At 52.0% G+C, this 576,716-nt stretch overlaps 10 protein-coding genes and 3 long non-coding RNA genes across 16 annotated transcripts in view; 8 read left to right on the forward strand and 5 right to left on the reverse strand.

Moving 5' to 3' along the window:
- Positions 1-14,386, reverse strand: part of LOC116947061 (uncharacterized) — a 16,172-nt gene extending 1,786 nt beyond the window's left edge. The window contains exons 1-4 of the mRNA XM_032962449.2: positions 13,227-14,386; positions 4,547-4,643; positions 3,760-4,086; positions 1-3,603 (exon numbers count right to left, since the gene is read on the reverse strand). The exon at positions 1-3,603 is cut by the window's left edge and continues 1,786 nt beyond it. Coding sequence (XP_032818340.2) covers positions 1,580-3,603; positions 3,760-4,086; positions 4,547-4,643; positions 13,227-13,682 — 2,904 coding nt within the window. The 5' untranslated portion in view covers positions 13,683-14,386 and the 3' untranslated portion in view covers positions 1-1,579. The remainder of the gene's footprint in view (positions 3,604-3,759; positions 4,087-4,546; positions 4,644-13,226) is intronic.
- Positions 14,387-23,114: 8,728 nt separating this feature from the next.
- On the forward strand, positions 23,115-30,723 carry LOC116947078 (microtubule-associated protein 1 light chain 3 gamma). Its single transcript, XM_032962494.2, is given in 5 exon segments — positions 23,115-24,082; positions 25,893-25,910; positions 25,913-25,947; positions 27,948-28,054; positions 28,727-30,723. Coding segments are annotated over 5 exon segments (378 nt in total). The 5' UTR covers positions 23,115-24,024; the 3' UTR covers positions 28,887-30,723.
- Positions 30,724-63,803: 33,080 nt separating this feature from the next.
- On the forward strand, positions 63,804-399,424 carry LOC142929339 (uncharacterized). The gene is made up of 2 exons (XR_012945621.1): positions 63,804-64,161; positions 398,625-399,424. It is a non-coding gene; the product is annotated as an uncharacterized LOC142929339 (long non-coding RNA).
- On the reverse strand, positions 89,773-104,896 carry LOC116947063 (uncharacterized). Its single transcript, XM_032962457.2, has 2 exons — positions 103,054-104,896; positions 89,773-90,776 (listed from the first exon to the last, which is right to left on the reverse strand). The coding sequence occupies exons 1-2, from the start codon at positions 104,087-104,089 to the stop codon at positions 89,905-89,907; spliced, it is 1,908 nt and encodes a 635-aa protein (XP_032818348.2). The 5' UTR covers positions 104,090-104,896; the 3' UTR covers positions 89,773-89,904.
- On the forward strand, positions 127,490-148,887 carry LOC116947108 (uncharacterized). Its single transcript, XM_076070422.1, has 15 exons — positions 127,490-127,662; positions 135,203-135,373; positions 135,490-135,580; positions 137,667-137,746; positions 138,358-138,440; positions 139,092-139,410; positions 139,643-139,807; positions 140,267-140,329; positions 140,600-140,671; positions 141,766-141,937; positions 142,890-143,078; positions 144,478-144,531; positions 144,946-145,013; positions 145,795-146,455; positions 148,811-148,887. The coding sequence occupies exons 2-15, from the start codon at positions 135,251-135,253 to the stop codon at positions 148,885-148,887; spliced, it is 2,217 nt and encodes a 738-aa protein (XP_075926537.1). The 5' UTR covers positions 127,490-127,662; positions 135,203-135,250.
- On the forward strand, positions 155,570-163,564 carry LOC116947079 (guanine nucleotide-binding protein G(I)/G(S)/G(O) subunit gamma-2-like). The gene is made up of 3 exons (XM_032962495.2): positions 155,570-156,137; positions 160,456-160,618; positions 161,145-163,564. The coding sequence occupies exons 1-3, from the start codon at positions 156,127-156,129 to the stop codon at positions 161,271-161,273; spliced, it is 303 nt and encodes a 100-aa protein (XP_032818386.1). The 5' UTR covers positions 155,570-156,126; the 3' UTR covers positions 161,274-163,564.
- On the forward strand, positions 174,839-303,380 carry LOC116947060 (nidogen-1-like). Its single transcript, XM_032962448.2, has 23 exons — positions 174,839-175,045; positions 177,548-177,806; positions 190,680-191,027; positions 195,368-195,606; positions 214,216-215,200; positions 221,547-221,661; positions 222,320-222,475; positions 223,188-223,457; positions 223,832-224,032; positions 240,925-241,022; positions 241,614-241,755; positions 245,185-245,319; positions 245,723-245,854; positions 267,217-267,360; positions 268,382-268,510; positions 269,195-269,434; positions 269,935-270,104; positions 270,813-270,939; positions 272,228-272,399; positions 274,297-274,454; positions 275,440-275,563; positions 294,504-294,610; positions 299,570-303,380. The coding sequence occupies exons 2-23, from the start codon at positions 177,567-177,569 to the stop codon at positions 299,689-299,691; spliced, it is 4,554 nt and encodes a 1,517-aa protein (XP_032818339.2). The 5' UTR covers positions 174,839-175,045; positions 177,548-177,566; the 3' UTR covers positions 299,692-303,380.
- On the reverse strand, positions 176,463-181,551 carry LOC142929337 (uncharacterized). The gene is made up of 2 exons (XR_012945619.1): positions 181,353-181,551; positions 176,463-177,829 (listed from the first exon to the last, which is right to left on the reverse strand). It is a non-coding gene; the product is annotated as an uncharacterized LOC142929337 (long non-coding RNA).
- On the reverse strand, positions 349,992-351,391 carry LOC142929338 (uncharacterized). Its single transcript, XR_012945620.1, has 2 exons — positions 351,262-351,391; positions 349,992-350,585 (listed from the first exon to the last, which is right to left on the reverse strand). It is a non-coding gene; the product is annotated as an uncharacterized LOC142929338 (long non-coding RNA).
- LOC116947107 (prostaglandin E2 receptor EP2 subtype-like) lies at positions 350,594-399,424 on the forward strand. Its single transcript, XM_076070489.1, has 2 exons — positions 350,594-352,123; positions 394,126-399,424. Exons 1-2 carry the CDS (start codon positions 351,221-351,223, stop codon positions 394,891-394,893), a joined length of 1,671 nt encoding a protein of 556 aa, XP_075926604.1. The 5' UTR covers positions 350,594-351,220; the 3' UTR covers positions 394,894-399,424.
- A 61,294-nt stretch (positions 399,425-460,718) lies between these two features.
- On the forward strand, positions 460,719-486,444 carry GPR137C (G protein-coupled receptor 137C). The gene is made up of 7 exons (XM_032962474.2): positions 460,719-461,998; positions 465,032-465,081; positions 466,266-466,494; positions 476,779-476,919; positions 479,382-479,510; positions 480,776-480,906; positions 481,702-486,444. The coding sequence occupies exons 1-7, from the start codon at positions 461,525-461,527 to the stop codon at positions 481,841-481,843; spliced, it is 1,296 nt and encodes a 431-aa protein (XP_032818365.1). The 5' UTR covers positions 460,719-461,524; the 3' UTR covers positions 481,844-486,444.
- Positions 486,445-494,478: 8,034 nt separating this feature from the next.
- LOC116947064 (cell adhesion molecule DSCAML1-like) lies at positions 494,479-532,863 on the forward strand. 3 transcript variants are annotated; one of them, XM_032962460.2, is made up of 10 exons: positions 494,479-494,639; positions 496,235-496,351; positions 497,786-497,834; positions 499,192-499,467; positions 500,223-500,588; positions 502,156-502,470; positions 503,198-503,299; positions 509,058-509,327; positions 511,125-511,210; positions 517,602-532,863. In XM_032962460.2, exons 4-10 carry the CDS (start codon positions 499,251-499,253, stop codon positions 517,869-517,871), a joined length of 1,626 nt encoding a protein of 541 aa, XP_032818351.1. In that variant the 5' UTR covers positions 494,479-494,639; positions 496,235-496,351; positions 497,786-497,834; positions 499,192-499,250; the 3' UTR covers positions 517,872-532,863. The 3 variants fall into 3 exon arrangements, with proteins under 3 accessions (XP_032818351.1, XP_075926605.1, XP_032818349.1); XM_076070490.1 differs by lacking the exon at positions 517,602-532,863 and adding an exon at positions 513,246-517,501 and having other exon boundaries at positions 494,480-494,639; positions 497,487-497,834; XM_032962458.2 differs by having other exon boundaries at positions 494,485-494,639; positions 497,487-497,834.
- On the reverse strand, positions 531,922-560,106 carry LOC116947072 (creatine kinase B-type-like). Of its 2 annotated transcripts, none has more exons than XM_032962479.2 (8): positions 559,949-560,106; positions 544,946-545,149; positions 544,134-544,288; positions 543,442-543,574; positions 542,628-542,799; positions 539,218-539,341; positions 538,698-538,887; positions 531,922-534,134 (listed from the first exon to the last, which is right to left on the reverse strand). In XM_032962479.2, the coding sequence occupies exons 2-8, from the start codon at positions 545,136-545,138 to the stop codon at positions 533,956-533,958; spliced, it is 1,146 nt and encodes a 381-aa protein (XP_032818370.1). In that variant the 5' UTR covers positions 545,139-545,149; positions 559,949-560,106; the 3' UTR covers positions 531,922-533,955. The 2 variants fall into 2 exon arrangements, with proteins under 2 accessions (XP_032818370.1, XP_032818372.1); XM_032962481.2 differs by lacking the exon at positions 559,949-560,106 and adding an exon at positions 550,625-550,647.
- Between the last annotated feature and the right edge of the window lie 16,610 nt (positions 560,107-576,716).

Genomic DNA, 576,716 nt, shown 5'->3' on the forward strand with positions numbered 1-576,716 from the left:
GCACAATTTTAAGGCTTCTGTAAATTAAATATAAATTTCAAATTGCCGTTTTGAGAAATTTGGTTCAGAAAGCAGGCAACTTGGTGCAGGGCTTAAGGGACGGGGAGAGAGAGAGTGTGGTGGGTGGGTGGTACGGACGGGATACAGACCATCCTTATCATCATCGTCGTCATCATCATCTTTACTGATCATCGTGGTCATCAGTCGCTGATAATTGTTTATTGGTGATTCCCGACGCAGCTGCTGGCAGTGGTGAACCCGCGCGGTTCACTTAACACAACTCGACACGTTTGTCGATGACAAGACTGTGTGTGGCCTTAAAAGGAAAACACGTGTAATAAGTCGACGTTTCAGGCAATGAACCTTATTCACTCTACCTCTGTGTGTGTGTGTGTGCTGTGAATCAGGACCATTGCCCCAAAACGTCACCCATCATGAACGCTGTATTCTTAAGGCTCACGCGGTGTCATCGACTTCACGCCTGTAATGTTGATCGTCCTTAACGATCATTAACCTTCCCCATCGATCATCAAAGATGATCATTTAGCATGAGTCATTGCCATCATCGTCGTCGTCGCGACAGTGGCGTTGCTATCAAGTGTGCAGGCGGTGCAATTGCACTGCGGCCCACGGGCCTTAGGAGGGAGGGGGGGGGTGGGGGGGGGGGGTCCAGGTACCCGTCACACCTTGGTACGTTTTTTTTTCCCCCCCGCGATGTTTTCCATCCATCCATCCATCAATCCCGAAGGGTTTTTGATGACATAAAACTTTCCGGGAGGAGCTGTAACAAATAATAATAATTATACGGACACGTCGCTCAACGTCGATTGTTAAGGCTCATGAAGCACGCGAGTGAGATATTGATAATTTTGTGAAGCGCCTCCCCGCCCCCACCCCCCCCCTCCCACACGCTGTAACGCGGCGTTGAGCGGTGGCGCAGCGGTGAGCGCACTGCGCCGCGAGTCCGCCGACCCGAGTCAGATCCCCGGTCACGGATAACGTCAGTGGCGAGCGATGTCTGAACAGGCCCTGGGAATCCACCGTTCACCAACATGAACCGACCGGTACGGAAACCCTGCACCCCACCCCCACCCCCCTGACGACTGGCACGTAGCACTGGGATGCAGTCATCCACCAGTGGATAAAAAATAAGCTTCAAACGATTACTACCATTACTATATTTCTTGTAGTATATAATGGGGTCTTGTGATCCGTGCAGGCCAGCCAGCCGCTAGCGGCCGCTACCATTCACCCGCAGCGTTCACAACGAAAATCGGTTCTTGAATCGATTGCTTCGCCTGGCTCTTTACGTCTCTCACACGCGGACGGACAGTCGGACACACACACACGCACACACGCAGCCGTGGTGGGGACGCGACCGACACGTGACAAACACGCGCGCACGGCACGTGGGAGTGCAATGTTACAAACTCAGAAGAATCGTCCCCGGGCGAGCGTGCGGCAAAACGTCGGGACATCTCGTCGCACAGCCACGGCAACGCAGCCCTAAGCAGCTGTGAGCCCTTGACAGCCCCCGTCTCCAAGCTCCGATACCCGAGTAGTTTGTGCGTCCGTCGCGCTACACATCCGTGCTCGTCTTGGCCGCGTCCGCGATCCGCTGCCGGATCTTGCGCTTGACCGCCGACGGCACGGCCCGGACTTGCTGGGAGACCCGGCACGGACCGCGGGGCCCCTCCGCGGAGCCGGATCCGGGCCGCGACGGCGACGCGGAGCCCGGGCCGTCGCCGGAGCTCCTCGGCTCGGCCGAGCCGTCGGCGGGAAGTCGGCCCGCCGCGCCGTCCTCCTCCTCGTCGGCGTCGTCTTCGCTCATCTCGGCGATGGCCGAGCGCTGCAGCATTTCGCCCGGGCAACCGGCAGCCGGGTAGACGTTGGGGTAGCCGGCGGCCGGGTGACCATTGGGGTAGCCGGGACTGGCGTCCGCGTGCCCCCGCACGGCCCACGTGGGGCTCCACGCGCCGTCGCGTGCGCCCGCCCGCACGAGCCACCGCGGCGGCTCCAGCGGCGTTCCGACATCGCCGCCGGCATCGTCGTCGTCGTTGCCGCCGCCGCCCCCTCCTCCTCCTCCTCGAGCAATCTCCATCGTCGAGCACCACCGCCGATGTCCGCCGGCTCTGGTTCCGGCGGCGCCGATGCCGCGGACCTCGGACGGGTGCAGCACCAAGCGCTGGCGGTAATCGAACGCCGTCGAGGCGCCCGCAGCCTCCTCCTGTTCCGTGAGTTGGCGCCTGCCGCCCGACACGTCCAGCTCGGAGCTGGCGCGCTCCCCGCTGGCGCGCCGGCGCCGCCCCGGCAGGCGGAAGCTCTGCCGCACGAGCTCGACGCCCTCGCGCAGCCGGTGCCTCTTGGACGACGACGACCGAGCCGCGTTCCCCGGGCGCCGTCGGTCAGAGGCGCCGCCGCCGCCGCCGCCGTCGTCGTCGTCGTCGCCGTCGTCGTCTTGACGGTGGCGGTAGCCGCCCCGCAGGTCCAGCGACTTGGGCAGGGAGCCGGCCCAGCTGCCGTGGCCGAGCTTGCAGATCCGCGCCACCCGCTGCTGGTACTGGGGCCTGCCCAGCTCGCCCTGCTGCCAGCCCGGGGTGCCCACCGTCGGCTCGGCCGCCGCGCCCCACCAGCCGGCCCCGCGCTGCGGGCGCAGGTCCATGGAGACGGAGGCCAGCGCGCGGCGCCGGCGCTCGCGCTCCCTGTCGGTGGACTGCTGCTGCTGCTGCTGCTGCAGGTTTGGCGATTTCCCCGAAGAGGAGCGACGATCGCCGGCGCCGGGATGGACGTGGGGGCCGGACGCTCTCCACCGCCGCTCGTCATCGTCACCGCCGCCGCCGTCGTCGCCGCCGCCGTCGTCGTCCTCGCCGTCGTCGTGGTAGCGCGAGGTGTCAAAGTGAGCGATGGACGCGGGCCGCACCAGCGCAGGCAGCGTGCCGCCGGCGCCGCGGGGAGAGCGCGCCAGGTTCACGCCGCTGCCGCCCGCCGCCGAGCCCGCCGGGCCACCGACACCGTACGCCGTCGCCACCGGCACGGGCGACGCCGCCGCCGCGGCCGCCCCGTGCTTGTACCGCACACTCAGGTTGGTGATGGGGCGGCCGCGGGCAACCTCCGCCGACCCCGACGTCTCGGCAGCGTCGGACGCCTTCCTCTCGACGACGGCGGCGGAGGCGCCCGCCCCCGACGTCCTCCTCCGCGTCTTCTGCCCGCGCCTCTTCAGCAGCGCGGCGATGTAGGCGGTCGCCTTGTCGGCGCCGGGAGGCGCCGCGACGGTCGCGCTCCCCTCGTCGTCCGCACCGGCGTCGTCGTGGCGACGGCGGCGGCGGGTGCGGTCGCTCGTCGGAGGTTTGCCGTCGGGCGACTCGGCGGCAGCGGCGCCGGCGGCGGCGTCGTGGTCGTCGCCGGTGCCTCGCCGGTGCAGGAATGCGGAGCTCTGCATGGCGATGGCGTGCAGCGGGCTCGGGTAGCGGTACACCTCGGAGCCGTCTCGCGAGCGTAGGTCGCGGCGGAAGCGCGGGTCGGGGTCGCGACCCGGGGCGGAGGTCACGGGGTCGGCGAGCCCGACCGGGGACGTCCGCGCGTTTGAGCCGTCGCCGAGGTCGTCTGCGGAACGAGAGGAAGGAAGATGAGACACGGAACGCGGACGAGGTGGAGCCGCGCCGGTTGTCTGCGTGGTGGTGGTGGTGGTGGCGAGATAATCATGAGCCACTTCTGAGACCACTTCAAGTGACCTCCGGTCCGAAGGATCGAGGAACTCACACGACGACTGAGGCCTACACGGCCCGGCTTTGGCTTTCGGCGACCGCTGCTGCTGATGATGATGCTGCTGCTGCCCTGTCGTTCTTAGGAATGAGGGCAGCTCCACGGCCGACCGAGGCCTCTCCTGGGGCCTAGGACGGGCCGCAGGGCGGCGGAGACGAACGGGGAGCTGCCCCGTCGTCGTCGTCGTCGCCGCCGGCGCCACCGACGACGACGACGGTGTTGACGTCGATGGGGCGTGGGGAGCCGGCGCTGGGCCCGAGCTGGAGATGGAGCTGCAGGAGTTGGAGAGGGAGAGGGAACCGTCCTCACTCATGGAGTAGAAGCCTGTTGGGGGAGGGGGCAGCAGGTGGGGTGGTGAGGGGGGGGGGCGACGGTGATTACGTTAGTAAACAAATAAACATTGCCGTCATCGGTGATGGACTGGGACTAACATCGGCCCGGGCATTCGTAAACACACCGGGCCAAATTCGGGATACGGGCAATTATTTAAGTTTATTTCAATGGTCTCTGCCGCGACCAGACCTAACTGCGCAGCGCTGGTAGCTAGAAGTTCCGACGTGACGATGCGCAATCCCATTGGCCCATCAGGGTCTGGGTCCAGAAAACACAAAACGGGGCCGGCGAGGAAGAAACTTTGGGCCTGGCGAACACGCGGGAGGCACGATGGCGACCGAGAGTGCAAATAAGCAACGAAGGGCACACGCTTTGGTTAGAGACGCTCATCACGCGCTGAACGCTCAGCTCAGCTTCAGGCCGCGTCGTGTGTCCCGCGCTCGGCGCTCACCGGAGCTGGGCCTGCTGTCCACGTCCGTGCCGTCCGTGTCCACGCGCAGCTCGCTCAGCGGCCGCTCCAGAGCGCACGGCTTCCCCAGTTCACATTGCTGGGAGGTGGAACGCGCACGCACGCACACACGCACACACACACACACGCACACACACACGGGCAGCTGCTGGGTTAATTCCATACCTCACGACGGGTTTGCTGGTGGTGGGCAGATAACACGCGAAGTCAGACGGGTCAAGTTTTATGCTCTTCTGTACCACGCGCTGTTTGCCGGCAAACACAACCGGATAAAGATTCCCCCCTTACCCCCCCCCCCCGTATAGCCGTTATCAGACTCTCGTGTGCAAGTGCTGTTGGCGAGCACCTATGAAGGCCGACACGGCACACGAGGGGGTGGGCAGCCGGCCGGCCACCTTTGTGTCCCCGATACCGATGTTTAACACAGCCCCACCAGGTACCCATTTAAGGCTGAGGCGACCTAGGGGAGGCCCAGGACCACCGCTCCCCCCACCCCACGCACACACACTAAGCACTCCACACAGTGCTGGATGCTGTTCGGTGGCTTACAGGCAACTTAAGTAAACCGGCTTGGTGTGTTCGTGTGTGTGTGTGGGGGAGCGGTAGTGCCGCGGTTAGCGGTACGCTGCGCTACGAACCCGACGACCCGGGTTCGATTATCGCCCGCGGCCAACACCGGTGACGATTATCTGAACCGGTCCTGGGCCTCCCCTAGGTCGACTCGGCCTCAAATGAGTACCTGGTGCGATGTGTTAAACATCACCACGAGGGAGACAAAGGCGGCCGGGCGTGGTGCGTGCCACCCACCTCCTCGTGTGCCGTGCCGGCCTTCATAGGTGCTCGCTAACAGCACTTGCCCCTACAGTCTGTTAAGGCTATACGGGAGATCTTTGTCTTTTTTTATCCACGTGTGTGTATCCACGTGTGTGTGTGTGTATCCACGTGTGTGTGTGTATTCACGTGTGTGTATCCACGTGTGTGTGTGTATCCACGTGTGTGTGTGTGTATCCACGTGTGTGTATCCACGTGTGTGTGTATCCACGTGTGTGTGTGTGTATCCACGTGTGTGTGTATCCACGTGTGTGTGTATCCACGTGTGTGTGTATCCACGTGTGTGTGTGTGTATCCACGTGTGTGTGTGTGTATCCACGTGTGTGTGTATCCACGTGTGTGTGTATCCACGTGTGTGTGTGTGTATCCACGTGTGTGTGTATCCACGTGTGTGTGTATCCACGTGTGTGTGTATCCACGTGTGTGTGTGTGTATCCACGTGTGTGTATCCACGTGTGTGTGTATCCACGTGTGTGTGTATCCACGTGTGTGTGTGTGTATCCACGTGTGTGTGTATCCACGTGTGTGTGTATCCACGTGTGTGTGTGTATCCACGTGTGTCTGCGTGCTCTAAGCAATGTGTGTATTCGCGTTTGTATTCGTCCGCTTGATGCGTCACGCGCGCGCTCATCAATGTGTATTCGCCCGGTGAGAAAATCCCATTCCCCCCCTAGGTCGGCTCAGCCTTAAACGAGCAACGGCCCCGGAGTGGCGCCTTCGACGTCCAAAGCGCCACGAGGATCCTGGCGCGCCGCTCGCGGCCTTCAAAGGTTTGCCGGCAGCAGCCTGTGAAGACTGCACCGGGGGGGGGTGGTGGGGGGGGGGGGTGGTGGGGGGTGGGTGGGGGGGGTGGTGGTGGGGTGGTGGTGGTGGGGGGGTGGTGGGGGGTGGGAGATGTTCGTCTCCTTGACGTGAGCGTGGTCCGCCTGGCCGTTGCTAACGCAGAGAGCTCCCTCGTCGTCAGGTGGGGGGTGGGGATACAGGTGGGGGGTGGGTGAGGGGATACAGGTGGGGGTGGGTGAGGGGATACAGGTGGGGGGTGGGTGAGGGGATACAGGTGGGGGGTGGGTGAGGGGATACAGGTGGGGGGTGGGTGAGGGGATACAGGTGGGGGGTGGGTGAGGGGATACAGGTGGGGGTTGGGTGAGGGGATACAGGTGGGGGTTGGGTGAGGGGATACAGGTGGGGGTGAGTGAGGGGATACAGGTGGGGGTTGGGTGAGGGGATACAGGTGGGGGTGAGTGAGGGGATACAGGTGGGGGGTGGGTGAGGGGATACAGGTGGGGGGTGGGTGAGGGGATACAGGTGGGGGTGGGTGAGGGGATACAGGTGGGGGTGGGTGAGGGGATACAGGTGGGGGTTGGGTGAGGGGATACAGGTGGGGGTTGGGTGAGGGGATACAGGTGGGGGGTGGGTGAGGGGATACAGGTGGGGGGTGGGTGAGGGGATACAGGTGGGGGGTGGGTGAGGGGATACAGGTGGGGGGTGGGTGAGGGGATACAGGTGGGGGTTGGGTGAGGGGATACAGGTGGGGGTTGGGTGAGGGGATACAGGTGGGGGTGAGTGAGGGGATACAGGTGGGGGTTGGGTGAGGGGATACAGGTGGGGGTGAGTGAGGGGATACAGGTGGGGGTGGGTGAGGGGATAAAGGTGGGGATAGACGGACCCTGTTCTCCCGGAGTTGGGGCTGGAATCGGGGAGAGCGATAATTGAGGTAAGGCGTGGCCCCGACTGATAGAGAACAGGGCCAGAAATTAAACTATAAAATATACGAATGCGATTCACAAGTTAGGTACAAGAATGTGTATTAGTACAGGTACTGTACCTCACACAGAGCCAATGCAGCGCGTTTGTATTCAAGAGGCCGGGAACGCCGAGATAAGAAAAAAAATGCGCAAAGAAGCATGCGTGATGTCGCATGTACAAGGGAGCCTTCATCCAGCAGTGGATAGACCACGGCTCGTGATGATGTGGCAAACCAGCTCCCACTTCACCCGCACATTAGCGACACGTGGATCGATATCGCGCGGTGCCTAGCCGCCTCTCTCTTCCCCCACAACAGCTTTCCACTTTGCTAATAATCGAATATTATCGCAGGACAGCGGCATTACTGAAGCCCCGTATAGAGGCCAGGTGCAGTTACACTTTGTGCCGCACAGAGACAGCTGCCAACGGGGGTGCCCCTTTCAATCGTGTTGAGATTGATGACATGTTGAGATGTAAAGCGCTTTCAGACGCCCCGACGTATAGGAGGAGGAGGGGGGGGGGGAAGGGGTGGGCCATCTCTATCAATAACAAAATCATCATCATCATCAACATTGATCAATAAATCATCGATAAACCCTGCAAATCGGTTGGATGTCAGTCGTCGTCTGCGGCAGCAGCGGCAGCAGCAGTGCCGAACGGAGGACTCGCGAAGACTCTCACCCCGCGCGTAGCCTCACGCCCGGTTGCATTACAATAGCGTAGCAGCCGCCCTTCTCCCGTCATTAATTTAAATCCAAATTAATTAATTGGTTTTGTCGTTCAACATTTTGTTTTCTGTTACCAGGTAAGGCACCACTTAGCTACATAAACGACCTGGCCACAAATGAGAGCCCGACGCAGTCGCCTCTCCATCACGTGGACATTTAGCAGCACGCCAAATCCGCTAAAGGCGTGCTCCTAAATGTGGAGGTGGGAAAAAAACCCGGGGGACGCGGAGGAAAATCCACGCGACCACCGGGAGAGAGACACCGCAAACTCCAAATATACAGCAGCAGCAGCAGCAGGCGTCAGGGTCGGGATCGAACCCACGGCCTCCTGCATACCGGGCGAGGTTGTTAACATCTCATAGCCACCGTGATGATGAGAGAGACACGCAAACTCCAAATATACAGCAGGCGTCAGGGTCGGGATCGAACACACGGCCTCCTGCATAACAGGCGAGGTAGTTAACATCTCCTAGCCACCGTGATGATGAGAGAGACACGCAAACTCCAAATATACAGCAGGCATCAGGGTCGGGATCAAACCCACGACCCCCTGCATACTGGGCGAGGTTGTTAACATCATCGTCATCATCGCCGTCGTCGTGGCTTTTGGAAATCCCTTCGCGAATGAATGGATGCACACCCAATGAATGCCAGTGTTGTTCTAAACAAACACTGATTGTTTACGCAATCTTGGAATGTTATCCTTAATGAGCCCCATTAACGGCTGGGTGTAGGTGGAGCGCATTCATTAAAATTGGGTGTATGTAGATGCTCCCTCCCTCTCTGCCTCTCTCCTTGGATAGCTATAGAGAATTGTGAAGGTTAAAAGTTGGGTAAACATGTCCAGGCTTGTTGAAATGCCGATTTATCTGGATTATAAGACGCACTTTGCCTCACCCCCCCTCCCTGCCCTGTGTTGTTCTCTACTGCTGTTGTTGTCGTTGTTCAAAAGTTTTGTAAACATTCACAATGCACAGCCAGCGACAATTCCCGGGGTCACAACTGGAGAAAGACCCCACCAAACACACACAGAACACATACAGAACACACACACACAGAACACACACACACAGAACACACACACAGAACACACACACAGAACACACACACACAGAACACACACAGAACACACACAGAACACACACACAGAACACACACAGAACACACACACACACACAGAACACACACACAGAACACACACAGAACACACACAGAACACACACACAGAACACAGAACACACACACAGAACACACACAGAGCACACACAGACAGAACACGCACACACACATAACACACAGAACACACACACACAGAACACACAAACACAGAACACACACACACAGAACACACACAGAACACACACACAGAACACACACACACACAGAACACCCACACAGAGAACACACACACAGAACACACACACACAGAGAACACACACACACACACAGAACACACAAACAGAACACACACAGAGAACACACACACACACAGAACACACACAGAACACACACACAGAACACACACACACAGAACACACACAGAACACACACACAGAGAACACACACACGGAACACACACAACACACGTCCAATCACATTGCGGGTGTTGGTCGTGCAAAGCCACAACAAAAACAATAACGGAGCGATGGCGAGCACAGGGGAGTTGACATAACGGGGTGGGGGGAGGGCACGTGACCGGGTTCACAGATCATTATAATCCTCCTTTGTGTTGGCCATGCGACTGACCACAATTGTGAATTATGCCAAACAAACCCAAAAGAGAAAAGCGACACGAACTCTCTCATAAAGCCCTCTCCCGCCGTGACCAGCAGACCTCGGACAATCGGCGTTTGGCTCCCGAACATAAAACTACTTTTCCATCACAACCCTTGGTCACACTGCACAATGGAGACGTCACTGTTACTACTATCACAGCCCTTCAGCACCACGCAGTGCGTAACACATCTTCGTGCTCTGAAGAAGGGCCGTTATCCGAAACGTCGCCTGTTAATATTGTTTCATTGTAATTAGCAATTCAACATCACGCTGCACATTATCACATCGTCACGTGTCCCGTCATGCTCCCCATCATTACAACACACCACGAAACCTCCATCGCACTCCCCGTCAACGCAATATCCACACTCCCCGTCGTCATCAATCCCAGCACCACATCATCGTCACGCTCCGCATCGTCACGCTCCGCATCGTCACGCTATTGGCTGGCCGTCGAACAAAGACGGTCGATCGCCTCGCGCGCTTTTCACGTGGTGCTTCCGCGGCCGTCTGGAACGCTCTTCCTTGCGAAACGAGGAAGCCACTGGGAGCGATGCACTTTTTAAATCATCCAGATTGAAAACTCGTTTCTTCAGAACTTTTTTAAGTCTGTTGTCCTTCCCCCCCCCCCCGCAACCTCGGACGAGCGCGGTTGGCTTTGTACGGCGCGAAATAAGTCCAACACACACACACACGTCACATCATCACGTATCCCGTCAAACTCCCCATCGTCAGAACACACAATCACATTGCCCATCATCATCATCATCCCATCAGCGCTCAACAACAAACCTCCCCCCATCACACGCCAGCCACCAGCTGGGTGGTGCTTCGCCCCCTTCAACACCGCCACTCAATCACAGGCGGCGTGGAGGGGCTGAGTGGTGGGGGGGTGAGTGGTGGGGGGTGAGTGGTGGGGGTGAATGGTGGGGGGTGATTGGTGGGAGGTGATTGGTGGGGGTGAGTGGTGGGGGGTGAGTGGTGGGAGGTGAGTGGTGGGGGGTGAGTGTTGGGGGGTGAGTGGTGGGGGGTGAGTGGTTGTGCTGTGGCCGATTTTAGGTGGACAAAGTAAAAACGGCGACTAATTATTTCAATGAAGATGACAATTAAGATGACGAAACACTCTCACAACACTCTCTCATGTGCACTCGGACACACGCTTTCTTCACTCACGGGGTAAAGCCCATTGAGCTCTGTGTGTATGTGTGTGTGTATGTGTGTGTGTATGTATGTATGTGAGTTGAACTTCTTTCGCACCGTACCTAAGCCAACCGCGCTGATCGGAGGTGCGGGCGGGGGGGGGATGCTGCTGGCTCAGGAAGCGACCTTGGCCACAAGTGACAGCTCACCGGGGTGGCTCACGGCGTGCGCGCGTTATCATCGGCCACGGTCGGTCCACCTTTGTTTTTATCGCTCCGTCTCCTGTTTGGAGACGGCTTCTCGGGACCTGGCTTGCTTCAATCCTTCGGCTGCCACCGAGTTTGCTCGTCTCGACCAAGGGGGGGCACTATCATCCATTCCTGGCGACGTGTCCGGACTTGGCTCTCCTATTCACTCTTCTCCTCTCTCTCTCTCCTCTCTCTCTCTCTTCCATCTCACTTCTCCTCTCTCTCTCTTCTCCTCTCTCTCTCTCTCTTATCATCTCTCTCGCGTCTTCTCCAATACACGAGTTGCTCTACCCGTCTCTCGGCGTGTGTATGTTGAACTTTCGCACCGTAAGTAGCCAACGGTGCTAATCGTAGGCGCGGTGCGAACATGCACGTTGCTCATTATCTCTCTCTCTGTCCAGTTGTTGTTCCAACTTCTCTTTGTCCATATCCGTGTCTTCCATCCGTATATGAAACATTATCCGTCGACGCCGCTGGCGCTGGCCATTGCGGCACGAGCAATGCTGACAACGCAAACGTCTTAAACTCAACACGTTCGTCGCCTTCAAAAGGTGAGCACATTGAGATGGCAGGCGACGTGTCGGGTAACGGCCCTTCAGCAGTCTCCTACCATTGTGTCACGAAGCCCCAGAACTCCATCGATGATTTTAGTCTCTCTCGTTCGGCAAGGAATATTTACAGCGGTGCCCCCCACCCCCCCCCCACCCCCAAGTTTCCCTTCGCACGTTTAAGCTGGCGAAACGTCGTACTCAGATTGTAGATGTTGTGGATTTGCTTTCCAACACACCGGTGTGCTGTACTCGTAACGAATTGGCGTGTTCTGTCGACGTGCCAACCCTTACTCATTGGCTGTGTCGAGTGGTGGCGGGTTTAACGACACATTCATATATTTACGCCATCTAACCCCGCAAAAAAAAACTGTATTATGGATGATATTGGGGGTCGCGAAAGCCTGCCACGTGTGAAACTGACTTAAGCCGTGGTTCCGTTTGATTTAGTCACTGTCCGCACCTTCCAGTAGCACGGTTGGCCACGGACGGTGCGAAAGAAGTTCAACCCAAACACAATTAACATCATCATTATCATGCCTTGTGCACATTTCCTTCGTATGTTGGAAAATGAATGACACAAGCCCCAAGCAGTGCCACTGTGGCCATGCAACCAAAGCTACGGACCGCAGAGTAAACCCACAGAGACACGCAGTGGCACGGAGAGTCTCGTATACAGAAATGCGCAGAGACTCGCAGAGATACATATAAACAGAGATGCATTCAAGATAAGCCACAGCGTCGAGGATGTGGCCATGCACCCCAAGCTATGAACCGCGTGAGTAAAACCCACTGCGGACTGCGCTCCCTCAACGGAGGAGGTGGAAACAGCGACACGACACGAATTCTCTCTCTCTCTGCTGAAGCCCTCTCTCGTCGTGTCCAGCAGCAACAGAGCTCGACATTGGTTGACATCGAGCTTCCTGGACCATGTCGCGTGCTGCCTCAATCGCGCGCGAGAAGAAAATGCCGACCCGTGCGTAAGAGAAGTGAGCACACACACGCGCTCACGTCAATGCCATATGCGCGCCCCCCTTCTCTCTCTCTCACACACGCACTCGCCCGTGTAGCCCGGCCTTCCTTCCAAACACGATCTTCCTCCACGCTTACAAGGGAGAGCGGTGGCGCAGCGGTTGGCGCAACTGCGCTGTACGAATCCGCTAACCCGAGTTGGGATTCCTGGCCCCGCGGATGTCATCTGAAGTGGCGGAGTGCGCTAAGCACTACGCCACCGCTCCCACTTTATCCTCTGCACACACAAAACACAACTATGCAAGAGACAAAGATCCACCGTATAGCCTGTAACAGACTGTTGGGGGCAAGTGCTGTTAGCGAGCGCCTGTGAAGGTCGGCACGGCGCGCGAGGGGGTGGGTGGCCAGCACCACGCCGCCTTTGTCTCCACAGTGGCGATGTTTACACATCGTAGCAGGTACTCATTTGAGGCTGGGTCGACCTAGGGGAGGCCCAGGACCGGTTCAGATAATCGTCACAGGGTGTTGGCCGTGAGCGGCTACGGACCCGGGTCGCCAGGTTCGTAGCGCAGCGCAGCGCTAACCGCTACACCACCGCTCCCCACACGCAACGCCACACACACGCGCGCCCGGCTCTCTCTCCTCCCCCCCCCCGACTCGCTCACTCACTCACCAGCTGCTCCTTGATCAACTCCAGATCTCGTCCCACCGCCAGGAGCGCATCATCCGCCTTCCCGTCCGACCGTCCTGGGCCCCGGCCATAGCACCGCTCCCTCCCGCGACGCTGCGGCTGCGGCCGCTGCGTCGTCGGCCGCGTGAGCGCTTCGCGCACCCTCGCCTCCCGCTCCTCCCGCAGAAGTTGGAGTTCTCGCAGAGCCGCGACGCTCGCCTCGAGCCTCTCGCGAGCGCGAATCCTCTCCGACTCTGCCCCCCCCGTGACCACCGCCGAGGTCCAGGAGGCGGCCGGCGACGTCGTCGTCCCGTAATGGTTGGGGCCCGGATTGGGGCGAGGGTTCGGGGTGGAGGCGCCGGCGTCTCCCGATGAGGTGGAAGAGGTGGAGGAGGGTTGTGGTTGAGAGAATGCGAGGAGCTGCCAAGCCGTGGCGGTCACGCAGAGTCCCTTGGACATGATGATGATGGTGGTGGTGGTGGAGGTGATGATGTCGTGTGGCGATGATTGTCCCGGCGATGTCGAGACGAAATCGTTCTTTGCTTTCGAGTCGAGAGGTAACGCGGTCGCTATGACGACGATGTTAACGACGTTTGCTGATGACAATTTGCGTTCTCACCGTGCAAAGCGACACTCGCAACACAACAACAACAACATTAAAATCCTCTCCCTCGTGCCACTCGACTGACGCGACTGGTGATGACGATCGTGATCTTACTAGAAATCACTTCAACGCTAAGAGCAACTTCAACAGCAGCTATCTGTAAGCGCCATCGCTTATTCGGCTCCCCGCATTGTACTTCACCGGCACGCGAGAGAAGCGCATCAACAACTTGATGGCGATGAAGATGGCGATGATGCCGCTGCTGCTACCAATATCGATGCATGTCCATGTACACACAAGCACGCACCAGACAGTGATTGATAGCGTGAGCCCCCCCCTCCCCCCCACCACGCTAAGAGGAGCAGGAGCGGGGCAAGAGACGCGGTGCCGCTAGCGTCTCGAACGCGCAAAACCTCGCGCCGCGCCTCGCTCGCTCGCTCCGAGATGAGAATGAGTCGCCGATTCCCGACAGAGCTGCTGTTGTGTGTACGGAACGCGGTGTCGTGGTGGGGGCGAGTGGGGGGGCGGTAAGGGTTAGGGGTGGTTTGTTGGGAGGTGGTGAAGGGGTGGTGGGAGGGGGGCAGCCAGCCTGTCACTGGCGTCAGCCCCCGCGGTGAACATCGCTCATTGGGCAGCAGCTGCCCCTTTCGTCTCCCCCTCCTTGACCGACGCCACCCTCCCCCCTCCCTCTCCATGGCTCTGCCCGCCTCCCCCCTCTCTCTCTGGTCTCTCTCTCGCCCCGCCGTCACTGCTTTCACCTCTCCTTTGCTAATCCGGCCTTCTTCAGAGCACCCCCTCCCTCTCCACCGCCACCCCCCTCCCTCCCCCTCCCAGCTCCCCTCTACCATGGGGCGGTGTCACGGCCCAGCCGTAACGCGCTCGCCGCTTGTTGCGCAGAAACTCGCGGTTCGAATCGGACAACCCTCTCCCCCACCCCACCCCCCCTGGTTAATACGCTCGGTGTATGAACCGTGATGTTACTACGCGCTGTCAGCTTCGCTCACAGGGGACGTGAGACATGTCGATGCGGTTCAGGAGCTTGATGCCAATGTCGAGGCCTTGTGCTGCTGCTGCTGGTGGCCATAACCTACTGGACATCCGTGAAAAAGATCTTGATAGCTCATCGGATCCGTCCAGTACAACAGAACATTCTGATCCTGAGATGGCTTCGGGAGACAGTCCGTGTCGTGTCCCTCTTCCTCATCATCCGTCGAAGGAGCGGTTGCATGCCCACAGTGGCACTACATATATGGCTTGTCTTGAATGCATCTCTGTTTATTTATATGTCTCTACGAGTCTCTGTGCATCTCTGTATACGAGTCCCGACGTGTCACTGTGTGTGTGTCTCTATGGGTTTACTCTGGGGTCCGTGGCTTTGGTTGCATGTTCACTAGGGATCTCTATCCCTGTGTCTCGATTGATATACAGGGTGCTTCAAAATTGTTTTAACACTTCTATGGGGCTATCGTTTTTCATGGGAAAAGAACGGATAATAAATACACTGTATCGTGATAACAAATGTCTGTTAATATCTTCAAAAAGTGAAAGAGTCTCCACTTCCATAATGGAAGTTTTTGTGGTTAGATCGTGTAAATATAAAAATGTGTCAGGGGTTGTTATACCATACTTCACCACGCTGGTCTGCGCTGGGTTGATGAAGAGAAGGGGGGTTCAATCAAGACGTTAGGAATCGAACTTTTAAGATAACCCAGGGGGAGTGGGGAGGGGGGGTCATATCGCAATGCGCTAACCGCGGCGCCACCGCTCTTACCCCCCCCCCCACCCGACACGTGACTCGGACTCGCCGTTAAAGAGGTCCGAAAGGAGGCGAGTGATGTAGATTGAGACGGACGCGCAGACTGCGGCGAGACGTAGCGACTCATTAATTTGTTTTGTCGGCAGGTGAAAGCCACCCCATTAATGTTGTCGTCAAGAGGGATCCCATCAAAGGCCTCCCGAGACAATGGGGGTCGCGTTCCTTCATCCCCGCCGAGGCTGACTCTGTCTACCCGGCAGCGTGAGACGGGTGGTGGGGTGAAGCGTGGGTACGAAGGACGACACCCCCCCACACCCACCCACCCACCCCCCATAGCCTTTAACAGACTGTTGGGGCAAGTGCTGTTGCTGAGCACCTGCGAAGGTCGGCACGGGGAGCGGTGGCGCAGTGGTCAGCGGACCGCACCACGAACCGGGCCACCTGCGTTCGACACCCGCTCGCCACCAATATCAGTGGCGGATATCTGAATTGGCCCTGGGCTTCCTCGAGGTCGGCTCAGCCTTAAATGAGTAACCGGTGCGCTGGGGGTGGGCGGCGGGGGGGTGAGGCTGGGAGATAAAGGCCACGACTACATCAGTGGTGACTGAACGTGGACTTGGACCGCCCTTGGATCGACTCAACCTTAAATGAGCAGCTCGTGCCGGGCGCAAAACCGTTAGAACTGACCTGGCCGCACACAATCCCGCACCTCCCTCGTGCGATCTGTGCGAGCATCAGGGAGGCCACGGTGGCTAGGAGATGTTAACTACTTCGCCTGGTATACAGGAGGTCGTGGGTTCGATCCCGACCCTGACGCCTGCTGCTGTATATTTGGAGTTTGCGTGTCTCTCTCTCTCTCATCATCATCACGGTGGCTAGGAGATGTCAACTACCTCGCCTGGTATACAGGAGGTTGTGGGTTCGATCCCGACCCTGACGCCTGCTGTATATTTGGAGTTTGCGTGTCTCTCTCACTCTCATCATCATCACGGTGGCTAGGAGATGTTAACTACCTCGCCTGGTATAGAGGAGGTCGTGGGTTCGATCCCGACCCTAACGTCTGCTGTATATTTGGAGTTTGCGGTGTCTCTCTCTCTCCTCGTGGATTCGTCTCTGGGTGCTCCGGGGTCCCCCCCCCCCCCCTACTCCACATTTAGAAAACGCGTTTGGAGCATTTGGCTGCTGTCAACGTCCACGTGATGTTCGGCCACTTCGTTGGGTCATCATCTGTGGCCAGGTTGCTTCTGAGAAAAGAGCTGCATAGCTTCAGTTGGGCTTTCTTTACCCGGTCAAATAACTCCAACCCAGAGCAGCCCGTGACAGCTGCCCCAGGGTCACGCGTGGGTTCCCGCGTGACTTTTACGCCACCTGTCGGGCGCAATGGGACGGTAACAACGTCACACCGAGACGTGCACTATGAAGAAGGGCCATTGCCCGAATCGTCGCCTGTTATATATGCTTTCATCATTATAAGACCACATCCGTTGTTGTTGTTGTTGTTGTTTGGGCTTGAGCCACCGCTGCCATCAACTTCTGTATTGCAAATTTTGGGTTGAAATAGGTTAGCCGCATAGAGGCGAAATCGCAGAAAGCCAGGGAGAGCAGAATTCCTACACAAAATTCGATCTATGCGGTTTGCGTTCACTCCAAGTGCTGCTATGCGATCGGAGGTGGGACAACACGGTGTGTACTATGTGTGTACTGTGTGTGTACTGTGTGTGTACTGTGTGTGCTGTGTGTGTACTGTGTGTATTGTGTGACTACTGTGTGTCTGTGTGCTCTGTGTGTACTGTGTGTATTGTGTGTATTGTGTGAATACTGTGTGTGTCTGTGTGCACTGTGTGTATTGTGTGAATACTGTGTGTGTCTGTGTGCACTGTGTGTATTGTGTGTATTGTGTGAATACTGTGTGTGTCTGTGTGCACTGTGTGTATTGTGTGAATACTGTGTTCTGTGTGCACTGTGTATTGTGTGATTACTGTGTGTGTGCACTGTGTATATTGTGTGAATACTGTGTGTGTCTGTGTGTTCTGTGTGCACTGTGTGTATTGCGTGAATACTGTGTTCTGTGTGCACTGTGTATTGTGTGACTACTGTGTGTGCACTGTGTATATTGTGTGAATGTGTGTCTGTGTGCACTGTGTGTATTGTGTGACTACTGTGTGTGCCTGTGTGCTCTACTCGGCAGACCGCTGCCTCGCGCTGTGGATTGTGGTTTTGGGTGACCGTGCGCTCCACGCTACGCAATTTCGCTTCGTGCGCCCTTTATTTGGAACACATTTACTGCCGCATAGAGCAAGGGAATCCTGTATGAACGGGTCCCTGCATTACTCACATGCGCCTCCAGACAAAGGTCCCCCGAATAGCCTTAACAGACTATTGGGACAAGTGCTGTTAGCGAGCACCTCTGAAGGCCGGCACGGCACACGCTGGGGTGGGTGACCAGCACCACGCCTTTGTCTCCCAAGTGGCGATGTTCACGCACCGCACCAGGGTACTTATTTGAGGCTGAATTGACCTAGGGGAGTGCACAGGACCGGTTCAGATAATCATCACCGGTGTTGGCCGCGAACGAGATATCAAACTCGGGTCGCCAGGTTCGTAGCGCTGCGTAGCGCTAACCACTGCGCCACCGCTCCCCTTCTGCGCCACCAGAGGGCGCCCCAACACAGCCGGGACCACGGGTCGCTCCCCCCCACCCCCCCTCAGGTCCCCCCCCCCCCCCCCAAGGTCCTCTCCAGGGCTGCCCTGTGGGTGACACCGCAGGGGACTGGGTGAGCCGTGGAGTCATCGACGTGCAGGTCACGAGCGGTATGGCTGGCGGCATGTTCAGTGACTTTGCATGAAAAGGTTAACATTGATAGTTCTGCTGCTACGGGCTGAGTGGAGGGTGGTGGTGGTTGTTGTTGGTCGTGTGTTCGTAGTTGGGGGGGGGAGCGGTGGCGCAGTGGTTAGCGCTACGCTGCGCTACGAACCTGGCGACCCGAGTTTGATATCCCGCTCACGGCCAACACCGGTGATGATTATCTGCACCCGTCCTGGGTCTCCCCTAGGTTGACTCAGCCTCAAATGAGTACCCTGGTGCGGTGTGTAAACACTGCCACTCGGGAGACAAAGACGGCCATGCCGGCCTTCATAGGTGTTACTTGCAAAACAGCACTTGCCCTGACAGTCTGTATCGACTATTCGGGGATCTTTGTCTTATCTTCTCTTTGTTCATAATGTGGTGGTATTAGTGGAGGTATTGGTAGTTGTAGGTGGTGGTGATGGTATGGGTGGTGGTGGTATTGGTAGTAGCAGGTGGTGGTGATGGTATGGGTGGTGGTGGTATTGGTAGTAGTAGGTGGTGGTGGTAATGGTATGGGTGGTGGTGGTATTGGTAGTAGTAGGTGGTGGTGGTAATGGTATGGGTGGTGGTATTGGTAGTAGTACGTGGTGGTAATGGTATGGGTGGTGGTGGTTGTATTGGTAGTAGTTGGTGGTGGTATTGGTATGGGTGGTGGTGGTATTGGTAGTAGAAGGTGGTGGTGATGGTATGGGTGGTGGTGGTATTGGTAGTAGTAGGTGGTGGTAATGGTATGGGTGGTGGTGGTGGTGGTATTGGTAGTAGTAGGTGGTGGTGGTGGTGGTAATGGTATGGGTGGTGGTATTGGTAGTAGAAGGTGGTGGTGATGGTATGGGTGGTGGTGGTATTGGTAGTAGTAAGTGGTGGTAATGGTATGGGTGGTGGTGGTGGTATTGGTAGTAGTAAATGGTGGTAATGGTATGGGTGGTGGTGGTATTGGTAGTAGTAGTTTGTGGTGGCAGCCTATTCAGGGCCAAGTGCGTGGCTCGCAGAGGGCATTTCAGAACGATTGATGAAAAGTTGCTGCACTCCACTCTGCTCTAGGGTCTCCGCTGGTCGCCTCCACTGCTGCAGAAGGTGGAAAGGTGGGGGGGGGGGGGGCGTGCTCTGTCCGACTGCACGCCAGAGTTTGTTTACCAAACCCCCGGCCGTGCCGATGAGACCTCAAAAGGTCAAAACCACACTGGCCCTCCGTTGGCTCGCTTCAACCAAATGGCGGTGGAAAAAAAATGCAACGAACGGTCACTCGGGCCGATGACATAAAATAAGAATTAGATCGCCTACTTCGTTCGTGTATGAGAATAGGTTTTACCCTTTCTGGCCATAATAAAACAGTTGCGTTAAGATGTTAAAACACCAAACCGAAACATTTTGCAAGGCATCATGTATTGCATTAACCACATATACTTGTGGTGAACATGCAAACAAACAAAAGCATGCTCTGACAGTATATGATGGATGCATTGTCTCTGAAACTGATTGGTCCACACCAGAGACGGCCTTCTTTAGAGCCTCGTCTCACACAGTTTTAGACCAGTGGACGACGCCGAAAGGCGAACAGCACAAAGACAATGCCACTATGAGGACATTGAGAGCTCAGGGTGACCAGCGACATCATGCCAGTATCAAAATATTTTTTTTATATACTGGCAAGGGAGGTCCCATGATTCGTCCGTGTATTTAATTCAAGGCCGTAGCTATGGAGTCAACATTGGGGGGGACCAAATCTTACAGGCGGTCTGGGGGTCCCCCCCCAGAAAATAAATAAATCTAAATTTGGAAACTCATTTCCTGCCTAGTATATTTAAAAAATTCACTAACACATAGGATGGACTTTTTAGTTATTTTTTACAATAATGTCAAATTGTGTATCGTATTACATTGCTCTGTTTTTTTTTACCTTTTATTGTTTCATTGTATGTAATGGCAGAGATTAGGGATTAATAAAGTACAACCATAACTACACTCATATAAACATGTATCTTTTTATATTCTTAGCTCTTTCGGTAAAGTCACGTTGAAGGGAAACAATAAAATAATAAAATATATATAAAACAATAAAAATTCTCACGACGTTTCGACCATAACACAAACGGTCGTCATCAGGTTTATGTTATGGTCGAAACGTCGTGAGAATTTGTATTGTTTTATATATATATTTTATTATTTTATTGTTTCCCTTCAACGTGACTTTACCGAAAGAGCTAAGAATATGAATTACTGCAGTCACGAAAGCTTTAAATCAAAATGTATCTTTTTATAGCAATATATTGGGGGGGGGGCATTTTGAGCATCTTTGAATATTATAATTACGGCCTTGATTTAATTGCCTATAAATTGCCCGCGGTGGCCTGCGATCCAGCAGTGGATCGACCATGGCCGATGAAGAATGCTGCATAATTGCACGACGCCACGGGTTTTTTTTTTGTTTTAACTGTAAACATTGTCGTGTTTATCGTACGGCGGTGGCTGGCAGAGAAAAAAATGTGTCGCTTCAACACAAACTATTTTAACACAAACTATTTACTACGACTCTTTGAGAGTTCACGCGGTCGCTACACCCAAGTACTTCATAGTGGAGGATCGGAGGGGGGGGTGAAGGGAGAGTGGAGCTATCAGGATAGGAGGGACGACTACTCCCAGATAGTTCGGTCTGGCTGGAGAGAGCCATCGGAGAGATCAGCAATGTGAGTTATGGGGAGAGTGCAGGGGGAGAGACTGATGACTCCATCATTCGCACATTGAGCAGAAACACAGATAATAAAATAGACTTTGTTTTGTGTGTAAGCCAGACACCGTGTGGAGGCCACAGTCATCGTAGCTATCACAATCGTTCATTGTTGGACCCATCCCTGAATTAATATGGTTTGACCATACTTCACCACGTCGGTCGCACTGGATTGGCGAAGGGTTTGGGGTTTGTGGGGAGTGGGGCGGGGAGGCACACTCCCGGTCGCCTTTGTCTCCCCGGCGCTGCTGTTTTACACAAAGCACCAGACATACTCTTTGGTTCTATTCGGTAAAGTGACGTAGGTAAAAAATAAAATAACAAAAATCACGACGTTTCGGCAACAACACAAGTGGCCTTCATCAGGTGTGTTGTGGCCGAAACGTCGTGATTCTTGTTATTTTATTTTTTACCCACGTGACATTACCGAATAGAACCAAAGAGTATGGATCCTTGCAGTCACGAAAGCTTCAAATCTAGAAAAGCACCAGACACTCATCTAAGGCTGAGTCGATCTACACGCGGGGGCTTATCACTGCCCACTGATGGCAGGAGGTTCACTCCGCCACTCACCGCTCTGCGCTCACGACATTGTACATAGATACCCGTCCCATACCTGTCCCTGCACGTACACACATAAAAGTTTTACATATATTTTTTTTTACATATCCCATCTGCCTAGGCGGCCCGTGTTGTGGTGGATAATAGCATCAGCACTGCTTCAGCAGAGATGATCTGGGTGTAATCTATCGCGAGGCGAGTTACACTGCAGGAGAATAATGTTCGCAATGTTTATCCTTGTCCTCGTTTGACGTGCAGTTGTTTTTGTTCCGATATTTGTGGGTTTATAACATTGGTGACCCAGGTCACGATTGCAAATGAACGAAACTATTTTAACGATTTAAACTATTGTTATTTTATTTTACCAGATAAGGCTCGCTGAGCTATAGAGCCGGGTTTTTTTTTCAGAAGCGACCTGGCCACAAATGAAAGCTCAACGAAGTGGCTTATCAGGTGCAAATATATTGCAGCCAAATACTCTAAACGCACATTTCTAAGTGTGGAGGGGGAAACCGGAGGACCCGGGGAAAAATCCACGCGACTTCGGGGAGAAAGAGAGACACGCAAACTCCAAATATACAGCAGGCGTCAGGGTCGGGAATGAACCGGCGACCTCCTGCATACTAGGCGAGGTAGTTAACATCTCCCCACCGACGATACCCATCCTGCGGCTGGTTTCTTTCTCACACTGGTTCAACAAAATAGACTTCAACCTTAATAAATAAAACGTGATTGTCTATTTAGCCCATCATCCTATTGGCTTGTCCAGCGGCGTCAGCCTCGCTCAACAGATGCCGCTGGGTTGCGAGCAGTTTTTGTTGCTGCTACAAATTGTACATAATTATCTTATGATTATAATCAACGCACAATTCATTGCAGATACGGCGCATGCATTATGATTGCGTATAATTATGACTGTGATTCATATGCAATCAATTTCGTTTCCCATTTGAGGTTCAAAATAAACTTCAAATATCTCGTGACGCTGTTGGGTTTTATGTATGAACACACAAACAATTACAAGATGACTCAAGTGCATTGTATAGTAATCAATGACTGGGACGTAAGATGCACACACATAATGCACATCATCATTCCAGCATGATAATCATGATTGATCATCATCATCATGATAATCATCATTGTTGATAACATAATTGCACACACAGCCACAAACGCGTGCGTTGTAGAAGCCTACATTCCTTTAGCGGCCAATCCGGTTTGAATTAGAGTGAGTTGGTATTCATTCATGGACCAACTTGATGAACTGACGTCGGTTTAAGTGGTATGCGTGTGTCTTTGTATGTACGGGTGTGGGTGGATGCATGCATTTGAATGGGCACCTGCTATGATGTGTATGGGCACCTGCTATGATGTGTAAACTTCAGCACTGAAAGGGAGACAAAGGTGACGGGGCGTGGTGCTGGCCACCCACCCCCTCGTGTGCCCTGCCAGCCTTAATAGGTGCTCGCTAACAGCACTTGGCTCAATATTCTATCAACCGTTATTTGGGCCTGTATCTGTGGGTGTGTGTATTTGTCTTTCTATGTGCGTTCGTGTGTATGCGATTGTCTGTATGTGTATATTACTTTAAAGTATAAGTGGGCGCGTGTATGTGTAGGTTTGTTGGTATGTATGACAACATGTTGTGTGTGTGTGCCTACGTGCATATGCGAACGTGCCCGTGTACATTTGAGGCCGTGTGTATTTTTGGCAATTGTGTTTTTACGTGTGTGTGTTCGCGTGCGTGTGTGTCTGGGCGTACGTGAGCAAGAGGGCGCGTGTGGGTGTGGTTATACTCCTACCCCCACCCCCCACACACACCCCCACAACATTACTTATAGAAGCCGCTACACAACCCAGCCGATATAATCACTCGCTTTTCCACGTGTTGCGGAACGCTCCGTTACGCCGCCCACCCACAGCCACCCGTTCTCGCGTCCCTCCTTCCACCGGCCCAAGTCACAAACCACTAAGCCAGCCAGATAGCTAACCCTACCATTCTGCCAGTTAGCCTAGCCCACCGGTCAGTCGGCCAGTCCGCTAGCTAGCCCCACACTACCTTGCAGCCGGGACAATCCACCAGCAAAGCCACTCCAACAGTCGGCCAGGTAGTCCAGCAGACAATTCGCGGGTCACACCGACCGGCCAGCCAGCCAGTGACCCACCGAACCGGCTCGCCACCGCAACCCATCATCATCTTAGCGCGCCCACCCCTCCCCTCGAACCTAAACGGCAGCAAAAACGGCGTCGACCACGGAGTGTCTGAAGCGGGCGAGGCTCGCGGGGGCATGTCGCCTGTGCGCCATGGCCTCGGTGGAGGCCAGCCAGGGCCACAAGCCGTTCAAACAGCGCAAGAGTCTGGGTGAGTTCGTGATCCCGTACGGGCCCTGGGCCACCTCGCTCCCACGTGTCCGTCCGCGGGCCGTGGGGAATGGAAGTCGTGGACCGCGTTGGGACTTCCCCCCCCCCCTCGGCCCCCCCCATTCCCCCCCTCCCCATCTCGCGCGCCTTACCTGGCTCTCCCACCCCAGGTATAGGTCAACAACATTGCTACCATCACCACCATCATCATCATCGTCATCAAATCGCTTATCTCTAACCGCTCTTCATCATCATCATCAACGTAATCGTCATCGGCCACGATCGATCCGCTGCTGGATGAAGACCTTCCCCGAGCCACCGCTGCCGTGTTTCGCGATGGCAGCGGTGCCCCCCCCCCCTACCCCCAGCACGTGGCCGCGAGACGAGCGAGCGTCGTCCTCTCGCGCCATGCCGAAGCCCCCCCCCCCCGCCCCCCCTTCTCGGTCAAAGTGTTTTTCCTTCGCGTCCAAGTTGCTGGCTACTAACCCCCCCCCCCTACACGCGTTCTTCGTGTCGTCTCTCTGGATGTGGTGCCAGGCGCCGCGCGACTCGCGCGCGACTCTGCGCACTCGTCACCCCTTTTGTTCCATGGAAATGGAAACTTGTTTTTGACGGCGTCAAATAGGAATAGGTTTGCCCATTTTTGGCAATAAAAAAACAGGAGGTATTAAGATATTTTTTTGGTTCTTACGGTAAAGTCGCGTAGGTAGAATATATATAGCACGACGTTTCGATCGCAACACAAGCGGCTCGGCCTCTTGTGTTGCGATCGAAACGTCGTGATATTATTTTTTGTTTTTAATTTTCTACCTACGTGAGTTTACCGAAATAACCAAAGAGTATGGATTCCTGCAGTCACGAAAGCTTCAAATCAAGGTAGTAAGATGTTCAAACGCCCAATAGAAAGTCGATGCATAAGCTATCGAAGACGAGGCATATAAAATTATCGGATCATGTTTATTTACATGTTCACCACAAGTACTGTCGTCAATGCGGATTTTATTCCTTGCAAAAGGTTTCTATTTAGTATTTGAACATCTTGGCACCTATTTTATTGCCAGAAAATGTAAAAAAAACTTCTCATTTGTTTCAGCCTTTATTCCATTGTGCGCTTTCGATGTTCCGTGTTTGCGGCGCTGCAGGCAAACGGAATTCGCACGGCTAAAAACTAACTACTTTGTCCACGTTGCTCCGCTGCTTTCTATTTTCATTCTCCGCATTTACTCCACGCGAGCTCTTCCACCACCACCACCCCGCCCCTCTCCTCGCTTTGATCTCGGTGCGCCTTCAATAGCTGCCCCGAGGCGTACAGCGGCACACGCGCACCGTCGGACGATCGTGGCGTGGTTCCTTGGGCACGTGGCCTTAATCGGTGTTCGCTATCGCCTGTCTGCGTGTCCTTTCAATTGGGGGGGGGGGGGTGTATGCATGGCGGTGGTGTAGCGGTTAGCGCGCTGCGCTATGAACCCGGCGACCCGGGTTCGATTCCCGCTCACGGCCAACACCGGTGACGATTATCTGAACCGGTCCCGAGCCTTCCCTAGGTCGACTCGGCCTCAAATGAGAACCTGGTGCGGTGTGTAAACATCGCCACTGGGGAGACGAAGGCGGCCGGGCGTGGTGCTGGCCACCCACCCCCCTCGTGTGCCGTTCCGGCCTTCATAGGTGCCAATTGCTAACATCACTTGCCCCTACAGTCTGTGAAGGCTATACGGGGGACCCCCTTTGTCTTGTTTTCCCCAGCTATTAGCTGATAGCACTTGCCTCAACAGGTCTGCTAAGGCTACAAGGGGGTGTCTTTGTCTTTGCAGCTACCCGGAAAGAAGAGGTGGCAGGATCCGAGCCAAGTTCCCCACTAAAGTCCCGGTCAGTTCCCTCTTGTATGCTCTCGTCATCGTCATCGACCTCGGCCACAGCACGAAGAGAGGGAGAGAGATCTATTATCTAACGTGGTGGTGGTAATTGTAGTTGTTACAATGCAGGAGGGAGATCTATCTATACATTATGCAAGTTGAACTTCTTTAGCACCGCACATAGCCAGCCGTGTTTAATTGGAGGTGCGGGAAAATATTCGTGGTGGTTGATCGGTGTTGTTGTGGAGAGGGGGGGGGGGTCTATATCGTGTGGTGGTGAGTAGTGCAGAGGGAGAGAGATCTGTGTAATGTGGTGGTGGTGAGTAGTGCAGAGGGAGAGAGATCTGTGTAATGTGGTGGTGGTGAGTAGTGCAGAGGGAGAGAGATCTGTGTAATGTGGTGGTGGTGAGTAGTGCAGAGGGAGAGAGATCTGTGTAATGTGGTGGTGGTGAGTAGGTGCAGAGGGAGAGAGATCTGTGTAATGTGGTGGTGGTGAGTAGTGCAGAGGGAGAGAGATCTGTGTAATGTGGTGGTGAGTAGTGCAGAGGGAGAGAGATCTGTGTAATGTGGTGGTGGTGAGTAGTGCAGAGGGGGGGGGGGGTGGGGGAGAGATCTGTGCTGTGTAATGTGGTGGTGGTGAGTAGTGCAGAGGGGAGAGAGATCTGTGTAATGTGGTGGTGGTGAGTAGCGCAGAGGGGGGGGGGGAGAGATGTGTAATGTGGTGGTGGTGAGTAGTGCAGAGGGGGGTGGGGGGAGAGATCTGTGTAATGTGGTGGTGGTGGTGGTTGTAGTTGACACGCCGAGGAAGAACGCGTGGCTTGGAAGACCTCGCACGACGTGGGCTTTGTAAATCATCCGGGACGTGAGAACTGAGACGGCTTTGGGCCGGACGCGCTGCTCGATACGACGACGATGATGTTGATGATTGTTTCCCAATGGCTGGAGAAGCCAATGGAATGACAACCAGCACCCGAGGTTAGCAGCAGCAGCCGCGGGCTGTGGGTTTCGTGAGACGGCGAGTGGGTGGCCACAGAGCCGGCGTGTGATGTATTTGTCGGTGGCTGGGACTCAAGATTATGAGACGCACACGTACTCTTAGGTTCTTTCGGTAAAGTCACGTAGGTTATAAAGCAAAATAAATTAAATCACGACGTTTAGGAAGCGACACAAGCGTCCGTCATCAGGTGGGAAAGCCACGGCAAGAAACAATTGCTGAAGTGGGCAAAATAGCTACTTGCGTTGCTTCCGAAACGTCGTGATTTTTCCTTCTTTGGTTCTTTCGGTAAAGTCACGTAGAATGAGAATAAAATAATAAATTGATAAAATAAAATAACACAATAATATTCTCACGACGTGAGAATATTATTATAATAATCTCACGACGTGAGAATTCTCACGACGTGAGAATATTATTGTGTTATTTTATTTTATCAATTTATTATTTTATTCTCATTCTACGTGACTTTACCGAAAGAACCAAAGAAGATGAATCCTTGCAGTCACGAAAGCTTTAAATCGAAATTCGTCGTGATTTTATTTATTTTGTTTTCTACCTACGTGACTTTACCGAAAGAACCAGAATATGGGGATCCCTGCAGTCACGAAAATTTCAGATTATGAGAAGCGTATCGGGGGGGTTTGCACCTCCTTGAAATGTTTGTAATTCTACTTTTATTTATACAGTGATTTTCTTTTATTTCCCTCTAATTTTCACCGATATCGTCTTTTGTATTGTTGTGACTCGCTGACCTTCCCCGTACAGGACATCTGTGATAAGGAGCTTCATAGCTCATCGGATTCCCACCTAGGGAAATAAAGAGTACGATTCTGAGTTTTAAAAACAAAATAAAATCTGTGATAATAACAACCTACGACGTGTAATGAGATATGGCTATAGTGGTGTGGCGGGTTGATGCATTCGCATGATGCAAGGGGGATAGTGTGAGGAATGAGAGGTGGGGGGGGGGGGGGTGGTGTTGATGGTGTCGGTGACGTTGTGGTTGTGCCTCCCAGGTGATTGTGGAGCGCTACTCACGGGAGAAAACGCTTCCTCCTCTCGACAAAACCAAGTTCCTGGTGCCTCGCGAAGTCACCATGAGCCAGTTCGTCAGCATCATCAGGTGAGCCACACGGGGGGGGGGGGGGGGGGTTGGTGGTTTAGAGCGAGCACCTGGAGCGGTCGTCACTTCGCCACCGACGTGAGAACAGTGGCTAGGAATCGAACTCGGCCTGCTGGGTTAATGGAGCAGTTCCTTAACCACTGCGCCACCAATCCAGATTCCTCGATCCCACTCCCGTCCTCCATGTTCTTGGTCGGTCTTCCAATACCTGCAGCCATTTCTCAATCCACTGCTGGATGAAGGGGTGGGGGGGAGGGGGGGGGTACCAACTCTGGTAAAGCCAGTTGCGATGTGAACGTAATCGCAGTCGCATTGCTGTTACGGGCATGCGCTATTTAACATCGGCCGCGTTTATTTTAAAGATTGCTTATTGATTTTGTTTTCTCCTCGACTGCTTCCTCCGTCCGTTTCCATCCTGGGAATGAGAAGCTCCCGTGGCTTCTGGTGGGAAGCGTCCCGTAAGCTCCACGTACTCGCCCCCCCCCACACACTGATTTCATTCCCCCTGACTCGTGTTTCGTTCTCTTACCTCTTCGTTGTGGTCGCCACGTGGTCACGTGGTGGTGGGTGGGTGTGGCTTCGTCTATTGATGGGGCGGGCTCGCCGTGGTGTTCTGTCCCGTGGATTGGTCGACTGACTGATTGGACGACGACCAATCCGCGGCTCTCCCAGGAACCGCCTGCTCCTGCGCTCCACGCACGCCTTCTACCTCATGGTGAACGGTCGAGTCGTCCCCTCCATGGCCGCCAACATGGCCGACATCTACGTGGAGCACAAGGACGAGGATGGATTCCTCTACATGACCTACGCCTCCCAGGAGATGTTCGGCTGAGACGACGACCATGATGATGATGACGAGGAGAACCGGTCGATTACGGGTCCCTAATTCTTATATTCCTGTGATACTGAAACCTCATTTGTGTTTTTTTTTTAACCGATGAGGTGTGGTTGTTGTGGCGGTGGTGGGTGTCTGAGATCGCCTATCTCTGTCGTTGTGGGGTGGTTGAGGTTGTTTTGTTGTTGGGGGATGAGGTTGTTGGTGGTTTTTGGCGAGGTTGTGGACCGCGTGCGAGAGTGACATTTTGGCGGTGGTGATGGAGGGGGGGTGGGGGGAATGCCTTCTTGGTGTCAAATTGGAGACGATTGCACGAGGTGGGAGAGGGGAAATGTTGCAGAGTCCTTCCCACAAGATTCCGCAAGCGCGTGGCCTGGTTCCTGGTTCGCGCGTCGAGACATTCGCAGCAGGAGGCGGGCTGCAGCTCCTTGGGCGCCTGTGGCCGATTAAGCTCGGTGGGCCTCGGCTGGTAAAATACAAATACGATGTTTAGAAGAGTTTAGTTTCTTCAAACACGTGCCGGGGTTGGTCCCCTCGTGCGAGTGTGGGCGGATTACCCTCATCCAGCAGTGGATTGACAAAACAAGGGGGCTGTACAGTACACATCCCACCCAAACATGGTGTTTTACGTTTCCCACCAATCTCTCTCCCCCCCCACTCCACCTCGGGGGGGGGGGGGGGGGGGGGGCACAGCTCAGGGCGTTCGCCGAGGTCGTTAGCGGGGAGCGAATGAGATTGAAGGTGGTGGTGGTAACGTGGCCATGTGTGTGTGTGTGTTGCAGGTGATGAGTGGGTCAGTGTCTGTGTGCCAGTTTGTGTGTAATGGGGGGGGGGGGGGGACGCCATGTGCCCGTGTGTGTTGGGTGTCTGCTGTGAGTTACGTCTCGTGTGTATGCGGAATGTGCGCTGTTGTGTCCTTTGGGGGGGGGGGGGGGGGGGGGTGTGGGTGGTGGTGCTTGTGTGTGCGCTACGATGGCCCGGGTTCGATGTTCTGGTGCGGTGTCAACATCGCCGCTCGGGAGCCAGAGGCGGCCGTGCGTGGTGCAGGCCACACTACCCCCCCCCCCTCGTGTGCCGTCCCGGCCTTCATAGATGCTTCTCCCTTAACAACATTTCCCCCAACAGTTAAAGGCTATACGGGGAGGGTCTTTGCCTAGTGGGGGTGAATGTTAGGGGGGGGGGGGGGGATTGATTGTAAGTGCATCGTGTGTGTAATTGCATAGGGTGATGTGTAGGAGTGCATGGTGCGTGCTTCGGGGGGGGGGGAGAGGGGGGGGTGGTACGTGTGTCTCGGAGGCACCCTTTAAATGCGTGGAATAATTTAAACGGATCGCGAGACGCCTTTTTAATGTAAATTTGAATGTCTGACTAATCCTAACAAACTTGTTTTGCGTCGATGTAGTCTCCTTTTAAAACGTTCGCGTCTTTGGAGCCGCAAGTCAAATGACGTTCTAGACCATTTACTTTTTAATGATAATATATAAAATTTACAAAAAATAATAATGCGGTCTTCAGCTAAATTACGGTGGTAGTTTTTTTAAAATGCTCCGTCCTGATCGTAACTTTATACTCCTGCTGCACAAACACGACATGCGTAAAAACCGACAACTTTTTACCCAATTGTGTTTATTAATAAATCTTCGCGTCTGGGGATGGTGATGATGATGGGTGGTGGTCTCACAGGAGCCCGTGTAACCATTACCATGCAGTCTCTCGCCTAATTTATAACACATCGTTGTGCCGCGTGGACTCCGTGACCGCGCGCGTGCCCGTTTGTTTTAGCCGTTGCGAACAACGATTTAAATAAAGTTGATTTACAAAAAAAAAGAAATACGATACTTGTCCGCATTTTGTGTTTTTTGTGTGGAAGTGTTGCTGCAAATGGTCGTTGGAGCTACAGCCCTGTCAATCCACTGCTGGATGAAGGCCTATCCCCAGGGGGTCTGCAACTGAATTAACAAGTGTCCCTTTTGTTGAATTCGGTAAAAACAACTTTCATGATCCGCAATGGATGAGATACGCGAGGGCGGTGGTCCATGATAAGTAACGTCACAAGCAATCCTTAAAGAGCCGCATATTGTGCCGGCCCGTGGCTTAGCCCAATCGTCTCAACTGGGCCTAACGCTACCACGAAGACTGTCGTCTATATATAGATGGACGAACTGGACGTCGTGAATTCTAACCCAGCCTCGTTCGTGGCCCCAACCCTGATCGCACCATCGCCTGGATTTAACGTTCCTACGCTTCGAAGACATTGCTGGTGTAACATAACATGATTACACCACGATTACACCATGTTACGTACGTACGTGTAACACCGTTCGCACCGTACGTAAGCCAACCGTGCGACTCGACCGCATCAGAAGATCATAATCGGGCCTTCGTGACATGGGGGGGGGGGGGGGGGGCGGAAATTTCAAAAGCCACGAGCCGCAGGAGTACGATTGAGGCCACGAGCTACGGATCGCGTCGTAAACCCTGCGCTCCTTCAACTGCGGAGTGACGATTGTACGATGTTATAGATATCCATAGGCACACGGAGATGGAGAAACTTTTAAGGCACAAGCCCCACACTATGGACCAGCGCAGTAAACCCACTGTGGTTTGCGTTCCTTCAACGGACGAGGAGGGGCAGCGACACGACGTCTCTGCTGAAGCCCCCTCGTCGTGGCCAGCAGAAGACTTCAAAACTGGCATCGGTGCGCCTGAACAATATTGGTGCTATATTCTTGGTTCTAGATTTGAAGCTTTCGTGACTGCAAGGATCCACACTCTTTGGTTCTAATTTTTTTTACCTACGTGACTTTACCGAATAGAACCAAAGAGTATATTCTTGGTTCTTTCGGCGAATCGCGTAGAAGGGAAACGATAAAATAATAAAAATACAATTTTCACGTAGTTTCGACTGCAACACAAGCAATCATCATCAGGTGTGAAAACCACAACAAGAAAATTTGAAAATTTTCCTGTGGTTTCCACAGTTTGAAAAAAATTATTGTGGTTTTTCACACCTGATGATGATTGCTTGTGTTGCAGTCGAAACGTCGTGAGAATATCGTTTTATATTTTTATCATTTTATTGTTTCCCACCTACGTGGTGACGTTACCGAAAGAACCAAGAATATGAATCCCTGCAGTCACGAAAGCTTTAAATCAAAATATTGGTGCTATCGTCATGCGCGAGGGGTGGGGGTTGGACGCTTCCCAGTGCAGGATTAAGCTCGTGCGGGGCCTGTAGCAGATGTTATTAAGGGGCCCTAAATAAATAAAAAACACGTAAATATTAAAACACTTAACGTGCATAGTAAAACAATTGTATTTTTTTCCATTTGCTATACAGCCAGATAATACGACATCGCTAACCTTAAACACCCGGTCGTTCATAACCTTTTAAGGCGGTATAGTAATGGAGCAAGTGCAGAATCGCTGAACCGGAATTAATAGCTTTAAATCATTCACATGCAGCTACTACACTGGTACTGCACTAGTAGTAGCTCCTGCAGATGCAGCTACTTTTGCTGCTAGGATAATGATCCGGCACTGGTGCTACCGCAGCATCGTCGCTAGTTGAGCGGCTCGCTCGCCCCACGTGGTGGCGCCTCTGATGGCTGCAATGGGGGAGTCGCGAGCGCATCGGGTGCAGGTTGCCCTTGCTTCGTGCGGATTTGCTTTGTGCGGATTTGCTTTGCGTGCGAAGATTTCGCGCGTACGCGGTTAACCTGGGTTCCAAAAATTTGCTGTCTCGTGCCGTTTGAATTCGCTGAAATGCGGCTAATGCGGTCGGACGTGGGACAATAGTGTGTGTAGAGTGTGCGCACTGTGTGTTGTGTGTGTTGTTGAAACATTTTCAATTTTTTATTATAAATAACAAATTAATAGGGGGGGGGGGGGGGTGGAAGATCGTGTCGGGCGCGTGCGATTCGATACGTGGCTCGTGCGCTTGACATTAATGGACGCATCGTAGCACCGTTAGGTTAATAATTGAGATTGTTTGCGTTAGATCGCGTAAATGACTGTGTCGTTAAACCCGCCACCACCCGACACGGCCAATTAGTAAGGGGTTGTCACATAAACAGGACTTGCCAATTAGTTACTACGGGTGTGTTGGAGAGCAAAGCCACTACAACATTTACAATTCGAGTACGACGTTTCGCCGTCAATTACAACTAGCATAATCAGGCGGACAGTTGGGATTACTGATGAAGCTGGTTGTAATTACTGGCGAGATGTCGTACTCGAATTGTAAATGTTGTAGTGGCTTTACTCTACACCACACACACAGAGCCGGTTTGCTGTACTAGTAACGACTTTGCATATTTAGTTTACGTGACAAACCCCCTATTAATTAGCCGTGGCGGGTTTAACGACGCATTCATATTTACGCGCTCTAAAAAAAAAAACCCTTCTTGTTATGGATAAAATTGGTCGCGAGAGCCCCCTGCCACGACGCCTACCAGGAGGTGTTTAACCGAGCGCCGTTAGGCGTTGGTGGTCTGTCTTTGGACACGAGTTTCAATCAACAAGCACACAATCAAGGGCCCGAACGAAAAAAAAATCCACGGAATTGAATCGCTCGGCCTTTGCGCATCATGCAACAAAAATGCAAATAAACCGGCGGCAGTTCCTGGCGAACTGCACTCTGCCGTCCTCTTTCGGACGACGGTCGTTGAACGCATGAAGCGGTATTGACAAAGTGGTACTCGATTTATCGACCACCCCCCCTCCCCCCCCCCATTGGGTTTGACTAAGTACCGTAATGTTGTCGAGGAAGGGGTGGATGGGTGGGGGGGGGCGCTTTGACGGAGCACGCGGGCACGCGCACGCGGGCACGCGCGACGCCCCCTCCCCCCACCTCGCCCGCTCCCCCCACCTCGCCTCCTCCCCCCACCTCGGGTTCGCGCTGAGTCGACACAATTCGCGAGATCCGAATTAGCTCGGATGTTTAATTGTCACGTGGGCGACAAAAAACAACGAGATTGCAAACAGCCGCATGGCCGGGCCCCACCCCGCCCTCCCCCGTCGACGGGAGGGTCAAGTGGGTGAGCACTAGGTGCTCTCTAACACCACGCGTCTCACCACTCTATATTATTGCTGTGACCCTCACCCCACCATCACCACCACCCCACCACCACCATCCACCACCACCACCACAACCATCCCACCCCATCACCACCACCACCACCACCCCACCACCACCACCCCATCACCACCACCACCCCATCACCACCATATCACCACCACCCCACCACAACCATCCCAGCATAAAGATCACTCCCCCCCCCTCCTCCGCTTACCCCGCGCCCCGCACCTCTGAAAGGTGCGGGTTGTTGAGATCAGTTTGGCCAACTGCTATACATCTCCACGTGATGATGGTGGTGGTGGTGGTAAGCCAATTCATTGAGCTATCATTCGGTGATGGCCAGGTCGCTTTATAAAAAAAAAATAGCTACGTAGCATAGTGGGCCTTACCAGGTAAAATAAAATAGGTAACTGCTTAATGTTGAATCTGCCTTAACTAGTTTAACTGTGGTTTAAAGGTGATTAAGGCCGCAATATGTAGAGAGATCACACGAGGCGCTTGCTTCATGTTGTGTATTGGTGATGTTTTCGCCGGATCAACGTGTCGCTTGGCGTTCCGCGCGCACGTTCGACACCTCTCCTGCACGACCTACGCCAACACGTAAATTATTCTATCTGTTTTATTTGATGTTTACCAAGTAAGGACCCACTGAGCCACGTGGCTCTTTTTCAGAAGCGACCCGGCCACAAACGATAGCTCAACGGAGTGGCTTTCATCACGTGGGCATTTTTAGCAGCGAAGCCGAACACTCTAAACGCGTGGTGATGTTAATTCTAAATGTGGAGGGAAAAATCGGAGGACCCGGAGAAAAATCGACGTGACCACAGGGAGAATGTGCAAACTCCAAATACACAACAGGCGTCAGGGTCGGGATTGAACCCACGATCTCCTGTCTACCAGGCGAGGTAGTTACCATCTCGCTATCGTGGCGTCCCGTGATGCGCGTGTTGATAACTACTGGGTTAGGCTATAACGGAGGAGATTTGTATATATGTATGTGTGTTGGTGTGGACCAATCAGTTTCAAGGACAATGCATATTTTATCATAGTATGTTTTTTGTTTGCATTTTGACTGCAGTTATTGTGGTTAATGCAGACATGAATCCTTGTAAAAAGGTTTCAGTTTTGTTGCCAGAAAAAAAGGGGAGAACCCTATTATTAATGTATGTGTGTGTTTATGTGTACACGTGTCTGTGGGGAACGATCGTGTAGCGGCTAGCGCGCTGCGCTACGATCCCGGTAACCCGAGTTCGATTCTCGCTCACGGCCAACACCAGTGACGATTACCTGAACCGGTCCTGAGCGTCTCCTAGGTCGACCAGCCTCAGATGATTACCGAGTGCGGTGTGGAAACATCACCACGAGGGAGATAAAGGCGGTGGGGCGTGGTGCTGGCCACCCACCCCCTCGTATCCTGTGCCGGCCTTCATAGGCGCTCGCTAACAGCACTTGCCCCAACAGTCTCTTAAGACTATACGCGGCATCTTTGTCTTTGTGTGTATGTTCAACTTCCTCCGATGGGAGGAGATTGTTACAGTGACAGAAATAAGTAAAGTCACGTAGAATGAGAATAAAATAATAAATTGATAAAATAAAATAACACAACACAAGCGGCCTTCATCAGGTGAAGGGACGAGACTGTCTGGAGGACAGCGCTGGAGTGAAAAAGCCACGCTCAGACCGTGAGAATATTATTGTGTTAAATTATTTTATCAATTTATTATTTTATTCTCATTCTACGTGACTTTACCGAAAGAACCAAAGAAGATGAATCCTTGCAGTCACGAAAGCTTTAAATCGAGAAATAAGTAAATTGTAGTCATCCGGCACTGTGGAGGAAGCGAGGGTTGGTGGACTACCGTACAGACGGGCTGTGAAACTCCCTTCCCCTCGTGGGCGTCTAGGAGGTGCCCTGCCTCTGGCTCGCCCGGTCGAAGGCGGGGATAGAGCGTTGCCCCGTCGCGCAAGGCGTTGGGGGTTTATTTTTTACCCGGCTGCTCCGTTTTCCTACCACGTGCATAACAAAAAAAACGCCCATGTATTGGTCGGAAACAATCTTCAAATAAATAAACACAAATTCCCAGGTGGTAGGACTGGCCTGAAAACGAGTCGTGTGACTCAGTGTGGCTCTCCTGGACCACCAAACGTGAAACACCGAGCACAGCGACCAAATCACAAACTCAATTGCCAGGCGCAAAATGGGCATCACTCCCGTGCGAGGACGCTTGCAGTGATCAATATGAACATATCTCAGCTCTGGTTGCTGAAGAAGGCATTGGGGGTGGAGGGGGGGAGGACGCGGTGCGACACGTCGGACGCAGCGCGGAACGATTAGCGGCACAACCACCAAAAAAATCTCATCACCGGAGAACGGATTACGAAATCTCGACTGTGGGCCGCTTATAAGCGGTAAGGCGCGTCGCGTGACGTGTGACGTGTGGCCGAGGGTCAGGGATCGGTCCGTGGGTGGTGCGTTCCCCAGGGCCATCTCGTCTCGTTGGTGATGTCAGCTTCGTCATGAAAGTCTCTCGCTTCGAAGCTCCGTCAGGACACCAACTCTTGTCCTCGACCATCGTACGCCCACAGCGCCTCCCCGTGGCTCGTCTCATTATTGTTGTTAATAATATTAATACTATTTTTTTACCTACGTGACTTTTCCGAAATAACCAAAGAGTATAATATTATTTCTGTTTAATGAAATTATTAATAAAGAAGTGTTGTTGGGGGGGGGGGGGGGTAGATCTCGTAAATATAAATGCGTCGTTAAACCCGCCACCACCCGACAATTAGATTAGGTTTCATCGCGTAAACGAAACATGCAAATTAGTTACTAGTTCAGCACACCGGTGTGTTGGTCAGTAAACCCACTAACAGCATTTACAATTCAACTCTACCGCAAAAAAAATAGAATCGGAGAACGGTGGTGCAATGGTTAGCGCAGGGGTTCGGCAAACCACAATAACAAGAAGAGCAATTCTTTTTTTCGAATTCGGCACCAAAAAAACAACAACAACCGTGTGGCCAACACGAGACGGTGCTGGTTCTTAATAAAATTAATAATAAAAACTGTCACGAAGCAGCAGTCCTTTAATAGAGGCACCGCATGCGGCTCCAGGGCCATAGCAGCTGCTGAGCACCTGGCCGTTAGCGCGCTCGATGCAATCTTACGGTGGTGGCTGATGATACAATACCATGGGAACGTTTTGTTGTTGTTGTTGCCAATATCAAAGTATGACAAATAAGAACAGGTTTGACCCCATTTCTGACAATAATAAAACAGGTGTTAAGATGTTCAAGCATCAAACAAGATACATTTTCTTTGGTTCTTTCGGCAAAGTCACGTAGAATGAGAATAAAATAATAAATTGATAAAATAAAATAACACAATAATATTCTCACGACGTTTCGGCCACAACACAAGCGGCCTTCATCAGGTGAGGGGACGAGACTGTCTGGAGGACAGTGCTGGAGTGAAAAAGCCACGTTCAGATCGCGACCTTTAAGCTGTGTGAGAAGAAACAAAGCGCCTTGACAAAGGAATTAGCATAGAATTTAACATTGAAATGGCTGAGTGATTAGCTTGTGACTGGTCACAGAAATGGCTATGTTAAAGTTAAAGCATACACATCCGCAGAGGCACCCCTTGACAAAGGAATTAGCATAGAATTTAGCATTGAAATAGCTAAGTTAAAGCATACACATCCGCAGAGGCACCCCTTGACAAAATCAGCGGGGGATCAAATACTTTTTTTCCCTCACTTTATATGCGTGTGGTAGCTACTACATATGTAGTAGCTCCTACATATGTAGTAACTCCTACATATGTAGTAGCTACGGGCCCCGCACTTTCAAGGTCCCCGCGCTAAATGCTTTCAACCTATCAATTACGGTTCAGTGATTTTGCACTTGCCCGATTACTATAATACTATACCCCCTTCAGCCTTTATGAACGACTGGGTGTTTAAGGTTAACGATTTCTCGCATTATCTGGCTGCATAACAAATGAAAAAATACAATTACATTACTATGCAATTAAAAAAAATAGTGTTTTAATGTTTACGTGTTTGAAAGAAAAAAAAATAGGGCCCCTTCATAACATCTTGCTACAGGCCCCGCGCTCGCTTAATCCAGCACTGAGCAGAACACATCGGGTTCACCACAGTTCGTAGATCGGCGGGTCGCGCGTAGTTGGGTAAAGTGTGGGTACTGCCCGTTATTTCAAAGAGACGTCTGGCCTGCGTGGAAGAGGAGGCCAAAATTCCCTCGAGAGAGAGAGAGAGGGACCCCTCTAGAGACGCCTCCAGTGAAGGTTCCTTCCACCGTCAGCGGCGAGAGCAGGGAATTGCAGAGCTGCGCCTTTACCAGAGTTGAGGTGGGGGGGGGGGGGGAGGCGGGGTTGGGGGTTTCGAGGAGGGGGGGGATTCGGGGTGGGGGGGTCAGCTGTGTTGGAGGTGGTGGGGGGGGGTGCCGTGATCACAGAGATCATTTGCGTGATCGGCGCAATCCGGTTTGGTGAGAAAATACGACGAGGTTTAGAGGAGGTGTTTGTTTGCGTTGTTTTTCTTTCTTCTGCTTGTTGTTGTTCTGGCGTGGTCCTCCCATCTCCATCTCCACCTCGTCATCCTCCGCCTCTTCCTCTTCATCCGCCTCGTCGTGTCTCGGAGTCGCGCTGCTGTTTGGTGTTCAAAGGTCGAGTCGACTTCTCGAATCTGACCGGGCGTGAACTTACTCCGTCGCCGTGCATACCTGCACGCAACGATCCATTCAGCTGTGCATTCAACCCGACACAAACGTAGCGTTCAACTCGACTCCACGTGTAACCGGACAATGGATTCAATTCCACACTCGCGACTGTGCATTGTACTCAACTGAAAGTCGCGTTCAACTCTACACTCAAATTCACATCCAGATCAACTCCCGCACTGCCTCCAACTCCACAGTCTTAACTGAACTCACCTCCAAATCTCAACTCGCTCCGACTCGACTCGACGCTCAACTGGACAACCAGCTGGCAGTCGCGGTCAGCTCCACGTTCGTTTCAACTCGTCTCGAAATTCAACTTCGGATCTCATCAACCGTGACCCGGCCCACCAGAGGCGACTCTCGCTTCAGACACATCGGAGCAGAGGCAGTGGGATCCATTTATTAATTCCACCATTGACTCGTTCATTCCATAGACGTGTTCCTCAATTCATTCATTAATTCATTCATACATAATTATTTTTTGCCCCAAGCTTGCATGCGTGTGCATGAGGGCTATATTGAAATTATGATTACGAGGACTGTATACGCCACTGTCGTCACCTGCTTACCTTTACTACGTCTTGCACTTTCTTGTTGTGAGCTACTGACCCACCCCCTACTGGGCGCCTGTTGAGAAGAGCTTCATAGCTCATCGGATGCTTCCAGGATAAACATTCTAATTGTATAGATTCTGAGTAGTGGTGCAGTGTTTGGTTTGCAATGCAGAGGGCGCTCCAGACTAGGGACAGACCCTCGGCTCAGATACGTCTCATGTTTAAAATAAATACTATTAAACATGTTTTTATTTCACGAGGTAAGGCCCATTGAGCTATATAGCTCGTTTTTTTTCAGAAGCGACCTGGCCACACATGATAGCCCAACGAAACGGGATCGTCGTCGTGTGGACAATTACAGCAGCCAAATGCTTTAAACGCGTGATTTTATGGATTCTAAATGGGGAGGGGGAAAATCGGAGGACCCGAAGAAAAATCCACGCGACCGCGGAGAGAGAAACAGAGGGAGAGACGCAAACTCCAAATTTGCAGCAGCAGGCGACAAGGTCGGGATCAAACCCACGATCTTCTGTGTACCAGGCGAGGTAGTTAACATCTCCTAGTCACCGTGGCGCTCAATACTTTGTATTGCTTCCTATGCCCTACCTCTCCGATGGGCTGTGTGAGTAAAACACAAAACAAACGCCGCTGATCTCTATCGATATTCTCCACGCTCATGGCTACGTGTTACGTAACCCTCCAGCATCGCTCCACGTGGTGTGTAAACCACATTGTCCTAGCTTTCATTATTAATTTTTGTTTCATATATACACGATATATATACACACACACACATCACGGTTGTTCAGCACATGCCCAATAAGCCCCAGAACGTCAAACGGCGAGTAACAAACAGCACCATTGATGAAGTTGTAATGCTACAAGAGGTGATGCATTCCTGGGCTCGGAGTGTGGGACAGATTTTGGGGAGTGGGAGGGGGGTGGATTCGGTCACGTGAGATCCGATTTGAATGAATGAATGAGCCGTTTTCCATTGGAACGTTGTTCACGCGTGGCAGTGTGTGCGCGTGGCTGTGTCTGTGTGTGCGCGTGGCTGGGTGTGGTTTTAGTTCGGTGCTCAATACATAGGGCCCATAGATTCGGGATCCCCTGGACTTACAAAGGAAGTATACACTTACAAAGGATCTACAGACTTACAAAGGAACCATAGACTCATGCACGAGTCAGAGATTCACATATCAATCATAGAATGATTCAGAACTTCCAGACCCACTTAGGACCAGAGAGCGGTAAAGGATTCGTAGACAAAAATAAAACACAACATTAAGAAAGATACAAACACGTTTAACCCATCCTGGCAGTAATAAAAGAGGAGGTGTTAAGATGTTCAAACACCAAATCGAGACCTCTTGCAAGGAAGCAAGCAAGTATGAATGAGCCACACGTACTCCTGGCAAAGAGTGCAAACAAACATGCTTTGATAATATATTGGCATTGTCTTTGAAACCGATTGGCCTTCACCAGAGACCGGAAGCTTCTTCATGGCCTAGTCTCACCAATGTCAGACAAGAGAACGACGCCAAAAAAAGACCAGTACAAAGACAATGCACGTGCATCAGAACACTGACATTTCGGGTCGATCACTTATATTATATTCATTTAATGTATTACAGTAAGAATACTCTACAATAAGAATCCTAAAATTGCATTTGACCCATAGACTAGCACAGGACCCATAGACTAACACAGGACCCATAGACTAACACAGGACCCATAGACTAGCACAGGAACCCGTAGCCTAACACAGAACCCATAGACTAGCACATGACCCATAGACTAGCACATAACCCATAGACTAACACAGGAACCCATAGACTAACACAGGAACCCATAGACTAACACAGAACCCATAGACTAGCACAGGACCCAGAGACTACCACAGGACCCATAGACTAACACAGGACCCATAGACTAACACAGGAACCCATAGACTAGCACAGGACCCATAGACTAGCACAGGACCCATAGACTAACACAGGACCCATAGACTAACACAGGAACCCATAGGCTAGCACAGAACCCATAGACTAACACAGAACCCATAGACTAACATAGGACCCATAGACTAGCACAGGACCCATAGACTAGCACAGGACCCATAGACTAGCACAGGACCCATAGACTAGCACAGGACCCATAGACTAGCACAGAACCCATAGACTAACACAGGACCCATAGACTAACATAGGAACCCATAGACTAACACAGAACCCATAGACTAGCACAGGACCCATGGACTATTACAGGAACCCATATACTAGCACAGGACCCATAGACTAACACAGGACCCATAGACTAGCACAGGGCCCATAGACTAGCACAGGACCCATAAACTAGCACAGGAACCCATAGACTAACACAGGACCCATAGACTAACACAAGAACCCATAGACTAACATAGGACCCATAGACTAACACAGGACCCATAGACTAGCACAGAAACCCATAGACTAACACAGGACCCATAGACTAACACAGGAACCCATAGACTAGCACAGCACCCATAGACTAGCACAGGACCCATAGACTTACACAGAACCCATAGGCTAACACAGAACCCATAGACTAACACAGGAACCCATAGACTAGCACAGGACCCATAGACTAACACAGGACCCATAGACTAGCACAGGACCCATAGACTAACACAGGACCCATAGACTAGCACAGGACCCATAGACTAACACAGGACCCATAGACTAGCACAGGACCCATAGACTAACACAGGACCCATAGACTAGCACAGGGCCCATAGACTAACACAGGACCCATAGACTAGCACAGGGCCCATAGACTAACACAGAACCCATAGACTAGCACAGGGCCCATAGACTAACACAGGACCCATAGACTAACACAGGACCCATAGACTAGCACAGAACCCATAGACTAACACAGGACCCATATACTAGCACAGGACCCATAGACTAACACAGGACCCATAGACTAACACAGGACCCATAGACTAACACAGGACCCATATACTAGCACAGGACCCATAGACTAACACAGGACCCATAGACTAACACAGGACCCATAGACTAACACAGGACCCATAGACTAACACAGGACCCATATACTAGCACAGGACCCATAGACTAACACAGGACCCATAGACTAACACAGGACCCATAGACTAACATAGGACCCATAGACTAACACAGGACCCATAGACTAACACAGGACCCATAGACTAGCACAGAACCCATAGACTAACACAGGACCCATATACTAGCACAGGACCCATAGACTAACACAGGACCCATAGACTAACACAGGACCCATAGACTAACACAGGACCCATATACTAGCACAGGACCCATAGACTAACACAGGACCCATAGACTAACACAGGACCCATAGACTAACACAGGACCCATAGACTAACACAGGACCCATATACTAGCACAGGACCCATAGACTAACACAGGACCCATAGACTAACACAGGACCCATAGACTAACATAGGACCCATAGACTAACACAGGACCCATAGACTAACACAGGACCCATAGACTAGCACAGAACCCATAGACTAACACAGGACCCATATACTAGCACAGGACCCATAGACTAACACAGGACCCATAGACTAACACAGGACCCATAGACTAACACAGGACCCATATACTAGCACAGGACCCATAGACTAACACAGGACCCATAGACTAACACAGGACCCATAGACTAACACAGGACCCATAGACTAACACAGGACCCATATACTAGCACAGGACCCATAGACTAACACAGGACCCATAGACTAACACAGGACCCATAGACTAACACAGGACCCATAGACTAACACAGGACCCATAGACTAACACAGGACCCATAGACTAACACAGGACCCATAGACTAACACAGGACCCATAGACTAACACAGGAACCCATAGACTAGCACAGGACCCATAGACTAACACAGGACCCATAGACTAACACAGGACCCATAGACTAACACAGGACCCATAGACTAACACAGGACCCATAGACTAACACAGGACCCATAGACTAGCACAGAACCCATAGACTAACACAGAACCCATAGACTAACACAGGAACCCATAGACTAGCACATAACCTATAGACTAACACAGGAACCCATAGACTAGAGCAGCGCCTATAGAGTTGGTGAGGATTGGGGGGGTAGGGCCGAGCAAGCAGTCACTTTTTATATTTTTTATTCACTTTCATTTCTGGCTGTCACTCCGCCCGGACTCGTTCGGTCTCTTCTTTTGGCAAGAGAAGGCGCAGCGTCACGTGACTTCTCGCAATCGAGAGGAATGTTGCGGTAATTATTTTTTTTGACGACGAAATCGAATTAAATTACCTGCGGATTCGGAGGTGGGGGGCGGAGGGTGGTAGGGGGGGGCGACCTCACAGCCCCACGGGGCCGGAGTCGGGCCCCGCGACTTTACGCAGTACGGCACCGCGGCCACGTGACGGCCGCCCGCTCCCGACGTGAACACGTGGAGGCTGTCGTGAACACGTGGAGGCTTTCGTGAACACGTGGAGGCTTTCGTGAACACGTGGAGGCTTTCGTGAACACGTGGAGGCTTTCGCGAGCACGTCCCACTGTGATTGTTGCCGGCACACCGGTGGGCCGAAGCAATTCACCAAAATCGGCACGTTTTATTTTGACGTCACGCAGCTTACTCATTGGCTGCGTGGGGTGGTGGCGGGTTTAACGACACATTTATATTTACGCGATCTAACCCCACTCCCAACCCCCCCCCCCCCCCCCCAAAAAAAAAACTTCCCGACACTGGAAGGATCTTCGCCGCACTTAACCGGCACGAGACGTGTGGAATATTTTGTGCACGTGGTGCGTGTTCAATGTCTCCTCGTATTTGGAGAGAGGTAGTGTGGAAACACGCGTTTATATTATTTAGAATATTTTAGTTGCTATAAATGTCCACATCGTGGGCCACTTCGTTGGGCCAGGTCGCTTCTGAAAAATAAGCTAATAGCTCAGTGGGCTTTTTCCTGGCAAGATAAAAAATGGTTTAGTTGTATATATTTTAAGTGATTTGTTTACCTTTACTATACTTTGCACTACTGTCGTGTTGTTGTAACGTTCTGACCTGCCCCTGCTGTACATCTGTGAAAAATAGCTTTATAGCTCATTGGATTCCTCCAGTAGACATAGATATTCTGATTCTGAGTAGTAATTGTCGCGCACTCTGTGAACCTGGCAACCCCCGTTGGTTTCCAGCTCACGGCCAACACCAGTGACGATTATCTGAAACGGTACTGGGCCTCCCGTAGGTCGACTTCGCCTTAAATGAGTACCTGGTGCGGTGTTTAAAAACATGAGCACCGGGGGAGGCTGAGGCTGCCGGGCGTGGCCCTGGCCAACCACCCCATCTCGTGTGCGGTTCCGGTCTTTATAGGTGCATCATTCACAGCACTTGCACCAACAGTCCGTTAAGATTATACGGGGGATCTTTATTTATGTATTGTTTGCATTTGGCCCCGTGATACTCGATGATGACCATACTTCACGACACTTGTCAATGGTTTGATGGCGTGAAGAAGCGGTGGGGGGGGGGATGTAGATGTCCGTGACCCTTTCAGATATCATCGCTTTGCTACGGCCTGGTGGGGATTTTGAACTCGGGTCTTGGCCCAGTTCATTGTGCAGCGCGCTAACCACTGCGCCACCGCTCCTCGGTGGCATGCGTCGCACTTATCAAGGCGTGCGGGTTAATGACACCATGATGCAACGAATGAGTCAGCAGACCGCAGACATGGGGGCGAGGGAGGAATTCCCGACGAGACATCATCTCCGCCGCGACAAATCGGCCTCGGTGGGTGTGTGTGTCTGTCTGTGTGTGTGGGCGGTGAAAACAACCCCCTGCCTCCTCGTTGATGCCGGACGGCAACGCTGTGGTGAGCAGTGCCGTGGGGGGGGGGGAGGGCCAATTTAGATTTGCCATTCATGGCGTTTGTGACCACCACAGCGGCCAAATGGGGGCTCTGGACGGGTACGAGGGGCTGGTAACCCCTCCACCTTCAATTAATTACCAAAAACCACATCTAAAATATCTAATTAAGCTTTTGCCGGAGGTCCCAGGGGGACAGGCATTCATGACGTCTCCTGGCCAAACCCAAATTGGCGCAGCCAGGAGACTGAATCCTTACCCCTGGAGCTCCTCCAGAAACAACAAAAACCCACTGTGGGTGGCCATGTGGAATGTTCGAACGCTCATTGCGGAGGAGAGGCTGCCACTCCTCTGTCGGGAGCTGGACCGGTGCCACCTGGATCTCTGTGGTATTCAGGAGGTCATGTGGACCGGCTCTGGCTCGTGCCAGCATGAGGGGTGGACAGCCCTCTACTCGGGGCAGGAGACTGCCAAACAACAGGGAGTGGCTCTTCTTCTGAACAAAAGAATGAAGGGGGCGTGGGAGCGTGGCGGTTAGGTGTGGGAAGCGGTAAGCCCCGGGCTACTTTGGGCTCGCCTTCCCATCAGCCAGAGACGAGGAGTGGTGGTCGTGGTTACTCATGCCCCTACTGAAGACGAACATCCGTGGAGGGATGCAGGCAAGGCCGATGAGTCAGATGCCTTCAATGACCTCCTGTCACAGGTGCTAGCTAAAGTGACCCCTCGGAATAGAGTCATCTTGTTAGGCGATTTCAATGCCCGAATTGGTCATGATGCTGTACCTGGCCAGATCAGCTCAATAACAACGGTAAGAGGCTGCTAGATTTTTGTGCAGCCCATGGGCTTGTAATTATCAACACGCTGTTCCGGCATCTGCGCATCTACACAACATCATGGATGCATGTCGGGTCCAAGCAAGAACATCTGATGAACTACATAATGACGGAACAGTGGATGCGGGCCCATGTCCTTGACACCAGGACCTACCGTGGAGCTGATCTGCCCACTGACCATCAACTTGTCATCTGTAAGATGTGCCTACCATTCTTCTACTCCGGTGGTGGATGTACACCCAGGACCCCATTCAAACCCAAAAGTGGCCTGGTCTCAGCTAGCTGATGAAAGTTGAAAGCGAGAATTTCATCATCGCTTGCGGCTGGGGTTGGCATCGTCCCCCACTCCTTCAGATGTCGACGGGGAATGGGCGAGGTTTAGGACTGTGGCTCATGCAGCTGCAATTGCTGCTTTGAGTACATGGTCCAGACCTCTCCAGAGAGCCTGGCTGACAGAGGAGGTGTTCAGGCTGGCTGAGAAAAAGTGACAGGCCCACTGTCATCGTCTACAGCATCCCACGTCAGAGAATTAAGAAGCTTACTGCAGCCTTCGCTCGCGGGTTGGAGGAGTCCAGCTCACCGAGACGGGCCGTGGAGAGGCCCCCAAAGGTCGGCAACGAAGGTCAAGAGAAGGCCTCAAGCCGGACGATGGTGGTGGTGGTTTTGATGATCAGACTGTAAGATAGGTCATCCAAGGACAGGTTAACTCTTTCACAAGGTGGCGGTGGTGATGATGAGACTAAGGTACAATCTTGCATATCGTTCGTCTATTGCGCAAGAGCTGTTGGATCTAGCAGATGGAATGAAGCGATGGCTCGGTGTGGATGCCGCTACGCGTCTGGACCAGTGACCGCCGCAGGGGCTGATGTGGGGAGCGGTGGCGCAGCGGTTAGCGCTACGCTGCTCTACAAACACGGCCACCAGTGTTGGATTCCCGCTCGCGGCCAACACGAGTGACGATTATCTGAACCGGTCATGGGCCTCCCCTAGGTCGACTCAGCCTGAAATTAGTACCTGGTGCGGTGTGTAAACATCGCCACTGGGGAGACAAAGGCGGCCGGGCGTGGTGTTGGCCACCCACCCCCTCGTGTGCCGTGCCGGCCTTCATAGGTGCTCGCTAACAGCAATTGCCCCAACAGTCTGTTCAGGCTATACTCGAGATATTTGTCTTTGCATGCGCTGATGATAGTTTAATTCCGGTTTCAACTGGACCGAAACGCGTCGAGCACGAGCCCTCACCTTCCCGCACACACACAAGACAAAGATCCCCCATATAGCCTTAACAGACTGTAGGGGCAAGTGCTGCTAGCTAGCACCTATGAACGACACACAGCCACACATCCTCTCATCGCACACTGCCTGGCAACATCACCACCACCACCACCTCCCTTCCACGTGGGGCCACCTTCCTACACTCGTGAGGATGTCAGTCATGAACCTTATCGTGCCCTCCGCCACCAGCACCGTTAATTTCTACCGCCAGCGCCCATAATCACCGGGACCACGACACCACCAGCCAGCATCCAACCTTCATCACCATAGGCACCACCACCGCTCACCATCACGAGGACCATTCAGCGTTGCTGTTACAAGGCCCACCGGCCCCGTGTCGCCTTGACATACGGTTCGAGCAAATGCTGTTAGCGAGCACCTATTAAGGGGTCTGCCGGAACGGCACACGGCTATAGGATACGTGGCCGGAACCACGCCCGGCCGCCTTTGTCTTTGCTCAATCAATAGCACCGCGACCATCACTCTCTCTTACAACCTCCAAAGACAAAGATCCCCCACCCCCGTGTAGCCTTAACAGACTCTTGGGGCAAGTGCTGTTAGCGAGCACCTATGAAGGCCGGCACGGCGCACGAAGGGGTGGGTGGCCAGCACCACGCCCGGCCGCCTTTGTCTCCTAAGTGGCGACGTTTAGACATCGCACCAGGTACTCATTCGAGGCTGAGTCGACCTCCGCTAAGTGACGGTGACGTCACCACGGCGTCTGTGCCAGACCAGGTGCACCTTTGAGGCCACGTGAGGTGTCGAAGGAGGTTGATTCGTGCACGAGCTTATTTTTTCGGTGCAAACACCAAAACGGGCTCGTGTTTGAATCAACCTCCACCACCCTTACCACAAACACCCGACCCAGCCACCCTGCAGCATCACCCCCCGCCCCCCGCCTTTCAACCCCCGCCTCCACCCCCGTGAGTATTTATTCTCGATCCCGGTGCCAATAACTCTCTGAGCGATGTTTACGCGCGACGTGAGGCGCGCAATGAATGCGAGAAACGGAGCAATTTTCAGTTATCGCGGCCAGGCAGACGCGCGTGCTTGTGCGCGTGCGTGCTGTGTTGTTGCTGTGCGTGTGTGTACACACAGGAGGTACACACAAAGACAAAGATCCCCCATATAACCGAAAACAAGCTGTTGTTGTAAGTGCTGTTAGCAGCAGCAGCAGCACGCCCGGCCGCCTTTATCTCTCCACCGCACCAGGTAACCATTTAGTGCGCACAGATACAGGCGCGCGCACGTGGACACACGGACACGGGCACACTGACACGCACGGACTCACGTGACACACACGAAGACACACGGACACATGGACACGCGGACACACAGGGGCACATGGACATACGGATAGACACACTGACACAGATGCACACGGATACATGGACACACTGACAGACACACGGGTACACTGACACACGGACACGCACATGGACACACCGACATACACACGAACACGCACACGGACACACGGACACGCACACGGACACATGGACACGCACACGGACACGCAATGAGGGTCAGGCCCCGGGCTTGAAGTGCGGAGCGAGGGGAGGGGACAGGGGGGTGCAGGGGAGGGGGGAGTCGTGGTTCCCCAGCGGCGCGCATTAACATTCCGCGTGCGTGAGCTCAGCCAACGCAATCACGAGCACGAACACACGGATACACACGTGGTTACATACACACACACATGGTTACATACACACACACACATGGTTACATACACACACACACACATGGTTACATACACACACACACGTGGATACATACACACACACACACATGGTTACATACACACACACGTGGTTACATACACACACACACATGGTTACATACACACACACACACGTGGATACATACACACACACACATGGTTACATACACACACACACATGGTTACATACACACACACACACGTGGATACATACACACACACACACACGTGGATACATACACACACACACACGTGGATACATACACACACACACATGGTTACATACACACACACACACGTGGTTACATACACACACACACGTGGTTACATACACACACACACGTGGATACATACACACACACACACATGGTTACATACACACACACACACATGGTTACATACACACACACACACATGGTTACATACAGACACACACACATGGTTACATACACACACACACATGGATACATACACACACACACATGGTTACATACAGACACACACACATGGATACATTCACACACACACACATGGTTACATACAGACACACACAGATACACACGTGGATACATACAGACACACACACATGGTTACATACAGACACACACACATGGATACATACACACACACACACATGGTTACATACAGACACACACAGATACACACGTGGATACATACACACACACACGTGGATACATACAGACACACACACATGGTTACATACAGACACACACGGATACACACGTGGATGCATACAGACACACACACATGGTTACATACAGACACACACGGATACACACGTGGATACATACACACACACACACATGGTTACATACAGACACACACACATGGTTACATACACACACACATGGTTACATACAGACACACACACATGGTTACATACAGACACACACACGTGGATACATACACACACACACACATGGTTACATACAGACACACACACATGGATACATACACACACACACGTGGTTACATACAGACACACACACGTGGTTACATACAGACACACACACGTGGTTACATACAGACACACACGGATACACACGTGGATACATACACACACACACATGGTTACATACAGACACACACGGATACACACGTGGATACATACACACACACACACATGGTTACATACAGACACACACGTGGATACATACAGACACACACACATGGATACATACACACACACACATGGTTACATACAGACACACACACACGTGGATACATACACACACACACACACGTGGATACATACAGACACACACACATGGTTACATACAGACACCCACAGATACACACGTGGATACATACAGACACACACACATGGTTACATACAGACACACACACATGGTTACATACAGACACACACGGATACACACGTGGATACATACACACACACACACATGGTTACATACAGACACACACAGATACACACGTGGATACATACAGACACACACACATGGTTACATACAGACACACACAGATACACACGTGGATACATACAGACACACACACATGGTTACATACAGACACACACACATGGTTACATACAGACACACACACATGGTTACATACAGACACACACGGATACACACGTGGATACATACAGACACACACACATGGTTACATACAGACACACACGTATACACACGTGGATACATACAGACACACACACATGGTTACATACAGACACACACAGATACACACGTGGATACATACAGACACACACACATGGTTACATACAGACACACACGGATACACACGTGGATACATACAGACACACACATGGTTACATACAGACACACACGGATACACACGTGGATACATACAGACACACACATGGTTACATACAGACACACACGGATACACACGTGGATACATACAGACACACACATGGTTACATACAGACACACACAGATACACACGTGGATACATACAGACACACACACATGGTTACATACAGACACACACGGATACACACGTGGATACATACAGACACACACATGGTTACATACAGACACACACGGATACACACGTGGATACATACAGACACACACACATGGTTACATACAGACACACACGGATACACACGTGGATACATACATACACACATGGTTACATACAGACACACACGGATACACACGTGGATACATACAGACACACACACATGGTTACATACAGACACACACGGATACACACGTAGATACATACAGACACACACACATGGTTACATACAGACACACACGGATACACACGTGGATACATACAGACACACACACACGGTTACATACAGACACACACGGATACACACGTGGATACATACAGATACACACATGCATACATACAAACAACATACACGGATACACACACCGTCACACACATACACAGATACATACATACACATATGGAAACAAAGACCCCCCGAATAGCCTTAACAGACTTATGGGGTCAAGTGCTGTTCGCGAGCGCCGATGAAGACGGCGCGGCACACGTGGGGGTGGGTTGCCCAGCACCACGCCCGGCCGCCTTTGTCTCCCTAGTGGCGATGCTTAAACATTGCACCAGGTACTCATTTGAGGCTGAGTTGACCTAGGGGGAGACGCAGGACCGGTTCAGATAATCGTCACCGGTGTTGGCCGTGAGCGGGATTCGAACTCGGGTGGCCGGGTTCGTTTGCGCAGCGTAGCGCTAACCGCTGCGCCACCGCTCCCACACTCGCACGCGCGCGCGCACTTGCACAACGGGATAGCGGCGGAGACAGTTGCAGACGAAAAAATGCCGCTCGCTCAGGAATTCTGTCTGTGCGGGCGCTGCCTCAGCCACGTCACGATCACGCACGCACCCCGAGCCACGTGTGTGTGCGCGCGCGCACGCGAATTCTGCTGTGCGCATGAATGGATGGGAGTGTGTTTGTGTGCACGTGACACGCGCGCACGCCACGTCACGCGCGCGCACACACGGATGCACAAAGACAAAGATACCCCCCTACCCCCCCGTTATAGCCTTGACAGACTGTTGGAGCACGTGCTGTTCCAGTGAGATAACGGTGATCATGCAGCATGATGATGTATTATGTATGCATGTTGAACTTTATTCGCACCGTCTGTAGCCAACCGTGCTCATCGGAGGTGCGATGACAACGGTGACCACGTCGATTTGATGCTGCTCTTTTGATGTTGACAATGATCATGACGATAATCGTGATGACGACGCTGATGAATAATTCGTCCACACACGAACACGGTGTCTTCCCTGCCTTGTGTGTGTACAAATATCCCCCGTATAGCCTTAACAAACTGTTGGGGCAAGTGTTGTTAGCGAGCACCTATGAAGGCCAGCACGGCACACGAAGGGGTGGGTGGCCAACACCACGCCCGGCCGCCTTTGTCTCCTAAGTGGCGATGTTTACACATCGCACCAGGTACTCATTTGAGGGGAGGCCCAGGACCGATTCAGATAATCGTCACTGGTGTTGGCCGTGAGCGGGAATCGAACCTGGGTCGCCAGGTTCGTAGCGTAGAGCGCTAACCGCGACACTACCGCTCCCCACTGTGTGTGTGTACACCTGAATCAGTCTAACGGCGTTATTTTTTCATCAATTGCGTAACGCCGTGCGGAAGCTACCTGGCCTGTCCCTCGATATAAAGCTCCGGGCCTTCTCAGCCACAAGTATTCCCTCCCTTCTCAATGTTTGTGAGACGTAGAGCCCACTCGGGGAACATCTGAGCCGGTTCGACACATTCTGGCTGGCCTTCCTAAGATCCATCCTGCGTTTATCCAGACTGGATAATTGTGTGCGGAGCTCACAGATCCTTGATAGATCTCGACACATTCCCGTGAGTGAGCTCCTCCGGCAGGCGAAGCTGCGTTGGCGGGGTCACGTAGCCCGCATTGCCTAGCCACCGCGTGCCCTAGCAGCTTCTGTTTGGCGAGATAGTCGGGCTTAAACAGGCGCGGCACGAGCTGGAGAAGAGACGGACTGATGTGGTACAGAAGGATGTGGAGCTGACTGGTACTAGCAGTGTCAAGATCAGCCTCTGTAGAGGAGGCTCGTGAAGGACGCTGCTGGGTAGCTGGAGGCAGAGGAACGGCGCTCGAAAAATACAACACGCCGGGTGGTTAAAACGCAGAAAGTTGGCACAGTGAGGAGCACAGTTGGTGCATCTGCCAGTCATCTCAATCAGTCAACCCATGCCACCCGGGTCTGTTCCGTGGCCTCCTGTCAGCGGGCCCTTTGACACTTCACGTAGCCTCAAAGTGCACCTAGCATGGCACAAGCGCCGTGGTGACGTCAGCGCCACTTTGTGGTGAGCGGCGGATGTTTTCGTTGTGTGTGTCGGTGTGTGCACGCGCGCGTGTCTGTGTCAATGCGCACGCGTGTGTGTGTTGGCTTCGTTCTGGCTACACCACCCCGTCATGCGGCTTGCCAGCCTTAATAGGCGCTCGCTAACAACACTTGCCCCAGCAGTGTGCACGGCTATAGCAGGGTCTTCGTCTTTGCGCGCGCGAGCGCGTGTGTCCGCGTGTGCACACTCGTGTGTATCGTGTGTGTCCGTGTGTGCACACGCGTGTGTGTGTGTGTCTCCCCAAAACTATGGGGGGAATATTTGTGTTTAAGGAGTCGGTGGTGGTGGTGCGGTCATCGCTGCACTGCGAACCCGGCCAGACCCGAGTTCAATTACCGAGCACGGCTATGACATCAAAGGAGTATTTGGTGACTGGAACATACAGCATTGGGGATACAAAGACGGCCGGGCGTGTGTGTGGTGGTCTCACCAACAACCTCCCCTCCCACGCCTCTCCAGACAACAAACTTCATGCAGTGCCTATAATGGGCGCTCCCTGACAGCACTTGCGACAACAGTAACAGAGCAGCCTGCGAGTGGGGCCCTGGATTGCTTCCGGCGATTGGAGGCTTCTTCCGCCAGGAGTGGTTCGAGCAGGCAATTGCAGGGGCTGCGCCTTTACCCCCACCCCTTTTTGTTGTTGTTGTACGCACGCAACGAAGCTGAGGCTGTGAACTTACAGGGCGACCGAGACGGTGGGCGCTGGAGGAAGGAGAGGAGCAAGGGGAGGGGGCTGGGAGAGATGGGGGAGTGAGGGCAGAGGAGAGGGGAGTGGAGGAGATGCAAGGAGAGGAGAGAGTGAGGTATTAGAAGGAGGAGGAAGACGAGGAGGAGGAAGACGAAACGGAGGGGGGAGGAGGAAGGGGGGGGGGGGGGGCTTTGGTATGCTGCTGCTGGTGGAGCGGGTGCCTCTTCCTGGGGGTTGTTGCGTGGAGGGATGACGAGGGGAGGGCTTGGGGGACCGGCGGGTAAGGAGGAGGGAGCAGGGAAGAAGGAGGAGGGGGAGCTGTCGTCATAACAACGAGTTTCCTGAAGTCTCATCCTGTTACCCGTTAAGTCATCACATCTGCACGTTACAATTTAACCCTTGCGCAAGCGACCCCTGTAGGGATGGAGGTGAATGTTTAGACGCTGCGTCGCTGCTCTGATGGTAATGGATGTGCGCACGTATGCGCGCGCGTCTCTGTTTGTAGGGAGCGGCGGCGCAGTGGTTAGCGCACGAACCCGGCTACCCGAGTTCGATTCCCGCTCACGGCCAGCTCCAGTGACGATTATCTGAACCAGTCCTCGGCCTCCCCTAGGTCGACTCAGCCTCAAATACGTACCTGTGGTGTGGTGTGTAAATATCGCCACTGGGGAGACAAAAGCGGTGGAGCGTGGTGCTGTCCACCCACCCCCTCGTGTGCCGTGCCGGCCTTCATAGGTGCTCGCTAACAGCACTTGCCCCAACAGTTACTAGTACAGCACACCGGCACGTTGAAGAGTAATTTCACAACATTTACAATCCGATAACTGCATCAGAGCTACATCAATAACGAAAATAATCGGTGAGACACAAGTAATAACTTGCGTCCTTGTGTTGAATGTAAGCAGCGCGGGAAATAAAGCTGGCAATATTCGCCTCCTTCAATATCAGCAGAGAAGGGCCAATACACATCTGTGGAATCCAGTCACTGCCTATACACATCCGGTAGTTTCGACTAGAATTGGTTCAATCAAGCCCGACTCTGCTGATGAGACACTGAATGTGGAATCCAGTCACTGCCTGCACACATCCGGTAGTTTCGCCTAGAATTGGTTTAATCGAGCCCGACTCTGCTGATGCGACAATGAATTCCGAATCCTGTCCAGAGTGTACCTTGCGTTAAACCAACTCACACACAGCTGTAAAGTTATCATACACACACACACACAGGTGGAAAGTTCAAAGACAAAGATCCACCCCCGTACAGCCTGGAACAGACTGTTGGGGTAAGTGCTGTTAGCGAGCACCTACGAAGGCCGGCACGGCACGCGAGGGAGGGAGGTGGGTGGCCAGCACCGCGCCCGGCCGCACTCCCAGAACGAATGCCATGCGGATGATGGGATGAGTGATGGTTTTAATATCTAATTATATATTTACATAGAGCGTTTTCATTCAAGGCGCTTGATTTAGTTTTTTTTCAAAACGGTAACAAGAATATAATGATGTGAAAATTAAAACGATCAAACTATTTTTTTTTATTTTACCAGATAAGGAACCGCTGAACTACATAGGTATTTTTTTAGAAGCGACCTGGCCACAAATGATAGCTCAACGAAGTGGCTTATCATCGTCACGTGGAAATGTGTTGCAGCCAAATACTCTAAACGCGTGATGTTGATTCTGCACGTGGAGGGGAAAACCGGAGGAACCAGAGAAAAATTCCCGCGACCACGGGGAGGACATGCAAACTCCAAATACACAGCAGACATCGTCAGGGTCGGGATCGAACCCACGACGACCTCCTGCATGCCGGGCGAGGGAGATGACATCTCGCTACGGCGGCGCCACACGTAGATAACAGTGCAAGCAGTGCCGGATTAATCATTATCGTCGTAGCAAAAGTAGCTAGACATGCTACGGGCCCCGCACTTTCAAGGGCCCCGCACTAAACGCTTTCAAGCTATCAATTTCGGTTCAGTGATTCTGCACTTGCTCTATTACTATAGTACTATACCGCCTTCAATTGTTATGAATGACTGGGTGTGGAAGGTGAGCGATTTGTCGTATTATCTGGCTCAATAACAAATAAAAAAATACAATTACCTTGCTGTGCAAGTACATAAATGCGTGTTTTAATATTTAAGTGTTTTCTTTTTAATTTAGGGCTCATTTAAGCATATGATACAGGCCCCGCAATAGCTTAATCCGGCACTGGGTGCAAGGATTGAGGAATCACGAAAGGGCTATAGGGGAGGGCCGGGAAGGAGTGGAGGAGGAGCGAGGGGGAGGGAAGTAGAAAGATAATGGACAATAGGGGAAGAGGCGAGACCTTCAAGAGACAGATGTATGGCTGCTGGACTTCTTTCGCACCGTACGGAGCCGACCGTGCACGTGGGAGGTGCGGGATGCGTGAATGAGGACGAGGGGAGTCGAATCGCTCCGTCGAATTTTAACATTCCAGTGAGGGCGGTGTTGGGGGGGGGGGGGGTGACCTGGAGCATTGAACACAGGAAGGAGGGGAAGGATGCGCTGCGTGCGTGAGCCGTGGACACGAAGGCGCCTCTCCCACGATTGTTTTGTGTGCGTGTTGTTTTTTTGTACGTTATGATAATATTTCGCAAACAATGAGAATTTTAATAATATTATTCGTGTCGTCGTCGTGGTCGTCGTAATCATGGTGTGTGTGTGTTGTGATTTTTAAAGAGACGCTAGGGGCGGTGGTGGGTGGGGGGTGGTGGTGGGTGGTTGGGTGGTGGTGGTGGTGGGTGGGAGACGGTGAGTGGGGGTGTAGTGGTGGATGGGGGGTGGGATGTGGTGGTGGGTGGGAGGCGGTGGGTGGGGGGGTGGTGGGAGGGTGGTGGGTGGGAGGTGGTGGGTGGGTGGGGGAGGCGGTGGGTGGGAGGCGGTGGGTGAGGGGTGGTGGGTGGAGAGGTGGTGGTGGGTGGGGTGGCGGGTGGGGTAGTGGGGGGTAAACTTGCCGGCTGGTCAGACGCCACCGCTGGGATTGAGTCCACCAAGTGACCAAGGGAATGTCTCACCGAGTCCAGGGGTTGCCACCCCTCCCGGATTGGCCGGGAGTCTCCACCGGAATTGGCCAACGCCGGTTCGCTCCTCTCGGTGACCATCGAAAGCAAATGCGGCAAGATTTTAATCACGGAGGGATATTTTGTTTAGGAAAATAAATTGAATGTACATAATTACATTTTAATAGACGACACTCATTACACACACACACGCACGCGCGCACCCACTACTATGATGGGTTGATAAGTCGAAACGGGTTAAACGGTAAACTCAATGACATGACGGTCATGTTGGAAGGACAACCTCTATCATGGAGGACAACACAACATAACAACAACAAAAATCTCCCGGCACGAAGCATCAGTCAGAGTTGGCAATCATAGCCGAGTCACGCGACTCTTTTTTATATAAAGGAGGAGGTTACTGCTGTGTTTTGTGAGGACGACGATTTTTTTTGCCGTTTTAATGTCTCGATCAGAGCCAAGTCGTTTTCTTCCCCTAAATGTGGCAACAAAAACAACTAAATAAACATTTGACCACGACGTCACGGAGAATGACGTCACGGGGATCTTTAACGTCCATAGCGAGTGAAATGAATACAAAACAAAGACAAAGGTCCCCCGTGTAGCCTGTGACAAACTGTTGGGGCAAGTGCTGTTAGCGAGTAGCACCTACGAAGGCCGACACGGCGCACGAGGGGGGGGGGGTGGCCGGCACCACGCCCGACCGCCTTTGTCTCCACGCTGGTGATGTTTACACACCATACGAGGTACACAATTGAAGCCGAGCCGACCAAGGGGAGGCCCAGAACCAGTTCAGATAATCGTCACTGGTGTTGTCCGTGAGCGGGAATCGAACTTAGGTGGCCGGATTCGTAGCGCGGCGCGCTAACCGTTACACTACCGTCATGAGGCCTCCTTTGTCAGTACCAAAATAAAATAACAGGGGTTTTCCCCTTGTTTTTCTGGCGACAAAACTGAAACCTTTTCCAAGGAATAATGTTTACATTAACCACAATACTTGCAGTCAGAATGCAAACAAAAAACAACACTCTGATCATTTGTGCATTGTCCTTGAAACTTATTGGTCCACACCAGAGGCAGCTTTCCTTAGAGCCTAGTCTCATACGGTGTTCGACCAGATGACGCCAAAAGGCGCACAGTTCAAAGACAACGCACTATCAGAGTAGTTAATGAGGGCTCACGGGGTAAGCATCTGCATCATGAGGCCTCCTTTTCCAGTACCAAAGGAGGCGGACCTGACCACCACTGAGCGACCCGTTGAATGAGTGAGCGAGTGCTGGATATGCGTCCGCATTTTGGCCTTCTCTGGTCTAACACTGTCGCACTCCTGTGGCTCGTTTCTTCAATGTATCTCTCTATCTTAATCATCTCTCTCTCTATGTCGCATAGTTGTGCTATTTCCTCCGTTGAAGGAGCTCAGACCACGGTGGGTTGACTACGCATTCCATCGTTTGGGTTGCACGGCCACACTGGTGAGACGAGGCCATGAAGGAGGCCGTCGCTGGTGTAGGAAAATCAGTTGCAAGGACAATGTTGATATGATCATCAGAGCATGCTGGTTTGCATGTTTTGCCACACGCACGTGTGGTTAACACAGACTTGATGCATTGAAAAAGATGATCCATTTGGCGTTTTGACACCTTAACACCTGTTTTATTGCCAGAAATGGTAACACCTATTCTTATTGTTGTCATATATATACAATTTTGGACGCTGGAAAATAGGTCCCGAAGATATCACCGCTGGTGTGAAATATGAGACCAACATTCTCTTGACTTGACTCGAAGACTGCAGAAGGTGGCGGGGGTGGGAGGCTGGTCACCTCCCTCCCGTTTGGTAGATCCGGAATTCTCAACGGCGGTGCGGAGGAATCAATCGAAAAATCGGGAGATGTTTTACTGTGGCCCACTGCACGGGCCGCTGCGTGCTCGTGAATTATGGCCCCGTGACCCCGGCGGCGCGCGGTGTTCGCACGGAGGTGGGTGGTCTGCAGGGCGTTGAGAGCAGAGAGCGAGCCAAGGGGAACCCATTGAGCCGCGCTACGTGACCGTGGCAGCTAAACAACCCTGCAAGCACGCACTCGTGTGTGTGTGTTTGCGTGTGTGTGTGTGTTTGCGTGTGTGTGTGTTTGCGTGTGTGTGCGCGTGCGTCCGTGTGTGTGTGTGCGTCCGTGTGTGCGTGGGGAGGTGGGGGCGCAGTGGTTAGCGCGCTGCGCTATCAACCCAGAGACCCGTGCCCGATGTCCGCTCACGACCAACACCAGTGACAATTACAGTATCTGAACTTGTGCGGTGTGTAGTAAACATCGCCACTGGGGAGACAAAGGCGGCCGGGCGTGGTGCTGGCCACCCACCCCCTCGTGCGCCGTGCCGGCCTTCATAGGTGCTCGCTAACAGCACTTGCCCAAACAATCTGTTAAAGCTATACGGGGGATTTTTGTCTTTGTGTACCCGCACCGCCCCTCCCTCGTGTTCCGTACCGGCCTTCGTAGATGCTGCTCACTAACAACACTTTTGTGCCAAAAGTACGTGAAGGCTAAACGAGTGATCCATGCCTTTGTCGCCAACAGCAACTTGCCCCAAAAGTCGGTTTAAGGCTACGCGGGCTATCTTTGTCTTTGTCTCGTTTGTGATCGCTAACAGCAATCGCCATACGAGTCTGTTCAGGCTATACGGAGGGGGGGGGGGGATATTTTGCCTTGCGCGTGGCTAACGGCACGGGGAACTCCTCTTGCGGCTGTTCAGCGCGCCGCGCTACGAACCCGAGTTCGATTCCACGGATCATCAGGCACTGGTGCCGATGATCCGAACCGGTCGCGGGCCTCGCAGCCGGGCGTCGTCGTGGTCGTGGTGGTTGTGGCCGTGATGGTGGTCGTGGTGGTGGTGGTGGTCGTGGTGGTGGTGGTCGTGGTGGTGGTGGTGGTGGTCGTGGTGGTGGTCGTGGTGGTGGTGGTGGTCGTGGTGGTGGTCGTGGTGGTCGTGGTGGTGGTGGTGGTGGTCGTGGTGGTGGTGTGCACCGAGCCCTGGAGACAATCGCCTGGGCGAAGTCTCCGCGACGCCTCGGCCACTTGGCGAGCGAATGTCAGCAGCTGCTGCAGCAGTAGCAGCTGCTGCTGCTGCTTGCGCTGTTACCGCACGCGTCGTGGTCGTTGTTGGTAGCAGCGCCAGGCGGAATACAAACGCGGTCCACGCAACAGTCACGGGGACACCACCACCCCCCCCCCCCGTGTGTGTGGGGGGGGGGGTGCCCCCCCCGTGTGTGTGTGGGGGGGGGTGGCACCCCCCCTCCCGAGTCCCCTACCCCCCCGTGTGCGAGGTTGGAACGCCATGGCCCCCCCCCCGCCAACCCCCCTCCCCATCGCACGTCCCATCCCCCTAACCCCTCCCTTCTCTCCTTTGCCAAGCCCCCCCCTCTCCCCGCCCCTCTCCCCCTACTGCCATTCTGCCCCGCCCCCTGTCCCCCCGTCGTCTCACCCCTCCGCACATTGAACCCCTTCCTCCCTCCCCTCTCGCTTCCCATTCCCCGCTTCCCCTCCTCTGCCTCCTGTCCCCCCCGCCCTCGATTCCACCCCTCCCCCTCCCTCCCTTCCGCCCTCCCCTCCACTGCCCCCGCCCCTCCACCGACCCCCCCCCCCCAAGCCACGTTTTGCGCATTCAGTGTTGCGAGCACGTTCATCGTGGCAGCAATGCGGCTTTTACGAACATCGCTGAAGCTGCAAACTCCACCAAGACCGTCTCGTAATGGATTGGGCTGTGACGGGCCACGCGCCCATTCGTCGGTTAATGTCGTGTCGTCGAATTGTAACCTCTGTGACAAAGAGCTTCACAGCCCCTCGGATTCGACCTCCCGTCGAAAATGAAGATTCTGATTCGCGTGTGTGGTGCCTTGCCAAGGAGCGCCTTCCCTACACGATGCAGGCGTGGGCTCGTTCGCGTGACCCCTTCGTCAGCCGCTAGAGTCCGCTACATTCACGGCAGCGTTGAAAATATACAGCGCTGCAGATGATTGATTACCTAATCGATTCGCCAACCCCGAATCGCAACACGTTATATCTTGTAGCCTGCACAGGCTGTTGGGGCAAGGGCTGTTAGCGAGCACCTATTAAGGCCGGCACGGCACACGAGGGGGTGGGTGGCCAGCACAACGCCCGGCCGCCTTTGTCTCCCTAGTGGCGATGTTTACACACCGCACCAGGTACTCATTTTTAGGCTGAGTCGACCTAGGGGAGGTCCAGATCCGGCTCAGATAATCGTCACCGGTGTTGGCCGTGAGCGGGAATCGAACTCGGGGCGCCAGGTTCGTAGTGCAGCGCGCTAAGCGCTACACGACCGCTTCCACCCACATATATATCCACACGCGTGGAGGGCTGATGGATTATGCTGACGTCAGCACCAGGCCGTGGCATTCCGCATTCTGCCCGTGCATCTCTCGCCGCGCAGTGACGTCACGCGGCGCGCACGTGTTCAGAATGAGACAATGGCGAGCAGCAGCGGCAGCAGCATCGACGTCGTCGTCGTCATCATAATCGTCATAATCGTCACACCACGTGGGTCGCACGCATCGACCGTTATCCCATCAAACGCGTCGTATCCGGTGATGCTGCTGCGACGATCGTGGTGCACAATAACAAATGACGCGATAATAAACTCGACACTTACAGCGGTAACAAAAAATGTAAAAAAAATATTACAGTCGACGTTTCGAGCGATGACCCTTCTTCACAGCACAAAGATTCACTCTACGTATTTTGGCCTCTCTAGTTTTACAAGAGATTCTCACGTTCGCCAGTTCCCGTTCAGACACGCGCCGATAACGAGTCGGTTACTTTACATTGATCCAGAGGGGCGCGGTGTGAACGCGCGTGTCTCACAGCAAGAACGATCCTGGGTTCGATTCCCGACTAGGGCGTCAATCTGTATGAAGTTTGTATTCTTTCCCGCCTATTCTTCGTGTGCTTCCTCCGGGTTCTCCGGCTTCCTCCCATGCTTAAAATTAAACTAAAGCCTATAAAACTAGTTTTGTTATTTTACCAGGTAAGGCCGACTGAGCTGTATAGGCAACGTTTGAGAAGCGACCTGGCCATAGATGATAGCCCGATGAAGTTGCTTATCACGTGGACAATTATCGCTGCTGAAATACAGCAAACGCGTGCTTCTCAATGTGGAGGCTGACACGCAAACTCCAAATATACAGCAGGCATCGTCAGGGTCGGGATCGAACCCACGACCTCCTGCATACCAAGCGAGGTAGTTAACATCTAAAAGCCACTGTGATGATGATGAGAGAGATACGCAAACTCCAAATATACAGCAGGCATCGTCAGGGTCGGGATCGAACCCACGACCTCCTGCATACCAGGCGAGGTAGTTAACATCTCGCCACCGAGCGCTCGAAATGGCATTGGCCAAGCATCCAACATTCCTCAATCGGGATCACACTCCGAATATTTTGTAGTTGGTTATATGGTTTGCCGTAGGGCTCGTGTTTGGGTCCCCGAGGGATAGTGTATCGATATGGATGGCTTTGTCTTTTGGAGAAGGACAGAGAAGCGACCGTAGACTTGCCCAGTTGGATGAAACCGAGCGAACGTGAGCGATTCATTTTTGAAGAACGCGTGATGGCTGGGCGGGCAGCGTGCGAGGGCGAGCGAGGCTATAAATAGCGACGGCGCAAGGAACGCTTCTGCGGATTCTTTTTCTCCAAATCGTAGCTCGGCGCGTAATAACGGATCGATTTCCTCCGGCGCCCGTGGTTTCCCCCCCTCCCCCACACGAACGGAGCTGCCCAACGCGGATTCATGCTCAGCGGAGGGAGTTCTCCGAGGCTGTGGTCCGGAAAATGTTCTCGTCTCCCCCACTGCCCCCCCCCCCCACTGAAGGAGACCCCCCCCCCCCACCGCCACAAACCGCGAGACGCAGTCGTTCCCAGTTCACCAAATTAGCAGTCTTTAGTCAAATCCACTGCTGGGCGAAGTTATTATTCACCCGCGCCACGTCAGTCGAAGCGGTTGTTTGGCCATGCCTCACCAGGCTGGCTCAGTGCGGGTTAGTAAATGTCGTGGATGGAGGCGCGGGGTGGGGTGGGGAGGGGAGGGGAGTGGTGGCGAGAAGGGGGAGGGGGGGGGCAGGACCTGTTCAGATGTCACTGTCACTCATGGTAGAGCTATCGGGGAATCCAACCGGGGTCGCCGGGTTCGCATAGCGCGGCGCGCTAACCACTGCGCCACTGCTCCGCCCATGAGGACGCTGCGGTGGCTATGAGATGTTAACTCCCTCGCCTCGTACACAGGAGGACGTGGGTTCGATCCCGACCCTGACGCCTGCTGCTGCTGCTGTGTATTTGGAGGTTGCGCTGTCTCTCTCGCCGTGGTCGCGTGGATTTTTTTCTCCGGATCCTCCTCCACATTTTAGAATCGACGTCACCACGCGTTAAGAGTATTCGGCTGCCGTAAATGTCCACACCATGATGAGCCCACGTCGTTGGGCTATCATTTGTGATAGCCAGGTCTCGTCTGAAAAGAGCTATACAGCTCAGTGGGCCTCACCCAATAAAATATCTATTTTTGGAAAATAGTAATAGTGAAATAAGTAGACTGGTTGATGGGGAGGGGGAGAATGGTGAGGACACGGGGTGGTGAGGACACGGGGTGGTGAGGACGCGAGGTGGTGAGGACACGGGGTGGTGAGGACACGGGGTGGTGAGGACACGGGGTGGTGAGGACACGGGGTGGTGAGGACACGGGGTGGTGAGGACACGGAAGGGCTCTGACTGGTGCTCATTGTTCGCTCAGCGCGCTTGGAGCTCCGAGCGGGACAGGGAGGGGAGAGGTCGCTGGGGTCGCGGCTTGGAATGATTGTGTCCACTTAGGGGTCGCCACGTGCTCCCAGTTACCACGGAACGCGCGCGTGCGTGTGTGCGTGTCTGTGTGTGTGTGTCTGTGTGTGTGCGTGTCTGTGTGTGTGTGTCTGTGTGTGTGCGTGTCTGTGTGTGTGTGTCTGTGTGTGTGCGTGTCTGTGTGTGTGTGTGTGTCTGTGTGTGTGCGTGTCCGTGTGTGTGTCTGTGTGTGTGCGTGTCTGTGTGTGTGCGTGTCTGTGTGTGTGTCTGTGTGTGTGTCTGTGTGTGTGTGTGTCTGTGTGTGTCTGTGTGTGTGCGTGTCTGTGTGTGTGCGTGTCTGTGTGTGTGGAGCGGTAGTGTAGCGGTTAGCGTTACGAACCCGGCGACCCGAGTTCGATTCCCCCTCACGGCCAACACCGGTGACGACTATCTGAACCGGTCATGGGCCTCCCCTAGGTCGGCTCAGCCTCAAATGAGTACCTGGTGTGGTGCATATACATCGGCACTAGGGAGACAAAGGCGGTCAGGCGTGGTACTGGCCACCCACCCCCTCGCACGGCGTACTGGCCTTCATAGGGTGCTCGCTATAACAGCACTTGCCCCAACACTCTGCCAGGGGCTACACCGTGGATCTTTGTCTTTTGTACTCCACTCACAATCTACACCGGGTATAGCGGGGGTGGAAGCTGTGGTGTGTGTGAGAGATGTGAGAGCGAGTCATGGTTAGACGACAACGATCATGAGATGATGATGGCGGTGATGATAGTGATGTTGATATTGTTGATCGCGATGTAGGTGATGACCTCATAGGCGCGCGGTTGGAATTTCCAGAGACGAATTTCGCCGCTGAACTCTGACCCCGCGCGCGTGCGTCACCGTCAGGGCCGGCGCGGAGCGTCATTGCGATCTCGATCAAAGATCGCTTTGCGCTCACGCGAGCATTTCTCCTTGACGTCTAGAGCACTCAACATTCTGGATCATCATCATTATTATTATATTAGCAGCAGCAGCATTAGCACCGCCATCGTCTCACTCGCCATCGTGATGATCGTCATCACACCCAACATCATCACCATCATCACCGCCATCGTTGTCTTCATCATTGTCTCACTCACCATCATCATCGTCTTACTGTCCATCATCACCATCATCCCACTCACCATCCTCACCATCATCCCGCTCACCATCATCACCCCACCCACCATCGTAACCGTCACCCCACTCACAATCCTCACCATCATCCCGCTCACCATCATCACCATCACCCCATTCACCATCACCCCACCCACCATCGTAACCGTCACCCCACTCACAATCATCACCCCACCCACCATCATCACCATCACCCCACTCACCATCACCCCACCCACCATCATCACCATCACCCCACTCACCATCATCACCGTCATCTTCATCTAACTCATTGTCTATAATCCTCATAGTCTAACCGATTATTATCAATGTTGTCATCATCGTCGTCATCATCTTCATTTATCCACTGCTGCATAAAGGTATCCCCACGGGCGTGGCCACGCCGCCTGGTGCCCAGATATTACTGAGAGGTGGTGCATCGGGTGAGCGGACTTCTGGATTAATTAATCCGGAGACGTGAATTTGATTCCCGATCGCGGCTCAAACCAGAACCTGTCCTGGGCCTCTCTTGGTTCGGACTCGGCATTCGATTGAGTACCTGGTGGGGTGTACAAACATCGCCACTGGAGAGACAAAGGCGGCCGAGGCGTGGTGTTGGCCGCCCCACCACCTCGTGTGCCGTCCGGGCCTTCGTCGGTGCTACTCGCAAACAGCACTTGCCCCAACAGTCTGTTGAGGCTATACGGAGGATCTTTGTCTCTAATGTGGATGTCTTAGTGCAGTCATGTTGTGGCGAGCCTCCCTGGCACAAATCTGCCACTCCAAAAGAGGCTTGCATCTGCGTACAGTTAGCAGGAGGTCCATTGTCTTAAACATTATTTTTTTAATTGTTGCAGGGTCTAAATTTAGAGTTCGCTGCCGCGCTCCGCTAACAAAGGTCGCACGTGGGAGCTGAAACAGCGTCGCGGAGGAAACCTGCGGCAGGAAGTTGGAAATTGACGCGCCGCCGCAGAGCGCGCGTGTGCTGACGGACGTACTCGGCCACGTCGCCGTCGTAACGTGGAATTTCCAACGGTGACTTCAACGAACGCCGGTCGGCGTTGACGACCGGCAGCGGCGTGAGACGCAAGGTCGTCAAAGCGGCGGGCGATACTCTCGTTAACAGCTCGCCACGGTGGCTATGAGATGTTGACTACCTCGCCTGGTATGCAGGAGGGTCGTGGGTTCGATCTCGACCTTGACTCCTGCTGCTGTATATTTGGAGTTTGCGTGTCTCTCTCTCATCATCATCACGGTGGCTATGAGATGTTGACTACCTCGCCTGGTATGCAGGATGTAGTGGGTTCGATTCCGACCCTGACGCCTGCTGCTGTATATTTTGATTTTGCACGTTCTCCCTGTGGTCGCGTGGATTTTTCTCCGAACCCTCTGATTGTTCCCTTGCAAAAGGTGTCTATGTTGGTGTTTGAACATCTTAAAACTTGTTTAATTGCCAGAAAGGGTAAAGCCTATTCTTAAATGTTTTCATCAGATTTGCTTGCCTTGAAATCAAACGATGCTGCTGCTGCCGCTGATGAGATGATGCACTCGCAGAAGGCTGATGGGTCGTGTAAGAATGTCAGAGATATTTATTTTGGTGATGAGGATAGACACACACATATATTGTGCATACATATGATGGAGATATATCGCGTTCGCTTATCTGTTCTAAATTGGAAGCGATTCATCACGAGTCTAGCCTTTTAACCTCAAGTTCCTTTGAGAATCCGGATCGGTCTTTGGCACAATGGTGTAAACACTTCGTGTTTTGAAAGGTCTTGGGGGGGTCCTAGCACGTGACTGCTGCCCCCCTCCCTCCCACCTCCCCCCTTCCCACCATCACTCCCGCTTGTTATTTTCCGTCCCGGGCGAGACTGGGGCTCTATAAATATCCGCTCTGCGTCTCGTATTCGCCTCCCGCGTCACGCACGCGTACAAAAATAATATTCACATGTATACGACTGTGCCGGTGGTGATGCCGCTGCTGCTGCTGCATCGCCAGCGCAGTCGTTGTTGTCGCCGGGTTAATACCGCGCGTGTGTTGGTCGTTAGGATGTCCCGACGTTTCGGTTCCACGTGCCGCTAGATCGTTCAGTCGCGAGCAGACGACTGCAGCTTACTTTAGCCTCTAGCGCTCTTGATCAACTGGGAGCAATTTGGAGGCTTGTGAGATCAAATCCCGGTTGTGATGGGTTGCCACTCAGCCAATCATCATCTCTGGGGTCGCTAAAATTAGCATGCACAGTCCCCCACTTGCTTTGTGAGGAAGTCACGTGGCTGTCCTATGGAGATACCCCTTCCCCCCCCCCGCCATAGGAATGTGGAATGTCCGCCCACTGGCTCAGGGATGTAAACAGAAGATATGCACCGTATGGATGCTCACCTTGGAATCTATTTATATACATATATACATGTACTTTTTTTTTTATAAACCAAGCATGGAATGGTTGTTTGCCCAACAATATATTGGTATTTATTCATTTATTTACGGATCTCCTAATGGAGTCGCCTTGTCGCGAGCCGCGCGGTCAGAGGTCTCATTTCGCATTTGGTCAAGCGGCTCGCAGGGAAAACCAGAAGAAGAACACGGCCGACAAAAAACGTGGATTCGCGATAGGGTGGACGCGGGGGAGAGGGTGGACGTGGGGGGAAGGAGAGTGGACGTGGAGGAAGAGGGTGGACATGGGGGAAGGAGGGTGGACGTGGAGGAAGAGGGTGGAAGTCGGGGAGGGGGTAGACGTGGGGGTGGACGCGGGGGAGGAGCGTGGACGTGGGGGAACGAGGGTGGACGCGGGGGAGGAGGGTGGACGTGGGGGAAGGAAAGTGGACGTGGAGGAAGAGGGTGGACATGGGGGAAGGAGGGTGGACGTGGAGGAAGAGGGTGGAAGTCGGGGAGGGGGTAGACGTGGGGGTGGGGGTGGACGCGGGGGAGGAGCGTGGACGTGGGGGAACGAGGGTGGACGCGGGGGAGGAGGGTGGACGTGGGGGGAAGGAGAGTGGACGTGGAGGAAGAGGGTGGACATGGGGGAAGGAGGGTGGACGTGGAGGAAGAGGGTGGAAGTCGGGGAGGGGGTAGACGTGGGGGTGGGGGTGGACGCGGGGGAGGAGCGTGGACCTGGGGGAACGAGGGTGGACGCGGGGGAGGAGGGTGGACGTGGGGGAAGGAAAGTGGACGTGGAGGAAGAGGGTGGACATGGGGGAAGGAGGGTGGACGTGGAGGAAGAGGGTGGAAGTCGGGGAGGGGGTAGACGTGGGGGTGGGGGTGGATGCGGGGGAGGAGCGTGGACCTGGGGGAACGAGGGTGGACGCGGGGGAGGATGGTGGACGTGGGGGAACGAGGGTGGACGAGCACACGAGCCAATCAAATGCTCGCCCAAGCCCTAGACCTAACCGGCTCGCCATCCAGCCACTGATCCTCGCGCTGTAACCAACCAGACGATAATCGTGGCCATAAACCTTTCGTGACCAGTTACTCGGGGTGAGCCACGGCTCTCGCCCTAGCGGCAACGAACTCGTTACGAGATCGAGTCCAACCAGCCCTAAGTCGTAGCCCGTTTCATCTTGTGTTCCATATCCGATCTTTTGCACTCTCCCATCGTGTGCGTTCTGTTGTTTCTCGGCGAAACGTTCTGACACGCCCCTCCTGGACACCTGTGGGAAAGAGCTTTACAGCTCATCGGATTCTTCCAGGATACATATGTTTATTGTGATTCCGAATCGCCTTGGGTGCAGTATTGATTAGTCAATTAACAACGCGCGCGCGCGTGTGTGTGTGTGCACGTGTGTACGTGTGTGTATGCCCGTGTGTACGTGTGTGTGTGCACGTGTGTATGTGTGTGTGCACGTGTGTACGTGTGTGTGCACGTGTGTGTGTGCGCACGTGTGTACGTGTGCAACGGAGATGCCATCAGTGGTCTGAGTGAAGCCCGTTCCTGTGCCACCTCTGGGTCGACTCAGCCTTAAATAACAACCTTGTTTGTGCGACGTTGTCATCAGCGTCGACAAGGGGGCAAAACAAAAAGGGCGGAGCGGGTGGTTTCGACCAATCCCAGAGTGCCCCCGCGAGCCTTAATAGGTGCTCGCAAACAGTACTTTCCTTGACCTGGGTCTGTAAGGCGATACGGGTAGGGATCTTTGTGTGTGTGGGTGTGAAGGGGGATTCCTTCCAGACGTTTCAAGACTGGGTCAGTGTAGCTAAATGTAGTGTTTCGAGTGCATGCGCGTGAGAGTGTGAGAGTGTGAGGAGGCGATACGGGGGGAGCTCCCCTCTTTGTCGTGGGGAGCGGTGGCGTAGTGGTTTAGCGCGTTGCTCTACGAACCTCCGCTTCACGCGAGTTCGATTCCCGCTCACAGCCTTAGCATCGACGAGGAAATATCTGAAACGATCCCTTGGCCTCCTCCCTAGGTCGACTCAGTATGTACGGCGGTTCGTTTTTGTTGTTATTTAAACGCCAACATCAACACTTAGGGAGACAAAGGCGGCCGGGCGGGCGTAGTGCTGGCCACCCACCCTACCCATGTGCCGCACTGGCCTCTCTCGTCGTAACAGCACTTGCCATACAAGTCTGTTCAGGCTATACGGGCGATCTTTGTCTTGTGTGCGGATAACAGCACGCGGAGCGGCGGTGGCAGTGATCAGCGCGAGCGCGCCACGGACCCGGCAAAACCCGAGTTCGATTCCCGCTCACGGCCACCCAACACCCGGTGACGATTATCTGAAACCTCCCCTAGGTCGGCTCAGCCTCAAACGAGTACCTGTAAAGTATGCATGTATACACCGCGTACTGTATTGTACACGTGGGTGCGTGGGTGCGTGGGTGCGCGCGCGTGCGTGCGTGTTTCCACGCGTGGAACCTCCCACCGAATTCTAGACGCTGGGGTCAGAGTCATCGAGGCTAAATTTAGTGGCGAGCGGGCGGCGCGCAGCCAGCCAGCCAGCCAGCCCACGCGCGCTTCTGAAAATACTCCTCGAGCCGCGCGTTCTACATTAGCTCCGGCCCCCCCCCCCAAAACGCCCCGGCCCCCCCCCCCTCTACCTCGGGCCGTCAGCAGGAACACGAGAGGCTCGCTGGGTCGCGGCGGGGTGGAGGCAAAGAGGGGGGTATGGCGGAGGGGGGGCAAGGAAGATTTCTGAATTTTTCAAGTCACGAGGTAATTGGCTTTGTCGGGTGGTGGAGGGTCGTGGTGTTAAAGAAGAAATTATATTCAAGCCGACACGATCTAACTAACCCGGTCTAACTACCCCGATATAACTATCCCGATCTAGCTACCCCGATCTAACTATCCCGACCTAACTAACCCGATCTAACTATCCCGATCTAACTACCCGATCTAACTATCTTGACCTAACTACCCCGATCTAACTATCCCGACCTAACTAACCCGATCTAACTAGGCTGATCTAACCAACCCCATCTAACGAAACCCGATCTAACTAACCCGATGTGTAAGTCACGCCCATGTGTGGGGCACGCTGATGCATAAGCCGCTCTTACACGCCCACGTGATTTACACGTCCCCACGTGCGTATGCACGGGATTTAGAGCCAGTGGTGAAAATTCCACGTTGCTATGGTGGGGCGCGAGTGTATCTACACATAGGGCAAGCCACTGACGACTTCCTCACGGAGGTAATTACTCATTTTAGTTACAATACAGTACCCGTTTTATCGACCCTGGAAGGATGATGGGCTGAGTCGACTCCCTCCCACCCACACCGCTCCCCCAACCCCTTAAAAGGCTGGTGGGGGATAGATAGAGAGGGGGGGGACTAAGGAACTACCGTGGCGATCTCGACCAAGGCGAACTAAACCCCCTCCACCCACCAATCCTCACGCACACGGCCACCGCTGCGGGTTCGTTACCAAACATAGGCAGGGGGCTGCGTCAGAGATGGGCGGTGGTGGTGGAGTGGGGCGAGGGTGGGGGAGGGGGTCGTGGTGGTGGGGGGGGGGAGGTGGGGGGGGGCAACGGCCGGTTGTGTGTGGGGGGTGGTGGGTTGATGGAGCTGGGAGTCGGGATGGAATTTGGGGTTGTCTGTGAATCGACAACCCCAAATTTTCAACTTTTGTTTTAAATACGGAATGGTGATTGGGTGGGTGCGGTGGCGGGGGGTGGGTTAGTGCGTCTTCTAATCGGGTGAATACGGTAAGCGTAAGTTTGTGGTCGCGCGCGTGTGTGTATGTAAGTATGTTGAACTTATTTCGCATCTCGCGCGGAACACACCGTGCACGTCGGAGTAGCGGGGACGAGGGATGAATGAGTGAGAGGGGGAGCGCGGGAGGGGGCTACCAATCTAATCCGGAAGCACGGGGGTGAGGGGTGAGTCGTGGCGGTGGCTGGAGGTTGACACACACCGTGGAAAACCCCCATGTCTCATTTTACGTTGAGTCTACCTAGGGGAGACCCTAGGGCAGGCTCTAATATTGGGTGCCGCCATCTACGCGTGGGTGGGGGGGGGGGTATCCCGGTTCGCCGGTAACCGCCCCCTCCCACGGAAAGCCAAACTCGTGAATGGAATAGCCCAAAAGTCCCCGATGCGACAGGACCCTCCTGGAGACGGAGTCGCTGAGACTCCGCGATTGGCCAAGGGAAGAATGATGGCCCTGAAAGATGACGCTATCAATAATATTCACGAATGTGTGTGTATGTGTGTGTATGTGTGTCTATAAGTGTGTACTGTATGTGTATGTGTGCTGAACTTCTTTCGCGCCATACGTCTGAGTTGCGGGGGAAAGACCACAAACTAAACACAAACAGCAATTCGAAAGAAATTAGTTTTCAATCATCATCATCAGTAGCAGCAGCAGCAGCATGATAATTAGCTGTTTTTCTAGTTAATATTATTGGATTCGTGACCAGAAATATGTTAGCGAGCACCTATTAAAGCCAACACGGCATACGGAGGTTTGTGGTTTGGCCAGAACCACGCGCTAACCGCACACAAAGACAAAGATCTCCCGTATAGGCTCAACAAACTGTTGGGGCAAGTGCTGTCGACGAGCACATAATGAAGGCCCGCACGGCACACGAGGGGGTGGGTGGCCAAAGACCGCACACACGCACACACACACGCACACACACACGCACACACGCACACACGCACACACGCACACACACACGCACACACACACGCACACACACACACACACGCGCACACACGCACACACACGCACACAGGCACACACACACGCACACACACACGCACACAGGCACACACACACGCACACACGCACACACACACGCACACACGCTGCTCCTCTGGTCAACATCATAAAGCGCTATGATGCGACTCGCTCTGCGGCAGCGTGTCGGAGGGAGTGTTGTGCGTCCGTGTGTGTGAGAACTTTACAGCGTGGGGAGCGGTGGCGTAGCGGTTAGCGCGCTGCGGTACGAACCGGGCGACGCGAGTTCGATTCCCTGCTCACGGCCACCAACACCTGTGGCGATTATCTGAACCGATCATGGTCCTCCCCTAGGTCGACTCAGCCTCAAATGAGTTCGCGGTGCGTAGACATCGCCACTGGGGGAGACAAAGGCGGCCGGGTGTGGTGTTGGCCACCCACCCCTTCGTGTGCCGTGCCGGCCTTCATAGATGCTCGCAAACAGCATTTTCCCCAAGAGTCTGTCACAGGCTACACGGACGATCTTTGTCGTTGAACTTTACAGCTGGGTGTGTGAGAAAAAGACAAACACCTCCCGTCGTATTGTATGATTTCTATAACGCTCGTTCACCCGGGAAATCCTCGCTGTCTGCATACAGCAACTCTTGTTTTCAGGAGCGTCCTGTCAAGTTGATTGTACAAGGTTGACGATCTTGCTGCTGTTTCTTCTTTTGTAATCCCAATGGACATTTTGAGCATTGGGATATGTTTTTTTGTTCGGCCAATTGCTCGTGACATTGCGTGTGTGTGGGGGGGGGGGGGGTATTTGTTTTATTTTAGCTATGGGATGGGAAAACCAGGAGGAAACCCACGCAGAACATGGGTTGATCAGACACACGGTGGCTAGGAGATGTTAACTACTTCGTCTGGTATACAGGTTTGTGAAAAGTCTCCGCTCATCTGACCCCGGTGAGTGAGCTGAACGAATCTAAAATCGGCGCGTTGTTGCACGATTTGGTCAGGTGCGTCACGGTGGCTAGGAGATGTTAACTACCTCGCCCGGTATACAGGAGGTCGTGGATTCGATCTCGACCCTGACGCCTGTTGTATATTTGGAGTTTGAATGTATCTCTCACTCCACCGTGATCGCGTGGAATTTTCTCCGTGTCCTCCAGGGGTTTTCCCTCCGAATTTAGAAACACGCGTTAAGCGTACTTGACGGCTATAACTTTCCCTGCGATGAGCCACTTCGTTGAGCTATCATTTGTGGCCAGGTCGCTTCTGAAAGAAAAAAAGTAGCTGTATAGGTCTTACCTGATAAAGTAAAAAAAATAGTTGATAGTCGTATAGCTCTATATCCCCCATACACAAAGGCACCCTAGTCGGGAATCGAACCCAGAGCTGCCCCTTCCTGGCTGTGGAGGCGTGAAGCGTTGCCACTGCACCACCATGCTGCCCTACAGATTGCAGCTAAGTTGGTCAACAGCGTTCGAATCCCGGCTCACGTGAGTGGCGATCGATATCTGAACCGGTCCTGGGCTGGTGCTTCCCTAAGTCCACTCAGCCGTAAATATGGCACCGCCTATGTGTGTGTGTAGAGCGGCAATTCTTAGGGAGTCACAAGGCGGTCGGTCGTCGTCATAGATTGGCACGCTCTGTTCACGCGCAAACCTTACTAACTGGCCGCATCGGGTGGAGGTGGGTACACGACACAGTTACAGCTACGCGATATAACCCCAGAACACGTTCTCGTGAATAATATTGGTCGTGAAAAACCTCCGTGCCGGGTGCTCGCGAGCAGCACTTTCCCCAACATCCTCGAAGTCTACACGGGCGACCTTTGTGCGTGGATCACGTGGTGCCACGGTGATTGCCACACCGTTCCATCGTCCATTCCCTGTGCTCACCAACGGCACTTTGCCCCAACCGTCTGCGCCTATACGGGGGTTCTTTGCCTTTTGTTATGCGGGACGCTGTTGATAGAGGTGCGGGTGCAAAGTCCGTTTTGTTATCCAGACAGACTGCTGTCGTCATCACAACACACACGCACGCACACTCTAAACACACAGTGTAAAGACAAAGGGCCCCCGTGAAGTCATTTAACTAAGAGGGCAAGTGCTGTTAGCGAGCACCGAATGAAAGTCGGAACGGCACACGGAGAGGGGGGGTTGGGTTGCTAGCACTACGCCCGGCCGTCTTTGTCTCTCCCCAGCGGAGATGTTTACACACTGCACCATGTACTCATTTGAGGCTGAGTCGACCTATGGGAGGCCCAGAACGAGTTCAAATAACCGTCGCCGGTGTTGGCCGTGAGCAGGAATCGAACCGGGGTGGCCGGCTTCGTAGCGCAGCGTGCAAACCGCTGCACCACCGCTCCCCACTGCACAACAACATGACGCCATTCGTCACCAAGTGTCGGTGACGTCACCACGGCGCTTGTGCCAGGCTACGTGCGCTTTAAGGCCACGTGAAGTGTCGAAGGCTCGCTGACAGGAAGTCACCGGGCAGGCCCAGGTGCCAACTGTATTTTAGCCGCCCGGCGCTCCGGTCGTTGTTGTGAGCGTCGCTCCACCTCTGCCCTGCCCGGCTTTTGGATGGGCGACTGCCTCCAACTGCCCGGTGTGCGTCACTTCGCACGCACGCGCATACGGGGAACGGTAACAGCTGCCGTTCGCAACGAACGCGGACGTTGGTGTCACCTGGAGCGCTCGTGCCAGGCTAGGTGCGATCTAAGATTCCAAGGTGCAATGTGCAGCTCGAGACGCGCGCATGCCCTCTCTCACGAACGCAAACACACACACACAAACGAACGTGCACACGCACATACACGCTGACACGTACGTATAAGCAGTGATAAAGATCGCCACCTACACCGACTTGGGGCAAGGGTTGTTCGCGAGCACGTGTCCAGGCTAACGTGGCGTGGCTGGCTGGGTGGGTGCCGAGCAGCACCACGCCACGTGCCACCTTTTCTCTCTCCAATGCCGATGTCCACACACCGCACCACGTATGTACCGTGCGTGGAACTTCTTTCACACCGTACGTAGCAGCCGACCGTGCTAACCGGAGGTGCGGTGGGAGGACAACAAGCTAAAGCAGTTTTAAAGAAATTAGTTCTCAATCTAGATTATTTAAAAGTGCATAGCGCCAGTGGCTTCCTAATATCGGAAGGAAGAGCGCGTTCCAGACGGACGCAGAAGCCATCTGAAAGCGCGCGATGCGGCGAGTAACTTTGTTCGATGGCTGGCCAATGTTGAACTTCTTTCGCACCGTATGTCTCCAAACCGTGCTAATCGGAGGTGCACCGGGTACTCATTTAAGGCCGAGTCGACCTAGGGGAGGCCACCCAGGATCACATACGTAAATGCATACATCCAAAACGAAAAATACAAAGATTATCGGGTATAGCTTTCACACTATTGGGGGCGAGCGGTCTTAGCGAGCACCTAAGAAGGCCGGAACCGCGGACGCACGCGGCCTCTATTGAGTTCTCTGAAACTTTCCTCCCCTCCCTCCACCTCCCTCTATCCCCCCCCGCCGCCGCCTTCCCCCAGTCCCTATAGCGGTAAGAGCTGCTGGGGAATGTACCCCGGGGTGGACGTGACACCACGGCGCAAACGAAGCGAGCAGACTGACATTCACAAATTAACTTTTAAAAAAAAGTTATTACTACGAACTAACCACTAACAATAACCACCGGTTTTTTTTGGTTCTTTTTTTTTGGTCCGGATTGTAAGACGCTCCAGGAAAAAAAGTAAGACGCATCCGACGAACGTTTTCCACGATGTCGCCAGAGTTTTATACGAACTCTCGGTCACTCGCACTCGTAACCCGATTATAAGACGCAGCCCCCCCCCGCCCCCACTCCACGTGACTTCGCCGCGGGGGGGGGGGGCGCAAAGGCACCGTGCGTCTTATAATGGAATGCGTCTCCGAGAGCAGTTCGAGAAGAGCGACCGCCGGACGGACGATCGAACGCCACGCGCTCACCGAGGACGTGGTGGTGGTGGCATCGGCCGTTTATGTGTGCACACGAAAGGTGACGATGGTGGTGGTGGTGGTGATGGGTTTGTTGACATCACGTGTGCTTGCGCGTGTGCGCGTTGAACTTCTTTCGCACCGTGCTCGTCGGGAGGTTCGGGGAATGGATCGCGAGAGATAGCGATGGAGGAGAGAAGCCTTCATGCAGCACTGTGGATTGACAATGGCCGTTGATGATGATGATGATGGTGGTAGTGGTGTACAAAGCCACTGTGAAATCTGTCAGCGGTTGTCCTACTGATGGATTCCCCCGCTCAGCTGGTGGCTGTTGGCAGGAGGAGAAGCCCCTCGTTTTAGCCAGAAACCGTGTCCTCAGCAATAACCACAACCTACACCACCACAACCACTACAACCACCACTACCACCACCACTACAACAGCACAGTCCTTCGCGAGAAGCTCGCGGAATCGGACTCGGATCCTGGGCGTGTCTCGTTTCACGTGACCCTATTTCGAGAGCTCAATTCCACGAAATCAGGCCAAGGGAATCTAAAATATGGGTCGCATCTCCCCATCTCGTCTCCTCCTCCTCCATTCCGCTCTCTTATCACTCGCTCCGCGTATTCTTCTCGATTCCCATTCCACCGATTCTCACTTTCACTTTCTCCATCTCCTCCGATTTATCACTTCCCCATCATTTCACACTCCCTCCTCCTACTCCTCCATCATTTCTCTCTGCTCCATTCCACTCTCCCCCTTCTCTTATTATGATGTGCACATTTGAAAGTGATTTGTTTACCAATTCCTATAATTTGGACTCCCATTGTGTGTTTGTACTGTGTTGTTGTAACGTTCTGATCCCGTGCCACTTACTGGACATCTGTGAAAAAGAGCTTCATAGCTCATCGGATTTCTATAGTTTATGTAAATATTCTGATTCTGTCCTCTCCTCCTCCATTACCCTTCTCCCCGCTCCTACCCTCTTCTCTGTTTCCACGTCGCTATCTCATTGTATTCACCTCTTGATGCGCCGTCTCTTGTCCTATCCATCTCCTTAAATCCCCTCCTCACTCGCCATCTACCTCCTCGTATCACCAGCGCACACCTCCACCACCACCATCACCACCTCATCATCATCATCATCATCCCCATCTCCGTTTCTCTCTCTCTCTCTCTCCTCTTCGGCATCTCCGTTTCACTCCCTCCTGAGTCCACTAGCCCCTCACCTCCTCTTCCTCCTCAACCCCCCCACTCCCCCACCCTCCTCTACCCCCTCCACCCAATGCTCCTCGCCTCTGGGAGAAAAAAAAACGCGCAGATTTCTCGTTACCGTGACCGGGCTGGGCCGTGAGGAATGCGGCTTGGCCGGGATTGGAGTGGGGTGTGTGGGTGGTGAGGTGGTTGTTGGTCGTTGATGTCGTGGTGTAGAGAGAGGCGGGCGGGGGGAGGGAGGTGGGGGCTCAGCGTCAAGTTACCCAGGGTCACGTGTGAGGAATGTGTTATTCTCCCGTTCAGGTTTTCTTTTATTTCCCACCCCCGTTTTTTTCCTGGGCCCAGGTCGGTGGATGACGATGATGCTGATGATGCTGATGATGGTGATGCTGGGGGAGGTTTTCATTTTGTTGACGTTAAAGCTTAGTAGAGAAGTGTACGGCAGCGGTATGAGGACCACCAACCACGGAGATGGAGCGATGAGATCGGTGAATTTTCCGTGGAGGGAGATGTTTTGGGGGGGGGGGGGGGGTTGGAAGGGGTGTCTGGGGAGGGGGGAGATGGATGGGTAAGCTGCGTGGACCGCGAAAGATTGCGACATTATTGAGAGGCCTTCATCCAGCAGTGGACAGCACACGTGTCGTCGTCACGATGACGCTGATCCCCATCCTTCATCCAGCAGTGGACAGACCGTGAGGCTGACGATGATGCTGAGGTTGGGCTGAGCGGCCGCGATCTCGTGAAGATGCTGGGTTGGGGTTTGGTTCTGGATTGGCTGCCAAGGGGTCAAACCGTAAGGGTTGTTGTGATTCTTTTGCACAGGCACGACACCCCCAGTGGCCTTGACAGGCGACGTTTCAGGCAATGACTCTTCTTCTTCAATTCCCTGCTATAAAGATGGGTCATGTCCCGAAACGTCGCCATTTTACACGTCCCCACCCACCCACCTTGAGTGCGGTGCTAGTGACGAATTTGCCGTGTTGTGTCATTGGTTAGGGGAGTTTGAGTTGGGGAAGGCAGTGAGTGGGGATGGTTGTGTGGTGTGGAAGGGTGGGTGGGTGGGTGGTGGTGATGGTTGGGCTCTGATCGTGGCCTGATGATGTTGCCAGCTTGCAGTGGAGTCGCGATGTTGCAGATAGCTCTCGGCACGAGGGATTTACCGCTGCCTCCTCCGCCTCCTCCTCGTGGCCAGGTCGCGCTTCTGAAAAAATAAATAAACGGATGGCTAAGTGGGCCTTAACCTAGTCAGATTTTTAAAAAATGTTTAGTTTTACTTGCGTATATATATTTTTTTAATGATTAGTTTACCTTGCCGATAATTTGCACTCCTAACGCGTTTGTGTTGTTGTTGTAGTCGTAACGTTCTGACCTGCTCCTACTACTGGACATCTGTGACAATGAGCTTTATAGCTCATCGGATTTCCCCTGCAGTATAAATACACAGATTCTGATTGCTCGTCGTGGTCGCCTTTGGGGCCCCTTCTGGCCCCGTGTGGACCCTGTGGCAGCTGCACCGCCTGCACACCCTCGCCAGCTACGCCACTGCAGGGCTCATGTTGCCTCGTCACCTTCATTGGGCTACAAACAAAAGGTTTAAAATGACTCCGTCTGAGCCAACTCGCGTTACATGACCTTTTTTTGTATTTACAATTTCTAATATTTTTGAAAATATTGATTTTATGCTGTGGTGTGGTTTTTGTTGTGAAGTCTACTCTAGCGTAGTTGCTTTTGTACTGATTTCTATTTTCTGCCGTTTCGGTGACCCGGGCGGGGGGAGGGGGCAATTGACCCTTGCAGATGACACTCGCCCTGTTCTCTCTCTTTTCTATCTTTCACACACGCGCGCGCTGCTTAAACAAACAAAAGCAGCGTTCACTCTGCGGGGTTAGGAGGGTGAGGGTCAGGTCAGTGACGGCGCTGACCAGGTCGCTGATTTCGGGAGGGATTCGGAGGAACGACGTGGCTTGAGCTGAGCAGGTGTTGGCCTTGCGGTTGGGTGTGGAGGTGGCGGTGGTGGGGTGGTGGCGGAGCGGCAGTGTAGCGGTTAGCGCGCCGGGCGACAAATTCCGGCGGCCCGAGTTCAAATCCCGGATCACGGCCACCAACACCAGTGGCAATTATCTGAACCCGCCGTGGGCCTACCCTAGGTCGACTCAGCCTCAAACGAGTACCTGGTGTGGAAATTATCGCCACTGGGGAGACGAAGGCGGCCGGGCGTGGTTTGCTGGCCCACCCACCCCGTCGTGTGCCTTGCCGGCTTATATGGGTGCTCGCAAACAGCACTGGAACGATCTGTTAAGGCTACACCAGGGTCACTTTGTGGTTCAGTTGTGGCTGCGATTGACGCTGAGAGCTGGAGTTAGGGGTTTGGTGTGATGGCGAGGGGGTTAGGGCGGGAGGGGGGGGGCTCACGTGGCTTGGTGTTAGGAAGTGTGGTTTTGAGGGCGGGGAAGGGGGGGGTTGCCCATATTTGACCCCAACACTGGCCAACGTGGGTGAGTGGCTGGGTGGGAGGGGGGAGGGTGGCGGCGTGGCGACGACTTGGAGAGCGGTTGGATGACGGGATGTGGATGGACGGTGGCGGAGAGGAAATGAGAGGGAGAGAGGAAGGGAGAGAGAGACAGAGACGGAGCGAGAGCAAGGTAGGGAGATGAGACAACAGGGAGCAGGAGACGTGGAGAAGGAATTGAAAGACGGGAGAGAGGAAAATGAGAGGGAAGGGAGAGGGGTCGGGTTAGGGTGACATGTGCCTCTAGTGGGACACGTGACGAGGCTGTGCGGTGAGCGAGAGATTTACTGGCGCCGGATTCCGCGGGCCTCGAAGTTTCTGTGTGTCGCGGTGTGTGTGTGTAGTGGGGAGCGGTGGTGCAGCGGTTAGCGCGCTGCGCCACGAACCCGGCGACCCGAGTTCGATTCCCGCTCTCACGGCCAACACCCAGTGACGATTTTCTGAACTGGTCCTGGGCCTCGCCTAGGTCGACTCAGCCTCAAATGAGTACCTGGTGCGGTGTGTAAACATCGTCGCTGGGGAGATAAAGGCGGCCGGGCGTGGTGTTAGCCACCCACCCCCTCGTGTGCCGTGCCGGCCTTCATAGGTGCTCGCTAACAGCACTTGCCCCAACAGTCTGTTGCAGGCTACACTGGGGATCTTTGTCTTTGTACGTGTGTGTGGGGGAGCGGTGGTGCAACGGTTAGCGCGCCCTGAGAGCCACGAACACGGCCAACGCCAGAGACGGCTATCTGCGGCGATCCCGAGCGATCCCGAGCCCTCCCCTAGGTCGACTCGGCCTCAAACGAGCACCCGAATGCGCCACACTGGGGAGACAAAGGCGGCCGGGCGTGGTCGTTTAGGCCACGCACGCCCCTCGTGCGCCGGTTTGCCGGCACTTGCCCCGCGAGACTGCTGGAGGCTACACGGGGAACCTTTGCCACGTGTGTCTGCAGTGATGTGACGCCCTGGACGTCCCTGTGATGCGGCGTCCACTGTAAACCCCACGTGCTCCCCCCCCTCTACCCCCCACGTGAAACACACACACACACGTGGCTATGTGTGTGTGTTGCGGTTATATTGAAACGGTCCTGGGCCTGCCCCCTAGGTCTACTCAGCCTCGAATTGAGTACCTCGGTGCGGTGTGTAGCAAACATCCCCGCTGGGGAGACAAAGGCGGCCGGGCGGGGGGGGGCTTGTGTGTGTGTGCACCTAGCCTGGCACCGGCACCGTCATGACGTCACCCGTGGAAACCGACTCGGCTTTCCTTGTAGGCGGCTCGCGAGCGGCACTTGCCCCAGCAGCCTACCCGGGGGACCTTTGTATGTTGACACGGGTGAGCGTGGCCCCGTAACTCGATCGTGTTTTCGCTCTCGCCGTGGATACAGTGCGTCTGGACGGTGTGGCGGCGGTGTGGGGGGGGGCTGTGGGCGCCTGTCACGACTCTCCAACCCCCTCCCACTCCACTCCCCCCATTCCTCCATCCAACCCCTCCCCACCAACCCCCCTGCTCCGCCACAAGATCCATCCGCTCTCTCTTTTGCATCTCCACCCAATCCCCACCCTCCCTTCCAGCCCACATTCCCTGCCCCCCCCCTCTTCAACCCACCCCACCTCCTCTCCATCCTCCCCGAATCCTCGGCGTCCGCTGCCCTCTACCCCTAACCCCTGCCCCCCTCCCTCTCGTCACTGCCCTCCGTTATCCGGGGTTGACGTCACACCCCAAACACGCAGTCTTTCTCCACCACTACCACCACCACTCACCCCACAACATTTCTTTCTGCCTCTCAAGAGCTCTTTTCATCTCTCTACATCTCTCTTCACATCTCTCTACATCTCTCTCCACATCTCTCTCTGCATCTCTCTCTCTGCATCTCTCTTCACATGTCCATCCCTCCACGTCTCTACACACATCTCTCTCGACCCCACGCTCTCTGTATCCATGTCTATATTTATCTCTCTCCAGCTCTCTCTGTAACCATCTCTATCTCTGCATCTCTCTTCACATCTCCATCCCTCCATGTCTCTACACACATCTCTCTCTCTCTCTACCCCACGCTCTCTGTATCCATGTCTATATTTATCTCTCTCCAGCTCTCTCTGTAACCATCTCTCTCTCTGCATCTATCTTCACATCTCCATCCCTCCATGTCTCTACACACATCTCTCTCTCTACCCCACGCTCTCTGTATCCATGTCTATATTTATCTCTCTCCAGCTCTCTCTGTAACCATCTCTCTCTCTGCATCTCTCTTCACATCTCCATCCCTCCATGTCTCTACACACATCTCTCTCTCTCTCTACCCCACGCTCTCTGTATCCATGTCTATATTTATCTCTCTCCAGCTATCTCTGTAACCATCTCTCTCTGAATCTCTCTTCACATCTCCATCCCTCCACGTCTCTACATACATATCTCTCTCTCGACCCCACGCTCTCTGTATCCATGTCTATATTTATCTCTCTCCAGCTCTCTGTAACCATCTCTCTCTCTCTCTCCAAAATTAACGGCCTCTCAGTTTCTCCTTTCATACTTCTCCAATTCTCTTTCACCTACATACTGTCGAGTTTATAAACCAACCCTCTGCTTATCTCCACCTCCATATTCGTCTCTTTCGCTATCTCTCTCTCAGGGGCCGTCCATGAATGACGTCACGCACCTAGGCGGTGGGGTCAGACATTTGTGACGATGTGTGACGAGGGGGGGGGGTGTTTGAGAAATGTGACGTCACATCAAAATGCGCAACTTTAAATAAACATAGACAACACGTTCTACTTAATTAAATATACTTTTTAATCAATGTTTTTTCCTACAACATCCGAGTGCAGCGCCACATTAAATACGCACTACAATAGTTTAAAGCGATTTGAAGCATGTTTTATTTTGGGTTGGGGGGGGGGGCAGAGCTTTGTGACGTCATATTTTAGGGGAGGGTTCTGACTTTTTGTGACGCCGTGTGACGAGGGGGGGGGGTCAAAAATCATCCAAAATCGCGTGACGTCATTTATGGACGGCCCCTCACTCTCCTTCACCCCCCTCCATATTTCCCCCAGTCTTTCTTCAGCTCTCTCCCCAGATGTGGTCTATTTCTCCAGATCTCTATACCTCTCTCTCTCCATCTCGCTCCCCACGTCTGGGCCTCCCCTAGGTAGACTCGGCCTCAAACGAGTACCTTGGTGCGGTGTGTAAACATCATCAGTGGGGCGATAAAGGCGACCGGGCGTGCCGTCCACACCTTCATAGAAGCTACTCGCTCACAGCACTTGCCCAGTCTGTTAAGGCTAAACTGGGGGAACTTTGTCTTTATTTGTGTGGCCACGCGTGTGCGGCAATGGTATGGGCAGCGGTGGCGTAGTGGTTAGCGCACTCAGTGCAGGATTAAGCTGGTGCGGGGTCAGTAGCATCTTACCTATAACACATTCTCCTGCGGAGGGAGCTGGTAGGCACGTTGGGTTGCTCAGTCAATGGCCAGGATCACCAACGGCGGCACCACGTGGTGTATTCCGCACAATATGCCCGACTGTGAGGGCGGGCACAAGCCGGCGTGAGTAGGTTAAACGTTGAGTTTTATAAGGGCACCACGGGGTGACCAGCCCCTCCCCACCCCCCACCCAGCCCCACCCTCCCCACCCAGCCCCTCCCTCCCAACCCAGCCCCTCCCCTCTCCACCCAGCCCCACCCCTCCCATTTTTGGATGCACGACAGACGGACGGACGGACACAATAATCCCCTGTGGGCTGCTGGTGTAGTAACCAGGAGGTCCCTACCAGTATAAGTTATTTTTTTGCGTGTCTGTCTGCGCGGGTACCTTGAGACGTTTTCTAACTGACAAGCTGTGGGGTTTACGGATCGAAAGAATACAACGGATACCACGCCGTATGCCCCGGGACAAACAAGCGCTATTGGTATTTCACATCTGTCGACTTTAAAGTAGCTAAATTAACAATTTATTCCTTTCATACGCACAGGGTGGCACCAGAGCACGCCTCTGCGCATGCTCGAGAAAGCTGGCTCCGTGAGGGTGGTTGCCTTAGCAATGCACACACGCGCGATCCGTGGGGGGGGGGGGGGGAGGGGGAAATTCTCATCCACGTTAAAAATGCCCCCAAAAAATTCACATAACGCTGAGGTAAATTATTCAAAGTGTGATGTTCCCCCATCCCAATTAGTGCACTTAATACTATTGGGTCGGTAGATACTACTATTATAGCCCTTAGATATTATTACTGTAGAGCGGGCGGGGGGATGGTGGGGGGGGAAGCAGCTGAGCCCCAGCATGCAAAGGTGCCACCTCGGCCGGCTGGGCAATATAGGCGAGGCCGGGGGCTCTGCATGGGACTAGGCCTCACCACTACACTGTGAAGTTAGTACTATTGTAGTGTATCAAATTACTCACACTGACACGGAGTAACAGATCACCTGCTTACAATTTATTAATCCTATTCTCGCAACAGTTGTAGGCACGCCTATGACTGCCTCTCACTGTGATCACACAACGCCACTTCCCCCTACCTGCTCTCATCTACTCTGCCCCGCACCTACTCGTCTCTATCTCGCCGCTGCTCCTTGCTCTCACCTATGCTGCCTCGCACCCACTCACCGGTCTGTCCCGGGCGGGGGGTTCAGCCAACACCCGCCCGGCGCCGAAGTGAGGGGCGAGGTCCCGTTGACGGTCCGAGCGGCAGTGACGAGACGTCTCTTCTCTTGGTCCCCGAACAACACCTCCCGCTACTCACGCACACTCCTGCTTATATACCCCTCCTCATTCCGAGTCCTCACGTGCCCCCTCTTAAGCTGGTGTCTCCACAGCGCCTCTCGCACTCGCTAATTATCGCCTCCAGCTTCCGCCTCTGCAGCACCTACTCCGTGCCCCAATGCTCACACCTGTTTGTCCCCAAATGCACCCTCTCAACTACGCTCACTGCGTACATCCCTTCTCTACACTATCATAGAGTAAATATATACTTTTATAGAGTCGGTATATACGACTAGAGTGGGTAGATACTACTGTAGAGTAGGTAGATACTACTGTAGAGTTTGTAGTTACCGCTACTATAGAGCGGGCGGTGGGAGGGGGGTATAGCAGCCCATCCCCAGCTTGCCAAGGTGCCACCTCAGCCGGCTGGGAGATCTAGACAAGGCCGGGAGCTCTCCATGGGACTAGGCCTCACAACGGCACATTGTTTTCTTACTAGATACTATTACAGAGTCGATATATACTTATAGAGTCGATAGATACTACTGAAGAGTCAGTAGATACTACTGTAAAGTCGGGAGATACTACTGCAGAATCGGTAGATGCTACTGTAGAGTCAGTAGATCCTGCTATAGAGTCAGCAGATACTGCTATAGATTCAGCAGATACTACTATAGAGTCAGCAGATACTGATATAGTTAGTCGTTACGACTATAGTCAGTAGATACTACTATAGAGTCAATAGACACTATAGATTCAGAAGATACTACTCTAGAGTCTAGTTACTACTATAGTCAGTAGATACTACTATAGAGTAAATAGATACTACTATAGATTCAGTAGATACTACTGTAGAGTGAGTTGTTACTGCTATAGTCGGTAGATACTGGTATAATCAGTAGATACTGCTATAGAGTCAGCAGACACTGCTATAGAGTTTGCAGATACTACTATAGAGTCAGCAGATACTATAGAGTTAGTAGTTACTGCTATAGTCAGTGGATACTACTATAGTCAATAGATACTATAGATTCAGTAGATGCTACTATAGTCATTAGATACTACTGTAGAGTCAGTATTTACTACTATAGAGTCGGCATATACTACTGTAGAGTCAGTAGATACTACTAGTCAGTAGATACCACTTCGGTCAGTAAATACTGCTACAGTCAGTAGATACTACTATACAGTCAGTAGATACTACTGTCAGTAGATACTACTACAGTCAGTAAATACTACCACAGTCAGTAGATGCTACTATAGAGTCAGTAGATACTGCTGTAGAGTTAGTAGTTACTACTATAGTTAGTGGATACTACTATCATCAGTAGTTACTACTATATTCTTGGTTCTTTCGGTAGAGTCACGTAGATAGAAAACAAAAATCTAAATTAAAAGCACAAAACCCGCGACGTTTCGATCGCAACACAAGCGGTCTTCTTCAGGTGATGGCAATACGTTCCAGAGCTCGATTCCAATGTCGAGGTCCCACTGCCGGCTACGAGGTGAGGGGCTTCAGGAGGGGGTGTCCGTGTCGATTTACTCTTCGCTCACCGCTGCAGTTGCATTTCCCAATTGAGAAAATAAAGCAGAGGAATGCGAACGTAATGTTTTTACATGTTTTTATTATTATTATCCGTTGTTATTGTTATGATTTGTACGATCCGCCTGCCACGTACGCTAGCGGTGCAACGCACGGCGATGGAGGCGGACGAATGCGAACCACGTGGTCGCAAAGGAAGGCAAGCCACGTGGTCACAAACGAATGGGAGCTCACGTGGTCACAGACGAATGCGAGCCACGTGGTCACTCGCAAGCCGAGTCAGGAGGGGCGACGAACGGATGAGGAGTGCGGGGAGCAAGAAACTCGCTCGCACACTCGCTCGCTCATGCTCACCCACGCTCGCAAACGTGAACGTAGACACAGACACACGAACGCAGGCACACGCAGACACACACACGTGAATGGCGACCCACACTCATCGACACTCCAGATAGACACGTGGGCAGCGATAAAACAAAGGTCCCCCGTATAGCCCTTGACCAGTCTGTTGGGGCAAGAGCTCTTGGCGAGAACCTTTCCAGGCCAGCACGTCACATGAAGGGATGGTGTGGCCAGCATCACGCCTGGCCGCCTTTGTGTCACCGATGTTTACTCACTGTGCCAGGTATTTATTTAAGGCTGAGTCGACCTAGGGTGGGGGGGGCTCAAGACGAATGCATTACACAGACTCGTCACCGGTGTTGACTGTGAGCGGGAATCGAACTAAGGTGGCTGGGTTTGTGGCGCCAGTGCGGTAAACACCGCGCCACCTGTCGACGCGAACGCAGGCACGGCACGCAAACACACGCAGGTCTCGCGTGAACGTGCGCCGGTAGATGCAACGCGGACACACGGAGCGCAGACGCACAAACACGGAGAGACAGGGGTGCGCCAACGCAGACACTCGTGGGCACGCGCAGACACGCACGGACACAGCAGTACCCGGCACCGCGCCCACCGCCCACCTTCCTCCATCATTCAGGGCAATCGCAACGTGAACCTCCAACCCCTGACCCACTCTTTCACCCGATTCCCCCAACAGCCTTTCCCACCTCCCCCCTCATTTTGACTTCAAATAAAAATGAGTAATTTAAATCCGAACCACATCCCCGCGTTGCTTCCCATCTCAACCCACAGCTCGCCCCGTCCCTCTGTCCCAGACCCCCCCCCCCCCCCCCCCCCCAACAAAAATAATTAAATCAAAACACCCCCCCCCCGTGCCTCCCCCACCCCCCTGCCTCCGCCCCACCCCCCACACAAAAATATAAACAGCAACACAAATCAGAACAAGTTTTTTTTTTAAACCAGACCCAAGTTTCCTTTTGTCCGTGTGCGCTTGCGCGCGTGCGCGTGTAGTGTACGATGTGTACGGGGCGTTCACGTGAGCGCGCGTGCGAGTGTGCGCGCGGGTGCACGCGGGCGCGTGCACGCTCCACTCTCGTGTTGACGCCACTCTCGCATCTTATGTACACGCGCACGACGTCATCACCGCTTGGAGAAATGTACACGTGCCCCCCTACCCCATCCCACCCGCCCGCCCGCCAGCGCTCTCGTTCGTGGTCGCGTGGGTTCCTGCTCTCGCCGGTGTTCGCTCGCCGGCCGGGAGTCGAACCTTATCTCCGCACTTCAGCTGGAGAGTCTCTCTCCGTTTGGCAGCTGTGGGCGTCGTCAAGTTTTTTTCGGGGCCATAACAACAACAAGCGACGACAACAACAACGGGCGTTCGTGCAGTTTTTTGTTGTTGTGAGCCGGTTTCACACCCGGCGAACAAAATCTTGCGTATCTATCGCTCATCGTCACCATCACCCAGCCATGGTCAGTCCACCGCTGGATGAAGGCCTCCGCTTCTCAGGCTGACGGTGCGACCTCCCGCGATGGAACGGATCCACTGGCGTTCAGGGGCCAGTCCCGTCGCTCTGTCTCCCGCGCGGGGTGGCTGTCCCTCGGCTCAAGTTGCATGTTTTGCGGAAATTCCACGTACCTGCGGACGGGGCGGTTAGGGGGTTGCGGGTGTGGATCATCTTCAATGGCACGGCCGGCCATCGTCGTCGTCGCCCACGAATTGCCGTGGTCACATGAGCCACACCGCGGAGAGCCGGCGGCGGCAGCGATGATGATGATGGAGGAGGAGCAGGAGCAGACTCGACCCTGCCACCCTCCAACGAGCCATCGCCACCGTCGCCGTCGTTCACTCGGGGTCGTGGTGTGGCGTTTGAAAGCCAACCGAAATCACAAACGTCTTCCATCCTCCTCCTCATCATCCTCTTCATCATCATCCTACTCATCCGCCGCCTTCTGAGTCCCACTCCAACTGGAACGGAAAAATTCCGGACAAAGAACAAGACTCAAGGGACGGGTGGGGGTGGGGGGGGGCCCGAGGGGTGGGGGGCGGGGCAAAGCGGAAATGGGCGCCCCCCCCCCAAAACGTGGACGTTGCAGACCCATTTTTAAGATTCGCTTCCTGATTTACATATTGAAGGTGGCAAGCGGTCGAAAGTGATCTCTCGTTTGCGGCCCTGAGCCGTGGCAGGAAATTCCACATTCCTATGGCGTGTGAGTGGGCGGGCGGGTGGCGGGGGAGCGAGAGTCTTTCCGACAGGACAACCGCCGTTGAAGTTGCTGAAAAAAGTGGTGCTCGTTTTTATCGGCCCCCTCCACCCCACCCCAAACCCACCGGGGAAAAGGGAGGGGTGGGGAGGGGACGTGTGACCGGCGACCTCCCCGATAGCACCGGCCGCTCGCTCGCTCCCACCGCCAGAGGCCCTCCGGCGGCGGTGCCCGCCAGACTGAGCTACATGCGGAAGAAAAAGCGTTCGAGCGACGGGCGTTTCGTGAGTCCCGTAGCGCCGCTCCACAAGGGGGGGGGGGGGGTGTCGATGCTCGTGACGATTGTTGCTGGCCGCTCGACGCTTTGGGCCTGAGCTCGGTGACGGCAGCAAAAACGTTGTTTCCACCTCGGTTACTTGCTGCCTCTGGGTGTTGCTCTCGGTTAATATCATTCCAACTGGGTGCGCGACTGCCCACAACCGGCTGGCAATCGGATTGCCATCAATCTCAACCGTGCAATCTCAACCACGCGATCCCAACAGTGCAATCCTAACCACGCAATCTCAATCACGCCATCCCAATCATGCCATCTTAACCACGCAATCCCAACCACGCAATCTCAACCATGCAATCCTAATCACACAATCCCAATCGTGCAATCCCGACCACGCAATCCCAACCTTGCCATCTCAACCACGCAATCCCAACCTTGCAATCCCAACCATGCCATCTCAAGCACACAGACCAACTACACTATCCCAACCGTGCAATCCCAATCACTCAATCACGCACGCAATTGCAGCCACGCAATCTCAACCACGCAGATCCATCACTCCGGTCACAACCGACACGTGCCCCCACAACTTCCTGCCACCACGATCCATGCAAATCCTCCAACACATCCGACGATCCCATCCTACGATCCCCCGACCATCAGGTGTCCCTCTCCTTCTTGACGGTCATCTCGCCGGCCAGGATGGTGGCGATCTCCCCCTGCATGAAGGCCCAGGGCACGTTGGAGCCCACCAGCGGGCACTTCTCCCCGCTGGGGCAGTACACCTCGCCGCTGCTCGTGCCCTGCTTCTTGATGCTGTCGCGCGAGCACGGGAAGCAGAACTTGTGCGCCGCCACCGCCGGGCACTGCACGAAGTGCGTGTCCTCCAGCCGCTGGTGGCAGTTGGTGCAGCACAGGGGGCCCCCCGCGCCACCGGCACCCGCCGACGCAGAGTCCGGGCCCCCCGCCCCGCCGCTCCCGGCAGGCACGCCGTTGTTGTTCACCCCGTTGCTGCCGCCGCTGCCGTTGCTGCCCTGCGCCGATCCGTTGGCGTTGTTGGCGCCGCCGCCGCCGCCGCCACTTTGCTCGCCCGCGCCGGCCAGCCTCTTGCCGCTGCCGCTGCTGCCGGGAGAGCCGGGGCTGCCCGCCCCCCGCATGGCGCCACCCGCCGCCACCGCCGTGGTGGTGGTGGTGGAGTGCACGGCGTTGGAGCCGCCGTCTTTTGCCGGGCGACGGCTCGTCTTGCATCGAGTCGGCCGCCACCGCCGCCACCGCCGCCGCCGCCGCGGACGACGCCGCCGCCGCAGCCGACGACGACGACGACATGAGGGTCGCCAACGCGGAGGCAGCGGCCGTTGATGACGACGACGAGGAGGAAGTGGAGGAAGTGGCGGTGGAGGAAGAGGCGGCGGCGGCGGCGCCGTTGGTCCCGTTGGACGAGGCGACCGAGTCGGGTGGCGTGGTGCGGTTCCCGTCGGACGACGACGCGGTGGCCGCGACGCCGCCGCCGCCGCCGCCGCCGCCGCTGCTGCTCGACGCTTGTTGCTGCTGCAAGGCAGCGGCGGTGGACGATGAGCCGGGGAATGCGTTGGAGCTGAGCGTCAGCTTCAGGGCCTCGCACGCCGGGATCCACGGGACGGGGGGGGGCCGCGAGCCGTGAGCGAGCGGCCCCGGCGGGCCGCCGCCGCCGCCGCCGGGGCCGTCGTCCGACGCGGCCCCCTCCAATTTGGTCGGCCCGCCGACGCCCCCCGCCGACGACGCCACCCCCGCAGCCACCGAAGAGGGGATGCCGGAGGAGATCCCCGAGTGGGGGCCCGCCGGGGTCGCAGTCGGGCTCCGGAGAGGCCTTGCGCTTGCGCACCCCGCGGCCACCTTGGGGCGAGCAGCGAGTGAGAGACACGCAGCGGACGCGCGGGTTACGGGGACGCGAGTGGGAAGGGGGGCGAGCGATGTTTACACGTGGCACGAGATGCTCACTTAAGTTTTAAGTCAGAATAGAATATTGTTTGTGCTGGAGGACTCCGGTGAGCTATGAAGCTCTTATTCACGGATGTCCAGTAGCGGCGGAGTCGGGCAGGGACAGAGGAGCCGGCAATAAAAATAACGAGAGGCATTTTTTCTGTTCGGCACGGAACTCAATATTTCAAGAGCCAGTGTGGCCATGAATATGTACACAACACACATTACATACACACATTACATACACACACATCACACACACATTACATACACACACATCACACACATCACACACACATTACACACACATTACATACACACATTACATTCACACATTACATACACACATTACATACACACATTACATACACACACACACACCACACACACATCACACACACATTACATACACACATTACATTCACACATTACATACACACATTACATACACACACACACATCACACACACATCACACACACATTACATACACACATTACATTCACACATTACATACACACATTACATACACACACACACACCACACACACATCACACACACATTACATACACACATTACATTCACACATTACATACACACATTACATACACACACAACACACACATCACACACACATACATACACACATTACATACACACATTACACACACACATTACACACACACATCACACACACACATCACACACACATTACGTCACGAAGCAGTCGTCAAAGAGCCACGTGCGGCTGCAGAGCTGCAGCTTGCCGACCCCTGAACTAGGGGGATGGCCCCCGGACCAGGGTTCAGAGTTCACAGTTCAGGGTTCAGATATTCGTCGCCGGGCTCACAGTGGGGGGGGGGGGGGGGGGTTCTCAGCGCGCTAACCGCTGCGCCACCGCTCCCCACACTCACACAATGATTCCCCGTATAGCCTGCGCAGACTGTTGGGGCAAGTGCTGTTTGGCGAGCACCTATGAAGGCCGGCACGGCACGGGCCAGCAACCACGCTCAGACGTCTTTGTCTCCCCAGTGGCGATGTTTTACTACACACCGCACCAGGTACTAATTTGATGCTGAGTCGACCTAGGGGAGGGCCCAAATCGGTTCAGAAAACAGTCACTGGTGCTGTTGGCCATGAGCGGGAATCGATCCCGGATCACCAGGTTCGCAGCGCAGGGCGCTCCCCATACACACGCCACAGAGATACACAAACATAACCATTATCCGTGCAGCCTCATAGACTGCTGGGGCTAAGCGCTGTTAGAGAGCACCTAATGATGGCACCTATGAATGCCGGCACGGCGCGCGTGTGGGGTGGGGGGGTGGTGCTTGAAGAGCCACGCCCGGCCACCTTTGTCTCTCCGGACGTTTATCGAATTTACGTGTATGGAGGTAACTGCTGAACGTGGATATATTCATTGTGATATTTTTTTTTCACTTTATCTGTATTATTTTTTCTATCTACGTGACTTTACCGAAAGAACCAAAGAATATTATACGAACGTGTTTACGGGCCCGGTTCCATAACACGCCGCCCTGTTTGTGGAATTGGATGTTGGTGGGGCGGTGAGTTTGGGGGGGGTGAGGTGGGGTGAGTGGTGAGTCATGGGCGGTAGGCACTGTGCCGAGTCAGCATCAGCTGCATCAGCAGCAACAGCGTCATCAACACTCAGCCCGCCCGCTCTCTCTCCCTCTGCTCCACCTCTCATCTCCCTTCCTCTCCCATCTCCCCCCCATCTCTCTCGCTCTCTCCCCATCCCTCTTTCGCTCATCTCTCCCTCCCCACTCTCCCTCCCCTCCCTCCCCTCTCTCCCTCCCCAACTCTCCCCTCTCTCCCTCCCCACTCTCCCTCTATCCCTCCCCATCTCGTAACTCTCCCCGCCAATGACGTCACCCGCGTGTCGAACAATGGCTCGGGTGACGTCACCGCCCCGTCACCATCGACAGTGAATTCCACGTGTTGCTAGGACGCGGGGCGGAGGCGGTAACGATTCTAATCGACGTTCAACGGCGTTGCACCTACTTAGCACGTGTCCAGTACGCTTTCGCGATCAATGTTGTGATTAATAATTTATATTTGGGTCAGGGCAGCGTGGGTCAACACCAAAATGGAAATTGTGTGTCGTACAACCCTCCTTCACCTCAACCTGCTTACAAGCAAATGGGAATTTTACTCATGCGGTCTGGCATCAAAGATATCGGCCGTCGATCGATTTATTTAAAGATCGATAAATCATCGCCATGTGCACGAACTGATTCTTTATTTAGATTGGGACGCGTTTCGTGACGTCTGGGAAAAATACACCCCGCCCCTGTCCTCCCTCTACAAACCTCCCCCTACAGCCCCCCCCCTCCCCCTACAGCCCCCCCCCCCTGTACTACAGCACCCCTCCCCCCACCTCTGCAGCTCCCTCCTGCTGGGGCTGCCCCTCCGCCAGCGGTGAGAGGTTCACGCGTGGATGCGTTAACGCGTATGCCGCGACAGGGGACGGTGAACGCGCGGACGAGAGAACACGCACTCCGTCCGAAGAGTGACATTCAACCCGTGCCAGGGTAGGCGCCGTGCGGCCTTGGTTGGGCCCTCCTCGTCGTCGTCGCGACGAGGAGGGGGCGACGGGCGGCGGGTCAAGACCCAGGGGTCGGCGACCTTTCGACGAAGAGGTGGCAGACGCATCGGTTTTGACTTCGTGACCAAAAGAGTTCGCGAGTCGGCGTCCGAACGCAGAGCCACTTGGACACTGATACGGCTGCAGCAGTAGGTATACAGCAGACGACAAACACATACTGGCTTGATTAAAGAAGATTGGTGATGGAATAAACTGCGTCTATTTCGTTTTTACATCAACCCCCCCCCCCTCCTCCCCCCCCTTAGTTATTCTTCACGAATACAATTTGACTGTTGTACATGTTGTTGTCACCAAGATATTCCATAGTGGCCCCCTATTCCCAGCCATATTGAAACAATTATCTTTACGTTAAATTGTGGGTGAAGATTTAAGTAAAAAAAACGGCTGCCCGCAAGGTTTGCCGGCCTCTGGTCAGGACTAACAACGGAATAGCAGCCAAAGGAGAGAGAGAAAACACGCCCGGGATAGAGGGAGAAGAGAGAGAGAGTGACGGGACAGAAACAGGAAGCCTTCTTGGCAATTCTGTTAAAATCGCCTGATGATGCTGGTTGTTAATCACTTTTGCGATAATGTTGTACTACAATAATTATTGTAAGATGTCATTATCGGTTTACTTTCCAACACGCCGGTGCGCTGAAGTAGCAACCAATTGGCACTTAGTTTCTACGTGACAAACATTACCAGCTGGCGGCTGTGTCGCCGGGTGGTGGCGGGTTTAACGACACGTCGATATTTACGCGATCTAACCCAAAAACAATCCTTTGTTACGTATAATATTGGTCGAGAGAGCCCTACCACTACGACCACCACTACTACTACTACCACCACGTGTTAAACAGAGAGGACGTCAACCGCAGGGCGATGGAGCGGGGCGTCTCGCTTGATGGATTTTGAGAGCCGTGGCAGCGACCACAGCAAGTGGATTGATCGATAGATTGGTGGCAAATTATGATGATGATGATGGTGGTGGTGGTCTGTGTTATTACTTCAACGCCGTACGTCCTGGGAGCGGTGACGTAGCGGTTCGCGCAGTGCGCTACGAGCCCAGTGACCCGGGGTCGATTCCAACACCGGTAGCGACGATTCTCTGAACAGGTCCTGGGCCTCTCCTAGGTAGACTGAGCCTCAAATGAGTACCTGGTGCGGTGTGTAAACATCGCCACTCAGGCGTGGTGCTGACCACCCACCCCCTCGTGTGCCACCGTGCCGGCCTTCATAGGTGCTGCTACCCGCTAACGGCACTTGCCCCAAGAGTCTGCTACAGGCTACACGGGTGAACTCTGCCTCTGTGTCATTTATTCGAACGCCGTACGTGCGCACCGCGCTGCGACACAGTGTTCGTTGCTGTATCGCGAAGGTGACAACGTCAGAGGTTGTTGTAACCGAGCAGGTCAACTGTTTTAATGTATGAGCAGTGGGGGGCGCAGGGTGGGGGGGGGGCATCGATCTTTGCTCCCGTGTTATGATTCGCGATAAACTGAGAGAGAGACGTGTGTGGACTTTCTCCGGGAAACTCTTTCACGCCTTCTTACCGCACGCCAAAGCAAGACTCTACGACAAGGCCAAAGATCTAACCCCACCGCCGCCCCACTGCCACCAACATTCACTACTATAATGAGCCAAGAATGTCTGTGTGCAACGCGCGTGACTTCACTCCAGGTCGGCAAGCCCCCCTCATTAATAATCATGAACAGGTGACGTCCTCCGCATGGACCCCCCCCCTCATTAATATTAATTAGCGGCTGACGTCACTCCACATGGGGGGCCGAGGCGCCTCCTCCCCCCTCCTCGGCGTCAGCTCACAACCCTCACTACAAAGGCAGAAGCCTCACGTCACGTGATCTCCGTCACGCTGTTGAGACATAGAAGTAAAAATGACGTCATAATGATCAAGGGATTATAACCTTTAAATGAAATAAATCTGTGCCACCGCGGCCTTACAAATTGCACGCCAATTGATGCAATGAATATCACCTCGCGGTCTGCTTTTCGCTTGCAAGTTTCAGATTCACTGCAAAACACCCGTCCTTGCACGGGCAAAAGGCGAGTTAGTAGCCTTTAACAGGCTCTAGGGGCAAGTGTTGTTAGCGAGTAGCACCTATGAAGGCCGGCACGGCACACGCAGGGGTGGGTGAACAGCACCACGCCCGGCCGCCTTTGTCTCCCTAGCGCTGATGTTATATACTGCACCAGATACACACTTTAGGCTGGAACAAGGACAGAGATCTCGCGTATAGCCTTGACATACTGTTAATACTTCTCATTCACTAGTTTGTAAATGCAATAATAAAAAGAGGCACTAAATAGTGCAATGCATTAACAAGGCTCCTCTTGCTCTCAGCTGTTCTCTGGTGAGCTCACTGGACTCACTGGCAATCCAGAGGGCGCCTGTTCGATTATATCTCCCGGCGTGGCAGATGGAATAATGGAAGGGAGGGGGGGATCTCCTAAATCCCCCCCCGCCACTTCCTCCCCCCATCACCCCCACCCCTTCCCCCCCACCCCCGCTCTCTCTACAGCCAGAAAAAGTGACGAATGGACTCACCACAAGTTAGTCGATCACATATTGGTCAATTGGTAGGTGGCGTGTGGGGGGGGGGGGTAATGCGTGGGTACTCCCACCTCTTGCTTCGGATACAGCCCCAGCAGCAGCAGCGCGTTCACCGCTTGTTGCAGAGTTTCGTGGTTCAAATTCCAGCGGCCGACCTTGTTAATACTACGATGTGTACTGATTAACCTTAAAAATACTGGGCTCCGCTGTGTCGAGATGTTAACCCCTCGCCTGGTAGACAGAAGGTCGTGGGTTCGATCCCGACCCTGACGCCTGCTGTATATCTGGAGTTTGCGTGTCTCTCTCTCATCATCATCGTAGCTAGATGTTACCTACCTCGCCTGGTATGCAGGAGGTCGTGGGTTCGATCCCGACCCTGACGCCTGCTGTATATCTGGAGTTTGCGTGTCTCTCTCTCATCATCATCATCATCGTAGCTAGATGTTACCTACCTCGCCTGGTATGCAGGAGGTCGTGGGTTCGATCCCGACCCTGACGCCTGTTGTATATCTGGAGTTTGCGTGTCTCTCTCTCTCATCATCATCGTAGCTAGGAGATGTTAACTACCTCGCCTGGTATGCAGGAGGTCGTGGGTTCGATCCCGACCCTGACGCCTGCTGTATATCTGGAGTTTGCGTGTCTCTCTCTCTCATCATCATCATTGTTGTTGGTTGCGCTTGTGCACAACAACCGCCAACGCAGCAGCATCATTACCAAATGTAATTAAATAACCGTTACGAATTCGACCAACAACAAACTCTGTAAACCATGAGCAGAATTCGTACGACCACGCCACTCACCCCGTGCCTCCCCCTCGTCACCCCACGGTCCCCCCCCCCCATCTCTCTCAGGAGCCATCGTCCCAATCCCCCCCCCCCCACAGGCGCGCCAGGTATTTTGTTTTGCAAGTCGTAACACGAGCAACCGCCCCCAAGAAATTTAGTCCAAAACACAAAAAAAACAACAACCTGAGCAATGGAATGATTCTGAAGGCCGCCCCAAACACACAAAACACACACACACAAAACACACACACAAAACACACACTCGCAAAGCACACAAAACACACACTCGCAAAGCACACAAAACACACACGCACACACAAAACACGCGCACACGCGAGCCATTCACGATCCTTGTCACCACGGTGCCGCGATGACAATGCAACGATCCACCGAGGCCTAACGCTTGCTTGCTTGCAACCACGAGCTGCTTCCAACGTTCCATCTCCGCAAGGGCGCGTACCAGCCTCTCCATCTCTCTGTCTCTCTCTCTCTCTCGCTACGTCTTGCGGTCACGTTCCCCATTCCACACCGCTTGTCTGCCGATCCGTGGTTAGTCTCGACTGCCACTCGCAATTCATCATCACCACCACCACCATCGTTCCCTCTGTGCATCAGGCCGCGTATCTTAGGGGTTTAAAATTGATCAACCTCGCACCTGCGTCACGTGTTGTCCTTAGCCCCCCCCCCGCAACCTCCCATTAGCACGGTTGGCACGATTGGCTACGTACGGTGCTAAAGAAGTTCAACATGGTACGCACATACGTGAGCGGTGTTTGCTTCACACAGGAATTAACCACACGCAAAAAAATCCTCACCGAGTCTCAAGGCTCATGTGTCTGGAGCCTGGAGGGTCCTGCTACGCTGTTATGTTTGGCCCGTTCCATTGATGAGCGGTGGAGATTCGTGCGTTCGAGTGTGGCAGGAAAACCCAAGAACCCCCCCCCCCCTCGCCCACCTCCTCCGTGCCTCCCTCGTTGCACTGTACTCTTACGTGGACGCGTAGAAGTACGGTACAACAATTGGTCTCGCTGCACTGCGCCTCTGCTGCTGCTGCTGCTCAGCCACGCGAAGTGTAACGCTGCATTCGGAAGTGTTAACGTTGTGCGGTTTGCTCTCCCGACAAAGCGGTGTGCTGAACTAGTCACGCAATTGCCATGTGTTGCTGACGTGCCGAACCTCACCGATTGGCTGCGGCGTGTGCTTGGCGTGTTCAACGACACATTTATATATTTATTACGCGATCCGAGCCTCCCCCCCTCTCCTCCAAAAAAAAGCCCCCTCCGTGGCATAACACAGCGCTCTAATGCAGTGTTCAGGGTCAACTCTCGGGGCGCTTGGCACGTCGCGATGACACCAGAAAGGCCCTCCTTGTTTTTCGGGGCGCACGCCGCTTTTGCCGTTTTCGAAAGCGGCCGAGATGGCAGGGCGCGTGCGAGAAGCGCGCACAGAAGGCGGCGTCGTCGTCGTCACTGGCGCTCGTCGGGAGCGTGCGTGGGACGGGGACGTCGAAGGAGAGAGAGAGCGAGCGAGCGAGCGAGGGCCACAGGGGTCCGGTCCGTCAGCGGTGCATCGCGGCGCGAGACACTTCCGAAGGGTGGTTTCGCTGCCGAACGTTCCATCGCATCGGAATCGCGGTTGTAGAAATGTGTGCACCGCATCCGAGACTGATCGCGCACCCGTTAATGGCATCGACGATCGTGTTACAATGTGTAGCATTGACAGCCGCGAACGACACAGCGGCATCTGTTTGGCGGGCTCGGCACTGCTGATGAGGCCCGGAAGGTGGAAACCAACCCGGGGTTTGTTCCATGAAACAAACGCCGATTGATAATGTTCGTCTGGACAGCCAATAGGATGATGATGTCGATGATGGCGATGATGGAGTAAACAAACATCGTTTCATTCTTAGACGTTTGTGTTTATTTTGTTCAACCAGTTGTGATGAGTCTCAGGATGAGTCTCATTTGCAAGAGTTCCCTGGAGACGAAGTGGCCACTAGGGGGCGATGATAGCTGCTACTGCGGTGTGTGTACGTTCAACTGCGGTGTGTGTACGTTCAACTGCGGTGTGTGTACGTTCAACTGCGGTGTGTGTACGTTCAACTGCGGTGTGTGTACGTTCAACTGCGGTGTGTGTACGTTCAACTGCGGTGTGTGTACGTTCAACTGTGGTGTGTGTACGTTCAACTGCGGTGTGTGCATGTGTACGTTCAACTGCGGTGTGTGTACGTTCAACTGTGGTGTGTGTACGTTCAACTGTGGTGTGTGTACGTTCAACTGTGGTGTGTGTACGTTCAACTGTGGTGTGTGTACGTTCAACTGTGGTGTGTGTACGTTCAACTGTGGTGTGTGTACGTTCAACTGTGGTGTGTGTACGTTCAACTGTGGTGTGTGTACGTTCAACTGTGGTGTGTGTACGTTCAACTGTGGTGTGTGTACGTTCAACTGTGGTGTGTGTACGTTCAACTGCGGTGTGTGTACGTTCAACTGCGGAGTGTGTATGTGTACGTTCAACTGTGGTGTGTGTACGTTCAACTGTGGTGTGTGTTTCCAATGTTAGCTAAATGTGGCACACAATGGCCTGCCCTTAGCGAATTAAATCGCGGGATCTTTTTTAACCTCCAGCGTGAAACAGAGGGCGCTCAATACTGTCGTATATATTTATATGTTTTTAACGATTAACAGAGTACACCGGCAGGTATAAGCAGGGCGGTTCGCTGTGAATGGAAACGTGGAACCGCGACTTTTCTCCGGGCACTTCGGCTTTTTGCCCTCCCCTTCACGTGCAGTCAGCGTTAAGACGTCAGGATTCCCCCCGAGTCACACCACCAACAACAACAACCGCCATTCGCCACGAGGTTGCGGTGACGTCGCCCCAGCGCTTGTGCCAGGCTAGGTGCACTTTAAGTGCCACGTGAAGTGTCGAACGCTCGCTGGCAGGAGGTCACGGGACAGTCCCAGGTGCCATGGGTTGACCGACTGAGATGATTATGCAGAATGAGAATATGTATTCATACAGGAGGAATCCGATGAGCTATAAAGCTCTTTGCCGCAGATGCCCCCGACTGTGCCAACTTTCTGCGTTTGAGCCGCCCGGCGCTCCGCTCGTTGTTGTCACACCGCAAGCCGCAGTAACACGGTAAGTTTATTACATTCCCCCAGCCTGCACGGCTCGGATGTTTGAAGGGAATCAACTTCAAAAGCGGCGAGTGACGGGAATTCCACGTTCTTATGGCGGGGACGGCAGACGGCTGTTTGGTGAATTTTCCGACGTGTGTGTGTGTGCGTATGCGATTCGGGCCGTGCAACGCGTGTTGTTCGGCACGATGGGAGTTGCTGCAGAATTGAAGCCTACCGGGTCCTGAACAAGCTCTCAAGCACGCGTTACGAAACGTCGGACAACGTACCAAAATAAACCAATGACACTCCGACAGGCAAGCAGGACGAAAGCGAAGAGAGCCGTGGTGCTCGCTCGCCGCAACAATCGACGAAACTCAAAGCAACAAAAAATATATATAGTCGACGTTTCGGGCAACGTCCCTTCTTTCACGGCACGCAGAAGAGCCAGCGGTCCGGCGTGTTGCTCGCACTGAACCCGTGCGATCCCAGAAGGCCGTGGCACCCACGCGTTGCCTCGACAATACTTTGTTTTGTGTGCGCGTGTCAACGTGGATAGACAAATGTGTGGAGATTATAATAATAATAGGAGGAAAATGAAACCCCGATTGCTCATCTGTTGTTGTTCAAGCGATGTTCAGTCTCCACGAGCAGCAGGACCATTCAGGCCACGGAGGCGAAACGACGCCAGGTGGAGGTCCCCCCCCCTATCCCTGCACTGTACTGGAAATTCTACATTCCTCTGACGGTGGTGATTCTAGCCCCGGGGGAATCGTCAGCGGTGAACGGTAGAATGTCAAATAGTTGTATCCGTCCATCTCGCACGGAACAAAAGACAAAGATCGCCCTCCCAACCGTGTAGGCTCCACGTACTGTTGGGGCAAGTGCTGTTAGCGGGAACAGCACCTATGAAGGCCCGCACGGCACACGAGGGGTGGTGTGGTGGCCAGCACCACGCCCGGCCGCCTTTGTCTCCCCAGTGGCGATGTTTACACACCGCAGCAGGTACTCATTTGAGGCTGAGTCGACCCACGGGATGCCCAAGACCGATATCGGATAACCGTCACCGGTTTTGGCCGTGAGCGAGAATCGAACCCGGGTCGCCTGGTTCGGAGCGCAGCGCGCTAAGCGCTACACCACCGCCGCCACTACCGCACACAAAGCTCAGACAAAGATCCCCGACCCCCCCACCGTGTAGCCTGAACAGGCTGTTTGGGGCAAGTGCTGTTAGCGAGCAGCAGCAGCACCTATGAAGGCCCACAGACACCGTCACACCGAGACACGTCCCCGCTCTCACAGGATCAACACCGCTCTCCCTCCAACACTGCAAGGTCACTTACGACTCCCGCACCCACAATTCCATTCTCGCGCACGGATGGACGCAGTAATGCGGTTCGGTGGGATACATTCTAACGTCGATGGCTGATTCTGACGCTGGCCACGATGAGAGAGCTTCAGCAGAGCATATTTACCCGTCAACCCCTTATCAGTGCCCTACCTTGTTACAGACCAATTCAGACCCTATTGGGCACCCGCGTGCCCCCTATACATCTCATCGTTCGTCCGACAAGGGAGAAACACAAATAGATTGTTGTTGTTGTTGCCCCGTATTTAAACGGCTGTACGTCGTGTGAGCCTCAACACTCGATTTCCCCGGACGAGAATACGGAGTAAAACCCGTGCGGGCGAGACATCTGCAGTGGCAGAGAGAGAGTTCGTGTTGATTGAATGAGGCCCATCCCAACCACTGACGCCTGCCGCTGTATATTTGGAGTCTGTGGGTGTCTCTATCGCCGTGGTCGCGTGGATTTTTCTCCACGCCCCTCCACATTAAAAATAAAAAAAAACACTCGTTTAGAGTATTTGGCCGCTCTAAATGTCCACGTGATAAGCCAACTTCGTTGAGCTATCATTTGTGGCCAGCTCGCTTCAGAAAAAAAGAGAGCTACATAGCTCAGTGGGCCTTACCTGGTAAAATAAAAAAAAATAGTTTACATAGCACAGACTGCTGTTGTTTACTGTACGGTCCATCGTTTGTGGGAGGCACGGTAGCCATAACCGCACTGCGGGCTTGTCTTTAATGTCGATTTATTTAAGTGTATCTGTATCTCAATGTCTTCCTCACAGGTGTCTGCGCATATCTATGCATCTCTCTGTAGATGTTTATCTTCTTGTGTATGGCAATATGTGCATGAGCTAGATGCAAATGTCGAGATCTGCGAGCCACGGAGAATTAGTGATAGTTTTTCAGCTTAATCTCCTTCGCTCAAGAAGCGCAAACGACATTGGGTTTACTGTGCGGTCCCAGAGTTTGGGTTGAATGGCCACAGTCGAACCACTGTGGCTCGTGTCTTGAGTAACTCCATTTATCAAGGTGACGTGGTGCAGTTCCGTCCTGTTGACAGATGCTCTGATGAGGCTACTCTATGACACACACACAAGGAGACACGTGCTCGCTTTCACAATCTCACTCTCACCTTGCAAGGCTTTTACTAAACGACACACACACACGTGCACTCTCTTCTCTCACAAAGGCAAAGATCCCCCGTATAGCCTTTAGATGCTGTTGGAGCAAGTGCTGTTAGCGAGCACCTGTGAAGACGGAACGGTACACGAGGAGGTGGGTGGCCAGCACCACGCCCGATCGCTTTTGTCTCCCCAGTGGCGTTGTTTACACACCGCACCAGGTACTCATTTGAGGCTGAGTCGACCTAGGGGAGGCCCAGAGTCGGTTCCGATCATCGTCACTGGTGTTGGCCGTGAGCGGGAATCGAACTCGGCCCGCCGGGTCCGCAGCGTAGCGTAGCGCTAACCGCTACACCACCGCTCCCCCCCCCACACACGTGTACACACACACACACGTGTACACACACACACACGTGTACACACACACACGTGTACACACACACACGTGTACACACACACACGTGTACACACACACACACACGTGTACACACACACACGTGTACACACATACACACGTGTACACACATACACACGTGTACACACATACACACGTGTACACACATACACACGTGTACACACATACACACGTGTACACACATACACACGTGTACACAGGCGCTCGCACCCCCCCCCCCCAACTCACCTTGCTTGGCACCTCCGTCGAAGGGAAAGACTCTGCCGAGGAGCGAGTGCTCCTTCCGTAACCTGCTCTCGAACCCCCCGTTGAGCGAGATGAGCGTCTCGCGCACCGTCTTGGGCTTCCCGACCCCGCTCGCCATGACCCAGGGGTCCTCCACGCGGTGGCCACCGCGCGCGTGCAGCCCGTCTCCTGCACCCATCTCGGGGGGCAGACCCTTGTGCTCGTGCTCCACCGACACGCGCTTGTTGACGGGCACCACCCCGCCGCCGCCGCCGGCCAGCAACGGGTGCACGGCAAGCTGCGTGCCCCCGGGGCCGTTCATGAGCCCGTGGGGCAACAGGTTCGGTGGCTGCCCGGCTGCGGCAGCGGCCGCCGCGGCGGCGGCTACGGCGGCGATGGACACCGCCCTGCGGGGCGGAGTGGGACTTTGTCGGTTCAGCTCGGGTGGATCTTCGTTGTTGGACCCCTTACCGCCGCCGCCGTTGTTGTTGTTGCTGCTGCTGCTGCTGCCGTGTGAAGAGCCGTGCGAACCGTGGCCCAGTCCGTTGACTCCCACGACAGCCGCGGCCAAACCGTTCGCCTGCATGCGGCTCAGCGACACGGGCTGGTACTCGAGCATGCGCGCGTACCTCTCGTGTTGCTGCTGCTGCTGATGCTGCTGGTGCTGCTGGTGCTGATGCTGCTGCTGGTGTTGTTGGTGTTGCTGGTGCTGCTGATGCTGCTGCTGCTGCTGCAAGCTGCCTCCCCTACAATCCACGTGGCTGGACGCAAGTCCCGCGGAAGACGCCGACAGCTCTTTGACGATTTTGGGGCCCGAATGCTGAGCCATGGGTCCAGGCGACCGCCGGTGATCCTGGAAGCCGTGGGTTCGCTTCATGGCCCTCGTGGCCTCGATGACCAACTCGATGCGGTCCCCGCCCTCGTAGTTCACGCAGCCACGACACACGGGCTCCGAGAAGTCCCAGATGATGGCCCACGGCATGCGCGGAAGGTCGCACAGATAGCAAGACTGTCGACGCGACGTGGCCGCCGAAGCCATGGTCGCTGCGTTAGTCGCCGTTTATTTTCGGCTGGAGCTGTTGTTGTTGCGGTGATGGTGGTGGTGATGTTGTCGTAACCACTACGACGCACTTCCAAGTCTCGCTGCAGCAGCAACAACAACAACGCCCCCCCCCTTCCTCTACTCTGTCGCCTTCACAACTCCCGAGTCAAGTCGGTTCAACTCTCGCCTTGAGCACAGCGAACGCGCGGAGAATCGGGGGAGGGAGCAAGGGTGGGAGGAGGCGTAAGACGGAGTGTGGTGGTGGTGGTGGTGGCACACGGTGGTGGGGGGGGGGATTGGTGGGGGGAAGGAGGAGGGAGGGAGGAGGAGGGGTTCACGGGGAGGAGGGAGCTAAGGGAGTCGAGGTCTGGGTGGGTGAGAGGCAGGAAGGGAGGGGCTGGTGTGGTGGGGAGGGGGGTAAAGGAATCTGTTCTGTGCCGGGGGTTTAAGGAGGGGTGGGGGTGGGTGGGGGGATGAGAGGGGAGGGGTCGACCAGCCCGGGAAGAGGAATCCTTGCGCTGCTGCAGAGACGGCTTGGGGCTTGTTTACAATCTTGAACCCCCCCCCCCACTAAACCAAAATAACAAACTTACAGAAACGGCGAGAACAAAGCGTAAGACGCAAGTTTAATAAGAGTAAAGGTAACATACAGATAAATATAAATATAAACTACTACCCATACGACGTTGAGATCGACAATAGCAAGACACGTGACGGCGGGCAGTGGCGTCTGAGTGCGCGCTGTGACGACGGCCCTCGATGTGTGGAGCCGCGCAACCTCCTCCCCCTCCTCCTCCTCCCCGCCCTCATTCCTCTCCCTCTCTCCCTCCCTACCCATCACCACCACCACCATCATCATCAGCGCCACCTCCAGTAGTAGTAGCAGCAGCAGCCCTCCCTTTCTCTCGCTCTCCCTCGTAAGCGTCATCATTCTTTCCTCTCTCTCTCTCGCCACACCACCACCACCGCAAGCCCCGGCCCTGCCCTCTCTCGCCATCTCTCTCCCTCGCTCGCGTCATCTCCGTAACCCTCCCCAACACTCACCCACCCACCCATCTTCCTCCTGCTCCTCATCCGTAGTCACCGTCACACGGCTCTACTCCTACCCTTCTCCACCGCCTCTCTAACCCCCCACTCCACCCACATCTCAACCCCTCCCTCTGTCGCTGTCGGGAAAGCTGCCAAGTCCATCCCCGTGCCCAGACACTCAGCACCCCCCTCGTCGTTAAAACCAAACCCACCCAGCCAGCCGCCAACTCCCCGACGCGTCACGCACAGACGGGCACAGACGCGCATGCATATGCACAACGCGCAGAAGAGAGAGTCGCATGCTTATGCATGTCCACCTCCCCCCCCCTACCCCCACGGGGCGAGGAAGAAGGAGAGACGCCGTCACGCGTACGAGGTATAAATAAATATGCACACGCCGGGAGAGAGAGAGAGAGATTGGTGGCGATGGGGGGGGGGGACTCGTCGGGTACGTTCCGATAGCGTCACCGAGCACACGGCCACGCATCGCACACGGCGGCACGCGAAGAAGACGATGAATGGCCACGCACTCGAGACAAAGGGATCCCGGCCAGAGCCTTGACAAAGACTGTCGGGGCGAGTTTGCTGCGAGCAGACGCGGCCGCGCAGGAGTTGCGCGCGTGTGTGGCTATACCGCACCACGCCCGGTCGCCTTTGTCTCCCCAGTGCTGACGTTGACGCAACGACGCACCGGCCACTCCGCTACTCATTTCGGGCTGAGTCGACCTAGGGGGGGTGGGGTCCGTGTCCAGTTTTCAAATAACCGCTTCCGCTGCTATCGGTCGTGGTCGGGAATCGCCGCGTTCATGGCGCAGTGCGCCCACCACCAACTCCACTCCCCTCTTGCACACACGTTCACTACAAAGACAAAGATCCCCCGTGTAGCCTTAACAGACTGTTGGGGGCAAGTGCTGTTCGCGAGGATCAATGATTGCGGGCACTGCGCACGAGGGGGGGGGGGCACGCACGATCAGACGCACGACGAATCGCCAGCCCCCCCCTCTCCCCTTCTGCTTGACTCTCCCCTCCCTCTCCATCACCCTCCCACCTCCCATCTCTCTGGAAGACCCCCGTCACGTCACGCGGTGCCAGGCTGAGTGAGGATGCAGAGTCAGCGCCATGGCCACTGTATTTAGCACGGGTTGACTGGAGAGCAGAGAGAGAAAGGGAGAGTTCGTGTCTCTCCCTCACTCTCCCTGCCTCTTTCACTCCCACCCACCCACCCTCTCTGCCCTCATTCCCCTCCATCCGTCCGTCCCGGCCTACCCTCTCGGTTTTTTTCACTCGCTCAAGTCTCGTGTTGTTTGTTTCAGTTGTTCTCTCCCTCCCTCCTCGCTCTCTCTACTCAAAGCAAAATATGAATCGCACGTAACTTTGACGCGCAGATTGCCGTGTGTCTCCGTGTGTGTCCGTGTGTGTCTGTCTACGTGTGTGTGTGTCTCCGTGTGTGTCCGTGTGTGCGTGTCTCGGTTGCGTAACGCTGTGTGAAAACTACCTGGTCTGTCGCTCCACACGAAGCTGCGGGTCTTCACGGTCAGTCATGCCCTTCCATTCTCGACGCTTGCGAAACGTGGACCCCCCAAATAAAACATATTCGACGGTTAGTCACATTAAGGCTGGCCTGCCTACGATCCATCCTGGGTTTAACCAGGCTGGATTGTGGGAGAAGCTCACAAATCCTTGAACGATCTGGGCAAAGTCCCATCGGTGAGCTCCTCCGGTAGGCAAGGCTGCGTTGGCTGGGTCATGTAGCCCGTATGCCCAGTCACCGCATGCCTAAACAGCTTTTGTTCGGCCGGATAGAGGGGGCTAAACGGGCGCGGCACGGGCTAGAGAAGAGATGGAGTGATGTGGTACAGGAGGACGTGGAGCTGAGTGGACTTGCCGATGACTGGTACCAGCGGTGTCAAGATCGGCCTCTGTGGAGGAGGCTCGTGAAGGACGCTGCTACTGGGTAGTTGGAGGCAATCGCCCTCCAACAACAACGGAGGGCAGAGGAGCGACGCTCACAACAACGAGCTGAGCGCCGTGCGGCTAAAGCACAGCAAGTTGGCACAGTAGGGGGCACAGGTGGTGCATCGGCCAGTCATCTCAGTCAATCGACCCGTGGCACCTGGGTCTGCCCCGTGACCTCCTGCCAGCGGGCGTTCGACACTTCACCTGGCCTCAACGTGCACACAGCCTGGCACAAGCGTCGTGGTGACGTCACCGCCAATAGGTGGCGAATGGCGGTTGTTGTTGTTGTTATTGTCTTTGTGTGTGTCTGTGTCTGTTTTTCCGCGTCTGGGGAGCGGGAGTGAACCCGGCCACTCGAGTTCGATTCCCGCTCACGGCCAACACCAGTGACGATTATCCGAACCGTTCTAGGGCCTCCCCTAGGTCGACTCAGCCTTAAATGAGTGCCTGGTGCGGTGTGTAGAAAAAAAACCCATCGCCACTGGGGAGACAAAGGCGGTCGGACGTGGTGCTGACCAACCACCCCCTCGTGTGCCGTGCCGGCCTTCATAGGTGCTCGATAACAGCACTTGCTCCGACAGGCTTTAAATGCTATACGGGGGATCTTTGTATTTCGTGTCTTTGGCTGTCTCACCCTATCGCCGTCCCATTTTCTGCTCTTAGTCTTCTCTCCGTCTGTCTGTCTCTGTCGAAAACCACTATCATTGCCACCACCACCTATCACCACTACCACCACGACCACCATCATCGCCACCACCACAACCACTATCACCACTACCATCATCGCCACCACCACCTATCACTACTACCACCACGACCATCATCATCGCCACCACCATGTATCACCACTACCACCACGACCACCATTGCCAACACCACCACCACAACCACTATCACCACTACCATCATCGCCACTCTCCACTATAGTCATCTTCACCACCACTATTACCACCGCCACTAGAGTTCTCTCATCTCCATCGTTATCCTCACCACCACTGCCGTCAATAACAACAATAGCACCACCGGTGATGCCTCGTCTCTGGGTCGCTATGCAAGTCCATAGGTCTCCATGGAAATCTATGGGTGGCTTGTGAGTCTTTGCGTCTCTATGCAAGTCTATAGTTGCATTGTAAGCCTATGGGGTCTGAATACAGGTCTATGGTTGCATTTGAAGTCTATGGGTCTCTTTGTAAGTCTATGGGTCTCTTTGTAAGTCTATGGGTCTCAGTGGGTTGGGGTCGTTGGCATGGGCCCTGGTGAATGGATGAAACTGGGTCCCCCACTGTCCAATTTTACCTCTCCCCCATTGGCAGCAGCCCCCCCCCCTCCCACCTCTCGGGCCCCCCTCTCTCCGGCCTGTGGGTCCCTGTGCAGTTGCACCACCTGCGCAGTTGATCGCGAGGCTACTGTCCAACAACCACCATGACCACCACCATCACCACATCCTCTCTCGCTGTCAGAACATTCACATTCCTGAGCCGCGTCAACAAACGGCCCCTCCCCGCCGCCACTTCTGCAACCAATGACAGAGGTCCCCCGCGTAGCCTGCTCGGGAAAGTGCAGTTAGCGATCGCTGATGTTATACCGGAACCGCTCACGGGCGTGAGCACACATGTACGGAAATACTCTTATAAAAGACCTCCTCTGCCTTCTCCCTCCTCCTCCCCTCTCTCTTGGCACCCCACTAATCCACGTCTACCATTCCGCAGTGACGGGTGTTCGGAAGGGACCCCGATCAATATCGCCAGCGTCACCTTCAGCAGAATCATCATCCGCAGCGGAAAAAACAAAAACACTTGGCCATAATAGCAGCAGCAGCAGGGGAAGAACCATGCGCACCTTCTTCAGCAGCAGCAGCAGCAGCAGCGGTAGACTCAGCATAAACGAGTTGTTATCGGGTTCATAGGTCAGTGCGCTAACCGCTGCGCCACCGCTCCTCCGTGATGAGTGCAATGACGGAGCAGGTCCGTGGGGTTGGGACGACTCCTGTCAGGGGTCGTGGTCGGCGATGGTGCAGCTGAGTGTGTGGGCTACGCTGTCAATCCCGTGAACCACGCGCCTACTCTCAACACAAAGACAAAGATTCCCCGTATAGCCTTAACAGACTGTTGGGGCAAGTGCTGTTAGCGAGCACCTGTGAAGGCCGGATCGGTACACGAGGGGGTGGGTGGACAGCATGCCACGCCCGACCGCCTTTGTCTCCCAGAGGCGATGTTTAAACACCGCATCAGGTACTCATTTGGGGCTGAGTCGACCTAGGGGGAGGCCCAGGACTGGTTCAGATAATCGTCACTCGGGAATCGAACTCGGGTCGCCGGGTTCATAGCGCAGCGCGCTAACCACTACACTACCGCTCCCCACTCTTAACACACACACCCTCACCTACACTCACCGCACCACCATCCATAACCCCTTCCCCCTACTTATCACGCGGGGTCGCCTACCCCCTCCAGCCATCAACCCCCCTAACTCGCCTCCTCCCCCGCTCCCTCCATCACTGGCAGCATGCACTCAACCAACCCTGCTCTCTGTGTTATTAGTGCGTCACGACTCTTCCCCCCCCCGCCCTCCTATCGCAAGCGGTGCATTGGGAATTGGAATTCCACGCTGATGAATCGACGATTCAAGGCCCTCTTGAATACTTGCGCGTGGGGCTCATTAGCGGCACTGTGGCGTAGTCAACGAATCACGATCAACATCGATTCTTCAGCTCACGATACGCAGCATTGAAAAATCACGAGGATCATTAGCTTATTATTTTTTTAATTCGTCACTTTTAATGCAATGGGTTTGACGGGGGATTTCCTAGTCGGCCACTAGATGTCAAATCTAAATATGATGCAATCAAAACAATGAATCCATTTCTTAAATCTTAACCTGCAAACGTCTGGACTGGTCGTGATAAGGTGACGGTGGTCCACGTCTGCCAGTGAAGTCAAAGCCCACACCACGTGGACAGCTGCACCGCGAGCTGTTCGCACGTCACGTGATGACCTCAAGGTGCACCCAGCCTGGTACAGCCGCCGCGGTGACGTCGCCTGCCTCGAGGCTGGCGAATGGCGCCTCTTGGCAGACGGAAGCGACTCATTCGCCCTTCCTCCTTTGTGCCCTGCGTGGTACCACGCGGTGGGGGTAGGGTCAGCGGGAGGGGTGTGTGTGGGGTAGGGGGGAGGGATCAGGGGTGTGTGTGGGGTAGGGGGGAGGGATCAGGGGGAGGGGTGTGTGTGGGGTGGGGGGATCAAGGAACGGGGTTGGTGTGGGGGAGAGGATCAGGGGGAGGGGTATTTGTGTAAGCGGAGGGGGGAAGGGATCAGGGGGAGGGGTTGTGGGGGATCAGTGGGAGGGGTATTTGTGTAAGGGCGGAGAAGGGATCAGGGGGAGGGGTTGATGTTGCAGCGGGGTGTGGGTGGGTTGTGAAGGGATGGAGGGGGATCAGTGGGGGGGGGAGTTGACGGGGTATGCGAGGTGACGTCAAGCTTGCTGTAGTTTCTAGCAAGAGGCTCAACTGTGGAGTGGAGTTGCACAACCCCGGAACATCCACCTCCCTCATCGCCAACCAACCACCGTCAACTGCCATCGTCATCACCACCATCATCATCATCATCTGCCTCCTGCCTCCTGCCTTCCCCCCCCTCCCTCCCCGTCGAGAGATGAGAAAAATAAAAATTGAGTTACAAGCTTTTAGGATACGACAACAGACAGAGTGAGTGAAATAAAACCGTGTAAAATGTTTTAAAATATGTTTTGGATGTTTTTTTATTATCATAGAATCTAGTATTGTCATCAGTATGACACAAGTATACCAAGTTTGCAGTCGATAGCACATTGGGAAGTGGGTTAAAATTGAGTTACAAGATTTTTGTTGAGGATTCGACAACAGACAGAGTTAAATAAAAGCGTGTAAAACAATTCCCCAACCTGCCGCGTTTCTAGGCGGAGGTGAAACTGCTTCTGATGATGAGTCCTGGCGGTGGCGAGATGGGGGGGGAGAGATTTGGTGGCGGGGAGGGAGATTCCATCGCAAGCGCCGTGTCGTGTACTCGATTTACAACTGTCCCAAGGCGCGCACGCACGGTCCAGGCGAGTGACGGGAGTGGCAGCCCAAAACGAGGTATAAAAAAATACGACGCCGTGGAGATGGAGCGATGAATGTGAAATGATATAGGGGGGGGGGGGAGCGCCGTAGCGAGATGTTAACTACCTCGCCTGGTATACAGGAGGTCGTGGGTTCGATCCCGACCCTGACGCCTGTTGTATACTTGGAGTGTGTATGCTTAACACGTAGGCTTTCGCGACCAATATAATCTATTATGGATGGAGCGTGTATGTTGAACTTCTTTCGCACCGCACGTAATCAGAGGTGCATGTTCTCGCCGTGGATTTTTCTCCGGGTCCTCTGTGACACATTCAGAATCAACGTCACGCGTTTAGAGTGTTCGGCTGCTCTAAATGTCCGCACGATAAGCCACTTCGTTCACATATAATTTGTGGTCTAGGACGCTTCTGGAAAAAAAAGAGCTATACAGCTCTACCTGGTAAAATAAAACAAAACACCCCCCATAGTTTAATAGTTTAATATAGCCGCCCCTGGAATGGCTCGCGATGAAAGGCGGCGCTTGTCCAGACATGTTACACCCCCCCCCGGCCCCCCAAATCCCCCACCCCGTCATCCGCCCGTCCTGACTCACCCTCCAGCCATCACCTGCTGCTCACCTGAGCTCACCTGCTCACATTCAATGTGGTAAGACGATGGTTGTTTAGATTGATGTAAGAGCACCGCCGTTGGGAGCACGTTCCCCCCTCTCCAGCCCACGCAAAAAAACTGAGACAAAGATCCCCCGTGTAGCCATAACAGACTGTATGGGGCAAGTGCTGTTAGCGAGCACCTGTGAAGGGCGGAACGGTACACGAGGGGGTGGGTGACCAGCACCACGCCCAGCCGCCTTTGTCTCCCCCGTGGCGATGTTACTACACCGCACCAGGTACTCATTTGAGGCTGAGTCGACCTAGGGGAGGTCCAGGACCGGTTCAGATAATCGTCACTGGTGTTGGCCGTGAGCGGGAATCGAACCCGGGTGGCCGGCTTCATAGCGCAGCGCGGTAACCGCTACACAACCGCTCCCCACAACAATAAAAACAAGCGTCATTCACCACTAAGTGGCAGTGACATCACCACGACGTTTGTGCCAGGCTATGTGCACCTTGAGGCCACGTGAAGTGTCGAACGCCGCTGGCAGGAGGTCACGGGGCAGACCCAGGTAGCACGAGTCGACTGACTGAGATGACTGAGATGACTGGCTGATGCACCACCTGTGCCCCCTATTGTGCCAACTTGCTGTGCTTTAGCCACCCGGCGCTCCTCTCGTTGTGAGCGTCGCTCCTCCGCCCTCCGTTGTTGTTGGAGGGCGACTGCCTCCAACTGCACAGTAGCGTCCTTCACGAGCCTCCTCCACAGAGGCCGATCTTGACACCGCCGGTACAAGTCATCGGCAAGTCCACTCAGCTCCACGTCCTCCTGTACCACATCACTCCATCTCTTCTCTAGCCCGTGCCGCGCCCGTTTAGCCCCCTCTATCCGGCCGAACAAAAGCTGTTTAGGCATGCGGTGACTGGGCATGCGGGCTACATGACCCAGCCAACGCAGCCTTGCCTGCCGGAGGAGCTCACCGATGGGACTTTGTCCAGATCTTTCAAGGATTTGTGAGCTCCTCACACAATCCAGCCTGGTTAAGCCCAGGATGGATCGTAGGCAGACCAGCCTAAATGTTTCCAATAGGCGAAGATGCTCCATTAGGGGGGGTCCACGTTTCGCAAGCCAAGAGAAGGGAGGGAATGACCGTGGCCGAGAAGACCTGAAGCTTCGTGCGGAGCGACAGACCAGGTAGCTTCCACACAGCGTTACGCAACCGCTCCCCACACCACCCCACACACACACACGGCACAGCGTGTCGGTCACGGGGGGGGCGGGGCGGGGTTCTTTTTAGCCATACTTCACCACTCTGGTTAACCTAGCGGCAGGACCCTCTTGAAATCGAGCCTGGCAGGCTCGGGGCCGGAAAAAAAAACCACTGACGTTCGTCACTAACACCGCGTGTGTGGCCTTGAAAGGGAAATGCGGATAATAGGCGACGTTTCGGGCAATGGTCCCCCTTCGCGTGATAGGGTCATTGTCCGACACACACTATTGTCACGTGATCTGTGCCCGTGCACACCAACGCCAAACGCAGGCAGGATCGTCACCAAACCTGACGTTGGATTCCCCGCCGCGGGCTGAACGCCGGTGGCCGTGGGATGCCTGAGCCGCTGTTTGGGCATTTGCGATCGGTTCGCATGTTGAAGGCGATGGCCCAGGAATCGCGGATCCAAGTCGTGGACGTTGCCGAAGAGTGACGAGGGAGATTGACCAGCTTGCCTTGGCAATGAGAGTTGTGCAGTGGGAAAGACGCGCGTCTCGCGGCAACAGAAGGTCCCTGGGTTCGGCTCCCGACTCGGGCGCATTTCTGCGTGGAATTTGTACCTCTCTCCCACCCCTGTTCTGCAGAGTGAGTGTGTGTGAATGAGTGAGTGGAGTTGGTATGAACTGCCACTTTTCTGCAGAGTGAGTGTGTGTGAATGAGTGAGTGAGTAGAGCTTGTATGTTCAACCAGGTACTTTAGAGTGTGAGCGTGTGAATGAGTGAGTGGAGTTGGTATGCACTCCCACTGTTCTGCAAAGTGAGCGTGTGAATGAGTGAGTGGATTTGGCATGCACTGCCGCTGTTCGGCAGAGTGAGCGTGTGTGAATGAGTGAGTAGAGTTTGTATGTTCTCCCACTGTACTGCAGAGTGAGAGTGCGTGAATGAGTGAGTGGGGTCGGTACTGTCTGTGCTCCCCCTGTTCTGCAGTGTCAGTGTGAGAATGAGTGAGTGTGTGTTACATTGAAAACTAATTTCTTTACAACTGACTATTAGTTTATTGTCCTTCCCCCGCAATTAGCACGGTTGGATACGTGCGGTGCGAAAGAAGTTCAACATACGTACATGCAGAAGGGGGAGCGGTGGTAGAGTGATTAGCGGCCGCCAGAGTTCGATTCCCGCTCACGGCTACCAACACCAGTGATGATTATCTGAACCGGTAATGCCCCCCCCCTAGGTAGACTCAGCCCCAAATGACTACCTGGTGCGGTGTGTAAAAATATCGCCACTTGGGAGACAAAGGCGGTCGGGCGTGGTGTTGGCCACCCACCCCCTCGTGGGCCGTGCCGGCCTTCACACGTGCTCCTCGCTATTTACAAACACACGCGTAATAGTGGGGAAATAAAGTCAAGTGAGCAGGCGGTGCAACTGCACAGGAGTCCACGGGCAGCCCCCCTACCCCACACTCAACCACACCCCCCCCCCTCAAACTTCACAAACCCGCACTGACCAGCGCGGTGAAGTATGGACAAACAAATCCCCATGACTGACACTGCGCTGTGCCGACCCTTCATCCAGCAGTGGATTACTTTAATAAAAAAGATATATTGTGCAGTAAGCATATTAATGTGACCTTCCTCCAGCCATTTAGAGGTCGCTACGCCGTGCTTCTTGGCGTTACAGTCGTCCCGTCCGCCTTTGTCTCTCTCCCTCTCTCTGCCGAGGTATCCTCAGCGGCAGCTCTCGAGAGGCGGGCGATTCATCACAAAAAAAAGATAAAATAAGTTGGCCGCCAGCTATACCCCGAGGGGTGGTGGTAACGCTGATGATGATGATGGGGTTGCCATAGCAACGGTTGATACCCTACCCCCACCCCTCTTCACCCCCCCCCACTCCGGTCCTCCCCGCGCCCCCACCCATCTGTCTCCATGGCAATGGCACACGAGGAGGCAACACTTTGGCTGAAAATAAGTTTAGACAAGGGAATTAATGGAATAATCGGTGTGTGTGTGTGTGTTCGGGTTACGGTCAAGCGCTACGATTGAAGCTAGAAGTCGAGCTAGTTTTTTGGACATGGGTTTAGATTCATCCCCCCTCCCTCCCCCCGGCCAGAGGAATGTGGAATTTCCACCGCTGGCTCAGGGCTAAAAAATAGGAGATGAACAACCTCCTCGATGTTTACTTGAGAAATAAATAAATACTTTGCTGATTGTGAGATGCCTGTAATAAGCGAGGGCTTGTAGAGTAAGTCCTCGTTTAAAGCGGTGGATGCGTTCCGACTTTTAATGGGGGCGCGTTCCGCGTTGTGCGAAAAATGCTCCCCCAATGGAAGCGAAAACGCGTTGTGTGAGCGTTAAGCGAGGACTTACCGTACTATTATGAAGTATAAACGTGGTATTCAATGAAGACCGCAACATCAGCACAAACTAATCGCAACGTAACGCTTAATTACGAACCCAATTTACATATTTGTTTGTAGAGTTTTCTCTATCCGCTGTTGGCCCAACGACGCGGGTCCATGGACCATACTTGACCACGCCACACAGACGTACAGAGAGAGAGAGACAGAGGCACACACACAGCGGAACAGAGAGAAAGAGACACAGACGCAAAGGCAGAAACACAAAGACACAGAGAGGCACAGCGAGACAGATTAAAAGAGAGACATACAACAAGAGACATAAACAGAGACACAGAAACGTGGAGACAGACAGCGAAACAGACACAGGGTCTGCACGCAAGTGTGTACATATGTGTGTGCGTGTGTCGCTGTGTGTGTGTGTGGGAAGCGGTGGTGCAGCGGTTAGCGTGCTGCGCTACGAACCCGGCGACCCGAGTTCAATTCCCGCTCACAGTCAACACTCTGAACCGATCCTGGGCCCTCCCCTAGGTCGACTCAGCCTCAAGTGAGTACCCGGTGCGGTGTGTAGTAAACAAAGGCGGCCAGGCGTGGTGATGGCCACCCACCCCCTCGTGCGCCGTGCCGGCCTTCATAGGCGCTACGCTAGCAGCACTTGCCCCAGCAGTCCGTTAAGGCTACACGGGGGATCTTTATCTCTGTGTCACCCCACACACGTGTTGCTGCTGCTGTTGTTGGTGGTGGTGCTGCTGCTGTAAATTCACTGCTGAAAGCGACAGCGGTGGAACGACCTCTTCCGCTTGGAAGTTCTGCGGTGTGGGGCTGTGTGTGTGTGCATGAGGTGTGTGTGTGTGCGTGATAATGGTGTGTGTGATAATGGTGTGTGTGATAATGGTGTGTGTGATAATGGTGTGTGTGCATGATAATGGTGTGTGTGATAATGGTGTGTGTGATAATGGTGTGTGCGTGATAATGGTGTGTGCGTGATAATGGTGTGTGTGATAATGGTGTGTGTGATAATGGTGTGTGTGATAATGGTGTGTGTGATAATGGTGTGTGTGATAATGGTGTGTGTGTGCATGATAATGGTGTGTGTGTGTGATAATGGTGTGTGTGATAATGATGTGTGTGTGATAATGGTGTGTGTGTGTGTGATAATGGTGTGTGTATGCATGAGGTGTGTGTGTGTGTGAGATAATGGTGTGTGCATGAGGTGTGTGATAATGGTGTGTGTGTGTGCATGAGGTGTATGTGTGTGATAATGGTGTGTGTGCATGAGGTGTGTGTGTGTGATAATGGTGTATGTGTGTGTGTGATAATAGTGTGTGTGCATGAGGTGTGTGTATGAGGTGTGTGTGTGTGCATGAGGTGTGTGTGTGATAATGTTGTGTGTGTATGAGGTGTGTGTGTGTGTGTGATAATGGTGTGCGCATGAGGTGTGTGTGCATGATAATGGTGTGTGTGTGTGTGATAATGGTGTGCATGAGGTGGTGTGCATGAGGTGTGTGTGTGTGTGATAATGGTGTGTGTGTGCATGGGGTGTGTGTGTGATAATGGTGTGTGTGCATGAGGTGTGTGTGTGATAATGGTGTGTGTATGTGTGCATGAGGTGTGTGTGCATGATGTGTGTGTGTGTGCATGAGGTGTGTATGTGCATGATAATGGTGTGTGTGCATGATGTGTGTGTGCATGATAATGGTGTGTGCATGATGATGTATGTGTGTGTGATAATGGTGTGTGTGTGTGTGATAATGGTGTGTGTGTGATAATGGTGTGTGTGTGTGGATGAGGTGTGTGTGTGTGATAATGGTGTGTGTGTGATAATGGTGTGTGTGTGCATGAGGTGTGTGTGTGTGATAATGGTGTGTGTGTGCATGAGGTGTGTGTGTGTGCATGAGGTGTGTGTGTGTGATAATGGTGTGTGTGTGTGATAATGGTGTGTGTGTGCATGAGGTGTGTGTGTGCATGAGGTGTGTGTGTGTGCATGAGGTGTGTGTAAGTGCGTGAGGTGAGGCTGTGTGCGAGTGCCTCGAGCAACTTGCTCCAACAGTCCGTGAAGGCTATACAGTAACGTCGGATCTTTGCCTTGCCTCCCTCTAGGTCGACTCAGCCTTAAACGAGTACGATTTGCGGTGTGAAAATACCAGCATCGAGGCGGCTGGGCCACACTCGGCCACACTAACCCCTCGTGTGCCGTGCTCACCACTTGCCCCTACAGCCTGTCAAGGCAATACGGGGAACTTTGTCTTTGTGTTGTGGTGTTGTGGTGTAGCGATTAGCGCTACGCTGCGCTGCGAACCCGGCGAACCGAGTTCGATACCCGGCCAACACCCAGTGACGATTCTCAGAACCGGTCCTGGGACCTCCCCTAGGTCGACTCAGCCTAAAACGAGGACCTGGTGCGGTGTGTAAACATCGCCAGTGGGGGGGACAAAGGCGGCCGGGCGTGATGCTGACCACCCACACCCCCCTCGTGCGCCCTTGTCGGCCTTCATAGGTTACTGCTCGCTCACAGCACTTGCCCCTACATTCTGTGAAGGCTACGGGGGGGGGGGGGGGCGGCGGGGGGGGGGGGGTGTTGTTTGATCTTAGTCTTTGTTGTGGCAGGCTCGCTCTGATTGGCTGTCTTACTTGGCGGGACGTCAAAACGCGACTCGCGAAAACACCCAAATGACGTCACCCGCGCTCCGCTGGCACCACCACCGCCACCAGCAGCAGCAGCACGACCACTCGCTCGACACACAGCCCCCCCTGTGTGCTACAGGGGTTGTGCGTCCAGCTAAGGACCCGTGTCTAACAGGGGGGGGGGGGGCTTGCCTATAAACATCTGGGCAGTTCAACAGCATTGGAGCAGAAGAGCCTGGCGCTGCTGCTGCTGCTGCTGATAAGGCAGTGAATGTCGAAACCGGTCCAGGGTCGTGTTGTTGCTGATGGGATGCGTATATTGAAACAAACAAAACCTCCAGTCCTTATTTGCTTTGAGTGGAGGGAAAGATACGTGAAGGAAGCTTGACCGTCTTCTGTACCGATGTTCTTCTTCACCGGGGTTAGGGATTAACATCAACCGCGTCGATAAATAATGTCAACAATATTAATCCACGTTACACTACCGCGATGGCACACAGCAACAAAGAATTTCCGTGTAGCCTTAACAGACTGAAGGGGCAAGTGCTGTTAGCGAGCACCTATGAAGGCCGGCACGGCACACGAGGGGGTGGGTGGCCAACACCACGCTCGGCCGCCTTTGTCTCGCCAGCAGCGATGTTTACACACCGCAGCAGGTGATCATTTGCGGCTGAGTCGACCTAGGGGAGACCTAGGACCGGTTTAAATAATCGTCACTGATGTTGGCCGTGAGCGGGAATCGAACCCGGGTCGCCAGGTTTGTAGCGCAGCGCGCTAACCGCTACACCACCGCTCCCCACACACAGCAACACACAAACACACAGACACAAAGACAAAGATCCCTCATGTAGCCTTAACAGACTGTAGGGGTAAGTGCTGTTAGCGAGCACCTATGAAGGCCGGAACGGCACACGAGGGGGTGGGCGGCCAGCACCACGCTCGACCGCCTTTGTCTCCCTAGTGGCGATGTTTACACACCGCACACAGACACACACACAGGCAGACACACACACACGCGCGCGCACATTTAAACGCACACATGAAACCCATTGAACCAGCACCATCATCATCGTCGTCATCATCAGCAGCTCAGGATGTCGTCAGGAGTGACGAGAAACAGACCTCAAACCCAACAGGCGGCTTCCTGTTTACAAGTTTCCCGCTAGCCACTCCTCGCCCCCTCCTCCCTCCCCGACTCCTTACGTGGGGGGGGGGGGGGGGGTCTACCCCTTTTCCCGACGAATACCCCCTAAATAAAGGTCTACCTTCTACTGACCCCAAATCAGGGTCTAACCCCCTAACTCTAACCTTACCCCTACACACTAGCTCAGGGTCTCGAATCCAAACCCCTAAAGTTAACCATGACCCTAACTCTTAACTAAGCGGTTATCCATAACTCCTAAGCCCAAACTCTCAATCTAACCCTAACTTTAACTGAGTGTCTACCCCTATACCTACCCCCTAACTCAGAGTCTCATCCACTAACCTTACCCCCTACCATTTAACGCTACCCTCTACCCCTAACCCTAACTTATGGTCTCCCCCTACCCCTCACTATATTCAAAACGTAAATCTATATTACTCGAAGACTCTCATGAACACTCTAGTTCTCTTTGACACAGGTTCTCACAAACAGCCGAAACAGCATCATCATCATGAGCACCATCATCATCATGAGCATCATCATCATGAGCAGGCTTATCATCATGAGCATCATCATCATCATGAGCATCATCATGAGCGTGATCATCATGAGCATCATCATCTTCATGAGCATCGTCATCTTCATGAGCATCATCATCATGAGCACCATCGTCATCATGAGCATCATCATGAGCATCATCATCATGAGCAGGCTTATCATCATGAGCATCATCTTCATGAGCAGCATCATCATCATGAGCGTGATCATCATGAGCATCATCATCATCATGAGCATCATCATCATGAGCACCATCGTCATCATGAGCATCATCACTATGAGCACCATCGTCACCATGAGCATCATCATCATCATGAGCATCATCATCATGAGAAGACTTATCATCATGAGCATCATCATCTTCATGAGCAGCATCATCATCATGAGCGTGATCATCATGAGCATCATCATCATCATGAGCATCATCATCATGAGCACCATCGTCATCATGAGCATCATCACCATGAGCACCAATGTCACCATGAGCATCATCATCATCATGAGCATCATCATCATGAGCAGACTTATCATCATGAGCATCATCATCTTCATGAGCAGCATCATCATCATGAGCGTGATCATCATGAGCATCATCATCATCATGAGCATCATCATCATGAGCACCATCGTCATCATGAGCATAATCACCATGAGCACCATCGTCATGATGAGCATCATCATCATCATGACCATCATAATCATGAGCAGGCTTATCATCCTGAGCATCATCATCTTCATGAGCAGCATCATCATCATGAGCGTGATCATCATGAGCATCATCATCTTCATGAGCATCATGAGCACCATCGTCACCATGAGCATCATCATCATCATGAGCATCATCATCATGAGCAGACTTATCATCATGAGCATCATCATCTTCATGAGCAGCATCATCATCATGAGCGTGATCATCATGAGCATCATCATGAGCATCATCATAATGAGCACCATCGTCATCATGAGCATCATCACCATGAGCACCATCGTCATCATGAGGATCATCATCATCATGAGCATCATAATCATGAGCAGGCTTATCATCATGAGCATCATCATCTTCATGAGCAGCATCATCATCATGAGCGTGATCATCATGAGCATCATCATCATGATGAGCACCATCATCATGAGCACCATCGTCATTATGAGCATCATCATCATCATGAGCACCATCGTCACCATGAGCATCATCATCATCATGAGCATCATCATCATGAGCACCATCGTCATCATGAGCATCATCATGAGTATCATCATCATGAGCACCATCGTCATCATGAGCATCATCATCATGAGCAGGCTTATCATCATGAGCATCATCATCTTCATGAGCAGCATCATCATCATGAGCGCGATCATCATGAGCATCATCATCATCATGAGCACCATCGTCATCATGAGCATCATCACCATTATTGTATGCGTCGCCAGTGGCAGCACACGCGGGGCAATAGCGACCTCTTGTGGCTGTCCACCGTCAATTCACTCCCCTGTGTCAACTCGTAACACGCCGCCCCCACCGCTGCACAGAGTTCGCTCGCTCTCGTCGGGAGAGAGGGAGGGGGGCGACTCAGAGGCGCCAGGAAGAGGATCCGCAGACGAGGAGCGAGAAAGCAGCAGCAGCAGACACGCGATGATGAGCTCGCGCTAAATCCCCCCACCCCCTCCCTAAGCTCTGCGATTCTCTGTATGGCCAGATGTTTTCAGCCAATCAATGAGTGTTTAAATCTTGACTTAAAGCTTTCGTGACTGCAGGAATTCATATTCTTGGGTCTTTCGGTAAAGTTCACGTAGATAGGTCCAAAGAAAAGAACAAAAAATGAAGGTGCCTATCTACGTGACTTTACCGAAGGACCCAAAAATAACAATGAGTGTTTGTACACGTGTGAGGAAACCGGAGGGAATCCACGCGTGCGAGGGGACAACACTCGATTCCACGCAGACGCAATAGGTGGAGTTCACATTTTTTTTGCTCTGTCTCCCCTTCTCCTGGCGAGCCAGGCAGGGTATGGCAAACTCCTCGACGCACACGGGGACGGTGAGCGTCACGAGATCTGTGTGTGATCCATCAACCCTCGCGAACTCCACAGTGCCAAGTCCGTAGCCACCGGTGACCATCTGTATTGAGAACTAGTAGTTGAAATTCCACATTCCCATGACAGGGGCGAGTCTCTCCATGTGCCTAACACTGTCGACCTTGCACAGTGGTTTTTTGTACTCATCGATGCTGCTGCTGATCCTGATGATGGCGGCAGTGGTGGTGATTGATGATGATTGATGATAAATGATGATGATTTATAATCATGATTGATGATTTATGATGATGAATGATGATGATTGATGATGAATGACGATGATTTATGATGATTGATGATGATGATTTATGATAATGAATGATGATGATTGATGATGATTTATGATGATGAATGATGATGAATGATGATGATGAATGATGATTATTTACGATGAAAATGTAAGATTATGACTGATAATGATTTATGATGATAAATAAAGATGAATGATGATCATGATGATGATGATTATTGTTTGATGACGGTCGACGCGCTCTAACGCACCTACCACCCTCCTTATGTACACGATTGGGCTCGCTCAGTGAAACATCCACGCGTGAGTCTCTGAGCTCTCGTTGCTTCTTTGGACACATTTCAGCTCTCGTCAATAGCCATTTTGTACGAATAAAGAATTTATTTGCGAATAATAAATGAGCCTCCTCAACTCAAACCAGACAACAGAGACCACTGCGCTTGTACCGCATCATTCCATCGCTTCTCCAGCGCGTGCGGCGCACGTTTAGCCCCCCTTCTATCCGGCCAAGGCAGAAGCTGCTCGTGCAGCTTCTACACGACCCAGCCAACGCAGCATACCTCGCCCGCCTTGCAGCAAGAGCTCATCGGATGGAACGGTGTCCAGATTTTTGCAAGGATCTGCGAGCTCCACACGCAATCCCCACACACGCAGAGATCCCCCGTGTAGCCTGTAACCGACTGTAGGGGCAAGTGCTCTTAGCGAGCAGCACCTGTGAAGGCCGGTAACGGTACACGAGGGGGTGGGTGGCCAGCACCACGCCCGACCGCCTTTGTCTCCCTAGTGGCGATGTGTACGCACCGCACTAGGTACTCATTTGAGGCTGAGTCGACCTAGGGGAGGCCCAGGACCGGTTCAGATAATCGTCACCGGTGTTGGCCGTGTACGGGAATCAAACCCGGGTCGCCGCGTTCATAGCGCAGCGTGCTAACCGCTACACTACCGCTCTCCAACAAAGACAAAGATCCCCCATATAGCCTTAACAGACTGTAGGGGCAAGTGCTGTTAGCGAGCACCTATGAAGGCCGGTAACGGTACACGAGGGGGTGGGTGGCCAGCACCACGCCCGACCGCCTTTGTCTCCCTAGTGGCAATGTTTACACACCGCACCAGGTACTCATTTGAGGCTGAGTCGACCTAGGGGAGGCCCGGGACCGGTCCAGAAAATCGTCACTGGTGTTGGCCGTGAGCGGGAATTGAACCCGTGTCGCCGGGTTCATAGCGCAGCGCGCTAACCGCTACACTATCGCTCTCCAACACACACACACAGACAGACATACTTTCTGACACTCTCACACACACACACAGACATATTTTCTGACACTCTCACACACACACACACAGACATACTTTCTGACACTCTCACACACAGACAGACAGACATACTTTCTGACACTCTCACACACACACAGACAGACATACTTTCTGACACTCTCACACACACACAGACAGACATACTTTCTGACAATCATACACACACAGAAATACATACTTTATGACACTCTCACACACACAGACAGACATACTGTCTGACACTCTCACACACACACACACACAGATAGACATACTTTCTGACACTCTCACACACACAGACAGACATACTTTCTGACACTCACACATACACACAGACAGACATAATGTCTGACACTCTCACACACACAGACAGACAGACATACTTTTTGACACTCTCACACACACAGAGACATACTTTCTGACACTCTCACACACAGACAGACATAATGTCTGACACTCTCACACACACAGACAGACATACTTTCTGACAATCATACACACACAGAAAGACATACTTTATGACACTCTCACACACACACAGACAGACATATTGTCTGACACTCTCATACACACACAGACAGACAGACATACTTTCTGACACTCACACACACACACAGAAATACTTTCTGACACTCTCACGCACAGTGCATATTTTACGGATCGCAGCACACGGTGCCACCACTGCCGTGCGAAGAGAGAGGTGGGGGGGCGAGAGCCAGGGGGAGGCGATGCTTGTGAATTGTGCAGGAAGGGTGCACGAGGGAGAGAAGAGTGGCATGCAACAATAACCCTCCTCCATCCCCGCGATTCGATCAAGCAATCGATTAGTAGTATCGTCATCATCGTCATCGTCGTTGTTAAAATAATCATTGTGGTGACTTTAACGAGAAGGATTTCGCAGGCAATGTTATATGTGTTTAAATTGATATTTGATTTGGGTTGCGTTACGATTCTGGCCAAATTCCTAATTTGTGTCGTGAAAACCTCCACCACCCGACACCACCCGACACGACTAAACTATTAAACTAAACATTGTTATTGTAACATAATAGCGTACGAGCTGTATAGTTCGTTGCTAAACCCTGTGTGTTTGGTATGCTTCTCTCTCTGTGTCCCCTGTTGTATCTGTGTTAGTTCCCCCCTACTTGGGTGTCTGTATATACATCTGGGGTTGTGTCTTTCCTCTCTCTCGTAAATTTAGCTCTTCTGTACCTGATGATGGCTGCTTGTGTTGCAACCGAAACTTCGTACGCTATTATGTTATTTTATTATTTCTTATTTATACGTGACTTTACCGAAAAAAACAAAGAGTAATTCCTGCAGTCACGAAAGCTTCGAATCAAGTCTCATTGTTTTTGTATTTGACCAGGTAAGGCGCACTGAGCTGTTTAGTTCGTTTTCAAGATCGACCTGGCTATCACAACGAAGTGGGCTCATCATGGTGTGGACATGTACAGCAGCCAAATACTCTGAACGCGTGGTGACGTCGATTCTAAAATGTGGAGGGGGACAAAATCGGATGATCTGGAGAAAAATCCACGCGACCACGGCGAGAGAGACACCGCAACCTCCAAATATACAGCAGCAGGCGCCAGGGTCGGGGTCGAACCCAGGACCTCATGTATACCAGGCGAGGTAGTTAACATCTCATAGCCACCGTGATGATGATGAGAGAGAGACACCACAACTTCCAAATTTACAGCAGGCGCCAGGGTCGGGGTCAAACCTAGGACCTCCTGTATACCAGGCGAGGGAGTTAACATCTCCTAGCCACCGTGATAATGATGAGAGAGAGAGAGAGACACCACAACCTCCAAATATACAGCAGGCGCCAGGGTCGGGGTCGAACCCAGGTCCTCCTGTATACCAAGCGAGGTAGTTAACATCTCCTAGCCACCGTGGCGCACCTGACCAAATCGTCTATTTCGGTTCGATCGGCTCACTCATCGGAGGGGGACAGATGAGCGGGGAATTTTCACGAAACCAAAGTTAAATCAAAAAGCCTCCTCCTTGGATGTCAGAATTGTGAATTCCTCAACGTCGTTCTGATTTCCCGGAGCTTGATTGACCACCTGATGGCGCTTGGCGTAAGTTTCAACATCGAGACGTCGCGGATCCAACGGTTATTGTTGTGTCTTGGACTGTTTGTTTGTTGTTGTTTTGCTGCCTTGCCCAAGGTTGTATTTGCTGTTGACCGATCTGTAAGAATGTTTGCACGAGTACATTTTGCACAGTACTTCCACGCTTTATTAAACGTCGATTTATTTTGAAGTGACCTGCTTGACTTTCCTCTATCATACCCTGATTTCATTTATTGTATTCTTTGTTGATGAACCTTGCTGAGCCCTAATCCCTGACTGCACATCTGTGACAAAAAGATTCACACCTTCCTCCAGTCCACATAAAGATTGTGATATAGGGACTCCTCTACTTACGAACGAGGTAGGTTCCAGACGTATGTTCATAAGTCGATTTGTTCGTAATTCCATTGTCGATTCCAAACATGTTGTACGGCAATGTACACGAAATACGGGGCATGGCTTTAAAAGTTCTATAATCTCCTGCAGATGTAGATGCCGCTGGTTCTTCATGTTCTGCAGATGTAGATGCCACTGGTTCTTCACGTTCTGCAGATGTAGATATCACTGGTTATTCACGTTCTGCAGATGTAGATGTAACTGGTTCTTCACGTTCTGCAGATGTAGATGCCACTGGTTCTTCACGTTCTGCAGATGTAGATGTCACTGGTTCTTTACGTTGTGCAGATGTAGATGCCACTGGTTCTTCACGTTCTGCAGATGTAGATGCCACTGGTTCTTCACGTTCTGCAGATGTAGATGCCACTGGTTTTTCACGTTCTGCAGATGTAGATGCCACTGGTTATTCACGTCCTGCAGATGTAGATGCCACTGTTTCTTCACGTTCTGCAGATGTAGATGCCACTGGTTCTTCACGTTCTGCAGATGTAGATGCCACTGGTTCTTCACGTTCTGCAGATGTAGATGCCACTGGTTCTTCACGTTCTGTAGATGTAGATGCCACTGGTTCTTCACGTTCTATTGCGCGGCGGTTGAACTTATGACTCTCGGTCCGAACAGGCGACTGAACATACGGACAGGTTTGTTCGTATTTCTGAAAGTTCGTAAGTCGAATGCTCGTAAATTGAGGAGTCCCTGTATTCTGAAGAATTGTTCTTCCGCTCACCAGGTGAGCGAAGCTGGGACGATAGCAATTCGGTAATTCGGCCGCGTGGTTAAACTCGTGCACGCCACGTGACAATTTAACTTGGTTTTGGTTGGGTCAGGTGGCGGAGGGGTTCTGAGCGACACAAATTTGGTCACTTCACGAATTCAATGTTTTGGTGTTGCGTGTTGTCCTTCCCCCGCACCTCCGATGAGCACGGTTGGCTACGTACCGTGCAAAAAAGTTCAACATGCATACACAAATACGACCTCTGGTGGCTGTGTGAGCCACGTGAAGCCATACAAAATAATAAAAAACATTTTGGCGATGGTGCTGCTGCGTTAGCAGTGGGTGCACGATCACAAATAACAACAACAACACTCCACACATTCGTTAACACACACCGTAGCCTTCAAGAGAACAAACAAATAATAACAGCCAACGTTTCGGACAATGGCCCATCTATAACAGCACATAGAGAGAGGGACCATTTCCAGAAATATCGCCTGTATTATATATTTTGTAAAGCCCACAGTGTTATTGACGCATGTGTTGAGTTTTTTTTTTACATGTGAAAAAATGTTGTTATTATTATCTTATAAATCAAAACACATTTCGCAGTGCCACATCGGAGAAGTGAAAGCGGTTGAGGCACATTTCTACAATAAAGTTCCCACCTACCCTAAAGATCCCTCCCTCCCATCCACACCCAATCTTCCCCAACCCTCCCCTCCCCTCCCATGTCCCTCTCTGCCTCTCAGTCGTAAGTGTAATATTTACAAGCGGGTTGCTGCTGATGCCGCTACCATCACTACCATCACAAGCGTTTATTTCATTTTTTTTAAGAAAAGGAGACATCATCCCCGCGCTACAAAACGGTAAAGTATGAAAGTCTGAGCGACACGTGGACGTGGTGTGGACATTTTATCTGTTTGAGATACATACCCACTCCCTCCCTCTCCTACCTCCCTCCTAACCACCCCCTCCTCCCTCCCTCCCATCCCCTCCTCCCTCCCACCCCTCCTCCCTCCCACCCCCTCCTCCCTCCCTCCCACCTCCTCCATCCATCCCTCCCACCTCCTCCATCCATCCCTCCCTCCCCGTCCCCCGCTGCAGGCTGAGAAGGACTGATCCCTGGTCCTGACGACGAGGACTGCTGTGAATCGCTCTCTCGAATTGTTGGGTTGGTTCAACTTCCACAGGTGAGTCGGGGGCAACGGAGGAGAGGGGAGGGGGGCGATGGAGGAGAGGGGAGGGGGGCGACTCGCAAACCACGTGGTTAGCGCGCAGGTGATGCAGTAATAGGTGCTCGCTAACACCGTGGCGTGGGTGGGAAGAGCGAGTGACGCGGGCCTCTGTGCCCAGCGATAAACTCGCACAGGTGGTGAGTCACGCGAGAGCGAACACGGTGGTGGCGGTGGAGAGGGATCGAGTGTTGATGGCTCCGAGTGTTGATGAGTCCGAGTGTTGTTGGATACGAGTGTTGGTGGGACCGAGTGTTGAAGGATCTGTGTATTGATCGATCCGAGTGTTGATGGAACTGAGTGTTGATGTACCCGAGTGTTGGTGGGTCCTGGTGTTAATGGATCCGAGTGTTGATGGGTCTGAGTGTCGAGTCCAAGCGTTGTTGGGTCTGGTTGTTGTTGAATTTTAGTGTTAATGGGATCCGAGTGTTGATAGATCCGAGTGTTGGTGGATCCGAGTGTTGATGGATCCGAGTGTTGATGGATCCGAGTGTTGATGAGTCCCAGTGTTGATGGATCCGAGTGTTGATGAGTCCGAGTGTTGATGGATCGTAGTGTTGATAGATCCGAGTGTTGGTGGATCGGAGTGTTGATGAGTCCGGGTGTTGATGAGTCCGGGTGTTGATGCATCCGAGTGTTGATGAGTCCACGTGTTTATGGGTCCACGTGTTGGTGGCTCCTAGTGTTGAAGAGTCCGAGTGTAACAGGATCCGAGTGTTTATGGGTCCGAGTGTTGATGAGTCCACGTGTTGATGGATCCGAGTGTTGATGGATCCGAGTGTTGATGGATCCGTGTGTTGATGAGTCCGAGTGTTGATGGATCCGAGTGTTGATGTGTCCGAGTGTTGATGTGTCCGAGTGTTGATGAGTCCGAGTGTTGATGGATCCGAGCGTTGATGGGTCCGAGCGTTGATGGGTCCACGTGTTGATGGATCCGAGTGCTGGTGAGTCCGAGTGTTGATGGATCCGAGTGTTGATGAGTCCACGTGTTGATGGATCCCAGTGTTGATGGGACCGAGTGTTGATGGGTCTGAGTGTTGATGGATCCCAGTGTTGATGGGACCGAGTGTTGATGGGTCCGAGTGTTGATGGATCCGAGAGTTGATGGGTCTGAGTGTCGAGTCCAAGCGTTGTTGGGTCTGATTGTTGTTGAATTTGAGTGTTAATGGGATCCGAGTGTTGATGGATCCGAGTGTTGATGAGTCCGAGTGTTGATGGATCCGAGTGTTGATGAGTTCGGGTGTTGATGGATCCGAGTGTTGATGAGTCCACGTGTTGGTGGCTCCTAGTGTTGAAGAGTCTGAGTGTTGATGGATCCGAGTGTTGACGGATCTGAGTGTTGACGGGACCAAGCGTTGATGGATCGAGTGTTCATGAGTCCGAGTGTTGATGCGTCCGGGTGTTGATGGGTCCGAGTGTTGATGGGTCCGAGTGTTGATGGGTCCGAGTGTTGATGGGTCCGAGTGTTGATGGGTCCAAGTGTCGAGTCCAAGCGTTGTTGGGTTTGATTGTTGTTGAATTTGAGTGTTAATGGGATCCGAGTGTTGATGAGTCCGAGTGTTGAAGGATCCGAGTGTTGATGGATCCGAGAGTTGATGGATCGAGTGTTGATGGATCCGAGTGTTGATGGGTCCACGTGTTGATGGGTCTGAGTGTCGAGTCCAAGCGTTGTTGGGTTTGATTGTTGTTGAATTTGAGTGCTAATGGGATCCGAGTGTTGATGAGTCCGTGTGTTGAAGGATCTGAGTGTTGATGAGTCCGAGTGTTAATGGATCCGAGTGTTGATGGATCCGAGTGTTGATGGGACCGAGTGTTAATGGATCCGAGTGTTGATTGATCCGAGTGTTGATGAGTCCACGTGTTGATGGGTCCACTTGTTGGTGGCTCCTAGTGTTGATGAGTCCGAGTGTAACAGGATCCGAGTGTTGATGTGTCCGAGTGTTGATGAGTCCGAGTGTTGATGGATCCGAGTGTCGATGAGTCCGAGTGTTGATGGATCCGCGTGTTGATGGATCCGCGTGTTGATGGATCCGAGAGTTGATGGATCCGAGTGTTGATGAGTCCCCGTGTTGATGGATCCGAGTGTTGACGGATCCGAGTGATGATGGGACCGAGTGGTGATGAGTCCGAGTGTTGATGGATCCGAGTGTTGATGGATCCGAGTGTTGATGGATTCGAGTGTTGATGAGTCCGAGTGTTGATGAGTCCGAGTGTTGATGGATCCGAGCGTTGATGGGTCCACGTGTTGATGGATCCGAGTGTTGATGGGTCCGAGTGTTGGTGAGTCCACGTGTTGGTGGCTCCTAGTGTTGATGAGTCCGAGTGTAAAAGGATCCGAGTGTTGATGAGTCCACGTGTTGATGGATCCCAGTGTCGATGGGACCGAGTGTTGATGGTTCCGAGAGTTGATGGGTCTGAGTGTTGATGTGTCCGAGTGTTGATGAGTCCGAGTGTTGATAGATCCGAGCGTTGATGGGTCCACGTGTTGATGGATCCGAGTGTTGGTGAGTCCGAGTGTTGATGAGTCCGAGTGTTGATGGATCCGAGCGTTGATGGGTCCACGTGTTGACGGATCCGAGTGATGATGGGACCGAGTGTTGATGAGTCCGAGTGTTGATGGATCCGAGTGTTGATGGATCCGAGTGTTGATGGATTCGAGTGTTGATGAGTCCGAGTGTTGATGTGTCCGTGTGTTGATGAGTCCGAGTGTTGATGGATCCGAGTGTTGATGTGTCCGAGTGTTGATGAGTCCGAGTGTTGATGCGTCCGAGTGTTGATGGATCCGAGCGTTCATGGGTCCACGTGTTGATGGATCCGAGTGTTGATGGGTCCGAGTGTTGGTGAGTCCACGTGTTGGTGGCTCCTAGTGTTGATGAGTCCGAGTGTAAAAGGATCCGAGTGTTGATGAGTCCACGTGTTGATGGATCCCAGTGTCGATGGGACCGAGTGTTGATGGTTCCAAGAGTTGATGGGTCTGAGTGTTGATGTGTCCGAGTGTTGATGAGTCCGAGTGTTGATGAGTCCGAGTGTTGATGGATCCGAGCGTTGATGGGTCCACGTGTTGATGGATCCGAGTGTTGGTGAGTCCGAGTGTTGATGGATCCGAGTGTTGATGGGTCCGAGTGTTGATGAGTCCACGTGTTGATGGATCCGAGTGTTGATGAGTCCACGTGTTGGTGGCTCCTAGTGTTGAAGAGTCTGAGTGTTGATGGATCCGAGTGTTGACGGATCTGAGTGTTGATGGGACCAAGCGTTGATGGATCGAGTGTTCATGAGTCCGAGTGTTGATGCGTCCGGGTGTTGATGGGTCCGAGTGTTGATGGGTCCGAGTGTTGATGGGTCCGAGTGTTGATGGGTCCGTGTGTTGATGGGTCCGAGTGTCGAGTCCAAGCGTTGTTGGTTTTGATTGTTGTTGAATTTGAGTGTTAATGGGATCCGAGTTTTGATGAGTCCGAGTGTTGAAAGATCCGAGTGTTGATGGATTCGAGAGTTGATGGATCGAGTGTTGATGGATCCGAGTGTTGATGGGTCCACGTGTTGATGGGTTTGAGTGTCGAGTCCAAGCGTTGTTGGGTCTGATTGTTGTTGAATTTGAGTGCTAATGGGATCCGAGTGTTGATGAGTACGTGTGTTGAAGGATCTGAGTGTTGATGAGTCCGAGTGTTAATGGATCCGAGTGTTGATGGATCCGAGTGTTGATGGGACCGAGTGTTAATGGATCCGAGTGTTGATCTATCCGAGTGTTGATGAGTCCACGTGTTGATGGGTCCACTTGTTGGTGGCTCCTAGTGTTGATGAGTCCGAGTGTAACAGGATCCGAGTGTTGATGGATCCGAGTGTCGATGAGTCCGAGTGTTGATGGGTCCGCGTGTTGATGGATCCGAGAGTTGATGGATCCGAGTGGTGATGGATTCGAGTGTTGATGAGTCCGAGTGTTGATGTGTCCGTGTGTTGATGAGTCCGAGTGTTGATGGATCCGAGTGTTGATGTGTCCGAGTGTTGATGAGTCCGAGTGTTGATGAGTCCGAGTGTTGATGGATCCGAGCGTTGATGGGTCCACGTGTTGATGGATCCGAGTGTTGATGGGTCCGAGTGTTGGTGAGTCCACGTGTTGGTGGCTCCTAGTGTTGATGAGTCCGAGTGTAAAAGGATCCGAGTGTTGATGAGTCCACGTGTTGATGGATCCCAGTGTCGATGGGACCGAGTGTTGATGGTTCCGAGAGTTGATCGGTCTGAGTGTCGAGTCCAAGCATTGTTGGGTCTGATTGTTGTTGAATTTGAGTGTTAATGGGATCCGAGTGTTGATGAGTCCGAGTGTTGAAGGATCCGAGTGTTGATGGATCCGAGAGTTGATGGGACCGAGTGTTGATGGATCGAGTGTTGATGGATCCGAGTGTTGATGAGTCCACGTGTTGATGGGTCTGAGTGTCGAGTCCAAGCGTTGTTGGGTCTGATTGTTGTTGAATTTGAGTGTTAATGGGATCCGAGTGTTGATGAGTCCGAGTGTTGAAGGATCTGAGTGTTGATGAGTCCGAGTGTTAATGGATCCGTGTGTTAATGGATCCGTGTGTTGATGGATCCGAGTGTTGATGGATCGAGTGTTGATGGATCCGAGTGTTGATGGATCGAGTGTAAAAGGATCCGAGTGTTGATGAGTCCACGTGTTGGTGGCTCCCAGTGTTGATGAGTCCGAGTGCTAATGGATCCGAGTGTTGATGGATCCGAGTGTTGATGAGTCCACGTGTTGATGGGTCCACGTGTTGGTGGCTCCGAGTGTTGGTGGGTCCTGGTGTTAATGGATCCGAGTGTTAGTGGCTCCGAGTGTTGATGAGTCCGGGTGTTGATGAGTCTGGGTGTTGATGGATCCGAGTGTTGATGAGTCCATGTGTTTATGGGTCCACTTGTTGGTGGCTCCTAGTGTTGATGAGTCCGAGTGTAACAGGATCCGAGTGTTGATGGGTCCGAGTGTTGATGGCTCCGAGTGTTGATGGGTCCGAGTGTTGATGAGTCCACGTGTTGATGGATCCGAGTGTTGATGTGTCCGAGTGTTGATCAGTCCGAGTGTTGACGGATCCGAGTGTTGATGAGTCCACGTGTTGGTGGCTCCTAGTGTTGATGAGTCCGAGTGTAAAAGGATCCGAGTGTTGATGAGTCCACGTGTTGATGGATCCGAGTGTTGATGAGTCCGAGTGTTGATGTGTCCGAGTGTTGATGGGTCCGAGAGTTGATGGGTCTGAGTGTCGAGTCCAAGCGTTGTTGGGTCTGATTGTTGTTGAATTTGAGTGTTAATGGGATCCGATTGTTGAAGGATCCGAGTGTTGATGGATCCGAGCCTTGATGATTCCGAGTGTTGAAGGATCCGAGTGTTGATGGATCCGAGTGTTGACGGATCCGAGTGTTGATGGGACCGAGTGTTGACGGATCCGAGTGTTGATGGATCCGAGTGTTGATGGATCCGAGTGTTGATGGGACCGAGTGCTGCTGGGATCCGAGTTTTTCAATGATGACCGCTGGATGGTCACGAGGCGTGGTTGCTGCTCTGTATTCGAGCAAAAGGAAACCTTAAGCACGAGCTGTACGGGCAGTTGGCTGCCTGTCCACCTGTGGTGACAACGCGACAGCATAGACAGACAAATCACGGAAGTAAATACAACAAGAAGATGAGAGACGAGAATTCAACAAACCTAAGAATCCAAAGGTTGAACACGAAATTTAGCACTCTTCTGAAATTCGTGGTCCGCCAGGTAAGTGTCTAACTGTGTTGTTGGCCTGACTGGTTGTGCTTTTCTTAATGTTTTTTCTTAGGTTTGTTGAATTCTCGTCTCTCATCTTCTTGTTGTATTTACCTCCATTATTTGTTCTTTACACCTGATGAAGATCGCTTGTGTTGCGGTCGAAACGTCGTGATTGATATATTTTAATATAATTTTATGGTATTTCTACATATGTGACTTTACCGAAAAAAACAATGAGAAGGCATTATGCTTGACTTTGGGCACTGGGCGGGGCTACCGGAGCAGTGGGCGGAGCTACCTGAGCACTGGGCGGGGCTACCTGAGCAGTGGGTGGAGCTACCTGGGCAGTGGGCGAAGCTACCTGAGTACTAAGGCTGCCTGAGAAGTGGGTGGAGCTACCTGGGCAGTGGGCGGAGCTACCTGAGCAATGACGAGCTCCCTGAGTAGTGGGTGGGGCTACATGTGTGGTGGGCTGGGCTACCTTTCAAGTTTCAAGTTTTCAAATTTAATTTATTAGGTATAGCCCTGTGAGCCATGCGGCTCTTAAGTTGGGTGCAACCGCAACAAACACAATTTGAACAGAGAGCATCTTAAAGCGACAAACGCGTAACAGAAACATCCTGGAATAAACCAGCAAATATTCCACACACAAAAAAAACGTATTAAAACGTTGTGTAGTGGGCAGGGTTACCTGAGCAGTGGGTGGAGTTACCCGAGTCGTGTGCCGGGCAACCTGAGCAGTGGGTGGAGCTACCTTCGTGTGCGGGGCCACCTGAGTAGTGGGCGGAGTAACGCAAACAGTGGGCCCTGCTACGTGAAGAGTATTTGGAAGCCTACGGCCACCTGGGTGGGGCTTAGTAGATGTGGGCGTGACTATATAAAGGTGGGCGGGGCATCTGGGTGGGAGGAGCCTCGCCGTTGCGTCCCCGTTGAGCCTCCCAGCCAGCCAGCCATGTCAGAATCAGAATGTTCACTTTGACGGGAGGAATCCCAAGGCTTAGACTGGCGTCAGGGGGGGGGGGGGGGGGTTGAACTGCTTCAAGGGAAGTCGAAGGAAGTTCCCACTCAAACGACCATTGAATGCAGTGATCATCTTTCTGCTGAGCCCGTGGTGGAAATTCCCCGTTCCCTATTGCGGACGGTTGACGAGTGCAGTGTCTCGCTTGGACATCTACCGTTTGGCTTCCCCACAACGTGGTGCTCCTTTTATATACCCCACCTCCCAAAGCTGTGATGGGCTGAGTCAACCGCCCAACCGGGATTTGACCTCGTGACCTTTCCCATTGCTAGCCGCTCGCTCTGCCGCTACGATCTTCCGGGCTGGATGAACCCCCGTGTCAACGGAGACTCGGCGACGACCTTGACGATGACGACGACGATGATGATGATGATGACAATGGCGGTGATGGCGACGATGATGATGATGATGAGCATAAACCATCACGCGAAATCTGGTCATACTCGAAGCAGCGACTTTTGGCTGGCCATTAAACAAAGACGGTGGTGGTCACCGCGTCGCGCGCTTTCAGATGCGCTTCTGCGGCCGTCTGGAACGCTCTCCCTTCCCATATTAGGAAGCCACTGGAGTTATGCAATTTCTAATCATCTAGATTGAAAACTAATTTCTTTAGAACGGCTCTTTTTTGTTCAATTTATAGTCTTTCCACCACAGCGGTTGGCTACGTACGGTGCAAAAGATGTTCAACATAAACATCTGGCGACGATGACGACGACGGTGTGTGTGTGTGTGTTTCTCTCCCTAGCCCCTCTCCCCCTCCCACCTTATCCGACCCCCCCCCACAGACCCCGCCATGTCCCTGCCGACCCCGGCGAGTTGCGTGCCGGGGGCCAAGTCGCGGCGTCGAGGAGGGGGGCCGCACTGCGCCCTGCGGGTGGCGCTGCCCGACGGACGGGCGCTGGAGCTGGCCGCCGCGGTGAGGTCACGAGCGCGACCCCTGACCCTTCCGCCGCTCACTCTCTGACCCGCGGCCGTGACCGTTAACCGGCCGTGATTTATTTTTGTACCTCTCCGTGACCCTGAGCGGCGCAGGTGAGTGTGACCGGGCAGGAGCTGCTGGCGCAGGTGTGTACGCTGCTGCGGGTCCGAGATTCGAGGTTTTTTGGAATCAGCATCTCAATCCGTGAGCGCCCTGCACTGTTACACGTGCCCTGCACTCCCGGTGTTTACACCCACACCGTGCGCTGTTACACGTGCCCTGCACTCCCGGTGTTTACACCCACACCGTGCGCTGTTACACGTGCCCTGCACTCCCGGTGTTTACACCCACACCGTGCGCTGTTACACGTGCCCTGCACTATCGGTGTTTACACCCACACTGTGCACTGTTACACGTGCCCTGCACTATCGATGTTTACACCCACACCGTGCGCTGTTACACGTGCCCTACACTCCCGGTGTTTACACCCACACCGTGCACTGTTACACGTGCCCTGCACTCCCGGTGTTTACACCCACACCGTGCGCTGTTACACGTGCCCTGCACTCCCGGTGTTTACACCCACACCGTGCGCTGTTACACGTGCCCTGCACTCCCGGTGTTTACACCCACACCGTGCGCTGTTACACGTGCCCTGCACTCTCGGTGTTTACACCCACACCGTGCGCTGTTACACGTGCCCTGCACTCCCGGTGTTTACACCCACACCGTGCGCTGTTACACGTGCCCTGCACTCCCGGTGTTTACACCCACACCGTGCGCTGTTACACGTGCCCTGCAATCCCGGTGTTTACACCCACACCGTGCACTGTTACACGTGCCCTGCACTCCCGGTGTTTACACCCACACCGTGCATGGTTACACCCTCAATATAGCATAATTCTGCTATAGTTTAACACCCACTCCTGCGCTCACATGCACTTAATCATACACACACACTCCTTACTTTCACACACACACTCCTTACTCTCACACACACACTCACACATTCTTATTCACACGAAGACAAAGATCTCCCGTATATTCCTTAACAGACTGTAGGGGCAAGTGCTGTTAGCGAGCACCTATAAAGGCCGGCACGGGACACGAGAGGGTGGGTGGCCAGCACCACGCCCGACCGCCTTTGTCTCCCCCGGTGCGATGTTTACACACAGCACTAGGTACTCATTTGAGGCTGAGTCGACCTAGGGGAGGCCCAGGACCGGTTGAGATAATCGTCACTGGTGTTGGCGGCCGTGAGCAGGAATCGAACTCGAATCACCAGCTTCATAGCGCTGCGTACTAACCACGACACCACACACACGAACACTCACAACCACACCCTCTCAGTCACACTCCCATGCATGAAAACTCACCGACACCCATTCACTCTCACACTCGCTCATTCACACGCTCGTACGTTCACCCTTGCACGCTGGCTCTCTCACACTCGCGACACTCTTACTCACATTCACACTCCACTCAAGTGGCGGTGATGTCACCAGAGCGCTGGTGCCATGCTAGCGGCCACCTGAAGTGTGGAAGGCCCATTGGCAGGAGGTCACGGAACAGATCCAGGTGCCGTGGGTTGACTGAGATGACTGGCAGATGCACCGACTCTGCTCCCCAACGTCCTATGTTTTAGCCACCCGGAGCTCTGCTCGTTGTTGTGAGCGTCGCTCCTCTCCGTTGTTGTTGGAGGGCGACTGCCTCCAACTCCTTCATGAGGAGCCTCCTTCACAGAGGCCGATCTTGACACTGCTGGTACTGGTTATCGGAAAGTCCACTCAGCTCTACAATCCTTCTGTACCGCATTAGTCCATACCTTCTCTAGCCCATCAAACTCCAACGCACTTGCACACACTCACTCTCTCGTGCACGTGTGAGACATTAATTCTAGATTTTGAAGTGTTCGTGGCTGCAAGGATCCATACTCTTTGGTTCTTTCGGTAAAGTCACGTAGGTAGAAAATAAAAATAATGATGAAAATAATAAAATGAAAATAACTAAATTAAATCACGACGTTTCGGGCACAACACAAGCGTCCGTCCACCTGATGTCTCCCTTGGAGAGTTGCAATATAGAACTCAAGAGAGTTACCCTCACCGGCGCGTAGTTTTAGACTGGCCACACAGCCTCTCTCCATGTGCGGTTGTGGCCGACATGGGCGCTGCTCGCTAGCAGCACTTGCCCCAAAAGCAAATCCAGGCTATCCGATGCCTGTGCCTCTATACACACGTGCAATGCGCGCGTGTGCCCGCCGCTGTGTGTGTGTGTGTGTGCGCTGCAGGGAACGAGCACGTGTTCATGGAGCCCCAGGGCAAGCTCGGCAAGTACTGCCCCAAGCAGTGGCTCCGGGAGGTGGCCCAGGTTTGTGTGGGGACACCCCCGTGGCACCCGCACATCCACAGACTGCCACCACAAACCCCACCCCCCTCCCCCACCACCACGCACACGCGCACCCCCTTCTTGTGGTGTTTTTGGGGGTGTTTTGCTCGACACTTAACGCAGATGAACCTAACCCACAGACGCTGCTCAACACTGACCCTGTCCCAAACCCTAACTCTGACCCTGTCCCAACCCTGTCCAAACCCTGACCCTGTCCCAACCCTGACCCGACCCTGACCCTGTCCCAACCCTGACCCTGTCCCAACCCTGACCCAACCCTGACCCTGTCCCAACTCTGACCCTGTCCCAACCCTGACCCTGTCCCAACCCTGACCCTGTCCCAACCCTGTCCCAACCCTGACCCGACCCTGACCCTGTCCCAACCCTGACCCTGTCCCAACCCTGACCCAACCCTGACCCTGTCCCAACTCTGACCCTGTCCCAACCCTGACCCTGTCCCAACCCTGACCCTGTCCCAACCCTGACCCTGTCCCAACCCTTACCTCACCCATCTTCACTCTTCACCAATCCTCACCTTTCACCAACATTCAAACCCCTCCCCAACCCTCGCCCCTCGCCGCCGCCCGCCCCAGGCGCAGGCTGCCGGGAGGAGTGGACCCCCTCTAACTGTCTTCTTCCGAGCCCAGTGCTACGTGGACTTGGCCCGCGCCATCCGGTGCGTGTACGGTACAGACACAAATACAAAGGTTCCCTCCCCCCGTATAGCCTCATTAGACCGTGGGGGCAAGTGCTATTTGCGAGCAGCATCCATGAAGGCCATGGTAAGGCAGCCCCAATTTAGCGCGGTTGACTACGCATGGTGCGAAAGAAGTTCAACACACGTGCATGAGGGTGCGTGGACAGCCCCACGCCCGGCCGCCTTTGTCTTCCCTAGTGGCGATGTTTACACACCGTAACCAGGTGCGCATTTGAGGCTGAGCCGACCTAGGCAAGGCCCAGGACCGGTTGAGATAATCGTCACCGGTGTTGGCCGTGAGCCTGTATCGAACTCGGGTCACCGGGTTTGTAGCGCAGAACACTAACCGCTACACCAAAAGAGGCCCAGGAACGGTTCAGAGACCCCCGTGTATAGCCTTTAACAAATCGTCGGGGCAAGTTAGCGAGCACGCACACACACACACGCACGCACGTGTCGCGGACCCGGTGTGTGTGTGTGTGTGTGCGCTGGTCACCCACCCTCTCACGTGCCGTGCCATGGAGCCACCTGGCCGGTTCACCGTTATCATGACGAGCCCCTCTCACCTGTGGTGCGCGTTGTGCCTCCCGCAACCCCGCCACCGCTCCACCCCCTGCTCCCCGTCCCCAGGGACCCGGTCTCGAGGCACTGGTACTACGCGCAGGTGCGAGCCCAGGTGCGCGCGTCGCGGTGCGCGGGGAGGGAGGAGGCCTTCTTCTCGCTCGCCGCGCTCGCGCTGCAGTGCGACTTCGGGGACCTCGCGGTGGGGCCGGCCGGGGCCGCCTCGGGGAAGACGACGCGGGAGGACGCGGAGGCGCACGGGGACCCGACGGGGCGAGGTGGGGACCAGGGGGAACCGGCGCCGCCGCCGCCGTCGCCGCCGCCGCCGCCGCCTACTCGCCACGGCGACGCGGAGTACTTCGACCCCAGCGATTACTTCCCCGCGTGGGTACGCAGCGAGACAGTCGCGGCGAGGAGAAGGAGACGCAGGGGTGGGGAAAGTTTACGGCGCTTGCTCCCAACAGTCTGTTCAGGCTTTACGGAGTGGGGAGCGGGGGGGTCTTTGTCTTTGATGGTGGCGGTGATGCAGCTGGTGTCGCACGTGCTAGGAATTAATGTGGATGATGGTGACAATGACGACGACGATGACGACGATGGGTGGCGATGTGGGCGCGTGCCAGGTGCTGTCCCGCCGGGGCCGTGGCTTCGTGCTGCGCCACGCGCCGCGTGCCCATGCTGAGCTGGCGGGGCTGGCGCGGGGCCGCGCGCTGCTGCGCTTCGTGCGCGAGGCGTGCACTCGGCTCGCCGACGACGTCCCCGTCACGCGCTACCACCTGCTGCTCCACGTGACGAGCGCACCGCACGTCACCCTCGTCACCATTGTCTTCATCGTCATTGTCGTCGTCGTCGTCACTATCGTTGTCACGTGCCCATCACGCGCTACCACCTGCTGCTTCACGTGATGAGTGCACCGGCCGTCATCTCCATCATCATTTTCATCGTCATCGTCGTCGTCGACATCACCATCTTCATCGTCATCATCATCACCATCGTCATCATCATCACCATCGTCATCATCATCACCATCGTGAATGAATGCGTGAGAGAGTTGGTAAGTGAGTGATTGAATGAGTGGGAGAGTTGATGAGTGATTGAATGAGTGGGAGAGTTGGTAAGTGAGTGGGTGGTTGGATGAGTGAATGAGTTATAGTTGGAGAGTGTGTGGGTGAGAGTGAGCTGAATGATTCAGGAGAAAGGAGTGAAGTGAGCGACTGAAACAACGAATGAGTTGACGATCTCTGCAGGATAAACACGTGGACCGTGAACTCATCCTAGGAGTGTCGTTCGATGGACTTCAGATTTTTCAGGTGAGTGGTGATACACTCACCACATCGCTCGCCACATCGCTCACCCCACCGCTCACCTGAACATTTTGAACCGGTCCCGGGCTTCACATCCTTCACACAAGCACTGTGGTGACGTATGGCAAAAAATAACCCCGCTTGAGCATGACGGCTTTCGTACAGCAGTGGAGTGACGAACGCCTGTAAATGGGAACTTTAATAGGCACGGTATAAACATATCTTGCCCGCCCTCTCTCGCACTCTCCCTCCCACACTCTCCCCACTCTCTCTCAGGGCCCGGGGAAGCACCAGGGGGAGTTTCTCTACGCGGTGCCGTGGACGAACATCAGGAAGATATCGGCGCAGGTGAGAGAGGGGGGCGCAGGTGAGAGAGGGGGGCACAGGTGAGAGAGGGGGGCACAGGTGAGAGAGGGGGGACGAGGGGAGAGAGAGAGAATGGAGAGTGAGAGTGGAGAGAGAGAGCGTCAGACTAGGCCCTAAATAAAGTTATCTCTGGTGTCGGCCAATCAATTACAAGGACAATGGCAATATATTATTATCAGAGCATGTTTTGTTTGTATGTTCATCACAAGTACTGTGTGTGGTTAATGCAGACTTGATGCCTTGCAAAACGTTTCTAATTGGTGTTTGAACATCTTAACGCCTGTTTTATTCATAATATAGGTGTTTTTGGGTTGGATCGCGTACATGTGAATGCGTCATTAAACCCGCCACCACCAGACGCAGACGAGAAAATTAGTGAGGTTTCAAACAGAACGTGGCCAATTCTTTGCTAGTACAGCACACCGGTGTGTTGGAGAGCAAAACCACAACATTTACAATCTGAGTACGACGTTTCACCAGTAATTACAACCAGCTTCATCAGGCGACAGCCAGATCTGTGGAGAAATCCTCCTGTTTCGTTCCTTATATAGAGTGGGTAGACGTGATGATGTCACTTGTGAGTCCTTCACGTGCGAAGTGTGGGGGGAGGGGGGGAATTAATGACTGCAAATAAATTACAATGGGTGTCCATTTCCGCTTGGCTTATTCACATAGTAATCAACGCACATTGTGCATGCCCTGTTTTATTGCCAGAAAGGGTAAAAAAAACCCATCCTTATGTTTCATCTTGAGAAGCAGCGTCTGCTGTTCTCACAGTGGGCAAGGGGGAGGGGTGGAGGGGGGGCTCAGAGTGGGGGGGGGGGGCACGGGAGTCACGTGGAGGCTTGAGCCGATTGAGACACACAGAGATGATGATGGTGATGACCACGACTGCGACTTCTTCTTCTTCTTCTTGTTCTGTCCACTGCCCGCCGCCTTCCCCCCGCACCTGCGATTAACACGGTGGGCTACGTACGGTGCGAAAGAAGTTCAACGCGAACACACACACACACACACAGCACCTCCTGCCCCCCTCCCTCCACTACCCCCGCCCCCCACCGCCCCATCCCCCGCAGGGTTCACGGTTCGTGGTCCGCCTCGAGGGCCGGGCGTCCACTGGCGGCCGCCTGACGTTGTGCACCGGGCACCCGCGGCACGCGAGCGGCCTGCTGCACCACGTGCGCCGCTGCCACCAGCTGCACGTGCAGCTGCAGCCGCTGCTGGCGAGGATGCGGGCGCGGGAGCAGGGTGGGTGGACTGGACCGACGGACGCGCGGACTGACCACCACCCCCCACCCCCCCCCTCCCCACCACCTCCCTCCCGAATTTTTGCCAAAGATCCCCAGGGCACGACCCCGCGCTCGTAATTCGTGATGGTGATAATGATCACAAGTCACGTGCGCGCGTTTTTTGGCATCGTCGCCGACTGTTCTCAAAGCGCGAGCGCCACGCGGAGGGAGGGAGGCGATCTGGTTGACACAGACGGGGGTGCTCGCCTTATCGGTGGTCACGCTTTTCAGAATCTAAACAAATAAAACCTTCATCTGTGTGTCTCAAAGACCTCTAGGGTACTTCCCGACAAGGAAGCTTTCAGGAAACACACAACAGCGAAACATCTGAAAATCCGAGATTTTTCATTTTAAGGTCCCCCAAATCTCGATTTTAAGTGGCCCATCAACATGTTTGTGCATATATAAGATTATTCTTTGAGTCTTTCGGTAAAGTCACGTAGAGAGAAAAATAATAAAAATGAAATCACGACGTTTCGATCGCAACACGAGCAATCGTCTCCAGGTGGAAAAATACAGCAGGCGGACTGCTGAGGCAGGAAGAAATGTAGCGAGAGAGCTACCGCAGCCAAAGGTTATAGAGGTTTCAGGTGGGGACAACCCAAGGGTAAGTGGGCGGGGCTAGAGCTGGAATTTGCAAGTAAATGTAAGATCGCAGAGGGGGGTACATTGGCTTGCTCCGTCTCCCCCCCCCCTAGTGCGGGGTACAATGGCTTGCTCCGTCTCCCCCCCCCCCCCCTGGTGGGGGGGTACAATGGCTTGCTCCGTCTCCCCCCCCCTGGTGGGGGGGTACAATGGCTTGCTCCGTCTCCCCGCCCCCCCTAGTGCGGGGTACAATGGCTTGCTCCGTCACCCCCCCCCCCCCTGGTGGGGGGGTACAATGGCTTGCTCCGTCTCCCCCACGATTGCAGACGGCCTCCCCTACCGAGAATGCTTCATCAGCGACTACCCCGACTCGAGCCCCCCGGAGCCCCCCAGCGCCGACCTTGACCCCGCAAGACCACAGGGGGCCCGGCAGCAGCAGCAGCGAGGGGACTGCGGGGACCCTCTCGGAGGAGAAGCGGGGGTCGCGGCAGACGTCGGACAAGACGAGACTCAAGGTGATGACAGAGACAAAGGTTCCACCCCACCCCTATAGCCTTAACAGACTGTTGGGGCAAGTGCTGTTAGCGAGTAGGACCCTATGGAGGCCAGGACGGTACACGAGGGGGTGGGTGGCCAACACCACACCCGACCGCCTTTGTCTCCCAAGTGGCGATGTTTACACACCACACCAGGTACTCATTTGAGGCTGAGTCGATCTAGGGGAGGCCCAGGACCGGTTCTGATAATCGCTATCACTGATGTTGGTGGCCATCAGCGGGAATCGAACCTCGGTCGCCAAGTTTGTAGCGCAGCACGCTAACCGATGCACCACCGCTCACCCCAACGTTACCAGTAACGCACGCACACACGCGCACACAGCATAGGCCCTTTATCAGCCCACTGGCGGATGGATGAAGGCCTCATCTCCACGCCACGTCCGTCACTGCGGTTCCTTGGCCATACTTCACCACGCCGGTCAGTCGGTCACTGGGGCCCCAGGACCGATTGTGACGTCACTCGTCGGGATGATTGCGCCGAGTCAACACCCCCCCCCCTCCTTCCCCACCCCTCCTCCTCGTCCCCCCTCCTCCTCCCCCACCACTCCCTCCCCCCCCACACCACCCCCAAGCTGGGTTCTTGAACTCGCGACATTGCGATCGCGAGGCGCCGAGTCGCCCCCGATGCACACTCATAACGACGACTACAACAACAACAATAATAATAATAATTCACGAATCGATGCAGTAGGGGGGCGGGGGGGGGTGGCGTGCAGGCGGTGAGCGGTTCCGCGTGCGGCGCTCTGGCTTGAATCGTCGAATAGCGAACATACCGCGGTGATGCGTCTCGCACGTTCTACCCCCCACCCCTCCCCCCCCCTGCCAGGTGCGCGCTATAAAAGACGCGAGTTGCGTCCTGGCGTTCTACCCTGGCATGCCATCCCGGCCGCTCGATTGCTTGCACCTGTGCCCTGAGCGGAGAATTTTGTTTGAATCAAAGAAAGAAAGAAAGACACGTTTTTTTTTTACTCGGCCCATCGTCCTTTTGAGGGCCGATAAAGCGCCTACCACTTTGCGTGGAAGTCAGCGTTGAGCGTTCCGTTCTGTGGATGGAGAGAGATGCTCGCTCGCGCCACGTGAATGTGGAATTGAATGTCCCTCCGGAAGGCGCGGGGCGGGGGGGGCGATTAAACGAGTGCCACTCTGGAGGGACCTCCTCCGCGATGGGAACGTGGGGCTTGTAAAACCACGAGATGTGAGCACCGCCGATGCCTCGAACGACGACAACGACAAATAACCGGACGGAATTCATATAACGCCGCTGTTGATTTTTAATCATTCGGCTTGGTCGTTCATTGCCTCCGTTGTGTGTTGCTGTGTGGCGTCTGTTTGTGTTTCATCTCGCGAGCGGCTGCAGAGGAGCTGCCTCGGGGTCCGCGCGGGGTCACGCTCAGACGCGCACGTTCACAAGGTACACCCCCAAAAACACGTGCGGTGCTGTGTGTGTGTGGGGGGGGTATGGGGAGATTAAACCAGCAGTGGATGAATAATGGCTTATGTTGCTACTACTATTGATGGCGATGATGATTATAGTTGTTGCTGCTGACACTGTTGCAGTTGATGATGATAATGATAACAATGATGATTATAGATATCGCTACTGCAGCTGATGATGATTATAGCTATTGATGCTGAAGCTGATGATGACGCTTCGATCCAAAATATGTGAGAGTGGGACAGAAAGTCATCAACATAGCAGTTGATAGAAAATGACCACTGCTTCTGTTGGTGATCACGATGCTGAATCCATGCCTCGACCCGGGCCTATGCCAGACATGTGTTGTTGATTCATGGTGAAGTAGAGCTGGTCTCGTTTTGTTTGTAGTCGTGCAGGAGACGTCACACAAGCGCCCCTGTGTGGAAGGCACGACTGCTCGGAGACACAGCTTCCAGGTGCCGACTGCTCGCTCACTCACTCAGCCGCTTGCTCACTCGCTCACTCAGCTGATTGCTCACTCACTCAGCCGCTTAATCACTCACTCACTCGTTCGCTCTCTTACTCATCCACTCGCCCGCTCGCTCGCTCGCCCACCCGCTCACCCACCTACTCACCCACCCACTCAATCACCAACCCATCCGCTTGCTTGCTGGCTCACTCGCCCACTCACTCACTCACTCTCTGGGAGAGTGGACCTTTGCAACCCTAATGCCCATTGTTCATTGAACAGAAGAGATTATCTTCTTTGGTTCTTTCGGTAAAGTCACGTCGAATGAGAATAAAATAATAAATTGATAAAAATAAAATAACACAATAATATTCTCACGACGTTTCGGCCACAACACAAGCGGCCTTCATCAGGTGAAGGGACGAGACTGTCTGGTAGGACAACTCCAGCGCTGTCCTACCAGACAGTCTCGTCCCTTCACCTGATGAAGGCCGCTTGTGTTGTGGCCGAAACGTCGTGAGAATATTATTGTGTTATTTTATTTTTATCAATTTATTATTTTATTCTCATTCTACGTGACTTTACCGAAAGAACCAAAGAAGATGAATCCTTGCAGTCACGAAAGCTTTAAATCGAAAAATAAAACAGAAGAGATTAGTTAATCATCATCAGCACGATCACTACCATCATAATGATAACCTCCATCATCTTCACCACTACCATCACAACCCTCGTCATGATCATCATCATCATCCACCTGATCCCTCTCCATCCTCTCGTGGCCACAGGGTTTGTCTACGTCATCTTCGACGGTTCCTCCTCTTGTCGGCCGGACCTCACGACCCAGGAGCCGCAGCTTGGACGGACATCGCTCCCCCATCACCATCACCACCACCACCGCTACCGTCATCACCACCACCGTCGCCACCATCATCCCCACCAAAACCACCACCACTCCGACCAACACAACTATCACCACTATCACCAGTATCCTTGCCACCACCACCATCATCTCCACCACCATCACCCCCACCACCATAATCCCCACTACCATAAATCCCACAATGACCACCATCCCCACCATCCCCACCATCATCACCAGCACCATTAGCTCCATCATCTTCCTCCCCGAAACCACCGCCTCTCTCAATCCCCACTTCCCCAATGACCCCGGCGACCCCGGCGACCCCGGTGACCCCGGCGACCCCGGTGACCCCGGCGACCCCGGCGAGTGGCAATTCCTGGAGACGCCGCGGATCCGGGACAGCGGCTACCACTCGCACTGCGCCACCACCCAGCGGCGCCGCGATGGGGGCTACCGCAGCTGTGGAGGAGAGGCTACCGGTGGCAGTGGCGGCGGTGGTGGTGGCGGTGGTGGTGGTGGTGATGGTGGAGGTGGCGGTGGCGGTGGCGGTGGCGGCGGCGGCGGTGGCGGAGGCGATGGTGGAGGTGGTGGTGGTGGTGGCGGTGGTGGTGGTGGCGGTGGCGGTGGTGGTGGTGGTGGTGGCGGTGGCGGTGACGGCGGTGGCGGCGGTAGCGGTTAGCGACCTGAGCCGCGCCACGAACCCGGCGACCCGAATTCGATATTTTGCGCTCACGACCACCGATGACGATGATCTGAACCGGCCCTGGGCCTCCTCCTCCTCTAGGTCGACTCGGCCTCAAATGAGTAGCTGGTGCGGTGTGCAGCAAACATCGCCACTTGGGAGACAAAGGCGGCCCGGCGTGGCGCTGGCCGCCCCCACCCCCTCGTGTAGCTTACCGGTCTTCATAGGTTGCTGCTCGCTATCAGTACCTGCCCCAACAGTCTGTTAAGGCTATACGGGGGGATCTTTGGAGGTGGTGGTGGAAGTGGTGGTGGAGGTGGTGGTGGTGGTGGTAGTGGAGGTGGTGGAGGTGGTGGAAGTGATGGTGGAGGTGGTGGTGATGGTGGAGGTGATGGTGGTGGTGGAGGTGGTGGTGGAGGTGGTGGTGGTGGAGGTGGTGGTGGTGGAGGTGGTGGAGGTGGTGGTGGTGGTGGTGGTGGAGGTGCTGGTGGAGGTGGTGGTGGAGGTGGTGGTGAAGTCCGAGTGAATCATAGAACGATGGAGAATGAGTCGATAGGAGTTCCCAGTGCATCACTGACCCTGGGCGATAGCAGTGAATAAGAGCTAGTGTCCAGGGAATGGGAAAGTCTCGTGAACGACAGCATCTTTGGAAATCGTTACATTGAACGACTCTAGGGAATGAATCTGGAATTACAATGGATGATTTTAGTAAATATCAGTGAATGAGAAGGGAATAACAGCGTTTATTGAATGGGAGTGAGTGAGTGTAGGGAATGACGGTGAATGACTATGGAATATAATCGTTTAGCATTATGAGTGTAACGATAATGATTATATGAACAGTACACGCTTATATGAACAGTACTTGATGATGATGACGATGATATGTACAATACATGATGATGGTATGAAAAATACATGATGATAATGGTGATATGAATATTACTCGATGACGATGACCATTGGCGTTATAAATTATATCGAGGGAACTGATGCCGCATCTAATGATGATAATGGCATGATGATGGTCCTTTGTGCTGACAGTGATGATGTCACCAGAGTAATGATGGTGAAACTATAATTGACTGCAATGATGATGATGATTCCATCATCATGAGCATCATCATCATCATGATCACATATTTGAGCACAATCCAATAAGTCATCATCCCGTAAACGTCGTTTTACAATCACTGCGATGTCTTTTGAGAATTAAATAGAACAGGGCGATCCATTTACAGATGCGCCATTAAAATAATATAACTAAATACGTGATCTGCAAAGCCCTCTCGACTACACACCTGCCATCAATCTCAATGCAACTCGTTCAACATCGTAACCGCTCTCTGCCACGTGCGTACCATCGCTTTTACAGTACCCAATCGGCTGTCGAGAAGGCAGTACGATTGTGTCGTACGAAATCAGTCGCATACTGACAACAGCCGAGCAGACAATGTCTCATTCACGTGTCCGTCTGCACATAACAACAAACATATACTTTTTTAAAAACATTCCATCAGCCGCACACACGGCCTTGTGGGAGTGCGCAATTGCTGCAGAGTTGATTCAAGACGAGAAAACCACTTTGGCCCGGTTTCACCACGCAGTGTCTCATCAGCAGCCCGAGTCGGTCTTCGCTTGAATCGGTGACGGTGAACTTGCGATGTTTCTCGCAAAGGGACTCTCTCTCTACGATATGGTGCCCCCTGGGGCATCTTTAAATGGATCGCACTCTAAATTGGGAGGGGGGTGGGGGAGCGGTGGCGCAGTGGTTAGCGCAGTGCGCCCCCTGACCCCAGAACTTGAGTTCAATTTACCCGACCACGGCTCACATCAGTGGCGAGTGATATCTGATCCTGTCATGGACGCTCCAACCCTCCGCCACCCGCACTGACCAGGGTGGTGAAGTATGGTCAATCAACCCTCGCAACCGAACAAGCGGTGGAGATGCCTTCATCACGCGGTGGATTGACATCATCATCATCATCAGCCATGGTCAATCCACTGCTGGATGAACACCTCCCAAAGTCGCCGACCACCGCCCTTCACGATCCTTGTGTAGCAACATAAATGGAACGGTACCTTGTACCGTCAGGGGAGGGGCTGCAGCGCCAGCCCAAGAGGGGAGGGGCTGCTGGGGGCTGCTGGGGGCTCAGGATCCCCAAACAGCTAAGCCCCTTGGCGCCCCCAACGGGGGGGGGGGGGGGGGGGCTGCGGGGGGTCTAGGATCCTCGCTTTTATCGACCCTCGGAGGTAGGGATGATGTGCCGGGACACCGCCCTCATACCCACCTCGACCCCCATCAACAAGGGCTCTTCGGATGATTCTAACTGAACACATTCCGTGCCATGAACCTCGCAGTCACAGGAAACGACTTCAAACTGCGAACGGGAGCGCCTGAAGATAAATGGATTTGTGGACGATTTCGCATCTATTATATTCACGCCTCATTCAATATTTAAAGATAGTTTATTTATTTATAACTTAGACCCCCCCCCCGGGTGCCGCGTGCGGCGCGCGTGCGCGCGCGCGCGTCTCGCGGAATCTGAAACAACGGCGGAGGCCACGCGGACGGATTTAATTAGCGTGAGAGTCCAACATCCGTCCATCCGTCCCTTCCACAAGCGCGCGCGTGTGCATCTTCTGCGTTGTGTGTGTGCACCCCAACTAGGGAGACAAAGGCGGCCGGACGTGGTTTGCTACCCCAACCCCCCTCTCCCCCCCTCGTGTGCCGTGCCTGGTCTTCATAGGTGCTACTCGCTAACGGCACTTGCCTCGAAAGTTCATTAAGGCTACGCGGGGGATCTTTGTCTTGTCTTTGTATTCGTGTGGGGAGCGGTAGTGTAGCAGTGAGCGCGCTGCGATACGAGCCAAGCAACCCAAGTTGGATTCTCTCTAACGGCCAACACCAGTGACGATTATCTGAACCGGTCCTGGGGCTCCCCTAGGTCGACTCACACTTGAATGAGTACCTGGTGCGGTGTGTAAAAAAAAATCAGCACTGGCCATGCCAGCCTACATAGGTCCTCCCTGTGACAGCACTTGCCCCAAAAGCCAGTTGAAGGCTATACGAGAGATATTTTTGTGTGTCAGTGTATGTGGATGTGTGTGTGTGAATGGCCGAGTGAATACAGTACATTCGAGGTGAGTGATGTGGTAGGTTGGTGAATGATGTAGCGGGTAATGGATGTAAGCGAGGTGTCTTATCAGGTGAGTGGGAGAGTGAGTGAATGAGTGATTCGGTAGGCGAGTGGTTCAGTAGGTGACTGAATGATCGAGTAGGTGAGTGAGTGGCTGAGTTAGTGAATGAGGGGTCATTAGGTAGGTGAGTGGTTCAGTAGGTGACTGAATGTTTGAGTAGGTGATTGCGTGAGTGAGTGGATGAGTGAGAGTGAGGAGTTATTCGGTAGGCGAGTGGTTAAGCAGGTGAGTGAATGATCGAGTAGGTGAGCGCGTGAATTGGTTGGCGAGCTAGTTGGTAGGTGAGGGAGTGGGTAGTTGAGTGGTTGGTGACTGCGCGAGTAAGCTAAGCTACAGTAAGCTAGCAAAACAATAATAACAGTTTACTTGGTTTTATATAATAGTGCAATTGGCAGAAGGTCTCCAATAACTTTACATAAAAGCTGCTTAAGTTACGGAGAACGCATGTTGTAGAAAAAATATCTCAATCAGGTGGGTCTTAATACGAGATTTAAAAAGTGTAACGGACTCAGATCTACGATCACGGAGATTGGAATAACGGCGGAGTTTTTGTAGGAGCCAGCGCATTCAAGACGAAGAAGAATCTTAAAGGCCGATGTTGTACTGCACAGGGAGCCAGTGTAGGAATATAGACAATCCCTGGGTTTGGTGTTGCTTTAAGCTCATTGTCCACCCTAAACAGCATCCACTGCACAAACCACGGCAGTAGATGCGGACACTTTATGATGCACAAATGGTGAAACTCTCCAGCGGTGTGCGACTTTGGTGGTCATCCAGAACAGAGGCCGTGCAACGCGTAAGGACGCAATGCCCCCATCCACAAATACGAAGGAGACATCGCAGCGATGTAGAACTCCACTGCTCCTGACCCGGTTTGTCTCGGCTCGACCACCCGAATGTGAAATTGTGGTTGATGCTCTGCATCAGCAGCCGTACAAGATAAGAAAAGTGCAGGAATAGGAGTGACATTATCCATGAGAGGTTTTTTTTTTAAATTATTATTTTGGTTAGATCGCGTAAGTATAAATGTGTCGTTAAACCCGCCACCACCCGACACAACCAATTAGTAAGGTTGTCACGTTAACAAAACGTGCCAATTCGTGATTGGTTCAGTACACCGGTGTGTTGCAGAGTAAACACCACAACATTTACAATTCGAGTACTTGCCTGTGGGTTTAACGACACATTTATACTTACGCGATTTAACCCAACACAACCTCGATTAAGTTGGGCGATGTTTGCTCTGTGACTTTACCCAACTGGATACGGCAAGTCCTCGCTTAACGCGCGGTGTTCACACAACGCGCGTTTTTGCTCCATTTCCAATTCGACGTTTCGCCGGTAATTCCAACCAGCCTCATCAGACTACAGGCAGAATTGCGGAGGAATCCTCCTCTCGTTTCGATCTTAAATATTATGGTCACGCCATTTAGGTCTGGGTTAAATAAACATTAGGGTGGGGGGGGGGGGCACGGGTGGTGTCACCACCCCCCCTCTTCCTGACCTCACGCAGCGCGCTAATTACCCACCACCCCCACAACCCCCACCACCACCACCACCACCTCAATCGCGAGACCTTTTACCGCGTGGCTAAGCCATCTCAAAATTATCCCCCTCCACCACCTCCACCTCTTCACCACACCAACTCCCCATGCATGATTAATGAATGCCACGCCACCTGTTATCTCATTAGGGGTCGCGTCAACAGAATTAGATTTGAGTTGACTTAGTTTCGTGAAGCTCGCGGTATAAGCGTCGTACAAATCATCATCGTCGTCGTCATGTTGATGTACCGTTATCGTTATCTTGAGTGAGTGGATTCTATTTAGAATGCGTAGAGCGCCCTTGCCAGCTACAGTGAGGGAAAAAAAGTATTTGATCCCATGCTGATTTTGTACGTTTGCCCACTGACAAAGAAATGATCAGTCTATAATTTTAATGGTAGGTTTATTTGAACAGTGAGAGACAGTATAACAACAAGAAAATCCAGAAAAAACGCATGTCAAAAATGTTATAAAATGATTTGCATTTTAATGAGGTAAATACAGTGAGGGAAAAAAGGATTTGATCCCCTGCTGAATTTGTACGTTTGCCCATTGACAAAGAAATTATCAGTTTATAATTTTAATGGTAGGTTTATTTGAACAGTGAGAGACAGAATAACAACAAGAAATTCCAGAAAAACGCAAGTCAAAAATGTTATAAACTGATTTGCATTTTAATGAGGGAAATAAGTATTTGACCCCCTCTCAATCGGAAAGATTTCTGGCTCCCAGGTGTCTTTTATACAGATAACGAGCTGAGATTAGGAGCACACTCTTAAAGGGAGTGCTCCTAATCTCAGCTTGTTACCTGTATAAAAGACACTGTCCACAGAAGCAATCAATCAATCAGATTCCAAACTCTCCACCATGGCCAAGACCAAAGCGCTCTCCAAGGATGTCAGGGACAAGATTGTAGACCTACACAAGGCTGAAATGGGCTACAAGACTATTGCCAAGCAGCTTGGTGAGAAGGTGACAACAGTTGGTGCGATTATTCGCAAATGGAAGAAACACAAAAGAACTGTCAATCTCCCTCGGCCTGGGGCTCCATGCAAGATCTCAGCTCGTGGAGTTGCAATGATCATGAGAACGGTGAGGAATCAGCCCAGAACTACACGGGAGGATCTTGTCAATGATCTCAAGACAGCTGGAACCATAGTCACCAAGAAAACAATTGGTAACACACTACGCCGTGAAGGACTAAAATCCTGCAGTGCCCGCATGGTCCCCCTGCTCAAGAAAGCACATATACTGTATATGCCCGTCTGAAGTTTGCCAATGAACATCTGAATGATTCAGAGGACAACTGGGTGAAAGTGTTGTGGTCAGATGAGACCAAAATGGAGCTCTTTGGCATCAACTCAACTCGCCGTGTTTGGAGGAGGAATGCTGCCTATGACCCCAAGAACACCATCCCCACCGTCAAACATGGAGTTGGAAACATTATGCTTTGGGGGTGTTTTTCTGCTAAGGGGACAGGATAACTTCACCGCATCAAAGGGACGATGGACGGGGCCATGTACCGTAAAATCTTTGGTGAGAATCTCCTTCCCTCAGCCAGGGCATTGAAAATGTGTCGTGGATGGGTATTCCAGCATGACAATGACCCAAAACACACGGCCAATGCAACAAAGGAGTGGCTCAAAAAGAAGCACATTAAGCTCCTGGAGTGGCCTAGCCAGTCTCCAGACCTTAATCCCATAGAAAATCTGTGGAGGGAGCTGAAGGTTCGAGTTGCCAAACGTCAGCCTCGAAACATTAATGACTTGGAGAAGATCTGTAAAGAGGAGTGGGACAAAATCCCTCCTGAGATGTGTGCAAACCTGGTGGCCAATTACAAGAAACGTCTGACCTCTGTGATTGCCAACAAGGGTTTTGCCACCAAGTACTAAGTCATGCTTTGCAGAGGGGTCAAATACTTATTTCCCTCATTAAAATGCAAATCAATTTATAACATTTTTGACATGCGTTTTTCTGGATTTTGTTGTTGTTATTCTGTCTTTCACTGTTCAGATAAACCTACCATTAAAATTATAGACTGATCATTTCTTTGTCAGTGGGCAAACGTACAAAATCAGCAGGGGATCAAATACTTTTTTTCCCTCACTGTACCTCGTCGGCGCTGCGAAGACAGTCGCAGGTTAGGGGAAGCCTCCTCACGCAATCCACCGAATGGGCAGAATGATGCATTTCACAACGCCGCTATTATTGTTGATTTATTTCATTGACCAATGATTAATGATGATGATGGCGGAGACGATGGTGATGTGGTTGTCGTCTCTGAGATATGGTTCACGCGTACAGCAGTACACGTGAACCATATGTAAGAGACGCAATTCACAAATTATGATACAGTATACAATGGTATAATCAGCCCCCCCGCCCCTTTTAGCGCCGATATCATTGGCGCTCGTTTCTCCACGAACGCATCCTGAGCGGCTAAGCGGGGAGTGCCTGCATCCTTGTGTTGTCGATATGAATGAGTGGATGATGACGACGATCAATTAATTAATTACTACTATTATTAGGTTGCGTGATTATAATTACTACCGATAATGTTACCTCCAAGAAGAGTATTAAGACTCTTCGCGCAGGAGGATCCTGCTCCATTGCAATAATTTGGCCGACTCCCCGTTAAGGAGTGATGCTGATAATGATAATCGATAAATACAATAAATTATCTCTACCATTATGATGATCATCGTAAAAATGGTAGAAATCATGATGATGATGATGATCAACCAATGATCTCTACCATTATGATGATAATCATCATTATGGTAGAGATCATTGGTTGTATTTATCGATTACTTTAACATTGCCCATTTAAGGTCCCGAGGCGTGTAAGCGCTTGCTCTGCCTGCCTGTCCGTACCGGGTATGCAACGATATTTCTCTCGTAAGGACGATCCAATATGAACTCATCTTTGGTATGAAAACAGTGGCGAAAATCTGGTACCGGTCCTGGGCTTCCCCTGGGTCGACTCAGCCTCAAATTAGTACAGCTGGTTGCGATGCGTTGGCAGAGACAAACGAGTCACACCCGAGATGAGTCATTGCCAATATACAAACACGTTTTGCTTTGACAGCTAAGCCGTCGGCTCCCGTACTGCTAATTAAACAATTCCGAGGATGTTGGGCAAAATAATGCATTTCATAACTTGTCATTATTGATGATTTATTTGATTGATCAATGAGGATAAACAATTGATTGATGGATGATAACGATTTGGTGATGAGCATTATTATTAATGATGATGATAATTAATTGATGATGGATAAGAAGCTGGATTGATAATGATTATTTTATTGCTTGAGATTATTGACGGATGAATGACATGTTACATGGAAGGTGATCACTATTGAATGGGTGATGATGATGATTACGATTCATTAATGAGCGAGGCCATTTAGAACTGACTGCCGGACGATGATTATACGGACGCCAATGAATGATAATTATTATTTATGATGAATGACTGAAACGAGTGATAGATAATGATTTTGAATCAACACAATTATTATTTTCATCGTTCGATGATTGATACAATCCATGTAAATACCGTCGCAAACAAAATAAACCCCGATAATTAAAATTATAATGAATGGCATCGGGACAACGAATCGAATGGGTCCCAGTGGACGAATCCATGCAAGTTCCACCTGCGCGCAATCCAACTTCTTGCAGGTGCGAAACGTCCGACATCGTTCTAAAGAGCGAGGGAAGGGGTAGGGGGGAAGCGGTGCAACGCGACGAAATGCAGAAGCGCAACGGGAAAGGCGACATCACCCTCCTCCCATCTCCCACCGCAGGGAAGACTTCAAATTGACTCTCACTTGTAACGTGACTCGAGCCGCAGCGGCCGCGGTGAAGCGGAGACGGCGGGTGGACACCTGGACACCTACTCACCACAGGGTGGACACCTACTCAGCACAGGGTGGACACCTACTCAGCACAGGGTGGACACCTACTCACCACAGGGTGGACACCTACTCAGCACAGGGTGGACACCTACTCAGCACAGGGTGGACACCTACTCACCACAGGGTGGACATCTACTCACCACAGGGTGGACACCTACTCACCACAGGGTGGACACCTGGACACCACAGGGTGGACACCTACTCAGCACAGAGTGGACACCTACTCAGCACAGAGTGGACACCTACTCAGCACAGAGTGGACACCTACTCAGCACAGGGTGGACACATACTCACCACAGGGTGGACACCTACTCACCACAGGGTGGACACCTACTCAGCACAGGGTGGACACCTACCCAGCACAGGGTGGACACCTACTCAGCACAGGGTAGACACCTACTCAGCACAGGGTGGACACCTACTCAGCACAGGGTGGACACCTACTCAGCACAGGTGGACACCTACTCAGCACAGGGTGGACACCTACTCACCACAGGGTGGACACCTACTCAGTACAGGGCGGACACCTACTCAGCACAGGGTGGACACCTACTCAGCACAGGGTGGACACCTACTCACCACAGGGTGGACACCTACTCAGCACAGGGTGGACATCTACTCACCACAGGGTGGACATCTACTCACCACAGGTGGACACCTACTCACCAAAGGGTGGACACCTACTCACCACAGGGTGGACACCTACTCGGCACAGGGTGGACACCTACTCAACACCTACTCAGCACAGGGTGGACATCTACTCACCACAGGGTGGACATCTACTCACCACAGGGTGGACACCTACTCACCACAGGGTGGACATCTACTCACCACAGGGTGGACGTGGCCGCGACTTCCCTGCTGCACCGCGCACGGCCAACGGGGAACGAGTCGAGGCGCGTGCCATGTACATCAGGTGAGTGTATACCAGGTGTGTATCAGGTGAGTGTATACCAGGTGAGTGTATACCAGGTGAGTGTATACCAGGTGTGTATCAGGTGAGTGTATACCAGGTGAGTGTATACCAGGTGAGTGTATACCAGGTGTGTATCAGGTGAGTGTATATCAGGTGAGTGTATACCAGTTGAGTGTATACCAGGTGAGTGTATACCAGGTGAGCGTATACCAGGTGAGTGTATACCAGGTGAGTGTGTATCAGGTGAGTGTATACCAGGTGAGTGTATATCAGGTGAGTGTATATCAGGTGAGTGTATATCAAGTAAGTGTATAGCAGGTGAGTGTATATCAGGTGAGTGTATACCAGGTGTGTATCAGGTGAGTGTATATCAGGTGAGTGTGTATCAGGTGAGTGTATACCAGGTGAGTGTATATCAGGTGAGTGTATACCAGGTGAGTGTGTATCAGGTGAGTGTGTATCAGGTGAGTGTATACCAGGTGAGTGTGTATCAGGTGAGTGTGTATCAGGTGAGTGTACACCAGGTGAGTGTATATCAGGTGAGTGTATACCAGGTGAGTGTGTATCAGGTGAGTGTATACCAGGTGAGTGTGTATCAGGTGAGTGTATATCAGGTGAGTGTATACCAGGTGAGTGTATATCAGGTGAGTGTATACCAGGTGCGTGTGTATCAGGTGAGTGTAAATCAAGTAAGTGTATACCAGGTGAGTGTGTATCAGGTGAGTGTATATCAGATGAGTGTATACCAGGTGAGTGTGTATCAGGTGAGTGTGTATCAGGTGCGTGTGTATCAGGTGAGTGTATATCAAGTAAGTGTATACCAGGTGAGTGTATGCCAGGTGAGTGTGTATCAGGTGAGTGTGTATCAGGTGAGTGTATACCAGATGTGTATCAGGTGAGTGTATACCAGGTGAGTGTATACCAGGTGTGTATCAGGTGAGTGTATACCAGGTGAGTGTGTATCAGGTGAGTGTATACCAGGTGAGTGTATACCAGGTGTGTATCAGGTGAGTGTATACCAGGTGTGTATCAGGTGAGTGTATACCAGGTGAGTGTGTATCAGGTGAGTGTATACCAGGTGAGGGTAAATCAGGTGAGTGTATACCAGGTGAGTGTATATCAGGTGAGTGTATACCAGGTGAGTGTATACCAGGTGAGTGTATACCAGGTGTGTATCAGGTGAGTGTATACCAGGTGAGTGTATACCAGGTGTGTATCAGGTGAGTGTATACCAGGTGAGTGTATATCAGGTGTGTATCAGGTGAGTGTATATCAGGTGAGTGTATACCAGTTGAGTGTATACCAGGTGAGTGTATACCAGGTGAGCGTATACCAGGTGAGTGTATACCAGGTGAGTGTGTATCAGGTGAGTGTATACCAGGTGAGTGTATATCAGGTGAGTGTATATCAGGTGAGTGTATATCAAGTAAGTGTATAGCAGGTGAGTGTATATCAGGTGAGTGTATACCAGGTGTGTATCAGGTGAGTGTATATCAGGTGAGTGTGTATCAGGTGAGTGTATACCAGGTGAGTGTATATCAGGTGAGTGTATACCAGGTGAGTGTGTATCAGGTGAGTGTGTATCAGGTGAGTGTATACCAGGTGAGTGTGTATCAGGTGAGTGTGTATCAGGTGAGTGTACACCAGGTGAGTGTATATCAGGTGAGTGTATACCAGGTGAGTGTGTATCAGGTGAGTGTATACCAGGTGAGTGTGTATCAGGTGAGTGTATATCAGGTGAGTGTATACCAGGTGAGTGTATATCAGGTGAGTGTATACCAGGTGCGTGTGTATCAGGTGAGTGTAAATCAAGTAAGTGTATACCAGGTGAGTGTGTATCAGGTGAGTGTATATCAGATGAGTGTATACCAGGTGAGTGTGTATCAGGTGAGTGTGTATCAGGTGCGTGTGTATCAGGTGAGTGTATATCAAGTAAGTGTATACCAGGTGAGTGTATGCCAGGTGAGTGTGTATCAGGTGAGTGTGTATCAGGTGAGTGTATACCAGATGTGTATCAGGTGAGTGTATACCAGGTGAGTGTATACCAGGTGTGTATCAGGTGAGTGTATACCAGGTGAGTGTGTATCAGGTGAGTGTATACCAGGTGAGTGTATACCAGGTGTGTATCAGGTGAGTGTATACCAGGTGTGTATCAGGTGAGTGTATACCAGGTGAGTGTGTATCAGGTGAGTGTATACCAGGTGAGGGTAAATCAGGTGAGTGTATACCAGGTGAGTGTATATCAGGTGAGTGTATACCAGGTGAGTGTATACCAGGTGAGTGTATACCAGGTGTGTATCAGGTGAGTGTATACCAGGTGAGTGTATACCAGGTGTGTATCAGGTGAGTGTATACCAGGTGAGTGTATATCAGGTGAGTGTATACCAGGTGAGTGTGTATCAGGTGAGTGTATACCAGGTGAGTGTAAATCAGGTGAGTGTATACCAGGTGAGTGTATATCAGGTGAGTGTATACCAGGTGAGTGTATACCAGGTGAGTGTGTATCAAGTGAGTGTATACCAGGTGAGTGTATACCAGGTGTATGCCAGGTGAGTGTATACCAGGTGAGTGTATACCAGGTAAGTGTATACCAGGTGAGTGTGTATCAGGTGAGTGTATACCCGGTGAGTGTATACCCGGTGAGTGTATACCAGGTGAGTGTATATCAGGTGAGTGTATATCAGGTGAGTGTATATCAGGTGAGTGTATACCAGGTGAGTGTATACCAGGTGAGTGTATACCCGGTGAGTGTATACCAGGTGAGTGTATACCCGGTGAGTGTATACCAGGTGAGTGTATACCAGGTGAGCAGGGTTAAATCTTGATTTCAAACTTTCGTCACTGCGGGAATTCGTAATCTTTGCGTCGTTCGGTAACGTCACGTCGATAGTGCAATGAAACATTTTCACTGAACCTGTATCTCCGTGACTTTACCGAAAGACCCAAAGAATGTGAGCAGAGGTTGAGCGTGTGGGGTGAGCGTCCAAGTGTGGCTGGGGTGGGGAGGGGTGGAGGAGAGCGGTGGCGCAATGGTTAGCGCACTGCTACCCGAGTTCGATTCGCGCTCACGACCAACGCCAGTGACGATTGTCTGAGCCGGTCGTGGCCTTACCCCGATTGTAGACTCGAACGAGTAGCTCGGCGCGGCTTGGCGCTGCACTACCGGTTCGGGAGATTATCTGAACCGGTCCTGAGCCTCCCCCTAGGTCGACTCGGCCTCAAATGAGTACCTGGTGCGGTGTGTAAACATCGCCACTCGGGGAGACAAAGGCGGCCGGGCGTGGTGATAAACACACCAACCCCCCTCGTCTGCCGTCACGGCCTTCATAGGTGCTCGCTAACAGCACTTGCCCCAAAGAGGCTGTTGAGGCTCCACGGGGGGGGAAGGGTGGATCTGTGTCTTTGCCATTTGCGTGATTTATTCTGCACACTAGTTGATTTCGCCAAATGTTGGCATCTTTCGTTCGTTCAATCATCCGTGACGACGTCTTCTTCTTCTATGAATTGTGATGAAATATTGAAAACGGAGAATATTCACACGCTGGGGTGGATCTGTGTGGATGTGAAATAATTAATCTCTTTAAAGTGCGCGTGCCATTTACGCTTGTCACGTACTTCAAAGAGAACTTTTAATGACTCCCTCATTGGTGTTCACTTTTAAACCGCACTCTCAGCGCTCTCGTCAAATAACGGGGCTAATATATGTGTGTGTGTGTGGATGAAGTCAAACCATCCCCCACCCTCCCTGAACGGCACTTGAATAGAGCGGCCAGAGAGATATTTAGTGGATTTGTAAGAGTTGTCAGCATGCGTTTTACACCATGGGGTGGGGTGGCCTTGATTTGAATTGTAATTAAAAACGTCTTTCTTGATGGCCATTCTGCAATTTAGTTTTTTTTTTACATTGGTTTTAATGGACCCCTAATCCATCCACACATTTAAATGCCCTGCGCGTGCCAGACACGGCCGGGTTTGACTTCGTTTCGTACGCATCCACGGCTGCATGAACCCATCCTTCCATCTTGTTGTTATATATATACACATACACTTGTACGTCCAGAACCCGCTCACTGACGCTGGTGGGCGTGAGCGGGAATCGAACTCGGGGTTCGCATAGCTCAGCGCGCTGACCGCTGCGCCACCGTTCCTCACATTAGCACGGTTGGCCACGCACGGTGCGAAAGAAGTTCAACACACATAGTGGAGCGGGAGTGGGGAGGGGGGGGGAGGGGCGAGTGCACACTCCCTTCAAGACCTCAACCCACCCCTCACCTCAGCCCCCCCTCCCTCATCACCCCGCCCCCCTCTCTCGCCGCAGCTCAGTGGCTCGGGGCCGCGGGGACCCGGACGGGGGGGGAGGGCCCCCCAGGCGAGGGGGCGAGGCCTCGGCGCACAACAGCGGCGGAGCGGCGGGGGGGGTCGCGCAGGCGCGGGAGGCCCTGGAGCAGCTGAAGCTGGAGGCGAACATCCAGCGTGTGAACGTGCGTACCCCCTGGGCCCCCTCCCCCCAGGGCCATCCAGGGCCCCCGCAGTACAAGCCATATGCTGGGGGGGGGGGGGTATTTGCAAGGGCGTTGATAGTCGGGGATGGCAGGGTGACCTCCCCCCCAACCAACTCACTCACATCCTCCGCTAAGTTACATCGTATTTCATCCACGCACCCAGCCACCCATTCATTCACCCACTCGCACACTCACTCACCCAGCCACCCATTCATTATCCCACTCAGTCAACCACTCAATCAGCCACGCATTCATTGACCCACTCAGTCAACCACTCAATCAACCACCCATTCATTCACCCACTCGCACACTCACTCACCCAGCCACCCATTAATGAACCCACTCGCACACTCACTCAGGCACCCATTCGCTCACTCACCCACTCAGTCACCTACCCACTGACCGACCGACCCACTCACCCACCCACTCAGTCACCTGCTCGCTCACTCACCCACTCATTCACCTACCCACTGACCGACCGACCCACTCACCCACCCACCCACAGGTGTCCAAGGCCGCTTCGGACCTCATGGAGTACTGCACCGCGCGCGCGCAGGAGGACCCGATGCTCACACCGGTGCCGTCCTCCGAGAATCCGTTCCGCGAGAAGAAGTTCTTCTGCTCCATCGTGTGACGTTGACCTTGCGACCCTTTGACCTTGACCACTGGCACCGGGCAGCACGCGGCCCTGACGCTAAAACCCCAGCCTCGAATGCTGCAACTCTGACCCAAACGTCTGCCGTACCTCGCTTCCATCGGCTCGTTTTATTTCCCCTCCTGGCTGCTCTGCTCTCTCTCCTCCCACTCCTCACCGCCCCCCCCCTCTCCTTGTGCACAATCCACCCTTTCCGCTCCTTTTCCCGACTCGCCCCCCTTGCACTGGAACAAACTTCCGCTCCACGTGGAGCGAGCAGCACCCCTCTCTCCTTGTCGAGTTTCCGCTCCTCCCTCAAGACTCCCCAACCTCTTCTCCCTGGCCCCATCCTTCCCTCCATCCCCGGGTACTCGTCGTAATTCCCGTACCCACTAAAACTCCCTCCCCATACCCCCATCCCTATTCACCATTTCACTTTGAGCTACCCTCATTGTACCACTCATAACCCCGTGTAAAGCGCCTTGGATAAAGCCGCTATATAAATATAAGACAAGGTGACCCTGAATCCTGACCCTATTTTCAATTGTAAGACCGTGACCCTGACTCTAACGCGAACCCAGTTACCATCTGACCCGGGCGTTTTACGTAAATCCACACCTCCAACGCTAAGATCTTGACCCCAGCACCAACCCGGACACTATGACCCTGAATCCATCAGCACTTTAACCCTGACCCTGAATCTATAACCCCTAACCACTAACCCCCACAACTCCAATACCCACGCATTGTAGCCACATCCCTCTTACGGTGCAACGCAGAACCCTCACCCTGTGCCAAAACCCCAACCCCAAATCTTAACATTTTATAGCCACGCCTTCACCCACCTCGCACCCATCAACTGAATTGCTGAAAACTTCAACCTGACCCTGACACTCTGGGTCTGGTTACCTGCAAAACATTCCCCGGCACAACAGGTGGAGAATATATATCCGAATCAAAAGATGTCCAGTAGTTTCACAGATGTCCAGTAGTTTCACAGATGTCAAGTAGTTTCACAGATGTCCAGTAGTAGTATATGTATCTCGCTGTGGCTGTAACTACTCGTAGTCACGTGCCTCGTCCAGTCCTTTCCATTGGCCCGTAATCTAGAGTCAGCGAGGGATTATCAGAATCGGTATTTATACTGGAAGAATGAGATGTCCGGCAGGGGCGGGTCAGAACGCTACAACAAACAACACAACACACACGATAGGAGTGTAACGTATAGGAAAGACAAACAAATCGCTTTCACAAAAATATACAAATAAAGCTAAGTAACTTTGTTTTATCTTACTAGCTAAAGCCCACTGGGGCATTGACTTATTTTTCAGACGCGACCTGGCCACAAATGGTAGCTCAACAAAGTGGAAATTGACAGAGGCAAAATCATCTCAATGCATGTTTCTTAATGTGGAGGGAAAACCCAGAGGACCCAAACCCTAAGACTCTGAACACCAACCTATACTCTGCCCGAACCCTAGCACTGACCACCAGCCTATACTCTGCCCCGAACCCTAGCACTGACCCGAACCCATACCACTCTCTTTGATAATAACAACAGACGCACAGCCCTTTGTCAATCCACTGCTGGATGGTCTCCCCCCACGCTGCGTCGTTCGTGGAGGTTGATTGACCATACTTCACCACGCCGGTCAGTGCGGGTTCGTGAAGGTGGTGAAGGAGGTGGACATTTTCACGGCCCGTTTCAGGCATCGCCCGCCACTGATGTTAGCCGTGACTGGGAATGACACTCACCCCAGCCGGTTTGGCAGAGTTGCTAGCGCAATGCGATAACCCCCCCCGCCCCGAGTCTATACGGTAAGTCCTCGTTTAACGCAGTGGATGCGTTCCGGGAAAGTGCCACGTTAAGCGGAAAACGCGTTTCAGAGATAAGCATAATATCCCCCCGTAAATAATGTAACAATAACGTGTGTCCAGGTGCAATGTAGCACCACCACTACGACTACTATCACGCACACCACGCAGTGAGGTGGCGGGACAAATAACTGAGGGATCGCCGCCGCGTCACTGTGTCGTTCCGCGTGCTGTATCACTACACCGCTGAGCCGCGCAAGTCAAGAAAGTAGTTCGCCGTCGACCGCATCAGAAACCGCGTTATGGCGGGCGCGCGCACCGCGTTATAGCGAGGGCTTCACCGCGTTATAATAAGTGTGTTATTATTTGAGCATTATTTATATAAGACATATCTCATTTGCCTTTTACAGTATTGTTGTTATATGGGTGGTAAAGTTAAACTAAATAAATAAAGCGCACTTTTTTTTTAAAAGTGACATTCGCCTCTTGAAATGTTTTATTGTTACGAACGAATTTGCCTTCGGGTAAAGTCTACGAGGGAAAACATCTGTAGAATTCATGAATTATTACAAAGATCACCCGTATCTAATTGTTTTAACAGACTGTTGGGGTAAGTGCTGTTAGCGAGCACACGAGGGGGTGGGTGGCTAGCGCCACGCCCGACCGCCTTCGTCTCCCCCAGTGGCGATGTTTACACCGCACCAAGTACCCATTTGAGGCTGAGCCGACCTACATGAGTCCCAGGAATGGTCCAGATCATCGTTATTGGTGTCGGTGGTGGCCGCGAGCGGGAATCCAACTCGGGTCGCCGGGTTCGGGAGCGCAGCGCCGCGTACATCTCGATTGAAAACTCATTTCTTTACAACTGCTTTTTGTTTCTCTCTTCTGCGCGTTCGTTTGATGTCCTTCCCTCCCACCTCCGATCAGCCGCGGTTGGCTACGTACGGCGCGAAAGAAGTTCAACACACACGCGCGCACATACAGCGCGTGCCACCCTGAACGCTCACGTGTGATCCTCGCAGCCACCAGCGGCGGCTACATTCACAACGGAGTCGACTCACTGCCGGATTAAGCTAATGCGGGGCCTGTAGCATATGGTATGAAGGGGCACTAAAGTTGAACAAAAACTTAAATATTATAACCCACATTTTTTGGTTGCATAGTAAAGCAATTGCATTTTTTCATTTGCTATGCAGCCAGATAATACGACAAATCGCTAACCTTCAACACACAGCCGTTCATAGAAGTCGAAGGTGGTATAGTACTATAGTAATAGAGCAAGGGCAGAATCACTGAACCGGGATTGGTAGCTTGAAAGCATTTAGCGCGGGGCCCTTGAAAGTGCAGGGCCCGTAGCTACGACATATGTAGTAGCTACTACACATGTCGTAGCTACTACATATGTGTAGCTACTACATATGTGTAGCTACTACATATGTGTAGCTACTACATATGTGTAGCTACTACATATGTGTAGCTACTACATATGTGTAGCTACTACATACTACATGTGTAGCTACTACATATGGAGTAGCTATGGTATGTGCAGCCACTTTTGCTACGAGGATCATCCGGCACTGCGTCGACTTACGGTGCCACCAGAGGGCAGTCCAACGCCTGAGACAACACAAACATTATTCCCCACGAGACTCTCAGCCGCACACTCACCATCATAGTGGCGCGTGTGTGTGTGTGTTTCCTTGAGGTGGATTGCTCGCAACTTTAGTGACGTGATAAGCCACTTTCGTTGAGCTATCATTTGTGGCCACGTAGCTTCTGAGCTACATAGCTCAGTGAGCCTTACCTGGTAAGATTTTTTTTTCAAAACGTTCATCGTAAAATAGTCAATATCATTACCCTTACTATTTTACTTTCTGCTTCACCCACATTGTAACTAATTCATCAGACGCCCGATACAATCCACATTGCTAGCGTGCATAATCCCCCGTGAAGTGTGTTCACTTACTCGGGTTTAATCGCGTGGGCGTTCACGGGTAACCACGACGTTCCCCCGGGGTGGATAGTTGTCCATCTCCTCGCGGTTCATGAGCACAGCGCGCGAGCGTGAGATCCCCGGGTAAGCTAAGCAGGCAGGCTGTGCTTTCTTAGCCTGGACAAGGCTGCCCGGATTAGGCGACCACCAACGCATAAAACGCATTACAACGACGACGACGACCCACGCGGCTTGCTCGAGGCTACGGTGTGGCTACGTTACCGGGGCGTTCTCAGCAACGTCAATTGTTGTACCGCCCGTCGCCTGTGCTCCCGCGCCAGTGGCAAGCGCGCATTTGCTGTGGTTGCCGTTCGCCATCCCGTCCCTACGCCCACCGTGCGCCACAGCAGCATGACCGACCGGCGTGGTGAAGTATGGTCGAACAAAAACGAACAAACTCACCCCCCCACCCCCCCACCACCCACACTCGATCCATCCAGCAGTGGATTTGACCAAAGTTAAGTTTTCGCGTTGCACGGGGCGCGCTCGTGTTTGTCGGCGCTGCTCACGGCAAGGCGCTCGCGTTCGGCTGGCGCTATCGACTCTGCACGTGGTTGCCGGATTCTCGGTGAGACCCATTTGTGAGTCGGCGCGTCGACCAGACTTGGGCCACCGCATGCGGCTCCAGGGGCCACATGCGGTGGCTCTTTAAGGGCTGCGGTGGCGGCTCGCTTTGAAATTCGAAAACAAAAATCGGTTATTCCTCTTTGGTTCTTTCGGTAAGGTCACGTAAAATGAGAATAAAATAATAAAATAACACAATAAAATTCTCACGACGTTTCGGCCACAACGCAAGCGGCCGTCTTCAGGTGAAAGGTACAGACCTTACCGAAAGAACCAAAGAATATGGTTCTTCTTATTCTTGGTTCTTTCGGTAAAGTGACGTAGAAGGGAAACAATAAAATTATAAAAAATATAAAACAATAAAATTCTCACGACGTTTCGACTGCAGCACAAGCAATCATCATCAGGTGTGAAAACCACAGCAATTTTTTTTTGAAAAAGTTTGATTTGTTTTTTTAATGCTGTGGTTTCACACCTGATGGTGATTGTTTGTGTTGCAGTCGAAACGTCGTGAGAATTGTATTGTTTTATATGTTTTATTATTTTATTGTTTCCCTTCTACGTGACTTTACCGAAAGAACCAAGAATATGAATCCCTGCAGTCACGAAAGCTTTAAGTACCTATTCTTATACTTCTACCGGATCTAATTATTTTTTTAGTTATTTGCTCACGTTGTATTAATGAGGGCCCGATGGCAGCACTGGAGCATCTGAGCTATAATCTCAGAGACAAGGAAGAAGAATACACAGCGTGCATGGGGTCCATCCCTGACCCTTAGAGGAGTCCTAAATACTTGAGCCCAGAAGGGCAATGATCTGGCCAAGCCCCCAACCCCCGGCCTGCTGTGACGAGTCCGGTGTGCCCGATAGCGTCGATGCAATTGGTCGTGCCGTCCAGAATGTCAGGATGTTGCAATGTACAATGTGATGAAGGAAGTGGAATAAAACTTATATTTTTTTAATATATGTTAAAACAAGTTATTTGCTTTACCTATTCCTTTTAGGTGTCACTGCTATCGTCTTTTTTGTATTTTGTTTGTCGTTGTAACGTTCTGACCCGCCACTAGTGGGCATCTATTGTAAAAAAAAAAATAGCATAATCGCTCATGGGATTCCTGCAGTATAAATAAAGATTCTGATTCTGATCCACGTGATCCTCTCCCTGTTCTCTCAATGGCATTCCAAGCATGGCAGCCCTCTTCCCAATGCTTCTGTGCACACTTTTTAACTCTTGTTCCATTTCCTTTAACAGTGCCCGTACTTTTAATACAAAGCCTGGCCGGTACTTTGCACTAATTACAAGACACACATTCTATTCTTCGGAATCTTGTTCCTTTGGAATGTCGATGGGTAATGTACTCAGCAGCGTCGAGGCACGATATTTCTCGGATGGGCGACCGCCACGCATCGCTGCTGGACGGCAGCAGAGGGCAGTGTGCAGCTTACGACGTCACTCCTGTCGATTCCAAACATGCTGTACGGCGTGTTTGCAATGGCTTTAAAAGTTGCATAATTATCTCCTGCAGATGTAGATGCACACTGGTGTTTTTTGTGTTCGGTAGATGCCACTGGTTCTTCGTGTTCTGCAGGTGTAGATGCCACTGGTTCTTCACGTTCTGTAGATGTAGATGCCGCTGGTTCTTCACGTTCTGCAGATGTAGATGCCACTGGTTCTTCATGTTCTGCAGATGTAGATGACAGTGGTTCTTCATGTTCTGCAGATGTAGATGCCACTGGTTCTTCACGTTCTGTAGATGTAGATGCCACTGGTTCTTCACGTTCTGTAGATGTAGATGCCACTGGTTCTTCGTGTTCTGCAGATGTAGATGCCACTGATTCTTCATGTTCTGCAGATGTAGATGCCACTGGTTCTTCATGTTCTGCAGATGTAGATGCCACTGGTTCTTCACGTTCTGTAGATATAGATGCCACTGGTTCTTCACCTTCTGTAGATGTAGATGCCACTGGTTCTTCGTGTTCTGCAGATGTAGATGCCACTGGTTCTTCATGTTCTGCAGATGTAGATGCCACTGGTTCTTCATGTTCTGCAGATGTAGATGCCACTGGTTCTTCACGTTCTGTAGATGTAGATGCCACTGGTTCTTCACGTTCTGTAGATGCCACTGGTTCTTCACGTTCTGCAGATGTAGATGCCACCACCGCCATCTATTGCGCGGCGATTTAACTTACGACTCTCGGTCCGAACAGGCAGCTGGACGTACGGACCAGGTTGGTTCGCATCTCTGAAAGTTCGTACGTCGAATGCTCGTAATTGAGGAGTCCCAGTCCTGCCCAACTTCACCAACCCGCATTGACCAGCGTGGTGAAGCATGGCCAATGAACCCCCCACGATGTGAACGGTGTTGGTGGGGAGGGCGTGGGAAGAGTGCCTCATCCAGAAGTGTATTTGCAAAAGCGCTCTGTGGGAACAAAAGGCAAAGTTGGTCAATTTTTTCCATGGTAAACTGGGCAAGTGCGGTTAGCGAGCACCTATTATGGTGGGCACAGCACACGCACGACACCCGCCTTTGTATCCCCAGCGCTGATGTCCAAACACCGCACATTCAAGGCTGAGTCGACCTAGGTTAGGGGACGTCCAGTGACCGGTTCGGATAATCGTCACCGGTTTTGGTGGCCGTGAGCGGGAATCGAACTCGGGTTGCCACGCTGCGCTCACAACCGCTGCGCCACCGCTCCCTCCCTCCCTCCCTCCACACGTCTTCGCGCACTGTCTCTCTGCTACATACATCAATCCCTGGGGTTCCGTGCGAAATAAATACGCTTCTTGAAATGTGTATTTTTGTGTCCGTAAACGTTTATTAGGGAAAGTTAAAACGCAGAAAGAGGAAGCTGGCAACGAACCGCCCACGGCTGGAGTTCAATCGCCTGTGTGTTCCTCGTCAAGGGCAGCAGATAGACAGTGACTGCCTGCCTTGTGAAGATATCTAGGCAGTGACTTTCTACCTTGCGAAGATATCTAGACAGTGACTATCTACCTTGTGAAGATATCTAGACAGTGACTTTCTACCTTGTGAAGATATCTAGACAGTGACTGTCTACCCTGTGAAGGTATCTAGACAGTGACTGCCTGCCTTGTGAAGATATCTAGACAGTGACTGCCTACCTTGTGATGATATCTAGGCAGTGACTTTCTACCTTGTGAAGATATCTAGACAGTGACTGCCTGCCTTGTGAAGATATCTATACAGTGAGTGTCTACCCTGTGAAGATATCTAGACAGTGACTGTCTACCTTGTAAAGATATCTAGACAGTGACTGTCTGCCTTGTGAAGATATCTAGACAGTGACTACCTGCCTTGTGAAGATATCTAGACAGTGACTGTCTACCTTGCGAAGATATCTAGACAGTGACTGTCTACCCTGTGAAGATATCTAGACAGTGACTGCCTGCCTTGTGAAGATATCTAGACAGTGACTGCCTGCCTTGTAAAGATATCTAGGCAGTGACTTTCTACCTTGTGAAGATATCTAGACAGTGACTACCTGCCTTGTTAAGATATCTAGACAGTGACTGCCTGCCTTGTGAAGATATCTAGACAGTGACTGTCTACCTTGTGAAGATATCTAGACAGACTGTCTACCTTGTGAAGATATCTAGACAGTGACTGTCTACCTTGTGAAGATATCTAGACAGTGACTGCCTGCCTTGTGAAGATATATAGACAGTGACTGTCTACCTTGTGAAGATATCTAGACAGTGACTGTCTACCTTGTGAAGATATCTAGACAGTGACTGCCTGCCTTGTGAAGATATCTAGACAGTGACTGTCTACCTTGTGAAGATATCTAGACAGTGACTGTCTGCCTTGTGAAGATATCTAGACAGTGACTGTCTACCTTGTGAAGATATCTAGACAGTGACTGCCTGCCTTGTGAAGATATCCAGACAGTGACTGTCTACCATGTGAAGATATCTAGACAGTGACTGTCTACCTTGTGAAGATATCTAGACAGTGACTGCCTGCCTTGTGAAGATATCTAGACAGTGACTGTCTACCTTGTGAAGATATCTAGACAGTGACTACCTATCTTGTGAAGATATCTAGACAGTGACTGCCTGCCTTGTGAAGATATCTAGGCAGTGACTTTCTACCTTGTGAAGATATCTAGACAGTAACTGTCTACCTTGTGAAGATATCTAGACAGTGACTGTCTACCTTGTGAAGATATCTAGACAGTGACTGTCTACCTTGTGAAGATATCTAGCCAGTGACTGTCTACCTTGTGAAGATATCTAGACAGTGACTGTCTACCTTGTGAAGATATCTAGACAGTGACTGTCTACCTTGTGAAGATATCTAGACAGTGACTGCCTGCCTTGTTAAGATATCTAGACAGTGACTGTCTACCTTGTGAAGATATCTAGACAGTGACTGTCTACCTTGTGAAGATATCTAGACAGTGACTGCCTGCCTTGTGAAGATATATAGACAGTGACTGTCTACCTTGTGAAGATATCTAGACAGTGACTGTCTACCTTGTGAAGATATCTAGACAGTGACTGCCTGCCTTGTGAAGATATCTAGACAGTGACTGTCTACCTTGTGAAGATATCTAGACAGTGACTGTCTGCCTTGTGAAGATATCTAGACAGTGACTGTCTACCTTGTGAAGATATCTAGACAGTGACTGCCTGCCTTGTGAAGATATCCAGACAGTGACTGTCTACCATGTGAAGATATCTAGACAGTGACTGTCTACCTTGTGAAGATATCTAGACAGTGACTGCCTGCCTTGTGAAGATATCTAGACAGTGACTGTCTACCTTGTGAATATATCTAGACAGTGACTACCTATCTTGTGAAGATATCTAGACAGTGACTGCCTGCCTTGTGAAGATATCTAGGCAGTGACTTTCTACCTTGTGAAGATATCTAGACAGTAACTGTCTACCTTGTGAAGATATCTAGACAGTGACTGTCTACCTTGTGAAGATATCTAGACAGTGACTGTCTACCTTGTGAAGATATCTAGCCAGTGACTGTCTACCTTGTGAAGATATCTAGACAGTGACTGTCTACCTTGTGAAGATATCTAGACAGTGACTGTCTACCTTGTGAAGATATCTAGACAGTGACTGCCTGCCTTGTTAAGATATCTAGACAGTGACTGTCTACCTTGTGAAGATATCTAGACAGTGACTGTCTACCTTGTGAAGATATCTAGACAGTGACTGCCTGCCTTGTGAAGATATCTAGACAGTGACTGTCTACCTTGTGAAGATATCTAGACATTGACTGTCTACCTTGTGAAGATATCTAGACAGTGACTGTCTACCTTGTGAAGATATCTAGACAGTGACTGTCTACCTTGTGAAGATATCTAGACAGTGACTGCCTGCCTTGTGAAGATATCTAGACAGTGACTGCCTGCCTTGTGAAGATATCTAGACAGTGACTCTCTACCTTGTGAAGATATCTAGACAGTGACTGTCTGCCCTGTGAAGATATTAAGACAGTGACTGCCTGCCTTGTTAAGATATCTAGACAGTGACTGTCTGCCTTGTGAAGAGCTCTAGACAGTGACTGCCTGCCTTGTGAATATATCTAGACAGTGACTGCCTGCGCGTGAATATATCTAGGCAGTGACTTTCTACCTTGTGAAGATATCTAGACAGTGACTGGCTGCCTTGTTAAGATATCTAGACAGTGACTGTCTACCGTGTGAAGATATCTAGACAGTGACTTTCTACCTTGTGAAGATATCTAGACAGTGACTGCCTGCCTTGTGAAGATATCTAGACAGTGACTACCTTGTGAAGATATCTAGACAGTGACTGCCTGCCTTGTGAAGATATCCAGACAGTGACTGCCTGCCTTGTGAAGATATCTAGGCAGTGACTGCCTGCCTTGTGCAGATATCTAGACAGTGACTGCCTGCCTTGTGAAGATATCTAGACAGTGACTGTCTACCTTGTGAAGATATCTAGACATTGACTGTCTACCTTGTGAAGATATCTAGACAGTGACTGTCTACCTTGTGAAGATATCTAGACAGTGACTGTCTACCTTGTGAAGATATCTAGACAGTGACTGCCTGCCTTGTGAAGATATCTAGACAGTGACTGCCTGCCTTGTGAAGATATCTAGACAGTGACTGTCTACCTTGTGAAGATATCTAGACAGTGACTGTCTGCCCTGTGAAGATATTAAGACAGTGACTGCCTGCCGTGTTAAGATATCTAGACAGTGACTGTCTGCCTTGTGAAGAGCTCTAGACAGTGACTGCCTGCCTTGTGAATATATCTAGACAGTGACTGCCTGCGCGTGAATATATCTAGGCAGTGACTTTCTACCTTGTGAAGATATCTAGACAGTGACTGGCTGCCTTGTTAAGATATCTAGACAGTGACTGTCTACCTTGTGAAGATATCTAGACAGTGACTTTCTACCTTGTGAAGATATCTAGACAGTGACTGCCTGCCTTGTGAAGATATCTAGACAGTGACTGCCTTGTGAAGATATCTAGACAGTGACTGCCTGCCTTGTGAAGATATCTAGACAGTGACTGCCTTGTGAAGAAATCTAGACAGTCACTGCCTGCCTTGTGAAGATATCTAGACAGTGACTGCCTGCCTTGTGAAGATATCTAGACAGTGACTGCCTGCCTTGTGAAGATATCTAGACAGTGACTGCCTGCCTTGTGAAGATATCCAGACAGTGACTGCCTGCCTTGTGAAGATATCTAGATAGTGACTGTCTACCTTCTGAAGATATTTAGACAGTGACTGCCTGCCTTGTGAAGATATCTAGACAGTGACTGCCTGCCTTGTGAAGATATCTAGACAGTGACTGCCTGCCTTGTTAAGATATCTAGACAGTGACTGTCTACCTTGTGAAGATATCTAGACAGTGACTGCCTGCCTTGTGAAGATATCCAGACAGTGACTGCCTGCCTTGTGAAGATATCTAGATAGTGACTGTCTACCTTGTGAAGATATTTAGACAGTGACTGCCTGCCTTGTGAAGATATCTAGACAGTGACTGCCTGCCTTGTGAAGATATCTAGACAGTGACTGTCTACCTTGTGAAGATATCTAGACAGTGACTGCCTGCCTTGTGAAGATATCTAGACAGTGACTGTCTACCTTGTGAAGATATCTAGACAGTGACCGTCTACCTTTTGAAGATATCTAGACAGTGACTGCTTGCCTTGTGAAGATATCCTCGCACTCACGGCTACCATCACTTACTCGGGACCCTCACCACGCACTCACCACCCATTCTAAACTATAAACTAAACTTTTTTGTTTGTTTCACCAGATAAGGTACCACCACTAAGCTACAAAGCTCTGTTTTCAGAAACGACCTGGGCACAAATGATAGCTCAACGAAGTGGGCTTATCATAGTGTGGAAATTTATCGCAGCCAGATACGATAAATTTTGATTTAAAGCTTTCGTGACTGCAGGGATTCATATTCTTGGTTCTTTCGGTAAAGTCACCACGTAGAAGGGAAACAATAAAATAATAAAAATATAAAACAATTAAAATATAAAACAATAAAACAATACAATGTTATTGTTTTATATTTTTGTTATTTTCTTGTTTCCCTTCTACGTGACTTTACCGAAAGAACCAAGAATACTCTTAACGTGTGATGTCGATACTAAAAATAGAGGGGGAGGTGGGGGGAGAACGGAGGACCCGGAGAAAAATCCACGTGACCAAAGGAGAGACACGCAAACTCCAAATATACGGGCGTCATGGTCGGGATCGAACCCACGACCTTCTGTATACCAGGCGAGGCAGTTAACATCTCATAGCCACCGCGGCGCCACATTCACCACCACCACCACCAACACCACCACCCTCAGCAGCATCTTCATCGACGGTTATTAACTACGACCAGCTACTCGTAACGATAAGTAGCACCACCACCACCATCATCATCGTCGTCGTCGTCGTCATTACACCGACCATGCATTCACAACGGCCACTCACGATTACCACTTCCACCCTCTCACTCACCACCACGATAGGGAGACAAAGGCGGCCGGGCGTGGTGTTGGCCACCCACCCGCTCGGGTGCCGTTCCGGCCTTCATAGGTGCTCCTCGCTAACAGCACTCGTCCCTACAGTCTGTTAAGGCTATACGGGGGATCTTTGTCTTTGTATTTTGGGAAGCGGTTCAGACGATTATCTGAACCGGTCCTGAGCCTCCCCTAAGTCGACTAGCCTCACCCCCGAAAGTCTGCCAAGGCTATACGGGGTGCGGGGACCTTGAGTATTTTTGTTTGTGTGTGGGGGGATTTGGGGTGCAGTGGTCAACGCACCGCGCTACGAATCCGGCCACCCGACTTAACATTCTCCGCTCACGACCAAGTTCAAGTGGCGAATATCTGAACCGACCACGCGGAGGTGGCGTGGTTGCGGATCGCCCAGATTGAAATGGATCGGCTCGAATCGAATCTGGTAATGCTCACGTCCAGGGGCTGCCACGTTTTTCACGGTCGACCAAACCCGGACAGATGTCTCAGTCGGCGCTCGGTCTATTGCCACTGCGCAGTATCCTGTGATTGAAGCGAGTCCGTGGGTGATGTCTATGTATTCGTGGGGAGCGGTAGGTCGAGTCAGCCCTTAAATGGGTAGACCTGGTGCGGTGTGTAACTGGGGAGACGAGCACTCACCAACCACTGACCATCTTCCACGACCAGCCACTCACTGCCATAGACACACACTCATTCATCACGACCACTCACCATTACTACCATGCAACTCACTTCCATCACTCAGCACCACCACCCGACATCAATGACCACCAACACTCTCTACCACTCAGTACCACTAACCACAACCGCTGCCGTCACTGACCATCTAATCAGCACCACCTTCACCAACTCTACCAACCACTATACCCACCACCACCGTCACTTCCACCACCCCTACCGACCCACCACGCTACGGACACGCAGCACCCACACCCACTCCTCGACCCCACCAGGCATAATTTCAACATACCACACCACACCCACCACTCTACCACCCTACCCTACCACCATCCAGCACTTACAACCACGACACGCCACCCGCAACCCACCCACCGCCTTTCCACCCAACCACCACCAACCACTCACCACACACACACCCACCTCTCCCCCGTGTCTCTCTCCATTCGCCCCCACACCACCACCGCCCCCCCCCCCATTTCCACCTCCCCCCACCCCTTCGCTTTCCTCCTCTCCATCCCTCCCACCCCACGACGCTCCCATTCTTCTCCCTGCCGTTTCCTCTCTCAAACCTCACCGCACGACCTCCCCTCGCGCCGTCTCCTCTCTCTCTCTCCTTCGTCCTCTGCCTCGGCCGGGAAGGCAACGGGGGGCAGAAGGCGAGGCGAGCTAACCTCCCTCCTCCACTCATTCCGTTCCTCGCAGTCTGCCGGTAAGTGGAGGTGGCGATCAGGCGTGTGTTTGTGTCTGCGTGTGCGTGTGTGCCTGCGTGTCTCTTGTGCGCTGGTGTGTCTGATCTTTTGTGTTGCTTTTAGGAATGCCGTGTTCGTGTGTGCGTGTGTGTGCGTGCGTGCGCGCGTCTGGTGCGTGTGTCCGCTTTTGTGCGCCTCTTACACATTCCGTGTTCGACTAAGTGTGTGTATAGGATTGAGTGTGTGTGGGTCGGAATATGTGTGTGTGTCAGTGCATGTGTTTGTGTGTGTGCATTTGGCCAGCTTTTACAATTCGCGTGTTCTTGCGTGTATGTCTGAGTTTTTACGTGTGTGCTCGCGAAAAGCACTTGCCCGCATCAGTCTGTTGAGGCTATACGGGGTATCTGTGCCTTTTGTGTGCGTGTGTGTTGCCGTGTGTCAACTCAGCCTTAAATCAGTGCCTGGTGCGGTGTTGTAAACATCGACACACTGGGGAGACAAAGGCGGCCGGGCGTGTGCCGTGCAGGCCTTCACATTGGTGCTCGCTCACAGCACTTGCCCCAACAGTCTGTGAAAGAGCTATACTGGAGGCGGGGGAACCTTTGTCTTGTGTGTGTGTGTGTCGGGAGCGGTGGTGCAGCGGTTAGCGCACTGCGCCGCTAATCCTGCGACCCCAGTAAAGATTCTCCGCTCACGACCAACACCGTGTGGCGAATATGTGAACCCAGTGACGATTATCTGAACCGGTCCTGGGCCTCTCCTAGGTCGACTCAACCTTTAGTGGGTTGACCTGGTGCGGTGTGTGAATATCAGCACTAGGGGAGACAAAGGCGGCCGGGCGTGGCGCTAACCCCCCCCCGCACCGCCTCCCCAACACCTCTCGTGTTGCAGTGCCAGGCCTACTTCATAGGTGCTCGCTCACCGCACTTGCCCCCTCCACCCCACCGCACCCCCAACAGTCTGTTAAAGGCTATACGGGGGATCTTTGTCTTTGTAACTCGAAGAGACATTGCACCTCGCTCCGACACACACACGCGCGCGCGCGCTATAAACCTCAGCGTTATTGCCTGTGAGCAAATGATATGTACAACATGTGTGTGTGTGTGTGTACACGGCAGCGTGAATAAAGTAGGTACGCGCAACATTTTATTATGATGATTATTTGTGAAAAGTGAGCGAGGGGTGTGCCGTGTTGTGTGCCGCAACGAGCATCATAGACACGAGGCGGGTTGCCACCAGTCCGGATTTAGCCCGGAGAGTCCCGGTTTTAGCTGCTGTGCTTCGAGATGCGGTGCCGGTGTAGGACTTTCTTGTGATAGACCCCTGGGCGCTGACTGAGAAATCTGTCCCGGTTTTGGTCGACAGTGCTGTGGAAAAAGTGGCAACCGTAGCACTCACCCACCCACCCACCCGCGATCTCACTCACCCACTCGTTCGTTCATTTGCAGCTTTATTTACCAAGTAACTCACAAAGTTCCCCCGTATAGCCTTAACGCCCGCCCGCCTTTGTGGCGATGTATACACTTCGCTCCTCACAATACATACACATCACCGACGGACTCACTTTAATCACATGCTGCACAGTGATAATAGACCGAGCGCCGACTGAGACGTCTGTCCGGGTTTGGTCGACCGTGAAAGAAGGTGGCAGCCCTGGACGTGAGCATTGCCAGATTAGATTCGAGTCGATCCATTTTCGCACCACCCCGCCTCCACCAGTGATCACATTGTAGCTCCATCACCACGCTGCTTTACCGCGGTAATTCTACCACCATAACAATGACTATCACCATTACCTACCGCGTTCACCACCGCCACCGGCACCGCCACCGTCACAAATAACAAAGATCCCCCGTATAGCTTTAACAGACTGTAGGGGTAAATGCTGTTAGCGAGCACCTATGAAGGCCGGAACGGTACAAGAGGGGGTGGGTGGCCAGCACCACGCCCGACCGCCTTTGTCTTCCCAGTGGCGATGTTTGCACACCGCACCAGTTACTCATTTGAGGCTGAGTCGACCTAGGGGATGCCCATTACCGGTTCAGATAATCGTCACCGGTGTTGGCCGTGAGCGGGAATTGAACCCGGGTCGCCGGGTTCATAGCGCAGCGCGCTAACCGCTACACCACTGCTCCCCACAAGTAACTCCACCACCAACATCACCACCACCACCATCATCATCCCTTCCAGCACCTCCTTCACATTCTCTTTACCCACCATGTTTGTTTGTTGTAGTACAGAGTTAACCTGATAACTTGAATCTAAATTTTCTTATGGTTGTTATTGCTTGACTTGCATCCCACTGGGATTTTTGCACACAGAGTTGAATGAAATACGGTGCTTTTACTTTGGCTGTTTTTTTTTCCCCAGGATTTTTATGTTGCGTGTTAGTCACTTTAAGATGTTTCTTGTTCATGTTTTTTGTTGCGGCCGCGGTTGCACCCGAGTCAAGAGCCGCATGGCTCACAGGGTTATACCTAATAAATAAAACCGACACCTCCCTCATTTCGCCTGACCACCAGACCCACCAGAGCCGGTGCCATGGGGTCCCCGCTGCCGCCGCCGCCGCCGCTGCTGCTGCTGCTGCGCTGGCTGCCCCTGGCTGCCCTCCTGGCGGTGTCTCAGCTGCCCCCGGTGCGGTGCCTCTCGCGGGGAGAGCTGCTGTCCCACGGCTCGGCCACGGGTGACGAGGTGCTGCCCGGGGGAGATGACATCACCTCGTGGCCCGTCAACCTCGCCGTGCCCATCCCCTTCTTTGAGACGACCGTCGAAGCATTCCGGGTGAGAGAACTCATCAGGCGGAGCTGGGGGGGGGGGCAGGAAATTTTAAATATATTTGTGCCACCCCCGGCCGGCCACCCCGACACCTGCAACCCCCTAGCAGCGTGGCAAAGACATCATCAGCTCAGGGGGTTCGGCAGTGGGTCAGGTGGTGGGCGTGGGGGGGGGTCACCCAATATTTGATTTGTCTCTCACACGACAGATCGCACGTGGAGACTATTTGTATACCGCGGCTCCTCTTGCCACGCCCGGCCGCCTTTGTCTCCCAAGTGGCTCTGTTTACACACCGCACCAAGTACTCATTTGAGCCGAAACGACCTAGGGGGGAGGCTCAGGACCGGTTCAGATAATCGTCTGAACCGGTAAGTATTTTCATTTAAAAATAAATTTAAACCGCGTTGTAAATAAGTTGTTGTTAATCTTTTGACTGTTGTTGAAAGGCTATCTCGTTGTGGTTGTCAAGGCCCCCCACCCCCAACTTGTAGCTTTAGCCACCGGGGGGCGGGGGTGGAGGGAAGGCACCCCCCCCTGGCCCCCCAAGCTCGTTGCGCGCCTGTCTCACCTCCCCCCCACTACCCCCGCCCCTCCCCCCATCCCCCCTCCCCCATCCCGTCCCCTCCAACGCGGGGGGGGGGGGGGGGCTCGTGAGGGGCGAGCCTCCCCCCCGGAAATTTTCTATCAGAGAAAAATGAAACCCTCATCGGTATCGCCACGATGCTACAACTACTACTACTACGACAGAACGACTACACGGTAGCGCTCTGCTGATGAGACCCGGGAGGTGGGAACCGGTCCAGAGGTTCGCTCTCCGAAACCAAACACTGTTGGATAAAAAAAAATAAAAAAAAATATTCCCCGTGGAGCCAAGAGGCAGAGCCAATGGGTCGACACGTCTCGTGAATTACACGCGGCAGTGTGGAGACAGCAGAGGCTCTGCATGGCCCTTCACTTATTCCAGTGCTGGGCGACGACAGTCACACAAACTAAACTAAATGTTATTTTACCATTTAAGGCATCGCTGAGCCATGTAGATCTTTTTTTTCAGAAGCGACCTGGCCCATTAATGATGGCTCAACGAAAGTGGATTACAACGTGGAAATGTACAGTGACAGACAAATACTCTGAACGCGTGACGTTGTTTCTAAATGTGGAGGGGGGAAAAGCGGAGGACCCGGAGAAAAATCCACGCGACCACGGGAAGAGAGAGAGCGAGAGAGAAAGAGAGACACGCAGACTTCAAATCAACAGCAGCAGGCGTCAGGGTCGGGATCGAACCCACAGCCTCCTGTATACCAGGCGAGAAAGTTAACATCTTACCATCGCGGCGCACGTTGTTGGCAAGAGTGTAAGCGGGTGAGCCATAGAAGTACATTACAACAGTTATCTTGCCCGCACTGCCATTGTCTCGAGTGTAGCGCTATTGATTTTATTGAGCGCTGTGTTTGCGCGATGGCTGCGTGCACACTGCTGTTGGATACACAGCGAGTGAGAGATGTAGCTATGTCCAATAGCACAAAGATCCCCCGTATAGCCTTTTATAGACTGTTTGGGCAAAGTGTTGTCAGCGAGCACCTTCGAAGGCCGGTATCGCCAACGAAGGGGTGGGTGGCCAACACGACGCCCGGCCGCCTTTGTCTCCCCAGTGGCGCTGTTTACACACCGCACGGAGTAGCGCACCTAGGGGAGGCCCAGGACCGGTTCAAAATAATAGTCACGGGTATTGGCGGCTGTGAGCAGGAATCCGACTCGGGTCGCCAGGATCGGAGCACATGCATCATTCACCCCCACTCAGAAAGACATGGACACACGGAGACACGCGTACACACACCCACGTGTACACACTGACCATTCACCCACACTCAGAAAGACAGGGACACACGGAGACACGCGTACACACACCCACGTGTACACACCGACCATTCACGCACGCTCAGAAACACAGGGACACACATAGACACGCGTACACACACCCACGTGTACACACTGATCCTTCACCCACACTTAGAAAGAGAGGGACACAGAGACACGCGTACACACACCCACGTGTACACACCGACCCTTCACCCACACTCAGAAAGACAGGGACACACAGAGACACGCGTACACACACCCACGTGTACACACTGATCCTTTACCCACACTTAGAAAGAGAGGGACACAGAGACACGTGTACACACACCCATGTGTACACACTGACCCTTCACCCACACTCAGAAAGACAGGGACACACAGAGACACGCGTACACACACCCACGTGTACACACCGACCATTCACCCACACTCAGAAACACAGGGACACAGAGACACGCGTACACACACCCACGTGTACACACTGACCCTTCACCCACACTCAGAAAGAGAGGGACACAGAGACACGCGTACACACACCCACGTGTAGACACTGACCATTCACTCATACTCAGAAAGACAGGGACACGCAGAGACACGCGTGCATACACCCACGTGTACACACTGACCATTCACTCATACTCAGAAAGACAGGGACACGCAGAGACACGCGTACACACACCCACGTGTACACACCGACCATTCACTCACACTCAGAAACACAGGGACACACATAGACACGCGTACACACACCCACGTGTACACACCGACCATTCACTCACACTCAGAAAGACATGGACACACATAGACACGCGTACACACACCCACGTGTACACACTGACCCTTCACCCACACTCAGAAACACAGGGACACACAGAGACACGCGTACACACCCACGTGTACACACCGACCATTCACTCATACTCAGAAACACAGGGACACACAGAGACACGCGTACACACACCCACGTGTACACACTGACCCTTCACCCACACTCAGAAAGACAGGGATACACGGAGACACGCGTACACACACCCACGTGTACACACCGACCATTCACTCACACTCAGAAAGACATGGACACACATAGACACGCGTACACACACCCACGTGTACACACTGACCCTTCACCCACACTCAGAAACACAGGGACACACAGAGACACGCGTACACACACCCACGTGTACACACTGACCCTTCACCCACACTCAGAAAGACATGGACACACATAGACACGCGTACACACACCCACGTGTACACACCGACCCTTCACCCACACTCAGAAAGAGAGGGACACACAGAGACACGCGTACACACACCCACGTGTACACACCGACCCTTCACCCACACTCAGAAAGACATGGACACACATAGACACGCGTACACACACCCACGTGTACACACCGACCATTCACCCACACTCAGAAAGACAGGGACACACGTAGACACACGTACACACACCCACGTGTACACACCGACCATTCACTCACACTCAGAAAGACATGGACACACAGAGACACGCGTACACACACCCACGTGTACACACCGACCATTCACTCACACTCAGAAAGACATGGACACACGGAGACACACGTACACACACAGACGCAGATCCACATAGACGCGCGTACAAAAACAAAGAGACACACACCAGCCCACCCACGCGCGCACGTGCATCAGTTGAACAGCGCTGCATACCGTCTCATTGGCGTGCCAACTGTTGCATTGTAGCCCTCTTTGATCCTCTGGGATATCTCTCTGGCCAAGCTGAGCGCTTCAGGCTGGGGTAATTTTGTCGCGCGAGCCGTTTCCTCCAAATTTAGCTGCGACATTGGTTTTGCCTATATCCCTCACGTCTCTCTCCCGTCTCTCGCGTCTCTCTCTCTCTCGTGCCCTCTCTCTCTCTCTCTGGAGGTGAGCAGAATGCAAGCGGATGCTTTTGAGGCGGGGTGATGTGGGGGAGGGACATTTCAGCGCGCGCGCGAGATGCAGCCACAGCGGGCTGACGATCATCATTGCCACCGGAGGTCACCGGTTCAATTCCATTTCCTGGCGCGCCAGTTGTAAAAACTGAAAAAAAGATGTTTCTTAAAATCCACACCTACCCCCCCCCACTCATCGCCAGCCGACGTTTCTGTGAACCCAGCAGTTTGGTCCACGGCAGGGGTCAGGAAACCCCTGGGGCTCGGGAAGCCACGTGCGGCTCTTTAAAGGACTGCCGCTTCGTGACAGATTTGTATTAAGGACCACCGCCGTCTCGTATTCACCCGCGTGTGCAGTATGCGGCTCTTGAACAATTGTGGGTGCGTTTGTTTTTTGAAGATAGATGTGTATACCGAATTCGACCAAAATGGCTCTCGTTGTTATTTTATTGGTTGCCGACCGCCTGGAATAGCACGGAAAAGCACCAGAACTTGTCTAGTATAACCCTAGCACTAGACTAGACTAACCCTAGCACTCGTCTAGTCTAACCCTAGCACTAGACTAGTCTAACCCTAGAACTAGACTAGACTAACCCTAGCACTAGACTAGTCTAACCCTAGCACTAGACTAGACTAACCCTAGCACTAGACTAGTTTAACCCTAGCACTAGTAAAGACTAACCCTAGCCTAGGACTAGACTAGTCTAACCCTAGCACTAGACTAGTCTAACCCTAGCACTAGACTAGTCTAACCCTAGCACTAGTAAAGACTAACCCTGGCACTAGACTAGTCTAACCCTAGCACTAGTAAAGACTAACCCTAGCACTAGACTAGTCTAACCCTAGCACTAGTAAAGACTAACCCTAGCACTAGACTAGTCTAACCCTAGCACTAGACTAGACTAACCCTAGCACTAGACTAGACTAACCCTAGCACTAGACTAGTCAATCCCTAGCACTAGTAAAGACTAACCCTAGCCTAGCACGAGACTAGTCTAACCCTAACACTAGAATAGACTAACCCTAGCACTAGTAAAGACTAACCCTAGCACTAGACTAGTCTAACCCTAGCCTAGCACTAGACTAGTCTAACCCTAGCCTAGCACTAGACTAGTCTAACCCTAGCACTAGACTAGTCTAACCCTAGCCTAGCACTAGACTAGTCTAACCCTAGCACTAGACTAGTCTAACCCTAGCACTAGACTAGTCTAACCCTAGCCTAGCACTAGACTAGTCTAACCCTAGCACTAGTAAAGACTAACCGTAGCCTAGCACTAGACTAGTCTAACCCTAGCACTCATCTAGTCTAACCCTAGCACTAGACTATTCTAACCCTAGCACTAGACTAGTCTAACCCTAGCACTAGACTAGTCTAACCCTAGCACTAGACTAGTCTAACCCTAGCACTAGACTAGTCTAACCCTAGCACTAGACTAGTCTAACCCTAGCCTAGCACTAGTCTAATGCTAGCCTAGCACTAGACTAGTCTAACCCTATCACTAGACTAGTCTAACCATAGCCTATCACTAGACTAGTCTAACCCTAGCACTAGACTAGTCTAACACTAGCACTAGACTAGTCTAACCCTAGCACTAGACTAGTCTAATCCTAGCCTAGCACTAGACTAGTCTAACCCTAGCACTAGACTAGTCTAACCCTAGCACTAGACTAGTCTAACCCTAGCACTAGACTAGTCTAACACTAGCACTAGACTAGTCTAACCCTAGCCTAGCACTAGACTAGTCTAACACTAGCACTAGACTAGTCTAACCTTAGCACTAGACTAGTCTAACCCTAGTACTAGACTAGTCTAACCCTAGCACTAGACTAGTCTAACCCTAGCACTATACTAGTCTAACCCTAACCTAGCACTAGACTAGTCTAACCCTAGCCAATCACTAGACTAGTCTAACCTTAGCACTAGATTAGTCTAACCCTAGCCTAGCACTAGACTAGTCTAACCCTAGCCAATCACTAGACTAGTCTAACCCTAGCACTAGACTAGTCTAACCCTAGCACTCGTCTAGTCTAACTCCAGCCTAGTCTAACCTCAGCCTAGCCTAACCCTAGCCTTAACCTAACACCTGCCCTAGCCATAACCATAGTCTAACCCTAGACCCAGGGGGTCGGCAACCGAATGAATTAACAAGAAGAGACAAGAACAGTTTTCGAATTCGGTCAAAAAAAAACCACCCGCTCAATATTGCAAGGGTCCCACTGCGTGGCGAACACGAGACGGTGGGGGCTCCTTCATGAAAAACGTCACGAAGCAGTTCCTTGAAGAGGCGCGGATCGCTGGCCGCTTTAACTCGCCCGAGTCGAGTTGGCAGCAGCGGAATTCGCTGCGCAGTGAGTGGGGTGGGGGCCTGGGTAGGGGGTAGGGGGGGTCCAGCGGAGCGCTCCTCCCCAGAGTCTCCATCCCCGCCGCGTGATCCCCACGACCTCGTTATCCCGCGATGGATCCCACCCCCTTCCACACAACCCCGCCCCGCTCGCGTCGCCCTCAATCATCGCGGGGTCGCGAGTGCGGGTTGCCCGAGTTAATCGTGCGGGCGATTGTGATTGGTCTCCCCGCGGAGAAGGCGGCGCTAGAGCGGGGGGCTAAGCGAGCTCTCTGCCCTCCCGCCAAAGACAAAGATCCCCCGTGTAGCCTGTAACAGACTGTTAGGGCAAGTGCTGTTAGAGGGTAGCACCGACGGAGGCCGGCACGGAGCACGAGGGGGTTGCGTCGCCGGCACCACGGCCGGCCGCCTTTGTTTCCCCCAGTGGCGATGTTTACACATCGGAGTAATTTGAGGCCGAGTCGACCTAGGGGGAGGACCAAGACCGGGTTCAGACAATCGCCGCTGGTGTTGAACCGTGAGCGGGAATCGAACTCGGGTCGCTGGGGGTTGTAGCGCAGCGCGACGAACCCCTCCACACCACCGCTCGCCCACACGCATCTCCGATGAGCGCGGTTGGCTACGTACCGTACGGTGCGAAAGAAGTTCGACACACAGTGCAAAGAGACGAAGACAAAGATCCCCCGTATAACCTTGAACAGACTGTAGGGGCAAGTGCTGTTAGCGAGCGCCTATGAAGGCCGGAACGGTACACGAGGTCGGTGGGTGGCCAGAACCACGCCCGACCGCCTTTGTCTCCCTAGTGGCGATGTTTACACACCGCACCAGGTACTAATTTGAGGCTGAGTCGACTTAGCGGAGGCCCAGGACCGGTTGAGATCATTGTCACCGGTGTTGGCCGTGAGCGGGAATCAAATCCGGCCCGCCGGGTTCGTAGCGCAGCGTAGCGCTAAGCGCTCGCTACCCCTGCCACACACACCCAAGTCCCTCGCACAGGCTGACCCACACGCTGCCCCCCCTCCCCACCCCTCCAAAAAAACACAACCACCCAACCCCCCCCCCCCCCCCCACGGGCCCCATCACGCTCGTTTTAACTCGACGCAATTAGCGAACAGATCAATGTGTTGATTATTGCGCACGCGACCGATCGAGCGTGCGTTCGATGCCGCCCGCCCGACCCGCGCACCAATCCCGCACGCGACGCCGGTTTGATTGTCCCCCACCCCACCCCCGTTTGGCGCAGCGGTTGACGGCAACAACAATAACAACAACACGTGCCACCCAGTGTGGTGTGCGGGTTGGGACACCTTGCCCCCCCCCCACCTCCCCCCCCTCCGTTAATTATTAAGGACGCGCCCGTCTCGTATTCACCAAATGCATTTTGCCGCTCTTGAAATATCGAGTTTTCTCTTTTTTTGTTTGTTAATTGACCGAATTTCGAGACGACAACATAGCTCAATCTATGTTGTCGTAGATTGAGCTATGTTGACCAGTGGCGCCTCCGATTTAGCACGGTTGGCTACGTACGGCGCGAAAGAAATTCAACATACACACATACCAATTGCGCTCGTTGGTTAGTCTGTGTTAAAGAAGAGGCCCCCCCTCCGTTCGTCTAGAGCAGTGGCTCTCCTTAACCTGGGGTGCGCGCATCCCCTGGGGGTGCGAGATGCCCCTTCCGGGTGTGCGAGACGTGGTCAGATTTGTTTTTCCAAGGTAATACATCGAAAACACAAATTAATCGCGGGCACGTAGGCAATTACTTTGTTTCATCAAACCCGCTGTAATTTTTAACATTATAGAAATAAAAAAACAAATTACTATTGAGAACCAAAGCTTGCAGCACAGGTTAAGAACCACTGGTTTTGAGGGAGTGCTTTGGCCAACAATATCTGGCAACCCAGAAGCATTTTCTACTTTCAATCCTCACTGGTGATGAGAACCAGAATGTCAAACTCACCCCCCCCATCGTTTTGCTTGCGTCAACACGCGATGCTGGATCACACTGGGGGGGGGGGGGGGGCTGCATGCCAACAGGCGATGGTCTAAAATATATCCCGAGTATATTTACGCGTGCAGCATGATGACACTGAATGGAGCGTTCTGCCCATATATGCCCAGTCGACTGGCTGGTTCGGGTTTAGAGGCTTAACACTCGTGGCTTTGGTTGGGTTAGGGCTTAGTGTTGGTTACGTGGCTGGTTGGGTTCGAGATTAGCGTTTGCATGACTGGATCACTCAACCACTCACCCCTCCACCTCCCTCGCAATCCGCTAACCCAACACCTCATTACAAAGTTTCGCATTTTTAATTTATGACCACTTGTCATTACACTACCACCACCAAAGACAAAGACCCCCCCCCCCCCGCGTATAGCCTTAACAGACTGCAGGGGCAAGCGTTGTTAGGGAGCACCTATTACGGCACACGAGGGGATGGGTGGCCAGCACCACGCCCGACCACCTTTGTTCTCCCCCAGTGGCGATGTTTACACATCGGACTAATTTGAGGCCGAGTCGACCTAGGGAAGGCCCAGGACCGGGTTCAGACAATCCCCGCTGGTGTTGACTCGAACTCGGCTCGCGCTAACCACTACACTACCGCTCCCCACACGACCACCACCAGCAGCAGCAGACTTTGAGGGTGCAGGCGATGCAACTGCCCACGAGATGGCCAAAATGTGGAGGGGCAGTGGTAGGGTGGGTGGGGGGGGGACATTGGGGGGGGGGCATTAGGCAGTGACACCCCTCCCCGCCCCCCTTACTTTTTCCTCGTCCCAAATTAAATTCCTTGCACCGGGAGACCCCCCCCCGACCACCCCCCCCCTCCTCCTCCTCCTCCAAAACGCCGCAATCGGAAACGCGACCGCCAACTCCTCCCCGACGTCGCGCCCGGCGTGCCGCCCGCCTGCCCACCAATTTCACGAGGGGCCATTCAGGCGACGCCTTCCAAAGAGGGCATCCCGGCCTCTGAGACGGGCGGCGGTGGTTCATTGGCGGCATCGAAGGGCGTGCGACGATCGCGGACGCTCGGATTAAACCCCGCGTCCATTACTCAGTCCTCCTCCGCCAGACGCCACAACACCAAAGGCAAAGATCACCTGTGTAGCCTTTAGACGGACTCGCGCGGCGGGGGGGGGGGCAAGTGCTGTTGGCGAGCGGCGCCGAGGCGAAGGGGGGCACGGCACGCGTCGACACGGTGACGTTTCGGGTAATGACGCTTCTTCATAACACTTTTTTACGTGTTATGAAGGAAGGGCCATTGCCCGAAACTTCGCCTATTTTTTACATGCTTTCCATTTCAATACAAAGACAAATAGCCCCCCCGGATAGCCTTTTAACAGACTGCTGGGGCAAGTGCTGTTAGCGGCACGGCACACAAGGGGGTGGCGTGGCCAAGCACCACGCCCGGCCGCCTTTGTCTCCCCTAAAGGGGATGTTTTACACCCCGCATCAGGTACTATCTTGAGGCTGAGCCGACCTCCCAATGAGTGGCTGGTGCGGTGTATAAGACATCGCTGCTGGGGAGACAAAGGCGGCCGGGCGTGGTGCTGGCCACCCATCCTCTCGTGTGCCGTTCCGGCCTCCATAGGTGCTCGCAAACAGCACTTGCCCCAACAGTCTGTTTAAAGGCTATCCGGGAGAATCTTTGTTATAAAAAAGGAAAATATTAAATAGGCGACGTTTTGGGGAATGGCACTTCCTTCATAACGCATTAAAACAAGTGTTACGAAGAAGCGTCATTGCCTGAAACGTCGCCCTTTTAAAATACAGTAATAATTCAGTAATAACATTACAGTATATTATATATACAGCTTATCTATATTCTAGATTTGAAGCTTTCGTGTCCACGAGGCAATTCAGATTTACAAACACAGACACAATTTCAACCAAGAGGATGATTTCAAATTAAGCAATCACTGAAAAGATGTTCTAAATCATACCAAACATTAAACTAATTTTCAATGGTACAGTATCTTTTTTTCAAGTAGTGGAATCTCAAACTTTCACAGCTGCTTATTTTCCCTTCACACCAACATTATGTAAACTCCCCTCCCCACCCTTCGCCGGGCTGAACATGTGCCCTCTACGTGCATCATGCTAATCCCCCAATTACATGCTACATTTTATGCTAACTCTTTTGTCAAGGCGCTTTGTTTCCTCCCACACAGCTTGAAGGACGCGGTCTGGGCTTGGCTGTGTTCACTCCAGCGCTGTCCTCTGGACAGTGCGGTCCCTTCACCTGATGAAGGCCACTTGTGTTGTGGCCGAAACGTCGTGATTTTTTGTTATTTTATTTTTTACCTACATGACTTTACCGAATAAAACCAAAGAGTATAGTTTATATATATCTTGATTTGAAGCTTTCGTGACTGCAGGAATCCATACTATTTGGGTCTACGTAGGTAGAAAAATTAAATAAAACAATTCAAGACGTTTCGATTGCAACACAAGCGACCTTCATCAGGTGGGAAGAACCACAGCAAGGAAAAAATTGCTGAAGTGGGCGAGAGAGCTGCTACGGCAGCTCTCTCGCCCACTTCAGAAAATTGTTTGAAGGTTGCTTGTGTTGCAATCGAAACGTCGTGATTTGTTTTATTTTATTTTTAACTACGTGACTTTACCGAGATAATCAAAGAGTATAGTTTATATATAGTGTATTGTTTTGTTTTCCCTTCAGGGCCACGGTGTAATTGACGAACTTGCAGAATAGCGGTAATTTGTGGAGGGTATGCAACGTCGCGGTGCGTTATAGCAGCAACAAAATCCCAATAATAGTTTACAAACAGATTATCCTGTTGCATTATTTAACCGTAGTGAAGTTCTGATTTGTTTGCGACGCATTAAATCCGAGCCCAATTTGTACGCAAATCGTTATTGATGGCAACTTTCGTGGATAAAATGTCTCACACCTGCCCACATCGCTTAACCCACATAGCGTGCACACACACACACAATACAAATATCCCCCGTATAGCCTTTAGCAGACTGTTGGGGCAAGTGTTGTTCGCGAGCACCGATGAAGGCCGGAACGGCACACGAGGGGGTGGGTGGCCAGCACCAAGACCGACCGCCTTTGTCTCCCCAGTGGCGATGTTTACCACATCGGACTAAAATTGTCTACCCAGTGGCGACGTTCACACATCGGACTAATTTGTCAGAGGGGCATGGAGTGGCCAGCACCACGCCCGCCCGGCCGTATTTGTCTCCCCAATGCTAACCTAAGGACAGGGCCTGGCTCAGTCGTCACAGAAGTTGGGCCGCGAGCGGGAATCGAACTCAGGTCCGCCGGGTTCGCAGTGCAGGTGCGCTGGTCACTTGCGCGACCGCTCCCTCGCACGACGTCAACCGCCACTCGTCGCTACGTGCCGGTTGACGTCGCCACGGCGCTCGTGCCAGGCTAGGTGCTCTTCGAAACCGCACACACACACACATACGCACGCGCGCTCGCGCGCTCACCCATAATCGGATGGAACTAATAACGGAATGGAAATCCGCGGAGGTGTTAAACACAAAGAGTTATTAATATTATTATTTTGTAGGAAGGCATAATGTGAAAATGTGATTCTTAGTTTGCAATGGATGGCAACGATCGCTCGTGAGAAGAAACCAAACCGAGGCGCTCGCTGCACCTCGATGGGCGCTGGGTCAGCGCTCGCGTGACATTCACGACCCCGAGGTCACGAATCTCGATTGAGGCTGGAGAAACCCGATGAGCCGCGAAGCTCTTTTTGACGATCTCGCGCGACGTCCCACGAGTGTTCACAGAACCTGCCGTCCACCCAACCGCCGTGGCCAGAGCCGTCGACCGACGATCAGAGTCCACCTGGAACATCGCGCACCTCCGTACGCTTAGCAGTTGTTGAGGCTCGATGATCGTGCATTGCAAGGTGCTATGGGCTGTCCCCCGGGGCTAGGCTGTGGGCAGCGAAGGGGCAGGGCAGAAGCACTTCACTCCCTACTTTACTTCTATGCCCCCACCTCTGTGCTCCCCTCCACGCACTGACCAGCGTGGTCGAAGCATGAGTGAACGAATGGACCAAGGGAATGAATGAGCGCCCGATCAGTTGGATGGACCAAAGAAATGGAAAAAAATAGACTGCCGAATGAATGACCGAATGATCGAATGACTCTATCTGCAACTGAGTGAATGATTGGCTGACCAAACGAATGTCGGAATAACAGATCAGCTAAACGGCCAAACAAACGACGTAATTGTCGAGCGAATAGCCCTGTCCCCCACCCCCCCTCACCCCCCCTCACCCCAAAGACAAAGGTCACTCATATAGCCATAACAGAAAGTTGAGGCAAGTGCTGTTAGCGATCACCTATGAAGGCCAGCACGGCACACGAGGGAGGTGGGTGGCCAACACCACGCCCGGCCGCCTTTGTCTCCCTAGTGGCGATGTTTACTACACACCGCACCAAGTAGTCGTGCGAGGCTGAGTCTACCTAGGGGAGGCCCAGAACTAGTTCAGATAATGATCACTGGTGTTGGTGGCTTTGAGCGGGATTCGAGCTCGGGTCGACGGGTTCAGAGGGCATCTCGATTGAAAGCGATATTTTTTAGAACTGCTATTTGTGTTTAGTTGTTGGCCCTTTCAGCTGCAGCTACGATTGGCGCCGTTGGCTACGTACGGTGCGAAAGAAGTTCGACCGAATATTCATCATACGTCCCACCCCCCTCCCCTCCCGCTACCCCCCTTTACCCCTCCCTTACCCTCCCTGCCCCCCACCACCCCCCTTCCCCCCCCCGGACCGGCAGGTGAGCGTGAACGGCTTCGTGACCCCGCACGACGTGCCGGAGGAGGGCTCCTACGTGGACGGACCGCTGCCCACGAAGTTCGGGGTCATCGCCCCCTTCCTCGCCGACCTCGAGACCGAAGAGCTGAACGGGGGGCCGCCAGGCCACGCCGGGGGGAACGTCTTCTTCCGCGCGCTGGACGGGAGGAGCCGAGGAGATGACGACGATGCCGCCGGTGCCGACCGCGCCGTCCTCGATGCCGCGGCCGCCCACGTCCGCCGGGCGTTTCCGGCGGCCGGAAATTTCGCTCCGATCGCCGGATTCCTGGCCACGTGGGACCGGGTAGCGGTGCACGCCAACCCCGGGCAGGTGGGTGCCGGCGGTTCCGCGGGAGAGGGGCAGCACAAATCGCCACGTCACAAACAACCTCCACGTCACAAACAACCTCCACGTCACAAACAACCTCCACGTCACAAACAACCTCCACGTCACAAACAACCTCCACGTCACAAACAACCTCCACGTCACAAACAACCTCCACGTCACAAACAACCTCCACCCCCCCCCCCCCCCCCCCGGGCTGCGTATCCCGTGTCTCGGCTCAGCCCGTCCAAACTCGGCCGATCTATCGGTGCCGACAGTGCACATTCTTCTCTCTCTCTCCCTCCCCACCGCTCTCTCTTCTCTCTCTCACTCTGTCGTCTCTCTGACGAACGCTCGGTTCCATCAGAGATGCTTCGAGCCCCCCTCCCACCGCCCCCGCCCCCCCCCTCCAGCGTTCTCCTTCCCCGCTTGACGCGCCCTTTCCGCGGTGTTGATTAGGGCGCGTCGATACCGGCACCGGTCAGAGCCGGGCGACGTCGACGCTGCGGCTACCCCTGCCGCAGTTAGAGCCGCAGCAGCAGCCGCAGCAGCAGCAGCAGCAGCAGCCGCAGCAGCAGCAGCAGCCGCAGCAGCAGCCGCAGCAGCAGCAGCAGCAGCCGCAGCAGCAGCAGCAGCAGCACTCTCGCTCTCTCTCTTTCCCCGGCACCCACGGCCAAATGAAATGTCACTTTGTCTTTGCCGACGGGAAACGGCGTTAATAAGCCCCCCTCCCCTCCCCGCGCCCTTGCCTCTTCTCCCTGCTCCCCCCAGCACCGCCCGGCTGCCCCCTCCACCCTCCAGCCCCCCACCCCTACCCCCCACGCCTACCCCCACCCCGTGACCCAGCGTCTGTCGGTCACGGGCCGCTTGGCGGCCAATACCAACGCCAACATATGGATTCGAATCCGGGTCCGTTAAGTTGATGGCCTCTCGCCCAGCGTGCGCACAGCCACCGGCGTAGTGAGTGGACGGGTCTCAGTCTGGTCAGGAAGTGGCCGGATGGGGTCAAGGGGTCAGCGGGTCACTGAGCCGGCACAGTCGAGGGTCGCGGGTTCGTGAAATCCGGGTTGTGTGGTTTTGGTCCGGTCACGAAATGACTCGCATAGAAACCCGTCGGCTTACATTGACTGCGCTGTAGTAAGGTGGAGTCAGTTGGTCACGAAAATTTGTCGAATCACTGCAGAAGGGGATGGCGGCCTCTGTCTTTGTCTCCTTAGTTGAGGGTGAGTTGAGAAGGGGGGGGGGGGAATCGTTACACGTCTGGTACAAAAACACATCCCCGCCATGGGAATGTGGAATTTCCACCACTGACTTGACGACCACGCAGAGACGTTTTTTTTCGCCCCCTACTCTTTAAAAGGCAATCAACGCGTGTGTAACGACAACGGGCGCTGCCAATCGATGCCTTCCCATTGGCTAATTCTCACGGCCGACAGCACGTGCGCTCCATGGATTCCTCGTGCCTCCTGGCGCCCGTCACCAATCCATAGCCATGACAGCGTCGTCTGTCGGGCAGCCCGTGGAGGGGAGGGGAATGGGGGTGGACGGAGGGCAACGCCAACCCTGGACCGGCTGGCACCATCATAAGCGCGGTTCGTTACCCCTGCGAAATCCTTAAAATCCGCGACGCGCGCGTCCGATTGTTCCGTTAAACTCCCTTTCCCGTTCCGACGACGTACGTGTGCACGTCGTCGTCGGTTCTTCTTCCGGTTCCGCTCCCGGTGGAATTCGTATGGAGAGGCGGAGAGGCGGAGAGGGGGAGAGGGGAGCGTGCGGATTGGAGAAGGCACGCCCGGTTGAACGACGGAATTGAAACGGGGCTCGGGCAGGGCTTATCGTTCGGTGGAAGGGGATGACGGCCGGCCGATGGTCGAGACTCACAACGGAGTGAAGGCCAAGGGACGGGACGCGTCCGAGGGGACGTCCGCCGATGAGAGATGGGGCATGTGCAGGTCGCTGGATGGATTGTCGCACCGCAGGATCGTGAGAGGTGGCGGCGGCAGCTTGGGAAGGCTCTCATCCAGCAGTGGATTGACCATGGCTGATGACGATGCTGTCGCTAATCAGGATGGTGACGACGCTGCTGCAGATGCTGCTGCTGCTGAGGATTTCGGTGCTGGGTGGGACGCTGACCAAGAATTTAACTCATGCGTTTCTGATTCTGCAGTTGAGCGTCTCTGTCCAAAGGGAGGATGCGGCTGGGGTGGTAGAGGGGAGAGGGAGGGACGGAGGTGGGGGGGGGGAGAGAAATGTGGGGGGCGGGGGGGGGGTTGCTGAGGAATGGATGTGGAGTGATTTCGTTAGATTCGGAGACAAATATAAGGATCGTGTTGGAGTGACTCCGTCGGACACGGGAGGGGGGGGGGGGGGGGGGATTGGGTGAAAGAGAGAGAGAAGCGCAGTGGACGAGATTAGGAAGCCAGCCAAGGGCTAGGTGATGGCTTCAGGGCGATGATAATGACGATGATGGAAATATTTGTTTAATTCAGCCAAATGCTGTTGCGCGCAACTTCCCACGGTCAAAACACCCGATACATTTACGATGAATAAATAAATGCTCTTTGAGTGCACGGTCAGCGCGCGCTGCACTTAGCCACAGCGCCACTTTAAAGCCTCCTCCTCCTCCAGCACGTGCAGGGCCACCAGTCCGCACGGCTCGCCCTTGACGCACTCCCCAAGTGCGTGGTGTGGTCTCCTAGCCAGGCTCCATCGATGTTCCGAAGCAGCAAACACGCGCGCGCGCGTGCAGCGCACGCACACTCCCCGCTCACGCCCGAAGCGGTTTAACTGCACCCATCGGCGCCGTGGGAGGTCGGAACGATGGCAGTGATGGTGGAGATGATGACGCCGCTAGCTGTCATAATAACGCTGATGATGGCGACGACGACGACTATGACGACTATGATGACGGTGACATGAACGGTGATCGCAATGGCAATGATCACGATAACGACGATAAAATATACGGTGACCACAGTGATGACGACGACGATGTGACGACGATCTTACGACAATGATGACGACGATATGACGTCGATATGACGACGATGACGATGACATGACGACGATGTGACGACGATATGATGACGACGACGATCTGACGACAATCATGACGACGATATGACGTCGATATGACGACGATGACGATGACATGACGACAATGATGACGACGATATGAGGACGATGACGACGTCGATGTGACGACGATGAAATTAATTCCAATGACGACGACGATTAAGAAGGACGCCGATCGTGACGTTGATCACAATTCGCTCCCACGCCGACCCCAGGCCAGAGACCTGCTCGCCACTTCATAGCTCATCGGATTCCTCCTCCTCGAGCATAAATAAAGATTCTGATTCTGCAGGCTTTGTAGCCCCGCTGTGGAACATATTCGCGCTGTGTAGCCCACACATCCACCACCGATCCTCCCCCCCCATCACCCCTACCACCACCACCACCACCACGTGCTGAGAGACATCAAATAAAGATTCTGATTCTGCAGGCTTTGTAGCCCCGCTGTGGAACCTATTCGCGCTGTGTAGCCCACACATCCACCACCGATCCTCCCCCCCCATCACCCCTACCACCACCACCAACACCACGTGCTGAGAGACATCCTAGGAGAAGGAACAGGAACCGCTCACGCGCTGTAGGATTCCCGCCCAGCGTTGCCCCGTGGCGATGGCGACTATCCCGAGGGTGGGGGGGGGAGTGCAACGGGAGGCAATCGCCCCCCCCCTCCCCACGTTCCATCGCCCCCCACCGAGCCTCTCTTGAGACCCCCCCCCCGCACCAAAAAGTTATGTTTTATTGATATTTACCAGCGAATATAAAACGTTGAATGTTTCATTTTATTAACTTAGGGACTGAGTTCAAAAGACTGACATTTGAAGAATGTCCCCCGCCCCCCCGCTACACCCCCTCTACACCCCCCCCCCCACCCTTGGGAAGACCCACCTGTGACCCTGAGACACCTTGATCAACAACCAGTTCCATCCCCCATGCCCCACGCCTACCCTCCACGAGGTCAGCCAGTCAACCGAGATTACTTACGCTCAGTTGACTGCCTGGGTTAGAGTTGGAGTTACAGCGTTAGTGGCTGGTTAGGTTCGTGTTAGGATGATAGCGCTGGTAGGCTGCTTTAATTAGGGCTTCAGAGCCAGTGGATGGTTGGCTCAGGGTTCGGGCTAACGCTGGAGGGTGGTTGGATTATGGCTGAAGTGCGAGTGGCTGGTTGGGTACGTGCTAGCACCGAAGCCTTGGTTGCAAAAGTTTAGGGCGAGTCGATTGCTTGACTGGCTCAACCTAAACCCCCCCGCTCCGACCCCCCGCCCCTCCCCCAGGTGAACACCTTCCAAGCGGCGATCGTGTCTGACAAGGAGGACACGTACGCCGTGTTCCTCTACCCCGAGGGGGGGCTCAGTGTGTCGGGCACCGCGCCAAAGGAAGCCCGCGGGGACCGCTCCGAGGTGCCGGCCCGCGTGGGCTTCAGCAGGGGACCCAAGGTCGTCTTCATCTTCAGCACCGAGGGCCCCTCCTACCACGTGACCCACGGCGGAGTGCCCGCCACCTCCATGCCCCGGTGAGGCCACCCCCCCCGCCCGCCCGCCCACCCCCCCCCCCCACCCCCCGGACACGCGGGGTAGTAAGAGCACGTAAATGTTAAAAATATTTTGAAAAATGAATGAGTCGGTGTTTACCCACGCTGGCGATGAAAAACAGGTTGGGTCAAGATGTTCAAAGCAGCAAAGTGATACCTCTTGCAAGGAGTGGAGTCTGCATTGACCGCACGCGGTACTCGTGGTGAACACGAACACAAATCAACATGGCCTGACAATTCAAGATGTAACATGATTTTTGTCCCTGGATAGTAAGTGTTATTTTTTAATCGCTTATGCCTAAAAAGTATAGAAAATGGATATTATTCCCCACAAACTTTGCTTTTGTGACCAGAACTTTACGTGAAGGAATGAGCACAAATGCACACGTTTTCTCTATGAAAATAGGTACATTTCAAAATATCACTGTCACGGTCACAGAAGCAAAGTTGTTGGGGAATAATAGCCATTTTCTGTACTTTTGAGGCATAAGCAATTAGGAAATAACACTTACTACCCAGGGACAAATTTTGTTTTTGTTACACGGTGTTATAATATAAGGGCATTGTCGTCGAAACTGATTGTCCTCCACCGGAGTTAGCAGCAGCCTTCTTCCTTACCTTGTCTCACCAGCATCAGGCTAAGAGAACAACCCCAAAAGGCGAACACTAACAGAGCCAATGCACGCATGGAAGCATCTCTAGCTCGGGGACAGCAGCAAAATAACGGGATATCTTTTGATACTCGCAGAAAGAGGGTCTCATGAACAGTGCCGGATCATCGTCGGAGCAAAAGTAGCTACATGTGTAGTAGCTACATGTGTAGCAGCTACATGTGTAGTAGCTACATGTGTTGTAGCTACGACATATGTAGTAGCTACGGGCCCCGCACTTTCAAGGTCCACGCGCTGAAGGCTTTCAAGCTATCAATTCCGGTTCAGTGATTCTGCACTTGCTCTATTACTATAGTACTATACCGCCTTCGACTCTTACGAACGACTGGGTGTTTAAGGTTAGCGATTCGTCGTATTACCTGGCTGTATATGAAATGAAAAAAAATACAATTACTTTACCATGCAAGTTAAACATTCGTGTTTTAATATTTATGTTTTTTTTTTAAATAAAATTTAGGGCCGCTTTATAACAACATGTGCTGCAGGCCCCGCGCTAGCTTCCTCCGGCACTGCTCGTGACACGTAACTATAGTTTAACGCGTAGGCTTTCTACACAACTCCGGCCCGCCGCCTGATGATGTCGGTGGTTGCAATCACCGGAGAAACGTCACGTCTGCTCGACATGTGAATGTTGTCGTGGGGTTTTTAGTCGCCGACCCGTAGCCGGCGAGTGGCGTACTTGTCACGAAATGGCCACGTTTGTTGCTGCGACGAAGCCCTCACTGATTGGCTGTGTCGGGTGGTGGCGGTGGTGGCGGGTTTAACGACACATTCATATTTATGCGATCTCACCCAAAACACCTCTATTATGGTACACAGTGTATACAAGTAAACATGGATGTATACTTATATATTTATTTATTTGTAGAAATATATATTGGCAGAACATAAATATAGAAATACGCGCCCGTGGTTGTTTTAAAATATATATTTATACGTGTACACAAATGTATAAATATATTTCTGTTGGCCCATATTTATATATTTACTCGGTCGGTCTCGCTGTCAATCTCACAGTTTATTTATGCAAATAAAAATATAAATGTATGCCGTACGGATGCCCGGGGATGCTGCAGTATGAAGATAGTAAAAATAATGTGCCTTGTGATAACAAATAACACAATCGTGAAATGCAGTAAAATAGTTTTTAAAGCACACGCACAGTCGTAACAACATTACGGGCGGGTGGTATATGTGGCGGGGTCTAAAAGTGGCTGCATGTCTCTGTCTGTCTGCCTCTTAGTCAGTCCGTGTTGTCCGTCTGCCTCTTAGTCAGTCTCGCTGTCAGTCTGTCTGTCTCTTAGTAACGCTGTCAGTCCGTGTGTCTGTCTGTCTGCCTCTGAGTGAGTCTCACAACCAATCCGTGTTTCTGTCCGTCAGTCGGTCTCACTGTTTGTCAGTCTCACTGTCAGTCGGTCTCACCGTCAGTCGGCCTCACCGTCTGTCAGTCTCACTGTCTGTCGGTCTCACTGTCAGTCGGCCTCACCGTCTGTCAGTCTCACTGTCTGTCAGTCTCACTGTCAGTCTCACTGTCTGTCAGTCTCACTGTCTGTCAGTCTCACCGTCTGTCAGTCTCACTGTCAGTCTCACTGTCTGTCAGTCTCACTGTCTGTCGGTCTCACTGTCAGTCGGCCTCACCGTCTGTCAGTCTCACCGTCTGTCAGTCTCACCGTCAGTCGGTCTCACCGTCTGTCGGTCTCACTGTTAGTCCGTGAGTCAGTCTGACTAGAGCAGGCAGTCAGTCAGTCCGGCGGTCAGCCACCGTTGGTCCGTCAGTCTGCTTCGGTATCTGTTGTGAGTCTATCGCAATGTCAGTCAGCCTCACCCAGTCAGTTTCACTGTCCCTCAGTCCGCCTGTTTCCTCTCCGCGTGACACGGAATGGATTGCGCGCGCGCGTGTGCGCACGTGGTGGAGAGATGATGGGTGGCGATGGGTGGCGATGTTTGTTGTCAGCGGGGTGGGTGGCAGCGATGTTGCAAATCCGCGGCGATTCCTCCTCCACTCGCGTGGCCTCGCGCGCTTCATCGTCATCACCGTCACAGGCCTCTGCGGCCATGGTCAATCGGCTGCTGGATGGAGGCCATCGCCAAATTTGGGCCACTGCGTCGACGCGATCCTGGCTTGCCGGCAGAGCAAGCGGCTCGCAATCGGAAAGGTCGCGAGTTCACATCCTCGATGCTAAAAAGAAAAAGTTCAGCAGGAAATCACTTTGAGCTCATATTTACTTGTCAAACCGCGCACGAACTGATTTCGTAGATCCGTCTCCTGAGTGTACGTGCCCCCGGGGACGTGTTTCTGTCCTGTTCCTCGCCCGCCACTCGCCTCGTCAATCGTCTCCGTCTCTCATTGCCCCGGTGGCGGCGTGGCAGGGCCACGCGCTGTCAAATTTAAAGGTGGCCAAGCCAAAGACGTTTTGCTTGAGAGGAGACGGCTTCCGCGGATTTCGATCGCATACTCACCCCCCCCGCCGCCCCCGCGTTCTGCGAGGATGCGAGCTGGCATTACCAGCACGTGACGACGTTTCTGAACGCGATGGGCGTGATGTGTAGACAGCTCGAGGGGTGGGTAGGTGGATAGATAGAGGAGTGGGTAGGTAGGTGAATAGATGGAGTGGGTAGGTGGATATATGGAGGAGTGGGTGGGTGGATAGATAGAGGAGCGGGTAGCTAGTTTGGTGATAATCACAATCGTATTTTTTCATATTTAGTTTCATTAATCACAATTACCGTTTAATAATGTTATGTTGTCATTCTAATAACACACAGCCCTTTGTAAATTCACTTCTAGAGGGTGGCCTGTTATTTGACCAAGTGTATCTGCGGGTTTGGCGAAGGCGGTGAGCGTAGAGGTGGGAGCATAAGAGTGCAGTACAACGATTCATTCTGCGGACAACAAACAATAGCCTCGCAGCAGCCCTATACCACCTGTTATGCATGGTGGATGCCACCAATCGCAGCGCTGCTCAGCTTTCTGAGATCTAACGAGGTTGATGCAGTGTGTAGGTGCGGTCGGGGGGGGGGTATGTGGGAGTGGGCGTATAGCGGGTCCTGGGCCTCCCCTAGGTAGACTCAGCCTCAAATTAGTACTTGGTGCAATGTGTGAACGTCGGCAGTCGGGGGAGCGTGGTGCTGGCCACCCAGCACCCTCCTCGTGTACCAGGCGCTGCTGCTTGTCCCAACACGGGGGGGGGGGGGTCCTTGCGTGGGTGAGCTGGGTGAGGGGGGTGAGGGGGGTGAGGAGGGTGAGGTGGGTGAGGGGGGTGAGGTGGGTGAGGGGGGTGAGGTGGGTGAGGGGGGTGATGGGGTGAGGGGGGTGAGGTGGGTGAGGGGGGTGAGGGGGGTGAGGGGGTGAGGGGTGGGTGAGGGGGTGAGGGGGGTGAGGTGGGTGAGGGGGGTGAGGTGGGTTAGGTGGGTGAGGGGGGTGAGGTGGGTGAGGGGGGTGATGGGGTGAGGGGTGGGTGAGGGTTTGGTGAGGGGTGTGAGGGGTGTGAGGGTGGGTGAGGGTGGGTGAGGGGTGGTGAGGGGTGGGTGAGGGGGGTGAGGTGGGTGAGGGGGTGAGGTGGGTGAGGGGGGTGAGGTGGGTGAGGGGGGTGAGGTGGGTGAGGGGGGTGAGGGGGGTGAGGGGGGTGAGGGGGTGAGGGGTGGGTGAGGGGGTGAGGGGGGTGAGGTGGGTGAGGGGGGTGAGGTGGGTTAGGTGGGTGAGGGGGGTGAGGTGGGTGAGGGGGGTGATGGGGTGAGGGGTGTGAGGGTGTGAGGGGTGTGAGGGGTGTGAGGGTGGGTGAGGGTGGGTGAGGGGTGGGTGAGGGGTGGGTGAGGGGGGTGAGGTGGGTGAGGGGTGTGAGGGGTGTGAGGGTGGGTGAGGGGTGGGTGAGGGGTGGGTGAGGGGTGGGTGAGGTGTGGGAGCAGAGGGGTCCCTGTGGATTCCCGATGCCCCACGCGTTGACCCTGGATTGTGTTGACACGGAGATGGACGCGGAGATTAGAGCGCGAGACGAGGCCACTGCGGGGTGAGTGGGGGGGGGGTGAGCGTGGTGGGTGGGGGGTGAGGAGGTGGGTCGAAGTGGGTGAGGTGAAGCGGGGGGGGGGGGGAGAAGAGCGGTTCTTGCGGAAACTGTGGCGGTTGAGAGGAGAGGGGGGCTCGTGGAAAGCAGCGGGGGGGGGGGGGTGGCTCGGGGGGGGGGGTGGAGTTTGGGGGGGGAGTTGTGGGGGGTGAAGTTGGGTGGAGAAGATGGGTGAGTTTGGGGTAGAGGGTGAGTGGAGTTGGGGTGATCGTTCAACAACAGTGGCACTATAACATCGCTGCATCTGCGAGTTCACGCGACAACAGCTCACTCGCGTGTGCGTGCGTACATCGAAGACAAAGCTCCCCAGTATAGCCTTAACAGACCGTTGGGGCAAGTGCTGTGATCGAGTGTCACCGATGTACAAAGACAAAGGTCCCCCGTATAGCCTTAACAGACTGCTGGGGCAAGTGCTGTCAGCGAGAAGAGCACCTGTGAAGGCAGGCACGGCACCACGCAGACACGCACGCTGTGCTTGACACACAGAACGGAGCCAGACCCCCCCACTCGAGCGCCGATGTTTATTTGATGGAGGAAGGCGGCTCTAATTGTTGGCTTACAGGAATGCCTGTGAAGTGTAGCCATTGAATAAACACGGCCCCAGAGCTGTGTGTGCCGTGTGTGTGTGCCGTGTGTGTGTGTGCCGTGTGTGTGCGTGTGCCGTGTGAGTGTACCGTGTGTGTGTGTGACGTATGTGTGTACCGTGTGTATGTGCCGTGTGTGTGCGGTGTGTGTGTGCCGTGTGTGTATGTTTCACAGCGGATGGGTGGGTTCGTAATATTAAATTATCATCAGCAGCAGCAACATTAGTCATCATAAGGCAGGAGCTCTGTCATCAGAGGCAATAGCAGCAGCAGAAGTAGCATCATCATCATCAGCAGCATAATAATCGGCAAGCGAAGCTGTCGCCAGCAGAAATATATCAGCAGCATTTGCATGACCATGGTCATCGTTATTATCATCGTAAGCATCGTCATCAGCAGCAGCAGTAGAAGTAGTGCTGAAACATCATCAGCAGCATCAGCAGTAGAGTGCTCAAAGGCCATCAGCAGCAAGAGCGACAGCAGTGACGTCATCACCATTGTCATCACAATATCAGTCGTCCATCCACGGCAGTCCCCAACCACCCCACGATCGGAGCGTCACTGCTTTGGCACCCAGAGCCGATCATTTCGTCGCTCCATCTCCGCGGAGGTTTCGTCCTCTGGGGCGTCGAGGAAGCGCAGCAAGTGAGCCTGACCGCCATCTGTTTTATCCATCTGTAGGGGGATCGAGTGTTGCCCCCTCGCGCAAAGGCGTGGGTTGTCTCCGCGTGCTCCGCTTTCCTCCTCCCGCTGTGTGTATGAAACGCTCGGCATCATTAATTGGGCTGAAAACATTTAAAGTAGTAAAAAAAAGACAACCCAATGTAAGCAGCAGGAAATAATGTCCTCCTAAAATATTCTCCGAGACGACTCCGTGTGCCCTGTCCTGGATACATAAGTAAAATGTTATTAGCGACAGAGAGAGAGAACTCCCGTAGAGAGTGTGAAGGTTAGTAATACAAAATAAAGCATTGAATGGAGAAGATCGCAGTCACGCGGAGCGAAAGGTCAGACATTGGGGAGCAAGCAACGCGAGGGATCACAATCCGAAAATCACGTCGAGTGAATCGGAGGGAGGTGGATGGGGGGGCGTGGCAGTTGGGGGTGGGGGGCAATGGCATTTGGGGGGGCAGTGGCAGTTGGGGGGGCAGTGGCAGTTGAGGGGGGGCAATGGCAGTTGGGGGTGTGGGGGGCAGTGGCAATTGAGGGGGGGGGGCAGTGGCAGTTGGGGTTTGGGAAGGACCCAACATTCCAATATTTTAAATATGGCTCGACAATATCGTAATATAATGAGACCCTTGAATGCAATTGTCTCCGACAAATGGCGATGCAAACCCAATCCTAGAGATCTCAAGTGGGGAATCATCGCTGGCGATAGAATATCGGGGAGATGGTGGCAGGCCAGCCACGTGGAGGGAGGGAGGTGGAGGTATCGGGTGGTGGGGGGGGGGCAATGGCATTTTGGGGGGCGGCAGTGGCAGTTGGGGGTGTGGGGTAGTGGCAGTTGGGGGGGCAGTGGCAGTTGAGGGGGGAGTGCAGTGGCAGTTGAGGGGGGAGGGCAGTGGCAGTTGGGGTTTGGGGGAGGACCCAACATTGCAATATTTTAAATATGGCTCGACATCATATAATGGGACCCCTTGAATGCAATTTTGTCTCCGACAAAATAGCGATGCAATCCCCATCCTCGCGATCTCACGTGGGGGAATCAATCGCTGGCGATGGAATTTCAGGGAGACGGTCGCAGGGCAGGCACGTGGAGGGAGGGTGGAGTGGGTGGAGAGGGGGAAGTATCGGGGGGAGGGGGCGGGGGAGACGGTGATAATTGAACCGTGAGTCGAGCTGCGCTGGTGTCGGTTTTGACCGAGCGTTGTTAACACGCTCGATAGCTCAGCTGAGCCGCAGAGTCAATGAGCGTGGCTCTCTGTCCTTTGCGATACATTCTGCCGTGATGCCCTAGAGCCCCTCCACTAACACCCCCCCCCCTCTTCCACACACAAAGATAAAGACCTCCCCCTTTTTAGCCTTTTATTTAACAGGCTATTGGGCAAATGCTGTTATTAGCGAGTAGCAGCTGTGAAAAGCCGGCACGAGTGGGTGGTGTGGTTTACACACCGCACCAGGTAGTCATTTAAGGAGAGAGGCCCAGTGACCCGGTTCAGATGGTCGTCACTGATGTTGGCCGCGAGTAGGAATCGAACTTGGGGGGGCCGGTTTTTGAAGTGCGGTGCGCTACCTACTGCACCGCCAATCACGCACCACCACTCACGCTAGCTGGGGGGCCTCCAGAGATTAAGTGAAAAGTTAAGTCATTTGTGAATTCTGAATTTTATTTGTTGTTAGCCTTGTAAAAAAATAATTTCAATTTTTTTCTAGATTTGAAGCTTTCGTGACTGAAAGAATTCATACTCTTTGGTTTTATTCTGCACTTGGTGCAGCGATTTTTTGCTGTGACTGTTTCCACCTGAAGACGGAAGCTTGTGTTGCCTCCGAAACGTCGTGTTTTGATTGTTTATTTTATTTTTTTTTTATTTGTTTTTTACCTACGTGACTTTACCGAATAAAACCAAAGTGTGAATTTTATTTTTCTTTAACTTTGTTTTCCCTTTGAAAATATTACTGGGGGCCTCACAACACCTGTAGCCCAGGGGCCTACAAAATCTCAATCCGGCTCTGCTCACACACACACACTTACTCAACCGAAATCTACCCCAACCACCAAGCCCCCCTCCATAACCCCTGCCCCTTAGCACAACCCCCACCGCTCCACCACAAAATGCGTTATTCTTTATTTTGTGTGGACCAGAGGTCACTTGAATAAGGGATCTCGGAGGTAGCTCTGTGATATCCGCTTCTGTGAGCCGTCTTTTACTGATTGTGGACCAAAGGTCACTTGAAAAAGGGATTTCAAAGGTAGCTGTGTCGTATCCGCTTCCACGGCTGTCCTTTACTACTTATGGACCAGAGGACACTTGAATAAGGGATCTCGGAGGTAACTCTTCACGCGACACTGAAAGCACAATCACAATAAATTTGGGGGGCGGGGGGGGGGGTTGGGGGGAAAGTGCCAAAACTTATTATTGTAAAGTCGCGACGACCGGGGCAATGTTCGCATCTGTAACCACGGGAAATCGGTGGTGTTGGAACGCAACTGAGAGTCCAGACCACAAAAAAACCGCAGTCGCGTTTAACCCTTCGACACCGAGATCCCGAACGCTGTAAATTTCCGCGGCTCAGGATTACATAGTTGGCTTCGAGCGCTGTTGTCGTTGCTTCAATTCACGGTCCCAGTTTGCATTCCTGGCAGCTGGTGTTCGTCGTACAGTGCAATATGGAGCACCCCCTGGCATCGTCTCGCTGCCCGTGACCTCGTGCGCAGGAAGTCGACCGTGCGCCACTGCAGGAAGTGATGTCACAATTCTCCTCCTGATTTAACTTGAAAGCACAGTGACGTGCAAACACCACCCAATGCATAATTCGTGAGCTATGAAGAAGGGCCGTCGCCTGAAACGTCGCTACAAATATAAACAAAGACCCCCCCCCCCACATAACCTTGTATGTACATAGAACTTATGTCAGACCGTACGCAGCCAACTGGAGAAGCCTTAACAGACTTTAGGAGCAAGTGCTGTTAGCGAACAACTGTGAAGGCCGGAACGGCGCACGAGAGGGTGGGTGGCTAGCACCACGCCCGGCCGCCTTTGTTTTCCCAGTGGCGATGCCTACACACCGCACCAGGTGCTTATTTGAGGCTGAGTCGACCTCAGGGAGGCCCAGTACCGGCTCACATAATCATCAATGGTGTTGGCCGCGAGCGGGAATCGAACTCGATGTCACCGCTGGGTTCGTAGCGCAGCGCAATAACCACCGTGCCACCGCCCTCCCAAGGCCACACGTACACGCGTACACAAAAGACAAAGATCCTCCATATAGCCTTTACAGACTGTTGGGGAAAGTGCTGTTTGCGAGCACTTATGAAGGCCGACATGGCACACGAGGGGGTGGGTGGCCAACACCACGCACGGCCGCCTTTGTCTCCCTCGTGGCGATGCTCACACATCACACCAGGTACTCATTTAAGGCTGAGTCGATCTAGGGGAGGCCCAGGACCGGTTTAGATAATCGTCACCTGGTGTTGGCTGTTGAGCGGGAAACAAACCCGGGTCGCCAGGTTCACGGTGCAGCGCTAACCGCTATACCACCGCACCCCACACACGTACACACACACGTACACACTTGCACGCGGAGTTATTGACGAATGTGGCATCACTGACCACCAGCAGCAGCAGCATCACACCACCAAATAATGTGTTCCCTATTCTTGGTTCTTTCGGTAAAGTTACGTTGAAGGGAAGCAATATATTTTATTATTTAATTGTTTCCCTTCAACGTGACTTTACCGAAAGAACCATGAATATGAATCACTGCAGTCACGAAAGCTTTAAATCAAAATGCGTTCCCTATGAAAATGGTGGTGCGTGATGAAATTATTTGTTCTTGTTATTCCTATCGGTGCAGCCGTTTTGTGACCACGCAGACATCCACCACCACCACCACCTCGCCGCACCTGAGTACCGCGGTTTGATCGCAGTCGCCTTGCTGATACCCGGATTTTAACCCAGCTCCTCGTACCAATGCCGGCTCAGTGACTCTTTAAACTACAGCCTCGCGCATACACGAGGGGTTATTAATGCAGTCTGCGTTTACTTGGTCTGTTCAATTTCCTTTGATGCGATTTTTATAACGCTCTCCATCCTTAAAGAGATCACACCTTTAACGGCACTGGTCTGTCGCCCACCACCGGTTTAATCTACTGCTTCCCACCGCTATCCCGCACGTTATTAATGACTATTAATTAAGAGTCTTCATCTACAAGATGTTAAGGATGCGTGGAGCTTAAGGCGCAGCCCCCGCAAGTGGCCGCTAGCCCCCGACTGCCCGGGCGGCAGAAACCTCCACTTGGAGGAAGCCAATCCTCAGAGGGCATTCTAGGCCTACTCTTCCACGTCGGATCTACGTGACGGGAGAGTTGGGAGCTGCCCACACTTTACCCCACCACCTCACGCCACACCGCTGACCGACTCAGCTGCGGTTGGACCCATTCACACTGCTGGGTGCATGGGATACCGATGGATGGGTTCAAGGATCCTGGCTCCCATCGTTCCAACTGCACGGGCCGGGAGATGGAATCGAACCGGCGTGCTCGGTTATTGGTAGTGCGGTGGTGTGCTGACCATTCATTACTCCGCTGTGGTAGCAGCGTCAGTAAGGATAGCGGGCTTTGAATTTCGGTGAGCGAGTTAATTGCAGAGTACGAGGATGGAGTGGTGGCGCATTGGTGAGCGCACTGAATTATAAACCAGAGTTCGATTCCCAAATCGTACCGCGAGCGTGAGGATCGATATTATAATTACGGAAATTAATTCATCAAGGATGACTAATCACACGGCGGAGTGGGGGTGTAACATTGCGACCATTGATCGATGGAAATAGATTCTTAATTTCACGATACAGGCGTCAGGACCAACGCGTGTGTAAGGACCAATGCATGTATTTACTCTCGTGCGATGTCCGGCACTGACCGGCGTGGTGAAGTATGGTCAAACACTCCCGCAACCCACAGTGCAGGGGGGGGGTGGGGGTTGTGGGTGGTGAGTGGGAGTGGTTGTGTGTGGGAGTGGTTGTGGATGGTGAGTGGGAGTGGTTGTGGATGGTGAGTGGGAGTGGTTGTGTATGGTGAGTGGGAGTGGTTGTGGATGGTGAGTGGGAGGGGTTGTGTGGGAGTGGTTGTGGATGGTGAGTGGGAGTGGTTGTGGATGGTGAGTGGGAGTGGTTGTGTATGGTGAGTGGGAGTGGTTGTGGATGGTGAGTGGGAGGGGTTGTGTGGGAGTGCTTGTGGATGGTGAGTGGGAGTGGTTGTGGATGGTGAGTGGGAGTGGTTGTGGATGGTGAGTGAGGAGTGGTTGTGGATGGTGAGTGGGAGTGGTTGTGGATGGTGAGTGTGAGTGGTTGTGGATGGTGAGTGGGAGTGGTTGTGGATGGTGAGTGGTGAGTGGTTGTGTGTGGTGAGTTGGAGTGGTTGTGGATGGTGAGTGGGAGTGGTTGTGGATGGTGAGTGGGAGTGGTTGTGGATGGTGAGTGGGAGTGGTTGTGGATGGGAGTGGTTGTGGATGGTGAGTGGTGAGTGGTGAGTGGTTGTGTGTGGTTAGTTGGAGTGGTTGTGGATGGTGAGTGGGAGTGGTTGTGGATGGGAGTGGTTGTGGATGGTGAGTGGTTGTGTGTGGGAGTGGTTGTGGATGGTGAGTGGGAGTGGTTTTGGATGGTGAGTGGGAGTGGTTTTGGATGGTGAGTGGGAGTGGTTGTGGATGGTGAGTGGGAGTGGTTGTGGATGGTGAGTGGGAGTGGTTGTGTGTGGGAGTGGTTGTGGATGGTGAGTGGTTGTGGATGGTGAGTGGGAGTAGTTGTGGATGGTGAGTGGGAGTGGTTGTGGATGGTGAGTGGGAGTGGTTGTGGATGGTGAGGGAGGAGTGGTTGTGGATGGTGAGTGGGAGTTGTTGTGTGTGGGAGTGGTTGTGGATGGTGAGTGGGAGTGGTTGTGGATGGTGAGTGGGAGTGGTTGTGGATGGTGAGTGGGAGTGGTTGTGGATGGTGAGTGGTGAGTGGTTGCGTGTGGTGAGTTGGAGTGGTTGTGGATGGTGAGTGAGGAGTGGTTGTGTGTAGTGAGTTGGAGTGGTTGTGAATGGTGAGTGGGAGTGGTTGTGGATGGTGAGTGAGGAGTGGTTGTGTGTGGGGAGTGGTTGTGAATGGTGAGTGGGAGTGGTTGTGGATGGTGAGTAGGAGTGGTTGTGGATGGTGAGTGGGAGTGGTTGTGGATGGTGAGTGGGAGTGGTTGTGGATGGTGAGTGGGAGTGGTTGTGTGTGGGAGTGGTTGTGGATGGTGAGTGGGAGTGGTTGTGGGTGGTGAGTGGGAGTGGTTGTGGATGGTGAGTGGGAGTGGTTGTATGTGGTGAGTGGTTGTGAATGGTGAGTGGGAGTGGTTGTGGATGGTGAGTGGGAGTGGTTGTGGATGGTGAGTGGGAGTGGTTGTGAATGGTGAGTGGGAGTGGTTGTGGATGGTGAGTGGGAGTGGTTGTGGATGGTGCGTGGGAGTGGTTGTGGATGGTGAGTGGGAGTGGTTGTGGATGATGAGTGGGAGTGGTTGTGTGTGGGAGTGGTTGTGGATGGTGAGTGGGAGTGGTTATGGATGGTGAGTGGGAGTGGTTGTGTGTGGTGAGTGGGTTGTGGTTGTGTGTGGTGAGTGAGGAGTGGTTGTGGATGGTGAGTGAGGAGTGGTTGTGTGTGGTGAGGGGTTGTGGTTGTGTGTGGTGAGTGGGTTGTGGTTGTGTGTGGTGAGTGAGGAGTGGTTGTGGATGGTGAGTGGGTTGTGGTTGTGGATGGTGAGTGAGGAGTGGTTGTGGATGGTGAGTGGGAATGGTTGTGTGGGAGTGGTTGTGGATGGTGAGTGGGAGTGGTTGTGTGTGGTGAGTGGGTTGTGGTTGTGTGTGGTGAGTGAGGAGTGGTTGTGGATGGTGAGTGAGGAGTGGTTGTGTGTGGTGAGTGGGTTGTGGTTGTGTGTGATAAGTTGGGAGTGGTTGTGTGTGGTGAGTGGGTTGTGGATGGTGAGTGAGGAGTGGTTGTGTGGTGAGTGAACAGCAAGGAGAGTAGTGGTGAGGATGCGGAATCTCATCGGATGAGACTGGGATGAGTGGATGTGGGGGGTTGCATGGACGAGCGGTCGGTTGGGTGGGCGGGGTGGTGAGTGGAGGGGAGTGGTGGTGAGTTGGGGGGAGGGGGTAGACTCAAAGATTGTCAGTGGTGGGAAAGTTTTGGGTTTCAGAAATGTTTGCGCGCATATTTTTCATTGTATCTGTTACATACTGTGAGCATTCACATCGCGCACACATGCACACACTCCCACACACAAAGACAAAGATCCCCCGCAGGGCCTTCAACAGACTGCTCGGACAAGTGCTGTTAGCCAGTAGCAGAAACCTATGAAGGGCGGCACGGCGCACAAAGGGGGTGGGTGGCCAGCACCACGCCCGGACGCCTTTGTCTCCCCAGTGACCATGTTTACTACACACCGCACCAGGGTTCTCTTTTGAGCCTGAGTCGATCTAGGGGAGGACCAGGACCGGTTCAGATAATCCGTCACCGGTGTTGGCCGTGAGCGGGAATGGAACCCGAGTCGCCGGGTTCGTAGCGCAGCGCGCTAACCGCTACACACACCCCAATTACAGCGAAACACGCACGTACACACGCACACACACACACGCACACACACACACACACGCACACAAACACACACCCACGCACGCACACACACACTCGCACACAAACACACTCACACACACACACCCGCACACACGCGCGCACATACGCACACAAATGCGCACACACGCACACATACGCACGAACGCACACGCACACAAACACACACACACACGCACACACGCGCACACACGCGCGAGCACATACGCACACACAAATGCACACGCACACACACGCACGCACACACGCGCGCACACACACACGCACGCACACTCGCGCGCACACACACACGCACGCACACGCACGCACACACGCACACACACACGCACACACACATGCACACACACGCACACACACGCGCGCGCACACACGCACACGCACACACACGCACGCGCACACACGCACACAAACACACTCACACACACATACGCGCGCAGACACATACGCGCACACGCACGCGCACACACACACGCACACACACACACGACCGCTGTTGTTGTTGTGTCTACCTTCTGTCCACCTCTCAGTCTCCACGGCCCCCCACTCCCCCCGTTACACATCAGCAACTGGGTCATCCCTCTGCCTCCTCTCCCAATCGCCCCTCCACCCCCCCCCCCTCACCGTTTCGTTCACGCACCGATCCGCTCTCGGCGTGAAGGCAACTCGTTCACGCGCGCGCTCACCTCCCGTGCGTGCGTACTTTGTGTGGTATGCAATTCCACCCCCCTCCACCCCTCCAACTAGGAATGGAACTCCCAGCCTTCTGTAACCCCCTCCACCCCCCTCCTCCATGCTGTATCAGGGGGTAGATTGATTATACTTTGACCGTGCTGGTTATTGCGCAGATGTCTCAAGGCGGGGAGTAAATCAGTTCGGATAATCTCTCAAAATCAGGATCTTAATTTATTTTGATTCTGATTCTGAGGAATCCGATGAGCTATGAAGCTCTTCGCCCCCCCCCCCCTTCCCAAGATATGTCCAGGTGAGCAAGTTACAGTGGCAAAACAAAAATACAGAAAAAAAACATCTATTCGAGTGCAACATTTGAGAAAACGGTAAGCAGGCCACGAAAATATGATTGCATAAATGTTAACTACATTAATGATAAAAGTCCCATTAATCAAGCTTGGGCAAGGCAGCACAAGCAACGTTAGCCCTGGCCGGGAATTGAACTTGGGTCCTGCACTTTGATGATGGCTTGCAAGAGGCGTCCGTTCGGTGTTCGAACATCTTAAACACCGTAATACAGGTTTTTTTTTGTTGTTGGGTTCGATCGCGTCAATATATAAACGACACTTTTATATATTTACGCGATGTCACCCAAAAACACCTGTATTATGGATGATATTGGTCGCGACAGCCTACAACGTGTTCATCTTAATCACCTCCTGCAGTCTTATTATTTTCCGCGACGGGTGAAGCTTGCTCCCTTCCCCTCGACGCTCGGGCCTTACCATCATAAATCGCGAGTCGCTACCACCCCCGCGTTTGCCAAAGCTACGAGTTCGGCCGCCCTTGACAACCACCATGAAATTCGTTTTCACCATCATTGGGGGCTCCCCGCTTGACCGATTGCCTCAATCGGTGGGCTGATTGCTACGCCGCTGACCACACGTCACCATTGTGGTAAGGGGCCGTCCATAAATGACGTCACGCACCTGCGGGGGGGGGGGGGGGTCAGACATTTGTGACGATGTGTGACGAGGGGGGGGGGGTGGTTGAGAAATGTGACGTCACGTAAAAATGCGCAACTTTAAATAAATATAGAATTGTTATGACAACACTAATTGTTATAACAACACTCCTACAACATCAAAGTGCAGCGCCACATTAAAATCGCACTACAATGACAATAGTTGAAAGCGATTTGTAACAGGTTTTTTTTTTGGGGGGGGGGGCAGAGCTTTGTGACGTCATATTTGAGGGGTGGTCTGATTTTTTGTGACGCCGTGTGACGAGGGTGGGGGGGGGGTCAAAAATCGTCCAAAATCTCGTGACGTCATTTATGGACGGCCCCTAAAACACGCGCACGTGCTTTGATAATGCGATACATTGTCCTCGGTACTGACTGGCCTACGCCAGAGCTACAGCCACCTCCATGGCCCCTGTCTCACCGCCGGTGTTAGGCCAGGGAACAACGCCAAAAAGGCGAACAGTACAAGGGCAATGCAAACAAACACGGCTTTTGAAACTCGTGTTCGCATCGTCCTTGAAACTGATTGGCCTGCACCACCACTGCAGCCTCCTTAATGGCCTTGTCTCGCCGCAGGTGCTAGACCCGAGAATAATGGAAACCGGCAAAACAGCACGAAGGGCAATGCAACTATCACAGCATTGCTAGCTCGGGTTGAGCAGTCATAGCCACGGTAACCCATTCTTCCGGTGTCCCATAGCTATTGGGGTGCCGTGGTAGCGAGATGTTAACTCCCTCGCCTCGTATACAGCTGGTTGTGGGTCCGATCACGACCCCGACAGCTGTATATTTGGAGTTTGCATGTCTCTGTCCGTGGTCGAGTGGATTTTATTCTACGGCCTCTTGGTTTCCCCCTTCAAATTTAGAATCAACATCACGTCTTTGGAGTATTTGGCTGCTATAAATTTCCACATTATAAGCCACTTCGTTGAGGTATCATTTGTGATAGCCAGGTCGCGTCTGAAAAAGAGCTATTTTGCTCAGTGAGGCCTTACCTGGTAAAAGAAAAAAAAAGTTCAGATACATTTTATACTTTTAGATATATAACTGTATAAAGGGTGAATGCGGTGGTCGAGACTCGCGACGGAGTTGCAGTTAAAGCAGAAAAACGAAACAAAACGCAATGAGAAAAACGCGAATTCTCGATAATAATAACTCATTCAATCGATGGAGGGTCAGCATGGACCACGAGCAATCCACTGCTGGATGGAGGGTGCCTTCGCCAACGCTCCCGGCATCTCCTCCGTATCCTGCAAAGTGATAATCCGCCTGGCACCTGCACGCGAGCTGATCACAACGATGGAAGGACATCCTCCCGTGCGCCTTCCCTCTCTTGTCTGTCGCTCTCCGTCACCACCAAAGAAAGAGATGCCCCGTATAGCCTTGACAGACTGTTGGGACAAGTGCTGTTAGCGAGCAGCACTCTATGGAGGCAGTCGCCGCCACCACCACCACCATCATCATCGCCGGTCAATTCCACCGAGAGATTTATTTCGGTCGCAGCACCACGTGCTTCCGCACATTTCTTACGGAACTTTTGACGGATAAAAAATCGTCCTTGGGGCTCTTGGCCCCCCCACCACCCCCCCCCCCCCCCCCGGAGAGGGGGATGAAGGTCCGGGGAAGTTCCCCTTCCTCGGCGCTTCCGTTCGCGAGTGAATCCCAGGGGCTACGTTCTGGTGGAACGCCACAGTTCTCCGGTTCTATCTCCCACCGAGCACCACCCCCCCCCCGCTCTGCCGCCTGCATCGCTTATGGCCACAAAGCGCCGCGAGAATGTGTTTTTTTTTCGCGGCGCGGATTTATATTTAGATTTATCTCTGCACTGTAGCGAAAACTAGTTTTGTTCCTGGGTAGTAGGTGTTATTTTTTAATTCGTTATGCCTCAAAAGTTCAGGAAATGGCTATTATTCCCCCAAAAACTTTGCCTCTGTGACCAGCACAGTGATATTTTGAAATGTACCTATTTTCAATGATCACAAAAGCAAAGTTTGTGGGGAATAATTGCCATTTTCTATACTTTTTAGGCATAAGCAATTAAAAAGTAACACTTACTACCCAGGGACAAACATCACGTTACACAGTGCTACCGTTGTCGTAGTTGTTATTGTTCTCCGTTTTTGCCAATGTCGTTTTTTTGTTATGCCATTTGCCCGCCAGCGACATTGAGAAGGGGGCTGTGGAGGCCGGAGCAAGATTCGCGCTAAGTCGTTAATAATTCGCGTCAATTTATTTTTGATTGATTTTGCCGGGAGGAGGAGGGGGGGGTAAAGTGGGGGGTCAAGAGGTTACGCCCGTGGGGGGGGGGTGGGTCACGGTGAGCACGCCGATATTGTTGGCACTGTGTGTGTACAGTAGCCTACTGTATGTAATGACTCAGCCCATAGGTCGCCTGAAATGAGTGCCTAGCGCGGCGTGTAAATATCAAAACTGGGAAGACAAAGGCGGCGGGGCGTGGTGCTGGCCACGCAACACCCTTCGAGTGCCGTGCCGGCCTTCGTGAGTGCTCGCTAACAGCACTTGCTCCTACGTACGGTGCGAGAGAAGTTCAACATACATACACATTTGCTTCTACATATCTACTTCGGCTATTCAAGGGGATCTTTGTGTTTGTGTGTATTGTGGTCATCGGATGACCTGGCCGAGAGCTGGGGTTGAATCACGAACCTGGGATTCGAACCCAGGGTCTGACCACCCTGGGCCACCCGGCCACCTCCAATTCATGATTTATAAAATGTTTTACTTTAGTAAATGTTTGTTTTAAATGCATAAAATGCCTGTGCATCCTTACACAATATATGGTGCATCAGACCAGGACAACTACTCAAAAGTTTTTGAACTTATTTACATTTTAAGGACTGTGACCAGAGAAAGAGAGATAACCTCTCTGCTATGAAGAAGGGCCATGACTGAGAGAGGGGAATGAAACGCGCGCATGTTGAACTTCTTTCGCGCCATACGTAGCCAACCGTGCTAATCGGAGGTGAGGGCGGGCGGGCGGGCGGGGGACAACAAAACTAAGCACGACGACGCTCAGCTCTAAGGCAGGGTGAGTTGACAATCTCGATGGTTAAAAAAGTGCACAGCTTCCAGCGGATTCCTCACATCGGAAGGCGAGAGGGGAGTTATGATCCTCACCCGGTGTCTGCGCCGGGTGGTGATCATAACGAGGTTTCCCGCTAACGTCACCCCCGGCGTGGTGCCGTGTCCAGTTCCCGTCAACGCCGCGGCTCGCGACTCTCACCTGAATGTTCCTCCCCCCCCGCGGATCGCAGGCGCAGCAACTCGGGCCGGCGCGGCGTGTGGGCCTTCCACATCGGCAGCTCGCGCTCGGCCTTCTCCGGCGTGGAGGCGGCCGAGGTGGACGCGGAACCGCCGACCCCGGGGGCCTTCGACCTGAGCTACGATGACGACGACGACGACGACGACGAGGAGGAGGAGGAGGAGGAGTACAACACCGAGGAGCCTGAGTACGGCGACGGGGCCGAGGAGCGGCCCCGACGGCCCGGCCCGGACTACGACGGGCGGCCCGGAGGTGCCGACCACCACCGGGAGGGCGAGCCCGGACCGGATTTCGGCCACCCTCAGCAGCCGGAACCGGAGCAATTCACCCCTCAGCAGCCGCTACCGGATAACTATCACCCCCATCATCCTGATTACCGGCACCCACAGCAGCCAGAACCGGAGCAATTCACACCGCAGGAGCCGCTACCGGATAACTATCACCCCCATCATCCAGATTACCGGCACCCACAGCAGCCAGAACCGGAGCAATTCACACCGCAGGAGCCGGAGCCGGATAACTATCACCCCCATCATCCAGATTACCGGCACCCACAGCAGCCAGAACCGGAGCAATTCACACCGCAGGAGCCGGAGCCGGATAACTATCACCCCCATCATCCGGATTACCGGCACCCACAGCAGCCAGAACCGGAGCAATTCACACCGCAGGAGCCGGAGCCGGATAACTATCACCCCCATCATCCGGATTACCGGCACCCACAGCAGCCGGAACCAGACCACGCACACCCACGCCAACCCGAACCGGGCCAATTTACCCCACAGCAGCCGGAACCGGGCAGCTACCACCCGCGGCAACCGGATTATCAGCACCCGCATCATCCGGAATCGGCTCACCGCACCCCCCAGCCGCCAGACCAGGAGCGCTACCATTATCCACAGCAGCCGGAACCGGATTACCGGCAACCGCAGCCCCGGCCGCAAGAGGATCTGCACGTCCACCATCAGCGTCCACAGGTGAGAGACGCTCTCGAGATGCTGGTGCCAAGTATCCCCCCGTCGATGTCCCGCGCGTGTGGTTCCGTATGACGCAGCAGGTCACAAAGGCAAAGTTCCACCACCACCACCACCACCCCGTATAGGCTGAACAAGCTGTTGGGGCAAGTGCCGTTAAGCGAGTGGCGCCGATGAAGGCCGGCACGGCACGCGACGGGGGGGCGGCTGAGTGGCCAGCTCCACGCTACGTATAGCTACCCATAGAGACTCATAGAGACCCATAGAGACTCATAGAGACCTATAGAGACTCATGGTGACCCATGGATATATATATGGAGAACCATGGAGATACATAGAGACCCATGGAGATACAGAGAGACTCATGGTGATATGTGGAGACCCACGGAGATACATAGATACCCATGGAGATACATAGAGACACATGGGGATACATAGAGACCCATGGAGATACAGAGAGACTCATGGTGATATGTGGAGACCCACGGAGATACATAGAGACCCATGGAGATACATAGAGACACATGGGGATACATAGAGACCCATGGAGATACATAGACGTCCATGGATATGCACAGAGACTCATGGTGATATGTGGAGACCCACGGAGATACATAGAGACCCATGGAGATACATAAAGTCACATGGATATATATGGAGACCCATGGAGATACATAGAGACCCATGGATATACATAGATACCCATTGATATACACAGAGACCCATTGAGATACATAGAGACCCATGGAGATATATAGAAACACATGGATAGACATAGAGACCCATGGATATATATGGAGACCCATGGAGATACATAGAGACCCATGGAGATACAGAGAGACCCATGGATATACATTGAGACACATGGCTATACGTGGAGAACCATGGAGATACATAGAGACCCATGGATATACATAGATACCCATTGATATACACAGAGACCCATTGAGATACATAGAGACCCATGGAGATACATAAAGTCACATGGATATATATGGAGACCCATGGAGATACATAGAGACCCATGGAGATACAGAGATACCCATGGATATACATTGAGACCCATGGAGATACATAGAAACCCATGTAGATACATAGAGACCCATGGATATACATTGAGACCCATGGACATACATAGAGACCCATGGGTATTCATAGAGACACATGGATCTACATAGAGACCAATGGAGATATATAAAGACACATGGATAGACATAGAGACACATGGATAGTCATAGAGACGCATGGATAGACATAGAGACCCATGTAGATACATAGAGACACATGGATATACATAGAGTCACATGACTATACGTGGAGAACCATGGAGATACATAGAGACACATGGATATACATATAGACCCCTGGAGATACACAGAGAGCGATGGATATACATAGAGACCCACGGATATACATAGAGACATCATGGTGCCTAAATTAAGCTGTCACCCTGGTCGTCACCATGCGCGCGCGCGGTGATGCAACGGCGTTATTTTGTCAGCGGCGTGCAGACTGTCACCCACTCACTCACTACGTCGGGGCTGCGACATCCCCAGCGGGTGGGTGGGGGGGTGGTTGGGGAAGATGGGGGATTGGGTGAGGTGGGGGAGGTGGGGGAGGTGGTGAGGTGGGGGATTGGGGGAAATGGGGGGAGGTGGTGAGGTGGGGGAGGCGAGTGGGAGGTTGGTGGGAGATGGGGGGGGGGGATAAACGTGCAGAGGGAGGGGTGCTTGTGGCCACAGACCAGTGTGGGTCTTTTTTTTTTGGAGCCGGCGATTGAATTCGGCGCGGCACGAACCTCGCTGCGGGGACCGCCGGTCGCAGATTCCGCGGCGCGCGGCATCGCTGTGCGGCGAGAGCGGTGGCGACGGCAAAGGGGCAGCCCTGCAACTGCCGGCTTCACGGCGGCTGTTGGCTGAAGGTCGCAGCCCCGGCTAGAAAGATCCACACACCACTCCGCCCTCCCAGTTTCGCCCACCCCGTGAGATGATTATTTAGATTGCTTTGCCGCTGTAAATGTCCACATGATACGACACATCTGTTCAGCTATCGTTTGTGGCCAGGTCGCTTGGCAAAAATAACTTGGTAACATAAAAAAAACATAGTTTAGTTTTATTTCTATATATTTTTTTCAAGATATTTGTTTGCCAATTCCTACGCTTTGCACTCCTGGTGTGTTTTTGTGTTGCTCGTTGTTGTAACGTTCCGACCCCATGCCCAGACTGGACATCTGTGAAAAAGCGCTTCATAGCTCATCGGATTTCTCCAGTATAAACAACATTTCTTATGAATCTTGGTCTGATCTTCCACGCTGGACCGACGTCTTAGAAGATGCGGCGATGCCTGACTACTAACCCTCATTTGCATAACGTTCTCTGTCCTTAATGAGATCACACCCACCACCGGTTTAATCTACTGCTTCCCACCGCTATCCCGCACGTTATTAATGACTATTAATTAAGAGTCTTCATCTACAAGATGTTAAGGATGCGTGGAGCTAAAGGCGCAGCCCCCGCAAGTGGCCGCTAGCCCCTGACTGCCCGGGCGGCAGAAACCTCCACTTGGAGGAAGCCAATCCTCAGAGGGCATTCTAGGCCTACTCTTCCACGTCGGCTCTACGTGACGGGAGAGTTGGGAGCTGCCCACACTTTACCCCACCACCTCACGCCACACCGCTGACCGACTCAGCTGCGGTTGGACCCATTCACACTGCTGGGTGCATGGGTTACAGGTGGATGGGTTCAAGGGTCCTGCCTCTCATATTCTTTGGGTCTTTCGGTAAAGTCACGTAGATAGGTTCGATCGCAACACAAGCAGTCGTCATTTTCTTTGAACCTATCGACGTGACTTTACCGAAAGACCCAAAGAATATGAATCCCTGCAGTCACGAAAGCTTTAAGCCGAGATTTAACCCTGGCTCTTTTCGTTCAAACTTCCGCGCCTGGAGATGGAATCGAACCGGGAGCCCCTCCTTCCTCACAGGGCATCTTAGGCCTACTCTTCCACCTTGGAGACGTTCGTGTTGGAAGGGTGCCGGAGTACCCACGCTTTACCCCACCGCGCGTGGTTTTGCCCATCGACTGATAAGGGGTTCAGGAAAGTCTCCGCTCCGGCGAGATGGAATCGTACCAGCGAAGCCCGGATCGCAAGCTCAGTGCGCTCACCCATTATTCTTATTCTTACATCAACGGTGGCAGCTGCTGATGAACATTGAGCTGCGAGATCTACAGTGATAGAGACGCGGAGGTTACGGTGTGTCCATGTGTGTGTGTATGTGTGTGTGGAGGGTAGCGGTAGTGTAGCGGTTAGCGCTACGCTGCGCTACGAACCTGGCGACCCGGGTTCGATTCCAGCTCACGGTCAACACCAGTGACGATTATCTGAACCGGTCCTGGAACTCCCCCAGGTTGACTGAGCCTCAAATGAGTGCCTGGTGCGATGTGGTAAACATCGCTACTGGGGAGACAAAGGCGGCCGGGCGTGGTGTTGGCCACCCACCCACTCGTGTGCCGTGCCGGCCTTCATAGGTGCTACTCGCTAACAGCACTTGCCCCTAAGGCTATGCGGGGGGTCTTTGTGTTTTTGTGTGGAGGAGTCTTAATTCACTGATTGCTGGGCAGATTTATTTTATTTTCGCTCACGATGGGGGGGGGGGGGTACGGGGGGGGGGGCGCAGAGCGACCGATGATCGTCGCGTGGCAGTCCCTCCGGGCGTTTTTTTTTACATTCCCTGCGCTGGATTTTTTCTTTCAGTTTTTAATTTATTAGGTATAACCCTGTGAGCCATGCGGCTCTTGACTCGGGTTCAACCGCAACAAAGCAAAAACATGAACAAGAAACATCTTAAAGTGACTACACGCAACAGAAAAATCCTGGAAAAAACAGCAAAAGTCTTCCAGAAAAAAACACCGCATTTCAACGCTGTGTGCAAAGATCCCAGTGGGATGCAAGTCAAAAAATAACAACCATAAGACAATTTAGATTAAAGTTATCAGGCCAACTCTATACTACAACAAACAAACATGGCCAGACCAAACAGTCCTCAAAATCACCAAAATAAAGCCACAAAAACAATGTAACAGTGATCATAGGAACTGTGATTCAAATCCAACAACAAACGATATACATAACATGTACGACCAAACCCCGCAGCCATAGCTTCAGAGTCAATGCGGGAGGCTTCGTGTGCGCGGTCACCGGTGGTGGCCGGGCTGAGACCACCAACTCGCTGCACTCGAGAACCCGGTTTAATCACGGCTGAGTCTATTATATGGGTCTCTATGTGAGTATGTGGGTCTCTGTGTGAGTCTATGGGTCTCCATGTGAGTCTGTGGGGTTCAATGTGAGTCTGTGGGTCTCTGTGTGAGTATATGGGTCTCTATGTGAGTCGGCTGAGATTATAAATTAACTGCGCTTGAGAGCCCGGTTTAATCACTGCTGAGTCTATTGCATGGGTCTCTATGTGTCTGTGGGTCTCTATGTTAGTCAATGGGTCTCTGTGTGAGTTTATGGGTCTCCATGTGAGTCTGTGGGGCTCATTGTGATTCTATGGGTCTCTATGTGAGTCATTGGGTCTCTATATGGGTCTCTGTGTGGGTCACCAGTGACCCACATAGAGACCCATAGACCAATATAGGCTTTGTTGTTTTTCATTGCCTTGCCCAGAACCTCTGTTCCACTGCTGTCTCCGCTGGCGCCGTCCGTCACCTTCCCGGCGAGTTACGGCGCTGGTGAACCCTCGCCGATGACAACAGAAACTCTTAGCGCCTCCGGAACTTGTTTTGTCAAAAGGCTACTTTTTGTTTTCATATGAACGTTACCTGCGCTTTGTCCACCCCTTCCATGTGCCGCTGGGCCAGGGTCAGTTTGAGGCCACGAGACGCCCAAGGCCGATCTCGAGGAAATAGGTTAATAATTTTTAGAATGAAGTAATCAAACGTATTCATGTTGGTCTTTACCGTCGTAAAACGTTTCACATTGCGTTCGACTCGAAGAGTGAATTCTTCAAATATATATCACTCATTCGACTAATAATTAAGATTTATAGGACACAGCAGACCCAACTAAGGGCTTCGGAGGGCCGTACAGAAAAGATTAATAAAAATCTATCGTGTATTTAACCTCTCATTCCTTCCAACATTTAATTATTTTCCTCCCCGCTTTACCTGTGGCGAAGTCATGAGTGATGGCACCGTAATTCAGGGACAAAGCGAGCGCATCGCCCGTGCTGCCATTGCTCAGCTGTTCAACCTCAACGTGGAATGTAGAGCCTAAAGGAAGGCCTACAACTTATATACCACGCATCGATATAGGGTCATTGGCATACAGAGTACAATAATAATAATAATGAAGGATTTGTTATGGATAGCTGTACCGTATCTCCTAATCTCGTGGTAGTGCCTTACGCCAACAAGTCATTACTCATAGCTCGCCTAGTAGCAGCAGTAGCGTTCTGACTCCGCGCCTTCGAGTTAAAGATCATTGGGATACAGGGCACAATAATAAAGGATTTGTTATGGATCGGTATACGTTGCACTCTAGTGGTAGTGCCTCACGCCAATAATCCATGGCTCCCAGTGAGCCTAGCAGCAGCAGTAACAGCGTTCCGATTCCCCGCCTCCGGGTTCTGGATCCAACATTGTGGACTATTCGCGGAATATGCCCGCTCGTTATGAATTGCGGTTATTATTAACAGACGTATTATAATATCGCGGGAGATTTTAAGCCCTCTCACGCTGCAGAATGCACGTGCTCGCGATGGCTATTTGCGGCACAACACACATGTACGTATATTTATTCCGCCTGAGATAAATCTCAATAAAACGTTTTAACTCGACAGCGCACTGTGGAAATCAAACTTTCTTGCTTTTTGCAAAACGTTTTTTTATACTTTTAATGTGTTTTTTATTCATACGATCTTTAACGTTTCACTTTCCGCTCTGGGTGAGATTAAAGAGTGGGAATTCTCTTGGCACGTGCCGTCTCTAAACACTTTTACTTCTCTTACTGTTGACGTGTTTCGTACCCGTGGATGCGACACGCGGGGTGAGTGGTGGCGCAGTGGTTAGCGCTCGCTGCACTCCGCCACGCTATAGGTCCGGCCACCTGGGTTCGATTCCTGGCAACTGGCCGGCTAACATCAGTGGCGAGTCACAGTCTGAACCGGTTCCTCAGTTTACTGATGCTGCTGCTGATGATGATGTTGCTGATGCTGCTAATGAAGATGTTACTGATGCTGCTGATGATGCTGATGATGATACTGATGCTGATGATGTTACTGATACTGCTGCTGATGCTGATGATGATGTTACTGATGCTGGTGATGATGCTACTGATGCTGCTGCTGCAGGAGCCGGAGCTTGGGAGTCGCTTCCAGGAGGTGCCCCCTCCTCCCCCGCGCCACGAGGACGCGGGCCGCGCGGTGCTGCACGTGGACGAGCCCGAGCCTGGCCTCGGCACCAACGGTCAGGCGCGCCCCGCCGGACCTGCCCTCTTCACAGTGCCCTCTTCACAGTGCCCTCTTCACAGTGCCCTCTTCACAGTGCCCTCTTCACATTGCCCTCTACCAGTGCCCTCTTCACATTGCCCTCTTCACAGTGCCCTCTTCACAGTGCCCTCTTCACAGTGCTTCACAGTGCCCTCTTCACAGTGCCCTCTTCACAGTGCTTCACAGTGCCCTCTTCACATTGTCCTCTTCACATTGTCCTCTTACCAGTGTCCTCTTACCAGTGTCCTCTTCACAGTGCCCTCTTTACATTCCCCTCTTCACAGTGCCCTCTTCACAGTGCCCTCTTCACAGTGCCCTTTTCACAGTGCCCTCTTCACAGCGCCCTCTTCACAGTGCCCTTCTCACAATGCCCTCCTCGCATTGCCCTCTTCACAATGCCCTCCTCGCAATGCCCTTCTCATAATGCTATTCTCACATTCCCCTTCTCACAATGCCCTCTTTACAATGCCCTCCTTGCATTCCCTTCTAATGCCATTCTCACAGTGCCCTTTTTGCATTGCCCTACTAATGCCCTTCTCACAATACCCTTCTACTGCCCTTCCCACAATGCCCTTCTCGCAGTATTAAGAATGCCTTGCTGCTCCCCTCGCCCTTGGCCCCCCACCCCTCTCCAGTGTTTGTGTACGGGCCGGAGCGGGGGGCCGAGCGGTGCGACGTGGGCGGGGGGCCCCGCTGCTCCCCGCACGCCGCGTGCCGCGACCACGCGACGGGGCCGTGCTGCCACTGTGGCACGGGGTACTACGGGGACGGCAAGCTGTGCCTGCCCGAAGGTGGGGGCCACGCACGCGGGGTCACGTGGGGCCACGCACGCGGGGTCACGTGCGCGGGGTGACGCGGGATCACGCACGTTGGGTCACCTGGGGCCACGCACGCGGGGTCACGTGGGGCCACGTGCGCGGGGTCACGTGGGGCCACGCGCGCGGGGTCACGCGGGGGGTCACGCTCGTGGGGTCACGAGGGGTCACGCGCGCGGGGCCACGCGGAGTCATGCTGGCGGGGGCGCGGTGGGTGGGAGGGTCACGCGGGGCCACGTGGCGTCATACGAGGAGCCACGGTGTCACGATAATAAACCAAGCTGCTTTATTTCGCCAGGTAGTGCCCACTGAGCTATGAGCTCTTGTTGTAGTTGTTGTAGTTGGTTCGGAGACGACCTGGCCACACGTGACGATGGCTCATCATCGCAGTGACTGATATCATCATCATCATCATCATCACCGCATCATCATCGTGGAGGAGGGGGGCAAAACCGGCGGAGGAACCGGGAGAACAATCCACGCTGGGACCACCACGGGGAGAGAGAGAGAACACGCGGGCTCCAAATATATACAACAGCAGGCATCGTCGCCAGGTTTCGGGATCGAACCTTGCCGGTAGAACCTTGCGTAAGTGCTCGCTAAACAGCACTTGCCTCAACAGTCCACTAAGGCTACACGGGGCGGGGGGGGGGGGTGGGGACCTTTCCGCTGTGTCGCGCGCGATCAGGCGCACCGCAGCGCGTAAACGGCAAGGTGAGCGGACGGCTGGTGGTGGTGGGCGACTCCTCCGCGGCCTCCTCGTCCGAGACAGTGGAGCTGAGCGGCTCGGACCTGCACTCGTACGTGGTGGTGAACGACGGGCGAGCGTACGCCGCCGTCAGCCAGGTCCCTGTCGAGCTGGGCTGGTCCATGCTGCCGCTCTACAGCCTCGGCACGGCCGTGGGGTGGATGCTGGCTCTCGAGCAGCCGGGCTTCCAGAACGGCTTCAGCATCACAGGTGATGAGCGCGCTGGGGGGGTGGGGGGTTGGGGTGAGGGGGCTAAACGTAAATAAATAAACAAATAGATAAATATAAAAAAAAACATTTTATAAATCTGTTTTTTTTTTTGTGTTGGAATATTCACGTGTTTTTTTTGTTTCAAATTCACAATGTATTTTTATGGATGATTTTTGTTTGTACTTTTTAACTTTTGTTGCTGACCGGCATGGTGAAGTACGGTCAGATACAACATTTTATTGTGATTAATCCGATGGCAAATGGCTATACGGGGAGGCTCCCCGCCTTTTGTACGCGCGCATGCGTGCCTGCGTACGTACGTGTGCGCGTGTGCTGACGTGCGTTCGCGCGCGCTATCGTGCGTGCGCGCACAGGCGGGCGCTTCGTACGAACCTCGGAGGTGACCTTCCTGCCGGGACGCGAGAGAGTGGTCGTGACGCAGCGCCTCGACGGCATGGACGAGCACGGCCACCTCGTGATCGACACGCGCCTCTCGGGCAGCCTGCCCCGCCTGCCGCCCGACTCCAAGGTGTCGGTGGAGCCCTACGAGGAGCTCTACCAGTACACGCGCAACGGTACGCACGCGCACACACGCACGCACACACGCACGCGCACACGCACGCGCGCACGCACGCACACACGCACGTGCACACACGCACGCACACGCACAGACAACAATCACCCCTGTGGCCTCTGTCTCGCCTCTATCGTCTCCTCCCATGCCCCCTCCTCTCGTCCTCCTCGTTCCCAATCATCTCTCGCTCTGTCTCCCTCTGTCTCTGTCCCTCCTTCTCCCTGCGCCAAATCTCCATTGTCGACCCTTCTCTCTCCTTGCACGCCTGCACTGGAATCAACTCCCCCTGGAGATTGAGCAGCACTGCCCGTAGACTCAACACTGCACCATAGACTCAACACTGCCCATAGACTCAACACTGCCCATAGACTCAACACTGTCCGTAGACTCAACACTGCACCATAGACTCAACACTGCCCATAGACTCAACATTGCCCAAAGACTAAACACTGCACCATAGACTCAACACTGCCCATAGACTCAACACTGCCCGTAGACTCAACACTGCACCATAGACTCAACACTGCCCATAGACTCAACACTGTCCGTAGACTCAACATTGCCCATAGACTCAACACTGCACCATAGACTCAACACTGCACTATAGACTCAACACTGCACCATAGACTCAACACTGCACCATAGACTCAACACTGCACCATAGACTCAACACTGCACCATAGACTCAACACTGCCACATAGACTCAACACTGCACCATAGACTCAACACTGCCCATAGACTCAACACTGTCCGTAGACTCAACACTGCACCATAGACTCAACACTGCACCATAGACTCAACACTGCACTATAGACTCAACACTGCACCATAGACTCAACACTGCACCATAGACTCAACACTGCACCATAGACTCAACACTGCACTTTCGTCTCAACACTGCACCATAGACTCAACACTGCACCATAGACTCAACTCTGCTTCTGCACATGAAGCGGTCCCCCTCCTTCACCTCCTTCCGTTCCTATCTTAAAGCCTCACCTCTTCTCCACTGCCCATTCTCTTCGTCTGCTATCCCCTGGCTCCTCCACTCCTTCCCTCCCCTATAGCCCTTTCGTGATGTCCAAGTGCCCCCCCCCCCAACTCCGCTGTCACTCGTTCCTCAATACCTTGTAAGCCCCCCCCCCTCCCTTGCAAACTCCATCATTCCGTTCCGTGCCACCGTTGTGTAAGCGGGTGTCAAGCGCCTAGACGCGGCTCACAGTAAACACCTTGATTCTGACGTGAATATCAATCCGATTAGATAAACAGCCCTTCGGGGCAAGGGGCTGTTGGCGAGCACCGGTGCAGGCCGGGCCCTGTGCTTGCATGGGGTTGGCGTGGCCAGGCCCGCGTTCCCGATGTTGGCACATCGCACCGGGTACTCATTTGAGGCTGAGTTGACCTAGGGGGAGGCACCCGGAATCGAACTTGTCGCGGCGTGTTTGTAGCGCAGTGCGCTCACCGCTGCGCCACCGCTCCCCACCTTTGCTTGACATACACACACACACCAATTGATACGATGATGCACAGAGCCAGATGAGAGACTCTGATCCACATACAAAGACCCAGATCCCCCACACAGCCTTTCAGCAGATTGTTTTGTTGGGGCAAGCATTGTCAGCGAGCACCGATTAACATTGTTACGAGACACGCGCACACGCACGCACACACACGCACGCACACGCACGCACACACACGCACGCGCACACACGCACGCACATACACGTACGCACATACACACACGCACAACAAGGACACAAAGATCACGCGTGCAGCTTTGGGCATGAATGGAGAGAGTGGTTGGCACGGTCCCTGGTGCAAGGAATTAGCCCCCCGCCCCTCCTCCTCCTCCTCCTCACCACCTCTGTCAAATTGACCCCCCCACTGCCCCCTTTCTTCATTCGTAACCTAGCGCCTGAGACAACCTCCCAGTGCAGTCGCACCGCCTGCACACTCTCGCTGGAGAGCCGCGGACGGAGAGACGAGCGGACGAGAGTCTGGAGGTGTAACCGGGGGGGGGGGAGGGTGGGGGGGATGGGATGGGGGTGATGGAGGGGTGGGGGTGAGGGGGACCTAGAGGGTGGGGGGTGGGGGGCCTGGTGGGGGGGATGGCGGGATGGGGGGTGGGGGAGATGAGGTGGGGGGGATGGGTTGGGGTCGGGGTTTTGGGGGGGCGGGGTGAGCTAGGGGGTTGGGGGGCTGGAGGGATGGGGTCGGGGGGTGGGGGGTAGGGGGATGGGGGGTGGGGGGGTCGGGGGATGGGGGGTAGGGGGATGGGGGGGGTCGGGGGTAGGGGGATGGGGGGGTAGGGGGATGGGGGTGGGGGGGGTAGGGGGATGGGGGGGTAGGGGGATGGGGGGTGGGGGGGGTAGGGGGATGGGGGGGTAGGGGGATGGGGGGCTAGGGGTGGGGGGGCTTGTGGAAGAGGCAGCGCCGTTTGCGTGCCGTGTCTGGACCGGTTTGGGGCTTCTTCAATCTCCCGGTTAAATGAAACGGAACGGCAAAGACGACAGAATTACGGACGGAGAGATGAATATTTTTGTTTATCTTCACATCGTTCTCTCTCTGTCTGTCTCGTTCTCTATGTGTGTGTCTCTCTCCGTCTCTTTCTCTCTCTCTCTCTGTCTCTCCGTGTCTCTCTCCCGCACGCGTGCCCCCTTGTAGGACAGTCGCCTCTCATCTTGCGCGACCGTGGCCGTAACAATTATCGACGGAACTGGTTGACTGAGCGACTGATTAATAATACTCGAGGCCCCGGGGCATTTTGATGATGAATTAAAATGGCTCGATATTTTTTTTATTCATTGTGCTTCTCTTAATTTGCACGACTCCACCTTCAAATCCCGTGCCCTGAGAAAATGCCGACCCCTAATGGATTCTTATCTTCTCCCACCCCATCCGAGACGCGCGATCAATCCGCAGCATCCGTGTCTCGCGCCACGTTGAGTGGTGATGGTGGTGGTGGTTGTAGCGGTTTTTCTCCGGCTTACTCCGCCGTCTCACGGTAGCGTGGCGTTTGGTGGCAAACATCGCAAAGGCGGGGAGCCCTTCTGAGGAGGGGTCTTGAGACTCACCGACGGGGCTTTTGTTGGGTAAATCAGAGGGTGATTCGGTGGTTATTCTTGTAATGGACGGATGTTGACGTGCAGGACACACACGCATACATATAGAGACATACAGAACAAATAACAAAGACAAAGACGCCCCCCCCCCGTATAGCCTTAACAGACTGTTGGGGCAAGTGCTGTTAGCGAGTAGGACCTATGAAGTGCCGGCACGGCACACGATGGGGTGAGTGGCCAACACCACGCCCGGCCGCCTTTGTCTCCCCAGTGGCGATGTTTACACATCGCACCAGGCACTCATTCGAGGCTGAGTCGACCTAGGGGAGGCCCAGGACCGGTTCAGATACTGGGTGTTGGCCGTGAGCGGGAATCGAACTCGGGTCGCCAGGTTCGTAGCGCAGCGTAGCGCTAACCACTACACTACCGCTCCCGGGGACATAGGCACACACGCACACACATACACACACACGCACACACACGCACGCACACACGTACACACACGCACACACACGCACACACACGCATGCACACACACACGCACACTCACGCGCAGGGTTAGGCATGCAAGGACACACACACGCGAGCACGTAGGCACGCACACGCGCACGTAATGAACGTTCAACCTTAACCACATCACAATGATAACCGGCGCTTTGAGGATGTGAGCGCTTTGATTAACGATCTCTGCAAGCAGTTACTTTAGCCTGCACCTCGTCCCCCCCACCGGCTCGCTCGCCCGCTCACTCACCCACAACCACGGGTAGTGGTGGGGGGCAATTATGCTTTTGTGTGTGTGTACGTGTGTGTGTGTACGTGTGTGTACGTGTGTGTGTGTACGTGTGTGTGTGTACGTGTGTGTGTGTACGTGTGTGCGTCTGTGTGTGAGAGCGGTGCTGTAGCGGTGAGCGCACTGCGCTCCGAACTTGGCGACTCGAGTTCGATTTCCGCTCAAGGCCAACACCGGTGACGATTATCTGAACCGGTCTTGGGCCTCCCCTAGGTCGATTCAGCCTCAAATTAATACCTGCTGCGGTGTGTAAACATCGCCACTGGGGAGACAAAGGCGGAGTGCTGGCTACCCATCACCTCGTATGCCGTTCTGGCCTTCATAGGTGCTCGCTAACAGCACTTGCCACCAACAGTATGGCAAAGATTATCCGGGGGATCTTCGTCTTTGGGGAATGTGCGTGTGCACCATGGGGAATGTGCGTGTGCACCTTGGGGAATGTGCGTGTGCACTTTGGGGAATGTGCGTGTGCACTTTGGGGAATGTGCGTGTGCACTTTGGGGAATGTGCGTGTGCACCATGGGGAATGTGCGTGTGCACCATGGGGAATGTGCGTGTGCACTTTGGGGAATGTGCGTGTGCACCATGGGGAATGTGCGTGTGCACCTTGGGGAATGTGCGTGTGCACCATGGGGAATGTGCGTGTGCACCACGGGGAATGTGCGTGTGCACTTTGGAGAATGTGCGTGTGCACTTTGGGGAATGTGCGTGTGCACCTTGGGGAATGTGCGTGTGCACCTTGGGGAATGTGCGTGTGCACTTTGGGGAATGTGCGTGTGCACCACGGGGAATGTGCGTGTGCACTTTGGAGAATGTGCGTGTGCACTTTGGGGAATGTGCGTGTGCACCTTGGGGAATGTGCGTGTGCACCTTGGGGAATGTGCGTGTGCACCATGGGGAATGTGCGTGTGCACCATGGGGAATGTGCGTGTGCACTTTGGGGAATGTGCGTGTGCACCATGGGGAATGTGCGTGTGCACCTTGGGGAATGTGCGCGTGCACCATGGGGAATGTGCGTGTGCACCATGGGGAATGTGCGTGTGCACTTTGGGGAATGTGCGTGTGCACTTTGGGGAATGTGCGTGTGCACCTTGGGGAATGTGCGCGTGCACCATGGGGAATGTGCGTGTGCACCATGGGGAATGTGCGTGTGCACCATGGGGAATGTGCGTGTGCACTTTGGGGAATGTGCGTGTGCACTTTGGGGAATGTGCGTGTGCACCATGGGGAATGTGCGTGTGCACTTTGGGGAATGTGCGTGTGCACTTTGGGGAATGTGCGTGTGCACTTTGGGGAATGTGCGTGTGCACCATGGGGAATGTGCGTGTGCACCATGGGGAATGTGCGTGTGCACCATGGGGAATGTGCGTGTGCACTTTGGGGAATGTGCGTGTGCACTTTGGGGAATGTGCGTGTGCACTTTGGGGAATGTGCGTGTGCACCATGGGGAATGTGCGTGTGCACCATGGGGAATGTGCGTGTGCACTTTGGGGAATGTGCGTGTGCACTTTGGGGAATGTGCGTGTGCACTTTGGGGAATGTGCGTGTGCACCATGGGGAATGTGCGTGTGCACCATGGGGAATGTGCGTGTGCACTTTGGGGAATGTGCGTGTGCACCTTGGGGAATGTGCGTGTGCACTTTGGGGAATGTGCGTGTGCACCTTGGGGAATGTGCGTGTGCACTTTGCAGTTGCTGCATTTAAGCCGAAACATCTGGAACCGTTACCTCCTCCTTCCTGAGAACATCCGCCAGTTGCCTTCGAGATGCACCTAGCCTGGCACAAGCGCCGTGGTTATGTCACCGCCACTTATTTTGAAAACGGTGATTGTTGTTGGATGTGCGCTATATGTATTGCGTGTGTTATGGGGAGCGGTGGTGTAGCGGTTAGCGCGCTGCGCTGCGCTACGCTGAGCTACGAACCCGGCGACCCAAGGTCGTTTACCCGCTCGCGGCCAACACCGGTGACGATTATATCTGAACCGGCCCTGGGCCTCCCCTCCCCTAGGTCGACTCAGCCTCAAACGATCACCTGGTGCAGTGTCTAAATATCGCCACTCGCGAGACAAAGGCGGCCGGGCGTTGCGCTGCTCCCCCCCCCCCCCCGCGTGCCGTTACAACCTTCATCAGGTGCTGCTCGCGAACAGCGCCACTTGCCCCAACAGTCTGTCAAGGCTATACTGGGATTTCTGGTCTTTGTCTTTGGTGGGTGGGGGGGGCAGGGCGGAGGAGAAGGTCTGGGCTGGTGGAACGTCCCGAGTATTGTAACCGTGGATGGCGCCGGGCGGACGAGAGAACAATAAACATACTTCCCCGCAAAGTGTCAGGGGGTTTGGGAGTCACAGGCGGCGTCGCCGCACGCGCACACTCGCTTCGCTCCCGCGATTTCGGTGCAGAGGTTCCCTGGCGGTTGCGATCCGACGGGGCGCCCTGGTTATCGCCGCCGCTGTGAGTGAACCTGGAAAACAGCAAAATATACATATCTATTTATATATAAAAACAATACTCGCGTCAGTAGATCCCGTGACGCCCTTCAAAGAAGGTTATTGGAGGTCCGGGGGAAGGACAACAAACTATGGGTCTCTCTGCGAGTCAATGGGTCTCTGTGTGAGTCTATGGGTCTCTGTGTGAGTCTATGGGTATCTCTGCGAGTCAATGGGTCTCTGTGTGAGTTTATGGGTAACTGTGTGAGTATATGGGTCTCTGTGTGAGTATATGGGTCTCTGTGTGAGTCTATGGGTCTCTGTGTGAGTCTATGGGTCTCTGTGTGAGTCTATGGGTCTCTGTGTGAGTCTATGGGTATCTGTGTAAGTATATGGGTCTCTGTGTGAGTCTATGGGTATCTGTGTGAGTCTATGGGTCTCTGTGTGAGTCTATGGGTATCTGTGTGAGTATATGGGCCTCTGTGTGAGTCTATGTATGTTGAACTTCTTTCGCACCGTACGTAACCCAACCGTAATCGGAGGTGCAGGGGAAGGACAACAATCTAAAGACAAAAATCAGTTCTAGAGAAATTAGTTTTCAATGTAGATTGATTGCTGACCGCTTGACGTTTTGGGGCCTGTGGGCCGACTGCGCTGTGCAAACCGTGTAATACAATAACAACAACAACAACAAAAACTGGTAAAGCTACAGAGACATACTTCCCCGCGCTGGTCAGCGACGGTCGGTCAAGAGAGCAGTGGCCAATAGAGAAAGGGGTAGCGTTGGGCCAAACCCCAACGCTGTAGCCTACTATGGTCCCCGCGTTGACGGACACACGTCACGTAAGAGAGATGTAAAAATTCACCCTCCAAAATGAAATACAAATTCACACCAACCATCCCGGCCGGGTCTAAGCAATTTGAACTCTGGGCCCAGTGACATTTGAAATCGGAAACTCGAGGCGCTTGGAGGTTGACGCAACTCGGCTCCCTGAACCCGTCCGCTGACCCCAATCAATCCCAGGCATTGAGTGCGCAGGCGGTGAAACTGCGTGCACCAGGGGCAGGAGGGGCCCGGACGAAGAGAGCGGGTGGGGGGGGGGTTAGTGGTAGGGGGGGTAATTGGACAGTTGAGGCTGCTGATGAAAAGCAGATGCAGGGTCTGCAAGTGTCGTGGAAAGAGCAGCCCGGCCCCTCCCACGCATCCATCCTCCCTCATCCATCCTCCCTCATCCACCCTGCCTCGTCCATCCTCCCTCGTCCAACCTGCCTCGTCCACCCTGCCTCGTCCAACCTGCCTCGTCCACCCTGCCTCGTCCACCCTCCCTCGTCCACCCTCCCTCGTCCACCCTCCCTCGTCCACCCTGCCTCGTCCACCCTGCCTCGTTCACCCTGCCTCGTCCACCCTCCCTCGTCCACCCTCCCTCATCCAGCCTCCTTCATCCACCCTGTCTCGTCCACCCTCCCACCTCCACCCTCCCACGAGCCACAGCAGCAATGGCAGAATCGGCCCCCCACCCACCGCCCCCACCCCCCGCCCCCGCCCCCCGCCCCCCGCCCCCCGCCCTGGGTTTATTTTCTTTCCCGCCGGGTTTATTTTTCGCGGGCTGCGTCGGTCGCTCACTCAGCCTGACAAGTTGCAGGGGGAGCACGGGGGGGCGGGGGAGCAGGGTGGGGGCAGGAGGGTGGGAGTAGAGGGGGTGGGGGCAGTAAACAAGTAAATAAATCGCCCGCTACAAACCGCGCCGGGCTGCTGGTGTACTAAAGACAAAGATCACCCGTGTAGCCTGCAGCAGACTGTGGGCGATGTCTCATTTAAGGCTGAGTCGACCTACGTGGGCTGGTGCGTGCTCACACGCGTGTCGACACGTGCTTTGCCAGTGCGGAAGAGACGTGTCGGCTTCTAAAACCATCACCTACCAGCGCCTCTATTAATTTAGTGCCACGCATTTTTTTGTAAATTCGCCATTCATGGGCAGAGCAGCCGTCTGCTGCAGCGAAGAAGGTGAACGCGCCAGACGCTGCGACGTCAGGGTTTGATGCGATCTCCCTGGGTAACAAAAAGAATAAAAATTAATATAATAATCCGACATCCCCCCCCCACCCACCTCGCCACTCCTCGTCGCCCAGACCTCTGTCCACCCAGCAAGTCATTCAGTCGATCGACCGGCAGGCAGGCAAGGCAAGGCAAGTCGATCGGCCAAGACCAGTGACGGATTATCCCAACCGGGTCCTGGGCCTCCCCTAGGTAGACTCGGCCTCAAATGAGCACCTGATGGCACGTGTTTTTTGTTGTTGTTGAAACATCGGCAAAAAAAACGTCGGGAGACAAAGGCGGCCGAGCTTGATGCTGTCCGCCGCCCACCGCCTTGTGCGCCAGAGTGCCGCTCGCTCACAGCCCTTGCGTCGGCGGTCTCTGCGAAGGCTACGAGCGATCGTGTAGCGTTTAAAAACATCGCCACTGGGGAGACAAAGACGGACGGGCGGGCGTGCTGCTGGCCACCCAGCTGCTCGTGTGTGCCGTGCCGGCCTTCACAGGTGCCGCTACTCGCTAACAGCGCTTGCCCCAACAGTCTGTTAAGGCTACACGGGGGGATCTTTTGTCCTTGTGGCGAGTGTGGAAGAGTAGGCCAAACACGCCTCGTGCGGTGGGCGAAGGCAATTTCAGGGGCTGCTCCTTTCCCCCCCCCCCCGCGGCCGCCGCCCATCTTCACCTCCAGCACTTATCTCGCCATGTACGGAGTCGAGCGAGCGGAGCGAGTCTTGTTGATCCGTTCCGTATTTGCAGTTTTCCTTTCGGTGGGGGCCAGGGTGGCGGTGGCGGTGGGGAGGAAGGGTGGTTGAGGGTGGGGGGGGGTGGCGATGCTGGCTGAGTGTTGTTGCTCACGCCAGGTACTTCATCATCATCATCATCAGGCTGGGCGTGATGGATGTGCCATTGGTGTGGGGCTTCATCGCTCGGCCGTTGTGGTCCTCTCTTTCTCCTCTCTCTCCCTGCCTGCGAATTCCGCCCGGCCCGGTCCGGCCCGAGCTGGCCCAGCCTGGACGCGCGTTCGATGCGGGGGGGGGGGGCGATTGGTGCGTTGAATTTGAAATCGACACCTTAATTAACTCCCGCATTCTCAGACGAACGCGGAGAGCGAAAGGAGGGCGCTCTCCCCCCACAGCTTCAGGAATGATAAAAAAAAAGCGTGCCTCCTGAAGAAGCTTCCCGGCAACGTGGAGCGGAACGTCGGACGTCGTGCCGAACAGCGCACGTGGCACAAACCCCTCCCCCCCCCCCCCCCCCGGAAGACGCATCGGTCGACGGGAGCTGCGTGGACAGCAGCGCAACTGCGGCCAACTTCAGCAGTGGCAGAGCTTCATAGCTCATCGGATTCCTCCGGTGTCAAAATAAATATTCTGATTGTGGAGTGACATCATTTGTGTTTGTGCGTTACCCACGACCAATGCCCGTTCACTTGGGAAGTGACATCGTCTGGGTTCGTGCGGTACCCACAATCCTAGATTTGAAGCTTTTCGTGACTGCAAAGATTCATACTCTTTGTTTTTTTCGGTAAAGTCACGTAGGTAAAATAAAATAAATGAAAACAACTAATTCATAATAAAGGTTTTTGGGGTTAGATCGCGTTATTTATAAATGTGTCGTAACCCTACACCACCCGACACGGCCAATCAGCAAAAGTTTCACGTTGACAAAAGACAATTAGTTCACTACTTTAGCCCACCAGTGTGTTGAAGAGTGAATCCACATCTACAGTTTGAATACGACGTTTCGCTGGTAATTACATCCAGCATCATCGGGCAATTCGCCAGAATGGTAAAGCCCTCGCTTGCTCCCGGTCTTAAATAGAGCAGCAGGGTGACGTCATCATTTAACTCATTCATGTGCAGTAATTATATAATCGATTGGTAATCAGTCAATGGTTATGATTAGTAATGAGTTATAGATTAGTAATTAGTTGTAATGTGTGTTATTGTGATTATATGCTATGTTAGTAATCTGTTAATTAGTATGTGTTTCCCCTATAAGGAATTGTAATATGTATTATTTAATAATACGCTTCCAAGCCACACTAAGCCTATAGCTATCAGAGCGATTAAAGTTATTTCTATTTCTCCCAATTTCAATGGATTCTCTAATTAGTCTTTGCCAGTAATAATTCGTTTTACACAACACTTCAACGTTATCAAAATCAATTGAGTGCCCTTGTTGGCAAGCATGTTCTGCCACTGCCGACAGTTGTGCTTGAGATAATTTAACATTTCTTCGGTGTTCTTTTAGTCTTATGCTGATGCTACGTTCCGTCTGTCCAATATAGCATCTACCACGTAAACAATTAATCCGATATGCACCATCTGTTGATAATTTAGGTAATTCGTCTTTAGTGCAAGATACTAGTTTTTGAATTTTGTGTACTGTGCCAAATCTAACTGTAATGTTTTGCTTTTGCAAAACACGGGCTAATTTGTCAGTTACTCCTGAGATATATGGAATTTTAATTGTTTTAACAATCTGATCGCTTTCAGCAGTGTTGCTTTGCGATCGTGATTTGGCATTCAGTGCTCTGTTAATTTGAGTATTATTGCAGCCATTCTGTCGTAATGCTTATTTAACGTGTTTGATTTCTCTCACTAGACTTTCACCATCTGACACTGTTTTAGCCCGATGTATGAGCGTCGTGATAAGAGAGGATTTATGAGCTGGATGATGATGCGAATCTGCATTCAGATAGGCATCAGTGTGCGTTTGCTTTCTGTAAATGATGTGTGTTATTTTACCGTTTAGGCCGTGTCCAAGCAAAATATCTAGGAACGGGAGTATGTTATTCACCTCCATTTCCATGGTGAACTGGATGGCCGGGTTTTGTGCATTGAGATTATTTAGAAAATCATTAAGTGTATCTTTACCATGTGGCCAGACAACCAAAGTGTCATCCACATATCTAAACCAAAAAGATGGTTTTAATGTGCTCGAGGCAAGTGCTCTTATTTCAAAGTTTTCCATTTACAGATTTGCTATAGCAGGAGATAAAGGAGAGCCCATTGCTGCTCCTTCCTTTTGTTTAAAGAAATCCCCTCTCCATAAGAAGTAAGTGTTATTTAAACAATGGTCAGCAAGTTTCGGAATATCTTTTGGTAAACCTGTATTCTTTACTAGTGTATCAAGTAATTTAAGCGATTCGTTCACTGTAACCTTAGTGAATAGAGAAATCACATCAAAACTTACCAGAATATCATTAGGATTAAGTTTAATATCTTTAATTACATTCACAAGATGTTCTGAATTTCTTATGCATGAAGATGTCCTACTGATGTTGGGCTGTATTTGTTCAGTTATTTATTTTGCTAATTTGTAAGTGGCAGAGTCAATTGTACTGACTGGGTCGTAATGGGATGCCGCTTTTATTAATCTTTGGTAACCCATACAGTCTAGGTGGTTTTGAGGCCCTTGGCTTAATTTGGTGTTGCTCATTCTTAGGGATTAATGAATTTGCAATTATTGCAGTAGCCTTACATTCCAATGTATTAGTTGGATCTCGTTTAATTTTAATGTAGGTATTTTCCTCTAGTAAATTTCTAATTTTATTATCATAATCGGCTCGTGACATAACTACAGTAGTGCGGCCTTTATCAGCTGCCAAGATTTGGATATCTTAATTTACACGGAGCTCTCTTAAGGCTTTTGCTTCGTTAGAGCTAATATTTACTTTTGGAACTTTGCTATTCTCAATTATTTTGGCAACCTCGTGTCTAGTCATCTCTGCCTCATTATGTGGAAGGAGTCTTACTGCTGATTCTACCTCAGCAATTATCTCATCCACTGGAATTGTGTGTGGGGTAACGGCAAAGTTAAGGCCTTTAGAAAGGACAGAGATCATGTCACTAGTTAAAACAGTGTTAGTCAAATTTCGATTTAAAGCTTTCGTGACTGCAAGGATTCACCTTCTTTGGTTCTTTCGATAAAGTCACGTAGAATGAGAATAAAATAATAATAATTTTATTTTATCAATTTATTATTTTATTCTCATTCTGCGTGACTTTACCGAAAGAACCAAAGAAGTGTTAATCAAGTTCATTACGGTTTTGTTTTTAAATTGTTCGTTTTTAGTAGGGATTTGTTTATTATAAAGTCTAGAAAATGTATTCATTTGGTTAGTTTTTGTTAGATTAAACACATTATCAGCCGATTGTTGTGTTATGGTATCTATTATATTCCAATAATGCATGGATACACTATTGCTTATATCTAAGTGTAACTGCTTTAGCGATTCCGAAATGTAAGATAATTCACTCCTGTTGTGCTGTATTCTCTCTATTAATAATAATTCGCTAGCTTTGTGTAGTATTTGGTTAGCTTTAGAATACTTTGTGATGTGTTATTTTAACAGCGTTTGGTATTACCTTTGAATCTCTGCACCTTTTGAGGAACGCCAGGGAAGATATCAATTTTATCCGCTTAATGCGGAGGTTCTCCAACTTTCTGGTTTTAAGAAAAGTATCCTCCCCATAGAGGTTAGTCAGTTTAACACGTAGGCTCTCGCGACCAATATTATTCATATTTTAGGTCTTCGGGTTAGATCGCGTTATTTATAACGTTGAAGTATTGTGTAAAACTAATTATTACTGGCATTGACTAATTAGAGAATCCATTGAAATTGAGAGAAATAGAAATAACTTTAATCGCTCTGATAGCTATAGGCTTAGTGCGGTTTGGAAGCGAATTATTAAATAATACATATTACAATTCCGTATAGGGGAAACACATACTAATTAACAGATTATTAATGTAGCATATAATCACAATAACACACATTACAACTAATTACTAATCTACAACTCATTGCTAATCATAACCATTGACTGATCACAAATCGATTATATAATTACTGCACCTGAATGAGTTAAATGATGACGTCACCCTGCTGCTCTATTTAAGACTGGGAGCAAGTGAGGGCTTTACCATTCTGGCGAATTGCCCGATGATGCTGGATGTAATTACCAGCGAAACGTCGTATTCAAACTGTAAATGTTGTGGATTCACTCTTCAACACACCGTTGGGCTAAAGTAGTGAACTAATTGTCTTTTGTCAATGTGACACTTTTTTGCTGATTGGCCGTGTCGGGTGGTGGAGGATTACGAAACATTTATAAATAACACGATCTAACCCAAAAACCTTTATTATTAATAATATTGGTCGCGAAAGCCTACGTGTTAAACTGAAAACAACTAAATTAAATCACGACGTTTTGGAGGCAACACAAGCTTCCGTCTTCAGGTGTAACAGCCACATAAAAAAACTGTATCAAGTGAGGAGCTCTGAGACACCTGAGATTATATAGAGGTTAAAGGGAGGGGGGGAGGGGGGAGGAGCCAGAACCACAGATCACAAACTGAATGTTAACAAAATCGTTATTAATCAGAGTAACATCCCGATTTCGGACAATCTGAAAACGGTATTGGCTAAAGGGCTAAATTTTGCTGTCAACCCTAAACATATACCAGTAGAGGATATCATCTCTTAGGTCGATGTAGCCCTCAAAGGCATAGGACCCATCCAAGCGGACGTTGCGAGAGTTGAAATAGCCACTTTTCTCAAGAATGCTAAGAAACCCATTAGAAACATTAGCAAAAACGAACGCTCTGAACTCGCGAATTTAAAAAAGAGCGATGATATAGCCATCCTCTCGGCCGACAAGGGCAATGCCACTGTCATTATGGATAAAAACTCGTACAACAACAAAATCCAGGACCTACTCAATTATGGGAGTTACTCAAAAATTAAAAGTGATCCTACTAACAGCCTAACGATAAAAACCAACAAGATCATCACTAGTTCGACTTCCCTAATCGAACCAACCAAACGTCCCTCCCTAAAACCCTCAGCTGCAAGACCTCCCAGACTCTATGGTCTTCCCAAGATCCATAAAGAAGGTACCCCACTACGATCCATCGTGTCCACGATTAACTCCCCTACCTACAAGCTAGCCCGTTTTTTATCGGATACTCTGCTTCCCTTCACTGGCAAGACCACCTTAGCAGTACATAACTCAACCCAATTGGTTTCTATGGCCAAGGACATTGTACTATCTCCTGATGATATCCTCGTCAGCTTTGACGTGGTCTCTCTGTTCACCAAGGTCCCAGTACCTGATACCATAACAATAATTGAAGATTTGGTCCAACATGGACTGAACCCTGATGTACCTGCACTGGTTAGGCACTGCCTCACCAATACTTACTTTACCTGTAATGGTACCTTCTACAAAACAAAATGAGGGTACCCCTATGGGTCCCCCCTTGTCACCAGTGATAGCCAATGTTTTCATGGAGAAATTTGAATCAGACGCCATCCAGACATCCACCCTTCGTCCTTCCCTGTGGAAGAAATATGTGGATGACACTTTCGTCATTTGGCCACATGGCCTCCCAGCTTTGAACCATTTTCTAGACCACATCAATTCCAGACACCCATCCAGACACCCATCCACCATGGAAGTGGAGAAAGATGGCAAGCTGCCATTCTTGGATATTCTGTTTGAGAGGAGGACTGATGGCTCTTTTGGACATTCTGTTTACAGGAAGTCCACCCACACAGATTCCTACTTGAAGCGTGATTCCCACCACCAACCGGCTCAAAAGAATTATCTCATCAAAACATTATACCACAGAGCTCATTGCATTTCTGACCAATACCACCTGGCCAGTGAATTAAAACATGTACACCTGGCCCTCAAGATGAACGGTTACTCTGACCATACTATCTGCCAAGCTGTTTCTCCCACCATACAGAAACAACCACCTGATACTCCAATCAAAATCATCACACTGCCATACATGGCAGGCGTTACCAAAAATATTTCCAAAATTCTAAACAAACACAAGATCCAGGTCCGGTTCAATACTGTACACAAAATCCGTAATCTGATCCAATCCGTAAAAAATGTCATTCCTGACTTACAGTACCCCGGTGTTTACAAATTGAGTTATACCTGCGGTGATTGCTATATCGGGGAGACGAAACGACATGTTTCTGACCGAATTCGCGAGCACAAATCAGATTTGAAACACGGCAGAACGAATTCTTCGGCCGTGGCTGATCATTGTTTCAACACAGCGGGTTCTCATGACATTGTCTTCTCCGATGCCAAAGTGCTCTGCAAACCTTCCGGTTATTACCAAAGATTTGTCCATGAAGCCATCCATATATACAAACATAGACACAACTTCAACCGAGAATATGGTTTTAAATTGAGCAACCATTGGAAAGATGTCATAAACCAAGTCAAACTTTAGCTGCCTTATAATGGTACAACCTTTCCATTTAGCTCGCGCAGTGAACCTCCGCATCTCCCGAACCCCCTGCAGCATAACAAAAGGCGGCTTAACTTAGCCCTCCCCCCCCACTCACGTCCCTGCCTGGCTCCTCCCCCCCCCCCCCTTAACCTGTATATAATCTCGGGTGTCTCAGAGCTCCTCACTTGATACAGCTATTTTGCTGTGACTGTTCCACCTGAAGACGGAAGCTTGTGTTGCCTCCGAAACGCCGTGATTTAATTTAGTTGTTTTCATTTATTTTATTTTACCTACGTGACTTTACCGAAAAAACCAAAGAGTACCCACAATCCTGTTTTGTATTTTCAAATCGAGGCTTTTGTTTCTGTACGAGTAACCGGCAGCGGCTTTGTACACTTTCTGTCGGCTTGAGCGGCATCTTTCATGCGAGGCGAATAACTGGGTTCGCTGATGATGATGCTGATGAGAATTGCGCGCGTGTGTGTATATATATTGTTTGTTTTCGGTTGGGTTTTTTTTCCCCCCCAACGTGCTATGGACGTCACGAAACGAAGCGAATCATCTATTTGGAAACCCCCGTGCGTCCGAGAAGGGCCGCGCGAGAGACGACATCACGACGACGCCGCTACGACGTTGCGACGACATCGCCGCGACGTTGCCACGACGTCGCCACGACGTTGCGACGACATAGCAACGACGTCACGGCGTTGCGACGACGTTGCTTCGACGTTGTCGCGATGTTGCGATGACATCGCGACGACGCTGCTACGACGTCACGACGTTGCGACGACGTTGCTGCGACGTCACGACGTTGCGACGACATCGCCGCGACGTTGCCACGACGTCGCCACGACGTTGCGACGACATAGCAACGACGTCACGGCGTTGCGACGACGTTGCTTCGACGTTGTCGCGATGTTGCGATGACATCGCGACGACGCTGCTACGACGTCACGACGTTGCGACGACGTTGCTGCGACGTCACGACGTTGCGACGACGTTGCTGCGACGTCACGACGTTGCAACGACGCTGCTACGACGTCACGACGTTGCGACGACGTTGCTGCGACGTCACGACGTTGCGACGACGCTGCTACGACGTCACGACGTTGCCACGACGTTGCTGCGACGTCACGACGTTGCCACGACGCTGCTGCGACGTCACGACGTTGCGACGACGCTGCTGCGACGTCACGACGTTGCGACGACGCTGCTACGACGTAGCGACGACGTTGGCGACGACGTTGCAACGACATTGCCACGACGTTGCCACGACGTTGCCACGGCCTTGTGACGAGGTTTCTCATGTTGCCGCTGCAGTGGTGACGTCGACGTCGTTGCGGGAGTACGTCGTGGACTACGGCAGCGGCCGCACCGAGACGTTCAGGCAGACGTGGAAGCAGAACATCACCTACCAGGTGCTGTTCTCTCCTCTCCCTCTCCTCTACATCATCATCATCATCGTCGTCGTCATCGTCATTGTTGGCATTGTCCTTATCGGCGGCGTCGTCGTCATTCTAATCATCATTGTGGTCATCGTCATCGCGATCACCATCATCATACTCGTCAGCGTCATCAACATTGTCATCTTGGTCGTTATCGTCATCGTAATCGTCATAGGTCATCATCCTCATCATTACCATCATCATCCTCATCATCATCGTCGTCTTTTCCTTCATGATGGCTGTGTCTTCATGATTGATATCACCATTGTCATCCTTATTACCGTAATAATCACCGTAATCCTCAGCAGCGTCATCATCATTGTCATCTTCGTCATCCTCATCATTACAATCATCCTCATCACCACCGTCGTCGTGGCGATAGCGGCCTTCGCATCGGTGTCCTCCGCGTTGAGGCTCACCACGCCAACATCCCCACCACTCCCAGCGCCCCCGTTACCCCCCCCCAACTCCCGTGTCACCCCCTCCCTTGGGTATCCCCACAACGAGCATCGCTTCTTCGCTACACCCCACCAACTCCTCCCCCCCCTCCCCCCCCACCCACAGAGTTGCCCGCACGATGACGGGGAGGGCGGTGTCCAGGTGCCACACACGCAGAGGCTGAGCGTCGGGCGAATCTTCACTCTGTACGACGCCAGCGGCCTCATCCTGCGCTACGCCACCACCAACAAGATCGGCTCCATCACCGGTGAGAGGGAGAGCGAGCGGGCGGGCGAGGGAGGACATCGAGAGAGGAGATGAGAGAGGAGGAGAGGAGAGAGATGACACACAAACAGCCACCTCCGCCACGTGAACGCAGGGGGCCCCCCGTTCACTTTGACTTACGAGCGGAAGTGAAACCTTTTTTGCGAGCGGCCGGCCAGTTTTAGATCGGACGGTGGGTTTGCTTTGCTTGTTCGTTCGTTTGAGGTATTGCGACGGGCAAGTGAATGAATTGGGTTTGTTTGCATCAAGGTGGGGTGAGGGACGGGGTGGGGTTGTCGCTCCACCATACTTCACCACGCTGGTTCAGTGTGAGTTTGCGAAGGAGGGGGGCCGAGCCAGGGAGGGCCAGGGATTGGTTCAGATATTGCTCATCGCTGACGTTGGCCCTGGTCAATGATAGAAGGTGAGCAGCACGGTGCGCAAACATTATTCGTCTTCATCGTCATAAGCATCAGCTGCCATGGTCTATCCCACAAGCCATCGCCACCATCTGACGCTCGCACTCGGCTTGGACCGACGGGCGCCGCTCTCGCACGGCAGAGCTCACTGAAGAGTGATCTCGGAGGTAGCTCTACGACATCCGCTTCGGCCGTCCTGTAAGACGACGCAGGTGGGGATGCAACGCTCTGCGAGAGACGCGTGATGACAACTCGACGTCGATGGCAACTTATTAGGGGGCGGGGGGCGGGGGCAAAGCAGTGTGGGGGGGATTTACCAACTATGTATCGTGAACATCTATAAGGTACAGCGACACGCAGACAGAATCACAGTCGCAGAATCTTTACTTAGACTGGAGGAGGAATCCGATGAGCTACGAAGCTCTTTTTGACAGATGTCCATTAGGGGGGATGTCAGCAGGTTAGATGGGGGTGGGGGGGTGGCGGGGGAGTGGAGGACGGACTAGGCAATAAATCAAAACAATCGTCCAGCTCAGCGAGGGCATTTGCCCCGGGGTCAGAGGTCACCGTCGTCACAATGAGGCCCTGTCAACACGATTCTGCCGGTTGCATTGCGAGGCAAAAATAATAATAATAGGAATAATCTCTCCTCCCTCCCCCCTTTGCCCTCCTCCACCCCGCCCCCTCCCCCGTAACTAAACAATAAATAAATAACTCGAATACGAATCCCAGCTCCACTTTTTAAAATGCCAGCGGAATTTTTAGTTGTTGTTTTTACATCGATGTCTGCCCAATCCCTCTGCGGCTGAAACCCCGGGGGGGGAGGTGGAAAGAGAGCGAGATATATTTATATATTTAATATTTATTCCTTCAAGTTCTGTTTTCATTGTCAGCGTGTCTGTGTGTGTGCGTGTGTGTGTGCGCGTGTGTGTGCGTGCATGTGTGTGTGCGGGGAGCGGTAGTGTAGTGGTTAGCACGCTGCGCTATGAACCCGGCGACCCGAGTTCGATTCCCGCTCATGGTCAACACCAGTGACGATTATCTGAACCGGTCCTGGGCCTCCCCTAGGTCGACCCAGCCTCAAATGAGTACCTGGTGCGGTGTGTAAACATCGCCACTGGGAAGACAAAGGCGGTTGGGCGTGCTGCTGGCCACCCACCCCCTCGTGTGTCGTTCCGGCCTTCACAGGTGCTCGCTAACAGCACTTGCCCCCTACAGTCTGTTAAGGCTACACGGGGGATCTTTGTCTTTGTGTGCGGGGAATGGCGGTGGTGGCTGCTCAGCCGCAGCTTCGCCGCTCCGTTCCTCGCTCAGGGCCAACGCCAGTGGCGGAATATCTGAACCGGGCCTGAGCCTCCCCTAGGTCGGCTCGGCCTCAATTGAGTACGGGGCGCGGCGTGCAAACGTCAGCAAGTGGGGAGACAAAGGCGGCCGGGCGTGGCGTTGGCCAAGCCACGCCCCTCGTGCGGCGTGCCGGCCTTCATAGGTGCTCCCCGCGAACAGCACTCGCCCCAACAGTCTGTTAGAGGCTGTACGTGGGGGGGGGGGGTGAGCTCCATGTTTGTTGAAGCCCATCGATTGGGGGTAACAATGCACAAGCACCTGGCTTGTGTTATTATTCTCAATCTGCGTGTTCGATTGCCTGTCCCACTTGTGTCCGGCGTGAGTGCGCGTGTTTCTGCGTGTCTCTGTGGTTGTTACTGCGCGCACGCGTGCGGACACGCGTGTGTCTCTGGGTGAGCGGTCGCACAGCGGTTAGCACGCCGTGCGTCGAACCGGGCGACCCCCCCCACCCCCTCCGTTCCTGAGCCCCGCCTAGGTCGACTCGGCCTCGAATGAGCACCTGGTGCCACGTGTTTTCTTTTTTAAACATCGGCAAAAAAGAACCCATCGGGAGACAAAGGCGGCCTGAGCCGTCCGCCCACCTCCTCGTGAGCCACCGTGCCGCCCGCTCACCGCCCTTGCCCCTGTCGAGGGGCCGTGGCAGCGTTCAGTGCGGTGCGCCGCCGGTCAAAACGTTCCGTCTCGCCGCACACGTTGATCGCGGTCGACGGACTTTTTGGTCAACTCAGCTTGAAATGATTTCCTGGCTCAGTGACAGAGAATTAAGAATGAGCCAGCAGTGATCTCCTCCCTCTCCTCCATAATTCCCCTCCCTCCGTCTCTCCCCCCCTCGCATCCCTCCCCTACACCCCCCTCCATCTCTCCCCACCATCCATCCTCCCCTCCCTCCCTCTCCTCCATACTTCCCCTCCCTCCCTCCCTCTTTCCACCCATTCCTCCCATGCCTTTCTCCTCCCTCACCTCTCCCCCTCCCTCCCTCTCCTCCCTCCCACCCTCTCACGTCCCACCCATGAGTTGACTCTCATGCAAAGGCGCTCAATGTAAACACCTTGCCCGAGAGTTGATGGTTGCTGGCTGTAAAGAGCACTGCGCGAGTGGCGAATATTTGAAGCCGGTGCTGGGCTTCCCCGAGGTGGACTCTGCCTTTAACGAGTACCCGATGCAGTTTATGAACATCAGCACTGGGGCGGCTATAAGAGGTACACTAAACAATTTTTTATTTTATTTTACTAGGTAAGGCTCCACTGAGCTATGCGCAGCTCTTTGCCAGAAGCGACCTGGCCACAAATGATAGCTCAACGTGGAAATGTATCGGAGCAGCCGAATTCTCTAAACGCGTGCTCATTAATAAATGTGGAGACAAATCCAAGCGGCCACGGCGAGAGAAAGACATGCGGACTCCAAATTTACAAGCGAACCCACGACCTCCTGTATACCGGGCGAGGTAGTCAACATCTCTCTCCACCGTGGCAAAGGTGACCGAGCGTGTTTTTATTTTCGATTCCCGGCCGCACCATCCCCTACGTGTGCCGCGTTGCGAGCAGCCCCTCCCGTCGCAGGCGCTGCTTACTGGCCAGCACCACTTTACCCCCCCCCCCACCGCGGTCTCTATGGCTGCGTTCGTGACGTTGGGACGGGCTGGGTCTGGTGTGGAACCTTTGCCCGTGTAGACGAGGCGGACCAAAGCGCCTGCTACGACGGCACTCACGACTGCGACAACAACGCGCAGTGCCGGCCGGGTCGGGGCGCCGACTTCACCTGCGAATGCGCCGCGGGCTTCACGGGAGACGGCCGCGTTTGCTACGGTGAGGCCCACCCCCTCCACCCCCCCTCCCCCCACCACCCCCCCTCCCTCCATCCCCTCCACCCCCCTCCACCCCCCTCCCCCCCTCCACCCACCCCCCCTGACTCCCCCCCTAGCCCCACCCCCAGCATCGCCCCTGCCCCGCCGCTAGCCCCAGCCCCGTTAACTACCTCGCCAGGTATGCAGGAGGTCGTGGGTTCGATCCCGACCCTGACGCCCGCCGCCGCCGCTGCTGCTGCTGTGTATTTTGGAGTTTCCGTGTCTCTCTCCCCGTGGCCGCGTGAATATTTCACCCCCTCGTGCGCCGTGCCGGCCTTCGTAGGCGCTGCTCGCTAACAGCACTTGCCCCAAGCAGTCTGTTAAGGCCACGCGGGGGGGGTCTTTGTCTCTGTCTCGTGTGCTAGACCAGGACGAGTGCGCGGAGTACCCGGGCGGCCGCTGCGGTCCCCACGCTCGCTGCGTCAACCTCCCCGGCACCTTCCGCTGCGAGTGTGACGAGGGTCACGTGTTCTCGGACGACGGCCGCTCCTGCGTCCGTGAGTCACCGCACCCACCCCACCTCCTCTCCCCCCTTGCCCCGCGACGAGGTGGATCGCCCCGCCCCCCCCCACCCCCCCCCCCCGGACGCTGACTACGCCACTTAGCCCGCGACGAGGTGGACGGCTGGGGAGAGGGGGGGGGCAGCTAAACCGCAGACGCACCAGCGGCCACGACGAGAGGGTGGCACAACCCTAAGCTCACCCCGTCGCCCGCGACGAGGAGGAGAGTGGGGGCAACTTAACCCTCGCGAGCACCTCTGAAGTCCGGCACGGCACACGAGGTGGTGGGTGGGCAGCACCGCACGCACCCGGCCGCCTTTGTCTCCCAAGTGGCGATGTTTACACACCGCATCAGCTACTCATTCTGAGGCTGAGCCGACCTAGGGGAGGCCCAGCACCGATTCAGACAAAACCGTCACTGGTGCCGGTGGCCGTGAGCTGGAATCGAATTCGGGTCGCCGGGTTCGCAAGCGCCCCCGGAGGGCGTCCTGGGCAGAGATGGAGCCGTCCCCTTCATCCAGCAGTGGATAGCTCATGGCTGCTGCTGCTGCTGCTGGTGCCGCCGATAAGTGAGGATTGACGGTGTCAGAGCCTCGGCCGAGAGGTTTACGTTGGGACGACGCGGCCTTGAGACATGAGAGATCCGCCCGTAAGTAAAGCTGACGGTCAATGGCCTTAGACATGATTTGTTCCGGAAATTCAACACAGACGCTGTTTTTGTTTATCTATCATCAGCCAGGCCTGTGACCAGCCCTCCCCCTCGCCGCCTCCAGTGACAAATGCATGCGTTCTAGGGATCACGACCCATCTGTTGAAGAACGATGGTCTTTCTCCCCCTGCTCATCCGTCTTTGTTCCTATCGCTGTGTGCGCATCTACTCGTCTGAGAGCACGCGTGCTTAGCGATCCTACCGTGGGGTCAAACGCGTGCCGGCTTAGGGTCGAACGGGGCACGTGGTACAGCTGGAAGCCGCCCGCCCGCCCTCCACACACACACGTACACATTCCAAACTGCAGGACACTATGCTACACAGCACTACACACACACACTCCACACTGCAGAACACCACACTGCACCGCACACACTCCACGCTGCAGGACACTATGCTACATTGCACTGCAGCACAACAACAACCGCCATTCGCCACTAAGTGGCGGTGACGTCACCACGACTCTTATGCCAGGACATGTGCACCTTGAGGCCACGTGGAGTGTCGAACGCCCGCTGGCAGGAGGTCACGGGGCAGACCCAGGTGCCACGGGTCGACTGACTGAGATGACTGGCTGATGCACCACCTGTGCCCCCTACTGTGCCAACCCTCCTGTGCTTTAGCCACCCAGCGCTTCGCTTGTTGTTGTGAGCGTCGCTCCTCCGCCCTCTATTGTTGTTGGAGGGCGACTACCTCCAACTGCCCAGTAGCGTCCTTCACGAGCCTCCTCCACAGAGGCCGATCTTGACACCGCTGGTACCAGTCATCGGCAAGTCCACTCAGCTCCACGTCCTCCTGTACCACATCACTCCATCTCTTCTCTAGCCCGTGCCGCGCCCGTTTAGCCCCCTCAATCTGGCCGAACAAAAGCTGTTTTGGCATGCGGTGGCTGGGCATGCGGGCTACATGACCCAGCCATCGCAGCCTTGCCCGCCGGAGGAGCTCACCGATGGGACCTTGCCCAGATATTTCAAGGGTTTGTGAGCTCACACAATCCAGTCTGGTTAAACCCAGGATGGATCGTAGGCAGGCCAGCCTAAATGTTTCTAACCGGCGAAGATGTTCCATTAGGGGGGTCCACGTTTCGCAAGCATAGAGAAGGGAGGGAATGACCATGGCCGAGAAGACCTGAAGCTTATTGCGGAGCGACAGACCAGGTAGCTTCCACACACGGTTACGCAACCGATGAAAATATATTGCCGCTCGACTGATTCGGAGTGAGACCTCTGCTGTTAAACTGGAGCCGGTCATAAGCACACTTCCCAGGTATGGGAAACTCTCCACTCTCTTCACAACTGCCCCATCACCGATTGGGAGTTGTGGGGGTGGAGTGTCCGATGGTACAAAATACCCAGGCAGGTGCTTAGTTTTGGTGGGGCTGATGGTAAGGCCCCATCTCTTAGTGGCACGCTCCAGTCTCAGCAGCAGCGTCTCTAACTCCCCCTCTGAATGAGCAGCTATTACCAAATCATCAGCATACATAACGTGGTTGAGCAATAGGGAGCCATCCCTTGACTGCACCCGGGCATCGATCAGCCTCCCATTATATCTGTACCATATGGAGATTCCCCCGGTACAGCTATTGAAGGCTTCACGAACTACGTGGTCAAAATAGATGTTAAATAATGTGGGAGCCAGAGGACATCCCTCTCGCACCCCAAGGTGTACACAGAAAAGCTCGGACTCCCGGCCACATAGTTTTACCCGGGCCCGCTCACCATCATGAAGGTCCTTAATGATCGTGAGCAGAGGGTCAGGTACTCTAAAAGCACGAACAACAACCCAGAGCCCAGGCCTATTGATGGTATCATAGGCCTTGACCAGGTCAATAAAGTAGAGATGTAGGTCTTGCTCGAATTCCCTACACCTCTGCTGTAGCAGACGGACAGAAAATATGGCATCTGTGCAGGACCGCCCTTTCCTGAAACCGCATTGGGGCTCCACAAGCCTCTCCTCAGCGTGCCTGGCAAGGCGATATTGAATAATCCTTGCCAGGACCTTTCCCGGCACACTGAGGAGTGAGATGCCCCTCTAGTTGTTACAGTCTGTGCGGTCCCCCTTCTAAAAGAGGGGGATCACCAGCAGCACATCACACTGCACCACACACACTCCAATCTGCAGGACACTGCACCGCACACATAAACACACTCCAAACTGCAGCACACCGCACTGCACCGCACACACACACTCCACACTGCAGCACACCGGACACACACACACACACACTCCACACTGCAGCACACCGCACACACAAACACACTCCACACTGCAGCACACCGCACACACACTCCACACTGCAGCACACCGCACACACACACTCCACACTGCAGCACACCGCACACACACACACTCCACACTGCAGCACACCGCACGCACACACACACACTCCACACTGCAGAACACCGCACACACACACTCCACACTGCAGCACACCGCACACACACACACACTCCACACTGCAGCACACCGGACACACACACACACTCCACACTGCAGCACACCGCACACACACACTCCACACTGCAGCACACCGGACACACACACACACTCCACACTGCAGCACACCGCACACACACACACACTCCACACTGCAGCACACCGCACACACACACACACTCCACACTGCAGCACACCGCACACACACACACTCCATACTGCAGCACACTGCACACACACACTCCACACTGCAGCACACCGCACACACACACTCCACACTGCAGCACACCGGACACACACACTCCACACTGCAGCACACCGCACACACACTCCACACTGCAGCACACCGCACACACACACACACCGCACACACACCGCACACACACACTCACTCCACACTGCAGCACACCGCACACACACACACACTCCACACTGCAGCACACCACACACACACTCACTCCACACTGCAGCACACCGCACGCACACACACACACTCCACACTGCAGCACACCGCACACACACACACTCCACACTGCAGCACACCGTACACACACACTCCACACTGCAGCACACCACACACACACACTCCACACTGCAGCACACCGCACACACACTCCACACTGCAGCACACCGCACACACACTCCACACTGCAGCACACCGCACACACACACACTCCACACTGTAGCACACCGCACACACACACACTCCACACTGCAGCACACCGCACACACACTCCACACTGCAGCACACCGCACACACACACACACTCCACACTGCAGAACACCGCACACACACACACACACTCCACACTGCAGCACACCGCACACACACACTCCACACTGCAGCACACCACACACACACACTCCACACTGCAGCACACCACACACACACTCCACACTGCAGCACACCACACACACACACACTCCACACTGTAGCATACCGCACACACACACTCCACACTGCAGCACACCGCACACACACTCCACACTGCAGCACACCGCACACACACTCCACACTGCAGCACACCGCACACATACACACACTCCACACTGCAGCACACCGCACACACACACACTCCACACTGCAGCACACCACACACACACACTCCACACTGTAGCACACCGCACACACACACACTCCACACTGCAGCACACCGCACACACACTCCACACTGCAGCACACCGCACACACACACACACTCCACACTGCAGCACACCGCACACACACACTCCACACTGCAGCACACCACACACACACACTCCACACTGCAGCACACCACACACACTCCACACTGCAGCACACCGCACACACACACTCCACACTGCAGCACACCGCACACACACACTCCACACTGCAGCACACCGCACACACTCCACACTGCAGCACACTGCACACACACACACTCCACACTGCAGCACACCGCACACACACACTCCACACTGCAGCACACCGCACACACAACCACACTCCAAACTGCAGCACACCACACTGCACACACACACACTCCACATTGCAGCACACCGCACACACACACACTCCACACTGCGCGTCACACTGCAGCACACCGCACACACACACTCCACACTGCAGCACACCGCACACACTCCACACTGCAGCACACTGCACACACACACACTCCACACTGCAGCACACCGCACACACACACTCCACACTGCAGCACACCGCACACACAACCACACTCCAAACTGCAGCACACCACACTGCACACACACTCCACACTGCAGCACACCACACACACACACACTCCACACTGCAGCACACCGCACACACACACACTCCATACTGCAGCACACCACACACACACACACTCCACACTGCAGCACACCGCACACACACACACTCCATACTGCAGCACACCACACACACACACACACACTCCACACTGCAGCACACCGCACGCACACACACTCCACACTGCAGCACACCGCACACACACACACTCCGCTCTGCAGCACACCGCACACACACACACACACACTCCACACTGCAGCACACCGCACACACACACTCCACACTGCAGCACACCGCACACACAACCACACTCCAAACTGCAGCACACCACACTGCACACACACACACTCTACACTGCAGCACACCGCACACACACACACTCCACACTGCGCGTCACACTGCAGCACACCGCACACACACACTCCACACTGCAGCACACCGCACACACACACACTCCACACTGCAGCACACCACACACACTCCACACTGCAGCACACCGCACGCACACACACACTCCACACTGCAGCACACCGCACACGCACACACACTCCACACTGCAGCACACCACACACACACACACTCCACACTGCAGCACACCGCACACACACACACTCCATACTGCAGCACACCACACACACACACACACTCCACACTGCAGCACACCGCACGCACACACACTCCACACTGCAGCACACCGCACACACACACACTCCGCACTGCAGCACACCGCACACACACACACACTCCACACTGCAGCACACCGCACACACACACACTCCACACTGCAGCACACCGCACACACACACACTCCACACTGCAGCACACCACACACACACACACTCCACACTGCAGCACACCGCACACACACACACTCCATACTGCAGCACACCACACACACACACACACACTCCACACTGCAGCACACCGCACGCACACACACTCCACACTGCAGCACACCGCACACACACACACTCCACACTGCAGCACACCGCACACACACACACTCAACACTGCAGCACACCGCACACACACACACACTCCACACTGCAGCACACCGCACACACACACACACTCCACACTGCAGCACACCGCACACACATACACTCCACACTGCAGCACACCGCACACACACACACACCGCACACACACCGCACACACACACTCCACACCGCACACACACACACACTCCACACTGCAGCACACCGCCCACACACACACACACTCCACACCGCACACACACACCGCACACACACACACTCCACACTGCAGCACCCGCACACACACTCTGCACACACCGCACACACACACATACACACACCGCACACACACACATACACACACCGCACACACACACACACACTGCACACACACACACACCGCACACACACACATACACACACCGCACACACACACACCGCACACACACACACTCCACACACACACACACCGCACACACACCGCACACACACACTCCACACCGCACACACACACACACTCCACACACACACACCGCACACACACACACTCCACACACACACACCGCACACACACCGCACACACATACACACACCGCACACACACACACACTCCACACACACACACCACACACACACACACACTCCACACACACCGCACACACACACACACTCCACACACACACACCGCACACACACACACACACTCCACACACACACACCGCACACACACACACACACTCCACACACACACACCGCACACACACACACACTCCACACACACACACCGCACACACACACACACTCCACACACACACACCGCACACACACACTCCACACACACACACCGCACACACACACACACTCCACACGTACGGCCCGAGCGCCTCTAAACCACCGCTCCGCACTTCCCAACGACCGCTTGCCGCGCCTCCACCAGCGCCGAGCCGCTCACAGATCGGGTGCCTGCGCTGCTCCCGCCCTGTCTACTGCTTTTTATTTCCCCAAGCCAGAGCCATTTAGCCGGAGAGATTTAAATTAATGGGCATCCGCTAAAAACAACAACAGCAGCAGCAGCACCAACAACAACAACTGTCTAATGTCTCTCTGTGCGCGCCCTCGCTCTATCCCTCCCTCGCTTCCTCACTCTCTCCCTCATTCTCCCGCTCACTCATTCTCCCGCTCCCTCATTCTCCCGCTCCATCGCTCCCTCATTCTCCCGCTCACTCATTCTCCCGCTCCATCGCTACCTCATTCTCCCGCTCATTCTCCCGTTCCATCGCTCCCTCATTCTCCCACTCCATCGCTCCCTCATTCTCCCGCTCACTCATTCTCCCGCTCCATCGCTCCCTCATTCTCCCGCTCCCTCATTCTCCCGCTCATTCTCCCGTTCCATCGCTCCCTCATTATCTCGCTCCCTCATTATCTCGCTCCCTCATTATCTCGCTCCCTCATTATCTCGCTCCCTCATTCTCTCGCTCCCTCATTCTCTCGCTCAATCGCTCACTCGCTCCATCGCTCTCTCGCCGAGGTCTCCCAGCGCCGGCGATCGCCCTGCAGGCTGCAACGTCTTTGAGGAACCTTAACATTTTTTGAGACGGTGAAGAATGTTTGAGGAGCGCTCTCATCCCACCCTGGGACCTTCATTATCATGCTTTATTGTACTTCTTCCTCTGCGCTTGAGCGACTGAGGAAATTACAACTCCCCTTTAATTGCCCACACTTTCGTCTCGCGTGAACAGCTTGTGCCGGAAATAGGGAGGGTTCCAATCGTGGGATTCACGGTGTGGGATGGGGTGGGATTGTGTGGGGTGGTGTGGGATGGTGTGGGATGGTGTGGGATGGTGTGGGATGGGGTGGGATTGTGTGGGATGGTGTGAGATGGTGTGAGATGGTGTGCGGTTGTGTGAGATGGTGTGGAGTGTGGGATGGTGTGGGGTTGTGTGGGATGGGGTGGGATTGTGTGGGGTTGTGTGGGTGGTGTGAGATGGTGTGGGGTTGTGTGGGTGGTGTGGGGTTGTGTGGGATGGTGTGGGGTTGTGTGGGATGGGGTGGGGTTGTGTGGGATGGGGTGGGATTGTGTGGGGTTGTGTGGGATGGTGTGAGATGGTGTGGGGTTGTGTGGGTGGTGTGGGGTTGTGTGGGATGGTGTGGGGTTGTGTGGGATGGGGTGGGATTGTGTGGGGTTGTGTGGGATGGTGTGAGATGGTGTGGGGTTGTGTGGGTGGTGTGGGGTGTGGGATGGGGTTGTGTGGGATGGTGTGAGATGGTGTGGGGTTGTGTGGGGTGGTGTGGGATGGGGTGGGGTGTGGGATGGGGTGGGGTTGTGTGAGATGGTGTGGTGTGGGGTGGTGTGGGACGGCGTGAGATGGTGCGGGATGGTGTGGGGTGGGATGGAATGGTGTGGGACGGCGTGGGACAAGCAAGGGGAGTGGAGGAGTGGATGTGTAACGCACGAGACAAAGAGGAACGGTAACTGAACGGGCGGTGAGGCGATGCGGGGTGGGTGGGGTGGGAGCGACGCCCGTCCCTGTTTTCTCAGCTGGGTTTGCGCAGCTGCCTGGCGGTCAGTCGCTGTGTGTTGTCTCTCGTGCGAGGTGTCGCCACCGTGGTTCAAATTAAACTCCTCCTTCTCCTCTTCCTCTTCCTTCTCCTCCTTCTCCTTCTCCTCCTCCTCCTCCTTCTCCTTCTCCTCCTCCCCCTCCTTCTCCCCCTCCTCCTCCTTCTCCTCCTCCTTCTCCTCCTCCTTCTCCTCCTCCTTCTTCTCCTTCTCCTCCTTCTCCTCGTTCTTCTCCTCCTCCTTCGCCTCCTACTCCTTCTCCTCCTTCTCCTCCCCACCACCGCCGCCGCCTCGTCGCTTCGTAGGCCACCACGGATCGACTCGCCTCGTCAACCTCCAGCGCCCATTCCTCCTCACCTGACAACCTCCTCCTCTTACCCTTTCCCCCTCCTCCAATGCTCCATTCTCCTCCTCGTCCCTGTCATCTCTCTCCCTCCTTCCCCCTGACCCCTGCCCCCTCCCTCTTCCACCCTCCACCCGCCCCCCTCCAAAGTACTGCCCAGTTAAAACTTCACCCAACAACTCACCCAGCGGCCTTGAGCTCCGCGTGTTTAATGGAATCTCAGTCCACACAATGGAAAGGGAGAGAGAGAAAAATAATCGTGGTCCTTGGGCCGACCTACTGTGTATTTATTTATGTTTTTACTTCCCATCGTAATGTTCACTTGCAAACATTCGCTTCTCTCTCCCATTCGGTGTGGGGGGGGGTTTCTTTTTTAGACCTTGAGACTTTTTTGACCATGCACCCCCCCCCCCTCTCGCCCCCTCCCCCCCAGCCACACCCAGGAGGCTTTGCCCAATGTTAATCTTAACCCCGAGGAGGTGACCTGGCCTAAAGTTTGGTCACTGGACATTATGTCACGCGACGGGGGAAGAAATATCTCAGTAATTCACGTTCGTCAATTCAGTATCCGACCACCCCCCCCCCCCACTAGTTGATGCGGGACGCCCTTAAAGCTAAACGAAAACTATGTTTTGACCAGGAGCAAGGCCCCACTGAGTTGTGTAGCTCTGTTACAGAAGCGACGCTGACCATCGCCAAGGGTAGCTCAACGAAGCAGTGGTTTAGCATCGCGTGGACATTGATTTTTTGCAGCCAAATACTCTACAAGGGGTGACGTTGATTGTACATGTGGAGGGTGGGGGGGGGGGAACCCGGAGAGACCCGGAGAAAAATCCACACAACCACGGGGAGAGAGAGACTCGCAAACCCCAAATATACAGCAGGCGTCGGGAAAGAAACCCACGACCTCCTGCATACCAGGCGAGGGGGTTAACATCTCCTAGCCACCGTGATGATGATGGTGGTGAGAGACACGCAAACTCCAAAAATACAGCAGCAGGCGTCAGGGTCGGGATCGAACCCACGACCTCCTGCATACCAGGCGAGGTAGTTAACATCTCCTAGCCCCCCCCCCCCCCAATAAAAGCGTCGCTTATTTTTATCGACCCGTGATGGATGATGTGCCAAGCGCACTCCTGTCCCCCCCCCAGCACCCACGAATTCGTTGAGGAGTTGAACTCGTAGCCTTTGCGATTGACGGCCGCTGGCTCGCTCCACTGCTGAGGCTCCCTTTGGCGGCACCAGGAAGGTGCCGCTGGTAAGCCGGGACCCATGCATCGCCTCCCGTTGCCTGCCCGCTTGCTCGGATGAATAGAAAACATATTACTTTGACGTGCCTCCTTTAGGCGATGGTAACAGCAACAACAACAAACATCTTAATTGTTTTGCCAGGAGATGGAAATCAACGTGTGCAAAAAGGCACTCGACTTATTCCTCACATGCACTACTTTGGCTTGAAAAAAGAAGTGTAATATGCGTCGTCTCATGCAATGGTCCTTTTCCATGAAAAAAATCGCACGTCTTTTTTTTGTTAAGTAATAATACTTGTAATATCTTTGTCAATCCACTTGTGGACGAAGGCCTCTCCATGCAATATCACCTATGGGTGTTGTTTGACCATACTTCACCACGCTGATTTAATGCGGTTAGGTGAGAGGGGGTAGGGTGACAACAAGGACCGGGGTCAGAGGTCACCTGGACAACCGACGTTTGAATCTACTGGAGGAATCCGATGACCTTCAGAGCTTTTTTTTTCACGGATGTCCGGTAATGTTTGACCGTGGCCAGGAATCGAACTCGGGATCGTCGGTAGCGCCAGCCGCTCCGCCCGACGGAGGCTTCTAAAAACAGCGGTGGGGCAACGGCAAAAGTCGACGGTCTGTCGAGACGGACGGGAACGCAATTCCTTTCGAGCAAAGGGAGAAATTTCAAATTCACCTCGGAATGCACGGGACTCCCGAGTGAAGCGTCAATGCAGATCCGTTGCTGTCAAACGCAGCGAGCGAGGAGGGAAATGCAGAAGCCGTTGAGTTTAATTGCATTCGGAATTGGGGGTGGGAGGGGCGGTGAGTGTTTATAATCATAAAAATTGTAAAATCATAGTCTGTTGGAAATGGCCTCAAGGTGCAATGTGGGATGCAAAGATATTCCAAGAGATTGGACTGTGACAATATTTTTTGGGAAGTGTGATGGATGAAAACTGTTATTAACTCCCCAGAAGAGAAAAATGTAATCTGAAAGCGAGTGTCGGAATTTCACGCGTATCTCTATGGCTGTGAAAAGAAGATATAACGATTGTCATTATTATTATTCATGCAGTGTGGGGAAATGAGACCGTGTCAGATGAAGAGGAGGAAGTTCCACGTGTCACACTTGAACAGCGCTCTCTAAAGCATTACGAATATCGCCAATGCATTGTTGGCACGTGTTGTAAAATCATGACAACGTTGAACTTTCACGGCCCAAAACCTTGATTTATAATTTTTGTTTCTGTTGGGTTAGGCCGTCGTGTAAACTGATAAAAAAATACGTGTGTCGTGAAACCCTCCTCCACCCAACACTACCGCCAATTAATAATAATATTCTCGAGTCGAGATCTCGACTGTTGTGAACAGCCTGATGATGCTGGTTGTAGTCTCCAGCAGAAACGTCCGCACAACCCCCAATGCAAACGTCGTGAAAGTTATCTCCACAACAACAGCAGCAACAGCCGGTAGTAGTCGGTGGCTAGGAGATGTTAATTACCTCGCCCGGTATACAGGAGGTCGTGGGTTCGATCCCAACCCTCATTCCTGCTGTATTTTGGAGTTTGTGCGTCTCTCTTCCCGTGGTCGCGTGGATTCCTGTCCGGGTTCTGCAGTTTTTCCCTCCACGTTTAAAATGAACGTCACGCGTTTAGAGTATTTGACTGCCGTACATATCCACATGATAAGCCACTTCATTAGCTGTCGTCGGGGGCTACTGAAGAGATTATACTTCCCCCGCGGTTGATTCCCGTGACACCTTTATTAATTATTCATTGGCGGTGACAATGAATTGTCCGGCGGTGGTGGAGGAGGAGGGGGAAGGTTGCGATTCGTAGCCAACAATGTTTTGCCGTAGAGCCACCGCCACTACCTACCTGTTGGCTAACCCAAGAACAACTCACGGATCGCCTGCGTATCAAGCAAAACAGCGAACAGTGCGGTTCGCCAGAGCGCGTCGCTGAACGCGTGGGACGGAAAGGAGAAAGATAGACGTTGCGGCCCTCCCCTGCCCCCCTCCTTGATGTAAACAAACCCAATTAACTCACTTGCCCGTTACAAAACCCCAACAAACAAAAAAGGACAAACAAAGCGAGCGACCGATCTAAAACCGGCCGCTCGCTCGCTGAAAGTTCGACTTCCGCTCGACCGTCAAAGGGAGCGGCGGCCGTGGCGCGAGATGTGGGGGCCTCCGGTGTTTGCGTGACGGCACCACTCGGAGGAAATTGCAGCGGCGCTATTTTTGGTTTCCCGCGAGAGTGTGCGTGTGTGCGTGCGTGCGTGTGTACGTGCGTGTGTGCGTGCGTGCGTGCGTGTGCGCGTGTGCGTGTGTGTGCGTGTGTGTGCGCGCGTGTGCGCGTGTGCTTGCGTGCGTGTGTGCGCGCGTGTGTGTACGTGCGTGTTGGTGGAGCGATTGTGTAGCGGTTAGCGCGCTGCGCTATGAACCTGGCGACTCGGGTTCGATTTCCGCTCACGGCCAACACCAGTGACGATTATCTGAACCGGTCCCGGGCCTCCCCTAGGTCGACTCAACCTCAAATGAGTACCTGTTGCGGTGTGTAAACATTACCACTAGGGAGACAAAGGCGGTCGGGCGTGGTGCTGGCCACCCACCCCCTCGTGTACCGATCCGGCCTTCATAGGTGCTCGCTAACAGCACTTGCCCCTACAGTCTGTTAAGGCTATATGGGGGATCTTTGTGCGTGTGTGTACGTGCGAGTGTATGCGGGCGAGTGTATGCGCGTGTGTGTGCGTGCGTGCGTGTGCGTGTAGCGGAGTGGTGGTTCGGCGGCCGGCGCGCTGCGCTACGAACCCGTGGAACCCGAGTTCGATTCCCCGGCTCACGTCCTCCACCAAACACCGTTGGCGATTATCCGAACCGGTCCTGAGCCTGTACCAAGGTCGACTCGGCTTCTAAATGAGTACCTGGTGCGTTGTGTAAACATCGCCACTGGGGAGACAAAGGCGGCCGGGCGTGGTGTTGGCCACCCACCCCCTCGTGTATACCGTGCCGACCTTCATAGGTGCTCGCTAGCAGCATTTGCCCCACCAATCTGCCAAGGCTACACGGGGGATCTTTGTCTCTGTGTGCGTGGGTGTGCGCGCGTGGGGGCGTTTGAGTGAGTGACCGGTTAAATGTTCTCAAGGTTCCTCTCGTGCGACCCTTTAAGAAAATAAGTTGCAGTGAGTTGTTGGTCTCGGTCCGGTCGTCAATGATGGCTCCACCTTTGTAATTAAATGTCCCACCTCATTATTAAAGGCCCAATCTCATTATAAAAGGTCCCACTTCTTCTTTAAAGGCCACCACGTGTCTTTTTTTTCGTAGCTTTCGAGCGGCGCTTGAGCCTGGCTCTACGTCTCAGAGTCACGGCCATTTACGAATTGCATCATCATCGTCACCGTCGTTGTGCGCGGTCGATAAAATCAGTACTGACTAGTTTTTTTCGGGGGGGGGGATCAGAAGCGGCTGCCCGGATATAAATCGTGTATGATCGCCCTCCCCGCTTTCTTTGCGGAGAGCACTCGGCACTCATCCCAGCCCCCCCCCACACCACTACCCCCACCAGCGGTCTCCATAATAGCCGCGCTGACAAATGCTCTTGAGAGCAATCCATCGGCAATTTGTCACGTTTCTCCTGCAAGCAGAGGTTACATTTTTCTCCCCACTTAGATTTTTCCGTCTGTCTGTCCTAAACGTCCATCATTTAAAATATATATATCCTTGTTTAGTGTGCCTTTGCCGTGACTATCGCCTCTCTTATGCCCCCCACCCACTCTTTCCCATGTCCGTTAAAGAGCCGCGTTGCCTCTCGCTCTCTCGCTCGCTCAATCGACCGCTTGGGCGTACCCCAGCGGGGGCTTTTGTTTTTTTTTGAAGTCTTCATTTTTCATTTTTTTAAAAATATATATAATAACGTTTACAGAAAAATGCTTTCTGTCAACAGTGGCAGCGAGCCGCTTGTTCGTTTTTTTTTCTTACGGCTCGCGAGGATTACGGCTGTCTCTCGCTCGCTCGCTCACTCGCACGGAGCGAGCGGGTTGCTGGGGATGAGTCCGTCCCGTTCCATCTGTCTCGCCTCTTTCTCCCTCCGTCTCATCTCTCCTCTTAGTGGGTTTTGTTGTTGTTGTTGTTGTTGTTGTTGTTCTGTTGAGGTCATTGTTGCGAACGTTGTGGTTCGTTCATTGCACGGCCTCCTGTAGACCTCGCCTGGTGTGCAGGAGGTCGTGGGTTCGATCCCAATCCTGACGATGTCTGCTGTATATTTGGAGTTTGCGTGTCTCCCTCTCTCATCGTCATCACGGTGGCTAGGAGATGTTAACTACATTGCCTGGTGTCCAGGATGTCGTGGGTTCGATCCCGACCCTGACGCCTGCCGCTGTATATTTGGAGTTTGCGTGTCTCTCTCTCACCATCACGGTGGCTATGAGATGTTAACTACATTACCTGGTGTCCAGGAGGTTGTGGATTCAATCCCGACCCTGACACCTGCTGCTGTATATTTGGAGTTTGCGTGTCTCTCTCTCTCTCCTCGTGGTCACGTGGATTTTTATCCGAGTCCTCCGGGTTTCCCCCTCCACATTTAGCAACGTGGCTGTTATAAATGTCCACGTGATGATGAGCCACTTTCGTTGAGAAAATAAATAGTTTAATTTAAATTGTTTTCCTTTTACAAAAGTAAAGGTTCAGCCCTGCGCTTGCTTTCTCGTGCCGCACTACCCGCTTGCTTGCGGAGAGCACTCGGCACAAAGCCCCTGTTCGAATGTATTTTGCCTCCTCTTCCCATGCTAGACACATTTTCGTGGATAGATGTCTCGAGTGCCCACTCTTCACCCCACCGAACGCGACCTGCCCATCGACTTGACTGCACTGCAGGGGGAGTTATTCTTGAACTGCCACGCCGGGAGATAAAACCGAACCCTCTCTCTCATCTCCTTCTATCTCTCTGTGTCCCATCTGTCTACCCCCCTCCTCTCTACTCTCATCTCTCTCTTTCTCTACTCTCCCTCCTTCCACCCCTCCCCAATCGCTCTCTTTTTTATTTTTTTACGATCAGAGGAAACAAGAAGATGCTCGGTGTAGTGGGCACTTTGCTTCGTTCATCATTTCGTTTTTGTTTTTCAATGCTTTGCTTTATGTGCCCCCCCCCCTGTTTAAATGAAAGATTTCACGAAAGATTTCACGAAAGATTTCACGAAAGATTTCACGAAAGATTTCACGCTCTGCTCTCCTCCTTCGTACCCCTTCCCTCTCTCTCTCTACCCCCTCTCTCTCTACCCCTCCCTCTCTCTCTCTCACCCTGCCTTCTCAGAATAAATACGCCGACGGAACACCTCTGCCCCACGTTCGTCTTTCCGCGTAAAATGTGTTTTTGTAAAGTATAGAAGTATCTATTTTTTGATCCATCCCATCAGTCGCGCGGCCTTCTGGGAGCGCATCTTTTCAGCTGCACCAGTTGAATACACGCCCACATTATCTCTCGCTCTCTCTCTCTCTGCCCTCTAATCTCTCTTTCTCTCGACGGCGCCACACATCCGGTGTCTTCAAACAATCCTCGGGGCATCGATCGTTTGCGCTGCCGAAGCTTTGCACGTCTCACCACCTTGACGAGTGGCACATTAGTCCGGTGGGGGGGGGAGGGAGGGAGGTTGCTGGGCGAGGATTAAACCCACGTGTGTTTAATTTCAAGTGGGAATGTTGCGCATCTCGCGTCCGTGTCTCTCCGGAACGTTCCTGCGTGGTGGCGGCCGCACCGCAAGTCGTGGACTGTGCCGCCGCACGCGTGGATGTTGTTGTTGTTGTTTTTATCTCTCTCTCTCTCTCCAGGTTCCTCCGCTTTGTGTACGACAACGAGTTCATGAGCTAAGGGGCCGATGTCGAGGGCTGAGGCTGCGGCGGCTGCTGTTGCTGCGGCTGCTGCTGTGGTTGCTGCTGCTGCTGTTGCTATGGCTGCGGTTGCTGCTGCTGCTGTTCTTGCTGCTGTTGCTATGGCTGCGGTTGCTGCTGCTGTTGCTATGACTGCGGTTGCTGCTGTTGCTATGGCTGCGGTTGCTGCTGCTGTTGCTGCTGCTGCTGTTGCTATGGCTACGGTTGCTGCTGCTGTTGCTATGGCTGCGGTTGCTGCTGCTGTTGCTGCTGCTGCTGCTGTTGCTATGGCTACGGTTGCTGCTGCTGCTGTTGCTATGGCTGCGGTTGCTGCTGCTGTTGCTGCGGCTGCTGCTGTTGCTATGGCTGCGGTTGCTGCTGCTGTTGCTGCTGCTGCTGCTGTTGCTATGGCTACGGTTGCTGCTGCTGCTGTTGCTATGGCTGCGGTTGCTGCTGCTGTTGCTGTGGCTGCTGCTGTTGCTATGGCTGCGCTTGCTGCTGCTGTTGCTGCTGCTGTTGCTATGGCTGCGGTTGCTGCGGCTGCTGCTGTTGCTATGGCTGCGGTTGCTGCTGCTGTTGCTGCGGCTGCTGTTGTTGCTATGGCTGCGCTTGCTGCTGCTGTTGCTGCTGCTGTTGCTATGGCTGCTGCTGTTGCTGCAGCTGTTGCTGCAGCTGTTCCTGCAGCTGTTGCTGCAGCTGTTGCTGCAGCTGTTTCTGCAGCTGTTTCTGCAGCTGTTGCTGCAGCTGTTGCTGCAGCTGTTGCTGCAGCTGTTGCTGCAGCTGTTGCTGCAGCTGTTGCTGCAGCTGTTGCTGCAGCAACGGAATTCCCATACAAGTCGTATGAGGTTGCTGTAGCAAGTTGGCGGACTGCAACTGAACATCCCCAACGGTGTTCGCGTGGGGACCTCTCGCCTTGACAACAACGGCATAATGGGTCGACGTTTCGGGCAAACGGCCCCTCACCTCGAGAGCACGCGGCCGTGTTGGCCGCATCTCGTGCCGCCCTGACACGTGCACCAGCTCGATTCGCCGATTTTATTTTCCGCGCTCACAAAGAGACGCGGCTGAGTTTGCTCCTCTCGGCGATCGTGAAAACGTGCGGCGTGGTGTGGGAATGAGAACGGCACGCACGCAGAGGGGATATTAAACCCGCAGCGTGATTTGTGTGCGTGCGTGTGTGTTGGTGTGTGTGTGTGTTGGTGTGTGTGCGTGTGTTGGTGTGTGTGCGTGTTGGTGTGTGTGCGTGTGTGTGTGTTGGTGTGTGTGCGTGTGTGCGCGTGTGTGTGTTGGTGTGTGTGCGTGTGTGTGCGCGTGTGTTGGTGTGTGTGTGTGTTGGTGTGTGTGCGTGTGTGTGTGCGTGTGTTGGTGTGTGTGCGTGTGTGTGTGTTGGTGTGTGTGCGTGTGTGCGTGCGTGCGTGTGTTGGTGTGTGTGCGTGTTGGTGTGTGTGCGTGTGTGCGTGCGTGCGTGTGTTGGTGTGTGTGCGTGTTGGCGTGTGTGCGTGCGTGTGTGTGCGCGTGCGTGCGCACGTGCGTGCGTGCGCGTGTGTGTGCTGGCTAACAGCACTTGCCCCTACAGTCCGTGAAGGTTTATGGGGGATCTTTATCTTTGTGTGCGGTCGGGTGGCCGCCGGTGGGTCGGTAGGGTGGCGGTGTCTGCAGTGCGTTGCCCGCACCGCCACTCGATGTGTCATCGCGGATCCGTGTTCACCTGGCAACCCGGTTGGGGGTGGGGGAGGTAATGCGCACGTGGGCAGAGATTTGTGAGCTTCTCTCTCGCCGCTGATTGGCTGTGGTTGTTGTGATTTGCTGTGTTGTTGATGTGGTCGTTGTAGTTGTCGCTCGTTGGTAAATGTTCATCGGCGGCTGGGAGGAGATGGGGGAGAGGGGATGGAGGGTGGGGAAGCAGAATGAGTCAGGGCCCGCTGATGGAAATACAAACTCAATTCACTCAACAAAAGGTCCCCCGTGTAGTCTTAACAGCCTCTTGGGGCAAGTGCAGCTAGCGAGCACCTATGAAGGCCAGCACGGCACACGAGGGGGTGGGTGGCCAGCAACACACCCGGCCGCCTTTGTCTCCCCTGTGGCGATGTTAACACACCGCACCGGGTACTCATTTAAGGCTGAGTCGACCTAGGGGAGGAGGCCGAGGATCGGTTCAGATAATCGTCACGGGCGTTGGCCGTGAGCGGTAATCGAATTCGGATCGCCGGGTTCGTAGCGCGGCGCGCGCTAACCGCTTACACTATAAAGGCGCACACACAACACCTGCACACACACAGACATCTACACACACACACAGACACACACCCACAGACACCTACACACACACAGACACCTGCACACACACATGCGCAGACATCTGCACACACACGTGGCACCGCCAACCTCCTGTGTACCAACTCTGTTTACCGAACGAGGTGAACATTTGACAAAGTGCCCTCGGATCTTCTCCCACCCGCCCCACCCGGCTCCTTCTTTCAAAGCTTCCCCTCGGTGGAGTTATTTTACACCCCCCTCCCCTCCACCACAGCCGTCTTTGTCTTCCCCCCACTCGCCCACCCTCCACACCCCACAGCCTCTTTAAGTCTCCCCCCACCCCTCTGCCCCCCCACAACCCTCTTTAAGCCTCCCCACCCACCCACCCACACAAACCCTCTTTAAGTCTACCCACCCACCCACACAACCCTCTTTAAGTCTCCCCACCCACCCACACAACCCTCTTTAAGTCTCCCCACCCACCCACACAACCCGCTTTAAGTCTACCCACCCACACAACCCTCTTTAAGTCTCCCCACCCACCCACCCACCCACACAACCCTCTTTAAGTCTCCCCACCCACCCACCCACACAACCCTCTTTAAGTCTCCCCACCCACCCACCCACACAACCCTCTTTAAGTCTCCCCACCCACCCACCCACACAACCCTCTTTAAGTCTCCCCACCCACCCACCCAATCCCCCGACACGCCCGAGCCACTCGCAACAGCAACAACAAAACTTGAAAAAAAAAATAAACAAAGCGAAGGCACAATCATGCGATCGAGCAGGTGCGGGAGGGGGGCGGGCAGCAACCCTTTGCTAATGTAAATTATTGTTGTTGGTAACCGCTGCCAGCTAAGTTTAAAAAAAAAACTGGGTTCAAATCCAGGGCACTGGACCCACGATTCAAACAGCTGGGAAGCATGTGTCACGGAGAGGTGTCCTTGCCGATTCCTCGAGTGACACAGAGCTCCATAGAGTTGCATTGAGATCCGCAGAGTTGCATGGAAATATCCACAGAGTTGCATAGAGATCCATAGATTTACACAGAGATCCATTCAGTTGCATAGAGAGCCATAGAGTTACATAGAGATCCATAGAGTTACAATAGAGATTCACAGAGTTATGTAGATATTCATAGAGTTTGCATCGTTAGCCATAGAGTTGCATAGAGTTCCAAACAGTTGCAAAGATATTTATCGAGTTACATAGAGATCTATAAAGTTACACGGAGATCCACAGAGTTACATCGAGATTCGTAGCTTGTTGCAGAGATTCATAGAGTTTACATAAAGATTGAGACTCAGAATGCGACACGGCAAGAGAAAGCCCTGTCTGGGTGGTGCTCTTGGCTGGGTGAACGTGGCTTTGTAAGAGTGGCATGGAGGAGGTCGTGGGTTCGATCCCGACCATGACGCCTGCTGTATATTTGGAGTTTGTGTGTCTCTCCCCATCATCATCATCATCATCGACGGTGATTAGGTGATGTTAAGCACCTCGCCTGGTATGCAGGAGGTCGTGGGTTCGATCCCGACCATGACGCCTGCTGTATATTTGGAGTTTGCGGTGTCTCTCCCCATCATCATCATCATCGACGGTGATTAGGAGATATTAACTACCTCGCCTGGTATGCAGGAGGTCGTGGGTTCGATCCCGACCATGACGCCTGCTGTATATTTGGAGTTTGCGGTGTCTCTCCCCATCATCATCATCATCATCGACGGTGATCAGGAGATATTAACTACCTCGCCTGGTATGCAGGAGGTCGTGGGTTCGATCTCGACCATGACGCCTGCTGTATATTTGGAGTTTGCGGTGTCTCTCTCTATCTCCCCGCGTTCGCGTGGATTTTTCTCCGGGTCCTCCGGGTTTTCCCTCCGCAATCAACGTCACGGCGTTTGGAGTGTCTGGCTGCTCTAAATGTCCACGTGACGTTAAGCCACTTCCTTGAGCTATCGTTTGTGATCGCCAGGTCGTTTCTAATAAACGAGCTATACAGCTCAGCGGGCCTTACCTGGTAAAATAAAAAATAAATATTTAATAGTTCTGTAAAGTTGTTTAGTGGAGTGATGTCTATGATTGGGTGTTGTCCTTGCCTGACTCTTTGTTCAGCCGCTCTCTGCGGGCAATCTCAGCGTAGGGGGGGGGGGTCACACGTAAATAATTATTTATTTAATTTAAGCCCCGGGTGTGCGAGCGCGTGGCTGCCTGCGTCAATTTCCACCGAGTCGAATTCGCTTTCGTTTTCTACAAAGGCAGCGTGAACGCGATTTTCTGGATTGAGTTAGGAATTCAATTTGAGAGGGGGGGGGGAGGGGGTATGTTGCGGGGTGGGCTGTTTGTGACTGTGTGTGTTGTGTGTGGGAAGCGGTAGTGCTGAGCTGTTAGCGCTACGCTGCGCTACGAACCCGGCGATCCGAGTTAGATTCCGGCCGCGCGTGGTGCTGGCCACCCACCCCCTCGTGCGCCGTGCCGACCTTCATAGGTGCTCGCTAGCAGCACTTGCCCCGACAGTCTGCTGAGGCTATACGGAGGGGGCGTCTTCGTCTTTTGTGCCTTTTGTAAGTCTGTGCGCGGACGCGCATCGCGCGTTTATTCATCGTTCAATGAAGTCGAGCGCACGCGGTTTTTTTTCTGCTCGCTCATTTTGCCATTTTCCCGCCGCTCACTCATTGAAATCCCTCGCTCGCTCAGTCACCCGCGGCACAATTTTTTATATATTTACAGTTAATCTCTTTTTAAGTGATTACAGCGCACCGCGTTATTTCAAAACCAGAGAGAGCCCATTTGAGACCGAGAATAAATACATATATATTTGAATTTTTTGTTTCGAGAATAGCTGAGTCGATGCCACCAAAGCGGTGCGGCGTCGGACGGTGCACTGGACTTGCCAATCCTCACCACGCCGGTTCGATTCCACCTCCCGGCGTGGTGGTTGAAGCAACGGTGCTTTTCCCCCGCTTCCCCCCCCCCACCTTCCCACAAGGCTCTACATATTTTATCGACCCCTCCCTGGAAGGACGATGGACTGGGTCAACAACTCCGTTAGCTCGACCGCTTGAGCCACCTTGTAAACACGTTGGCCGTGTAATTTTAAAACAAAATCACCGCCAACAAAAACAAATGCCTTTGTGTTTATTCCCAACCCCCCGCGTGTCTCTGACCCCCCCCCCCGCCATCCCGTCGCTCGTGACCCCCGTGACCCCCCCGTGAGCCAGCGAGCCACCGGGCTGTGAACCCGTGCGACGATGGGAGCCACAACTGCGACTACGCGGACCGCTCGCGCTGCGTCGCCACGGGGCCCGCAGCCTTCCGCTGCGAATGCCTCGCTGGATACACGGGCAACGGCCGGGTGTGCACCGGTACGCGCGCGTGCGCACGTGAACACACATGTGAACACGCGCACATGTGAACACGCCCATGAGCACGCGCGTGAGCACACGCGCGCAAGAAACACGCACACACGTTCATACGCATATGCATGCACCGCACACGCGCTCGTACGTACACGCACGACAACAACGACAAACAGCCGCTATTCGTCACCACGGCGCTTGTGCCAGGCCAGGTCGCACTTTGAGGCCACGTGAAGTGTCGAAGGCTCGCTGGCAGGAGGTCACGGGACAGACTCAGGTGCCATGGGTTGGCTGACTGAGATGACTGGCTGATGCACCACACACGTACAAAGACGCTCGCACGTGTACTCTATTGCTGACCTGTTCACCTGCTTGGGTGCTAACCTTTCATCTTCTCACCTGCCCACTCACCCACTTACTCCCCCACTCACTTGACCCTCTCATTTGCTCATTTCACCCACGCACTCACCCACTCACTCACCCACGCACTCACCCACTCACTCACTCACTCACCCACTCACTCACTCACCCACTCACTCACCCACGCACTCACCCACTCACTCACTCACTCACCCACTCACTCACTCACTCACCCACTCACTCGCTCACTCACTCACCCACTTACTCACCCACTCACCCACTCACTCACTCACCCACTCACTCACTCATCCACTCACCTGCTCACTCATCCACCCACGCACCCACTCACTCACCCACTCACTCACTCACTCACTCACCCACTCATCCACCCACTCACTCACTCACTCACCCACTCACTCACCCACTCACCCACTCACTCACCCGCTCACTCACTCACCCATTCACCCACTCACTCACCCACTCACCCACTCACTCACCCACTCACTCACTCACGCACGCACGCTCCCTCAATCCCTAACGTACCCACTCACTCATTTTACTTGCCCAATCACCCACTCATTCACCCCCCAACCCAATCACCCCCTAACCCGCTCGCCCCCCAACAACCCGCTCCCCCCCGCCGCCACCGTCCGCGCGTGTCCCCCAGACGTGGACGAGTGCTCCGCGAGCCGCTGCCACTCCCACGGCGTCTGCCACAACTCCCCCGGCTCCTTCTCGTGCCGCTGCAACCCGGGCTACGAGGGCGACGGTTTCCAGTGCAGCCCCGTGCAGAACGGTGAGCCACCACCGCCGCCGCCTCCCCCGTCGGTCGTAGTTCCGCGGGGTCCGCTCTCCGCTCCAATACGGCGCGCGGGGAGGGGGACGTGGATTCACAACCGGGATGCAATTGGAAGATTTTTTTTTTTTATCGTGTATAAATATTTTTTTTTTTCCAAAGCAGCGATGCTGCCGCCGGCGTAGCAATGGGGCAGCACGCCCGGACGTGCAATCCAAGAGGTCGCCCGGCTCCGTTGAATCTCCCCGGCGCCTCTGCCCACCCGGCGTTGTGAATGGGTCCAACCGTCGTGGCCCATCGGGCAGGGTCACGTGTCGTCGGAGGTGGTAGAGTGTGGGGAGCTCCCAGCTCCGCGCAGGACGTCTGGCCAGCCCGGAAGAGTAGGCCAATAACACCCTCGAGATAGAGATGTCCTCCCAAAAAAAAATGTCTCTTAGCGGAGGCCGTTCCGTCAGTAACCACTGGATTGAGTGAGCCGTTGCGGGGCTGCGCCTTTATCCCATGTGATTCGCACTTCTTCTAAGACATATCCGGGCGGCGTGGAGGAGTCTGCCTAACAACAGCGTCTAGAGTTGAACTCTCTTCAGAGTTCCCTCTGCCGGTAACCACCGGGAGTGGGGGGGGAGAGAAGAGAGAAACAAAATTGGGAGTGAGCGAGCGAGCATTTTATGTTTTTGCCGACAGGCGGAGGCGGTGGGAAGTCGACGTGCGAGCGGTGGCGGGACAGCCTCGTGGGCTCCTCGGGGGGCGCCGCTCTGCTCCCCCGCGGGCCCCGCCCCGTGGGGCACTACGTGCCGCAGTGCGGCGCCGATGGAACCTTCCTCCCCGTGCAGTGCCACCACGGCACGGGCTACTGCTGGTGCGTGGACGCCGAGGGCCAGGAGCAGGCGGGCACGCGCACGCCGCCCGGCACCGAGCCCCCCTGTGAGTGGACGGGGACGCCGGCGGGGGGGGGGGGTGGTTGGAGGCGGAATGGGTGGATGAGTGGTAGGGTGGGTGGGTGAGTGAGTGGTAGGGTGGGTGGGTGAGTGGTAGGGTGGGTGAGTGGGTGGGTGAGTGGTAGGGTGGGTGGGTGAGTGGGTGGGTGGGTGAGTGGTAGGGTGGGTGGGTGGGTGAGTGGTAGGGTGGGTGGGTGAGTGGGTGGGTGGGTGAGTGGGTGGGTGAGTGGTAGGGTGGGTGGGTGAGTGGGTGGGTGGGTGAGTGGTAGGGTGGGTGAGTGGAGATGTTGGGGGGGAGTGGGTGGCTGAGTGACTGAGTGAGTGGAGGCGGTGAGTACGTGCTTGAGTATGTGTGGGCGGGCGAGCGGAACGATCCGAACCGGTGATGCATCCTTCCTGAACCGCTGGCTCCCTCCTGCCTCCCCTGCTTCCCGCTCCGCCGGCCCCCGACCCCGACCCCGACCCCGACCCCGACCCCGACCCCAGGTCTCCCGACGGCCGCCCCCCCCGTGGTGCGCCCGACGCACCGCCCGGACGTCGTGCCGCCCCCTCCCGGCACGTCGCTGGTCTTCGCGCAGGGGCAGCTGCTGAGCAGCGTGCCGCTCGACGGCACGGCGCTGCGCAAGGAGCAGGCGCGCGCCGTGCTCGTGCTGCACGTACGTGTGGAGCGCCACGCACGCATAGACAACAAGGGTGCCCCGCGTAGCCTTCAGGGGGGCAAGTGCGGTTACGGAGTAGCAGCAGCAGCAGCAGCAGCGCCTACGAAGGCCCCGCGCGGCACACGGGGGCGTGGGGTGGGCAGTCCGCACGCCCGACCGCCTTTGCCTCCCGAGTGGCGACGTTTACACACCGCGCCAGGTACTCGTTTAAGGCTGAGTGGACCTAGGGGAGGCCCAGGACCGGTTCATATAATCGTCACCGGTGGCTGTGAACAGGAATCGAACTTGGGGGCGTGGCCTGGTTCGTAGCGCAGCGCGCGAACCTCCGTGCAAACAAAGGCAAAGATCCCCCGTGTAGCCTTAGCAGACTGTCGGGGCAAGTGCTGTTAGCGAGCACCTATGAAGGCCGACACGGCGCACGAGGTGGTGGGTGGCCAACACCAGGCCCGGCCGCCACATGCACACACACGCACACACACGCACACACACACACGCACACACACGCGCAAGCCCACAGCTGCTGTGGACGTCAACGCTACCAATGTTAAGGGCATCGACTCGAGCGAATGCACGAGCAAGAGAGCGAGCGAGCACGGCAATGGCAGAGCGAGCGAGCGAGCGGACACGGTGAATGAGTGCACAGTCACGAGACACGGCCGCCTCTTAACCTGCTGCCGCCGCTGCCGCCCCCATCGTCGCGTCCAGGGCACGATCGTGGTAGGCGTCGCGCACGACTGCGTGGAGAACAAGGTCTACTGGACGGACATCGCCACCCGCACCATCAGCCGCGCCAGCCTGCACGGCGGGGAGCCCGAGGTCATCGTCCGCACCGGTGAGCACTGGCGGCGGCGGCGCCAGCACCAGTGACGGCGCCAGTGACGGCACCAGTGACGGCAGCGTGCCGTCACTGGTGCCAGTGACGGTGCCGGCACCGGTGACGGCGCCAGTGACGGTGCCGGCACCGGTGACGGCGCCGGTGACGGCGCCGGCGCCAGTGACGGCACCAGTGACGGTGCCGGCGCCAGTGACGGCACCAGTGACGGCACTGGTGCCGGCACCAGTGCTGGCACCAGTGATGGCACCAGTGACGGCGCCAGCACCAGTGACGGCATCGGTCGCGTTTCCCCACAACGAGCTCCGCCGCTAACCGGCACGGCGGGCGCGCGGAGCATGGAGAGAGGGGGGGCTCTTCCGTCTCTTGAGTGGACTTGCGGGGGGGGGGTGCGAGGAGGGGGGGGGCGCACTTGCACCAGCGCTGGCACGTGCTGGCTGTTTGCAGGGCTGCGCCTTCACCTCCACCTTTCCTCCTGCCGTGACAGACGTGGCTCAGACGTGTTCGTTCGTGCGCCGCGGCCGGCCGATGGGATTTCAAAGTCTCATTTGGCCCTGGGAGGCCGTTCTCCACCCTCTCCCCACCCTTCAACCCCTTTCTCGTGTAAACAGCAATCGCAACCCTCGCTAGGGCTGGGGGATCTGGGAGACTCGCTTAACCGGCTGCCTTGCCCAGCCGGAGGTGCTCGCTTTTGAAAAGCGCGTTCATACCCGGCTTGCCTAAAAGCTCGGAAATTCCTCTCGGCCCCCGTGAAATGAACGTTGATTGAGGCCTCCGGTCTACCAAGACGCTGGCGACTGTTTCATCACGCGCACCGCATGCCGTGGTCGAACCGAGACACACCGCAGGGCACGGCAACGCACCCACCTCACTCGCTCACGCGCTCGCTCTCTCGCTCACCCCACTCACTGCGCTGCTGGTCACAACCACTCACTCACCGCACGCACTCACTCGATCACTTAACTACTCAACTGCTCGCCCACACACTCACTCAATCGCTCACTTACTCATTCACACGCCCACTCATTAATCAAGTCGCTCACCTACTCGCTTACGCAGGATCACGCGGCTATCGGCAAATTCTCCCCGCTGCGCCAGATCGCTCGGCTTTCACGATATCCCCTGTGCCAGATCGCGCGCCTCTGGTTATCTTGGTTGGCTACGTACGGTGCGAAAAAAGTCCAACATACATACGCACGCGGCTATCACTATACCCCCTATCCACTATCCGCGGTATATCCCCCTCTCCCCCTCTCCCTCCCCCCCCTCCCCCGTGTGCCGCGAGTAGATCTGCGGAGCCCCGAGGGTCTGGCCATCGACCACCTGGGCCGCAACGTCTTCTGGACGGACTCGGGCTCCGACCGCATCGAGGTGGCGCGCCTCGACGGCTCCCACCGCCGCGTGCTCTTCGACACGGGGCTCGTGAACCCCCGGGCCATCGTCGCCGACCCCAGCGGAGGGTAGGCGTCCCCCCGCCGCGCGACTCCCTGCGTTTTGCCAGCGTCCCCCGGAGTGGCCCGGTGACTCCCGGCATCTCCCGGCGGGTCCCGGCGTTTCGCGGAGTCTCCCGGTCGCGTCCCGGCTTCTCGCCGCGTTCTTCCGACGTCACGGTGCACTGTTTGAAAGGAAAATGAAAAGCGTGTTTTGCTGTCCTTCGCCCGAGCGACCCTCCGCCACCACGCACGGCGTGTGGGAGACTCTCATCCAGCAGCGGATCGAGCGAAGCTCACTCGAGAACGACAACTCGATTCTCGAGAGCTGCTTTTCGCGTTGAGTTTGCCGTCCTTCCCGCGCACCTCCGGTTAGCCACGGTTGTGCTAATGTACTGTGCGAAAGAAGTTCCACGTACACACACACACACGTACATACCGGATACAAGTGTGGAGGGCGGGGAGGGGGGGTATAGGGGTGGTGTCCATCTTACTTTCCGGGCGTCTCGTATAATGCGGAGAATACCCGTAATTGTCCCATCCTGACCTCCCTGGATCGAAGCGTCGTTTTATCCGATGGCCGCTCACTTTGGTGGTCGCGAGGATCGTCCCTCATCGCCTCCCGGCGGGTCAGTAGGCCACGTGACCGTTCAACCCGGCGCGTCGGGTGGTGGAGGGTTTTTTCACGACACAGGTCTGGTGAGATCGTTGATGCTCTCATAGAGAGGTAAGCAATCATGAGTCGAGCGAGGTCACAGCGGCGACGACAGGACCCACGAAGGGCGGTCGGCTTGCACCGGACGTGAACCGACAAACGCGGCCACTCCGCGAACACCGAGCGGTTTAAAAATAAAACACGGGCAATAAAAATCTGGAGAATCTAAATTGCAACGTCCGTCCCCAGCAGAGCCTCATCCGGTGCGCGCTCCCACGGCGCATTCGTCAAAGTGCCCCGCGGACCCCACCCCTAATGCCGCGATAAGATCGCCCCAATTCCCCCCCCCCCTCTCTCTCTCCCCACCACGCCCCCCACACAACCCCACCCCCCCCCCCTTACCGGGCGGGGGAATTCTGCTTCTCTCTCGCGGCCTTTAATTACGCTTCCTCCGGGTCTCCCCGCCGGGTGAGGGAGTGGCGGCGTAGCCGTTGTCCCTATAAACACACAAAACAATTATCGTGAACTACGCCTATGGCGCGTCTGTGCGTGTGTGTGTCTGTGTGTGTCTGACGGTAGGGTGAGCGGTGGTGTAGTGGTTAGCGCGCCGCAACTACAAACCTGGCGACCCGAGTTTGATTCCCGCTCACGGTCGACGCCCGTGACGATTATCTGAACCGGTCCTGGGCCTCGCCTTGGTCGACTCAGCCTCAAATAAGTACCTGGTGCGGTGTGTGAACATCGCCACTGGGGAGACAAAGGCGGTCGGGCGTGGTGCTGAGCCACCCACCCCCTCGTGAGCTGTACTGGCTTTCATAGGTGCTCGCTAACAGCACTTGCCCCAACAGCCTGCGAAAGGCTATCCGGGGTATCTTTGTCTTTGTGTGACGATGACGCTGCTGCCGCTGCTGCTGAGGTTGCAGTGACCAGCCTAGGGTGGCTTCACATGTCCGGGGATTTTACCTCTGGAACTCTCCAGCAATTGGCATGCGTACGTGCGCGTTTGTGTGCGTGTTGAACTCCTTCCTGCACCGTACGTAGCCGAGCGCGCTAACCGCCAGGCTGCACGTGCGGTGGACAAGAGGCCCGGCGTCGTCCTCCGCCTCCCTGCGGTCACCCACGAATGTCCTCGAGACTCCCGCGTGGGGCCGGCCTCGTTTTGTCGACGTTGTTTTGCCGTTCTCTCCTCTGCTGCCCCCCTCCCCCGGCCCCACCCGTACCCCCCACCCCCCCCTCGGCCCCCGTGCCCTCGTGCTGGCCATCGTGAACCAGGCTGCTGTACTGGACCGACTGGAATCGCGAGTCCCCCAGGATCGAGACGGCCAACATGGATGGCACGGGTCGCCGGGTGCTCGTCGGAGACGACCTGGGACTGCCCAACGGACTCACCTTTGACCCCTACTCGCACCAGCTGTGCTGGGCCGATGCCGGTGCGCTGGGGACTGTGTGGCCGTGGCGATGATGAAGATGGTGATGGTGGTGGTGGTGAAAGTGGTGGTGGTGAAAGTGGTGAAAGTGGTGATGGTGAAAGTGGTGGTGGTGGTGGTGGTGGTGGTGAAAGTGGTGGTGGTGGTGAAAGTGGTGGTGGTGAAAGTGGTGGTGGTGGTGGTGGTGAAAGTGGTGGTGGTGAAAGTGATGGTGGTGGTGGTGGTGAAAGTGGTGGTGGTGGTGGTGAAAGTGGTGGTGGTGGTGGAGATAGCGGGCAGCAGTGGTGCAGCGATTAGCGCGCTGCGCTACGGTCCGAGTTCGATTGCCCCTCACAGCCAACACCGGTGACGGTTATCTGAATCAGTCGTGGGCCTCCCCTAGGTCGACTCAGCCTCAAATGAGTACCTGGTGTGGTGTGTAAAAACATTACCACTGGGGAGACAAAGGCGTCCGGGCGTGGTGCTGGCCACCCACCCCCTCGCGTGCCGTTCTGGCCTTCATTGGTGCTCGTGAACAGCATTTTCCCTAACAGTCCGTCAAAGGCTATACGGGGGATCTTTGCCTTTTGGTGAAGATGGCGGCAGTGGTGATGATGGTACCGGTGGTGCAGTGCGGGGTTGTGTTGGAGGCAGTGGTGGCCGTGATGGTGGTGTTGTTGATTGGTGGCGATGGTGGTGGTGGTGGTAGTGGTGTTCTCCTGTCTCCCATTCTGTCTATGTGTCCCCCCCATCACTGCCACCGGGTCATGCGTGATCCCTGCGTGTCCTCCTCATACCGCGTCCTGTGTCTCGGCGTGTCGCCCACTGCGTGTCTCCGTGCGTATCCCCCCAAATCCCCTCCCCCCACGTCTCCCCGCGTCTCCCCCCATGCCCCCCTCTACCATGTCTCATGCCCCGTGTATCCCCCCCCCCCCCCACCGTGTGACCCCCCCCCACCGTGTGTGTCCCCCCCCCCCCCCCCCCACCGTGTGTCCCTCCACCGACCCAGGCACCCGTCGTCTTGAGTGCATGCACCGGGGCCAGGGCCCACGGCGCCGCTTCCTCGAGGGGCTCCAGTACCCGTTCGGCATCGCCGCCTATGCCGACCACCTCTACTACACCGACTGGCGCCGGTAACGCGGCGCCCGCATGGACACCCCCCCCCCCACGCTAGCGCCGCCCTCCCCAGCCCCCCCCCCCCCGCCCCGCTCCCCCCAAGCCACCGCTGACTCGCCGTTGACGCGACGAAGGCAAAGGTCCCCCGTGTAGCATTTCGGACCGTGGGGGCAAGTGCCGTTAGTGAGCGGCACCTGTGAAGGCCGGCACGGAGCACGATGGGGATGGGTGGCTGACAGCACCACGCCCGCCCGACGTTGTCTCCTCCTCCTCCTCCGCGGCGGCGGCGGCGGTGGCGGCGATGTTTATACGCACGCCGCACCGCACGCTCATCTGAGGCTGAGTCGACCTTGGGAGGGCCCAGGGCCGGTTCAGACAATCGTCACCGATGTCAACTGGCGGGCGGGAATCGAACTCGGGTAGCACCGGGGGTAACCCATGAACATCGGAACAACGTTCGCTCAACGCTGGCTCAGCGTTCCACAATTTAATGGAAAGGCAACCTCACATCCAGCAGAGACGCTTTCTCTTAAACGTGCTTCGGGCAGGACCCTCCTGAAGGGGAGTCTCGAGACTCGCCGATGCACGGCAGCCGCAGCAGCAGCAATCACGCCGACGGCGACTTTAATTTTGACCAGGTGGCAACTGGAGAGACAGGCATAAGTCGCGGCTGCAAGAGTGACACTCAAGCTTCCAAGCTGCCCCTCTCTCTCTCTCTCTCTCCCTCCCTATCTGTCTCTCCGTCTCACCGACACAAACCCAGCTCACGTTCCGCGCTCGCGTCCCGTGCTATCCACGCATTCCCGCTGTCGCGAGCAACTCGGGGCAAACGAATCACAGCGAGCGGCAGCAAACAGCAGCAGCAGCGGCGGCGGCAGCGGCAGCAGGAGAACAGAGCCCCTTGTGTCAGGGGCTGGGTTGGGCATTTTTGGTTTCGCTTCCACCGTGTGGAAGATGTATGACCCCCGTGTGTCTGATCGGGACATCCTGTGTCCAATTCCAAGCCTGGATTATGTGAGTTGGATGTCATCGCGGGCGGGCGGGCGGGTGAGCGGGTGAGCGGGTGAGCGGGTGAGCGGGTGAGTGGGTGGGCGGGTGAGCGGGTGAGTGGGTGAGTGGGTGGGCGGGTGAGCGGATGAGTGGGTGAGCGGGTGAGTGGGTGGGCGGGGTGAGCGGGTGAGTGGGTGAGTGGGTCGGTGGGTGAGTGGGTGGGTGGGTGAGCGGGTGAGTGGGTGGGCGGGTGAGCGGGTGAGTGGGTGAGCGAGTGAGCGGGTGAGTGGGTGAGTGGGTAGGCGGGTGGGATGGGGGGGCGGTGAGCGGGTGAGCGGGTGAGCGAGTGAGCGGGTGAGTGGGTGAGCGGGTGAGTGGGTGGGCGGGTGAGAGGGTGAATGGGTGAGCGAGTGAGCGGGTGAGCGGGTGAGCGGGTGGTTGGATTTGACCCGTGGAGGGAGGAGGAGGCTGGTGATGTCAGTTGGCGGGGGGTTGGAGCTTTTTGTTGTCTGTCGCGTTATTGAGGTAAACGAGGACCCGAGCCATTTGCTCGGGCGGTTCGAGCCTGGCGGACGCCCCGGTCAATACTGCGGCTGTGGTCGCGTAGCGGTTCTCGCCTCTCCTTTTCTTTCTCTCTCGTTATTCATCGGTAAATCGGTTTGCCCGGCTGCAGAATGCCACCGGGGGGGGGGGGGGGGGGGCAGGCCACGCTGAGTCGTCATCGTCGCTGTAGAACCTCACCAGCGGGGCCGTGCCCAGCCACAGCCTGCTGGGAGAAGAGCGAGCGGTACACCGCAGACCAGTTCCCACGTTGTGAAGGAGAGTGGTTGAGTAGTGGCAGTGGTAAATCCCGGTGGGGGGTGGGGGGGGGCAAGGGTGGGGGGGTAGGGGGGGTGATTGCCCCCCACCCCCTCCCCACGGTTCCAATCGAGCTGTCAACGCGTCTTGTGCGGCGCTGGTGCTCGCTCACGGCAGCCCTGATCCCTGCTGCTGGTGGAGTGGGGGGCTCGGAGCTTAGTGCGAGACTGCGGGGCGTAGGAGAGGGGGGTGGAGGGGCTGGGCGGGGGGAGCGCGATGATTTTAATCCGCGTTGACACAAGAACTCAACACTTTGCTCAATAACACTGCGACCTTAAACCGTAAAAAAAAAAATACTTCATATATATACAAAAAAAAACTAGGCTAAGCCCAAAACTCCTCGCTGTTTCTCATTTGAACAGGTAGTGCCCACTCAGCTATGATCCCTTGCTGTTGTTGCTGTTCAGAGGCGACCGCACCACAAGCGATGAAGGCTCATCATCGTAGTGGCTGATAGCATCATCACCAACATCATCATAGTGGAGGACGAGGAGAAGGGGGGGGGGGGGCAAACCCGGAGGATGAATCGGGAGAATGATCCACGCTGGGTCACCACGGGGAGAGAGAGAGAACACAAATATACTACAGAACACAAATATACTACAGCAGCAGCAGCAGCAGCTGGGATCGAACCCCACGCTCCTGCTACGAGATAAACGCCTCCTCGCCACCGCTGGTGATGTTGCGGGAAATGGTCCTTCTTCATCAATGGGGGCCATTGCCCGAAACGTCGCTTATTATATGTATTTCATGTAGAAATCGATTTCCTTTCAAAAGGCCGCAGTGTAACTGACGAACGAGTCTTGGAGTTCGTCGACGTCGATGTTGTTAACGACTACCGACGCAGCAGCAGCAGCAGCAGCACTCAACAACGATGATGATGATGATGGCGATGAGTTTGATTTGTGTCTGGGCGCCACCGCTCGTTCAGTGGCGTGGAAGAATTCCACGCGGGAGGAGAGAGAGAAGGGGGGGGGGCGAGTGGGGGAGGAGAGGGGGGGAGGAGAGGGGGAAGGGGAGTGGGGGAGGAGAGGGAGGGAGAGGGGGGAGGGGAGTGGGGGAGGAGAGGGAGGGAGAGGGGGAGGAGAGGGAGGGAGAGGGGAGTGGGGGAGGAGGGAGAGGGAGGAGGAGAGGGGGGGTTAGAGGGGAGGAGGAGAGGGGGGAGGAGAGCGGGGGAGGAGAGGGGGGGGGAAGAAGAAGGGGGGGGGGGAAGAAGAGGGGGGGGGGGCGGCTGGATTCTGGGGAAATTCTAGAGATGCCAGGCAAAGCGGGACGTCCCCGGCCATCCCGTGATGGTTGTGTTGCTCCGATTCAACTGATTGGTCCATGCGCCACGCAGTGCCACGCACAATGAACAATGCATACAGACACACACGCAGACAGACACACACGCAGACACACACACGCAGACACGCAGGCAGACACACACACACACGCAGACACACACACACGCAGACACACACACACGCAGACACGCAGGCAGACACACACGCAGACACACACGCAGACACACACACACGCAGACAGGCAGACACACACGCAGACACGCAGACACACACACACACACGCACACACACACGCAGGCACACACACACGCAGACACACACGCAGGCACACACACACGCACTGCGCCCCGCATAACACGCAGCGTGGAGGGTAAATACCCAGCCCACACTACGTGCATGCGTACTGCACAAAGACCCCCCCCCCCCAACTTGTATAGCTGTAACAGACTGTAGGGGCAAGTGCTGTTAGCGAGCAGCACCTATGAAGGCCGCCACGGTATTCGAGGCGGTAGTTCGGCTAGGACCACGCCCAGTTGCCTTTGTCTCCCCGGTGACGATGTTTACACGACGCACCAGTGTTGCATTTGAGGCTGAGTTGACCTAGGGGAGGCCCAGGAATGTTTCCAATAATCGTCACTGGTGTTGCTGGTGGTGAGCGGGAATCAAACTCGGGAGGTTGGGTTCATGGCGCAGCGCTTTAGCCACTTCACGGCCGGTCCCACTCCACACACCACCCACACACACTACCCACTCCACACACCACCCACACACACTACCCACTACACACTCCACACACCACCCACACACACTACCCACTCCACACACCACCCACACACACTACCCACTACACACTCCACACACCACCCACACACCACACACTACCCACTCCACACACCACCCACACACACTACCCACTCCACACACCACCCACACACACTACCCACTACCCACTCCACACACCACCCACACACACTACCCACTACCCACTCCACACACCACCCACACACCACACACTACCCACTCCACACACTACACACACACACCACCCACACTCACTACCCACTCCACACACCACCCACACACACTTCGAACTACCCACTCCACACACTCCACACACCACCCACACACCACACACTACCCACTCCACACACCAACCACCCACACTCACTACCCACTCCACACACCACCCACACACACTACACACTCCACACACCACCCACACACCACACACTACCCACTCCACACACTACCCACACACACTACCCACTACCCACTCCACACACCACCCACACACCACACACTACACACTCCACACACTACCCACACAACACACACTACCCACTCCACACACCACCCACACACACTACCCACTACCCACTCCACACACCACCCACACACCACACACTACCCACTCCACACACCACCCACACACACTACCCACTACCCACTCCACACACCACCCACACCCCACACACTACCCACTCCACACACCACCCACACACACTACCCACTACCCACTCCACACACCACCCACACACACTACACACTCCACACACCACCCACACACCACACACTACCCACTCCACACACCACCCACACACACTACCCACTCCACACACCACCCACACACCACACACTACCCACTCCACACACTACCCACACACCACACACTACCCACTCCACACACCACCCACACACACTACCCACTACCCACTCCACACACCACCCACACACAACCCACTCCACACACTACACACACACACACACCCACACACACTACCCACTCCACACACCACCCACACACACTACCCACTCCACACACCACCCACACACTACCCACTACCCACTCCACACACCACCCACACAACACACTACCCACTCCACACACTACACACACACACCACCCACACACACTACCCACTCCACACACCACCCACACACCACACACTACACACTCCACACACTACCCACACACCACACACTACCCACTCCACACACCACCCACACACACTACCCACTACCCACTCCACACACCACCCACACACTACCCACTCCACACACTACACACACACACCACCCACACACACTACCCACTCCACACACCACACACTACCCACTCCACACACTACACACACACACCACCCACACACACTACCCACTTCACACACCACCCAACAAACACTACCCACTCCACACACCACCCACACTCCACACACTACACACACACACACACCACCCACACTCACTACCCACTCCACACACCACCCACACACACTACCCACTACCCACTCCACACACTACACACACACACCACCCACACACACTACCCACTCCACACACCACCCACACTCTACACATTACACACACACACCACCCACACACACTACACACTCCACACACCAGCCACACACACTACCCACTACCCACTCCACACTACACCCACACAGCACCCACACACACCACACACTGCCCACTCCACACACCACCCACACACACCACCCACACACACTACCCACTCCACACACCACCCACACACACCACACATTACCCACTACCCACTCCACACACCAGCCACACACTACCCACTACATACACTACACACACACACCACCCACACACTACCCACTCCACACACCACCCACACACTACCCACTCCACACACCACCCACACACACTACACACACACCACCCACTCTACCCACACACTGCCCACACCACACATACACTCACCACCCACTCCACCCTTCACACACACCACCCACACTTCAAACACACCACTCACACTTCACACACACAACCCACACTTCACACACACCACCCACTGCACACACCCACACTCCACACCCACACACTCCACACACACACACCACACACACCCACACACATACAACACACACACTCCACACCCACACACTCCACACACACACACACCACACACACCCACACACATACAACACACACACTCCACACCCACACACTCCACACACACACACCACACACATACAACACACATACAACACACACACTCCACACCCACACACTCCACACACACCGCACACACCCACACACACCCACACATATACAACACACACACTCCACACACACACACTCCACACACTCCACACACACACCACACACACCCACACCCACACACCACACACACTCCACACACTCCATAACGTTGCGTCCTCTGCTGGCGCCTTCGCCGATGGGGGGGTGGAGCAGGCGGGGGTGGATCACGCGGGGCGGGGGTGGAGCAGGCGGGGGGGGGAGCAGGCGGGGGGGGGTGGAGCAGGCGGGGGGTGAGCAGGCGGGGGGTGAGCAGGCGGGGGGGTGGAGCAGGCGGGGGGGTGGAGCAGGCGGGGGGGTGGAGCAGGCGGGGGGGTAGAGCACGCGGGGCGGGGGTGGATCACGCGGGGCGGGGGTGGGTGGAGCAGGCGGGGGGGTGGAGCAGGCGGGGGGGGTGGAGCAGGCGGGGGGGGTGGAGCAGGCGGGGGGGGGGGGCATCGGCAGCCGTCATTGGCTGGCGCGTGGCGACTGATGGGAGATCTCCAGCGAAGCTGCGCGTGGACTCCGCCGGCTAATTGAGTCGCGGATTCAGGCGACCGTCAAATTTGATCGTTCGCCCCGCGTTTGTTTGCCAGCGCGTTCCGCCACGGGGGGAGGTGGGGGGGGGCCCTACCAAACAAACAAATAATAATAATAAACACTCCAACAATAACGACGACAACACAAAGCCACGAGGCAGGATAAAAATCACGCTTCGGAAGTCTTGTTTTTCTTTTTGACTAAAACCCAAACTTATTTTTATTTATATGACCTGGTGAAACCCACTAAGATATTGGTTATTGTTTTCAGAAGCAACCCCCCTCCGCCCCCCTGCACCACACCCACGCTTCGGAAGGATTTAATTAATTAGACAGCGGCGGCGGCGGCGATGACGTCACTTTCCGAATAGTGACGTTGCCCTTTCCCCTCTGACGTCGCCGTCGCCACGTGGCACTTAATGCCTTTGCCGAAAAGGCTTCGACGGTATCCCGTTATCGCTGGAGTTTCATCGCCAAAAATGTTTTTTACGAGGGGGGCGCGGGGGTGGGGGGGGGGGGGGGTCGTGGGTGGGAGGTGTGCAAGCGTTCTGATTTATTTGGTCGGTTTCATTAGGGGGAGAGTCCCCCCCCTGCAGTGATAAGTGTTCATCATTTTTCGGAAATTCCGTACGAGAGTTATTGTGACCGCCCCGCATCCACGTTTGGGGGGACTGTCCGCGTAAATCAAAAAAGAATGAGCACAGGTTGGCGAACCCCAGCCTGGGCGTGCCCACGACGTCGCCCGGACGTGGTCGACGCCGCGTGGCGCCCCCTGCTGGCCAGTTCGCTGCCATCGCTGCTCACCAACCCGCGCTCACGTTGCGCTTTTGCGCGCAACTGTGGGGCAAGTTTGTCCCACCCAGTGGTTACAGACGGGTGGTACAGACACGTGGTACACAGACACGTGGTACACAGACACGTGGTACACAGATACGTGGTACACAGATACGTGGTACACAGACAGGTGGTACACAGACAGGTGGTACAGACACGTGGTACACAGACAGGTGGTACAGACACGTGGTACACAGACAGGTGGTACACAGACACGTGGTACAGACACGTAGTACACAGACACGTGGTACACAGACAGGTGGTACACAGACACGTGGTACAGACAGGTGGTACACAGACACGTGGTACACAGACAGGTGGTACACAGACAGGTGGTACAGACACGTGGTACACAGACAGGTGGTACACAGACACGTGGTACAGACAGGTGGTACAGACAGGTGGTACACAGACAAGTGGTACACAGACAGGTGGTACAGACAGGTGGTGCAGACACGTGGTACACAGACAGGTGGTACAGACACGTGGTACACAGACAGGTGGTACAGACACGTGGTACAGACAGGTGGTACAGACACGTGGTACACAGACAGGTGGTACAGACAGGTGGTACAGACACGTTGTACACAGACACGTGGTACATAGACAGGTGGTACAGACAGGTGGTACACAGACAGGTGGTACAGACACGTGGTACACAGACAGGTGGTACAGACACGTGGTACAGACAGGTAGTACACAGACAGGTGGTACAGACACGTGATACACAGACACGTGGTACAGACAGGTGGTACAGACACGTGGTACAGGAAGGTGGTACACAGACAGGTGGTACACAGACAGGTGGCACAGACAGGTGGCACAGACAGGTGGCACAGGCAGGTGGTACACAGGCAGGTGGTACAGACACGTGGTACAGACAGGTGGTACAGACACGTGGCACAGACAGGTGGCACAGACAGGTGGTACAGACAGGTGGTACAGACAAGTGTTACAGACACGTTGTACAGACATGTGGTACACAGACACGTGGTACACAGACAGGTGGTACAGACAGGTGGCACAGGCAGGTGGTACAGACACATGGCACAGACACGTGGTACAGACAGGTGGTACAGACAGGTGGTACAGACAAGTGGTACAGACACGTGGTACAGACATGTGGTACACAGACACGTGGTACACAGACAGGTGGTACAGACAGGTGGTACACAGACAGGTGGTACAGACACGTGGTACACAGACACGTGGTACACAGACAGGTGGCACAGACAGGTGGCACAGGCAGGTGGTACAGACATGTGGTACAGACTGGTGGTACAGACACGTGGTACAGACAGGTGGTACAGACAGGTGGCACCGACAGGTGATACACAGACACGTGGTACAGACAGGTGGTACAGACACGTGGTACAGACACATGGCACAGACAGGTGGTACAGACACGTAGTACAGACACTTGGCACAGATAGGTGGTACACAGACACGTGGTACAGAGAGGTGGTACAGACAGGTGGTACAGACACGTGGCACAGACAGGTGGTACAGACACGTGGTACAGACACTTGGCACAGACAGGTGGTACAGACACGTGGCACAGACAGGTGGTACAGACACGTGGCACAGACACGTGGTACAGACACGCGGCACAGACACGTGGCACAGACACGTGGTACAGACAGGTGGCACAAACAAGTGGCACAGACAGGTGGCACAGACAGGTGGTACAGGCAGGTGGTACACAGACACGTGGCACAGACACGTGGCACAGACAGGTGGTAGAGACACGTGGCACAGACAGGTGGTATAGACACGTGGAACAGACAGATGGTACAGACACGTGGTACAGACACGTGGTACAGACAGGTGGCACAGACACGTGGTACAGACAGCTGGTACAGACAGGTGGCACAGACAGGTGGCACAGACACGTGGTACAGACAGGTGGCACAGACACGTGGTACAGACAGGTAGCACAGACACGTGGTACAGACAGCTGGTACAGACAGGTGGCACAGACAGGTGGCACAGACACGTGGTATAGACACGTGGTACAGAAGCGCGCGAACTGGACGGGTATTGGAACAACGATTCGCACCGGTGATGCCACAGCGCTCCCTTTGGTCGCTGCGGTGGCGAGATGTCAACTCCCTCGCCTGGTACGCAGGAGGTCGTGGGTTCGATCCCGACCCTGACGCCTGCTGTATATTTGGAGTTTGCGGTGTCTCTCTCCCCGTGGTCGATCCTGGAAATACAAACACGGCCAGTGGGAGGTGAGGTGGGTAGAGTACTTATATTTGGCTGTTGCTTTAAATTTACACACGTTGATAAGCCACTTTCGTTGAGCTGTCATTTGTGGCCAGGTCACTTCTGAAAAGAGCTGTATAGCTGGGCCTTACTTGGTAATAAACACAAGATCCAGGTCCGTTTCAACACATTACATAAAATCCGTTATCTGGTTCCGTCTGTAAAAGATGTGATTCCAGACATACAGTACCCTGGTGTCTACAAACTAAGTTGCCTCTGTGGTAGTAGTTATATTGGAGAAACCAAACGCCATGTCTCGGACCGCATTCGTGAACACAAAGCAGACCTTTAACACGTTAGGACCAACACATCGGCCGTGGCAGATCATTGTTATAATTCAGTAGGCTCACATGACATTGGCTTCTCCAAGACAGAGGTTCTTTGTAAGCCATCTGGCTACCATGAGAGTTTCGTTCATGAGGCTATCCACATATACAAGCACAGAGACAATTTAAACCGAGAAGATGAATTCTGGCTTAGCAATCATTGGAAGGATTTGATAAACCATTTCAGGTCTTAATTGATTGTTCACGCTTATGGTGGCTTTCAGACAGCATACATTAATTTTTTGTCTCCCCCAGCCTCTTTTCAGAACATAGATGGACTCGTCCTTCTAAACAAACTGCCAAATCGCTGCTCGTGGTGCAAACGTTTTTTATAAATAAATATAAACACCGTTTAAAATAAATAAATGCAAACCGCCACTTCTTTCAAATGTTTCTTGCCGTTGCTTGTCACACCTGATGACGACCGTTTGTGTTATGGTCGAAACGTCGTGAGAATTTGTATTGTTTTATATATTTTATTATTTTATTGTTTCCCTTTAACGTGACTTTACCGAAAGAGCTAAGAATATGAATTACTGCAGTCACGAAAGCTTTAAATCAAAATTCAGCTTTCATGTTGTGGACGTGGGGAGGGAGGGGGGTACTGCCGACCTAACTCAGTCTCGGCGTGCCTGCCCCGCGGGCTGCGGAGGTTGGATCTCAAAAGTGTGGAGTGATGAATATTTCCCCAGGCGGAGTCGGTGCAGAGGTAGGGGGCGAGGTGGGGGGGAGGGGCAGTTATGAAATGGTGAGGCAGGGAGCCATGGAGGGAAGGAGAGGTGAGCGGGGGGTGGAGTTGTTGAGCCAAGAGATTCCGCAAAAAGCTGTTCCATTAATTGCACCTCCAAAAGAAAAATATCCCAACCGGATTTAATTTGGTTTCTCTCACTTCCGTATGTTCCACTTTTCGCGGAGGTTCAAATCAAATCAAATGTTAAACAAATCGTTTCATATGCATGGGTGGGGTGGAGAGCTGGCACGGAAATCGTGGGGGGGGGGGGGGGGGGGGAGAGGGGCCTGCGCCACGAACCCAGGGCGCCACGGTGGCTAGGAGCTGTTAACTACCTCGCCTGGTATACAGGAGGTCGTGGGCTCGATCCCGACTGTTGCCTGCGTTGTATTTGAAGATATCTCTCCCCGCCGTCGCGTAGATTTTGTCCGGGTCCTCCAGTTTGTTTTCCTCCGTATTTAGAATCAACGTGTCTAGACCATGTGGCTGATACACGGCATGGGAAGTCCTTCACCCAGCAGTTTCAGAAACAGATTATTATAATTATTGCTTTCACAGATGTCCAGTAGGGGCGCGGGGGCAGAACGTGAAAACAACAAACAGGACAAACACACGATTGGATTGAAAAGTGTATATGAGAGGTTAACAGTAGATTGGCAAAGGGCTGTAAAACGTACATTTATTATAATATGTACAGTGAGGGAAAAAGGTTTTTGATCCCCTGCTGATTTTTCACGTTTTCCCACTGACAAAGAAATGATCAGTCTATATTTTAATGATAGGTTTATTTGAACAGTGAGAGACAGAATAACAACAACAAAATCCAGAAAAACGCATGTCAAAAATGTTATAAATTGATTTGCATTTTAATTAGGGAAATAAGTATTTGACCCCCTCTCAATCAGAAAGATGTCTGGCTTCCAGGTGTCTTTTATACAGGTAACGAGCTCAGATTAGGAGCACACTCTTAATGGGAGTGCTCCTAATCTCAGCTTGTTACCTGTATAAAAGACACCTGTCCACAGAAGCAATCAATCAATCAGATTCCAAACTCTCCACCATGACCAAGACCATAGAGCTCTCCAAGGATGTCAGGGACAAGATTGTAGACCTACACAAGGCTGGAATGGGCTACACGGCCATTGCCAAGCAGCTTGGTGAGAAGGTGACAACAGTTGGTGCGATTATTCGCAAATGGAAGAAACACAAAAGAACTGTCAATCTCCCTCGGCCTGGGGCTCCATGCAAGATCTCACCTCGTGGAGTTGCAATGATCATGAGAACGGTGAGGAATCAGCCCAGAACTACACGTGAGGATCTTGTCAATGATCTCAAGGCAGCTGGGACCAAGAAAACAATTGGTAACACACTACGCCGTGAAGGACTGAAATCCTGCAGCGCCCACAAGGTCCCCCTGCTCAAGAAAGCACATATACATGCCCGTCTGAAGTTTGCCAATGAACATCTGAATGATTCAGAGGACAACTGGGTGAAACTGTTGTGGTCAGATGAGACCAAAATGGAGCTCTTTGGCATCAACTCAACTCGCCGTGTTTGGAGGAGGAGGAATGCTGCCTATGACCCCAAGAACACCATCCCCACCGTCAAACATGGAGGTGGAAACATTATGTTTTGGGGGTGTTTTTCTGCTAAGGGGACAGGACAACTTCACCGCATCAAAGGGACGATGGACGGGGCCATGTACCGTCAAATCTTGGGTGAGAACCTCCTTCCCTCAGCCAGGGCATTGAAAATGGGTCGTGGATGGGTATTTCAGCATGACAATGACCCAAAACACACGGCCAAGGCAAAAAAGGAGTGGCTCAAGAAGAAGCACATTAAGGTCCTGGAGTGGCCTAGCCAGCCTCCAGACCTTAATCCCATAGAAAATCTGTGGAGGGAGCTGAAGGTTCGAGTTGCCAAACGTCAGCCTCGAAACCTTAATGACTTGGAGAAGATCTGCAAAGAGGAGTGGGACAAAATCCCTCCTGAGATGTGTGCAAACCTGGTGGCCAACTGCAAGAAACGTCTGACCTCTGTGATTGCCAACAAGGGTTTTGCCACCAAGTACTAAGTCATGTTTTGCAGAGGGGTCAAATACTTATTTCCTTCATTAAAATGCAAATGAATTCATAACATTTTTGACATGCGTTTTTCTGGATTTTTGTGTTATTATTCTGTCTCTCACTGTTCAAATAAACCTACCATTAAAATTATAGACTGATCATTTCTTTGTCAGTGGGCAAACGTACAGAATCAGCAGGGGATCAAATGCTTTTTTCCCTCGCTGTATATATTATAGAGGTGGCTTTTATAACAAAAATTGTGTGAGCCAATTAAGACCAGCCGTCTCGTTTGTCAAGGGGAAATTAGGGATTTTGAATAAATGAAAAACGGAAGTTAAAAAACACGATTCCCAAGTGTGTGTTCAGCGGCTGAGATGGGCTGCCAGGGTTCATAGTGGTCAGGTAGCCACTGCGCAGGAGCTAACCAGAGCTCAGCGAGTGGGCTTGACCTGGCGAAAATAAGAGAGATCCGACCAATTGTGTATGTACGTATGTTTGTTGAACTTTTTTCGCACCGTACGTAGCCGGCCGTGCTCATCGGAGGACAACACACTATGGGTCTCTCAAACTGAACACAAACAACAAGCGGTTCTAAAGAAATTCGTTTTCAATCTAGGTGATTTAAAAGTGCACTGCTCCTGGTGGCTTCGCAATATCGGAAGGAAGAGCGTTCCAGACGGCCGCAGGAGTGCATCTGAAAGCGCCGCGCGATGCGGTGACCGCCGCTGTCTTTGTTTGACGGCCAGCCAAAGGCCGACGCCGCCGCCGCCGCCGTTGCGAGGACGACGGGAGTTCGCTTGATGGTTTATGCTCTGGAAACGAGACGTCGCGAGGTTATCGTGGTTCATTTGTGGCAGGCTCTCTGTGTTGCAATGAGCGCGACCTCGTCACGCATTCGTTCAACGAACCGTTTGGGCCAGTGCAGCTCTTCGAGCACCCGAGACGGACACGGTCAGATGTGGTGGCAGTTAGGGGCGCGCGTCCGTGGAGAGATAGCGGAAGGGTCGACGGCCATTGAATCGAGAGCGACAGAGAGGACAGGGCGCGTGTCGGCCCTGCCAATGGAGCGACGCGGAAAGACGCGCAGCTCATTTTTAAACGGCGAAGCAATAAGCGTGAGAACAAGAGGTCAATCAAAAAAAATGTTGCTGTGATTGTCACACCCGATGATGATTGCTTGTGTTTGCAATCGAAACGTCGTGATTTATTTAATTCAATTTTTATTTTATCATTTTTTATTTTTATTTATTTCGATCCTTGTAGTCACGAAAACTTCAAATCTGGAATGAGGCATATTAAAGACAACAACAACAGCGGCAACGCGAGTGTATGAAAGAGAGCGTGGCCGTTTTGCTCGAGAGCGATAATAATGATAATACTTGCATTATTTATATATCCATTAAACCCTGGCTGAATCCCAGGACTCAGAGACGGAGTCTCTTTATTTTTTTAGACTGGAGGAAGGAATCCGATGAGCTATTAAGCTCTTTTTATTTCACAGATGTCCAGTAGAGGGCCCGCGGGGGTCGGCGAGTTATAAGCAGCAAACAATACAGCGACAAAACATCGATAGGAGTGCAAAGTAGGGGAAAGGTAAGGAAATACTTTTTAATAAATAAATAAAACACTAATAAATACAAATAAGTACAAATTGCATAAGTACATACATTCCAGCCGATTTTCCGACACTAATTGCAAGCTTGGGTCAAGGCAGCAATACAACAACAATAGCAACAACATGAACAACAGTCCCAGAGCACAGCAAGCCCGTCAATAAAATTGCACGTTAAAATTGATCTCCACTTTGTCAGGAGGGGTTCCCCGTCACATTGGGATGTTTGGCAGAGTCCACGAGTAATGGACTGCGACAAATTTTTGAATTCAGATTGAAAACTAATTTCTTTCGAACTGATTTTTTGTGTTTAGTTTGTTGCACCCCCCCCCCCCCGCACCTCCGATGAGCATGGTTTGCTAAATACGGTGTGAAAAAAGTTCAATATAGATAGACTCACACAGACCCATCGACTCACACAGAGACCAATAGACTCACACAGAGACCTATAGACTCACACAGAGACCCATAGACTCACACAGAGACCCACAGACTCACACAGACACCCACAGACTCACACAGAGTCCCATAGACTCACACAGAGACCCATAGACTCACACAGAGACCCATAGACTCACACAGAGTCCCATAGACTCACACAGAGACCCATAGACTCACACAGAGACCCATAGACTCATACAGAGACCCATAGACTCACACAGAGACCCATAGACTCACACAGAGACCCATAGACTCACACAGAGCCACATAGACTCACACAGAGACCCACAGACTCACACAGAGACCCACAGACTCACACAGAGACCCATAGACTCACACAGAGTCCCATAGACTCACACAGAGACCCATAGACTCACACAGAGACCTATAGACTCACACAGAGACCCACAGACTCACACAGAGACCCATAGACTCACACAGAGACCCATAGACTCACACAGAGACCCATAGACTCACACAGAGACCCATAGACTCACACAGACCCATTGACTCACACAGAGACCTATAGACTCACACAGAGACCCACAGACTCACACAGAGACCCACAGACTCACACAGAGACCCACAGACTCACACAGAGACCCATAGACTCACACAGAGACCCACAGACTCACACAGAGACCCATAGACTCACACAGAGACCCACAGACTCACACAGAGACCCATAGCTTGTTGTCCTTCCCCCGCACTTCCAATTAGCACGGTTGGCTACGTACGGTGTGAAAGTTGCTCAACATATATATGCTTACAGTAATTCGTGTTTTGGCTTCGTGCGCGTGGGCGGAAAGTAAGGATCCCGGGGAAAACCCCGCCAAGCGTTACGACGGGGAGGGCAGTGACTGAAAGCTCCGTTATACTGAGGAGGTGACAAAACACACGTGCTCTACTTGTCACCGATCAGGCCAGCCACACGCAAAGCGGCGTCGAACCTTCCAGTTGATTCGCGGCGCCGGAGAGACGTGGCGATTAATTCATTGAACCACCGCGTCGGGACGGAGGGATTTTGTGGGGGGGTGTGTGATGTGAATAATTTACAATATCCAGCACCCACCTCGAAAATAAACTACAAACTAAACGATTTTTATTTTTATTTTATTTTACCAGGTAAGGCCCACTGAGATTTACGGTTCTTTTTCAGAAGCGGCCTGGCCACAAATGATAGCTCGACCAAGTGGCTTTGTCACGTGGAAATTGATAGCAGCAGCCAAACATTCCACAAACGCATGTAGGATTCGAAGGGAGAACCCCGCGGAGCCGGAGAAAAATCCACGCGACCACGGGGAGAGAATGAAGCGCGGCGAATTGTATCGCTTCTTCAGCCGCACGCAACGACTCAAGCTATGACAGTTTTTATTTTATTTTACCACGTAAGACCCACTGAGCTTTCCATGGCTCTATTTCAGAAGCGACCTGGCTACCACAAATGATCGCTCAACGAAAGTGGCTTTATGATCGCGTGAAAAATGTGCAGCAGCAGCAGCAGCACCAGTAGCCAAATATAAATACTCTCCACACCTCAACCCTCCACTGCCCTTGTTTGTATTTCCAGGAGTGCCCGCCGGTTAGGGACATAGAGGGAGCCTGACGGTTCGGTTTTCGGAGCCACCCACACCGCCCCAGTGCTGGAGGATAGTGAAGCCTCTGTGACGAGACGGGGGATGGGGGGGGGGGGGCTTGGGGAGGAGGAGGGAAGGGTGAGGGTGGGGGCTGGGTGGGAGAGGGGGGCTGCGGATGGAGGGGGTGAGGCACTTAAAAAACGCAGCCCTCACTGAGCTACGGTGTTCGGAATCAGCAGCTGGATTTAACATTGGAGTAGGAGGAATCCGATGAGCTATGAAGCTCTTTTTCACAGATGTCCAGTAGGGGGCGAGTCAGAAAGTTACAACAACAACAACAGCGATTTCGTTGCCAGATCGAGCGACTTCATTATATTGGGCTTCTCCAGCGATTTTTTAAATTTATATTTAGTTTGCTGTCCTTCCCCCCCCAGGCCCACCTCCCCCGCACCTCCGATTAGCACGGTTGGCTACGTAAGGTGCGAAAGAAGTTAAACACGTACATGCATGCAAACGGGTTGCTGTTGTGATTTATTACCGATTCACTCCGTGGGACACTTGGAAAGATCACCTGGCGGTGTGATGGACAGCCTAACTGCAGTCGACTCTCGATTGTCCACGCTATTGACGGGGAGGACGGCCGCGGATGATTAAAAAAGTCGCGGATACTAAAAAATAAATCGCGGATAATCCAAAAATATAAACATTTTCCGCGGATCTCTTTTGCAAGTAAAAAAACACGCTGACATAGGTATAAATGATCTTTAAGTTATGAAAATTGATTTCGTTAATGAACAAAACTAAAATTTGTAATGAACAATAGGGCGATCGATGTGCTTGCTCGGTAATAATTGCACTTTCCTGCTCCCGCGCAGACGACCCGGCCCACTAAGTGGACGTAGCAGAGCCACGCCAATCATCATCATCAATCAAGCTCCGCCCACTGTGTGTAAAGATATAGCAACTACTGTACTGTAGAGGAGATCACGTGGATTTTGGATTAACCGGAGCAACATATTTGTTCGGTTTAAGCACTGTGACTTGTCATAAACATGAATAAAAATGCACGGCCGTTTTTAGATAATTACTTTGGGCTTGAGGGGGACACCCCACGATTTGTTAGTTAAGTGTCAAAATCTCGCGCGGTTTATCCGCAATTCGGACAAAGCACACGCGGATAATCGACAGTCTACCTCATAGCCCAGTGGTTCTTAACCTGGGGTGCATGCACTCCCTGGGGGTGCGAGATGCCCTTTCTGGGGGGGGTGGGGGCGGTGCGAGAAATGGCCCGATTTTTTGTTCGAAGGTAATTAATCGAAAACACAAATCGCGCGCGGGCACGCAAGTTTCAACAACTTAATTTGTTTCATCAAACCCTACGCATTTTATTAACGTGATACGTTTTTTGTCACGACTTGCAAGGCTGCAGCAACGGTGAAGAAGCACCGGTGGAGAAGGTTCAATCGGGCGACATCTGGCGACTTTGCCTCAAGCTCCGCTGGGCGAGCGAGCATCCGCGCTGTGTCTCAGACACCGGCAGCTTTGAGCTCAGGCCAACAGAGAAAAAAAAACTCCTCCTGAGAGCGGAGTGATGGGAGGGGGGGTGGGGGGTCAGCGGAGTGGGTGGCTGGGGGAGGGGGGCTCTGGATCAATATCTCCACTTGCTCGCTCTGCCAAACAGAAGCCGTTTTGTCCAAATTCAGCCCTGGGAGGCCGGTTTCACGAAACGATGTTCGCATTTTAATTGGCGTTGAGTTATTGGGTTGTTTGTTATTGTTATTATTAAAAAAAAAATCTCCTCGGAATTAAATGTTTAGTTTTGCATGGCGAAAGCGTTTTTCCAAAAAAGTTAGCAATTTCATAATTACGATAGCGTTGAGCGATGTGGGCAGGTTAATATACCTGTTTTGTAGCGAGTTGATGATCTCAGCCTGGTCACCAATGACTTATATAGACACTCGTAGACTCACAGAGAGACTCAGAGACTCACAGAGAGCGCCAGACTCACATAGACAGCCATAGACTCATGTAGAGACTCGTAGGCTCATCGTTGTGATTAAACGGGGTTCTTAAGTGTAATGAGTTGATGTTCTCAGCCCGATCACCAAATATTCACGCGTAGAAAAATAATACTAAATAATATTTGTTATTTATATACAAAATTGCTTACAAAACTAGCAACAGGAGAGTGCGGGATTGTGAGGTTGCCTCCTTGTATCCTGTCATGGCCACCACCACCGTCATTTGTTGTCCACAATCATCACAACGGTGGCAATGTTTTTTAACGATCCCACTTTTACACTGCCCCCTCCCCTCTTCTACCCCCCCCCCGCCACCCCCCTGGCCCCCCGCCCCTTCCCCTCGATTGTGACGTCACCGCAGTGACGCGGTGGTCGCGGCGTCGCTGGGGCAGCAGACGGACGAGCACACGCCCACACAGCGCTCCCACCCCTACGGCATCGCCACCGTCTACCCGCAGTGCCCCCCAGGTACGGCTACGGCGACCGGGGATCATCGTCTTTATCGTCGTAGTCATGACCGTCGTCATGATCGTTGTCATGATCGTCGTCATGATCATTATCATGACCAGCGTCATGATCGTCGTCATGTGCGTCGTCATGATCATTGTCGTGATCGTCGTCATGATCATTATCATGATCATCGTCACAATCGTCGTCATGTGCGTCGTCATGATCGTTGTCGTGATCGTCGTCATGATCGTTATCATGACCAGCGTCATGATCGCCGTCATGTGCGTCGTCATGATCGTTGTCATGATCGTCGTCATGATCATTATCATGACCATCGTCATGATCGTCGTCATGTGCATCATCATGATCGTTGTCGTGATCGTCATGATCATTATCATGATCATCGTCATGATCGTCGTCATGTGCGTCATCATGATCGTTGTCGTGATCGTCGTCATGATCATTATCACGATCATTGTCATGGTCGTCGTCATGATCATTATCACGATCATCATCATGATCATCGTCATTATCATCGTCACGATTATCATCATGATCGTCGTCACGATCATCATCATGATCGTCGTAATGATTGTCGTCATGATCGTTATCCTGACCATCGTCATCATCATCGTCGTCATTATTCTATTCGTCATTGTCATTTAGTTCATACTCATTGGCATCGTGTCATCACCCTCACGGCATCGCCACCGTCTACCCACAGCGCCCACCCCCCAGGGTACGGCTACGGTGACAGAGATCATCCTCACGATCATCGTCATCATCGTCGTCGTCATCATCATTGTCATCGTCGTCGTCATCATCATTGTCATCATTGCCATTGTTTTCATCGCCTGTACTGCATGACCACCGTCGACCCAGAGTGCCCTCCCAGGTACAGCAGGACACATATACCAGTTGAGGTCATCGTCACCACAGTCATCACCGTCATCACCATTGTATTCATCGTAATTGTCATCATCGCCATCGTCTTGATCACCCCTACAGAATCGCTGCCATATACCCACAGCACCCTCCTGTTGCGACGGAGCACCTGAATCGTTGGGAATCATTGCCATCATCATCGTCATCGTCGTTTTTTGTCATTTTTGTCATTGATTATATCACCATCATTGTCATCGCCTTCTTAATTGTCGTCATCATCATCATCACCACCACCATCATCATCATCGACATTGGTTGCATCATCTTCATTGTCATCATAATGGTTATCTTCTTCTTGGTTCTTTCGGTAAAGTCACGTAGAATGGAAATAAAATAATAAAAATAAAACATAATAAAATAAAATTCTCACGACGTTTCAGCCACATGTTTTATTTTTATTATTTTATTTCCATTCTACATGACTTTACCGAAAGAACCAAGAAGATGAATCCCTGCAGTCATGAAAGCTTTAAATCGAAATCGTTATCTTGTTAATCATCGTCATTGTCATCACCATCACGATTATCATCGCCTTTATTATCATCATTGTCTTCTTCATCCGTGCTACAGCATCACCACTGTCTTCCCACAGTGCAATATTTATGTAAAATCCACGCGACGCAGAATTTGGCAGAGAAAGACGTTTCTGTAAGAAGGCCAGAGAGAGAGAGAAAGAGAGACAGCGAATGAGAGAGCGACAAAGGGCGAGAGAGAGCGAGAGAGGGCGAGAGACGATGAGAGAGGATGAGAGAGCGAGAGAGAGCGAAAGAGAGAGAAAGAGAGGGTGAGAGAGCATTAGAGAGCGAGAGAGTAGGAGGGAGCGAGAGAGAGCGAGAGAGAGAGCGACAGAGTAAGAGAGAGTGAGAGAGAGAGTGATAGAGAAAACGCAAGAGCGAGATCCACGTTTGAGAAGATCATGACCTAACCCTGACCCTAAACCCACATCCCCCTAGTTAACCAGCGCCTCTCTTTTGCGGTTTATAATTTACTATTTGTACCGTCAACTCGTTTTGTTTAATGAGAGCATTTTATAAATATACACACAAACACAATATAATGATATAATTAAACAGAACATCTTTGTGCCGAGGAAAAGCACGTCCCACATGATCCCTCGTATGAGCGGGATTGGAGATGGGCCACGGTTTTTAAGTTGAGCGCAGGCTCCCAGATGCACAAAAATCACTGAAACGCCAAACGGCCAGCGACAAACAGCACGATTATGAAGTTGAAATAGATGACATAAAAGGTAGCTGTTTTTTTTTATTCACAAGCTTCAGTTGAGCTATCACAAATGATAGCTCAACTAAAGCGTGAGCTATCACAAATAATAGCTCAACTAAAGCAGCGTATCATCATCATCATGTTGGAAATTCATAGCAGTAGCCAAATGCTCTAAACGCGTGACGTTGATTCTAGATGTGGAGGGGAAACCGGAGGATCCGGATAAAAAAAATACAATGCGACCACGGGGAGAGAATGCGATGCAAACTCCAAATACACAGCAGCAGGCGTCAGGGTCGGGATTGAACCGACGACCTCCTGCGTACTAGGCGATGGAGTTAACATCTCGCCGCTGCGGCGACCAAAGGGAGCGATGTCGCATCACCGTTGGGAATCGATGTTCCGATACCCGTCCAGTTCGCGCGAACCTCCCAGTAAAGTTGAGAGTTGCTGTGAATCGTAAAAAAAATGAAAGTCACGTTTCTAAAAAAAAAATTTTGTTAACGAAAGGCCACTTGCGAATTATAATTACATCCCTCTCCCGCCGCGGCCATCATTTCATTACGTATTAAGCAAGCCACGCTCGGGTGAGTTGTGATTCTGCCCACGCTCACACATCTGCCGAACAGATGTTCAGCAGGCTCACCGGCCAAAACCTCTCGGTTTTAATGAGACGTTTTTTTAATTCCCACCAAAGGCACGTCCGCCATTAACATACACAACCAGAACTGGCGCTACGTAGTTTTTTTGTTATTTTAGTTATTATTTTGTATGCGCCATGGCCCGTTGAGTTAACCGACTGCGTTCAAATCGAGGGGTTCAGCCAAGTTGTGTTATCTCAAGTTAGATACAAACTGAACTACATTCTGAAAAAAATTGTTTAGTTTACCAGGTAAGGCCCGCTGAGATGCACAGTGCAGCTCTTTTTCAGAAGTGACCAGGCCACAAATTATGGCTCAACAAAGTGGCGCATCGTGTGGAGATTGACAGCAGCAAAACAATATAAATAATCTCATGGGGTAAGCGAGATTGGGGGGGGGCGAGTTGGATCTTTCTAGCTGGGGCCGCGACCTTTGGCCTGCAGCTGCCGTGAAGCCGGCAGCTGCAGGGCTGCTCCTTTGCCATCGTGCTGCAAATTTATAGCGGCCAAATACTCTTGACGGTTGTGACGTTCATTCTAAATTTGGAGGGAAAAACCGGAGGACGCGGAGAAAAATCCACGCGACCAGGGGGAGAGAGGCACGCGAACACCGAAGGTACAGTATAGGCGTCAGGGTTGGGATCGAACCCACGCCCTCCTGTACACCAGGCGAGGGAGTTAACATCTCCTAGCCACCGTGCCGCCCTCACCTGTGGCGTGGCCCACAAACCACGGGAAACACAACGGCTTCATGAACCTCCATCCCAAAATCTTTACACGAGAGCCGTCACAATTATTTTTTTTTAATGCTATGCACATTTACTTTTTAATTTGTACGTTTAAAAAATATATTCATCGAAAATATTGGTTTAAAAAAATGTTGTTTTTCGACCAAAAAAAGTCACTTTTGTATTAAATTGTAAAGTAATTTTTATTTCAGTTTTTTTTTACTTGTTTCATATTCTTTTTTCCAAAAAATTCCCACCTGCCTGATGGCGCGGGGCTTAACCCGGGGGCGAAAAGACGGTGTCATTTTATTTCTTTTCAAACCGCTGGGCCCCGACACGAAATGTAATTTGCTCGGAGCCCCCCGGTGCAGAAAGAGAGCATGGCGAGTGGACGAGAAATCGAGAAATCGAGAAATGACACCGGAGACCTGGCAGGGGATGCGCCAGGCTAGGTGCTCGCGCGCGTGCCCACGTGTGTGTGTGTGCGTGTGTGTGTGCGTGTGTGTGTGCGTGTGTGCGCGTGTGTGTGTGTGTGCGTGTGTGCGTGTGTGCGCGCGTGTGTGTGCGCGTGTGTGCGCGCGTGTGTGTGTGCGTGTGTGTGTGCGTGTGTGTGCGTGTGTGCGCGCGTGTGTGTGCGCGTGTGTGCGCGCGTGTGTGTGTGTGCGTGTGTGCGCGCGTGTGTGTGTGCGCGCGTGTGTGCGCGCGTGTGTGTGTGCGCGTGTGTGTGTGCGCGTGTGTGCGCGCGTGTGTGCGCTATGAACCCGGCGACCCGAGTTCGATTCCCGCTCAAGGCCAACACCAGTGACGATTATCTGAACCGGTCCTGGGCCTCTCCTAGGTCGACTCAGCCTCAAATGAGTATCTCGTGTGGCGTGTAAAACAAAGGCGACCAGGCATCGTGTTGACCACCCATACCGGCCTTTATAGGTGCTCGCAAACAGCACTTACCCCAAAAGGCTGTTAAGGCTATACTGAGGATATTTTTCTTTTGTGTATTTGTGGACAAATGGTGCTGATGAGACGGTAAGATTGGTCCTTGAAGGACAAACCAAATGGAAAACCACCAACCCAAATATAGACCTTTGCGATGATGGTGGTGATGGGAGTGATGGTGGTGATGATATTGATAGCGGACGAGGTGTGATGTGGTAATGCGTTGCCATTGCCGGAACTGGACAAAATTACATTGCTTAAATTATGATAATAATATTATTAATAAACACGAGGGTCTGAACCAGGTGGGGGCCTGAAGACTATTCTTCGCAATTCGTTTTAGGTGAAACAAAAATAAGTAACAAAACATTTGCATGAACAACCTAAACGACATCTTCGGTGGAAACTCTCCATTGTTACCGTGGAGTCAACCAAACCGATACCAACAACGACCGCTCTATTATTCACCGTGACCTCATCTGACCCCCCCCCCCCCCCCACACACAGGTCAGAACCACTGCTCGGGGAACAACGGCGGCTGCACGCACTTGTGCCTGGCCACGCCCGGTGGACGCACCTGCCGTTGCCCTGACAACGTCGTTGGCGTCAGCTGTCAGGAGCGCAACTAGGGGCAGCTACCGCTCATGCCCGCTGACCCCCGCCCTACACCCCGGCACCCCCGACCCCTCTCCTCTCAACTCACCCCCCACCCACCCCATCATCACTTGACCCCGACCCCTTAATTTGACCTCAAAGCCATGAACCTCTTTAGCACACGATCCCATTCCGAGAGCCTCGCCCGCCGTTTTCGTTCATTTTTTTTCGACCGGGCTTCATTTTTGGTCAGAAAAGTGTAAATCGGTGACGTGGGGGGAAACGGGCAGGAGGAGGGCGAGGAGGGCTTCAAGGGACCGTCGACACCCGTGGCGTCCCAATGCTCCCGGAGACCAAACGGGGATCACCGCGGTCAAAGAAACGAGCATCGACGCGGCGCCCACCTCCCGCTTTTCAGCCCAGTGGCAGTGGCGGAAGTGCCACCGATCTCACGGCGGCTGCTGAGTCTCTTCCCCTAGGGTGGCACAACCGCTGTCCACTTGCTCGCAAGGGGTGGCGCGTACTCTTATCGACTCTCGGGAATGACGGACCCGAGGGTGAACGAAACGGGGAATAATTCTGCAAAATGACGGCTTCTAGGCGGGTTCCACGTCAGGACCGCGGACCGCGCGCGTGTGCGTGCGTGTGTGTGCATGCGTGCGCCCGGCAATCACCCTGATTATAATCACGATTATTATAATTGCAAATATTATCGTTGTGTGTCATCAATATTATTGTAGCCAAGCGGTGGATGCTAATCCCGTTTTGGGTTGAATCTCCAAACCGCCCCACCTCCACCATCCCCCCCCCCTCTTCTTTTTCAATTCATAAACTCCAAGCGCGTTGGCAGAAGAGAGATGCAGATATGATAGAGAGGTGAGAGAAATTCACTGGTTTGAAATGATAACGAACTCGCTTTCTTAGCACGTGAGTCTGAGCTGATATTTTAACGCACCCTAATATTATAATGTTTTTTTTTTATCATGAGCCCCTTTTAGTTTCTTGGGGCAACTGAACCTTGGCTCGGTTTTGTTTTTTTCCGACTCCCAGCGTCCCTCGCCAACTGATTTACAATCCGGCCCGATGTCAGGGAGGGAGGGGTGGGGAAAGTCGCGAGTACAAAACCACGGCCCATCAGTATCCTCCGTGGCCAATAAAATAAGTACTGTACGGCCTCGCGCAGAAGTCAACGTTGGCCATCTTCGCCGAGAGACTCATCCACGCCATGGGAATGTGGAATTGCCCACCACTGTGCCACTGCCCCCCCCCCCCCGTTACGATCCCGGGGAAGGAAATTTCGACTGATTTATGTTGCTGCTGCTGCAGCGTGACGTCGCGTGTCCAACTCGCGTGGTCGGATCTGTGAACATCTTTAAAGTTAATAAAAAAAAACAAATGAACGTTACAGACGCGCACAACGTGGACAAATGCAGCGCTTGGGTGCGGGCGGTTGTTAACCGGCGAGGGCGGATGCGCGACCGTCGAATTCTTTACTTTTGTATTCTCACGAGGACGACGACGACGACGATGACTACGATGACGACGATGGGCCTGTTATTATTTATATTGTTTAATGTCACTGTAAGAGACTTGCGCTGAAGTTTAACAACAAAAAAGAACACGTGTCTAGGAGGACCACATTCATGGGGTGGGGGGGTGGTGGTGTTTCCCGACTCGACACAGCAGATAGAGGAGGCGCGCAGCCACCCTTGCAAATGGCTCACGACCTCGCCCCTTGCCGGTCGTAAATGGGGCCTCCACTCGACAGGAGTTGAAGAGACCCCCCCCCCCCCCAAAACTACCCCTCCAAACTACCCCCCCCCCCCCAGTGCCGGATTAAAACACGAAATTTTCACTTGCACAGTAAAGTAATTGTAATTTTTCATTTGCCACACAGCCAGATAATACGACAAGTCGCTAACCTTAAACACCCAGTCGTTCGTAAAAGTTGAAGGCGGTACAGTATTATAGTAATAGATCAAGTGCAGAATCGCTCAACCGGAATTGATAGCTTGAAAGCATTTAGCGCGGGGCCCTTGAAAGTGCGGGGCCCGTAGCTACTACTCATGTCGTAGCTACTTGTGCTACGAGGATAATCCGGCACTACACTCCCCCACACCAACCCTCCACCTTCCTCTCTGGAGGGAGGCTAACTTGGTGTAACTCTCCCACGCTGGTCGGACACATTGGGAATCCGTTGGGGAGTTGCCCACACTTTATCCACCACCACCACCACACGCGAAGTTGTCAATCGGCGATAGACTGTAGTGTAGCCGCCGATAAGTGTTGGGTGGACAGACACAGCGGGGTGGGGGTTGGGGGGGGGGGGTGGATTTAATAAAAATCGATCGCTCTTTAAACTGCCGCGCCGGGGAATCGAACCTCCGTCGTGTGGTGTCGCGAGTGCGCTGGGCAACCGGCGCGAGGACTTTGTTCTACGGTCAGTGGTGGCGTGTCTTTACAAAGCCATTGAGCTGAATTAATTCGGGTGCTATTTGAGAGACTATACGAAAATGATACTTCGTTCGATAGATCGTAGCGGTGTAGCGAAGGAAAAGAGTATTGCTAGGATATATAGTAATAAGCAATCTCTACCATAACTCACACGTAAAGAAAATGTGGCGAATCGTCTGTGGTCAAATGTAATGGATTCAACAACACGGGGAGGGGAACAGCTCCCATCGTTAAGGGTTGCCACCCCGTCCCGGTCTGACCCGCCACAGTCCGGGAATCAGCATACTGTGTCTGTGTTCGGGTGGCAACAGGAATTGTTTTGTACCGAGATCTGCTCACGGTGTTGTGTTCAAACTGTGTCTTACTGCAACGCTTTTTCATAATTCGCCGCTCGTGCCGACTGGGACGTAGATTTCCGGGGTTCGGTCTGCAGTGGATAAGGTGGCATCTCTACCATGCACAACACCTACCCACTCACTTACCCACTCACATCACTTCTAACCAACTCACTCACACACCAATTATTGATGAATTGTATTAATTTTGGCGTGCCGCTCGGTTGCCACCTGTCCGGCTTTGACCCGGACAGGTGGTAACAGCCAGGGCCGTCCATGGGGTTGGGGGGGGGGGGGGACCCGGGGCAAATCAGACTGCGTGGGCCCCCCGACCCCAACGTACGGGGCCCTGGGCGGTCGCCCCGATTCGCCGTGACCCTAGGGACCGTTCTGACTGCACGGATTGATTCGTAACCGAGATCAGCGTTGCCGAATTAAACCTCATCACAGTCGACCGCACAGTGTCGATAATAATAATGTAACCCGAGTACTGACTGGGAAATGAGGTCCGGGTTTGGTCTGCAGTGTACATAAGGGGTGGCAACCCTTACCCATCTTGCCTTGCATGCATGTCATGTGTCATGTGACCGCCACACACATTGCATGTACATAGCTGTCAGCTCGCGAGAGAGAGAGACTCGACAGAGCTCTGTGAACTTCCTGGTCGTGTTATTGCTGCACCAAATCAAACTCAAAACGAACCGAAAACACGTGACCGTCTCAAGTGCGTGCATTAAATCGTCGAATTGATCGGCTTGATCTTGGCACAACGATGCTATCAAGTGAAGTAGTACAAAGTATGGACCGTGTTTTCTTTATTCACACTTATACGGTATGTAATAATGAGTGACATTTATGTGGTTTTCCCCTTTGCGTTATGGTGTGTTCTATCGTATCAAAGTGCCATTTAAAAAAAAATAAAGATATTAAATATGTGCCGTGTTGGAGTTTTGTGTGCCAATGCAAGTGATCGATGGTGATGTGATGGCAGTGGTTGTGGTATGGGGGTACAGCTGAAGCGCATCTACCGATCATCTCAGTCAGCCAACACCATGGCACCTTCTCGGTCTGTCCCGAGACCTCCTGCCAGCAAGCCTTCGACACTTCACGCGGCCTCAAAGTGCACCTAGCCTGGCACAGGCGCCGTGGTGACGTTTAGTGGCGAATGGCGGCTGTGTTGGTATGGGGAGCGGTGGTGCAGCGGTTAGCGCGGCGGCGTCACGAACCTGGCCAGCCAAGTTCGATTCCCGGCTGAAGACCGCCGCCACAACCACCATCAACAACAACAACACCAGTGACGAGCTGGTGGTCTGGGCAAGGCCGAACGCACAGCCTTTTACGGGCACCTCCGATTAGCGTCCGTGAGCGACCAAATAAGTCGGGCACGGCACAGCATCGGCGTTTGACACGAAGGCCTTCGGCGACCAACGTTCATCACGATAAAGTTTTCGTGTTCGATCGCGTAACTATAAATTGGGCGTGCGAGGTGACTGTCCGTAAATCTGAGACCACCACCCTCCGCGCGCGCCCGTGCCGAGCCCGTGCCGAACCCGTGCCGAGCCCGTGCCGAGCCCGTGCCGAACCCGTGCCGAACCCGTGCCGAACCCGCCCGGCGTCGATGTCATTCACAGGGCACCGTGAAAACGGCGAAGCAGCTGCTGCCTTCATGCCACGGTGACCTAGGAGTGGCCCACGCCTATAGGATGCGCGTTTTGACTTAAGCGCGTGGAGAGCGATAGAGCACGGGGAGGAATATCGATTGAAGCTTTTTTTCGGTGCGGGGGGAGGGGGAGTGAGTGGGGGGGGGTGTTTCTCAGACACAGGGATGAGGAAGAAAGATGAGAGACGAGACGAGACAAGGGAGGTGAGAGTGGGGGCTATGCGAGGGGAGAGCGACAGAGGGGAATGAGAGATGTGGGAGATGCGAAGGGCGCGATGGAGAAAGGCGATGTCCAGGGCGGTCCAGATGTCTCGTGACCGCCAATTAATTGACCCCCTAACGTGTTTTTTTACCCTTTGCATTTGAATGTCTATTCTAAATAAACCTTACTTGTAAAACGTTAAGGTTAATAGATAAATAAATGGGGGGGGGGGGCGGGGGGGGCGGGATCCGGTGAGGGGATGAGAAAGTCTGATGGTTGAGACTCGCTACGGAGTGGTAACCGACGGAGTGAATCGGTGATTCTTCAGTCGACCGAATTCCATCGCCGTATCGACATGTCCACCTCTCCGCGTTAAAGCCGAGCCCGAAAAACTACAAACTCAACTATTTTGCTTTTTTATTTTATTTTACAACGCTAAGGCCCCCACGTTTCACCCTTTTTCCAGGAGCGACCCGAAACGTCAAAATTGGACAGCTGAACGAAGTGGCTTGTCACGTTGGACATCTACAGCAGCCGAAATAACCGCAAACGCGTGGAGATTTACAGCAGCAAAACAATCTAAATAATCTCATGGGGTGAGCGAGACTGGGGGGGCGGTGTGGGTGGTTGGATCTTTCTAGCTGGGGCCGCGACCTTCGGTCTGCAGCTGCCGTGAAACCGGCAGCTGCAGGGCTGCCCCTTTGCCATCGTGCTGCACATTTACAGCGGCCAAATACTCTAAAGGCTGTGACGTTCATTCTACATTTGGAGAGAAAAACCGGAGGAACCGGAGAAAAATCCACGCGAACACGGGGAGAGAGGCACGTGAACTCCAAACGTACAGCAAGCGTCAGGGTCGGGATCGAACCCACGACCTCCTGTATACCAGGCGAGATAGTTAACACCTCACCACCGTCATGATAATGATGAGAGAGAGAGACACCGCAAACTCCAAATTATACAGCAGGCAATCGGTGTCGGGATCGAACCCATGGCCTCCTGTATACCAGGCGAGATAGTTAACACCTCACCACCGTCATGATAATGATGAGAGAGAGAGAGAGAGACACCGCAAACTCCAAATTATACAGCAGGCAATCGGTGTCGGGATCGAACCCACGGCCTCCTGTATACCGAGCGAGGCAGTTAACACTCCACTACCGCAGCGCACAGAGCCCTCGCTTGGAAGCGACTTTGCATCCCAATTGCGCCTCGAGGCTATTCCAAGGGAAGATGATACTTCGATTCTTATCCATTCGAAATGCAATTAAACTCCACTGATACTCACTTTCCTCCCCATGCACCCTGGGTTTGTATTCATGACTCGCGCAATGTCCGCATTCATAAATCACTCCCCTGGTCGTATTCATTCCGAATTTAATTTGAAATGACACCCTGGTTTCTAGATTTTAGTTTACGTGGTTTTTTTACGATTACTGTATTATGAATGTGTGTTGTTAAAGCGATGTTTGTGTGTCTGTGTGTGTGTCTGGGGAGCGGTAGTGTAGTGGTTAGCGCTACGCTGCGCTATGAACCTGGCGACCCGGGTTCAATTCCCGCACACGGCCAACACCAGTGACGATTATCTGAAACCGGTCCCGGGCCTCCCCTAGGTCGACTCGGCCTCAAATGAGTACCTGGTGCGGTGTGTAAACATTGCCACTAGGGAGACAAAGGCGGCCGGGCGTGGTGCTGGCCACCCACTCCCTCGTGTACCGTTCCGGCCTTCATAGGTGCTCGCTAACAGCACTTGCCCCTACAGTCTGTTAAGGCTAGACGGGAATCTTTGTCTTATTCTTTTGTGTGGATGGAGCGACGGCGCAGTGGCTAACGCACCACCCGCGTTCGATTCCCGGCCATGGCTAACGTCAGTGGCGAGATGTTAACTACCTCGAAGGTCGTGGGTTCGATCCAGACCCTGACGCATGCTGTATATTCGAAGTTTGCGGTGTCTCTCTCTCTCTCTCACCGTGGTCGCGTGGATTCTTCTCCGGGTCCCCCGGTTTTCCCCTCCGCATTTAGCATCAACGTCACGCCTTTCGAGTAGTTGGTTGCTATCATTTTTGATAGCCAGGTCGCTTCTGAGAAAGAGCTATAGAGCTCAGTGGGGCCTTAACTTGGTCAAATAAAAATATGTTTCATAGTTAAACTTTTTAAGTATGGTCAAGTGACCCTCCACTACTCTGCACGGCGTGGGGAAGCCCCTCATCCAACAGTGGATTAAGCAACGATCAATATACTGTTGGATGAAAGCTCATTTCTTTAGAACGGCTTGTTGTGTTTAGTTTAGTGTCTTTCGCCCCGCACCTCCGATTAGCGCGTTTGGCCACGTACGATGCTTAAGAAGTTCAACATACATAGACTCACACGGAGACCCATAGACTCACACAGAGACCCATAGACTCACACAGAGACTCATAGACTCACACAGAGACCCATCGACACACACACAGAGACCCATAGACTCACACGGAGACCGATAGACTCACACAGAGACTCATTGACTCACACAGAGACCCACAGACTCACACGGAGACCCATAGACTCACACAGAGACCCATAGACTCACACAGAGACTCATAGACTCACACAGAGACCCATAGACACACACAGAGACCCATAGACTCACACGAAGACCCACAGACTCACACGTGTTTGGCTACGTACGGTGCGACAGGAGTTCACCATACATACGGTACAAAGCTAGGGCTGTAACATGAACACGTGCGATGCGATGCGTACTTCACACGGAAGGGAGATGGTGAGAGAGATAAGAGAGAGGTGGGGGGGGGGGCAATGGGAGGAACGTGATGCGGATGGTGAGGGGCAGGGTGAGCGGGGAGGGGATCAAAGGGATAGTTTGAGGAGTGGGAGCAGAGGGAGATTAGAGAGAGGGGAGTCGCTGGGGCCTCGCAGAGCACGTGCTTTTGTTTAAATCGCGGGTTGCTGGGCCCAAAACGCCCAACGGCCAGCAACAAGCATCGCCTCTTTTTTTTGCGAATCCGTAATCACAGGCATCGTCCGTTGTGAGTAAAAGTCCCCGACGCCACCCCCACAGACGCCTGAGGCTCATCGAGCGCTGGGCAATCAATGCCTTCAAACACCCCGCCTCCCTCTCCACCGACATCCCCTCCTCGATTAAAAACAACTGTCACGATTCGATTCGCCAATCGATTATAATTATTTTTGTTTGTTTTAAAGCCGGGCCAGTGGTGTGGGCTACGCTGCACGTGGCTGCTGCTGTTGCTACTGTTGTTGCTGCAGTTGTTGCTGTGGTTGCTGTTGTTGCTACTGTTGCTGTTGTGGTTGCTGTTGTTGCTGCTGCTGCTGTTGTTTTTGTGGTTGCTGTTGTTGCTGCTGCTGCTGTTGTGGTTGTTGTTGTTGCTACTGTTGTTGCTGCTGTTGTTGCTGTGGTTGCTGTTGTTGCTACTGTTGTTGCTGCTGTGGTTGCTGTTGTTGCTGCTGCTGCTGTTGTTTTTGTGTTTGCTGTTGTTGCTGCTGTTGTTGCTGCTGCTGTTAATGTCGGGAGTGTAAACATCGCTACTGGAGAGACAAAGACGGCCGGGCGTGGTACTGGCCACCCACCCCCTTGTGTATACCGTGCCGGTCTTTATAGGTGATCGCTAGCAGCATTTGCCCCACCAATCTGCCAAGGCTACACGGGGGATCTTTGTCTTTGCCCCCTGACTCGCCAGGAGAAGGCGCTGCACAAAATGTGAACTAATTTACATCGGATTTGTATGCGTTCCACCTGCAGGGCATAGAGCGTTTCCCCTTCGCACGCGTGGGTTTTTATTTTCTCCGGGTGCCTCCGATATTCCCCCGCGTGTGTAGACACTCGGCAAGTGGCTGGAAGCTGCGTGGTGATGCATGGAGGACCCTAGAGGGTGGGCGAGTGTTGGTAGCGTCGGATTCTCACCACGGCGTGGTTGCTGCTGGAGCCGCCAAGTCATCCTCTCTCTCTCTCTGAGTCGTCCTCTCTCTCTCTGAGTCGTCCTCTCTCTCTCTGAGTCGTCCTCTCTCTCTCTCTCTGAGTTGTCCTCTTTCTCTGAGTCGTCCTCTCTCTCTCTGAGTCGTCCTCTCTCTCTCTGAGTCGTCCTTTATCTCTCTCTTTGAGTCGTCCTCTCTCTCTGAGTCGTCCTCTCTCTCTGAGTCGTCCTCTCTCTGAGTCGTGCTCTCTCTCTCTATGAGTCGTCCTCTCTTTCTAAGTAGTCTTCTCTTTCTGAGTCATCCTCTCTTTCTGAGTCGTCCTCTCTCTCTCTGAGTCGTGCTCGCTCTCTCTATGAGTCGTCCTCTCTTTCTAAGTAGTCTTCTCTCTCTGAGTCTCCTCTCTTTCTAAGTCATCCTTTCTCTTGCTGAGTCGTCCTCTCTTTCTCTATCTAAGTCGTGCTCTCTCCTACTCTCTCGGAGTCGTCATCTCTCAACTCTCTGAGCCGTCCTGTCTCCCCTGAGTCGTCCTCTCTCTCTCTCTGAGTTGTCCTCTCTCTCATATCTCTGAGTCGCCCTCTTTCTCACTCTCTCCGAGTCGTCCTCTCTCCTCTGATGATATGGACGATCCTAACAGTAAAGACGCAACCCAGAATCTGTGTCCGCTGTCCATCCAAAGGAGGTCATCATAATTATAACGACAAGACGCACCCACAACTTTTACTTTACATTACGGAAGCGAACGTGCGTCTAGTGACAAATTGGCACGTTCTGTTTATGTGATAAACCCTTACTAGTTGGCTGTGTTGGGTGGTGGCGGGTTTTAACGACACATTTATATATTTACGCGATCTAACCCAAAAAAACTCCGTTATGGATGATATTTGTCGCGACAGCCCTCCTGCGTGTTAAATTGGCAATGTTGTTTTGGTCACTATCGGTTACAATATATATGGGGCGATTTTTATTGCTGTTGTTGTTGCCAGCATCAATATCTTCACACTTGTTTTATTGCCAGAAAAGGGTAAACCTACTCTTATTGTTTTTTCATTCACCATTATTACAAAGTTTGTACGTGCTATTGTTTAGCAATGGATGGGGGAGAGGAGGAGGGTGCACGCCGGAGAGGAATCGCGTGGCAGAGCAGGAGGACAGAACGTGCAGACTCCAACACAGCAAGGCGCCCGAGTTGGGAATCGAACCTGCGCCCGTCACCACTGTTGCCACCACTGTTGCCACCACTGTTGCCACCACTGTTGCCACCACTGTTGCCACCACTGTTGCCACCACTGTTGCCACCACTGTTGCCACCACTGTTGCCACCACTGTTGCCACCACTGTTGCCACCATTGCTGCCACCACTGCTGCCACCACTGCTGCCACCACTGCTTCTACCACTGCTGCCACCACTGCTTCCACCACTGCTTCTACCACTGCTGCCACCACTGTTGCCACCACTGTTGCCACCATTGCTGCCACCACTGCTGCCACCACTGCTGCCACCACTGCTTCTACCACTGCTGCCACCACTGTTGCCACCACTGCTGCCACCACTGCTGCCACCACTGCTGCCACCACCACTGCCACCACTGTTGCCCTTCTACTCCACGCAACGACGGTGAGCGATTGAAAAGTGACGCTCACACACCTTGTGACATTTGAACTCTAGAACAATTTGACCTTGCTCCAGAGCAATGGTTCTCAACCATGACTGCAGCCTTGCACCCCTTTGGTTCTCAAAAAATATGTATATAATATTAATACATACATAGGGTTTGATGAAACAAAGTAAGTCGTTACTTATGTGCCCGTACTCAATTTATGTTTTTCGATCATTTACCTTCTAAAAAACAATCTGGCCATGTCTCGCACTCCCAGGGAGGGCATCTCACACCCCCAGAGAGGGCATCTCGCACCCCCAGAGAGGGCATCTCACACCCCCAGAAAGGGCATCTCACACCCCCAGAGAGGGCATCTCACACCCCCAGGGAGGGCATCTCACACCCCCAGAAAGGGCATCTCACACCCCCAGAGAGGGCATCTCACACCCCCAGAGAGGGCATCTCACACCCCCAGGGAGGTCATCTCACACCCCCAGAGAGGGCATCTCACACCCCCAGAGAGGGCATCTCACACCCCCAGAGAGGGCATCTCACACCCCAGGGAGGGCATCTCACACCCCCAGGGAGGGCATCTCACACCCCCAGGGAGGACATCTCGCACCCCCAGGCGGTGCGTTCACCCGCAGGTTAAGAACCACGTGGCTCGAGGTAGAGAGACAGTGTCACGTTGACCAATTTGAGTTTCAAGTTTACTCACCAACTCGACCCAAGAGCACACCTCGCACTCGACCACCGTGGTGAAGTATGGTCAAACAATCCCGAGGACCGACACGGCGTGGCGGGGGAGGGGGGGGGGTGCGTTCATCCAGATCACCGTGGATTTTTCCTCCGGGTCCTCGGGTTTTTTTCCCCCTCCGCATCTAAAAACACGCGTTTCAGCTATTCGGCGGCTGCTATACATTTCCACACGACGATAAGCTACTTCGTTGAGCTTTCATTACGCCAGATCGCGTCTGTAAAAGAGCTACACAGCTGCTCCCCCCGAGCTATAAATGCTCTGATAGTGCATTGCCTCGTTGCCCGAAAGCGTCTGGCAGCAAACAAGAAGTCTGCCTCCATGCTGATGAGACGCCGCGTGGTCGAAACCAAGCCCGAGAACTGTTTTGCTTGCGTTGAAGCAATGCTGCTGCTGCAGAGGTGGCCTTGTGGTTGACTTGACGTGTTCAAAATATACCCCGAATTATATACATGTAAAATAATATCTATACGCATGTTTTTTTTTTTTGTGGAGAGACAGATGTAAGCTTATTTAGAAGCGTGGGATTCATTTGCTCGGGTTCCTAGTTTACCACACAGCGTGAACGTATTTATTCCCCCCCCCATCACAACAAAGCCCCCCCCACCACCTCCCGTCCTCCATCAGTGCATCTCTCCCGTGTTGTTGTTGTTGTTTTTGTTGTTGTTGTTTATCGGCGTGTTGTCCGACGTTTGTCTCAACGTGCCGCGTCGAAGACAGCTCCATCGATATCGTGTTTTGTTTGTTGTCCTTTCCCCGCACCGCCGAATAGCGCGGTTGGGCAACGTCACGGAGACCCATAGAGTCACACAGAGACCCATAGACTCACGCGAGACCCATAGACTCACACAGTGATCCATAGACTCACACAGAGACCCATAGACTCACACAGAGACCCATAGACTCACACAGAGATACATAGACTCACACAGAGACCCATAGACTCACACAGAGACCCATAGACTCACACAGAGACCCATAGACTCACAGAGAGACCCATCGTGTTGATACAGAAACGCACGGGAGAGAGAGAGAGGGGGAACAGGAGGGGTGTGAAGCTCCCTCGCGTTCTCGCTCCCAGTCACTCGCTCACTCACCGCTCGCTGGAGGGGAAAGTGAGGCTCATTATGCAAATGGCACTGGATCTGTTCAGCATAATGACTTTGGTGTTGATGATGAGGGTGTTGTTGTTGGTGGCGTTTCCTTTTTAACACATGTACAGTACTTCATATTCTTGGTTCTTTCGGTAAAGACACGTAGAAGGAAAACAAAATAATAAAAATATAAAACAATAAAATGCTCACGACGTTTCGACTGCAACACAAGCAATCATCATGAGGTGTGAAACCCACAGCAAGAAAATTTGAAAATGTGGCGGTTATTTTTAACGTTAGCACCACGGAGAGCGATTTGACAGTTTGTTCAGATGGACGAGTCCATCTATGTTCGGAAAAGAAGAAGGGGTAGACGAAAATAATTAATGCGGTCTGAAAGCCACCTTAAGCGTGATCAATCAATTAAGACCCGGAATGGCTTATCAAATCCTTCCAATGATTGCTAAGCCAGAATCCATCGTCTCGGTTGAAATTGTCTCTGTGTTTGTATATGTGGATAGCCTCATGAACGAATCTCGCATGGTAGCCAGATGGCTTGCAAATAACCTCTGTCTTGGAGAAGTCAATGTCATGTGAGCCTACTGAATTATAACAGTGATCTGCCACGGCCGAGGTGTTGGTCCTACCGTGTTTTAGGTCTGCTTTGTGTTCACGAATATATTTTTATTATTTTATTGTTTCCCTTCTACGTGACTTTACCGAAAGACCCAAGAATATGAATCCCTGCAGTCACGAAAGCTTTAAATCAAAATGTACAGTACTGTGTATATATATTTTAGAAAACATAAACTATTTTTTCCATAATATCCACAACATTAAAGTCGTGGATTTGCTCTCCAACACACCGGTGTGCTGTACTAGTAACGAATTGCCATGTTCTGTTTACGTGACAAACCTTTACTAATTCGGCTGTGTCGGGTGGTGGCGGGTTTAACGACACATCTAACCCCAACAAAATCCTATATATCGATGATAATGGTCGCGAAAGCCTTCGTGATTAACTATTTTAATTTTACCAAGTAAGGCCCAGGGAGCTGTACATCTCGATTTCAGAAGCGACCTGTTTATCACAAATGAATAGCTCAATGAAGTGGGCTCATCGTCGTGTGGAAATGTACAGCAGCCAAAGCCTCTAAACGCGTGATGTTGATGCGAGATGTTGATGCGAGATGTTGATGATAGATGTTGAGCGAAAACCCCTGGAGAGACACGCAAACTACGAATATGCAGCAGGCGTCAGGGTCGGGATCGAACCCACGACCTCCTGTATACCAGGCGAGGTAGTTAACATCTCGCCACCGCGGCTCCCAGAGGAGAGGGCGGTGGAGGTGTAATTCATAACCAGCCATTTTCTCTCCACTGCTGGCTGAAGGCCGTCAATCGTGGTGGGAGTTCATTTGTCGCTTGGCAGTACGGCTTCTCAAAACGTCGTCGTTGTTGTTGCTGCTGCTGTGTACCGTTGTCGCTGTTGCTACGCGGGCTAACGCCACCGTTGCTACGCGGGCTAACGCAACCGTTGCTACGCGGGCTAACGCCACCGTTGCCACGCGGGCTAACGCCTCTGTTGCCACGCGGGCTAACGCCACCGTTGCCACGCGGGCTAACGCCACCGTTGCTACGCGGGCTAACGCCACCGTTGCTACGCGGGCTAACGCCTCCGTTGCTACGCGGGCTAACGCCTCCGTTGCTACGCGGACTAACGCCACCGTTGCCACGCGGGCTAACGCCACCGTTGCTACGCGGGCTAACGCCACCGTTGCTACGCGGGCTAACGCCACCGTTGCTACGCGGGCTAACGCCACCGTTGCTACGCGGGCTAACGCAACCGTTGCTACGCGGGCTAACGCCTCCGTTGCTACGCGGGCTAACGCCACCGTTGCCACGGGGGCTAACGCCACCGTTGCTACGCGGGCTAACGCCACCGTTGCTACGCGGGCTAACGCCACCGTTGCTACGCGGGCTAACGCCACCGTTGCTACGCGGGCTAACGCAACCGTTGCTACGCGGGCTAACGCCTCCGTTGCTACGCGGGCTAACGCAACCGTTGCTACGCGGGCTAACGCCACCGTTGCTACGCGGGCTAACGCAACCGTTGCTACGCGGGCTAACGCCACCGTTGCTACGCGGGCTAACGCCACCGTTGCTACGCGGGCTAACGCAACCGTTGCTACGCGGGCTAACGCCTCCGTTGCTACGCGGGCTAACGCCACCGTTGCCACGCGGGCTAACGCCACCGTTGCTACGCGGGCTAACGCCACCGTTGCTACGCGGGCTAACGCCTCCGTTGCTACGCGGGCTAACGCCACCGTTGCTACGCGGGCTAACGCCACCGTTGCCACGCGGGCTAACGCCTCCGTTGCTACGCGGGCTAACGCCACCGTTGCTACGCGGGCTAACGCAACCGTTGCCACGCGGGCTAACGCCACCGTTGCCACGCGGGCTAACGCCTCCGTTGCCACGCGGGCTAACGCCACCGTTGCCACGCGGGCTAACGCCACCATTGCTACGCGGGCTAACGCCTCCGTTGCCACGCGGGCTAACGCCACCGTTGCCACGCGGGCTAACGCCTCCGTTGCCACGCGGGCTAACGCCACCGTTGCCACGCGGGCTAACGCCTCCGTTGCCACGCGGGCTAACGCCTCCGTTGCTACGCGGGCTAACGCCTCCGTTGCTGCTGTTTGTGGGTGTCTTGTTACTGCTATGGATCTCGGCTGCCGCTGCTGCTGTTGCTGCTATCACCGATGCTGTCGTTATGAATAATGCCGCTTGCTGTGTGTCACTCAGGCGCTGGCCTCGTCTTCATTCAATATTCCGCTCGTCTCTCCCACACGGCCACTGGCTGAAAATGTAATCCCGCTATTTGTTGACGACGGATGATAACAACAACAACAAGAACGCCTACATAAAAAAGCCACGCGCGCACACAATGCGTGCAGTGTTAGGAACGACAATTCTGTGCATTACAAGCAATAACGACGTTTCATAAATAATATATTGCCGCACACATGAGCAGACAAGGGGGGGTGGGGGGCTTAATGCGCATGCTGTGAATCGCAGATTGTCCCTCTGCGTTCGACGAATAGTGGAGCCCTGATTCTGAATGGGAATGTGAGAGGATACGTTGTGCACCCGACACATTAGGCGATAGCCCGCGAACAAACGCGCCACCGCTCTACAAAAGGGCATAAAGACGTTGCTTTTCACTGGAGCAGGGGAAGGAAAAAAACCGGAACATGATTACATGAACAATACGAAACACACATAAAATATATATAACGTAATGCATTCCTCGATAACCAAGCTGCCTCAAACGGGAATTGGTATTTTGTTTTACAAATGTATGCATGCTGATCTTCTTTTGCACCGTACGTAGCCCGACGTTTCGGCCAATGGCCCTTCATGGCAAGGCTTAAAAAAAAGAACACCCACGTGTTATGTGGGGTAGGTGACATGAATGGTGACTCGGCCCCACGTGGTTGCCACGTACGCCGTTTATCGTTGCACAGTTCTTCACGCGGTTCGAATCCGTGAACCTGTGGGACAAGCGGGTTCACGGATTCGTCCACATCTCGCCACGGTGGCTATGAGATGTTAACTACCTCGCCCGGTGTGCAGGAGGTCGTGGGTTCGGTCCCGACCCTGACGCCTGCTGCTGCTGCTGTATATTTGGAGTTTTGCGGTGTCTCTCGCATCCCACCGTGGCCGCGTGGATTTTTCTCCGGGTCCGCCGGTTTTCGTCCCTCCACGTTCAGAAACGACGCCACGCGTTGAGAGTATTTTGCCGCTCGAAGTATCCACGTGATAAGCCAACTTCGGTGTGCCATCCATTTGTGGTCGGCTCGCTTCTGCCAAATAGCTACACAGCTCAGTGGGCCTTACCTGGTAAAATACAAAGAGAGTTTAAGTTTTAACACTTTAAATTTTGACTTAAAACTTTCGTGTCTGCATTAATTCATATTCTTGTTTCTTTCGGTAAAGTCACGTAGATAGAAAATAAAAAATAAAACCAATTAAATTAAATTTAAAAAAATAAAGCAGAAAAGCAAAAAAAAACACAATCACATTTTTAAATAGTTAAATTAAATACAAAATAAATTGAAAATAATAAAAGCCAAATTATCCCACGGCGTTTCTATTGCAACTGGCTGCCCCCGCCCGTGCTGTTTGCGCTGCACGGACTCACCTCCTCCCGGCTCTCGTCCCCCACTCACTCACTTTAGAAGCCCTTATAAGGAGTTGCATTTGGAAGCTTGCGCCCCTCTTTTCTCTCCGCCTGATTAAGACCGCTTGTGTTGCGATCGAAAAGTCGCGGGTTTTTTTGCTTCCATTATTTTCAATTTGTTTTTATTGTTAACTAGCTTACATACCCGGCGTTGCCCGGGCCAATTTTTTTTTCAAAACTTCTCTTAAAAATCTAACAGCAAGTGCGTAGACTGTGGTGGTACCTGCTATGATTGCAGCAGTGCATACCGACTGTGGTGGTACCTGCTATCACTACAGTAGTACATGCTGACTCTATAGCAGTATTTATTGACTCTATTGCACAAAGTACTCACCTGGCGTGGTGAGGCCTAGTCCCATGCATAGATCGATTTTATTTTACTATTTTTATTTTTTATTGTGGTTTTTTGCTTTTATTATTTTCACATTTTTTTATTTTTTTATTTAATATATTTTTTTAATTTTCTATCCACATGACTTTAACACTTTAATTTTAGAATCCAGCGGCCGCCCTGATAAATACTGCGGTTTGTGTATTAACCGCAGTAATACAGCTACGCATTGTCTGCTTCACTCTCGGTTGGCGTTAAAGACCCTCTCTGAATGTGGTTCCCAAGAGTGGGCCATTATGTGCCGGCGGTAGAGTTCAACTTTTGCCAAATTGGAAAATGACACCGCCAAATTACTCAATTGGGATTTTATACAGCAGTAGCAGCAGCAGCAATCATGACTTCCCCCTACTGGCAGGCTCATGCCCCGCTTGCAGGCCATGTGCTGAGTCGCACTGTGCCACACAGGAACAGCTGCCACTGGGGGTGCCCTTTCACGCGTGTTGAGGATGTGGGAGCAGTAGTACGACGGGTCAGCGAGCTGCGCTACCAACCCTCTCACCCGAGTTGGAATTCCCGTTCACGCCCACCAACACAGGTCACTATTATCTGAACCGGTTCCTGCGCCTCCCCTAGGTCGGCTCAGCCTCAAATGACTACCTGCGGCGGCGTGTGGTAAACGTCGCCACCGGGGAGACAAAGACGGCCGCGCGTGGTGCTGCCCACCCCCCCCCCCCTCGTGCACCGTGTCGGTGCTGCTCGCTAACTGTACTTACCCCAACAGTCTGTTAAGGATATATGGACCCGGGTGGGGGGGAAAACCTTTGTCTTTGTAATATTAAAATGGAAATCCTGGCGTGGGCAACCAAATATTTGTGTGTGTGTGGGTGGAATAAACGGGGCCCCGTGTCGACAGGCGTGCCCGTGCATAAATATCACGCAATGGGAAGCGTGCGGATTGATATCCCGACTGGAAAAGGTCAGTTTTTTTTTTGCGCGTGTGTGTGTGCCCGTGCGTTCTCATCCACACAGAAAACAAAACATCACATTCCAGATGCAAGCAGCCCGCTCCCAAATATCAATTGTTGCACCGCACTTCTATGCTCCCGCGTGCATTGGCGCCCCGCAACCACCGCGACCACTCGCAGTCGCGCACCATCCCGCTGACCACCGGCGTGGTGAAGTATGGCTAAATAAGCATCCTTTACCAGCGCACCCGGTGTGTGTGTGGTGGGTGGGGAGTGAGACAGGGAAGGGGGGCAGGGGAACCCAGTCGGGCTGCGGAAACTCTCAGCCAGCGGTCGATTGACAGCTCGGGCTGGACGCGTAAATGCCTCCCGGCAGTCAAAACCCCTGCACCGGTTTCGACCTCTCGGGATGTCGTCAGCAGCGTGCGGCCACCGTCTGCCCGGTGCGTTCCTTAACATCGGTTGGGACGGTCCCATTGGAGACGCGGCGAAGCAGCGTTCGACATCTGTTCGGCGAATTACTTTAAAACGCTTTAAACGCTTTCCCATCACAGGGCAAACTGCTTCCGAAGCGCGTCTTTCACGTGAATTATTCCGTGACGCCGCCGCCGCCGCTGCTGCTGCTGCTGCTGCGTCGGCGGTGGTGTACAAAGCACAAACAAAGCACATCGGCCGTCTACGGTCGATAAAGTGGCGACCACCTTGTGGGGAAAGTCAACGATGGTTGTCATTCTGTCAGAGCCAGGGGGCTCGGCAATCTGTAGTCTTGGGAGCCGCATGCGGTGGCTCTATTAAGGCCTGCTGCTTCGTGACTTTGTATTATTTATTATTATTATTAAGGACCACCACCGTCTCGTATTCACCACGCAGTGCATTGTGCGGCTCTGGAAATATCGAGAGTTTTTTTTTTACCGAAATCGAAACAAGTGGCTCTTCTGGATATTTTGATTGCCGATCCCTGGATTAAATCTTTCAACCCCCCGCCATAAGAACGTGGAATTTCCACCACTGGTTCTAGCTGGGGGGGGGGGGGGGGTGGAAATGCAATGCGATCCCGTGTGATGATCCTCCGCTGTTTACGGCATTAATCTCTCCAGAAAAAATGCAATCAAAATAATAATGCAGCGCAGGTGACCGTGAAATATCGGGCTTCGGGATTACGAGGCTGTTGACTTTTAATCAATTAAACATTTCCCGCCTTTGACACACGGGTGGCGGACAACGCCGACGGGAGCCTGACAAAGGAAATGGAAGAACATCAACACAGGGATGAAAAATGTCCAAAGTAGCATTGGGATAATGAGAGAATGAGAGGGTGGGGGGGAGGTACATGCTTGGAATTACACCGAGAGGCGAGGCGACGAGAGGACACGTGCGTTCGAGACATTGCCCTTTGGAAAGCGTCAGGGACAGAAGGGATGATGATGATGATGACGATGGCTAGGTAGTCGAGACTAACGTACGTACGTTCGTTCAACTTCGTTCAACGCCGCACATATCAGCCCTGCCAAACGGAGGGCCACGTACGGTGCGAAAGAAGTTCAACGTACGCCCATGGCTGAGCGATGGAATTGGAGGGAATCATCATCCAGCTGTGGATAGAGTATAGCGTGTCTGATGATGGAGGTGGGGGGGGGGGCAAGCCACTGCAAGGATGGACACGGTGAGTGGAGGGCCTTCATCCAGCAGTGGAATGGCAAAACGGTATAACTAATTAGAAATAAATATCCATAATACAGATTGTTTTTTTTGGAAGTGGGGTTATATCGCGTAAATATATAAATGTGCCATTAAACCCGCCACCACCCGACACAACCATTTAGTAAAAGTTTGTCACGTAAACAGAACGTGCCAATTCATCACGAGTACAGCACACCGGTGTGTTGGAGAGCCAAGCATTTACAATCTGAGTACGACGTTTTGCCGGTAATTACAACCAGCTTCATCAGGCGACAGCCTAATTTGTGGAGAAATCCTCCTGTTTCGTTCCTTAAATAGAGTGGGGGGGGGGGCGATTAATGAATGAATGAATGCAAATAAATGGCAATGGATATCCATTGCCGTTTGAGTATTTATATACATTCTGCGATGATATTGGTCGCGAAAGCCTACGTGATGAACTCAATAATCAATATTATTGTATTATGTTCATAATTTACTGGCAGGCTCATTGTCCACTTTGGGCAGAGACAGCTGCCCACGGGGTGCCCCCCCCTCCCCTCCCCCCCCCCCCAACGCTTAAACATCAAACTACAGCTGGGAACTGTGAGACGATTGTGATGATGAGACGAAGATGCGCTCTGAGTTTGAGCGATAGGCCGTTATAAAACAACGCTCCGTGAATTGTTGACACTTTGTTAGAGTTTGCAACAACACCCCGAGCAATGTGCTGCCTCCGGGCTCTGGAGATCACCTGGAAAAGATTTCAGGCCACGCGTTGGCAACGATGGCGAACAAGTGGAGACCCTTGGACTTTTTGAAGCTTTTACATCACGAGACCTCCTTTGCCAGTACCAAAATATAATAATAGGGTTTCCCCCTTTTGTTGGCAACAAAACTGAAACCTTTTTTACGAGCAATCATTGTCTGCATTAACCACAATACTTGTGGTCAGAATGCTAACAAAAAGCACACTGATAATATATGCATTGTCCTTTAAACTGATTGGTCCACACCAGAGACAGATTATATATCAGTGTTTTTTATTTGCATTCTGATCACAAGAATTGTGGTTAATGCAGACATGAATCCTTGTAAGAAGGTTTCAGTTTTGTTGCCAGGAAAAAAAGGGGAAAACCCTATTTTTACATTTTGGTACTGGCAAAGGAGGCCGAATTATGAACTATGTTTTATTTTACCAGCTTAAGCCCACTGAGCTATATATAGTTCTCTTTCAGAAGCGACATGTCCATAAATGATAGCTTAACGAAAGTGGCTTAATCATGTTGACATTTAAAGCAGCCGACTGCAGTCCTCTCAACCGGTGACGTTGATTCTAAATGTGGAGGGAAATCCAGAGGAGCCGGAGAAAAATCCACGCGACCAACGAGGAGAGAGAGATGCAAACTCCAAATATACAGCAGCAGGTATGGTCAGGGTCGGGATCGAACCAACGTCCTCCTCTATACCAGGCGAGGTAGTTAACATGTCCTAGCCACCGTGATGATGATGAGAGAGAGAGAGAAACACGCAAACTCCAAATATACAGCAGCAGGCGTCAGGGTCGAGATCAAACCCACGACCTCCTGGAAATCAGGCGAGGTAGTTAACATGTCCTAGCCACCGTGATGATGATGAGAGAGAGAGAAAGAGACACGCAAACTCCAAATATACAGCAGCAGGTGTCAGGGTCTAGATCGAATCCACGACCTCCTGGAAACCAGGCGAGGTAGTTAACATGTCCTAGCCACCGTGATGATGATGAGAGAGAGAGAGACACGCAAACTCCAAATATACAGCAGCAGGTGTCAGGGTCTAGATCGAATCCACGACCTCCTGCATACCAGGCGAGGTCGTTAACATCTCGCAACCGCGGCGCCTCATTCTCGCACACGTGGACTCGAGATTGTAAAAGTCACCATCCCCTCCCCCACCACTCAACCCCTCCTCCCCCACCCCCGACCCCAAGCAGATGCTCATCAGGTTTCGCTACTAAACACTGAACCCTTTCTCCTCGTTCACCCCGGAGGCCAAGATAACGCGTTCCACATTTTTCTTTTGCTCTCTCTTGGAGGACACACGTGGGAACGATCTCCTTGCTTCTTGCCGCGGCCAATGATATACAACACGAGCCGCCCCACCCAGTCCGGATGCTGCTGGTGATGATGATGATCATCATCGACGTCATCATCATCGTCGTCGTCATCATCATCATCGTTGTCATCATCATCGTCGTCAACGTCGTCATCATTATCATCGTCGTCATCATCATCATCATCGTCGTCATCATCACCATCATCGTCGTCATCATCACCATCATCGTCGTTATCAAACGCCAGGGCTGCCCAGAGATCCCTGGAGGCCCAGGAGGGAGTGGGGAGGGGGTAGGAATACCGAGATGGAATGCCACGTGGAGCCCGCCCATTACTCGCCACGGTGGCTAGGAGATGTTAACGACCTCGCCTGGTTTGCAAGATGTCGTGGGTTCGATCCCGACCCTCACGCTTGGTGTATTTTTGGAGTGTTTCGTGTCTCTATCCACTCCACATTTGGAATCGACATGACGCGTTTGGAGTATTTGGCTTGTCTAAATTTCCACGTGATAAGCCACTTCCTTGAGCTATCATATGTGGCCAGGTCGCTTCTCAAAGAGAGCTATTTTGTTCCGTGGGCCTTACTTGGTAAAATACATTTAAAACATTATTTTGAATTAGTTCTCTTCCGTGGCTGCTCGTGTGTTCGGTAGTAGCCAACCCGCTTGCTGTACTGCCATCTACTGGCCTACATTGGTAGTAACAGCAGGGTTGGTTGGCGGGTGTCAGTCGTCGGACGAACGCGTTAATTCGCGCGTGATCCACCAACCTCGGCTATACGAGCTGCACGAAGCGAACAAACAAAGCACAAACACTCCGTGTGTTTAACAAGTAGCAGGCTTTCGCGACCAATATTATTCATAATAAAGGTTTTTTTGGTTATATCGCGTTAAATTTCGATTTTAAGCTGTCGTGACTGCAAGGATTCATCTTCTTTGGTTCTTTCGGTATTTTATTTATTTTATTTTATCAATTTATTATTTTATTCTCATTCTACGTAACTTTACCGAAAGAACCAAAGAAGATATATCGCGTTATTTATATATTTAAGACCGGGAGCAAAAGTAGAGCCTCATCATTCTGGCAAATTGCCCGCTGAAGCTGGATGTAATTACCAGCGAAACATCGTATTCAAATTTCAAATGATGTTGATTCACTCTTCAACACACCGGTGGGCTAAAGTAGTGAACTATTTGTCCTTTGTAAACGTGATTCTCCGTGTGTGTCAAAGAAGTGAAGCGACCCAATTCTCATTTCGCAGAACCTTGATGAAAAGTGGCCTTGAAACTCAGCGAGGCTTTGCTGGGTCAAAGGAAAGTATTTCAACTATAAACTAGTTTTCATTTCTCCAGGTAAGGCCCACTGAAGCTATGTAGCTTCTTATTCAGAAGCGACCTGGCCACAAATGATAGCTCAACGGTGTGGCTTATCGCGTGGAAATGTACAGCAGTCAAATACTCTAATCGCGTCATGTCGATTCTAAATGTGAAGGGAAAACCCAGAGGACCCGGAGAAAAATCCACGCGACCACGGAGAGAGACAGAGAGAGAGACAAGCAAACTCTAAATAAACAGCAGCCATCAGGACCGAGATCGAACGCACAACCTCCTGTATACCAGGCGAGGGAGTTAACATCTCGATACCACCACCACGAGGAGGGGAAGCGAGTCCAGGATGTGATGCGATGGTGAGAAAGGAGAGAGGGAACGGGGCAGGGAAGAGCGATGAAGAGAGAAGGAATGGGAAATAAGATGAATGGGATGGAGAGGGAACGGATGAAGGTGAGCATATTATTTGTCTGCTATACATTTCAAAATGATAAACCGCTTTGTTTTACTTTCATTTGTGGTCTGGTCGCTTCTAAATTAGAAGTTAATACATCAGTGGGCTTTACCTGGTAAGATAAACAAAAAAACAATTGTTGTTTTATTTGTACATATATTTTAAGTGATTTGTTTAATTTTCCTATACTGTGCACTCCTATCGTGTTGTTGTGTTGTGTTTGTTGTCGTAACGTTCTGACCCCGTGCCCCTGCTGGACATCTGTGAAAAAGTCGCTTCATGGCTCCTCGGATTCCTCCCATACTCTGATTCTAAGATGAGGAGAGGGAGGAGGAGGCTGCATCAGGGCCTCGACGCCACTGCTGTAGCAACAGCAGCAGCACGGAGCAGTTTCAGTTTCATTTATTAGGCATAACCCCGTGAGCCATGCGGCTCTCGGAGCAAAGGCCCTGTCCTCACAGTGGGCTGTGGCGGGGAGAGGCGAGGGGTACAGAGTGGGGGTGGTCTCACACAGGCGTCACGTGGGTTCACGGGAGGCTCCAGCTGATTTAGAGATCTATATATGATAGGGGAGGGGTTCATAGTGGGGGTGGTCTCACACAGGCGTCACGTGGGTTCACGGGAGGCTCCAGCTGATTTAGAGATCTATATATGAGAGGGGAGGGGTACAGAGTGGGGGTGAGCACACATAAGTCACGTGACCAATAAGTGATAGCGAAAAATATTTGAAATTTGCATAAGTGATCAATACAATATTGCTTGCGCTTAATCAATGCTTCTGAAATGATGTACTCCCAGAAGGCCGTGGGACCGATGCGTTATGTAAGGGATACTTTTATATGTTTGGTGGAGAGGCGAATACTGTACCTATATGGATACGTGTTGTCTTCAAAGTAGTTGTACTACCGTGCTCGTGCTTAATTTGTTTTTCGATCATTTACCTTCTAAAACAATCTGGCCATGTCTCGCACCCCCAGCGAGGGCATCTCGGACCCCCAGCGAGGGCATCTCGGACCCCCAGCGAGGGCATCTCGGACCCCCAGGGAGGGCATCTCACACCCCCAGAGAGGGCATCTCACACCCCCAGAGAGGGCATCTCACACCCCCAGGGAGGGCATCTCACACCCCCAGGGAGGGCATCTCGGAACCCCAGGGAGGGCATCTCACACCCCCAAAGAGAGCATCTCACACCCCCAGTGAGGGCATCTCACACCCCCAGGGAGGGCATCTCACACCCCCAGAGAGGGCATCTCACACCCCCAGGGAGGGCATCTCACACCCCCAGTGAGGGCATCTCACACCCCCAGGGAGGGCATCTCGCACCCCCAGAGAGGGCATCTCACACCCCCAGAGAGGGCATCTCACACCCCCAGGGAGGGCATCTCACACCCCCAGGGAGGGCATCTCACACCCCCAGAGAGGGCATCTCACACCCCAGGGAGGGCATCTCACACCCCCAGGGAGGGCATCTCACACCCCCAGAGAGGGCATCTCACACCCCCAGGGAGGGCATCTCACACCCCCAGCGAGGACACCTCGCACCCCCAGAGAGGGCATCTCACACCCCCAGAGAGGGCATCTCACACCCCCAGAGAGGGCATCTCACACCCCCAGAGAGGGCATCTCACACCCCCAGGGAGGTCATCTCACACCCCCAGAGAGGGCATCTCACACCCCCAGAGAGGGCATCTCACACCCCCAGAGAGGGCATCTCACACCCCCAGAGAGGGCATCTCACACCCCCAGAGAGGGCATCTCGCACCCCCAGGCGGTGTGCACCCCAGGTTAAGAACCACGTGGCTCGAGGTAGGGTGACAGTGTCACGTTGACCAATTCGAGCTTCAAGTTTACTCACCAACTCGACCCAAGAGCACACCTCGCACTCGACCAACGTGGTGAAGTATGGTCAAACAATCCCGATGACCGACACGGTGTGGGGTGGGGGGGGGGGGAGTGCGTTCATCCAGCAGTAGATCGCCGCTCACCCCGAGCTATAAGTGCTCTGATAGTGCATTGTCCTGGTGCTGGTCGTCTTTTGCCGTTTTCTGGTCTGACACGGGTGGGGCGAGACCATGAAGAAGGCTGCTGCCTCTGGTGTAGGCCAATCAGTTTCAAAGACAATGGCAATATAGTATCACAGAGTGTTTTATTTGCATGTTCACCACAAGCACCGTGTGTGTGTGGTTAATGCAGCAACTTTATTCCTTGCAAGTGGTTTCTATTTGGTGTTTGAACATCTTAACACGACTCCTGTTTTCGTATTGCTAGAAAGGGCGTAGACCTATTGATCATTTGTCATGCTTTGATACTGGTCAAAGAAATGTCCCATGCTCTAGCCATATAGCTCAGTGGGCATTACCTGATTGAAAAAAATGTGTTTAGAAGTGCTAACTCTTCTGTATTTTAGTGTTAAAAATCCGTCCACATCACAGCGGCCCCGTGTTCATTCAACGATGCCTTGGCGCCTCCTGGCGACCTATAAATGGGGAGGGGGGTTGCTGACCCGGCCCCAGCGGTAACGCGCCAGCCCAGAATCAGTATTAATGCCGGAGGAATTCGATGAGCTCTAAAGCTCTTTAGTCACGGATGTCCAGTAGGGGCGGGTAAGAACGTCACATCAAACAAACACTACAAAAAACACGATAGGAGTGCGGAGTACAAGAGAAGTTAAACAAATCACCTAAACACGTACAAATGCAACACTAAACCATCCGCATCCGACCAGGCATAGTCCACTGAGCTATTATATTAAATCTTGACTTAAAGCTTTCGTGACTGTAGGAATTCAGATTATTGAGTCTTTCGGTAAAGTCGCGTAGATAGGTTCAAAGAAAATCACAAAAATAACAAAAAATTGCGACGTTTCGATCGCAAGACAAGCGATCGAAACGTCGTAGTTTTTTTTGTTGTTATTTTCTTTTAAGCTATCTACGTGACTTTACCGAAATACCTATTATATTATTTTTCAGAAGCGACCTGGCCGCAGACGATCGCTCAACAATGTGGCACATCACCATCGACATCTATAGCAGGTCACTCGCGAGCGCAAGCCATCGTGTTCCACCGGAGTCACGGTACCAAACGTACCGAGTTTTGAACGTTTTGCCCGCAAATTGCTACTTTTGTTTTGGCCCGATAAGTGGCAATCATCGCCATCATACCCAACCCCCTCCAAAGCCACCCCTCACCGCGAAAACTTGATTTTATTAATTAGTGGTGGTTGCAATATCGGTGCCAGATCAGAGGGGGGGGGGGGGGGCTTTTGTTGTACCTTGCAGAGGTGGAGGTGACATCGCTTTGATTCACCGCTTAATGCCACCGGATGGCGCTCTCAGACCCGAGGATGGACCCGGCTAATGGTTCACTCAATGATGATCGTCTCTCTAGGGCAGCGATGCTTGAACCTTTACCGCACCCTTGCACCCCTTTGGTTCTCAATCGTAAAAAAAGCGTAATGTTAATAAACGCATAGGTTGCTTAAACAAAGTAAGTTGTTATTACTTACGTGCCCGTGTTTAATTTATGCTTCGATTATTTGCCTTCGAAGACAAATCTGGCCGTGTATCGCATCCGCCAGAAAGGGCATCTCGCATCTCACCAGGGGCTGCGTGCACCCCGGTCTTAGAAGAACCACTCTGCTAGAGTCTCTACATTTCGTGCCATTTCGTGGAAACTTGCCGGTGATTGTTCCATGGAGTGTCCGGTCGCCGTCATACTAATGTGGAATTTCCAGCATTTCGCCCAGGGTTGTCAAGAGAGTTAAGAGCCGGGGCAAAGCCGTTGCATGTCCTGTACATGTGTGCGAGCGTGTGTGACCGCATACATGCTCGTGTGTATATTGAGGCCTTAAATTCCCACTCAATATTATCTGGAGCGATGCCGCGGTTAGTCGGCTGTCTTCGAGTACGGATAATTATCGGCGTAAGGCACTACCACTAGAGTCTATCCATGAGTCTATTATTGGTATTATGAATGCAACCTACGAAAAAACACCATTCAACGTACTTTGTTTTGCGGACAGCAAAGTCACACCACCACCACCACCACACAACAAACCAAAGACAGAGATCCCCCGTATAGCCTTAACAGACTGTCCGGGCAAGTGCTGTTAGCGAGTAGCACCTATGAAGGCCGGCACGGCACAAGAGGGGGTGGGTGGCCAGCACCACACCCCAGTGGCGATGTTTAGTACACACCGCACCAGGTACTCAATTGAGGCTGAGTCGACCTAGGGGAGGCCCAGGACCTGTTCGGATAATCGTCACCGGTGTTGACCGTGAGCGGGAATCGAACTCGGGTCGCCGGTTTCGTAGCGCAGCGAAGCTCACCCCTACGCAACCGCTCATCTAACCACACAACACACCACCACCACCGCACACCCCACCACCTTACAGCACACAACCCCGCACGACACCACCACCGCAAGCATCACGAGGACAAATCAGGCGAGACGCGGCGTGATCAACGATAATTATATGAATATCGTTCCGGCATGTTCCGGCTGAAATCAATCACTGTCTGCGGGTGTGGTGAATGAGCGTGCACGCATGCATATATATACCCCGTGTTAGTATACACATGCCCCCACACACACACACCAGCCCTCTCTGCCCCTTACCCCCTCTCTCTCCCCCTCTCCCCCTCCCCCATATCTCCACTCCGCACCTGACATGACAGGCTCGTTGGCTCCGTAATTACTCCCCCACCCCCAACCCTCACTCTCACCCCCCGCCCCAGATCTCATTACACTCATCCAAAGGCATAGCCTCTAATGCAATTGAGTCGGAGGATGCCGAACCAGCCAGCATCATCACCATTCCCTGGGCGATGCTAATGGCCGATGGCTATAATCGTCATCCCATCCCTTGCATGCTTTGATCACGATACGCGGTTGGCGGGCAGAATTAAAGTAAAATCACATATATTATATATCTAATATATATAAAAAAAAACCCGCCTCTTCACCCAAAGAGAACGTCCACCCGCGGAGATGGAGCGGTTGAGATCAGCCTCGTGCCGCAAGAGCGAGGTGGATGGCGTGGTAGTTGCTGCCCTTGCTCGACTCCCATCTCTGCTGTGGTCTCTGACCATGGGTGCTGTTGGCTCTCTGGTTTGAGCGCCTCGCCAAGCGAGAAGTTAACTACCTCGCCTGATTGACAGGAAGTCGTGGGTACGTTCCCGACCTTGCAGATGCCTGTACGTTTGGAGTTTGCGTGTTCGTCCCCGTGGTCGCGTGGATTTTTGTCGTGCGTTTCGAGTATTTGGTTACTGTCAATGTCCACGTGGTGAGCTACTTCTTTAGGCTATCATTTGTGGCCAGGTCGCTTCTGTAAAAGAGCTACATAGCTCCGTGGGCGTTACCTGGTAAAATAAATATTTTTTATAGTTTTAAGTGTAACCTCTATACCCCCTACTTCCACTTCCATAATCTCTTACTGTGTTGTGTTATAATCCACAATAGGGTTTTTATGGGTTAGATCCCGTAATTATAAATGTGTCGTTAAACCCGCCACCACCCGCCACAGCCAATTATTTGCACAACTCTGGCTGTCGCCTGATGAGGCTGGTTGTAATTACCGGCGAAGCGTCGTAGTCGAATGGTAAATGTTGTGAGTTTACTCTCCAACACACCGGTGTGCTGAACTAGTAACGAATTGGCACGTTTTGTTTTACGTAAAAAAACCTTACTCATGGGCTGCGTCGGGTGGTGGCGGGTTTAACGACACATTTATATTTACGCGACACAAACCCAAAAACCTCTACGATGGATAATATTGATCGCGCAAGCCTACTACGACGTGTTTGAACTGACGTTATATTCGTCTGGTGGCAGTGTTGTCGCGTATTGCAGTGGTGCACGAATGACAAACGAGAAGGGGACAAAAAAAACGTGAACACATTCGCCAATAACACCGTGTGGCCCTCTGGAGTAACCAATTATCTTCTATACTCTTTGGTTCTTTCGGTAAAGTCACGAACCAGCAATGAGTATGGTGATTTATTTTATTTTTCTACCCACGTGACTTTACCGAATGAACCAAAGAGCATGGATTCCTGCAGTCACGAAAGCTTCAAATCAAGATAGAATGTATCTTCTACTCTTACGCACGGCAAGATGGTTCAGGAGCTCGATGCCAATGTCGAGGTCTGCGGCTACTTGTGCTGCTGCTGGCCACGACGAGAGGGCTTCAGCAGAGAGAGAATTCGCGTCGTCCTGCTGCTCGTCCTCCTTCTACGTTGAAGGAGCGTGACCTACGCATCTCTATGCGGTCCGTAGCCTGATGGCCACAGTCGCACCGCTGTGCCTTGTATTGAATGCATCTCTGTGTGTGTGTGTGTATCTATGGGTGTCTACGTGTCTCTATGTGTTTGCTGTGCGGTCCCATAGCTTGGGTTTCATGGCCACAGTCGCACTACGGTGTTTCTTAAATGTTCCATTTTGCGAATGAGATTGCGCGCATCGGCCTGGTGATGATGTTCTCGAGCTGTGGATAGTTTTTTGCCAAGGCTCGAAGCCTGTTTAGCTTCGGAGATCTGACGAGAGAGTGAGAAAGAGAGGTGGTGGTGGGGGGATTCCTGGCGACATTCGCGAGTGTTTTTTTTTTGTTGTCGGTGGTCAAAGAACCATAATGAGCATGGTTCTTATGACGAAGACGATGCTGCTGATGATAATACTCATAAAGAAATAAAATACACGTTACGTATTACATCACCGCGAGCACGTGGCCAGGGTTATTTTGTAATTGGAGGCGACAAACGCGGTGCCGTTTGGCAATTACCCCGTCTGAGAGGTTAGCAACATCTGCGATGGTGCCTAATTAATCCGTACTTATTATTAATCAGCTGTTGCCCGGGGGGGGGGGGGGGGGAGGGAGAAAGGTAGGTTAAGAAATCTGCCCACCTCCACCCCACATTGCTTCAACTATCCCCGCCGGGAGAAAGAATGGAACCGGCGACCTGGAGGCGTCAAGGCGCAGCGGCGCCGCTCACTCAGCACAACAACCGCGGTACGCTTAGCCGAGACGCTGAGAGCGCAATTTTTGTTTAAATTTTCATCGTCATAGTTACGGAAAAAAATACACGCGTATCTATGAAAGTGTATGCGTGCATACTCTTTGGTTCTTTCGGTAAAGTCACGTAGGTAGAAAATAATAGATCACGTGACGTTTCGATCGCCCGTTTCAGCAGTTTTCCCTGCTGTGATTGTCTCACCTGATGACGGTCGCTCGTGTTACGATCGAAACGTCGTGATTTATTTATTTTTCCACCCACGTGACTTTACCGAAAGAACAAAAGAGTATGGATTCCCGCAGTCACGAAAAGCTTCAATTCCAGATTATATAAGTGTAATATATTCATTACATCATGCATTTCTTCGGTGCTCGCACACACAGACACCTTCACGTCTCGCTAATGGCAACCCCAAGGAACAAGTCACGCTGAGCGCGCAAAGTGCCAATGTGAACAGAGAGAAAGCAGTTTCATTATTTCATAAGATGGGTTTTTTGGGGGTAAATCGCGTAAATATATAAATGTGTCGTTAAAACCCGCCACCACCCGACACGGCCAACTAGTAAGGGTTGTCACTAAAAACAGAACTTGCCAATTCGTCACGTGACAACCCTTACTAGTTGGCTGTGTCGGGTGGTGGCGGGTTTTAACGACACATTTATTTCCGCGATCTAACCCAAAAAAAATCCTTTATGGATGATATTGGTCGCGAAAGCCTACTTCGTGTTAAACGAGGGTACCCCCAGAGGGTACCCCCCGAGGGTACCCCCCCACCTCCCCGGTGCAATCACGTTACGAGCAGCGTCCGTCTGGAACTTTTTCTTCTTCCTCCTTTGTCGGGAATGCGCTCCGTGGAAGGGGACCTCGCGGAACTTCTTCGTGGATGCCGCGTCAGCGAGAGCCATTTGTGGCTGGAACCTGAGAAGAGCCATTTTTGGAGCGGCTGTTAATTCGAAAATAGCGGACGCAATTGTAATGCCTTGCTGTGTTTGAACTGCCTTGCTTAACGCCACGCGTGCATTCCTCTCCCTCGTGTCACGCTTCTGGTGGTTATTTTGGATGACTTTCTATAATTTTGGATTAGTTCCTGGGGTACTTACTCAACGTACTCACATTGTACGCAGTTGTAGCTGTCGATTTTGCACCATCCGTCCCTTCGCTCGTTTCTCAGCCCGCTTGCCCTGGCGAGGATCGCGGCGGCAGCGTCCTGGGTAGTGGCGGTCCACACCTCCCTCTCCCTGGCCACAGACTCCAGCACTACTACACTATAAACTATTATACATTAATATACACTACTATACACTATACACTACTATACTATACACTACTATACACTACTACACTATACACTACTATACATTAATATACACTATTATACACTATACACTTCTATACTATACACTACTACACTATACACTACTACACTATACACTACTATACATTAATATACACTATTATACACTATACACTTCTATACTATACACTACTACACTATACACTAATACACTATACACTACTATACACTGCTACACTATACACTACTACACTATACACTACTATACACTACTACACTACTATACACCACTACACTATACACTACTATACACTTCTATACACTACTACACTATACACTACTATACAATACTACAATATAGACTACTATACACTACTACACTATACACTACTATACACTACAATATACACTACTATACACTATACACTACTATGCATTAATATACACTACTACACTATACAATACTACACTATACACTACTATACTATACCATACTACACTATACACTACTATACACTATACACTACTACACTATACACTACTATACACTACTACACTATACACTACTATACATTAATTTACACTACTACACTATACACTACGATACTATACAACACTACACTATACACTACACTACTAGACTATAAACTATACAATACTACACTATAGACTACTATACAATATACACTACTATACACTACTACACTATACACTACTATACAATATACACTACTATACACTACTACACTATACACTACTATACAATACTACACTACTATACACTATATACTACTACACTATACACTTTTATACACTACTATACACTACTATACATTAATATACACTACTACACTATATAATACTACACTATACTATACAATACTACACTATACACTACTACACTATACACTTCTATACACTACTACACTATACACTACTATACACTACTACACTATACACTACTATACATTAATTTACACTACTACACTATACACTACGATACTATACACTACTACACTATACACTACGATACTATACAACACTACACTATACACTACACTACTAGACTATAAACTATACAATACTACACTATAGACTACTATACAATATACACTGCTATACACTACACTACTATACACTATACACTGCTATACACTCCACTGCTATGCACTGACTCGAGCTCTTCCTGTGGTAATTCCCAGGCATTCCCAGGCCAGTCGAGCGACGTTGCCGCACGGCAAGCAGCGTGGCCTGGGCCGGCCCAATGGGACGTTGCTGCTGCCCGGTCGAATTCCAGGGGGAGTCTACGGGGGGGGGGGGGGGGGGGGGTGGGGGTGGGGGCATCCTTACCGGGTGCTCGAATCACCTCAACTGGCTCCTCTGATTCTATTTTGATTGCAGGGATTCATATTCTTGGTTCTTTCGGTAAAGTCACCACGTAGAAGGGAAACAATAAAATGATAAAAATATAAAACAATACAATTCTCACGACGTTTCGACTGCAACGCAAGCAATCATCATCAGGTGTGAAAACCACTTTTTTCACATTTTCTTGCTGTGGTTTTCACACCTGATGACGATTGCTTGTGTTGCAGTCGAAACGTCGTGAGAATTTTATTGTTTTATATTTTTATTATTTTATTGTTTCCCTTCTACGTGACTTTACCGAAAGAACCAAGAATATGAGCTCCTGATTCTGTTCTTGCGTGTGCTTCCAATACGTTCAGGAGCAGCAAAAAAAAAACTGAATTTTTTGTTCGGGCAACTCTTCCGTAACCCAGACGGAAGGTACAAGTTGGAGTCCACATTTCTGCTTTATTAACCTTATGGTGGCCCCGGGGTCCCGATAAAAAACGAAAGTCGAAATCGTAATTAGTCAATTTATTTTTGTCGACTCCGCCCCACCGCGCACATCAACGCCACGACCAGCCTGGCGCGGATCGTTCCGTTGTCGTGTCCAAGCGCAGCGACGAGGACGAATGCGCAGAAAAACAAACTAAACTTTGATCAGCGCCTCGTGTGGAGTTCGTCGAGAGGAACAGATCGCCGCGTCGTTCGCCTTCAACAGACGTAAAATGACGTCGCAACGCAGTTTATGCGAGAGCCGGGGGCTTATGGGACCCCGGGGTCCAGCCAGAAGGTTCATAAGACGGAAGGTAACGGAAGGTACAGGTTGGAGTGCACATTTCTGCCTTGTAACCGTCTTCTCCTGCCCAGCAAACCCGAGCGCCACATCCTAGAATTATTCCCGAGCCGCACACACAAATATCAGCAGAGGCCTACACGACAGGACCGGAGGCAACCGCGTGGCTTCGGAACTTTGCATTCGACGAAATATTTTCTTTTTTAAATAACGGGCGAGCCAATGGGGTTACGGGCTCCTTCCTCGGCGGCGCGCACGGGGAAGGAAGGGAGTCTCTCAGCAACCAACGTTTCGTGCGGTGCCCCACCAACCCTCGACGCCCCCCACCCCCACCCCTCCTTGACCCCTGCTGGGTTAACGGGGCCACGCGTGCAGCGCGGCAACCGTCGGCTCGGCTGCGTGACGTCACAATCGGCGCGCGAGGCGTGTGTGTGTGTAGATGTGTGTGTGTGTAGATGTGTGTGTGTGTAGATGTGTGTGTAGGTAGGTGTGTGTGTGTGTATGGGGAGCGGCAGGGTAGCGGTTAGAAGGCTGCGCTACGAACCTGGCCACCCGGTTTCCATTCGCGCTCACGGCCAACACCAGTGACGATTATCTGAACCGTTCCTGGGCCTCCCCTAGGTTGACTCGGCCTCAAATGCGGTGTGTAACCATCGTCGCTAGGGTTACCCCGCTGAGTTGCAATTTTGCATAAATAAATAAATATCGCTGTAACTAATACTCGTACTCCGCTCTCAAACTACAGTGAAGCCACCATGGTGGCACGCACCTGCCTCGGCTTTCTCCGCATTCATCGGCGGATTCCGAGATTGTTTTTGTGATGGGGGGAGGGGGGTTGTTCTATTTTTGTTAATTATTTCTTTCCCGAGTGAAAAGCCGCGCTCGCATTTCTCGCGTGGCACCTGCACAACGTGGGTTCGTCATGATCATCACCATCGATGTTCAATCCACTGCTGGATGAAGGCCTCCCCACGCTGTGTAAAGCATTGTCATATGGGCAACGAAGAAGGGCTATTGCCCGAAACGTCGCCATAGATTGTTCATTGTAAGACCCCCCCCCCAAAGACAAAGATCCCCCCGTATAGCCTTAACAAATGTTTGGGGTAAGTGCTCTTAGCGAGCAGCATTGAATGCCGGCACATCACTCAAGGGAGTGGGTTGGCCAGCACCACGCCCAGCCGCCTTTGTCTCCCTAGGTACTCATTTTGATGCCGAGTCGACTTAGGGGAGAACCAGGACCGGTTCCGATAATTGTCACTGATGGTAGCCTTGAGCGAGAAATCGAACCCGTGGTTTGTAGCGCGGTGCGCTAACCACATTATTACTATTGACAAATAAATTGCATGACAAAGTGATCGGGGAAGTTAAAATGGGGGGGGGGGGCGGGGGGGGGGTTATGGAGGTCGTCGATGGATGGAGCGTGAGCAATGCAACAAAGACACCACGAGTCGCGGTGCAGAGTTGTCGCGGGACCGCGATGCCAACAATGGGATCGCCCCGTCGCTCCACGTTCCCGTCATCCGCGCGGGTCCGTGCGACTACGAAGACCCCCGATAGCACTCGGGCGCAGCACCGTCGGAGGCGGCAGTGTTTGCCACCCGCCGTGAAAGCCGGCACGGCACACGAAGGGGCGGGGAACACCGCCACGCCCAACCGCCTTTGTCTTCCCTCGGTAGCGAGATGTTTGCACATCGCGTCGGGTGCTCATTCAGGGCTCTATATACACACGCGCGCAGAGAAACATCCCTCGTTATAATGGCCTGTAACAGACTGTTGGGGCGAGTGGTTGTTCGCGAGCACCTGTGAAGGCCGGCACGGCACGCGAGCGGGCGGGTGGGTGGCCAGCACCACGCCCGGCCGTCTTTGTCTCCCCAGTGGCGATGCTCACACACCGTACCAGGTACTCAATTTGATGCCCAGTCGATCTAGGGGAGGCCCAAGAACGGCTTCAGATAATCGTCACCGTGGTGTTGGGTGGCCGTGAACGGGAATCGAACTCGGGCGGCCCGGGTTCGTAACGCATCGCGCTCCCCACGACACCACCGCTCCCACAACACGCACACACACCGCGATATGCAAAGCCGCATACAAAGCAGTACAATCGCTCCATCTCTGGCTGTGGTCTCCCACTCGGGCGCGTTTCTCTCCCTTCCTCTGCCATTCCGTCACCAGTCAGTCTCGTCTATCATTTGTGGCCAGGTCGCTTCTGAAAAAAAAGAGCTACATTAGCTCAGTGGTCCTTACCTGGTAAACAATTTCAATTAATAATTTAATATTCAGATTGAGCGATGATGAAACGGACTCGCGTGCAGGTGCAGCGTGGATCGCTCCGTCACAGGCCCTCGTGAGGAGGTTTCCGGCAGCTTGCAAGATTGAGGGCCCATCATCCAGCAGTGGATTGACCGTGGCCGACAATGATGACGATGATCGTTGCGCTAAAGCAAAAGCAGCCGCTCGTTTGTGATGAGTTTGATTCGTTTTAGGAATGCCTGATAAAATCCACACCTCCAAGCTGAGAGCATCTGTCTTGTCCTGTTTACCAATCTCTACGGACACATTCGTGGTGTGGCAGCGATGTGACCGATTGAATATATATGTGTGTGTGTGTGGCCAAGACCAGGTAATTGGAGCTGTATGGTTAATCTAATTGAGCGTCGGGGGTCTAGTATCCACTTCGCTGTGAACAAATTTACCATATAATTACCATACGATTGAGGTCTCGAAATAGCGCGTGTGTTCACACGATTGGTTCCCAACAATGCACGTCTTCACCATGGCACTCTTGTTCTGATTAAGACGCTGGTTGGCCAGAGAGAGCCTCACTCGTGCCAGGTTATTGCAGTCGCCGTCGTAGTGGGTGGTTCAGGAGGCGGCAATGATTGATACCGAGAGTCATTTGCGGTGTAATGTTTACTCTCCGTGTGAGTCTGTGGGTCTCAGCGTGAGTCTGTGGGTCTCCACGTGAGTCTGTGGGTCTCCGCGTGAGTCTGTGGGTCTTTTTGTGTGTGGGTCTCTCTGTGTGTGGGTCTCTCTGTGTGTGAGTCTGTGGGTCTCCGCGTGAGTCTGTGGGTCTCTGCGTGAGTTTGTGGGTCTCCGCGTAAGTCTGTGGGTCTCTCTGTGTGGGTCTCTTTGTGTGTGGGTCTCTCTGTGTGTGGGTCTCTCTGTGTGTGAGTATGTTGGTCTCTCTGTGTGTGAGTCTGTTGGTCTATCTGTGTGTGAGTCTGTTGGTCCATCTATGTGTGAATCTGTGGGTCTCTCTGTGTGTGAATCTGTGGGTCTCTCTGTGTGTGAATCTGTTGGTCTCTCTGTGTGTGAATCTGTGGGTCTCTCTGTGTGTGAATCTGTGGGTCTCTCTGTGTGTGAATCCGTGGGTCTCTCTGTGTGTGAATCTGTGGGTCTCTGTGAGTCTGTCGGTCTCCGCGTGAGTGTGGGTCTAATGTGTGAACCTGTGGGTCTCTGTGATCGTTAGAGAGAGAGGGGGGCCAGTCAGTCACGGGCACAGGAAGGCAATGAGCTTAGACTTGGACTGGGGCATGGAATCAACAGCACGGATGGCTGGTGGGAGTGATGAGTGGGACAGCAGAGGAGAGTAAATCACCCTCTCCTCATCCCCGCCCGCCCCCCCCCCCCGAGCGAAGGTTGTTGACTGGCACTGGGGATAAAAAGGGGACCCGACATTGTGCTGAAACTAAAACTAAAATATTTATCCAGGTAAGGCCCCACTGAGCTGTTGAGCTCTGGCCACAAATGATAGCCCAACAAAGAAGAAGTGGCCGGTGACCGTGTGGACACAATTATAGCAGCCAAATACTCTCACGATTGGATGACGCGCGTTTAGCCACAACCACCCAAACCCTGTGCCGTAGAGACCTTAATAGGTGCTCGCTAACAGCACTTGCCCCAACAGTCCGTCGTTAAAGGTGGGACGGGGTGGGCAGGGGGGGGGGTGAGATCATTGTGTACACGTGTGCGTGCAACATGCTCCGTGTCCACGTGCTCACCCACGCGCCCTTTGTGATCTGGCTTAGACCGGCTCCGGGAGGCGAATGAGGCTTCGCTGCGCGGTTTGCGACCAAAACCGGGCCGCCGCTAACGGCAGCGGAAGAAGCGGGGAGGGGGGAGTGGGGGATATATGAGTTTCCCCTGCGGAAGAGAGCCGATGTCATTCATTGTCACAGCAGCTGCCTGCGTACACAACGCGGGGCTAATTTTGCAGGGTATTGACACTCACCTCTGTCAATATCAGCATAGCGTAGAGAAGAGCGAGACCGTGCCGGGAAGGAAACACGAATCAACTCCCGCACGCATTAGTCACCCCCACCCCTCCCCATCTCTCCTCCTCCATCATCATCCTCATCCCGCTAATGTGTGTGTGTTTGTGTACACGCCGAGCAAGTGAGTCGTCTCGCTCGTGTACACTCTGGGCGGTGATTCTCGGCGCAGGGTCGAGCCGGCTTTCAGCGAAGGTTTGCGTCGGTTCAAGTTCTCGATTTATGGATGGGGGGGGGGGTTGACTTAACCTAGGAGTGTGGAACGTCCGGCCCGCGAAATCATTTGGTCTCTGGCCCTGCCAAGGCAACCGCAGGCGGGACTCGAAATTCAATAAATTTAGGGGCAAACCTGGAAAAGCAGTTGCGAATAGCAACATCATCAATACCAGCTAACATCATCACACGCCTCGCCAAAGAGAAGCAGTACCAGCCATCACATTAGGGGTGAGTTAATTAAATGTTGGACCAAATATAACGGGCTAATTTTTAAGCTGATAATTTTGCATGGCCCGCGAATGATGTTATAAATATCCAAATGGCCCTTGGCAGAAAAAAATGTTCCCCGCCCCTGACTTAACCCATCATCCCCTCCACAGGAGGCGGGCGGTGGGGGCGGTAAAGTGAGTAGTACCACTTTGTAGGGGGGTCAACAGTGGCTGTACGATGGCAGGGGTCGGCAAAACCTTTTGCGGCTCTTTAACCATTGCTGATTCGTGACGTGAAGGGACCCCCACCGCCTCGTAGTCACCACACAGCGAACTGCGGCTCTTTAAATATTGAGGGAGGTTGTTTCTACTAAATTCGAAATGAGTGGCTCATCTTGCTATTTTGATTTGCGACCCCCTTGGAGTAGAACATCGAACAACAACAACAACCACCAGCAGTAGGATGTGGGTTAGCGACTGCCACAACAACCAGCATCAACAAGACGACAATGACACCACCACTGCCACCACTATAGTCGCTGATTGCTACAACCTCCATAAATAACAAAAACAATAGCGGTCATATTAACCCCCCCCCCCCCCACAAAAAAAAGACAACAACATCTTCGCATAGCAATTGCGGCTCTGAAAATATTAAAGGCGTTTTTTTTTTTCTTTGACCGAATTCGAAATGAACATCTCTTCTTCGATACGTTGGTTTGACGGCCCCCTGCCCCCTACGGGGAGACTCACTGTGGAGAATAGAAGACGTGGATAGGGGGCGCACTGCCACTCGCCGTTCGTGTGCCCGTCACCGGACGAGCAGGACTGCAGCAACGGCGGAGATAAGCAGAGTCGAGATACTTTCTACACGGGGGATCTTTGTCTTTGTCGGGGTGTGTTTGTGCGTTTCTCGGGAGCGTGCGTACGTAGCGTGTGCGTGCGTGTGACCCGAGTTCGATTCCAGCTGACGAACAACAACACCAGTGGCGAACACGTGACCCGGTCTTGCCCCCCCCCCCCCCCCCAGGTCAACTCGGCCTCAAGTGAGCGCCTGGTGCGGTGTGTAGTAAACATCGCCACTGGGGAGACGAATGCGGTCGGGTGTGGTGCTGGCCACCCACCCCTTCGGGTACCGTTGCGGCCTTCATAAAGTGCTGCTCGCTAACAGCACTTGCCCCAATAGTCTGTGTAGGATATACGAGTTGGGGGGGGGGGGGTCTTTGTTGTTTTTTGTATGCTCCTGTGAGCAGAAAGTCACACACAGCCGTGGGTCACTCCGGCCAATGAGGATCTCCATCCTGGTCTCTTGAGTTCTCACCACCTGGTTTAAACAAATAAACTTGAACAACAAAAAATTAACTGCGACAAAGACAAACCTTCTCTCCCCCCCCCCCCCCCCGTTTCGATTGTATAACATTGTGCTTGGGGCAAGTGCTGTTAGCGAGCGGCACCTGTGAAGGCCGCGAACGATACACGAGGGGTTGGGTGACCTGCACCACGCCCCGAACGCCTTTGTCTCCCCAGTGACGATGTTCACTACACACCGCGCCAGCTACTCATTTGAGGCTGATTCTACCTAGGGGAGGCCCAGGACCGGTTCGTAGCGCAGCGCAGCGCTCCCGCTCCCCGCTTGGGGCGAGCGCGAGCCGCACCTGTGAAGGCCGTCGTGCCCGCCGCACGAGGAGTGGCTGCGTGGGTGGGTGGCCTGCACGCGCACGCACGCGCGCGCACGCGCGGGCACACGCGCGCGCTTTGCACAGATACACAAAACAATGATTCCCACCCCCCCCCCCCCCGTATAACCTTAAACGACTGTTGGGGCAAGTGCTGTTCGCGGATGCCAATTCACCGTTGCGCAGCGCACGACGTGGTGGTGTGGATCAACACCGCGACCACCACGCCCGGCCGCCTTTGTCTCCCCCGTGCTGATCTTTACACACCGCAGCAAGTTATAATTTAAGGCCGAGTCGACCTAGATGTAGCTCAAGCACAAACCGTTGCGAGATATTCGCCACCGATATTGTCCGTGAGCGGGAATCGTGCTGTGTGTGAGTTTGCATGGGGTAGCCGGCTTTGCAGCGTAGCGCAGTGCGCTAACCACCGCACCACCGCTCCCCAGACTGCGTCGGGATTTGCTTGGTGGCTAGGAGATGTTAATTACCTCTCCTGCTATGCAGGGGGACCGTGGGTTCCTTCCCGATCCTGACGCCTGCTGTATATTTGGAGTTTGCGGTCTCTCTCTCTCTCTCTCCCCGTGATCGCGTAGATTTTTCTCCGGGTCATCCGGGTTTTTCTCTCCAGATTATGAATCAACGTCACGCGTTTAGAGTATTTGACGGCTATTACTGTCCACGTGATGATGAGTCACATCGTCGAGATATTATCATTTGTGATGGCCAGGTCGCTTCTGAAAAGGAGCGACATGGCTCAGTGGGCCTTACCTGGTAAAAAATTTTTACAAAATTTTAAGTTTCGTTTACATTCACAATTATTGAAGCTGTTTGTCCTGTACAGTTCTCAATAGTACCTATAAGTGGGACCATCCACACGCACAGGGCCGGATGAAGGCACGGGGCTTTAGGGGCTGCAGCCCAGGAGCTACCGCCAGCAGGAGGGCCTCCAGAGATGAAGTGAAAAGTTTCATTTGTGAATGCTGAATTTTATTTGTTGTTAGCCTTGTAAAAATGTAATTACATTTTTCTTTAACTTTGTTTTCCTTTTAAAAATATTACTGGAGAGGGGGGGGGCCTCACAGTACCTGTAGCCCAGGGGCCTACAACATCTTAATCCGGCCCTGCATATGCACAATGATGTCAACATTGTCCATCGGGAAAACGAATGTGAAGATCGACTTAATCATCAGGCTCCCACGGGTTCCGGACGAGAGCATGCTCTAACGGGTCAAGTCGACTCCGTCTCTCGTCTAACACGTCTCTCATTTTTTTAGTTTGGAGTTCATAAGTCCTGGATGCAACGGTGATGGTGCAGAGATGCCGGTAATTCAATGGAGACATTGACAATGTGTGCTGGGGGGAGGTGGGGAGGTAGGGCGAGTGTGGGCAGGCGGTAGTGTAGTGGTTTTGGGGCGCTGTAGGAGCAACTCGGTGACCTGAGTTCGATTCGCGCTCACGGCCAACGCCAGTGACGATTGTCTGAAACCAACCATCTGGAACTCCTCGCCTAGTTCGACTTAGCCTCAAAATGAGTTCTTTGTTGCGATGTGCTGGCCACCCACCCCCTCGTGTGCCGTTACGTGACGGGCTTCATAGGTGCTGCTACTCGCGAACAGCACTTGCCCCAACAGTGTGGGCTATGCATGAAGGGGGGGGGGATCTCTGTGTCTTTGTTTGTATATGTTATGTAAATGTTGCGTATGTGATGTACATTTTGTATGTGTACGTTTTACGTATGTTTGTGCGCGCGTGTATATTATGAGGTTGAGCAGATGGTGGGTCATGATCATCAGCCATGCTCTGCCCACTGCCAAATGGAGGTCAATGCGATGATGCGTCCAACCTCTCTCATCCTCGTGTCTCTGGCTCGTCACCGTGGCATGCGCGATGACCACCACCACCACCACCACGTGACTTTTCTTTCGTGTGGTGCGCGGTGCTTTTAGCGCCACAGCGCGTGGATTTGTAGCGTTTATTTTCATTTGTGTTGCTGGTGACTTTGTGTGTTTCATATCGAAATCTCCTCCAGTGCTGTTGCTGCTGGCGGCAATAAAAGTTGTTTAAAAGTCAATAAAGTATCTCTAGCTCCCTCTCTCTCTCTCTTTCTGTCAGTGTAATTTCCAGCGTGCACGTCTCTCTCTCTCTCCATGCTTCTTTGCGCACTCTTTTCAGCGTTTTGTTCCATTTCCCTTTGTCAGTGTCCGCGCGTCTGATCCGCGTGTCATAACAAGTGCTCATTTAAACAACAACAAAAACCGAAAAGAACTCTCCTTCAGGCAAACCTGGTGCGGAACGCATGCGGCCCTATCGTCGTCATTTTCCGTGTTTCCTCAAAGTAATCTAACCTGTTTACGCTCCCCTCTCGGCATCTCATCCCGGTACGCCCATCAATAGCGTCCCTGAGTCGGCGTGTAACGATCTGCCATCTATCACCTGTGCCGTATCTCGGTTATTTTAAAGATATGTCAACGAGCGTGCCACCACCTGGGTCTGTCCCGTGACCTCCCGTCGCCAGCAGCAACAGCGAGCCTTCCGCACTTACACGTGGCGGCCTCAAAGCGCACCTAGCTTGGCACATGGTGCCGTGGTGACGTCGCGCCGTCTAAGTGGTGATTGGCGGTTGTTGTTGTTGTTTGTGAGTGTATGGTGTTGATTGTGAACCACCTCGAGCACAGTGGTCCTTAACCCGGGGTGCCAGGTGCCCTTTCTGAAAACCAACGTGGTGCAGGCTGCAGTAAAAATATTAATACACACTGACCTCGGGGGACAGATAGCTACAGATAGCATACTGTCATTTTATATGTGGATGGATAGATAAGTGAAGCAGTCTTATTGTCTGCGTATTCGTTTGTTTTCTAACTACCTACATACTCCACAACAACACGAATGATTGTATTAAACTGCGTTGTGTATTGTTACGGAGGGTCCGCGTCTAACAGAGAGGGGTCATTTGCCTATAAACATCTGGGCAGTTCAGCGTTAAGGGAGCCCGACTCTGATGCTGATGAGCTACTGAGAATCGAAACCAATACTTGCCTTTAACCATCTGGTAGTTGGTCAAGACTGGTCCAAGATTGGTCCAAGCTGATGAGCCACTGAATGTCGAAACCAATCCTTGCCTTTAACCATCTGGTAGTCGGTCAAGACTGGTCCAAGATTGGTCCCAGCTGATGAGCCACTGAATGTCGAAACCAATCCTTGCCGTTAACCATCTGGTAGTCGGTCAAGACTGGTGTAAGCAGAGCCTGACTGCTGCCGATGATGAGCCACTAAATGTCGAAACCAATCCAGGGTTTTGCTTGTATTGAACCAATGCTGCTGAAATCACGGACTCTCATGCAGAGGAGTCGTGCGGCTGATGGGATGGGGAGCAAATATCGATTTTTTTTTTCGTAGACGGTTGGAAGCCGATGCAAAATCAGAATATTCAACACGTTCGCTTTCGCAATCAATATTATAAATGTTAGAGGTTTGTGGGTTAGATCGCGCCATTAAAAACTCAGAAAAAATCTTATAAATATAATTCACGATAGTAAGCTTAACCCGAATGATATCCCGGTAAGTTTTGACGTGACTTCTCTGTTCACGAGGGTTCCGGTAAACGAGTCAATAAAATGTCTCGATACATACGCGATCTAACCCCAAAAAACCTCTTACGGATCTGGATATTTACGTGTACTGGCGGAATCCGATGAGCCATGAAGCTCTTTTCTTCACAAATGTCCAGCTGGGGCACGACGTCAGAACGTCGCAAGCAACAAGCAATAGCAACGATGGCAGTGCAAAGTGTCGGAGAGGTAAACACATCACTAACAACAAAACACTGCACTTTTTTATTTTACCAGGTAAAGCCCACTGAGCTTTTAGCTGCTTTATCAGAAGCGACCTGGTCACAAATGACAGCTGGACGAAGTGGCTTACCACGTGGAAATGTGCAGCAGACAAACACTTTAAAAAATTTTGATTTGAAGCTTTCGTGACTGCAGTAATTCATATTCTTAGCTCTTTCGGTAAAGTCACGTTGAAGGGAAACAATAAAATAATAAAATATATATAAAACAATGAAAATTCTCACGACGTTTCGACCATAACACAAACGGTCGTCATCAGGTGTGTCGGTTTGCATAAATTAATTTATTTTTAAACGTTATATTTATTTTAAAAAACGTCAGAGCCACGCGCAGCGATGTGGCAGTTTATTTAGAAGGACTAGTCCATGTATGTTCTGAAAAGAGGAGGGGGGAGACGAAAAATGAATGTATGCTGTCTGAAAGCCACTGTAAGCGTGAACAATCAATTAAGGCCTGAAATGGTTTATCAAATCTTTCCAATGATTGCTAAGCCAGAATCCATCTTCTCGGTTGAAATTGTCTCTGTGCTTGTATATGTGGATAGCCTCATGAACGAATCTCTCATGGTAGCCAGATGGCTTACAAAGAACCTCTGTCTTGGAAAAGTCAATGTCATGTGAACCTACTGAATTATAACAATGATCTGCCACGGCCGAGGTGTTGGTCCTGCCGTGTTTAAGGTCTGCTTTGTGTTCACGAATGCGGTCCGAGACATGGCGTTTGGTTTCTCCAATGTAACTACTACCACAGAGGCAACTTAGTTTGTAGACACCAGGGTACTGTATGTCCGGAATCACATCTTTTACAGACGGAACCAGATCACGGATTTTATGTAATGTGTTGAAACGGACCTGGATCTTGTGTTTATTCAAGATTTTGGAGATTTTTTTTGTGATCCCCGCAATGTAGGGTAAAGTGATGGTTTTGAAAGGCTCCTCAAGAGGGTCCTTCTTCATGGTTTGAGTGATAGCTTTGCGGATTGTATAGTCGGAGTAACCATTAGCCTTAAGAGCTCAAGCACGTACACCAAGCTCTTAAGGCTAATGGTTACTCCGACTATACAATCCGCAAAGCTATCACTCAAACCATGAAGAAGGATCCTCTTGAGGAGCCTTTCAAAACCATCACTTTACCCTACATTGCGGGGATCACAAAAAAGATCTCCAAAATCTTGAATAAACACAAGATCCAGGTCCGTTTCAACACATTACATAAAATCCGTGATCTGGTTCCGTCTGTAAAAGATGTGATTCCGGACATACAGTACCCTGGTGTCTACAAACTAAGTTGCCTCTGTGGTAGTAGTTACATTGGAGAAACCAAACGCCATGTCTCGGACCGCATTCGTGAACACAAAGCAGACCTTAAACACGGCAGGACCAACACCTCGGCCGTGGCAGATCATTGTTATAATTCAATTGGCTCACATGACATAAACTTTTCCAAGACAGAGGTTCTTTGTAAGCCATCTGGCTACCATGAGAGATTCGTTCATGAGGCTATCCACATATACAAGCACAGAGACAATTTCAACCGAGAAGATGGATTCTGGCTTAGCAATCATTGGAAAGATTTGATAAACCATTTCAGGTCTTAATTGATTGTTCACGCTTACAGTGGCTTTCAGACAGCATACATTCATTTTTCGTCTCCCCCCTCCTCTTTTCAGAACATACATGGACTAGTCCTTCTAAATAAACTGCCACATCGCTGCGCGTGGCTCTGAGGGTTTTTTTATAAATAAATAAAGCGTTAAAAAAGAATTAAATTATGCAAACCGACACACCTGACGACGACCGTTTGTGTTATGGTCGAAACGTCGTGAGAATTTTCATTGTTTTATATATATATCTTATTACTTTATTGTTTCCCTTCAACGTGACTTTACCGAAAGAGCTAAGAATATACTTTAAATAATCACAAACGCATGCTTCTAAACGCCGTAGGAGGCATACAAACTGCCCGCTTTTTTTTTTTTTAAACACAAACCGGGTTCCACTCCTGACCACGGCTCACGCATAGCTCAGACGTCTCGGGAATACATTTCTTGCAAAATGTATGCACCACGTGATATTATCCCCCCCCCCCCCCCCCCGGTATCCCGTAAGCACGTGCATTACCCCTCGCCACCAAATCAAGACGGAGCCTTGGTAATAAAGTGCTTAGCACATCACGCACGAGTGGATGGTGATTGAGTGGTGGAGATGAACACGGTTGTGCCGATGGTGATGGTGGTGAGTGATTATTATATTTTTGGCGGTGTCAGCGGCTGGCCCGCTGCGCTACGAAGCCGGCGAGCCGGGTTCGATTCCCGCTCACGGCCCAACGCCAGTGACGATTATCTAAACCGGTCCTGGGCCCCCCTAGGTCGACTCGGCCTCAAATGAGTATCTGGTGCGTTGTGTAAAAACATCGCCACTGGGGAGAAAAAGGCGGCCGGGTGTTGTGTTGGCCACCCACCCCCTCGTGTACCGTGCCGGCCTTCATAGGTGCTACTCGCTGACAGCACTTGCCCCAACAGTCGGTCAAGGCTATCCGGGGAATTTTTGTCTTTGGTGATTTGTGTGGAGCGCGGTGGCGCAGCGGCTAGCGCGCTACGCGTACTGCGAACCCAGCGAGCCGAGTTCGATTCCCGCTAACGGCCGCCAACAGCAGTGACGATTATCTGAACCAGCCTCCCCGAGCCTCAAACAAATGCCTGGTGCGGTGTGCAAAGATCAGCACCTGCGGAGACAATAGGTGCGATTCTGATCGCGCACGCGCGATGTGTGTGCGCGTGCGATGTGTGTGTGCGCGTGATGTGTGTGTGTGTGTGCGCACGACACGGTTGTGTCACTTCAGTCCGAGAGAAGGGAGGGATGAAGCAAGGGTGGATGAATGAAGATTGAAGGGATGGATGCGTGGAAGAAGAGTTGAGGGAGATTGGGGGGGAGGTGGGTAGGAGCCGGGGGAGGTAGAAGGAGGGAGAGGAGGGAGGAATACAAAGAGGGTGGGACGGGGGGTGTGGGAGGGGGGCGAGGTAAGAGGTGGAGGACGAGGAGAAGGGAGATTTGGGAGGGAGGATGGATGTATAAATGGAGGAAGGGGGATGGGGAGGAGAGGGTTGGAGGGAGGGATGGAGGGAGGAGGGGGGAGCTACGGGTGGGTGCGCCTCTGAGTGGCTGGGTGGTGGTGTTGGGGAGAGAGAGGGGAACGGGGTTTTTGCTTCACTTCTCACTGAACGCAACCCGAGGGTCTCAAGCAACCGGTGCGCTCTACTAAAGTTCCCCCTTAGCCCACAGACACACACACACACAGCCGCATGTATAGACACGGTTGTACAAACTCACACGTACAAACATACAGACGCACAGTTTGCTCACAAACACATAAACGCAGATGCACAGTCGCGTATGCACATACATAGAAACACACGGACAGACAGACGTGTATTTAAACAGGAAGATGCCCCATAGAGTCTTCTTATATCGTGAGTGAGCAACTATTAAGTCCAGAAGAAGAAGGAGGGGGGCACAAGGGGGAGGTGGGTGTCCAGCACCACGACCGGCCGCCTTTGTCTCCCCAGTGCTGATGTATGTGCACACCGCGCAAGGTCCTCGTTTAAGGCTGAGTCGACGCAGGGGGGAGGCGTCCGGACAGGTATTAGCACGCACGCACACGTACATACAGACAAACATACACACACACACATACAGATAGACATATACTGAAGCACACATACATGCAGACATGCATACACACAGATAGACATGCACACATACAGACAAACATACACACATACAGACAAACATACACACACCTACAGACATACATATACACAAATACAAAGATCCCCATATAGACTGAACAAACGGTTAGGGCAAGTAAAGTTAGCGAGCACCTATGAAGGCCGGCACAGCACACGAGGGGGTGGGTGGCCAGCATCACGCCCGACCGCCTTTGTCTCCCTAGTGGCGATGTTTACACACCGCACCAGGTACTCATTTGAGACCGAGTCGACGTAGGAGAGGCCCAAGACCGGTTCAGATAATTGTCACTGGGTCTTGGCCGTGAGCGGGAATCGAACTCGGGTAGCCAGGTTCGTAGCGCAGCGTAGCGCTAACCGCTGCACCACCGCTCCCCGGTAGGTGCACGCGTGCATCTCCAGACACTTAAGACACGAGGATGCACACAGTCGCACATAGACACAGACACACACACTTACGACACTTATATACACAGACACACGGTCAGGGACAGATACAGACAAATATTTCCGTATTGCCTAAACGCGACACACATGCGCATACATACACATAGCTACGTACACGCACGCACACACACAAATGCGCATACATACACACAGCCACGTACAGAAACGCACACACACACATGCGCATACATACACACAGCCACGTACACACATAGAGAGACACACAGAGAGACTCGCGCAGACACGCACACAGCAACAGAGAGCACACTTAGCACCCACTCATGCACACACTCACGTCCGTGCCAACGCAAGCACTCACACGACAACACGTGTTAGCACACACACACTCACTCACACTCACACACACTGACACACACACTCACACACACTGGCACACACTCACACACACTCACACACTCACACTGGCACACACACTCACACACACTGGCACGCACTTACACACACTCACACATACTCACACACACTCACACGACAACACGTGTTAGCACACACACTCACACACACTGGCACGCACTCACACGCAGACTGACACGCTCACACACTGACACACACTCTCACGCACACTCACACACACTGACACGCGCTCACACACTGACACGCACGCTCACACTCACACTGTCACGCACTGACACACTCAAAAGCAGACTCACGCACACTCACGCACACTCACGCACACTGGCACGGACTCACACGCAGACTGACACGCAGAGTGACACGCACTCACACGCTCACTGTCACGCACTGACACGCTCACTGTCACGCACTGACACGCTCACACGCAGACTGACACGCTCACACACTCTGGCACTGTTACGCACTGACACGCACTCACACAGTGACACACTCACACGCACAGACTCACACTGTCATGCACTGTCACGCTCACACACAGACACGCTCACACACACCGACACGCACACTGACACATTCACACACAGACACGCTCACACACACCGACACGCACACTGACACATTCACACGCTGACACGCTCACACACACCGACACGCACACTGACACATTCACACGCAGACACGCTCACACACACCGACACGCACACTGACACATTCACACACAGACACGCTCACACACACTGACACATTCACACACAGACACGCTCACACTCACACTGTCACGCTCACACTCACACTGTCACGCTCACACACACTGACACGCACACTGACACATTCACACACTGACACGCACACTGACACATTCACACACTGACACGCACACTGACACATTCACACACTGACACGCACACTGACACATTCACACGCTGACACGCTCACGCATTGACGGACTGACAATCACGTGAACCCACTGACACTCCGACGCGGTCACCAATTGACACACTCACCCACTGATATACTGACACGCTCACACCCTCATGCATCAACACACACACACTTAACACACGTGCTCAACAAACATTGTTGGCCACACGCCTAAGTGTGTCAGTGGCGATGTTGTGATGCGTACGTGCGTGTGTGTGTGAGTCATTAGACTTGTGGGGAGAGCGGTGGCGCAGCGGTTAGCGCGGTGGCGCATAAATTAGAGAGGCTAACGCAGCGGTTAGCGCGCTGCGCTACGAAGCCGGCGGCCCGAGTTCGATTCCCCCTCACGGCCCAACACCGGTCGTGGGCCTCCCCTAGGTCGACTCCGCCTCAAATGAGTACATGGTGCGGTGTGTAAACATCGCCGCTGGGGCGGCAGGGCGTGGTTGCTGCTCACCCAACCCCCACGTGTGCCCACACTGGCGGCCTTCAAAGGTTCTGCTCGCTCGCCACACCACTGGTGTGGTGTGGGGGTGGATCTTTGGCTTTGTGTCATTAGACTGTCGGTCCGAGACGCGATATCTGATACCACACAGAGTGGTATCTGTCAAGACAATAATCCCCGTGTGTGTTAGGTGACTCAGACACACACACACACACGCACAAAGACACAAAGATCCCCCATGTAGACTTAACGGACTGTTGGGGCAAGTGCTGTTAGCGAGCACATTTGAAGGCCGGCACTGTGGCACACGAGGGGGGGGGGGGGTGACCAGCACCACGCCCACCCGCCCGCCTTTGTCTCCCCAGTGGCGACGCTTACACATCGCTCCAGGCCACTCATTCGAGGCTGTGTCGAGGACCGGTTCGGATAATCGTCACCGGTGTTGGCCGTGAGCGGGGAATCGAACCCGGGTCGCCAAATTCGCCGGGCAGAGCGCTAACCGCTACACTACCGCTACCCCACCACACACCCGCGCGTGTACACACACACACACACGCGTGTACACACATAGCATATGTTATAAAGGGCCCTAAATAAAAAAAAAAACGTAAATATTAAAACACAAATGTTTAACTTGCACAGTAAAGTAATTGTATTTTTGCATTTGCTATACAGCCAGATAATACGGCAAACCGCTAAACTTAAACACTCAGTCGTTCATAAAAGTTGAAGGCGGTATAGTACTATAGTAATAGAGCAAGTGCAGAATCACTGAATCGGAATTGATAGCTTGAAAGCATTTAGCGAAGGGCCCTTGAAAGTGCGGGGCCCGTAGCTACTACACGTGTACTGTAGCTACTACATATGTAGTAGCTACATATGTAGTATGCTACTACATATGTAGTAGCTACTTTTGCCACGAGGATAATCCGGAACTGCCTCCCACCCATGCTCACACCGCCCGAGTGTAAGCGTGGGTGGTGTGATCCATCGCCCAGATCTTCTTGATGTAGTTAATGTCACCACTATCGTTGCTGTTGACGGAGGTTGCAGCAATCGTCAACTCGATTGGTCGTGATTCCATTGCCGTCTCGTTGCTGGTGATTGTTGTAGCAGACGTCACCCCCATCCTGCTGTTGGTGGTAGCTCTGGAACACCATCAGCCACCAATCAACATCCTCGCTGTCCTCATCCACGCTTCTCATTGTATTCCCGACAGCAGCTGGGGGGGGGGGGGGGGGGGAGCAGAAGTCACCACAGCAGCAGCAACAGCTCACCTCTCAACCAAGCTCCTAACCAACCAAGCGAACCGATCAACTAATCACCCACCTCCCAACCGATCAACCTCTCAAACAACCTCTCAACCAACTCGTCAACCAACCTCTCAACCAACTCGTCAACCAACCTCTCAACCAACTCGTCAACCAACCTCTCAACCAACTCGTCAACCAACCGCTCAACCAACCAACTCGTCAACCGATCAACCTCTCAACCAACTCGTCAACCAACCTCTCAACCAACTCGTCAACCAACCGCTCAACCAACCAACTCGTCAACCGACCAACCTCTCAACCAACTCGTCAACCAACCGCTCAACCAACCAACTCGTCAACCGACCAACCTCTCAACCAACTCGTCAACCAACCGCTCAACCAACCAACTCGTCAACCGATCAACCTCTCAACCAACTCGTCAACCAACCTCTCAACCAACTCGTCAACCAACCGCTCAACCAACCAACTCGTCAACCGACCAACCTCTCAACCAACTCGTCAACCAACCGCTCAACCAACCAACTCGTCAACCAACCGCTCGACCTCCATCGACCCTCAACCCCCCCCATCCCACGCATCGACCATGCCGGGCTTCGACAAGAACTCCACGTTCATCCCGCCCACCTACAACGCCACGTCGAGCGCCGTCGTCTTCACGGTCGGCGTCTCGGGCAACATCATCGCCCTGGCGCTGCTCCTGTCGGCGCGTCGCGCCACCAAGCGCACCGCCTTCTACGCCCTCGTCTTCGGCCTGACGCTCACCGACCTCCTGGGCTCTTCGCTCACGGGGCCCGTGCCTCTCACCGCCTACGCCCACAACAAGACGGTGGTGGCTCTCGGAGGGCACGCTCTGTGCGGCTACCTCAGCTTCATGCTGCTCTTCTTCGGCGTGGCCACGCTCGCCATCCTCTGCGCGATGGCCGTCGAGCGCTACCTCTCCATCGGCCACCCGTACCTGTACGAGCGCGTGGTGCGGCGCGCGTCCGCGTGGACTGCGATCCGCCTCTCCTACCTGCTCAGCCTGGCACTCTGCCTGCCCCCCTTGCTGGGCTTCGGGCAGGTGAAGCTCTACGAGCCGGGCACGTGGTGCTACGTGGACATGAAGGCGAGCGGAGGCTGGGACGCTGCCTACTCCGTGCTCTACGCGGCCATCCTCGCCGCGCTCTGCCTCACCATCATCGTGTGCAACGCGTCGGTGATGCACGGACTCCTGAAGATGATGAACAGGAAGAGGAAGCGGAGCCTCCACGCGGCACCTGCCTGCGGCAACGCAGCGCCTCGCTTTTTGAAGCAGCAGCAGCAGAATCAGCAGCAGCAGCAGAATGAGAATGAGGAGGACGAGAGCCATCAGGTGGGACGGCACGTGCCGGTGGCGGCGCGGGTCTCGTCGAGCCGCAGGAGGATCCTGCGGGGAGAGGAGGCGAACAACCTCGTCCTGCTGGTGCTCATCACCATCACGTCGCTCACCTGCACCATCCCGCTCACGGTAACGCGTCGGACGCTGCTGCGCTTGCGCTGTGGTGGCGAGCGACGGCGATCGTCTTGGTGGTGGTGGTGGTGTCGGTGGTGGTGTCACTGGTGGTGGTATTACTGGTGGTGATGATAATTGTTGGTGTCACTGGTGGTGTCACTGGTGGTGGTGACGTCACTGCCAGTGATGGTCACTGGCGGTGACGTCACTGGCGGTATCACTGCCAGTGATGGTCACTGGTGGTGACGTCACTGGCGGTATCACTGCCAGTGATGGTCTCTGGTGGTGACGTCACTGGCGGTATCACTGGTGGTGACGTAACGGTTGGTGATGATAACTGGTGATGTCACTGGTAGTGACGTCACTGGTGGTGGTGTCACTGGTAGTGACGTCACTGGTGGCGTTGTCACTGTTCGTGATGATAACTGGTGATGTCACACTGGTAGTGACGTCACTGGTGGCGGTGTCACTGGTGGTGATAACTGGTGGTGACGTCACTGGTGGTGATGATAACTGGTGGTGACGTCACTGGTAGTGATGGTAATTGGTGGTGTCACTAGTGGTGATGTCACTGGTGGTAATGGCACCAAGTGACGATTACTCTGAGCCCAGCCTCAACCGAGCACGCGGTGCGGCAGAGTATCGCCCACTGGGGAGACAAAGGCGGCCGGGCGTGGTCTCAGCCCCCCCACCCTGCCTCCTCTGCCCCCTGACGTCGTGAGCCCTGCCGGCCTTCGTAGGTGCCACTCGCTCTCTAACAGCACATGCCCCGGACGTCTGCTCAAGGCTGCACGGAGGATCTGTTAGTATGGGGAGCAGTGGTGCAGCGGTTAGCGCTGCCCATGCGAACCCGGCGGCCCGGGGTTCGATTCCCGCTCGCCGCCGCCAACACCCAGGTGACGATCATCTGCACCGGTCCTGGGCCTCCCCTAGCTCGACTCAGCCTCAATGGAGTGCCGGGTGCGGTGTGTAAACATCGCCACTGGGGAGATGAAGGCGGACGAGCTTGGCCTTGGTCACCTCCCCCCCCTCCCCTCGTGTGCTCATGCGGGACTTGCCCCAACAGTCTGTTAAGGCTATACGGGCGATCTTTGTCTTCATTTTTGTGGGTTCCGGCCTTCATAGGTGCTACTCGCTAACAGCACTTGCCTCGACAGTCGGTTAAGGCTATACGGTACATCTTTGCCTTTGTTGGTTGGTGATTTCGTGATGATGGTGACGATTATTATTATTTCGTTGCTTTACCCTAGGAGAGTCTCGCTCAGTTTCGTGACTATTTAAGGAGGATCCTGTCACGTCCTCGTCGTCGGAGGTGGGGGTGGAGGGGGTGGAGGGGGCAGGAGGGAGCAGGAGGAGGGGGATTGCTATCGATCTGTCGTGATTATAATGACAAGTATCGCTGTCATCATCAGCAAACACAGCATCAGCATTGTCATCAGCTAAATAAGATAAATCAATTAATCATTATCACGCGAATCGATTCATCATGATAGACGTCATCTGTTCATCAACATAATTGATTCTTCATCGGAATCGTCGGAGTCAAATCGTCCATTCATTCATCAAAATCATCATCAACATCAGCACCACCACCCTCATCAGCAGCAGCAAATCACTTGATTCATCGTCATCAATTCATCCTGACGAGGGTGTCACAGCCCGCTTTCTACCGGCTGCATCGTCACACCTCACCGGATCAGTTATCGAATAGCTGATGTCATATACACTGCGCTAAGCAGAAGGGTCGTTACCCGAAACGTTGCCTATTACATATGTGTTCACGTTTAAGGCCACACACACAGTGTTATTGATACGCAACGTGTTGATTATTATGGTATGTATATATATTTGCTTTATTTTACCAGGTAAGCACCACTCAGCTGTGAAGCTCTTTTTTCAGAAGCGACCTGGCCGTCACAGATGAAAGTTCAGCGAAGTGGCTCATGATCATCGTGTGGAAATTCGTAGCAGCCAAATGCCCTAAACGCGTGACGTTGATTCTGAATGTGGAGGGAAAACCCGGAGGACCCGGAGAAATATCTACGCGATCACGGGGAGAGAGAGACCGCAAACTCCAAATATACAGCAGGCGTCAGGATCGGGATGGAACCCAATGCCTCCAGTACACCAGGCGAGGTAGTTACCATCTCGCCACGGAGAGAGAGAGAGAGACGTGCAAACTCTAATTATACAGCATGCGTCAGGGTCGGGATGGAACCCCCACGCCCTCCTGTACACCAGGCGAGGTAGTGCTACGAAGTTGCGTCTCGTTCAGTGCATCTGCTGCTGCTGCTGCTCTACGTGGTTGTTGAGGGCCAATGCCCCTCGCCCAGAAGGCGCTATGCCGTCTCCTTGCGATACGATCGCTGATCAATTGCCGTGCGGTAAAGCGCTGTCTGTGAGGCGCGCTGCTCGTGCGTGTCACCAGGGAAATCGCACGCGTGCGCGACACTTAGAAGTGTCAGATGCGCGATGCGCGGGTCAAATGTGACAGCCAGAAGTGTGTGTGTGTGTGTGTGAGGGGGGGGAGTGGTGGTGTAGCGGATAGCGCGCTGCGCTACGAACCTGGCGCGTAAATGAAAGATGATCTGAACCGGTTCTAGGCCTCACCCGGTTCAACTCGGCCTCAAATTAGTACCTAGTGCGATGTGTAAACATTGCTACTAGGGAGACAAAGGCGGTCGGGCGTGGTGTTGGCCACCCACCCCCTCGTGTGCCGTGCCGGCCTTCATAGGTGCTCGATAATAGCACTTGCCCCTACAGTCTGTGCAGTCTAAACGAAGGATTTTTGTCTTTGTGTGTTAGTGTGTGTTAGTGTGTGCCGGCCTTTATAGGTGATACTCGCATACAGCACTTGCCCCAACAGTCTGCTCGTGCCATACGGGGGATCTGTGTCTTTATTTGCGTGTGTTACGGCCTTCGTAGGCACTTGCCCCAACAGTCTGCTCGGGCTATAGGGGGGATCTTTGTCTTGTGCGTGTGGCTCGTGCACTCTGAACCCCACTGACCTCAATTCAATTCCCTGCCACGGCTAACATCAGCGGCGAATGATGCATGACGCAATCCTGGGCGCCCCCATCGCCCTGTAACCTACTCACAACCGACGGGTGCAGTTTGGTGAAAGCAAACATCGGGAGGGCCTTCGTCCAGCAGTGGACTAACAACAATAATAACATTTTATGAGTTTAGCACGTAGGCTTTCGCGACCAATCACATCCTCGTGAATGTACCGTGACGTTGTTTCATTTATCGTAAACTATGGCCGCGTCGTTCATCTTCGTGGCTGTGTATCATGTCGCTTAAAACGAGCACTGCTTTTTGTGGGAGAAATTGACCCGTTGGAGAGCCTGTGGCTCGCCCCTCGCCATAGGAACGTGGATTTTCCACCAGCCGGGGAGGTGATGAAGTGACAGGTCCATAGCTGTCAACACGGAACGGTTTAACCCCGTATTATTGTACAGGGAAATTGAGTTTTCAGGTCCATACGGCGTACAGCCGTTTCAATACGGGGCGAAAACACATTGTCCATTTGTTTGTGTTTCTCCCTTGTGAAGGGACTTTGTAGGATGAATGTTGAGATTTATAAGGGGCACGGGGTGACCAATAAGGTCTGAATTGGTCTGTAATAAGGTAGGGCACTGATAAGGGGTTGACAAAGTGGCAGGTCTCGCAATAACCCCGAGTGAATTTAAAAAAATATTTAAAATATTTACGGCGTTCAGTAAAAACGCACGATACTCCGTTCACCATGAGGTCGTCCGGCGTGGACGTCGGGGACAGAAGGGGGTGCTGAACAATCACCAAACGTTCGGCAAACGTTGGGCTAACGTTCGGCAAACGTTGGGCTAACGTTCGGCAAAACGATATCGGCGTGTGCGGCGTCCCCTAGCGGTGCGGTGGTGGGGGCCGACACACGTGCTTGTGACTTCCCTGGCCCAGGGAATCGAGGCCAGGGCACGAGGATGGGAGGTGCACTGCGACGCTCAGCGTTTCGCCACACCGCACAACCACACCGCCCAGCCACACCGCCCAGCCACACCGCTCAGCCACACCGCTCAGCCACACCGCCCATCCACACCCCTCAGCCACACCGCTCAGCCACACCGCTCAGCCACACCGCTCAGCCACACCCCTCAGCCACACCGCTCAGACACACCGCTCAGCCACACCGCCCATCCACACCCCTCAGCCACACCGCTCAGCCACACCGCTCAGCCACACCGCTCTGCCACACCGCCCAGCCACACCGCTCAGCCACACCGCCCAGCCACACCGCGCAACCACACCGCTCAACCACACCGCCCAGCCACACCACTCAGCCACACCGCCCAGCCACACCGCTCAGCCACACCGCTCAGCCACACCGCGCAGCCACACCGAGCGAAGCGGCTCTGGTACAAGAAACGGCCACGGCCCAAAAGTCCGTCAGCAGTGGGGGCAGTTACAGGGCGTAGAGTTACTTAGAGAGCCATGGAGCTGCATAGGGATCCATATAATTACATAGAGATCCAGTTAGTTACATAGAGATCCAGTTAGTTACATAGAGATCCAGTTAGTTACATAGAGATCTATAGAGGTATATGGAGACACAGAGTTACATAGAGAGCCATATATTTGGGGGGTGGGGGGAGGATTTGTGGGGGGGGGGGGGGGTGTTGCGAGCCATCCGTGATGAGGGCTTTCAGGCGACGAGATTTCAGGGCCCCACGCGCCGGTCGCTTCTGCAAAATAGCTCTCTATAGCTCAGTGCGCCTTACCTGGTTAATTTAAAGTGTGTGTAGTTTAGTTGAGATGGTTGTGTCGATGGTGGTGGCGCTGCTTGAGGCAGTGGTGATACACGTGGGGGAGGAGGAAACTGGAACACCCGTAAAAAACCTCACGCCCTGCGCGAGGGGACAACGCTCAATCCCCGCACAGACGGATCAAACAGCTGTGAAACCAGTCCAATTGCTGAACCGCCTTCTCGAGGCAGAGGCAGAGGCTACGGCGCTTACTCGACGCCCGCGGGAAGGAAGGGAGTTTCACGACATCCGTGTGTGCGGTGATCCACCATCGCCTCGCTGGTGCCCCCGCAGCTGAACGTCTCGCGGACACCTGTGAAAAAGAGCTTCATAGCTCATCGGATTCCTCCAGTCCGAATGAAGATTCTGATTTTGACAGCGCCGGGTTACTGAACTAAAAAAAACTGTAACAAGTGTATTTTTATTTTACCAGGTAAGCCCCACTTAGCTATATTGCTCTTTGAGCTATCACAAATGAGAGCTTGACGAAGTGGCTTATCACGTGGAGATGTACAGCATATTTAAAGCCTATTTCTAAATGTGGAGGGAAAACCCAGAGGACCCGGAGGAAAATCCACGCGACCACGTGGGAGAGAGACACCGCAAACTCCAAATATACAGCAGCAGCAACAGCAGGCGTCAGGGTCGGGATCGAACCCACGACCTCCTGCATACCGGGCGAGGCGAGATGTTGACTACCTACGAGATGTGTTTGAGACCAGGACCATAGCTGGCTGTCTGCATCTCCCCAGCTCTGATGTTGACGTATCGCACCACGTGTTGATTTAAGGGCGAGTCCGCCTTGGGTGGGGATGCCCGCAACAATTTCAGATAGTGGCCACTGACGTGAGCCGTAGCCGTGGAATCGAGCCCAGGTCGCCGGCGCCTCTTGTTCCTGCACAACAAAATATAAAGGCAGAGATCTCGCCTCCCCGCGTAGCCCACAGGCTGCTGTCTGGGCAAGCGCCATTAGCGAACACCTGCGGGAGGTCGGCACGACGCGCGAGATCTTGGCGGTGGGCAACACCGCGCCCGGCCGCCTTTGTCTCCCCCGGAGCTGATTACACAAGCGCACGAGAAGGTGCTTGTTGGTTGATGTGGGGAATCGCACCCCCCCATCATCCCCCAGCAAAGTAGGCGGTAATTCCTGAGAGTGAATTAGTCACTAATGCACCTCTGAGGGTTGTCAGCCCAGAGAGGCGATGATTGCAGGAGACACGCGTGGCGGTGTTGGCCTCTGTAATTGGGGATTCCAATCGGCTGGGGGGGTTTGGGGGGGGGGGGATGCATCGAGGGGGTACTTTCGCGTAATTGAATAGATAAACACGCAAGGCAGTCGGTGTCTTCTCCGCGTGAAAGTAAAGCGACGTTTCGGTCGATCGACCTATCGGGGCTTCTGAGTCTGTGTGTCGCCGTCGTTTCCCCCACCGCTCCCGCAGCAGAACTTGTTTTAAACAACGATATTCTGGGCCGGTTTTGGCTTTCATCATCAGCAGGATTGTGGCCCGCAGTGCCGGATTAAGCGAGTGCGGGGCTTGTAGCATGATGTTATTAAAGGGCCGTGCATTTAAAAAAAAACACGTAAATATTAAAGCACGCTTTTTTATTTGCATTGTAAAGTAATTGTATTTTTTCAATTGCTATACGGCCAGATAATACGACAAATCGCTAACCTTAAACACCCAGTCGTTCATAAAAGTTGAAGGCGGGTATAGTACTATAGTAATAGAGCAAGTGCAGAATCACTGAACCGGAATTGATAGCTTGAAAGCATTTAGCGCGGGGCCCTTGAAAGTGCGGGACCCGTAGCTACTACACGTGTACTGTAGCTACTACATGAGTAGTAGCTACTACATATGGAGCTACTTTTGCTGCGAGGATAATCCAGGACACGGGTGGCCCGTGAAGACAAATGCGGCTGGTGGAGTTAAAGGTTTGCAGGTTTCCCTCCCTCTGTGCGGGTTCAGTTTGTGCGATTTCACGCTCTCTCTATATAACCTATTTATACCTAAAATGCGCGCTATATGCGGGTTGAATCCCCTCTACATGCGACTATGCATTGCTCGACTTACAGCTGTCGTACACACAGAGAGGCATACGGAGATCCAAAGACAAATATCCCCCGTATAGGATGAACATACTGTTGGGGCAAGTGCTGTTAGCCAGCACCTATTAAAGCCAGAACGGGCCACAAAGGAGGTGGGTAGCCAGCACCACCACGCCCAGCCGCGATGTTTAGTACACCGCACCAGGCACTTATTTGAGGCTGAGTCGCCCTAGGGGTAGGCCGTGTGTCGATTCAAACAATCGTCACTGGCGTTGGGCCGTGAGCGGGAATCGAACTCGGGTCGCCGTGTTCGTAGCGCAGAGGAGACTTGGGGCAGTATTCCACGATTAGCGAGCCGATGGTGTCTCTGTACCTATAATCCAAATTCGTGTCATTTTCTTCAAATTTGCCAAATGTCGACCCCGGCGCCGACACGCGACGAGCCAGGGCGTGCTCTTGCCAACAACGCCAGGGGATTCTTTAACGTCCACAGAGAGTGAGACGCAAAGTCGGCGCCTGCTAGTAGCAAGCGCGTGTGTATTATTGAACTTCTTTCGCACCGTAGCCAACCGTGCTGGTACTGTAGTAGCAGTCTTCCAGTTATTGCACAAACCGCAGTAATAATCAGGATGGGCGCCCGCTCGAGTCGAACCGCGAACCCAGTGTTTTATTTATGAATGAGGTGGATTGATGATTGATGATGAGCACGTGCTTTATGTGGGAGGAAAAGATTGATCATAGCCGATGATGTCGATGGTGATCATGACCACGTGTTGTATTTGTGAATGAAGAGGAGGAAGTAACACTAATCGCTGTACTGATGATGACCACGTGTTTGTATTTGTGAATGAAGAGGAGGAACAATGATCGTTGCCTTGGTGATGACCACGTGTTGTATTTGTGAATGAAGAGGAGGGACACTTATTGTTGTGTTGGTGATGACCACGTGTTGTATTTGTGAATGAAGAGGAGGGACACTTATTGTTGTTCTGGTGATGACCACATGTTTGTATTTGTGAATGAAGAGGAGGAACAATGAGCGTTGTCTTGGTGATGACCACGTGTTGTATTTGTGAATGAAGAGGAGGGACACTTATTGTTGTGTTGGTGATGACCACGTGTTGTATTTGTGAATGAAGAAGAGGGACACTTATTGTTGTTCTGGTGATGACCACGTGTTTGTATTTGTGAATGAAGAGGAGGAACAATGAGCGTTGTCTTGGTGATGACCACGTGTTGTATTTGTGAATGAAGAGGAGGGACAATGATCGTTGTGTTGGTGATGACCACGTGTTGTATTTGTGAATGAAGAGGAGGGACACTTATTGTTGTGTTGGTGATGACCACGTGTTGTATTTGTGAATGAAGAGGAGGGACACTTATTGTTGTGTTGGTGATGACCACGTGTTGTATTTGTGAATGAAGAGGAGGGACACTTATTGTTGTCTTGGTGATGACCACGTGTTGTAATTGTGAATGAAGAGGAGAGACACATTGTTGTGTTGGTGATGACCACGTGTTGTATTTGTGAATGAAGATGAAGGACGCTTGTTGTTGTGTTGGTGATGACCACGTGTTGTATTTGTGAATGAAGAGGAGGGACACTTATTGTTGTGTTGGTGATGACCACGTGTTGTATTTGTGAATGAAGAGGAGGGACACTTATTGTTGTCTTGGTGATGACCACGTGTTGTATTTGTGAATGAAGAGGAGGAAGTAACACTGATCGCTGTACTGGTGATGACCACGTGTTGTATTTGTGAATGAAGAGGAGGGACACTTATTGTTGTCTTGGTGATGACCACGTGTTGTAATTGTGAATGAAGAGGAGAGACACATTGTTGTGTTGGTGATGACCACGTGTTGTATTTGTGAATGAAGATGAAGGACGCTTATTGTTGTGTTGGTGATGACCACGTGTTGTATTTGTGAATGAAGAGGAGGGACACTTATTGTTGTTCTGGTGATGACCACGTGTTTGTATTTGTGAATGAAGAGGAGGAACAATGAGCGTTGTCTTGGTGATGACCACGTGTTGTATTTGTGAATGAAGAGGAGGGACAATGATCGTTGTGTTGGTGATGACCACGTGTTGTATTTGTGAATGAAGAGGAGGGACACTTATTGTTGTGTTGGTGATGACCACGTGTTGCATTTGTGAATGAAGAGGAGGGACACTTATTGTTGTCTTGGTGATGACCACGTGTTGTAATTGTGAATGAAGAGGAGAGACACATTGTTGTGTTGGTGATGACCACGTGTTGTATTTGTGAATGAAGATGAAGGACACTTATTGTTGTTGTCTTGGTGATGACCACGTGTTGTATTTGTGAATGAAGAGGAGGGACACTTATTGTTGTGTTGGTGATGACCACGTGTTGTATTTGTGAATGAAGAGGAGAGACACATTTTTGTGTTGGTGATGACCACGTGTTGTATTTGTGAATGAAGAGGAGGGACACTTATTGTTGTGTTGGTGATGACCACGTGTTGTATTTGTGAATGGAGGCAGGAGAGGTGATGGTTGTAATTTGGATTCTAACAATCATGTACCTTTGAGTACCACCCCATCCCCCTTATGTCTGTAAGTATTTTGCACTTCTTTCGCACCGTACGTAGCCAACCGTGACAATCGGAGGTGCGGGGAAAGGCCAACAAATTAAACGCAAACAAAAATAAGTTCCAAAGAGAAACGAGGTTGTCAATTTAGTTGATGATTTAAACGCGCCATAGCTCCAGTGACTTCCTAATAACGACAGGAAGCGCATCTCAAGGCGCGCGACGCGGTGGCCGCCGCCTTTGTTCGACGGTGCCCAAAAACCGCCACCCCCCTCCTCCTCCTCCTCTCCCTCACTCCCTCGGGTGCTGTCTACTTCCTTGCCTAATGGGGAGTGAGTGCGTGAGTGAGTGAGGGAGTGAGCGCGTGAGAGTGATGTCCCCTCCCTCGCTCGCGAGCTCGCTCTGTCTTCCAAGGGCACTCCGCTCTCAGCCACCCCCCCCCCCTGCTAAGGCGAGATGACTCATCAAGCAAATTGGTCGAACATCTCGGCCCATCGTCCTCTGAGTTAAGAGTCTTAATTGGTGACCTCTTGACCCCGTGACATTTGTGCCAGCCGTGTGGGCGTGCGTGCCCGAGGTAATTGATGTAATTGAGGGGAGCGGTGGTGTTGGGTCTCTCCTAGGGCGACTCGGCCTCAAATGAGTACCTGGTGCGATGTGGAAACATCGCCACTGGGGAGACAAAGGCGGCCGGACGTGGTGTTGGCCACCCACCCCCTCGTGTGCCGTGCCGGCCTTCATAGGCGCTTACTCGCTAAGAGCATTGCCCCCGTATAGCCTGTAACAGACTGTTGGGGCAAGTGCTGTGAGCGAGCACCTATGCAGGCCAGAATGGCACACAGGCTGAGTCGACCTAGGGGAGGCCCAGGACAGATTCAGATAATCGTCACTGATGTTGGCAGTGAGTGGGTTCGTAGCGCAGCGCGCTAACCGCTACACACACGCACACTCGCAAACCCGTGACGAACATTCAACCAACTTTGACACGTGGAGTAGTCCCCTTATAGCCTGGCTTGAACTAAGTCCGCATGCTGGTTCGATCGCTAAAGGAAGCATATGTGCCCTAGAGCTGCATTCAGCCAGGCGGGCTTGGTGGGGGCGGGGGTAGGGGGAGCTCGTGGGAATGCTTCGTCAGCTCGCGGGGAGAGATGCAAATGAAATCGGTCGTCGTTTAGGGGCTGCGCTCGGTTGGTGGAGGGTTCGTATTTGTCAACGGATTCGGTCGCATCGCAATCAGAAGTTGATCTCCCAATTCCAGATTTTTTTTCCAACAAAAAAACGCACGCACGCACGCACTTAATAATGGCAATTTATTTGGTCGTAAAATATCATTCACACTGAAACTTCAGTGGTTGTGTAACGACGTCGACACACGCCCCCCCCCCCCCCCCCCCCCACCGCGTGCTTTACTAAGACCCTCTATTGTGGACACCAACAACTCAATTCCCTCGGCCTAGGCTTTAGTTCTTCACGCACGAACCTCGAACCGTTCCCTCCCCCTCGTGCTCTCCCACTTTGATATCCCCCGAGCCCCTCCCCCCCCCCAGACTTTCTCGAAAGTTCGCTCACCCCCATTTCCCTCAGCCAATCCCCGTCCTCCTTCTCTCTAAAGGTTGTCAACCGTTTCGCCCCCGACAGCCAACTCTCGTTTCCCACCTTTCACTTTTGAATGACTCCTCCCCATCGGTTTAATTCTCTGACCCTCACCAATCCTCGTCGAAGCCTCCCTGCGCCAATCCGAGGCCTTGCACACGCAAAGATGACTGGTCCTTCTGCGTGTCGGGTAAGTGCTTCGCTGTTTTCGGTGTTTACGGTTGCAATGATAGAGGCAGGTTTCAATGAGGGCAGAGATGGGGCAGAATGGAGATGCCAAGAGACGAAACCGGGCGGGTGTGGTTCCAAACACTTTGGGGCAGCTGCATTAAACGATTTTGATCCAAATTTGTGCGTGCGGAATCTGTGATCTATTAATAGAGGTGGAACCTTATTTTTTGCCAGTATGAAAAATAAGAATTGATTTCACCCTTTACGGAAATAAAATAGGTGTTAAGATGTTCAAACACCAATTGGAAACCTTTTGCAAGAAATCAATTCCACGTTAACCACACTGTACTTGTGGTGAACACGCAAACAAGTTCTGATAATGTTTGAGTTGAATTTGAAACTGATTGGCTTAAACCAGAGATAGCGGCCTTATTTCTGGCCTAGTCTCGCCAGTGTCTGGCCAGAGAACACCAACAGGCGAACAGTACAAAGGCAATGCACTTATCAGAGCATATACAGGGTGTTTTAAAGAGATGGACCCGATTTGAAATCGCTGTATATCTGCAACCACGAACCGCCCATGAATGAAACTCTTACCACTTGAAAGGATGGGGCATAGAGAGGGCGGGGCATAGAGAGGGCGGGCCATAGAGTTTCAAATGATTACCGCGAGATGCCTCTCCCAGCGCACAAACAGCCCCTAGCCTCAATCACTCTCTAGATGGTGACCCCAGTGCACAAACAGCCCCTAGCCTCAGTCATTCTCTAGATGGTGACCCCAGTGAACACAAACAGCTCCTAGTCTCAGTCATTCTCTAGATGGTGACCCCAGTGAACACAAACAGCCCCTAGCCTCAGTCACTCTCTAGATGGTGACCCCAGCGCACAAACAGCCCCTAGCCTCAGTCATTCTCTAGATGGTAACCCCAGTGAACAAACAGCCCCTAGCCTCAGTCACTCTCTAGATGGTGACCCCAGTGAACACAAACAGCTCCTAGTCTCAGTCATTCTCTAGATGGTGACCCCAGTGAACAAACAGCCCCTAGCCTCAGTCACTCTCTAGATGGTGACCCCAGTGAACACAAACAGCCCCTAGCCTCAGTCATTCTCTAGATGGTGACCCCAGTGCACAAACAGCCCCTAGCCTCAGTCATTCTCTAGATGGTGACCCCAGTGAACACAAACAGCTCCTAGTCTCAGTCATTCTCTAGATGGTGACCCCAGTGAACAAACAGCCCCTAGCCTCAATCACTCTCTAGATGGTGACCCCAGTGCACAAACAGCCCCTAGCCTCAGTCATTCTCTAGATGGTGACCCCAGTGAACACAAACAGCTCCTAGTCTCAGTCATTCTCTAGATGGTGACCCCAGTGAACAAACAGCCCCTAGCCTCAGTCACTCTCTAGATGGTGACCCCAGTGAACACAAACAGCCCCTAGCCTCAGTCATTCTCTAGATGGTGACCCCAGTGAACAAACAGCTCCTAGCCTCAGTCATTCTCTAGATGGTGACCCCAGTGAACACAAACAGCCCCTAGCCTCAGTCATTCTCTAGATGGTGACCCCAGTGAACAAACAGCCCCTAGCCTCAGTCACTCTCTAGATGGTGACCCCAGTGAACACAAACAGCCCCTAGCCTCAGTCATTCTCTAGATGGTGACCCCAGTGCACAAACAGCCCCTAGCCTCAGTCACTCTCTAGATGGTGACCCCAGTGCACAAACAGCCCCTGGCCTCAGTCATTCTCTAGATGGTGACCCCAGCGCACAAACAGCCCCTAGCCTCAGTCATTCTCTAGATGGTGACCCCACCGCAACACAAGGGGCGTTTTGCGTTCTGCAGTTCAGCAAGACTGAATCCGTAATTTGCGGTGCGGCGTGCGTTTCAACGGCATTTTGGCATTGATCCGCCAATGTCAATGAGCATTCGTCGTTGGTACCAACAATTTGAGGAAACGGGCTGCTGTTGATGTAAGGGGCAGAGCACAGGGCGACCACGCACCTCAGAGGAAAACGTGAGAAGAGAGGCGTTTGGGACGAATTCAACTATCGTCTCGATGTTGTCCGTACAGCTGGTGGAAGGCACATAGAGCTTTTATAAGATGGTTGGTAAAACTTGATAAATCATTATACCGTTTATAACTTTTTGTGTAATTGTAACATGTTGCCATCGTGAAATATACTGCTTTTAAATTGGGTCCATCTTTTTAAACACCCGGTGTCGCTCGGGATGAGCAGCTATATCATCCCATGATATCGTCATACCATGATATCATCATCATCTGGTGATGTCATCGTCATCCCATGATATCATTATCATCCCATGATATCCTCATCGTCCTATGACACCTGTTTTATTGGCAGAAAAAGTAAAACTTATTCTTATTTTTCATATTAATTAGACAATCAGACGCACGTCGCTGATTTTTGTTCATGATTGTCCAATGGGAACAACGGTCCGATAAATAGAGAGCTGATCCAAGGACAACAGCCTTGTAAGTGAAATATCAGTCCGCGGTCTAACCCCAAAATATATTCACTGTTATCATTATTGTGACTCATTCAATGTCCATAAGGAATCATCATCGTCGTCGTCAGTCTGCCTCCAGAGTTACCTAACGACGTCACGTGACGTGCAGCAAAACGTGTCGCCTGCGTCTCGTGAAAATAGTTATAAACGAAAACCATAATAACGACTTTTCAAAAGTTAATAACAACAATTGCCAATACTAGACAACAATGTAAGAGCATCGATCCAAACGAAACAGAGTTACACCCAAGCAATCAAAACAAGCCACGCTTCTGACTTTTAAAGCACACGTCATGAAGTAATAGTTCCAGCTTTAATCGCATTCGCCAAATTCAATGCCGTGAAAAATATGACCTCCTTCTAATCTTTATTTTCGCAGGAACTCTGCGAAGTTATTGATCGGATAAAACTTTGTCCACCCCCCCCCCTCCTCCCACCCCCCGCTCCAATGATTGACCGCTCATTTATAAATAATAAAATCGAAGTCACGTGGCCGATTTTTAATTTTTGCCACGGTTTCTTTGACTTGCGTGCTCTAGGACGTGGCAACAATTGCGTCGATCAAAAGTTTGCCGGGCCATTAGTCGGCATGCGCTCACCGCTCATCCGTGTCATCTACTCCGTCGTGTTGCCGGCGCGGTGGACGAGGATGTTAACTCCCTCGCCCAGTATGCAGGCGGTCGTGGGTTCGATCCCGACACTGTGACACCTGTTGTATATTTGGAGTTAGCGGTGTGTGCGTGTGTGTGTGTTTCTCTCTCTCTCTCTCTCCTCGTGGTCGCGTGGATTTTTCTACCGGTCCTCCGGTTTTCCCCTTCCACACTTAGAATCGGCATGCGTTTGGAGAGTATTTGGCTGCTATACATTTCCACGTGATAAGCCGCTATCATTTGTGGCCAGGATGCTTCTGAAATTGAGCTGTGGAGCTCAGTGAGCCTTATCTGGTCAAATGAAAAATAGTTTCTATTTTAGTGAATTCATTTCATGAAACGGATCGCCGTGGTTATCAGCTTGTCGTCCGTGGGAGCCTTTTTTCCCTCTAAAATAAAATGATATTGTTATTTTATTATTATTGCCATATTAAGTGGCTACAGTGAATGGCAGTCTAATGTGGAATAAATAAGTAAAAAAAAATCCGCATACAAAAACAAAGACACCACCATATAGCCCTTAACATACTGTCCGGGCGAGTGCTGTTCGCGAGCACCCACGAACACAAAGACAAAGATCCCCCGTATAGCATTGACAGACTGTTGAGGCAAGTGCTGTTAGCGAGCACAAACGGATGACCGCCACCGCTCGCGAAGCGGGTGGGTGGCCAGCACCACGCCCGCCCTGCCGATGTTTAAACAGCGCACCAGGTACTCATTTAAGGCCGAGTCGACTCGCGCACACACACACGCACGCTCTCTCTCTCTCTCCCTCCTTTCGCTCTCTCACGCTCGCATTGTTCCGCCGAGCGAGCGAGAGAGCGCGCATCGCGTGACACCCGGGGTCCGCATTCCCCGAGCAAAGCGTGGGCAGAAGAGACAGAGAAAGCTTGGGACAAAGCTCCCCCATATAAGCCTTGGGGCAAGTGCTGTTAGGGTGCAGCACCTGTAAAGGCTGGGCACACGTGGAAGGATGGGTGAGCAGCACCGCGGCACGGCCGCCTTTGTCTCCCTCGTGGCGATGTTTCATACAGCACACCAGGCACTCGATTGGTGTTGGTGGCCGTGAGAGGAAATTGAACTGGAGTCGTCGGGTTCGTAGCGCAGCGCGCTAATCGCATCACTACCGCTTCCCAGGACAAAGACGAGGACAAAGATTCCTGGTATAGCCTTAACAGACTTTTGGGGCAAGTGCTGTTAGCGAGAAGCAGCTATGAAGGCCGGCACGGCACGCGAGGGGTTGGATGACCAGCACCACGCCCGACCGCCTTTGTCTCCCCAGTGGCGATGCTTATACACCGTACCAGGGCACTCATTTGAGGCTGAGTGGACCTGGGGGGAGGCCCAGGACCGTTTCAGATAATCGTCACCGGTGTTGGGGCGCGAGCGGGAATCGAACTCGAGTCGCCCGGTTCGTAGTGCAGCGCGCTAACCGCTACACCACCTGAGCGCATTCACCGAGTTCCAAATACACACACACACAAATACACACACACAAATATACACACACAAATATACACACACAAATATATACACACACACAAATATACACACACAAATACACACACAAAGATCCCCTGTATAGACACACGCAACACACAGAACACAACACGCACGACACGCAGAACACAACACGACACACACAACACGACACACAGAACACAACACGACACACACAACACGACACAAACAACACACAGAACACGACACACAACACAACACGACACACACAACACAACAAGACACACCGAACACAACAAGACACACAGAACACAACACACAGAACACGACACACACACACAACACGACACACACACACAACACGACACACAGAACACGGCACACACAACACGACACACACACAACAAGACACAACACGACACACACAACACGACACACACAACACAACAAGACACACCGAACACAACACGCACGACACACAGAACACAACACGCATAACAGGACACACAGAACACAACACGACACACACAGAACACAACAAGACACACACAACACGAAACACAACACAACACGCATAACAGAAGAAGCCCCGGACCGGTAAAGATAATCGTCACTGTGATCCGTGAGCGGGAATCGAACTCGGGTGACCGGGTTAATCGGGCGGCGTGCTCACCGCCGCATTAACGCCCCCCACACCCACACACACAACGCTCCAGTCAATCACGATCCCATCAACCCCAAAACCATTTATTTGACTTCGTCTTTATTGCCGCTATTCGTGTCTCCGCACGAGGTACCCGGAGGTGGTGGTGGAGGAGGAGGAGGGGGGTTGATGGATCACATCAGGGCTGGTTCACGGCGGCTCTCCCAGCCCTGAGATCAGAGAGAGAGAAATCAGAGGGAGACGCTGTGGGTCGGAGGCGGTTACATGTCTGGGGGAACCAGATGGCGTCTACGATCCCAAGGGGAGGCTGTGCACACGGACAAATGTCCCTGCGGTCAACCAAAACAGACTGTTGGGGCAAGTGCTGTTAGCGAGCACCTATGAAGACCGGCACGGCACACGAGGGGGTGGATGGCCAACACCACGCCCGGCCGCCTTTGTCTCCCTAGTGACGATGTTTACACATCGCACCAGGTACTAATTTGAGGCTGAGTCGACCTAGGGGAGGCCCAGGACCGGTTCAGATAATCCTCACTCATGTTGGCCGTGAGCGGGATATCGAACCCGGGTCGCCAGGTTTGTAGCGCTGCGTAGCGCTAACTGCTACACTACCGCTCCCCACACGCACATGCCCCCGTGCACACACACACACTCATGCACCAAAACCCACACTTTCATACGCACCTGCACCAAGACACACACGCTCATAGGCACATACAAAGACAAAGGTCCCCCCGTATAGCCTTAACAGACTGTTGGGGCAAGTGCTGTTGGCGAGCAGCACCTATGAAGGCCCGCAACGGCGCACGGGAGGATGGGTGGTCAGCACCGCGCCCGGCCGCCTTTGTATCCCCAGTGGCGATGATTAGACACGTCACCAGGTACTCATTCGAGGCTGAGCCGACCTCGGGGAGGCTCTGGACCGGTTCAGACGATCGCCACCGGTGTCGTTGGCCGTGAGCGGATGTCGAAGTCGGTGTCGTCGTGTTGGTAGCGCAGCGTGGCGCTAACCGCTGTGCCACCCACTGCTCTTTTGAGACCTTGTCGCAGAGAGATGCCTGTGTGTGTGTGTGCGGGTGGGAGCGGACTTCAATGGGGGTTCGCTTACAACACTTGCCCCAACAGTCTTCCTCTGTCTGCACGGGGGGATCATCTTTGTCTTTGAGCGTCGGTGCAGTTGGTGAGCGCGGCGCTGCGCTCCGAACTGGGCCTACCCGAGTTCGATTCCCGCTCACGGCACCAGTGGCGCTTATCCGAACCGGTCGTGGGCCTCTCCTCGGTCGACTCGGCCTCAAATAAGTACCCTGGAGCAGTGTGGAAGTAAACCGCCACCGGGGAGACAAAGGCGGCCCAGGCGTGGTGCTGGCCACCCACCCCCCTACTCGCTAACAGCACTTGCCCCAACAGTCCGTTGAGGCTATAGGGGGGATATTTGTCTTTGTGTGCGTGCACGCGCGTGCGTGTGTGTATCTGTTTGTGGGGAGCGGTAGTGTAGCGGATAGCGCTACGAACCCGGCGACCCGAGTTTGATTCCCGCTCACGACCAACACCCAATGACGATTATCTGAATGGGTCCTGGGCCGCCCCTAGGTCGACTCAACCTCAAATGAGTCCCTGGTGCGGTGTGTAAGTAAAACATCGCCACTGGGGAGACAAAGGCGGCCGTGCGTGGTGTTGGCCACCCACCCCCTCGCGTGCCGTGCCGGCCTTCATAGGTGCTCGCTAACAGCACTTGCCCCAACAGTCTGTTGAGGCTATACGGGGGGGGGGGGTATTTGTCTGTGTTAATGAAGGCAAATAAACAGGCATGGCTTTGCGAGTTCAAAGATGGAATAACCCAAACTAAATTTGTTCTCGTGCATCAGCGGCCTTACAGACGTCATCATCATCATCATGAGCAGCGGCAGCGTCACCAACAACATCATCATCAGCAGCAGCAGGCAGCAGCAGTATTGTCGTCACAATGCGATGTGGAATCGAATAGCAGCGCCTCGGTGTCACCGTGGCTTCTCGCGAAGCTGTCCAGAAACGGCGATCGTGTTTATTTTTACGTAGCGAGAGAGAGTCAGTCACTCATTAGCACTCCATGTGAGTCTAAAGGGGAAGGGGGGGGGGGTTCTCCCCTCGCCCGTGTGAGTCTACGGCATCTCCGTGTTAGTCTAAGTTACTCAATTGAGGCTGAGTTGACCTAGGGGAAGAGAAACTCCTCTCGGGATGAAGAAAATCTCCTCCCGAGAGGAAGAAAAACTCCTCTCGGAAAGAAGAAAAACTCCTCCCGAGAGGAAGAAAAACTCCTCTCGGGATGAAGAAAAACTCCTCTAGAGAGGAAGAAAAACTCCTCTCGAGAGGAAGAAAAACTCCTCTCGAGAGGAAGAAAAACTCCTCTGGAGAGGAAGAAAAACTCCTCTCGGGAAGAAGAAAAACTCCTCTCGAGAGGAAGAGAAACTCCTCTCGAGAGGAAGAGAAACTCCTCTCAAGAGGAAGAAAAACTCCTCTCGGGATGAAGAAAAACTCCTCTCGGGAAGAAGAAAAACTCCTCTCGAGAGGAAGAAAAACTCCTCTCAAGAGGAAGAAAAACGCCTCTCGGGAATAAGAAAAACTCCTCTTGGGATGAAGAAAAACTCCTCTCGGGATGAAGAAAAACTCCTCTCGAGAGGAAGAAAAACTCCTCTCGGGAAGAAGAAAAACTCCTCTCGGGATGAAGAAAAACTCCTCTCGAGAGGAAGAAAAACTCCTCTCAGGAATAAGAAAAACTCCTCTCGGGATGAAGAAAAACTCCTCTCAAGAGGAAGAAAAACTCCTCTCGGGATGAAGAAAAACTCCTCTCGGGATGAAGAAAAACTCCTCTCGGGATGAAGAAAAACTCCTCTCGAGAGGAAGAAAAACTCCTCTCGGGAAGAAGAAAAACTCCTCTCGAGAGGAAGAAAAACTCCTCTCGGGAAGAAGAAAAACTCCTCTCGGGATGAAAAAAAACTCCTCTCGGGATGAAGAAAAACTCCTCTCGAGAGGAAGAAAAACTCCTATCGGGAGGAAGAAAAACTCCTCTAGAGAGGAAGAAAAACTCCTCCCGAGAGGAAGAAAAACTCCTCTCGGGATGAAGAAAAACTCCTCTCGGGATGAAGAAAAACTCCTCTCGGGAAGAAGAAAAACTCCTCTCGAGAGGAAGAAAAACTCCTCTCGGGACGAAGAAAAACTCCTCTCGAGAGGAAGAAAAACTCCTCTAGAGAGGAAGAGAAACTCCTCTCGGGATGAAGAAAAACTCCTCTCAGGATGAAGAAAAACTCCTCTCGGGAAGAAGAAAAACTCCTCTCGAGAGGAATAAAAACTCCTCTCGGGATGAAGAAAAACTCCTCTCAGGAATAAGAAACTCCTCTAGAGAGGAAGAAAAACTCCTCTCGGGATGAAGAAAAACTCCTCTCGGGATGAAGAAAAATTCCTCTCGGGATGAAGAAAAACTCCTCTCGGGATGAAGAAAAACTCCTCTCGACTAATCTGGATGACCTCAGAAACAGAATCACGGCAGCGTTGACTTCAGTGGAAGAAGACACTTTGAGAGGTATTTGGGACGAATTCAACTATCGTCTCGATGTTGTCCGTACATAAGGTGGAGGGCACATAGAGCATTTATAAAATGGTTAGTAAAACTTGATAACTCATTAAACCGTTTGTAACTTGGTGTTATTGTAACATGTTGGTGTTATTGTAACATGTTGCCATCGTGAAATATACTGCTTTGAAATTGGGTCCATTTTTTTCAACACCCTCTACTCCTAAATTTGTATTTAAAGCTTTCGTGACTGCAGGGATTCATATTCTTGGTTCTTTACCGAAAGAACCAAGAATATATATATACCCTCTATATATCCTGTACTCCTATTCTTGGTTCTTTCGGTAAAGTCACGTAGAAGGGAAACTAAATAATAAAAATATGAAACAATAAAATTCTCACGACGTTTCGACTACAACACAAGCAATCATCATTAGGTGTGAAAACCACAGCAAGAAATTTTGAAAAAAGTGGCGGTTTTTTTAACGTTAGCACCACGGAGAGCGATTTGACAGTTTGTTCAGATGGACGAGTCCATCTATGTTCGGAAAAGAGGAGGGGGGAGACGAAAAATAATGGATGCGGTCTGAAAGCCACCTTAAGCGTGATCAATCAATTAAGACCCGAAATGGTTGATCAAATCCTTCCAATGATTGCTAAGCCAGAATTAATCTTCGCGGTTGAAATTGTCTCTGTGTTTGTATATGTGGATAGCCTCATGAACGAATCTCTCTACTCCTCTTGAGACGGTCCCATCGAGCGCGCGAGCGACGTTGCGAGTTAGCGGGCCGCTCGGCGGAGGGCGATCGGCGGCGTTCGAGAGGGCTGAGGAGTGTGGAGATGAGTGGGTGTGGTGGTGGCAGTAGTGGTGGTGGCAGGGGATATGCATGGTGTTGGCAGTCGTGGTAGTGGTGTAACTGATGTGTGTGGTGTCACTGGTGGGGACCGGTGACGCAATGGTTTGCACACTGGAGGATGATTATGATGAGGAGGAAGAGATGCGGAGGAGTTCGATTCCCGCTCACAACCACTAACAGTGGTTTGAAACAGTGCTGGGCTTCCGTTAGGTAAACTCAGCCTCAAATGAGTACCTGGTGCGGTGTGTGAATTTCGCCACCGGGGTGCTAGCCACCCACCCCCTGGTGTAACCGTCACTATAGGAGCAGGTGGTCTAATGAATATAAATCGACCTCGGCATCATCAATGGAGCAGGACCCCGTTCTGAAACGAGTCTTGAGACTCATCAAGAGCTGTCGTGGATAAATAAATAACATGACGTGTGTGGCAAATGTTCTTATTAGGAGAGAACACGTGCAGAGGCCTCGAGCCAATTTAAACAGTAGGTCACTCAGTAAATGCGTGAAATTTGTAAGTAGATTATATATGTCTACAGTTTACTAAAACTGCCATGAAACTCTTTGCGGCAACATTGTGGTCGCGAGCAACAGGGTGGAGAGCGGTGCTGTGTGTTCTGTGTCGTGTTCTGGGTGTTGTGTTATGGGTGTGTTATGGGTGCCGTGTTGTGGGTGTTGTGTTGTGAGTGTTGTGTTCTGTGTTGTGCTCTGTGTTGTGTTCTGTGTTGTGTTCTGTGTGTCGTGTTGTGGGTGTTGTGTTCTGTGTTGTGTTATGGGTGTTGTGTTCTGTGTCGTGTTATGGGTGCCGTGTTGTGAGTGTTGTGTTCTGTGTGTTGTGTTCTGTGTCGTGTTATGGGTGTTGTGTTATGGGTGTTGTGTTATGGGTGTCATGTTATGGGTGCCGTGTTGTGAGTGTTGTGTTCTGTGTTGTGTTCTGTGTGTCGTGTTATGGGTGTTGTGTTATGGGTGTCGTGTTGTGAGTGTTGTGTTCTGTGTTGTGTTCTGTGTCATGTTATGGGTGTTGTGTTATGGGTGTTGTGTTATGGGTGTTGTGTTCTGTGTTGTGTTCTGTGTGTTGTGTTCTGTGTGTCGTGTTATGGGTGTTGTGCGTGTGTAGTGTCCTGTGTGTTTGCGTGTGTCTATACGGGGGATCTTTGTGTGTGTGTGTGTATTTGGAACTCCGTGAATGTGCGAGTGCGACTATGCATCCCTATGATTCGATTGCCGCTTGCGCCCCAACACCGGTGACGATTATCTGAACCGGTCCTGGGTCTCCCCGAGGTCGACTCAGCCTCAAATGACTACCTGGTGCGGTGTGTAAACGTCACTACTCGGGAGAGACAAAGGCGGCCTCTTAAGCTCAATGGGCTTTACTCGGGGGAAAAAAATAAACACGTGGCAGATCTTTCCCGCACTCCACGCACAGCGAGTTCGCTTCGTTCCTCCTGTTCGATCCCAGAGCCGTCGCGACCCGCACTGCGCTCATCCCGTGCCTCCCACCCCCAGGTCGATTCAGCCTCAAATGAGTACCTGGTGCGGTGTCTGAACATCGCCACCGGGGAGACAAAGGCGGTGGGGCGTGGTGCTGGCCACCCACTCCCTCGCGTGCCGTGCCGGCCTTCATAGGTTGCTACTCGCTAACAGCACTCGCCCCAACAGTCTGTTCAGGCTGCGAGGGGGGGGGATCTTTATATTTTGTGAAATTGACAGTATGTTTAATAAGTGTGAGTGTGTGTGACCGTGAGTGAGTGTCTGTGTGTGTGTGTGTGACCTCATCTCTTCGGGCTACGCGTCCCTCTCCCTCAGTCTTTCCCTCTAAACAGCCACAGAACATTTCGACCCAAACCCCATCCTTGCGAGTGATGATTCAGGATTCAAATGACCAGCGATTGGCGGCCCATATCATCGCTTGTCTGGCAGATCGTTCCATGCGGCAGAAGCAGCAGCAGCAGCTTTGTATCTGCATGAGGGTGCTTACTGGGCTGATGGAGGGGGGGGGTTCACCTACATTGGTATGATTTTGACACTGCAGAGTACAAGTATTGTTTGAGTATCACGATCCAGGAGTTGTAAGAGGTGGCATTAAAATGTCGACATCTGTCGGTAACGAATGGCCAGTGAGCAACAGTCACCCCCATAACGGTCCCTGCAGCATCGGCATTCCCTACCCCCTACACGCCGATGTCAATCCCTTCGCATAGGTGGCCAGAAGTAACCCCGATGTGTGAAGAAAGGAGATTGGTGGCCGGCAATGAGGAGATATGGATGATGAAGAGGGGGAGGGATTGGAAGAGGAGACCATGGAGATAGGTTGGGGGGTGGTCGGCAGGAGTGATAGGGGGAGAGGAGAGAGCTGTGGATGGAGGAGGGAGATCTGTGGCTGGAGGAGGGAGATCTGTGGATGAAGGAGAGAGAGCTGTGGATGGAGGAGAGAGAGGTGGATAGAGGAGGGAGCTGTGGATGGAGGAGGGAGGGCTGTGGATGAAGGATGGGGGAGGGGGGGTTGGCCAACAACAAACCCAGCCGCCTTTGTCTCCCCAGCGACGTTGGCTACACATCGCACCAGGTACTTATTTGAGAGTGAGTCGACCGAGGGGAGGCCCAGAACCAGTTCAGATATCCGCCACCTCCTAACCCCAGCTGCTGTCGAGATCCTCATCCATGGTCATCTTCTTTCCTCTACAGCCTCCCCGCTGCCCCTGAATCTCCCCGGAATTCCTTGCCGACAAACTCCCGACGATCTGAAATGTCACTGCCAAACGCCTCACCTACAGCCATCAACGAGACCACGTTGCTCCAAGAACCCGATCCCTCCACTGGCTCCCAATCCAATCCCGGATTAATGTCATCGACTTAACCCTGGCTACTTCTCATCTCACTCTACTCCCTTCCACTCACTCTCCTACCTCTCCCCTCTCATCTCACTCTACTCGCCTCCACGCACTCTCAGCTCCAGCAGCCACGGATTTCTGTGCAAGGCCGCGGTCGACCATTGCCCGATGGGTGGTCGCTCGTTCTCCTCTGCTGCCCCCAGCGTCTGAAACGCCAATGTGTTACAGCGTCTAATGATGCGTCGCATTTAGGCGTTACGGTATACGACCCCATATCGCAATGTAATTGAATTGTATACAAGGCACACTGACGTCTGTATGAGTGCGTGTGTGTGTGTCTGTGCAATGGGGAACGGGATTGCAGTGGTTAGCACGCTGCGCAACGAACCCAGCGTCCGGAGTTCGATTTCCGCTCACCGCCAACATACCAGTGACGATTATTTGAACCGGTCCTGGGCCTCCCCTAGGTCGACTCAGCCTCAAATGAGTGCCTGGTGCGATGTGTAAACATCGCCACTGGGGAGACAAAGACGGCGGGGCGTGATACTAACCACACACCCCTTCGCGTGCAGTGCTGACCTTTGGAGGTGCTACTCGCTCACAACACTTGCCCCAACTTTCTGTTGAAGGCGATACGGGAGGGGTCTTTGTATGCATGCGTGAGTGTGTGTGTGAATGTATGTGTGTGAGTGTGTGTGTGAATGTATGTGTGTGAGTGTGTGTGAATGTATGTGTGTGAGTGTGTATTTGTAAGGCCTGACATTATGTTCTCCAGTGCGTGTGTGACCCTGTGTATTCAGGCATGGGTGTGTGTGATTTGAGTGTGTGTGTGTGTAACTTGAGTGTGCGTGTGACTTGAGTGTGTGTGTGTAACTTGAGTGTGTGTGATTTGAGTGTGTGTGTAACTTGAGTGTGTGTGTGACCTGAGTGTGTGTGTGACCTGAGTGAGTGCGTGTGTGACTTGAGTGTGTGTGTGTGACCTGAGTGTGTGTGTAACTTGTGTGTGTGTAACTTGAGTGTGTGTGTGTGTGTAACTTGAGTGTGTGTGATTTGAGTGTGTGTGTGACCTGAGTGTGTGTGTGATTTGAGTGTGTGTGTAACTTGAGTGTGTGTGTATCTTGAGTGTGTGTGTATCTTGAGTTTGTGTGTAACTTGAGTGTGTGTGTGATTTGAGTGTGTGTGTGACCTGAGTGTGTGTGTGTGTGTGACCTGAGTGTGTGTGTGTGTGACTTGAGTGTGTGTGTGACCTGAGTGTGTGTGTGTAACTTCAGTGTGTGTGTGACCTGAGTGTGTGTGTAACTTGAGTGTGTGTGTGTGATTTGAGTGTGTGTGTAACTTGAGTGTGTGTGTAACTTGAGTGTGCGTGTGACTTGAGTGTGTGTGTGACCTGAGTGTGTGTGTGACTTGAGTGTGTGTGTGAGTGTGTGTGTGAATTGAGTGAGTGTGTGTGTGTGACTTGAGTGTGTGTATGTGAGTGTGTGTGACTTGAGTGTGTGTGTGTGAGTGGGTGTGTGACTTGAGTGTGCCCAGTCACCGCATGCCGAAACAGCTTTTGTTCGGCCGGATCGAGGGGGCTAAACGGGCGCGGCACGGGCTAGAGAAGAGATGGGCCGATGCGTTACAGGGGGACGTGGAGCTGAGTGGACTTGCCAATAACTGGTACCAGCGGTGTCAAGATCGGCCTCTGTGGAGGAGGCTCGTGAAGGATGCTACTGGGCAGGTGGAGGCAGTCGCCCTCCAACAACAACGGAGGGCGGAGGAGCGACGCTCACAACAATGAGCGGAGCGCCGGGTGGCTATAGCACAGCAGATTGGCACAGTAGGGGGCACAGGTGGTGCACTAGCCAGTCATCTCAGTCATCTCAGTCAGTCGACCCGTGGCACCTGGGTCTTCCCCGTGACCTCCTGCCCGCGGGCGTTCGACACTTCACGTGGCCTCAAGGTGCACATGGCCTGGCACAAGCATCGTGGTGACGTCACCGCCACTTAGTGGCGAATGGCGGTTGTTGTTGTTGACTTGAGTGTGTGTGTGTAACTCGAGTGTGTATTGGCGTGTGATTGTGAAAGGGGAGCGGTGGCGAAGCGGTTGGCGTGCTGTGCTACGGATCCGGCGAAACGAGTTCGATACCCATCCACGGCCAACGACGCGAGGGACGATTATATGCACCGGTCCTGGGCCTCCCCCTAGGTCGACTCAGCCTCAAATTCGTACCTGGTGCGATGTTTAAATCATCGCCACAAGGGATACAAAGGCGGCCGGGCGTGGTGCTGTCCACGCATCCTTCCTCGTGTGCCGTGCCGGCCTTCATAGGTGCCACGCGCTAACAGCACTTTCCCCAACGGTCTGCTGCAGGCTACACGGGTGATCTTTGTCTTTGTACGTGTGTATAGGTGCCACTCGCTAACAGCACTTGCCCCAACGGTCTGTTGCAGGCTACACGGGTGATCTTTGTCGTTGAATGTGAATGAGCGAGTGAGTGTGATTGTCCATCTGTCAGTGTTTTAATGGACTGCGTGTGCGTGTGTATTTGCGTGAGTGTGTATTGTTTTAGCCTCTGTGTGGCTATGTGTGCGAGTGTATACACGTGTGTGTGTGTACGCATCCGCGCGTGTGTGCTTGTGTGTTTGTAAGCGTGACAGCGTGATTAATCCTGAAAGTCACAGTGTGTATACAAGTATTTTGGTGTGGGTGTATGTCGGTGAGTACACGTGTGTATGTGTGTGTGTAGCCGTGTGAGTCGCGGTGTGTGTGTGCATGGAGGAGCGGTGGTGTAGCGGTTAGCAATCTGCGCTTGAACACTGGCGACCCGAGTTCGATTCCCGCTCACGGCCAACACCAGTGACGATTATGTAAACCGGTCCTGGGCCTCTCTTAGGTCGACTCAGCCTCAAATTAGTAGCTGGTGCAGTGTGTAAACATCGCCACTAGAGAGACAAAGGCGGTCGGGCGTGGTCCTGGCCACCCACCCCCTCGTGTGCCGTTCCTGCCTTCATAGGTGCTCGCTAACAGCACTTGCCCCAACAATCTTTTAAGGCTATACGGGAGATCGTTGTCATTGCATGTGCCTATGAGAGTGTGTGTCTGTTTGGGTGCGTGTGTTTGGGTGCATGTGCGTATGAGAGTGTGTTTGGGTGCATGTGCGTATGAGAGTGTATGTCTGTTTGGGTGCGTGTGTGTGTGGGGGTGGGGGGTGCATGTGCGTATGAGTGAGTGTTTTTCTTGCGTCATTCATTAAGTACGCATGATAAATGGAAGCACGTGGTGAGCAAATGGCTCATTTAGCTCTCAAGGCGAGACCGCGGACGAGCAGAGGGGCCTGACCAGGGCCCGATGCTCCAATCTCAACCTGAGGACATCTCAGCAGCCGGGCCAGCTGAATGGAAACGCAATAAACATATCGCCGCGGTGGCGAGATGTTAACTCCCTCGCCTGGTGTGCATGGGGTCGTGGGTTCGATCTCTCTCGCTCTCTGCCCCCCACCTTTGGCTGCTATTCCGTTACCAGTCTCGACCATGGGCCATCGTCCCCTGGAGCCCACATCACCTCCATCGTGACGTCTCGTGGCTCCACGGATTCCCCCTTTCGGTCACTCAGTGTTTTGTTTTTTTCCGAAGCGCGGACCTCTGCGACTATATAAATATCTGCAACCTCGTAACACCGTCGCACAGGCCACGTGGAGCCGAGTAGAGAGAGAGAGTCAAGGAGGGGGAAGGGGAGGTTAGGGCGGAAGTGTGTCCACCAACCCCTCCCCCCCCCCCCAGAGAAGAGGGCATGGCTCAAGATGGGCAGCAGCGAGAGACGAGGAAGAGGAGGAGGAGTGAGTGGAGAGAAGCAATGGTCAGCCTCCTGTATAGGTGCTCGCTGACAGCAAAGGTCTATTAAGTCTATAGGGAGAGTCTTTGTCTTTGGTGGTGATTGTGGTGATAGTCGTGGTGGTGGTGGTGGTAAGTCTCAGTGACACGCTGTTACCATGGTCCAGGATGGTCCCGCTACTTTGGGATGCTCGATCCATCCCATTTCTTGCTCGGCGTGGCCGGAAACCCACGGCACAACGGGCGACAATCAGACGAGAAACGATCATCGCCATCGTCCACCACCACCAACCACCTCATCCTCCTCCTCCCCCATCGTCATCATCATTCCAATTGTCGCTCCGTGATGATTCAAAAACGTGTTTTGCAATTGTTGTTTAACACGGAACCTGAGAAATGAGCCGGATGAAGGACAACAGGGGAGGGGCAGGGAGGCGCATGAGGAACGCACTCGGCGTGGCCTCACCGAGCCCGCGACTTTCACCTCTCCGCTCCGCGCTCTCTCTCTCTTGTTCTGTTGCCTCTGTTTCCTGGCCTCCTCGACACCCCCCCCGCCCCCCACAATCCTTGCCTCCTCCTCGCCGACGCCCCCACGAACACCCCCCAAGCCCCCCACCCCCCTAGCCCCCCCCCCACACGCCCCTAGCCCTCCCCCCACTCCGTGCCCGCTCGGTTTAGGCTACGTGTCTCGTTTATTTGTGCGCTTCTTTTACTTTCCTATGGCGACCTCGGCACTGACAGCTCCGCATCCTCGGGGAGCAATGTGGGAGGAGAGGGGGGGGGGGTGAAGGATTTGCGAGAGCGGCAGGTCCGGGGTCAAACACAGGTCAAAGCCAACATGTCAAAATCACCGCCACTGCGACGCATTGCGGGTTGCCAACTTGCCATCTGGATTTGGCGTCTGTGTGCCGGTGGCAGCAGGAGTTTATTGGCACTGAGATCTCGCACCTTTGCCGCGGTGCGGTGTTGATAAGTATAAGACCCCGGTGCTTGGCTGAGAGAATGTGTCTGGGTCTGGTCTGCAGTGGAAACGGTGGCGGACCCTACCACTCGCTCGCCAACCCACTCGCTCAATTAGCCGCTCGTTCACAAAGCCGCTCGCTCATTTCACCCGGTCATCCACCCACCCACCCACTCACTCATTCACCCACCCCCTCACTCAGTCACCCACTTATTCACGCACCCAGTCACTCACCCACTCACTCCCCCACCTACCCACCCACTCACTCAATTACCCACCCGTTCACCCAGCCACTCACTCATTTCACCTCGTCATCCACCCACCCACTCACTCATTCACCCACCCCCTCACTTACTTACCCACTTATTCACGCACCCAGTCACTCACTGACTCCCTCAACCACTCACTCCCCCACCTACCCACCCACTCATTCACCCACCCACCCCCTCACTAATTCACCCATCCACCCCCTCACTCATTCACCCACTTATTCACACACTCAGTCACTCAATCACTCACTCTCCCACCTACCAACCCATACACTCAATTAGCCACTCGTTCATCTAGCCACTCACTCATGTCACCCACTTATTCACCCACCCATTCATCCACCCCTTCGCTCACTCACCCACGTATTCACTCACCCACTCACTCACCCACTCACTCACCCACTCACTCCCCCACTCACTCCCCCACCTACGCACCCACTCACTCACCCACTCACTCACCCACTCACTCACCCACTCGCCCACCTACTCACCCACCAGCCAGGGTTGCCACCTATCCTGGTTTGACCTGAAAAAGTCCAGGAATCGGCGTCTGTGTTCTGGCAACGCGAGTTGATTTATAACCGAGATCTGGCAACCGGTGTTGCGTGTGCTTAACTTCATCGGAGTAAACAAGCACAGTTGTTAATAACAGACCCCACCGTGCTGACATCTGTCCGGGGTTGTCTGCGACCAAAGTCGCTCTTGGAAAAAATTGTCCCTTAAACTCAATGGGCGCACTGATGGTAGCGATGGTTGGGGTGATGGTGGCGATGGAGGCGGCGGTGGGGTGATGGTTGTGGTGGTGGCAGCGGTGGCGATGGTGGTTATGGCGGTTGTGGTGGTGGTGGTGGTGGTGGCAGTGGTGGGTGGCGATGGTTGTGGTAGCGGTGGTGGTAGCTCTGGTCGTGTTGTTGGTTAGCACGCGGCACTACGAACCTTGCAAACCGGGTTCGATTCCCGCTCACGGCCAACACCAGTAACGATGATCTGAACCGGTGCTGGGAGTGTCCTAGATTGACTCAGCCTCAAATGAGTACCTGGTGCTGTGTGTAAACGTCACTGCCCGGGAAAGACAAAGGCGGCCTCTTAAACTCAATGGGCTTTACTCGGGAGACAAACACAATGCTGATTCCAATTCTGTAAAAAAACAACAACAACAACAACACGTGGCAGATCTTTCCCGCACGCCACGCACAGCGACTTCGCTTCCTTCCTTCTGCTCGATCGCAGAGCCGCCGCGACCCGCACCGCGCTCACCCCGCACGTCATAGATATTTGCGGTTTGAATTCCCACGTCCGTCCGCCCCTGGATAATACTGCGGGGTGTATTCAGTGTAAAATACTTCCCGGCGCATCGTCGACCACCGCGGTGAAGAGCAGAGTGCGATAGATACACGTAACGGGGAGACGACGAGAGAGAGAGAGAGAGTGGAGATACAAAGAGGGATAGAGGAGATGACAGAGGAGAGAGATAGGTGAGAGAGCGGGCAAGGAGAGATAGGCAACAAGAGAATAAGGAGCGGGTAACCTGCAGGCTCTGGAGCCGCATGTGGCTCTTTAAAGACTGCCGCTTTGTGACAGTTGTTTATTGAGGACCACCGCCGTCTCGTATTCACTCACGTGTGCATTGTACGGCTCTTGAAATACAGGGTGCTTCAAAAAAATGTGAACACTTCGGAGAATTTGCAACAACGCCACGAGAAATGTGCTGCTGCCTCCGGGCTCTGTAGACCACCTGGTGAAGATTCCAGGCCACGCGTTGACAATGATGGTTTTTTGAAGCTATTAACATACATTTGTTATCACGTCACAGTGTATGATTAATTGTCCGTTCTTTTTACATTAAAAACGATAGTCCCATATGAGTGTTAAAAAAAGAAAATTAAGCACCCTATATTGAGAGTTTCTTTAATCTATATACCGAATTCGAATATCATAATAGCTCTTCTTGCTCTGTTGATTTCCAACCCCTGCTCCTGCGTGTGAAGTGGGACAGGAGATGAGGAGAGAGAGATGAGACGCACAGAGGAGAGAGATGTAGGAGATACGGAGAGAGATTAAGATAGGAGAGGAATGGGAGAGTGATCGAGAGCGTTTAAAGATGTGGTAAGTTCTGCCAGTCATCTCAGTTAGTCAACCCATAGGTCTGTCCCGTGACCTCCTGGTGCACCTAGCCTGGCACAGCAGTCAATCCATGGCACCTGCGTCTGTCCAGTGACCTCCTGGTGCACCTAGCCTGGCACAGCAGTCAATCCATGGCACGTGCGTCTGTCCAGTGACCTCCTGCCCGCAGAGAGGCTTCGACACTGCTCGTGGGGCCTCAAAGTGCACCTGGCCTGGCACACGAGCCGTAGTGGCGAATGGCGGCTGTGTGTTGTGGTTGATAGAGAGCAAGTGATGAAAGTGGCAGAGAGAGAGAGGGAGAAGTGAGAAGTGCCAGTAAGCAAAAGCACTGGAGTCGATTTCGATGCAAAGTCACATCGAGCACAGCGTCACGTGCGCACGTCACAAACGCTACCCGCACGTGACGCTGCACGTGGCACGCGCAACACAAACACCGCGTCGCCACGCCGCGCCACGTGCGACTAATGAGCTCGTTTTAAAAAAAAAAGGTAAAAATTAAGAGCGCCGTTTGCGCTGGCGTAGAGGGCTCCGCCGGCCCCCTCCCACCGTTCAAGCAGCACGCGCGGCACCGGGGTGGAGCGCGTGCCCCAGCTGGAGCCGTGTCTCGAGCAGGCCCCTCGCGACTTTATCACCATAGGGCAGCAGTCAGTGTCGCCTCTCAGCGTCTCTTTCCTGGCCTTGCACGCTGTCGTCTTTGCTTGGGGAACGGCAAGATCGCGGCGCCTATTAGCCGGGTAAGGCACGCCACCCCCGCATGTGAAACTGCTGTTGTAAAAAGGCACCGCCAGTCTCCTGAACATGGACCCCCCACCCCACACAAGCCGGAACATTGGGTTGGGGCCAGATTTTGCCCTGGCTTCGCAGACAAACGCACACGAGTTCGGTGCCCCTGGGGAGATTTGTCCGAGGGCACCGTCCAGTGCGCAGAGAGAGAGATGGGGGGAGATACAGAGATGAGGGAGAGCGCAGGTGAGGGATAAAGAATGGTGTAGGAGAGAGAGAGAATTGAGCGAGCCAGTCAAGTGAGATAGAGAAACGAAGCCGTGGTAGCGAGAGACGTGAGGATAATTGAGAGAGTGCGGCGATATTTTGAGAGGAGAGAGAGAGAGAGCCATGGGGGAAGAGGGCAATGGAGAAAACGAACGAGAGATAGCGACGTGGGAGAAAGAGAGGGGGGGGGGTGAGGAAGTGAGCAGGAAGGAGCGAGTGAGAGAGGGCGAAGGGGAGGGGTGCAGGGCCCCCCACCGTGCCCTCCCCCTCGGTCCCCCACCCTGGATGTCCGCTGCGCTTATTTAAGCTGCGCAAATGAAATAAACCTCGCGTTACCCGCGCGAGAGAGTAGCGGGGGGGGGGAGGAGGGCGTAGGGGGGAGGGGGCCACGCGAACCGCCCCCCCTCCCGCCTCCCTCCCCCCTCATTAATCACCTCTGAGTGGCTTAATGTGTGGCCTGAGAGACGGGAGGGGGGGGAGGGGAGGGGCTGGGTCATGGAAAGGATGTGGGGCGGGTGATGCTGCTAGGAAGGTAAAACGAAGTTCAGGGTTGAGGGGAGACTATGGGGTGGGGGCGGTGGTGGTGGTGGTGGGTGGGGGGGGGTTGAATGGTGGGGAGGGGGGGGTCGAGGGGGGCATTTGAGGTTACAGCAGTAGCCCGGTTAACATCGGGGATGCGTTCCTGAAAGGCGCGGAGAGGAATTTCGGAAGCGTCGGAATCTTGATTTAGATGCAGGAGGGGGAATCCGATGAGCTATGAAGCCCTTATTTTCCCACGCATGTCCAGTAGGGGGCGCGGGGTCAGCAAGTCACAGCGACGTCAATCGAAGCGATGTACAGGGTCGTCGTTAGTGGTGGTGGTGGCGGCGGCGGAGGCTGAGAGGCGACGGATAACGAGTAAGGACAGACGATGCTGTCAGTGAGCGACGTTCATCAGGAAGCGGTGATGGTGATGACGGTAGCGGTGATGGTGATGACGGTAGCGGTGATGGTGATGACGGTAGCGGTGATGGTGATGACGGTAGCGGTGATGGTGATGACGGTAGCGGTGATGGTGATGACGGTAGCGGTGATGGTGATGACGGTAGCGGTGATGGTGATGACGGTAGCGGTGATGGTGATGACGGTAGCGGTGATGGTGATGACGGTAGCGGTGATGGTGATGACGGTAGCGGTGATGGTGATGACGGTAGCGGTGATGGTGCTGACGGTAGCGGTGATGGTGATGACGGTAGCGGTGATGGTGATGACGGTAGCGGTGATGGTGATGACGGTAGCGGTGATGGTGATGATACTAGCGGTGATGGTGCTGACGGTAGCGGTGATGGTGATGACGGTAGCGGTGATGGTGATGACGGTAGCGGTGATGGTGATGACGGTAGCGGTGATGGTGATGACGGTAGCGGTGATGGTGATGACGGTAGCGGTGATGGTGATGACGGTAGCGGTGATGGTGATGACGGTAGCGGTGATGGTGATGACGGTAGCGGTGATGGTGATGACGGTAGCGGTGATGGTGATGACGGTAGCGGTGATGGTGCTGACGGTAGCGGTGATGGTGCTGACGGTAGCGGTGATGGTGATGACGGTAGCGGTGATGGTGATGACGGTAGCGGTGATGGTGATGATGCTAGCGGTGATGGTGATGATACTAGCGGTGATGGTGCTGACGGTAGCGGTGATGGTGCTGACGGTAGCGGTGATGGTGATGACGGTAGCGGTGATGGTGATGACGGTAGCGGTGATGGTGATGATACTAGCGGTGATGGTGATGATGCTAGCGGTGATGGTGATGATGCTAGCGGTGATGGTGCTGACGGTAGCGGTGATGGTGCTGACGGTAGCGGTGATGGTGCCGACGGTAGCGGTGATGGTGATGATACTAGCGGTGATGGTGCTGACGGAAGCGGTGATGGTGATGACGGTAGCGGTGATGGTGATGATGCTAGCGGTGATGGTGCTGACGGTAGCGGTGATGGTGCTGACGGTAGCGGTGATGGTGCTGACGGTAGCGGTGATGGTGATGACGGTAGCGGTGATGGTGATGACGGTAGCGGTGATGGTGATGATACTAGCGGTGATGGTGATGATGCTAGCGGTGATGGTGATGATGCTAGCGGTGATGGTGCTGACGGTAGCGGTGATGGTGCTGACGGTAGCGGTGATGGTGCCGACGGTAGCGGTGATGGTGATGATACTAGCGGTGATGGTGCTGACGGAAGCGGTGATGGTGATGACGGTAGCGGTGATGGTGATGATGCTAGCGGTGATGGTGATGACGGTAGCGGTGATGGTGATGACGGTAGCGGTGATGGTGATGACGGTAGCGGTGATGGTGATGACGGTAGCGGTGATGGTGATGACGGTAGCGGTGATGGTGCTGACGGTAGCGGTGATGGTGCTGACGGTAGCGGTGATGGTGATGATACTAGCGGTGATGGTGATGATACTAGCGGTGATGGTGATGACGGTAGCGGTGATGGTGATGATACTAGCGGTGATGGTGATGACGGTGATGGTGATGACGGTAGCGGTGATGGTGCTGACGGTAGCGGTGATGGTGATGATACTAGCGGTGATGGTGATGACGGTGATGGTGATGACGGTAGCGGTGATGGTGATGATACTAGCGGTGATGGTGATGACGGTAGCGGTGATGGTGCTGACGGTAGCGGTGATGGTGATGATGCTAGCGGTGATGGTGATGATACTAGCGGTGATGGTGATGATACTAGCGGTGATGGTGCTGATACTAGCGGTGATGGTGCTGACGGTAGCGGTGATGGTGATGATACTAGCGGTGATGGTGATGATACTAGCGGTGATGGTGCTGACGGTAGCGGTGATGGTGATGACGGTAGCGTTGATGGTGCTGACGGAAGCGGTGATGGTGATGATACTAGCGGTGATGGTGCTGACGGTAGCGGTGATGGTGCTGATGCTAGCGGTGATGGTGATGATGCTAGCGGTGACGGTGATGATGCTCGCGGTGATGGTGATGATGGCAGTGCTGATGGTGACGACGATCGTAACCTGTGCGTATTGCGAGCCGCGTGCCTTTCCAACATCACAACCCAACACCCCAAGTGATGGCAGCACCGGCTGGAATCTCACGAGAGAGACAGAGCGAGAGAAACTGATAGAGAGAGCGAGAGCGAGAGAGAGACACACAGAGAAAGTGAGAGCGAGAAAACCCGAGAGAGAGAAAGTGAGAGAGAGTGAGAGAGCGCGCGAGAGAGAAAAAACGTGAGAGCGAGAACCGCTGTTGCGTAAACTCACAGCAGGAATCACTCGGACAGGAACTCGGGTCGTCGGAGGCAGTGGCCAGGTGTTGGATCTCAATCCCCGGAATCACGCGGGATGGGAGTGGGGGGATCCGGTCCCCCCCCCCCTCCCCCCGAGCCCTCCGCGACTAATGAACCGGTTAACGAGGAGGGAAGAGCGGTTTTCACGACCTCCTGACTCCTCTGGCATCTTAACCCCATGGGCGCTCTTCCTCCGGCTAACCTCGTGGATTCACACGGCTCTCGGTAGGGGACGGGGATGGGGTGGGGGGGGGGGGAGATGGGGTGGGGGGAGATGTGGTGGGGGGAGATGGGGTGGGGGGAGATGTGGTGGGGGGGATGGGGTGGGGGGAGATGGGGTGGGGGGGGATGGGGTGGGGTGAAGTCTCCACTCACCTCTCTCCGGAGTTGCCCGCAGCCCTCGCCGTGTGTACGCTCGGGATGGATCGGGATGCGCAGTTGTTGTTGTTGTTGTTGTGATTCGCGAGGCGTGTCAAACGTGCGTACGTGTGTTGAACTTCTTCCGCAACCGTGCCAATCGGAGGTGCACGTGGTTGGTGGGGGTGGGGGTGTGGGGAGGAACAACCAAACTAAGCACAACAAAGCCGTCTTTAAAGAAGTGAGCTCTTTCGATCGAAGACACGCGGCTTTGTTTTGTTTTATTCTAAAGCATGAGTTAAACCGGCCGCGTGGGGGTGAGCTTATCGACGAGGGCACTCTCGCTCCTCGTTCATCATCCAAGGTCTGATGTCCGGCGCACGTGCTAACTGAAGAAGGGCAATCCCCCGAAACGTCGCCCTCCCTTCTCTACGTTTGCGAAACGTGGACCCCTCTAATGGAACATATTCGCCGGTTAGAAACACTTAGGCTGGCCTGCCTACGATCAATCCTGAGTTTAACCAGGCTGGATTGTGTGAGGAGCTCACAAATCCTTTAAAGATCTGGACAAAGTCCCATTGGTGAGCTCCTCCGGCAGGCAAGGCTGCGATGGCTGGGTCATGTAGCCCGCATGCCCAGCCACCGCATGCCGAAACAGCTTTTGTTCGGCCGGATCGAGGGGGCTAAACGGCGCGGCACGGGCTAGAGAAGAGATGGAGTGATGTGGTACAGGAGGACGTGGAGCTGAGTGGACTTGCCGATGACCGGTACCAGCGGTGTCAAGATCGGCCTCTGTGGAGGAGGCTCGTGAAGGACGCTGCTACTGGGCAGTTGGAGGCAGTCGCCCTCCAACAACAACGGAGGGCGGAGGAGCGACGCTCACAACAACGAGCGGAGCGCCGGGTGGCTAAAGCACAGCAGGTTGGCACAGCAGGGGGCACAGGTGGTGCATCAGCCAGTCGTCTCAGTCAGTCGACCCGTGGCACCTGGGTCTGCCCCGTGACCTCCTGCCAGCGGGCGTTCGACACTTTACGTGGCCTCAAGGTGCACATAGCCTGGCACAAGCGTCGTAATGGCGAATGGCGGTTGTTGTTGTACTTAGGTGGCCAGCACCACGCCCGGCCGCCTTTGTCTCCCTTGAGGCGATATTTGAGAATGAGTTGACCTAGAGGTCAACTCATCTCCTCCTCATCATCATCATCATGATCCTCATCATCATGATTCTCATCATCCTCAACATCATGCTCCTCATCATCATCACCATCATCCTCTTCGTCGTCATCATCATCCCCCTCCCCTCTCGAGGCGACGAGGAGCAGAACTCTTCTTGCTCGCCGACGCTCGCGCGCGAGGGCAGCAATAAATTATTTATATAGTGCCCATCTATTTTTTTATTTATTTTGACAGCTGAGCTTCTCATCCGGAGGGCGGCCAAAACCCCGGTGGCCTCAGGCTGGGCCGCATTGTAGCGAGAGGACGAGAACGACAGCGTCAACAGGGCAACGTGTCTCTCTACGCCCACCACTCTGCTCCTCATCACTCCTCAGAGCGCTCACATGCGGGACAACTCCAGCTGACAACCATTCGTGCGCGCGTATTTCTCTCTGTCTGTGTGTGTGTCTGTCTATCTCTGTCTGTCTGTCTGTCTCTCTCTGGCTCTTTCTTTCTGTCTCTCTCACTCTCTCTTGCTCGTATTTATTCCGTCGATATCACCGATTCTGAACTTTCCATTACTTGTCTACCCTAGAAGCCGCTCTCCATGCTGATGCTGATGCTGCTGCCACGGCTGACACAGCCAATGCTGTTGCCACGGCTGACGCTGTCATTGCTGCTGTCACGGCTGACACTAACAATGCTGCTGCCACTGACACTAACAATGCTGCTGCTACTGACACTGCCAATGCTGCTGCCACTGACACAGCCAATGCTGTTGCCACGGCTGACACTGACATTGCTGCTGCCACGGCTGACTCCGCCAATGCTGCTGCCGAAGGAGCCGCATGAGCCCTTTCCGTTACCCCGCTCCTCGTCCAGCCTAGGGGACCCCAGGCGGGAGCTGTCCCCGTGCGGCACAAGTTCATCTCTCGCGTGACAGGGGAAGTGGGGAGGGGGGGTTGTTTCTTGTGACATCGGCGGAAACTCCGGAGGAGGCTGCGGGACGGCGAGCAGCCCCCCCTCTCCACCCCCCCCCCCCCCCGCGTGGCCAATCGACGTTCAGAGGCCGAGGAGTGCGAGAAAGTGGTGGTGGCGGCAGTGGTGGTGGTGATGGTTGTGGTGGTTGAAGTAGTGGCGGTAGTGGTTGTTGGTCGTGGCTGTTGTGGTGGCAGTGGTGGCGGGTCCGTGGCTGCGCAGTCACGTGTGTCGTCAATGCACCGACCCACATGACAGTGTGCTGACCGTTGTGCCACTAATCCACCCGTGGCTTTATATATTCAAAAATGTATTTGTAACGATGATTGATCAACGCCAATATTGACTCCGCACGATGCGTGACCATCGAATGATTCACATTGTGTGTCCGTGCTGCCACGTCCTTCCAGCGCCTCTCTCGTGCGGTCTCATCGCCCCCTCCGCGTCTCCTCCTCTGCTTGGTCGCCCGACCTCTGGGGGCATCTCTGCGGCCCCGGCTTGGCTGGCCTAACCTGCTCCTCCTCTGCACTGCACACCACGCATCCCACCCATCATCATTTCCTCCTATTCCCAACCTCCAAGTTGCCTACCCCATCCTCCTGCTCCTTCATCCTGCACATCACGCGTCTCAATCCCCCCGCCTCTCCCCCACTTCTCCCCTCCCCCCCATCACAGCCCCCCCCCCCCCCCCCGCTCTTCCTGATTACATCTGCAACACTCGCCTGGCCATGATGAAAAGGGTATTCAAGGTTGCGCCCACTGCAGAGAAAAATAAACCCGTGTAGCAGCAACAATAATAATAATGCGAACAATAATGGAGTTCTTTTTTCATATTTTGTGCCGGCCCAATTATTTGAGAAAGCAAAATAAATACGCATCGAAGCGTGGAACCAAGAGATCTATAAACACGGTGGTGCTGGATGCGAATCTCTGCCGAGAGCTCCCCAATTCGCCCATCGCTCCCGCGAGGTCGCATCAAGAGTTTCCGCACCATTACCTGCCTCCTCCTCCCTCCTCCATCCTGCTCCCTCCCTCCCTCCCTCCCTCCTCCTCCTTCCTCGTCACCGTCTCAATCGCTCACTCCTCCGCCCGCTTGCTCGCCCGCTCCGCTCGTTAGGCGACGACAGCAACACCGGGGTCAGCCTCGCCATGAAGTCCCTTGTGAGCTGTGGCGGTGCCGGGGTGATTCGGGGTTCAGGAGGAGGGGAGGGATTCTGGGGGGGGGGGGGGGGGGGGGTGTTGTGGGAGGTGTAATTGCTGAGTCGGGACTGATGAAAAATCTTGGGCTCGAATCTGGATTCCAGGCTGCCCATGGACGATTGGAACCGGGGTCCTTGGTGCAGTGCGAGTTGGGAATCTCGGCCCGGTCGCCGATGATTTGCGAAGAGGCTCGTGGACTCACAGAGACACCCTCGGACTCGCGTAGAGGCTCGCGGACTCACACAGAGTACCCACTGACCTGCATAGAGACTCACTGACTCACATAGAGACCCATTGACCTGCATGGAGACTCATGGACTCACACGGAGACCCACTAACCTGCATAGAGACTCACTGACTCACATAGAGACCCATTGACCTGCATAGAGACCCACAGACTCACATGGAGATCCATTGACCTGCATAGAGACTCACAGACTGATATGGATACCCACTGACATGCATAGAGACCCACAGATTCAGATAGAGACCCATTGACCTGCTTAGAGACTCACAGACTTACATAGAGACCCATTTACCTCCTGAGAGACTCACAGACTCACATGGAGCCCCTCTGACCTGCATATAACTCACAGACTCATATAGAGATCCATTTGCCTGCATAGAGACTCACTGACTCACATAGAGACCCATTGACCTGTATAGAGACTCACATAGAGACCCATTGACCTGCATTGAGACTCACATAGAGATCCACTAACCTCCTTAGAGACTCACAGACTCACATGGAGAACCAATGACCTCCTTAGAGACTCACAGACTCAAATGGAAACCCAGTGACATGCATAGAGACTCACAGACTCACATGGAAACCCACTGACATGCATAGAGACTCACAGACTCACATAGAGACCCATTGACCTGCATGGAGACCCACAGACTCAAATGGAGACCCACTGACCTGCATAGAGACTCACTGACTCACATAGAGACCCATTGACCTGCATAGAGACCCACAGACTCACATGGAGACCCACTGACCTGCATAGAGACTCACAGACTCAGATAGAGACCCACTGACATGCATAGAGACCCACAGACTCACATAGAGACCCACTGACCTGCATAGAGACTCACAGACTCACATGGAAACCCACTGACATGCATAGAGACTCACAGACTCACATAGAGACCCATTGACCTGCATGGAGACCCACAGACTCAAATGGAGACCCACTGACCTGCATAGAGACTCACTGACTCACATAGAGACCCATTGACCTGCATAGAGACCCACAGACTCACATGGAGACCCACTGACCTGCATAGAGACTCACAGACTCAGATAGAGACCCATTGACCTGCATAGAGACCCACAAACTCACATAGAGACCCACTGACTTGCATAGAGACCCATAGACTCAGATAGAGACCCATTGACCTGCATATAACTCACAGACTGCCATAGAGACCCATTTACCTGCATAGAGTCTGCTGAAAGAGACCCATAGAGGTGCACAGAGACTCACAGACGCGCACGTAACAGGCACGTGTTGTTTGGCGTTGTGTATCGTTCCCCGCACACATTTCGTCATTTCTCCTGCACGGTATCCATGCCGCAGCCTGGGTCTTAGCCCCGCCCCCCGGCTCCCACCCCCTCCCCTTCATTGAAAGGCTTTGCGCGGGCGGGGGTGGAAGGATCCCAGGGCTCTCGCATTGTGTTGGGGACTGCCAAGGAACTCTTCACCCCCCCACCCAACCCCCCGTAACACGCACACCGTCGTAATAATAATAATAAAGTAGCCGCTATTCTGGTTTGCGAAATGGAATTTCCGCACTTGGAGGCTGAGAGAAGAGGAAGTGTTGGGTATTTCTTTAGGCGTGCGTGCAGGGTTGAGAGATTTGGTTTTTTTTATTGGCTTAATTTTTGTGTGTTAAGTTTTACTTTTAAAGTTTTACTTTTGCAAAACAAACAAAAAAATCTCCTTCGCTCGGGCGCCCTTGCCAGAGCACGGCCACTGCTGTCTGTAGTGGAGGTAAAGGCGCAGCCCCTGCAGTTGCTCTCCTCGTGCCACTGCTGTCTGTAGTGGAGGTGAAGGCGCAGCCCCTGCAGTTGCTCTCCCCGTGCCACTGCTGTCTGTCGTGGAGGTAAAGGCGCAGCCCCTGCAGTTGCTCTCCCCGTGCCACTGCTGTTTGTCGTGGAGGTAAAGGCGCAGCCCCTGCAGTTGCTCTCCTCGTGCCACTACTGTCTGTAGTAGAGGTGAAGGCGCAGCCCCTGCAGTTGCTCTCCCCGTGCCACTGCTGACTGTAGTGGAGGTGAAGGCGCAGCCCCTGCAGTTGCTCTCCCCGTGCCACTGCTGACTGTAGTGGAGGTGAAGGCGCAACCCCTGCAGTTGCTCTCCTCGTGCCACTGCCGGCGGAAGGAACCTCCACCAGAGAGAGCTCGAGAGAGAGCCTCCCTCCTCCTGTAGGACGTGTTCTTGGCCTATTCTTCCTACTCCTCCTACTACTCTTCATATTCTTCCTATTCTTCTTACTCTTTTTCCTACTCCTCTTTATAGTGAGAAGAGGTTTTCCCATTTTTTCTGGCAACAAAACAGGTGTTAAGATGTTAAAACACCAGACTGAAACCTTTTACGCCAAAACGCCTTTTTGGCGTCCTCTGGCCTAACACCGTTTGGGACGAGGCTCAAAAGAAAGCTGTCTCTGGTGTGTACCAATTAGTTTCAAGGACAATGCATTCATTATCAGAGTTTGTTTTTTGTTTGCATTCTGACCACAAGCATTGTGGTTAATGCAGACATGGTTCCTTGTAAAAGGTTTCAGTTTGTTGTTTCAACACCTTAACACAACAGTTTTGTTGCCAGAAATAAAGGGAAAAAACCTATTCTCATATTTTTGTACTGGCAAAGGAGGTCCCATGATGTAGCTCCTCTTCTTACTGTTCCTACTCCTCCTACTCTTACTACTCCAACTCCTCATACTACTATTCCTACTCTTCCTCCAGCATTAGTAGAGCCAAGCAAGCCTGACTCTACCGCTGCTGCTGCCGCTGCTGCCGCTGCTGCTGATGAGACACTGGAGCGTCGAAACTGGTCCAGACTTTAAATGACGCAGGAAAGGCCGTGTTACTGATGGGATGTGTACAATTATTACTTGTGCTGTTGTCGTCCAGTTCACAACATTTCGCGTCTGTCTCTGTCTCCGTCCCGCCCCCTACCAGATCCGCGCCTTCATCAACGCGAGCGGCGCTCCGGCCAACGAGGCCCTGGACCTGCTCGGCCTGCGCATGTACACCATCACGCCCATCCTCGACCCCTGGATATACATCTTCTGTCGCAAGTCGCTGTGCCGGCGGCTCTGCGGCCGCTGGGCCGGCTCCCGCAGCTCCCGCAGCTCCGGCAGCTCCGGCGGCGGCGTCGGACGCGGGGGCCGCCTCTGCGGCGACGCGTCTCGACGCCGGCGGCGGCTCAGCGGCTTCGAGCCCGATCGAGAGAGGACGGACGCGGCGCCCTCGGTCGTCGCCGCCGATCGCTCGCCGTGCTCCACCTCGTCGCCGTCGCTGGGGCCGAGGGGCGAGAGGTACCGGCAGCAGCCACAGCAGCAGCAGCCGCAGCAGCAGCCTCTCATCAACGGAGGGGCCCCGAAAGCTCCAGAGGGGCCCGCGGCGGCGTCACCGCCGCCGCCGACGGTGACGCCGAGCGGAGGAGCCGCCGCGGTGGCCGCGACCGGTGGCGCCGCTCGCCCAAACGCCGCTCCCGCCCCCGCCCCCGCCGCCACCGCATCGCTCAACCGCCGCCACTGCCTTAGCGACAGCCGCCGTGACGACGATAGCTACGACGACGGTGACGACGGTGACGATGGTGACGATGGTATTGTTGATGTTGACGAGCACGGGATGGGCCCTGGGGATTCGGGCGACGAGCTGGCGACGGTCGTTGCCATCGTGGAGGCGGAGGAGTCGAGGCGAGTGCCGGCGTTGACCACGTGATCTGCCCGGCGGGGGGGGGGGGGGGGCTGATCGCGGCTCGTGGCGTGTCCGCGTGCGGGACGTTTTCGTGTTTTAATTTAAATTTGTGGGTTTGTGTGTGTGTGTGCGTGTCTTTTTTTTACGCAAAAAAATCGACAACTTTTTTTCAGAGTGGGTGGATGGGTGGGGTGGGGGGGGAATAAAAACACCTAAAAAGTGATATTAATAACATTAATAATAATGTAAACAATGTTAAAGGCGCGGCCCCTGCAATTGCCTGCTCGAGCCGCTGCTGACGGATCATCCTCCGCTAGAGGGAGCGCGACAGAGCCCCCCCGCCCCGCCCCGCCCCGCCCCGCCCCGCCCCGCCCCCACCTCCAGAGGAGGGTACTTGTGGGTCTACTTCACGCACGCTGGCCAGACGTCTCCCGGTAGGTGTGAGTACCCCACGCTTTTCCCCACCCGCAACGCGAACCTCGCCTCGTCGGGCCGAACCGGCGGAACAGATTGAAATACCGCTGGCTGGGACAGAGGGCCAGGCCACTTTCGAGGGCTACTTCCCTTGCTATTTTACGCCCGCCACGCCGGGGAGATCTGATTGGAACCGGCGGCTTCTCTGGATCGCAAGTCCCAAGTGTGCCGGTGGCGCGGCGGTTAGCACGCTGCGCCATTAATCCGGCGACCAGAAAGGTTCGATACCCGACCACGGCTAACATCAGTGGCGAGTGATATCTCAACCAGTCCGGGTACCCGCCCCCTCCCCCCCCCCCCCCCCCCCCACGACTCCTCCACCCTGTCTTCTGTCTCTAGTGCACACTGACCAGCGCGGTGAAGTATGCTCATCAATCCCCGTGACCAACAACAGCGTGGGAGGGAGGCCTTCATCCAGCAGTGGACTGAGAAAGGGCTCTCAGTGTATTAGTATTATTATTATTCTTTACATCCAGCGTGGATGAAGCTGTGGTCTGCCGTCATCGTCGTCGTCGCCGTGTGTACAGGGTAGACGAATTTAGTACCACATCGTGGGAAGTCAGCAGTGACTGTGTCGTGTCGATGGATGGACTGGCCGCCTCCATGAGAATGTGGAATTCCCCCGCACGGGGGCTCTAGGCCAGCAGTGGTAACGGCGGCAGAGAGCGTGGATGATCTAGGTCTCCATGGGTTAAGCCAGGGGTGGGGAATCTTTTTTTCTGCCAAGGGCCATTTGGATATTTATAACATCATTCGCGGGCCATACAAAATTATCAGCTTAAAAATTAGCCCGTTATATTTGTCGTCAAACATTTAATTAACTCACCCCTAATGTGATGGCTGGAGCTGCTTCTCTTTTGGCGAGGCGTGTGATGATGTCAGCTGGTGTTGACGACGTTGCTGCTACTCGCAACTGCTTTTCCAGGTTTGCTCCGAGATTTATTGAATTTCGAGTCCCGCCTGCGGTTGCCTTGGCAGGGCCAGACCTAAATTATTTCGCGGGCCTCACGTTTACCACCCTTGGGCTAAGCGAAGTTGGGCCTGGCTATTGTTTGGATGGGCGACCACACCTTACATGTGCTCTAGACTGCTGCGTAGCGACCCTTGTGTGTAGCAGTGGAGTTGTGCATCGCAATCCGCACTGTTATACTCCACTATGCTCCCACGTCTATGCTCCCCGCCCTTCACCGACACGTGCTAACCTGCGTGGTGAAGTATGGTCATGAATTACGGGACCCCCTCCCTCCGTGAACCCGCACGGCGTGGGGGAGGCCCTCATCCAGCAGTGGATTAACTAACGTGGCTGTGCATGTGCAGGCAGATCTGCCGGCGCGCGTGCCCTGCAAGCAAAGTTTGAGTCTGCGTTCAAACCGCTCATTTAATTTGCGTTTGCAAAATCTGTTTTGTCTAAACAACAACAAAAACAAATGCGAAGAAATTACTTCTTTTAATTCGTAACTTATTTCTGTGCGGGGGTTCAGATCTCCTGAACTAAATGTGTGTGTTGTACATCCCTCCACCACCCGACACGGACAATTACAAGGTGTTTCAAAAAAATGTTGACACATACATGGGATCATCGTTTTTAATGGAACATAAAACCGATAATAATACATTGTAACATGATAACAAATGTATGTTAATAGCTTCAAAAAAACGTCGTTGTCAACGCGTGCCTGGAATCTTCTCCAGGTGATCTGCAGAGCCTGGAGGCAGCAACACATGTCACGTGGTTATTGTTGCAAATTCTCCGAAGTGTTCACGTTTTTTTTAAGCACCCTGTCATCTAAAGTTGTCACGTGACGAGCAAACGCGCCCAAATGATTACCGCCTCAGCCGCAGAATCATATTCAGAATATTTATCAACACTGGAGGAATCCGATGAGCTATGAAGCTCTTTTTCACAGATGTCCAGGAACAACAACAACAACAAATACAATACAAACAACACGATAGCAGCGGCATGCAGCAGCAGCGGTAGTGTTGGCAGAGCGATCCGCACACATTTTAACAATTGCCGAAACAATTATTTGGCTGTGTGTCGGGTGGAGGTGGGGTGCACGACACACACAAGTTGCGACTTTAATATTAACGTCAACGCCAACAGCAGCAGCCGCAGCGTAACGATTATCAGCGTGAGCGATGATGATGATGATGGTAGTCGTAGTATTATTGTTTTTTGGTATATTGATGGTCATATTTGCAGTATTTATTGCGTCTCGAAAACTCGAAATATGGAAGCCAAGTCATCGTTTCTGATATGGAGCGGTCTCTGGGAACGAAGCAAAGCACCGACGTAGAGCAGAGCCCTCCCCCCCTCCCACGCGTGCGCAATTGAAGGGTAAACACATTTTATTGTGTGTGTGTGTCGCTGTGTGTGTCGCTGTGTGTGTGTGTCGCTGTGTGTGTGTCGCTGTGTGTGTGTCGCTGTGTGTGTGTGTCGCTGTGTGTGTGTGTGTCGCTGTGTGTGTGTGTGTGTCGCTGTGTGTGTGTGTGTGTCGCTGTGTGTGTGTGTGTCGCTGTGTGTGTGTCGCTGTGTGTGTGTCGCTGTGTGTGTGTGTGTGTCGCTGTGTGTGTGTGTGTGTCGCTGTGTGTGTGTGTGTGTCGCTGTGTGTGTGTGTGTCGCTGTGTGTGTGTGTGTGTCGCTGTGTGTGTGTGTTGCTGTGTGTGTGTGTCGCTGTGTGTGTGTGTGTCGCTGTGTGTGTGTGTCGCTGTGTGTGTGTGTCAAGAGCGATAGTGTAGCGGTTAGCGCGCTGCGCTATGAACCTGGCGACCCGGGTTCGATTCCCGCTCACGGCCAACACCAGTGACGATTATCTGAACCGGTCCCGGGCCTCCCCTAGGTCGACTCAGCCTCAAATGAGTACCTGGTGCGGTGTGTAAACATCGCCACTAGGGAGACAACGGCGGTCGGGCGTGGTGCTGGCCACCCACCCCTTCGTGTACCGTTCCGGCCTTCATAGGTGCTCGCTAACAGCACTTGCCCCTACAGTCTGTTACAGGCTATATGGGGGATCTTTGTCTTTGTGTGTCAAGAGCGGTGGCGCAGCGGTGGTGTAGCGGTTAGCGCGCTGCGCTACAAACCTGGCCACCCGGGTTCGATTCCCGCTCACGGCAAACACCGGTGACGATTATCTGAACCGGTCCTGGGCCTCCCCTAGGTCGACTCGGCCTCAAATGAGTACCTGGTGCTATGTGTAAACATCGTCACTGGGGAGACAAAGGCGTCCGGGCGTGGTGCTGGCCACCCACCCCCTCGTGTGCCGTGCCGGCCTTCATAGGTGCTCGCTAACAGCACTTGCCCCTACAGTCTGTTACAGGCTATACGGGGGATCTTTATCTTTATGGCGCAGCGGTTAGCTCGGCGACCGCCGAGTTTGATTCGAGTGACGGATATCTGAAGCGATGGACATTCCCGCTCGGTAAACTCAGCCTCGGATCAGAATCTGCGGCACGGGGTGCTGTAAACGTCGTCGCTGGGGAGACAAAGGCGGCCGGGCGATGCTGTGTGTTGGGCACACATCTCTCCCTGCCTTCGTCAGTACTCGCTCTCAGCACTTGCCCAAACCGTCTGTCTGGCTGTACGGGGAACCTTTATCTTGCGTGTCATCGGCGCTCGCTAACAGCACTTGCGCACGCCGCCTGTTCAAGGCTACACGGTGGCTCTTTGTCTAAATCTCGAGCTCTGCTTCGTGAGCCGCTGAGAACGCCGCGAAGGAATGTCAACGCACGCGCATACGGCCAAGGGCACGTCCACGGGGAGGAGATGAAGCGATGAGACGTGGAGGCGGATAGCTTGATATGTTACATTGTGGCGTTGGCTTGGGAGGGATGCCTTCGTCCCAGCAGTGGAATGATCATGGCTAAGGGTAAAGGCCATGATGATTGTGATGAGCATCACGACGTACGGACGGTCATCAATCCCAGTTTTCTGAATTGTCCCTGTAAGGGCTGTGATGCTGCTGCTGCTGCTCGGATCGGGGAATGGAACTAAAAACAGACGGAGACGTCGCATTCCATGCGCCTCGACTTGGCATGAAGAAGAACGTCGGACGCAGCATCACAACAACATCAATCACATCACAACAACAACAATCACATCACAACAACATCAATCACATCACAACAACAACAAACCCCAGAGAGCTGAGCACGGGGTTCAACTGGCGAGGTGGAGGGAGCGTGCCAACATCACCAACTTCGTCAACATCATCATCGTCAACATCATCATCAGCGCCAACATCGTCAACATCATCATCGCCAACATCGTTAACATCGTCATCATCGCCAACATGGTCAACATCGTCATCGTTATAATATTGGCTATCGGCATCCCCATTATCAGGTATTAATTTGAGGCTTGGATCAACAACAACAACAACCGCCAATCGCTACTCAGTGGCGGTGACGTCACCACGGCGCTTGTGCCAGGCTAGGTGCACTTTGAGGTCACGTGTCGCAGTGCCGAAGAGCGGTTGTCAGGAGGTCACACGTGGCAGACCCAGCAGGTGCCACGGGTCGACTGACTGAGACGACCGGCAGATGCACCACCTGTGCCAACTCGCTACGTTTTATTCCACCCGGCGCTCCGCTCGTTGTTGTGAGCGTCGCTTCTCTGTCCTGTCGCTGGAGGACGACCGCCTCCCAACTGCCCAGAGGCAGCGTCCTTCACGAGCCGCCTCCTCCTCCTCAACAAAGGCCAATCTCGACACCGCTGGTACCGGTCATCGGCAAGTCCACCCAGCTCCATATCGGTCCATCTCTTCTCCAGCCCGTGCGGCGCCCGTCCAGCACCACCCCCCCTCCCCCTAACCGCTTGGGCGTGCCGTGGCTGGGCATGCGGGGGGGGACGGCTACAATGACCCAGCCAACGCAGCCTTGGCCCTGCTGGGATCGTACACGGACGCACGCACGCGCAGGAGGGCCTCTTCATCCAAACGCGACCATGAACCCGTTTTCCCCCTCAACGACCCCGCCCCCAAAATATGTATAAATAAATAAGCCTCTGTTGCCCGCACTTAGGATGACCGGAATGCGATCCATCACGGAACGTCTGTCTAACGTTTGGCCCCTTCTCCCAAAGAGGCAAGGAATGTATTCCATAAGATGGGCCTTGGGGGGAGTGGGGGTAGGGATGAGGGGTGGGGGTTACGAGGGGGGGGGGGTGGTCAATAAATAAATAAATCGCGCTCGTGGCTCGCGTGTGATTTCTCCACGAAACGTAAAGCCGGGCTCGGCTTACGGAAGCCACTTAGAGGAGGGAGAGAGGTTTGACCAGAATATTATAGGGAGGGTTAAAAATAAAATAAAATAACAATCCGAGACGGCGAGTGAGAGAGACGCGAGAAGGAATTCAGTGGCAGTGGCAGGAACGGGGGTTCTGGAATTCTCTTTTCAACTTCATTCTTTTATTTTCCACTCCGCGACACTTAAAAGAGTGCCCATTATACGGCAGACCGTGGAGAGATGTGAAACTCAGCCGTGGCTCTGTGGTTAAAGAAAACAAAATAATAATACCTGCGCCCTGTGTGTTTATATTATATATAGGACATATATATCGATCACCCGGTGGGAACGCTAAGTGTCGTGGTTGGCGTGCTGCGCATGGGCTATGCACCCAGCGAAAACGAGTTCGATTCCCGCTCACGGCCACCAACACCGGTGACGATTATCATCATCAATCATCATCATCAATCATCATCAATCATCATCATCTCCACTGCCAACCGTCGCTGTCTAACCACCACCACCACCCAGTGGTTAGACAACTTGTCTAACAACAACTACCCAGTAGTTAGACAACTTGTCTAACCACCACCCAGTATTTAAACAACCACCACCACCACCCAGTGGTTAGACAAGTTGTCTAACCACCACCCAGTGGTTAGACAATCACCATCACCCAGTAGTTAGACAACCACCACCACCATCACCCAGTAGTTAGACAACTTGTCTAACCACCACCACCCAGTAGTTAGACAACTTGTCTCACCACCACCCAGTAGTTAGACAACCACCGGTGGTAAGACGGGCGAGCTCACTCACTCTGTGGAGGTCTTCTCTCGTGACTCACCTGTTCCACCTAAACGCCCACACTTTCCATCACCTGTTCCACCTGGACGCCCACACTTCCCATCACCTGTTCCACCTGCACGCCCACACTTTCCATCACCTGTTCCACCTGGACGCCCATACTTTCCATCACCTGTTCCACCTGCACCTCCACACTTCCCATCACCTGTTCCACCTGGACGTCCACACTTCCCATCATCGTGTGACCCAGTGGGACTCTGGACTTGGCAGTATTTCTAGTTCCTAACCTCGTGCATGGCGCACTGAGACCACCGGATAAATTGCGCCTTATAAATGTAAATAATAACAAGTATTACCATCACCATCATCATTATAGTCATCATTGCCGGAGTTCATCACGCATCGCCACTGCTCCCTAAGTCAGACGGATGCGCTCCGAACGCAGCCTCAAAGCGGCGAGTTGATTCGTCTTCATTTGTTTGGAGGGCGGGTGTCAGAAGAGGAGTGGGTGGGGACCGCCTGGTTTCAATAACAGTAACGTTGTTGTTATTTTATATAAGTTTTGATTTTGTTATGTATATATATTTTAAAAAGTCGTATCGGTTTTCCGGCAGCAAACTTTCCGCCGCTGAGAGTTAACCGCGTGCAAGCACGGTGGCGAGCAAGATTGCGAAAAAGCGAAGTCATCAGTCAAACTGAATATGATTCTCCCGGTGGTGGTGATGGTGATGATGATGGAGTTCGTGGTCGTGGTGGTGGTGGTTATGGAGATCGTGGCGATAGTGGTCGTGGTTTATTTCAAAACCTTGACCACCGTGGATTTGATGTATGCGTAAAAAAGAAACGTGCCAAAATCATAGAAAATATAGCTGTGAAATATCCCTTTGCTCTCTCTTTCAACCCCTCCCCTTCCACCTCCTCCTCCTTCCACCTCCCCACTCCACACTCACCCTTCTCCAGGCATCTCCCATCCACTCCGATGCTCACGAGAATTTATCTCAGCTGATGTGTGAATATCCGGGAGGGGGGAGGGGGGAGAGTGGGAGGCACAGAGATATTCACATTAATTAAATATCCCATCGATCTCTCGATTAATCCTCGCACCACGCTCTTCACACCTCCCCATCAATGCCTGTGCGTGAATTATGAGCTATTCCACCGTCGGGTTTTTTTACACGCAAAGACAAAGATCACCCGTATAGCCTCAGCAGACTGTTGGGGCAAGTGCTGTTTGTTCGCGACCCCATATTAAGGCCGGCACGGCATGCGAGGGAGTGGGGCAGCCAGCACCACGCCCAGCCACCTTTGTCTCCCCAGTACTAATGTTTACACACCACATCAGCTACTTAGTTGAGGCTGAGTCAACCTAGGGGTAGGCCCAGGATCGGTTCAGATATTCATCACCGATGTCAGCCGTGTACCGGAATCGAACTTGGGTCGTTGCCGCATTTTCAGCACCACAGCGTAACCACTGCACACAAAGACAAAGATATCCCGCAAAGCCTTTCAACAGACTTGAGGCAAGTGGTGTTAGCGAGCACATATAAAGGCCGGAACGGTACACGAGGGAGTGGGTGGCCAGCACCACGCACGACCGCCTTTGTCTCCCCAGTGGCAATGTCTACACACAGCACCAGGTACTCATTTGAGGCTGAGTCGACCTAGGGGAGCCCCAGGACCGGTTCAGATAATCATCAGTGGTGGTGTTGCCCGTGAGCGGGAATCCAACCCGGTACGCCGGGTTCGTAGCACGGCACGCTCACCACTACACCACCGCTCCCCAACTGCACCGCTGCTCACGCGCGCGCACACACACACGTACACACACACACGCACACACACGCACACACACACACGCACACACACACACGCACGCACGCGCGCGCGCACTAATATGCGGTGCACACGTCGGAAAGGTCCAACACCGCGGAGATGGAGCGAGCAAATCGACTCGGTTGTGCAAGGCGCTGCGATGGATTGTGGCATCATAGGGCCAAGAGGGATGACCATGGAGGGGATGAGGATCTAAGGATTTGCATTTACAGGGAGTACTTACTTACATTCCTCAGCATCTCAAAAAGCCATACATCTCATCCCGACCATCCCCTTACCCCGTGGAAGTCTAACCTCGCCCCCCCACCACCGACTTCCTGTGGCAGCTGTCCCTAACGTGAGACAAGGTATGTGTATCATCATTGGCGGCCTGCCAGAGCCTTCGCTCAGCTGTGGACAGACGCTGGCTGATGATGATGATGGCAATAGACTAAGCTTATGAGATCGTTAAAACATGTCTACGATGGGAGGGAATAATGTTCATATCGGTATCTGCATGTGTGTGTGCTTGTGTTCACGGCCAACACCAGAGACGATGATCTGAACCGGTCCTGGGCCTCCCCTAGGTCGATTCAGCCTCAAATGAGTACCTGATTCGATGTATGACCAATGCCACTGGGGAGACAAAGGCGGCCGGGCGTGGTGCTGGCCACCCCACTCCCTCGTGTGCCGTGCCGGCCTTCATAGGTGCTGCTCGCTACTAACAGCACTTGCCCCAACAGTCTGTTAAGGCTTCACGGGGGGTCTTTGTCGGTAGGTGAGTGGGTTGTTAGGAACTGCAGAGTGGTGGTTGATGACAGTGTGGATGAGATGAGACAGCGAGTCTCGTGGGCTAAGTCACTCAGACTTATTTGGGACCCATAGATTAACATCGGACCTATGTAGAATTTCGTCGGACCCATAGACTAACTAACATAGGATTAATCGATTAACACAGGACCCATAGAGTGACATCGGACCATAAATTGACAGGACTCAAAAGACTAACGTGGCTTTCATACCAGTTAATCCATTTACAGATACCCCCACTAAGATAATGGGGGGGGGGGGGGGTGGAGGGAGTTGTCGATAAAACGACATGATTCCTCAAAAACCTCTAAACGTCTCTCATCATCTTTCAGACAACTCATTCAGTCTGACGCCCGCCCTTCTCTCCGCACAATGTGTGAGCCGTCGCGTTCGCAACAACTCAAATCAGCTGTCGAGAAGAAAATAAGAGGTGGCTCCTTGGGGCAGAGGGTTAGGGGGGGGGGCGGGGGAGAGGTTAGAGAATTAAATATTATCAGCGGAGTATCTATAAATGGATCCGCTTGTACACGCGCGCCCATCGATAGCGTTGCACCTTATCGCAGCGCGTTCAAGCCATTAACGCAAAGTGCCTTCACCCGAGATAACCCTTGATTTCCCACGCCGTGGCTCCGACCATTCTCCACCCGCCCGCCGGCCCGCCCGCCCGCCCGCCCGCCCATGCTCCCAACCCGTTCACTGCTCCCCACAGAGCCGCGCGCGTCGGGCCGCGTGTGATCCACGCCGTGTCAATTAAATTGATCGCTGCAATTTTGTAACCTCCCGTCCGCCGCCCCCCCCCCCGTCTAATCGAATCAAAATCGCGGCTGCGTGTGGCTGAACGCGTGACGCCACGGCAGACGGAGGCGGCGCACTTGGCCCGATGGAAACGCGCGAAGACGAAGATCCACCACCACGTGTGGCTCTCAGGGCCTGCTGGGTTACCAATTGCCCCTGTGAAGGCCCGCACGGCACGCGACCGCCTTTGTCTCCCTAGCGATCGATGTTTACACACCGGAGCAGGTGCTCATTTGAGGCTGAGTCGGCCTGGTGGATGCCCAGGACCACATGGCCAGCTGCTGAGTTACGCGCAGGGGGGCAGCTGCCGCTGGGGGTGCCCATTGAATGTTTGAGATGAGATGGCGCCGCGGTGGCTAGGAGATGTTAACTCCCTCGCCCGGTATACAGGGGGTCGTGGGTTTCATCCAGACCCTGACGCCTGCTGTATATTTGGAGTTTGCATGGTGTCTATCTCCGTGGTCGCGTGAATTTTTTTCCGGATCCTCCGGTTTTTCCCTCTACGTTTCGAATCAACATCACGCGTTGATAGTATTCGGCTGCTATGAATTTCCACGTGATAATCCAACTTCGTTGAGCTATCATTTGTGATAACCAGGTCACTTCGTACAAAGAGCTATACAGCTCAGTGTAGTTTTAGTTTCGTTTAGAGATGCTCTGGTAGGCGCTTTCAAACATTACTATTATTACTAACAACAACAACCAATTATCGCTCATCGAGTCGTAGTGCTGCTATTTGCAGGATATAAAACATATTAAACAGCAGCTGATCAGTCGTAATAATTTGCGTCTGATTTTGTTCACCACATGGACTCTAAATAATGACTCGCACCGCCACTAATTGGTCATGGAGTCGCTGGCGGCCGCCAGAGGCAACATTCTCAGTGCTTCTTAATTGTATTTTACCGGTGACATTTAATCCTTAATGGATGCCCAAAAATAAATGGTTAATTAGTTAATTCCCGGAAAGACCCAACCCAGGACTACTCCCTCTACCTCCTCCTTCTCCCTCTTCCTCCTGCTCCTTCATCCTCCTCTTCGCACCTGCTCCCTCCTTCTCCCTCCATCATTCCTCAATCTTCCCTCCTTCCTCATCCCTCCTCTTCTCCTTCCCCTTCCTATTCCCTCCAGCTCTCTGCTCCTCCCTCTTCCCCTCTTCCTACCTGATACTTTACCCCCCCCGCCTCCCCTCCCCCCAAAAGAGCCCCAGGCATCTCCATCATCGCACAAACCAAACCACACGTGCGCTTCTGGCAAACGGCTTCAATATGCTTATGCAGACTACAGTATCTAGACGATGCACACTTTTGCTTTTCATACCTCGCATAGGCGGGCGGGGTTAAATCTTGAATTTTAAGTGCGTTGAGTGAATGGAAAATCATGCCCACTCACATTCGTTAGGTCCGGGGTTTTATTTTTACATTTTAATTACAGGGGGAAGGGAGGTGGAATATTAAAATATAAATAATGAGCCCCATATGCGTACTGGATGTTGACTGTGCTATTGAACCTGGCAGAAGAAACGTCGCGATGGGGAGGTGTGGTGGACTTTCTCCCAACCTGGTGGACTTTCTCCCAACCTTGTTCGATCCGAGTGAACGTGCGGACCGCGTGTCTCTTATAACCCCGTGCAAGGACTGCTTGTTAACCACCACGCTGCGGATCTTAACAGCACGCTTACCCCCACTCGCTCAACCAGCCACTCATCCACTCATCCACCACACTGCAGGGCGTAACGCTTCGACGCCTCGCTTACTCCCACCACGTGGAGGGACTCGGTCGATGAGGCTGACTCGTGTCAACACTGTTCAGCCACCACCGACATCGCAGCTCACAATAACTCGCCCGCCCCCCCCCCCCCCCGTGTAGCCTGAACAATACTGTCGGGGAAAGTGCTGCTAGCGGAGCACCTCTGAAGGCACACCAGGGGCATGGGTAGACAGCACCACGCCCGACCGCCTTTGTCTCCCTAGTCGCAATGTGTTTTTACACATCGCACTCCACTGAGGCTGAGTCGACTTAGGGGAGGCCCAGGACCGGTTCGGAAAACCGTCACTGCCGTCAGTGACCCGTGAGCGGGAATCGAACTCGGGTCGCCGGGGTTCGTAGCGTGGCGCGCTAACCGCTGCACCACCGCTCCCCAACGTACACCAACACACAGACACACGCGCGCGCGCGCATCTACATAATGAGCGCAGTAATCTCGGGCAAGATTCGAGTTTCTCAATTATCAGAGGCTCGCGATTGCCATGAATTCTGAGCCTTTTCCCCTGAAGGGACACTCATAGGAGGAGGAGGAGGTTATAGAAGGTTAGAGGTTGGGCTACACTGAAAACTCCAAACCGTGGGCCTTGAAACTTTGCACTGCAACCTCGTGCCAAGCTCGGTGCATGTAATTTGCGCGCGCGCGCGTCTGTGTGTGTGTGTATTGGGCCGTGTGGGGAGCGGTAGTGTAGCGGTTAGCGCACCGCGCCACGAATCTGGCTACCCCAGTTCGATACCCGCTCACGGCCGACATAAGTGACGATTATGTGAAGCGGTCCTGGATCTCCCCTAGGTCGACTCAGCCTCAAATGAGTACTTGGTGCGGTGTGTAAACATCGCCACTCGGGGGGCAAAAGCGGCTGGGCGTGGTATTGGCCACCCACCCCCTCGTGTGCCGTGCCGGCCTTCATAGGTGCTCGCTAACAGCACTTGCCCCAACAGTCTGCTTAAGGTTATACGGGGGATCTTTATCTCTGGACGTGTGTCGGGCGTGGTGCTGGCCCACCCACCCCCTCGTGTGCCGTGTCGGCCTTAATAGGCGCTGCTGCTCTCTAGCAGCACTTGCCCCAACAACCTGTGTGGACTACCGGGGGGATCTTTGTCTTTGTGTTGTCATCATCATCATCACGGTCCATGGGCAGAGAGCACTTGGGTGTTCAACCCTTGTGGTGTGGGGAACGGTAACGTAGCGGTTAGCGCGCTCTGCGACCCAAGTTCGATTCCCGCTCACGGCCACCAACACCATTGACGAGTATCTGAAGCGGTGCTGTCATCCCCTACGTCGACTCAGCCTCAAATAATTGCGATGTGTAAACATCGCCACTGGCGAGACAAAGGCGGCCGGGCGTGATGCTGGCCGCGCATCCTTCCTCGCGTGCCGTGTCAGCCTTCGTAGGTGCTACTCGCCAAAGGCACTTGCCCCAACAATCTGTTAAGGCTACACGGGGGCATTTTTTGCCTTTGTTTTTTTGTTTGTTAGCATCACTACGCTCTGAGGCCACCCGCCTGTGTTTGCATTCCCGGCTAACGTCAGTGGCGAGTGATATCGCTGAACCGGTCCATGGCGGGTGCCTCCGGCTCCATCGATTCACCGAAATCGCCGTGGCCTGAGTGGTGAAGTATGGTCAGACAACTGTCTGCGACCGAAATGGCCGTGGGGAGGACTATTCTCGGAGCAGTGCGATTGACAAAGCACCGCACATTGTTTCAACGATTAATATACGTATCGTCATTGTTAAGCGGTGTTTACAACAAAAAATACAATAAATATGATCCCACTACCACCATCATCATCACCATCACGATCCGTGGGCAAGGTAGACCTCAGGTGGTGTGCACTGCACATTTCGTCATTTAGTGGCATCTTCTTCCCTCCTGCGTCTCGTGCCAACATTCTCAAGTCGTGGCCGCATCTTTCTGGCACACCAATCTCGTCTGACGACGTCGCCAATGCCATTCTCTGTTGAGTCCTCCTCTCTTTCCGGTTCCTTCCTTATTACCAGAGCAACAACAACAACACTTTTAATTTTCCTGTTGTTGTTTATCCTACACGTGTGTCCCATATGTGAACCCCCCCCCCCAACAGCGAGCGTGTTTACATTCAGTAACAGATGATTGATTTAGGGCGCTTCAAAAGCAATGTTGACACTCACACGGGACTATCGTTTTTAATGGGAAAAGAACGGATACTAATAATAATACACTGTAACGTGATAACAAATGTAATATTAACAGCTTAAACAAGTCAAAGAGTCTCCCACTTGTTCGCCGTCGTTGTCAACACGTGGCCTGGAATCTTCTCCTGGTGATCTCCAGAGCCCGGAGGCGGCAGCACATGTCACGTGGTTATTGTAGCAACATTCTCAGAAGTGTGAACATGTTTTGTGCGTATATAAAATACACAGTATATTCTATATACAAAACCACACACACACACAGAGACACACACAAACATCCCCGTGTGTAGCCATGAAGATAGCTGGCCCGGCAATGCTGTTAGCGAGCACCTATTAATGCTGGCAGAGGATCACGTCCGGCCGCCTTTGTCTCCCCAGGGCCTATGTTTTACACATTGGAGCGGATACTCATTTGAGGCTGAGTCAACCTAGGGTGGGTAGGGGAAGGAGGATATGAGCGATACAGATATTCGCCACTGATGTTAGCCGTGGTCGCATATCGAACTCAGGTCGCTGGTTTCGTAGCAAGCGCACAGTGCTTAATGCTCCCCACGCAAAAGAACAAAAGATCCCTCGTAGAGCCTTTACCAGACTGTTGGGGCAAGGGCTGTTAGCGAGTAGCAGCACCTATGAAGGCCGGAACGGCACACGAGGGGAGTGGGTGGCCATCACCATGCTCGGCCGCCTTTGTCTCCCTAGGGGCGATGTTTACACACCGCACCAGGTTCTCATTTGAGGCTGAGTCGACATAGAGGAGGCCCAAGACCGGTTCAGATAATCATACACACATACACACATACTCGGACAGGTGGAATTTATACTCTTTGGTTCTATTCGGTAAAGTCACGTAGGTAAAAAATAAAACAACAAAAATCAGAACCAAAGAGTATGGATCCTTGCAGTCACGAAAGCTTCAAATCTAGGTGGATTTTACTCCAATTACCTTATTATAGTGTTCACAAAAAAACCCCACCAATTGTATCAGTATTTAGTTCACCTGTGTTCTTGTACGAGCAGGTAAATAAATAACCTTCAAACTATAGTGTTACATATATACTGTATAAACATCGCAGTGGTATACTGTGCATCGCGTTGAAATCGAACACACCTGTGCGTATGTAGTATACCTTTTCCATGTATTGTGTCACGTGTGTGTACATGTATTTGTCCTTTCGTTTTGTAAAGGTAACGACTTGATCGTACGAAGTTTTATCATCATTATTATTATTAGAGAGATATATATATACAAACGAAACGTTATACATTCGATATTTATTAACTTATTAGTTTGACTTAGGGGATTAAGGATAACGCCCCATCACCACCACGCAGGCGCGGCCTCGTCCAGAGAGACGTTCCGTGGAGAGAGGCGCTAAATTCTAGGGGGGGGGGTAAAAAAACAACAACAAATTACAAAAAACTACGTCATTATTCCAATTCCCCGTTGCGCGTACAGAGGGAACATTAATTAAAATGTATTTCTCAACACGTCTGAGAATGTATTGGTTGGACAGACGGAACGAACAACCCGAATAATTATGCCTCTGGTTGAAAAATAATAACAATAATATATATACCTTTAAAAAAATAACATTAAACGGAAAATAGTGGGCCAAATGTTTCTCAGTTTCCCCAAAACCTCAGCCGAGATCTTCGAGTCCTTAGGGTTTGGGGATCGGGCCCCCCCCCCCCCTGGCCCTCGTTCGCCAGTTGCTGACAGCTCGTCCCAAGCCGCGCCTGGCACCACACTATGGCTGTGTGCGCGCGTGCGAGATAATAGACACGCACTTGTGCGTGAGGCCGCGGTTGTCTTATGCGCATCATGGATGATGATACTAGCAACAACAACAGCCGCCATTCGCCGCTAAGTGGCGGTGACGCCACGGGCGGCGCTTGTGCCAGGCTAGGTGCACTCCGAGGCCGTCAGGTGACGTGTCGGAGAGGCTCGCTGCTGGCACGGGGAGGTCACGGGACAGAGCCAGGTGCCGTGCGTGAGTTGACTGACTGCGATGACTGGGCAGACGCGCCACCTGTGGCCCCCGACGTAACACGCGCGCGTCCCGAGTGTCGAAATGCTGTCGAGTGGCTGTCGACACGACGACGACAACAACAACAATCGTAACAATGAGAATCTTTTATTGTCATCATGGCGACAAGAGCACACATCTGTTTCCTTTTTGTGCGTGCACGTGTGGACGGAGAAGTAGTAATGCGATAATAATTACGCGATACACACACAATAGGCGTGTTGGTTGCTCTAGGTGTGGTTGTGAATAGGGTTAAAAGAACATGCTTCCCGCTTATTTTTTACACTCGCACGAATCTCCCTCCCTCTCTCTCTCTCCCTTCACCCAAAAGTGGTTCCTGAACATCTATGTGCGATCCACCAATCCCTCGCTACTCCTCCTCCTCCACAGTTGCTTGATCACAGGCAGCTACGCCCTGCTAAATAAAACAAAAATCAACACGATGATGATAAGCGACTTCGGCTAGGTCACTTCATAAAACAAAACAAAAGTTGCATAGCTCAGTGGGACCTTAACTGGTCAAATATAAAAGTTTAAGATTAGCTACGTGGGCGGCGTCTAGCCACTACCGCATCTTGAGTGTCATATCGTTGTCATGGTTGTTACTCGGATTGCTCTGCCTTTCCAGACTGCACGCGCGTCTCTTCTGCCTCGCTGGGAATTCTTCTCATGATTTGCAGAGATAATTATATACGCGTTAACTCAGTGCTCGGTGAGGAGTCGGGGCTGGGGGGTTGGGATAGGGAGGGGGGGTTCGTGTAATACAGCTGAAGTTTATCGATGATGAATTCGTTTCACGGTGGCTTTTGGACGTGGTACAATGATTGTGTTTTCAATTAAATAGCATTGCGTTCGTTTGGTGATTGCCTGTTTGTGTTCTCTCTGTGTGTGAGAGAGAGATCTCTGCGCGTTTGTCCTCTGTGTTTGTGGCTTTGAGTGGCGAGCGCGTTTTGATTTGCCGCTGTGGCACGCATTGAACGCGGGCAATCTCAACACTAAAGTAAAATTATTCTTGTTTTTATTTTACCAGGTAAGACCAACTGAGCTATACAGCTCTTCTTCACAATCCACCTGGCCACAAATGATAGTTCAACGCAGTGGCTCATCATGCGGAATGACTCTATAAACGCGTGATTCTAAATGTGGAGGGGAAAACTGGAGGACCCGGAGAAAAAATAACCTACGCGACCACGGGGAAAGAGAGAGACACGCAAACTCCAAATATACAGCTGGCAGTCAGGGTCGGGATCGAACCCACGACCTCCTGCATACCAGGCGAGGTAGTTAACATCTCCTAGCCACCGTGATGATGATGATGAGAGAGACACCGCAAACCCCAAATATACAGCTGGCAGTCAGGGTCGGGATCGAACCCACGACCCCCTGCATACCAGGCGAGGTAGTTAACATCTCCTAGCCACCGTGATGATGAGAGAGAGACACGCAAACTCCAAATATACAGCTGGCAGTCAGGGTCGGGATCGAACCCACGACCTCCTGCATACCAGGCGAGGTAGTTAACATCTCCTAGTCACCGTGATGATGAGAGGGAGACACCGCAAACTCCAAATAGACAGCTGGCAGTCAGGGTCGGGATCGCACCCACGACCTCCTGCACACCAGGCGAGGTAGTTAACATCTCCTAGTCACCGTGATGATGAGAGAGAGACACCGCAAATTCCAAATATACAGCTGGCAGTAAGGGTCGGGATCGAACCCACGACCTTCTGCATACCAGGCGAGATAGTTAACATCTCCTAGCCACCGTGATGATGATGATGAGAGAGACACCGCAAACTCCAAATATACAGCTGGCAGTCAGGGTCGGGATCGAACCCACGACCTTCTGCATACCAGGCGAGATAGTTAACATCTCCTAGCCACCGTGATGATGAGAGAGAGACACGCAAACTCCAAATATACAGCTGGCAGTCAGGGTCGGGATCGAACCCACGATCTCCTGCATACCAGGCGAGGTAGTTAACATCTCCTAGTCACCGTGATGATGAGAGGGAGACACCGCAAACTCCAAATAGACAGCTGGCAGTCAGGGTCGGGATCGCACCCACGACCTCCTGCACACCAGGCGAGGTAGTTAACATCTCCTAGTCACCGTGATGATGAGAGAGAGACACCGCAAATTCCAAATATACAGCTGGCAGTAAGGGTCGGGATCGAACCCACGACCTCCTGCATACCAGGCGAGGTAGCTAACATCTCCTAGCCACCGTGATGATGAGAGAGAGACACCGCAAACTCCAAATATACAGCAGGGTCGGGATCGCACCCACGACCTCCTGCATACCAGGCGAGGTAGTTAACATCTCCTAGTCACCGTGATGATGAGAGAGAGACACCGCAAACTCCAAATAGACAGCAGGCGTCAGGGTCGGGATCGCACCCACGACCTCCTGCACACCAGGCGAGGTAGTTAACATCTCCTAGTCACCGTGATGATGAGAGAGAGACACCGCAAATTCCAAATATACAGCTGGCAGTCAGGGTCGGGATCGAACCCACGACCTCCTGCATACCAGGCGAGGTAGCTAACATCTCCTAGCCACCGTGATGATGAGAGAGAGACACCGCAAACTCCAAATATACAGCAGGGTCGGGATCGCACCCACGACCTCCTGCATACCAGGCGAGGTAGTTAACATCTCCTAGTCACCGTGATGATGAGAGAGAGACACCGCAAACTCCAAATAGACAGCAGGCGTCAGGGTCGGGATCGCACCCACGACCTCCTGCACACCAGGCGAGGTAGTTAACATCTCCTAGTCACCGTGATGATGAGAGAGAGACACCGCAAATTCCAAATATACAGCTGGCAGTCAGGGTCGGGATCGAACCCACGACCTCCTGCATACCAGGCGAGGTAGCTAACATCTCCTAGCCACCGTGATGATGAGAGAGAGACACCGCAAACTCCAAATATACAGCAGGGTCGGGATCGCACCCACGACCTCCTGCATACCAGGCGAGGTAGTTAACATCTCCTAGTCACCGTGATGATGAGAGAGAGACACCGCAAACTCCAAATAGACAGCTGGCAGTCAGGGTCGGGATCGCACCCACGACCTCCTGCACACCAGGCGAGGTAGTTAACATCTCCTAGTCACCGTGATGATGAGAGAGAGACACCGCAAATTCCAAATATACAGCTGGCAGTAAGGGTCGGGATCGAACCCACGACCTCCTGCATACCAGGCGAGGTAGCTAACATCTCCTAGCCACCGTGATGATGAGAGAGAGACACCGCAAACTCCAAATATACAGCAGGGTCGGGATCGCACCCACGACCTCCTGCATACCAGGCGAGGTAGTTAACATCTCCTAGTCACCGTGATGATGAGAGAGAGACACCGCAAACTCCAAATAGACAGCTGGCAGTCAGGGTCGGGATCGCACCCACGACCTCCTGCACACCAGGCGAGGTAGTTAACATCTCCTAGTCACCGTGATGATGAGAGAGAGACACCGCAAATTCCAAATATACAGCTGGCAGTAAGGGTCGGGATCGAACCCACGACCTCCTGCATACCAGGCGAGGTAGCTAACATCTCCTAGCCACCGTGATGATGAGAGAGAGACACCGCAAACTCCAAATATACAGCAGGGTCGGGATCGCACCCACGACCTCCAGCATACCAGGCGAGGTAGTTAACATCTCCTAGTCACCGTGATGATGAGAGAGAGACACCGCAAACTCCAAATAGACAGCAGGCGTCAGGGTCGGGATCGCACCCACGACCTCCTGCACACCAGGCGAGGTAGTTAACATCTCCTAGTCACCGTGATGATGAGAGAGAGACACCGCAAATTCCAAATATACAGCTGGCAGTCAGGGTCGGGATCGAACCCACGACCTCCTGCATACCAGGCGAGGTAGCTAACATCTCCTAGCCACCGTGATGATGAGAGAGAGACACCGCAAACTCCAAATATACAGCAGGGTCGGGATCGCACCCACGACCTCCTGCATACCAGGCGAGGTAGTTAACATCTCCTAGTCACCGTGATGATGAGAGAGAGACACCGCAAACTCCAAATAGACAGCAGGCGTCAGGTTCGGGATCGCACCCACGACCTCCTACATACCAGGCGAGGTAGTTAACATCTCCTAGCCACCGTAATGATGATGATGACATAGAGAGCCATGGTTAAAGGTGTTGGCGGCTTCCGTGTCGCTCGGCGACACGGAAGCCGCGCCACGTGGTTAACGGATTGTTCCACTCACGCGTGGCGTTCATCGCGTGCGCCTCTAACCCCTGAACAGCGCCGCCGCCGCCAGCGCCAACACCAGAGAGCAAAGCTCCCCCGAATAGCCTGTAACAGACTGTTGGGGCAAGTGCTGTTAGCGATCACCTACGAGGGGGTGGGTGGCCAGCAACACGCCTGGCTGCATTTGTCTCCCCAGTGGCGATGTTTACGCACCGCAGCAGGTACTCATTTGAGGCTGAGTCGACCTAAGGGAGGTCCAGGACCAGTTCATATAATCGTAACTGGTGTTGGCCGTGAGCGGGAATCGAACCCAGTTTGCCAGGTTCTTAGCGCAGCGTACTAACCGCCAACACCACCATCGCCACCGCTACCACCACAACCATCACCACCATCACCACCACAACCACCGTCACCATCACCACCACAACCACCGTCACCACCACCACTGCCGCCACTGCCACAACCACCGCCACCATCACCGCCACCACCACAACCACCACCACAATTACCACGACCGCCACCACCACAACCACAACCACCACCAGAACTACCACCACAACCACCACCACAACTACCACCACAACCACCACCGCCACCACAACCACCACCGCCACCACAACCACCACCACCACAACTACCACCACAACCACCACCGCCACCACAACCACCGCCACCACAACCACCACCACAACTACCACCACAACCACCACCACAACTACCACCACAACCACCACCGCCACCACAACCACCGCCACCACAACCACCACCACAACTACCACCACCACCACCACTGCCACCACAACCACCGCCACCACCCCCACCACCACCCTCCTGCACGGTTCCCAGCTCCCGCTGAAGCAGCGGACAGCAGCGCAGGACCGGAGCAGCGCGGAGCGCGGAATAGTGCAACGGAGACCGAACGCACGAGTGCAGATTGTGAGACTCTTTCTGTCTCTCTCTCTCTGTCTCTCTGTCTCTCTCTCTGTCTCTCTCTGTCTCTCTCTCTGTCTCTCTCTCTCTGTCTCCCTGTCTCTCTCTGTCTCTCTCTGTGTCTCTCTCTGTCTCTCTCTGTCTCCCTGTCTCTCTCTTTCTGTGTCTCTCTGTGTCGCTCTGTCTCTCTCTGTCTCCCTGTCTCTCTCTGTCTCCCTGTCTCTCTCTCTCTGTCTCTCTGTGTTGCTCTGTCTCTCTCTGTCTCCCTGTCTCTCTTTGTCTCCCTCTCTCTCTCTCTGTGTCTCTCTCTGTCTCTCTCTGTCTCTCTCTGTCTCCCTGTCTCTCTCTCTCTCTGTCTCTCTCTGTCTCCCTGCCTCTCTCTCTCTGTCTCACTCTGTCTCTCTCTGTCTCTCTCTGTATCTCTCTGTCTCTCTGTGTCTCTCTGTCTCCCTGTCTTTCTCTGTGTCTCTCTGTCTCTCTCCATCTCTCTCTGCTTCTCTCTCTCTCTGTCTCTCTGTGCCTCTCTCTGTCTCTCTCTGTGTCTCTCTGCCTCTATCTGTGTGTGTCTCTCTCTGTATCTCTCTGCCTCTCTCTGTGTCTCTCTGTCTCTCTCTGTCTCTCTCTGTGCCTCTCTGTGTCTCTCTGTGTCTCTCTGTGTCTCTCTGTCTCTCACTGTGTCTTTCTGTCTCTCTCTGTGTCTCCTGTCCTGGCAGGACCCTCCTGAAACAAAGTCTTGAGACTTTGGTCACTAAACAAGGGTAATGATATCGATGATGATGATGATGTTGTCATATTGATGATGCTGTAATTATATTGATGATGTAATAATATTGATGACTAGCAGCCCACACGTGACTTTGGACGTGACCGTGCGTCCTTCCCCTCTCGTCCCTTCCCTCCCCCCTTACCTGCCCCCTCCTTCCTTCCTGCCAGCCAGCAAAACTTGCTTTTGTTCATCTGATGTATTACGAGAACATTAAACCCGTCCTACCCAAGCCCGTTTACTTTATTTCCCCCAAAGAGTCAAGGTGAGACGACTCCGGGTTGTTTCTCTCAGAGCGGCGTCTCTCAGTGTCATTTGAAAAGCGTGGATTTATCTCTCCCTCTCTCTCTGTCCCCCCCATCCCCCCATTGTGTGCGCACTTAGTTCAGCCCATTGTTCAATATCCCCCCCCCCACCCCCCTCCGTCACAATGCCCCCTTGTCGGGTGTTTACAATCGGCAGCAGCCCCATCACCTGCTCCGTCACGTGGATCAGCGACGCGCGACGCTGGCAAGGAACGCGTCGTCATCGACTGCCGTGCCGCTCTCGGGGAAACGCTGCGTCTCAACACGAAGAAGCTTTGAATATTAAACTAAAGTAACGAAAAGTACGGACTTACCCTTCCTCCCGACGGCGACTTCTGAACCGGAGATGTTGTCCCGTGATCATTCTTTTTCTGCAACGTTCACCGAGGCGCACCTCGTTGAGGCCCCCCCAACGGTACACGAGCGGGGGGATGGGTGGGTGGGTGGGTGGCCAGCACCACGCCCGACTCTACCTTTGTCTCCCCAGTGATGAGCGATTTTGTTTTTAGACACCGCACCAGGTACTCATTTGGGGCTGAGTTCACTTAAGGGGAGGCGCAGGACCGGTTCAAACGTACACGCATATATGTACAAAGACAAAGATCCCCCGTGTAACCTTCACAAACTGTTGGGGCAAGTGCTGTTAGCGAGCACCTATGAAGGACGGCACGGCGCACGAGGGGGGTGGGTGGCCAGCACCACGCCCGGCCGCCTTTGCCTCCCCAGTGGCGAAGTTTACACACCGCAACAGGTACTCATTTGAGGCTGAGTCGACCTAGGGGAGGCCCAGGAGCGGTTCTGATAAACGTCACCGGTGTTGGCCGTGAACGGGAATCGAACTCGGGTCGCCGAGTTCGTAGCGCAGCGTAGCGCTAACCGCTGCGCCACCGCTCCCCACAACACACGTTGTAACGTTCTGACCCGCCCCTACTGGACGTCTTTGAATAAAACTGAGCTTTATAGCTCATCGGATTTCTCCAGTAATAAATACATATTCTGATTCTGACACTTTTACAGAACGTTCACTCGGGGCACTTCGGATACAACTCGCCACTGACGTTCACCGGAGATCAAGCTTGAAAGTGACCACGTGCGCAGAGAGGCGTGCTAACCGCATCACCACCCCTCCTCCTTCCCCCTCTCCCCTCTATACACAACACGTGAAGTACACTGTGGCAATGTAATATCGCTGTGTAAATGGAGTTGACCGCAGGTTCCTGATTGTGTACCGCGGGTCATCACGCCCGGCATTCTTCCGATTGAATTTTTATTGACAACAAAAAAAACACACACCGTATGGGGCATTCGTGATATTTTGGCCCATTCCATTTTCATAAAAGAAGAAACTATATAATATTTTTTTTTTATGTTACCCCCAATTGCTACACGTGGTCAAATGGCCCCGTGTATTTTTTTTTGTAATTCCAGAAAAACTGACGTCACAATCCTGCCCCCTGCCCTCACCCCCCGCCTCTCCTCCCCCGTCGCTACCCAGCGTCATTAGAATGTTACGTTAGCATTTTCATTATTATTTTATATTGTTTTCCACATTATTGTTTAGTGCAGTGGTTCTTAACATTGACTGCAGCCTTGCACCACTTCGGTTCTCAATCGTTTAAAACAAAGTGCAATGTTAATAAGGACACAGGGGTTTGATTAAACAAAGAAAGTTGTTACTCACGTTGCCCGCGCTTAATTTGTGTTTCGATGATTTACCTTCTCAAAAAAATCTGGCCATGTCTCGCACCCCCAAGGAGGGCATCTCACACCCCCAGAGAGGGCATCTCACACCCCCAGAGAGGGCATCTCACACCCCCAGTGAGGGCATCTCACACCCCCAGGGAGGGCATCTCACACCCCCAGAGAGGGCATCTCACACCCCCAGGGAGGGCATCTCACACCCCCAGGGAGGGCATCTCACACCCCCAGAGAGGGCATCTCACACCCCCAGAGAGGGCATCTCACACCCCCAGAGAGGGCATCTCGCACCCCCAGAGAGGGCATCTCACACCCCAGAGAGGGCATCTCACACCCCCAGAGAGGGCATCTCACACCCCCAGAGAGGGCATCTCACACCCCCAGGGAGGGCATCTCACACCCCCAGAGAGAGCATCTCGCACCCCCAGGGAGGGCATCTCACAGCCCCAGAGAGGGCATCTCGCACCCCCAAGGAGGGCATCTCGCACCCCCAGGGAGGGCATCTCACACCCCCAGAGAGGGCATCTCACACCCCCAGGGAGGGCAACTCACACCCCCAGAGAGGGCATCTCACACCCCCAGAGAGGGCATCTCACACCCCCAGAGAGAGCATCTCGCACCCCCAGGGAGGGCATCTCACAGCCCCAGAGAGGGCATCTCGCACCCCCAAGGAGGGCATCTCACACCCCCAAGGAGGGCATCTCACACCCCCAGGGAGGGCATCTCACACCCCCAGAGAGGGCATCTCACATCCCCAGAGAGGGCATCTCACACCCCCAGAGAGGGCATCTCGCACCCCCAGTAGTAGCGGTAGTAGTACATCGTATCTCGCCAAACTTTATCGTGACTACTTTATTCATGGTGGTGGGGGGGGGAATTGTTTTCGTTGAACGCGGCACTTTTCAGGAGCGCACCGACTGCACTGCAGTGCACCGTACGGCCTTCGCAGGTGTTCGCTAACAGCGGCGCTCGCGCCAAGAAAATAAAGGGTCTGCGTAGTGGTTACAATGCCGGATTATCCTCGTAGCAAAAGTAGCTACATATGCTACGGGCCCCGTACTTTCAAGGGCTTTCAAGCTATCAATTCCGGCTCAGCGATTCTGCACTTGCTCTATTACTACAGTACTATACCGCCTTCAACTTTTATGAACGACCGGGTGTTGAAAATTAGCGATTTGTCATATTACCTGGCTGCATAACAAATGAAAAAATACAATTACTATACTATGCAAGTTAATTTACGTGGGGTTTTATTATTATTATTTAGTGCCCCTTTAGAACATCACAATGCTACAGTTCGCGCACTGAGCTTAATCCGGCACTGAGTGGTTAGTGTGCCCTACGCTACGACCAGAGTACGAAACTCGCTCAGGGTCCATCGGCCTGTGTGTCCGGCTCCACCGTGCCTGCACCGTGCCCAAACGATATCGGGGTATGTCGGTGTGACCTGTCTTGTCATGCCATGAACAATGCCTCGCTCTCTCTCTCTACGTAACATTGCACGTGGTGGGAATTCGAGGCACCGCTTCAATTGATTTGGGGAATCTTTTTTTTTGCGATTCATAATTGATCAGGGCCAATCAGAATGTTCATTTAGACTGGAGGAGAAGCTGTCAAGATCTACTTAACATAGATGTGATGGGGCGGGTCAGCAAGTTACAACAACAAAAGGGGGGGGGGCAATAGGAGTGCAAAATATAGAAAATGTTAAGCGAGTCACGAAATATAAAAATACTACAACACATGCTATTATATAAGTCCGATTTTTATCAAGTTTTGGCAAGGCAGCACAAACACTAAACAGTTCCAGACCATGGGGGGAGGGGAGGGGGTGGGGGGGGGTGAGTTCGACCACTTGTCACGTAATGATTTTACCAAGATTTATTATCGCTAACACCCACCACCACCACCAACAAAAACAACAACCGCCATTCGCCACTAAGTAGCGGTGACGTCACCACGGCGCTTGTGCCTGGCTAGGTGCACGTTGAGGCTATCACGTGAGCAGGAGGTCACGGGGCAGACCCAGCACGTGCCGTGGGTTTACCTGACCGAAATGACTGGCATGATGCACCACCTGTGCCCCCTTACTGTGCCACCGCTGACACGTGCCATACAACCTATGCTATCGTCACGTGTCCACGTCCCACCCCACCGCCACCCACCGGCGTGTCTGCTGCACTCGACAGCCGCACTCGCCATCCGGTCCAAAACAAATGTGAAACTCTAGATTTGAAGCTTTCGTGACTGCAAGGATCCATACTCTATGGTTCTATTCGGTAAAGTCACGTAGGTAAAACATTAAAACAACAAAAAATCACGACGTTTCGGCCACAACACAAGCGGCCTTCATCAGGTGATGAAGGCCGCTGGACAGGTTGGTCCCTTCACCTGATGAAGGCCGCTTGTGTTGTGGCCGAAACGTCGTGATTTTTGTTGTTTTAATGTTTTACCTACGTGACTTTACCGAATAGAACCAAAACAAATGTGAAACTCGTCCCAATTTTGTTTACCTGTTAATTTTGTTTTAACTCTTCTGATTAGAATTCGCTCTGGAACAAACACATAAAAACGTATTATAATAATAATAAAGGTTAAAATCGTAGCTTATATTGTTGAGCTTATAAATAAACTTGGCTCGTGCAAATAAAAGCTATGTTGGCAAAGGCCGGCTTCACGCAGCCAATAAATGAGTCAATAGATGGGAACATGCCGCGCGCCATGTTCGCTGTTGGTGTTTGGGGGGCGGTGGGGGAAGGGGGTGGGGGCGTTGGGGGGCGATGGGGGGGGCGATGGGGGGATGGGGGTGGGGGCGATGGGGGGGCGATGGGGGGATGGGGGTGGGGGCGATGGGGGGGCGATGGGGGGGGGCGATGGGGGGATGTGGGTGGGGGCGATGAGGGGGCGATGGGGGGGGGCGATGGGGGGAATTGAAAGCTGCGGGGATGAATGGAAAGAGAAAAAGAGTGTGTAAGTGGGGGTGTGAGTGTGTGTAAGTGGGGGTGTGTGTGTGTAAGTGGGGGTGTGAGTGTGTGTAAGTGGGGGTGTGAGTGTGTGTAAGTGGGGGTGTAAGTGTGTGTAAGTGGGGGTGTGTGTGTGTGTAAGTGGGGGTGTAAGTGTGTGTAAGTGGGGGTGTGAGTGTGTGTAAGTGGGGGTGTGAGTGTGTGTGAGTGTGTGTGTGAGTGTGTGAGTGGGGGTGTGAGTGTGTAAGTGGGGGTGTGAGTGTGTAAGTGGGGGTGTGAGTGTGTAAGTGGGGGTGTGAGTGTGTGAGTGAGTGTGAGTGTGTGTGTGAGTGGGGGTGTGAGTGTGTAAGTGGGGGTGTGAGTGTGTAAGTGGGGGTGTGAGTGTGTGAGTAGGGGTGTGAGTGTGTGTGTGAGTGTGTGTGTGTGAGTGTGTGAGTGGGGGTGTGAGTGTGTAAGTGGGGGTGTGAGTGTGTAAGTGGGGGTGTGAGTGTGTGAGTGAGTGTGAGTGTGTGTGTGAGTGTGTGAGTGGGGGTGTGAGTGTGTAAGTGGGGGTGTGAGTGTGTAAGTGGGGGTGTGAGTGTGTGAGTGAGTGTGAGTGTGTGTGTGAGTGGGAGTGTGAGTGTGTAAGTGGGGGTGTGAGTGTGTAAGTGGGGGTGTGAGTGTGTGAGTGGGGGTGTGAGTGTGTGTAAGTGGGGGTGTAAGTGTGTGTAAGTGGGGGTGTGAGTGTGTAAGTGGGGGTGTGAGTGTGTAAGTGGGGGTGTGAGTGTGTGAGTGGGGGTGTGAGTGTGTGTGTGAGTGTGTGTGTGTGAGTGTGTGAGTGGGGGTGTGAGTGTGTAAGTGGGGGTGTGAGTGTGTAAGTGGGGGTGTGAGTGTGTGAGTGAGTGTGAGTGTGTGTGTGAGTGGGGGTGTGAGTGGGTAAGTGGGGGTGTGAGTGTGTAAGTGGGGGTGTGAGTGTGTGAGTGGGGGTGTGAGTGTGTGAGTGAGTGTGTGTGAGTGTGTGTAAGTGGGGGTGTGAGTGTGTGAGTGAGTGTGAGTGTGTGAGTGAGTGTGAGTGTGTGTCTGAGTGGGGGTGTGAGTGTGTGAGTGAGTGTGTGTGTGAGTGGGGGTGTGAGTGTGTGAGTGAGTGTGAGTGTGTGAGTGAGTGTGAGTGTGTGTGTGAGTGGGGGTGTGAGTGTGTAAGTGGGGGTGTGAGTGTGTAAGTGGGGGTGTGAGTGTGTAAGTGGGGGTGTGAGTGTGTAAGTGGGGGTGTGAGTGTGTGAGTGAGTGTGTGTGTAAGTGGGGGTGTGAGTGTGTGAGTGAGTGAGTGTGTGTGTGTGAGTGTGTGAGTGGGGGTGTGAGTGTGTAAGTGGGGGTGTGAGTGTGTAAGTGGGGGTGTGAGTGTGTGAGTGAGTGTGTGAGTGAGTGTGAGTGTGTGAGTGAGTGTGAGTGTGTGTGTGAGTGGGGGTGTGAGTGTGTAAGTGGGGGTGTGAGTGTGTAAGTGGGGGTGTGAGTGTGTAAGTGGGGGTGTGAGTGTGTAAGTGGGGGTGTGAGTGTGTGAGTGAGTGTGTGTGTAAGTGGGGGTGTGAGTGTGTGAGTGAGTGAGTGTGTGTGTGTGAGTGTGTGAGTGGGGGTGTGAGTGTGTAAGTGGGGGTGTGAGTGTGTAAGTGGGGGTGTGAGTGTGTGAGTGAGTGTGAGTGTGTGTGTGAGTGGGGGTGTGAGTGTGTAAGTGGGGGTGTGAGTGTGTAAGTGGGGGTGTGAGTGTGTGAGTGGGGGTGTCAGTGTGTGAGTGAGTGTGTGTGAGTGTGTGTAAGTGGGGGTGTGAGTGTGTGAGTGAGTGTGAGTGTGTGAGTGAGTGTGTGTGTGTGTGTGAGTGGGGGTGTGAGTGTGTGAGTGAGTGTGTGTGTGAGTGGGGGTGTGAGTGTGTGAGTGATTGTGAGTGTGTGAGTGAGTGTGAGTGTGTGTGTGAGTGGGGGTGTGAGTGTGTAAGTGGGGGTGTGAGTGTGTAAGTGGGGGTGTGAGTGTGTAAGTGGGGGTGTGAGTGTGTAAGTGGGGGTGTGAGTGTGTGAGTGTGTGAGTGAGTGTGTGTGTAAGTGGGGGTGTGAGTGTGTGAGTGAGTGTGTGTGTGTGTAAGTGGGGGTGTGAGTGTGTCAGTGTGTGTATGAGTGAGTGTGTGTAAGTGGGGGTGTGAGTGTGTAAGTGGGGGTGTGAGTGTGTAAGTGGGGGTGTGAATGTGTAAGTGGGGGTGTGAGTGTGTAAGTGGGGGTGTGAGTGTGTGTAAGTGGGGGTGTGAGTGTGTAAGTGGGGGTGTGAGTGTGTGTAAGTGGGGGTGTGAGTGTGTAAGTGGGGGTGTGAGTGTGTAAGTGGGGGTGTGAGTGTGTGTAAGTGGGGGTGTGAGTGTGTGTAAGTGGGGGTGTGAGTATGTAAGTGGGGGTGTGAGTGTGTGTAAGTGGGGGGTGAGTGTGTGTAAGTGGGGGTGTGAGTGTGTGTAAGTGGGGGTGTGAGTGTGTGTAAGTGGGGGTGTGAGTGTGTGTAAGTGGGGGTGTGAGTGTGTGTAAGTGGGGGTGTGAGTGTGTGTAAGTGGGGGTGTGAGTGTGTAAGTGGGGGTGTGAGTGTGTGTAAGTGGGGGTATGAGTGTGTGTAAGTGGGGGTGTGAGTGTGTGTAAGTGGGGGTGTGAGTGTGTGTAAGTGGGGGTGTGAGTGTGTGTAAGTGGGGGTGTGAGTGTGTAAGTGGGGGTGTGAGTGTGTGTAAGTGGGGGTGTGAGTGTGTAAGTGGGGGTGTGAGTGTGTGTAAGTGGGGTTGTGAGTGTGTATGTGGAGGTGTGAGTGTGTGTAAGTGGGGGTGTGAGTGTGTGTAAGTGGGGGTGTGAGTGTGTGTAAGTGGGGGTGTGAGTGTGTAAGTGGGTGTGTGAGTGTGTGTAAGTGGGGGTGTGAGTGTGTGTAAGTGGGGGTGTGAGTGTGTGTGAGTGGGTAAGTGGGGGTGTGAGTGTGTGTAAGTGGGGGTGTGAGTGTGTAAGTGGGGGTGTGAGTGTGTAAGTGGGGGTGTGAGTGTGTAAGTGGGGGTGTGAGTGTGTAAGTGGGGGTGTGAGTGTGTGAGTGGTGGTGTGTGTGTGTAAGTGTGTGAGTGTGTGAGTGGGGGTGTGAGTGTCTGAGTGTGTGAGTGTCTAAGTGGGGGTGTGAGTGTGTGAGTGGGGGTGTGAGTGTGTAAGTGGGGGTGTGAGTGTGTGAGTGGGGGTTTGTGTAAGTGGGGGTGTGAGTGTGTGAGTGAGTGTGTGTGTGTAAGTGGGGGTGTGAGTGTGTGAGTGAGTGTGTGTGTAAGTGGGGGTGTGAGTGTGTGAGTGAGTGTGTGAGTGAGTGTGTGTAAGTGGGGGTGTGAGTGTGTGAGTGTGTGAGTGTGTGAGTGGGGGCGTGAGTGTGTGAGTGTGTGAGTGTGTGAGTGAGTGTGTGAGTGTGTACGTGGAGGTGTAAGTGTGTGAGTGTGTGAGTGAGTGTGTGTGTGAGTGTGTAAGTGGGGGTGTGAGTGTGTGAGTGTGGGAGTGAGTGTGTGAGTGTGTAAGTGGGGGTGTGAGTGTGTGAGTGAGTGTGTGTGTGAGTGTGGACCCCCCTAATGGAACATCTTCGCCGGTTAGAAACATTTAGGCTGACCTGCCAACGATCCATCCTGGGTTTAACCAGACTGGATTGTGTGAGGAGCTCACAAATCCTTGAAAGATCTGGGCAGGGTCCCATCGGTGAGCTCCTCCGGCAGGCAAGGCTGCGATGGCTGGGTCATGTAGCCCGCATGCCCAGCCACCGCATGCCGAAACAGCTTTTGTTTGGCCGGATTGAGGGGGCTAAGCGGGCGCGGCACGGGCTAGAGAAGAGATGGAGTGATGTGGTACAGGAGGACGTGGAGCTGAGTGGACTTGCCGATGACTGGTACCAGCGGTGTCAAGATCGGCCTCTGTGGAGGAGGCTCGTGAAGGATGCTACTGGGCAGTTGGAGGCAGTCGCCCTCCAACAACAACGGAGGGCGGAGGAGCGACGCTCACAACAGCGAGCGGAGCGCCGGGTGGCTAAAGCACAGCAGGTTGGCACAGTAGGGGGCACAGGTGGTGCATCAGCCAGTCATCTCAGTCAGTCGACCCGTGGCACCTGGGTCTGCCCCGTGACCTCCTGCCAGCGGGCGTTCGACACTTCACGTGGCCTCAGGGTGCACATAGCCTGGCACAAGCGTCGTGGTGACGTCACCGCCACTTAGTGGCGAATGGCGGTTGTTGTTGTTGTTGTGTGAGTGTGTAAGTGGGGGTGTGAGTGTGTGAGTGGGGGTGTGAGTGTGTGTGTAAGTGGGGGTGTGAGTGTGTGTGTAAGTGGGGGTGTGAGTGTGTGTGTAAGTGTGGGTGTGAGTGTGTGTGTAAGTGGGGGTGTGAGTGTGTGAGTGAGTGTGTGAGTGAGTGTGTGTGTAAGTGGGGGTGTGAGTGTGTGAGTGTGTGTGAGTGTGTGTGTGTGAGTGTGTGTGTGAGTGTGTGTGTGTAAGTGGGGGTGTGTGTGTGTAAGTGAGTGTGTGTGAGTGTGGGAGTGAGTGTGTGTGTGAGTGAGTGTGTGAGTGAGTGTGTGTGAGTGTGGGAGTGAGTGTGTGTAAGTGGGGGTGTGAGTGTGTGAGTGAGTGTGTGAGTGAGTGTGTGTGTAAGTGGGGGTGTGAGTGTGTGAGTGTGTGAGTGTGGGGGTGAGTGTGTGAGTGAGTGTGTGTGAGTGTGGGAGTGAGTGTGTGAATGAGTGTGTGTGTGTGAGTGAGTGAATGAGTGTGTGTGTGAGTGAGTGTGTGAGTGAGTGTGTGTGTGAGTGTGTGTGTGAGTGAGTGAGGGAGTGAGTGTGTGAATGAGTGTGTGTGTGAGTGAGTGTGTGAGTGTATGTGAGTGTGGGAGTGAGTGTGTGTGAGTGAGTGAGTGTGTGAATGAGTGTGTGTGTGTGTGTAAGTGAGTGTGTGAATGAGTGTGTGTGAGTGAGTGAGTGTGGGAGTGAGTGTGTGAATGAGTGTGTGTGTGAGTGAGTGTGTGAGTGAGTGCATGTGAGTGTGGGAGTGAGTGTGTGTGTGTGAGTGTGTGTGTGAGTGAGTGTGGGAGTGAGTGTGTGAATGAGTGTGTGTGTGAGTGAGTGTGTGAGTGAGTGTATGTGAGTGTGTGAGTTAGTGAGTGAGTGTGTGTGAGTGTGTGAGTGAGTGTGTGTAGGGGGAGCGGTAGTGTAGCGGTTAGCGTGCTGCGCTATGACCCTGGCGACCCGGGTTCCATTCCCGCTCACGGCCAACACCCAGTGATGATTATCTGAAACGGTCCTGGGCCTCCCCTAGGTCGACTCAGCCTCAAATGAGTACCTGGTGCGGTGGATAAAAAAAAAACATTGCCACTGTGGAGACAAAGGCGGTCGGGCGTGGTGCTGGCCACCCACCCCCTCATGTACCGTTCCGGCCTTCATAGGTGCTCGCTAACAGCACTTGCCCCGACAGTCTGTTAAGGTTATACGGGGGATCTTTTTTTTGAGTGTGTGTATGAGTGAGTGTGTGTGTGAGTGTGTGATTGAGTGTGAGTGTGTTTGTGTGTGTGAGTGAGTGTTTGAGTGAGTGTGTGAGTGTGTGAATGAGTGGGTGTGTGTGAGTGAGTGACAAAGATCTTTGTATTTTTGTGTGTGAGTGTGTGTGAGAGTGAGTGTGTGAGGGTGTGAGTGAGTGTGGGTGTCAGTGTGTGTGTGAGTGTGTGAATGAGTGTGTGAGTGAGTGTGTGAGTGGGGGGTGTGAGTGTGTGAGTGAGAGTGTGAGTGAGTGTGTGATTGAGTGTGTGAGCGAGTGTGTGAGTGAGTGTGTGCGTGTAGTGAGGAGCGGTAGTGTAGCAGTTATCACTCTGCGCTACGAACCCGGCGACCCGAGTTCAATTCCCGCTCACGGTCACAACCACTGAAGATTATCTGAACCGGTCCTGCTCCTCCCCTAGGTCGACTCAGCCTCAAATGAGTACCTGGTGTGGTGTGTAAACATCGCCACTGGGGAGACAAAGGCGGCCGGGCGTGGTGCTGGCCACACACGCCCTCGTGTGCCGTGCCGGCCTTCATAGATGCTCGCTAACAGCACTTGCCCCTAGAGTCTGTGAAGGCTATACGGGGAAATCTTTGTCTTTGGAGTGAGCGAGTCGGCAACTATATTCAGCGCCTGCAGAAGCTACCCGGACATGAAAGATACAACAACAACCACATACCTCCATCAGAGAGCCTGTGGTCATTTTGTTTTCCATCCCCTTCGTTTTCCGGCCTTGCTCCGTGATCATCTGCGTGGCCATGCCAACATCAATATCCCCACTGCCCCACCACCCACCCACCCACCTCTCTAACCCAGCGCCGTGACTTGTACGCCTAATTCTGTCAGCGAGCAGCGGAAGCGTCAACAAGCTAACATTGCCTTTGCACAGATGCATTCGTAATGCCTTGTAGGGTATTGTCGTGAAATCAATGTCCCTGTCAGACAGCCCTCCCCCCCTCCCCACCAGAGGAACGTGGAATTTCCACCACTGGCTCGCGGGGTGGAGGCGGCGGGAACTGATGCAGATGAATCCAGCCCAGTTGAGCAGACACGCTCGAGAGAGAGGGAGAGACTTTTAAACAACTTTTATTGCCGCCAGCAGCACGCAAAGTCACCAGTAAAAACAAATAGCAAACACTATAAATCCATGCTCTTTGGTTCTTTCGGTAAAGTCACGTAGGTATAAAAGAAATCACGACGTTTCGGGCGCAACACAAGCGTCCATCATCCACGCGCTGTGGCGCTAAATGCACCGCTCACAACGCGAAAGAAAAGTCACGTGGCGTGCGCGATGACCACCACCACCACCACGCGAGCGCTTCAGAAGGTGAACACGTGGGGTGCCGTCCACGCTGGTACAGAGAGGGGCTTGTCCGGCTCTCCAGCGTTCGAAGAAGACGCGCTGCACATCACCGGCACGTGTGTGTGGTACGTGGCGTGCTCCAGCCGGAGCCGCGCCTTGAGAAGGCCCCTGAACACTGGAAGCAGCACAGAGCAGCCGTCAGTGTCACCTTCCAGGATCTTTCTCCCCGTTCTGTACACAGACACGGTGAGCGAGACGTGTCTTCGGAGTTTGTCGTTGTCCGTGTCCGACAGCTGTGAGAGATTGTAATAAGGCACGGCACAAAACCGGCGAGTGGCGTATTTGTGTCGCCGTTGGCGCTGCTTGTGCGCCACCGTCAACGCAGCAACAGCGTCGCCAGATGATTGCTTGTTGAGCCATCTCTCGCAGCAAGGACCCTTGCCACGCTTTCATCTTCATAAGTCGCCTTCTCGCCCTCTGCGTCGGCAAGCTCTGCTCTCTCTCTCTGTTCCTCTTCCTCCTGGTGCTCAATCAACGCTGTGTGTCTCTCTCTCTCTCTTGTTGTGAGTGTTGTACAGGTGAGTGTTGTGGAGGTGAGAGTTGTACAGGTGAGTGTTGTACAGGTGAGTGTTGTAGAGGTGAGTGTTGTAGAGGTGAGTGTTGTAGAGGTGAGTGTTGTGGAGGTGAGTGTTGTACAGGTGAGTGTTGTGGAGGTGAGTGTTGTACAGGTGAGTGTTGTAGAGGTGAGTGAGTGTTGTAGAGGTGAGTGTTGTGGAGGTGAGTGTTGTAGGGGTGAGTGTTGTAGAGGTGAGTGTTGTGGAGGTGAGTGTTGTGGAGGTGAGTGTTGTAGAGGTGAGTGTTGTGGAGGTGAGTGGTGTTGTACAGGTGAGTGTTGTAGAGGTGAGTGTTGTGGAGGTGAGTGTTGTACAGGTGAGTGTTGTGGAGGTGAGTGTTGTACAGGTGAGTGTTGTAGGGGTGAGTGTTGTGGAGGTGAGTGTTGTGGAGGTGAGTGAGTGTTGTAGAGGTGAGTGTTGTGGAGGTGAGTGTTGTAGGGGTGAGTGTTGTGGAGGTGAGTGTTGTGGAGGTGAGTGTTGTAGAGGTGAGTGTTGTAGAGGTTAGTGTTGTACAGGTGAGTGTTGTACAGGTGAGTGTTGTGGAGGTGAGTGTTGTGGAGGTGAGTGTTGTAGAGGTGAGTGAGTGTTGTACAGGTGAGTGTTGTACAGGTGAGTGTTGTGGAGGTGAGTGTTGTGGAGGTGAGTGTTGTACAGGTGAGTGTTGTGGAGGGGAGTGCTGTACAGGTGAGTGTTGTACAGGTGAGTGTTGTAGGGGTGAGTGTTGTGGAGGTGAGTGTTGTACAGGTGAGTGTTGTACAGGTGAGTGTTGTAAAGGTGAGTGAGTGTTGTGAAGGTGAGTGTTGTACAGGTGAGTGTTGTAGAGGTGAGTGAGTGTTGTATAGGTGAGTGTTGTGGAGGTGAGTGTTGTACAGGTGAGTGTTGTACAGGTGAGTGTTGTAGGGGTGAGTGTTGTGGAGGTGAGTGAGTGTCGTAGAGGTGAGTGTTGTGGAGGTGAGTGTTGTAGAGGTGAGTGTTGTAGGGGTGAGTGTTGTAGAGGTGAGTGTTGTAGGGGTGAGTGTTGTGGAGGTGAGTGTTGTGGAGGTGAGTGTTGTGGAGGTGAGTGTTGTGGAGGTGAGTGAGTGTTGTACAGGTGAGTGTTGTGGAGGTGAGTGTTGTAGGGGTGAGTGTTGTAGAGGTGAGTGAGTGTTGTACAGGTGAGTGTTGTGGAGGTGAGTGTTGTGGAGGTGAGTGTTGTAGGGGTGAGTGTTGTAGAGGTGAGTGTTGTACAGGTGAGTGTCGTAGAGGTGAGTGTTGTAGAGGTGAGTGTTGTACAGGTGAGTGTTGTACAGGTGAGTGTTGTGGAGGTGAGTGTTGTGGAGGTGAGTGTTGTGGAGGTGAGTGAGTGTTGTACAGGTGAGTGTTGTGGAGGTGAGTGTTGTAGAGGTGAGTGTTGTACAGGTGAGTGTTGTAGAGGTGAGTGTTGTGGAGGTGAGTGAGTGTTGTGGAGGTGAGTGTTGTGGAGGTGAGTGTTGTAGAGGTGAGTGAGTGTTGTGGAGGTGAGTGTTGTGGAGGTGAGTGTTGTACAGGTGAGTGTTGTACAGGTGAGTGTTGTAGAGGTGAGTGTTGTACAGGTGAGTGTTGTAGAGGTGAGTGTTGTGGAGGTGAGTGTTGTAGGGGTGAGTGTTGTAGAGGTGAGTGAGTGTTGTGGAGGTGAGTGTTTTGGAGGTGAGTGTTGTGGAGGTGAGTGTTGTAGGGGGAGTGTTGTGGAGGTGAGTGTTGTAGGGGTGAGTGTTGTGGAGGTGAGTGTTGTAGGGGTGAGTGTTGTGGAGGTGAGTGTTGTACAGGTGAGTGTTGTAGAGGTGAGTGTTGTAGAGGTGAGTGTTGTAGAGGTGAGTGTTGTGGAGGTGAGTGTTGTACAGGTGAGTGTTGTGGAGGTGAGTGTTGTAGAGGTGAGTGTTGTGGAGGTGAGTGTTGTGGAGGTGAGTGTTGTAGAGGTGAGTGTTGTAGAGGTGAGTGTTGTACAGGTCAGTGTTGTACAGGTGAGTGTTGTAGAGGTGAGTGTTGTAGAGGTGAGTGTTGTACAGGTGAGTGTTGTAGAGGTGAGTGTTGTGGAGGTGAGTGTTGTAGAGGTGAGTGTTGTAGAGGTGAGTGTTGTTGAGGTGAGTGTTGTGGAGGTGAGTGTTGTACAGGTGAGTGTTGTAGGGGTGAGTGTTGTGGAGGTGAGTGTTGTGGAGGTGAGTGTTGTACAGGTGAGTGTTGTAGAGGTGAGTGAATGTTGTAGGGGTGAGTGTTGTGGAGGTGAGTGTTGTAGAGGTGAGTGTTGTGGAGGTGAGTGTTGTACAGGTGAGTGTTGTAGGGGTGAGTGTTGTGGAGGTGAGTGTTGTGGAGGTGAGTGTTGTACAGGTGAGTGTTGTAGAGGTGAGTGAATGTTGTAGGGGTGAGTGTTGTGGAGGTGAGTGTTGTAGAGGTGAGTGTTGTGGAGGTGAGTGTTGTACAGGTGAGTGTTGTAGGGGTGAGTGTTGTGGAGGTGAGTGTTGTGGAGGTGAGTGTTGTACAGGTGAGTGTTGTACAGGTGAGTGTTGTAGAGGTGAGTGTTGTGGAGGTGAGTGTTGTACAGGTGAGTGTTGTAGGGGTGAGTGTTGTGGAGGTGAGTGTTGTGGAGGTGAGTGTTGTACAGGTGAGTGTTGTAGAGGTGAGTGAATGTTGTAGGGGTGAGTGTTGTGGAGGTGAGTGTTGTAGAGGTGAGTGTTGTAGAGGTGAGTGTTGTGGAGGTGAGTGTTGTGGAGGTGAGTGTTGTGGAGGTGAGTGTTGTAGAGGTGAGTGTTGTACAGGTGCGTGTTGTAGAGGTGAGTGTTGTGGAGGTGAGTGTTGTGGAGGTGAGTGTTGTGGAGGTGAGTGTTGTAGAGGTGAGTGTTGTAGAGGTGAGTGTTGTAGAGGTGAGTGTTGTACAGGTGAGTGTTGTGGAGGTGAGTGTTGTGGAGGTGAGTGTTGTGGAGGTGAGTGAGTGTTGTAGAGGTGAGTGTTGTGGAGGTGAGTGTTGTGGAGGTGAGTGTTATGGGTCTCTGTGTGCATCTCTATGGGATTCTGTGTGGGTTTATGGATTTCTGTGCAGATCTATGGGACTTGGTCCGGGTCTGTGATTCTTTGGTTGTCTATGGGTCTCTGTGTTGGTCTATGGGTATATGTGTGTGTATGTGAGTCTCTGTGTGGATCTTTGAGTTTGTGTCTGTCTATGGGCTCTGTGTGGATCTAGGGGTATATGTGTGGGTCTGTGAGTCTCTGTGTGGGTCTGTATGTCTCTATGGGTCTATGGGTCTCTGTGTGGGTCTGTGAGTCTCTGTGTGGGTCTGTATGTCTGTATCGGTCTATGGGTCTCTGTGTGGGTCCGTGAGTCTCTGTGTGGGTCTGTGCCTCTATGGGTCTATGGGTCTCTGTGTGGGTATATGGGTCTCCGTGTGGATCTAAGGGTCTCTGTGTGGGTCTGTGAGTCTCTGTGTGGGTCTGTGAGTCTCTGTGTGGGTATGTGTCTCTGTATGGGTCTATGGGTCTCTGTGTGGGTCTATGGGTCTCTGTGTGGGTCCGTGAGTCTCTGTGTGGGTCTGTGCATCTGTATGGGTATATCTGTCTCTGTGTGGGTCTATGGGTCTCCGTGTGGATCTAAGGATCTCTGTGTCGGTCTATGGGTCTCTGTGTGGGTCTATGGGTCTCTGTTTGGGTCTATGGGTCTCTGTGTGGGTCTATGGGTCTCTGTGTGGGTCTATGGGTCTCTGTGTGGGTCTATGGGTCTCTGTGTGGGTCTATGGGTCTCCGTGTGTATCTAAGGGTCTCTGTGTGGGTCTATGGGTGTCTGTGTGGGTCTGTGGGTTTATGTGTGGATCTGTGGAGCTCTGTGTGGGTCTATGGGTGTCTGTGTGGGTCTGTGGGTTTATGTGTGGATCTGTGGAGCTCTGTGTGGGTCTATGGGTGTCTATGTGGGTCTGTGGGTTTATGTGTGGATCTGTGGAGCTCTGTGTGGGTCTCTGGGTGTCTGTGTGGGTCTGTGGGTTTATGTGTGGATCTGTGGAGCTCTGTGTGTATTCCTCTAGCCCTTGCTTTCTTTAATTCCCAGAACCCCAGGGCTGCCCCTCCACACGTCATCCTCGGCGAGGGGGGTGGTTACTTGACAATACAAAGATTATTCTTCTGGGTTCTTTCGGTAAAGTCACGTAGAATGGAGATAAAATAATAATAAAAATAATAACAGAATAAAACTCTCACGACGTTTCGGCCACAACACAAGTAGCCTTCCTCAGGTGAAGAAACAGGACTGTCCGGAGGACAGCGCTTGAGTGAACCTTGCCAAGCTTGACAGCGTCTTTTAAGCTGTGTGGGAGGAACAGAGCGCCTTGACAAAGGAGTTTACATATAAATTAGCATGTAACTGGAAGATTAGCCTGATGTTGGTGAGAGGGATTAGCACCGCGGAGAGCGACGAGCTTTGTTCAGACGGACGAGTCCATCTATGTACGGAACGGAGGAGGGGGGAGGGGAGTTTACATATCAACAGTAAATTATCATGTAACTGGGGGATTAGCATGATGTTAGTATGAGGGATTAACACCACGGAGAGCGACGAGCTTTGTTCATACGGACGAGTCCATCTATGTTCGGAACGAAGGAGGGGGGGGGGGGGAAGAGGAGGAAACAGCCACGGTGCGCTGCTCTGTCCTGTGTTGCGTTATAACTAAGCTATAAACTGGACTACTATACATTACAATATTATACCTTCCAGTCTAAACTACATTGTATAATATCGTATCCATAGACAAACCCCACCTTTTAATTATACAATGCGTTACTATACACTACCCTATACTTTAGACTATAAAATATTAGACTTGCAGTATTACACTATGTATTATTCTACTAACCCTACTGTATACCACACTGCTGTATATTCACTATACAATTACGGAACTATATATTGCCTTATGAATGATGTTAAACATTACACTGTTATACTATTTATTATTATACACAATGCTATAAACTAAACTATTGACCGTCGTGTGAAAGGTACTAAGAGGCAGTGCCAGCGAATGGACTGCGGTCTGAAAGTCACCGTAAAATACAATCAATTATGAGCCGAAATGGTTTATAACGTCTTTCCAATGGTTACTAAGCCAGAATCCATCTTCTCGGTTGAAATTGTCTCTGTGTTTGTATATGTGGATAGCCTCATGAACGAATCTCTCATGGCAGCCGGATGGCTTGCAGAGAACCTCCGTCTTGGAGAAGTCAATGTCATGTGAGCCCACTGAATTATAACAGTGATCTGCCACAGCTGAGGTGTTCGTCCTACCGTGTTTCAAGTCTGCTTTATGTTCACGGATGCGGTCTGAGATATGTCGTTTGGTTTCTCCAATGTAGCTGCTACCACAGATGCAACTTAATTTGTAGACGCCCGGGTACTGTATGTCTGGAACCACATATTTTACAGACGGAACCAGATCACGGATTTTATGTACTGTGTTGAATCGGACCTGGATCTTGTGTTTATTCAGGATTTTGGAGATCTTTTTTGTGACCCATGCAATGTAGGGTAAGGTGATGGTTTTGAATGGCTCCTCAAGAGGATCCTTCTTCATGGTTGGAGTGATGGCTTTGCGGATTGTGTAGTCGGAGTAACCATTAGCCTTGAGAGCTTGGTGTACGTGCTTGAGTTCACTAGCAATGTGTTCCTGGTCGGAAATGCATTGGGCTCTATGGTATAGAGTCTTGATGAGGGAATTCTTCTGGGATGGATGGTGGTGGGAATCCGGTTTTAAGTAAGCATCCGTATGGGTAGCTTTCCTGTAGACAGAGTGGCTCATTGAACCATCAGGTCTCCTTTTAATTAGGACATCCAAAAAGGGTAGCTTGCCATATTTTTCGACTTCCATGGTAAATCTGATGGCTGGGTGTATGGAATTGATGTGGTCGAGGAATTGGTCTAGAGCAGGCCGGCCATGTGGCCAGATGACAAAAGTGTCATCCACGTACCTCTTCCATAAGGTCAGGCGTAGAGTGGCAGTCTGGATGGCGTCAGTCTCAAATTTTTCCATGAAAACGTTGGCTATAACCGGCGATAGGGGGGAGCCCATTGGGGTGCCCTCAGTTTGTAGAAAGTTCCATTCCAGGTGAAGTATGTGTTGGTTAAGCAGTGTCTCACCAGGGGGGGTACATCAGTATGCAGTCCTTGATGAACCAAGTCTTCAATGATTGCGATGGTGTCAGGTACAGGAACTTTGGTGAATAGGGAAACCACATCAAAACCGACAAGCAGGTCGTCTGGGGACAGGGAAATACCCTTGATTGTCGAAACCAGGTGAGTAGAGTTTAGTACCGCAGAGGTGGTTTTTCCAGTAAAAGGCCGCAGGATTTCAGACAGAAAACGAGCCAGTTTGTAGGTGGGGGAGTTGATAGTAGAGACGATGGGATGAAGGGGTGTATCTTCTTTATGTATCTTTGGAAGGCCATATAATCTTGGTGGCCTGGCCGCAGAAGGTTTCAACGAGAACTGTTTGGTTTTATCAATTAATGCTGTTGAATCAGAAATGATTTTATTGGTTTTAGTAACGAGGCTGTTGGTGGGGTCTCTTCTTATTTTGGTGTAGCTGCCATTGTTGAGTAGTTCCTGAATTTTGTTGTTATATTCTATTTTGTCCATGATGACAGTGGCATTGCCCTTGTCGGCTGAGAGAATGACAATGTCATCCCTCTTTTTTAATTGAGATAATTCAAAGTGCTCATCTTTGCTGATGTTGCTAGCTGGCATCTTAGCGTTTTTGAGGGTTGCAGCGATTTCAGATCTTGCTACGTCTGCAGCGATGTGACCCAGGCCCTTGAGTGCCACGTCGACATGGGCAATGATATCATTAACTGGAATGTGTCTAGGTGTGACTGCAAAGTTTAGCCCTTTAGCTTAAACGGTTTTCAGACCATCAGAAATAGAACTGTTCCTACGATTAATAACGACTTTATTAACGTCTAGCTTTTCGGTGTGTGGGTCCGATTTCTTGTTGGAGAGGCGGTTGAATTTGGAAATCAAGTTGTCCTTACATTTGGTCGACATAGTGGCAGCTGAAGAGGCCGTCATATTGTCTACATGTTCCCAATCCGATGTGGACATTGTTGCCGTCAATGATAAGTGTGATTTGTAAAGTGTCTTGTCTAACTGATCTAGTTCGGTGCGCGTAAGTCTAAATTTTTCTGAGATAAGAGCTAAGCTAGTCCTAGATAGAATTCGTTTTGCATTAGAAGAAGTTACAGCAGTAGAGGTCAGTGTAAATGCGGTTGGTATTACCTTAGAGTCGCGGCATCTCTTTAGAAAGGTGAGAGACTCGATTAGCTGAGCCTTCTTATCCCGGAGTTTGTTGAAGGATCTCAAGGTTATGCGAAATCCCTCCCCGCAGAGGCGGTTAAATTTCAATTTAAAGCTTTCGTGACTGCAAAATTATTGTTATAATTATAGTTGGTCATAGGGCTGCTTTTGACTAAACCCGAAAATGTGTCTTGATTCCGAACGCGTTGCGTCTAGGATCCTGTACGTACGAAGAGACGCGCACACGGTTTTCAGCGTGCAGCATGTGGCAACGCAGTGCTGGCAGCAAGCGCGGCGGCACCTCGTGCGTCTTGATGTTCATTGAAGATGCTATTTCTGCTGCACGTGGGAACTAAACGCGTGAAAGGTAATACGGAACACGTGGCTCAGCGTTGCAGTTTGCGGCATTTTTGGTTCGGGCAGCAAACGCGGTCGGGCCGTTTGCATCCTGGTGTTCGTGAAACTGCTGCTGCTGCTGCTGTATGTATTCAAGCACGTGGGAACCATCATCGCCTCGGTTGTTATTCATCCGGAGGGGGGGGGGCGGCGGGAGGAGGGTAAACATCAAAGCCGGAGTAATTGTGTTGTTGGATCTGAGCGGAGCCACTTTGTTAGCTGCTTAATTTGACGTCAACTGTCCCGAACGTGGCCTCCTACCCCGCGGTGACCTCTCGCGTTCCGAACGCAGCGCAATGTCAACAATTGTAGTGTCATCAACAGCAGCGGAAGACGCATCATCATAATTATCCGTAGCTGCTGCTGTGATCTATTCACTGCTGGATGAATTGGTCGAAGGCCTCCCCCCACCCTCCCCACGCCCGTCGGTCGTAGGGGGCTGGTTGAGTCAAGGCGAGATCGGCTCAGCGATCTATCACTCACCACTGATGTGCACAGTGATCGGGAATCGAACTCGGTATTTTACAACTATAAAACTGCTAAACTATACTTTTTTTGTTTAACGCGTAGGCGTTCGCTACCAATATCATCCATGATGCATGTTTTTTTTTCTTTGGGTTAGATCGTTTCAATATAAATGTGTTGATAAAACCGCTACCACCCGACACAGCCAATTCGTAAGGTATGCCACGTGAACAGAACATGCCAAATCCACAGCATTTACAATCTGTACTCTCCAACACACCGATGTGCTGCACAAGTGACGAGTTGGCATGTTCTGTTTACGTGACAAACGACACTTTATTTTATTATGTTTTATTTGTATTCTTTCATTTCAATTCTACGTGACTTTACCGAACTACACTTGTTTTATTCTACCGGGTAAGGTCCACTGAGCTATATAGCTCTTTATCAGAAGTGACCTCGAAATCGCAAATGCTAGCCCAATGAAGTGGCTTATCACGCGGACTTGTTCAGCGGCCACGTACTCTGAACGCGTGTTGTTCATTCTAAATGTGGAGGGGGAAAACCGGGGCACCCGGAGAAATGTCCATGCGACGACAGCGAGAGAGAGATGGAGGCACGGAAACTCCAAATATACAGCAGGCCTTAGAGTCGGGATCGAACCCACGACGAGCCCCTTGATACCAGGCGAGGTAGTTAACTTCCCGCCACCCCGTACCGCCGGGTATCATCACGCAGCGAGCTCACCACCGCGTCTACCCAGTAAAGCCTCACTCAGGGAGTCCCGTGGCTCTTCTTCCCGAGGGTCCTGCCAAGTTTTCGTAGTAGGGCTGGTGGTGGTGGTACACTCTGCGGTGTACAATAATTTAAAATTTGGCAAATGTTAGGGCCATGACGCCATCATGGCCCAAACATTTGCCGTATAACGCCACGGCATCTCTGACGACCACCGTGACTGAAGCCTGGCGGCGGCGCGGTAGCAGTGGCCGTAATTGTGCTCAGGTTAATCATTACAGCCCCTCAGTATTAATCGGGGTGGCCGCCGGACGCGAACCGCGAAGCCGAGCAACAATCCCCGGCTTAATTTCACACGCGCACATTCTGCGCGGAAGACGTCAGCTTCCATCCAGCGGGCTCTGGGTGGGAAAGGAAGAGATGCGGTCGCCATTCAATTATAAACCACGACTCCCAGGAGGAATGAGTTGCGTTCTCTATTTGATCTTAGACTGTATATACTTACATACACACACACGTACGCATGTGTGTGCGTACGCACGCGCGTGTGTGTGTGTGCGGGGAGCGGTAGTGTAGCGGTTAGCGTTACGCTGCACTACTAACCTGACGACCCGGCTTCGATTCCTGCTCACGGCCAATACCGGTGACAATTATCCGAACCGGTCCTGGGTCTCCCCTAGGTCGACTCAGCCTCAAATGAAAACCTGGTGCGGTGTGTAAACATCGCCACTAGGGAGACAAAGGCGGCCGGGCGTGGTGTTGGCCACCGACCCCCTCGTGTGCCGTGCCGGCCTTCATAGGTAACCGCTCTCTAGCAACACTTGCTCCAACAGTCTCTAAAGGATATAGGTAGATCTTTGTATTTGGATGTGTGTGTGATGTATGGGTGTGGGAGCGGTGGCGCAGCGGTTAGTATACAAACCCGGCGACCCGAGGTCGATTCCCGCTCGCAGTCAACATATCTGAACCGATCCTTGGCTTTCCCCTAGGTCGGCTCGGCCTTAAATGAGTGCCTTGCGTGGTTTTTAAAACATCAACACAAAGGCGGCCGAGTGTGGCGTTTGTTGGCCTCATCACCCCGTTGTGTGCCGTGCCGGCCTTTCATAGCCGCTCGCTAACAGCACTTGCCCCGACAGTCTGTTAAGGCTATACGGGGGACCTTTGTCTTTGTACGCGTGTGTGGGAACGCCCTTGTTTGGCCCCGAATCTTGACGTTGGTACACAGCTGCTGCCCCCCCCCAGCTCCTTCCCCCCAAGGGGAGGGGTGGTGGGGGGTGAATTTTTATTTATTTTTAAAAAACAACCCCAAGAACCGTGATCATGAAGGGACGCATAAACAACTTTTACATAAACACGTCACACAGCCAGCCCCGACCACCACCACCACCACCTATCCCGCATTTTTGGCCGCGGAAGTCTGAAGGGTTAGGAGCTCAAATCCTGGCAAGCGGGTCGAATCAGTCCAACATCATCAACATCATCAATAGCGAAAGTTATCATCGGCAGCGGTCACGTCATCGCCATCATCAGCAGAATCAGGAGAATCGGCAGTAACAGTCAGGGCCGTCCATGGTGGGGGGCGGGGGGGGGTGCGGGCTTCCCCCCCCCCCCAAAGCGCGGGGCCCTGGGCGGTCGCCCCGATTCGCCGTACCCTCGGGATAGCTCTGCAAACATTTACAGCATCATCATCATCGTCAGCAGCAGAATCAACAGTAACAATAAGGGCATCGTCATGAAAATCAGAATCAGGAGCAGCAACATCTGCTGCATCATCATCAATAGCGTCAGCAGCATCATCAGCAACAGTTACAACGGCAAGGGCACCAGCAGCAGCATCAGGATACTGGAAAGAATGGATGATGCTGTGAGCGACGTAAGTTTAGGGTTGAGGCGACGCAAATCTAGTTGTAGTAGTAGTAATAATAAAGTGACGACGTATTTGCGAAACGACGTAAATGGGAACGTAAAATCGGGAAAAGACGTAAAATGGGGACGTAAAATGATGAAAAACGACGTAAAATTGGGACACGGGTATTACTGAAATGTGAATAACTACTGGGGGGGGTGGCGTTTGGAGGGGGGGGGGGCAGTCAGCGAGTGGACAGGCGGTGCGGGAAGAATAGGGGGCGTAGCTCCGCCCGTCAATCACCCCGCTATTGTGCGTTCATCATCGCGGTGTCGGGATGAACAATGACGAGGGTGACGTTGGAGATGATGGTGGTGGTGATGGTGAAGATGATGATGATGACAGGGTTTGCCGGCCGTGACGCGGGCGTTCCCCGCATCACGGCCGGCAACTCGCGCACAATGTCCCGGCAACAACAACAAAAAAATGTGTGTATTAAATATTAATTGTAAAAGTATTATTATAATAATATACAGAAGGGCGCGTTCATTGTACCGCGGTGTCTTTATTTAGCCCAACAAACAAAGCAAAAACTCAACAGAAACCCCCCCCCCCCGCCCCCCATAAAGACGGCCGCCGTGGAGAAGATGGCCCAGACTCCTCCTCCACTATGATGATGTGGTGATGGTGGTGATGATGATATCAGTCACTGCGATGATGAGCTATCATCGCGTGCGGCCAGGTTGGCTCTGTAAAAATTGCTCAGACCTCAGTGCGCATTACATGGTAAAATAAATGAGCTTAGCTTAGCCTACATACGCACATACGTACAGACGCACATCCCCCGTATTAATTTGAGGCTGAGTCGAACCTAAAGAAGGCCCCCAGGACCGATTCAGATCACCGCCACTGGTGATAGTGGCTGTGGGTGCAAATCCAAGTCGGGTCGTCGCCGTGTTCGTAGCGCAACGTAGCACTCATCGCTACAAAAATAACAAAGAGCCCTCCCGTACAGCCTGTAACAGACTGTTGGGGCAAGTGCTGTTAGCGAGCACCTATGAAGGCCGGCACCTGCACACGACGGGGCGGGTGGCCAACACCACGCCCGACCGCCTTTGTCTCCCAAGTAGCGATGTTCACACACCGCACCAGGGTGGGGGGGGGGAGGCCCAGGAGCGGTTCACCACCCCCCGCGCCCACACACACACACAGGCACTCTCCCTACGCGACCTATCCGCACGACACGCCGTTCCCTCGCGCCGCGAGCGCTGTGTGCAGGAACGACTCGAGCGTGGCTGAGTGGCGTCGGGAGAGGGACACGCGCAGCACAGCGAGGAGGTGACGTGGCTGATTTATTTGTGCAGCCGCGCTATTTTTTTTTAGACCGACATTTAAAGTAAGATATATCTGCAAATAAGATGGCTTTTGTTTTTTTGTTAAACGAAATAAAATCACGACACGTTTTTTTTTTTTTCCCACGGGTTCAATCCCGAACGTGGGGGAAGAGCGGCGGCGCAGTGGTTAGCGCACCGCGCGATGAACCCGGCGACCTGAGCGAGATACGATTCACAGTCGCGGCTCACATCAGTGGCGAGTGATACCTGAACCCGGTCCTGGTCATCCCTTGTCACCCCCCACCCCCACCATCATCACGATCCGTGGGCAAGATAGTGGTGTCCACTGCACATTTCATAATGTTTCCACTTTCCCCTCCGTCTTGTGCCTAGAAGCTCAAGTCGTGATCACATCTTTCTGACACCACTGTCTTATGTCGTCAAGCCGATAATAATAGTAGTAGTAGATAAAATATTTAGTTAAATAGAAAAAAACTATTAAAACATTTGAATTCCAGTGATCAAATAAATTAGGTAACTCTGTGTGTCCTGACGTTTGGGTCACACTGTATATATTTGGTATATTCTCCACTCCAACCGGGATCATCGTTCCAAGGTGTTTAGCCTTTTAGCAACATTACAGCAGCTCCGTTTTACATCTGTGGACATAAGCTTCACAGCACATCGGATTCCTCCAGTATGAATACAAATTCTGATTCCGATACATTGGCTACCGAGTTCATTCATCAGTGGAGGTCAATGTAGTGGCGGGACAGAGAGACTCACAGAGAGAAAGAGAGAGATACTCAGAGAGACTCAGAGAGAGAGACTCAGAGAGACTCAGAGAGACTCAGAGAGAGAGAGAGAGAGACTCAGAGAGAGAGAGACTCAGAGAGAGACTCAGAGAGAGAGACTCAGAGAGAGACTCAGAGAGAGACTCAGAGAGACTGAGAGAGAGAGACTCAGAGACAGAGAGACTCAGAGAGAGATACTCAGAGAGACTCAGAGACAGAGAGACTCAGACACAGAGAGACTCAGAGAGAGAGACTCAGAGAGACTTAGAGAGAGAGACTCAGAGACAGAGAGACTCAGAGAGAGAGAGAGACTCAGAGAGACTCAGAGACAGAGAGACTCAGAGAGAAAGAGACTCAGAGAGACTTTTTTACTTTTAAACAACTTTTATTGCCGCCAGCAGCAAAAGCATTGAAGGTGATTTCGGTATGAAATACACAAAGTCACCACAGCGCGTGGATTTGTAGCGGGTTTTTTCATTTGTGTTGCTGGTGACTTTGTGTATTTCATATCGAAATCGCCTCCAGTGCTATTGCTGCTGGCGGCAATAAAAGTTGTTTAAAAGTCAACGTCTCTCTCGTTAACGTGTCTCTTTCTCGCGGTTTTATCTCTCTCCTTTGTCTCTCTCAAATACCTCTTGCCTCTCAGTCGCATTCATCGCCCCTCACACTCTGTCGACTCTCTCTTACCTGGCTAACAAACGCCATGACCTCGCCAACTTCGCCTGTGCTCAGGCGAAGATGGCGGTGTACAGAACGAGAAAAAAGACGCTGCAAGGTGACAATGCCGGCTGCTCTGTGCTGCTTCCAGTGTTCAGGGGCCTGCTTAAGGCGCGGCTCCGGCTGGAGCACGCCACGTGACACACACACACGTGTCGGTGATGTGCAGCGCGTCTTCTTCGAACGCTGGGGAGCCGGAAAAGCCCCTCTCTGTACCAGCGTGGACAGCACCCTCCACGTGTTCACCTTCTGAAGCGCTCGCTCGTCAACGTGGCATGCGCGATGACCACCACCACCACCACGTGACTTTTATTTCGCGTTGTGCGCGGTGCATTTAGCGCCACAGCGCGTGGATTTGTAGCGTTTATTTTCATTTGTGTTACTGCTGACTTTGTGTGTTTCATATCGAAATCGCCTCCGGTGCTGTTGCTGCTGGCAGCAATAAAAGTTGTTTAAAAGTCAAAAGTCTCTCCGCTTCTCGTCTTCTCAAACACCTCTTTCTCTATATTCTTGGTTCTTTCGGTAAAGTCACGTAGAAGGGAAACAATAAAATCTGTTGCACTTCTATCCCCAGCCTCTCCTTAATCACTCTCAAAATCTCTCTCCGCCGGGCTCTCCCCTCTCTCTCTTTCCACTCTCCCCCAATATCTCTCCGCTCTCTACCCTCCCACTGTCTTCTCTATCTCCCACCACTCTCCCCTTCTTTCTCTCCTCCCTCTCTCCCCACCCTCCTCTCACTCTTTGGCCCCACTCGCTCACATCTCTCTCGCTCCCCCACTCGGCCCTCTTCCGCTCTCCCTCCCACACATCTCTCTCCCATGGGGAGCGGTAGCGCAAGTGACTACCGCACCGCGCTGCGAACCCGGCGACCCGGCTCTGGATTCCGCGCTCACGACCAGCATGGCTTACGAGCGTCTCAACCGCTCTTTCGGTCGACTCGGCCGCTGTGTGAGTGTCGGTGTGGGGAGCGGTGGCGTGGCGGCTTGGCGCTACGAACCTGGAGACCCGGGTTCGATACCCGCTCGCGGCCAACAACGGTGACGATTATCTGAACCGGTCCTGGGCCTCCCCTAGGTCGACTCGGCCTCTAAATGAATACCTGGTGCGGTGTGTGAACATCGCGACTGGGGAGACGAAGGCGGCCGGGCGCGGTGTTGGCCACTCACCCCCTCGTGTGCCACAGTGCCGGTCTTCATAGCTGCTCGCTAACAGCACTTGCCCCAAAAGTCTGTTTAGGCTACACGGGGGATCTTTGTCTTTGTGTGTTTTTTTTAAGATCTTTGATCTTTGTAAAACATCAACATTCTGGGGAGACGAAGGCGGCCGGGCAGGCGTGATACTAACCCCCCCCACCAACCTCGCACTCCCCACCCCCCTCGTAGTCTGCCACATTGGCATTCGTTTCGTGTCTGCAGGCTTAAAGCACTTGGCCCCAACGGCGTGAGTAACTGGCGACACCCGGGCGGGCGAGCTTTGTCAATTGTGCCCACACATTCCCGGGTCGCTCGGCTGGTGGCGGCCGGGGGTGTTGGAGAGGGTCGGGGGAGGTGGTGTAAGAGAGACGTCAAACCAACAGAGTGAGCGCCACCCATCGTGCGATCCTCCACTCACGGACACATCGAGAGCGGCGACTCTGAGTGGGGATTAAGTAAATGAGCCTCGGTTCCTACCCCACCCCCCTCCTCCTCTCACCCCCCTCTCCCCCCTCCGCCTTTGTTTCCCTGCACGTAACGCCATTCATTCCCGAGAGCGACAACAGCTGTTGGGAAGTTTAACACGCAGGAGGGCTTTCGCGACCCACATTATTCATAATCGAGGTTTCCTTGGGTCACATCGCGTCAATATAAATGTGTCGTTAAACCCGCCACCACCCGACGCAGCCAATTAGTAAGGTCTGTCACGTAAATAATGTAAATTCGTTACGAGTAACTATCCACCTGCGTCACTTTATGTACCTTGCTTCCAGTGTGAATGCTCCTCACTTACCACTAAACACACACCACACACTCAGCCTTGTTCCGAACTCCCCGACTTCCCCCGACTCACCTCCGCTCATCTTGTGCGCGGTAACCACCCTGTCTCCCCCGCTCTCTCACTCAATACTCCGCTAACGCTCTCGCTCTATACTCCGCTAACCTGTCCTGCTTCCCTCACACCTCCGCCCTCGTCCGTGCCCTCAGCAGGGGATCAGCCAACACCGCTGGCGAGGACGAGGTGAGGAGGGCGAGCTCCCAGGCGCCTTCTCCCCGACTCTCCTCTGCTTCTTCCCTGGCGCACCGACCAACCAACTCCCCCCCCACGCTGCTCCGCACACTCCCTGATATCTCCCTCCTCATTCGGGGTCCCCACTTAACCCCCCCCCTACCTATTAAGCTGGCGCCTCCGGCACGCTCCCCCCCCAATTATCGCCTCCATCTCCCGCCTCTCCGGCGCCTACCCCGTGCCCCAACGCTCACACCTGCTCGTCCCCAAATGCACCCGCTCAATCGATGCTTCTCCCCCCTTATTGCTGCCGCCTCTCCGGCGTCTAATCCATGTCCCCACGCTTGCACCTGCGCGACCTCAGTCGCACTCTCTCCATCCATGCTTCCCCACGCCCCCTAATCGCTGCCACGCCACTCCAGTGTCACCTCACATCACCCTTGGCTAACCCCGCGCGTTCCGCCACTGCGCTAGCAACGAATTGGCACGTTTTGTTTACGTGACAAATCTTACTAATTCTGTCGAGTGGTGGCGGGTTTGACGACACATTTATATTTACGCGATCTAACCCCAAAACGCCTCTGTTGTGGAGCTGCTGAGAGGTTACCGCGTGTAGCGTACACGCACCGACTTTGTGCATTTTATTGGCTCAAGCGAGCTGCTGATGAGACAACCGTGCGCCGAAACCGGTCCAGAGATTTTTTGCTTGAACGAACCAACCGTCCTGGGCCTCCCCCAGGTCGACTCAGCACCAAATGAGTGCTGTACCTGGGCTGGTGTGCAAACATTGCAAACTGTGGAGGCAAAAGGCTGGCCGGGCTTGGTGCTGGCCACCGCACCACCACGTGTGCCGTGTTGGCACCTTCGCAGGTGCTACTCGCGAACAGCACTCGCCCCAAGAATCTGTTAAAGCTGCAGGGAAATGTTGGGGATGGTCGCGGGATCTTTGACGTTGGTGGGGTAAAGTGTGGGCACTGTCCAGCGTTGAAAAGAGAGTTTCAGTCACCAAACATTAACTCCACAGATGGGATTGCTGGAGCACTGTCGAGTTGGAGGCCCTGTTATTCGCAGCAGCAGCTGCACCAGCAGCAGAAGCGAGGACATTGCAGGGCTGCCCCTTTGCCTATACTCTAGGTCTTCGCTTAACGCGTGTGCACACTACAACGCGTTTTCGCTATCACGCGGTTCTCCCATTGTGGAACACTTATTGCAAAACGCAGAACGCGTCCCGTTATGACGCAGAACGTGCCCCGTTATAACGCGAAACGCGCCCCGGTTATAGCGCGGAACGCGTCCCGTTATGACGCGAAACGCGTCCCGTTATGACGCGAAACGCGCCCCGGTTATAACGCGGTTTCTGAGCTTGCGCTGCGCAGCTGAGCGGAGTGATGAGCACGCGGAACGACGCAGCGATGTGGCGGCGTGCCCTCCGTTATTTGCGCCGCCATCTGACAGAGCGGTGTGCTCAGGAAAAGCAGCAGGCGTACACCACATCTCGCCCCACACTTTATCCTGACTACATTACTCACGGGGACATCGTTTTCGCTTAACCGCGTCTTTCACCTTAAAGCGGCACTTTTCAGGAACGCATCTACCACTAAGCCCGTTAAACCTGGGACTACCAATGGATCAACCGCGCTCTCTCACTCTCTCTCCGGTCTCCTACAACAACAACAACAAAGTTACGATAACAAATCCTAAACACTCCAGCTGCCTCCCCCCCCACCTCCCGCGCCGTTTAACCACTATGCGAATTGTTTCGTTTAAAAAAAAAGTTATCCGATACCCGTACACAGGTAATTGAGTGATAAATGCCTCCATCAATTAAAACCGCTGCACGGAGACGTCAAAGGAAATTTACGTTGACGTTTAACACCAACGGAGTCGCGGGCCACGCGTCGATCACATGCACGCGGGTCCTGTGACCTTAAAGTTGCGGGCCAAGTTTTTTTTTATAAACAAAAAAGAAAGAAAAAAATCACCTCTCGTCACCTCGGGAGTGTAACGGAATACAAGAATTTAGTAACTCGCCCTCCTAGCTGGATGCACGTGTTTAGAGGGGAGGAGTGGATTGGAGGTAAGGCGGGGGAGAGGGGGGGGGAAGAGGGGGCAGGAGAGGGGGGGAGGAGGAGAGGGGGGGGAAGAGGAGAGGGCGGGGAGGAGAGGGGGGTAGGAAAGGAGAAGGGAGGAGAGGGAAAGAGAGAGAGGGGGAGAGGGGGAGGGGAGGGGGGAGGAGAGGGGGGAAGAGGAGAGGGGAGGAGGAGGAGAGGGCGGGGAGGAGAGGGGGTAGGAAAGGATAAGGAAGGAGAGGGAAAGAGGAGGAGAGGGGGAGGGGAGGGGGGAGGAGAGGGGGGAAGAGGAGAGGGCGGGGAAAATGGGGGGGCTGTCTTTTTTTACCGAGAGTCAAAAGCAGGACTCTCGCATACCACATCATTATAACATCACGCCACGGTGGCTAGGAGATGTTAACTACCTCGCTTGGTATGCAGGAGGTCGTGGATTCGATCCCGACCCTAACGCCTGCTGTCTATGTGGCTTTTGCGGTGTCTCTCTCTCTCTCTCCCCGTGGTTGTGTGGTTTTTTCCTCCACATGTAGAATCAACATCACGCGTTTAAGAGTGATTTTGCCTGCTATAAATGTCCACATGATAAGCCACTAAGTCGAGCTATCATTTGCGACCTGGTAGCTTCTGAAAAAAGAGCTGTACATATCTCAGTGGGCCTTACCTGGTAAAATACAAAAACAGTTAATTTAGTTTAGTTTAACAGAGACAAAGATCCCCCGTATAGCCTCTAACAGGCTGTTGGGTGGGGGAGGGGCAAGTGCTGACATGGAGCAGTGAGGAAGGTCCGCACGGTCCACGAGGGGGGTGGTGGTTGGTCAGCACCACGCTTCTGCCACCTTCGTCTGCCAAGTGCTTCTACTTTAACTCACCGCACCCAGCGAGTTATTTAAGGCTGAGTCGACCTAGAGTAGAGGAGAGTATTCGTTCGCGAGCGGGAATCTAACTCGGGTCGCTAGGTTCGTGGCGCAGTGCAATGACCACTGCACCGAGAAAAACAAAACTAAGATAAAGGTCCCCCCTATAGCCTTTAACAGACTCGTTGGGGCAAGTGATGTTAGCGAGTGGCACCTATATTGAGGCCGGCACGGCACGCGAGGGTGGTGGGCGGCCAGCATCACGCCCGGCCGCCTTTGTCTTTCCAAGCGGCGATGTTTACCACACACCGCACCAGGTACGCATTCGGTCTCAACGAGTGGTAGTAGCTGCAAATAGTGGTGGACTCAACAACACTATTTATGATACTACACGCGATAGGAGATTTCTAGACGGCAAACTGCGTGACTTTCACAATAGGATCGGCCCTAACATGCCAAATCACATGACATCACCACACACAATAAGAACGATGAGTTCAACTTATAGCAGTGCGCTTTCCGCTCGCTCTCGCAGTGAGTGACTTAGATATTTAGTGGGTGAGTGAGATATTGTGACCTGCAGAGTGATGAATGAGTGAGTGGGTGAATGAGTTGGCGAGTGAGTGTTTAAGTGATTGAATGGTTGGGGGAATGGATGGATGGGTGGGTGAGTGAGTTAATGAGTTGATAAATGGGTAAGTGGGTGAATGAGTTAGCGAGTGGGTGCGTGAGTGGTTGGGTCAATGTGTGAGTGAGTAGGTGAATGAGTAGCTGTGTGAGTGAGTTCGCGAGTGGGTGTGTGAGTGGTTAGGTGAGTGAGTGGGTGAATGAATGGCTGTGTGAGTGAGTTAGTGAGTGGGTGTGTGAGTGGTTAGGTGAGTGAGTGGGTGAATGAGTGGCTGTGTGAGTGAATGACTTAGTGAGTGGGTGTGTGAGTGGTTAGGTGAGTGAGTGGGTGAATGAGTGGCTGTGTGAGTGAGTGAATTAGCGAGTGAGTGCATGAGTCGTTGGGTGAATGGGTGAGTGAGTGTGTGAATGAGTGGCTGTGTGAGTGGGTGAGTGAGAGCGTTAGTGAGTGGGTGAGTGGTTGGGTGAATGTGGTGAGTGAGTGAATGAGTGGCTGTGTGAGTGGGTGAGTGAGAGCGTTAATGAGTGGGTGAGTGGTTGGGTGATGAATGTGGTGAGTGAGTGACTGTGTCAGTGAGTGCGTGAGCGTGTTGTCGTGACCTGCGGTGTGATTAATGAGTGGGTGGGTGAGTTAGACAGTTAGTGAGTGGTTGCGTAAGTTAGTGAGTGACTGGGTTAGTGCGTGGTGGTTGAACACAGTTGTGGATGAGGCTAAACTCTCAGTGTCTGGTAGACTGTGTTCATCACAAAAGCAATTATCACAGCTCATTAGACAGGCAGCGGGCTAATTTATCAAGGGACACACACCCCCTGGTGGTCACTCCGATGATTACTCCACAGAACCTTCTGTGATGCCAATCTTTGTCATAAGCCATGATCAATCCACTGCTGGATGAAGGCCTCAATACATTTGTTGTTTTAGATTCATGCATGCCTGATGGTTGGTGGCCAGCACCCACGCCTCGGGCCGCCTCTGTCTCCCCAGTGGCGATGTTTGCACACCGCACCAGGTACTCATTTGAGGCTGAATTGACTTAGGGGAGGCCCAGGACCGGTAACAAAAAATAATCGTCACTGGTGTTGGTGGCCCTGAGCGGGAATCGAACTCGGCTCGCCGGGTTCGTAGCGCAGCGCGCTAACCCCTAGAAATACAAATATCCCCCCTTGTAGCCTTAACAGACTGTTGTGGCAAATTCTGATAGCGAGCACCAATGAAGGCCGGCACGACGCATGAGGGGGTGGGTGGCCAACACACAACACACACATCTCGTATTACCTGGTAATCCGTCTCCTTCATTTTTTTGTTTCATTTTTTGTATTTTTCCCCTTTTTACAAACTCTGTGTGGCCGGTTGAGGGGGTGGGGGGGGGTGGTGAGGAACCCACAACAGAAGCGTGGTACCCATTTCACTGAAGCGTGCGTCTCCTGCGTGCCACTTGCACGCGTTCCGAGGGTGGTCGAGCCAGAGGGGGCGATGTGGGGGCTCGCGAGTCACAGAGACGCTGAGCCGCTGCCGCTGAGGACCCGGGTTCGAATCCGAGTGAGGTGTTAGCGGGGTCCGTCCATAATGTGGTGGGGGGGGGGGAAGGGGTGGGTGCGGGGTCCCGGGGAAACTCTGGGCCCCACCACGCCTTTTAAACTAAACAGGAAGTCTTACATCTGACACCATCACGTCGAAGCGCGCCTCCTCCCCCCCCCCCCAAAGCGCGGGGCCCCGGGCAGTCGCCCCGATTCGCCGTTACCCTAGGGACGGCTCCGGGTGCCAGTGGGCCGACCACAGGAATCGATGAACGAGTTCACGGTCAACATCGAAGGTCACCGAATGACTGCGTACAGAGACCCCGAGATACACGCACAGAGAGAGTCGCAGGCTTACGGGTGCGGGGTGAGTCCCGCGCCTTGGCCGCCAATGAAACGGCCGAGAAATCCCTCAAGACTTGAGTCAGAAGTGAATTCGGAATGCGGTCTCCTTCTGAGAAGAAAGAAATAATGATTTCCATTTCGCAAGAACGCTTCCTTTTGAAATGGAACAGATCGTTTGGTGATGCTGCGTTGGTAATTATAGACGACGTTTCGGGCAATTGTCCTGATTGAAGGCACATAGACTATCTCTGCGCTAGATCCATGTGTTATGCAGAAGGGCCATTGCCTGAAATGTCTCCAAAAAAATGTCCCCTTAAAAATTCAAAGCGATTCCCGCCCAGCGAGCATTTATGCATTGGAGCTGATCTCCCGTGTCGCAGCCCTGATCCAGTGGTGGAAATCCCACATTCCGTGCCACCCCAGCCAGGATTTAAACTCGGAGCCTTCCTCTTGAGGGCCGCTCGCCCTGCCGAGGATTCCCTTGGCGGGGTCCTTTAAGGCAACTAACGATACTGATGGACGCGTTGAGGTTTTTTTTTGTCCCGTCAAATGCAAAGGGGTCCTGCTGCATTTCATATTTTTCAACCTCTTTGACTCTTGCACAGAGGCGCTACGGATATTGAAATTGAGTTATGGTCATGCAGGGACACAGGTCATTAGCTCAGGAGTATATATAGAGAGAGAGAGAGCGGAGTCCATCTTTCTTAGCTCCATCCACTCTGCTCCCTCCCACGCTGCTGCCTCTCTGATCCGTGCTGTTCCCTCCACGTCCCCTGACTCTTAGCTCCGTGTGGAGAGGGAGTGAGGAAGGGATGATAATGACGATACCTATGCTTCCCACGGACCACGACAATAATTATAATATAATAATCATGCCCTTGACGTCAGAAAGCCTCACTGAATCACAACAATGAGGAGGCGTTTTGGTATTTTTTACAGAAGGGTCATGCTGGGTGGTGGGGTAAGTTGTGGGTAGATGGTGGAAGAGTACACCAAAATAGCTGCTACATGGGGACTCGACTCTAGAGCTACCTCGAGTGCAAGCCCTCTTGCCAACAGTGGAATCAGTCAGCAGTTGCAGGGCTGCGCCTTTACCGTGTTAACTCGCTACGTTTTGGGATGTTTCGGGAATGGCGCCCGGAGGAAACCCAGCACGCCACCCGAGTTCGATTTCCCACCCGCGAATAACGTCGGAGAATAGTGAACATCCGAACCAGTCATGGGCTACCTCCCGTCCGGGTCATCCACGGTGAATTTGGTCGTGGGTCACGAATGAATGTGGTGCTGTGTCTGTGTGTGTGTCTGTGTGTGTGTGTCTGAGTGCGTAGTTCGGCAAAAAAAAAAAAAAACTCCTCGCGGTGCCGGACGGGCAACGCTGTGGTGGACAGTGCTGTGGGGAGGGCCAATTCCTATTGGCCTTTCCCCTCATGGCGTACGTGACCACCACAGTGGCTAAATGGGGGCTCTGGATAGGTGCGTGGGGCTGGTATCCCCTCCACCTTCAATAAATTACCACTAAACCACGACTGAAATATCTAACTAATAAGCTTGTGCCGGAAGCCCCGGGGGGACAGGCGAATATGACGTCTCCTGGCCAAACCCCATTTGGCGGAGCCAGGAGATTGAATATTTACCCTCGGGGCTCCTCCAGATACAAGGAAAAGCCACTACGGATGACCACGTGGAATGTTCGAACGCTCACTGTGGAGGAGAGGCTGCCACTCCTCCGTCGGGAGCTGGATCAGTACTGCCTGGATCTCTGTGGCATTCAGGAGGTCCGGTGGACCGGCTCTAGCTCCTGCCACCATGAGGGGTGGACACTCCCCTACTCGGGGCAGGAGACTGCCAAACAACAGGGTGTGGCTCTTCTGAACAATAGAATGAAGGGGGTGTGGGAGCGTGGCGGTGAGGTGTGGGAAGCTGTAAGCCCCAGGCTTCTTTGGGCTCGCCTTCCCATCAACCGAAGGCGAGGAGTGGTGGTCGTGGTTACTTATGCCCCCACCGAAGACGAACATCCGTGGAGGGATGCAGGCAAGGCCGATGAGTCAGATGCCTTCTATGACCTCCTGTCACAGGTGCTGGCTAAAGTGGCCCCTCGGGATAGAGTCATCTTGTTGGGTGACTGCAATGCCCGAGTTGGCCATGATGCTGGCACCTGGTCTGGAGTGATTCGAAGGCATGGGCCAGATCAGCTCAATAACAACGGCAGGAGGCTGCTAGATTTTTGTGCAGCCCATGGGATGCATGCCGGGTCCAAGCAAGAACATCTGCTGGACTACATAGTGACGGACCAGCGGATGCGAGCCCATGTCCTTGACACCAGGACGTACCGTGGAGCTGATCTGCCCTGTGACCATCGACTAGTCATCTGTAAGATGCGCCTGCCATTCTTCCACTCCGGTCTCAGTTAGCTGATGAAAGTTGCAGTCGAGAATTTCATCATCGCTTGTGGCTGGGGTTGGCATCGTCCCCTACTCCTCCTGATGTAAAGGGTAAATGGGTGAGGTTTTAGGACTGTGACTCATGCAGCTGCAATGGCTGCTTTGGGTATGCGGTCCAGACCTCCCTAGAGACCCTGGCTGACAGAGGAAGTGTTCAGGATGGTTGAGAAAAAGTGACAGGCCCAATCTAATCGTCTACAGCATCCCACGTCAGAGAATGAGGAGGCTTACCGCAGCCTTCACTCGGAGATTCGGAGAGCCGTGAGGCGCTACAATGATGAGTGGTAGTCGCGGGTTGCTGAGGATATGGAGTCTGCCTCAGTGGTTCGCGATCACAAATCCCTATTTAACTCCATCAAAAAAGTAACCTGCAGCGCCACACCTATTACCATAATTAGGGGGGGGGGGGGGGGAACGGTGATCCAATCTCCGACCCCCAGGAACAGATTTGATGATTTGCTGAGCATTTCTGTGAGGTCCTGGGGAGGGAAAATCCCTCTGCCAGGAAAACATTGTGGCACAAAGTGGGGATGACTCTGCTGAGGCTGCGGTGCCTCAAATATTGGAAGAAGTAGTCACCCCTGTGAGTGGCTTGCTGAGGTGCCATCTGTTGAGGAAGTACTAAAGGTGATCCAGAGTATGAGACCAGGAAAGGCACCGGGCAAAGATGATCTTCCAAGCAAAATGCTGAGGGAGGGTGGCATTTTTGCACAGACTGCCCTACATGACATCATAACAACAGTCTGGGCCACTGGACAGGTTCCACAGGTTTGGAAGGATGCCCTGGTGGTCCCCCTCTTTAAGAAGGGGGACCGGACAGACTGTAACAACTACTGGGGCATCTCACTCCTCAGTGTGCTGGGAAAGGTCCTGTCAAGGATTATTCAACATCGCCTTGCTAGGCACGCTGAGGAGAGGCTTGCGGTGCCCCAATGCGGTTTCAGGGAAAGGCGGTCCACACAGATGCCATATTTTCTGTCCGTCTGCTACAGCAGAGGTTTAGGGAATTCCAACAATACCTACATCTCTGCTTTATGGACCTGGTCAAGGCCTATGATGCCATCAGTAGACCTGGGCTCTGGGTTGTTCTTCGGGCTTTCGGAGTCCCTGACCCTCTGCTCACGATCATTAAGGACCTTCATGATAGTGAGCGGGCCGGGGTAAAACTACGTGGCCGGGAGTCGGAGCCATTCCCTGTACACCTTGGGGTGCGACAGAGATGTCCTCTGGCTTCCATATTATTTAACATCTATTTTGACCACCTAGTTCGTGAAGCCTTCAATAGCTGTACCGGGGGAATTTCCATTTGGTACAGATATAATGGGAGGCTGATCGATGCCTCTGTGCAGTCAAGGAATGGCTCCCTATTGGTCAACCACGTTAAGTATGCCGATGATTTGGTAATTGCTGCTCATTCAGGGGAGGAGTTGTAGACGCTGCTGCTGAAACTGGAGCGTGCCACGAAGAGGTGGGGCCTTACCATCAGCCCCACCAAAACTAAGCACCTGCCTGGGTATTTTGTACCATAGGACACTCCACCCCCACAACTCCCAATCGGTGATGGGGCAGTTGTGGAGAGAGTGGAGAGTTTCCCATGCCTGGGCAGTGTGCTTATGACCGGCTCCGGTTTAACAGCAAGGTCTCACTCCGAATCAATCGAGCGGCAATATATTTTCAACGGTTGCATAACGCTGTGTGGAAGCTACCTGGTCTGTCGCTCCGCACGAAGCTTCAGGTCTTCTCGGCCACGGTCATTCCCTCCCTTCTCTACGCTTGCAAAACGTGGACCCCCTAATGGAGCATCTTCGCCGGTTAGAAACATTTAGGCTGGCCTGCCTACGATCCATCCTGGGTTTAACCAGGCTGGATTGTGTGAGGAGCTCACAAATCCTCGAAAGATCTGGACAAAGTCCCATCGGTGAGCTCCTCCGGCAGGCAAGGCTGCGTTGGCTGGGTCATGTAGCCCGCATGCCCAGTCACCGCATGCCGAAACAGCTCTTGTTCGGCCAGTTCGAGGGGGCTAAACGGGCGCGGCACGGGCTGGAGAAGAGATGGAGTGATGTGGTACAGGAGGACGTGGAGCTGAGTGGACTTGCCTATGACTGGTACCAGCGGTGTCAATATCGCCCTCAGTGGAGGAGGCTCGTGAAGTAAGCTACTGGGCAGTTGGAGGCAGTCGCCCTCCAACAACAACGGAGGGCAGAGGAGCGACGCTCACGACAATGAGCGGAGCGCCGGGTGGCTAAAGCACAGAAAGTTGGCACAGTAGGGGGCACAGGTGGTGCATCAGCCACTCATCTCAGTCAGTCGACCCGTGGCACGTATTGGGTCTGCCCCGTGACCTCCTGCCAGCGGGCGTTCGACACTTCACGTGGCCTCAAGGTGCACATGGCCTGGCACAAGCGTCGTGGTGACGTCACCGCCACTTAGTGGCGAATGGCGCTTGTTGTGTCTGTGTGCTTGTGGGGAGCGGTAGTGTAGCGGTTAGCGCGCTGCGCTACGAAGCCGGTGACCCGAGTTCGATTCCCGCTCACGGCCAATACCGGTGACGGTTCTCTGAACCGGTCCTGGGCCTCCCTTAGGTCGACTCAGCCTCAAATGAGTACCTGGTGCGGTGTGTAAACGTCGCCACAGGGGAGACAAAGGCGGCCAGGCGTGGTGTTGGCCATCCATCCCCTTGTGTGTCGTGCCGGCCTTCACAGGTGCTCGCTAACAACACTTGCCCCAAACAGTCTGTTAAGGCTTTATGGGGGATCTTTGTCTTTGGTAGTGGTTTCTGTTGTTGTTGGTTGTGGTGGCGGAGGCGGCAGTTGCTGTTGGTGATTGTAGGTGGTGATTGTTAATGTGGTATTGTTCGTGGTGGTGGTGGCGGTGATGGTAGTGGTGTAGCTGCTGTTGTCGTTCCTGCTTTTGTTGTTGGTGTTGGTAGTGGTTGATACTCGTGGTGATGGTGGTTGTGTGGGGAGCGGTAGTGTAGTACTGTAGTTAGCGCACTGCTTTGCCAACCATTCACGACCAGTGATAGTGGCAAAATGTTTTAACTGGTCGAGGGCCTCCTCCTAGGTCGACTCAGCCTCAAATGAGTTCCCTGGCGCGGTGTATGAACGTCGCCATTGGGGAGACAAAGGCGGCGTGGTGTGCGGTGCCGACCTTCATAGGTGACGATTCACAGCGCTCTCGCCCCAACAGTCTGTTCAAGGCTACATGGGTGACTTTAATCTTTGCGGTTTGTGGTGGTTGTGGGTGTTGGTTGTTGATTCTGCTGCTGCTAAGAGGTTTTGTAAAAGACAATAACAAATCGACCCTGGAGAGGTTTATTTCTGTCTCCAGGATGATGGATGTATGTTGTTTACATTTGAAATGCTCTGTACGAACGCTGGGCATATTGGGGTCACGTATAATACAATAACAATATATATTGCAACACAATCATAGATAGTAATCATATTGTACACCGTTCGAGACTGTTGTACGTTACGAAACAATAAAAAATATAACATAAAAAAACACCAGGGGATGATAGTCGGTGAACGGCAGCCGAAGGAGGGAAAACGACGTTATGGGGAGCCGCGTCAGAGGCGGAGGAGATGGAGCGGAGGAGATGGAGCGGTGAAATCTCCTCACGTGCTGGAGCGAGTTGGATTGCGACGGTCGCGGCACGAGGGTGGGGGATATCGAGGGCGTGGGGAGGGCTTCATCCAGCAGTGGAGAGACCCCGGCTGATGACGACCACGATGATGATCATGCGCATGAGGATGAAACCGCAAAGGCATTCGCTCCGCACATCGACACCGGTCCAATGAGAGCACGTGGCGCACAATCCAAAGGTCAAGAGGTTAAATTGCATGTCGGGAGTCGACTCAGCCTATCATCACCCCTTGCAGGGATCGATACATTTCGTACCACAGAGAGAGAGACAGTGTGTCGTCCCCGCCACATATAACGTGGAATGTCCACCGACTGGTTCAGGACCGCCAGAAGAGACGGGTGCCGCTCCCATTGGACGTGAGGGCAGGAAGACTCTTCAATCCCAGAGGAACCCCCCCCCCGCCACGCACACGAGGCGATAAAGAGGGCTACTCTGGTCACCGATGGCTATATTTACCACCGTGCATCTGCCTAGTTGGCGTTGTGCGTCTCGCAAATCCAGTGGTTTGGTGTTCGCCAATTTTGTTGGGGGGCCCCCTAAGCCAAAGGGTCGGACAACCTGTGGCTCCGGAGCCGCGTGCTACTTTTGTGACGTCATTGTTTTGTGACGTCGTTTATTAAGGACCACCGCCGTCTCGTGCTCACCCACGTGTACATTGTGCGGCTCTTGAAATATTACAGGTAGGGGGGTTTACCGAAATCGTCAAAAAATTCGCACTTCTTATTTTGGTTTTGCCTCCCATTCGTTTTGAATGTACACGCCTAGTGGTGAGACAGTAGAGATCATATTCTTGGTTCTTTCGGTAAAGTCACGTAGAAGGGAAACCTAAATAACCTAGAATATCAATCCCTGCAGTCACGAAAGCTTTAAATCAAAAGTATAGATCATGTGATTATTATAATTAGTATTACTACGACAGCATTGTCATTTTAATTGGTAACGCGCTGCACAGGATTCGCTCACGTTCCTAGACAAATAACGATTCGGAGGCGCGAGGAGGATCCACGGACGAGCTGTAAGGCAGCAGTAGCAGCCAGCCAGTGAGAAACCTGGCGTGTTACCAATATTTGGCCATGCTCTGCGGTCCTCTTTATATCAAGGTGTTATCGGAGAATTAATGATTGTTTAATGATTAATGATTGTTTACATGTGGAATAAGGAATAAAAATCAGAATACTTATTTATACAGGAGGGAATCAGATGAGCTATGAATCTATTTTTCACAGATGTCAAGCAATTGCACAGATGTCCAGTATTTTCACAGGTAACCGCAAGCACTGGGAGAAAAACCGACGTGCGAGAGGGGGAAACACTCTATCCCGTACAGACAAAGCATACTCATTTTTGTATTAATCCGTGGCCCCTTAGGCTGCTTAGGGCCCTGAGCGATTGTTTAGTGCGATTCTACCTAGCGCCACCAATGCGCAAATCTCTAGGAGACCCACCAACCCCTGCCTTGAAAGCGGAGGCTCACCGATGGTTTGACACGGTGGCTATACATCAACAGCAGTCACACAAAAAAGAGCAAAATATATACAGTTGTGCGTGATTGATGGTGTGCTTTTAATATCCCATCGGGCTGTCTAACTTTTTTTTCTTAATTCTGCCCTTCGTGTGGCGCTCGTAAAAGGTAAAGGCCCAGCCCTACAATTGCTCGCTCACCCCGCTGCTGTAATGCAAGTATATTAATACAATATAATATAATGATTTATCCAGGAGAGAACCTCACTGAGTCGTATGACTCTTTTTTTCCAGGAGGGTCCTGCTGCTACATTCGATTCTTATTTTAAGATGCTTTCAAACAATGAATGACTTGTTCATTATTATTGTTGTTGTTGTTGCACGCGTGGAAGGAAACCGGAGCACACACAGAAACGTCGGACATCATACTGAACAACACATTTGGCAGAACTCGAAAACACACAGAAGAGATTACTACGGCAACAATCGCGAAAACCTTCAGGAATTCCAGGAATGGTCGAGATGGGGAATGCTCCGAGCGAAGAACGCTCCGGTTAAATGAGATAGGAGGGGTGTTCTTCGCAAATTTTCAGAGGGGGGCCACTTTCGCCGATAAGACATCGTCAGTGTGTGCGAGGGTTGCCGAACATAATTTGAAACCTTTTGGGGTTTGACAGCAGCACGATGATGACGATGATGCGGGGTGGGTGAATTCACCATTTATGTATTGTCGGGGGTTCGCACTAAAGGTCACCAGGGGCTGCCAGTGGCCGGCGAGCCTTGCAATGAAGATAAACTGCTCTAAGGGGTGGAGGGCGTGAGGGGTCAGACGGGGAATAATAAGGAACTGAAAGAGCGGGTTTTTCAATGCTCGCGTGGGTGGGAGTTGTGCGTATGTTATACTGTACTCGCTTTACTACCCAGCTTCGCCCGGAACTTGGATTCTTTACTCTTTGGTTCTTTCGGTAAAGTTACGTATGTATCAAATAAAATAAATCACGACGTTTCGGGCGCAACACAAGCATCCGTCATCAGGTGGGAAATCATGGTTTGCTCCTGAGGCAGACTGTTTTAAAAGGTTTGAAATGGGTGTAGCCCAATGGTCATAAAGAAGTGGCCGGGGCTAGTGATGTTAATGTGAGGAATTAGCGTGTAACTGTAAGGTAGGAGAGCGGCCTCCTCGACGAGGGAGTGCAACCCAACGGGTGCAATCCAAAGGGCATGTGAGTAGGAGTGTGCAATCCAAAGGCATGATAGTGCAATGCAAAGGACATGTGAGTATGAGAGTGAAATCCAAAGGACATGTGAGTATGAGAGTGAAATCCAAAGGGCATGTGAGCATGAGAGTGAAATCCAAAGGGCATGTGAGCATGAGAGTGAAATCCAAAGGCATGAGAGTGCAATGCAAAGGACATGTGAGCATGAGAGATCTAAGAGAGAGGCATAGAGAGAGAGACACACACAGAGAGTCGGACATAACAGCTGACTTGGATTCTTGTCTTGTATTAATACACGGCCTACGCGGAGGGATGGGGGGGGGTGACGTCAGCAGGCACACTGCGTGACGCTGCCGCATGCGGGTAACATCACATCGAGACGATCTTTGAATTCGTCCCAAACGCCTCTCAAAGTGACTTCTTTCGCTGAAGTCACTGCTGCCGTGATTCTGTTTTTGAGGTCATCCAGATTAGTCGCTAATGGTGGCACAAAAACCAACACGGGTCTTTGACGTATCCCCACAATAAAAAGTGTCAGGGTGCGAACTCTGGGGATCTTGGAGGCCAAGAGTGTAGCACCAAGTCTTGCGAATGACTGAGGCTAGGGGCTGGGGGAGGCATCTAGCGGTAATCATTTGAAACTCTATACCCCGCCCTTTCAAGTGGTAAGAGTTTCATTCATGGGCGGTTTGTGGTTGCAGAGATATAGCGATTTCAAATAGGGTCCCTCATTTTAAAACACCCTGTATATAGCTTTATTTACAATGCGTCTTAGGCGAGTGATGAACGGTGGCGCAGTGGTTGGCGCACTTCGCTACGATATCTGAATCGGTCGTGGTCCTTTAACAGCCTGTTGGGGCGAGGGGGTGGGTGGCCAACACCAGACCCGGCCGTCTTTGTTTCCCCAGTACTGATTCTTTACACCGCACCAGATACTACTTTTTTAAGGCTGAGTCGACTTAGGGCAGGCCCAAGAGCGATTCTGATATACGTCACCGAATTTGGCCAATACGGTTTACCCGTATTTCTTGTACTGTACAGGGAAATTGAGTTTTCAGGTCCATACGGCGTCCAGCCGTCTCAATTCGGGCAACAAAAATGGTCTAATAAATTACTCATTGTTTTTTTCGGTAAAGTCACGTATGTAGAAATACCATAAAATTATATCAAAATAAATCAATCACGACGTTTCGAACGCAACACAAGCGATCTTCATCAGGTGCAAAAAAAAACAAATAGCGAGGGAGCACACAGGGCGACATCAACGCAACACATTGAGAGCGCCAAACTGCACGGAGGTAAACACAAGAAGATGAGAGACGAGAACTCAACAAACCCAAGAAAAAAATATTACGTGATGCAAAACCAGTCAGGCCAACAACACAGCTAGACACCTGCAGTTCTGCCCCGTGACTTTACCGAAAAAAAAAACAATGAATAAAAATGGTCTATTTGTGTGTCTCCCTTGTGATGGGACTTTGTAGGATGAACGTTGTGATTTATAAAGGGCGCGGGGTGACCAATAAGGTCTGAATTGGTTTGCAATAAGGTAGGGGCACTGATAAGGAAGGGGTTGACGGGTCAGGTGAGCGCAGTGCGCTAACCATCGCGCCACCGCCCCCAACCCGAACCCCGCCCACGCGAGTGACTCAACCGAGAATCCAAGAAACTTTAAAGGGCCAGCCTCGCGCATGCGCACGGGCTTACCGGAAGTGCGGCGGTGGACGACCGGAAGTTAGCCGAGCTGCGCGCTCGCGGCGTTAACGCGCGTTTTTGTGTTTATTTTTTTTAATTTTTCGTTTCTCTTCTCCCTTTCTCACAAAGTTTGTGTTTTCCATTTCCTTCGCACTCATGGGCCTGTTAGGAAACCGTCGCGATCGGATACACTCGCAGTAATTGTATTTCTTTTTCACGCGCATTTTTTTTTTACCTCAGATTTCAAATGTTATGACGGGCGGGCGAAGGGGCATTTAAAATATGTAGTCAAGAAGTTCAACAACAGTCGTTGTAAACGTAACACGTTCACGCATTTACTTGGCATTACTAGGTAATAAAGTACGGGAATATAAATTTTAAATTGCTAAAAATAAACAGTTCTGACGTAAAATTTAAATACGCTGCATGGCAAGTGTTGAGTGGCTAACGTTTCGTTTAAGTAATTACGCGAACGCATTTCGGCGTAGTTAAATGCGTTTTATGCTCGAGGTAATGTAATCGTTAACGTACGACACGTAACCACAAACAGGAACTGCAGTTCCAGTGGTATTGTACTAACAAACTTTAGCAGCCATCAGAAGAGTAATAATATATCACGATTATCGTACTACAGTAGGAATATATCAACAGTCTCGCATTGCCAACAGCACAATAGAACCTAGTGTTACTACAACGTAATACCTCAACATTGGCTTGTTTGCTATAACCAACCAACTCTTATCAACTTTAGTACGGGTACAGAACTAGTAGTAATCAACTCCAGTTTGGTCTTAAACAATGTCTCTGTGGCTGTCGATGGCTATGTTAGCAGCACCCTCATCACCACCACCACCTCTATCATCCTCCGCCTCGTCTTCATCATCTCTCACTACACCACCACAACCCCCTTCAACGTGGGCAGGCGGTGGCGACGTTCCGGGCCCTCCCGCTCCGGTAGGGCCCGCAGTGCCTCCCTCGGTAGCCACGGCTCTCACGGGGCTCTTCACGGGCCTCTACGGGCTACTCTTCCTCTGTGTCTACCTGCAGCTGTGGCTGGTGCTCAGGTACAGGTACAAGCGCTTTAGTTTCCAGACCGTCTTCCTGGCCCTGTGCCTCCTCTGGGCCGGCCTCAGGGCCACGCTCTTCGTGTTCTACTTCGAGAACTGCCAGGCGGCAAATCGTCTGGGCGCATTCGCCTTCTGGCTCCTCTACTGCTGCCCCGTGTGCCTGCAGTTCTTCACGCTATGCCTCCTCAACTTGTACTTCTCCCAGGTACTGCGGCGGTGGTGGTGGTGGTGTTGTTATTATACTGTACGTCCGTGTGCTCTGGGCCTTCACCTTAAGACTTCTCGGCCCACTAATGAGTACGCTGGTGCGGTAAAAAAACATCAGCACTGGGGGAGACAAAGGCGGCCGAGCGTGGTGCTGGTCACCCACCCCGTCGTGTGCCGTGCCGGCCTTCATAGGTGCTACTCGCTAACAGCACTTGTCCCTGCAGTCTGTTAAAGCTATACGGGGGATTTTTGTGTGTTGTCTGGCCTGGGGAAGCGGTAGTGTAGCGGTCAGCGCGCTGCGCGATGAATCGATTCCCGCTCACGACCAACAGCACCGGTGACGATTATCTGAACCAGTCCCGGGACTCCCCTAGGTCGACTCGGTCACCAATTAGTACCTAGTGCGGTGTGTAAAACCTCGGCACCGGGAAGACAAAGGCGGCCTGGCATAGTTGCTGGTCACCCGAACCCCTCGTGTGCCATGCCGGCCTTTCATAAATGCTCCTTAACAGAGCACTTTCCCCAACAGTCTGTTTCGGTCTTTGTGGACTGGCCTGCCAGAGATCTTCAAACCGAGGTATAGTTTGGTGTATTGTGTAAATACTTTTGATCGGGAGATAATGGTGTATACCACATGCGTGCGTGTGTGTATTCAAGGTGCACGTAGCTTGGGACGCGCGCCGCGGTGACGTTTTTGTTAAAGGCTTATATACGTGGATCGTTGGTATTTTGTTTGGTGTTGGATCTCCCCCAGGTCTTGCACGAGTCCAGTACCCGATGTGTATACACTACAGCACTAAGGAGACAGCTGTGTGGGTGGGCTGGTCACACCACCCCGTTGCGGGCCTTAATCGGTGTTTGCGAACAGCATCTTGCCCATCAGTTGTGTGTTGCTTCAAATTAAAGCCAAATCTTTGTGATGAATTGTGAATGTTCTTGTTGAGGCTATTGCCCAGGTGGGGTGATGGTGCTGCGATTGGCGCACTGTGCTACGATCCTGGCCACCTGAATCCTGGATATGGGCAACATCTTCCTCAAAATCATGATCACCATCGCTGGGATAATCTTAAATAGAATGTGTATCATCATTGGTGTTACTTTGAGCATAATTTGTATCGTGTGCATTATCTCCACTTTTACGATAAAAATAATCTGCATTATTGTCATCCTCACAATTTCGGTTCTCGTTTGAGCTGTCATCTTCACCATGTTCACCATGATCATACTTATCAATGTCATCGTATGAATACTGTAATCCATGTAATAAATCATCAGTTTAACATCTTCACTGACGCTATTTTAATCATTTTTATTTTAATCGTTTTGCTGCCATTTTTTTGCATGGCTGTGTTAAGCTTCAACATTGCCATCTGTAAAATTGTTATTAAAGCTTATAATCCATTTTAGTCTCATCATCTTTACCACAATGAGGTTAATCAACATCTTTACTTTAAGAGACATTTAATCTCATCTCTATGCAGGGCTGTTATTTATTACATTTTATTTCATAAATAACTCTCTTAAGAGGCTTTGTGATTCAGCGGGCTCTTAGGGTGTTTAAAGTAAACAATTGTTTTATTACTCCCACGATTTCTCTTCTACTAATGGGATAATGAAAATAAATTCTACTAAGTTGCTGTTTATTCTCATCACACCCCTGCACAAAACAGCCCTTGTTATGTATGGCCTCTTACCTGGCTTGAGGTATTTATTCGTGTGTATTGTCTCCTGCAGGCCTCTCACTTTTAGGTGAACGCCATCGATTAAGGCACAAATGACAGGCTGTGTTCGGACCGATTAATGTGGTGATGGATTTGTGATTGCTGTGCTTCAGCTGGTGCCCTTAGAGACTAAGCATGTTGTTTACACGGCATCGTCTGGGTTTTGTCGGGAACATTCTCGGCCTTGAATCTCACTTGGTGTAAATAGGTCGAGGCCAGCTTGCCTCAAGGCTCTGCTTGTGTGTGTGTGTCTTTCCCAAGTTTGCCAACTTCACTTGTTTGGTTACACTTTGCTGAACAAACCCATGTTATTTCAGAGCTTTGCAGGTCGGCAACTGTCAACAACATTACCGCAGTGTAAACGCACAATGCAAGTAACATCGGCAAACAATCACGCTCATCTGTCCCCCATACTCCTCTCCTGACCATGGTTCTTCAGCACAGCAAAATTGGGGAAGAGAATATTTTAAGCTTATCTAACACGAAATAATCATTACCATCGTGGTGAATGTAAGTTACGAATCTAATAATCAGACAATATGCCTCTATCACACATATGTCTCCCATATATAAAAAAAAAAATACTATTTATTTTTCTCATTCCATGAGCCACACGGTCTACGAGAATGTATAGTTTCGGTGACATTTGGTTAATACAAGCAAACTCTGGACTGGTTTTGACATTTAGTGTCGTCAGCAGAGTCGCTTTACTGTTGAGATTCGTTGCCAATAAACATCTGGCAGTTCACCAAGCAAGTCTGACTGCCGATGCAACACTAAATGTCGAAACCAGTCCAGCATTGTTGAACCAATGCTGCGCGTTTGGAAGCACGTACTTTTTTATGTGTGTGTGTATGCGTTATGTTGATACGTTGTGATGGAAGAGCACCTTCTTGTCTTTATTGTTCTTGCCTTTATTTAAAAAAAGTTCAAAGAAAAGCCATTAACTTTGTCTCACCTGTCACTGGCACCATTCAACCTTAAGTTAAAGAAGGGATGAGTTACCCATCTGGTTATTGTGTCACTTGAAATCAAGACCATAAATTAACAAATGCTAAATCCAAACCTTAATGCCTTGTTGATGTGCAGCCATTAGTCTTGAAGATGTGTAGTTTTCAACAACAAAAACACGTAAGGCTTGCGGTAATTGCAGCAATAATTTTCCTGAGCAGTTACGTGGAAAATGAACATGCGCAAAAAGAGTTTCATAGAATTGTGCTAATCAAGATGCATGTATGTGTGTCCCTATTTAATGATCATAACATTGTCGAGTTTTGTTGCAAATGTTAAGTCTTTGTTTCTAATTTCAGATGGTAATAAGAGCAAAATCGAAGCACGCTGAAGAGCAACATAAAAACAAGTAAGAATGAGTACCTGGGAAACTATCCGATTGTCTGAAACATGCACAAACATGTGGGTGTTATTAAAACTAGGGGCAAAATCACACGGCCGAATTCCTGGCAATCTGCATTGCTGATTTAAAAGCCTCATGGTGCAACGAGTGTGTTCCACGAAGCCGTTTTAAATAGGCAAATCAGAGCAGGCTAATTTCTGCAAGTCACAGTGATGCATTTTTTTATTGCGTGTGAGTTAGGCACTCATTGCCATCCACCATGCAGCCCATTTGTTTTCTCAGCTGTGCTGAGGGCAGCAGTCCTGCTGATGTTGTCCATTCAACTTCCTGGCTGTAAATCCATTGTTTTGTGTGAGCTTTTGAGCACGCAAAAGAAATCTGCATTGTTTTGGTTTTACACTTTTATATTTATATTCGGTGTTTCATTTGTGTGCCGCACATGCGTGGGCTGAAGGTTGGTGTATTATGTAAAGTTGCGGGGTGAGGGTTGGTGTATTATGTAAAGTTCTGAAACTCCGAAACACCCTGCTGGGATGTGATGTTGTCAGGAGGTACAGAACATGGGTTTGTGAACCATCTACATCGCAAAAGATTTTGGTGTTATCACCTAGTACACTTGGTACCTATTCTGCAGCTACTTGAGTTTCCTCCCACACAAAGCAAAGCATGCTTTTAAAAATATTAGCCAAATATCCCAATGCAAAATCCTCCTGATAATGAGACTCATCATAATGAGCATTGAGACTTACCTGGGTAAGTAAATAAATGGAGTTATGCATCGTGTGGTCAAACATTCATTGTTCGGACTGGAAATGAAGAGCACTTTCTTTCAAATATGAGCCAAGGACTTCCAATCCTTGTTCTTGTTTGTGTATATGGCATGGCTGGGTTTCTTTAATAAACAGACAGAAAGTCTGCTGGAAATGCAGTGGAACCCTTAGCTAACGTTATTAAAGTGGACCAGAAAAATAGAATGCTCGATCTGGGGAAAATAGGATTTGGAAATTCGGGAACAATATTTGTGATCGTAAAGATATTTTTTCTATGCTTGAGCTACGAATTCAGGTCATGTGCAGGTGTAAGACATTGTGAGAGTGAATGAAAACTGCTTTACAAAACTATTCAATCATTATTATTTGTCCTCCTTTCGTGTGTGTGTGTGTGTGTCTGTCTGTCTCTTTCTCAAATAGCCGGGTGCTCAGAGGAGTGCTGCTGCTAGCCTCGCTGCTCTTCCTGGCGGTGAACGTGTCGTGCGCCGTCCTCGTGGCGGGCGGCCCCTCCTACCTGGTGCTCAAGCGGCTGGTGCTGCTGCGCGTGCTGGTCAACGATGTGCTGTTTGTGGCGTGCGCCGTGGGGCTCGCCATTTGCATCTGGCAGATGGCCAAGCTGCCCGCCACGGGGATCTACCTGGAGTCTAAGGTGCGGGTCGGACTCAAGCCAGGTCGGAGCTTAAGAGCCAATTAAAACTATGAACTATTTTGATTTTACCAGGTAAGGCCCACTGAGTTATATAGCTGTTTTTCAGAAGCGACCTGGCCACAAATGATAGCTCAACGAAGTGGCTTATCGCGTGGATATTTATAGCAGCCAAATACTCTAAACGCATGTCAATTCGAAAAGTTGAGGGAAAACCGGAGGCCCCGGAAAAAAATCCACGTGACTCTAAATATACAATTCTTTGGGGGGGTCAGAGAGCAAGCATTTGGGGTTAAGAGCTGGTGGGCGTGTGTTAAAAAAACATGTTTAATGTGTATGTTGTTGCAGCCAATGTTATGATTGGGAATTTTCTTTTTGGTCAGGCCACATATGCTGTCATAAGACCGTCCACCACGTGACGTTGCCAAACAATATTTTCAAGTGTACAAGCGTTTAACTTATTGTTTCAGCTCACGGGTATTTAGCAATTAGATTTGATGTTTCGATTGAAACTGGGCCAAGCATCTTCAGGACAGAATCCAGGTAGTCTGATTTCCCAGATGCTTGAAATCCAAGAAGTCTGACTGCACGTGACATTTAAAACATTTTTTGGTCGATCATGTGGCCTAACCCAAGTATCAGTTATGAATTGTGTATAAAATATCGTTTGCAGGCTATTTCGGAGCTGCTAGGCCACACTCCTGGGTTAGGAGCTAGTGTCAGGTGGCTAGAGCAGGAGGGAAACAAGTGATAGTGAGGAATGGTCACATCAACGACCTTGGCTGTTTTGGCCACTTGTGCTTGCTTTGATTCAGTTAACCAGCCTGGGTGGCTGTATTGCAGAGGTGGGTCAAGTAAATACTTGTCCGTCATCTTTACAGGATTAAAATAATGAACTCCACTTTGTGGAACTCCTATTTTGGCTATGCTGTGGGTTGAGAGGTCCCTTCCACAGGAATGTGGAGTTTCCACCGATTGCTCGGAGCTGTGCACTGCCGAATGTTTGTTTTTAAGCGTGGAAACGCTTTTTGTAGCTTTTGGGGTAAAGGTTTTAGGTCAAGGATGTTATATTGTTTGCAACAAGGGCTTTGTGTGGTTTTTGCAAAAGGGTTTATTGCGAGGGGTGTCACATGTGACTGATGTTCCACGTAAACGGTTAATGTTTATTTTTATCTCAAGCTTTACTCTTATGAAATGAAGGGATTTTTAATTTAAAATACGTAAATATAAACTCAATGTAAAGTAACATTGGATAACTTTTTTCCCCTCAATTATGAATGTAACACTTTATTTACTACACAGCTACAAGCTGTTTCAAACGTGCTTAAGCTGGAGTTAAAAATGAACACCCAAGCCTATAGAGGCTGGCGAAATATGTAACTAAAAATACTAAAGCATAACATGCAGGGTTAACGCAGGGATTATAAATTGGCGAACTCGCCTCAACATGTCTGGGCAGATCTCATTAAACAATCGGCATCGTTGAGAAAGGGACACAAAACTCCCAACAGACCTCGTTAGACTTTTGCATATAACAAATTTAATTAGGCACTTTACCGCTTGCTGCATATAATAGTTGTCAAACTCAAAAATGTGTTCAATATTTACACCTTAATGACTTTCATCATTGGGGCTTTCACACTGTTGTGTGTCATGAAGCTTATGGATTTGTTGTTACAGGGCAACACAGTCAAAAGTGATATCATTAATTCCTCCATAAAAATGGATTTGCTCTTTGTAAGAACCAAGTTATTTGCGATTTATGCAAATGTTATGCGACATGTTTGAAATATACTAATGGCCAGTATAAATATAGCAAATTGTTCAAAGGAGTCTCTACAAAGGCATCCCTTCTAAGGAGTTTACAAAGGAGTACGATGCAGGCAGACAAATGAGATTCTACAAAAAACGATAGAATTAACAAGACAGTGTTGACTGGGCTTACATGTGGCGTTACAAATGATATGGCCTTACAAAGTGACGGCTTGAGACTGAAGGATTGGACCTACATACTAATAGTACAAACAAAGTTGAAAACAAAACAGTTCTTGAATCGTTGCCCCAGAATTGTGACATGCAAACGGAGTCGATCGTTAAGTGCCTTAAAACTTGACACAGAGATTTGGAAACAAAAGATAACTATCATGGCCGCAAAAACGTCATGCTTATATGGCAGCACAAACAACATGCCTACACGATGCTTTTTAGGGGCGGGGGTGGGGGGCTATTGCGATACCCGACTGTCTGCTTTGGCACCTGTGGTTATTGTAGGGTTAATGGTGTGCAGTTTAGGAGGCTTAGTCGAGCAATGTGGACAAAGTGAGGCTGTCTAGCCGACACGCCCACATTTAATATTTTTTAACTGCTTACTCAACCCCCCCCCACCACCACCAATGCGACCTCTGCAGTGGGAAAATGAATGGCCACACTGTTAAGTTTACAATATTTTGTCGATTTGCTGCTGAATGATGAGAGGGCCTCCCCCACACCCTGTGCGAGTCATAGAGGTTGTTTGTGTGTGTGTATGTATGTTGAACTTCTTTCGTGCCGTACATAGCCAACCGTGCTAATCGGAGGTGTGGCCATACTTGACCACGCTGATCAGTGCGGGTTGGTGGAAGCGGAGGAGTGTGGACGTACGCACTTAGTGTCAATGGATGTTGCTGCGCAGCCTTCTGCTGCCAACCACACAGTTCCCCTACAAACGCTATGAAAATCAGATTGTTGTATGATGGTCACCCAGCCAAGCCTGCTTAGCTTTCGAGATTGTACATGTTCCAGCTGATATGGTCGAAAGGCATTTTAACACTTGAAGTTTAGCTTATTTATAGCAGCCTTGGGTGTCTTTGTTATTCAGGCTCTTATGTCCCAAGGTGAAAAATAAATGAGTGGTAGAAACGTTTTCATTACCTTGTGAGCATGTGTCAATTCACAGGAATACCCCTAACGTCACAACCTTAAACCCACAGTGCAACGCTGATTCACTGTTGGTCACACTCCATGTTGGTGCTTTTCAAACCACTTGTGTAGCATCTGCTACCTTTATAACCTAGGCCAAGTTAAGTGGCTTAAAAATCCACGAAAACTGTTTCTAAAAAAAAAACAATCTGCCGTTCATGGTTAAAGTTTCATGGTATTTATTGTATGCGGTTCATAAGATGCTAAATATTTTCATGCGTTCGTTGTTGACTTTTTCCTTCATGATTTTTGTTAACACCTCATTTGTGCAGCGAATATGGTCAGAAATGCATTTTCGTTCTTGTCCCCACCGCAGTAATTGTTGAAAATTGTCCAATCACGCAGGTGCGCCACCAATTTTTTTATCACTTATGTGCCTCCTCCCTCGTGTGCATAATGGTTGTAAAAGGAGAGGACAACGTGCCTTCGCTTTTAACTCCCCCCCCCCCATCAGCTGACCAGCCGGTCCTAAAATCTCACTCAAGTCACGGGTGAAAGGAGTCGCAGTGACACACAGAGCCCGTCGTCGGCCGAGATCCCTTTTCGTCGTCGCATCGGTGTCGTTGACACGGGACGGGCTCCATCGTACCATCCCCATCGATTTGTAACTTTGGTTTTCGGGTGTCTGTTGCCCTTTCTTGCCACCTGCGCTCGGGGTTGAGCTTCTTGTGTTGCCCGTTAAGCGATTAAGTATTGATCATCGGTTGGAGCGGTAATGTTTTTACATCTCGGTCAAGCCCTGCGTGCATCATAATAACTGGAATCAAACTCGTAGTGCATTACTGCTGAGAGTTACGGGTATTTCACAAAAAAACCTCTGTTGGCTATCTTCACATGCAAATAAATGAAGACTGTTTAGCCTATTGGTGTATTAGCTTTACAGAACAATACTTGCATTTATTTATTTAGACAGTGTACAGAGCTCTACTTATGTATACTTTTATAATTACTTGAATGTCAGTCAGGACTCTTAGTGTTGTTTTTATCCATCACTCCGAAATACTATTGTATCCTCACCGCATCATGATCAGCTTCATTAATATTGTAAACATATGTTGCTCAACTCGATTAAGAGAACTAATATGAGCCAGAGCAGTGTTTCCAGCCAATCTCTTGTGTCAGACCGGCTCAACGAGATGACATTGCAGTAATTTGTCATATTTGCAAACCGCTGTAGTGCTTTGTACTCAACGGCCATGACTATCTTAATGATGTTCAGAAAAAATATTATTTTTAGTTAGTCCTCATCAGTAGTACATACCCTTTTATTGTGTATGTACATCCACGTAATATTTTTACTTCCCCATATATAAAACACTGTACGCCAATACGCCAGCATCTCGGCTGGCAGGGCAAGACATTATTAAACAGTCATAACTTGGGAAATTCCCACCGATAGAAGTTTGTTTTTCATTTATTATTATTGCAACATATTTTTAAGCGTGACCCACACCCCCCAACTGCCAAGCCTGTAATAGGAGGTGCTGCAAAGAATGCTTGGTGCACCCTTGGCTCAGGATAGCCCCGTGATGTGTCGCGAAGGGAGCTGTTTTCTTAGTTGCCAAGATGTCTGGAGCTATTTTTAACTTGTCTGACCACCGCAAAGCACCAGCGTTATGCCTTTCTCTGCACAAGCATCGCGATTCACTGCTGCTTACCCACCATGCGTTTTCTCCCACACACGTGCGCTTTTTTTTAAATCAGAATTGTACACGGCAAACTTCCTCTTTCAAAATCTCGTGGCTCCCTGTGCGCGTATGTGTAGTGTGTGTGGGGAGTGGTGGCACAGCGGTTAGCGCGCCGCGCTATGAACCCGACGGAGACCCAAGTTCGATTGCCGCTCACGGCCAACACCAGTGACGATTATCTGAACTGGTCATGGGCCTCCCCTAGGTCCACTTAGCCTCCCCTAGGTCCGTTTAGCCTCAAATGAGGCTGTTTAGTAAACATCACCACTGGGAGACAAAGGCGGCCGGGCGTGGCGTTGGCCACCCATCCCCCCATGTGCTGTGCCGGCCTTCATAGTTGCTCACTAACAGCACTTGCCCCAACAGTCTGTTCAAGCTATACGGGGGATCTTTTTCTTTGTAGTTCAACATAACATAATGCGGTCAACATTGCCATTTTTGCTTGGATTTTGCAACTTGGCATTGTGCCATTGCAGGCTCTATATAGTAGTCATAGTAACAAATAATGTCTTAACAGCTCGGTTTTCGTATCCAATATGATTCGTGATTGTTTTTTTATTTAAGACATCACCCCGTGATCAATTATTAATAATGTAATTTATTGATAACGAAGCCTCATAGTCTCAAGACTTTTTTCAAAGTCGGCCTTAAATTTGAGATTTAACGAAATCCTTTCTCAGGAGGGTTTTGCATGTGGGAGGACAGTGGAGGGCCCCCGTAGAAAACCCATCGCACGTGCAAGAGGATAACATTAACATATCCCAATTGGTAGACTTATTACTCGTTTGTTGTATGATATTTCACAAAAATCTGTTGTGCTCCAGAACCCTTGCCCGTGTACCACAAGCATTCGTGTCCACTCCCAGCTCGTTGTAAACACCGCACATGTGGAAAATAAATCATCGCCGCTTTCCTGTCGCCCCGATTATAAAACGTCAGTCACTCCATGAATGAGGTGTTATGTGCGATATCGATTGCTAGTCAGATCAACATAGCCAGGTATCAAACTCAGATTTTCCGGGTTCGTAGCACAGTACTTTAACTGCTGCACCATTGCTCCACGGATCACCATCAAAGCGGGATCCAACAGCACTTCCATCTCGGCTTTTTACTGACTGGCACGTTTCAAATATTGGATTGAGTGATACGCAGACCTGAATTTAACATGAAAAATTAAGCAATAACAACCTATTAATAGTATTTAGCATCAATATAGGACACATATTTTCGGTCATGCTGGTTTCACTAATAGTTTAAAAGATGGCACGGAGAGAAAACTCGCGTGCCCCCTCTTGAGTGCCGTCCAGGTCTGCTTATTCGGTCATTTAATACAAGTGCGCGCACCGATATGATCTAAACCACACAGTGTACTGGGGCAAGCAAAACAAACGCAGTATAACTTCCTCTTGGTCTCATACCCGGCTGCTCAAGGTCAGCATTTTTTTTGCTGCCTCGGGTTAACTTAAGTGTGCACACCTCCTGCATTAGTGGGATGTGAGGCCACGGTAATGGCAGGAAGGTCCGAGTGGATGGGATGGATGGAGGGGATGCGATTTGGGAATGATTGAGCTGGAAAAACAGCGTGCGGCTGTGCGAACCAATGTGTGCCATCTATAGCCAAATGCAGGCACACAGTATCCAGATCACCGGTTTGAAAATTGGTGGTAAAATGTTTTCTTCTAATAAAAACAAATACAGATTGATTTACGGCCCTTTGTCAGTCAATTACTGGAGAAAGGCGTGCCCATGCTGTGCCAGTCGTCGGGTTTGATGAAGCTGGGATGCAGGACTGATTTGGAGATCACTCGCCACTAAGAATCCAACTCAAATTTGATCTGAGTTGGCAAGGCCCTATTGAGCTAAACAACACGTTTACAAGGACAACCACAGTCCAAGACATTCGGCAGTGGCGGCAGTTACAGGATATTGTAGGGTGGGAATGTGCAAAATAACAAGCGCAAAAACAATAATATTTACATGAATATGACTCAGGTCGCCGGATTTATATCGCAGTGAGCTGACGGCTGTGCCACTGTTCTACCCCTTCTCACTATTATTTTTTGTATATCACCCGAGGTGTAATAATGCATCGATTAATTAATATTGATTCTTGAGCTTGCGGGAAACACATCGAATTGCATGTGTAAAAATCGATGTGTTTATTTTAATCCGCATGTGTTTCCTGTAATGGGTTCACGTGACCCCTTGTAGCCACGAGTGACGACTATATTAACCACAATGTAAAAAAAAATTGATTCTTTAATCGAATTGTGACAATTGTAGAATCACTGGGGGTGAGGTGGGAGTTCAGGGGAATCGTTACACGTCTGCATATCACAATTTCAATGGAACATACAAGAAACGACTGTCCCCTGTATTCATTTTCCCGGAAACATCTGTGAAATTCACTCTGCATCTCCCGAATTTATTGACTGGAAATCAAAACATAAAACCGGACAAAAACATGTTGCTATTCTTCCATACGACACAATCGTGCACTGCGTTACATTCAGGATTTTAAAGGCTGGTGACTTGAGACATGCATACCATGCGCAAGTGCGGGAACTTACAAGCAGGTGACAATTCGCTGCAACAAAAGTCTCTCTGTCAAGGGAGACTTGGCGTGCAAATAATGGACAAAAACATCCCATTGTACACTCCTGAAATAACATGGCAATGGAATTATTTAGTAAGGTGGCATTGCAGTGTTTGCGCAAAACAATCAGCTGCAGGTTTTGTACAAATAAATTTGCTGTTTCATTTTGGCGTGGGGAAACTTTTTGACTAACAATTGGCTGATTGGGTAATTTTCTTTCTATTTCGATGTCTTGCAGCCTGTTATTTTATTTCCAGACGTTATGGTCGTGCAAATATTATATGTACCAATTATGTCAGAGCTATCCAGTAATGGCTTTGTGATTTCAATGCAATGCTTATATTAAAAATGATGTATACAGCAATAAGAGTAATAATGCTTTTACATATTCTTGGTTCTTTCGGTAAAGTCACGTAAAATGGAAATAAAATAATAAAAATGAAACATAGTAAAATAAAATTATCACGACGTTTCGGCCATAATGCAAGTAGCCATGACTCGGAACGGAGGAGGGTCATGTCTCATATTAACATGTTAACATGCTAATTCATATGTTAATTCCTCCCACACAGCTTAAAAGGCGCCGTCCAAGCTTGGCAGTGCTCACTCGAGCGCTGTCTTCTGGACAGTCCTGTCTCTTCACCTGAAGAAGGCTACTTGCGTTGTGGCCGAAACGTTGTGAGAATTGTATTTTATTATGCTTTATTATTATTTTATTTCCATTTTACGTGACTTTACCGAAAGAACCAAGAAGATGAATCCCTGCAGTCACGAAAGCTTTAAATCGAAATTGAATGCTTTTACACTTTTATCATTATTAATGGAGCGGTATTATTGACTTTTTTTTCTAAAAGCCGTAACAGAACATTTAACGGTTCTTTTTGTTCTACACATATAATAATTGTACATGTTTGTGCCGTCTTCGGACGTGTGGCCCAATGCAAGCTTAGCGGTTTGCGAATAACGCATTGAGAAGCCCATCGTGCCACGCGTTATAAGAATATGAATCCCTGCAGTCACGAAAGCTTTAAATACAAAAATAAAAGACCTGTTTTATCTGTAGAGGTGCCAAATGCTGGCTCTTTCTGGAAGCGACTGGCCTTTCCCATTGGCCCCGTTGGGGTAAAGAAATGAAACGGGCGTTGCATAGACGATGACGTTCTCATGATGAAATTCTCGAACACGAGCGCATTTCGAGAAGGAAGAAAATATGATCTTTATTGAACGGGGTGCTGGGGTGTGGCGCCTTGCAGATTATTTTCTACCAAAGGAGCGTGCTCAATAACCTTCGTACAATGCCCCCCCCCCCCCCCCCCCCCCGTTCAAATTAAAGCGAACACTGCAGAAGAAGAAAATAATGAAATTGCCATACATCTTGAGGACACGAAATGCGTCACACCGGCGTGCTGCGCCGTGCGCTCGCCCCCCGTGTCCCCCCCCCCCTTCACTCCACCGTGTCTACTGGACACAAGCTGCTATCCACGGAGTTTATTTCGCAGCCCTTCCTGCAGATGCCTCGATGGTAATAGGACAGTGGCGCAAAAATGTGTTCCCGCCCGTAATTGCCCTGATTATAAAACATCGCAACCTGGCGACCGTACCCCATTGCGGAGCGATTTGGAAAATTATGACGCTGTAATTACGGCCGATCAAAGGACACGTGTTCTGACCCCTCTTCTTCATCTATCATTCATGTTTAGATCTAAGTCTGCAAAGGAAGGCCACTGCAACCTGTTTATTACACAACTTCAACAGATTCACAACTTTAGTAAACACTATAATTGTCTGTTACTCAGTTTGGTTTATTGTTGTGTTTGTGGATATTGAGTACCGTTCCAGAGATCCACCATGGGATATTACGTACAACAACAATCGTTTGAGTGCTAAATTGCAGTGATGATTATTTTCTTGCCATTGTTCTTACAGTTCAATTGTTCAGTATGCACAGTCTGTATTTTCACGTGCATGTTTCTACCAAGCGTGGAGGTACACATGTTGCACTGTATGTCCGTGTTTGTGTGTCAGTGTGCACACGTCTGTGTGCACCCATGTTTCTGTCAGTCGTGAATGTGCCTGTGTGTTTGTGTACCATGTGTTTATGCCCTGTGGTAGTCATTAGGTGTGTCTATCCTTGTGAACGTATTGGCAATACACCGCTGCAGCATAACACACCGGTCCTCCTAAAACTGTGACGATGTTGCTGTTGTCCTTGAGTAACTTGCACTCTCCCCATCAGAAGTTGCCATTGATTCAGCAGCTGCTTCCCCATTCGAATGTGTGACATGAGTCATAATCTTTTGATGCCACCGTCTGCGAAGAAATTATTTTGTAAATGAGCCGAGGAACCATCCAACCAAATCGAGGGCACAAGTCAAATCTACCTTTGGAACGCGGAGCCAATCGTCATCGAGCTGGGTGTTATCCAGAAAAAGACTGTGAAGCTCCTTGTTCAGCTGCTCATAACATTCGTCTTCCGACTGCTTCGACATCATGAAAACTGATCTAAGCGCACCCCGCAAAATTTTCTGGCCGGTGTTGTGAATTTTGGGAAAATAAATAATTATTTGGAACATTTTTATTTTTTTCATACCGCACACCGATGTACCGCCAATACATTCAAAGTATGTCTGCATGTGTCCGTGCGTCCACTCTAACCACCGTACTGTGGAGCAGTATTGCAGTGGTTACTGCTGTATGGAATTGTATTAGAGTGTTTAGCCTAAACCTAGATACCTGGTTGCGATAGCTGGCCAGCGTTAACATCACTAGTAGAAAAGTGTGATCCGTACCAGCGCAGGATCTCCCATCGTTCGACTCGGCCTTCGATGAATACCTGGTCCCGTGTGTTGACATGAGCACTGGGGAGACCAAGGGTGCTGTACTGGCCATACCACCTGCTCATGTGTACTATGCCAGCCATTATCTGTGCTCGTGAACAGCACTCTCAGCAACAGCCTGTTAAAGGCTACACCGGGAGTCTTTGTCCATGAGCATGCCTAAATGGACGCCCACCCCCCGTGCATGTGCTCGTTTGCCCGCGAGCAGGGCACGTCTGTGTGCCAGGCGGTGACGGTGGGCACACTGGTGATCCTGCTGTACGCCACACGCGCCTGCTACAACCTGGTGGTGCTCGCCAAGTCCGCTCCGGGATCCTTCAACTACGACTGGTACAACGTGTCCGACCAGGTACCGCAACACTGCTGTGGCCAATCGCAAGCCATAATCTCAACCCTGTTTGTGTGTTCCTATTGTATAGTTATAGCGTGCCTGTTATTAACACAGCTATTGCCAAGCATCATGAGACCCGAAAGCAATACGTATTTTTGCGGCAGTGGTATATATTTTTTATTCTGCTGGCATAGTGGTTAGGGCATTGCACTATAAGAAGCTGTCAAAACAGTGTTGGATAGTTGACAAAGCTTTAAATCCTTGGCAAGTGATATCTGAAGCCTGTCATGTTGCCCCCTTTTTTATTAACTGCACTGACCAACATGGTTAAGTTTGGTCAAAGAACCCCCCACCCCCCGTGACCAACACAGCAATGTAGTGGATTGACAAAGGGCTTTGAAAAAGTAAAGTGCATTTTTGTCTAATGCACCAAGCTTCAGCTTACAGGCAGAGGTGGCAGGCAGGGGTTCAGATGGAGGCCAAAGGGCAGCGGGGAGATATGTGACAGGCAAGAAGAGGCGCAGGCGGGAGTGGGTGGGTAGAGGGCCGGCAAGGGGCTATCGGGCAGGGTCAGTGAGAGGGCAGGTGGTGGAGGGTAGCAGTTGGCCAGAAGGCAGGCGGAGGGAGAGTTAATTATTAGGCAGAGGAAAAGTGGTGAGCAACTTGAGTTGAGCGTCTTTTTTAGGGGTGGAAGATCACCATACTGGCAGTGTTATTTATGTTTTTTACTGTACTGGCAATAAGTTGGACTGGTTTTAATGAAAGTTAGTTTGAATTAACAGTTTAAATTCATTGAAAGTTTGTGGCTACCTTTGTGTGTGAAACGTTGCTTGCGTTCATGTTCTCTAAAGGACTCCAAGTCCGATGTTTATGGAGAGGTGTTGGATTCGTTGTTGGTAATTTATTTCCACAACTTTCATTTGTTTTACTATTATGTAGCCAAATAAGGTGTTACTTCATAACAACTAGCATCATTCAACAAATATAATGAAGGTGTCGATGTAGTTCATTAATGTTCTTGAAATTGTAGCTTGTTAACCCTTGCACTATCAATATTTCATTTCAAAGTGCCACTTTTGTTGATGAGGGGGGGCTGGATGCCGTGCATTTAGATTCGAAAAACAACCAAGTCAAACAACAAAACAGCTTGAATTATTCAGATATATATACCTCGCTGCAGTTTGAGCCTTCCGTTTGTGTGGAAGAACGTTTTTAAGTTGCAGCAAACGCGGCTCAAACGTTGTCACTGCGCCCTCTAGTGACATGCCATGCACTCGGACTTGCCCCCATTTAAAATACATCTACAACGCGACGCGCTGTGCACGTTGGGGGACTGGCACTGCAGCTGCAGAACGCCCGCGGTGGAGACTTGTTAACTCAATCTCGCCTGGCAAGCAGGGTGGGCTTGGGTTCGATCCCGACCCTGATGCCTATATATTTGGAGTTTGCATGTTTCTCCCCCCCCCCCCCCCCCCCCCGTACTTGCGTGGATTTTCCTCCGGGTCCTCCGGCGTTTCCCTCCACATTTAGAAACTTGCATTTCGAATATTTGGCTGCAATACATTCCCACGTGATGAGCCACTTCTTTGAGCCAGGTCGCTTGATAAAATAAGAAGTAGTTTTATTTTTATATCTTCCTCACTCGTGCGGTCAGAACCGGTCTTATATCGGCCCACTGTTATTGGTGCGCACCGAAAAGCGTCAAACAAGAGCCAATAATTCAGCGCATGGGTTAATCGTCGGTTTCCTGTTTAGGGGAGCAGACTTGTACCGCCGCACTGCTGTTGATTGATGTTATTTTAGTAACAAATAAACAATAACATGCTGTTCGTAAAAGAAAATCATTCAATTCACCAGTGACAACATCAATAAACAACGCGCCCTTGTCTTTATTTGTGCAAAAGCGATGTGGCCGGAAGTGGTTGCGTCGGGTAGCAGCAGCACCTATTTTATTGAAATGTTAACAGTGGACCATGTGGCTGTTGTCACGTCGTCACGTATATTCACGGCAGCACTGTGTTCGATAATAATGAGCAACGGTTACAACTCTTACAGAGTTTAATACAGAGCTACGCTTACCATATCTTACTCTATTACTGATCGTTTGTAGATAAAACACCCGACCAAAAGTCTGATTAATACTGACCATTATAGTCGTCGTTTACCTTTTAAATAGGCCTTGTCGTGCATTCACATCTGTGGTATGTGTGGGTAAGTAGTGGTGGCAGGGGGTTGGGTGGAGGCGAGGGGGGAGGGTTGCGTAGAGAAGAATGAGCATTCCAATCCTGGGGTCAAGTTTATTCAATTGTGCTGCCGTTTGTGTTTTTCTCTTTGGCTAACATCTGTAAAGATTTAAAGACAACGCCGTGGTACAATCCGGGTTCCCAGTGGTGCGGCTTGGCGTGGGCGTTTGCGTTCACTCGCCCTCAACCGCCGCCCCCCTCTCTCTCTCTCTCTCATTCACCCCGTGCCGCTGGCAGGCCGACCTGCAGGAGCTGCACACCAACAGCAAGTTTGTGCTGTTCGGGGTCGTGCTGTTCGTCTGGGAGCTGCTGCCCACCGGCCTTGTCGTCATTTTCTTCCGCGTCCGACGGCCTAACCAGAACCTGGTAACTTTGACTTGCCTCCCTTAAACCCGATAGAGAGGGTTTCGTTGACGATTGGGCTACTTTCACGCCCACCGCCACTCTGGGAATTGTCTCTGCGAGCGTCGCACATTGACGCCCGAGGCAAGTTGTGGGAGCGTCCACAATAGAGGGTTTTTTTTTTAGGTTAGATCACTTAAATATAAATGTGTCGTTAAACCCACCACTACCCGACACAGACAATTAGTAAGGTTTGTTAAATAAATAAAACATGCCAATTAATTACGACTTCAATACACCAGTGTGTTGAAGAGTAAAACCACAACATTTACGATTTGGGTACGACATTTTTCTGGTAATTACAACCAGCCTCATCAGGCAACAACCAGAATTATGGAGACATCCTCCTCCTGTTTCGGTGTTAAATAGGGGGGTGAATGTGATGTCGTCACTTGTGAGCCAATCAGGTGCGACGAGAGGGCGCCAAGCAGTGTCCGCTGTTCCCAAGCAAACTCTTATCCTAGGGGTCCCTCCTGGCAAAGCCACCCCCCCCCCCCCACATACTTGAGGGTCGATCGTATGTAGGCACAAGGCCTATGTGCCTACTCTCCACCAGGGTCAGTCAAGGGCGGTCGAGGAGCCACGTGCCCAAAGTGTCATATCCCGCCATTTCCATATCGTGCAGGAAGCAAACCCTAGCTGTGGTTTTAGATGTTCACAATGAACCGTGGGAATTCTGCAGGTGCCTCTTAGTTAGGACGTATGAGCCTCAGCAGGCATTAACTCGAATACTGTGTGAGAGCGTTCAGGCTGCGCTGGTGAAAGCCTGGGTTTACATTGCAAGTCTCGGTATCCTTTGATCAAACCGGGTTCTCAAGTGTTGGGAGTTGATGGTCTCAGCTGGTCATCAATGAATGACTGCACACAAAAAAAACATTGCATTAAATCGGTTCTAATCCTTTTGACTAAATCCTATATCTTAATTAAATATCGTTTTGGTAAATCAATGTGACGGAACATTACTCCCGTATGCTGAATGGGTGAAGAAGTGTGGACCAGAGGTCACTTGTAAGGATTTCTAGAGGTAGCTCTGTGATGTCCGCTTCCGGGAGTCTTGTCTAACACGAAGGTATACATTGCTGTGTGATAGCGAAACACATGGATTGCTTCGTCTAATAACATGATGCCGATAGCACAATAGGGATACAATTGGGTGGGATATGACAAATAAAGTAATATAATAGTAACAATAACATAACTCCAGTAATTGACGTTTCTCTTCCCCGCAGTCTGCTGCCGGAGTGCTCGGCGTGCGTGGATTTGCCTCCCGTGTTTATTTTTTCGACAACCCGCGAAGGTACGACAGCGAGGATGACCTCACGCGACCCCTGGGCACCCATCCCAACGGCCTCATTGGGAGGTGAGTGCCGCTGATAGGCGGTGGATTTCATTTCGTCATTACAATATATCATTCTGACTAAGATATCACTGTGTTTGAGGTAGAATTTAGATTCTATTGTCGCTGTAGAATCCCCACCCAGTAAATCCATTACTACTACTATGTGAATCACGAACCAATCAAATACTGCACGAATCGTAAATAGCTAATTTCTATGAAACGATAATTGACCGCTTTGGGGTAATAAAATAGGGAGGGCAGATGCCCGAGAGGATATCCGTCGTGGAGATGGGCAATAAATTCGTCTGGTGTGTGTAGGTGCTCGATGGCAGGATGTGTGTGGTAGGGTAAACTATGGGTGCCCCACCTCTTCCAATACGTTTGGCCAGCGTGGAGGAGTAGGCCACAATGTCCTCGAGAGAATATGTTTAAATGGGTAAAATGCTAAGTATGCAGCTAATCTGGAGCATTGTTGGTCTGTATGCTTCGTGCATGCCCCTATGGGGGGAGTGGGAGTGTAGTGGTAAGCGCACTGCGACCCAAGTTTGAGTCCCGCTCGCAGCCAACAACGGTGATGAATTACCCGATCTTGTGACTCCCCGAGATCAAGTCAGCCTTAAATGAGTACCTTCATGCAGCGCTTAAGCATTAGCACTGGGGATACAAAGGCGACGTGGCATGGTGCTGACCACTCACCCCATCGTGTGCCATGCCAGCCTTCTTACCAGCCCACTCGCTCACCGCATTTGCCCCAAACAGTGTATTAACGGCCATATGGTGTGGGGGATCTTTGTCTTTATCTGTGTGACCGCGTAGCCTATCGAGCATGTGCGGTCTGTACGGCAGCCCCGGGCGCTATGGCTCCATCCGCAACAGCAATACGAGGTCAGCGTCACCGCTGCTGGTGCACGGACGTCCGGGATTCTCGGTGTCTCCGTACACCACGCCGCAGTCCTAGAGGAAGAGCCACCACAACAACCACAGCCACCACCACACAGCTATTACAACAACTGTGCCGAAGCTTGAGGGTGGTGGGAGGTTCGTTACGTTGCTGCTGCTGCTTGACGTCGTGGTGTATGGGCAGCGCACACTCCGACTACCGCACGGCATTCTCAATCGCACAACGCACAATCGACACGAAACCATTCACCACCCCCCTCCGGTCCAGTGATTCATTCATTCAACGCTGTCACCGGCCTGCTTCCCACCGATTTATTTCACTTGATTAGTTGCATTGTTGGATCAACAATTTTTTTTTCAGGATAATTTTGACCGTCTCGGTTGTATCTTTTTTTCAGTTCCGTGCTGTTTCGTTCACTCAATTAGCCTACATGTATCATCAGCGTTATATTGTGCATATGGTGTGCAGTAAATAGTGATAATTCTGCAAGAGCATGATGCTGTGCGTGCAGCATGGGCATATTCGATAGGTCAGTGAAACCGCTACATACCTCTCACGCAAGCACCCACGCGCTCGCACGCAAAACTTCTAACCTACTGTCGGACAACTGTGGTTGTTCTGTATTTTCCCTTTTTTAATATTTCAATCTTTTTTTTTTGTTACGTTGCCTTTGCTTTCAGAATTTCACCTTCAGTGACTCAGAATGGGTGTTAATTGTCGTCGTGCAATGGACTTGCAAGAAAGAACCTTTGTGGTTTGGCCCATTCTGCAGGGTATCGCATGAAAAAAAACGTCTTGGTTACGCGAGAAGACACGCGACCATCGTCGCTGTTACGTTGAACTGTCAATTCAACGTCGTCGTCATCATCGTTTACGCCGATGGAATAAAATAGAGCAGCTCCCCAATGTTTTTTTTCGGATTGTGCCGCGTATTATCAGGCATGGTGTCCGGTGTTTCGCTCCTTGTCCTGGGAGCTATGCTCGGGAACTAATTTCCCAGAGAAGCTCCCAGTGTGTGGAGGAATTCATTTGCTAAAGATGCTCCCCAAGCACACAAGAGAGAGCTATAGAGTACAACTGCAAAACGTTGTGTAGTAGCAGCAGCGCAAGAGTGGTCTTCAATTTTTCTAACTGCTTTTCTTACACGTCGTCAGCGGATTTGATGTCAGCTTTTGACGACGGGGTGGTTGCTTTCTACCGCCGCGTCTGCCGGCAAAGCCAAAATCGTCGCGATATCAAATTTTCTATTTTTATTCGCTCCCAATGGCGAAAAAGCTAAAAAAAATCCCAGCTTGTAACGTTAGCCCCCCCCCCCCACTCTACCTTTGCACGCTGGACGTGGTCGCCGCCACCGTTCGCTCCGTCTGCCAGCGGAGTTGAACATGGGGGTGGGCAAGCACGCACGCCTTGCCAAAAAAAAACCGCGCACGCCGCACCTTAGAGAGGGCTGCCAGTTTGGCACGCCGCGTACGGTAGCGCACTTTGTGCCACGGTTGGTTAGGCCACCTGCGGTGAAATGGGCGTTTGTGCCTTTGCGAAATTGCCGGCTGGGCACGGTCACTTCTTTGGCAGCGTTGAGGAGGATCTATGTCGCCTTTCTCGAGCCCAGTTGCAGACATGCTGAGGGTTGATGGTGGTATGGTTTACAGGAGATTTTATTTCTAGAAGTTCTTTTACCGCTGTGATTTCCACATTCATTCGTTTCGTGGTCTTTTTGTTTTTCAACGTAAAGTAAAAAAAAAACAGAAACCGATGGTAAAATCTGACGAATTGGAACGGGTGAAACTTTGAACTGAGGTTGGCAGTGTTGTCAAGTGAAGTTAAGCACCGATGCCGTTCAGGAAAATGTAACATTGCCCTCTTTGTAGGAGGTGTTGTCGCGTTTTATTAAAGGACAGGGGTTAAGAAAAGTAATTGTTTCGAGCCTTGCGAGCGTGGTGTCAAAAGTTCAGCGAGGGGGTCGATCGACCGCGAGTCCACCAATGCACCGGTCAACATTTAAACCAAAACGCTTTTGAGTTTCAATGCAGTCGTAATTTTTTGTTTACTATTCGCGTCACTTTAGTTAATACTTTAGTTTTCAACTTAGCAGTGTTACGTGTAGTTGCGTCGCTTTCTGTCGTTCTCAAGTTTCGCCTGCACCGATCGTTTCCCCCGCGCCGCCGTTATAATCCAGTTTAGCAACCTGGAATTTGACATCAAATCACAATTTGTTATGACCAGTTGCCTTGTCGTTTGAAAATTCTTACTCTGAAATCAAATTTCATTTTTATCCAAAAGGCAACTCCCACTGTCGGATTCATCTTTAAGTCTCAAGTTTAAGCCTTAAAAATAAACATTTGAATTTATAAGGCGCATTTCATCTGTAGATCGCGTATGGAAAGCAGGAAATTAAATCTAACCAGTACAAATGGCCACTACAAGAGGGTAAAGGCCAATTTAAAGAAGTGATTATCAACACAGATTTACATAGCTAATGACTTATTGCCTGATTACTAAAGGCAAAAACGTTCTCTAGTCTGGGAGCTTCGCTGTCGCCCATTTTACTTCATTCAGCGGAGCGATGGTTATTCCCTGAACTTGAGCGTTCCGCTTCGGTTGAGCAACACTGGGGGTGGGTTGAGTTGGCACAATTGATGGTGTGGTTGTCACGCGGGTGGCGTTAACCACCACGGGCTTATACCAAAAAAAGAAGACGGTGTTTGTGGCTGCCAGGATGATATGTGAGAGAGTGAGGGGGAGCTGTGGGGGTTGGGAGGGGTTGCGGTAATTATCTCTTGGCACCAATTTGCACAGTCCCAACTTTTTTTTTTCCCAGACGTTTCACCATATCGTCTTACGCCACTTCGTTTTGATCATAGCGTCGTGTTGGGATTTTTTTTTCCCCCTCTACTCCGTGTATCTTTCAACCTGAACGTGTACGATTGACCAACTCGGAACAACAGCGTGGGATTAGTGAAAACCTCCCGTGTACGGTTTAAAAAAAAAAAAACGACGCCCGTTATTTTAATAGGCCGTCAACCGGCAGCGTCCGTGCAATTTGTTGCGTTTGAATTCAGTTTTTAAACCGTGGTTAAGGCCCGACGCCTGTCACACCGCCTGCAATTTTGGTGCCCGCTTTAACCTCGCTGACAATGTATAATCGAACGATCATATGAAAGTTACATCATCAACTGTTTTACGGTCACATTGTGACTGCACCTGTGGAATCTTTTAACGTTCTGCTGTAATTCCTCTTGGTATGTAACTCCCCCCCCCCACTTCACCCAAACCTCTTTCTCTGAATAAGGATAGATACGTGACAAAGCACCTGTAACTTACTTGATTATTAATATGACCGATGTGTTTATTTTGTCACTTTTTTTATTGCAAAGTCCAGCGTGATCCACCATGCGTTTTTTTTCTTTACAAAGCGTGCATTTTGGTGGGAAACTCTTTGAATGTCTGACCTAGACTTGCCACAATACCACTGGTCCACTAAATGCGTCGTGAAGGACACTGTGCCCGGGTCTTGCTTTCGTTTTGTTGCTACGTGCAAACGTCTCGCGTGTTTCTTTGCCTTTAAATTGCACAGCTTTCCATGTGTTTTCTCGTTCTCTCCACGTGACTGAAAAAAGTCGGTGATTTGCCAAAAGTAGATTATTCGCGAACCATGTGTAACATTCCACTGTGAAGATTTTTTTGTTTATTCATTAACGTGCATCTCTTTTTCTAACGGTTTAATATTTAACCTTGGCGTTTTGTTGTATATATATATTTTTGGTTCTTCAATCGTATAAAAAAAAAACTAATTTGCACCTGAACTTTGATTCTCAAAGTACTGTTAACGCCAGCTCCATCGGAAGTGTCCTGTCATTATAAGGGAAATGGGCTGGCGTTACGAATGTCCACGGGCTTGCCTGTTTCTTGGAAAATTACAAAGCTAATAACATGTCAATCGGAATCGCAACCACCGCGTTATATATATTGACGTCAACATGGGCGACGCTGTTGTGCCCACTGCAATCCTGTTTGCACTGTGTGATCTTACTGTTGAAGCCCACTTTACTCTCAGGGGAGCTTGCTCACGGCGTCACCAATTACCACCTCCCCCGGCTATCGGGGGGGGGGGGGTGGGGGGACCCAGGTCATGGCGTCGCGTACGCCTTCCTGGCCAACGATCGCATCTGGCGAGAGACAAATTGGCGCACGCGTCCACCCTGATAAATCGCACACCCCAAAAATGATTTCCGGGTGGTGTGCCCGTCGCCCAAGCGTCAGATTTGGAAAAGGTTCCCCCCCCCCACCCCCCAGCACGATCGTCGTTTGACCATTTTAGCTTCAATGTCAATGTTCGTTGACGGAGTTTCACCCCTTTACGTCCTGTCTCCAGAGTTCTGAACACCACATGCAGTGGTGGCTGAGTGGGACATCACACGCAAGTGTGATGTGCCCGGGTTGTGTTGGGAAGAATTGCATTGCGAGCATCTCCCATTTGCCCAAAGCTAAATGTGTAGTAATTAAACTGCCGCAGCTTCCCCCTGAGAGTTCCCCATAACAAGTGTGGGTGTGTGTTGTATTTTTGTATTTTCTATTATAATTAGTATAATTGGTTGTCTGAATTTTTTTCGAGTAAAATGTGCAATGGTTTTAATAAAGGAAATTTGTGTTGTTTTCAACAGCGAGTCGCAGTGTGGTTTTTAAACTTGGATGTTTTTTTTTTAAATAGTAAATGTGATTTTTAGGTCACTAAAAAGAACAAATGGTAATGCATAATTGCTCTTCGTGAAAGCCAAATTGCCCTTAATAATTTCAGGCCAAAAACGGACGATGTTTTTGCAATGAAAAATAACAATATTCCACAAATTAATTTTGGTATTGTTTGGCCAAACTTGCTTTTTATATATATTGGCGTCGTTTGAAAGTAAAAACTGCTTGCATCAGATGCATTCATGAGATGCAAGCGGTTAGTGCAATGGCACCGAACGGAATTCAAGAACAAATTGCATGAGTTGCACTTGCCTGAAAAAGTAAAATTGGCTCAACATCCCAGAATGTTCCTTTTTATTTTCTATAAAAACTGGAAACCAAGGACATAAATCAACTAGCCTTTGCCCATCCAAGGATGGCTGTATTTCAGTAAATCTAAAACTTGCAAGCGAAAAGCAGACTGCAACGTGATATTCATTCCATCAATTCGTGTGCAATTTGTAAGGCCGCGGTGACACAGACTTATTACCTACTATAATCACCGAGAAATTTCGATTTAAAGCTTTCGTGACTGCAATGATTCATCTTCTTTGGTTCTTTCGGTAAAGAACCAAAGAAGATCACCGAGAAATGTCTGTCCGTCCTGCGCGTGACGTCACTCCACGAGGCCCACCCCCCCCCCGTGTGACGTCACTTCATGAGGCCCACCCGCCTCATTAATATTCATGAATGGGTGGATTTTTACACAACGCAGAGGAAGGTCGAGCTGAATTAAATAATTTATTACGCAGTGTCGCTTCAAATATGACGCTTCTTTACAGAAAGGGACGGTAAAATAAATCTACGCAGCAGTGCTACATCCGTACATGACGTCACTACAAAAGAGCCCCCCCTCCCCTTCATTAATATTCATGTCCGCGTGGAGATTTACACTGACGCACAAGGCCGCGCACTCCACATGACGCACCTCTCCCCTCATTAATAATTATTAGTGGGTGACGTCACTCCACATGCCGCACCTCTCCACAATAACCATTGGCAGGTGATGTCACTCCACATGGGGCAACCCCTCTCAATAATCATGAGCTGAACATTTTTTCTATTGAATATTTCAGATTTACTGCAATATACACCCGTCCTTGGACGCGCAAAAAAGCTAGTTTCATTTTAAGGTTATAGGCGCCGTCCATAAATGACGTCCCACACCTAGGGGGGGGGGGGGAGGGGGGTCAGACATTTGTGACGAGGGGGGGAGGGGGGGTTTGAGAAATATGACGTCACATCAGAATGCGCAACTTTAAATAAATATAACCAATAGAATTGTTATAACGACACTAATTTTGATTAATTTTCATTAACTATTTGATTATTTAAATTTACTAAGGTCACCTTTTATTTAGTCCATGAAGGAGCATTTTGCTTCTTCATGGGAGAATGGAGAAGCATGCATTTTGTAAAAAAAAATGATTGTTATTAAACATTTTGATTCTAATGATTCTTCCAGGGCTTTTCATTCTGTGAAATGAATGTGATTGTTATACTGGTAGGAACGAAGTTGTAAACTGAGTGTACCAGCCTGCAATAGATTAATGTGTCCGTCCGTCCGTCCCCTTTCAATACTTTAACGAAGTGAAATCTCGTGCTGTTGGGTGTAAAATCAGCAATAGACAGCGCAGAGACTTGATGTCTTATTGCACCCAACATTTGGAAGTCACATTATCTCATTTGCGAACTTCTACCAGCCCACCCTGCAGGGACCTGTTAATTGTACTGAATATGTGATTGTTATAATTGTACTCTCCATTTTGCTTCGTTCTACTATAAAGTTTCAAGTATTTTTTGTTTTAGTTATAATTACTTGTAATACTCTACAATTATAAGAGAATTGAACTATAATATTCTGAACATCTGCAATTTTAGTTAGACATTGAATATTTTCAAGTTAATTTTATGCTAAATTTAAGCTTTCCAACGGTTGCTTTTTCATACGTGTTTTCTCCTACAACATCAGAGTGCAGCGCCACATTAAATACGCGCTGCAATGACAATAGTTTAAAGTGATTTGAAGCATGTTTTATTTTAAAAATGGAAATATGGTTGGGGGGGGGCAGAGCTTTGTGACGTCATATTTGAGGGGGGGGGGGTCTGACTTTTTGTGACGCCGTGTAACGAGGGGGAGGTGGTCAAAAATCGGCCAAAATCGCGTGACGTCATTTATGGACGGCCCCATAATCCCCTGTTCATCATGACGTCCTTTTTACTGCTATGTCTCAACAGCGTTACGGAGATGGCGTGTCGTGAGGGTTTTGCCTTTGTAGTGAGGGTTGTGAGTTGACGCTGAGCAGTGGGGAGGAGGCGCCTCGCCCCCCCCCCATGTGGAGTGACGTCAGCCATTTTGAGACGTCACCTCTAAATTATTATTAATGAAGAGGCTGTTCGATCTGGAGTGACGTCACCTGCTCATGATTATTAACGAGGGTGGGGGGGGGTGCTACGAGTGGAGTGACGTCACCCGCTCATGATTATTAATGATGGTGGGGGGGTGCTACAAGTGGAGTGATGTTACCTGCTCATGATTATTAATGAGGGTGGGGGGGGTGCTACAAGTGGAGTGACGTCACCCGCTCATGATTATTAATGAGGGTGGGGGGGTGCTACAAGTGAAGTGACGTCACCCGCTCATGATTATTAACGAGGGGGGGGGGATCTATTTGGAGGACGTCACCTGCTCATGATTATTAATGGGGGGGGGGGGCTGGCCGACGTGGAGTGACGTCACGCGCGGGACAGACATTCTTGGCTCATAGTCGTAAATCGGGTTGTGTTTGGTTATTGCATAACATGAAAATAATTTACAATGTTTGGGGGGGGGATACATTATTTTATTTGTAAACCGACACGATCCGTAAAAAAATGGTTCAAACTTTAATGCTCACATGCAGTTGGTAAATAATGAAATTAAATGCAAGGAATTGTGCCCAAAGACATGAATGCGTGATTGCATGATAAGAGTTGTGTTTTTGTAGGCGTATTTTGGTTGAGTGCACTGCGATCGACCCTTTTTAAGAACGGAACTGCAATCTTAATTTGTAATAGAGTAAGAAAAGCAGATCAACAACATTTACAATTAAGTCATATGGGAAAATGGTACATCGATAATCGTTTGATATTGTGCCAACCTTAATTACGACTGACAGGAAAAAATATAATGAAAGCACCCACATCTTGACTTAAAAGCTTTCGTGAATGCAGGAATTCATATTCTTTGGGTCTTTACATTGTAAAGTCACGTAGATAGGTTCAAATTAATAAAAAAAATAAACAAAAAACCTACGACTCATTCTAGATTTGAAGTTTTCGTGACTGCAAGGATCCATATTCTTTGTTGCTTTCAGTAAAGTCACGTAGGTGGAAAAAATAATTTAAAAATAAAATTAATCTAAATTTCTTGCTGTGGTTGTCACACCTGATGATGATTGTGTTGCAATCGAAACGTCGTGTTTTAATTTATTTAAATTTTTATTATGTTTTCCACCTACGTGACTTTACCGAAAGAACCAAAGTATATATTTAAAAAAAACTACGACGTTTCGATCACAACACAAGCGTTCGTCATCAGGCGGAGAGGAAAGGGAGGTAAGGCCTCTAAATGCAACTGTTTATAGAGGTGTAAAAGTGGGCGTAGCCCAAGTGTCAGAACGGAGTGGGCGGGGCACAAGAGTCTAGGTCAGCAGTGGATAGAGCATCCTAGAGAGAACGGAATGGACGGGGCACAAGAGTCTAGGGGGCCGTCCATAAATGACGTCACGCACCTGGGGGGGGGGGGGGGTGGTCAGACATTTGTGACGATGTGTGACGAGAGCGGGGGGCAGAGCTTTGTGACGTCATATTTGAGGGGGGGTCTGACTTTTTGTGACGCCGTGTGACTACGGGGGGGGGGGGGGAGGTAAAAAATCGTCCAAAATCGCGTGACGTCATTGATGGACGGCCCCTAGGCCAGCAGTGGATAGAGCATCCTATCGAGATGGAGTCTAGGCCATGATAGAGCAAAAGCTATAGAGATAGAGCCTAGACCAGCAGTGGATAGCGCATGTAATAGGCATGGTGTACTAGAGGTAGTCTAGGCCAGCAGTGGATAAAGTATACTACTACTCGAGTAGTCTAGACCAGCAGAGCAAGCTGTAGCTATATCGACTCCAGCGCTGTCCTCCAGACAGTCTCGTCCCTTCACCTGATGAAGGCCGCTTGTGTTGTGGCCGAAACGTCGTGATTTTTTGTTATTTTATTTTCACCTACGTGACTTTACCCAATAGAACCAAAGAGTATATCGACGTGACTTTACCGAAAGACCCAAAGACTACAAAGCACTTACGTTGATTCACATCGCCCTCCCCCCCCTTTCCTCACCCCTCCCCTCCCCTCAGTTGACAACCTCGTGGGACACGGCACGGCATGGCTCGATCGGGCCACCTCGCTCGTCTCCAGGACCTTTGCTTTACATTTGTCGTTCAATCATTTCCGGAACTCGCGCTGCTCGGCTGTCTTCAAGTCGAGATCAGGGTACAATAATAACATACTCTTTGGTTCTATTCGGTAAAGTCACGTAAAAAAAACAACACAAAATTAAAACAAATTCACGACGTTTCGGCCACAACACAAGTGGCCTTCATCAGGTGAAGGGACCAGACTGTCCTCTAGACAGACTGTCCTCTAGACCTGATGAAGGCCACTTGTGTTGTGGCCGAAACGTCGTGATTTTTTTTTTATTTTTTGTTGTTTTTTACGTGACTTTACCGAATAGAACCAAAGAGTATGGATCCTTGCAGTCACGAAAGCTTTAAATCTAGAATACAATAATAACAACAATAATAAGAGTTGTGCATAATAAGTTTTTTGTGGGGTTAGATCGCGTAAATACATAAATGTTGTGTCGTTAGAACCCGCCACCACCCGACACACCCAACTAGTAAGGGTTGTCACGTAAACAGAACGAGAAATGTCTGCACAGTGGTGACAAACATGTTCTGTTTACGTGACAAACATTACTAATTGGCTTCGTCGGGTGGTGGTGGGTTTAACGACACATTTATATGCACGCGATCTAACCCACCAAAATAAACCTGTATTGTGGATCAATACCGTTGTTTTGTATCTGTGAACTGTGGAATTTAACTTAAGATAAAATCATACATTTTCAAGACGGCTGCCTGATCGACTTTGAGGTGGGTGGTGCCGGATCGACCGAGCGAAATGGATGGCAATTAGTCTCGATTCACGATCCACAATTACCATACATGGGAGGGAAAATCTCTGATGGGTGATTTTGTCGGGTGTACGATTGTAATCGCTCTAATCGCTCGATTGCAGCGCCGCTCCTTTGAGTCGTCACACTCGAACGTCGATCGCCAGTCTCGCTCTCCGAGTTACAGGTCAGCGCTCAAGTGGATGTACTCACAATGCAATGGGTCTCTGCGCACAGGTGAGCAATGTGGTGGAGACACCTAGAAGCGAGGAGGAGGAGGTGGTGACACCTTGAGGAAGAAGGGGAAAGAGTGGGAGGGGTGCGCTGTTCCATGACGTTTGGCCTTCAAAACGATATGTTTGAAAGAATAAAAAGATTCAAACCGGATTATCAACCAATTTAAGCGATAAACCATGGTTGTACGTGGAATTGCTGTGGAGACGGTACTCAGCTCGCATAAAACGCCGTGAGAAGCAGTAGATGTGCGATTTCTCGCCACTAGACGGCACGATTTTGGTGTAAAATCGCACGAAAAACCCCGTCATTTGGACGCCAAAAACACACTCACGGGACCAAATCCGCACATTAAAACCGGTTTTACGATTAATTTTGCGAATACCGTATAGTATATCACCGAAATAATGTTACGCGTAAAAATGTTTAATTACCGTATTCTGCCGAGTATCAGGTAAACATTTTCTACGTTTGTAAGGTGCCCTCTTAACTTATCTGGAGCGTTACTACAAATCCAGAGATTTTCAGTAACTCACACGTTACACCCAAATCTATGGCGAAAAAAATATTTATAAATTTCCGATTTTAAAACATTACGTGGACAACAGCCGTTTAGTGGCGTCCCTGCCACAACCGAATTAAACTTGAACCCAGAAGAATTGCGCATTCTCAGGATTAGCATGCATGCAACCAGGTGCTCGTGTATTGCTCTCACGCGTTTAAAAAACAAACAAACCCAAAGCTGCGTGCTTCCACATTACCTAGCTTCAATCTAAGTTTGTCTTGTGGTGGTGGTTGTTGTTGTTGTTTGACTTGCATCCCACTGGGATTGTTGCACAGAGCGTTGGTGTACGGTGCTTTTTTCTGTAAGTCTTTGCAGTTTTTTCCTGGATTTTTCTGTTTGCGCATAGTCACTTGAAGATGTTTTTTTCTTTTGATTTAAAGCTTTCGTGACTGCAGTAATTCATATTCTTAGCTCTTTCGGTAAAGTCACGTCGAAGGGAAACAATAAAATAATGAAATATATATAAAACAATAAAAATTCTCACGACGTTTCGACCATAACACAAACGGTCATCATCAGGTGTGAAAACCAACGGCAAGAAACGTTTGAAAGAAGTGGCACAAATTCGTAAATGCAAACCGCCACTTCTTTCAAATGTTTCTTGCCGTTGGTTTTCACACCTGATGACGACCGTTTGTGTTATGGTCGAAACGTCGTGAGAATTTGTATTGTTTTATATATATTTTATTGTTTCCCTTCAACGTGACTTTACCGAAAGAGATAAGAATGTTTTTCTTGTTCATATTTTTGTTTTTTGTTTGTTGCGGTTGCACCCGATTCAAGAGCCGAATGGCTCACAGGGCTATACCAAATAAATGAAAAATTGAAAACTGAAACCAAAAAGATTTAAAGCTTTCGTGACTGCTAGGATCCATACTGTCTGGAGGACAGCGCTGTCCTCCAGACAATCTCGTCCCTTCACCTGATGAAGGCCGCTTGTGTTGTGGCCGAAACGTCGTGATTTTTTGTTATTTTTTGTTATTTTATTTTCACCTATGTGACTTTACCCAATAGAACCAAAGAGTATGAAACCAAAAACACTTGCGCCTGGTGACAATTAAGGTCTAACATGAAAAAAGACCGACACACGAGCACTCGCACACTCAAAAGACAAACATTCCCCGTGTAACCTTTAACGGACTGCAGGGGCAAGTACTGTTAGCGACTGGAGAAGTGATGAAACGCGTTTCGCTGCACATTGTGCAGCTTATCGCATCACCTGAGTAGGCATTCGATGTTGGAATTGACAACCAAAGTGGTTGAAATAAAAATAAAAACCCATTTAAAATCTCAGGATGATGTTTAATTTGTTTATACTGGGAACAGTAGAAATAAATATATATGCTATTCTATTTATTACACATATCATTGGGGGTATTTCATGTTGAATATTTTTGGTGTTTTGATGGATTTTACTTTGTTATTTTGTCTAATAATGTTTGTAAATTTACTGAAAAAGATGAGGTAAATGTCTGTGAAATTACTGCACGATTACCAAACACAGACTGCGATTTTTTGTACACACAACTTTAAAAGATGTACACATTTAGCCAGGAAATTGCAACCGTACTCTGGTCAGAGGGAGGGCCGTACGTGTTCCAAGAACATGCGAATTCCTGTTTATTTCAAAAAGAGAAATTGAGTGTTGCACATCAACAGGCTGGTTCAACTGTGAGCAGGAGAAGAACACGCGTGCCACAAGGACACTCAATTAATTTTGATGTTGAAGTTCTGTGCAAGCCAAGTGACTACTGCCCAAGACTAATTAGATAATCTATATAAATTGGCATGCTTTGTTTACGTGACAAACCTTACTAATTGGCTGTGTCGGGTGGTGGCAGGTTTAACGACAATTATATTTACGAGACGTAACAAACAAAAAACCTCCATTATGGAAAACATTGAGTGGTTAGCTGCAGGGATGGAGAGAGGGAGGGACAGACGGGTTAAAATGCCGTGCGAGTTCCTGTTTATTAAAAAAGAAACAAGAAGTTGAGATTTGTACATCACAAGGCTGGTTCCCTTTTCTCGTGAAGTATAAAACAAGCAAACTGATTTAATCAACTTCTCATACGAGAGCATTGCTTTTCAATACATCCAAAATAAGGCTGGACATTACAGAGGTAAGGATCATTTTCATTGTTGTATACTTTATATTGATATTTTGTCTTGCACATGTTGTTTGGGGCGAGATGTTATCACCCTCGCCTGGTATGCAGGAGGCCGCGGGTTCGATCCCGACCCTGACGCCTGCTGTATATTTGGAGTTTGCATGTTCTACCCAAGGTCGTGTAGATTTTTCTCCGGTCCTTGGGTTTTTCCCTCAACAGTAGGAAACATGCATTTAGGGTAGTTGGATTCTGTACATTACCACACGATAAGCCACTTCGTTGAGCTATCGTTTGTGGCCAGGTCACTTCTGAAAAATAGCTATATAGCTCAGTGGACCTTATCTGGTAAAATAAAAATTAGCTCAGTTTAAAATAGTTTAAACCCTTTATAGCTTTACCAAAAGTTAAAACGCCGTGAAAAACGTTCCCCTATTTTTCCTCAGATATTTTAGCGAAATTTTACATTCCGTACAAATTTTGCAGCCATCATAGGAACTAACTTACAGAATCACAAAGATCCCCCCTATAGCCTTTAACAGGTGCTATTCGCGAGCACCTAACTTCCATAATGGCAGTGCACTTGGGCTGCTGCGTTAATGTTACCAAGTCCAATGTCTCCGTGTAGCTCTGCTCAAACGAGCATCAGTACAGATATGACATCGACAACCCAGATTGTGTGATTCGAGCGTTCTTCTCCCACTCAGAAGGCTGGGAGCTATAATCCCTGTTGCAGGGAGCCTTAACTCATTGTCTCTCTACGGTTAATAGAATGAGAAGATTATTTTTTGGTATGAAGTCAATAGTGGTTGTCCTAATGTCAGGCTGGTTCCTATCAATAGTGGTTGTCCTAATGTAAGGCTGGTCCTATCAATAGTGGTTGTCCTAATGTAAGGCTGGTTCCTTTCAATAGTGGTTGTCCTAATGTAAGGCTGGTTCCTATCGATAGTGGTTTTCCGAATGGGAGGCTGGTTTCTATCAATGTGGTTGTCCTCGTGGGAGGCTGGTTTCTATCAATAATGTAATTTACACCACTGGCTTAGACCCAAGCGATGGAGATAGGGATTGCAGTGGTCATTAAAAACTTTTGATGAATGTTTCCATCAGTGTATAATTACCTGTGTATACAGGCAAAGATGAAAGATTGTTCTCACGGTCAAATCTTGAGTGTCGCTAATGAGCACCCGACAAGGCACGAGGCGGAGGTTGAGGCGGACCGCATGTGGACATCTTTGTGCAGTATTCCCAGCGCAGATGTTAACACGTGGCACGAAATGCATGCAGTGGTGTGGATGTACACACAGAAATGTGTGTGTACAAATAGAGTACTTTATAATTCTGTGGAAGTACTGTGGCAAATGTTTGTACTAAATCGTGAATATAATTCCCCGGTTTTGGTAACCGTGTTGAATCAATCACGTAATCACTTCATCTATTACAGCCTTCCATGACTTATTATAAAAATGGAATGTTGTACAATGAGTTATTTGAATGTTTTTGTTCGAATTTTTTTTACATGTTTTCTTAGCTGATCATTGATGACAATCAATGAGGGTAAAAATAAGTAAAACAATGCTTCTTGTGCTGCTGTGTCGTGCCATTGTTCCCAGGTTTGTTTTTTTATTTCAATGCTATGAGAATGCATTTCCACGTGCAAGGCTTGGCAGTGTTTGGCAGAATGTGGATCGGTGTCATTTGTTGGTTTGCCTTGAGACACCACCCAGAAGGTACGTTATGCCATGCACACAAATGTTACACCGTCTCATACCAACATGGCCAGAATGCCCGCCATACTCACCCCTCCATAGCACATTGGCAATGAAATGCCCTCATCATGGGGCGCACGTCTTATTTGTGCTGCTCCTGGAACTTTATCATGAAACCAAAGACCTGCTCTTGCCATTAATAATAATAATAATGAAATTTAAATGTATTCTAGGATACCAATGCGCAATGCATGAAAAGGAGGAAACAAAAACAGAACCAGGGGGCAACCGACTAAACTAAAGAGGGAAGGCCACATTGGGTTATTAAAGGAGACGTGAACATATTTACCGACTCCGATTGCCTAATTTCGAGGCGTTCCACAGCTTGGGTGCCATGCTAACAACAGCCCGGTCACCCAAAGAGCACAACCTACACCTGGCAGTGCCGAGCAGTTGGAGATCAGAAGACCTTCAGGACCTTGATGGACTATATAAATCTATTAACACATATATATTCAGCCGTAAATGTGCAGGGCCTGCAATCACTTAAGCTCAAACCACTGCTAGCAGAAACTTCCCCGCGCGTGAGCTCCAGAGAGCTTATTTTCGAGTGGCGATTTGGCCTACGCTGTCCGCACTGGCCACGTGACTGGGAAGAGGCGTGAGCACCCAACGCTTTGCCCCACCACACGCGACCTTGCCGATTGACTGCGGGGCACCCATTTATTCTGCTGGGTGCGCATGGCACGGGGATCATAGAAACTTGCCCTTTGTTCAAACTGCCACGCCGGAAGATGAAATCTATTCGGCAACCTGTGGATGATCATTTCAGTGTGATAACTATGACACCATGACATCAACCCGCTTGGCTGTAAATGTATATATATATTTTTTATGAATAGATAGATGACTTATCTTTTGCAATATGATAATTAAGCAGCCGATTCACCAACCGTGTGATGCTCACGTAATGGGATAATGACGAATGATTTTGACGGGTCATGTGTAAAGAATACACATTTTATATGTTATCATCAGTTGTTGGTCACATCAAATTCTATTGATATTTCACTCGTGTCATGACCCACATTTGCCTGCTAGTTGACAGGTTTTACATGACCGTGGTGATTGCTGCTTCTGTTGGCTCTGCTTCTAGTGACAGCTGAAGTGGCGTGGGAAGTGAATTATGGACCGAAGGTCGTGACCTTCCCTGGAAGCACCGTGATTCTTCCCTGTTCCTTCACGTTCCCCGAGAGTGATGGATCTAAAGTGACGCTGGCTGTTTGGAAGAAAGACTACGCGCATTCAGGAACTAACGTGTACAGCCTAACATCTCCAGTGGCTTGGTATAAGGACCGGATGTCTCTGGCTGGAGACCTGAAGGAAAAAAACTGTTCCCTTAAGATTATCGACGTACAACGTTCTGATGCTTCAACTTATTTCTTTCGGTTTAAGGTGACGAATGGCTTCACTGGAGCGGAAGGAATTACGCTGGAAGTAAAATGTATGCCACACTTATTTTTATTCATGTTCTTATGTCGTCCTGAAAATATAGTCATTGCATATCTTCAACAAAGTTTTTTTTTAACTTATTTGCTTGCTGATTAATTTTGCGATTTTAAATATTAACATCGCAATTTAGGACACATTCTAATACAGCATTTGAAGTGTTTATGCAATCTGATTTAGCCTTTTTAGTTTCAGTGCCACCACGAGTTGGCAGTGTCCGCAGATTTGCCCAACCTGCTGTGCAATAACTTGTCACGGTTCAAGGGTACCGTTTGATTCAATAATCAATCAGTTTATTTTGTAAACACTCGGAGTGAATGTCGTGATTTTAATGGCTGGCTGGGATTATATAAACCCATTAAATACGGCATATATAGAGATATACAAACATCATATTAAATACAGCATATATAGATATACAAACGTCCTATTAAATACAGCATATATAGATATACAAACATCACATTAAAGACATCATATGTAGATATACATACATCACATTAAAGACAGCATATACAGATATACAAACATCACATTAAAGACATCATATACAGATATACATACATCACATTAAAGACATCATATATAGATATACAAACATCATATTAAAGACATCATATACAGATATACAAACATCACATTAAAGACAGCATATATAGTTATACAAACAGTACATTAAATACAGCATATACAGATATACAAACATCACATTAAAGACATCATATACAGATACACAAACATCACATTAAATACATTCTATAGAGATATACAAACATCACGTTAAAGACATCATATACAGATATACAAACATCACATTAAATACATCATATACAGATATACAAACATCACGGTTCACGCGTGCAGGTGAATGCATGAGTCATGAGCTCAAGGTCGTGATTCATCGGTGAATATATTCACCATCACACCCCTCGTTGACAACTTGTTTACACGGTAACTATTCACCAATGCGATAAATGGAACCATTACCTGTGCACTCTGACATTCTATTCCCAGGGATACTTGACATGTGCAATGCATTGCCATTGCTCGACGCTCCTCGCGTTCCACAGGGTTTGGACAAAAATACAAATATATCTAAGCGGAAGACTTTCCTTGAATACTTACATGTACTTGACATAAAAGATACTCAGAAAGGAACAAGTGAAGTTGAACTGTACACTTTTGTTCGCAATTAAAATGGATTAACTGCAAAGATATTTGGTATTTAATGTGTGAAGTAACACAATGATATTGCGCATTTATTAAGTAAACATTTGTGTTCAATATCATCCAATTATTTCCGTCGCCGTAATCCATAATTCTCTCCCAATGTTATTAATATGTATTTTCAGATCCATATGAACCCAGAGGCATCAAAGTAAAGTTTGACCCCGACAAAGTGACAGAGGGCATGAATGTGACTGTGACGTGTGAAAATGACAGCTGGCCCCCGGCTCACAACGTCACGTGGTTCAGAGAAATGCGTAATGGTCTCAGAGAGTCACTGGCCACATTCGGAGAAAGAATAACAATACCACAAGTACAGGTGGAAGATTCCGGCTGGTACTATTGCATAGCAACGAACACCAAAGGAAGTGGTAGTTCATATAAACATCTACAAGTGTTGTGTAAGTGACAAGTAACTGCCATTCATGCAAAACACATCGTTAAATCCTATGACCTGCACCATTGTGTGTTGCCATTAGGTACGACTTGTTTACAGGCAGGTGAATTAACCAGGCTCATACATTTAACCAGGAGAAGAGAGAAAAAAAACATTAAGGGGAAACTGTGACAAGAGGCCTTCGTCATAATTTAGTAGAACCAGATTACGCCGTTTGTGTGCTATGCGAAATGCGGCAGAAAAAAATTGTGCAATAAAAAATTAAGTTAAAAAACACAGAGACCCAGGATCAGTGGAACCTGGACCTGTTCTTTAAATGAAAACTTGAATTGTCTCGCGAGACGACGAGTCTGTGTGTACAAAATTTCAGCTCGTTAGGCTTCGTAAATCCGAAGGTTTCAAGAGTCAAATATATAAACGGACAACAGGGCAAGTTCAATAGAAATGTATAAAAATTGCCTAATTGTTTTGACTCTACATTTTCCCCATTCGAGAAAGCTGTGTGGATGCGATCAGCGTAGAATCTTTGCAATAAAAATGTATCTTGGAAATTAATACAAAAAAGTCTTAAGTATTACACAGAATACGTATTAACTGAAAGAACTCATAATAAAGGTTTTTGGGTTAGATCGCGTTTATTTATTTATATTGGTCGCGAAAGCGACCAATATAAATTGGTCGCGAAAGCCTACGTGTTAAACTGAAAGAACTGCCCAAAACGAACGCTCGAATGCCAACGTGACTCTTTATTCACAACAGGTGGAGGCGGCGTTTACTCCTCAGTGACGTATGGGGCCAAGGTGGTGCACGTGACGAAGGGTGCGCAGGCCATGCTCCCGTGCTCATTTTGCATTCAAACGATCACTAAATCGTCACACGTGGAAGGCTTCTGGCTCCTCAACAATGCGAGATCTTTTACAGACTTTGTCTACCGCGTCAGTGCCAAATCCACAGCAATAATGGACTATCAAGGCCGGGTGTCTCTACCTGGCGACCTGACAGCACGCAACTGTTCCCTACTCATTGAAGACATCAGAATATCGGACGAGAGAACTTATTATTTTTACCTGGAAGTAGATGGTACAAGAATTATTGCAAAAATGGGAATTGATCTGAAGGTTACTGGTGAGTCTTTTTAAAGCATTTTTATTGACAAGGCTTTATAATTATACACGTAAAGACACACATTTCTGGGGGCTTTGAGTATTGCATGCCAGACTACGTACCCATGCTTGCAATACTGTGGTGAAAATGTTATTGCGCGTTCAGAAGCAGTCTCGGTTTTGTGCATTCGGAACTTGAATGAAATCGAATACATCAAATCCACTCCCTTTATATAGCACAACGTTAAACACGAACATAAAACACAACATTTCGCACAATATAAAACACAAATATAAAACACAACATATAGCACAACATAAAACACAACGTAAAACACAACATAAAACACAACCTAAAACACAACCTAAAACACAACACGAAACACAACATAAAACACAACGTAAAACAACATAAAACACAACATAAAACACAACATAAAACACAACATGAAACACAAAATAAAACACAAACATAAAACACAAACATAAAACACGAACATGATACACATGAAACACAAAATAAAACACAAACATAAAACACAACATAAAACACAAACATAAAACACAACATAAAACACAAACATAAAACACAACATAAAACACAACATGAAACACAACGTAAATCACAACAAAAACACAACGTAAAACACAAACAATATGAAACACAACATACAACACAACATGAAACACAAACATGAAACACAAAATAAAACACAAACATAAAACACAACATGAAACACAACATGAAACACAAAATAAAACACAACATAAAACACAACATGAAACACAAAATAAAACACAAACATAAAACACAAACATAAAACACAACATAAAACACAACATGAAACACAACATGAAACACAAAATAAAACACAAACATAAAACACAAACATAAAACACAAACATAAAACACGAACATGATACACATGAAACACAACATAAAACAACATGAAACACAAACATAAAACACAACATGAAACACAACATAAAACACAACATGAAACACAAAATAAAACACAAACATAAAACACAAACATAAAACACAACATAAAACACAATATGAAACACAACATAAAACACAACATAAAACACAAACATAAAACACAAACATAAAACACGAACGTTGCTTTAGTCTCTTGGTCCATGGGAAAGCAAACCGGCCCGGCGTCGGTCTCCTGCGTCTCACAGCAGCGGAGTCGGCCACGTTAAACAAATACACTCCTACTGATTTAACATTCGTCATTGGTAAGGGCACTCTCTGTACACTGTGAGGGTGAACAACTAACAACGTTATCCGTAAGAGGCTTTTTTTGGGTTAGATCGCGTAAATATAAATGTGTCGTGAAACCCGCCACCACCCGACACAGCCTGTTAGTAAGGTTTATATTTTCGCGATCTCACCCAAACACCGCTATTGTGAATGCTATTGGTCGCGAAAGCCTACCGCGTGTTAAACTGACTACAACATTCTTTAAAAAAATTATACTCGTGGGCTTCATGCCGTGAATGTCTAAGCTAAACGTCGCAAGCGTTTAATCGTATAGACTAGAACGTGCGTTAATGTCCACGCCTCTGCCTCTGCATCACAGCGGTACCAGGCAGCGTGCTAGCACAGCAAGATGTGCCGGCGCTGGAGATTGGACAGCCGGCCTCCCTGAGCTGCAGTGTAGCGAACGTGTACCCCAGGGGCTCGATAAACATCACCTGGTGCGAGGATTTCATCACCGGAGGAGTGATCACGAAGACTGAAACGGCGCTTCCAGATGGAACGTTCAACATCACAAGCAGGCTTAACTTCACGCCATCAGCAGACCATGATGGAAAGAAGTGTCCTTGCTCTGTCCGGGGTGTGAACCTCCCATCAATGCTCCAGGAAACTATCACACTCCATTGCGAAGAGAAAGGTGATGAAAACTCAATATCACAAGGATTTTCCAACGCGGTACTCACCTTGTTGAGTGAAGGCTCTGTCGATTAGCGGGGCGTCCTTAATGGGCTTGCGGGAGTGGATGGCATCGCACGCTGTGATTATTCGATGTCCGTTATGATACTCGGCGAATTAAACACATTCATACAGAGCATGTCATATATTTGTAGATCAGTGCAGAAAGTGGTACTTATCTTTTCCGCTTTGATGTTTGGGGGTGACGGGAGATCTGGATCTTGTTTTTTTTGTCTATTCACACATTTTACTGTCCGTGTCCTAGTAGCATTGTGGAACACACAAGGGTAATATGAATAGATTCATCAGCAAATTATGCGTCACCTCTTATCTGCGCAAGAGCAGTGAGTTCTGGGCGACTGGTCCACGCAGGAATGTTAGTGGAATCAACCTGACCATGATTTCCACCATCATCAACACCTCTATTGCAATGATAATTTCCACTGTCATCAGCACCGCCACCATCATCAACGCCCTTAATTACTATCACATCCATAATCATCACCATCCTCATCATCACCTATACCACGATCATCGCTACCATTATATCCATCAACAGGTGATGAACGCCTTCAAAATCTTCATAGGAGCATGACGACAATAACTTGAAGTGCTTCAGCCTTGTCACCCTTTCACAAACACCATCCAAATGGCTGAATTGACATGGGTGTTTTGTTTTGCCTTCACAGATCACTTGGATATGGTCATGCTGGTGGCTGTCGGTGTCGTTGCATTGGGCGTGCTGTTTATTTTGCTTATCATACTGCTCATTCTGCGACGACGGAGAAGGGGTACACTGCTTTTTCGCAATTGCTTCCAACCAACGTACAGAAACACACATATTTGAGGAGTGTGCAGTAACGCACGGCTCATTTCTCAGCCCATTGCCAGATGAACGCCTTGCCATGCTGTGTCAGTTGTGGGAGTTGTTTGACCATATTTCGCCATGCTGGTCAGTGCTGGTTGAGGCCCCCCCCCTCCCACCCCTTTATTAACTTGTTCAGATATCACTCGCAAAGAATGTTTGCGAGCCATGGCTGGGAATTGAACTCAGGTTACTGGGGTTTATAGCGTAGTGTGTTCCTTGTTTGGCAGTCAAGCCAACCGCAGCTAGAGTTATTGGCAATCGAAATGTGGACCTCCCCCCCACAATCCTCCCCCACCTTCACCAATGTGCGATAACCAGGCAGGCCTTCATCCAGAAATGTTTGAACAAAGGGTTGTAAATGAATACGAGGGGTGTACAATGGGCGTGATAGTTCCCAATCGCCAGTCTCACACCCAAATTCGACGTCGAGCTAATGCGATCAACTCCACGCTTCCTCAGATCCAATTGCTGAGCAGCAAAATGCTTTTCCAATGTATCAATTTAAACGGGATCACTTTTTGCACAATAACATGACACAGCACTGTGTGACAACCCTGACAACAGAATGTTAGCAAATAATGACGGTTATATTTTCGCGAATCGCTGCACTTTGCCTAATAGTTAGCGCACCGGACTTGCAATCCAGAGGTCGCCAGTTCGATTCCATCTTCTGGCTCGGCAGTTTAAACAATTGTGCGGGTTTCTTAAGTCCCACGTCTCGAGATGACTGGGAACGGAGAAATAAACAAATGAGAAAGCGAACAACAGGGTTTCGAAGAGGTGTCTTCACCATTGGCCACATACTAATAATCAGATTCTGGAAAAGACCAATGAACTTAAATTAATCATTACGCCCAGCCTTTGTAGACTTACGAAGATACACTTTGTCTAAAGTAGAAATGTATTGATCATCGAAGCTCGCACAAACCCAGGCCGAAATACAAAACATTTAGAAGATATTCTTGGTTCTTTGGGTAAAGTCACGTGGAAGGGAAATAATAAAATAATACAAAATAAAACAATAAAATTCTCACGACGTTTCGGCCACAACGCAAGCAGCCGTCCTCAGGTGAAGAAACAGAGCTGTCGGAAAGACAGCGTCTTAATGAACACCGCTAAGCTTGGCAGCGTCTTTTAAGCTGGGTGGGAGGAGGAGAGAGCCTTGACAAATGAGTTTACATATCAACAGAGGAATTTAGCATGTTGATGAGAAATGCAGATATGGGGTTAGTCACTCCTTGCGGAATGTGTAGGCGGTAGGTTGTCTCAAAGTCATATTATGTTCGTGTATTATGTAGGATTAGCAGTGATCAAGGGAGGGACATTTTAATAATAAAGAACTGCAGATAATGGGGCCTTTTTTTTACTTCCATAAAGCAGAAGAGCCGCACTAGAATGACAGGCAGAAAGTTTCACAGTACATTTCAAGAGGGGAGTAAGACAAAGGTGATATGCCATCGCGCAAAAAAATGTTCACAGTGACGCCTGTCCAAAATTACACTGGAGAAACAAAGGCATAACTATGAACGCAGAGAACATGACATAAATCTCCGGTTGACTGACGATATCGTCACCGTCACGTCCACCAATGGCAATAAACTGCAGAAAACTCGACAAGAACCTAATAGAGAAGTATGTAACACTGGGATCTGGAAAAATATCAGCAAAGCAAAGGTACAACTAGCTCGACAAACAATTTGAGATCGCTGTCAGAGGGACACAATTAAATGACAGAGCCGAGAAACCCGGGACAGCGATTGAAGGTGGATCACAATCAAAAATATGAAATTAAGGGGTGGACAAACGCAGATTGGAATGTTTTGGGAAGCTGAGCTTGATTATGAAAAGTAACATAGTATTCATGCGCCTAAGGAATCCGTGTGTACTGTCTGCAATGACACATGGTTCAGAAAACATGGCCATGAACACGGAATATAGAAAAAAAGTGAAATGTATGCACAAATAGGAATGCTGTAAATGGATTAGAGAACATGTTGAACTGCTTTCGCATCATACATAGTCAACCGTGCCTATCGGAGGTGCGGGGGGAAGGACAACAAACCCTGGGTCTCTGTGTGAGTCTGATGGTCTCTATGTGAGGAGTCTATGGGTCTCTGTGTGAGTCTATGAGTCTCTGTGTGTCTATGGGTCTCTGTGTGAGTCTATTGGTCTCTGTGTCTATGGGTCTCTGTGTGAGTCAATGGGTCTCTGTGTGAGTCTATGGGTCTCTGTGTGTGTCTATGGGTCTCTGTGTGAGTCTACGGGTCTCTGTGTGTCTATGGGTCTCTGTGTGAGGAGTCTATGGGTCTCTGTGTGAGTCTATGGGTCTCTGTGTGAGTCTATGGGTCTGTGTGAGTCTATGGGTCTCTGTGTGTGTCTATGGGTCTCTGTGTGCATCTATGGGTTTATGTGTGAGTCTATGTTTCTCTGTGTGAGTCTTTAGTACTCTGTGTGAGTCTATGGGTCTCTGTGTGAGTCTTTGGTACTCTGTGTGAGTCTATGGGTCTCTGTGTGAGTCTATGGTTCTATGTGTGAGTCTATGGTACTCTGTGTGAGTCTGTGGGTCTCTGTGTGAGTCTATGGGTCTCTGTGTGAGTCTGTGGGTCTCTGTGTGAGTCTATGGTACTCTTTGTGAGTCTGTGGGTCTCTGTGTGAGTCTATGGTTCTCTGTGTGAGTCTATGGGTCTCTGTGTGAGTCTATGGTTCTCTGTGTGAGTCTATGGTACTTTGTGTGGGTCTGTGGGTCTCTGTGTGAGTCTATGGTTCTCTGTGTGAGTCTATGGTACTCTGTGTGAGTCTGTGGGTCTCTGTGTGAGTCTATGGGTCTCTGTGTGAGTCTTTCGTACTCTGTGTGAGTCTATGGGTCTCTGTGTGAGTCTATGGCTCTATGGGTGAATCTATGGTACTCTGTGTGAGTCTGTGGGTCTCTGTGTGAGTCTATGGCACTCTGTGTGAGTTTGTGGGTCTCTGTGTGAGTCTATGGTTCTCTGTGTGAGTCTATGGGTCTCTGTGTGAGTCTGTGGGTCTCTGTGTGAGTCTATGGTACTCTGTGTGAGTCTGTGGGTCTCTGTGTGAGTCTATGGTTCTCTGTGTGAGTCTATGGGTCTCTGTGTGAGTCTGTGGGTCTCTGTGTGAGTCTATGGTACTCTGTGTGAGTCTGTGGGTCTCTGTGTGAGTCTATGGTTCTCTGTGTGAGTCTATGGATCTCTGTGTGAGTCTATGGTTCTCTGTGTGAGTCTATGGTACTCTGTGTGAGTCTGTGGGTCTCTGTGTGAGTCTATGGTTCTCTGTGTGAGTCTATGGTACTCTATGTGAGTCTATGGGCCTCTGTGTGAGTCTATGGGTCTGTGTGAGTCTATGGGTCTCTGTGTGAGTCTATGGGTCTCTGTGTGAGTCTATGTTTCTCTGTGTGAGTCTGTGGGTCTCTGTGTGAGTCTATGGGTCTCTGTGTGAGTCTGTGGGTCTCTGTGTGAGTCTATGGTACTCTGTGTGAGTCTGTGGGTCTCTGTGTGAGTCTATGGGTCTGTGTGAGTCTATGGGTCTCTGTGTGAGTCTATGGGTCTCTGTGTGAGTCTATGGTACTCTATGTGAGTCTATGGGTCTCTGTGTGAGTCTATGGGTCTGTGTGAGTCTATGGGTCTCTGTGTGAGTCTATGGGTCTCTGTGTGAGTCTATGTTTCTCTGTGTGAGTCTATGGTACTCTATGTGAGTCTATGGGTCTCTTTGTGAGTCCATGGTACTCTATGTGAGTCTATGGGTCTCTGTGTGAGTCTATGGGTTTCTGTGTGATGAGTCTATGGTACTCTGTGTGAGTATGGGTCTCTGTGTGAGTCTATGGGTCTCTGTGTGAGTCTATGGGTCTGTGTGAGTCTATGGGTCTCTGTGTGAGTCTATGTTTCTCTGTGTGAGTCTATGGTACTCTGTGTGAGTCTATGGGTCTCTGTATGAGTCTATGTTTCTCTGTGTGAGTCTATGGGTCTCTGTGTGAGTCTATGGGTCTTTGTGTGAGTCTATGGTTCTCTGTGTGAGCCTATGGTACTCTGTGTGAGTGTGGGCCTCTGTGTGAGTCTATGGGTCTCTGTGAGTCTGTGGGTCTCTGTGTGAGTCTATGGTACTCTGTGCGAGTCTATGGTTCTATGTGTGAGTCTATGGGTCTTTGTGTGAGTCTATGGGACTCTGTGTGAGTCTGTGGGTCTCTGTGTGAGTCTATGGTACTCTGTGCGAGTCTATGGTTCTATGTGTGAGTCTATGGGTCTTTGTGTGAGTCTATGTATGTTGAACTTATTTCGCACCGTACGTAGCCAACCGTGCTAAATCGGAGGTGAGGGGGGGGGGGCGAAGGACAACAAACTAACCACAAAACACATTTATAAAGAAATGTTTTCAATCTAGATTTAAAAGTTCACAGCTCCAGAGGATTTCTAACATATAGGTTAATGACGTCATCCATGACGGTTGGGTCGGACACATTACCAGAAGGGATGACGGACGATGGTCAAGCACAATACTGGAGTGGCAGCCAAGGCATGGAATTGCCCCTGCAAGGACGTCTACCGTGGAGATGGAGCAAGAGAATGAGCTTGCGCGTAGGCCGCTATGTGGATTGGTACATTGCAACATTATGAGTCGTGACGGTGGCTTGGGGAGGGGTTCATCCAGCAATGGATTGACCATGGATGATGTTGATGATGGGTGGTTTACATGAGGAAGGACATTTTAGCGAGGTTGTTTTTATCTTTCCCAAAAAAGGAAATTAAGCAACATTGTGGTAGTCGTTTGCCTTATCTGCCTCGGCCATTGTGAGTTCCTTCTGCTCATTTAAGGACCCACCAGAGCATGCAATGTTTCTGATGGTATTTCCCATACATATTTCTTAACCACGTGTGTCTATTGCAAAGCCAAACTTTAAGCGGATACAATATTCATTAGAAATGTGATTTAAAGCGTTGGTGAACGAACTGCAATTGTTCACGTGTCAAAACGCGTCTCCTCTCTGCCCTCAACTTATCACCTCTGGGTCGAGGGTTAAATATCACAAACGTTTCCTCTGGCAACGTTTGAAATTCCGCTAAAATAAAAATCGAATATCTTCAGTATTGTCAAGAGAGCAAATGGTGCGATAATGACCATGCTATTTGGTCCTCCCAGAATGCCTTGCATGTCACGTGACATCACCACCGACATGTGTCATGCACACACACACACAGCTGTTTTTAGACAACCGCCAGCGTATTCTGTGCGTAGGTTGAGCTTCTTTCGGGCTGTTCGCAGCCAACCGTGCTAATCGGAGGTGCGGGAAAACGAGATAAGTGGATTCCAGATTCACGTTTTGTTCGGCATCATCGGTGCGGTTATGGCCATCGTTGGCCAACAGCTTTGTTTGTTCGTACCACAGGGACTTAAGTGTGGCGAGATTCGTTCTGCTCCGATGGCCTCCGACATGGGTTGCGTGCGTGCAGTTCGGTGGTTGTCACGTGTGGCATGCGAAGAAGGCATGGCGGAAGAAGCGATCCTTTTTGTCACAATCACGTGCTTTGCCCTCGAGGAATTGTTCTCGTCCCCAGCCTGCGTATGCCCGTCCCGTCTGTCCGACGCACTGTGCGTCGCCGTTTTACAGACAGCCTCAGAACTGGTTCGCGTGTGGGTTTTTTTTCGTCTCTCGCTTTTCTTCATTCTTAAAGCAAAGCAAAGCCGACCTCGCGAGTGCCTGCATCCAGAACTGATGTCATCGGCGCAACCTCCATCCGTCAACGACTGCAGCCCGGATGCAAACCCACGAGACGTGGTTCAGAGGGCGAGAGACACGGGGTACGATAAGCCCACCAGGGTGTCTGCAGACGAGGCTGTGTACAGCAACGTGGAAAAGAAGCCTCGAAAAGCCAACAAAGGGGCTTCCAGTGCCCAAGGGCTGCACCGTGCGGGCCCAGCAGCCGACGGTGCAACATTATCAGGCGAGTGCACAGTTTCAGGCGTTGGTTGTTACCCTGTTTGCGCGTCTTGAGTCGGACCTGCTCAGGTTTAATTTTTTTTTTTACAAAGCCCCCCCTCATCTCTGAAAGTGACGCCGGCCAAGAGGGCCGCATAGCGTCCTGGAATGGCGAAGCAGGCGAGGATGCAACGTTCAGTGTTGAGCGCTCGGCAGGTTGCCAGACACCTCAAGCACAGCGTGATAACGGGGTAGGGGCGGGGGGAGTAGTTTGCGCATTGTCCGAGGGCTCGAGGCGAGGTCGGTACCCTTGTATCGACGGCCACACACAAAGCAACATCGCGTTATGATGAGGGCCACCCCCCCCCCCCCCCCCATACGTCTCCTCGTATTTTAACGATTCGTCAATTCAACGACGGGGCGCCACCGTTGCAATCAAGCGCTGTGGTTTCTAGAATACATTGTTGAATCACACAGGGTACCTGTGTGATTTTCCTTCCCGTGGGTTGTCGAGGTGCCCATACCCTGACTTGAGGGAAGGCGGGGGGAGAGCATGTCGACTAATCTCCATCTGTTTCCATCTTCTACGGGGAGGGAGTGTTGCCCCTGCCAGCAAAATGGCTTTCCTCCGATTGCTCCGGTTGTTTCCTCTCGCCTTGTGCAAACAGGTATACATTGGCCAAAAACACGTTAAAATTACACGCATTCTATTGTTTGGGTCGAAAGCCAGGGACCCTCCTGAAAGAAATCCATTGTACTCGGTTTGCCTTGCCTGGATTCGTAATTACTGTTATTATTATTCATATTCATTATTCTTACGCCACATTCAGCACGCAATGTGAGAAAAAGCATCGTTGAATCAAATCACTATCCTTAAATCTTGAGGGCTGAATTGCAGTGGGGCGGGGGGGAGGTGCTCAATAGTCGAGACCCCCTCAATGTTGACTAATCCCCCTGCCCCCCCCCCGGGCCCCCCACGATATCTATTGCTAAGACACCACTTCCTCATGCGTGTCAAGTGCCCCCTAGAAGGGGCCCGCAACTGCACCAAGGCCTTCCTCTTAAATCATTAACGGCGCATTTTTCTGGGGTTATATTCCTTCAGTCGTGGCTGCATGCTCTGGGGTATCTCTAAATATTTATAGGACACTGAAAGTCAATATTTGTTTGGTCACTTGCGCAACAATAATAATACACCGCTCAAGACGACACGTTAACGCCTAGCCTTTTCCCCATTCCCGATATTTTGAGATATATTTCGTCCCGCAGTATATCCCAAAAATGTGTATACCTCAGAGCTGAATAACCTTAATGTATAAAAGTGGTTGTCATCTCACAGCGAACGCATAGTTACAATTTTCACGCATTTTCTGTATTAAAAGTTCGATATTTGATTTGTTTATGTCTTTTCCAGTTGAACGTTAAATAGCTAAAATTTCAGCCGCCTACTACTGCCTTATTCTAGCTCCTATGGAGGGCTTTTATTTTGGGGGGGGGGGGGGTGGTGGTTTTCTGCCAATTTTGTAAATCTGTTGGATCAACTTTTTACCCCCACATCTAGGTGGTGGGGGGTCCACTTTAATTTTTTTTTGGATTAAGGAATTCTGAAAGGCTCTTATCATTTAGTTGATGGACCAACGGACAAACGGAACGCCGGACTATTTTATATTAGAAGTCTGTGCAATTGTGCATTATGTTCAGTGCGGCATAGAGTACCGCAGACACATTTTGCAATGCTTTTTTTGTATCTTAGAAGGATCGTGTTCAATTATAACTGTCGTTAATTTAGAATTGTCCATTCACACATCACCCGACCCAACAGATACAGCCCCCAGCACTCTACCACAGAAACAGCCCAGGACCTTGGAAAACGAGAACTCGGTAACCTACAGCAAAGTCAGCTTCATGGTGAGTTCTCATTCCGTGTGCGCGGTGTTATTGTGTTGTGGAGTGGGACAGCAAATTAGGGACCCTGTTTGGACATCGATCGTCCACTCGGAGACCTCAAAATCAAGTATGACACGTGGAGACTGCATTTCTAGAATCCTGCGATTTCCCATAATTCAGGCGAGCCATCCAGTTATACATTCCCCGTGGCGATGAATATACCGTATATACATTGTTAGTTCATTCCAATTTGTTGCATTACTCTTTGGTTCTTTCGGTAAAGTCACGTTGGTAGAAAAATAATAGTTCACGACGTTTCGATCGCAGCACAAGCAATCGTCATCAGGTTGGGACAACCACAGCAAGACAAAAACTGCTGAAGTAGGCGAGAGACCTGCCGTGGCACGAGGTTATATAGTGTAGGCCTCGTCAGTAGGGGGGGAGAGAGATGGGGGGGGAGGAGGCGGGGCAGAAAGTGGACCCCGCAGCAGCACCCGGGTCACTGGAGTAGATATCGGAGAGAGATGCACAGAGAGAGAGAGGGAGAGAAAGACACACAGAGAGTCGGAAATAACAGCTGACATAGGCAGGTAGGATGGAAACATCACAGTTAATAACTTCCTTCCAATGATTGCTCAGTTTGTACCCATCTTGTCGAAGTTGTGTCTGTGTTTATATATCTGGATGGCTTCATGAACAAATCTCTGATAATAGCCGGTGGGTTTGCAGAGTACCTTAGTCTTGGAAAAGTCAATTTCGTGTGAGCCCACTGGGTTAAAACAATGATCGGCAACGGCAGAGGTATTGGTCCTACCGTGTTTCAGATCCGCCTTGTGTTCACTGACGCGGTCTGAGACATGTCGTTTCGTTTCCCCAATGTAACTGCTGCCGCAACCACAACTCAGTTTGTAGGCACCAGGGTATTGCATATCAGGAATCACATCCTTTACAAGATGGGATCAAATCACGGATTTTGTGTACTGTGTTGAAACGAACCTGGATCTTGTGTTTGTTTAAGATTTTGGAAATCTTTTTGGTAACACCTGCTATGTACGGTAAAGTGATGGTTTTGGTTGGATCCTCAGAAGGTTGTCTCCGCATGGCTGGGGAGACAGCTTTGCGGATTGTATGGTCCGAGTATCCGTTCATCCTGAGGGCTTGGTGTACGTGCTCCAGCTCACTGGCTAGGTGATGCTGGTCAGAGATGCAACGTGCCCTATGGTGTAGTGTTTTGATGAGGGAATTCTTCTGGGCTGGATGGTGAAGGGAGTCAGGCTTTAGATAGGCATCTGTGTGGGTGGCTTTCCTGTAGACAGTGTCCCAACGAGCCATCAGGTCTCTTCTCGATCAAAACATCCAGGAATGGTAGCTTGCCATCCTTTTCCACTTCCATGGTGAATATGATAGACGGGTGTATGGAATTGATGTGGTTGAGAAATTGGTTCAGTGCTGGCAGGCCATCTCGCCTACTTCAGCAGTTTTTTTTCTTGCCGTGGTTGTCCCACCTGATAACGATTGCTTGTGTTGCAATCAAATCATCGTGATCTATTATTTTTCTACCTACGTGACTTTACCGAAAGAACCAAAGAGTGTGGATTCCTGCAGTCACGAAAGCTTCAAATCAAGATCGTTGCATTGCTTTATTTCTAAAGGTTAAATGATGTAAAAAGATGCTGTGGCTCGTCCCGAGGATGCAAATGTAGTGCAGGACTTCAGAGGTGACAATTGCACAGGCACGATCTCGACCACACACACACTTGATACAACACTAGCCGTCTAACATCGACGGCGCTGACTAAGGTAGCTGGCAGGCTAGCTAGCAGCGCGACGTCGAGCGATGATGAAGACGGCAGCGACGATGGTGACGAGACAATCCGATTACCACAAACAGCCTCGAGCTACGGCTCTCGGCCCCTTTTATCCTAGCAGCGTGGCCTCGCTCCGTCCTGGCCACGCCCCACTTCTCGAACCCACTAGCAGGTTCCAGGATCTTCCAGATGGACCCCACCCGCGTATACTGTCGCTCACTGGCGTGTGTACTCTTTGTACACCGCAGTTGCCGCTTTTGGTCACCTGCCGGCGCTTTTCTTGGGGCTCTGGGGACTTGCACAAATGGCTCAATGGACTCAACAGAAGAGCTTGACCGGGCTCCAGCCTCCGGTCCTTCGCAAGAGGCGGCTTCGGGAGAATTTCCAGGCTTCAGAGGCTCGGATCCTCTGGGCGGCACAGCGCAATTTTTCTGAAGCACAGGTTCCGGGACCGGCTGCCCCGGCTCGTCGGAAACACGAGACACCGGCCGTACGGGACTTGGGGATGAGCTGTCTATCTGGGGATGAACATAGGGCTTCAGACGTGACGGGTGTACAAACTACCGGCGACGCCCTGCCTGTTTCCGCACACAGTGTGGCCTTTTAATTTCCACCACTCCCAACGGGACCTCGCCATGGCCTATGTAACTTGGGGTAGGTAGTGCAACTAAGTCCTGTCCCCAATTTTCCATGGGAGCGCGTACTGACGCTGCCCCGCGCTCTTTTCGTTTGCAGCCTGCTTTTTGGCGTAATTTTCCCTCGCTGCTTCACGCGCCCCGGACAATCATACAAGCATGATCTGCATGGGCACAGGCATGGCAACCTTCTTTTTCCCTAAAGCCATGCCCAATTGAGCTTCCATAGGGGGGTTCGTTCTCTCGCCCGTACATAAGATAGAACGGGGAAAATTCCATCGTGGCATGTGAGGCCATCCTGTATGCCACTAGGACCCCTGGGACGTGCAAATCCCAGTCTGTTCGTGCCTCATTAACTGCCTGACAGAGCATGGATGTGTGTTCCTGTGCAGGCGTTCTACCATGCCATCCGTTTGAGGGTGGTATGGCGACATTCTGATCTTTTTGGTGCCCAAAGCATCGCATACCTCCCGCAGCAGTGTCGACGAGAAATTCCGCCCCTGATCCGTGAGAAGCAGCTCAGGCGCTCCCTTGTCCATCACGTAGCCATGCAAAAATGCATCGGCAATGGATGCGGCTGGTTGGTCTGGTAGGGGCCAAGCCATTGGCCACCGGAAAAAAACATTACACACCGACCAAGAGGAATTTATTTCCCTTTTTGGTAGCCGGAAACGGCCCCAGAATGTCAAGCGCAACCAGCTCGTTAATTCGGGACACGGGGATGGACTGCCATGGAGGCTGAGCCTTTCTCAACGGTGGTTTGCGGCGCGCAATCAGTGCAGCCCTTAACCAGGTGGTACACATCATCTGACATACCCGGCCAATAAAAATCTCGCTGTAGCATCAGCAACGTTTTCCGGACCCCGAGGTGCATTCACTTATTTTTGTGTACCACCCGCGTCACCCTACCACCTCATCAAAACTCCTTCATGAAGGACTATGTGGGACACTCCCGTCGTGACAGAATTTCTGCTTTTCGCCTCGGTGCGGCGCCGAAATTTCAAAAGTGTCACGTCCTCTTACCTGCAGCCGTCCCCACTCGGCGTGCGTAAGTGCCCAATGTGCTGTCCCTAGGTGTGACCACCTCGGCTGGTACTGCGTGACTTCACGCTGCCACAACTTGCGGTGACCCGGCCGCAGGTGGTTTACACCTGGCAGCACCAGTCGAGCGCACGCATCACACACTCAGCAGCAGGCGGGACAGGGCATCTGTGTTGCAGTGCCTCTTAGACCCTTTCGGGAGATTACCTTAAACGAGTACTCGTGCAGTATTTCCAGCCAGCGTGGAAGCTGGCCGGATGGCTGGTCAACTCGCAAGGAGTATTGGAGAGCCGCATGGTCTGTGCGCACAGCGAAGTCCCTGCCGTGAAGATATGGCCCATACTGCTGTATGAAATATACCATGGCCAAAAGTTCCCTGCGTGTACAGCACGCGGCTACCATACGCGACCACTCTCTCTCCATCGTTTTTCACCTGGGACAAGACAGCTCCTATGCCCGTGTCGCTGACGTCCGCATCTAATACGAACGGCAGGGAGAAATTTTGGATAGCCGAGGGGAGGCGCGTTAGCAAGATGATCACGCAACAAACGCGGCCTCCTCCCTCCACTGAAACTTCTGTTTTTTTAGCGGTCAAAGCATGTAACGGTTTGGCAATCGTCGCAAAATGCGGAACGAACCGTCAGTGATAAGACGCAAACCCGAGGAAGCTGCGCACTTCACCCACCGACTTTGGCGGCTGGCCAATCACACACGCACGGTCGTCTTGTCCGGTTCCGTGGCTATTCCGGACGCGCGGACAATGTGGCCCAGATACTGCACAGATGTTTGTGATGGATGACATTTTTACCGGTTTCAATTTGAGATTTTGCCGCCCGTACTCTGACGAACACCGATACGCAATCGCGTTGCCTATGCCTTATCAGCCCTACAAAAACAAAGCATCTGCCTGGGTATTTTACGTAATTAAATCGTTCCCTCACTCCACTCCCCATGAGTGATGGGGGGCGGTTGTGAAGAGAATGGAGAATTTTCCATACCTGGGTATTGTGCTTATAACCAGCTCTGGTTTTGAAGCAGAGGTCTCATTCCTAATCAGTCAAGTGGCATCAACTTGTGATCATCTGCGTAATTCTGTGTGGAAGCTCCATACGAAGCTCTGGATCTCCTTGGCCATAGTTATGCCCTCCCTCCTCTCTGCTTGCAAAACGTGGAGCCCTTGAAAGAAACATCTGCGAAAGTTTAAACCATTCAGGCTGCCTGGCTTACAATCCATCCTGGGTTTAAGCAGACTGGATTGTGTTTAGGAGACCATAGATCCTTTAAAGAGTCCATCGTGAGCTCCTCCGGCAGGCAAGGCTGCGTTGGCTGGGTCATGTTGCCCGCATGCAAAGTCACCACATACCCAAGCAGCTTCTGTATGGCCGGGCAAAAGGGGCTAAACGGGCGTGTCACTAGCTACAGAATAGATGGAGCTGATGCGGTACAGAAGGATGTGGAGCTTGTTGGACTTGCTGACTGTTACCAGCGGTTTAAAAATCGTCCTCTGTGGAGGGGGCTCATGAAGGACGCTAGTGGACAGTTGGAGGCAGTCGCCCTCAAGAAACAGTGGAGAGCGGAGGAGCTACGCTCTCAGGAGCTAAAAACACGCAGCAAGTTGGCATAGTGGGGACCACAGGCGGTAGATCTGCCAGTCATCTCAGTCAAGTCAACCCATGACACCTGAGTCTCCTCCATGACCTCCTACCAACGAGCCTTCAACACTTCAAGTGGCCTCAAAGGTGCATCTAGCTTGGGACAAGTGCCGTGGTGATGTCATCGTCACTTAGTGACGAATGGCGGTTTGTTGTATGCAGGAATGTCTTTGTGTGTACATGAGAGAGAGTGTGTGTATTATGTACGTGTGTATCGTGTAGCATGTCGGCCTTCATACCTGCTCGATATCAGTCTGTTAATATGCTCTATGGGGGGGGATGCTGTCTTTGTCTATCTGGGACAGTGTACACATGTGTGGGGAAAATATTTGTACGCAATTGTGCACGCGCGTGTGTACACACACACACATTGGTGAGTGTGGACGTGTGTGTCCGCGTGAATGTTTGTAACGGTGTGTGTCTGTGTGGACGCAAGGCAGACTCAAGGTTGCTCGCTACTGCCCCCAACAATCCAATGGAAAGTTACGCAAACCCCCTTCGCCTATATGCCCTATCCCACGTGGAATTAGAATTTGGAAAAAAAAAATCTTGGTCTACGCCATTTGGTACTTAGGCCCCAGGTCTTGGTAGTAGAGTGGTATATGGTTGAACGGAGACGTCAACCCTGATTTAAATTATGTGATTCCTGTGGAAGTAAATTGCCAGTTCATTGTGAAAGCGATAACGACTAACCCCGTGAAACCACTCCGTGCTTGTTTTTTGTTTGTTTAACAAATGGTAGGCTTTCGCGACCAATATCATCCATAATAGAGGTTTTTTGGGGTTAGATCGCGTAAATATATAAATGTGTCGTGAAAACCCGCCACCACCCGACATACGTGACAACCCTTACTAGTTGGCTGTGTCGGGTGGTGGCGGGTTTTAACGACACATTTATATATTTACGCGATCTAACCCAAAAACAACCTCTATTATGGATGGGTTTTTTTACCTACTGGAACCCTTAATTAAATTACGATTAAGTTGTAAATAAGTGCAGGAGGAAATGTTTACTTACACTGTTGTGTCCTTATCTGACATAAAAACGACTTTGTCCAACAGTGCATTGATCATGGCTGATGATGATGACAATTATAATATGCCATCACCAACAATGTCAACGCTGCCTGTTCCCTCTTGCTGCTTTGAAGGGCATTGATTAAATATTTTAGCTTACTTTACATCTTTTTTTTCATTTACAGCACCGCGTAATTTGCCGTGTTGAGGATTGTAGCGATGCATTTTTGTTACTTTATTATTATTTTATCATTTAAAGCGCAAGGGGCCAAGAGTTGTGTTGGAGCACCCTCGGCAGGAAGATCAAGTGGAGGAGGCACGCTGTGGTCAGGCAGACGGTCAGACCACCCATCCTGAGCAAGCATCCAGGCCCTCAGGAGACGAAGACGGACCTGGCGCCGGCTACGGCAGGGATGGGGATGAACACGCCGGTCTTGGCGACGAATGTGCCGGTGTTAGCGACGATGATAACGGAGGCGATATTGTTTACGCCACGTTGTCATTTGGCAACGCTCCGGGGAAAGACTGAACACGGCTCGAAATGTTAAAACATTTTTTTTTTGCAAAAAGCGCCCATTTATTATAGAGCTTATTGACAGCAACTTTTTCACATCGCTTTTACATTCCGTGTTGAAAGATAAAAAAAAAACACATTGCCTAAGTTAAAATTGCACTTCAAGGTAGATGTTCCTAATGCTCAAGTCATTTCTTTCTGTAAAGTCACGTAGATCGAAAAAATATATATTACGATGTTCACATCACCTGAAGACGGTCGCTTGTGGTTGCGATCGAAACGTCGTGATCTATTGTTTTATAGCCACGTGACTTTACCGAAAGAACCAAAGAGTAAGGAATCCAAGCAGTCACGACAGCTTCAAATCAACAATAATTACAGTCGAAATTTTCTTGTGGGAGGCATTGGCCACGCGACTCCATTAATCCGCAATTTTTATTCGGGGGCTGCAGGAGCAACTCGGACTGACTTGCTGCGACTCCAATCTGTAAAAAAACAAAAAGTGGATTGTTGAAGTTTCTCCATGTTTATTATATTAAAGCCGAATTGACCAATTCTGCTATGTGGATCTGTAGTTAAAGATTTTTGCATGTTCAGGCTTAATATCCAAGTCAAAATAATGCAGAAATGCTTAACTACTCCACAGATAACGTAAGCACATTTTTTTCTGTGCCAGATACACCTTTTTACATGTACTATGCCTCCGTTTGCCTTTGTATATCTGTTTTTGATTGGTTTGTCTCTCTGCACCGCTATTCTTCTCTGTTTGATTTTCCGAACGTTTCCCGCCTCTCCTCCTGTCGCCGGATCTACGTGTGTGTCTTTTTTAAATCTCTATTTGTCTCCGTATCTCAATCTTCGTTACAGCTCCATTTGACTCTTGTCTCCATCTGCCCCTCGTGTATGTCTGTGTCTCCCTGCATCTCCGCGTAAATAATGACAAATCTTCAGGGGGCAAAACCCCTCGGATATGTATTACTGCCGCTCCTGCAATATTATGAGCTTTTGTTGTGAAGCATGGAAGGTGCCCTACATTTTAGGATTCACAGATAATTGGAGTGTGGATTTGTGGAGATCTACCTGTGTACCGGCAATAACCCATCATGATAGACATTGTGGTCCGAATATTCAAATGAGCATGGGCAGTGCCTCGTCTACAATGGCAGTCCTGAACTTGGGGTTATAATTGCGCGTTCCCGTGCCAGCGACAAAGCTATCGAAACGATTGTACACTTCCTACAACGCTAATTTTATCGGCACCCTCGAGTACGATGGACTGAGTCGACCACCCTTGAGAATTTAACCCATGACCTGAGTACACTTTTAGCATTCTGCCATAGGACCACCTGTATATTAATGACCGGTAAATTGTATCCAACTAATAGGATTGTATATAGCTTGCTTTACACATTCCCATTGAAATGGAGTCGATATTTTTTTTTGTTTATCAGTTTCTGTAACTTGAGATATATCAGGTAAAACTAACATGCCATTTTATGCAGCTGTTAACGTGTAGATTCTGGTCTGTATTTACTTATAAAGTAGAATTACGACTCTTTGTGCTCATTTAGCCGGGCCAGGTTGTGGATAGAGCTATGAACATCACTCTGGAAGAGTGGAGAAATATGTTTGGAGTGTGTGTAAACGGCTAGTCGAGGTCGGAAGTGCTGTCCAAGCGTTAAGTAATATTGGGGGAAGACTAGAAATGCCAGATGATGGGATACTGTCAGGGCAGATGTTGCAGGTTGCATGTGTACTGTGCAGTAGCTGTGGGATCTGTGCAGAGGATAAAAAAATGGCATTGGGGAGGTGTGGTGGCATCAACAACTTGACTACGATGGCATCTTCATGTTGAGCTCCGTATTAGTGTGCACAGTATTGAGTCTCGACTGAAAAACATTGTTATCTGTATATCGACGCAGTGGCTACTGATACCACTGGAATATACATTTCATGATATTTTTTTCAATTTGATGTTTGTGTTTGAGTATTACTAACCAGTATGTAGTGTAGTACAGTACTTTTTTGTGCTAATTTATATGCAAATTTCAATTGTGTTTTCTAAAGAAGGCCCGCCACTGCCTGAGACATCACTTATTATATATTTATTTTTTTGTACATTGTTACTGACTAATGCGTTTGCGGTTTTTTTTTTATATTTGCGCTTATGCACCACTGCCGACGCACAATCACACAGAGAAAAAAAAAGTTAAATTGTGCAGATTAAGTTGCGTACAAAGATATGTTTAAAACCCATAACATGGAACTAAGATCGAAAACTATATTCCTTAGAAAATAGAAAACAGAATTCTACTTTTACATTTTTTTTTACATGTCCAGGTTCTTTGTTAAATTAATGTTAGTTTCCATCCGCAATTTAAAAAAAAATATTTGGCAAGGAATACTTATTTTTTTACAACGCTGCATGCACGTCCAGGACACCGTTGTTGCCAAAGTGGTCAGCAGCTTCTTGGCATGATGTCAATTCGAAATTAAGGAACCTGGCATTTTGTAGCATGAAAACATACAGTAAGTGCTTACCGTTACGAACACGGAGCTATAGTCCACATGAACAAATTCATTCATTCACACACATCTGTTGTAAACCTCGGTGTCAACATGTTTGAACAAGAACCAAAATCAAATGAAAGAAGGGAAAACGTTTGGCCACTAGGGGACGCTGTTCCATATTATTTGGCCTTCAAAATGCCACTTTTTTTAAAGGAAAACCGATTAAAACCGGTTTATCTACTATTTTAAATAAATAAACCATGGTTTTACGTGAAACTGTTGGGGAAACAACAATATATCCGGATTTGCAGTAACTCACGTTTACGGAAAAAACTTTGCCTAAGAAATATATCCAAAGGTTTTCATTTTAAAAAAAACTGTCTGAAAAAAATGCAGAGGGGGCATTCCGAGAACAACAGCCGTTTAGTGTCGTGCCAAAACCAAGCAAACTTGAACCGAAAAAAATTAGCACATTCTCCGGATTTATTAGACGTTTCGGGAAGTGGAACGCAACCCCCACAAAAGCTTGTGTCTGGTGTAAATAAATTAGTTTTTTTTTCAATCTAAGAAATTAGTTTTCGATCTCAGGCATGAGTTCAAGCGGTCGCCGGAGTGAGCTTATGAGGACACTCGCGCCTTCTCCGTCACCGAAGGTTTGATGTCGGTCGCACATGATAACTGAAGAAGGGCCAACCCCCTAAACGTCAGTGCTGTATATGTATGTTTATTTTCCTTTGAAGGCCGCAAAGGCAATGATCCCCCGTGTAACCTTTAACAGACTGCAGGGGCAAGTGCTGTTTGCAAAGTAGCAGCGCGTGTGAAGAAGCAGGCATGAAGCGGGGGCGTGGCCAAGGCCACGCCCGGCCGCCTTTGTCTCCCTAGTGGCGACAATGTTCCACATCGCAACTCGGTACTTTACCCATTTGAGGCCGAGTCGACCTAGGGGAGGCCCGGGACCGGTTCAGATAATCGTCGTGAAGATGATCAACGGCCCTTTGATTTGCTGAAGCATTTAAGGCTGCACCATGTACATGCGGAGATGAATAATAATATTTACATGCAGACGGCAATCCGCGTCATCACAACTCCGACTCATCGCAACGATAGCCACCAGGTAGCGGCGGCTCGCGATAGAGATGACTTCAAGCAAGTCCACACTAACCACGCCCGCCTTTGTCTCCCGAGTGGCGATGTTTACACACCGCACCAGGTACTCATTTGAGGCTGAGTCGACCTAGGAGAGGCCCAGGACAAAACACAGGAAACAGCATCATCATCATGAGCATCATACCCCTTGAAAGACCGAATCATCCGCGAGGTTCATAGACCGCCACTGCATCCATTGCACCAACCATGTGGATTAGAATTGATGGCAATGATGATGGTGGTGATGATGTTGTTCACGGAGACTGTTGTCCTCACCCAGACACAGAGCCATGGAACGGGTAGCGACTCAAGACTCAGTAGCCGATCCACAAATACGGAGGCTGATTAGGAGGCATTGTCATCACAGCGGCGATTTTAGTTATTCAACACTCCACCCTGAGGCTCATAAACTTGCAGACATATATTTTCACTCTGTGACCCACAGACTCGCACACAGATCTATACATTTTTTTCTGCGACCCACAGACTTGCACATAGATGTGTAGATTCACATATAAAACCAGGCTCATGGGCCCTGAGGCTCACACACATCCTTAATAAACTCACACAGCCTATTAGGTTCGCAGATTTCTATATATGGAGGTGAAGGCATAACACTGTAACACAACGTTTGTTTCTGGGTAGTAAGTGTCCTGGTCACAAAAGCAAAGTTTGTGCAGAATAATAGCCATTTTCTTTACCTTTGAGGCATAAACAATTGGAAAATAACACAACTTAGTACCCAGGAACAGCGTATATAATCACGGCAGTGATTCGCCACTCCGCAATTCTAGACGCAGCAATCAATCAGCTGGCGCCTTAACAACTGGTCTCCAACAACAGCAGTAGCCACGCGACTAAAGGAAGTGAGCTTGTTTCAGTATGACGACAAAATTGGTCGTAAAAAGCTTTTCAAATCACACGCTTTTATTTGCACTCAAAAGTAGAAAAGAAGCTCGTTTTACCCCCGAAATTAATCAAATGTTGATGTGCTCAATAAAAAGTGAGTGGGTGGCTCACATAAATTAAATTCAACACGTGGAAAGCTTTTGGCGGCCTCTGGTCTAACACCGTTTTGAGACGAGGCTCAGAAGAAAGCTGTCTCTGGTGTGGACCAATCAGTTTCAAAGACAATGCCACATATTATCGGAGTTTGTTGCTTGTTTGCATTCTGACCACAAGCATTGTGGTTAATGCAGACATGATTCCTTGTAAAAGGTTTCCGTTTGGTGTTTTAATATCTTAACGTGTTTTATGTTGCCTGAAAAAAGGGGAAACCCTATTATCATATTTTGGTACTGGCAAAGGAGATCCTATGATGGAGACTTTCTGTTTTATTGCCAGAAAGAGGTAAAACTTATTCTTCATTTTCATCCTTCGATGCTGCCAAAAAAGGGTCCCCATGAGCTCTTACCAGACAACGGTAGTATAAAAACCCCCCAACATAGTAGTAGCGTGTAGGAGAAGTTGCATGCGCGGGGTTAAAAATGCACACTCGCTCGTTCAGGAGGAGCTTCAGGGTAGTGCCTATCCCGTGGCGCGCGGGCTGACTGCGACACTCGAAGGCAAAGCGGGCAGCCGAGGTGGCGTGCCGAATGAATTCGGAATTCCCCCCGATGTGGGCGGCCTGGCGCGTCGTTCAACTCGCGAATACTGGAGTCCGGAATTGTCGCGACACGGTAATGAGTGTACGTTTAGTATATGTTGAACCTGGTGAATAGCGAGGGGTTTAAAGGTACTTGATGTCCTCGATTTACGAAACACATGTAGTGCTTCGACTCGTTCGTAAGTCGGGCGATGTTTGTACATATCTTTTTTTTTACCCGAAATCACCGATCTTCTCGTATCGGTAGATGGCAGCAAATGTTCAATCACAAAGATTCCCTGTCGCTGCTGCTGCTGCTGCTTCCTGCTGCTGCCGCCGCGTTGGCGACGATGCACAATCACAATGAACAACAACGGCTCAAAGCCACACGTGGGGTCGATAACGCCGTGCGCTGAGTGTGGCCTTTACAAGGAGCAATATAAAACAGGCGACGTTTCGGGAAATGGCCCTTTTTCATGGTATACGGAGAGGCCGGAGAGACATAGCGATCTCCAGATCTCTCTGTGTGCTATGAAGAAGGGCTATTGCCCGACACGTCGCCTATTATAGATTGTATTTCTTTCTCCCAAGGCCAACCCAGTGCAATGAATGTATTGAGTGTTTTTTTTCTCTCACCATCACATTTATTGGAGTCGCGTTATAACGAATAATAATTTTATTCTACTTAATGGCAACAAACAAACATACGATGTGACGTCTGATGGAAAATAAGAATAGGCTTTACCCTTCCCGGAATTAATACTAACAGGAGGCGTCAAGATGTTCATACACCAAATAGACACATGAAGTCTGCATTAACTACGCATGAGGCTTGTGGTAAAACATGAAAGACAAACGTGCTGTGGTCTGACACTGGTGAGACTAGAACATGAAGAAAGCTGTCTCTGGTGTAGGCCAATCAGTTTCAAAGATAATGCCAATATATGATCAGAACATGTTTGAATGTTCACCACAAGTACTGTGTGTATTTAATGCAAACTTGATACCTTGCAAAAAGGTTTCTATTCGGTGTTTGAACATCTTAACACCTGTTTAAATGCCATAAAGAGTAAAACCTATTCTTATTAATCTTTTAATACAGTCTGCCTCAGCAGCAGACCATGCATTTCCCACCTGATGACGGACGCTTGTGTTGCGCCCGAAACGTCGTAATTTATTTTATACGGACGTGACTTTACCTATTTATATTCTTTGGTTCTTTCGGTCAGGTCACGTAGGTAAAAAATAAATAAAATTACAAAAAATTGAAAACAACTCAATCTCAATTCCATTTATTTTATTTTAGCTACGTGACTTTACCGAAAGAACCAAAGAGTATGGATCCTTGCAGTCACGAAAACTTCAAATCTAGAACTTTACCTATTCTTATTTTTCATAAACGTGCTTTGAAAACAACGTTGTGCATTGTCCTTGAAACTGATTGGCCTACGCCGGAGCTGCAGCCTCCCCTATGGCCCCGTCTCACCACCGGTGTTAGTGGACCAGAGAACAACGCCAAAAAGACGAGCAGCACGTAGGACAATGCAAGCATCAAAATGTTGCGTCGGAAATAGGAATGCACACCCCGCCTGTTCACTTACCTGCAGTTACGGCCAGGGGTCTGTAGGGGGTTCCAGCCTGTACAAGAGGATAGAGAGAGAGCCGGACCAGAGAGACGCTGGGTTCCCCTCCCCTACCCCAGGTGAGGAGCTGGGGGGGTGGCTTTCCAGGATTCTCTGGAAGATTCCAGAAAGGGGGCGGTACCGGGGGCGGAGAGTCCCCGGGACGGGTATAAAAGGCGGCTCTCAGGTCGGCTCGAGGCAGTGCTACGAAGGTGAAGACTGAAGACCAGCTAGGCCGGGGCCCCCGGGACCCGACGTCCTTGTAAGGACCGGGCCCGAGTACGGACCAGTGGTCGGGACTCTGTACCTTGGCTGGGTCGGGTCAGTCAGTCTCCCCTAGGTTACCCCTAGCCAGAGGGCTCTAGGTTACCCCGAGTGATAGGGCACGTTAGCCCGGAGGCTGTACCTCCTTAGTGAGCGGGGTAAAGGGGTGCCGTGTTACGTCGTTATCAATAAAAGTGTTGCCTCCAAGTTTCATCGCAAGCCTCCAGGAACCCACTACAAAAGCATTGATAGCTCGGGTCGAGCAGCTATACCTTTGAACGTCTGAACACCTCCTGTATTAATGCCGGAAAGGTTAAAGCCAATGATATTTTTCACTATTTTTATGCCACCAAAAGGGGTCCCATAATGTCATGTTTGTTGCTAGACATTTGTGTGTTTGTGTGTGGCAAACCGGTTATAACCGGCTTTTCTCATTCGTTTACCGGTAACGCGAAAACAAAGCCAGATTTGTAACCACCATAATCTCTACCCTGTGCATGCGCTCCATTAATTGTTGAATATATTCATTTACACACACATTCGCCTATTACCGTACTCTATTTAGTTCCACCTTTTTTTTAAAAAAAGTCACTGTTCTTGACGAGATGCGTTGCCTTTGTTTGGCATTCATTCGTTCCAACCGGCGGGTCCCCGTTTCGCCCTCTGCTGTTCGCGGCTTGGAATTTCGCAGCACTCTGCAAATCTCAGCACCCTTTGAGCTATCGGGTGATCGGCTTTCAGACGAGTTGATTCGTCTCTTCGTGGGTTTATACCACCAACAACCGACCCGCGTAGACAATACGTGGCCAATTACGAGTTACTGTTTCAGCACCACCGGCGTGTTGGAGAGTAAACCCGCGACAATTTGCAATTCGAGTTGCCGTGACGTTTCGCTGGTGATGAGGACAACGGCTAGCTTCATCGGGCCATGTAGCCAGAATTGTGAAGATGCCTTCCCGTTTGCGGTCCTAAATAGATCTGAGAAACCTCACAGTACTCGAATGGTAATTGCTTTGGGTTTACTCTCCAGCACACCGTTTGTGCTGAAATAGTCACTCATTTTTCGATTTAAAGCTTTCCTGACTGCAGGGATTCGTATTCTTGGTTCTTTCGGAAAAGTCACGTAGAAGGGAAATAATAAAAAAAACAATTTAATTCTCACGGCGTTTCGATTGCAACACAAGCAATCATCATCAGGTGTGAAAACAGCAAGAAAAAATCTAAACGTCGTGAGAATTTTATTGGTTTATTTTTATTGTTTTATTATTTCCCTTCTACGTGACTTTACCGAAAGAACCAAGAATATAGTCACTAATTGGCTACGCTTTGGATAGGTGACAAACCTTGCCAATTGACTGTGTCGGGTGGTGGTGGGATAACGGCACATTTCTTTTTACGCGATCGAACACAAAATACCCTTTTTTTAACTAGCTTTACTACCCGGCTTCGCCCGGGACTTGGATTCACCACGCCCGGCCGCCTTTGTCTCCCCAGTGGCGATGTTCACACACCACAGCAGTTACTCGTTTGAGGCTGAGTCGACCTAGGGGATGCCCACGACCGGTTCAACAAATCGTCACCGGTGGTGGACGTGAGCGGGAATCGAACTCGGGTCGCCGGGTTCGTAGCGCAGCGCACTATCCGATACACTACAATGCGTTACGCTTCCACATGCGAGGGTCACGTGACAGATTTGACGTCACAGCTCACTTGCCGTTCAAAAAATAAATGCATTATTGAGCTCCCCCCTCCTAAAAAGAGTATTTTTATAATTTTTACATGGTGTACAGTCTGGCAAGTACCCACATGGCAAATTTCAAGTTTGTTGCATGTCGGAAAGTACGCTAAACATTTTGAACAGACACACATAATCACAACTTTGCCTTTTATATATATGGAGATAATATTGGTCGCGAAAGCCTACTACGTGTTGAGGTCAGATGATTTGATTTAACGTGGATCAGAGAACTCATAGGGTCAGGATATCTGGAGTCTCACCTGGAAGAGTGACCCGACCTGCAGGTAACCAGTAAGACGCAAGCAAACTAACACAAGTACTGTACATCGATGAATCAAATAGAAATCTGCACACACAAAAAAACCCAATCGTGTCAAATGGAAAACTGAAAACGTTGCGCAATCTCGAAACCGTGATATTGAATTCCCTGCAGCGCAAATCGGCTGGGGCAGGTTATTTTTGTCACGACTGATCACAACAATTCGACTATTAAAGCTACGGAAGCATTAAAACAGATCTATAGGGTGACCACGGTGCCAATATGTAAACAGATGTGGACATATATACGTCATCAACATTGCCCTTAAAATATAAAACCATGAGCAGCGCTTATGAGGTCCGCTCTCCGCGGCAGGGCGGGCGTGAAAAGCGCCGCCTGCGACGGTGTGGTTCCAGAGATCACTCCGAGGTGCCTCTGTGATGTCCACTTCCGCGCGTCACTTCTCTGCACGCAAGGAGTGTCTCGGGTGCTCTGCGCGAGATTCGGAACGGGTGTTGCTTTCGTCTCAAAACCCGAACGCCGAGAGCACAATCGGAACAAAAATATAATTGGAGACGATTTTTTGTTACAAAAATTCTGCGTGACATTATTCCGCCGTGGCAAGGAGGGCGGGGAACCTGTGCTGCCTTGCTAATATGTGGACACAGGGGTCACCTGAACGATCTCGCAGCTAGCTCTGTTTTTATATGTATCCACGTATGTTCCTGTACACACGCGTCTGTTCCTGTGCACACGTGTGTATTCCTGTACACACGTGTGTGTTCCCGTGCACACGTGTGTGTTCCTGTACACACGTGTGTGTTCCTGTACACACGTGTGTGTTCCTGTACACACGCGTGTGTTCCTGTACACACGCGTGTGTTCCTGTACACACGCGTGTGTTCCTGTGCACACGCGTGTGTTCCTGTGCACACGCGTGTGTGCCTGTGCACACACGTGTGTGTTCCTGTGCACACGCGTGTGTGTTCCTGTACACACGCGTGTGTGTTCCTGTACACACGCGTGTGTGTTCCTGTACACACGCGTGTGTGTTCCTGTACACTTCAGTACAGTACAAGGACAATGCACTGTTGTCCTGTACGTACTGTTGTCCTCCCCCGACACCTCCCATTAGCACGGTTGGCTACGTACGTGCTTACGTTGAACTTCTTTCACACCGTAAGTAGCCAACGGTGCTAATCTGAGTTGCGAAAGAACTTCAACATACATATGTACACGCGTGTTCCTGTGCACGTGTATTTCTGTACACACGTGTGCGTTAATGTGCGCGTTTCGGCGAGCGGCAGTGTAGCTGACGGCCACCAATACCAGTGACGATTATCTCAACCGGTTCCTGGACCTCCTCCTCCCCTCCTCCTGCTCGATTCAGCCTTAAATGAGTCCGGTACCTGGTGCGGTGTGTAGTAAACATCGCCACTAGGGAGACAAAGGCGACCGAGCGTGGTGTTGGCCACCCACGCCCTCGTGTGCCGTGCCGACCTTCATAGGTGCTACTCGCTAACAGCACTTGCCACAACAGTCTGTTAAGGCTAATAGGGGGGTGGCCGGGAATCTTTGTCTTTGGGTGTCCAGTACATGTGTATTTATGTACACAGTAGAAATAAAATATAATTAATTTGATGCAATTGACGAGGCATTCATATCGCGACGTTTCGGTGAACTGGACTTGTTCAAGAACGACTAGGTTGTTGGAGAAGTGTATTTTTTTTAAACGGGAATAGGTGGGGTGGGAAAGGGTAGAAGCGCAGCCCCTGCAATGTCTCGCTGTCGCCACTGCTGGCGGAAGAGGGCTACACTCTAGGTGAGGTCTGGGGAGACCATGTAGACTAGTATAGATGTTATGTTATCCTCCTCTCCCCTCTGTTTCCGTCCCTGATCATCACCCACCCCACTCGCCCCCCCTCCCCCGCTTTTCCTCCTCCCTACTCCCCCCCCCCGCCCAGCATTCTCCCTCGCCCCACACGTGGCCCCCTTCCCTCCCACCCTCACCTGCTCCCCCCCCTCTCGCCCTTTCCCCCTTCGTCGTCCCCCTCCCCCCGTTTACCCCCTTTGGCCCCACCCCATCCCCCCCTGTCATCACCCTCTCCCTTGCTCCAATTAAATACGACACTGGGGCCTCGCAGCCCCTCCCCCCATCCACCTCCACACGCGCGCACACCTGCCAAGCAAAGACAAAGGTCCCCCGTGCAGCCTCTTGCAGGCAATTGAGGCAAGTGCTGTTCGTGCGTAAAGCGCCGACGATGATCGCCACAGCGCACGAGGTTGCGGTGTGGCCACAATCCACGCTCGGCCGCCTTCGTCTCGCCAGTGGTGATGCTCATCACGCGTCGCGCACAGATTGCCTCGTCGAAGGCTGAGCCGACCTAGGGGAGACCCGCGACCGGTACCGGTTGAGATATTCGTCTTCTGGTGGTTGACCCCGAGCGGTAACCGTGGTGTACCCAACCACAGCGCCACCGTTCTTAAAAGCTGACCTGGAAAGGCTCCCCGATTCCATCTGCCGGCGTGGGAAGTTGAACGTCGGTTCCGCAATCTCCCCCCACCGCACCCCCTCTCACCACGCTCCCTCCTCTCCTGCGCCCTCTGTCCACCTCCCGCACTATCGACGATTCCGCCGCTGCTGTTCGCCCGTGATCGAAAGGCAGGTGGCGCGTGTGGTGGGGTCAAATGTAGGTGCTCCGAACCTCTCCTCCAGACGCGTCTTGTCTCTGCTCACCGTGTAAGATGAGACCGGATTTACCCCCCCCTCCCCCTAAGCTCGAGAGTTGTGGTGGTGAGATGTTAACTACCTCGCCTGGTATACAGGAGGTCGTGGGTTCGATCCCGACCCTGACGCCTGCTGCTGTATATTTGGAGTTTGCGGTGTCTCTCTCCTCGTCACCGTGGCGTGTGCGATGACCACCACCACCACGTGACTTTTCTTTCGTGTTGTGCGCGGTGCATTTAGCGCCACAGCGCGTGGATTTAAAGCAATTATTTGTTTGTGTTGCTGGTGACTTTGTGTGTTTCATATCGGAATCGCCTCCAGTGCTGTTGCTGCTGGCGGCAATGAAAGTTGTTTAAAAAGTCAAAAAGTCGAAGTCTCTCCGGATCCTCCGGTGATTCCCCTCCACACTTTGAATCAACATCACACGTGTCGTGTATTTGGCTGCGAGACATTTCCACAGGACGACATGTCGCTTCTTAAAATAAGCGTATACAGCTCAGTGGGCCTTACCTGGTAAAGTAAAAAAAAATGTTTGTTTCAATAGACAGGCCACTTCCGTCAGCAGTGGCGTGATCAAGCACTTGCAGGGCTGCGTCTACATCAATGTATTAAACCCCAACACAAATTCCCACAACCGTAAGACGCTCACACACCCTTAAAGGGTGCTTAGAGGAGCCCCCTGAAATCTCACATCGGGATCGATACCGGAAAAGCAGTCTCTTTTAAATGGGAATAATTGTTCCCGTGCGGTTACTACACTCGTGTACCACCATGGGTACACCAAAGACAAAGATCCCCCCGTATAGCCTGAACGGACTGTTGGGGCAAGTGCTGTTAACGAGCACCTTTGCAAAGCCGGCACGGCACACGAGGGGATGGGTGGCCAGCACCACGCCCGGCCGCCTTTGTCTCCCTGGTTGCAATGTTTACACACCGTGCCAGGTACTAATTTGAGGCTGAGTCGACCTAGGGGAGGCCAAGGGCCGGTTCAGATAATCGTCACTGGTGTTGGCCGTGAGCGGGAATCGAACTCGGGACGGCAGGTTCGTAGCGCAGGGCGCTAACCACTACACCACCGCTCCCCTCGTGAGTACACACACACATAGTGACAATCACTCACCACTCACACTCATCACACACTCTCCACACACACACAGTCACAATCACTCACCACGCACGCTCACTCAACACACACCACACACACAGTCACAATCACTCACCACGCACGCTCACTCAACACACTCACCACACACACAGTCACACACAGTCACAATCATTCCCCACGCACACAGCCACCATCACTCAGCACGCACGCTCACTCAACACACCACACACACAGTCACACACAGTCACAATCATTCCCCACGCACACAGCCACCATCACTCAGCACGCACGCTCACTCAACACACTCACCACACACACAGTCACACACAGTCACAATCATTCCCCACGCACACAGCCACCATCACTCAGCACGCACGCTCACTCAACACACTCACCACACACACAGTCACACACAGTCACAATCATTCCCCACACACACAGCCACCATCACTCACCACGCACGCTTTACTCAACACACTCACCACACACAGAGTCACACACAGTCACAATCATTCCCCACGCACACAGCCACCATCACTCAGCACGCACGCTCACTCAACACACTCACCACACACACAGTCACAATCATTCCCCACGCACACAGCCACCATCACTCAGCACGCACGCTCACTCAACAAACTCACCACACACACAGTCACACACAGTCACAATCATTCCCCACGCACACAGCCACCATCACTCAGCACGCACGCTCACTCAACACACTCACCACACACACAGTCACACACAGTCACAATCATTCCCCACGCACACAGCCACCATCACTCAGCACGCACGCTCACTCAACAAACTCACCACACACACAGTCACACAGTCACAATCATTCCCCACGCACACAGCCACCATCACTCAGCACGCACGCTCACTCAACACACTCACCACACACACAGTCACACACAGTCACAATCATTCCCCACGCACACAGCCACCATCACTCCGCACGCACGCTCACTCAACACACTCACCACACACAGTCACACACAGTCACAATCATTCCCCACGCACACAGCCACCATCACTCAGCACGCACGCTCACTCAACGCACTCAACACGCGCGCACACAGGAAGCCACAGAGCCATAAACACTTCGCGTCTCATCCGTTTTTATTTTGTTTTCTATCGATCGCAGTTTCGAGCGACTTCCATAGAAAACAAGGTCCACTGGTGACAGAGGAGGGGGGGGGGGTGGTCCGTCCCCCTTCTCTCAAGGAAGACCGGGGGGGGTTGAGTTAAGTGGCCTCTCAGCCTCTAGGCAGAGCCGTCCCTCGAGTGCACGGCGAATCACGGGCGACCGCCCCGGGCCCGCGCTTTGGTGGGAGGAGTGGCGGGGGGCCCGCGCTTCGACGTCACAGTGTCAGATGTAATACTTTCGATTTATTTTGAAGGCGTTGTGGGTGGAGGGGTGTCACACTGGATGAGTTTCCCACTCATATGGACGGCCCTGCCTCTGTATATGTTATTTTAATTGTGAGAGAGAGAGAGAGGCAGAGAGGCAAGGGAAGAGTGGAGTAGCGTCACGCGGGACCCGATACAGATCAACGCTGACCTCATCTATTTCCCTAGGCTAAAGGTGATGTCATTAGGAATATATTGTGTACCTGCGTGTGTACGTGTGGTGATGCATCTCTCACTGCGCGTGTGTGTGTAATACACGTGGCATACAGCGTTCTTATGTTTATTTTAGCAGCATTTGATTACTATTTGCGTGTGTGTGTGTCCGTGTGGGCTTGAGGTGGAAGAGAACGAGTGTGGTACCGCCATCTGAAATGCCTCTAACCTCTTTTAGAAATCATCATTAACCGCATCAACATCATCACCACTACCACCATCATCATCATCACAATATATGAAGTCATGCCTCTCACGATGAGAGTTAACGTTCATTGGGTGCCATCATCATCATAATTACCATCATCATCACCTTCATCATCACCACAATGCCCTAATCACGACCTATGTCAACCTTCATAATCGGAGTCATCATCACCATCACCGTCATGATCATAACAATTAACCACTAAATTATAATCCCCCAAAAATATACTACCACCACCATCATCACAATATATGAAGTCATTATTACGATCATCATTGCCTCTCACGATGAGAGTTAACGTTCATTGGGTGCCATCATCATCATCATAATTACCATCATCACCTTCATCATCACCATCATCATCACCACAATGCCCTAATCACGACCTATGTCAACCTTCATAATCGGAGTCATCGTCATCACCATCATGATCATAACAATTAACCACTAAATTACAATCCCCAAAATATATACTACCGGATAACAATTGATCACAATAATCATAAAAAATAAATCACACCACGCGCGTTGTAACACGGGGGGGGGGGGGGTGGTGGGGGGCTACATCATTAGACATCACTCGATGTGGTGGGGGGGGGCTAGGGGGTGAGGTGAGGGGGGTGAGGCGGGATGGCGTCACGTGAGCTACCAACGCAGAGTAATGATAAAGGTAGCTGAGTGGGGAGGTGCTCGGGTGGTTGGGTACGTGGGGTACACTTCGGTAGGCGGTTGCGCTGGATAGGTCGGGTAAGGTTGCGGTGGTTGGGTATGCGAGTAAGTGGCTCGGCAGATTGGTAGCTGGGCAGGTAGGGAAGCGGGTGGGTAGGTGGCTGTGTAAGTAGGTTTATAGGTATGCTGACTTTCAGCTGCCCGGGTACGTGGGTGGGCGCGCAGGTGAGCTGGTTAGTATCTGGATGCCCAGGTGTGTGGGTAGACGGCTGAATCAGGGAGCTTATAGCACGCAAGCCAAGCGAACAGACGGACGGACTGCTGAGCGCATCGATGAACAGAGAGGGTCGGACGGCCAGGTGAGCGTTTCGGTGAGCGGTTCGCCAGACGGACAGTTTGATCGGTTCAGTATATTGACAGGTGAGCGTTTCGACGAGCAGACAGCTGGACGGACAGGCAAAATATTGTGGCGAGCGGCAGACGCGCGAGCGAGCGGGCGGGCGAGCGAGCGAGCGGGTGGGCGGGCGGGCGGGCGAGCGAGCGGGCGAGCGGGCGGGCGGGCGGGTGGGCAGGCGAGCGGCTGATCTTCCACCACCGCCCCCCCCCCCATCACCGAAGAGGGCGCCGGGCTCCTCTCACTTGGGCGCCGGCACGAGATCGTCGATGCTGGCGCCCTTCTCCAGGCGCTTCTCCATTTCGACGAGCAGCTTCACGCCGTCCACCACCATCTGGACGAGCTCCACCTCGGAGAATCCGATGCGGTCGGCGTTGGAGATGTCGAAGACGCCGCCGACGGCCGCCGTGTCCACGCCGCCTGCCAGAGAGGGGGGCGAGATGTTAACTCCCTCGCCTGGTGTACAGGAGGTCGTGGGTTCGATCTCGACCCTGACGCCTGCTGCTGCTGTATATTTGAAGTTTGCGGTGTCTCCCTCTCTCCCCCGTGGTCACTAACACACACACCGCACCTCTCCCACGTGGTCACTAACACACCACACACCACACCTCTCCCCCCTGGTCACTAACACACCAGACACCACACCTCTCCCCCCTGGTCACTAACACACACACACACCTCTCCCCCGTGGTCACTAACACACACACACACCACACCTCTCCCCCCTGGTCACTAACACACACACACCTCTCCCCCGTGGTCACACACACACACACACACCACACCTCTCCCCCCCTGGTCACTAACACACACACACACACCACACCTCTCCCCCCTGGTCACTAACACACACACCACCACACCTCTCCCCCCTGGTCACTAACACACACACCACACCTCTCCCCCCTGGTCACTAACACACATACACCACACCTCTCCCCCCTGGTCACTAACACACACACCACACACCACACCTCTCCCCCGTGGTCACTAACACACACACACCACACCTCTCCCCCGTGGTCACTAACACACACACACACCACACCTCTCCCCCGTAGTCACTAACACACACACCGCACCTCTCCCCCCTGGTCACTAACACACACACACACCACACCTCTCCCCCGTAGTCACTAACACACACACACACCACACCTCTCCCCCCGTGGTCACTAACACACACACACACACCACACCTCTCCCCCCGTGGTCACTAACACACACACACACACCACACCTCTCCCCCCTGGTCACTAACACACACACACACCACACCTCTCCCCCATGGTCACTAACACACACACACACCTCTCCCCCGTGGTCACTAACACACACACACACACCTCTCTCCCCGTGGTCACTAACACACACACACACACCTCTCCCCCGTGGTCACTAACACACACACACACCTCTCCCCCGTGGTCACTAACACACACACACACAGACCGCACCTCTCCCCCCTGGTCACTAACACACACACACACCACACCTCTCCCCCCGTGGTCACTAACACACACACACACACACCGCACCTCTCCCCCGTGGTCACTAACACACACACCACACACCTCTCCCCCGTGGTCACTAACACACACACCACACACCTCTCCCCCGTGGTCACTAACACACACACACCTCTCCCCCGTGGTCACACACACACACACACACCACACCTCTCCCCCCCTGGTCACTAACACACACACACACACCACACCTCTCCCCCCTGGTCACTAACACACACACCACCACACCTCTCCCCCCTGGTCACTAACACACACACCACACCTCTCCCCCCTGGTCACTAACACACATACACCACACCTCTCCCCCCTGGTCACTAACACACACACCACACACCACACCTCTCCCCCGTGGTCACTAACACACACACACCACACCTCTCCCCCGTGGTCACTAACACACACACACACCACACCTCTCCCCCGTAGTCACTAACACACACACCGCACCTCTCCCCCCTGGTCACTAACACACACACACACCACACCTCTCCCCCGTAGTCACTAACACACACACCACACCTCTCCCCCCGTGGTCACTAACACACACACACACACCACACCTCTCCCCCCGTGGTCACTAACACACACACACACACCACACCTCTCCCCCCTGGTCACTAACACACACACACACACCGCACCTCTCCCCCGTGGTCACTAACACACACACCACACACCTCTCCCCCGTGGTCACTAACACACACACCACACACCTCTCCCCCGTGGTCACTAACACACACACACCTCTCCCCCGTGGTCACACACACACACACACACCACACCTCTCCCCCCCTGGTCACTAACACACACACACACCACACCTCTCCCCCCTGGTCACTAACACACACACCACCACACCTCTCCCCCCTGGTCACTAACACACACACCACACCTCTCCCCCCTGGTCACTAACACACATACACCACACCTCTCCCCCCTGGTCACTAACACACACACCACACACCACACCTCTCCCCCGTGGTCACTAACACACACACACCACACCTCTCCCCCGTGGTCACTAACACACACACACCACACCTCTCCCCCGTAGTCACTAACACACACACCGCACCTCTCCCCCCTGGTCACTAACACACACACACACCACACCTCTCCCCCGTAGTCACTAACACACACACACACCACACCTCTCCCCCCGTGGTCACTAACACACACACACACACCACACCTCTCCCCCCGTGGTCACTAACACACACACACACACCACACCTCTCCCCCCTGGTCACTAACACACACACACACACCACACCTCTCCCCCATGGTCACTAACACACACACACACCTCTCCCCCGTGGTCACTAACACACACACACACACCTCTCTCCCCGTGGTCACTAACACACACACCTCTCCCCCGTGGTCACTAACACACACACACACCTCTCCCCCGTGGTCACTAACACACACACACACAGACCGCACCTCTCCCCCCTGGTCACTAACACACACACACACCACACCTCTCCCCCCGTGGTCACTAACACACACACACACACACCGCACCTCTCCCCCGTGGTCACTAACACACACACACACCACACCTCTCCCCCGTGGTCACTAACACACACACACCACACACCTCTCCCCCGTGGTCACTAACACACACACCACACACCTCTCCCCCGTGGTCACTAACACACACACACACACCACACCTCTCCCCCGTGGTCACTAACACACACACACACACACACCTCTCCCCCCTGGTCACTAACACACACACACACCTCTCCCCCCTGGTCACTAACACACACACACACCACACCTCTCCCCCCTGGTCACTAACACACACACCACACCTCTCCCCCCTGGTCACTAACACACACCACACCTCTCCCCCCTGGTCACTAACACACACACACACCACACCTCTCCCCCGTGGTCACTAACACACACACACCACACCTCTCCCCCATGGTCACTAACACACACACACCACACCTCTCCCCCCATGGTCACTAACACACACACACCACACCTCTCCCCCCTGGTCACTAACACACACACACCACACCTCTCCCCCCTGGTCACTAACACACACACCACACACCTCTCCCCCGTGGTCACTAACACACACACCACCACACCTCTCCCCCGTGGTCACTAACACACACACACACACACCACACCTCTCCCCCCTGGTCACTAACACACACCACACCTCTCCCCCCTGGTCACTAACACACACACACCACACACCACACCTCTCCCCCCTGGTCACTAACACACACACACCACACACCTCTCCCCCGTGGTCACTAACACACACACACACACCACACCTCTCCCCCCGTGGTCACTAGCACACACACACACCACACCTCTCCTCGTGGTCACTAACACACACACACCACACCTCTCCCCCCGTGGTCACTAACACACACACACACACACCACACCTCTCCCCCCTGGTCACTAACACACACACACCACACACCTCTCCCCCGTGGTCACTAACACACACACCACCACACCTCTCCCCCCTGGTCACTAACACACACCACACCTCTCCCCCCTGGTCACTAACACACACACACCACACACCACACCTCTCCCCCCTGGTCACTAACACACACACCGCACACCTCTCCCCCGTGGTCACTAACACACACACACACACCACACCTCTCCCCCCGTGGTCACTAGCACACACACACACCACACCTCTCCTCGTGGTCACTAACACACACACACCACACCTCTCCCCCCGTGGTCACTAACACACACACACACACACCACACCTCTCCCCCCTGGTCACTAACACACACACACCACACACCTCTCCCCCGTGGTCACTAACACACACACCACCACACCTCTCCCCCCTGGTCACTAACACACACCACACCTCTCCCCCCTGGTCACTAACACACACACACCACACACCACACCTCTCCCCCCTGGTCACTAACACACACACCGCACACCTCTCCCCCGTGGTCACTAACACACACACACACACCACACCTCTCCCCCCGTGGTCACTAACACACACACACCACACCTCTCCCCCGTGGTCACTAACACACACCACACCTCTCCCCCGTGGTCACTAACACACACACACACCACACCTCTCCCCCCTGGTCACTAACACACACACACACACCACACACCTCTCCCCCCCTGGTCACTAACACACACACACACCACACCTCTCCCCCCTGGTCACTAACACACACCACACCTCTCCCCCCTGGTCACTAACACACACACACACCACACCTCTCCCCCCTGGTCACTAACACACACACACACACCACACACCTCTCCCCCCTGGTCACTAACACACACACACACCACACCTCTCCCCCCCTGGTCACTAACACACACACACACACACCACACCTCTCCCCCCTGGTCACTAACACACACACACCCCCCTGGTCACTAACACACACACCACACACCACACACGCGCGCGCGTACCCGTGCCGCGCTTCTGCAGGCGCAGGCGCTTGAGCGTGTCCCCGAAGCCGGCGTGCTTGCTGAGGTGGGGCAGCTTGATGTGCACGCCGGCACGCAGCCCCGTGCCCAGGTTGGAGGGGCACGTGAGCACGTAGCCCAGGTGCTCGTTCCACATGAACGGGTGGCCCTTCTGCTTGAAGATATCCTCGATCTGCCGCCGGGGCCAATGGGGTGGGTGGGTGGGGGAGGAGGAGGAAGGGGGTGGGGAGGGTGGGGAGGGTGGGGAGGGTGGGGGGGGCGACAGGGGGAGGGAGAGGGGGGATTGTGGACAGAGGGGGAGGGGGCAGGACGTGGCGGAGACCGACGGTTAAATCGAGGTGGAGGAGCGATGATTGGAGGGAGGGAGGGCAAAGGGGGTGGAGGACCAGTAAGACCAGGAGGGAAGGATGTGGGATGATGGAGGAAGAGGAGTAGGTGGAAGAGGGAGGGAGAAGGGAATTGAGGGGAGGGGTGTCGATGGAGGGGGAAGGCCGCTGCTGACCTTGGTGAGGCCGGTGCAGAAGCGCTGGAAGACAGACTTCATGTCGCCGCCCTTCTCCATGGAGATGACGCGGAGGTGATCCTCCTCGTTGACCCACACGAGGAACTTCTTGGTGTCGTTGTGCCTGTCCACCAGCACCACCAGCATCAAAGACAAAGATCCCCCGTGTAGCCTTAACAGACTGTAGGGGCAAGTGCTGTTAGCGAGCACCTATAAAGGCTGGCACGGCACACGAGGGGGTGGGTGGCCAACACCACGCCCAGCCGCCTTTGTCTCCCCAGTGACGATGTTTACACACCGCACCAGGTACTCATTTGAGGCTGAGTCGACCTAGGGGAGGCCCAGGACCGGTCAGATAATCGTCACTGGTGTTGGCCGTGAGCGGAAATCGAACCCGGGTTGTCAGGTTCGTAGCACAGCGCGCAAACCACTACCACCACCGCTCCCCGCACCAGCAGCATCACCACCACCAGCACCACCACCATCATCACCAGCAGCATCACCAGCATCACCACCACCAAAAAAACACAAAGAGAAAGACCCCCCATATAGCCTTAACAGGCTCTCGGGGCAAGTGCTGTTAGCGAGCACCTATGAAGGCCGGTATCGGTACACGAGGGGGTGGGTAGCCAGTACCACGCCCGACCGCCTTTGTCTCCCTAGTGGCAATGTTTACACACCGCACCAGGTACTCATTTGAGGCTGAGTCGACCTAGGGGAGGCCCGGGACCGGTTCAGATAATCGTCACTGGTGTTGGCCGTGAGCGGGAATCGAACTCGGGTCGCCGGGTTCATAGTGCAGCGCGCTAACCGCTACACCACCGCTCCCCACCAGCACCACCATCAGCACCACCAGCATCACCACCAGCACCACCAGCACCACCACCAGCACCACCACCAGCACCACCAGCACCAGTATCACCACCACCAGCATCACCACCAGCACCACCATCACCACCAGCACCACCACCAGCATCACCAGCATCACCACCACCAGCAGCACCACGGGGAGGAGAGGGGAGGAAGAGGGTTAGAGTAGAGGAGGCGATCGTGGGAAAGAGGGAGGAGGAGGATGTGGTAGGGAGGGGTGTAAGATGGAGGAGGTGGGAGGAGAATGTGAGATGGAGGAGGAGTTAAGGTGGTGAAGGAGGAGAAGGTGGTGAAGGAGGAGAAGGTGGTGAAGGAGGAGGAGGAGTATCAGGAGGATGAAGTGGAGGGGGGAGTGGAGAGCTCGGCTAAGTTTCGCGATTTGAGTCACGCATCGGAAATTTGTCAAATTTTCCGACGGTGAACGGCACTGACTGTGCCGGCACACAGCAGCTGCCAGTGACGTCGCGGGAGCGTTCACGTCCACCGAGAGCGAAGCAGATGTGATTCCGGACATACAATACCCTGGTGTCTACAAACTAAGTTGCCTCTGTGGTAGTAGTTACATTGGAGAAACCAAACGCCATGTCTCAGACCGCATTCGTGAACACAAAGCAGACCTTAAACAGGGTAGGACCAACACCTCGGCCGTGGCAGATCATTGTTATAATTCAGTAGGCTCAGATGACATTGACTTTTCCAAGACAGAGGTTCTTTGTAAGCCATCTGGCTACCATGAGAGATTCGTTCATGAGGCTATCCACATATACAAGCACAGAGACAATTTCAACCGAGAAGATGGATTCTATCTTAGCAATCATTGGAAAGATTTGATAAACCATTTCAGGTCTTAATTGATTGTTCACGCTTACAGTGGCTTTCAGACAGCATACATTAAAACAAAAATTCGTCTCCCCCCTCCTCTTTTCAGAATATAGATGGACTAGTCCTAAATAAACTGCCAAATCGCTGCGCGTGGCGCTAACGTTTTTTTTATAAATAAATAAATACACCGTTAAAAAATAAATACATCTTTGCAAACCAACACACCTGAAGACGGCCGTTTGTGTTATGGTCGAAACGTCGTGAGAATTTTTATTGTTTTATATATATTTTATTATTTTGTTGTTTCCCTTCAACGTGACTTTACCGAAAGAACTAAGAATACTGCCCATAGACTCAACACTGCCCATAGACTCAACACTGCGCCATAGACTCAACACTGCACCATTGACTCAACACTGCCACATAGACTCAACACTGCACCATAGACTCAACACTGCCCATAGACTCAACACTGCATCATAGACTCAACACTGCACCATTGACTCAACACTGCACCATAGACTCAACACTGCACCATAGGCTCAACACTGCACCATTGACTCAACACTGCACCATAGACTCAACACTGCACCATAGACTCAACACTGCACCATAGACTCAACTCTGCGCCATAGACTCAACACTGCACCATTGACTCAACACTGCCACATAGACTCAACACTGCACCATAGACTCAACACTGCCCATAGACTCAACACTGCACCATAGACTCAACACTGCATCATAGACTCAACACTGCACCATAGACTCAACACTGCCCATAGACTCAACACTGCACCATAGACTCAACACTGCACCATAGACTCAACAATGCACCATAGACTCAACACTGCACTTTCGACTCAACACTGCACCATAGACTCAACACTGCACCATAGGCTCAACACTGCACCATAGACTCAACACTGCACCATAGACTCAACACTGCACCATAGACTCAACACTGCATCATAGACTCAACACTGCATCATAGACTTAACACTGCCGCATAGACTCAACACTGCCCATAGACTCAACACTGCCCATAGACTCAACACTGGGACTCAACACTGCACCATTGACTCAACACTGCACCATAGACTCAACACTGCCCATAGACTCAACACTGCCCATAGACTCAACACTGCGACTCAACACTGCACCATAGACTCAACACTGCACCATTGACTCAACACTGCACCATGGACTCAACACTGCACCAGTGACTCAACACTGCCTCTGCACATGAAGAAGTCCCCTTCCTTAACCTCCTCCCATTCCTCTCTCAAAGCCTCACCTCTTGTCTACCATCACCCATTCCCATCCTCTTCCCTCCCCTCGCCCCCTCCACTCCTTCCCATCCCTCCCCTATAGCCCTTTCGTGAACCCCAAGTATCCCTCTATATCGCTGGTGTCGCTCGTTCCTCGAAACCTCGTAAGCACGCGCACCCCCCGTGCCAACTCCATCGTTCCGTTCCATGCCACCGTTTTGTAAAGACTGCGTCATCAAGCGCCTTGAGTGAAACATACAATTTAGATCATCACGGTCAATTACCACGACCGCCGCGGTATTAACGGGGGCGGCCAGCTGATGCTCGGCAAAACGGCGACCGCCACCTCCCGGGCCTCCCCACCAACCCCACCGCCACCAACTCCCACCACCACCACCACCAACCCCACCGCCACCAACTCCCACCACCACCACCAACCCCACGTACCAGATCCCGCGGCCGTCGGGCCAATCGCGGCCCATGCCGGACGCGAGAAGGAGCGGGGAGACGGGCTTGTCGAACAGGAAGTGGTCGTCGATCAACTGCTGCTGCTCGGCGTCAGTCATGCTCTTGAGCGCGTAGTACTTCCCCTGCAGATCCCCGTCCAGCTGGCTCAGGGCTGGTGGGAGGTAGGAGAGAAGGAGGGAGAGGGGAGGAGGGAGGGGGAATTGGGGGAGGAGGTGGAGACGAGGCTTCGTGGTGTCACTAATTTGTTTTTTCTTTGCGGGGTTAACGGAAGTGTCTGGCACGTGACCCCAATAGCCACAGCCGTAGAGAGAGGTACATTGGACGTGGTGTGCCGGGTATGGATAATATTGTCCGGGTCATTGAGCTGGACAGACCACCCGGCCTAAATTAGACGCTGCGTCTCACCACCTCTCACTCTCAATGGACGATGATGACAATGAGATCTCACCCCCACTCAACTTGATGGGCGATGACGATGATGGCGATGATGGTGATGATGAGATGAGAGGTGGCTCCCCACACCCCCGCGATGGACGATGATGGTGACGATAACAACGATGGTGATGACGACGTTGATGGTGATGATGATGATGGTGACAATGATGACGGTGACAACGATATTGTGACAATGAAGATGGTGACGGAGATGATGACAACGACGATGATGATGATGGTGACGACGATGATGATGACGGTGACGACGATGATGATGACGGTGATGACGACGGTGACGGTGACGATGAGCTGTGCCCCCCTCCCTGCCCCCCCCCCCCAAACCCCTCCCGACTCTCACCCTCGATGGAGAGGCTCTCGATGGCTCGGCGCTCCCCGCGGCTGCAGTGCGGGGGGAGGCAGAATCCCCGGATGCTGCGCCCGGTGCGCACGCGGCTACTCAGCACGTAGTCCGGGTCCAGGTCGTCCCCCCCCTGCACGCACAGCAAAGACAAAGGTCCCCCGCGTAGCCTCGAACAGACCGCCGGGACTAAAGGCTGTTGGGAGGCGCACGAGAACGAGGGTGCGGCCGGCTTCCACGCCCGGCCGCCTTTGTCTCGCCCGGTGATGACGTTCGACGCACACCGCGGCCGGGTACGGACGCACGGACGCAGCGTCCTTACCCGGTGAATTAAATCTGCATGACACACGAGTGACTTTAGCCCTTGTGTGGCTTTGACCACCGAGGATATGTGGACAGGCAGTTTGACCCACAGATAGGCAGATGGACAGAAAGAAGGACAGATGGACAGACAGACACACAGACGGATGTAAAGACAGTAGGTCCAGCAGACAGATGGACATACAGACGGATGGACAGACCGACAGACAGACAGACAGATGGACGGACTGACAGGCAGACGGACCGGAAAACAGATGGACAGACAGTTGGACCAGCAGACAGAGGACGGACATACAGACAGAGGACGGACATACAGACAGACGGACATACAGACAGACGGGCCAGCACCCCGCGAGCGACGTGGCGCCCACCTTGAGGTGGTCTGCGTCGATGTCGGTCTTGTGCGTGTCCGTGGGCAGGTAGCCGTTGTGCCGGTCCTGGATGATGGGGTCAAAGAGCTCCTTGAAGACCTCGTAGGACTCCTCGTCTCCCGCCACACAGCCCACCGTCATGATGAACGGGTGGCCTGTGGTGGTGTGGGGGGGGGGGGGTGGAAAGTGCTGTGAGCGTGAGTAGCAGCAGTGGTAGCGGCTGTTGGAGGCCGGCATGGTGCCACACGAGGGTGCTGGAGGAGGAGGAGGAACAGCAAAACGACACCAACTCTCTCTGTGCTGAAACCCCTCGCGATGTGGCTAGCAGCAGGGCGTCGCGGTGGCTAGGAGATGTTAGCTACCTCGCCCGCTGTGCAGGAGGTTGTGGGTCCGATCCCGACCCTGACCCCTGCTGTATATTTGGAGTTTGCGTCTCTCTCCCCCACCCCCCCCCCCCCCCCCCGTGGTCGCGTGGATTTTTCTCCGGATCCCTCCGTTTTTTTTCCATCCACGTTTCAAATCAACGTCACGTGTTTAAAGTTCGTGGCTGCTATAAATGTCCACATTATATGATCAGCAACTTCGTTGCGCTATCATTTGCGATGGCCAGGTAGCTTCCGAAAAAGAGATAGACAGCTCAGTGGGGCCTGTACCTGGTAAAATAGTTGAGTTTTTATAGAGCTCCTGATCTTCTCCCACTGCCATCGTTCGTACGCAAGGTCATCGTCATTATCATTACCATAACGACTATTATTATAAATCACTATTCACGACCACCGCTGCCGCGGTGACAAACGCTCGGTGCGACTCACCCGGATTGTCTACCCCGGTCTGGATGACGTCGTCCAGGGTGAAGCCGCTGGGCGTGTGCCTCTCGCGCAGGGCCGCGTACATCTCGGGCGAGAGCACCTTGGCCATGTGGTTGTTGTGCTGGCTCAGGTCCGGGAACTCGGCCTCGGACGAGTAGCGCAGCTTGAACGCGTTGTGGGTGTTGCTGAACGGCATGGCGGCTCCTCCTGACGGCGCACACGCACGGGCACGCGGGCGGAGGTCGGACGGACGTCAGACGGACGGACGGACGGATGGATGTCAGACCCATAGACGGATGAACGGATGGATGGATGGATGGACAGGTGGACGGATGGACGGATGGAGGGACGTCAGACAGACGAACGGACAGACGGGCGAACGGATATGACGGACGGACGTCAGACGCATAGACGGACGGACTGATGTCGGAGAGACAGGGAGACGAAAGGTGGGAAGGAACAAATCGTCCTATGTACCAAGACAAAGTTCCCCCCCCCTATAGCCTTAACATACTGTTGGGGCAAGAACTGTTATGAAGGCCGGCACAGCACACGAGGGGGTGGGTGGCCAGCACCACGCCCGGCCGCCTTTGTCTCCCGAGTGACGATGCTTAACGCGTCGACCTATGTACAAAGAACACACGAACACAGGCACAGACACGTGTACGAACACTAACACCGGACTCGCGACCGATTCATCGGAGTCGGTGGGGTGAACAAATTGAGATATTTCCACGGCAGTGCCGAGTCCTCTTGCTGTACAAGGCAGGACAGGGAGTGGATTAATCTCCCATCTGTTTCCATCTGCACGGGGATAAGAGTGTTGCTCTCCCCCTTGTGCAAGGCGTGGATTTTATTCGGGTGCTTCGGTTTCTTCCCACTTGGTATAAATGGTAGGCGCCACGGTAGCCGTCTAGGAGATGTTAACTACCTCGCCAGGTATACAAGAGGTCGTGGGTTCCCGACCCTGACGTCTGCTGTATATTTGGAGTTGTCGGCGTTTCTCTCTCCCCATGGTTAATTGGATTTCTCTTCCGCGTCCTCCGGGTTTTCCCTCCACATTTAGAATGAGCATCACGGCGTTTAGAGTCTTTGGCTGCTGCTATGAAATTTCCACGTGGTGGTGGTGATGATGATGATGATGAGCCACTTCGTTGAGCTATCACTTGTGACGATCAGGTCGCTTGCTGAAAATCGAGCTACGTACTTTAGTTGGCCTTAACCTGGTCAAATAAAAAAATGAAAATAAAAATTTAGTTTTAAATCAGGTAGCGGTGTTAATAATTAAGCGACGACATAAATCCGGCGTGTTACTGGAATACAGAAAACAATCGCTTTGGGAGGAAAACGACAACAAGAAAAACCTCTGAGCTTGCAACATCGGTTGCGTGCGGTTTACGATGTACACGTGTCTCCCCCACTCCCTCCCCTCTCCACCCCCCTCTCCGCCACCCCCACCCCCCCCCACATCTTGTTAATCAGTTCAAGAGGTTTTGAAACTCAATGACCATCGAGCACGGCCTGCGTTGACCCAACCGCGGCTCGATATGCCACGGGGGGGGGGGGCGGGTGGTGGTGTTGGGGGTCAAGGTCATATTGATTGACGACTCGGCATAGGCATTCAAAGCGTGGGTATTGGCACCCCTCTTCCAATACGCCGGGTAACAGTGGGACAGAGAATATGCAACGACGGCTACGTCTCTCGCACTGGTGAGAGGGGATGGTCTGGTAACGTCGGAGCGGCTACCGCGCTCTGCACTACGAACCCCGGCGACCCGAGTTTGATTCCCGCTCGCGGCCAACACCGGTGACGATTGTCTGAAGCGGTTCCTGGGCTTTCCCCCTAGGTCGACTCAGCCTCAAACTAGTACCCGGTGCGATGTGTGAACATCGCCACTGGGGAGACAAAGGCGGTGGGGCGCGGTGCTGGTCACCCACCCCCTTTTGTGTGCCGTGCCGGCCTTCATAGGTGCTGCTCGCTAACAGCACTTGCCCCAACAGTCTGTTACAGGCTACACGGGAGATCTTTGCCTTGGCTTCATGACCTCCTGCCGGCGGGCGTTCGACACTTCACGCGGCCTCAACGTGCACCTAGCCTGGCACGAAAAGCGCCGTGCTGACGTCACCGCCACCAAAGTGGCGATTGGCGGCGGTTGTTGTGGTTGTTGATGCTGCTGCTCCGTGACGTCATTTATTAAAGGGCCACCACCGTTTAGACGTCTCGTATAAACTCACGTTGCATGGCGGCTATTTAAATATGGAATTGTGTGTTGGTGCGTGGGAGGTTATTTTGTTTCAGATCGAATTCTATTTTAAAAAAATGTTTTACTCATCTTGTTATTTCTGTAGCCCCCCCCCCCCTGGGGCGAGACGGTGGGGGCCGGGGGGGGGTTATTATTTGTACGTGCTATGGAAAAGGGCCATTTCCCGAAACGTCGCCTATTATATGTGTCCTTTTTAAGGCCACGCACACACACACGCAGTGTTATCGACAAACGTGTTGACTTGTTTTTTGTCCTCTACAGGGGAGGGCATCTCGAGGCGAGACTCGAGGGGCGCATCTGTCGTGCAAACTCTACAAACGCGCACGTTTCACAACGCACGCGTTGTACACAGCGCAAATACCATAGCATTCTATCAGATTCAGAATATTTATACTGGAGGAATCCGATGAGCTATGAAGCTCTTTTTTACAGATGTCCAGTGGAATATAATAAACAATGATGATATTAAAATATATATCTTTGTCATTCACTTGAAAGTGTCAGCAAATCAAAGCGCCTTCTATTGCATCTCATCTCAAACGTAAGAATATAACAATAACTATAATATATTTAGAAAATCATCTTTGCCATTTACTTTAAAATATCAGCAAATCAAAGTGCCTTCCATGCCATTTTATCTCAAACGTAAGAATATAACAATGATAATATTTTTTTAAAAACATCTTTGGCATTTACTTAAAAGTGTCAGCAAATCAAAGCGCCTTCCATTGCATCTCATCTCAAGCGTAACAATATCACAATTATGATAATTTATTTAACATGAAGCATATTTGGCATTTACTTAAAAGTGTCAGCAAATCAAAGCACCTTCTATCGCATCTCATCTCAAACGTAAGAATATAACCATAATGGTAATTTATAAAAACATGTTTGGCATTTACTTAAAAGTGTCAGCAAATCAAAACGCCTTTTATTGCATCGCATCTCAAACGTAAGAATGTAACAATAATTATAATATATTTTAAAAATCATCTTTGCCATTTACTTAAAAGTGTCAGAAACTCAAAGCGCCTTCCATCGCATCTCATCTCAAACGTAAGAATATCACAATTATGATCATTTATTTGACATAAAGCATATTTGGCATTTACTTAAAAGTTTCAGCATATCAAAGCACCTTCCATCGCATCTCATCTCAAACGTAAGAATATAATCATAATGGTAATTTATTTAAAAAAACATGGTTGGCATTTACTTAAAAGTGTCAGCAAATCAAAACGCCTTCCATTGCATCTCAAACGTTCAAAGGCCCCCCCCCCCCCCCATTCCCAGTGGCAGCTGTCCCTGTGCGGAACAACGCGACTCGGCCTGCAAGTTGAGCACTCGTCCGACAGTAAGGGACGCGATGTTTTGCCTCCATGCGAATCTGCGCCATTCAAATCTGTGCCATTAAATCTATTCATGCGCTATGAAATCCGCTATTAAATTTGTGCTATTAAAACTTAGAACTACAGTAAACTATTTTTTTTATTTTACCAGGTTAAGGCCCCACTGAGCTAAAGAGATATTTTTTCTGAAGCGACCTGGCCATCACAAATGATAGCTCATCGAAGCGACTTATCAGCATCGTATGGAAATGTAAAGCAGCCACGAACTCTAAACGGGGAGAAAAATCCACGCGACCACGGGGGGAGAGAGAGACACCGCAAACTCCAAATATCTAGCAGGCGTCAAGAGTCGTGGTCGAACCCACGACCTCCCGTATACCAGGCGAGGTGGTTAACATCTCCTAGCCACCGTGGCACCCAATTCCGACCGTGACGCCGGCATGCAACGATTGGCCTACTCGTTTCTTATGGCGTCACGGGATCGTTAACGTCCACTGTGAGTGAAGCAGCAGACGGCGAGTGCTAGGCTATGGTTAATGCCACGGGTGCATTATTAACCAGGGCGTCCTTCCGGATTCGAACCGCTGGGCCACGTCACCGCCCTATACGTTGGATTATCGACTTGCTGGATGGATCAATACATCTATAGATGGAGGGACGGGCAAATGGATGGCTACAACAATCGATGGACAGAAGGCCGGCTGTCTGGAAGGATATAGTGGCTACATAGATTAATCTATAGACGGACTGCTGTGTAGGCAGATCGATGGGTGTACGTATAGAATACTCAGATGGCTTGGCAAACGGCTGTATTGGATAGCTGGCTAGAAGGCTATAGTTGCTATATAGATCAACCTATAGACGGACTGCTGTGTAGGCAGATCGATGGGTGTACATATAGAATGCTCAGAGATGGCTAGGCAGACGGCTGATTGGATAGCTGGCTAGAAAGCGATCTTGGCTACGTAGATCAATCTTCAGATGGACTGCTGTGTAGACAGATTGGATTACGTATATAATACTCAGAGATGGCTTGGCAGACGGCAGATTGGATGGCTGTCTGAATGGAGAGGCAGAGGGGCTGGCTGGCTGGCTCAATGGCCACGTGGCAAATTCGAACCCTGAATGGATGAGACGGCAGATGGATGGCTACAGCTTGAGCGACCAATGTATGGATAGATTAATAGCCAGGTTATGCATTTAGGACAGGCGTTACAGAATACTGGCCCGATGAATGAATTAACTAACGGATAGATAGATAGATAGAACAAACAGTTGAGTGATCGAATAGGTGGGTATATTGGATAGACGGATGACGGGTGCGTGGACGAATGGTTATATAGAGATAGCGGCCTAAGCAAATGAATCAATGAATAAACAGACGCCTGTCTCAAAGAATGAATTACGTATGGACGCATGAACTGCGCGAATTAATGAAGGGCCGGATTTGGTGGACAGTTCTGACCGGCGTATTGAACGAAACGAAGCTATGAATTGGAGGAAGACGCAAACGTGACGAAATGAATTGAATTGGACGGATGAGACGAGAGACGCAATTAATAGACGTGGCGGACTCTCAGAATCTTCGGCGAAATCACTACAGACAACCGGCACAACCAGCAGCATCAGCAGCAGCATCAGCAGCAGCATCAGCAGCAGCATCAGCAGCAGCATCAGCGACCACAGCACCGCACGAGAATTTCCATACGGATATCCGACCGTTTAAAATCCCTAGCTCGCTTGCACTCCAAGCTCCACATTCCATAGCGCGCATAGGGGTTGGGCTTTATGGAGGGGGGGTGGTCAGCTCATGTTCTTTTCCCCTACCCACCCATCCCCCTCGCCGTCACCAACCCCACCCTGCCCACCCAGCTACCCCGTATCCCATCGGACCGTAACCGCTACTCCGTCACACACACACACACAGGGTCCAGCACCATCATCACCCGGCACCACCATCATCATCACCATCGTTAGCCCCCCTCCTCCCACGCGAAGCATTGATGAACGTGGGTGAGCGAGCGAGCGAGAGGATGGATTATGGGTGAGTTGGACCGTGAGTTCGTTACCCGGCGGAGTCGAAGGCGGAATGGAGAGAATGGAATCCGCGAACAGCAGGAAACACAGGCAGGGCGAGGGCGGGGAGGGGGGGAGCAGGAGAGGCGGGGGGGGGGTAGGGTGGGGGGGTAGGGTGGGGGGGTAGGGTGGGGGGGAGGTAGGGTGGGGGGGTCTTATGGGAGAGGAGAGTGGTGGGAGGCCCCGACGTCACGTATACGACCGCGTGCATGTATATGCGTGTATGTACATACATGTATATGCGTGTATGTACATACATGTATATGCGTGTATGTACATACATGTATATACGTGCATGTATATACATGTATATATACGTGTATGTACATACATGTATGTATATACGTGTTAGTTTGACTCAGCCTCAAATGAGTACCTGGGGCTGTGTTTAAACATCGCCACTGGGGAGACAAAGGTGGTCGGGCGTGGTGCTGGCCACCCACCCCCTCGTGTACCGTTCCGGCCTTCATAGGTGCTCGCGAACAGCACTTGTCCCCACAGTCTGTTAAGGCTATATGGGGGATCTTTACCTTTGTATATACGTGTATGTATATACGGGGGGGGGGGGGGGTGGAGGGAGCGGTGGCGCAGTGATTAGAGCACTGCGGCGGCTATGATTCCATACGACCCCCGTCGTTTGATTCCGGGCCAAGGATAACATCAGCGGGCGATTGATATATATGTGTCTATCTGAACCGGTCCGTGATAATACCCCCGTCCATCAACTGCACACTGGCCAGAGTGGTGAAGTATGGTCAAGCACCCCCCCCATCCGCCCCCCCCTCCTCTCCACTCGCGTGGCGTGCCGGCCTTCGTAGGTTACTGCTCGCGAACAGCACTTGCCCCAACAGTCTGTTGAGGCTGCACGCTTTGGTGGGTGGGCGAAATCTTTTTTACTTCGGTGGTGCGAAGGGGCCGTCCATAAATGACGTCACGCGATTTTTGACCCCTCCCCCCACCTCGTCACACGGCGTCACAAAAAGTCAGACCCCCCCCCTCAAATATGACGTCACAAAGCTCTGTCCCCCCCCCGCCCCCAAAACCATATTTTCATTTTGAAAGTAAAACATGCTTCAAATCGCTTTAAACTATTGTCAGTGTAGTGCGTATTTAATGTGGCGCTACACTCTGATGTTGTAGGAGTGTTGTTATAACAATTCTACATTTATTTAAAATTGCGCATTTTGATGTGGCGTCACATTTCTCAACACCCCCCTCCCCCCCCGCTCGTCACACATCGTCACAAATGTCTGACATCCCCCCCCCCTCCCACACCCTAGGTGCGTGACGTCATTTATGGACGGCCCCAAAGCGGATCACGGAGGCACCCACGCCGGTGCCGTCCCCTGCTCTTAGTGGGTGACCGCGGGCGGGGCTGCCGTGCTGTCGAGACCTCTGCCCCCTGGGGTCTGTCGGAGCGATGCGCGCCAGAGAGCGGTAGTGAAATGACCGCGTGATGGACCCCCGCCCACCTCCCTCCTTCTCTCTCTCTCTCGCGTGCCTCGCTCCGGTCGCTCGACTCGGCGATCGCGGCCGTTGCCGTTCGATAGCCCCGAGGGGCTTGCCACTGCGACGACGATGTGTAATACAGTGTGGCGATCATCGTCAGCAGCAGCAGCAGCAATATCAGCAGCAGCAAGAGCAGCAATATCATCAGCAGCAGCAGCAATATCATCAGCAACATGAGCAATATCATCATCAGCAAGAGCAGCAATATCAGCAGCAGCAATATCATCAGCAACATGAGCAATATCATCAGCAGCAGCAGCAATATCAGCAGCAGCAATATCATCAGCAACAGGAGCAATATAATCAGCAACAGGGGCAATATCATCAGCAACAGGAGCAATATCATCATCAGCAGCAGCAATATAATCAGCAGCAGCAATATCATCAGCAGCAGCAATATCATCAGCAACAGGAGCAATATCATTATCAGCAGCAGCAATATCAGCAGCAGCAGGAACAATATCATCAGCAGCAGCAATATCATCAGCAACAAGAGCAATATCATCAGCAACAGCGGCAGCATTGCCATCATCAGCAGCAGCAGCAATATCGTCATCAGCAGGAGCAGCAATATCAGCAGCTGCGGCAATATCATCATCAGCATAGGGCAGCGATATCATCAATCAGCAGCAGGAGAAATATCGTCAGCAGCAACAACAGCAATATCATCATCAGCATAGGGCAGCGATATCATCAGCAGCAGTGTAGTTTTTTTTTTATTATCATCAGCAGTAGCAGCAACAGTGTCATTATTATTGTTTTATTATCGTCAGCAGTAGCGTCTTGCTTAATTGCTTGCGGGGAGGCGGTAGCGACGTGGTCAGCGCACTGCGCTACGAACGCGGCGACCTGAGTTCGACTCCCGCTCACGGCCACCGGTACCAGTGACGATTATCTGAACCGGTCCTGAGCCTCCCCCGAAGTCGACCTCGCCTTAAACGTGTCGTGTACCTGGTGCGGTGTGTGCATATCAGAAGTTGCGAGATAAAGGCGGGTGTGAGGTCCAGCCACACCTCGTGTGCCGTGCCGACCTAAATAGGTGCTCGCAAACAGCCGCAAAATTCAACAGGTGAATACAACATACCTTTGTCATCTTTTTGTTTGTTATCAGAACAAATCAATGCTTAATCTATCTATATATCTATACCAGCGCCAAACCCTCCGGTAAATCACGTGACTTCTGTGTGTGGCCACCATCCCCCACTCCCGAGTGCATCCCCTATCCCCGCCCACTGTGAAAACAGACGCTGCTTCTCCTGCGTGCAGGACGCCACGGTGGCTAGGAGATGTTAACTACCTCGCCTGGTACACAGGAGGTCGTGGGTTCGATCCCGACCCTGACGCCTGCTGTATGTTTGGAGTTTGTCTTGTCTCTCTCTCTCCCCGTGGTCGCGTGGATTTTTCTCCGGATCATTCAGTCCCCCCCCCCCCACCCCCCACACACATTTAGAATCAACGTCACGCGTTTAGACTATTTGGCTACTGTGAATGTCCACACGATGATAAGCCACTTTCGTTGAGCTGTCATTTGTGGCCAGGTCACTTCTGAAAAGAGCTGTATAGCTCAGTGAGCCTTACCTGGTAAAATATATATATATACTTTAGCTTAGTTTATTTCACTTATTCTGATCGCTCATTCCTTCTATATTCTCCTCTCTCTTCCCTGTTCCCCTCTCATCATCATCATCACCAACACCCTCTTCATCATCCCCGACATCTTAGCCCCGCAATTCCCTCTTCCCATCTCTCGCCTTCCTTTCCACTCCCTTTCGTTTTCTCTTTCTCCACCCATTACATCCTTGACTTAACTCCCCTTCCCGTTGTGTGTATGTAGCCAATGAAAATAATGTTTACACTTGTAAAAAAGAAAATCATCCTATTTTCGATTATGTCCAAGATATGGTCGTCGATTGTGTTTTATTATCGGATTCGTTGCACGTCACGAGCTCACGCAGAAACTGGAGGAGCAAGAGGCATTGACAATGCACTGCAATCAAATTCAATCGAATCGCGGCACCAAATCGTCGCAATTAATCGATTCGCCTGGGCGAGGTAATCGTTAAGAGCCTGATCAGGAAGCGCGTGCGCACACCGGTAGCAGCAACTGAGTGTCACGTGGTTTGCGGCAACGCTTGCGGAGTCACGTGGTCCGTCAGACCACTGCCCCCGCTACCTAAATCTATTGTTATCTATGCTGAGCCTAACAACCGGTTGACGCTATCACTCCGTGCACTCACTTCGTACCGTACCATCCACCCTCACGCTTACTCCCCTTCGACCAGCCTCATGCACTGATCACGCTCCATCAATTCCTCCTTCAAACTCCTGCGCCATCGCCTCCTTCCCCGCGCTGCATACATTTTGTTCCTTTTACAAAAAAGAACTCCCCCCCCACCCCCATTGCTAACCCACACCCATCGTTCGCCTTTATTTTTGCCATTTAGTACCGCAGTCGGTAAAGCATTATCAAGGCCGCTTGGCGACATGCGCCTTTATTTCGACTGGAGGAGGATCGGTGGTGTACGGTGCTTTTTTCAGGAATATTTTGATGGGGTTTTATTTTTCTAGGATTTTCTGTTTGCACAGTCACGTAGTCACTTTAAGATGTTTTTCTTGTTCGTGTTTTTGGTTTTTTTTGTTGCGGTTGCACCCGATTCAAGAGCCGAATGGCTCACAGGGCTATACCAAATAAATGAAACTGAAACTAATCCGCTATGCTATACAGCTCGTTTGTTTCACAGATGTCCAGTAGGGTCACGGGGTCAGAAAGTCACAACAACAACAACAAACAAAATGGGACCTCTTAGCCAGCATCAAAGTATTAAAAAATAACAATAGGTTTTTAACCTTGCTGGCAATAATAAATCAGGAGTCGTGTTAAGATGTTCAAACACCAAATAGAAACCTTTCGCAAGGAATCAAGTTCGCATTGAGCACACACACGGTACTTGTGGCGAACGTGCAAACAAACACGGTCTGGTCATTTGTATGCATTGACTTTGAAGCTGATTGACCTATGCCAGAGACAGGAGCCTTCTTTCGGGCCAAGTCTCAGCAGCGTCAGACCAGAGAACGGAAAAAGGCGACCAATAAAAGACAATGCCACCATCACATAGCACCAAGACAATGTCACTATCACACAGTACCAAGACAATGTCACTATCACACAGTACCAAGACAATGCCACTATCACACAGTACCAAGACAATACCGCTATCACACAGTACCAAGACAATGCCACCATCACACAGTACCAAGACAATGTCACTATCACACAGTACAAAGACAATGTCACTATCACACAGTACCAAGAGAATGCCACTATCACACAGTACCAAGACAATGCCACCATCATACAGTACCAAAACAATGCCGCCATCACACAGTACCAAGACAATGCCACCATCACACAGCACCAAGACAATGCCACTATCACACATTACCAAGACAATGCCACCATCACACAGTACCAAGACAATGCCACCATCACACAGTACCAAGACAATGCCACCATCACACAGTACCAAGACAATGTCACTATCACACATTACCAAGACAATGCCATCATCACACAGTACCAAGACAATGCCACCATCACACAGTACCAAGACAATGCCACTATCACACATTACCAAGACAATGCCACCATCACACAGTACCAAGACAATGCCACCATCACACAGTACCAAGACAATGCCACCATCACACAGTACCAAGACAATGCCGCTATCACACAGTAACAAGACAATGCCACTATCACACAGTACCAAGACAATGTCATTATCACACAGTACTAAGACAATGCCGCTATCACACAGTACCAAGACAATGCCACTATCACACAGTACCAAGACAATGCCACCATCACACAGTACCAAGACAATGCCACCATCACACAGTACCAATACAATGCCACCATCACACAGTACCAAGACAATGCCACTATCACACAGTACCAAGACAATGCCATCATCACACAGTACCAAGACAATGCCACCATCACACAGTACCAAGACAATGCCACTATCACACAGTACCAAGACAATGCCACTATCACACAGTACCAAGACAATGCCACCATCACACAGTACCAAGACAATGCCACCATCACACAGTACCAATACAATGCCACCATCACACAGTACCAAGACAATGCCACTATCACACAGTACCAAGACAATGCCATCATCACACAGTACCAAGACAATGCCACCATCACACAATACCAAGACAATGTCACTATCACACAGTACCAAGACAATGCCATCATCACACAGTACCAAGACAATGCCACCATCACAGTACCAAGACAATGCCATCATCACACAGTACCAAGACAATGCCACCATCACAGTACCAAGACAATGCCACCATCACACAGTACCAAGACAATGCCACCATCACACAGTACCAAGACAATGCCACCATCACACAGTACCAAGACAATGCCACCATCACACAGTACCAAGACAATGTCACTATCACACAGTACCAAGACAATGCCATCATCACACAGTACCAAGACAATGCCACCATCACAGTACCAAGACAATGCCATCATCGCACAGTACCAAGACAATGCCACCATCACAGCACCAAGACAATGTCACTATCACACAGTACCAAGACAATGCCACCACCATCACACAGTACCAAGACAATGCCACCATCACACAGTACCAAGACAATGCCACCATCACACAGTACCAAGACAATGCCACGATATAGCTCGGGGTGAGCGGCTACAAAATGGGACCTTTCAATCCTGGCAAAGTACGTGTGGTTAATGCGAACTTGATTCCTTGCAAAATGTTTCCATTTGCTGTTTGAACATCTTAAAACCTCCTGTTTTATTGCCAGTAAGGGTACAACCTGGTCTTGGGGGTTTTTTTCAGCAACACACAATGCAACGTAAAAGCCCCGATAGGCGTGCAGAATACAGACAAGGTAAGGAAGTCATTAAAAAACGATAGACACAAAAAAATAAACTCGCCTTTTGCCCGTCCTCGGACGGAAGCTGTAATATAGAGACAGTCCATAGAGACAGTTTATAGAGAGACAGTCTATATAGAGACAGTCTATATAGAGACAGTCCATAGAGACAGTCCATCGATACAGTCTATAGAGAGACAGTCTATATAGAGACAGTCTATATAGAGACAGTATATAGAGACAGTCTATATAGAGACAGTCTATATAGAGACAGTCTATATAGAGACAGTCTATAAAGACAGTCTATATAGAGACAGTCCATATAGAGACAGTCTATATAGAGACAGTCTATATAGAGACAGTCTATATAGAGACAGTCTATATAGATAAGTATATGGCGCATAACGTAAGGTCGCTGTACCGTCATCTGACAGTGATGGCGACTGTGGAATTCCTGCAACCCACGCATCCCCAAAATCGAACGCGGACGTTGAAAGACCACAAGCTATTGCGAAACCATGCACAATTACGTGTGTAACATCGGCTATTTTATTACCTACTAGCGAGAAAATGCATTTCTGGTCATCTGTAATGATACTTAATGTGCGTTGCTTCATGCCGCACCACGCATAGCCAATTCTCCATCAGATACAGATGTTTTGTACTCTGGAATTTCTGTATTCACATTGCCAAAATATCATCATCATCATCATCCCTCAATTACTTGAAGCATGGATTAGGGGTCAGCCTGAAGGGTAGCCAAACTACCCAGTAGGTCTCCTCCATGTCGCCTAGCTCACATAAAGACAAAGATGCCCCGTATAGCCTTAACAGACGGAAGGGGCAAGTGCTGTTAGCAAGCACCTATGAAAACCGGAACGGTACACGAGGGGGGTGGGTGGCCAGCACCACGCCCGACCGCCTTTGTCTCCCCAGTGGCGATGTTTTACACACCGCACCAGGTACTCATTTGAGGCTGAACTAGTAACCAATTTCTCTGTTTGGTTCCCGTTGACAATACCGTTACGAATTGGCTGTGTCGGGTGGTGGTGGCGATTTTAGCGACACATTTAAATTTACGCGATCTAACAAAAAAAACCTTTCTTGTGGAGTGGCACCATTGTTGAGTTTTAATTGAATCGCGCGTCAGGTTTATGCGATGGCGATTTTTAATGTTTTTTTATATTTTACGGCCGTTTAATGTTGTTACTTGTTATGCGGTTAAACGGCAATTTTGTCTTTTTACAACATGCAATGTGTGCTAAGATGTTGATGATGATGATATCGCGCTATGTAAATGCGTAGGTGCGTGTTTGTAATTATACATTTGTTTGTATTTGTATCACGCAGGCACGTTTATTACGGAAATGCGAAAACATCGACAAAGACACACACACACACGTGCACATACATGACAAATACACCAACACACACACTACATGGACACAAAGATCCCCTGTATAGCCTCAACAGACTGTTGTTCACGAGCACACATTAACGCACCTCCGATTAGCACGGTTGGCTACGTACGGTGCGACAGAAGTTCATACAATACCGGTACACAGCACGATGTGAGGTGGTGGCGGGTGTGGTTGTAGTCATAATTAAGCCCTGCCGCCTTTGTCTCCCCAGTGCTGGTGATTGCGCACAGCAACGGGTTTCTAATTTAGGGCTGGGTTGACCTAGCCGACGGCCAAGACCGGTCCGGATATCGCTCGTCATTGATCCTGGCCGTGGTGGCCAGGATCAATGTCGCCGTATTGATGGTTGAGCAGCGCGCTAACCACTGCGCCACCGCTCCCACGTACTCACGCAGGCACGCGAAACATCGACAAAGGCACACACGCACACACCTACACATAGCGACACATCACCCCCACCCAATTCATCCCCCCCCCCCCCACTGCCTCCTATAACATTTTAGGGGCACACGAGGGGGTGGGTGGCCAGCACCACCCCCGGCCGCCTTTGTCTCCCCGGCGCTGCTATTTTTTACACACCGCACCAAGTACTCATTTAAGGCTGAGTTGACCTAGGGAATCCAATCTCCGTTTGCTGCGTTCGTAGCACAGTGCGCTAACGACTGCACGACCGCTCCCCACCTACACGCACAGACACACTTATACACACGCACACGTACACACGCACACCCCTACGCACACCTACACACACGCACACGTACGCACGCGCGCGCACCTACACACACACACACCTACAAAGATCCCCCATATAGCCTTAACAGACTGTAGGGGCAAGTGCTGTGTAGCGAGCACCTATGAAGGCCGGAACGGTACACGAGGGGGTGGATGGCCAGCACCACGCCCGACCGCCTTTGTCTCCCCCATTGGCAATGTTTACACACCGCACCAGGTACTCATTTGAGGCTGAGTCGACCTAGGGGAGGCCCAGGACCGGTTCAGATAATCGTCACTGGTGTTGGCCGTGAGCGGGAATCGAACCCGGGTCGCCAGGTTCATAGCGTAGCGCTAACCGTTACACTACCGCTCCCACGCACACCTACGCACACGCACACACACGCACACCTACATACGCGCACACCTACACGCACGCACATCCAGACGCCCACGCACTTATACACACGCACACCTACACACACACGCACACCCCTACACACGCGCGCACACACACACGCGCACACACACCCGCACACCTACACACACGCACGCCCCTACACACACGCGCACACACACCCGCACACCCACACGCCCGCGCACCTACACACACGCACACCTACACACACACGCACACCCACACGCTCGCGTACTTACACACACGCACACGTGCGCGCACCTGTTCGCGCAAGCGCGGATAAGACGCGCCGAATGCACGGAACGCGCCCAATCATCCGCGCTCACCTGGGCGATTTCTCACGAGATGAAGGAGGTCGAAGGCGCAGCAGCTCTCCCGGTGTGGAGGGCGAGGAGGCTGAGGCGAGTGACAGAGGCGGGGGGGGTCGGTCCGTGTGCTGAGCGCTCGAGGACTCAAGGTCGCTGCGTCAGCTCCCGCCCTGCCCGGCGCGTTTTATGCGAGACGGGCACCACGAGGCCATTGGTTGCGAGAGGGAACGGACCCCCCCCCCCGTCTCCTCCACACCCCCCCCCCCACAATACCCCCCCACCCAACCGCAAGGTGCCCCCCCCACCATCCATACCACCCACCACCCGCCCAGCCATCCACCCCCCCCATCTCATCCACCCCCTCCCCTCTCATCCACCCCCTCCCCTCTCACCCCCTACCTCCTTCAACCGCCGCCGCCTTGACCACCACCACCAACATTATACAAAAAAGACAAAGATCCCCCGCGTAGCCTTAACGGGCTTTTGGGGACAAGTGCTGTTAGCGAGCAGCGCCTATGAAGGCCGGCACGGCACACGAGGGGGTGGGTGGCCAGCACCAACGCCCGGCCGTTTTTGTCTCCCCAGTGGCGATGTTTTTACGCACCGCACCCGGTACTCGTTTGAGGCTGAATCGACCCAGGGGAGGCCCAGGACCGGTTCAGACAATCGTCACTGGTGCTGGTGTTGGCCGTGAGCGGGAATCGAAGTCGGGTGGCCGGGTTCGTGGCGCAGCGCGCGAACCACTGCGCCACCGCTCCCCCCATCACCACCACCACTCCCTCCCTCCTCCCTATGCGTCTAGAGCGATGTCCAGTTTTCACCGCCTCAGAATTACTGTATCGCCCTCTCTCTCTTTCTCTCCCTCACTTTCACAGCTCTCCTCTCATCTCCCTAATTAATCTCTCTCACGCGATGGCTCGCCCGCTCTCTTTTCCGTCTTTGTCTTCCTCCACGCGCCTCCCACATTCGACGTTTCTCTCCCATCCCTTCCGTCTCTCTCCCAGCTCTCATCTCACTCTCATCATCATCACCATGCATCTATCAATTTCTATCTCCGCCATTCTCTCTCATCGTAATCGTCCATCCATCATTTCTCTCTCTCTCTCTCTTCCATCGCTATCCTCTCGGACGTCTCTCCCAACTCCATGCATCATCCGTCTCTCTCGCTCTCCCATTCTCTCTGTCCCCCACGATCTCTCCCGTTTCTCTCGGAAGGGCTAGTTAAAGAGTAATGGTACATGCCGGTATGGGCGTCGGTATAAAACACCGCTAGGGAGAAAAATCCGGACTGTATCGCATCTTGTACCGACAAAAGAGGAACACTTGTAATCGGAGGGAGAAATGTAATTTAAACACATTTTTTAATGTGATAATTTGTAGCAGAAATATAATTCTGCTACAAATCATCAGCCCATGCGCATCGCTGTATAATTTCACACCGGAACACACTTACTCAGCCTCGTGCAACGTCGAAGAGATGATACAGTCTGCATATATACTGCATGTATTCAAATGTGTTCCGTAAGCTATTCGCTTATGGACGTGAGCGGGCGATGGTCAATGAGAATAACGGAGTGTGGCAGCCAAGGAATGGAACGCGTTCGTAGAGCACCCCCACCGAGGAGATGGAGCGATGGAATCAGGTCGTAGATCGGTGGTATCGCAATGATGGAGAGATGCTAACTCCCTCGCCTGGTATGCAAGAGGTCGTGGGTTCGATCCCTATCCGGACGCCTCCTGCTGCTGTCTTATTTGGGGTTTGCGGCGTCTCTCTCCCCGCGGTCGCGTGGAATCTTTCTCCTGGGTCCTCCGGGTTTTCTCTCCACATTAAGAATCAACGTCACGCGTTCAAGAGGATTTTTGGCTGCTGTACATTCCCATGCGGTGATAAACCACCACTTCGTTGAGCCATCATTCGCGATAGCCAGGTCGCTTCTGAAATAAGAGCCATGTACCTCAGTGGGCCGTTCACCTGGTTAAATAAAATTATAAGTGAAAAGTGAGCCGTGACGGCGGCTCGGGATGGATTGACCATGGGCCAGAGCCGTCCCGAGGGTACACGGCGAATCTGGGGCGACCGCCCTGGGCCCCGTGTTTTGGGGTGTGGGGGCGGGGGCGCTTCGACGTTACGGTGTCGGATGTAGTACTTCGTGTTTAGGTTGAAGGCGTCAGGTGAGTCCACACAGTGGGATTTGTCCCGTCCTCGGCATCGCGCTAATGGACGGCCCTGACGATGGCTGTAGATGATGCTGCTGATGATTATGATGATTGCAATATTTAAATCAATGTAGTTTAAGTAATATGAATATTGGGTTTTTTTGCCGATCAAAGCAGGTGACTGGAGGTTGACCTATGTTCACATCACAACGGGTGACCTTTAAAAAAAGATCTCACAGATCGCCTCGCCCGCAGAGGTCAAACTTGCGTGACCCCTGCCATGCATCACCCTAACTCAATCAAAGCGACTGTCAGCCCACGTAGTAGGGAATCTGTAGACACGTATGTGTGTGTGTACACACACACATATGTGTACACACGTGTGTGTGTGTACATAAACGTGTGTACACACACATACATGTGTAGCGATTACCTCGCTGTTCTACCAACCCGACTAACCGAGTTCGATTCCCTCTCACGGCCACCAACACCGGTGACGATTATTTGAACGGGTCCTGGGCCTCCCCTAGGTCGACTCAGCCTAAAATGAGTACCTAGTGCGGGTGCGTAAAATATCGCCACTTGGGAGACAAAGGCGGCCGGGCGTGGTGCTGGCCACCCTCCCCCTCATGTGCCGTGCCGACCTCTGTAGGAAATGCTCGCTAACAGCACTTGCCTGGACAGTTTGGTAAGGCTCTACGGAGGATCTTCATCTTTGGAGCGGTGGTGCAGTGGTTAGAGCACTGTGCTCCAAACCCAGCTGGTGGTAAATTCATCATCATTAACCAGGTTCAATCCACTGCTGGATCGAGGCCTACCCAAGTTGCTCTCGCCAGCCCCTCGCGAGGCAACAAATCCACCCAGCACCCTGCAACGCGAACTGGTTTTATCGCTCCATCTTTTCGGGGGGCGGAGGGGGGGACGCGTTCCATTCCTTGGCCGCCGCTCCGTTATTATTTTTGAGGATCCCCCAAATAAACGTGGTTCATGACTATAAATGACCGTGTCCCTCTTTGCTGTTTTTGTTATTCTGAATTCCCCCCTGCAATGTCGTGTAACTGCTGCCACTGAGCTGTAGTCGATGAGTCTCTGTATAACTCTATTGATCTCTGTATAACTCTATTGATCTCTATATAACTCTATTGATCTCTGTATAACTTTATTGATCTCTGTATAACTTTATTGATCTCTATATAACTCTATTGATCTCTGTATAACTTTATTGATCTCTGTATAACTTTATTGATCTCTATATAACTCTATTGATCTCTGTAAAACTTTATTGATCTCTGTATAACTTTATTGATATCTGCGTAACTCTATGGATCTCTATGTGACAGTATGGATCTCTATGTCACTCTATGGACCTCTGTATCACTCTATGGATCTCTATGTGACTGTATGGATCTCTATATAACTCTATTGATCTCTGTATAACTTTATTGATCTCTGTATAACTTTATTGATATCTGTATAACTCTATGGATCTCTATGTGACAGTATGGATCTCTATGTCACTCTATGGACCTCTGTATCACTCTATGGATCTCTATGTGACTGTATGGATCTCTATGTGACTCGATTGATCTCTGAATAACTCTATGGATCTCTATGTGACTGTATGGATCTCTATGTGACTCTATGGATCTCTGTATAACTCTATGGATCTCTATGTGACTCTATGGATCTCTATCAATCTCTATTTGACTGTATGGATCTCTGTGTCACTCCAAGGATCTCTGTGTCACTCTATGGATCACAGTTTCACTCTATGGGTCTCTATGTGACTCTATGGATCTCTATGTGACTCCATGGATCTCTGTGTCACTCCACATACCTCTATGTGACTCTACGATCTCTACGTAAATCTGTGACTCTCTAAAAACTCGATGGATCTCTATGTAACTTTACGGATCTCTATGTAACTCTACAGATCTCTATGCATCTCTATAGATCTCTATGGATAACTATATATAACTGCCCTGTAGCTGACACGGTCTTTGACTGTGGTCGGCTGTGGAACCGATCTGCTTAGCTTAATGAGAACGTCACCCGGCGGAGACAATTGCGAGTCCCGAGTCTGGCTCCTCCAATTGGTGAAGTATGGACACGCAACACCCACTACCGCGCTCGGCGTGGACAGGCCCTTCGACCAGCATTGCGAATGACGAATCACATTCTGCTCGAGTATAATTCACCGCCCCCGTGCAATTGTAACAGCACATTGATTGTAATTTAGTTTTCTGCTGATCACTCGCTATTGCCAATGAGAGTAAACCAAACCTGTGAGCCATTTGTTGAAACCCATTTAGACGTTAACAATTTCATTAAAGATAGCCTTTCCACATCGACCATGATCCATTGACTGTTTGATATTATTAAATAACGATTGACCAATTATGACCAGGAATATTCGTAACCTTGATCCTAACCCTGACTCAAACCCTAACATTGATTACACAAACAAACAACGTCTCTCCTCTGCACATTTACAACAATAGCTCGCAGTGCTTCGTCTATCCACCGCTGGATGAAGGCCTCTCTCCACGCCCTTGTCGGTCGTGGAGAGGATGTTTGACCATACTTCACCACGCCGGTCAGTGCGAGATGATGACGGAGGGCGGGGTGGGGGGGGATTGCCAAGGACCGGTTCAGATATCACTCGCCACTGATGTGAGCCGTGGCCTGGAAGCGAACTCAGCGGCCAGGTTCACGCTGCACAGGGATAAAAAGAGAGTTTAATAATGCTGCCGCCGATGATTGATGATAATCGATGACGACTATGATGATAATCGATTAAACCATCTGACGCCTGCATGTTGGAGTTTGCGGCGTCTCTCTCCACGTGGTCGCGTGGAATTCCTCTTCTGAGTTCTCCAGGTTTTTCCCCTCCATATTTTGAAATCAACATCCACGCGTTCAGAATATTTGGCTGCCGCTATAAATGTCCACGTGATGATGATGATAAGCCACTTCGCTGAGCTATCATTTGTGGCCAGGTCGCATCTGATGAAATAGCTCAGCGGGCCTTACCTGCTTAAAAATACAACAACCCAAAAACGTTTAAAGGTTCATACTCTTTGGTTCTTTCGGTAAAGTCACGTAAGGTAGAAAAAATTAGAGATCACGAAGTTTCGATAGCAACGCAAGCAATCGTCCGCCTGATGATGATGATGGCTTGCGTTGCGATCGAAACCTCGTGATCTACAATTATCTTCTACCTACCGCGTGACTTTACCGAAAGGACCCAAGAGTTTGGATTCCTGCAGTCACGAAAGCTTTAAGAGTTTAGCTTATCTATCCGGGAAATGAATCATCACTTGCGTCTCAGGGGGGGGGGGGGGTGTGCGTGGGTCTAGCCCAAGTTCATTCGTCAGAGATCGCCCCTCGTTCGGGGAAAAGAATGCGCGGAAGGACACTGAGAAAACCCCACCACGCACACCGAGGGGACCACGACGCTCTCGGCGGAACGGTTTGAGTTTCGTACGACCCACGACGACTTTCATCTACGCGGCGATGTTCACGACACGGACGTGGTATTATGTAAGAGCGGACGTGGGAGAGGGGAGGGGGGGATAGGAGAAGGGGGGCGCAGAGGAGAGACGGGCAGAAAGGAGAGGAATGGAGAGAGAGCGAGGGAAGAGGAGAGGGAAGGAGAGAGGCAAGAGGAGAGACAGAGCCGGGGAGGCAGAGGCATATATGAAAGTATAATAAGTCGACATATGGCTGGCGTGCGTTTGTGTGTGTGTCAGTGCGTGCATTGTGGGGAGCGGTGGTGTAGGGGTCGCGCTACGAACCCTGGCCACCCGAGTAGGATTTTAGCTCCCTTAGGTCAACTCAGCCTCAACTGAGTATCTGGTTGCGGTGTGTAAACATCGTCACGAAGGGAGACAAAGGCGGCCGGGCGTGATGCTCGCCACTCCACCTCCTCGTGTGCCGTGCCGGCCTTCGTAGGTGTTGCTCGCGAACAGCACTTGCCCTCAAAAGTCTGTTAATCAGCCTATACGGGCGATCTTTGTCTTCGCATATGTTGTGTACGTGCCGTTTTGTGGGAATGTGTGGAGGAGGATTCATGGTATACGGGGACATGTGGGATGATGGAGGAGGAGGAGAACGTGGGATTGAGATGAGATGAAGGTGTGAATAATGATACCGATGACTTCCTTTCGTGTTGCCAGGACACGTGGTCGCTGTGTTTGCTGAAGGAAATTTGGGAATGGGAGATAAGGGGTAGGGGAGGGGATAGTGTATCAAGCAATCTTGCTATATCACTCACTCACAACATCACCCATTCACATCATCCACTCACTACATCACTCACAACATCACCCATTCACAACATCATCCACTCACAACATCACCCACTCACTATCACCCACTCACAACATCACCCATTTACAACATCACCCACTCACAACATCGCCCACTCACAACATCACCCACTCACAACATCACCCATTCACAACATCATCCATTCACAACATCACCCACTCACATCACCCACTCACAAAATCACCCACTCACAACATCACCCATCCACAACATCACCCACTCACATCGCCCACTCACAACATCACCCATTCACAACATCACCCACTCACAACATTACCCACTCACAACATCACCCACTCACAACATCACCCACTCACACCATCACCCATTCACAACATCACCCACTCACATCGCCCACTCACAACATCGCCCCCTCACAACATCACCCACTCACAACATTACCCACTCACAACATCACCCACTCACAACATCACCCACTCACAACATTACCCACTCACAACATCACCCACTCACAACATCACCCACTCACAACATCACCCACTCACAACATCATCCACTCACAACATCACCCACTCACAACATCACCCACTCACAACATCACCCACTCACAAAATCACCCACTCACAACATCACCCATTCACAACATCACCCACTCACATCGCCCACTCACATCACCCACTCACAACATTTCCCACTCACAACATCACCCACTCACAACATCACCCACTCACATTACCCACTCACAACATCACCCACTCACAACATCATCCACTCACAACATCACCCACTCACAACATCATCCACTCACAACATCACCCACTCACAACATCACCCACTAACAACATCACCCATTCACAACATCACCCACTCACAACATCACCCATTCACAACATCACACACTCACAAAATCACCAACTCACAACATTACCCACTCACAAAATCACCCATTCACATCGCCTACTCACATCACCCATCCACCCATCGTCACTGACAGAAGATGCTGGCGTAGCCAGCACCACGCAAGGGCCGCCTTTGTATCCCCATCGCTGATGTTTTGCGCACTGCACCAGGGTACTCATTCGAGGCTCAGTCGACCTTGGGGATGCCCAGGACCGGTTCATGATCCTCGTCACCGATGTTGGCCGTGAGCGGGAAATCGAACTCGTGTCATAGCCGGGGTTCCTAGCGCAGTGCCGCTAACCGCTACACGACCGCTCCCCACAGCTCCATGCACACGCACGTTTATGCATACAAATGTATACCCAAGGACACACGCGTCCCTTGTGTGTTCTCATTCTTTCAATATCTGAATTTAAAAAAATCGCCACCCACTCTCCTTCCTCTCCCCCACCCTCTCCTCTGTCACCCTCTCCTCCATCAAACTTCTCCCCCCTCTCTCTCCTCCCTCTCTCAACCTCAGTCGACTCTCTCTCTCTCTCCCCCTTTCCCCCTCTCCCTTCTCTCTCCCATCTCTCATCCTCTCCTCCTTCAAACCTCCCCCCTCTCTCTCTTTCTGCTCCCTCTCTCCTCGCCCTCTCTCCCCCCTCCCACCCCCCCTCTCCCTGCTCCCTCTCTCCCCCCTCTCCTCGCCCTCTCCCCCCCCTCTCTCCCCCCTCTCTCTCCCCCCTCTCACCCCCCCCTCTCTCCTCGCCTTCTCTCCCCCCTCTCTCCCCCCTCTCACCCCCCCCCTCTCTCTGCTCCCTCTCTCCTCGCCCTCTCATCCTCTCTGCCCCTTCCCGTTGCCATGGCGACTCCCCCCCCTCCTCCTCTCTCTCTCTCCACGTCGGTGCTGCTCGCGTCACGGCTCAGAGAGCGACGCGTACAGTGACTACACACAAAGACAAAGAACCCCCGTATAGTATCGACAGACTGTTGGGGCAAGTGCTGTCAGCGAGCGCCTATTGAAGGTCAACACGGCACGCGAACGGATGGCGTGGCCAAGACGACGCCCCGCCGCCTTTGTCTCCCCCAGCGGCGATGTTTACACAACGCACCGGGTACTGATTTGAGGCTGAGTCGACCTAGGGGAGGCCCCAGGACCGGTTCCGTACCGTCGCCGCTGGCGTCTGCCCGTGAGCGGGAATCGAACTCCGGTCTCTTGCTGGTTGGTAGCGCAGAGCGCGAACCGCTGCGCCACCGCTCCCCACGCACCTACAAAGACAAAGATCCCCCAGGTGGCCTCTTGGCAGACTGAGAGCTCAAGAGCTGTCAGCGCACACACGGCCACAATCCCCGTTGGCGTTAGACGTTGAATTAATGCAAAACTAGACGACCTTCAATAATAAAATTTTCATTGTCAAGTCCCCCCCCCCCTCCCCCACAAGCCTTTAGCCTCTGCATAAATAACATCATTCATTCTACAAAAAAAAACAAAGATCTCCCGTATAGCCTCTATTAGACTGTTGGGGCAAGTGCTCTTAGCGAGCAGCAGCAGTAGCGGGCGTGAAGGCCGGCACGGCACACGAGGGCCAGCGACCTTCTCACACGCCCCGAGACCCCGCGTGAGGTCACTCACCAACACGCCTCACCGTCTACGTCGCTATAGCCGCGTTCCCCCAAAACGCGAGCGGACGCTAAAGCCCCATTGCGACACTCGAATTGGAACGCCGCGTCTCTCTCGTCAGTTAAATCCACCGCTGGATGAAGGAGCTCCTCGCCGCCCTATCGGGTCGCGGGATTTGGCTGACCATACTTCACCACGCTGGTCAGCGGTGGGGCGGAGAGAGGGAGGGGGGCATAACCGGTGCAGATAATTAACCCTGGGTATGGGATTAAACTCCGTTAATATCTTCATCGATAATAGAGGGTTCTCGGGTTAGACCGCGTAAATATATAGATGTGTCGTTAAACCCGCCACCACCCGGCACAGCCAATTAGTAAAGTTTACACAGTTTGGTTTTTCTTGCTGTGGTTGTCCCACCTGATGACGATTGCTTGTGTTGCGATCGAAACGTCGTGATCTATTAATGTTTCTACCTACGAGACTTTACCGAAAGAACCAAAGAGTAATGAATTCCTGCAATCACGAAAGCTTCAAATCCAGATAGTAGGGTTTGTCACGTAAACAAACCGCGCCAATTATTTACTCGTTCAGCACCCCGGTGTGTTGGAGAGTAAATCAACAAGCAGCTTCATCATGCGTTGTCCTCATATCAGGGTGCGCTAACTGCTGCGCCACCGCTCCACCATTGTCCAAGAGGCCGTCCATAAATGACGTCACGCACCTGGGGGGGGGGTGGTCAGACATTTGTGACGATGTGTGACGAGGGGGGGGGGGGGGTTGAGAAATGTGACGTCACATCAAAATGCGCAACTTTAAATAAATATAGACAACACGTTCTACTTAATTAAATAGACTTTTTAATAAATGTTTTCTCCTACAACATCGGAGTGCAGCGCCACATTAAAAAACGCACTACAATGACAATAGTTTAAAGCGATTTGAAGCATGTTTTATATTTTTTGGAGGGGGAGGGGGGGCAGAGCTTTGTGACGTCATATTTGAGGGGGGGGGTCTGACTTTTTGTGACGCCGTGTGACGAGGGGGGGGGGGTCAAAAATAGTCCAAAATCGCGTGACGTCATTTATGGACGGCCCCCAACGACGAATGCCGACCCGGTCCCGATATCACTGTGCCACTGATGTGCGCCCTTTGGCCGGCATAAGTCAAACCTGCAGGCGCTTCAAGGTTGCGAGTGCGCAGTGCGCTAACCACTGCGCCACCGCTCAACGGCCGTCTCCGATACACGCACATCAAAGATGAGGACAACTCAACTCGCGGCACAAATAACAATCATCGGATGAATCTGCCGAGTCACAAAATGCGGAATAATCGCGGCTCCCAGTCTGCACACTGTGCCACCTTCAGGCTTCTGTTGCTGCTGTTGCTCGGCTGTTCTTGTCCCGGACTGTTCTTGTCTGTAATTTTCTGACCGCCCATGCTGGACATCTATGAAAAAAAGAGCTTCATAGTTCATCGGATTTATTCAAGATAAATAAATATTCTGATACTGAGTCTCAATTCCTCCCAGGCTTTTTGCGCTCTAGCGGAACGATCCTTATTTGGGCACGAACACCCCCCCCCCCCGTCCCACCAAAAAACACAAATGTATGGGATAATTAACATAATAATTAACATAATTTACCATTCGTTCTGTCGCGCGATTAATCCCTTCCCCTGACATCGACCGTTGGACGCGCGCCGACAGAGCGCTTCATCAGCGGTCACGTGCTCGCCTGCCGTGTGTGTGTCGGTGTGTGTGGGGGTGTGTGTCGGTGTGTGTGTGTCGGTGTGTGTCTATCGTCGTTTGTGTGTGTCGGTGTGTCTGTGTGTCGGTGTGTGTGTGTGTATATTGGGGAGACAAAGGCGGCCGGGCGTGGTGCTGGCCACCCACTCCTTCGTGTGCCGTTCCGGCCTTCATAGGTGCTCGCAAACAGCACTTGCCCCAACAGTCTGGTATAGGCTGTACGGGGGGATCTTTGTGTGAGTTGTGTGTGTGTTGGTGTGTACGCGTGAATGGGCTGTGTGATAGGCCGTGTGTTGTTTGTCTTTGTGCGTTCTCGCCCTCTCAGCACTTGCCCCAAAGGAGGCTACTCTGGGGACCGTTGTCTGTGTCTGTATCTCAGCACAATACGTCATGCGTTTCCCCATGCGCCACTGCTGTTGTGTGTTTGTCACGTGTGCGTGTGCGTGTGTGTGCGCGTGTGTGTATGTACTGTGCGTGTCTGCGTGTGTGCGCGTGCGCTTGCGCGTGCGTGTGCGCGTGTGTGTGTGCACGTGTGTGTGTGTGCGTGTGTGTCTGCACGTGTGTGTTTGCGCGTGCGTGTGTGCGCGCGTGTGTGTGCGCGTGTGTGTGTGCACGTGTGTGTTTGCGCGTGCGTGTGTGCGCGTGTGTGTGTGCGCGTGTGTGTCTGTGCACGTGTGTGTGTGTGCGCGCGTGTGTGTGCGGTAGTGTAGCGGTTAGCGCGCTTCGCTGTGAACCCGGCGACACGGGATCGATTCCCGCTCACGGCCAACACCAGTGACGATTATCTGAACCGGTCCTGGGCCTCTCCTAGGTCGACTCAGCCTCAAATGAGTACCTGGCGCGGTGTGTAAATATCGTCACTAGGGAGACAAAGACGACCGGGCGTGGTGCTGCCCCCCCCCTTCCCCCCAACCTATGAAAGCCTTCATAGGATCTCGCTTACAGCACTTGCCCCAAAAAGTCTGTTCGGGTCTTACGGGATATCTTGTGTATCGTGCGGATGTGTATCGGTGTCGAGATCGGCCTCTGCGGAGGAGGCTCGTGAAGGAAGCGACTGGGCAGTGCCAGGCTAGGTACACTTTGAGGCTACTGGACATTTGGAAGCAGCCGCCCTATTGCGCCAACAACGGCAACAGCAGCAGAGGAGAGACGCTCACAACAACGGGCGGATAGTCTAAATGGGTTACCTATTTACACTGGCTGGCTGGTCAGAGAGGGTCTGTAAGCAATTACTCTATTCATTACATCCTGGGGGTAGAGTCCAACGTGTAATGTGATGATGATGGTGATGGGGAAAGAGAGAGGAGCGGGAGAAGAATGGAGAAAGAACATGATATAAGTGGATGAGAAAGGAACGGGATAACGGGAGCAGAGGGTGCGGGAGAGATGAGGAGAGGGAGGAAGAAGAGGCTGCATCAGGGCTTCGACACTGCTGCAAAGAGGAGGAGCAGCGTCTGTTCTCACAGTGGGCGGGCACAGGGGAGGGGCTTAGGGAATGGGGGTGGCCGCACAGAAAGTCACGTGGTTTTCAGGGGAGTTCTACCGCTGATCTTAGATGCCCGAACAAGGATCGCTTCGTTACGGCGCAAAAGAGACTGGGAGGAGTTCAGAATCTTTATCGAGACTGGAGGAATCCGATGAGCTATGAAGCTCTTTTACACAGATGTCCAGTCGGAGTGATTCAGCAAGTTCCAGACATTTTACTTCTGGCCTGCGTTATTAATGCGTCGCGTGCTAACGGCGGGGGGTGGGGGGGGGCACGTGACATCACGCGCCGTGATGTCCGGTGGCGTCAAGACTGGGACCGTACAAAGAAGTATTACATCTGACACCGTGACGTCGAAGCGCGCTCTCCCCACCCCCCCCCCCCCTAAGTGCGGGGCCCGGGGCGATTGCCCCGATTCGCCGTTGCCCTGGAGACGGGCGGCTCTGCGTCGCGACGTCACAACATTTGCACGTGCGACCAAGAATCTCAAACTCCTCCCTTCTTATTCTTAGTTTTTTCGGTAAAGTCACGTTGAAGAGAAACAACAAAATAACAAAATATATATAAAACAATAAAAAAATTCTCACGACGTTTCGACCATAACTCAAACGGTCGAAACGTCGTGAGAATTTTTTATTGTTTTATATATATTTTGTTATTTTGTTGTTTCTCTTCAACGTGACTTTACCGAAAAAACTAAGAATATGAATTACTGCAGTCACGAAAGCTTTAAATCAAATTTTTCCTCCCTTCTTCTTGGGTTCTCGTCTCGAGTGACGCAACATTGTCCCACGCCTCACCAATCCTCGTCCACCGCCTGTAAAGCTCTCGTATTGGCTGCCCGCCGTTCACCGATCTTTCATCCTCGCGAACCTCCGTCTGGTTCACGTCTCGACGGGACATATCCCCACTCTGCGCGGGGTCAAGCCGTAAAGCGCACTTCGCCCCCTTCGATTCGAGAAAGATCAACGTGCGATTGACTACCATCTGCTGGACGATGCGCCTGCACTCGAAGGAGAACTCAACGATGTTTTGTTGTAGCAGGTGAGGCGCACTGAGCAATGTAGCTCAGAAGCGACCTCGCCACACGTGATGGAGCTCGACGAGGCGGCTTGCCACGTGGAGATTTATAGCGGCCAAATACTCGAAGGGCCGCGACGTTGATTCTAAACGTGGAGGGGAAAAAACCGGAGGACCCGGAGGACAATCCACGCGACCACGAGGAGAGAGAGAGAGAGACACCGCAAAATCCAAATATACAGCAGCAGCAGGCGTCAGGGTAGGGATCGAACTCACGACCTCATGCATACGAGGCGAGGGAGTTAACATCTCCTAGCCACCACGGCGCCCCCAACACGCCCCCATCTAAACGGTGCGTTGGCCTACTCTTCCACGCTGGCTAAACACCTTGATAGGCGTGGGGGAGCACCCTCACACTTTACCCCACCACACGCGGCCAACCGTATCGTTGACTGACGAGCACGGTTAGCTCCGATGAGCGCACCTGGCTACGTACGGTGCGAAAGAAGTTCAACATACATAGACTCACACAGAGACCCATAGACTCGCACAGAGACCCATAGACTCGCACAGAGACCCATAGACTCATCACACAGAGACCCATAGACTCACACAGAGACCCATAGACTCGCACAGAGACCCATAGACTCACACAGAGACCCATAGATTCACACAGAGACCCATAGACTCACACAGAGACCCATAGACTCACACAGAGACCCATAGACTCACACAGAGACCCATAGACTCACACAGAGATCCATAGACTCGTCACGCAGAGACTCATAGACTCACACAGAGACCCATAGACACACACAGAGACCCATAGACTCACACGGAGAACGATAGACTCACACAGAGACTCATTGACTCACACAGGGACCCATAGACTCACACAGAGACCCATAGATTCACACAGAGACCCATAGACTCACACAGAGACCCATAGACTCACACAGAGACCCATAGACTCACACAGAGACCCATAGACTCACACAGAGATCCATAGACTCGTCACGCAGAGACTCATAGACTCACACAGAGACCCATAGGCTCACACATATACCTATAGACTCCTCACACAGAGACCCATAGACTCACACAGAGACCCATAGACTCACACAGAGACCCATAGACTCGTCACGCAGAGACTCATAGACTCACACAGAGACCCATAGGCTCACACATATACCTATAGACTCCTCACAGAGACCCATAGACTCACACAGAGAACCATAGACTCACACAGAGACCCATAGACTCGTCACGCAGAGACTCATAGACTCACACAGAGACCCATAGGCTCACACATTTAGCTATAGACTCCTCACACAGAGACCCATAGACTCACACAGAGACCCATAGACTCGTCACGCAGAGACTCATAGACTCACACAGAGACCCATAGGCTCACACATATACCTATAGACTCCTCACAGAGACCCATAGACTCACACAGAGAACCATCGTTTGTTATCCTTCCCCCGCACCTCCGATTAGCACGGTCGGCTGCGTACGGTGCGAAAGAAGTTCAACATACGGCACAGCACATTGCTATGCTGTTGCCCCATTTGTACCGCCGGGTGGACAGAGGTGCAAGTGATGGAAGAAACCTGTCCCCCATTCTTTCAACATCCGTAATAAACTTTGTTAAAGAGTAACTTTCTTAAGGACCGCTCGCTGCCCGGGGGTGGGGGCTGGGGGTAGCAGTGGGCGATGGAGGCTGGGCGGGGGTGATAGGAGCCGGGGGGAGGTCGATAGGTGGAGGGGAGAGGTGGGGGGAGTGGACAGGAGAGAGGGGAAGGTGATCGGCAGGGGTCGAAGGGAGCAGAGAGAGAGGTGGGAGGTGGGTGTGGGGGGGGGTCGAGGCTCGTTACACGGGGAGGGGGGGAGGGGTCGAGGCTAGTGACACGGGGGGGGGGTCGAGGCTAGTGACACGGGGGGGGGGTCGAGGCTAGTGACACGGGGGGGAGGGGTGTGGAGAGGGCGCAGAGGACGCATCACGCGTGACCAGGTGGCGCCGTGGGTAGCGGGATCCCCTTTGGCTGTTGGCGACCTCTGCACACCGCGTCGCCTTCCTCGCGGTGATGACTTTGCGTGGAACCACGCAAAGTCATCACCATCACCACATCATCAGAGTGGAGGAGAGCAAAACCGGAGGAGGAAGCTGTCGAACGATCCACGCTGGGACCACCACGGGGAGAGAGACAGAGAGAAACAGAGAGAGAGAGAGACAGACAGAGAGACAGAGAGAAACAGATAGAGAGAGAGAGAGACAGACAGAGAGAAACAGAGAGAGAGAGAGAGAGACAGAGAGAAACAGAGAGAGACAGACAGAGAAACAGAGAGAGAGAGACAGAGAGAAACAGATAGAGACAGACAGAGACAGAGAGAGAGACAGAGAGACAGAGAGAGACAGACAGAGACAGAGAGAGAGACAGACTTTTAAACAACTTCTATTGCCGCCAGCAGCAAAAGCACTGGAGGCGATTTCGATATGAAATACCCACACGTCACGCAGATCCAGCTACGTACGGTGCGAAATAATTTCTACACACATGATGATATACACACAGCATATATATATACTGCCGGGTGGACACAGACGGGAAGGGTGGGGGTGCGGTAAGTTATTGGCTGGGAGGGGGGCGAGGGGGGTAGTCCGGTACGATATTAATCAACTTGCCTATTGAGGCACGTGTTAACAACATCCGCGCCTGGAGATCGAATCCCGCTCACCGACGACCTGGATTGCAAGTCCAATGTGTTGACCAATTACGTCACGGCTGCACCCCCACCCCCTCCTCTTCCACTGCGTGTATGGCACGGTCTGTAATCCCATTCACCACACATCCCCCCCTACTACGCCTCATCGCTAAACTGCTGATGAGCCGATTAACGGCGCGTCCTTGACGTTTCCCGAGATACAAATCCGGCAATCCCGATCATCGCCTGGCGCTTTTGACTTCTATTTATACAGCACGCACCGCGACAAATAATTGTTCTTTTTTTAAACCTGGGCCGTGACCATGTGTGTGTGTGTATACAGATGTAAACATGTCATCGTCAGATGTGGTCAATCCACTGCTGGATAAAGGATTCCTCACTGCCATATCCACGATTCGGAGAATGTAACGATGCACAAACGAATCATCTGCACGCGAACTGATTTCCCCGTCGCTCCATCTCTCATCAGTGGCCGACCCCCTCTCGGCGCCTCGTTCCATCCCTGGGCTGCCTCTCCGTTATTCGTCTCGACCAACGTCCACCCATCCACCCTCTCACCCATCCATCACCCCTTACAGCCAATGACACGTCCTTCCCAAGCCCCGCTTAACTCTCCTCAACGCTCTGAATGTTGATTGAAATTTAAGTGCGTGTCGTGTTCTCTAAATCCACGTGTTCACCCCCCCCCCCTCTCTCTCTGCCTCTAAAACCAAATCCCCCCCCCCCCCGCTCGATCCAGCAGTGGATTGAACGTGGCTGACAATGATCAATGTGTTTAAGAGACGATGTGCGTACGCTGCACGTGTCGAACCACGTCGCTGCGTATCGCTGAGCAGATCGCTTGAAAGTTGAACGC

Source organism: Petromyzon marinus, chromosome 29, assembly GCF_048934315.1.
Source record: "Petromyzon marinus isolate PM22_M1 ecotype Great Lakes invasive population chromosome 29, UKy_Petmar_22M1.pri1.0, whole genome shotgun sequence".
Lineage (NCBI taxonomy): Eukaryota > Metazoa > Chordata > Hyperoartia > Petromyzontiformes > Petromyzontidae > Petromyzon > Petromyzon marinus.

Coding starts and splice junctions, on each gene's coding strand:
- LOC116947063 (XM_032962457.2), bottom strand. CDS start 104,089: ATGGCTTCGGCGGCCACGTCGCGTCGACAGTCTTGCTATCTGTGCGAC. Junction 90,777..103,053: donor CGACGGAGGTGCCAAGCAAG/GTGAGTTGGGGG, acceptor GCTCGCCCCAAG/GTGGCCGCGGGGTGCGCAAG.
- LOC116947108 (XM_076070422.1), top strand. CDS start 135,251: ATGTCCCTGCCGACCCCGGCGAGTTGCGTGCCGGGGGCCAAGTCGCGG. Junction 135,581..137,666: donor TGGAATCAGCATCTCAATCC/GTGAGCGCCCTG, acceptor TGTGCGCTGCAG/GGAACGAGCACGTGTTCATG. Junction 143,079..144,477: donor CGGACAAGACGAGACTCAAG/GTGATGACAGAG, acceptor GAGCGGCTGCAG/AGGAGCTGCCTCGGGGTCCG.
- LOC116947079 (XM_032962495.2), top strand. Junction 160,619..161,144: donor CGAACATCCAGCGTGTGAAC/GTGCGTACCCCC, acceptor ACCCACCCACAG/GTGTCCAAGGCCGCTTCGGA.
- LOC116947060 (XM_032962448.2), top strand. CDS start 177,567: ATGGGGTCCCCGCTGCCGCCGCCGCCGCCGCTGCTGCTGCTGCTGCGC. Junction 270,105..270,812: donor GCGCCGTGCTCGTGCTGCAC/GTACGTGTGGAG, acceptor CGTCGCGTCCAG/GGCACGATCGTGGTAGGCGT. Junction 274,455..275,439: donor GCTGTGCTGGGCCGATGCCG/GTGCGCTGGGGA, acceptor CCACCGACCCAG/GCACCCGTCGTCTTGAGTGC.
- LOC116947107 (XM_076070489.1), top strand. CDS start 351,221: ATGCCGGGCTTCGACAAGAACTCCACGTTCATCCCGCCCACCTACAAC. Junction 352,124..394,125: donor CCTGCACCATCCCGCTCACG/GTAACGCGTCGG, acceptor GCCCCCTACCAG/ATCCGCGCCTTCATCAACGC.
- GPR137C (XM_032962474.2), top strand. CDS start 461,525: ATGTCTCTGTGGCTGTCGATGGCTATGTTAGCAGCACCCTCATCACCA. Junction 465,082..466,265: donor GAAGAGCAACATAAAAACAA/GTAAGAATGAGT, acceptor TTTCTCAAATAG/CCGGGTGCTCAGAGGAGTGC. Junction 480,907..481,701: donor CCCAACGGCCTCATTGGGAG/GTGAGTGCCGCT, acceptor GTGACCGCGTAG/CCTATCGAGCATGTGCGGTC.
- LOC116947064 (XM_032962458.2), top strand. CDS start 496,258: ATGAGAATGCATTTCCACGTGCAAGGCTTGGCAGTGTTTGGCAGAATG. Junction 496,352..497,486: donor CTTGAGACACCACCCAGAAG/GTACGTTATGCC, acceptor CTCTGCTTCTAG/TGACAGCTGAAGTGGCGTGG. Junction 509,328..511,124: donor CGACGGTGCAACATTATCAG/GCGAGTGCACAG, acceptor CCGACCCAACAG/ATACAGCCCCCAGCACTCTA.
- LOC116947072 (XM_032962479.2), bottom strand. CDS start 545,138: ATGCCGTTCAGCAACACCCACAACGCGTTCAAGCTGCGCTACTCGTCC. Junction 543,575..544,133: donor TCGACGCAGACCACCTCAAG/GTGGGCGCCACG, acceptor CTGTGCGTGCAG/GGGGGGGACGACCTGGACCC. Junction 538,888..539,217: donor TCTGCACCGGCCTCACCAAG/GTCAGCAGCGGC, acceptor CCCCGGCGGCAG/ATCGAGGATATCTTCAAGCA.